A 493,000-nucleotide genomic window follows, 5' to 3' on the forward strand; every position below is an offset into this window, starting at 1 on the left:
TATTACAAGCAATAAGGAAAAAAAAATTCAAATATAATGGAGCCACAATGAGAATCACACAAGACCTAGTAGTGACTGCATTAAGGAACCACAGGTCTTGAAACACTATATATTGAAGAGCAAAAGAATTGAAGTTATGGTCAAAAATATTATTTCCAGCAAAGGTAAGCATAATCCTGAATAGAAAAAAAAAGGATATTCAATGAACTGCCAGACTCTCAGGATTTTGTTGCAAAAAGACCTGAACTTAACAGAAAATTTGAAATACAAAATCTCAGAGAAATATAAGATTAACATCAAAGACTGATTACAAGAGACTCATAAAGACAAATTGTTTATATTTTATACATGGAAAACTAAACCAAATGGCTAAGATTGTCATTAATAACTGGGTGGTTAGAAAGAAAGTTTGGGGTAGAGCTGAATATTATGTAATTCTAAACAGCAAAAAAACATGTAGCAAAAGGTTAAAAAGAGTAAATTATCTCATATAAATAAGGTTCCAGATTAAGAACTGATACAGAGGAATTAGATGAGGGAGGGGTGCTGGTAGTTCTGAAACCTTATTCTTTTAAGGAATGGGTTAAATAAAGAACAATACATACAGATATGTACATAATACAAACATATATCCATATGTATATGGATATCCATACATCCATATGAATATTTGTATGTATGTATAAAGAAAGTCTTAAAAATTCAGAAAGAAATAAAGGTAAGGGGATGGGAAGGAAAATGATAAGGAAGGGATTTTCAGAGGGAATCCTACTCATCAGATCAGGGTTAAAGAGAGAATAACATATAGATTTAGAATGGAATAAAAGTTTTCTAAATATATAAAGAAATAAGAAGCTGAGAGGATAGTATAAGAGGGGGATATAGAAAGATGTGTGGATTAACAGGAATGGGATAAGGGCTAAGGTATATAGTATAATCAAAATAGGATAAATAGAATGGGGGACGTGTGAGATAAGAGAGGGATACTTGGAAGGGTAGGTTAAGTAATAGAAGGGCAAGGCTGTAGGTAGAAATAAAACAGAGAAGTCAAGAGGGATAGGAAATAAGAGATACCACAAGTATAAAAGAAAGATCAGCAGTAGAACTTATTATATAAAAAAGAAAGGAAGTAATCTTAATCTCAAATTAAAATTAATTTAATAAAAAAATAAAAATAAGAAAACTACACTATATGTCAGCCATATTAGTCAATATTGTTTTAGACTATTTAAAATATACAGTAAAAGGGTGGAATATTGTTGTGGTATGGAAAAGGTGAGAGGGTAAATGTGAAGACAGAGTTAGCGCCCTGGATACCTTAGAATTGGCCAGAGTCAGGATAAGCAAAAGTCCTTGGTCTTTATTCTTGTTCTTTAGAGGTAGAAGTGAAGGGAATGGACACAGGATCTCCAAGATCTTCCTTCTCCTCTAGTGCCAAAGTGACTCTAGTTTGTCTTACTCCACCCCTTAATCCTTCCCACCATTCTCTGCATAATCAAAAGATCGAACCAGCACAGAATAGGGGTATGTTAATAGCTAATATTGCTAATAGAGTATTGCCCAATCAGTAATTAGTCTAAGTGTTCTATTGTCGGACCCCAGTGTATCAACTCAGAATTTTCGCCCTTTATAGGTAGAGTAGAAAAATATGGGGGGCAACTAGGTGGCACAGTGGATAGAGCACCAGCCCTGAAGTCAGGAGACACTTAACACTTCCTAGCTGTGTGACCCTGGGCAAGTCACTTAACCCCAACTGCCTCAGCAAAAAAAAAAAAAAAAGAAAAAAGAAAAAAAAAAAGAAAAAAAAAGAAAAGGAAAAAAAATATGGAAATATTTGAACTTACAAAAGAAGAAGTAATTTATTTTCAGAGAAACAGGACAAACAAGCACAGTAAGATTTTTCATAGATACATATGAATTTGTATGTGTATATCTGTGTATGACTATAGATATCTATATATATCATTTGTACATAGATGCACTCGTGTTTATATGTATGCGCACAAATGTGTATGTGTGTGTATATATATGTATTCACAAATATAGACATACATATATCTATGTATATCTGTACTTAATTGTTGCCTTCTTAGGGGGGAAAAAGGGGCAAAAAGACTAAAATAACAAGTGCATGTCAGAGAACAAAAGAAAATCAACATGGAAGCAAAGATGGAAAGCCCTGAACACAATGTATAGTATTTATTATATAGATTTTCTTGAAATGGAAATATATTTTTTATATTTTGAATCCGTTCTTGAGTTTTGTTGTATACATAGTAATTTTTTCTTTTCCTATTTAAGTTTTACATAAAAATATTTTAAAAATAAAACGTAGAGTAAAACATGTATTTGGGAACATATCCAGTATGGACTTTATTTTCCTGGATTATACATTTTTATGAGAGGTTTTTCAACTGTTTGTTAAATGGAAGGAAAGGAATAGATTATAAATGTGTATGAACAAAAGAAAAAAGATATGATAAAGAGACTAATTTTCTTTTATGACTTGGGAATTGGTTGCTATTCTTTGCTCAGAACCTTACTGTTCACTTTGCAAAAGACTTCTTTTCCTTCTCCTTCTCTTCTTCTTCTTCCTCCTCCTCCTCTTATTCCTTGTCCACCTCTTTCTCCTCTTCATTTTCCTCATTCGCTTCTTCCTCTTACTCCTCCTTCTTCTCCTCCTCCTCTCCTTTTCCTCCTCCTCCTCCTCCTCCTCTTCCTCTTCCTCTTTCTCCTCCTCTTCTTCCTTCTTTCTTCCTCTCTATGGAAGTATAGAGGCCATTTACAGACTCACATTAACTGGCATGTACATTTTAACTATTATTATTTCTTCCACTGATCCCTAGTCATCTACACTTTCTTTCCACATTTCAGTAAATCTTAAACTTTTTGAATTCTAGCTTCCAACTCCAATCTTTCCCCTTCCCTCTCCTTCCCCCCACCTTTAAAGCGATTGTCTTCAAGGTTACCAAAAAACTCTTCACATTAAAACTTTGGTCTTTTTTCAGATCTTATTCTGTTTGAATTTCCTATAGCAGTAGACACTGAATTAGCTCTTTTTGGGTGGTCTCTTTTCCTTTGATTTCTGTAACACCATTCTCCTGACTCTTATTCTATTATCCAAATTCTTCTCAGTTCTTTTTTGAGAACTTGAGCTCCTGACATCAGTGTAGACTAACTCCAACTTTCTCTCCTCTTCTCTTTGCTTTCTTCCTTGGTGGTTTCATTATTCACAAAAGTGCAATTATTAACTATATACAAATGACTTTTAAATCTATATATACAGCTTCCATTCTCCTCTGTACCTCTGCCTTCCACCTCTAACTTCCTATGGGGGTAGAGTGGAAAGAACTTTGGACTTGAAGTCAGAAGCCTTGGGGTTTGAATCTTGACTGCACTACTTACTAACTTGGGCAAGTCATTTCCGCTTATAACTGAGTTCTTATATGCAAAATATGGAAATTGTAATATGGTTGTGGGAATGAAAAAGAAGAGGATGCGAAAGAAATTGTGAAGAATTGACCCCATATTTTAATTAGATGGAGGTAATCAAAGATTACAGAAGTTTTAATACTCAATAAGAAGGCAAATGCTGGTATAATTGAAAAGAAAAGGAAATCAAAGATCACATGATAGTTGACATGATACTCACCTCAGATCAGGTTTGACTCACAAGCTCAGCTACTTAAGGTGATTTTGGGCAATCACTTGTTCTCACTGAGTTTCAGAAAGAGTAAAATGTAGGTATGATCTCAAAGGTCTCTTCTAGCTCTGACATTTCATGATTCTAACTTGAGGAAGAGGAGAAAAATGGATAGAAGATAAACAAATTTAGGTTTAGACATACTGAATTTGAGTTTATTCAAGTTGACTTTGAAATAGAAGCTTATGGCAGAATCTGTGACATTATTTGGATGATCATACATTGAGACTTAGGAAGAGACCTTAATGATCATCTTTACTTTCTCCATTCTTTCTTGTTTTCCATTCCCTTTCTCTTTCTTTCTTTTTCTTTTCTTCTTTCTCTTTCTTTCTTTACCCATTCTTGTTTCTTTTGTCTTGATTTTTCAGGGCCTTACAATTTTTGGTAAATCTGTAAGTAGATTTTGATAAATTTCCTAAGTCTCTGGATTTAGAGAAAATATTAGGGATTGGAGCAAAATTTGAACATCAATGGTCACTAGCCATGATTTAATTTCTTTTAGGATCATTGATTTAGAGCTGAAAAGCACCAAGTCCTGGTCAACCAGGCCAATATTTCTTTTTAGATCTGTGCAGACTGAGGTTCAGAGAGTTGAAATTACTTGCCTCAACTCTCACAGGTAGTAAGTAGCAGGCCTCCTAGACTAAATTCAATTCTTTTTCTATTGTGTTATTCCATGCATTAAAAGATGTTCCATTAATTAGTAAGATTAATAGATTATTGACTTAATCAAAAAAATCACAAAGGTATGAGCAAGATTGGCTACATTTTAAGTTGAATTAATAGTTCCAAGTCTTTTTTTAAAATGGGATTACTAATCTCTTTTTAAATCCTCAAAACCATATGTTGTGCGTATGCTTAGTGGGAAATATAATATGCTTTTCTGATTCATTTACACTTAGGTCATTTGAGTATTATTTGGTAAGAACCATCTGAAGCCCAAGGAATTTTGCAAGATTGTTAGCCTCTTTAAAAAAATCAGGAAATCATATTCTGCCAATGTAAATGGCTCTTGAACCTCAGGAGGTTTGGATTCAGGATCCATGGCATTAAGTTGGCAAATACTTGTTCCAGCTTCCTAAGGGACACTAGAACTTGTTCTTCAATATATTAATAATTTCCATATTTCAAAATTAGAGTGACCATCATTAAGAAGTATTCTTAGTGGATTTCTTTGACAAAGAGAAGATCTAATTCAGTTTCAATTGATCAATCATGGACAGAAGCAGCTATAGCCAAAGAAAGAACACTGGGAAATTAATGTAAACTGTTTGCATTTTTGTTTTTCTTCCCGGGTTATTTTTACCTTCAGAATCCAATTCTTCCTGTGCAACAAGAGAACTGTTCAATTCTGCACACATATATTGTATCTAGAATATACTGTGACATATTTAACATGTATAGGACTGCTTGCCATCTGGGGGAGGGGGGCGGAGGGAAGGAAGGGAAAAGTTGGAACAGAAGTGAGTAGAAGGGATAATGTTGTAAAAAATTACCCAGGCATGGGTTCTTTCAATAAAAAGTTATAATGATTTTTAAAAAAAGTATACTCAGCATGCATAATGCCATACTTCTTAGGGAATTGTTATTTTGTTATCCAAATGGCATAAGGTACATATATGTTTTATGGGTGTTAATCTAATTAGAAAAGAACCAATTTTCTAATGTATATGGTATTTCCCCATTATCTGCTAAGTATACAAATATATATATATATATATATATATATATATATATATATATATATGACTGAAATTAGAATATTCAACGAGGGATACAAAATATGATGTAGAAGTATGTGGGAGCTAGATTGTAGAGATGATATAGACTTATTCTCTTTTTCATTTATCTATCAATTAATTGTGAACAATGACTTGAAGGTATATTACCATCTTGGATCTGCCCCCATACAATCTTGGACCAAAATGGCTATCCTCTAATGTGGAGAAAAAGGCAAAGGATAAAAAGCCTTTACCCTCTTTCCCCCTCAGGGAAAGAATAGCTCTCGTGTTATAGGCTTTTATCTGTGTATTTTTGTTTTAGGGAGCATGCTAGTCTCCTGTTACATCCAAGTGCATGCACAAACCAGTCTATGAGATTTGCTGCCTATAGACAAATAAATGAATAAGATGGGAAGTTCTTTATATTGGTGAGATTTTTCCCTCTTCGTGTGTGTGTGTGTGTGTGTGTGTGTGTGTGTGTGTGTGTGTTTATCATTAAAGAGCTGACTGCACTGAGGTTTTTTTTTTTTTTTTTTAAAGTAAACATTTTATTCAGACTCTCTTCTCAAAGATAAGGACAAGATAAGGACAATCACTCTCCACAGGCAAATATACATCCATTGGTTCCCTAGACTTTTTAATCAATCCACAGTTTCTCTATTATTTTTTGTTGTTTGCCAAGCAACTTATAACAAAAATTTACTGGCCCAACTAAGAGCCTAGGGAGGAGAGAGCTGATTAGAAGCATCATTTGCTGACCTTCCCTATAATCTAAAGAGTCTTCTGCTCTTGTGCCTTTCCTGTACTGATCTGGTTCTTTTAAATCTCAGTTCTTCATGTTGTCTCTACTCTCCTCCCTCCTCTGTACTCCTTTCAACAAGCACTATGCATTCCTTGCTAGAATAGAAAAATCTATAGATAGAAACTACAAAGTGGCCCACTTCATAAGAGCTTCCTCTAGAAGAAAGGGTAGGTTTTTTATTGTAGGTAGGAACTGCACATTTAAAGCATTACAAATTTTCAATTTAGTTCCATCCAGTTAGCTGACTAGCATTTATTAAAATGTTTACTATGTGCCAGGCAATGAGGATATAGTGGAGGATATAATTCCTGCTGTCAAGGAGATCACATTCTAATAGAGAAGACAACATGTAAATATTTGTTATCTACATGTTCAGTAACAATTATAGACCATAAACAATACATCAACAATTATGGGTAATCAAGATATAGACAGAATAAACTGGAGTTAAGGCACTAAGATTAAAAAAGAGTGGCAATGACTTCTTGTGAAAGGTAGGAGTTTATCTGAGAAGGGAAGGAAGTCAGGAGGTGGAGATAAGAAAGGAAAGTACTCTAGGCACTGCAATAATCAGGAAAAATGCTCAGTCAGGAGATGGAGTTCATGTTGAAATAATAGCAAGGAGACCATCATCACTGGATAACAAACAATATTCAATACATAGAGGGGAGGAAGGTATAAGAAAAGTAGAGCAGTAGAAAGAAGTCAGGCTTTGAAAGCCAAAACAGGATTTTATAAGGACATTCATTTCTCACAGACAAATATAAAACCCATTGGTTCCCTAGACTTTTTAATCAATCCACAATTTTCTGCTATTTTTTATTATTTGCCAAGCAATTTATAATAGAGAGCTATGGCGTTTACTTAATGGGGGAGGGAGTAGGATATGACAGGGTCACAACTGCATTTTAGAGAGATCAATTTAATAGCTCAGTGAAGGATGAACTGGAGTGAGGAGAAACTTGAGATAGGGAGATCAACCAGAAAGCTATTGCAATAGTCCAGGCATTAGGGCCTCACTAAGGTGGCAATAGGGTCAAAGGAAAGAAGGGGATATATATGAGGAATGTTATGAAGGTGAAAATGACAGTATTTGATCATTGATTGGATGAGGAGGAATTCAGAGAGATTGTAGAAAGCTGAGAATGACATTTAGAGATTGGGAGCTTAGGTGACTGAGAAAGTAGTAGTGCCCTCAATTGTAACAGGGAAATTTGGAAGGGAGGGAGCATTTATCTTTTGTGGGTGGATAGGGGAGTGAATGAATTATTATAATTCACCAAGTGTTTATTAAGTGGCTATTATTATATGCCAGGCAGTGGACTTAGGTGCTAGAGATACAGAGGCAAAAATTAAGTAGTTGTTGCCCTGGAGGACCTTACATTTTACTGGGGAGATGGGGCAGATCACACACAGTACTTAACACAGAAAAACATAATGTCCAACACAGTCAATATATATATATATATATTATATATATATATATATATTATATATATATATATATATATTTATATGTATACATATTTACATACACAAAGTAATTTCCCAAGGGATAAAATGTTACTAACAGTATAATTAGGAAGGACTTCTCACAAAAGTGGCATTTTGACTTATGTGCTTTGAAGGAAATTAGGAATTCTGTGAAGTGGGGGTGGGGTGGGGTGGAGAATATATTTCAGATATAGAAGACCTTTTGTGCAAAGGCATGAAGGTGGGAGATTAGTTTATTTAAATAGACAAGTTTGCACTGGAATAAGAATATTCAATGAGGGATACAAAATATGATATAGAGGCATGTGGGAACTAGGTTGTAGAGATGACATAGACTTAGTCTCTTTTTCATTTATTTGACAATTAATTGTGAACAATGACTTGAAGATATGTTACCATCTTGGATCTGCCCCCATACAATATTGGACTAAAATAGCTATCCTTTAATGTGGAAAACAAAGTAAAGGACAAAGAACTTTTACCCTCTTTTCTTTACTCTAAAAGTTTTTCTCTCCCAGCTACAATGATTGCTCTTTGAGAAATAGGGCACTAAGGAAAAAATGAAAATTAATACTTGTATATAATAGCCAAAAATGGCAAATAATGAAATAAAAATGTGGTTCCAAATCTTGTCTTTGACATAAAACCACTTTGTGACTATTTACTTAGCTTACTATGTTACTTAAGCTTTCAATCCATCTCCCCCACACTTCTACTCCCCTGACTACTATCTCAAATGATGTTATAGATCATTTGATGATGTGTATCATTAGATGGAGTTTCCATGTTGGAAGTTCCCTACATTAATAAAATGACAGGTCCAGGCCAAATAAAACAATACTTTATGTGCATATAATGTGCAGAGATAAGTCTAGACCCTTCTTGATCCTCAAGTGCCTTAAACTCTTCCTCTTCCCATTATTATGTATAGATTTTCTGTTCTTATATGGGGACATACTGTTCCCCATGATAATCTCTGAAGTAGTATGATATTCTGGACAAAAATACCTAATTTCAATTCTATGATTCTGATGCTTATGTGTGACCTTGTGCAAAAGTCACTTAACCCTTCTTGGGCCTCAGTTTCTTCCTCCATTAAAAAAATGGATTATGATCCTATGACTATTTCTTTCTTTTTGGTATCTCCAACACCTACCACAGTGTCTCTTAAATAATTCATGCTTAATCAGTGCTTTTATGACAATAATTTTGTGAGATAGGTAATACGACTATGATCTTCTTTAGTTTACAGAAGAGGATATGAAAACTTCAAGAGGTTAAATGATACGGCCTCTGTCAAGCAGTTAATATGTCACACAAATCATTGTGTCAGAGCCGGGATTCAAATCCCGGTCTTGCTCTCCCTCTTTCCAGTAACACTAAACTAGAACTACCTGATCTTCATAGAAAACCTTTACCTTTAGACTATGCCTACTCAGAGCACTTCCAAAAAGTTGTTTAAGATCGCAGATTTAGACCTAGAAGGGATCTTAGCCATCATTCACTCCAACTCCCTTATTTTACAGACAAGGAAACAGAAGCCTCCAAATCACACAGCAAGTGAGATTAGAATTCAGGTCCATTCTTTCTCATTTTACAGACCCACATTTCCTTCTATCGGGTTCCTGAGGCCCAGACAGGGCTCACCAGCCCTTATAATACCATTTGAACGAGCATCTGTTTGAAACGCTGATAAGAAACTGCCCCCATTTCCCCAGCATTTTCCAAATGGAGCCTTCAAGAAGAAAAGGACCATTCAGTGACTTTGTTGAGTTCTTTGTCCTCAATTGGAAGTGGGGGAGGGGGAGAAGTGTGTATGTGTTACGGTGAAACTGGGGGGGGGGGCGCAAAGAAGGCGCCGTGGGGAGAATCCCTTCATACTGACTTTCTGAACTTAGGGTAACTTTAGCCTTCCGACCGCCGCAGCCGCCTGAACCCGAGCGGAGCATATTGTGGCTGAGATCTCTCACTCCGGCTCATCTCACGGTCTCCCCAATTAGGCTTTACTGCCTGACGTCATGTCTGCTAGAGATTGGCTGTTCGGACCTGACATTCAGCTCACTCGCTCAGAAACTTTTAAAAAGACTTTCCTGCCCGGGATGCCCCAAAGAGTGATTGATTCCTCCCGCCCTCTTCCACTAACAAATACACACAAGCCCACAGTTCCACCACCCCTGAGGCCCCCCAAGATCCCTGGCCGCGGGTCTCGCCGAGGAAAAATCTGTATTTTAGAGAGCAGGAGAGAGTTCAGTCAATCTCAGTCCGTACCTTCCGCGCGCCCCCGGCCCTCGCCCCTCCCCCTCTTTTCTCCCGGCTCTCCGCCCCCTCCTACTCTCCACTCTCTGCTGGGGTCTGGGTTGGCTTGGCTTCCCCCTACAGTTCCCTCTCCACCTCTGAGCATGTTTTCCTCTTCCGAGCGGCTCCTCTCTCTATTTTGCTAAAACCTTGGGATCTGAGCTTTTCTTCTGGGAAAAGAGGGAGGGAGAGTTGAGCTGTGTATAGTGGCGGGGGGCGGGGGCAGGCTCAGCAGGAAAACCGTGTAGCACTGTTGAGTGGGAGCAGCGCTCCATTCTTGGGGAGAGGGTAGGGAAGCGACCAAGGCAGAGAGAGAGAGAGAGAGAGAGAGAGAGAGAGAGAGAGAGAGAGAGAGAGAGAGAGAGAGAGCGCCCCGGGTGTGCAGTGCCCGTCCCCTTCCCGCTCCCCGAGCGGCTTGTGCCATGGAGGTGACTTGGATCAGGTGGGGACTCCTGTTGTGGGCCGGGGTGTTCGCGTCCTCGGTGCACAGCAGGGTGAGAAGGATCACCTATGTGGTGCGTCCGGGCCAGAGCGGCTCCTCTGACGCCGGGGTCGCTGGGGCTACGGGGCAGCTGGGCTCTGCCCTGACTCTAGGAGGGCATCAGAGGCAACAGAGAACTTTCAATGTTGCGCTCAACACCCGCTACAGCAGCAGCAGCAGTAGCAGCAGCAGTAGCAGCAGCAGCAGCAGGAGCACACAGGAACGGACCCGCAGGATGAGCAAACCAAGCACGCCAAGCGTGCAAGTTCTCCGGCAGCCGCAGCCCCCGCAGGAGCCCCCGCTCGGCTTGGGCCCCGGCGTGCAGCACCATCCCAAGCCCGTTGGCCACCCTTCGGCGGCGCAGTTAACCAAACCCGGCAGGCACGTTGTGCGCTCCAAACTCCAACAGGAGACCCACAGCAGCAGCTCCAGCTCCAGCTTGCAAGTTCACCAGAAGCAACAGCTGCAGGGGTAAGGCAAACACCCTCCTCCCTTCTTCCTAACACCTCTCGGTCGAAGATCCCTCCTACCTGCCCCAGCAGAGTTGGGAACAAACTTCAGAGAAGCATCAGGCCTGTACTAAGTGGCTGAAAGCAAGTACCATTCTCTGCCATCCAGCAAGCCGTTTAGGATGCAATGAAAGCTAGTGAAACAAAGTTACTTTTAATGAATTTAAGACCAGGATATACTCATTGTTACTATGTTGTGGAAAATTTCAAGTCATTTCAGCCTGGGATGTTACCTCTTTCAAGTTGAACAGTTACTTTAGACAATGGGTATAAAACGTGAAGACATTACATGTTCCCCCTCCAAGCTAATTTAGCTAGGGAAATCAGTTCCTAATATCTATCCATTCCTAATCCTTTTTTTTTTTTTTTTTTTTTTGATAAAATAGCGTTTTTCAAGGGCCTCTACATCTTTGTACTTTTATGTTTTCTGCATCTGTGTACAGTCTGTAGGAGTGATTTCACTGAAAAGGATTGTTTCTGACAATTTTTGTAGTTTTAATTCAGCATTTCTAAGTGTAGAAACATCACATGAATGGGGATAGGGGAAAGGGGTTAGAGAGTTGAATTATTTTTTAAAGAATGACGTATCAAGAATGTCTTTCTGTAAAACTTATCTCAAACTATTTTATTTATTGTTTATTATACTAATACCATTCTTACAACATAGTATTTTTTCCTTTTTAACCAGAATTTTCTTACTATGACTTTTTTCCTCTTACAAAGATGGTATTTCTTGTGGAAGAATCAGTTTTCATTAAGTCTCCGTGGCTTCCTTCCTCACTTCCTTTCTCTACTATCTTCTTCCCTTTGGCAGCTAATTTTTGGGCACCTTGTATAACCAGTTAGGCCTTCCCTAAGGCAGGGTTTTTGTTCTTAGTGGAAAAAGCCCTTTGAAGTTTGGGTTTGGGGGAGGTCAGAATGGTTATATTTGCTGCTGGATTACTTCCTACCTTTGCTGTATTGCAGGGTGAATGTCTGTGGAGGGCAGTGCTGTCAAGGCTGGAGCAAAGCCCCTGGTTCTCAGAGGTGCACCAAACGTAAGTAGTCATGAATACAACTTGCCCAGAAAACTTTTTTGTGAAGTGGGTTTGTGCAGTGGTAGAGCAGAATAACAGTGATCCAGGCACAAATAATTTCTCAGAGACTAATGACTATTTTGGGGAATGTTGAGTCTGAATATCCATGTCATTAATCCCAGACAGTCATTAATGCTCAGGAAATACTTTGGGTCGCAGTAATTATTGTTATCATTATAGCAGTAATATTTTGGAAATGTCACTTTCCACCCAAGGGTCAGTTTTGGTCTCATGGCACCTTACTGAGTTATTAATCATTCTATCATACCTTTCAAGTAAGAAAATGGCAAATACAAAAACATTTTCATTATAACATTATTGGCATAACAGAACTAACAACTTTTGTCTTCAACATGGGGAAAACATATGAAAAATTGCTTAAAGTGAAGGATGCCATCCCCTAGGTAATATTTGTACTGACATAGAACATTATCAGTTTAAAAGCTGTTTGAAAATAGCAGCCAAGATTTGCCAATCAGTGGTACTCCAAAATCTACTGATAGCTATTCCTGTGGGACTTCTCTAAATTCAATGAAAGGATCCATTTTTCCCCATACACTTGTAGCCATTAAAGGACAAAAGGAAGTAGTCTTTTTGGCCTCCTCTTGATTAATAATTCTAATAAAAATGCTAAATGTAAATAAAGGCATTTTATACATTTGAAAAATTTTGAGCATTATAGGTATTCTCTGCAATCCTTCTGAAACAATCAGTAGAACATGAATTGAAATTGTTTAAATTTTAAATTTATTTACTGGTATAAAGCAAAACAAATGTGACTTGCTCTCTTCTCCAGAGATATAATTTTTAAAAGAACGATTTTGCTTGTTCCAATGAAAATCAAAGAACAGTGTAGACAATCCACTGAAACTTTTTGAAAATTGCTTTTAATTTTTGGTCCTTCTCAAAAAAAAAGTTATTTATAAAACTGACTTTAGGGAAAATGTATGTTAGAGCAAATTAATCCTTTTGGTCCTCATTAGCAAGAAGCGAATGGCAGCCCAGAAAATGATTTTGGGTTCAAGGTTCTGGTATTTATTATGGAGTTATCAGGTTAGAGCCAGACTAGACCTTAATGATTTTCCAAACTGGGGTTCAGAGAGGTATAGTAATTTGCCTAAGATCACACAGTTAGAAATATCAGGTGGAATTTATCCACTGTGCCACACTAACTCCCTTATAGTGTTCTAACTAATCCTTAGATCATAAGTATTTTATTCTTTCTGGTTCCTATGATTATAGACTTTTTAGGTTAAAGAGCTTAAACTATACTTGTCTGCTATATTTCAGTTAGTAGTACATACAGTAAAAACTTAGTTTAACACAGAGGGTATTGGATTAATTGATATCTGTTGCAGTTTTAAAATTTATGCCAAATTTTATACTGATATGTATAATACAAACCTAATATAACACAAATAGCTTCAAATCTAGTTATTTCAATGTATGGATAAGAAGAAAAGAAAAGATCAGCAAACAGTGTGTGATTACAGTTTTTCACTTAACATCTCTCACATTGCTTAAGTGATCTAACTTCTCTGGGTCATCTGTAAAAGAGGGAATTGGGCCAGATAACCTCTAAGTCCTTCTAACTATAAATTTATGATCCTAAAATAATCACTATGTATTCATTAGTATTTATAAGAGAAAAAATGATATATAAAAATCTTTGCAGATGTTGCTGCTAATGTTGCTGTGGAAAGAGGAGAGAATAGCTATATAGTAGAAGACCACTTCTCCAAAAGATTCTGAGAACAGAGTAGGTTCTTGGATCTAGGAGAGCAAGAGGAGTCTGAATTTTAGGAATCTATCCCATTACCTCTCATTCTCTAGACAGCAAGAAGAGGAATAGGCACATTCTTCCTTTGGCAGACTTCTCAGCAAAATCATAGAAACTCAGTTGGAAGATGGCCCTTAAATTACATAGCCCAGGCCATTCATGAAGAAGGAATCACTTTAAAACATTTTTGACATGAGATTATGCATCTTCTACTTGTCTACCTATAGTAAGAGATAACTCACAACCTCCCAAAGGAGGCAACTGGGTGACCCAATGCAAAGCTGGGCCTTGGATCAGGAAGACATGAGTTCAAATCCAGCCCCATCCTTTTATTGTTTATGTGATGCTGGCAAGTCACTTAAATTCTCCCTATCTCAGTTTCCTCAGCTGTAAAATGGAGACAATAAAGACAACACCTACTTCTTAGGGTGATTGTGAAGATTAAATGAGACAATATTTGTAAAGTATTTGGCACCTAGTAAGAACTTAATAATTATGTATTTCCTTACTTCCAAAACATCCCACTCCACTTCTGAACATCTTCAATTGTTAGGACATTTTTCTTACATGAACACTAAAGCTGCCTTTCAGTAACTTCCATGCATTGCCCCTGAATGGCCAAGCAGAAAAAAAATTCTTCTTTCATGTGATAAACTTCTTTTTTATCTCCTTGTCTCCAGGCTAAACTTTCTTAATTGTTTCAACTATCTTTCCATGACTTGTTCTCTAGTCCTTTGCCTTCCTAGTCTTTTTCCTCTTGACATGCTCAAGCTTAACCTTGCTAAAATTTTATGTCTGGAACTGAATACATCATTGCAGATGTGGTTTAGCTCTTCTGGAGAGAGTTAAGAGTTAAGAAGTATGTTTTTTATATTGATGAAGAAGGCACATAGAGCTATAGATTTAGAGCTGGAATCAATCAGCAAATAAGCCTTTATTAAGTGCTTGCTACTATTTGTGCCAGACACTGTGCTATGCCCTGAAGATAGAAAGATGGACTTGAACCAGCTCCTGATCTCAAGGAATTTAAGTTCAATGACAGAGACATGTATACAAATAAATAAATACAAATTACATACAAAATAAAGACAAGGCAACTTTTTTAAAAGGGGGGAATACTGGTGTTTGGAGGGTGGGTAAAAATCAGCAAAGGCCTCATTTGGAATTTCAGTTAATCTTGGAAGAAAACCAGAGATTTTAAAAGGTAGAGATAAGAAAGGAGAGCATTTGGGATATGAAGGTCAGCCTGTGCAAAGGCAAGGAAGTCTAACTTATTTTATGGAGGAAGAAATTGAGGCCTAGAATGGATTCTATCAGGGTTTCATGTATACTAAGTAACACAGCTGGGTTCCCAACCCAGATCCTCTTATTTCAAATCTGGTCTTCGTTCCATCTACTTCTGATAAATGAGACCAAAGTCATATCTCCACAAAATCATTTCAAGGGGCAGGTCAGTCTAGAAAGGAAGATAGAGAATTGAAGTCAGTAGTAAAGTGATGAACTATGTTGGCAGAATCCTTGAAAAATGGCACATCAAGAAGGATTGGAGGAGAGGGAACCACTACTTATTGAATTACAAAATGAGGGACAGTGGACTTTGTAATGGTAGAAATTCATGCATGAAGCAATTAAAATCTATTGATAATATATGGTTTTGAGTTTTATTTTTCCTCCATATTATATAACAACAGAAGTTCTTACACTTCTTGGATTCATGTAATCTTTCAAAATGAAGTGAGCTGATCCAAAGCAAACTTGTGAAGCAGGTGGCAGTTGTGACCTTATTTTTTTTTCTGCCATCCAATGACCTAGTCTAGTGTTTTCATATTTCTCTATCCTCCTGGTCTGAGAGGAATCAATCTAATAAACTCTTTTAGAAATAAAGCATTAAACCTCTCAGGGCTTGAACTTCCTCTTCTCTAAAATGACAAAATTAGGGGTGTTTAGAGAAGAAAAGATTTAGGGAAAGATGTTAATAGTGGTATTTCAAAATACAGGACTGTAGTGGGTAGGAGAGACTAGATTTATTCAGATTAGTCCCGAAGGATCATTTGGAAATTGAAATAAGTGAGATTTTAGCTTATTGTATAAGGAAAAATTTTTGTAAAAGTAGAATGTGCTAACTTGCATGATGGTAAATTTCCTTTTTACTAGAGGTCTTCAAGCAAATGTTGTATAATTACTTGTCTGTTGTATTCTGGAGGGAATGCTTGTTGATGTATAAGTTGGACTAGATGGTTGGCTTTTGAGATTCTTTCCTTTCTGGAATCCTTTACAACTGAAATCCTATGATTTTGTGACTCCATGATCTCTAAGGTATTTTCCAGGATCAATTATAAACACATTTGTTTGTCATTAAAAACCATTCTTCCAATCATCCTCCAAACTACCTTTCTTGTCTTATTACATAATACTACTCTTCAAGAACTTTATGGTCTAGCCAAACTAACCAGCTTACTTTTTTCATACATAATCTGTCTTCTCTATATCTTTGCACTAGCTATGCCTCATACCTTAAATGCTTCCCTTCCTCTCCTCTACCCCTCTGAATCCCTTCCTAACCATTTTCTTGTCCCAGTGGTGTTAGTGCTGCTTCCACGAACCTCTATAATTTTATCTTATATTTGTTTTTTTAAATATGCTTTGCATAAATCTATATAATTCATATAAGATCTGAGGAGTCTCATCTCAGCTCCTACTCTCATAAATGAATTGGGCCTGAGACCCTCACTGAGTCTAAATTTAACTCTTGAGGGATAGGAGTGACTCTCTAATGTCTATGACTTAAGCCTACACTGATATATTTCCCACCAAGGTTGTTAGTTGAGATCCATTAGTCAGCCAGCCTAAGTGGTATGTTAAAAGGAACATTTACTGCAATAATACAAAAAGAATGTTGACTAGAAAAAATTTCTCCCTATCCTTCTCCCACTCTCCAAAGTTTGTGACACATTCTTCCTTTTGTCATACATAGAATATAAAGTCTAGGAAGAAGTGGACTTGGACATATAATGCATATGTGACCAAACACAATTTCTGACTGCTAGAAATTCTTTTTTTCTATTCATAGTGTACTCAGGAAGCTCCTTCAGGAACATTTTCTTTGATGGACTCATAATGCAGCCACTGAATCTAGTCTATCCATGATATCCAAGGATCCAGATACTGTCTCCAGCTGATCTGGAAATGCTATTTGGAACATAACTGGCAATATGTTGTACACTGATGGGAAGATGGGATGTCTGACATCCCTTTCTGGAGCCTTTCCTTTACTCCTCGTTACCACTCCCTTTTTCTCAGGGATGTGAATGCTCCAATTTCTAGAAAATCCTCAGTATCTTAAACTTTTTCGATAATTTATAGACGACTATATGATCCCTAGGGAATGTCAGGTTTCTTTTGACTAATCCATCTTACTGAACACAATTTTTTTTTCTTTTTTCAAACAATTTAATAGTATTTTATTTTTTTCCAATTACATGTAAAGATAGTTTTCAAAATTTATTTTTTCAAGATTTTGAACTCCACATTTTTCTCCCTCCCTCCTCCCTAGGACACGAAGCAATCTGATAATAGGTTATACATGTACAATCATGTTAAACATATTTCCATATTAGTCATGTTGTGAAAGAAGAATCAGAACAAAAGGGAAAAACCTTGAGAAGAAGAAAAAAAGAAAAGTGAAAATAGTATGCCTTGATCTCCATAGAGACTCCATAATTCTTTCTCTGGGTGGGGATAGCATTTTCTATTATGACTCTTGGAATTATCTTGGATCATTGTATTGCTGGAAAGAGTTAAGCCTATCATAGCTGATCATCCCTTAAATACTGAACACAATTCTTTTCCCATCTAAACACAATTTTTATGCAGTTTCATTCTAGTTCTAAGGTCTTTAATTAATTAATCGAAATCCATTCCTACTTTGGTATTAGAGCTGAAATGACTTATTCTACCAACGCTTATGCTTGTGTATATATAAGTTGTCTTCCCATTAGACCTTAATATCCTTAAGGACAGGAACTATTTGATTTTTTTTTTTTTTGTATCACTTGGGTATAGCCCATAGTAATGTTAGGGTTGGGTACTTAATAGATACTTAAATGCTTGTCATTGTTTGATAGGGGTTTTTAGAGTCTTTTCTAATAACCAGCTCTTTAAGGTAGTTGGCACAAATATTATGTACTCCCATTTAATGGATAAAGAAAATGAGTATTAGAGAAGTTAACTGACTTGTCAGTCATTCAGTTAGCGAAAGTCAACATCAGGTCACATAACTACAAGCCAAACACTTTTCCCCTACATCATGCTGCTATTAGTTTTCCCCTAATGCATCAGTAACTTAAAAATAGCCCACATTTATAGATGATGTATGTATGTATATGTATATGAATGTGTGTGTATATACATACTTACATACATATTTTTCACATAAAAAAACACAAGTACTTTTAAAGGCTAGCAATTTAAAATTATAAGTTATTCTATTAGTATATATTTATCATTTAGTATGCATATTTAAATGCACAATATAATTACATTCTCATTTTTTGGATAGTTTAAGATCTTCATCTTAAATTTATTTAAAACATAATGGAGCTTTATGTTTGATTATTTTTAAAAACTATATTTATTTGAGTCTATTTTTCTGTCTTTATTTTGTTCATTATTCACATAAATCAGTGAGGAAGTTGATTTGTTATGTGGACCCAGCATACAATATTCAGTTGATTACAACTTGAATTGAAATGAGGTATGAAGATTAGAATATAAATGAACCTTAAGTTTAAAATAAAATAAATTTAAAATAAATAGTCTCACCCTTGTAGGTGAAAAACAACAGATATTTGCATACACCCTTCTAGTTCTTTGATTTGGATATTTATTTGCTATGAAGAAATGATAAAATGCATACTTACCATGATTTTTTTGCAGAATCATGGAATCTCGTAATTGTTAGAAGCCTTTGAGAATATCTAGTTCAGCATGTACACAAATGAAAGCCTGCCTTTCATTATATCTAAAAAGTAGTCATCAAATTTGATTATGCAAGTCTTTATGAAGTCCTATTAGATGGTTAGGTATTTTATCAGACAAAACCAAAACTTTTTCCCTTTAGAAACTTCCATTCAGTTGGTGGTGTGAATAAGGACAGGGAAGCAATATGTACATAGAAAAGGAAACATGAAATATATATGGAATAAATAAAAAATAATTTTTTTGAAGGTGGGAGGGTAAGTGGCCCAAAAAATTGAAATCAGGAAAAGATCTGGTTAGAGGAGTTGATAGAACTAAAGTTAAATCTTGAAGTAATGTTGGGTTTTCAAAGGGCTAAGATAGGAAGGGACAATATTACGGGAATAGAGGAAAAGTCAGTGCAAAAATATTGTGATGAAAACTGGAATGCCATGTATAGGGAAGCCAGTTTAGCTTAAATGGAGAGTGTGTAAGAAGGAGTAATTAGAAATCATCCTGGAAGGATAGTTTGGAGCCAGATTGTTAAGGGCTTTAAATGCTAAGCAGAGGATTTGTATTTTATTCTAGAGGCCATTAGCCTCCCCTAGGTAGGGGAGTGTCATAATGACACTTGTACTTTAGGAATCAATTTAGCAGCTTCATGGAGAAGTGGGGAGAGACTTGAAACAGGGAGATCAATTATGAGGCTATTTCAGTTGTTCAAGTGAGAGGGGATAAAGGTCTGAATTAGGATGGTTTTGGTAAGTAAGAAGAGAGAAGGAAATGGAGGAGAGAGATATGGCCTTATAACCAATAAGATTTGGCTAATGATTTGATGATGGGGTGAAATGGAAAGTGAAGAATTGAGGATGACTCTTAGTTTGAGAACCAGGGAAACTGGATAGATAGTGATACTCTTGACAGAAATATGGAAATTAGGTGGAAGATGATTTTAATGATTTTTACTTTGGACAAATTGATTTTAAGATGCTAATGTGATATCCAGGTGAAGATAGGTCCAGGAAGTTGGTGAAGTGTGATTGGAATTTATCATATGTAGATTTGAGAGTGTCCTGAATAGACATAATTGTTGAATTCTTTAGAACTAATGAGATTACCACGAGAAATTTTACTTAAAAATGTCCTATGAGGAGAAACCCACTTCCCTCAAGTTGATAAGTTCCACTTTTGAAAAGTTCTTAGAAGATGTTCTTTATGTGTGTACATACCTCTATTGCTAACTGAATTGAAATGAGGCATAGGTTACATAGTCTTAATTGAATGCCAACAGTGATGTCTGTTCTGTGCAAAACAGATGACCTAAAATTTGATTTTCTTTCCAAAGAATTAGTATTACTGTTTTGTAGTTTATGAGTTTTTTGTTTCCATAGGGTATCATAAACCTCAGAGGTGTGACCTGTTTTATTATGTTAGGTCTTCCTTTTGATTCCCTCCCACTTTCTCCCCTCAGTTTTTGATTCCTCACTCCCTCCCCTCAGCTTTTGGTAAATACCTATCTTTTCCATTGAGGGAGAATTTAAGTGTAGGCAGCTAGATAGTGCAGTGGAGAGAGTGCTGGGTCTGGAATCAGAAAGACTCATCCCCCCCTTGAATTCATATCTGGACTCTGGCACTTTACTTCACTCTGCTTGCTTCAGTTTTCTCATCCTATAAAGAGCTGGAGAAGAAAATGGAAAACAACTACAATATCTTTGCCAAGAAAATCCCAAATGGGGTTACAAAGAGAGGGACATGACTGAAACAACTGAACAATAATATCAAGAAGTGAGAGGCAACCCAGTTGAAATAAGTTTTAAGAAAGAAAGAGAGATTCATGGAAGATTAAGAAAAAATAAGAAAAAAATTTAAGTAGGATGACACTTTTTTTAATTGAAGAGAGAAAGGTGGGAAAATTAAGCAGAACAATAAGAGCAGAAATTTAAGAATTTTAGACTTTGGAGGCTATCCAGTCTAGTCCAACTATCTTATTTTACAGAGAAGGGAACTTGGTTCCAGAAAGTGAAGATATATGTCCAAAGACACAGATAGTAGGTGACAGAGTAAATCTGGCATGTTGTCTAGTATGTATGACAGTGCCTCCAGACAGCTGTTTTTTACTTTTTGAGTTCAATGATTTTAAGAGATAGCATCTCAAATGACTTATTTTTCCTTAGCAGGGAAGATTAAAACTGACTTGTCATTGCTGTCTCTTAGCCCAGATGTAGGAACTGAGGCAAATAGAGCTTAAGTGATTTGCCCAGAATTTAGCAATTGTCTGAGGCTGGATTTAACCTAAGTCTTCCTGACTCCAAACTTAGTGTTTTCTATACACCATGTTATTGAAAACCTAGTGTTGAAGTGTCAAATGAGGAGCCGCTGACTTTTTGCCAAGGAATCCGTAATGACAGTTCAGGTATAAAATTAGAATTATAAATGTCTTCAAAATTCAGTGCATATACCCTCTTTAGAAAAGAACACAGGTTAGATCATCAATTTATTTATCATTTGTTAAGTACCTATTCAGTAAAGTGTATTATACTAAACATTGGCTAAGTTGCTAGTCTTTTAAAAATTTCTTGGAGTAAAGTTATAGTAAAGTAAAGCAGTAAAGTTATAATAGTTCACAGCATAAAGATTCTTTTGTTTTTGTTTTTTTTAATGCCTAAGGCAAACAGAGAGTGAAGCTTAAGCCTGGGTAATTGGAAGGATGGTGGTCCTCTCAGTAGTAATAGGGAAGTTAAAAAGAAGGAAGAATTTTGAGACAAATAGAGTGGGTGCAGTTTTGGGCATGTCAAATTTAAAATGTTTAAGGAATATCCAATTTAAGATGTCCACTAGGCTGTTGGAGAGATGAGATTGGAGCTAAGAATTAATAAATAGATTTGGGAATCATCTGCACAGAAATGATATTTGAATTCATGGGAATTAATGAGATCCCCAAATGAAATAGTCTAGAGAAAAAAAGAAGGCCCATCAGTCTTGGGTGACAATCTAGTAAGTGTTTGAGATGGATTTTGAATCCAGGTCTTCTTAAGTCAAAATTCAGTATCTTATCCAATATGGCACACTTTTTGTCTCATAACCATTCAGTTGCTATAATTTAAAACTTTTAACATTTTTAATATTTCTACAAATTCTACTCTATATTCTGTCTGGTGATATTTTTACTTGAGACAATGATAGCTGATTTTTAAAATATTTTAAGGGTTAAAATTTTTTTAAAAAACACTCTCTTGTTAATGGAAAAAAAGGATCACTTATGCTAAGCTTTATCCTTTCACTTTCTTTATCTTTTTCTCATGCTTTCTTAGAGCCTTTAGAAATAGAACTTTTAATTTATCATAATGAGTAGTCTTTCCATGGATAAAAAAAAATCAATCATCTCCAATCTCCTTCATCAAACGTCTAGGTAGGTATAATCTCAAAATTTGAAGGGACCTTAGAGGTCCAAATTTTACCTGGATGAGAATTCCTTCTATAACATTCCTAGACTTTCAGTGAACGAAAAGCTTCTTCCTCCCAAAGCAGTTCATTCAGTTTTTGTATAGCTTTCACTTCTGAGAATTTTTTTCTTCATATCAAGGTTAAATATACTTCCCTGGAACTTTCATTTATTATTCCTCCAGGACTACCAAAAACCCCCCAAAACATACCCACCACCACCACTAACAAAACAAACAAGTCAGTCTCTTCCACATGATCATTATTTTAATAATATTTAATCAGGAGTGTATGCCCATCATTTGGGGAATGACTGAATAAGTTATGGTATATGAATATTATGGAATGTTATTGTTGTGTAAGAAATGATCAGCAGGATGATTTCAGAAAGACCTGGAGAGATTTACATAAACTAATATTAAGTGAAGTGAGTAGAATCAAGAGAATATTGTACACAAAACCAACAGAATTCCATGATGATCAATTCTGACGGACATGGTTCTTTTCAACAATGAGGTGATTCAGGCCAATTCTAATAGATTTGTGATCTATATTCAGAAGGAGGACTATGGAGACTGAATGTGGATCACAGCATAGTATTTTCACCTTTTTTGTTGTTGTTGGTTTTCCTTTCTAATTTCCCCCTTTTGATCTGATTTTTCTTATGCAGCATAATAAATATGGAAATATTTATAGAAGAATTGCACATGTTTAACATATAACATAATTGCTGTCTAGGGTAGGTATTTAGAGGGAAGGGAGGGAGAAAATTTTGGAACACAAGATTTTGCAAGAATGAATGTTGAAAAACTATCTTTGTAGTACTTTGAAAATGAAAAGTTGTTATTAAAAATAATATTCAATGATAATAGTTAGCATTTATATAACTCTTTAAGTTTACAAATAGATTTACATGTGTTATATAATTTTATCCTTACAACAAACAACATAAAATAGATAGTTATTATCTCCATTTTACAGATTTGGAAACTGAAACCAAAAGAACTTAAGTGACTTGGCTGGTCACACAATTAAGTGTCTAAGGCAGAATTCAAACTCATATCTTCCTGACTTCAAGTACAACACTGTTTCTGCTATACTACTTAGGTGTCATATATTTGAAGGCAGGTATTGTGCATCCCATAAAATATTTTCATTTTGGGAGACATATCCAAGTCTTTCAGCTTAACATCTTTGTTATGTTCTCAAAGTCACTTTTTTCTAGACATTTTCCCTCTTATCGAGAGTCTTCCTAAAATAAGGTATTCAGAAGTGAATACGAAAGTCAAAATATATTCTGACTAGGGTGAGTATAGTTGATTAACACTTCATTCTGGATACTCTGTTTCTTAATATAGCATAAAATCATATTAGGCTTTTTGACTGCCATATTGCACAGTTGATTCATGTTGAATTTGGAATCCACTAAAACCCCCAAATCCTTTAAACATAATCATCATCTATATTAGTTGTCTCTGAAGTAAAGATCTGAGCCTAACCCAAGGAGAGTGTGGTCACTTGCTTAACCAGTTAGAGGATGGATCTATATTTACTCTCCCCACAATACGTAATTGTCAGGCTTGTTTCTAGTACAGTCACACCTATCTTTATCCCAAAATCCTCATTTCTTCCCTCCTGAATTGAACTCCCAGATCTTTCTGGGTGTTGACCCTTCAGGAGCAGTTGTAATCTATTTACTAATCAGAAAACTGCAGTGCCAGTGCCTTTAGAAAAATTGCATCCCATTTCCCCATCAAATCATCTCCCTACCCCAGGTCATCTGAGGCTCTGGTACTGTTAGTGGGCAGGTACTGTGCATGAGATGGGGTAAATAAGAGGCCTTTCACTCCTTTTTGTTTTTAGTGGGATGGAATGTTACAGAATGAGCAGGCATATATTGATTGAAAAAGATTGAAGATCTTGTTAGATTCTCATCCATCCTAAAACTCAGTCTCTTCAGTAACTTTCCTATTACCCTCCTTGTTATCCAAGTTGTGAACCTCTCTTTAAGTCATTCTTCTTTTACCCAATACTCCTAATTATTTGCTAAATCTTCATCTCTATCGCCATAATGTCTTCTAAACAAGTAAGTACAATTTGACTAGACTGAAAAATTCATGAAGAGAGTGATATGAAATATTTCCTGATAAACTAGTGCTAAGCTTGCAAAAGACCTTAAAAGCCCAATGTTGGACTGTGTTTATTATCCTAGAGCCAAGAGGGAGCCTAGAGCTTCTTGAATAAGAGAGTAATATTAATAGATCTGTATTTTAGTCTTCAATGCTGTGGGCTAGTTATGTGGATAATGGAATGGAGAGGGAAGAGAATAGATAGGAGACCAATTAGGAGATTATGAAAATATGTATTTAAGATGAAAGTCTGAATTAGAGTGGTGATGTCTGAAAAGAGATGAATGAAAGATGTGTGGAGATAGACTACGAAGATTAATTGGATTTGTGAAGTGAGAATGAGTGAGGTGTTGAAGATGATTCATGCTGTGAAACTCAATGCCTGGCATGTTGTAATCACCAAATATTATTTTGATATAGTCTAACCATTTATATCTTTCTAATATTTCTAATAAAATTTCAGTTTATATCTTTCTATTTTTTTACACCAATCCTTTCTATAAAAAATATTTTGTAGTTGTTATCATTTATTTCTTATGTGGTGTATGGAGCCCCAAATATTTTATGATTCTCTAATTAATTTGAATAGACTTTCTCTTTCTAATCTCAATTACTGGAAGGATTATGGCATCTTTGACAGAAATAAGGAAGTTTAGAAGAGGGATTTTTTATGCAAATTAAGACAACTCTGAAATACCACTACACACTTGTCAGATTGGCTAGAGTGACAGGGAAAGATAATGTGGAATGTTGGAAGGGATGTGGGAAAACAGGGGCACTGATGCATTGTTGGTGGAATTGTGAACACATCCAGCCATTCTGGAGAGCAATTTGGAACTATGCTCAAAAAGTTATCAAATTGTGCATATCCTTTGATCCAGCAATGTCTCTACTGGGCTTATACCCCAAAGAGATATTAAAGAAGGGAAAGGGACCTGTATGTGCCAAAATGTTTGTGGCAGCCCTTTTGTAGTAGCTAGAAGGTGGAAAATGAATGGATGCCCATCAATTGGAGAATGGTTGAGAAAATTGTGGTATATGAACATTATGGAATATTATTGTTCTGTAAGGAATGACCATCAGGATGAATACAGAGAGGACTGGCGAGACTTACATGAACTGATGCTAAGTGAAATGAGCAGAACTGAGAGATCATTATATACCGCAACAATGATACTGTTTGAGGATATATTCTGATGGAAGTGGATCTCTTCGATAAAGAGAGCTAATTCAGTTTCAATTGATCAAAGATGGACAGAAGCAGCTACACCCAAAGAAAAGAACAGTGGGAAATGCATATAAACTGCTTGCATTTTTGTTTTTCTTCCCGGGTTATTTATACCCTCTGAATTCAATTCTCCCTGTGCAACAAGAAAACTGTTCGGTTCTGCACACATATATTGTATCTAGGATATACTGTAACCTATTCAACATGTAAAGGACTGCTTGCCATCTGGGGGAGGGGGTGGAGGGAGGGAGGGGAAAAATCAAAACAGAAGTGAATGCAAGGGATAATGCTGTAAAAAATTAAATGGCATGGGTTCTATCAATAAAAAGTTATTAATTAAAAAAAAAGAAGAGGGATTTTTTTCCTGGGGAGGAAGCAATAAGTTCTATTTTGGACAATTGGATTTCGGCCACTGATAGGGCATCTAGATGCAGATTTTTCTTTGAGCAAGAACTAAGAATTTTGTTGAAGAGGGTGAAAGAAGAAAGTCTGAAAGCTGTATTGAAGATTAACATTAAAAAAACCCCAAAAGCTAAGATCATGACAACTTGTCCCATTGCTTCCTGGTAAATAGAAGGAGAAGAAATAGAAGCAGTTTCTCATTTTATTTGGCTCAAGATCATTGCAATTACAACTGGAGCCACAACATTAAAAGATAGTTGCTCCTTGGAAGGAAACATGGCAAATATGTATTCTAAAAAGCAGAGACATTACCTTGATGATAAAGATCCATATTGTGAAAGTTGTGGTTTTTCCAGTAGTACTATATGACTGTGAGAATTGAACCAAAAGGAATGTTATATGCTGAACAAGTGATACTATCAAATTGTGATGGTGGAGAAGACTTTTGAGAGTCCTTTGGATAGCAAGAAGATATCAGTAAATCCTTAAAGAAATTAATTCAATATATTCATTGGAAAGTCAAATTCTGAAGATGAAACTTAAAAAAAATTGGCTACCTAATAAAAAGAAAGAACTTATTGGAAAAGATCCTGATGTTGGGCGATTGAAGGCAAAGTGAGAATGAGATGGCAGAGAATGAGATAGGAGTTTGGACACTTTGGGAGGTAATGGAGGATTGAAGAGCTTGCTATGCAAGGGTCCCTGGAGTCACAAGGAGTAGGACACCACTGAGTGATTGAACAAGGATTAGAGAGACTGAAGTTAGATTTGTAAATCTGGGAGTTGTCTGCTAGGGATGATAGCTGAACCTCTAGAAGGTGATGAGATCACTGGGAAAGGGTCTAGAGAGAGAAGGGCTTAGGACAAAACATTCTATTTAGATAAAATGTCCCATTTCCTAGTTAAAATATGTATTCCCATTTTTTCCTTGATACTATGACTTTCTCCTAGAATTGCCACACAAATCCTCTTCTTCCTGTTTCTCCTTTTCATTTTACTTTGAGTTCCTAACAAAAGTAATCTTTGTCAGTTTTGAAGTTATCACTTGTGATGCTGTCCTTTGGTAGTATACATATTAAATGCTTTCTTCTGTAGTCATATAAAGACTTCCATGACTTTTCTCCTTGACTTACAGTTTTCACAGCAACCATTCATGTCCCTACCCAGATCTTGTTGCTGTGCTATTGTCTCTTTTTCATTGCACCAGCTCTTCTAACATCTGCAACCTCATTTTATATACTCTGGCTTCTTTACTTAGAGGTGATCATGGCATGGAAGAGACAGCTTCTCTCCATTCACTGCCAGTTTTAGAATTCTTTTGGTCCACATCATCTGATAGAGAGTTAGGCTTAAATGAAGTGAATATTGTACTGCTTTCCCTGTAATTTTAAACCTTCTATACAACCATTGGCCAACTACAGTATTTTTTGTGTTTTTTTTCTCTATCACATTTGAATAGAATAGTTGGCTTGAGCCCACAGAAACAGTTTTTCACCATGTCAAGCTTGGTAAATTAGGAGATGAATAGACTGATTTTTGACATGTGTAAAAGTGGTATTTCTATGCCAGAATAAAGAAAAGATGTATTAGTGGATGGGATTATAATTTGAAAGAACTGACGATCAGAAGTTAGTGAGATGGCTGAGCAAAGGAATAGTTCATTTTCATAATAAATTCATATTGCATAAAAAGACTGGGAAATTGAGAAAGAGTATTTCCTGGAGTGGAGATGAGAGACAGGAAGGAGTCAGATTTTAAGATATTAACAAGTACAAAACTGGAGACAGGATCTTAGAGAATAAGGTCACTGTAATTTTAAAAGTAGTTTTGGAAGAGACTTTATAGGTAAATCTAGACCAATTTCCTCCTTTTATGGATAAGGAAACTGAGGTCCTAATGAGTGAAGGTTATAAATAGCAGAGAAGGTATTTCAACCAAAAGCTGCTACCTTCAAATCTAGTGCTCTTGTCTCTATAGCTAGAGCGTGGTTTTTTGTGTCAATATGGGTGGCTTTTTTTCCTCTCACTCATGATTTCTAAATGCCATAATTAATGAAACCATAACTTATCTGATTCCCCAAATTTCAATCTTTCCTGAACTTTCTTTTTTTATTTTAAGCTCTTTAAATGGAAAAAAAGTAGAGATTCATCCCTTTCCCTTTATCTATATGCTTAAGTTTAGCACTGTTTCTTAAGCAGATAGCTAATATTTACTTTTTACAAGGTATTTTTCATTTAAAAAATACTTTATCTAAGTCATACTACCTCCTAGAAAAGTTATTTACTGATGGGTTGAATGTGTTGTTATTTGTGATAGATTGGTCTCAAAGTCAGTATATCTTAATTCTCCTTCAGTGCTTCATTGTGAACTATTTCTATGACATCATGTATAAACATAGGAGAATAGATTTAAAGTTGGTCTAGGACTTTGTTAATTTTAGTTTAACATTTTAATTGTTTATTTAAATATTCTTTTTCTTTTTAAATTTTGAGGTCTAAATTCTATTCTTCCCCTGCCCATTTACTGAGAGGGCAAGAAATATGAAAGAAATAAGTTGCATATGTGAAATAATGCACACTATATTTCCATATTTGTCATACTGTTTAAAAAAGGCAAAAACAAAGAAAATGAGAAAATTGCATTTCAGTTTGCACACAAAGTTCATCTGTTCTCTCTCTGGAGGTGGATAGTTTTTTTTTCATCATGAGTCCTTTAGAATTGTCTTGAATCACTGTATTAATCAGAGTAGTCATGTCTTTCGCAGTTGACCATCTTTTTTTTCTTTTTTCTTTAATATTTTTATTTTCCATGAATTGCATTTCAAACAATTTTTAGCATTTGTTTTTAAAACTTCAAGTTCTAGATTCTCTCCCTTCCTCCCCCATTCTCCATCAAGAAAGGACATGTAAAGTTGTGCAAAACAATTTCATAAGTCATGTCGTGAAAGAAAACATAGATCTCTCCTCCATGCCCCCCCAAAAAAAACCCTCAAGAAAAATAAAGTTTAAAAAAAGAGAGTATGTGTCAGTCTATGTTCAAACACAATCAGTTCTTTCTCTGGGTATAAACAGCATTTTTCATTATAAGTCTTTCAGAATAGTTGGGGATCATTGTATTGTTGAGAAGTGCAAAGTCATTACAGCTGCACAGTTGATCATCTTTCCAACATTGCTGTTACTATGCATAGTGATCTGGTTCTTCTCATTTCACTTTGCAGGAGTTTGTGGCATAGTGGCACAGTTTTCTGGAAATACCTTTACCTCCCTTCCCCCACTCAATAATTTCTCCATCATAAGTACAATAATACTCTAGCACAGTCATATGTCATAAATTCTTTGGTCATTACCCAATTGATGAACATTACTTAGATTTCCCATTTTTTGCTACCACAACAAGAGTTGCTATAAATATTTATATGTATATAGGGTTTCCCCCTTTTTCTCTGACTTTTTTGAGATACATAGTAATGGTATTGTTGGATCAAAATTATTCTCTAGAATGGTTGGACCAATTCATTTCTCTACCAGAAGATAATTAGTGTACCTATTTTCCTTCATTCCCTCTAGCATTTTTCTTTTCTGATGTGAGATAGCACTTCAGAGTTGTTTTAATTTGCATCTCTCTAATCAGTAGTGATTTAGAACATTTTTCATATGACTGTATAGCTTTATAATAATGACTATATTATAATGACTATATAATATCCTTTGACTATTTATCAATTTAAAAATTACCTTTATATAAATTTGACTCAGTTTTCTTTATAGTTGACAAATGTGGCCTTTATCAGTAAAACTTACTATAAAATTTTTTGAAGTAATTATAAGTAATATTTATGAAGTAATTTTTTTAAGTAAATGTATTGATTATCCCTCATAATCCCTTGAAGAGGGCTGCAGATAGTGGAGGAATTCTGGGTAAGGTATAAGACCCTTCAGTCCAGAGGGAACCTGCTGACAGTGTCTGCTTTGGCTCTCTAAAGGATCTCGGGACCAGCCCTTAGTGGAGGAGTGAAATAGGCAGGAGAGACACCAGGATGGTCAAAGATGGAGTGTCCTTATTTCAAGTCTTCTCAGCCCTTAAATACCTTAGTAAGATTACATCATACAGCACATTGAACATGTGCCAACTATAGAACCATCACCACATCACACTGAGCAAGTGCTAACTATAAGCACCCTGCTATTGATATGTAAACTCCTCTTATTGTAAGTATCCCTTGCTTCAAGTAGAACACAGGTGGTCACACCCTCCTTGACTTCTCTGGAAGGGTGAGAGCCCTTAGGGGAGATGGGGAGCCAATCAGACACTGTCAGCAGGTTCTCTCTGGACTAAAGGGTCTTATACCTTATCCAGAGTTTCCCTACTCTCTGTGGCCCTCTACATGCCCTGATTATTATTTTTTTCTTTTTTGCAAGATGATTGGGATTAGGTGACTTGCCCAGGGTCACACAGCTAGGAAATGTTCAATGTCTAAAGCTGAATTTAAATTGGTTGATGCAGTAGCTCTGAAGTCAGGAGGACCTGAGTTTCAAATATGGCCTGAGAGACTTAACACTTCCAACTTTGTGACCCTGGGTATGTCACTTAACCCCAAGTGCTTCAACAAAAAAAAAAAATTCCAACATGTTCTTGTTGGATTCTGGTTTCTAATTCATTTTAATCTTTACTTCTCTTTTATGAATGAGCCCATTCCATTCAACTTCATATTTATGATTGCTATATATTTTCCTCCATCTCATTTTCTTTTACTTATTCCTTTCTACTTCTCATCCTTTCCTTCCTAAAAAGTCCATTTTGTTTCTAACCATTGCTCTCCTTATTCTGCCCTCCCTTTTATCATCACTTCTTTTTTTCTTATCTTCTTTACCTCCTTGTCCCCTATTAGATAAAATAGAGTAAGGGCAAGTAAGTAAAGTTTCTCTATATAGAATTTCTCTATATAACTGAGTACACACATGTATATTTTCCCTCTTTGAATCAATTTTAATGAGAGTGAGATTCAAGTGTGGCCTGCCACTATCACCCCCATTTTCCTTCCACCATAAAAACTCTTCCTTGAAGTCTTAGGTGTAAAAAAATTTCCCCCTTCTACTTCTCCCTTCCCCCTTCTTCTAGTGCATCTCTCTCATCCTTTCATAATTTTTTTTGAAATAATTCCAACATAATCAACTCACACCCTTGACTTCAAGGTTGTCTCCTTTTACCTGTACTAATAATCCTAAAGTTCTTAGGAATTTGCATATATCGTCTTTCCATATAGGAATGTAAGCAGTTTAACCTTATTGAATTCCTTTATGATTTGTCTTCCATGTTTACCTTTTTATGCTTCTCTTGAATCTTGTGTTTGAGAATGTCATATTTTTTATTTGGCTCTGTCTTTTTTCATCAAGAATGCTTGAAAGTCTTCTCTTTCATTAAATATCCTTTTCCCCATATTGTACTCATTTTTTGCTGGATAGGTTATCCTTGGTTTTAATTCTAGCTCTTTTGCTTTCCAGAACATCATAATTTATAGCCCTCTGTTAGTAGAAGTCAGTAGTAATACTCAGTAGTAGAAGTCAGTAAATCTTGTGTGATACTGACTTTAGCATGATGTATGATTCCTCATTTTATTGTTTTGCTTTATTATACTACATAAGATACAGCATTTTTTCCCAACAGTAATTGAATGTGAGCATTTGCTCACATTATCACATTTTGATAATTCTTACAACATTTTAAACTTTATTATTATTATTATTATCATTATTACTGTTATGGTGGTCTTTGATCAGTGATGTTTGACATTACTATTTTAATTATTATTACCATAGTAATTGCAAATTAATATTGCATCATGAATCACATCTATCCAAGACAGTGAACTCAATTGATAAATGTTCCACTGACTGGGTGTTCACCATCTCTCACTCCTTCAGCCTCTCTATTCCCTGAGACTCAATCTTTAGGGCTAATTGTAGGATATTAACCCTACAATGTAAGTGTTCAAGTGAAAAGAAGAGTCCATTGATGTGGCATTATTTAAAGAAACTGCCATGGTCACCTAAGCCATTCATTCATCAGCTATCAACACTGAGGCAAGTATATCTACCCAGAAAAGATTATGAATTGTTGAAGGCATAAAAGATGATGATTAACATTTTTAACAAGAAACTACTTTTAAACATAATACTCTTGCATATTTAATAGGCTACAGTATCGTGTAAACGTAATTTTTATATACATTAGGGGATCAAAAAATTCATTGGCTTGCTTTTATGTGTGTGCTTTATTGCTTTAGAATTTAGCTGTAATATTCCTGGGAGTTTTCATTTTGGGATCTCTTTCAGGACATAATCAGTGAATTCTTTCAATTTTTGTTTTATTCTATAGATGTAAAATATCAGGGCAGTTTTCCTTTTTAATGTCCTGAAATGACATATCAAGGCTCTTTTTTGATCAAGTAGTCTAATGTCTCTTAAATTATCTCCTGCCAATCTCCTAACTTTTCTTAGGCCAGAAAAATATCTTCCCTTGACCTTTTGTTGGTTCTATTCCTTTAAAAATGTGATTTCAGGTGTAATTTTAAAGTTTTTTGATAGGAAATTTAGAGAGTTCAGCTGGGTGTTTGCTTCTAATCCATCTTAAGTGGACTGATAATCTCATTTGCTGACATTTATTTCTAGATTTTGGTGTACTATTATTACTGCTACTGCTACTACTACTACTACTGCTACTGCTACTGCTACTACTACTACTAATTAACTAGCTAGTATTTATATAGTGCTTACTATGTGCCACAGTATTACTATGTGCAAGTATAGTATACATATGTATCTGTATATGTATACATACATACATACATACATACGTAAACAAGACATATATGTATTTATATACACATATATACATATCCACACATTGCTCCCCTCATTTTATATATATCAAATGAAATAATACATATAAAGCATACATATAAAAATATTTTTATATTATATGCACATATATGTATGCTTTATACATATTATTTCTCTTTCTCTTTTATTTGCTGAGGTAATCAGAATTAAGTGACTTACCCAGGATCACACAGCTAGGAAGTGTTAAGTGTCTGAGACCAGATTTGAACTCAGGTCATCCTGACTTCAGGGCTGATACTCTATCCACTGTGCCACCTAGCTGCCCCTATATATGTCTTTCATTTGATTCTAACAACTACTTTGGCAGGAAGGTATTATTATTATTCCCCTCATATTACATATGAGAAAACTGAGACAAATAGATGCTAAGTGACTTGCTCAAAGTTACATAGATACTAAGTGATTTGCTCAGTTACTAATGTGTCTGACGTTGTATTTGAATTCAAGTCTTCCTGACTCCAGTATTGGTGCTCTATCCACTGTACTATTTAGCTACAATTCAGAATAGATAATTGTATTTTGAACATTATAAAATAAAATATATATTAAATTGTGGTTATCTTTGTCCATATTGGTGCGTATGATTTACTTCATCCTCTTAAAAGTTAAGGAAATAACATTTTTGTGAAGGTTCCTATTAATTATTCTTTTATTGTATTTTAATAAAAAATAATGAAAAGATTCAACTCAAACAAACACATTAAGTGCCTACTGTGTAAAAGGGAAGAAGCAGCAGATATAATGGATAAAGAGTCTTTAAGTGAGGAATATTAAGCAGGGTTTCATGACTTTCCAAAATCATAACTTATAGAATAAGTGCTAGTTTTCATTGGTAGAGAGAGTTTACCAATTAGAATATGTCTAGATTGATGAATCACAGATCCACTACAAAAAAGAAAAGTGTACAAAGCACTGGAGATACAGAAAGAAAAATGAAATAAATGGTCTCTCTCTTTCATTGGGAATAAAAGCTTACTACAGTCAGCGAGGGGAAGAGACAGAAAGTATCCTTACTGTACCCTAATCAAATCAATTTGGAGAGACTGCAGTGTCAGTTAACAGACCTTCCTCTCTGTCCTCCACCTGGCTGAAGGGAGAGATGAGAAGAGTGTCAAATAAAAGAAAAACGGAATAGAATTGGAGAGAAATTGTGCATCTATACTCTGAAAATCTCAGAAAATCTTAGTAGTTTGAATTTATGGCTTCTGTCATTCCTCCAGGAGAATAAGTACACAGTACAGTACAGTATTTGTGGATTTTCTTATTCATTAAAATCTCTTGGCAGTATCCCCTGAAGAAAGTGAGGAGTTCTGTATAAATGTAACAGTCCTACAGTATGCATATAAATTTAGGACCTACTAAGTTGCCTTTGCCAACTCTTGAATAATTTTTATATATACATAAATAGATAAATACATAAATCTACATATGCCTATATTTATGTTTTTGTATTATTAACTTTTTAGTGTTTAGTTATGCATTCAGAATGGAAAACATTAGTTTTAATACCTAAGTCAAATTCTTGCCATGCATGTCAAGATTTTCAATTTTCAAGAATTTGAAAGGAGCAAGCAGCAATTATTTTATTAGCAGTAACCAAGAGAGTTTGTGTTTTTCAGTCATTATTTGTCTTTGTTACCAGTGTAGTGAAGAACAAAATCTATTCCACACCACTGTCCTCATTACAGCACCAATACATGATTATTTTTTTATAAAGAGTAAAAAGTCTAAACTGAATTAGGGAAGACAGGGCTGTGGTGCCATTCTTTGAGGTCATGTTTACACAATCCTGGAAGTCACTGGAGGAATTCATCAGATGTTTGGAAGCAGACCAGTTAAGAATTTCAACAATGACACACACTTTTATGAGATGTGTATTTAGGAAAGCAATTGCCTTGACCTCCTGTATAGTACAAAAGCAAAGGCTTTTGTAGAAAAAATTTGTTCTTTTTTGTTTTCAAGGGGAAGGCGGGGCAAGCATTGTGTAATATATTTAACCAGTATTTATCTGTGTTTCTTTTTCTATTTTACAAAACAATGTATATCAAGTCCATTTGGGCACCTGAAACATGCTCTTCCATAATTATTTACTTTCTATTTTTTCCTAGTTAGTGACTTTATTTTTAGGATTTATGTTATTCATTTTATGAATATTCAATATCAATATGCACTGTTACATTCTTTGAAATTTTTATTGATCATTTTTCTTCATCTACATTTTCCATTATATCCCTCCACTTCTCCCTTCCAAAGAGCCATTCTTTAAAGCAAAGAATAAAGAAGCGGGAAAAACTTTCACAGTTCAATAAAACTAATGTATAAACCAAATCTGACATTATATTCTATGTTCTGCACCCATAGTCCCTATCTTTGGTTTTAAAAGTAAAGGAAAGGAAGTGAATTTTCATATTTCATCTTTAAGATTAAGTTTGGACCTTATAGTTTTATAGCATGCAGTTTAAATTATTTTGTTGATCTCTTGTCATTATGTATAATGTTTTCTGGTTTGACTTTCTTCACTTAGTGCCAGTCGATATATGTCATAATTCTCTGGATTTATCATATTCATAGTTTCTTACAATGAAATAATATTTCATTATATACATGTATCATTTAGCTTAACCATTCCCTGATTCCTATTTTGTTTCCAGTTTGTTGCTACTTCTAAAAGTAGCTGCTTTTAATATTTTGCTGTTTCATGACACTTTTAAAAATGTCATTTGCCTCCTTGTGGTATGTCATGTTATATGTCAGTTATACTCTAAAATAATATTCTTCTTGTCCTCTCTTATTGTTTAATAATTTAAATTTAACTTATGCTTCCAGATTTTCTTGAGCATGATACATTTTATAGTTCACCCTGTCATCACATCATATTAGAAAACTTCTGAGTTTTTAAATTAAATTTTTATTATAAACTTAATAACAGCCAGTTTAAAAACCATATAAACAGGGGAAGAAATCTTATCCCAAATCTCTAAACATTAATAAGGTAGAACCAACCAAAATAGGAAACAAGAAGAAAGGAAATTAATTTTTCCCTTGTTGCTTTACAGGTGTGCCTGACCTTTCTAATAAATGTTTTTCTGGACTATATCCCCTCCCCTCCTTTCTTCCCCTCCTTTTCCCTCTCTCCTCTTACCCTCCCTTCCTCTCCCTCCCCCTTTCTCTTCTCCTTCCCCTCTCCCTTCTCTTCCCCTCCTTTCCTCTCCTTCTTTTCTCTTCCCTCCTTTCCTTCCTTTTCCCTCCCCTCCCCTCCTCTCTCTTCCTCTTCTTTCTTCTTTTCTTCTTTCCCCTCCTTTTCCCTCCCCTTCCTTCCTCATCCCTCTCTTCCCCTCTTTTTCCCTTCCCCTCTCTTTCCCTTCCCTTCCCTCCCCTCCCTATCCTTAGGACATAGGTGTGAATCATGTGGTCTGCAAATGGCCTTTAGGAGAATGGCTGAGAAGATGAAGGGTAGAGAGGAGGATACTTTGGGTTGGGAGTTGTTAGAGATTATCATTTCCTTGCAAGGAGCTGCCTCCCCATCACCTCCTTTCTTTTTTTTTTTTTTAATTTGTTTCCCAGGAATTGATCCACATTCTGCTTTTCTTTCCATTGCTGTCATTTTTTTTTGTTTCTATTCCAGTTCCATTCGACAAACATTCATTTATTATATATCTACTATGTTGCAGACACTGTATTTGACGATAAAAAAGACTAAAATTGTAACTGTCTTTAAGAAGCTTATATTTTATTTTCATTCCAATCTGTGACCCTCACTTTCTTTTTCCACTCAGTGGTCCAGTTAACTGAGAATCTCTCTTTTTCTTACAAGAGATTCTTTATGTCCATCTTTCATTGACTGTAGTTCCTTTTTGAAATGTATTCCCTCTTCATTTTTGCCTCATAAAATCCCACATTTACTTCAAAACATGGGTCAAGCATCTAACAACATCTTTCCTGATATCTCCAGCTGCTAGCTTTTCCTCACTATATATATATATATAATTGTATATAACTGTCTTATATTTATTCTTCATGTATTTGTTCTGTTTAAACATATATGCATGATGTTTGTCTAATAAAATACAGTTTCCTTAAGAGAAGGATTATTTCATATTGTGTTATATATTTCTTATACCTACTATGTGCCTGCCACATACTAATTGTTTTTATTAAATGCATATTGAGTGATATCCCTCGCACATTGTAGAACATCATGCTTTTTATTGCTTTTCTATTATTCTCTTTATTTTAAGGGATTGGGAGCTGGATCCAAGGATTCCTTGATTTGTCAGTGAGATGGAAGCAGGAAAGGAAATCTCAAATGGTGCTAGTGAGGAAATAAGAATACAGTGGTAATACTACAGGCCTATTGAGTTGACCATTTCTATGTATGAGTTATCAGTACATTGAGGAATTCTGAGTCCCCTTGGATCAAATTTACCTATAACTGTTTAGAAATTATTGAGGAGTTTGAGGGGATATGCATTTTCCTACTTTGTTGAAGGAAACTATATGCACTAACATGCTATCCATTTACTTTTATTTACATTTTGATCATTTCCTTGAAATGTTTCTAGGCTCTAGAATTTAGAGAACAATTCTTACAAGAGTGAAAATTCACTTTGGAATGAGCTTCTTTTGTTCTGTCTTTCATGACTTTAAAAAAAATGCTGGATAGTGCCTGCTAACATTTTCCAGGTTTAAACCCTGGGGAGCCAAGCCAGACTGTTTTATGTGAAAGGCATTTGTCTATGTCATTCTCATCCCTTGAAAATCTGATAGAGCCCAAGTGGGCCTTTATAGCATCAGCATCTGGCTGTTTGCACTGTTCTTTGACTTTTAATTATTGTATCACTGTTACCATTACTTGGGGGTGTAGTTTTTTAATCATAGAGGTTATAGCAATTTTGGGTGGCTGGGCGATAAAATAGCTTTTAAATTTTAGAAAGAAAATATATGAGCAGAATATGAGTTGAATATAAAAAAAAACATGCATGTTGTTTGTTTATTTCATATGATCACAGACTTAATGCTGTAAGTGATTTTTGAGATCAATCACTTCAATCTTTTATATATTGAGACATCCTCTGGATAGTATCCAATCCAGTTGTCAAACTCTGTTTCAGTATCACCGATTCTGAGGAACTCAAGATTCAGTCTTTTCTACACTTAGACAGCTCTAGTAATTAGAAAGTTCCAGATTCCTGAAATCTGTCTCCTTAAAAGTTCTACCCATTGCTTTTAGTTACACTTACTAGCACATCACACTCCTTCAAATATATGTAGCTAGCTATCTCATATCACCTTAGTTTTCTTTTCTCAAAGGTAAACAATTGAAGTTTTGACAGTCAAACTTAAATAGAAATAGGAGCCACCAAATTGTGTATAAGAATCCATGTGGGCTGGATATTGACTTAGAAAACCACATGTTAACTTTATCTGTTTTATTTTATTCTCATTTATTTTGTTAAATATTTTCCAATTACACTTTAATCTGATTAGGTCTGCACTTGAAAGTATTATGAGCTGTCTTTGAAACCTCTGTTGTATAATATGGTATCCCAGCTATGTACCATTTCCATTGTCTTCCACTAGAAGTACCCGAATTTTGTTTTTTGTTGTAGGTGGGTTTTTTTTTGTCACTGTATGTAATTTAGAATGAAACACAATACTCCAGATGTGGCTCTGTGTTCCAAACATCATAATTCTATTTAGATACCCTAAGGCTGTTGACTTTCATTTTTTTTTTTAAACAGGTGAATCATACTCTTGGTTCACATTAAGTTTGTGGTCAACTAACAGAGGTAAGCAGCTGCTTGTCTGAGTCAGACAGCCCACAGCTGCCTGTTGTTATTGGTAACCCTTTTGGGCTATATGGGAGCTGTCAGGATATTCTCACTCATTGGTGTTGGGTGGGGTGGATGTGGGTGGGAGCTGACCACTGAGTATTTGTGATGGAAGGTGATGAAGCTATGGAATACAGTTTGCAGAGGAGGGTTAATGTTATTCTAAGAGTGAATTTTGTTTGAGAGAGTATGTTTAGAACATGATATGACTTTTTGGAAGCTAAAAGGGCTATTAATAGTTTCTAAGGTGCAGAACTTGTCATTTCATGGGTATGCTTGAATGAAGATGCCTGACAATTTTCAGGATAATCTGTTTAGAGATTCCCATGAGATTTGGGTACTGGGCCTATATGGGAACTGCTACTTTTAGCTTTGAAACATTGTGTCTGGATGCCAGTATTCTTCTGCTTGAGATCCTCAACAATGTCCACACTGAAAAAAAAGAAGACAATTCCATTTCTTGGGGACATAAGTAAACCTAGACCTAGAGATGAGACAGAGTATCAACTCATGTGTATAAATAGGTCCTTGACCTAAAAGCCCCAAATCTTTCCAATATGAATTATGTATGGCCTTGCCAGATCTTTAGCATAATATTGTTGTGCAATTGATTTTTTAAAAAAAGTTAACATGAGAATTTGTATTTATCCCTTCCAAAGTCAATATTGTTGCTTTTAGTTCAACCTAACTTAATTCTACTTGTGAAATTATCTTGAATTCAGATTCTTCTTTCTTTGGTATTAGCTCTCTTTCTGATTTTTGTCATTTGCAGGTTTGATTAAATATCCCTTTTGCGTACTTATTTGTGCCACTAAAGTATTTTTTGAACAGGAAAAGGCTAGGTACAGACCTTATCATGCTTCTTATTGAGACTTCCTTGGGCATTGAGATAATAATCAGAACTCTTTGAATACAATTCCCAAATCAACTGTAAATCTACCTAATTGTATTTTCATCTATACCATATTTTCCCATCTTATTTAAAATAACTATGAGTGATGTCAAATACTTTGATGAATTCAATATAGAAACATTCTCTGAAGCTACACATCTTATCAGTTGAGTTTGATGTAATTTGCTTTTAGTTAATATTATTTTGGATCCTAGTGATCACTACTAAGATTTATGTGTCCTAAGTTTTGCTTTTTGCCCATTTCTCAAGATTTTGTCAAAAAAGGAGGGAAAAAATCTTTCATTTCCTTTTTTATTATTATATTTTTTACAAAGCATATGCATGGGTAATTTTTTCAACATTGATCCTTGGCAAAACCTTCTGTTCCAAATTTTCCCCTTCTTTCCCCCACCCCCTCCCCTAAATGTGAGTAGTCCAATACATGTTAAATATGTTAAACTATATGTTAAATCATATATATATGTATACATATTTATACAGTTATCTTGCTGTCCAAGAAAAATCGGATCTAGAAAGAAAAAAAAAACCTGAGAAGGAAAACAAAAATGCAAGCAAAAAATAACAGAAAGAATAAAAATTCTGTGTTGTGATCCACACTCAGGGTGTAGATGGCTCTCTTCATAACTGGTGCCCTAAGTTTTCTTTTTTTTTATGCCAAAAGCCCACTTTATTGCTAAATCCATATTGATTGATAGTCATTAATATCATGTCAACATTTGGAGGATGTTTTCTTATATACCTAACATAGATGTTAAAGTTTTCCCTAGATATAAATTGAAATTTGTGCCTTAAGAGATAATTAAAAAAAAAACACTTAGAGTCTGAAAATTACTGGATGCAAAAATGACATCACTTTCCCCTATTTCAATTCTGCCTCAAGCCCTAAAGCTGAAATTGACATGAGTAGTTATTCTTTTTCCAAAATCAATTTTTTATTCTAATCACTGCATGAGATACATTAATTGGTTAACTTTCTTAAACCACAAAAAATGAGACATTGAATCATATAATTTTCAGGCTAGAAGGGACTTTAAATATGTAGTAGAACTCCTTCCTCTCTACAAGAAACTAAAATGAGAGAATGAAATGGTTTGCCCCAAGGTCACACCATTAATTAGGGCAGTTATAGTAGAACAAACATGACATTGAGAATTTGAAATTGTGGGTTCAAACTCTGACTCTTTTACTTATTAGTATGATCCTGAGCAAGTCATTGAGCATCTTGGAGGCCTTAAGTTTTCATGAGCAACACTTTGCTCTGAACTTCATATCAGACAATATATACTTTTGGTATCCTAAAAAGTTTCCTTATTTCAAAAGTCCTCATAACTTTGCAGAAGTGGCTCTTTGGTCATTCTTTTGGCTTCCTGGGGTCAAAATCATTAGGGCTGAGAAGCTTGAACTTATTTAAATCAGCTTGATACTTTAAAAAAATTTATTGTTCATGCTATTCTTCCAAGTTTGAATGCTATTTTAAAAATCTTAATAGAAAAGATGAAAACAAAACAATAGTGGAATAATATTGTTTTTTTTTTTCTTGTCATTACATCATATTTTTGAAGTAGTGGACCTATTTCTTTTTTCCTTCTTTGAATTTGTTTTGGGAAATTCTACACAATAGAATATACAACTTTCATTTTTAAAATGATTAAATTATGTAGTATAGAATATTTTCATTAGAATCATATTCTTTTTTTTAATTTAAGGTTCAGAAAAATAATATCATTTCTGAAAGGTAAAGAGTTGGATGGAAGCTAGTTCTAATGAAACTTGCAATAACACAAGAAAATGTTGGATTTCAAGTTTATTAATTTTTCAGGAGTATTAAATCTCTACAGAGAGGGGTTGAATCTAGGGGTTGCTAGGTGACACAGTGGAGGGAACACTGAACCTGGAGTTAGGAACACAGGCTCAAATATTGCCTCAGATACTTACCAGCTGCATGATCCTTGATAATTTATTTAACCTTTGTCTGCCTTAATGTTCTATCTGTAAAATGGGGTGATAATAGCAATTAATCTCTTAGTGTTTTTGTGAGGATAATATGAGTAAAATATGAAAAACTTTTTTCAGACCTTTAGGCATTACGTAAATGCTGCTGCTGGGGATACTGCTCCTATGACAACTATGACTATGGCTATGATTATGAATATGTCTACCACTATTGAGACTACAATCTTTGTTTTGTTCCACATGACTAATACTACTAAATAGACTAAATACTACTAAAAGGATACGTGTAAAGGATTGATAGAAGTTCACAAAAATATTTTCCTAATACCACTATGAAATGAGCAATATAAGTCTCACCCTTCTTTTTTATAATCGAAGAAACAAAGACTTAAAAAGGCTCCATGTTTTGCCCAGTGACACACAGCTAGTAAGTGTCAGAGTCAGAACTTGTTACCCAGATTCTGGTCTCATTGCTTGGTTCACTGGATTGTGGATCTTCTCCTGAGATAGTAGTAATTATGGACCATAGGTAAACCACTTCATTTACAAGAAATTTTTATCATAAAATATTTGAGAAATAAGATTTTTAAAATTTTAAATTAAGAATAATAAGGTATAAAGCATGCATTTTATTATATTAGACACAGCTTTGGAATCTGCTGCTTTTTTCTTTTGTTACACATTATTCTTTTTTTTATATTTTTAAGATTTTGGATGGCTATCAATAACACATATGTATATATATGTATAGATATCCATATATCTGTATATATGGATATCCATACATATATTTCTGTGTCTGTTATCTCCTATCACTTCCTCTCATACTCATTGTACTAAGTGTTTTGCAAATACTTTATCATTTGATCCCCACAACAACCCTGGGAAGGTAGATATTATTATTATCCCCATTTTACCAGTCAGGAACTTGAAGCAGACAAAGGTTAAATGACGACTTATCCAAGATCATATAGCTTCTAATATCTAAGGCTGAATTTAAACTCAATCAGGTCTTTCTGACTCTAGCCTGGGTGCTATCTCCACTGCACCTCCTAGTATGCCTCAGACATAGGAAAGAAAATTATATAAGAAACTATGAAATTCTGTTAAAATTTTTAAAAGTATATATTAAATATAATAAGCTAACAAAATTTTCCATTTGGGTTTTTAAACTTTTCTTTTTGTGTGGTTTAAAATGTTTTATTGATGCTTTAAATTTTTTTTGCATTTCTATCATTATCTATCCCTACCATTTATCCTACCACATATCCGCCCAAAACTTTATTTGAACAGATATATACAGTAAAGTAAAACAAGCCAATTCTTTGTCTTGTCTGAAAAATGTATGTCTCATTCTGTACTTCTCTGCCAAGAAGTGAGAAGAATGCTTAATCATCAGTCTGTTGAAGTCAGAATTGTCTACTCCTTTGATCAGTTATCAAAGCTTTCTTCCTTTTTTTAAATATTTTATTCTATTTTATTTAATAATAACTTTATATTGACAGAATCCATGCCAGGGTAATTTTAGTTATCAAAGCTTTCAAAAAAATTTTTTTTGCATTGCCATGCTCATTATCTAAATTGATCTGGTTTATCCCATTTCACTTCCACTACTAGAGTGAGATATACTTGAGTTCAAATATTGCTTTAAATATTTACTAGCTGTGTGGCATGGCTATGTAAGAGAAGGAGCTGTGTGGAGGAGATATGTATAGGTAGAAATGACGAGATTGACAATGGTCTAGATTTGTGGAATGAGTGAGAATGAGGAGTTGATATTTCAAGGTTGCAAGCTTAATTGACTGGAGAGATGGTCCTCTTCTTATAAGTTAAAAAGAAAGTTCACAAAGGAAAGGAATTCTTTTTTGGTGGGGCAGACAATTTCTCTTTTGGACATATTGATTTTAATATGTCTTATAAGATATTTAGTACATGTTAGTACTAACATGCAAAAGTTAGTTTGAATAAACTTATTTGTCCAAATAAGACAAATTTATTAAAATTTTAGGTTGCTTTCATTCATATTACATAAACACCTTTTTGATGACTGCTAAATAAATAAATGGTGGGAGAAGAACTTTAGTATGAATTTACATAACTATGATTCATAGCATTGAGTTGCAAAGTAGTCATGTATGGAAAAAATAAATGTATTATTAGTGAATTTTATGATTCATTTGGTTTTGTGATTGGTGCAACTTTTTTCATCTGGGCAGGAGGTATTTTAAATTGCCTGATCAAGAGTGTAAGTAAAAATTTTCTGGGAAAGAGTTAGTCATTTCTTTAATTCTTCAAGCCTTGAAGGTGACAGACTTTTTTTTTTAATAGATAGTTGGGGGACAGTAATACAAAATTGTGATCTATTCACAGAAGTGGTTAGTTCATCTCAATTGATCTTAGAAGTCATGAGTTTGCATATAGAGATAATTGAATTTGCCCTTTTTATTGAAACATAGAATTAGATTTGGGGGACAGTTGTAATGACATAATTATATAGTTTTTGGAAATAAACTTTTAAAACAACATGTCTTTTGTCTCATACTTATTTTTGTCTCAAATGGCAAAAGTTCATTATGAATATTCATAAAAGTAAAAATATGTTCTCATGTTAGGTTATCTTTATCTAAATCCATGATTGCTTTTTAAAAAAGGTCATGGCAACTATATAGGTTTTGTGAATAAAATTTTATAATTGAAGGTACTGGTATTTAACTTTTGTTTATGGGTATGATATTATATAACTCAAACTATGGAAAAGTAATTGGAAGAACTGTGGGGTATATGAAAGATGTATGATGTATGGTGTAAGAAGTGCCTTTCAGGTATACTTGAGGGCAACTACAGCATCTCTCAGCCCTCTCCTCTATATACTTCTTATTAATTTTCTGGGTTCAAAGGTTATCTAGTGAATGTGCTCTGGAATATTATCAGAGATTTGAAAAATTGCAGAAAAATTTTAATTGACTTGGCCTTTGCTCTAAAGCAAAACTTATAGGTTTTTACAAAGTCACTTTTAATGTCCTTGTGACTTCCTTGGAGTATCAAGTAATATAAACATTTATAATAATAAGAACTACTACTGAACCAGGGCACTATGGTTATAGCCATAGAAGAGTACTCATTGTACAATACAAATTAGGACTGGAGCAGTTATTTATTACCAATGAACAAAAGACATTTTAAACACAAAATAAGCATGCATTAACAGAAAGACATAAAACAGGAATAAGTAATTTATAACTATAGTATCACTTATAATTACAGTGTCAGAAGAAAACTATGTTTTTTAAAAGTTTGTAGGACTATTGAATAGACTTCATTGTAACTTTGTGCTAACTCAAAATTGTTGTCTACTGATCATTGAGGCCTTTTTGTCAGTAGTCTTAGCAACTCATTGCTATAAGTAGATTGGCAAATGTTTTCCAAAAATAAAAGATATATGATTTTACAGATTGCATTTGTTTTATATCTCACTCAGTCTTCTTGAGCTACTGTGGCAAAACTGAAATTCATTTATTTGGTAACGCATCTTTTACTAGGGAACAGAATAAACCTTTATTAAGTAATTATATAAGTAATTAAGTAATTATTATTACTCTGTGCTAGTATTTTACAAATATTATCTCATTTGATCTTCACAACACCCTTGTGAGGTATTAACAAAAGTTAAATACCAGTACCTTCAATTATAAAATTTTATTCACAAAACCTATCCCTCATTTTACAAGTAAGGAAACTGAGGATGGTTACCTAGGGACATAGAGCAAATGCCTGAGATTTTCTATTGTTTACTGACGAGGCAACTAATTGGGACAGTGGACAGTATGTTAGACCTGGGATCAAGAAGGCCCAGGGCCACAGAAGCTGTGGAGGGGAAAGTGAGGCAGGTGACCTGCATAGCCCTCCCTCACTTAAATCCAGTTCATTTTCATGTCATGGCACCAGCTCTCTGATGTCATAGTTCTCTTGAGAAAGAAGGACAAACAACAACAAATTCATATATGACTTTATTTACTTATTATCTCTGGGAATTTAGGCAAATTATTAACTTCCCTCTGCTTCAGTTTCTTCCATTGTTAAATGGGGATGATAATAGCACCTATCTCCAGGATTATTTAAATAAAAGATTAAATGAGATAATATTTATGAAGTGTTTAACACAGTCCTGGCACACAGTAGGCACTTGTTATCTTTCCTTCCTTCCTTCCCTGTCTCTTTCATATTTAGCTGGGATAGTTCCTGGATGAGAAACACACTGTTTATTGCCAAACACATACTTGAAGCCTTTCCAGTTTTATGGGACTTTCCAGAACTTGAGCCCTGCTGGCAAAGCAAGAAACCAGGTTCATCTCCACAACCTAATTAATTATTGGAAAAAGACCTAAATTTTTAGGTGACCTGTGTTAAACTGAAGTCGTGCACTTTTTTCCTTTTGAAGTTTGGGGGAATATGAATATTATTGTGAAGCATCTGATAAGGTGAATGTCATTCAGTTTGGTTCCCAGTTACTAAATGAGTTTTACACTCATTTAGAGGGATAACATCCTATCCTCTAAATTGTGAATGTCATTAGATTCAAAGTAAATTTGATCTGAAGACATTTTTAAGCCAACCTTTTGTTACCAATTAGTATTAGATGAAAAAATAATTTAGATATTTTTTGTAAGTTTTGCTTAAAGTAAAATTCTACTAAAGAAAATTTGAGATGATAGCTATATTTCTGAGATAGCTTACATCTTACCTGCCTTCCTGTTTGGCAGAGTATGAGATAATGTTTCATTGAATAGCTGCCATTATATATTTTAAAAATAAATTTTTTATTTTTCTGAACTTAACAAAAATCTACAAATATACACATTTCCACATAAAAAAGAACAGAAAAAGTCTGTACTTTAACTTAACAAAATCTCTTTTACAGTTTTTTTTAAGGGTATAATAAATTCAACATTTAAATTCCAAGACTATTCCACTGTGCTTCTATTCTATGTATTTTTAATAAAACTTCATTGGGCCAGAGGAGGAAAAGGAATAAACATTTTAAAGCTCTTCTTGGCTACTGTGCTAAATTACTGATATTATCTTAGATAATATTGATAATTGATAAAAAGCATTTGTTAATTTTCTTTACTACATTTATTTTGAATTTCTCAATTCTTTCTCCCTATTTAAAAAATAACAACCACCTACTTTGTAACCAATAAGACATAATCATACAAATCCATATGTTGGCCATGCATGAAAAGACCTATCTCTAGTGACTACTTTTGTGGGAAACATGTTTCATTATAAATCATGACCTTTAAATAAAAGTTAATCATTACAATGATCAGAATTTTTTAGCATTTTTTTTCTTTTTACATTTAAACAAATTATAATTGTATACATTGTTCTGGTTCTGCTCACTTCCCTCTTCTTTGGTTCATATATGCTTTTCTAGGTTTCTCTGAATCTATCTTTTTCACTTTTTAATTAATATGTCACAATTTGATCAGCTGTTTTGTATTTGTAGTCTTCCTTAGTTTTCAGTTCTTTATTACACTAAATGTTGCTGTGAACATTTTTGTGTGTGTGGGTATTTTACCTCTTTATTTGATGTCTTTGGCTGTGGTTTCATTAGGTCAAAATACAGGTTATATTTGAGGGTTATACTTCCAAATTGCTTTCTCAAATTGCAATGCTAAATCTGCATTCCTAAATGTTACCACTCACCAACTTTTATAGTCTTTTTTTTTTTTAATAGTTTTGATGATTGGCGCTTTGTGTCATTTGAGAGCTGGTATTGCTAACCTTCTGACTTCTCATTATTACCCTTGAGATATATTCTTGATCTTTTGTTTGTCCAGAATTTTGTTACTGTTTTTTTCTAAACTTCCGATTTTCTTTGAAATTTTGATTAATATGTCACTAAGTAAATTAATTTAGATAATAGTTACATTTTATATGTTAGAAATGGCACAGTGGATAAAGCACTGGATCTAAAATTTGGAGACTTGAGTTCAAATTCAGCCACAACCACTTACTAGTTATGTGATCCTGGACAAGTCACTTAAAAAAAAATCTCAGGGGGTAGAGCCAAGATGATAGAGAATAGACAGAATATTGCCTGAGCTCTTCCTATCTTCTGTCAGAATCAAACCTCTGAATGGATTTTGGAGTTACAGAACATTTGGAGTATAATAATTTTTCAGCTTAAGATATCCTGGAAGGACTTCAGGAAAGGTATCTCTCAATTGGGCGGTGTTGGAGGGGCGGGGAGAGGAACATAGCAGGCATGGCCTAGGGAGACCTGGGGAGGCCTAGGGTGGGGAATCTAGCTGGAGAGTCTTAGCCAAAATACAGCAGTGTTGGCTACTCTGTCCTAGTCCAGGTGGCCAGTAAATGAGCAGACCAGCTGTAAGACCTCCACTGCAACTACATCACACTGCAACCTCACCATAATAGGTAGGACTTGGCCCAGGCATCTTGGGGCAGGAAGAGCCTACAGCACCACTAGCTCCAGCACAGTTAGTCAGAAGTCCCTGTTTTCCTGCAGAGGAAGGTCAGGACAACCTTCTCTATGCCCTAGAAGCAGATCACAAACTTTAAGTTGAAAGCTAAAAGCAAAAAGAACTCTGATCATAGAGAGCTACTAATGGAGACAGGGAAGATCAGAACACAAATCCAGAAAAGGACAGCAAAGGCAAAATGCCTTCAGATTTGTTCCTCTCAATGGGCAAAATGTACTGATCTGCAACTCAAAAGGCTCTCTCTTGGAAGAGTTCAAGAAAGATCTAAAAAGAGAGATAGAAGAAAAATGGGGAAAAATGAGAGCTTTGAAGGAGAGTTATGAAAAAAAATTGGGGGAGGGGGGAAGTAACAGCTTGGAAAAGGAAGCACATAAATTGACTGAAGAAAATAACTCCATAAAAATAAATTTGACAAAATAAATAGATAGATAAATATATACCAAAGAAAACAACTCCTTAAAAATAAATTTTGTGAGATGGAAAAAAAAATATTTTTGCTTCAGTTTCTCCATCTGTAAAATGAGAATAATAATAGCATTTATCTCTCAAAATTGTGAAAATCAAATGAGATAATAATTGTAAAATACTTAGAACAGTGCCTAACACATAGTAATCACTAAATAAATCTTAGTTATTATTATTTTGAAAATACCCAACCATTGCCAGTTTATTTCTTTCTAATTATGTAAGGCAAATGGAGTCTGAGATATTTTATAATTCATTGATTTGAATAGAATTTCTCTGGAATATGCAGAAAGGCTGATGAATGCTATCAACCTTTTTTTATAGTAATTACAAACATTATAAGATAGGTATAGGGACTATCCTAGTCCCTGTGATTTCATTGCTATAGGAAATTCTCATATGAGAACACCACACCCTCTCCAAACTGATGATTGGCACATTTTCTTCAATGTTATAGTCTTAATAGTTATTTAGATATTTGGAGTTTAAGTGACTTGCCCAAGGTGACACAATCAATATGTTAGAGATTAGACCTGAACCCAGGTTTTCTTGACTCAAAGATTACTTCTCTATATACTATAACATATTACTCATAATAATAATGGTTGAACATATTATATAATATAGTAATATATAATACAATATTGCATCATAATATAATAATGGTTAAGTGGAATTAAACTCCACTTAAATAGCTGCAAAGTCTAGGATATTCATATATCTTATTAGATACACACTTTGTTTTTGGATATTTTTAACTGTTAGAGAATTCATTTTTATATTGAAGACAAATGTGCTAATTTTTTAGCTTTTTGCCCAATAGCTAGAAATATATAGTAATATTAATTTTATTTATAGGTGATCAACATAAGTCATAGAATTCAATATGACATTTTTAAATACTGGAGGCGCACCGAGATGATTATGTATAACTGCTGACCCTCAATCAATGTGCCCAAAGTGCTGCTTTTCAGATAACATCCAAATATGTGCCAGTATTGTTTTATTATAAAAAGAAAATAATTTGTATTTTTCAAGAAGGATTGAGTACTTTTATCTTCCCTTCCTCTCCTACCTCCTCCCAAAGGAGCAATCAGTAAATATCGTTGGAGCACTTAGTACCCTAGGATCTCTATCTACTATTTTTGGTGATACAAATAACACATTTCCCCCTACTTCTTATTTTTAGATTTATTTTATTTTTACTTTTTTTTAGCAATAGCTTTTTATTTTCAAAATACATGCAAAGATAATTTTCAACATTCACCTCTACAAAACCTTGTGTTCCAAATTTTTCTTCCTGTCTTCCCCTCCCCCCTCATCTAGAACCATAAACAATCTAATATAGGTTAAGTGGGCAATTCTTCTATATATAGTTGCACATTTGTCATTCTGCACAAGAAAAATCACATCAAAAAGAAAAAAAATGAGAAAGAAAAAAATTAAACAAACAACAAAGTGGTGAAAATACTATATTATGACACATATTCAATCCACATAGTCCTTTTTCTGGATGACTGATGGTTTTCTCCATCACAAGTCTATTGAAATTAGCCTGAATCATCTCATTGTTGAAAAGAGCCATGCCCATCAGTCTGTTATAACATAATCTTGCTGTTGCTGTATATAATGTTCTCTTGGTTCTACTCATTTCATTTACATCAGTTCATGTAAGTCTCTCCAGATTTCTTTCTGCACCATCCTGTTGATCATTTCTTATAGAAAAATTTTTATTCATTTTTAATTAATTTTTTTACTTAATATCTTCTTTTTCCAATTACATATGGAAATTGTTTTCAACATTCATTTTTGTAAGATTTTGAGTTCCATTTTCCCCCTTCTTCTCTTACCTTTTCCCTCCTCGAAATAAGTAATCTGATATAGGTTTTACATATATAATCAACAAATAACTCTTTACACATAATTTCCATTCTCAAAGAACTTAATCTTCCAGTTAGGGAAATAAGACATATGTGCTATATATAACAAGATGAATAAAACTGTAAAATAGTAGATGATGTTTTGAATGTTTTGAATGAATTCAGATAAGTGCTGCAGGGATTAAAAGATCTCTGTGGTAATGGTAAAAAGTCAATGTATTATATGGAAGAGATGAGGCTTGGATTGATTCTAGAATGATAGATAAATTTAGGTTGAAAGAGAATTCCCAGTATCATTACTGGAAAGAATATTAGGCAAACACAATGGCATCAGAAAAAATACAGTTTTTTTTCAGATAATAGCTTTTTATTTTACAAAATACATTCAAACATAGTTTTAAACATTCACTCTTTTTAAATTTTTTTTGTTTTTTATTTTTTATTTTTTTAAATTTTTTTTCATTCAGTCTTGAAAAATCTTGTGTTCCACATTTTTCAACCTCCCTTTCCCCCCTCCCCCAGACAGCAAGTAATATAGGTTAAATATGTGCCATTCTTTTAAACATATTTCACATTTATCATGCTGCATAAGAAAAACCGGATCAAAAAGGAGAAAAAAATGAGAAAGTAAAAGAAGCAAGCAAGTAACAACAAAGGTGTTATGATCCACATTTAGTCTCCATAGTCCTCTCTCTGGATGCAGATAACTCTCTCCATCACAAGTCTATTGGAACTGCAGAAAAGTACAGAAGTGATGAGTAAATGGGCTTGACTGGTCAGAGGGTTCATGGATGATGGAGTAGGAGGCTATTAATTTGGAAAAGCACATAAAGACTAGATTGCTGAGAGCCTTGAATGCTCTCAGTAGTCTAAGGATTTTATAAATAATTCAGAAATAAGGTAAAAAATAACCTGAGAAAGAAATAAAAAAATGCAATCGGACAAAAACAGAGGGAACCACTTACCTTCTTGACCTCCTTTATGCTTGTTTTTCCTTTCTCTTGTAATATGTTTCCTTAAAAACCTTTTAAAAATCCTGTGCTCTCACAGAGGATTAGCTTATATTTGAAGGCTTTGAAGATAGTCCATTGTTAAATTTAACTTTACAGATTAATCCCCCAGGAGCTTCAGTCACATGGTGGAAAAGACACTGGATTAGATGTCAAAGGATCTGGGTTGTAGTCCTACCTCTGTGCTACTTCCTACTTATGTAACTCTGGGCAAGTAACTTTGACTTCTGGATCTTTAGTATTTTCATCTAGAAAATGAAGGAATTGGACCTTAGCATCCCACTATAATTTTAAATAATTAGTCTTATAGGACTGTTGAAACATAATTTAGTATGTGAGAATATTGTGAAAAAAATTTTTCAATATGTATAATAATGTTGCATCACTTTGTGGATTAGGTGCTTCCTTTACAGCAACAGTATGGTATAAAGAAAAAAAAATATTGATCATGGAACTTGAGTTTGAAACTCACTTCTTTTTAAAAAACGGTATTTTTTCTATATCTCTTTTTTATTATAGCTTTTAATTTATGAGATATATGCATGGGTAATTTTTCAGCATTGACAATTGCAAAATCCTTTGTTCCAATTTTTCCCTTCCTTCCCTCTCCTCCCACACCCAGATGGCAGGTTGACCAATACATGTTAAACATGTTAAAGCATAAGTTAAATACAATATATGTATACATGTCCATACAGTTATTTTGCTGTACAAAAAGAATTGGACTTTGAAATAGTGTACAATTAACCTGTGAAGGAAATCAAAAATGCAGGCGGACAAAAATAGAGGGATTGGGGATTCTATGTGGTTCATAGTCATCTCCCAGAGTTCTTTCTCTGGGTATAACTGGTTCAATTCATTACTACTCTATTGGAACTGATTTGCTTCATCTCATCACCAAAGAGGACCACATCCATCAGAATTGATCATCATATAGTATTGTTGTTGAAGTATTTAATGATCTTCTGGTCCTGCTCATTTCACTCAGCATCAGTTCATGTAAGTCTCTCCAAGCCTCTCTGTATTCATCCTGCTAGTCATTTCTTACAGAACAATAATATTCTTTTTTTTTCTTTTTTTTAATTTATTTTTTTTTATTTAATAATAACTTTGTATTGACAGAATCCATGCCAGGATAATTTTTACACAGCATTATCCCTTGCAATCACTTATGTTTCGTTTTTTCCCCTCCCTCCCTCCTTCCCCCCCCCCCCAAGATGGCAAGCAGTCCTATACAGAACAATAATATTCCATGATATTCATGTATCACAATTTATTCAGCCATTCTCCAATTGATGGGCATCCACTTTGTTTCCAGTTTCTGGCCATTACAAAGAGGGCTGCCACAAACATTCTTGTACATACAGGTCCCTTCCTTTCCCTTCTTTAAAATCTCTTTGGAATATAAGCCTAGTAGTAACACTGCTGGATCAAAGGGTATGCACAATTTGATAACTTTTTGAGCATAGTCCCAAATTGCTTTCCAGAATGGTTGAATGTATTCACAATTCCACCAACAATGTATCAGTATCCCTGTTTTCCCATATCCCCTCCAACATTCTGCATTATCTTTCCCTGTCATTCTAGCCAATCTGACAGGTATGTAGTGATATCTCAGAGTTGTCTTAATTTGCATTTCTCTGATTAATAATGACTTGGAGCATCTTTTCATATGGGTAGAAATAGTTTCAATTTCTTCATTTGAGAATTGTCTGTTCATATCCTTTGACCATTTATTAATTGGAGAATGGCTTGATTTCTTATAATAGAGTCAATTCTCTATATATTTTGGAAATGAGGCTTTTATCAAAACCTTTGACTGTAAAAATGTTTCCCCACTAGTTTTGTTTGTACAAAAACTTTTCAATTACATACAATCAAAATTTTCTATTTTGTATTCAGTAATGATCTTTAGTTCTTCTTTGGTCATAAATTCATTCCTCTTTCACAGGTCTGAGAGGTAAACTATCCTATGTTCTTCCAATTTATTTATAATCTTATTCTTTATGCCTAGGTCATGAACTCATTTTGACATATCTTGGTGTATGGTGTTAAGTGTGGGTCAATGCCTAGTTTATGCCATACTAATTTCCAATTTTCCCAGCAGTTTTTGTTAAACAGTGAATTTTATCCCAAAAGCTGAGGTTTTGGGGTTTGTCAAAGACTAGATTATTAAAGTTATTGACTGTTTTGTCCTTTGAACCTAACCTATTCCACTGATCAGCTAGTCTATTTTTTAGCCAATACCAAATGGTTTTGATAATCACTGCTTTATAATATAATTTTAGATCTGGTACAGCTAGACCATCTTCATTTGATTTTTTTTCATTAGTTCCCTTGAATTTTCTATATCTCTTAAATTTTCCCGAGTATCTCCTTCCCTTTTTCTTTCTTGCTTTCAGAAAAATCATCTTATATAAAGATTTAAAAAAAGTGGAAGAGAAAAACAAAACCAAACCACATCAGTATAATAGATTCTTTTAAAAAAAATTTCAGTGTTCCACATCTGTGAACTTCTACTTTATTCAAAGAAGTGTCAAGAGTTGTTTTCTATTTCTTTGGAGTCTTGTTTGTTCTTTGTAATTCTGCAACATTCATTTTTAATTGTTTTGTGGTGGTTCTTCTTAACATCTAAATTCTTAGTCTTCATCATCCATCAATACTTAATAGTTTTTGATATTACTGATCACCCCCTTTTCCTCTTAAGATCACCATCTTAACTTCTTTTTTTTAAAAAAAGCCTAATTTCGTTAACAATATTTTAAAAAATTAACATTTAGTGAAAGCAAATCTTTGTGATATAGTATTTAATACTTTAATAGCATAATAGATAATCTCTTCTGAGATGAAGTTTTTTTTGTTGTACTTGCTTTTAATTGTTGGAATCTTTACAAACTGCTAACTCATTAGAGTTGATGTTTTGGGCCAGAACCTGAAACAAGGTACTAAGTAGAACTAGTTAATACAATGCTTGTGTTTACACCTTTGCTCATTGGAATTCACAAGTACGGGAGATTCACAAAGTTAACTGTGTAACTTTGTGAATTTACACCTCCCTTGAAGCTCTTAGGGCCAGAGAACACTATGGGAGAAAACCCGTAATCCCTCTCTCTTGTATCCCACAATTCCTCTCTCTCATATAAAACAGACAGAGGCTCTTGGGGAGAGTGGAGCTGAAGATTGAGAAGGCTCTCTCAGAGGCACAACCAGATTCATCTTCATCTCACCCCACCATCTCACCAGGCTGGGCTCCTGCACTTCCCCCACTGAGACCAAGCTGGTCTGAAAGACTCACCAGAAAGCTAGCCGAGCCCCAAGTGAAGGAGACAAGATTCATTCCATCTTTGTGCTGGCTGGAGGCTGAAGAAAGCAGAGGCAGAGGCTGAAGGACAAAACCTTTGGATTTGGATACATTCAGAGGGAGCTCTTGGAACCAAGCAGAGAGATAGGCCTCTAAGCTAACCAGGCTATATTAGAGACAATAAAAGATCTGAACTTTTATCACCTGGCTGCGTTTTGGGTGATTATTTACTCTTAACTGAAACTAAGGCTGCCTCCAGAAAACCTCTCCCAGAAACCTACCTTCTCCCAGAGATAACCATCATTTTACATTTTTTAAAGAAGAAAATCACCACAGAGAGAATTTTATGTAAGAAATAACAAAAAAAATTCTATTTGGAAGAAACTTACATTCCAAGAAAGTTTATAAGGAATAAGATATTCAGTTTGTTATAATATTCAGTGTGAAGTTATCTAGAAGTTATGTTTACATTTCAATAAAACTGTAAAATAGATTGGGGAAGAACAATAATAGGTAAACACACTTGTTTTTTGTGTCCCTTTTTGGTTCCAGAGGCACTTAGGGAACCATCACAATTTATTGAGCAGGAAAGTGACATGATGAAGGTAAAATAATTAAAGAGGAACCAATTATCTGTGTCTGTGTTCATAATAGTTTGGGTATAATAAGCATTTGTACCCACTGTGGCACAGCATCTTATGATCTCCTCTAAAGGAGCATCTTTGTATAGCCCCCATATAATTCTTTCGCAAATCTCATTGACATTTTCCTTAGCCAAATGTCTAGTCATTATTTCTGTGGCTGCATTGTCGCCAATGATTCTTATTACAGCTGTTTGCAAACATCCCACAAAATCTGCAAAAGGTTCAGTGGGACCTTGCTCTATTTTTGTAAAAGCTTTACTTTCATCTTGCTGTCCAGGGAGAGAATTCCAAGCTTTTATTGCAGCCTTAGAAATTTGCTCATATACTGTTATGGGATAATAAATCTGTTCTGAACTCTCTCTATACTGACCTTCACCAGCTAGTTGGTCAAAAGTGATTTGTCCAATAGTTCCTGTTTGCCTATTGCGTTGGGCTTGAATCCTACATAATTCATGAAACTCCGAAAGCCACAATAAATTTTGTCCTGGTTCTAGACATGTCTTAGCTATGGATTTCCAGTCATTTGGGGTTAAGATTTCATAAGACAAATTATCTAGTAACATCTTAACATAAGAGGATGTAACCCCATAAAGAGTGCATCCCTTTTTCAAATCTTTAATTTTTTCCAAATTAAAGAGATCTTACAAAGGTATGTGGGCACAAATGGAAAAAGCCAATTATTTATGCTTGCTAAATTCTGATACACATTTTTCAATGACATCTACCAATTTTGCAAATATTTTTGTTTAAATTCAGCCAATTACTCTCTATCTTTCTTGAAGCTATTCTTACAAACTAATAGGAAGGTGTTATTTATTTTTTGCTGAGGCAATTAGGGTTAAGTGACTTGCCCAGGGTCACACAACTAGAAAGTGTTAAGTGTCTGAGATCAGATTTGAACTCAGGTACTCTTGATTTCAGGGCTGGTGCTCTATCCACTGCAACACCTAGCTGTCCCTAGGTGTTATGTTTTTAAAGAAAAGATTAAAAACTTACTGAAATACTTCATTTGATACATTTTAAAAACAGGTTAGAAAATTCTCTCTCTAAGATTTTAAAGAGTTGTAGGCAAGAGTTTTTATGGGTGACACATGCTTGTTTTTTAGCACAAATAATGGAAACATTTCCAAACATTCATTTTCAAGATGCCTTTTCTACATTATGATTTTTTTGGAAAAGCAATTCTTTTCTCATTTACTGTTAAAATATTATTACCTTGAAGGAACATTTCTATGTATTTTTAAATTTTTTTCTGAGTTTTTTCCAAGAACTAAACTTTTGTTTTTACATTGTAAATATTTACTTCCAAAATCTTACTTTCAAATAACTACTAATTAGGAAAATACAAATTAAAGCAATTTTGAATTTTACCTTGCACTTATGAGGAAGGCATAAATGATAAAGAAAATGACAGATGTTAAAGGAGGTATAGGAAAACAAGAATATTGGTGCATTCTTTATTGATAAATCTGTGAATGAGTATAACCACCCTGGAAAGCAATTTGAAATTATGTACGTGCTTGCTAAATAGAGGCTTCCATTGGCTTCCATGACTCTGATTTCTTCAGGTTCTCCTCTTGTCTGGTTATTCATTTTCAATCTTTTTTCCACAATCCCACAAGCATAGAACATGGTTCTTAAGTGAGAAAATTGAAATGATATAACTTACTCAAGATTTTCTAACCAGTTAGAAGAGCCATGTTTGGAACTTGGTTTTCTGACTCTTGTTATCTTTCTTTTTCCTATACATTTTATCACTTGGCTTTCATAATGAAAAGTTTTTATGATGCTGAATTGCCAAGATTTTGTCATATTCAGAAATAGGTTTTCCTAAAATTACATCTACAGTAGCCTTTCATTATTTTGAAAAGACTGGGCATAAAAGTAGAAATGAATCGATACAAGGATATTTTTGATATTTTTTATGTAGGGTACATTGCAGGAAAAGATAATATTTTAGTTTTTAAAGTTTCAAACTCATTTTTTTGTTTAGTGAATTTAAACATTAACAAATATGAGTATTTTATGGTATAGAAATTGAATAGGGAATTGTATATACAACTGTAAATTTATGCTATACTTTTTATTGTATATTAAATGTAAGATATTAGTAACAATTTCCCTTGATTATCTGCATCCTCTTTTGAACTTCCTTCTGTTTTTGTGTATTTTTGGAATGTTACATTGATGCTGTTCTTTGTAATTACTATTACTACTCACATACCTCTGTTCAGGAAAGATGGCTTTCCTGCAAATACCATCCCTTTCTTGTAATAACGAAGTATAATTGTCAAACTCTCTCTCTCTATATACACACACACACACACACACACACATATATATATGTATATATGTGTATATATATATATACACATACACATGTATACAGATATATATATATATGTGTATATATATATATACACATACACATGTATACATATATATATATACACACACACATACACATGTATACAGATATATATATAGGCAAAGTAAATCTTTACATTGACCACATCTAAAAAGATATTTTTATCTGCAATTGTAGTCATTGCTGTTTTCCCTCAAGGTGGGAAGTCATAATTACTCCCATTGTATTGGAGTTCTGAAGTTCTGAAGACTTAGGGAATTATTTTCTAAAGTTTGTATATTACACTCATAAAATTTGCCTAAAGTCTTCTCTGAAGTAGGATGCCTTCAATGAGAATAATAGCAGTTTCTCTTTTAGTTTTTTGTATTTACATTTTGAAAATATATCTTTGAAATTTCTTAATTGCTGAGTCTTTAACCCTCAATATTTGAATTCAACTTTGTTCCTGGAAATGACTTCTTTGTTCACAGTAGTAATGTTAAGTCTGCATGTTATTTGTTTGATTGCTTGCTTGCTTATAAGGATGATTATCTACCATGCATTTTGCTTCCAGTATTCTATCTCCCAGAGGGTTGGATTTGAATTTCATCCTGAAGCTTAGAGGGTTTTTGCTTATTTTATAACTGATCATGTTGACTCTTCTGGGTAGACTTTGATTATTGGACTTAGGGCAGGCTTTGCACAGCACAGGGTGACTGATGTTCATTGCACAGTGATATTTAGACATTTATATCCTGGAGCTTTTGTAAAAAAGTAATTTTTAAAAATTAATTTTAGGGTAACTTTTAAAACTGTGGTTTAGTTTGAAAATACAAGTTAATTACCTACATTTTGCATAAAATGCAAAACATTGCATTAATGTTAATTAATTAGTTAATTAGTGTTAATGCAGTTGCATAACACTGAATATGTTACCATGTAATATTAGATAGTATCTTAGTTATTAGCCCTCTTTTCTCTCAAATTGCTATGTAAATACTTTGTATTTTATTAATTCTAAAATAATATTGCATTCTCTGCAGTGGAATATGTTTCTCAAAGGAAGGAACTATTTCATTTTTTTTGTTTTTGTTTTTATATCATAGTACCTTGTACAGTGTTAGGTACAGAGTGGTTATTCAGTCATTTTCAGTAATGTCTGACTCTTTGTGAACCCATTTGGAGTTTTATTGACAAAGATACTGAAGTTGTTTGCCATTTCTTTCTCCAACTCATTTTACAGATGAGGAAAATGAAGCAAACAGGGTTAAATGACTTGCCCATGGTTATATAATTATAAGTGTATGAAGCTATATTTGAACTCAGGAGGATGAATCTTCCTGACTCCAGACCTGAAACTATTCACTATATCCATCTAGCTGGCATATAGTAGGCACTTAATAAATGTTCGTTGAATTGAATTATATTGATTGTTAATTCATCCTAAGGAACATTGTCAAAATAAGTCATTTTACTTGAAAAATATATTTTCAGCATCGGAATAATAATTTTAATTTAGTTAAGAAAGTTAATCTGGAACTCTTGAATGGGGACCTTGAGATAAGCCAGAAACATTGTAATTCAAATCAGTGATGATATCTGCCACCAAGACTCATTTCCCCTGTCACTGCATTGTTTTGGTATTAGTGTGAGAAAGGAAGATTTTTGTGGGCTGATAAAACCTTTCCAAAATGATATGCAAGGCTGTTTTAAGATTAATGCTGAAGTTTGACTGGAAGAGGTCAAATTCTACCTCCAGGGACTGAGTAAAGCAATGTTCCCTCTCTCCAGACCATCACTTTGAAGTCTCTGGCAGCAGAAATTGAGTATGCAGCCTGAATTTGGTACATTGGATCAAAACTATATTTCTTTCCCCCTCTAGTGTTTCTCCTATCAACTTTTCTCTCCATTTGATTCTTAGTGCTGAAGTAGTAGGCAGTCAACTTATTTTTGGAAATGTTTTGAAAATCCATTTTTCAAAAGGGCTTCTTTTTCTCCCACTAGAACATTTTTGGCTCTATAATTGAATGAAACCAACTTTGCCAATAGGCTTAAATTTGTTTCATTTAGTGCTCTAAATATTAATAATGCCATGCTGTGCTAAAATAAGTTGTGAAATTAGAAAATGCTGAAGCTCTAAATATAGGACAGTATCAAAAAGCCTGGTGGGATGCTTTTGTACTTTACATATTGTTTTCATTGTAGAAGTTTTACTTCCTAATGCTTCAGCAATTTAGTCACTTTTTTTTTTTTTACCAGTCTAAACTGTTTAAACACTTCCAACTTTATGTGGAAAGTCAATTTTTTCACCTTTTCTCCCTTTTCTTTTTTTTTCTCATCACTGGAATTTGTTGGCATATTTCCAGATTTCTTTGCTTGGTAACAGCTGTTATAGTAACCTTAGGCAGGAAGAGAGAGAGGGGTAGAAAAATGAGAACTGAAATGTCAGATCATTTTTTTGCAAATAACAGTAGGGTATAGTAGAAAGATTTGTATAGTTAGATGTCTAGTTACTCTTCTCTTTTTATCCCTATTGTTCCTACATAATTTCCCTTGATATTTTAGATTTTTGTTCTTGCAAATAAATTTTGTTATATATTTGACTGATATCATGCAAAATCTGTAAATTAATTTAGCTAGTATTACCATTTTTAATATTGGCATTATCTTGCTATAGTGTTGTATAAATTATTTACTTTGTTCTTCTTACACTCTGTATCAATTTATACAGATATTCCTTTTTCTCTATTACTCTTTCCTTTACAATTTCTTATCAAACAATAGTATTATATTATATTCATGTATCATAATGTGTTCAGTCACTTCCCAATTGTTGGACACCTTTTTAGTTTCTAGTTTTTTGCTACTACAAAAAAAAAATTGCTATAAATGTGTTTGTAAATATGTCTTTTTTTCTTTTTCATTGATTTCTCTTGGAGCTTATTCACAGTTTAGTAACATTTTGGACAATCAAATTATTTTTTCTTTCTTTAAAAAAATTAATAATTTCTGTTTCTTATATCATCACAGTATGTATCCTTTCCCTTTTTCCTCCTTAAAAAAGCATTCCATGTGACAAATAGGATTGTTGATTTTTTTTTTTTTTAGAGATGAGAAAAATAATCAGCATAACTGAATGATAGATTAGAAAGTTTTAAAAACAACAACATGTACAATGTGTAACACTCAGCTCTACCCAGGCGTGGTTTAGGGGCATCTTCTTCATAACTTTGTCACTTTGATTTCTTGATGTGTCATTTTATTTACATCAAATCAGGTATTATACATTGTTTTCTTTGCTCTGCTTGCTTTACTTTGCTTAAGATGTATCTTTTCATGCTTCTCTGTGTTTATCACATACATTGTTTCTTACATATTTCATTACATTCATGTACTGCAATATTTTCAGTCATTCCCAAGTCTACGGATATCTACTTTGTTTCCAATTCTTAGCTATCATAAAAAGGTATTGATATAAATATTTTGAAGTATTTGGGGACCTTTTTTTTCTTATCAATGGGTATGCTTCAAATGGTACTTACATTTTCATCACTTTATTTTCATAATTCCAAATTGCTTTCCAAAATGATTGTTACAATTTCATAGCTCCACTTATTTTAGGGTGCCTAACCTCCCATAACCTTTTCAACATTGTTGCTATTTTGGGGGTCATTTTTGTCAATTTTCAGGGTATGAGATGAAACCATTTTGATTTATATTTCTTTTATTAATATTATTTATTATTATTATTATTTGATACCTGTTTATATCTTTTGGGATATCTATTAGTCATTAATTTAAAATTTATACATATATATATGTGTATATTTATTTAAAAATTTGTATGTATCTTAATACCAAACTCATATTAGAGAAATTTGATACAAAGATTTTTTTTATTTGAAGACTTCTTTCCTGCATATGTTAATAGGCAGAATTTTTTTAGTTTCAAGTAATAAGAATTATTTTATTTTTTTAAATTGCCTTTATCATTTCTTTGGCTAAAATATATCTCTCACCCATATTTGTGAGAGGTACATTTTACATTTCTCTTCTAATTTTTTTAACACTATGATCCTTAATATTAAGGTTTATTATTTAATATTAAGGTTATTTATTTAGATTATATTGTGGAGTATGGTATAAGGTCTCGGTCTAAGCCTAATTTCTACCAGATTGCTTTCAAGTTTTCCCAGCAGTTTTTTTTTTAAATCAAAGATGGAGTTTTTCCTTAGGTAATGTATCCTTTCCACTCTAACAAAGACTAGTTTATTAAATTCTATTCTTTTTTCATCTCTCTTGTGTGGTCAGTTCCATTAACCTCTCTCTCTTTTTAATAATGTGATATGGTTTTGATGACTATTGCTGTGGTTTAAATTCTAATACAAAATTCTATTCCCTTTCATCCTTATTTCTTGTCATCATTTCCCTTGATGTTTAATGTCTTTTGTTTTTCCAAGTAAATTGGTTATTATTTTATCAAGTTCTGTAAAATATTTTCTTAGTATTTTGTTTGGTTTAACTTTAAATAGTATAAATTATTGTCCTTTTTATTTTGTGGTGTGCCTAGCTGTAAACTTAGAACATTCTTATTACTGTTTAGATTGTTTGTTAATTATTTAAGAAGTACTTTGTAATTGGGAGTTTAATGCCTAGTTATTCTATTTATTTTGTAGTTATTTCAAATAAGATATCTCTATTATTGCTTCTTGAGTTTTATTATTTTATGTAAAATGTTACTGATTTTTGAAGATATATTTTATAACTTGCAACTTTGCTAAAACTATTGTTTCAGTATTTTTGTTTTGCAACATTTATTCACAGATGCTTAACTGTTTACCAGATCTGGAGGCTTTATTCTGTTGTTACTGTTTTTCCTATTGATTTATATTTATGTTCCAAGTCTTTGAGATTTAATTTTTGGTGTTTCTACTTTCACACACACCCTGCTCCTTATTTTTCTTATTGCTCTCATCTTACTCCCACTGTTCTGATTATGATTTCTTTGGGGAATGAATCGTAGAGTATCTCAACCTCTTACCACTCTGGTCAATTCACAGTTCACCAGCCTAAGTTTTTGCCCCAACTGACTTTTGGTGGTCAAACTGATTCCAGCTGGTCACTATGCTTTTTCACTCTGACCTGCTGAAGAAAGATCCTTAAACACAAAGAATCCTTTCTTGGTGACTTATTCTACTCCTCTTATTCAATAGTTTTTTGACCTAACACTGGCAATTTCGAGCCTATTGGCACTGACAGTTCATAGCCTATTGTCACCTGCAGTTCAGAGCTTTGCATCATTAGTGCATCATTGGATTGCATCTCTAGCTGGCTTTTGCACCTAAAAGACAGTGACTTTTTGCTCCCCTATTTTTGAGGTCTGAAGAAATTTACATAGTCTGAAGCCAAAGTTTCTATGATGCTGGAAAGTGGGAGGAAGAACTGGAATTTAAGGGTAGGTTTTTCTATAAGCCTATATTGTTTCTTTGGGTTTGCCAATGTGGCCTCATTGCTGGTAGAATGAGCGGTGATGGAGGGATAGTGAGTGAGCTTAGGGTCAGTGAGTATTTGTTCCTGAGTTTTGTTTTTAGCTTTGTTTTGGATTCTTGGTGTTTTAGTCCATGGAAACAGCTGTAGTTACTTTATCTTTGGTGTTTAATTTCTATTTTGGGGAAGTTTCAGAGGTTGTAGGGATCAGAGAAAATGTCATTCTGCCATCTTGTTGCTCATATGACCTGGAAGTCCCAATCATAGATTCTTACTGTTATATGCAGATATTAAATTTATAGTTATTTATATTTCAATATCCCAGCCTCCTAGCCTTGACTGGGTAACTCACTAGCTGTTTGATCTTTGGAAAGTCACTTTATTTTGCCTCATAGTAAATGTAATGTGAGTGCACTGAGTAACTCTAGGTTTCTCTAAAAAAATCCAATACAAAGGTTTATATATAATTTATTTTTGAGAATGATTATCTTTTTCATATTCATTAGCACTTATGACTACAATAAAGCTGTGTAACTGTTTCTGGATATTGTTTGTCATGAGGAGATGAATTATATGAGTTATTTTTCTTTTGAAATTTGAAACAGAAAGGTTATTTACTATTTTTTTCATTATATATTGTATGAGTTAATTAAATTATACCATAAACAGGGCTCTAAAAGTATCATTATATTTTTATTAGTAATATAGAAAGGAGCATGTTTTATCCAAAACAATAGTTAATTTAAATGAAGTCATATAGGAATACCTCTCTTGCAAAGAAAGATCAGACTTCTTATAACTCAAGCTCTTTGGCTATAAAAGTAAGGTTAAAAATAACTGCTAAATAACTGAAATATCTGTCACAGTATTCTTGAGATCCTCACATGAAGTAGATGCTTTTAACAAGCCTATTGATCTGGTATTCCTTAATAAATCTGAACCATAAGATGATTAGAAGCAGCAAACTCTATCAGGACTGAGAAACAAGATTGGGAAGGACATCAGGAGAAAGACTCTTTGGGGCAGACACAAGAACATATGACAGTTTCCATTGAAAGAGGAAATGTGAAAACCAGAAAACATTGAACAATGTTTCTGTCCACAAATGTTTATAATGATGATTCTGAGTCATCAGGAAAAAGCAAGATTAGAATCTTGGAATCCCAGAGCTGGGAGGGACCTTGGAAGATCATTTACTTAACCTTTCAATTAGAATGTCCCTTCTAAAAAATATCTCCACTAAGTATTCTAGCTTCTATTTGATAAGAAATTATGGAGTTTCTGTGTTTTTTGAAAGAGGCATTATATATAAAGTGCTCCTCAAATTTTAAAGTATCATATAACTATAAGCTATTATTATTAATAATTATAATAATATAGTATTTGAAAAGCATAAAAATAAAAAGATCATTCATTTGTGTTTGCTATTCATAAATTCTTTTATTTGCAATATTATGTATTACTGTTGCAAGGAGACCTTATTATTTTAAATTTGTCTTCCTGGAGAATTTCCATTAGACCATAATTGAAAGGAATTGCAGTCTCATAGGTTATTCTTTTCTGTTTCTTTCTTATCTGTACAATGAGAATTGTAAAACTTGTACTAATTATTCATAATACTAAAAACTAGACACAGTCTGTGTGACCAATAATTGGGAAATAAGTGAACAAAATATAATTATGAATTTAATGGAATAGTAGATTCATTGTCCTCTGCATAAGAAGGGAAGTGTATATATTACATATGTATGTAATATATACACACACATATATATGTAGATACATATATACATTTAAGAAGGATGTATATAAAATGGTTAAAAATTGTTTCTATTTTCTAGAAAATTTACTACCTTGCAATGCATCATTTATTTTATTTTTCCACTGTGCTGGAGAAATATGGGACTTCAGTAGCAGTGATTTAGCCATTCAGACTTCTTGGAGGAAGTTGAGTCCAAGACTTTTTATAGGAGAAGTATTTATTTATTTTTTGGACTACAGACAGATAAGATATTAAAATATTTTAAAATATGTGACTTCATGCTATGTTTTTTGTGATCAGATAGCACTCAGGGTTACTGAATAACTTCAAAGGGCAGCTGGGAATTGCTGTGAAGATACAGCAAAGCAGTTTCTCACCTGCTGTCTCTGATCACATAAAACACAGTGAGACTCACATTTCTCCCCAAGACACATGTAATAGGCATGCTGCAACTTGTTTAGTTATGAGGCCAAGTAGCACAGTGATATTGTTGGTTTGGTAATGCTACAGCATTTAAAATATAACAAAGGATTTCTTTTTTTTAAAAAAAAATTTAACGTACTAGAGCCTAAGAATGAATTCTTTTCTCTGGACTTTGGCACAAAATTTGCTCATCTAAAAATGTCATCATATGATGTGTAAAAAATGTCAAGATCTTTTTTGTCAGAATGGAGTAGGATGTTGAAATGTTGAAGAAACCTAAAGATCTATCTATATATGTGTATTTGCACATTTAGCTATCTGTTGATCTTTGTTCTTTTTCTGTCTCTGTGTTTCTGTTTCTGTCTCTGTCTCTGTCCCTTTGTTTATATCTCTCTTGTTGGCATAGGGACCTCCCTAGAGGAAACTCTCTCTACTAATATAGGGCTCCAAAAATTATATCATAAATAAAAAATTATATTGTTACTCACTCTTTTTTGGAGGGAGGATTTATTTTGTTTTCATGTATCTTTATTATTATGGCTGAGGAATGCAGAATGTGAAAGCAGCCTGGGCATAGCAGAAAAAGAATTGATTTTGGAATCAGACAGAACTGGACTCAGATTTGAATGCTGTCTCTGTTACTTACAAGATCATCTTTGTGATAACTTTAAGCAAGTCATTTGCTTTCTCTGGGCCTTAATTTCCTCATCGATAACATGAGAGAAGTTTTGCTTTAGATCACCTTTCAGATCCATTACAGATGTAAGCCCTATAATTTGTTGTTCCTATGACATTTGAAAACAGTTGTTTACTTATTTGTTTCATTTTCTTACATTTTTCTTTTAGTGGAAGAGTGCTATCTTCCTCTCACTTCCTCTTGAAGAGAAAATAAAAAAGAAAACAAGACCCTTGGAGCATATACTTAATTAAGCAAAACCTATCCATTTCCTCAATTGTCCATGTCTAAAAACGCACAGCTCATTTCACATCTTGAATCCATCACCAGAGAACTTCTGTTTTGGACCATTTTCTTTCAGCTTGTCAGTCTAGATATTCAGAATTCCTCAAAAAGCTTCTTTTTTTAAAACACATTCTCTTCTTGGGCTTTTGAAAGTGATTCTTGGATCTAAGTAAGTCTAAGAGTAACCTATTTCTCACCATGGATTTTGGCATGACATGGCAGAGCATGAAGGACTTTTTACAATAGTATGTAAAGGAATATCTACCAAATTTGGCTGTTGCCTTTGGACTTGTTTAATTGGGCACTGTTTAATTTTATTGTTAGTGTATAAACCATTTCCAGAAATGAAGTGAATAATCTCATTAAATACATTTTTATGAGGTGTACATGTCAGAAGATTTTTACTGGTAGGCATGTTTCCTTTATAGTTGCCTCTAAGCCCCATGAAAGAAGCAGAGATAAGATCACATGGTTCTAACTTTTTTTTATATCAGTAAGTAAAGATTTGTTGGGCATCTGTTATATACGCTTCACTAAGCTGGATGCTATTGGGGATAAATCTATCAAGTAATCAAACATATTTATTACCTACTTCCTGTGAGCTAAAGCATATTCCTATACATCTTTAGTTAAAGAAACTTGAAGTTTATAGTGGGAAAGGAGGAAGACATAATGCATAGAAACTCTAATATGCCCAACTGGCTCTGATATTTTATTTATCTAGATTGTTATTGTGGTTGTTTTGTCGTTCATTCTCCAAGAAAACCATGACATCAGAGAGGTGATATCATGATATTCAAGTGAATTGGACATAAGTGAGGGTGGGCTCTGCAGAGTCATGTTCTTCTCTTGAACCATCTGGGTCAAATAGCCAGATTTATATCTGGATAATTGGAGGTGGTCCTAGATGCAGTGGGAGACCTTGGTTTTTTTTAAATTAGGGACTTAAAACAGGTCTCAGTTTGACATAGGCAATTGCCCATTTAGTGATTAAGGTCAGGTTAGAAAATAGGCAAAGAATGGCCTTTTTTAACCTAGTCAAAAAATTAAATCAGTTTGGGAGAGGAAGATTCTCAGGATTTCTGACCAAAATAGTAACAATTGCTATTTACATTCACTCTGAATAATCAGGGCCCAAACAAAACCAAAGAGGTCTTGGCTTGGGTTATATCATTCGCCTATCTATAAGAGCCAGAATGATTTGGGTCTTTTAAAGCAATGTTCTTAAGAAATAATTCTAGCCCTGAACCACAAGTTCCTTGAGATTTCATTGATTAAAATTTTCATTCTTTTGGGCAGAGTAGTAGGTATTTCTACCAGTGAAACAGATTGCAACTTTTCTTTACCTACCCATCCTGTGTTTTCTCTTGTCCTTGTTTTCACATAAGTTTGTCATGAGGAGAAGCTCTTCCATGCTGTCTCTTTAACATTGTGATAATACTGATGGATAACTAAATGTAAGCACATTAAAAATACCAAGCAAATAGCAATGGTACCACATAGTATAGGGGTATGAGCATTTGGAGGTAAACGTCCTGGATTTGAATATCTTCTCTATTTATTAACTATATGAATTTGGGTAAGTCACCTCCTAACATTAGGACTTCAGTATCCTCATCAGTAAAATGTAGGGATTAGATTAGATGTTTACTATGGTTCTTTCTTGTTCTATATCCTAAGAGTCTATTGCAAGATTTTAGAGAGAGGAGAGATTATTGTTGATGATGGCAAACAGGGAAGGCTTTATTGAGGAAATATAGGATCTGAAGAACATATACATAATAGCATATGAACATAGATTTTTCCTTTCGAAAATAGAGATGACATAGTCAGGATTTTGGATTTGAATTCTGCATGTACTTGGGTTCAAATCTTGGCCCTACTAATGTGATAACCTTGGGCAAGTCAAAAAAAAATGAGGGGTTTAGATGAGATGTTTTCTGGCTTCCTTTGCATTCTCATTTCTATAATTATATTATCAGATCAATTCAATTGAAAAGTTTTTAATTACATTTTTTTTGCAAGTGTTGTAGAAAGAACATGAATTTACAGTCAGACAATCTAGTTTCAAATGCCAGATTCATGGCATTCCTTGTATGCCCTCGGGCACATTACTTCATTTTTCTAAAACTTGTCTCTTTATCTGTAAAATGAGGTGATTGGACCATTGCAAAGCACTATACATGTGTTATTTATTCCTCACAACAACCCTGAGAAGTAGCTGTTATTATTATTCCCATTTTATAAATGAGGAAGCTGATGCAAACAGAGGTTAAAAGACTTGCTCAATTTCATGCAACTAATAAGGGTCTGAGAATGAATTTTATCTACTGTGCCACCTAACTACTATTATCTCATAAATGTATAACTTTTACTCAAATACTTTTAATTAGTGTGTTGAAATTTATGTGTTCCAGAAAATATTCCATTTACAAACAAACAGGATAAAAATAATCTCCAAATGGCATTTGATGATTCCAGTGCTTTCTAATATACAATCAGTTTTACAAGTTGCTTGGTGCAGGTTTCCTGCTGGATCATAAGATGTTAGCAGTACACCTTAGGAAGGAAAGGGTGAGGAAATCATTCTCAGATGTTAAACTAAAATGCATTTCTAATTGAAAACATAAAATCTCATCCTGTTTTTATGGCACAAGACATGAAAACTATTTTCATTGCTTGAGATTGATCCTTCTTGTGTGTTGTAGGTTTCCTCTTTACCCTGTAGTCATGGGAGTCTTAGTTCTTAACTCTTAAAATAAGTACTATTGAGGTATAAATAGGAAAATAGCAGATAATCCAGTAGGTTTATGCTATGCAATAGTAGAGTTTTTAGATAAGAATCCTGACCTCTACCTCCTAACCTTCTCATCTTCTGTTGATTATCCCCATTATTTATGTTTTAGTGATCTGTGTCTCATCATTTAAGTGCAATCTCCTATCACTTCTTATAGTACATATTTGGCATCTTGTTATTAGAAAGTGAGGCAATTTATAATAATAATAATGATAGTAATAATATAAATAATAAATTTATTTATAAATAAAAAATATAATAGTAATAATAATAATGCCACTCTCTTTAAAGAGAATCTTTGGGTTAGAGCAGTACTTCTCCATTACAGCTTGATACAATAGTGAATAGAGCATGGGATGTGGAACCAGAAAAATTAAATTTAATTTCTGTCTCCAGTGCTTACTAGCTGGCAGTTTGCACTTCAGTATTTCATTATTTGTAAAATAGAGCTAATGCTAGCATCTATTACACATTGTGGGCATCAAATGAGTATATATATATATACACACACACACACACACACACACACACACACACACACACACACACACAGAGAGCGCTTTGCAAAATGGGAGAGCAAGAAAGAGAGGAGACTATGACTTTGAGCACCTCTGCCTCACCAATTCTTGGGCAAATCATTGTCCTCCCGATGTTATTGGTCCTCTTTGAGAATGAAAGATGGACAATCACAGCAATAAATGCTAGTTGTTTTTGTTCTACATTTCAGCCACCTAACCCCCTCCCCCCATTAAAAATGATCTTGCTGAAGGAAACTCACCCTGTTTTACAACTCAGTATAGCTTATGCTAATTTTGGAGACTAGATCTGAGTTAAAAAACTGAGTTCTTTTATTGTGAAATTTATGGGCCTCTGAGGTGGGGTTAGGACAAGAAGCCAAAGTTTCTCCTTTAATACAAGATTGAGCTGATCATATCTTGAGCTTATTAGAAGATTTTATATTTTAGTCACCTCTCTAACTCCACATGGTCATTTAAAACTACTCAATGCCACCTGGAAACCTGGAAAAATAATAGAAATCCATATTTGCCATATCTTTTCATGTCTTGTCTTAGTGCTGGTCTTCATTTGGTCATCACATTCAAAAAAATGTTACAATTTGATTGTAAAATAAATTTTGATGTCTGAAATACTTTCTCTTGGACTTTGTGATGATGTCACAGCACAAATTTGGAATGGAAGGGACCTTAGAGATTATCTCTCATCTAGTCTTCTTATTTTTATTTGAGGAGAATGGAGTCTAAAGTTAAGCAATTTGCCCAATGAGATCTAAAGTTAAGTAAAATAGGTATAAAGCAGTATTCAGGATTTGAACTTAGATCTTCTGATTCCAAATTCAGCACCATTTCAGAAATCATAGAATATCTCTACACTGGTAATCAGGGGGCATGAATTTTAAATGCCAGTTCTTTTAGTGACTGGTAGGTAAGTTTTGGGCAAATCTTTGGGATATAATTTTCCACATTTAAATTTAAAAGACTAGATTAAATGATTTCCAAGGTTTTAATCTAAGTTTTTGTAATTATAGAATAAATTTGTCATGAGAAAAAAAAATCTGAAAGTGAACTAAATGGCAGATAGATGGTATCGTGGATAGAGTATCTAAAATAAAAGAATCTGAGTTCAAATTTGACCTCAGATACTTAATACTAGCTCTGTGACCCTGGGCAAATCACTTAACCCCAATTGCCTTGCCAAAAAAAAAGTAGACTAAATCAAGACAAAAGAGGAGTTTGATACTAACATGATGTTGGGTTTTTAAGATCTTTTATTTCTAAATATGTTTTACATTAGACTCTTAGGGATTATTCCCCTAATCCAGAAATTTAGGGAAGATTGATGATATATCAATTTACTTTAAAGGTATGCCTTTAAATTTCTTTTTACAGCAAACTGCATCCCACAGTGCCAAAATGGAGGGATGTGTCTGCGACCTCAGCTGTGCGTATGCAAACCAGGGACAAAAGGCAAGGCCTGTGAGAATACAATTGTACAAGACTCTCCTTCCATCTCTGCCTCTGGCAGTCAGGGCCCTGGGCCTTCTTCATGGATCATCCCAGAGCAGGCTATGCAGCATTCTTCATCTCAGAAAATGGAGATTGCACAGAGAGTCAGCCCTGTGGCTCAAATGACCTTTACTCTGAAGCCGAAGACTTCAGTAGGAATCTCTCAACAGATGCATTCACAGTAAGCTTTCTTTATTTTCCTCTCATCCCTCAGAATCTCCTATTCTGCAGTCTGTTAATTATGCTTTTAATATATGTTCTATTCAATGACTTCAAAGTTACTTGTATTTTTGCAGCATTCCCCAACACTGGGGGAGACAATCTGATTCAGTGGGAAGAATACCACTGCCTCTGGAGTTAGAAGACATGAGTTTAATGCTCACTTTTGACACTTACATCTTTAAAATGTTGGGCAAGTCATTTTATTTTTCTAGACCTCAGTTTACTCATAAGCAAAATGAAAGGATTGGACTTGCTGGCATCTGAATTTCATTCTAACTCTTCTATGATCCTGTGATCTGTGGCATAAAACATATTTTACTCCCTTGATTTATTTAGCTTTAACTGTCTTTTACATTTAATTTCTTTCTTTAAAACACACTCATCCCCCTAATTAAATATCTGAGTTATATTTCTGTACTTATAACCTTCAGAATCAAATATATAAGCCTATGTTTGATGTTCAAAGCCTTTCATAACCTGGCTCCCTTCAACCTTTCTGGTTTTCTTATACCTTTCTCCCTCCCAAATACTCTGTGATCCATTGACATTGTCTCCTTGCTGTTCCTCACGCAAGATCCTCCATCTCCTGATTCTGGGAATTTTTATTCATTATTTCTCTCCTACCCCTTGCTTCCTGGCTTCTATCTCTTCAAATCCCACTTGAAATCCTACTTTGTAAAAAGAAGTCTTTCCTGATCCCCTTTAATGCTACTGCCTTCCCTTTGAGATGATGTTTAATTTATCCTTTATGTATCTTGTTTGTACCTAGCTATTTACATGCTGTCTCCCTCATTAGACTGTGAGTTTCTTGATGACAAGGGAATGTTTTTTGTTTTTCATTTTATCTCCAGCTCCTGGTACTGTGCTTGGCACAGTACTTTTTGATTTTACTTGACTTGTAAAAGAAAGTCATCTTTATAAAGAAATTATAAAAGTAATGAAGATGTTTTACATATTATTTAAAGGTGCTACTATAAATATGTATAATTGGAGCCCAAGCTTCATTCTTATTTGTTTCTCTCAAAATAGTGCTTTCTCCAGGACCAGATGGCAATGATGTCTTGGAAGAGAGGGAGAGCAAAGTGTCTGATTATAGTACTCATTCTGCTTCCTTTCCTCTTCTCTTTCTTCCCTCTGATGCACCTCCCCCCCACCCCCCTTCTACCCGGCCAAGAAAGCACCACTATTGCCCTGACTTTCCCAGTAGTGAGGGTCTAAAAAACATGGTAATGGTGAGAAGCTAGGCCTTTGTTCTATCTGTCTTTGTGAATCCTAGTTGATCACCCCTGGATTTATGGCAAACAATAATTTGTGAGAAAAGAAATCATGGTGTGCTCCCTGCTTACAAATACAAATTGGAAACACAGAAACTCTATACTTTATAGACATTGGTCCCGCAAATACAAGTTGGCTTTTGAGAAGAGATAATTTCCTATTGACCTCTGTACCAAGTTAAGTATAACTTTTATTAATACCATGTTTACCTTTTGGTTGCCATGCTGATCCATTTTTGGTAAATGATCATACTTGCTATTTGTAGGTACATGTTTTTAATAGCTTTGGCAAGTAATCTCTATCTAGTACAAAATGGGATGTTTGGTATATTATACATCCAGGTTCCTGGTGGGGTCAGAAAATTTTAATAATGAGGACATACCAACATATCACTTAAGAATAAGTTTCTAAACTGAGATTTTTAAAGCCACAAATTATATTAATTGTTTTATCTTTCATGGATAGTAGCATGCAGAATTTTTTTAATCACCCATCATTTATTTCAGTTTAAAATATAGGAACCATTCAGTTTACAAATAAGTACTCTAAAAGTTCATTTGTCAATTTGTTATTTGCACTTTGGAACACATTTTCCATTATGAACAATATCACAGATGGTCATTAAATAATAACCAGCCCATAAAAGCCTATCTATAAACTAGTAATATAACTGCAACTAATTTATATTTTCCTTCTGAATTAACCTATCTACCATCACTACTTGATGGAGTAGTTCTCTTCCTCTTATTCTTATTCCTTTTTTCCTCCTTTGATCTCTTGGTGTGATCTGAAGTTCTCAACCTCTCTTTCTTTTTCCCCACTTCTTTTTTTCCCTTTTTTATTCTTTTTCCTTTATTCCTAATTTTGTTTCAACCGCAAGGGTAGTTTCACAGTTTTGTTGTGTGGGTACTCCTACTGAAAATACCCTGTTCTTTTTTATTTTATCTCCTTTCCCACTTAATTTTACTAATGAATTTTGTTTTTAACCTTGCAAACATTTACAGCTTACTACCCATCTGTGGGAGGTCTTTTGTAACAAAATAAAATAGTTAAGTAAAATTAACAATACAGTAACAAGTAACAACTTGTCTGAAAATTCATTCAATGTTTCACATCCAGAATATTTGTCACTTCTATTTTTAAAAAGTACAGAAATGCCACTTTCATTCATGCCTATAAATTCTCTTTAAAAAGAATATAATATAATGTTGAAGATCTTTCTTTTTAATTTTAGTAATTTGAGGGCACTCAAATTCTATTTCCTCTGTTTCATGAAAAGAACATTTTTAAAAAAATTCACTTCTGTTTTAATTACATTAGCACTTAAAAATGACTTTTGTGAGCTAGAATTAAAATTGAGTTGTTCTCCTCTCCCTTACCTTTTAATTTTGTGTCTATGAGAAAATACCTATCAGGGAGATGGTAAAATGCAGCAACATCCCCCTTCTCACTAAAGTTGATTGACTGTTGATGTATATGAAAAATATGTAAGTTCAGTTTTTGTAAGTTGAAGGGTGGCTATAATCATAGGTTCTAGAAGAACCTAGTGGTAAGTATTTTTTACTCTTATAATTATTGTTAATAATAATGCATATATTGAACCTCAATATAGTCTTTGTATCCTTGAAAAAATATTTCAGATATATCTTAACTAAACATCATCCTTGTATCATTTTTCCAGGTTTCAAAAACAAACAGCAATTTTGAATTTAATCTTGCTTTAAATATTAGATATATTATTAGTTTTGTTTTCTTTGTTTATTTCTTTAGTATTTTGTTTATCATCAATATTTTAAAAAGTAAATCATGAAATAACTTGTAAGATGAATCATGTTACTAGACATCAAAATTATCTGCTATATTTTCATCTGCTTTAAAATCCTTGTTTACATGCATGCTAATCCAAATTTTTAGGTCAGTTAACTGGTACAATGGATAGAGTGCTGGGTCTGAAATCAGGAAGACTCATCTTCCTGAGTTCAAATTTGGCCTCAGACACTTACCAGTTGTTGACCCTGAGCAAGTCACTTAATCCTATTTGCCTTAGTTTCCTCACCTGAAAAATGAGCTAGAAAAAGAAATGGCAAATCTCTGTGAATATCTTTGCCAAGAAAACCCCAAGGAGGGTTATGAAGATTTGGACATAACTGAAAAAAGATTGAATAACAATCCAAATTTTATGTCTGGGAGGAGGTAGTGTCTTCTTTGTAACAATATGTAGTTTGGTTAAGAATGTAAGATTATAAATTAATGTTAAGAATGTGTTAGTCATGGCACTGTTCTTGTTAACATTTATGACTTTGGGAAATCACTGCTTCAGATCCTTTATCTATAAAATAGGGATAGTGATAATGCCTTAATATGCAGATATGCGTTAAGTATGGATACTAGACTGAGCAGGATATCATTAGCTCTAACATATCTCACACATATCATCATGGAATAGCTTCCGTATCTTGATAACTCTTTCAGGGTAACCATAAGTGCTTCTGTAGTTACTGGATACAGTCTATGAAAAGCATGAAGTGTTTTAATGAATGAAATATCAAAGACTCAACATAACACTCTGCTTTTTTCATGTCTGCTCTACAGCAAGCATCATGTTCGTTTTAGAGTACTTTAGTGAATTCTTTCTGCTCTTTTAAAAATGTCATTATGCCATTTTTCTTTGTCATTCTATTAGTTGATGTAAAATCTGAGTAGCAACTTCCTCCAGACTTGAAAATTTGACTGGTATGTCTTTTAGGAAGTATTCTCTGAGACATGGAACTTGATTGTTCTTCATTATTCTGAATTCCTTAAAAAAGTTTTTATGTGTCCCTTGTGATTTGTTTCAAATAGAATCAATTCATTAAGCATTTATTGAGTGCCTACTACATGCAAGAAACTGATAAGCACTGGGTACACAAAGATAAACAGAACTCTACTCTCAAATATCTTACATTATACAGGGATCAGGATATAATATATGTCTAAATGCAAAACACTACAAAGTTATTTCAGTAGTTAACAATAATAGAAGGAAGACAGGAAAGGTGAGAGGTTGAACACAGCACTTGAGTTGAATCTTGAATCGGAGTAGACACAAGTCATTCATGTATTACTAGTAGACATTGATTTAATTAACAAAATACTACATAAATGTGAGTTACTATACTATTCATTAGATTTGAGGTACATCATAAAGATCTTGTTGTTCAGTGATTAGAATGAGTTAATAACGTTAAGCTAATTCTTTGAATAATCACAAAAACAAGAAAAATGGCAACCATATAATTTCTTTTGTGTTTTTATTTGATTTTATTTTTTCACTTAATAGGCATTTTTCTTTTTCATCCCATCTCTTCAGCTGAAAAGAAAAGAAAGATCTAATAAAAAATGTACAGTCAATCAAAACAGATTCTCAGTTCTCATTTAGAGTGTTGAATCCATTGCTTCTTTATAAGGAGCTGGGTAGCATGATTCATCATTAGTCTTCTGGAACCATGATCATTGTATTAATTTTTTAAGTCTTATCAAAGTTGCTTGTCTTTAAAATATTGTTACTGTTCTCCCTCCCTTCCTCTTTCCCTCTCTCCCTGCTTCCCTCTCTCCCTGCTTCCCTCTCTTCTTCCCTCATTCTCTCCCTCCTTCCCTCTCTTCTACTCTTCCTCCCTCTTTCCCTTCCTTCCTTTTTCCTTCCCTCCTTCTCTCCCTCCCCTCCCTCTTTTTATCCCTCCCTCCTTCCTTTCCTTCTCTCCCTCTCTCTCCTTCCCTGCCTCCCTCCCTCTCTCCTTCCCTCCTTTTCTCCCTCTCCATCTCTTCCTCCCTCCCTCCTTCCCTCTCTTCCTCCCTTCCTTTTTCCCTCCCTCCCCTCCCTTCCTTCCTTCCTCTTTTCCTTGCTTCCTTCCTTCCTCTTCCTCTGTCCACATAAGGAATCATACCCTTACCTGCAGGTAATCTGCCCAAAGGAATATAAATTTTGGTTACTGAAACATTGCAAAATATATTAGAATTTACAGCCTAGATTTTCTTTTTGAGGACTATGCCTTAAACCCAAATGACTTTGGCTCTCATTGACTGACCAACAATAATTCTTAAAATAAACTTCACTTGGTCATTGTTTGTGTTCTGATTATTCAAAGGGAATGTAAATAGCGCTTGTTTTTGTGTTAGCCAGAAACCCTGAGGATTTTCTCCTCCTACATTGATTTAGTTTTTTGACTAGGTAAAAGAGATCCTTCTTTTTCTCTCTTTTTTTTACCTAGCCTTAATCATTCAGTGGGCAGTTGCCTCAGTCTAAGTGAGACCTTAACTTAAAAAGGCCAAGGTCTCCTAGCTGCATCCTGAGCCATCTATAATTGTCTTGATCAATATCTTGCCATTGGACCTAGATGGCTCCAGAGGAAAAAGTGAAGCTGCTGACCTTGTACATCCTTCTGTCATTTAAATCCAGTTTACTTGCAAATCATGACATCACCTTCCTAATGCCATTAGTTCTCTTTCTGAATGAAGGACAAACAACATCATTACTGCATAAATTATTTTCCTAATTCAGCTCAGATCACTCTGCATCAGTACATACAGTTTTTCCAAAGTTTCTCTAAACTTATCTCTTTTGTCATTTCTTATGGTACAGTGGAATTTCATTATATTTGCATAGATCTCTAAAAACCATGATTATTTTTCACTTCCTGTAAATATTACTATTCACATATGCTTTAAACTTCTCCAGTGGAAATCTATTTTCAGAAACTTGAGTGAAGAAAGGAAGTTGTCTATATTTTCCTAGAATCTTTCTCTGATAGGTTTCAGGTAGGGAAAAAAGGAGCATATTGCTTTTGCTTAAATGGATTCATAGGAGTGTGTGGGATGGGTGCTAGACCTCCCTTTCCCAAATTAACTAATCAGAGACATCTTCAAGTACAAAGAGAAAGCATTTATTTAATCCCTGCAGGGAGAGGCCCAGACACACCTAGGATCCATTCCAACTCTCGCCATATAGTCCTGGAACCTGGTCAGCTGGAAGTAACAGCCAGTAATAACAGCCAGTTAAATAGGAAAATACCCAAGCCTTTTCATTGGATAGACTAAAAGGACAGAACCACCCTTGATCAATGGTCACCAATGCCCTCCACTCTTCACAGGTCACATCACTTCCTATAACCTCTTCACTTCCTGTCTCACCTTTTAGAGATCATATGACTTCCTAGGGTCTTGGACTCAGAGTCCAAAGCCCAATCTCCCAACTCTGTGAACAGGGATCATGTGACTCTATACTGAGAAATACTTCATCCAGTCAGTCCCATTCAGGAACATACTCAGTCATTAAGCTTCTTGGCAAATTATGGAAATTTGATACAGGTAACTGGCTTGCAAGAATGATATTTGCAATTCTAAAAAGCAAAAACTTCTCCCATATCTGACCTCTTTCTCCTTGAATCATCCTTTGTAAAAATGTCTGGTTTCATTCAGTACAGTGATGTCAACTATATCTAGACAGCTCATACATATCCAGTTTCTTTTTTCCATTCTAGATAACTGCTGTTTTTATCATACTATGGCATTTTGAAATTTCTTGTGAAAATGGCTTTTTATTTATTTTTTTTTTGCGAAAAAGATTTTTGCTATGATTTCATACAAATTTAGTCTCATTAAATTACTTTTTCTGATATGAATAACCTTCTCCCTCACTCTCCAGCTCCTTTATACACCTTATAGGGATGTTGTGAACATAAAAGAAATAATTCACAGAAGATTCTAAGAAGATATAATCAGTGCAAATAAATGATATAATTATGAAGTAAGCAAGCATGTGGTTTCTTATACACGTTTTCTAAGTAATGCCAGATGATTTTATTTTTCACTTTCAGATTACAGTGACCACTTCTAGTTTTTTATGCAGTGAATAATCATAGTTAAATCACAGTAGGTTGGTTGATAACCCATTTTGCATATTAGGTTCTATGGGGAAAAAAAAAGAAAAAAGTGTAACAATATCATGTAAACCATGTTCTTCCATGCACTTTAGCTCTGCTGTGGGCTTTTGTTCCTTTTAGCTTACTTTGTAAATTTATGTGATGATGCCTGCAAGGGCAGAATACTTTAATAGAGCATTCCATAAAATATTCTGCTCTTCCTTATGGACATTAACATTTAAACTCATTCCATATGCTTAAAATTCTCCCCTGGTATTTTTCAGATATTTGCCATCAGGAAATAAAACCTGTTAAAAATGGCACTATGAGATAAAATCTTCATTTGTAGGCTGAGCTTCTAATTGATTGCTAAGTACCACATCCAACTCTGATATTCTACAACATTAGGCAACTTCATGTCGATACTTTACATTTGGGTAGAACTTTATAAATTGTCCTTCAGTTCATGATTTCATGTGTTGCTCATAATAGCTCTAATACTTATTATAACTGCAAAGCCATAACTGTGTGACACCTTTTTTTCATTCCCACTGCTGATGGTTCCATCACCTTCCCACCTTAATTTCCCTTGTTGCTGTGGTGTATATATTTATGTATATGCTGTTTTCCCCAATAGAATGCAAGTTTCTTGAGGCCAGGTAATATTTCACATTTGTCTTTGTTTTCCCAGCCTTCTGCATAGTGTCTGTAATAAATGTTGAATGATTGATTTTTCATATTTTACAGATAAGATCAGAGAATTGAGGCTCAGAATATTTGTAACCTAACCAAACTGCTAATAAATGACAGAGCCATTGCTCAAAGCCAATTTTCACAATGATATACTGACTCAAGATAAGAATAAAAAATATTTTGGAAGCAAAGCTTCCTGAAAAAAGTATTTAACTCCTAGAAGTGAAAAAACATATTAGGGTTGTTTAAAAAAATACCATTAATTGTTTAATGAATACTTGGCCAAAAAGAGTCCTCATTTTACAGAGTTAAGTGAGACTCAAATGTAGTGGCTTACCCTAGTTACTGAGTATCAGAATTTCATCTTTAAGTAAGTTTGTTTGCTTGGGTGAAGTAAGGAGATTTTAGATGATTGATCTTTAAAATGGGAATCAAGTGAGATAATGTATAGAATGTGTTTCTTGATCATAAAAATTATATTAATATGTCATTGCTATTACAGCTAGGTCCCAATTAGTGTGAATAATGAATCCCCTGAAGAGGTTACATTTGAATTCATGCTGCACGTTTCCATTTGGCTAGAACAAATTAGTGTGTTTTATATACTTAAAAATACTGAATAGTATGAATCCAAATATATGAGATTACTTTTGGGGTATATGTTATTTGGACTAATTGGAACCTACATGTACTATCATATTGGTCCAGTGATTTGTTTAGTGATATTTTCTGATTACAATATTATTGGTATTAGATACCTAATAAACATTGGTATGGTATTAAATACCCAGATGAATCAAATTGAATTTAAGGTATCTCTAGAAAGGAAAATACATCATTATTGTATTATTTTGTTTGACAATAAAGATCTAATTATAAGTTTGTACAAAGCTTAATGTAAATGTTGATGGAAGCCTTGTAAAGACTAAGTAGTTATTTTCTACTCCCTTGTTGTCTATGATCAAAATAAAGAAATTAAAAAGAACTGAAGACATTTAATATTTGGGCAAATTGTATCACAAAATTGTCCATCATTTGAGCATTAAATGAGCATTTGCAAAGGGGAATCACACGTGTTTAAGACTACAATCATTTAACTACACAGGGTAAGTATATTTGTTCTGTGACTTTCCAATATATGTCCATCTGTTTCATATTAAGTGCTCAATATGTATAGGCACTTAATAAATATGAATCTGACTTTTTTTTTCTATTAGATTTTTAATTTATTTTTGTCTCTCAAGATTTACCAAAATGAGGGGGAATCTTTGCAGCCTTAAGTTAATGTTAAAGTTTAGAACCTAAATAAAAAGAAAACTTAAAGGATTTCTCATTTTTATTTAAAGTTAATACATAAGGTCTCAAAAATCAATCACTAGCAAATGATTGAGAAGTTCTTTATCAAGTAAACTAAAGTCTACTTTAACTTAATCATCATTCTTCCTCTATCCTAAAAGATACAACCCTTCCAAAAAAAAAAAAAAAACAACTAACAGTTCAGATACTTTATTGGCACAAATTACTGATGTTGAATGTTTCATTTCCTTGGATATTTTTACCAACCATCCAATCTCCCACAGATGCATTATTTAGTCTTTATTTTTGTGCTGTGTTGATATTTTCATCACTATTATTTTTTCCAAGGAGCTCAGCTTATTTATTTCCTTCATGTTGGTATTTTGCCAAGTGGTGGTATTTGCAAACTTGATGGACAGCATCGAAAGGAAGCATCACACTTTCTAAATTTGTACCAAGTCTCATTATCCGGCATTGCATCCTTCTAATTATATTTTTATAAAGGATGTTTTTAACTCAAACAGGAAGATGATAGACATTTTGAGAATATTTAGATGTAAGTTATTTTGAGAAAAGAAATTTGAAAGGAAACCCCTTCTGCTTCCCACCCTTTATTCTAGGATTTAAAAAATCATGGTGATTTTTTCCCCCTCATTCTCTTTCCCCCTTCTCTCTCTGTGACTTTTATACATTTCCATCTTTAATTGTCTTTTGAAGGAACAAATACAGACATTTAAAAAATTGGATTTCTAAAAAAGGGACATTGCTTCTTTGTTTGAAGAATACTTCAAAGTTTTGAAGGATGATATTAAAAACTAGAGCTGATAAATTTATTTCAACAAACTGTAAATAAAGCACAAGGTAAAAATAGAACTTGAAATACCTCTAGTGGTGGAAAGAGCACTTGACTTGGAATCAGGAAATGAGGGTTTAATTCTGATATACCAAAAACGTGGGCAAGTCAATCAATGCTTGAAGCCCCAGTTGTCTTTAAAACAGACATAATAATTCTTGTGCTCCATATAGTGATTATTATTAGGAACGTGCTTTGAAAACTCCAAAGTATTATACAAATTGAAGTTACTATCATCACTATTATGTTTTTTTACATGAACTTTATAGAAGAAACTTACATATGGGATATATTTTCTTAATTTCATCATGTGCTCACATTTATATAGATTTGCAAAGAATCTTACATATAATACCTCAATTTATCCTTATAACAGTCTTGTGAGATAGGTGCTATTACTAAACCCTCTTTCCAGAAAAGGAGTGATAAAGCGATCTGCTCCAGTTAGACACCTAGTGAATGTCTGAGATGAGTTTTGAAGTCGGCTCTTTCTGGTTCCACATTTTATGCTTTATCTACCACAGTATAACATTGTACCCCTAAATATCTCTGGTTGTTGAAAGCTCCAACTTAGAGATGAGTAAGTTTATAGTCTTGTAAAATTTTCATATGCTTGTGTTCAATTAAATTGCCATGTGTCTATCAATAATTCTGAAAATTTACCTGGTAGAAGAGATTCTAGAATTTGCTATTAATTTATAGAGTTATAATTCATCCTCTATTGTATCTCTAAAGCAGCTAGATGGTGCAGTGGATAGAACACCAGGCCTGGAGTTAGGCAGATCCTATTTCAAATCTGACTTCAGATGTTTAGCTGTGTGAATCTGGGCATGTTGCTTATCTCGGTTTGCCTTAGTCTCCTAAGCTGGAGAAAGAAAGGAAAGGCCTCTCCAGTATCTTTGTCAAGAAAACCCCAAATGGGGTCACAGAGTCAGACATAACTGACACAACTCAACAAGAACAAAAATTCCTCTACTAGCTCCTACTTCTAGAGTTAGGAGTCATATGGTGAAGAACCTTAATATACCAAACTATGGACATTGTCTACTGTATCACAAGATAGAAGACAATATAGAATTTATTGCTGACTTATATGATCAGGAGAGTATTAGAAAGACTTAATGAGGAAAATATTTGGTTAAAGTTTAAGCTGAGAAATGAAGTGTCTAATTTAATTAGGTGGAAGGAAATCCATTAATAAAAAACATGAAGTATTGCTCTTCTAAAGGCAGTAATCCAAATTAGAGACATAATGCCTAGGGACATAGGTCTCAAATTTTTTGGTCTTAGAAACTATTTACACTATTAAAATTATTGAAAATTGTTTAGATGGCTTGTGTATATTGATGCTTATCATATTAAAAAATAAAACATTTTACTATATTAAAAAGTAAAATTGTTTTTTTTTTACCTTATGTACTTCCTAAAATAGCTTTGGGGGCTCCCAGGTGTCCCTGGATTGTAGAGAGCCAGAACTCTGGAGAGCTTACTTGAAATAAGGTGTTAACTCAGAGGAATTGATAAATACAATGGTTATCTAGTTTAGCATGGTGATTAATAGTTCTCTAGTTCAGTACATGTACTTAGTACTTAATATAATTCTACAAGATAGACAATTATTATACAAGTTTAACATCTACGATGATGTAATTATAACAGAATATATATAAGAGCCAACAAGGACTGGATGAGAGACATTCACTCCATCTCCCACCACTATAGTGGCTGGCCTGTCCTCCTTCATTTCTTCACTGAGATCAAGGCCTGTCTGAAGGGCCTTTAGAAAGCTAGCCTGGGCCCCAGGCAAGGAGACAGACTGTGAAGGAGACAATAAAGAATTTGGACTTTATCCCTGGCTATTCTCATGGTGATTATTCAGCTGAAATGAAGGTTAGTCCAAAGACCTACAGAAAGCTAACCAGAACTTTACACTGGACCACACTTTGAGAATTACTAGCCTAGAGGATGATAATTGGGCTTTATAGAAATAGTTTTGCAAATCTAATCCATTAAATGTTGGCAGAGATGACACAGCTAAACTATTTCATGCATATGTACTCACAAAGTAGAGCTAAAGAAATGCATTCCCAATTGACAGGTGAAAGGAAGTCCAAGTGTAGTAAATAAAATATTGGTCTTGACTCAGGAAGACCTAGGTGTGGGTCCTGAGTCTGATGCCGAGCTACTTGAAGGGCATGCCACTTAACCGCTCAGTCTCACAAACATCTATTTCAAATTAAGTTAAAATGTCACCAATCTTCATTGGTAGAGGGAGGTATCATACCAGGGCTTCCTATACTGACAAAGTGACAGGATTTCTGGTCTTCATACTGCTGTTTCCCACTTCTCATCATTCAGAAAGAGATTAACAGGAAAAAATGATCTAAATAAAATAATTTGGTTTGAATTCTTATATATAAATGATGTTTTTAAAAATAATTTTGGTCTTTTTCTAAAAAAAAAAATGATTGAATCTATCCCTTCAATCCTTATATACTGTGTGTTAATATTGAGAGACAAAATGTAAGATAACAATGCATATCCTTACTTGGAAGTAAATTCAGCTTTATTACATTGAATATTCACTATTCTATTACTTTTCATATTTTCTTGGAATAAATTAAAACAAATACACACACAAAGACTAAACATGGAATAAATTTGATGCTGAGCCTATAATGAACATATTTAAAATTGTTTAAAGCAATTTGGTGACTTAAAGTCATATAGTGGTAAAATTGGTATAGCATTTTTCACTTGACTTTGTTGTTGTTTTAAAAATATAATGACACCTATCTATAGAAAGTTTGGAAGCTCCGCTATGATACATTTTATAGAAACTTTACTGAATCTATAAATATTTGGATATGAAAAATCTGCACTTATCAGGAAGTAGATTTATTAATCCTCATCATCTAGAATGACAATGGATCTTGAGACTACATGACACTACTGGAACATTTAAAAAGGAACTTTTTCCTAGCCTAGAAGCTATAATAAATATCAGTCCTGCCATTGGCCAGATATTTATCATGAATATATACATGTAGTAGTTTTAGAATATTTCATTTTTTTTAAAAGAGGCATATTAGTTATAATTGGTTTTGATAGTTTGAAATGCAATTCTCTTAAAACTTGGGGAGACAGAGATCTTCTAAAATGAATAGGCATTACAGTAGGAAATATATGTGCCTGAATATACATTTAGATACGTATGTATACATTTTCTAGTTTTTTAAAGGATCATAGCATGAAACTGTGAATAAAATCACAACTTTACAATTATGCCATTGGGCAGTAGGTGGCAAGCTTGACTTTTGTTTCTCCTTGGGTTTATTTTTTATGCCATGGAATGCTAAAATTTGAAGAGGGTGGTTTGAATCCATTGGAATATGTCATTTCTTGGCAGTACAACTATGAACCGCCTTTTTTTGCTCATAGTGAGTAATTGCCTTCCTGTTGGATGCTGAAGTGGCTTTTCTGTTCTTACTCTAGATTGAAAGAAACCAATATATATGTGCAGTCTTTTATTTTCTTGTGATTTGAGCAATGAATTACTGAGACCACAAAAAAATGGAAACAAATGAGCTTCCTGAGGTGGCCCCAAGAAATTTGTGACATGGGGTACAAATGGACAGTTTGAGTTGTTCAATGGTGAGTTCTTGATTCCTATTAGAAAGGTGCATACCTTTGCTTGGAAAATTTCTTATCTCCCACCCCATATCTTTATTTTACTTGAGCAGTGTCTGTGAAATAGAATGGAGAAGCCATCAAGCAAAGTTGAATAGTGTTCCATAAAAATTTTTTTAAAAAGGAAAATTATGTGTAAAAATAAGTAATCAGAATTGAAATCTTTGCGTTTTTTTTGTAGATCAAAGTACTTTTAAATTAAGTATTGAGATCTGAAGACTGATTTTAAAAATCATCCTTAATCTTATTTTATGTCATATATTTTTATTTTTAAAGAATATTATAGGGCATCTAGGTGGCGCAGTGATAGAGCACTGGTTCTGAAGTCAGGAAGACGTGAGTTCAAATGTGGTCTCATACACTTAATACTAACTACTATGTGACTCTGGACAAGTCATTTAACCACAATTTCTTCAGGAAAAAAAAATTATAGAAATAGGAGACTGACAGGTAAAATAGAGAACACTAAGTTCTTTGGATCTCATGGAATGGGGGTGGAAAATAGAAGAAATGCCATGTTTATTCTCCCCCTCCCTTTTTAGAAAGTGAAAAAAGTTATGATTATGCAGGAACCTGGAATTTGGAAATGTCATATTGCAAATGAATGGTGAGTCTTGACCTTCTTCACTTTACAAATCATAGACAATATCACATGCTAAGTAGTATATGTGGTTCCTAAAAGGTGATACAGAACTAGACAGAGTGAAGAATCATCCAGACTAGGGTTATCATGGTTACTGATAACATGGTTATCAGTAACCATGATATACTGGAATACCAGAGACCAGTGTTTCTGGAGTAATATAAAGCTATGTACAAATTCAGCATTAGGCTGGTTACAAGCCATTTTCTCAATTCAAAGGTGGTAACAATCAGAGGTGAAAAATCAGAGTTGGGAAGAAGTGTCTGTGATATCTTTAGATAGATATAAATTTGAATGTACATATATGTTTGTACAGGAAAAATGCTTCTTCATGCTTGTATCTGTATCATCATTACTTAATGCTATTTTTGCTTGACATATACTGATCATAATCACTTCACTTGCTCTATGGAAGGTTATAACAATGACATATCTTAACAAAAGATATCAGTTCACATAGGAAAATGCCTTTTCTAAATGAAATTTAAATTGAGAGTACTTTATGTAGACTGACTCTAAATCTAGACTTGCCTCATTGAAAAATTACATTGTATGTTTGCTAACTAGAATAATAGAACCATATGCATTTAAGTGGAGAGTTTATCAAATGAAATACTTATTCTCATGCTCTTTTTCTTTTTTGAAGAATCTGACTACCTTAGAATTAGATGATCTAAAGTTTATTAAGTCAGGACTGGGGATTTGGGTGGTAATAGACCTGAAAAAAAGGCAGAGGTAGGCATGGAGTAGATCATTTGGACTGATGGTGTTTGAAATTCAAGATTGAAAATAAAGTCAAGGAGCATTTCTTAGCACTTCTTGTGTGTCAGGCATTGGGCTAAATGCTGAGGATACAAAGAAAGGCAAAAATTAGTTCCTGACCTCAAAGAGCTTAGCAGCATAATGAAAACATGCACAAGCTCCCTCTCTCCTCTTTTCTCTTTCTCTCTCTTTAATGCATGTTATCTCTTCTCTGTGTGTGATAATCAACATAAAGCATAAAGCACTAGCCTAAAGGCTGATTGGGAATGGTTTCTTGAAAATATGGGAAAGTTAGAGAAGATAGGAGACAAACATGGAGAATTATAGGCATGGCAGAGACATGTTTCCAAGTAAGAGAATAACATTGTCACTCCAGCATTTTAGGAAAATCATTTTGGTGTCTGTGGAAAATGGCTTCAAGGAATGAGATATAAGTTAGATAACATCATTTAGGAGGCGTTTCAATAGTCCAACGAAGAAGGAATGAGAACTAGGACTAGATGTTGACTGTGTGAGTAAAATGGGGAAAGAAGGGAAAACACATTCAAAAGATGTTGTGAAGATAGAAAAACAAAAAGATTTGGCAACTACTTGGATTTGTGGGGTGTATGATAGTAGCAAGGAAAAAGATAGTTGATAGTCAGGAATTAATCAACATCTATACTAAGGTGCTACTTGCTGGGGTTACCAAACTGAATGACTGAAAGGATGTTGTTCCTTCAACAGTAATAGAGATGTTTATTTTAGGGAAAAGATCATGAATTCTCTTTTGGACATGTTTATTTTGAATTGGCAAACAGACAATTGTTGATGAAATATGCTTAGAGCTAGAGCTTAGGAGGGGGAGTAGGACTGTATATATAGATCTGAGAGTTATTATTATTATCCTTTAAAAAGAGGTATTGTGGCAGGGGAGAGGAAAGAAAATAAGCATGTATTAAATTCCTACTCTGTGTCACGCAATGTGTCAAGTGCTTTACAAATATTATCTTCTTTGACCCTCACAACAACCCTGTGAGTTAGGTTTTTGCAGTTTAGGAAACTGAGATAGAAGGTCTAATGATTTGTCCAGGGTCATATAGTCAAAGCTTAACTGGAACTCAGGTCTTCCTGACTCCAGGCCCAGTTCTTTATCCACTGTGCCATTGCCATCCAGCTTCAAGTATAGGGAATAAAGAGCTGGGTTCAAGTCTCTTCTCTATCACTGAACATCTCAGTGCTCTAGCCAACTCTTAAGGACCATGAGTTACAGAGAAGACCCTGACTGCTTTGATAAAGAAAGTGTCTTCACTTTTTCTGGAGTTCTCTATACTTAAGAAATCACAAGTTCAATCCATATTCCTTTTTTATTTTTAAGAAGAAGCAGATAGAAACACAGAAGTCACAATTATCCTTTTCCAAAATGTACTTTATTGTTTTCCATCTTTATCAACATAATTCTAATGTATCATACACTGATACTTTGCTTTACTGATCAAATTCCTTGATACCAAGATATTTTCTTCATCGTTATGATTTCATATGTTTTGATTTCTCCCCCCAGGGATGGAGATGGCAGTTTCTACTGAGGCTGTAAAAATTCATAGCCTCATAGCCAAATCTAATGCCAAAGAAATTTAAGTTTCACAAAATTTTTCAGGAAGCCATAGGGAGATGAAGAGGAAGGCAGGGAGTTTGTCTACTTATTCCCTTGCCTGACAGAGATGAACTGACAAAGAAGCAGAGAAGTGTTGCATGCACTTTTCTAACTTATCTTATGATTACTTCTAAATTTATTTTAATATAATAATCTACCTTCTTATTACCATCATTCCAGGGAGGGCTCATGATTCAGTGACTCCTATTCCCCAAACTTCATTGTTTTTAAAGGGTATGTGATTATAGGTTTTTCCAGATATCTAGATATAATACATTGTTCATGGACCATAATTAAATTTGGACTTTAACCTCTGGCTACTCTCATGGTGATTACTGAACTGAAACGAAGGCTGCCTCCAGAGACCCCAAGAAAACCTCAACAGAGAACATTACATTTTAGAGAGAATATTACACAAACTGATGATGAACACAGTTCCAAATGAAAGAATGAGGGCACAAGGTTATGAAGTAATGGAAGAAATTAAAAGCCAGAGGGAAAGAAGCTGAAGAGGTTGAAGGTAAATTTATCCAGATTATTTATATATATATATTTGGTTTTGGGCTCCATTGACCTTTTGAGTGAGATCAAATAAGAACTATTCATTGAAATATTTTTATTCTAGAATTGTAGACAGAGGAAACTCTTCACTTTACTATAAAAGTTTTTAAAATATACTTTAAAAAAATAGATTGACTTCTTTTATAAAGAAGGATGATTAAATCTGTTTCAAAGAAGAAAAATGACAAATCACAGAGGTTGCTGGGGCAGTGCCTTACAAAAGTATCTATGTATTTTATCCCACAAATTCACATATTTTGTAAGAAACTTCAAAGCAGAGCTCAGTTGTTGCCAAATTTAATAAGATGACCAAAGGTTTTTTTTTTTTTTTTTTTTTTTTTTTTTTTTTTTTTTTTGATGAAAGAGCCCTGAGTACCCTCAGGGCTATAATGAGTTATACTGACAGGGCTATCTAGATGTGTGACCATTATCTTTTCTTTAACATAATTTTTAGTAATCTACTCCAATATTCTGAATTTATAAGTGAAGAACTGAGGCACAGAAAAATCAACATTACACTGGTAGTAAATTCTAAGGTGGAATTTGAATTCAGGTCCTATGACTTCAAATCCAGCACTCAATGGACAAAAGCAAGAAGAGGATAAAAGAATTAGAGAACAGGCTGTAATGTCTTATGAATCAAACTTAATAAATTTCAAGTGTTATGAAGATGAGGGAGAGAAATTGAACCTCACTCTGACCAAGATGGGATGCTAGTGAATAGCTCTTTTGGAAGAACATTTTAAGAAATGTTATGTGTATGGTAGGGGAAAGGATAGGGAAGAAGCTCAAGAAATAATGCTGTGATGAATATGAAAATGTGTTTAAAAGAATTGCACATGTTTAAACTATATCGGATTGCTTGTATCTTGGAGAGGGGATGGAGGAGAAAAAGGGAGAAAGTGTTGAAAATTATCTTTACATTTATTTGGAAAAAATAAAACTATTAAAAAAAGAAATAATGCTGTCAGCTTTCTTTGGTTGGAATCAGATTTCTTTTTCCTTGTAACTTGTTACAGAGGAGAGAAAATTGAATTCAGTAAAATTTAGATGCTCACTGTGCATAAGATAATGACAATGCAAAGACAAAAATGAAGGATCTTTTGCTCTTAAAAAGATCACGATTCTATTGAAATATCAGACCATGCCTGAAAGACTAGGTCTAATCTGATATAGGCTCTAAGAGCTAGCTTTATATAGCCCCTCATTTGAACTCTTAGGTGTATTAGGAGTCAGTTTTTTTTTTTCCCATTCACATCCAGCAAGAACTGGAAAGGTCAAAATGAATTGAGATTAGTAATGTATGCTAGAAACAAAATGAACTATTAAACTATATTAGGGAGGAAAGAAAGATAAAAGCTACAATACAATAAACATTTATTAAGCACTTAAGATGTTCTAGACATTATGATAAACTGTAAGGATACATTTTTAAAAAATCTTTTCTTTAAGAAAGACCCTGACTGCTTTGATAAAGGATTGCACATGTTTCTTGCTCTTAAGGAGCTTACAATTTAATAAGTTAAGACAGTACATAAAAGAGAAATGAGTCATTAATTTATGTCAATTGGAAAAAGATTTGTAATGGTATTCTTCAAGATGCTCTCCCTAGCTCTCTGCTGTTTAATATTTGTATGTATGTGTATGACTTAGGTGAAGGCATAAATAATATAATTATTAAGTTTTCACATAATGAGATATTTGGAATCATATTGATTGACATTCAGAATCAAAACACTTTTCTCTCTAGAATGTTGTTTATTCTAATTTGAATTTTAATAGAGATAAATATAAATTTCTTAATTTGGATTTGATAAATCAACCCAATGAAGGTTGAGAAAAAGCATGATTGAACAATAATTTATGTAGAAAAAAGATCTGGTGGTTTTAGTCAGCTTTTAACTAAATATGAACTAGCAATGTAATACATCAGTTAAAAACACAAAACTGTGATGCAGCTCTTCATCAAGAGAAGCATATTGTTCAGAGCCATGGAGATGATAGTTTTGCTTATATCTAGTCTTCAGTACTCTGCTCTGGGTACTACTTGTAGGACACTGTTGAGAAGTTGGTGTGCCTACAAAGGAGGATAACCATGCTGATGACCTGATTAGTTTGGTCATGTCAACAAGCACTGATTAAATGCTTTCTATATTCCAGGTACTGTGCAAAGTATTGGATATATTATCTAAGACTAGAGATGTTGTCATTTGATGATGAAGTTGAAAAAATTGGAGAAATTTAATTTGGAGAAGAGAATCCAGAGGTTTGGATGCATCTCCAGGAATTTGAAAGGATTGTCAAGTAGAAAAAGGATTAGCATTTCTTACCTTGTCCCTGGAAGATAGAACTAAGACTAATATATGGAAATTGTAGAGAGGAAGATTTAAACTTGGTTTCAGTACAAATTTACTAATAACTAGAAGTACCTCAAAACAGCATGCTTCAGAAAATTGTAGGTTTCAAATAATTAGAAGTCTTCAGTAGAAGCTAACCTTTTTTCAAGAATGAGTTGGAATAGATACTGAAGTCCTTCCTATCTTTAAGATTGTATGATTTTGAGTGTGGCCCTTTTAGGATATAAAAGAAGAACTCCACCTTCCCCCCCACACACACACACATTAATTAGGATGGATAAACATTGAATTAAGGTAAGAGTGAACTGCAGAAGCAAATTATACAACACTCTTTTGTGGTGGGGGAAACAGGGTTGGTATTTTGGATAACAGATCCTGGATGGCCTTGGTGGAAAGAAATTAAGAGAAGTTAGTATTTCCTGAAGAGAGGAATGGTGTTAATGACATTATTAACACCTATTTTCTGTAGCTGTCAAAGACTGGCAGAACCAACTGGAGCCAAAATCTATGAAAAAGGGCTGGGACAGTAGTGGGGAAAGGAGAAAAATATTGGTCTTCCTCCAAGTTTAAAGGAAAGCAAATATTTAGATAAGAAAAACTTTGAAAGTTAAGTAATGAAAAGGATATAGGCATCTGGCTAGGAATGCAAATTTCTGATCTTTCCAAGATGGAGAAAGAGCTGTTAGAGTAAAAAATATTTATATTGTTTGTGGGATGAGTTTCTCATCTATGTTCAAATAAGTCTAGACCTGAGGAAAAGTCTTATTTGCAGATCTACTTTCATTAGGTCATCTAGGTGTAAGCTCTGCTTTGGTTTGCTACATGGAAATGGAAAGTAAGAGGAAGGAGAGAACTCAAATAAGCTGAGTAGAGAGGGAACTGTAACTTACTTCTCCTGTATAGGATGGATAGTATGCCTCGCTGAGTCCCAGTAGCTTTTCCTCGATCCTGGATTGGATTCTTATGTTTCTTATGTTTTTAACACTATCAATGAAGTTTGCAACAATGAAATATGGTGAGATGAAACATAAAGTGCTGTGCAAAACTTAAAGCATTATATAAAAGCTGTTGTTAATCACTTTCCAGTCATATTTGACTCTATGATCCCTTTTGGGATTTTCTTGGCAAAGATACAAAGTGATTTGCCATTTTCTCATCCACCTCATTTAACAGTTGAGGAAACTATGACAAACAGGATGAAGTGACTTGCCTAGGGTACACAGTTAGTAAGTATCTGAATATGAAATTAAACTCCTATCTTTGTAACTCCAGGTCTAGCCCTCTATCCATTACACCATGTAGCTGCTAGCTATTATGTATATGGTAGCTATTATTTTGATGTTGATGTTCTTTTTGTCAATTTGTATTAAAGTTATTTTTAATGGAAAATTACATTATGAGAAGGGAACAAGTGTTTAGTACGCACTTACTATGTGATTGTTACTAAGTGTTTTTCAAAAGCCACAGTTAAATCTTTTATATACTAATTTTCTTATATGTAGCAATTCTAAAAGTGATTGGATTCCAGTGTTTTCAATTTGATTTTGTATTATATTTTTATTTTCTCTTATCCATTCTCAGTGCTCTTAGAGCCTAAGCTACCATAAAACAGGCATCACCTTTCACCAAGTTGCAGCTGTTAAATAGTAGGCATAGTGTCTAAGTTACTTTATCTCAGTGAAGGGAACACAGCAGTACAAGATGTGTAAGTACAAGAATAAAACTAGATTTTCTTATTATTGTCACCTGAGGCAAATTGCTCATAGGCTCAAAGAATGAGGGGTTCTAAGCTAAATCCCATATTGTGAAAAATTGCAGTAGTTTTGTAGCTTTTGCCTCTTGGAATGGTGGATAGAAAGTCTTGAGATGTCAGGGACTAGAAAGAATTTATTTCTATTTGGTTCTTTAAATCTCTGTCTGATTCAATCCTGAAAGACCTATAAGTCTTTGTCAGCACAGATCTCCAAATGCACGTGCACATAGTTTCATTTCCTTTTTAAATGATTATAATCTCTTTAAAAGTTTTATTTTAATACTGATAAGTGATATACCCACACTGTTTGAATTTTTAACAGAAGTTCTTGTAAGAACAGGTCCTGTGAGGAACATTTGCCTGCTTGTCCAAGTCCAGTTTTTCCTAGAGTAAACACATCTAATGTCACTTAGAGAGGTGTTATAATCCACCTGTGTCTGTAAGAAGCAAGCATATGCTAGTGATTACCTTCTTGTGTTTTCCTGCAGGAAATCATTAAACCTTAGCAAGTATTAGGGCAGATTTCCTAAGCAAGGCACTTGAAGACCATGCCACTGGACTGCTGTTATTAAAATACTCATGAATTCTTACATTTGGGCATTCACTTTGTGCCAGATATTCAGGTGGACTTCTTTATTTCTGGACTTTTATAGAAAGGAATAAACGGAGGAAAAAAACTTCTTTGATTCCTCCTTTTTTCTGTACTTTAGGAACACTAATGTTTCCAAGGATATTTTCCTTTCATGCTATTCTTTCTTAATAACTAAACATCTAATCATACTTACTATGTTTTAATTCAAAATTGCATTTTAATGTTACCAATTCATACTTTAACATAGTTTAGAAGAACATAAACACAACATATAACAGAAAACACACTCAAATTTCCCACTGAGAGCTTCCTGGTGGTCTTTCTGCATCCGATCTTTCCCTACTTCTACCCGTTTTTCATCACTGCCAGATTATTTATCTAGTCATATGTTTTATGTAACTAACCTTCTCAAAAAACTTTGAATTACCTATCAAAAAAAATCCAAAGTTTTCTTTTCTGATTTCAAGGCCTTTAACAAACTAACTCCAATTTACTTTTGTCACCAAAGTTCACAGTGTTTTCCTTCAGGCATTTCTGTGTTCTAGCTGAAATGGACTGCTCACTGTTCCCCAAACCTGCCCCATACGTTTTTTTTTTTTTTTTTTTTTTTTTTTGCCTCCTTCCCCTTTGATCACATTGTTCTCAGGAATGCCTTTTACCATCATTTCCACTTGTTGAAATTCTACCCATTCTTGAAGACTCCAATTCAAACAGGACTTCATTTACTGAGCCTTCTCAGATTTCCCCTCAGACAGGATCTTTTTCTCAGAACTCCTACAATATTAGTTGTGTCATGTTTTCATCATGTTATGATGCATAGTAAAGTTGTTTATGCATCTCTTATTTCCTAAAATACGTTTCATGTTTTAAAGGTCACAGAATCCTTGAGAATGTTTTATTTGCTTTTTTTAAATATGTTAACATTTAGCAGAGCACTTTGCCACATAGATGCTGGATAAATGTTTCTTTAATGAAAGCTATAGAAGAGAGATTTTAAAAAACTGAATAACTATAGCTTTGCTACTGAGATACAAAGTGATTTGCAATTTGGTAACTAAATATTTTGTGGAGGATAAGGTTACTTTGTGTATAGGTTCAAGTCTTAGGTTAGACATACCCACCCAGAGCTTAATACAAGAAGCAAAGAAAAGTAATGATAAGCTTATAAAATGCCAGTTAAATGAAAGACTGAAATTAATGAACAGAAAGCTTCAGAAGATAAGTTTTTCTTATCAAATAGTTTTTTGTTGTTTCTTTTACAGATAACTCTTATCTTTCCTGAACCTAACTGATATGGTTGATCCAAGAATATTGTGGATATTTTTCCCCCACTGACAAAATAGACTTTGTTTTTCTTTTTATTATAGACAAAATGACTTTGTCTCCCTATCCTTAATCTCACAAAATTATGAGCAATGGGTAAAACTATCAAAGCATTGCTTTGTCCATTTAATTTGTCTTTGGAGACTTTTCTACAGCATAATACTAAAGTGTTTGGATGTAACTACATGTATTTCCCCCCTCCAATTGTTATTATATTTTAAAGAGAATTTCTTTTAATTTTTTTTGGTAGATTTTGTTGAAATATTTTGTTATCAAATAACTTAGATTTGGCCCCTATATCGATTCCCTGAGAACTATTTTGAGGAGCAGTCCTAATCACTATGAAATAGGAGGGAAAGAAAAGAAAACATGGTCCAAATTTCCTGAATTATCCAGAATAATGATTGGGAAAACAAATGTATTTGTTTTCTATTCTGAAATTTCTTTAGACATAAGCTAAATATAGTATGAATTATAGTATAATATGATATGAACTCTGACTTAGAATTCAAGATTTTTTACAAATATTTACAAGCAAAACCAGTTATCCATCATGATCATCTTTCATAATTCTTCAACTTTCTCCTGAGGTAGCAAGGTAGTACAATGAATAGAACTCTGAGTCTGGAATTGGGAAGAGCTGATTTCAAATACTTATTAAGACATTAGTTGTGTGACCCTAGCTGTCACTTAGTCTCCTCTGTCTTCAGTTTCCATATCTAATAAAATAAAGAGGTCAGATTAGTTATCCTCTGAGATCCTTTCTAGAACTAGGACACATTATCTGAATTCTTGAAATCATCTTAACTCAAGTCATGATAGCTAGGTGGCATAGTGGATAGTACTTGGTTTGGAATCAGGAAGATTCTTCTTCATGAGTTCAAACTTAGCCTCAAACACTTACTAGCTTAATTTACTTAGTTAAATTAATTAACCCTGACTGCCTTGGTTTCCTCATTTGCAAAGTGAGCTGAAGAAGAAAATGGCAACCCACTCTAGAATCTTTGCCAAGAAAATCCCAGATGTGATCATGAAAATAGCAAACTACTCTAGAATATCTGCCAAGAAAAGCCAAGATGTGGTCATGAAGAGTAGGACATAACTGAAAAAGAATTTACCAATAAAAACCCTGTTACATATACAGGTTTTTGTTCAGTATATCAGAGCTTTTTCTCCCCCTCTGAGTTTGGAGATATTTAAAGTTTTACTAAGTCTGTCTTAGATGGAAGATAGTGCTATTTGGAAAGATGGTATCTTTAGAATTGAATTTGTTTATTTACATTTCATTCATTCAAAGAATCATATAATATGAGAAAAAAGAGGATTTCAGCCACTTGATCCAACTCCTAACCAGATAGAAATCTCTTCTATGACATTGCTGTTAAGCAGTCAGTGTTAAGATAGTTTGAATTAAGCAGGTATGTTGTTCAGTGGATAGTGTTCTAGGTCTGGAATAAGAGAGACGAGTTTAAATCCATACATTTAGTAGCTGTGTAGATCCAAAGTACTTAACTTTTGCCTCAGTTTCCTCAACTGTAAAATTGGGATTATAACAGCATCTATTTAACAAGATATTTGTGTAGTGCTTGGTATATAGTAGGTACTTAATAAATGCTTTTGGGGACCTGCTAGAGTTCATGTTCCACTGGCATGCTAAGATGAGGCAAAGGAGTACAATATTAGTTAGTTAGTTATTTTAGCTTGTTAGCCTACATTAATGGAAGTTTTAAAAATCACTTGTGGAATTCAAATCCTATGTCTGATTTTTAGAAAATCATATCTCTAGATATGCTTGATTATTTATGTGTTCCCAGAGATGGAATAATAATGATATAGCATACAGAAGGTGTTCTTTTTTTGTATCTCCAGAGTTTAGCACAGGGTCTAGCAGATAATAAGGGCTCAATGAATGATCATTGATGGATTAATATGCTCATAAATACTTATAGATGATTATTTTTATGCAGTTCTTTTTTTCCTCTTCAGAATTATTTGTTTCATTATCATTTTATTCTTGAGAACTTGCCCCTTTCACATGATGTTCCTCTGTAAAATTGTAGACTTTGAGATAATCTCTCTTTATTCTTTGAATACTTTGAAATCAGCTGTTCATGAGATCTAAAGTTTTTATTTCCTCCATTATAAAATGGAATATTCACTTTCTCCCAAGATGTTCATCCTTTCAACCTTAGAGTGCAGACTAGTCAATCCTGTCCAATAGCATAGTTCTCATGGATTCCTTCACCTTAAAAAAAGATGAAATTCTTGAGGCAAGCCAAGATTTATCAGCTGCTTTGCTTTTGGCAGAAAGAGAACTCCAGCAGATGTCTAGGATGTTAGAGTCCCCTATCACCACTATATTATGCCTCCATGCCAGGTTTGTGATCTGTTTCCTGAGCTCCTGTCTATTTCATCTTTCTGTCAGGATAGTTTATAATATAATCCCCTGACAACATTGCTTCTGTTTCTTCTTCACTGATCCTTATTCAAATGGTTTCTACCAAGTTTCCCTTCTCTAATTCCTGGATTCCCTCACAGAAGAATATTTTTTATTAATCTATAAAGCTATTTCACAATGAATTTAAAATATTTCATTTATTCAAAGGGCTTCAATCTTGTGCCATATAAAGACCTATTCAAGGAACTAGGGGCATTTAGTTTGGAGAAGAAAAGTTTTATAGGCAGGAAATAGGCGATGGGGGGGATGGATGATGGTTGTCCTCAAATATTTGAAAAACTGTAAGATACAAGGAAGGGTTAGACTTGTTATCCTTTATCTCACAGGTCAGAAACAAGAAAGTTTTAAAGAGACAAATTTAGGTTGGGCATAAGGAAAAAATTCTTAGAACTATCTTAAAACAAAGTGGGTAGCCTTAAGAGGTGACAGGAACCTTCCTTTTGGGGGTTTTTTAAGCAAAGCTTGGACAATTCTTGTGTATGTTGCAATAGAAATTATTTTCTAGATGATATCAGATAGTTGCTGAGATTTCTTCTGTGAACTATTATGACTAAGTATGACCAACCTTATTCACATCACAACTTCTATTCTGTTAAGTTTTAATGATTATGACTTTTAGTTTCTCTTCTTTCCTCCTCTCCCCTCCCCTCCTCTCCTCTTTTCTTCCTTCCCCTCCCCTTCCCTCTCCCCTCTTCTCCTCTTTCTTTCCCTCCCCTCCCCTACCCTCCCCCTCTTCTCCTCTTTCCTTCCCTCCCATCCCTTCCTCTCCTCTCCTCACCTCTCTTCTCTGTTTGCCTCTCCTCTTCTTACTTCTCCTCTGCTCTCTTCACCTCTCCTCTCTTCTTTTTTCTTTTCTTTTCTGTCTCTCTGTCTTCTCATCTGTCCCATGTTTTTTTCTGTTTTTCTCTCCTCTCTCCCTTTCTTTTCTTGCTTTCTCATTCTTCCCTCCTCCTTCTTGATTTTGTCTAGAACATGATTTTATTGATGGAGAGAATTCCAATTAGGGAGATCCTATAGAGCATCCATCATCTGTTGGGCAATTTGTAACAGAGTTGCCAGAGAATACTAAATTAAACGACTTACAGTTGGTCCTACAACCAGAAGGTAGGACCCAAAACAGGTCTGCTTGACTTGAAAGCCAGTTTTCCATTCACTCCACCTTGATGCATTTAAAGGTTTATAGAATTCTTTTCACACAACAAGCATCTACTATATATATAATGTGTGTGTGTGTGTGTATATGTGTGTGTGTGTATACACACACACACACACACATATATATATGTATGTATGTATATATCTATGTATATATATATATTTGGAGTGGGAAAGCACTTTTGAAGAAATAAGCTCTGAGAGGTTTCAGTTACTTGCTCAGGGCTGCCTACTGTTTAAGGCAGGATTTGAATCTGTGTCTTCTGAGTCCCACTTCTCATCTTTCTTATCATCTACCATCCAAGCATACATATTAGGGATCATGAGTTTTACCAAGGAGTAGGCAGGTTGTAACCTGGGTTACAACCCCCAAGAGAAGAGGTACGGCTCCTGGCAGCTTAATTTTAGAATTATTTTTGCTAACTCAGATGCTAAGTTCTTTCTATGATATTAAAATAATCAAAGTATTCTTAAAGCTTTTAAATTTTGTATCTTAGGGTAAAGATCATTTGGCTCTAGGTATGGTTTTATAATCTTCTCCAGTCTCTTTTTCTTCTAAATGCTATGTACTTAGACTATATTATCCATTTAGATATTCTTGCCTCCAAATACTCTTTCCTTCAATGTGCATCCTTTATGCTACTTCTAGCATAACCTTTCTTTTTAAAAATTTCTTTTTTATTAATTAAAGCTTTTTATTTTCAAAACATATGCATGGACAATTTTTCAACATTTACCTTGCATAACTTTGTGAAGCATAATCTTTCTTAAGGCACAGTTGGAATTAGATTGTTCTTCTTAAAAATTTCTTTTTTTTTTTACTATCATCCATTTAGCATATTCAAGGATTCCCAAATCACCTTATCTAACCACAATATATTTTTCTACTTTTTCCTTTACTTTCTTATCAAACCTTACTCTTTGTCAACACTGTGACCTCCAATTTATTGACCCCCCTCCCAATTCTCCAGACCATCTCCCCTGTACTAGCCACGTTTTCCTCTTTTTTCTATCTTGACCCATGGTGTACCAATTCAGCTCTCTAAACTCTCTTCTTCTTTTGAGTCCCTGTTATTAATAGATCATATCACCTATTACCTATATAATAGATAATAGATCATATTACTTATTACACCCAACCAAATCTCAGCCTTAGATCACTCCCAGCATCCAATGTCTTCATTCCTTACATAGATGCTGCTGAACAAAGATGGAGAAAGTCTTGTTACTATTCTGGTTGTCTCTGCTACACTACCACAGCTGGGCCCTCACTGCTGCTATGCCATCCTATTATACTTCCATTATCAACTTATTATCTCACTTTTTCAATAGTTCTTCCAAATCTTTTCATTCTTCCTTAAAACTTTCATAGCTTCCTTTTCCTCTGAGCTCTTTCAGCTCATATCACTCTCATTAGCCTTTTCTCATTAGGTCTTCTTTCACATCTATCTCAAATGATGAGGTGACCTTACTTTTTAATCAAAGTCAACCTTCTCCCTACTCAATTACCTATTCCTGCTTCATTCTGCTTCCTTTAAGAGATTAATCCCTCTGTCACATTTTCAATCTCTATTTATTGACTCCTTCCCTATTGCCTACAAACATGACCATATCCCTTAAAAAACTCTCATTTGTTCCTTCCATTCTCTAATTATCTTCCTATTTTTCTTCTGCACTTTGTAGCTAGACTCCTTGAAAAGGAGTCTAGCTTAACTCAAGTGCCTCCACTTTCTTTCATTTCATTCTCTTCTTAAGAATATGGTTTCAGACCTCATTAGTCTATGAAAACTGCTCTCTCCAAAGTTACTAATGATCTCTTAATCACCAAATTGAATGGCTTTTTCTCCATATTTATTCTCCTTAAAATCTTTAAACACTTTGACACTATTGATCACCCTTTTTTCTTTGATATTTCTTTTCTCTAGGTTTTTGTAATACCATTCTTTCCTGGTTCTCTACTTACCTATCTAGTGCTGTTTTTTCAATCTCATTTGCTGGATTCTCATCTAGATCATAACTGTCCTACAGGGATCTGTCCTGAGCTCTCTGTGCTTCAATCCTTCCTCTACTAAAGTGATTTTCCTGTAGTGCAGATCCAATCACATCATCCTCCCTTGTCCTGAATCAAATGGAAAATCATCTGTTTGTCATTCAATGTACTTTATAACTCGACTCTCTTCTAACTTTCCAATTTTATCAGCCTTTAATCCAGGGCCATCTCCAGTTGTCCTGATCTATATCTTACCACTGAACCCAGATGGCTCTGGAGGGGAAAGTGAGGCAGGTGACTTTGCACAGTTTTCTTTTACTTAATCTAATTCACTTGTCTGTCATGGCATCACCTTCCTGATGTCATGGTCAGCTTCAAAAATGAAGGAATCCTGCCTTATTCTCTTTGATTCAGTGACCCTGGCCTCATTACTATTCTACAAATAAGACATTCCATTTTTCAGCTCTGGCACTTTCTCTGGTGGCCCTCGTGCTCAGAATGCTCTTCTCTCTGCTTATTGATTTTAAATCCCAACTTAAATCCCATTTTTTATAAGAAGTCTTTCCCAACTCCTCTTACTTCTTCTGCCTTCTCTCTGTTAGTATTATATATATATATATACACACATATATCTTCTTTGGAAACAATATATAGAACTATTCTTCATTTCCAGACTTCTCTTACATTATTTTCCATGATGTCTATACTGCAGTCACACTGGACAACTGTCCTTTTCTAGAAGTATACTTCTGTAACTTTTTCCCCACTATACTTGAAATATTCTTTCTTGCTTTTATCATTTTCAGAATTTCTATCTGTTCATTGAAGCTTAACTCAAATATTCTCTCCACTAGAAATCATGCTTGATCCTACATTTAACAACTTTACCACACAGATCTCACATAACATTTTGTTTGCAGTTCTCTAACACATATCATATACTATTGTTTTTGTTCAGTTGTTCAGTTGTATCTGACTCTTTGTCTTTGCTATGCAAAACTTAAAAGCACTATATAAATGGTGTTGTTTAGTAATTTTTTAGTCATGTCAAACTCTTTGTGCCCTTTGTGGGATTTTCTTGGCAGGGATATTACAGTGATTTGCCATTTCCTGCTCCAGCTCATTTTTACAGATGAGAACCTGAGACAAATGGGGTTAAGTGATTTGTCCAGAGTCACACACCTAAGTCAGTGTCTGAGGCCAGATTTTAATTCAAGGAGATAAGTCTTCCTGACTGTAGGTCTAGAGCTCTATCCACTATGCCACCTAGCTGCCTTCCATAGACTATTAACTGTTTTGATTATCTCTGGTAATATCTTTATCTAAACTTTATATCTTTCCTAAGAGCTAATAGTTGACATTTTTATTATGCTGGTCTTAGATACACTTTCTCATTGGATCTTCTCAATAATCTGATGAAGTCAACACTACATCCATCCTCATTTTATAGACAAGAAAACCAAAGTTCAGAAAATGGAAATATCTTTTCTACCAGGTGTCAGAGGCATGATTTGAACCCAAGTTTCTGCTGATTCCAGCATGTTTCCCACTATTCCATGCTGCTGCTACTGCTTATAAATCATTCTTAACTAGTGAAAGTCTGCCTCTTTAAAAGGCAATGTTGGTATTAGAGCACTTAAGAACCCTTATCACAGCCATAAATAGATTTGCTACATTTGTGTCCTGTTAAGTATAATATGTGACCATATCTTTTGAATTTCAGGCCTTTTCAGGTTTTCTGAGCAGGCTGGTACTAAAGATAATGATTTAAATTACTTCAAATTTATTTGGGTAGTCAAGTGTGGAGTGTTTTGAAGCCTTTAACAGTGGCTTCAATAATGAAATGTGTAAATCAGGGGGATGTAGAGGGAAACTCAAACCAAGATCAAAGATCTTGTTTTAAACACCTTAAAGCATCTCCTTTTATAGTTCAGGCATGGTGTAATTATGGTATTTAACATTAAGACTGAACAGAAAAAAAGTCCAGATATAAAACAGAGATCTACTCTAGGGGATGGGGTCACTTCACAAAATCATACAACCTCACTCTTTGAGAAGCTCACAGGTAAAAAGCCATGATCTGAGGATATTTATTTACTGATACCCTGAATATTATATATTAAAATCATTAAAAGCATAGAATAAAATTATACTAAAAGCAGAATCCATGATTGTATGAAAGGAAAAAATCAGAATATAATGTTAATTTGTTTTCCCAATTAATTCAGAGTAAATAAATTTTGAGCATAAGAACTTTTAAACTGAGATAAAGATAAACAATGCATTAAAAAAAAAGAATTCAGATATATCTCCTCAAACCAAAGGAATGCCTTATAGAATTCAAATGTATCTAGTGAACGTAGAAAGTAGTAGAAAGTAGTGAATAGTAGAAAGGCTATTCCTAGACCTCTGGTATGCAGGCTGGGCTTTTGGTCAGAGAAATTTTTTAAAAAATAGTTTAGAAGAAAAGATCCAACCTTTTCTAGATGTTGTTGGTTCAGGCATTTGTCAGAAATTCTTCCTAACAACTTTCTTGCAAGCTGACTTTGGATGTATACTTAGGCCTATTTTTCATCTATAAAGCTCATTCCACTTTCAAATACTCTAGCCTTGTGTTATTCATGGGTTGAAACCAGGAATCCTTTAAGTTACTTTTCACTCTTTTGCAACCTAGGATGAGAATTTGTGTTTCTGAAAATAAGGCTGACCCTCTCCAGGTTGAGAGGTTGGATATGAGGGATTAAACATGCAGAAGCTAAATTGGAATTATACCCTTTTCTTTATTGTTTCTTTTTTTCTTTTTCAAACTTTTTAGAGCCCTGTAGGGTTCTGGAGATATTTAGCTACAGTTATAGGAACAATTATTATTACATTTAGTATGGGGGTCCCCTCTTATTTTATACAACTTAAGAATTTAATTTAATTGAAAATCACATCAGTATACTTTTTATTATCTTGCATTTTTTGACATAGTTCTTAACATAGAATAAGAATGGGGATTTGGCCTGTGATTTCATTGATATAGGGAACTGCTAGGTGAAAATATTTCATCTTCCAGTGAAGATTGGTACTGTCTCTTCCCTGGCATCTTAGTTGCTTTGGACTTTGAGAGATTAATTGATTTGTCCAGAGTTACATATCCAACACGTATCAAAGGTAATGCTTGAAACCAGCTCTTCCTATTTTTTAGGCCAGTTTTTTTTTCATTATACTATCTTCCCGATTCTCAGAGTAATCTTCATCACTTAGACTCCATTCATGTCATATCTCAAAAAATCAATTATGACTCACTATTACCTAATGAATGAAGTCAATATTTTTTAGTCTAGCATTAAAGGTCCTACTTATTCTGACTCTATCCCTTCTACTACTCCTGCTTTATATATTTGGTGTTCTAGACAAACTTAACTATTCATGAACACGTGCAAAATTTCCCCTCCTCTATGACTCTGTTTACTTTTTTCCCCCTTCTCATTCTCAAAGACAATCATGATATCTGGGAGGTGATGCCATCACATGCAAGTGAATTGGATTTGAGTGAGGGAGGGCTGTAGAAAGTTACCAGCCTCATTTTCTCCTCCAGAGCCATCTCAGTTCAGTGGCCAGGTGTAGATCGGGATAACAGGATTTGATCCTGGATAAAGTCCACTAAGGTCTTTAATTTGGATGAACTCTGTCCCTTAAAAGAACGTTCTGTGCTATAAGTGAGAAGAAGGCTTACCTCTTCTCTATATTTCATAGTATGTCACTGTATATCATATCTAGAGCTATGTATCTTTGTGTTTTGTGTGTCTGTGTGTTTATGTGGAACATGATTTAGCTTGTATAGTGTGCAAGGGACTTTATATAGCAAGATTTTACTGACATTCCTTTCCTGCTGGCTAACTATGCTTTCTGAGAGAAATTGGAGAAATGAATTGGTTATCTATAGATTTAAATCCTGCTCTTGGCCCCTTGCTCGGATTTTATTTGTGACCTGAGGGAAGTCAGTTTGCCTCTCTCCTTCCTTTTACTTTCTATAAAATAGAGATAATAATAGCTTCTGTCTCCCAAAGGTATAATAAGAGTGAATGAGTAAGAGTTTGGAAAATTCTGTGCTGAAAGGCATGCTTAACTATAATGTCCTGTTAAGAATTATTGGTTTTTAGTGAGAACCATAGCTATTGCTCAAACTTCCAGGATTGGTAGCCCCCAGGGCAAGAGGAAGGTGTTCCTGATGGTGGTGAGCTGATGCAGGGTCCTTTAGTTAAAGTTTTTGTTATCAACCTGGAATTTAAATTGATTTTTCTGTTTTTTATTAATAATTATAATAAGGTCTTAAATTTGCCACAAAACATAATGACCTTCCATCTTAAATAGTTTCAGAAATTTGATTAATTGTGCTTGCAGTTTGAGAGGAATCAACAGAAGAATGTGTAAGATTTCAGAGCTATAGAAATCAAGTTGACAATGGACAAAATTGTAATGTTGGCAAAGTATATTCTTAACATTTCTTTATCCTTTCATTCCCCATGTGCTGCCCTACTATGCAGCCCTTCTCCCAGCAGGTCTGTTCTATGCTTTTTTAATTCTTGCTTCTCTCTTGTGCAAATGTATATGTTCTGTATCCTGTTTCCTTAGAATCCTGTCAGGAGATTGAAACTAATCTGACATTTAAGATGATGATGACTGCATCTGACTCAATGTGTTATCTCACCCGTGAAATGATTTTATATTGAATGTGAGGTTTTAACTATAGGGGTAACTAATGATAGAAATCCCAGGGTGTGTGTGTGTGTGTGTGTGTGTGTGTGTGTGTGTGTGTGTGCGCGCGCATGCATGGTATTTGTGGTAGTAGTAGAGCTAGGGGGAGGAGAGAGTTGGAATTTTGGGCCTTTGAAATCACATAATATATCTGTTTATCTTTGTATGTAAGGTATACCCTGTCCATCTATAGGAAAGATTCTTCTTACATATGCAGGGTGGATATTATCCTGGAGTAGGAGAATATGGAAGATTTTGCCTCTTGGAACAAATATACACTCCTTTATTTGGTTAGCACCAGAGACTTACATAGCCTCTGGAATATAATAGGTGCTTAACATAATACTTGTTTGATTTGATATTTAAAGCTCTTCACAGTCTGGTTCTGGAATACAAATTAATCATCTCCTTCTGGGAGCCAAGATGGTGGAGTAAATGCAGGAACTTGCCCAACCTCTCCCCTAAACCTCTCCAATTTTTTTTACATAATGACTCTAAACAAATTTAAGAGCATCAGAACACCCCAAAAGGCAAAGTAGAACATTTCCAGCCAAAGACAACTTAGAAGATCAGGGGAAAAGGTCTTAGACACCAGGATGGGAGTCCAATGTGCAGTTTTGGCGCAGATCGTGCCAGCCCGGCCCCAATCCTGGCCCCATGCAAGTAAAGTAGGAATGGGGCTAGGGACTTCTGAATCAATGTCAGAACTGGCAGTTACTGGATCTGTTAGTCCAGAGTCACCAAATACAACTTAGAAGGTCAACAGAAAAGGTGTGTGGCAGTAGGGAAGGAGTCCAGCATGCAATTCCAGTTCAAGAAGCACCAGTGCAGCCCCAGCTCCAGCTCCAACCCCAACCCTGGCCATAGTACCTGCAAAGCCAGACTGCTGTTTTAGCACATTAAATCTTCCAGTTACAGTGAGGCAGGGCTATTCCTAATAGTTCTAGGACAGAAAAGAGACCTTATTGTCAGATCTCTAAAAGGATCTCTGAAAACAGTTGCATAAAACTATTGAAGCCTGGCACAATGCACTTTCTACCCTGGAAAAAGAGCCCTACTTTAACAAAAAGTTAAAAGCTGAGTAATAGGTTGGGAAAATTAGCAGACAACAGAAAAAGTTTCTGACCATAGAAAGTTACTGTGGTGATGAGGAAGATCAAAACACACATTCAGAGGATGATAATAGAATCAAAGCTTCTATATCCAAAGCCTCTAAGAAAAATTAGAATTGGTTCAGGCTATGGAAGAGCTCAAAAGAAATTCTGAAAATTAAGTTAGAGAAATAGAAGAAAAATTTGGAAAAAAAATTAAGAATGGTGCAAAAGGAAATACAAAAAAGCTAATGAGAAGAAGAATGCCTTAATAAGCAAAATTGGCCAAATGGAAAAGGAGGTACAAAAGCTCATTGAGGAAAATAATTCTTTCAAAATGGAAGCTATTTACTTTATGAGAAATCAAGATACAATAAAGCAAAACCAAAAAAAAAAAATTGAAGAAAATAGAAAAAATGTGAAATATCTCATTGGAAAAACTGATCTAGAAAATAGATCCAGGAGAGATAATTTAAAAATTATTGGTTGTGATATGGGACTCTCTATCCTTGATCATCTTGGTGGCTCTTCAGCCTCCTTCACTCCTCTACTAAGATCAAGGCTGATCCCGGGATCCTCCAAAGTGTCAGTCTGGACACTACATTTTGGTACTTGAACAGGGACCTCCAGAAGTTCAGTTCATTCAGTCTATCTGAAAGTCATGATGAAAAAAAAAAAAGAATCTGGACACCATCTTTCAAGAAATTATGAGGAAAACTACCCTGATATTCTAGAGCCAGAGGATAAAATGGAAATTAAAAGAATCTATCACCACTTCCTGAAAGAGGTTCAAAATAAAAACTCCCAGGAATATTATAGCCAAATTCCAGTACTCCCAGGTCAAGGAGATAATATTGCAAGCATCGAAAAGGAAACAATTCAAGTATAGTGGAGCCACAATTAGGATAATACAAGATTTGGCAGTTTCTACATTAAAGGATCAGAGGGCTTGGAATATGATATTCCAGAGAGCAATGGAGCTAGGATTACAACCAAGAATCACTTACCTATAAAAACTGATAATTCTTCAGGGTAAAGGTGGAAATTTAATAAAATAGAGGATTTTCAAGCATTTGTGATGAAAAGATCAGAACTGAATGGAAAATTTGATTTTCAAATACAGGTTTCTGCAAAAGTATAGGAGGTAATTAGGAAAGTGATATCATAAGGGACATAATAAACTTTAATTGTTTACCATTCCTATGTGGGAGGATGATCCTTGTAACTCATTAGAATTTTCTCATTATTATGGCAGTTAGAAGGAATATATATATATATATATATATATATATATATATATATATACTATATCTATATCTATATTATATACATGTATATATACAAAAGACATAGATGTGAGTAGAATATAAAAAATTTAAATAAATAATGAAATTAAAGTGTGACAGAGGAATGTACTTGGAGAAAGGGAAAGGGAGAAGTGGAATGATGTAAATTATCTGCCATGAAAAAAAGAGGCAAGAAAAAGCTTTTGTAGTGGAAAAGAGGGAGAGGAGAGGGTGAGTGAGTGAATCTTATTCTCATCAGATTTAGCTCAAAGAGGAAGGAAATAACATACACACTCAATAGGGGCATAGAAATCTGTCTTACCCTACAGAAAAATAGGAGGGGAATGGGATATGGAAAGGGGAGAGGGAGATAAAAAAGAGAGCATGTTGGGTGAGGAGTAGTTAGTAGCAAAACATTTTTGAGAACAGACAGGGTAAAAGGAGAGAGAGAAAATAGAAAAAATGGGGGGGGGGAATAGTTAGCAACAGTAACTGTAAAAAATTTGAAACAAGTTTCTTTGATATGGCTTCATTTCTCAAACAAAGAGGAAGCTGAGTCAAATTTATAAAATTAAGAGCCATACCCCAAATGATAAGTGATCAAAAGATATAATTTGTGCCCAAAGAGCATATCCTTTGATATAACACTACCACTACTAGGTATGAATGCAAAGACATTAAAAAAAAAAGAAAATGACCTAAATGTACAAAATTTATAGCAACTCTCTTCTTGAAGAAAAAATTGGAATTTGAGGGGAGGCCCATCAATTGGGGAATGTCTGAATAAATTGTGGTATGTGCTTGTGATTGAATATTATTGTTTTGTGGGAAATGATGAACAGAAAGCTCTCAGGAAAATAACAATCTTGAAAAGTCCTCCATGAACTCAAACAAAGTGAAATGTACTGTATACAAAGTAATAGCAATGTTCTGGGATGACTAGCTGTAAATGACTTTGCTATTCTCAGTGGTACAATGATCCACAACTACAGTGAAGGACTTATGATGAAAAATCCTATTCATGCCTAGAGAAGGAACAATATCTGAATACAAATTGAATCAGTTTCTCTCTCTCTCTCTCTCTCTCTCTCTCTCTCTCTCTCTCTCTTTTTCTCTCTCTCTCCTCTGTTTCTCTTTCTTTGTTTTTCTTTTTTCTCTTTCTCTTCCTTCCTTCCTTTCCTTCTTCTCTTCCTCCCTCCCTCTCTCCTTTTTTCTTTCTTTCTTTCTTTCTCTCTCTCTCTCTCTCTCTCTCTCTCTCTCTCTCTCTCTCTTTCTTTTTTTCTCTCTCCCTTTCTCACTTTAACTTTATTTTTCCTGAAGTTCTTTTTTTCATTACGGTGGGGAATTTACATTTTCTTTCACAGCATGACTTTTATGGAAATGTTCACATGTGGTTATTTAATTGGAGGTGGGAATAAAGGAGAGAACCTGGACCTCAAAAGTTTTGAAAAACAATTGTAAAAATCAATGTTTTAAATGTAACTGGGATAAAAAGATTAAGTAAATAAATAAAAACAAATTAATTCATTTCTTTGGGCTTCAGTCTCTTCATCTCTTAAAAAAATCTTCAACTAAACTAACTTGGACATTGCTTCTGTCTGTAATTCTGTGATTTCATGAAACCTTTTCAGGATTATTGCCTATTATTCTCCTTTACTCTCTTTAGAGCTCATTCAAACTGGCTTCCTTGTTTTCTGCATATGATACTCTAGCTCTCATCTTATCATCAGACTTATATACAGAATATTTTTCTATCTCCTTGCCTCTGTTTCTCTCACTTTCTTTTTAGTTAATTCAAATGAATTCCATTTCCCATAGAAGGTCTAAACTAAATCCTCCCAAATGTTTATCAAATGAATGTTAGTCAAAAGCATTTGTCCCAAATGAGGGGATTGGTAGAAGCTTTAAACCACATTTTGCTATACTACAAGAATACCATAATTTTTCAAAGAATAATACTTACGTGATCAAGGTGAGTTGTGACTATGGTCTTAAGGTCAGTTATTTTAAGTTATGCTCTCTTTTGCTACCTCTCCCTTCTTTTTTTTATTCTTTCTTGCTTCCTATAACCTAGACATTGGTAGAGATCTCTGCATGGTAGGCCCTTGTAAAATATTTTTAATTAAATTGAATTATTTTTGATTTACCCATTTCTGTACTTGTGAATAGTCACATAAAAGACCATATAAAAAGTCACAATGACAACCATAGGCCTCCCTAGGTTCTTGTGAGCAGCCACAAGACAAATGTACATTTGATCAGTTGCTTTTTGTTCAATACAGATAGAAGAAAACTGGACAAGTTCTAGATAAAACTGTAAAGCCAGTCTTTTCTCTCCCATTTCCTGTAATCTCTGAGATACCCTCCCCCCTTTCATTCCCCCCATCTCTTTTAAATCAAAACAGGAAATGATCTAATATCATAATTTCAACTTTCTGGGAAATTCATTCAAAATGTGTTAACTCTCACAGTTGTATTTCAGTTTTTAAATCTTTTATCTTGAATTGTGAAATAAAAAACTATTTCCTGGTAAAGGAATTTCATACGTCAGCAATTAAATCAGAGAGATTCTTCTGGCAAAGGACTGAGACTTATTCTTTCTATTGAAATTATATTATGTCTAAAGTAAGTCCTGAATGTGAATCTGCTTTAGCAATTATTATATTGCTATTTTTTTCCCTGCAGGAGGATAAGCTTCTGGGAGTATATAGAAATTGACCTGTTCACTAAGAGCTCCTGTAGACCAAGCTGATTCCTGAAAATTATTGGCTATGATAGATCATCACTTAGTTTTTACACAAATTGCTTTGTTTGGCTGAGACCTTTCCTTTTCCCTCCCTTTCCCTTGAATTCTAATGCCTTTTCCCTCCATCTATTAGGTCTTTGCCCAATGTCAAAAGTGCCATGGAACCAGAATTTGTTTTAGTGTGTTAAATTACTTTCTTTATGTGACCAACCTCTGGTCTGAGCTTTCCTTCCCTTCAGCTTTCTGGATAGACAATTTATAGCCATGTAGCTATAAGGCTTGATACCTGGAGTCTCTTAACATCTAGGGAATTTTTATGCTGGTGGGATGGAACTAGGAGCTAGCAAAAGGGAGCAGTAAAGTATGCTAGTTAAGAACCCACTTAAGTGGTATTGGGGGATGGGGACTGGTTGGTGTTATAAAGATATAAAGCCCCATGTTAGAACAAGATTAACCTTTATATCCAAATCCTGCCCCATCCTTACTTGAGATTCTTTTTAATCTATCATTGATAGGCCCTCTTTGGGAGCTTCAACCTAGGGTACAGAATCCACTCTTATATGGCATTTTTTGAATTCTAATTCTCTCAGCCAAAGCTTAGACAAATATCTTCTTCCCTTTAGTTTTCTTAAATGAATATTTTTTCCTAAAAAAGAAGTTTTAGTAGCTGAGAGAGAAAAGTCAAATAAAACAAAACTTAACAGAATTAATACTGGTAATAGTAATAGCTAGGATTTATATAATGCTTTAAAATTTACATATGGCTTTCAAACCAGTGAAGTGAGTAATGCTATTAACCCCACTTTAGTGGTGAGGAAACTGGGATCTAGTAAGGATAGGTAATTTACCAAAGAATCTTGCAGTTTGTGAGTTAGGAAGTATCTTAAGAGGGATTCGAACCCAGATGTTCCAAATTCTTGAGTCCATTGTGCTCCAGATTTGACAAGTTAAGAGAGCATACTTCCTGTTATACTTACTTTCAGTCTCTTTATCCTGTAGATCCTTGAATTAGATAGCCTTTGAGTTTCCTTTTTTGTGTTTAAGAGAGTCAGAATTCAAGCTTTATGATCTTCTGATTCTCTTATCACAAATCTTATCCTAAATACACAGCCTGGAATACATTATAAGGATCAATTAGTCTTTACTTCTATCTGATATGTGGGCATGACCAATTCATATAGCTAGCCACCATGCTTACTGTACATAGGGTTGTCATATGATAATCTCCCTTCTTGCCTAATCCCTTTCTTTACTATGTCAAAGTCTTTTTTTCCTGTGTGGTAGTTTCTTCACAAAGCAGCTAGATGGTACATTTGGTAGAAAGCCAGATCTAGAGTCAGGAACTGGAACTCAAATCTAGTCTCAGATACTAACTAGCTGTGTGACCCTCAGTTATTTAATCTTTATGTACCTTTATCCACTGGGGAAGGAGATGGCAAATCACTCTAATGTCTTTGCCAAGAAAATCTCAAATGGAGTCATGAAGAATTAGACGCAATTGAAATGACTAAACATTGAAAAGTTTTGTTAAACATAGTGGTAGGTATGGGTGGACAATCCTCCATCAGCTCTGGGATGTAGGTCTATTAACATAACATCAGGTAGCCCTGAACTTATATTCTGGATTTCCTTTTTGTGCAGAGTTCTTTTTTGTATATTGAATGGATAGATTGTCAAGATCCTCAGCCCTGAGTAGTAGGCATCTTCATAATTTATTGGTATAGTATAGTCATTCACTCATAGTTTAAAATATTTGGAGGGTACCCAGTGAGATTTTAGACTTGGCCACCCAAACTATGTTCCAGCCCCTCTTCTCATCTTTTTTTGACCATAAAAGCCCACAGTGTCTGCTACTAGATTCCTTTCACATCCTTAGTTTCTCTGTGTTGAAGGGAGATTCAGTGGTCTGTCTTATTTCACCATCTTTTCCTATATGGAAAAGCACAATTTACTGAAGAGTTGTAAACAACTTTCAGACATGTCTAGTTAATTCTCAGGATGATATTTAAACATTTGAGGTGTTCCTTGCAACACGAGGATCTAAAAGTAACTAAAATTTAGTTGTATCTGAGTGATTTCCCTGGTGGCTTAATGCTATGCTTTCAATAAGAAAAGTGTAACCCACTTGCTATAATCAGGGCTGGGGTTATTCCTGAATCACTGGTGTATCTCAACAGCACTGCATGAAGCACACATTCTTAAGGTCAGTCATCATAGTATTGGCAAAGAAGTCTTTGGGAGAAGTGGTGGTAGTCATTTTTTTCCCCCAGCTACCCACAAAAAAACAAACAGGTTTGTTTTTTTTTTTTTTTTTTTTTTTTTTTGCTCTTGTTTTCCCTGTGAACAAGTTCATGGAATAGCTAGTCATTTCTCCTTTTCCATGGTTTGTTTGTTGCTATGCCAATAATGATTCACTTATGGATATGCAACTGTGTCTAAAGAGGAAGGATCAAATAAACTGGGGCAGGATGCTTGAATGTCTGAGTTTGGCATTCTGAAGCATGGCCCCTTCAGCTATTTTGATGATGTTAGACAGTAGGTGGTTATCCATTACTAGTGGCCTCTGGTCTTCTCTTCAAGTGTGGTTGGAATTTGCTTAAAGAAATAATTTAAAAGATTTGACCAGTCACTCATGTAAATGCCACTTTTGCTCCTCAATGTTTGTATACCTTAAGGGCAGGAGGAATGCTTAGACTTGCTAATATGCATGTTGGGAATGTCCCAGGAAATTGAGAGCCACACCTAATTTACAAGAACTGGTGTATCTATTCCTATTTTTTTTTTGGTTGTTTAGTTATTTCCATCATGTCTGACTCTTTGTGACCTGATTTGGGCTTTTCCTGACAAAGATAATGGAATCGTTCACTGTTTCCTTTTCCAGCTCATTTTACAGATGAGGAAACTGAGGCAAAATGGGGTTACATGACTTGCCCAGGATCACACAGCTAGTGTCTGAGGCTGAATTTGAATTTAGGTTTTCCTGACTTCAGGTCTGGTGCTCTATGTACTGTACCACCTAGCTGCTTAATCCCTTTCTCTAGTTTGCATAAAATAGTATGTTGAAACTACTTTTAAGGTATGACTTTCATTTGGGGCTGAGCCTGATTTCCATTCTCTTGTTAAATTGATACAGTTTTTGCTCAAAGGTCCTTGATGTCAGGGACTTTTCCTTGATCATTTTTTTTATATACTCCCTAGGATCTTTATACAAACTCTTCTTTTTGGTGGGGTGTGATAGAAGGGTAGATTTGGATTCAGAGGAATGGGATTAGAGTCCCAGCTCTGTCACCTATCTCGTGTGACATTGGGTCTTCACTGCTGAACCTGCAAATTGAGGAGATTCAAGTAGATTGCTTCAGAGACTGCTAGCTGGCTCAGTGGATAGAATATTAGACTTCAAATCAGGTCAAATCTAGCCTCCAACACTTGTAAGCTATGTGACCCTTGGCAAGCCACTTAATATCTGTCTGCCTCAGTTTCTCCATTTGCAAAATGGGAATGGGAATAGCATTTATCTCCCATGATTGCTGTGAGTGCTAGATGAGAGAATATTTTTAAAGCACTTTGCTAACCTTAAAGTACTAAATAAATGCTTATTATTATGTTATTGTTATTATCTATCATCTCTCTCTGTTTCTCTCTCTCTCTCTCTCTCTCTCTGTTTCTCTCTCTCTCTCTCTCTCTCTCTCTCTCTCTCTCTGTCTCTGTCTCTCTCTCTCTCTCTGTCTGTCTTCTACAAACAAAATTCCTCTAAGGTCTAGCTTCTTAAACTGTTTTGCAACACCATATAGGATTTCATAATTGAATGAAGGGTCATGATATGATTTATGAACAGTAAATGTTTGATTTGTATACCTATTTTTATATACCTATATTCTCAAATTCATGTAAAAATTTCTTGAGTGAAAAGGGGTCACAAGTGGAAAAAGTTTAAGAAACCCTGTTCTAATATATCTTCCAATCCCAAATTTATAATCCTATGAGCTCAAAATCTGGATTCAACCTCTCTTTCAGAGGGATCTCACAATATGCCTTAATATCAGTTCAGCTTTCTGCTCTGCTGTTCTCCATAAGTAAACAACATTCCATCTCCCATCCATGGGCTTTTGTAAAGACTCTCTCCTCATGTAGATTGTTTAGATTGTCCTTAGCTTGTCCTTCATATATTTCTTCCTTTACTCTGCTTGGGGGAATGCCTATCACCCTTCAAAACTCAGTTCAAATGTTCCTCCTACAGGAAACTTGCTGACCTTCTTTCTACTCCAGGTACCTCTCCCAGTGTTATTTTGTACATATTTATTATACATGTGCTCTTCAAGTGTCACTCTGTTTCATTTTTATGTTTGTAATGGATGTTGTTAGAGGGGACTGACATTTTAAATTATTCAAAAAAAAAGGAAAGAATTATTCAAAAAAAAAAAGAAAAAAACTTTTTTTTTAACCTTATATTAGAAGCATAAGTGTGTGGGATCAAGAAGTGGCCATATCACCTTGCAGACTGGATAAAGAAGGGACTGAGTTTCTGGACATGAAGACCAGAAATATGAGAGTAAAGCCAGAAAACAGTTACGGGGTGAATTTTCTGTTTTTTCTTCTAATAATGTTCCTATTAGATGGATTACCATCTAATAAACAATATTGTCTGATGGTTCCCCATTAACAGTTCTAGAACAATGATTAAATCAAAACCGCACTATTATTGGAAGTAGTGTATCAATGTATTTCTCTGTGGCTCTGTTCAGTAACTCTTTAACCATCAAATTAAACTATGTCTCTCTGGCTGTTACCTTCAGGACAGGGGTAGTCTTTGCTTTTATTTTTGTTTGTCCAGTATTTGTCACATGGTCAAGACTTAATCAGTGTTTTATCATTCATTAATTTTATTATAATAACTAATAAATTGACCCCATTAATTTGTGAGCTCCTCAAGGGTAGAGTGGGACTATACACACACACACACACACACACACACACACACATATATATGTATTATCATGCTTGACATATTGACATATAGTAGATACATCTGCTATATAGTTAATGTCATTGATGGGATCCAAGCCAGGTCTTCCTGTCCCTAAGTCCAGCACTCTAGTTCTTTCTCTTTTTTCTTTTCTGGGTAAGTCTTCCCTTCTTTTTTTTCATTAATATGAACAAATGTGCTCTTCTGTTATAGTGTGGAGGGTAGATGGTGGGAACCATTCATACTCTGTAAGCCTTGTTTGACCTTCCCATTTCCTCAGTTACTTGTGCCCCACCACTGAAATTACTTTTACTTATTTTGTATTTGTGACATGTGCCTTGGGGGCAGAATGTTATGTTTTGTCTTTGTCAGCAGTAAAACCAACACAGTGCCTGAAACATAGGAGATGATTAATTATAGCTTGTGAGTTGATTAGTTAGTTTGTTAAACTTCTAATATATGCTAAGTACTATACAACTTTTTGGAAATATAAATTTAGATAGACTATTAACCATACTCCCTGTTTCTCCCAGACTGAAAGTGAAGTAGTCATGAATTGACCTGATCTCATAGCAGATTGGCATAGAAGGTTTGATTGACTTCTTTCATGACTTAAGGCTCATTTGTTAGATTCACAGGATTGGTCCAAGACTTATTTCAGACAGCCCATCATCAGTTGTATTGTAGCTGAAAAATCCAGAGTTTAGGCAACCTACTAATCTTAATTTCTCGGGCAACAGTGATTATAGGTGCTGCACTGTGCCTGGCTAATATGGTATTTTATGCATAGTAGACAGTTTATAGTCTGCTCTTGTCTACACATTGATAATCACAATGGCATGATTATCGATTTAGAGCCAGACATCCTAGAAGATGAAATTAAATGGGTCTTATGTAACAATATTAACAATAAGTGTAGTGGAAGTGATGGAATTTTAGCTCAGCTATTTAAAATTCTAACAGATGCTGCTGTTAAAGTGTTGCACTAAATATGTCAGCAAATTTGGAAAACTCAACAGTGGCCATTGAATTAGAAAAGATCAGTTTACATTCCAATCCTAAAGAAGGGAAATGCCAAAGAATGCCCAAATTTTATTGAATAATTCTCCACATTTCACATGTCAGCAAGGTTATGCTTAAGATTCTATAATCTGGGCTTCAGCAATATGTGAACCAAGAATTACCCAGAAGAACATGCTAGTTTTTGAAGAGTCAGATAAACTAGAGACCAAATTACCAACATTTGCTGGATTATAGAGAAAGCAAGGGAGTTCCAGGAAAAAAAGCCTACTTCAGCTTCAACTATTTCAGCTCTACTACACTAAAGTCTTTGATTGTGTGGATCACAACAAAATGTGGCAAGTCCTCAAAGACATGGGAATAGCAGAACATTTGATTTGTCTCCTGAAAAACCTGTGTTTGGGTCAAGAAGCAATAGTTAGAGTGAAACATGGAACAACTGATTAATTAAAATTGAAAAAGAAATGTGACAAGGCTGTACACTGTTACCTTGTTTATTTAACTTATGTATAGAACATATCATGTAAAATGGCAGGCTGGGAAAAAAACAGAATTCAGGTTGCTGAAAGAAATATCAACAATTCAATCCAACATCCTAGTTCAGGTCCTCATTATTGTAAAAGTCTTTCTTCTCCAAATCATCTTTACATAGCTGCCAACATTAGCTCCTGAAGGCACAGATCTGACTGTGTCTCCTCTGCTGAAGAGCTTTTAGTGTTTCCCTATTTTTAAGTAGGAAAAAAATATATATATATGTAAATTTCTTAATTTTTCATTAATGTGGCATATGAGGCCTTGAATAATCTAGATTCTGCCTTTTCTAGCCTTATATCATACTCCTTCCCTTCATGAATTCTCTAACCCCAATAAACTGGAGAACTAACTACTTGCTGAAACTCTCTCAACTCACCTGCTTGGTGTCTGTAGCTCTAGTCATTTTCCAGGCTTGCTGTGGTTCTGTGGTTCCCTCATTCTGTGAAATTTTTCTTGGAGCTTTGATTTCATTGGTATAGGACACTCTAGGTAAGAATGCAGAGAGTGGTAAAATACATATTAAAATTATGTTCTATTTTATATTAATTTATTTTGTTAAGTATTTCTCAATCACACTTTAATTTGGTTCAGGCTGCACTTAGGAATATTGACCCATGTTAGATATCTCTGGCTTAAAGCACTAAGAAGTTAAGTGAGCTGCTTAGAGAGATACAACCAGCATGTGTTAAAGACTGGGCTTGAATTCCAAGTCTGACTGATACCAACCAGTTCTATATACTACCCAGAGCTAGGCAGACTGTAATTATTACCTGTGTTTATTTGTACAGCCAAAGAGCTAGGAATAGGCTTTTGTATTTACTTTAAAAGTATAGAAATTCATTTGTAAATATATTAGCATAAATGTATTTTATATTTTAAAATAAATATAAAGTCATTCTTAGGTTACAGGCCATACAAAGACAAGTGAGCTGGATTTAGCCATTGTTTGACAACTCCTACTTATTATTCCTCTAAATGTGCCCTATTTTCTTTCTGGTTCCTGATTATCAAGGGGTCCCTTGTTTAGTTTCCAGAAAAAGAGGTCTGAGAAAAGGTGTTACTGCACATGTGGTCATATTGAAGAGAAAATTCTCTGTTCACAGAAGGGGTAGGGCATTCCTGATGTTCCTCCAGCCTTTGAAAATATGCACTAAAAAATGAAATTGATGGTTATCAGATCTAATCTACAAGTGGTTTATTACATGCCTACTATTTGGAAAGCACCGTGTTAAATATTGGAAAGGGGAACATGATTCTTACCCTCAAAGATCTTACTTTTTAATGAGGAGGTGGAGAGACAACATCAAAATAAACGAGCTGGGTTTTACATATGTATGTATGTATATATGTATGTATACTCATGCACACAGAATAGAGAAAAGGTAATTTGAGAAAAGTCACTAGCAGCTGGAGGAGCAGGAATGCAAAATTTTGTATTCAATCCTCAGGGGAACTAAGGGCTATGGTAATTTTTGTGGAATTCCCTTATGCGTGTCCTGACTAGACAAAGAGTATTGCTATAGAGTAAACTCACACAGGAACCCTGACTTTTTCTTCTTGCCAGGTTATAATCTGAAGCAGGCTTTATCTTTCCCCCTCTCTTTCCCTCCCATCTTCCTGCCAGGCCAGTGGCTCAGTCACATCTTTTTTTGCCCCCTGGGCTAGCAACCAGTGCAGCCAGTGTTGTCTCATTTCTCTTGCGCATCTGACCAGGAGCCTATATCTCTACATTTTCCCCTGAAGGCCCCTAGCCAGGCAATTGTGTCCTTCTGCTTTCTGCTTTTCCTCCCTATAAACTGTTTTTTCACCCTTCCACTTCTTCCTCACTAGCTTATACTAGAGCAGACCAAGTCAAAGTCCCCAGTAGCTCTGGTGACTTGCTCAAGTCTTAGTCTTTCTGTACTTTTCTCTTACTCTGTCCAGGGCTTCTTGGACACAGCTGTTACTCATGTGAGAAATATTGGGTGTATGTGTGTGGGGTGGTGGTGGTGGTAAGGTGATGGCTGGGAGCTGTCCACAGCTGAAGCTCATTTGGAGAAATAAGGTCAAGGTTAGCATCATACAGAGAGACTTAAGAGGATGCCAAAATACCTACCACGTTAAGCACTACAAATTATGTGTGAATTCTTTGCTCGGTCTCAAACCTGTCTGGACACCTGGTTTCTGTGAATACTGGTTTGACTTCTTACTATGTTTCCTGCTTGCCTTAGGGATACTGGATTTATCATCTGGTCTCTGGAACACTGTTAATCAATCCATTTCAAGGTTCCTGTTCTGATAACTTAATCTTGGTGCTTTGTCCAAACTACTGCTTCCTTTTGTCCATTTTCAGAATTAGATTCGACTTCTGCAGATTTTTCTGTCCACAAAGGGGCTGGTTCTACTTATCCAGAACTAACAATGCTGTAGCCTTCACACTGGAGGATCTTTGTTCAAAGCTTATGGCCAGTAACATGCCCCAGACAGTAGAACCAAAGTGAACAGTGCATTCTCTTACTTCTTCCATTCCACTTATTTTTTAATCCTTGTGTTTGATATCTAGTGAAAAGACCATGTGATCTCATGCATAAAATCATAGATTTAATTGGGAAAATGCTAGGGATCATCAAATCCAGTGTCCCCATTCCTGCCCCATGCCATTTATATATTAGAAAACCGAGGCCAAGAGAGCCTAAGTACCTCTGTCAGTGGACCTTAGGTGTCATCTAAATAACCCTTTAATTTGATAGATTGTGAAACTGAGGCCCAGAGGAATGAAATGATACTTAAAGTCCCTCAGATAATAAATAACAGAATGGAGATTCATAAGAAAATCTTTCAGCTCCAAATTATTCTTTCTAGAATACCACTCTGTAAGGATTGAAGAAAAGAAACTATGTCTGTTTCCTCAACTGTAAAATATAGATCCCAATACTACCTACCTCCCAAGGTAATTGGGAAGATAAAATGAAGTTATTTTTGTAAAGTACTTTATATATTTTGCACTTTGCAAATATTTCATTTTATCCTTATGATAATCCTAGAAGGCAGAAAATTTTTAGGATCTCCATATTATTAACAAAGCAGACAAAGCAGAGGAAGATGGAGGTTAAATGACTTGTCTAGAGTCACAAAATAAGTATCAGGCCTGAATTTGAACTTGGGAACTTGGAAAGTGCTGATTTATAATCTAATTTATCATCTTTGGAGATGTGTTTTCAGTGTTAATGTCAAAAGTCATGTTCTCAATTTACAAAATTTACTTTTAGGAGAGAAATGTTTTTATAAAATTTCAGAAAAAAGATTATTGTGTTTGTTCCTTCTCATTAACCACTTATGAAAAATGATGTTAATTTTATGAAATTTATTTCTTCTAGAGTTTGTAGATCCAGAAATTATCATAAATTAAATGAAACCCTTTTCTAAGTGGTATTTCTTATAGGATTTTCCAAATTTGTCAGTGAAGATATCATATATAACTTTTTATTTTTAATTTTTAAAAGAGAATTTCAGTTCTTTGTTATTCTACATAGTTCTTTTAACATAAAAGTTACTCAGTAATTACTTAATAATTGAGAGATTGAATATTTTCAGAGAAATAATAAAAAGTTGGATAGTTATTCAAAATTCCATATTTAATTTTTCTTCTGTTAGGCTTTGAGAGAAGAAGCAAAGTTTAAATAAGAGAGGATATTTGTCTTCTGTCTTCTTTCATAGGTTTCATATGTTAGTCATATATTAATAGTTCTTTTACTAAAGTAGTTACAAGCATAATGATAAGATGATTCATGATGAATATGTTATAGATTTGCATCTAAGTCATTATGGACTTAGGGATCGTGAAAGGAAGAGTTAGCGTTGTAGTTGGTTTTAAAGGATGGGTGTTGTCAATGGGTAATAAAAACATGTGGTACGTTAGTAAATACATTGCCAGCATCTAGCTAATGTATATCTTCAGCATTTTCCTGATATGCTAGTTTAATAACCTATTTTAAAAAGGAAATTAGATTTGTTTATCATGACCTTTTCTTGATCAAGCCATTCTGTCTTTTTGTAATTAAAAAAAAATGTTCAGTAATCATCTCTTTAATGCTGTGTTTCAGAATTTTTTTCAGGAATTAAGTCAAGATCACTAATCTTATAGGCTCTGGTATCTTCATTAAAAAAAATCAAAACATTTGCTTTTCTTCAGTTCTGTGGCACCATTCCTATTTCCCACAAACATTTTAACAACTGTATGAAAAGTGGGTTAGAAGAAAGAGGAAGCAACATGAGAAGACCTAATGTTGGAGTTCTGTACTCCTTGTATATTAAATATTACATTCTGTAATCTAAAATAAGATAGTGTAATAACCAAGGGTAGACACTACTGTCCTTATAACCATATCTATCTCTCTGAATGAACTTTCTTTACTAATCAGGCTACAGAAAATTCTGTACTTTGACTTTTACTATACCCCTGGATTTCTTATAAATTAAGTATCTTTTTATTTCTGTGGCCTTGTCTTCTGATTGACTAGTTCCTCCCAGAATCCATATTTTTGGAGAAGATGCCCAGGCCAGTCATGTTTTTATTCCACTCCACACTGTATTTTTGACTCTCTATACTTCCCATATCAGAGAATAAGCTGGTGTAATAGGAAGAAATCAGAGAAGGGGCAGGAAAAGAGAATGTATGATTAAAGGATCAAATTCAGAGGAAATTGGAGGGATGAGGTCAAGGATATAAGTGGAAGAGTTAACCTAAGTGAAGAGATGGATAATTTCAATTTCTAAGGCTGACAGAGAAAATGAATAACAATATAGGTTCTGAGGTAGAAAGAATATGAAATAAGAAAATTTATTAGTGCTGGCTTTAGGCTTCTCAGTTAAGAAATGAGGTTATTGGCAGATGGAGCTGGGAAGTTCGGGAGAGAGGAAAAGATTTTCAAAAAGCTGTTTAGTAAAAAGGAGAGGGACTTAATTAGAGATACTTAACAGTAAAGCTCTAGTTGAAGTTAGATAATGAGTTTTACCAATCAGCATTGTTCCATTCTGCCTATTAATTACTGATTATTATATGAAGTGTTATTTGACTAGATAATAATTAATTGTGATTGAAGTGTAATTTTGCTGCAACATTCCATTTTTTTACATTTCTTTCACTTAATTAACATAAGTTAATTTCATAATTTTTTTTGATGAATAGTCCTTTAGATCATACTATAAAATTAGCACACAGTGCATACAATTTTCAAAACATTTGACATATCTCATTTGATCTTTACAATAATCCTGTGAGGAAGTTGAGGCTGAGGGAGGTTAAGTGATTTTCTAGTTACAGCTAGTAAGAGATTGACACTGCATTCAAACTTGGGTCTTTCTGATTTCAAGTCAGGACTCTATGAACTTCACCACCTAGCTTGCTATTTTGCTACTGTCAACACTGAAGAGGTATTTCACTTTATTATTATAATATAGAGGTGATCCTGGATTTTTAATGGCCACAGCAGTAGGATTCAAGTGCTGGCAGATTGACTCATGTTGAAAAACCTTCATTCCCATAACAGATAATTTTCTTATTGCCTGAAGGTTATCAAATTTTAAAGGATGGGTAGTAATTTAATGAATAAGAGAGGCTCTTTGTTGTTGTTGTTGTTGTTGTTCATAGCAACTTGAAAGTTTTCAAAGGGCTTCTGTTCTGAATTGATGCAGGGTCAACTCATAACTATTAATAAAGTCACAGATCCTTGAAATATTGATGTAATCCTACTTTTGATTATCTGTGTAAGTGTATAAAAGTTATTGTGTATCCACTCTGAGGGATATTTTATATTTTGTTTAGTTTTGTGGTTGCCATGGCCAAGGAATTCAGGCTATCATCTGAGTCTCTTCATTGTTTATTGGCTGTTCTTTGGATAACCAGATAGTCTGTCCCCGGGATTATAATTAAAATCTTTCCACTTTGATAATATCAAACAAGGCTCGTGCTCTTCTGGTATGGCTGAAGAATCTAGAGTAATTTCTAGTCCATAATAGGGTATATGGTTGCCCATAATCAAATTGGAAACAATCAAATATTGATTCATTTTACCAAAATTAATGAAGATAAAGATGAAAAGAAAATGTTAACTACGGTTATAACACCTTCAACCTAATCTATTCAGATAAACTATTGAAGCTGAAAAATGAGAAAAGAATAAAGGAAATGACATTGACATGGATGATTAATCACCTCAAGTGTTAAGTACTTTATAACCTTGCAAAGAGAATAATGACAGCTAGGTATATTACTAGTTTAGCAAAACTAATTTGCTCAATACCACAATGGAGGATGATGGAAGACTGGACAGTATTACCTCATGACATAGCAAGTAGTTGTGAAAGGGAAAATGAAACTACAGAAAACTTAATGTGAGACAATTAAGGCAATTGGTTCCAAGAGCATTTTAAGTAAAGCAGAAAGGAGGACAACAAACAGATAAAAATTGGAATAGATCTATTATTTCTATGGAAAATATTTTTTCATTTCTATACTAATTTTCATAGCAGATGACAATATAATTTATATTTGGATTCTGAAACTCAGTCTTTTAACTTTCTTTGTGAGCAAATGAAGATGAAGCTATCACCAAGAAAAGATAACAAATGGGCAGCCATTTATTGGTTACTCATGATGTACTTAAAAAAAAAAAGCTTAAAAAGAAGGCTTCCTATTGGAAATATATATGACTGACCATAGATAAGAATCCAATTGAATAAGAAAGTGTGACTATTGTGATTTGTATTGTTGGAAAAACTAACCTTGACAAGGACATCCCAAGTTCCTTGAAGTATTTTAATCTGAATGATGGTACAGATAATGTAAAACAGTGGGTAATTTATAAGTCCTTTATATTTGACTTTAGAGTGCATTCCATATTTTGGAATGCAGTGAGGGAGAGTAGATTTAATTTTCAAATTATTTTTGGCTTAAGCTAATGTTAAAAACAGTTTGCAGAAGAGTGAAGATATCTATGGAGAGAATGGAAAGGTAGATAGAATGAAGTAGATTCAGCCCTTCTCAGTTTTAAAATAGAAATTAGCTGATAAAAGCATATTGTTATCTTTTCTACATTCCCTCTTAATGGCACAATTCCTTTTCTCCTTAGGCTACTCCTGTCCTCATTCTCTCTTCACATTCTTCATATCAGGTCTTACTGATTCATACCAAAGTATAAATGACTTTAGAGGTTTGGAATGTTTTCTCTCCTAGGAACAATTCCATTTTAATTGGGAGCAAAGGCTTTTGGACCAAAGAAGTAAGTTGCAATGATGGGATTTAAGGTATCAGCAAGCTGGTAGAGAAGTTTTTTTTTTTTTTTTAGGACATGAAGAATTACAGATTTCTTAGCCTAATATTCAAGACTCTCCACAATGTGGATCTAATTTTGTTTTCAGTTTTAATTCAATCCATTCCTCTTAAAATATTCTTTTCAAAAGAGATTTCCAGGAGCCAAGATGGCAAAATAAATAATAATTAGCCATAATTCTCCCATAGTCATCTTCAAACAGCCATAAAATGGTGCTCCCAAACAAATACTAAAATAGCAAAACTAGCAAAAAGATAGGATGAACCCTTTTAGCCCAAGAAACTTTGAAGTTTGGCAAGAAAAATTTTCTCACTTTGATAAAAGGGGAAGGCAATGCAGGCGAAGGGGAGGCATCTCAACAAGTCAGTTGCAAGCCCCACCTCAGCAAATTAGCAGGAGATCCTGAGCAATCAGTTCAGGGGAACAGGCAAATACCAATACTAGGACTCTCCATGTGCCTCATCCTAGCCAGGGGAATGGGTTGACTACAGTTCTAATAATTGTTATGGACTTTAACATAGCCCCAAGCAAACAGGTAAATGCCAATCTTATGGGTGCCTGAGCAAACAGGCACCTGGTGGAACCTGTCAGTATAGCCTTAGGGAAACAGAGAAATACTCAGTACACGCCAAACATCAGCATTAGGACTCCAGGTCAGTAGCAAATAAGTTGTCAGACTTCTATGGTTTCCAACTCAATATGGCACCATATATGAGGGTTCCCTATGGACCTCAGGTTAACATCAGTACAGTACCAGGTAATCAGGGGCTTGTAGCTCCTGGAACAAGAAATGTAAGACAGTGCCCCTTCCAATGTGGGAGCAAAACTGAAATTTAAAAGAAAAAGCCAAAAAAAAAAAAAAGAGAGGAAAAAAAAAACAATAAAAAGAATCTGACTATAGAAAGCTATCATGGTGAGAGGGACCATTTACACACAAACTCAAAAAATGACCATACTTATTGGCAACCCCGCCCCCCCCTCAAAAAAAAAAGTTGGAAATGATCTCAAGTCCAGAAAGAACTCAAGTAAAGAGCTTAACAATCATTATAAAAAGATAGAAAAAAATTGGGAAAAGAAATAAGAATATTTCAAGAGAATTAGGAGAGCAGAGTTAATAGTTTGGGAAAAGAAAAAAAAAACTGTTTAGACAGTACAATTGACTAAATGGAAAAGGAGGTATAAATGCTAACTGAGGAAAACAACTCCTTAAAAGTTAAAATTGGCTAAATGGAGGGTAATAACTCTATGAGACATCAAAAACTAATCAAACAAAATTGTTAAAAACAGGAAAGAATAGAAAAAAATATAAAATACCTCATTGGAAAAACAACTGATCTAAAAAATTAATCCAGAAGAGACAATGTCAGAATCATTGACTATCTGCAAGTCATAATCAAAAGAAGAACTTGGACAGCATTTTTCTTTCTTTTTTAAAATTATTATAGCTTTTTATTTACAAGATATATGCATGGGTAATTTTTCAGCATTGACAATTGCAAAACTTTTTTTTCCAATTTTTCTCTTCCTTTTCCCACTCCCTTCCCCAGATGGCAGGTTGACCAATACATGTTAAATATTTTAAAGTACAAATTAAATACAATATATCTATACATTGGACAGCACTTTCCAAGAAATTATAAAGGAAAACTACCCCAAATCCTGGAAACAGAGGGCAAAATAGGCACTGAAAGAATTTACTGATTACCTCAGGAAAGAGATTCCAAAATAAAAACATCAAGGAACATTATAGCCAAATTCTAGAACTCTTAGGTCGAGAACAAAAAATACTACAACTGGCCAGAGAGAAACAATTCAAATATCAGGAAGTCATGATCAGTATCACACAAGACGTAACGATTGTAAAGGATTAGAGGTCATGGAACATAATATTCTAGAAGACAGAGGAGCTAGGACTGAAACAAAAATCACCTACCCAATGAAATTAAGTATAATACTTTAAGGGGCAAAAATAGTCATTTAATGAAGTAGAAATATTTTAAGCTTTCATAAAGAGAAGACCAGAAATTAACAAAAAAAGTTTATCTTTAATGTCAAGACACAAGAGAAATCTAAAAAATCTAAAAAGGAAAAGAAAACATAAAGGAATTGAACTGTTTACATCCCTACATGGAATGATGATACTTGTAACTATTAAACATTGTACCACTGATAATATGAGTAGAAGGAATATACAGACATAGGGTACAAGTATAAAGTAAATTTGAGGGAATGACATAAAAATAATTAAAGAATGAGAATGGGTACAGAAGGAAAGGAGAGGTAGAATGGCATAAGTTATTTCACATGAAGAAACACAAAAATCCTATTAAAGTAAAGGAAAAGATGGCAGTATAGGTGATGGGCATCACTTGAATCTCACTTTCATCAAATATATATATATATATATAAAATCAGTTGAATATAGAAATCTATCTTACCTGATAGGAAGTTTGGCAGAGAGGAGATTAAGAGTCCAGTGGGGGATTGACAGAAGAGAAGGCACACAAAGGGAGGTGGTAGGCAGAAGAAAAACACTATTGAAAAGGATAGAGTAAAAGGAGAGAGAAAATGAACAGAAAAGAAAATATGATTGAGAGAAATATACAGTTAGCAATCATAATTATGAATGCGAATGGGATGAACTCTTCCATAGAACAGAAATAGATAGCACAATGGATCAAAAATCATAATCCTACAATATGTTGTTACTTTGTACACAGTGCATTTCACTTTGCATCAATTCATAAGTCTTTCCGGGTTGCTCTAAAAGCATCCTACTCATCATTTCTTATATTACAATAGTATTCCATCATAATTATATACCATAATTTGTTCAGCTATCTTCCTGCTGATGGGCATTCCCTCATTTTCCAATTCTTTGCGTTCAGAAAAGAGCTGCTAAAAATATTTTTGTATATATAGATTTTTCTCTTTTTTTAAATCTCGGGATACAGATCTAGTGGTGGTATTTCTGGGTCAAATAGCACATATGGTTTTATAGCCTTTTGGGTTACAGTATGGTTGAATCATTTCACAGTTCTACCAACAGTGAATTAGTGTCTCAATTTTCTTACATCCTTGCCATCATTTGTCATTTTTCTTTTTTGTCATATTAGCTAATCTAATAAATATAAGATAGTACCTCAGAAATCCTACAATATGTTTACAAGAAACACACTGAAGCAGATAGACATACAAAATAAAGGTAAGGGACTGGAACAGAATCTATTATGCTTCAGCTGAGTAGGAAAAAAAAACAAGGGTAGCAATTTTGATTTCAGACAAAGCAAAAGAAAAAAATAGATTTAATTAAAAGAGATAAGCAAGGAAACTACATCTTGCTAAAAGATAATATAGGCAATAAAGTAATACATTACTAAATATATATGCAATCAAATTGTATAGCATCCAAATTCTTTTTTTTAATTTTTAAAAATTTTTTTATTAATTGTTTGATTGATTCTTTTTTTTATTATACCTTTTTATTTACACATCATATGCATGGGTAATTTTTCAGCACTGACAGTTGCAAAACCTTTTAATCCAATTTTTCCCCTCCTTCCCCCAATCCCTTCCCCCAGATGGCAGGTTGATCAATACATGTTAAGTGAGTTATAGTTTCATGATCAAACAAGAGATAGAGAATATAAAGTATGTAATTTTGATTATATTAAATTAAAAGGCTTTTGCACAAACAAAATCAAGGTAACCAAATAGAAAGAAGAAAAGCAGAAAGCTGGGAAACAATCTTTACAGCAAGTATCTCTGATAAAGATCTTATTTCTCAAATATATAGAGAACAAAGTCAAAATTAAGAACACAAGCTATTCCCTGATTGATAAATAGTCAAAGAATATGAACAGGCAGTTTTCAGATGAAGAAATAAAAGTTATTTGTGGGCATATGAAAAAGTGCTCTAAATCACTTTTGAGTAAATACAAATAAAACAACTCTTAGATACTACCTCTTATCTATCAGATTGGCTAATATGGTAGATGATAGGAAAATGATAAATGTTGGGGAGGATGTGGGAAAATTGAAACACTAATGCATGTTGGAGTTGTGAATTGATCCAATCATTCTGGAGAGCAATTTGGAACTGTAACCAAAAGGCAATCAAACTGTGCATATCTTTTGATCCAGCAATATCAGTACTTGATTTGTATCCCAAAGAGATCATAAAAAAGAGAAAAGGACTTTTATGTGGAAAAATATTTATAGCAGCCCTTTTTGTGGTGGCAAAATATTAGAAATTGAGGTGATAACCATTAATTGGAGAATAGCTGGACAAGTTGTGGTATATGAATGTAGTGGAGTATTACTGTTTTATAACAAATGATGGGCAGGCTGATTTCAAAAAAAAGTCTGGAAAGACTTACATGAACTGATATAAAATGAAGTGAGCAGAATTAGGAAACTTCATACACAGTGTCAGTAACATATGTGATGATCAGTTGTGAATAACTCAACTCTTTTCAAAGGACTTATAAACTATCCACATTCAGATAAAGAACTCCTGGACTCTGAATGTAGATTGAAACATAATTTTTTTCACTTTATTTGTTTTTGTGGGTTTTTTTCTTCTAATTGGTTTCTTCTTTTACAACTGTGAATAATATGGGAATATATTGAAATTTTTCTCTTTAAGATCTAGTTGAAATATTTTTATGTCCCTGAGACTTTTGCTCGACTGCTCGAGCTAGAAGTAATATCACACTAATTTAATTTATCATTTGTCTCAGTTGAACTAATATTTACATATATCTTAATCCCCCTACTGTATAGTAAGCTTCTTGCGTGTTTGGACTACAATATTTTTTCATACGTATATTGAACTAACAAGTCTTCTTTTACATCATATGTAGGCAATTGCCAACTCTGGTCAGAAGTGTTTTGGGTAGCAAAAATAGTCATCAAACATTGTGAGTTATGTAACATCTGGAGAATTGGGAATTGAATATATCATGTTATGTTAGGATAGAACTGCTAGGATGGTGATCTGACCATTTTTAATTACTATCAAAGCACTTTGAATTATTTTAACTCCTATATTAAAAAATCCAGAATTTATTGGTAGTATATTTTAAAATGAGCAGTCTTCTGAAAAATAGGTGCTGTAATTCCATTGTAGTATTTATGTTGTGATAATTTTTGTTAAAATTATTTTCTTCATTTTATAAGGTTGGTAAAAGATAAAACATGATGGATTACTTAAATTAGCTCAGTTGCATATGCATTTTAACTGACATCAATCTTTGAAGATTTAAAAAAATAAGGATTATTAAGTTTAATATTCCAAAAAAGTGATTCCAAGAAAGCAATACTTCTTAGAGCAGGAATGCATTCTGATAAAAGTCACTTCCAGGTGTTTATAAGTGAAATGTTTTAACAGACAATTCTTTTAAGAATAATTTTCTCTAATTAAGATAATTATGCTTATTTCTTCCTTTAAAATTCTTTACTTTTGCTAACTGTATTTCTCTGTTTATTCTCTCTCTCTCTCGCCTTTTAGCTTGTCCCTCCTAAAAAGTGTTTTGCTTCTGATCCCCTCTTTCCTCAATATGCCATCCCTTCTATCATTCTTCCCCTCTCTCATTCCCTTCCTCTCCTGCTTTCCTGCAGGGTAAGATCTATGCATACTTAGTATGTTATTTCCTCTATGAGCCAGTTCTGAGGAGAGTAAGGTTCATTCACCCCTTCTCCTCTGCTTCTTTCCCCCTTCAGTGTAAGAGCTTTTTCTTGCCTCTTTTATGGCAGATAAATAACACCATTTCATCTCTTCTTTTCCCTTTCCCCCAGATCATTCCTCTCTCACCCCTAAATTTTGGTTTTTTAAAATATATTATGCCTTTATATTCAACTCACATCTCTGCCCTCTATCCATATATACTCCTAATATACTAATCAAATAATGAGAAAGTTTTTATGACTTATGTCATCTTTCCAAGTAGGAATATAAACAGATTCACCTTATTAAGTCCCTTATGATTTCTCTTTCCTGATTACCCTTTATGCTTTTCCTGAGACCTGTATTTGAAAGTCATATTTTCTATTTAATTGTGTTCTTTTCATCATGAATGTTTGAAGTCTTCTATTTCATTGATTTTTCCCTGGCTTATACTTAGTTTTCCTGGATAGAGAGGTGACTCTTGATTGTAATCATAGTTCCTTTGCTCTCTGGAATATCATATCACAAGCTCTCCAATCCTTTACTATTTTCTAGTTGTTTTCCCAATGAGATATTTCACATTGTTTTCTATTTTTTCTATCTTTCTGGTTTTGTTTGCTTCTTGATTTCTTATAAAGTCATTTGCTTCCATTTGCTCAAATCTAATTTTCAAGGAATTCTTTTTTTCAGTGAGTTTTTGTATCTCCTTTTCCAGTTGGCCAGTTTTGCTTTTTAGGTTATTCTTTTCCTCATTATCTTTTTGTACTTCCTTTTGCATCACTCTCATTTTTCTTCCCAATTTTTCCTCTGCCTCTGTTCATTTCCCGTTCATTTCCCAAATCCCCTTTGAGCTCTTTCATTGCCTGAGACCAATTCTTATTTTTCTTAGAGACTTTGGATGTAGAAGCTTTGACTTTGTATCTTTTTTTTTCTCTGCTGAAGCAATTGGGATTAAGTGACTTCTCCAGGATCACATAGGTAGGAAGTATTCAATATCTGAGGCCAGATTTTAATTTAAGTTCTTTTGGCTTCAAGACTTATGCTGTATCCACTGTATCATCTAGCTGCCTCTACCTTTGTTATCTTTTTCTGAGTATGTGTTTTGATCTTCCTTGTCACCATAGTAACTTTCTATCATTAGAATATTTTTCTATTGTTTACTCATTTCCCCAGCCTATCACTCCACTTTTAACTTTTTGTTAAAGAAGGTCTCTGTTTCCAGAGTAGAGGATGCAGTGTGCCAAGTTTCAGGGGTTTGGTGCAGCTGTTTTCAAATCCTTCTAGGGACCTATAAGTTTTCAGAGTTTTCAAGTTGGTATGATCCAAGAAGAAGTGTGTTTCCTACTCTCCTGACTTATGCTCTGGTCTGTGAATGATCACAAAAACTCCTTGGTGTCCTGGAACTGAAGGGGGTCCCTCATCCACTGTGACTGTAAGTTCTAGTGGGTTAGTGCTGCCCTTCTCCTTGGGACTGTGAGGCAGAACTATGTCCTGGACTTGAGTATGGCGAAAGAACAAAGTCCTTCCTGGGTGCTAATAAATAAACCTTCTGATCAGCTATTCATGGACTGAGATTTCTGGAAATTGCCAGGCCTACTCCTAACTTACTGATTTCCCAAGGCCCTCTCATCCTAATGAGACACACCTTTCCTGCTTACTTTTCAAATCAAGGCCTTTCACACCAAAGAGGTTGTGAAGTCTGGAGAATGTCAATACTGCTGCTGATACAGAGATCCCAAGGCTCCCAGTTTCTTGCAGCTGTACTATTACAACTTGTACTGCTCTTTCATCCTAGTGCAACAGAATTTTCCTTCTGACCTTCTAAGTTGTTTTTGGCTGGAAAATTGTTTCACTCCATCTTTTTGTGGATGTTGACACTCTAAAATCTGTTTAGTAATTATTTAAAGATATTTGGAAGGGTGTGGGGGAGAGCTTGGGTGAGTTCTTGCTTTTACTACACCATCTTGGCTCTTTCTGGACTGATTTTTTAAAAAGTTTTCAAAGTTATTAACTATATAAGAATTTCATAAATGCAAATATTGATAATAATTTTTTATTTTATGAGTGAATCATATTTGGACTTTGATCCTTTATTGATCTTTTTTGTGTAGATTTTTTTTTGTTTGTTTTCCCATGTTCACATTTATCTTTTTTTTTCTCACATATAATTGAGTACACTAATTTATAAACTTGGCTATGTATTTTCACCAATAGCTTTATCAATTCATTTAGTATACTTGGAGTTAACTTTTCTCCTTGAGACCATGATATATTTATATTTGCAATATGTTTTTTGACATCTTATGATTCAATTAGTTTGCTCTCTTTGCTGTGAGCTCATCACTATTTTTGAAGAAGCAGTACTATCCTTTTGTAAACAATACTTCCTTTTTTTTTGTAATTCACTATGTACTTAATAGTATATTCTATCATTTTCCCAGACCCCTACTAAAAGCCTCTTCAGTTTGATGGGAACTAGCAGATCTTAGGCTTCTTCAGCAGACTATCTAAGAGACAAATTTAGTAGAATATAAGCTCCTTAAGGGCAAGGAATTTTTTTTGCATTCCCAGTGCTTAGCACATAAGTTATTGCTCTTGAATGCTTATTGAATGAAATGTAGTGTAATGGACTTCCATGGGCACCACTCTAGTGCATGGGCTCTCTTGGTTGCTATTTAGTCAGAGTCTAAGAAACTATTATCTATATTCACATTTGTATAGTTATTACATATTTAACATCTTGGAAGGATTTGTGAAAAAGTCAATTAAATACAGTCAAACTGCTCAGGTATGTCTATTGCCTTTTGGGTCTAAAATGTTAGTATTCAAAAATAGCTCTGACTTATACCTGCCTACTCTTCCAGTTATATATTTCTTCTGTCATTTTTTTTAATGACATAATGACATATAAAATGTAAACATTAAAAAGATCCAAGAAAAGGAAGAAAGAAGAAACATAAGACGATCAGGGTGAGTTGGCTGCAGTTTGGCTACTAGAAATAGCATCTATTTTATTGAAATCTCAGATCTAATGAAATGCTAAAGAAATCGTGCCTCCATGATATGATTAGATATCTGCTTTTAATATGAAAACTTACTAGTCCGTTATCAAAACTTAGAAAAACATGGTTTTTTATGTAGTTTTTGTTGTCATTTCCATTTTGCCAACTGTCTGTGCTCCATTTGGATTTTTCTTGGCAAAGATACTGGAGTGGTGTGCCATTTTCTTCTTCATCTTATTTTGCAGATGAGGAACTGAGGAAAACAGTATTAAATGACTTGACAAGAGTGATACAGCTAATAAGTGTTTGAGACTAGATTTAAAAATCTAGTTCTCCTGACTCTAAGCCCAGTACTCTCTGTACTATACCATACAGTTGCTCCTTTTATGGGGTAGCCAGGACTATATTCTCAGTGGTTAGTTTTTCTTTCAGTCCTCTTCCTGCTGCATCACCCAGGTAGAAATTTACCACCAGTCTAAAGGGATAACTTAAGTTGTTTTAAATTCTTACTCTCTTTCACAAAATTCTGCAACCAAAAAAAGCTATTTTCTTTTGTGAGAAGCACATTTTCCATCATTCTTATTCAGTTGTATCCAACAAGCATTGTTTAGTGCCCAATGAGTGCCAGTTACTAGGGATACAAAGACAAAACTAAAAATAGCCTATACGGTCTTTCTCATGCTAAAACTGTGGTGAAATGTAATGGAAAGTTCCTGCTTTCGACACAGTAGAGCTTATTATTTGACTTTAGAGATCAAAATATTAGAGAATGGCAGTGAAGCCATAATAACAGAATAATGCAAAACTATATAGTTGAGTTCCCTACCCTAGAACATTTCCATACAATCTAGAAAATATACCAGATTGAATCCTAATTGAAAAATCCAAGAAAAAAAAATCAGTGAGGATTTTTTTCAGCACAGGTCATCAAAGAAAGACAGAGAGGTCTGTGAAGACTTGGGATAGAGTATAGCCAAAAATAGCAGCATGGAGCATACAAGTTTAGGGAAAGGTTATGCACCAGCCAAGGCTATGTCCTAGATTTAGCACAAAAAGAGCCCATTCTTGTAAATTGTGCAGAAGATGCCAATGACCAACTTTGTTGTTCACTACCCAATTCTGGGACAAAGATCTAGGAGGACTGAGGAAGGGATTGGTGCCTAGAAGTAATAGTTTTGGGTGAGAAGAGGTCCAGGCCCTAGGCTTTAGACTGTAGCCTTGAAGAGGGACTCTCAGAACTCAGAGCTAGTTTTGAAGCAAGCAATAGCTAGGCAGCTCTGTCTTTAAGAACAGAACTGAATGTGATTTTTAACCTAGAGTCCAATCTGAAGGCCAGAGTGGAATGATTAAAGCAAGCTTTCTGGATCTAAGGAGAGCCTGCAGTTTTGTCATTCTGATCTATGAGAGCTTTCCAGCGGTATGATGGTGGGCTGAGTTCAGCAGCAGTCTGTTGAAACATCTAATCACAAAAAGCCTACAGATATGTTGTTCAAACTCAAAACATAGGTCAAGAACTTATGGAGCTCAGAATGAAAGGACAGTAATCAGACTTTCCTCTGGATTAGACTACTTTTGGAGAACTGAAAATTAGTAGGCCCCCAGTCTAAACTGTTCCTGAAAATCCTGAAATAACAAAACTCAAGACCCCAAGAAAGTAGTAGTAGCAAGACTAGCTCAAACATTCCCTCCAGAAGTATTCAGAGCCTGATCTTGACATTAAGTTTGAAGTTAAAAAGCAGACTGGAATAATAAGCAAATAAAAAACATCCATTCTAAAAAGCTTTTAATGGTGAAAAGAATGTTTAAAAATATAAACCCAGAAGAAAAAAATGACTTCAAAATATCTATAAACAAAACCTCAAAAATCGAATGAAAAATACTTCATGGCTTTGATACAGAGCTTGGGCACATACTCAACTACTGTTCTTAGACAAGACAAAATGATATCTTTAAAAGAGTTAAAATTGCTTTTGTAAATAAATTAAAGTTCTAGAGGAAAAACATTTTGGAAAAAAAATGAAAGCTCTGGAAGAAAAAATTAGAAAGAGACTTAACAACTTGGCATTAAAGGAATAAAAACCTCCCTGAGCTCTGAAACTCTGAAACTCTGAAAATCACAATTGATTTGTTGTTGACTCCCTAAGATAATGAGAAATCTTAAAACAAGTTCAAAAAAGAAGAAAATGAAAGTTCTAACAGGGGCAAAAAATTTATCTGGAAAAAAAAAGATGAAGGAGAGATAATTTAATAATAATTTCCTTACCTGAAAATTAAGATCAAAAAAGAGCCTAAACATCATGTTTCGAATGATCATTTTAACCACCCTCAAAAAAAGCCCCCAAACAAAACCAAAAACTTCTCTTAAAACTGGAGGCAGATGGAAATAGAAAGTAAGTAGAAAAAATTCACAGATCATCTTCTCAAAGAAAGCTTAAAATGTAAACTACATTTAATGATATTCAAAATCCAGTTTCCAGTTCAAAGAAAATATACTAAGAATCTAAGTACTGACACAGGATCATCATAGTTAGTAGCCACTACTCTAGAGAATTAGATAGTCTAAAATATAATGTTGTAGATCTCAAAAGATAAAGGCTCACAACCAAGAATAACTTACCCACCAAATCTTGAGTATAATCCTAAAAGACAAAAAATTGTATATTTAATGATGTAGAGGACTTCTAGACATTCTTGATAAAAATCCAGAACTTTATATAAATTTTTAAAATAGAAACAAAAGAATCAAGAATACAAAAAAGGTAATCATAAGCAATAGTGAGGGAATAAACAAGGACAAACCATTTATCTTTTAATACAGTGAGATGATACGTGTATCCTCTCAAAACTCTATTATCATCAAAGGTCATGAAAGTCTAATTAGAAATTCTGGGAATAGTCGTGCTATATTTTGATGAACTTAAAAGAAGAATGGAAAAGGAAGAGAAAAGAAATACCTGAGGAAGAGGGTGGTAGAGTGAAAAAGAGAAGAACATTGAGGAGAATTAGCTTGAATAATTAGGGTGTTCAAGTAGAAGTCTGAAAAAACAAGGAGAAGGAACTGGTAAGAATGTATAACAATTGAACACTTACTCTCAACTGAACTGGTTAAAAGAGGGAAAGTGTGTATATATATATATATATATATATATATATATATGTTTGTATGTATGAAGTTGGGTACAGAGATGCATTTCACTCAGTAGGAAAGCGTTAAAAAGGAAAAGGGAAGGGAAGTAAACAGAAAGGAAGATTAGGGGAGGGATTGTTCTTAAGCAAAATAATGATGTACAAAAATGTAGCAGAATTTTTTATAGTGAAAAAAAATTGGAACAATGTCTATCAATTGTCTATCAATGGCTTAAGAAATTATGTTATATGAATATGATGTAATACTATAGTGGTATAAGAAATAATTAACAGAATGATTGCAGAGAAACTTAGGAAGATTTGTATAAAATGATTCAGAATAAGGTGAATGGAATCAGGATGACAATTTACACAATTAACCACTTTGTAAAGAACAATGACTTTGAAAGACTTGGAAACTCTGATCAATGCAAGAATATAATTCCAAAGACTCATAATAAAACACACAATTCAAATTCTAATTAGGGAGGAAACTAAAAGTTCAGATTGATATATTTTGTTTTGCTTGACTTTACATGTTTATTACAGGGATTTTGATTTTATTGCTTTCTCATTTGGCAGGGAAAGGGAAAAGAAGGAATGGTAGATTTTCCTTAAAAATAAAATTTAATTAAAAATATTTGAGGGAATAGCATTTGTCAGTTCCTAGTAAAGTACTCACACAAGTTAGCACAGATCTTATAGGCCTGGGATTTGAAAGAAATGAGGCCATACCTAAAATAAAACAAACTGTGAAAAAGTGAGTAAATGAGATCAATAATATGCCCAATATACGACATTCAATTTACTTTGGGCCAGCATCTTTGCCATTCATTAACTGTATTCTTACTCAGTAAGACTAATTGTGGAAAGTACAATGAAATTACTCTGAAGCTTATAAACTTTTTTGGCATAGCTGATTGATTTTTCAAAGCAAAAGCATGTTATAGCTTTCTAGGATTTTAAGGTTGGCAACGGGGGGGGGGGGGCAGAACTAGGACCAATGCGTAACAGTTATAGTCAAACTCATTATAAGGACTCAATAGATATTCAGTGATGAAATGGGTGCCCTAAAGTGGCAGTGAGTTCCTTATCATTGGAGATTTTCAAATATGCCTAATGACCATTTGTTAGGAATGTGTAGAAAGAATTTGTGTTTTATTTTAGAGTAGATGTTCTCAGAGAACTCCACAGATTTATTTTGATTTTAGGAGCCAGATCCCCAAATGAGGATCTAGAAGAATGTTTTAACTTTTAAAAAACGAAAAAGAAAACAGGAAATGAAAGATAGGTACTGTAGAGTGGAACATTTGTTTCTAAAATCAGATTGCAAATTAGTGTTACTGAGTAGGTACTTAAAATGTCTTGAGGAGAATGAAAAAAGGGCTCAAAGAAAACTAAACATAACTGACTAGAGTATTCTCTGGTACCTAAATAGTAAATGGCTAGTAACTCATTTCTACACTCTCTCCAATTCACTCCTCTCCCTCAAGAGGAGAAAATCCTAAACTCTATGATTAGAATCCAAGGAAAACTCACTATTGAGTGATACACATTTTTCCAAGTTACTCTAATAGTAAAATTATAATATGCATAAGCAGAATGAAGGGTATTCACTTTCTCACTTTGGCTATGATTACATTAAAAATATGATAACCAGGATGAAGTTGTCAGGTGATTTTTGACCCAATGTGAAGGATTTTTCATGCTTTTTCTCTTTTTTGTTCAACTGTCAATAGTTTACCTATATCAGTATTACATAGAAGAAAGATTATTAGACCTTGAGTTAGATTAGATCTGGATTAAAATCCTTCCTTTGACATTTATTAACAAAGTCATAAAACCTTTATAACCTAAATTTTCCCATTTCTAAAATAGAGTAAATAATTCCTTCTGTGCCTATTTCACTTGAGTTAGTGTGAGGACAAATGAGATAATGTGCACAAACCACAGTCAGCTCCAAAGCCCTTAAAATATTAGCTATTATTAATGATTTTCATAGAAAAATTTCTTTATGGTATTTCAGCACATTATCATTAAAATAGGTTTTTGTATGATAGCCAGCTAACTATTTATAAAACGTGTAGGAAAATACATTCTGAGTTCCAAGTCATTGACTTATAAATTAAAGAATCCAGCCCATTCCATTCACTTAATAAATGTTTATTGAGCATTTGCTATGCATAAAGTACTGTGGGAGATACAAAGATGACTAAGACACTGTCCCAGCCCACAGAGCATTTACTACCTGTAATTCTGGAAATGGACAAGGTATTGCATTTCAGAATTGAACAGAAAGAGGGAAGCAGGGTGAATTGCCTTTAGAAAATTACACCTTTCTTAGAATGATCACTGACTTTTTCCTGAAACAAAATCCCATCTTTTGAATAGCAGTATTGGTAAAGTTGGATGGCTATAAATTATGTAATTCTACAGAATCTGAAGATTTGAGTTTGAGAGCAGTTTCCAAAGGAAATGTAGAGGCACATAGTAGATATGAATAGAATGCAAAGTATAGATGTAATTTTTTTTTGCTATTAAAGCTTTTTTCCCAAAACATATGCATAGACAATTCTTCAACATTAGCCCTTGCAAAACCTTGTGTTTCAATTTCTCTCTCTTTCCCCGTAATCTCCCCTTAGATGGCAAGTAGTCCAATATAAGTTAAACATAGTAGAAATATATGTGAAACCCAATGTATGCATACATATTTATACAATTATTGTGCTGCACCAGAAAAATCAAATCAAGCCAGTAAAAAAAAAGAGAGAGAGAGAGAGAAAGAAGCAAAATAAAATGCAAGCAAACAACAACAAATAGAGTGAAAATTCTATGTTGTGAACCATACTCAGTTCTCACAGTCCTCTCTATAGGTATAGATGGCTCTCTTCATCACTTAATAATTGGAACTGGTTTGAATTCTCATCTCATTGTTGAAGAGAGGGACATCCATCAAAAGTGATCATCATATAATTTTGTTGTTGCCGTGTATAATGATCTCCTGGTTCTGCCCATTTCACTCAGCATCAATTCATGTAAGTCTCTCCAGGCCTGTCTGAAATCACCCTGTTGGTCATTTTGTACAAAACAATAATATTCTATAACATTCCTATATCATAATTTATTCAGTCAGTCTCCAATTCAATTTCTTTCCACTTGACTGTCACAAACATTTTTGCATATGTGGGTCCCTTTCTCTCTCCTTTAAGATCTCTTTGGGATATAAGCCCAATAGAAACACTGCTGGATCAAAGGGTATGCACACAGTTTTTTTGAGCATAGTTTCCAAATTGTTCTCCAGAATGGTTGGATTCATTCATAGTTCCACCAACAATGTATCAGTGTCCCAGTTTTCTGACATCCCCTTCAACATTCATGATTACCTTTTCTTATCATCTTAGTCAATCTGAGAGGTATGTAGTGTTCAGATGGCAAATTTTACAGAAGAAGCTGTATAAAGGGTATATACTATATATATATATATATATATATATACATACACACAAACACACACACACACATATATATATACATACACACACATATATGTATATATATATGCACTCTTTATATATCAGAGAAATATGTGATTAGAATAACAGCAAAAAAAATTGGGGAAACTATATTTTAAGAGGGAGAGATAAGAAGTAGCAAGCTAGCATGCCTGAATACAAAAAAAAATCAAGGAAGTACCTGTTGTACTGAGTGACTTTCCTGTAGCAGCCATAAGGAAAACATGGATGAGAGTAGTGCAGGTGGGTAGTTAAGATAAGTTGCAATTAGTGTTGTTAGAGGGAATACACACATTGATGAGCTTGACTAAAAGAACACAAGAAGTTCAATACAAATTGACTTTTGAAATAGACAGAGAAGAGTGCGCAAGATTTCTTTTGATTAGAGGTAGGGAAAGATGGAGAGATTTCAGGTGGAGGAAATGAGTAAAATTATTACTTTGTGCCCCTAATTTCTCTACTACCTAATAGAATTTTCAATTCAATACTATTTAATGAGCATTTATTAAGTGCTGAATATGTGCTAGGCATTGTTAAGTATTGGAGATACAAATAAGAAAAACAAAGTTTCTGCTCTCAAGAAGTTTACAATCTAATGGGGAGAAAACAATTCACAAAAGAAAGTTGATAAACAGAATAAGGGAATTTGGGGAACCACCAGCATGTGTCTGATATGGAAGCACAATTTTTTGTAGAGTGGAAAACAAAAAGAGCTTTAAAGTTCTGAGCCTAACTGTAAATGAAGACTTTAAGAGTTTATTGCTCCATCTTCTAAATCTCTGATCAGAAAGGAGAGACAATTGAGGGGATTAGAAAGGTGCTGAGTGTCCAAAAAGTGAGTCAGTCTGCATGGTGATGACATTTCAGATGATCAGTTTATCCTAGAGGAGGCTTGGTGTTTTGGGGAGTGGAATTCCAGTAAAATTGCTGATAGGCTACACTTGATTTATATACCAAGTAATAGAACCTTTGACTTACTTCTACCATATCCTGAGTAACAAGATATAATAGTACTGAAGAACATCAATTTCCTTCTTATCTTCATTTTCTGGAGTTCCATTTCTACTTTCTCATCAGTATATAATTAAATCATATAGTAAAACAAAGCACTTTACAAATATTATCCCATCTAATAGAGTCAAATGAAGAATTTTAAAGGAGTTGGCCAAACCTGGATATGTTATTAGTTAATTTTGTTGAAGATTCTCCCTTCTTGTTTCATTTACAGCAAGAACATCATTATGAATATAGCCTGTTACTAGCAGGCTATTTGGTTGTTGGACAGTATTATTATTTACAATAGTAACAATTAAATTCATATTTTTAGACAATTTAAAAACTATGATTTTTGATATTCTTTGTCCTCTTTTATCTAGGATACTCCACTACTGACATTTATGTCTATTTCATGAGTTTTCTGTTTCTGATCCATTAAAAGGGGAAAAAAGAACAAGGGGAAAGTATCTTAGGGAAATCTGATAAATATATGGTTATTTGTATTATAAGAAGAGATCCTATTTGCATGTCCAAATTGGCTTCTGTACATTAAAATTTTGAGATTGAGCTAGGTTCCTTATTTAGTACAAGTAGAAAAAATGTGGAATACAAAAAAGAGAAAAGTTTGAAGTGATAATACTGGAGATTGCTCAAAAGAAAGGCCTTGGATTATTATAAGTTACTGCTGTTGCTGATTTTTTTCCCATTATCTCTTTTTTGTATAGGGTAGTTCTAGTGCCCATATTTAGCAAGAATGCCCTAATTATGTGGAATCCTTATAACATTAAAACTTATTTGCACAAAATTTCTTGTTGAAAAACATTCTGAAATATATTCTGTCTCTTTACCTTGGCAATATAATGTTTAAAACTTAAATCAACTTTTTCTTTTTTGATGAATGATGGTAAGTACCAAAGAAGAGATTGGTTACATTTTAATAAACAGGAAGTGACATATTACTAATGAGTCATTTTCAAGTCATCTGTGTATTAGCTAGATCAACTTGTTAGGAAAAAAAAATGAAAATCAATGTCAAACTTGGAAAAAAGGATAAAAATGGGGTGGTATGGTATGTACTTGAGCCAACTCCTTCCTATTTAAACAGTCTCTTGACATTGAAAAATGGGAAGTGAATAGTTGTTGATTCTATAATTTCCTAAGGAAATTTAACCAATATACAATTTTTAAAAAAGACCCAAAGAGCCTACAGAATTATAGAATTTCATACTTACAAGGGTATTTTGTAATCCATAACTAAAAAAAGGAGCACGATTATGAAAGAGCAGAGAGATATAGGATAATAACATGACAGAATGGTAGGATAGATGGATGATAGAATGGAATAATTATTTATTAAATACCTACTATGTGGCCCAATGTACTAAGCACTTTACAAATATTATACCATCTGATAGAGTCAAATGAAGAATTTTTAAGGAGTTGGAAAAACCTGGATATGTTTGTAGAAAACAGGAAGGAGCCAGAACATAGGGAGAGATAGCAAATTAGAAAGAAAAATGAAATAATTGCTGGGGTAAATAAGTGGAAAGGGTTTGTAATGGAATCAAATAGGTAAATAATTTTTGGCCTTGCTAAGGAGAAGGGTCACCTACATCTTCATTAAAATTGGAGCAAAAGAAGGGAGGATGGAGAATGATATAAAGGGTTTGGAAATATAGAATGTTGGGAAGGAGTCCATGGAACTTGGCTTCAGTTTTCTTAGTATAGTAAAAAAGGAGGTCTTCCAGAACATTGGGAGGGGGAGCGGGAATTAAGGAGAGAAGGAAAAGTTTGGAAGGGAGTGTTAATTAGGGGATATTGTTATAAAAAATATATATTGTATAGATCTTACAGATTACATTTTTCATATGTTCATCAATTAAAAAAGAGTGAAAAGATTCATTTGTGATTGGATAAGATAAATTTGAAATGAGCTCAATCAGAATGATTATGTGGCGTCTTTCAATTGGTACTAGATATGAGAAAGTGCACAATGAATAACACTGAAGGAGGAACTCCTTTGCTGGAGTTTAGTAGTGCATTAATAATGATAAAAAAAAAAAAGGTGGGGCGAGGTAGAATTCCAGAATATCGACAGTGCACAGTTGAATTGAAAGCTTAAATCATAAGATCCAGATTTGGAAGGGAGGAAATTGAAACCAAGCAATAGTTGGGGAAGATGAAGAGGTATAGGGAGACTGGAGTCTGCAGTGAGAATGAAGAATAGTTTCACAAACAAAGAAGCATATGGAGAAATAAAAGTAATTGTAGAAGCTTATGGTCAGAGCAGTTTTAGAGTTGTTTATGATTGAAGTAGAACACAAAGTTAAGCGTTAAGATATGATTGTCTTTTTTGTGAATGATGTAGAGGAATGGTGTAGATCATGGAACTTAAGGAACTCAGCATTCATATTCTTTTCCAATGAACGTCTCTCTAATTTTATCCTTATGAAATAGATTTCTTGACCCATGATTTTTCTTTTATTTGTATTAAATGTCATCTTAGTAGCTTCAGCCCAGTTTCTTTCTGTCTTTTTTCCTATAAAAATATTTTCAGCTTCTGGCTTTGTCATCTGTTGCATGTCTATCTTCCTTAGAAACAACTTTATTTAGCAAACACTTGATCTTCTGGCCAAATATAGAGATATGGCTTCCAAGGGCATCATTAATTTTGGAAAATAAATGAATAAATGAATAAATCTTATTCATTTATAAGATTGTATATGTGGAGTGTTGAAGATTATGACAAGTATTTTCTCATAAAACAGCAAGGAGCTATGGAGGGGAAAACTAGTTTGCCAAAAAAACTTTGCAAAAAACTAAGTGAAATAATACTGAGGGAATTAAGTATAAATTTTTAAAATAATAGTTTTTTATTCCCCCAAATACATGCAAAATAGTTTTTAACATTCACCTTTGCAAAATCTCATGTTCCAATTTTTGCTCCCTCTCTCCCCTTTTCCCCCACCCTTTCCTTAGATAACAAACATTCCAATATAAATTAAACATGCACATTTCTTTTAAACATATTTCTATATTCATCATGTTGTACAAGAAAAATAAAATCAAAAGGGAAAAAACATAAGAAAAAACACAAGCAAACAACAACAAGAAGAAAGGTGAACATACTATGATTTGATCCACATTTAGTCTCTGTAGTTCTCTCTGGATGCAGATGACCATAAGTATGAAATTTTAAAGACAACAATAATAGATGAAAAATGGAAGAGATATATAAAAATTTTTACAACAAACTTCCTCCTATTAATTAGGCCACTTCATCTGAACTGTTAACAGTAAAGTTTAAGACTTCATGAAAAAAAGTAGAAATGGAGCAAGAGAGCATTTTCCTTGGATCTTGCATATGAACATTTTCTATTAAATTTGGGGTTTTTTGCAACAAAATCCTGAAAATCTGGAAGCTCATTGAATGTTCATTTTAATTCTTCAGGATAAGCTTAACTTTGGTGGGTCTGATACAAGCCCAAATCTTTTGCTCTTTGATAGTGTTCCATGACCTGTGGTCTTTTAATGCAGCTGTTGCTAGGTCTTGTATGATTCTAATTCTATGTCCACTGAATTTTAATTACTTTTTTTGTTGCTCATAGTATTTTTTCCTTGACCTGGGGTTTTGGAACTTTGACTATGGTGTTCTTGTAGCTTTTCCTTATAGGATCTCTTTCAGGTGGTGATAGGTAGATTCTTTCCCCCTACCCCATTTTATACAAATTTAACTATTAAATCAAAAGTTGAATTAGCCTTTCCTTGAAGTTTTTTGCTTTTGGCTCTTTAATGAATTTACTACCCTTAATGTCTTGGTCATTGCCTTTTGACTTCTCAAAAGTAATTAGGATATTGTTATGTCAGTATTGCTAACCACTTACATTTGGCTATCAGGTTAATCCTATTCTCTAGCTCACAATAACATCATACTTGCTGAGGAAAACAGGTAACAACATTTGTCATTTGAATAATCATCACATTTTCCATCTTAGGGAAATATCCCTGTCTTGTGGTTCTTTACATTGCATTTCTGCAAATATGAGCACAAATAGCCTTCACCCAGCTTTTCTTTTTGGCAAGGGGAAAAACAAGTGAAGTCTCTTCCAGTTTTGCTGTGGAGCTGGATATTTTGTTTCTGAGTGCTGGTCAGTCTAGGTTTTACTAAGTATACTTGACATTTGCATCATTATTTATGTTTATAATAATATTTTCACAGCTCTTATCTCATCTGCTTTCCTCACAACCTCGTTTGGGATTATTTGTCTCAGCTGACAGATAAGGAAGTCTAAACATAGTACATGTTAAATACTTATTCAAGGTCACCCAACAAATAAGTTTCAGAAATGGAATGAAGATCTAAATCTCTTGTACTTCAGTCCTCTGTTCTTCTAGAGTATACTTGAAAAGGTTTTCTTACCTTGGACTGTCCAGGTCCAAACACTGATGAAGACTCTCCCGAGAAAATAGGGAAGGACTTGAAAGGAGTTGTTTGTCAATGAGTTTCTAGGAAATTTGTTGTAATAGTTGTACCTTTGATAGAATTGGAAGATCAGAATAGAAAAACACATTTAGATAGATAGATATTTGATCATAGTAATGCTGATGAGTACATATATTACCATTCCTGTTTAGAAGAGAAGGACAGTGAGAAGTAAAATGGTTTTTTTCCATGTTCCCAGGTGAAAGCCTAATGCCAGGATATTAAGACACTGACATGACATTTTAGGACATATACACATTTTCATGTGTATGTGGCAGCTAATTTCCTTTAATATTTAGGTTTAAAATATCTAACACAGGGGAAGGGAGTCCTTCATTAGAAGGCCCAAAATGAATTACTTTAGGGAGAGCTTGTCATGCTGAAGACACATTTAGGCAGTTAAAATTACTTGCACAATGTACATTTTCTTCATAATGTTTTGGATCCTCTGATTCCCAAACCAGTATTCTATCCATGGCATGATATTACCTTTCAAATTTTAAATTCATTAAGATATCTTTTTAAATGACAAAGAAACAAATATTAATTGAATTTTTGGTATCAATTTTGTTCAAGTTAATGGTTGGTTCTAGTATTATTGACCTTAAGTTTTGTTTTTTCATCTAGAGCTGTGTACATTTATGTTCATGATACGAATCATGTATGGAAATGTTGATTCATAGCAGGGTTCCTCCAATAGAGGAGATTCACTTTAAACTTTGAGGATTTTCTGTTGAATTTTGCTTGATTGCATTACAACTCATGTTGTGGTGGGAAGGGGGAAAATATTACATAAATATCAGAAAAATCCAAATAGATTTACTCAGTTATAGGCCTGTATTCACCATGTAACCAAAATCACAGCTCAATTTCTGTTTCTTTAAAAGAGAATGCAAAAAAAAAAACATTCAAAAAACCAACCTTTCTATTGACTCACCATATTAATTGATGGAAACACTTTGGTTCCCAACCCAATAACCTATTTACTTAAATGATGTCTACTGTTATAGTCAGTATACCAGGACGTTGTTAGTATACATGACATAATTAGCTTTAGGAAGAACACAATAAGTTCTAATAGAATGTACCATTTGTCAGACTCAACAAACACTTATATATGTGTGTGTGAGTTTGTGTATGTGTGTATTTACCACTGATAAGGACATCAGACATTGGTTAAGTAGAAGCACTGTTAATTTGGTAATCAATCAGCTTAAATAAAGGCAGTGTCTAAATTTTCTGATCTTTAATTGAAATGAGTCTTTTGATGGTGCTGGATATGACTTGAGACATATTTCCAAGTATTTCATTTTCTGTAGATTTTATTTTGAAGGTTTATTAGAGATAACTTGAGATAAGCTGTTTAGTTTCCTATGGAAACAGTTAGAAATTTGGGCATTTCAGTTGTCTTGTTCACTTTCTGTTTTAGGCATTGTGCAAGAGGTCATTTTTTAATAATTATAGGAAAGGAAAACTCTTTGAAGATATTCTTTGTGATTGTTATTCTCAGCTTGAAAGCTGAACTGTTTCCCCCAAGATTCTTCATGGCATATGAATAACTTAGTGGGGAAACAGGTGTTACTGACCCAAGCCTGGTGGTGGTCTGACATTTTCTGCAAAGCAGATGCAATATGGGACGCCTATCTATTCATGCTTTGATATCCACTGTCTTCTCAGTTACCTTATGAACTTGTGACAGGTCAGGTTGCCCTGATGATGGATAAACTAAAAAGTTAAAAAAAAAGTGGCCACAATAACATGGGGAGATTGGTATGTAGCAAGAAAGAGGGAAGAAACCTATCTGTTAATGGTGGGGTGGGGAGCAGTGGAGAAGCAGGATTTAGAAAGGATTGCCTTGTCAAATGAACTCCTCTCCCCTATGCTAGCAGTGAGTATTGAGTCTGGGAGTGTAGACTTACAGTAAATAACATGATTTTAGATGAAGGCTGCCTGAGTCAGGCTTGGCTTCTTTAGTCTAGACAGAACTTTTGATGCCAAATGCTGCTCTCGTTGCTGCCTGTCAAAATTGTTTGATAAAAGCAGTCCTGGAATGCTTTACCTAAGTCTAACAGCACTTTTATAGAACCAGCTTTTTTATTCTTTCATACCAAGTGAAATTTATAGGTTAACATTTATTCTATGTTTGATGTGCTTTTGCAGCCTCCATGAACAGTACTAAGGAAATTCTATAGATGCATGAAAAGGGCTCCAACTTTGAGAATGACTGATTTGCTTTTTTGTGTGTACTTACTAAAAGCATTATAAGGTGTAAAAGTAGAAAAAAAATAACAAAATCTCAGAGTTGGAAGGGATTTCAGAAATAATGTTATTATGAGGAAGTTTTCCCTTACTTTAAGCTGAAATCTGCCTGTCTGCAACTTTCTTTCATTCATTGCTCCTGGCCCTCTGGGACCATCTAGAAAAAGCCTAATCCATTTTCCACATGGCAGCCCTTAAGATATGTGAAGACAGCTATTATGTTCCTCCCATAGATTTCTCTTCTTCAGGCTAAATCTCCTTAAAATTCCTTAAAGTAATTCTTATATTTTTAGTCCAGTCTTCCTTATGATTGTCTTTCTCTGAAGATACTCCAATTTATAAATGTCTTTCATACAATTTTATCCTTAAAATTACAAAAATGTTTTTAAAAATCTACATTTTCCTATCTCTAGTTTAAAAAAATTCATAAATTGAAAAAATCTCACATTCCACTGTGGATCTCAGGTTTCCATTTGAAGAAAGATTGGAACTTGAACATTTCAAATAAATCTGTTGTATCTGGTTCATCTATTTTTTCCATTTTCTAATCTCTCTCCTTCATGGCTACCAAACTGATATTCTTAATGCACAGTTCTACCTCTTTTCTCTAAGGCAAAATGCAAACAACTCCACAATTTGTCTTTTAAAGCCCAAACTGCTTTCCCAAAGTTATGACAAAATTATTCTCCTTTGTGAGCTCTGGAGTCCAGTCACACTGGCCTTTTTACTGTTCCTTGTAGGTGACACTATTTCTCTTCTGACTCTGGAAAACTATTCCCCAAGCTTCAAAATCTTTTCTTCCTTAGTTCTACCTACTTGGAATTTCTGGCTTCCTTTAAGACTGACCTCAAGTGCCACCTTCTAAAGGAAACCCAAACTGATCTCACATACTAGTATCCTCCAGAATATATTTTGAACTGTATGTCCCAAAAGCATCTTGAATTCAACATTTTCAAATATAACACATTATTTTTAATCCCCAAACTCATTTCTCTTTTGAATTTTGCTATTTCTGTCAAAAACATCACCAATTTCCTGTTATAATGTAAGCTACTTGAAGGCAGGACTGCTTCATTTGTTTGTCTTTGAATTCCTAGCATTTAGCACAATTACAGTTAGTAATGCTAGATTGACTGATGAGATTATTTTGTATATATTTTGTCTTAAAATTTCTCTATATGTTGTCTTGCCCTGTTTTATTTTTTATGTATAATACCATAGCAATATTTGGCATATCATAAGAGTTTAATAGAATGAAAAGTTAATTTTCAGGACTTTTATCTGATTAATAAAGTATTTAAAATATTTTAGACTCCTGTTTTTTTGTCTTAGGACTTTGCTTATTGTCATGCATCCAAAATTGGATATGATTGGATTTAATTCTATTTCATATTCTGTTACTTGGGATTTTTTTTGCTTTTAAATGCATTCATTTCATTTTTTTTTATTGCTATCATGTAAAATCATTAGAACTTTTTTTTCTTATGGTCGAGGTAATGTAGAATTTCACAGTTACTAGTTTAGATTCCTCAGGAGATCACCACTTTGCTTCCATTTAGTAGGGAAAGGCTTGAATAGAGAAGATACAATTTCAAGAGTTTATAGCATGATGAAAAGGAGAGAACATATAAATTGCGATGAAAAGAACATTATCCCAGATTTTTGTTGTTGTTTATATTGTTGTTGTTTGTCCTTCATTCTTGAAGAGAGCCGTGACATTAAAGAGGTGATGCCATGATATGCAAGTGATTTGGATTATTTTACGTTTAGCATCCAGCATAAAAAAGATATGTATTATCACATGGCAGTAATTATTTAAATATAAAATATCTTTCTGTAAGCTAACATTGTATTTGTCAGTACTAATAGATTTGAAATTTGGGAACAAAATTTTTTTTCAATAAAGTATTTTCAAAGAAATACTTGAGAATAAGAATGAATATCCTATTTTATAGAAGATTGTTAAATACAAGAGGTATTGGTTATTAACCCCTTTTTCTTCCTATATTCTTTTTTTTAAAAATGATTTACCAACTTTTAAAATATTATAAATATTTATTTCATGAGAAATATCAAAAGAAAACAATAAAGTAAAACTAATAATACCAGGACCTTATCTAGCTGATATGATAGATAGAGCTCTGGGCCTAGAATCAGAAAGATAAGAGTTCACATAAAGCTTTGGATATCTCTTACTATGTGATCCTGGGCAAACAAGTCACTTAATCTCTTTCTGTCTCAGTTTCCGCAAATGTAAAATGAGGTGTTAATAGAACTTATCTCCTGATGCTATTATGAGGACTAGAGAAGATAATATTTGTAAAGCAGTTAGCACAGCAATGGCATGTGGAAAGCACTTAACAAATAGTCTTAATAAATGCTCTAATTTCCACCTTCCTCCATATTAAGATATATGCAACATTGTCTATGTGAAAGACTTCCCGATCTCTCTATTTTTAAGTTAAAAAAAGGGAATAGAAATCAGTTTTTCCCCCTACAATTCTTTATATCCCTTCGGGAGAAAAAGAAAATAAAAATGAATCCCTTGTGACAAATATACACAGTCAAATAATAAAAATTATTGGTAACATACAAATTAGAAATGTTTTATTTTTGCTCTTAGATTTTTCATCTTTCGATTTATGGCACATTTATGATATAGTAAACTGTGATCTGGAATCATGAATGGTTATGGTATTGATAATGTTTTATAGTATTCACAGTTTTTTTAATACTGTTATATAAATTCTGGTGCTGCTTATTTCAGTCTTCTATAGTTTATAAAACTTCAAAATTTTATTTATAATATTGAAGCTATGCTAGAAATTGTTCTGGTTTTGCTTATTTCACTCTACATTGATACATATAAGTCTATTAATACAGTCATTTACTTTTTAAGTTTCAGTATAGTTAATTGTTTATAGCTTTCCTAATGTTCAAACAGAAAATCAATCCTGAATTCCCATATGAACCCACTTGTTCATAGTGTATAATCTTTGTAGTATATTGTTTTATACCCTTTATTATTATTTTATTTAAAATGTTTGCTTCTGTGTTTTATCAGAAATATTATTCTGTAGTTTTATTTTTCTGTTTTAATTCTCCTTGGCTTATGTATGAAAACCAAATGTGTATCAAAGAAGGAACTTGTCAGAATCACATCTTTTGCTATTTTTGCAAACAGTTTATGTAATGTTGGAATCAGTTGTTCTTTGAACATTTAGTAGCATTCATTTCTGAATCCACCAGATCTTGCAAGTTGTTTTTAGGAAGTTGCTTTTTATGACATTCAATTTTTCCTCTGAAATTGAATTAAATTATATTTCTTGTTCTATTATTTTGGGCATTTTTTCTTTTTAAATGGCCACTCATTTAATATTTTATTGTTTTTATTGTTATGTAGTCAGGCAAAATAATTCCTAATAGTTTATTTTATTTCCTCAATCATTGCAAATTTTCTTTTAAGTTTTCCTCTTTGTAATCAAATTAGCCAATGATTTATCTCTAACTTTTTTCATTAAAAATGTTTAAAATGGCTCTATTTCATTGAAGATATGTTTTACTGTTGGAATATATTTCAGTTTTGCTGAATATCTTATTTTCTGGCTATTACTATTACTATTATTATTAGCATTTGCCTTTTTGACTATCTCATTCCATCTTCTCCTCTTCTTTATAGTGAGTGATTGCTGGTGGAGCCCATGTAATCCTGATTTTTTTCCTTATTATTGAATTCTTTCTTCCTTACTATTTGCAAATTTTCTTCCTTTGTCTGGAAATACAGGATTTTGGCAATGATATTCTTAGAAGTTTCCATTTTGGGCTTTCATTCAAAAGATGATTTTGGTTGATTCTGTTTTCACATTGACCTTTTGTTCTACTATGTCTATGCATACTGAAATAGGATATTCAGGTTTGTCTTTTTTATGGGTGTTGAGTATGGATTTCAGGTAATCTCATAATTCTTAAATTCTCTTTTCTTTGATCTATTTTCTAGGTCAATTGTTTGATACAAGATATCTTAATTTTCCTCTATTTTCTCATTTCTTTGACTTTGTTTTAAGAATTCTTGTTGTCTCCTTATCCCAGTAGCAAATTCCCTAAACATTAGAATGGACCAAATAGAAATTAATGCCTTTTCTAAATTTTTATCTTTAGTCCCCACTTCTTAAAAGTGATATCTCTAAGATTCTAAAGAACTTTAGTTGTTGCTTAGTGGAAACATTTGAAAAAAAAGAAAGGAAGAAGGAATTGTATGGTTAGGACAACCCAAACTTTTTGAAACATTTTCTTGGCAAAAATTTGCTGGCAGTTAAGATATGCCTCCTGAAAGCTTTTATTTTTCATTTTTTAATGCTTGTACCTTCCCACAGCACTTCATTTGCCAATGTGGATGCTGCCAAAGTGTTCTCTTGGATACATACTTAAGACCCTAGGCAATGGGTGCATGTTATAACCCAGATAAATAAACAAAGATTACTTTTGTTCTTTGGGTTTAAAAAAAAAGCATGTCATTATTTCTGTTGAGGAAAAACAATAGTTGTGAAGCTATGGAGATCAGAAGCCAACTAATTGAACTCCACAGAGGAGAGTTATTATATGAATGTAAAATTACAATAATAATAACTATGATGACCATGATCTCATAAGATTGCCTTGGCGTTTATTGAATGTCTCTTGATAGAAGTACATCTTGGCAATGAGGAAATCTCTAGCCTTTTTATTTGCTTTTCAAGTGTATGGACAAATTGGAGCTTAGGACTTAGCATCACCAGTGTCCCATTTGGGTAGTTTATTTTTGGGCTGAAAGATGTAAAATGAGCTTTTAACAAGATAAATGAATCCTGGCAATAAAAGGCTGAGTGTTAGCAATGCCAGTTAATGATATATAATTTTCAAAAAGCCTTTTATAGTTCTTAATATTTTCAAACTATTACACAATTATTTTTAATGGTAATTTTTCATAGCCACCTCTGGGAAAAATATTCTATATAGCTATTCATCTTTTTTCTAGGCCCAAGGAGTTTAAATGACTTATGATGCTGAGCACATTAGAAGAAGGACCAAGATTTAGGGTCCTTTGCCCACAGGAGTCACTACTCCTAGGAGTCCCTCTCTTTGATATTTCTTTCTTATTCAGTCTGTGAAAGGTAAAATGGTGTACTTGAAAGAACATTTCACTAGGAGAAGAGCGACTCACTATTTTATTATTTAATAAAATATATGAGTATGTGACATATTGAGTAGAGTCTGGACTTACAGTCAAGAGATTGAGTTCAAATCCTGCCACAGATATCTTTTATCTGTGTGACTCTGGGCAAGTATTCCTTAATTGCTTTCAGCCTCAGTTTCCTTATTTGAAAAATGAAGAAAATAATAGCACACAAGCTACAGGAGTGTTGCGAAAATTAAAAGAAAGGGTATGGCAGGACCAGAAGATCATTATATATTTCATCAACAATACTATATGATGATCAATTTTGATGGACGTGGCCATCTTCAGTAATGAGATGAACCAAATCAGTTCCAATAGAGCAGTAATGAACTGAACCAGCTACACCCAGCAAAAGAACTCTGGGAGATGACTATGAGCCATTACATAGAATTCCCAATCCCAATCCCTCTCTTTTTGTCCACCTGCATTTTTGATTTCCTTCACTATTTCAAACTCCGATTCTTTTTGTACAGCAAAATAACTGTTAGGACATATATGCTTTAACATACTTATCATGTATTGGTCAACCTGCCATCGCGGGGAGGGGATGGGGGGAAGGAGGGGAAAAATTGGAACAAAAAGTTTGGCAATTGTCAATGCTGTAAAATTACCCATGCATATAACTTGTAAATAAAAAGCTATAATAAAAAAAGAAAGAAAGAAAAAAGGGTATGTAAAAATGCAAATCATAAAGCCTAAATACAAGTGATGATGATGATGATGATATTGTTGAGAGGTTTAGACTAGTTCATCTCTAAGATATTTTTTAGTTGGATGAAGACTACTTTTCATCAGTAGGGTTATTACTGGCCTGTTGAAGAAATCTAGAGCCTTAGACTATTATCACATGAATTATAGATTATCAAGGGAATTATATAAATGCACTTACTGTACTTGGCTTGTAGTGTTATGTGAGTACCATATAATGATGTTATTTCACTTCAGAATGTATTAGTTTTTTTTTTTAAACCAGTTCCTCAGTTACTAGAAATATATTGAATTTCTCTTGATCTTAGACTCAAATGGAGGCCAAATGGAATTTTTTTAATGAGATAATTTGCACATGGCATTTACTGAGCTAATATACTAGGTAATGCTATCTTCCCAAATGAAATAAATTGCTTTTAGTAAGTTCTTCTGAAGAGCACATCTCCCCCCCCTTTTTTAAATTCCATTACTAAATGTAAACTTGAATAATAAAATTTGATCATTTCCAACTTTATACCCTACACTTGTCCTCTTATAAGCAATAGTTGCTATGAAACAAAATATAAAACAGATCCAGGCTACTCCCTAGATAATCTAATTATTTAAAAAATTAACATAGAAATGTTTTTGTTCTGACCAATGTAATATATAAAAATCACAATATAATCTAGACTAGTGATCCTGAATGAGAAAAGGTTTTGGGGGGGTGGGGAACAGGAACAGTTGGCCTGAACTTGTAATTTAATTGGTGCATGGGAACTCTCTGAGTGTATGGTCTCTCTATGAATGTAGGTCAACAACTTTAACTTTCATTCCTAGAGAGTTGTCACTTTCCTCTAGACACATAAAAATATTTTCAAGAGAAGGGATTTGAATACAGGTCTTTATCACCTTACGGTTAGTCCTCTATTTACCCTGCTTTGCTGCCTTTATTGAGAAGAAGATACATCATATTAAATATACATAAATATAAGACTATATTTTGTTTCATATTTGTAATATATTGAACATTATTTATTTTTACAAATTCACTATGTAGAAAAAAAACTGTATAGGGCCACTGGCTCTCTTTGCTTTTTAATATCCTCTGTGTAGTAAAGGCCATCCTGCCTTGACCACCATTTGCATAAGTGTCTTTTCTGCAGCATCCTAAGTATCTATGGTTGTTTTTATTTTAACTTGTAATATGAGGATTGTGTTCTAATGATACTTTGGTATTCTTCCCTATATTGAATGTGTAATCAGTTTCAGTCCTGGAATCAAAATTATAAGTTAAAAGGAAGGCACTCATCTGTATTGATTTCCTAAGTAATTACCTATTCCAGGGGAATCACAGGTTTCTGTACTAAAGATATAAATCTGGAGTGGAGAATCCACTCATTGATGGAAGGTGACACTTGGACTGAGCTTTTTTTTAAAAAAATTTTTTTATTAAAGCTTTTTATTTTTCAAAACATATGCTTAGATAATTCTGCAACATTAGCCCTTGCAATACTGTGTGTTCCAGTTTTCTCCCCCTTTTCCCACCCGCCTCCCCTAGATGGCAAGTAGTCCAATATGTATTAAATATGGTAGAAATATATGTTAAATCCAATATATGCATACATATTTATACAATTATCTTGCTACACAAGAAAAATCAAATCAAATAGGAAAAATGAGAAACAAAACAAAATGCAAGCAAGCAACAACAACAAAAAGAGTGAGAATGCTGTGTTGTGAACCACTTGCAATTCCCACAATCCTCTCTTTGTGTGTGGATGGCTCTCTTCATCACTGAACAATTGGAACTGATTTGAATCATCATATTGTTGAAGAAAGCCACGTCCATCAAAATTGATCATCATATAATCTTGTTGTATGTATAACGATTGCCTGGTTCTGCTCATTTCACTCAGCATCTGTTCATGTAAGTCTCTCCAAGCTTCTCTGTATTCATCCTTTTTTGGTCATTTTTTACAGAACACAATATTGCATAATATTCATATACCACAATTTATTCAGCCATTGTCCAATTGATGGGCATCCACTCTGTTTTGGACTGAGGTTTTGAGGGAATCAGGAATTCTAAGAGGTTATGGAGGGAGAGGGAGTACTTTTTGGGGTAAGGAAGGTGGAGCAGGACAGTTGATGCCAAAGCAGGGGGATGAGAGAGTGTTGTATTTGAAGAACCTCCAAAAAGGGAAGTTTGGATGGATTGTAGAGAATGTGAACAGGGAGTAATATATTGAAATCAGCTGTAAAGACTTGACTTCAGGTCTTAGAAACTTGCCTGAGGAGTTTGAAGTTAAGTGACTTGTTCAGTCATATAATTAGTGTCAATCAGAAGGAGGGCTTAAAATCAGATCTTCCTGACTTCAAAATTGGCCTTTTCATTCATCACACATTGTATGAATCACATACTTTTAAAATATTAAGTTCAAAATTTATGTAAATAATTTACTTTAAAAACATTAATTTGTGTGCAGATTTTTAAGAGCATATTTATCACATTAAGGTTCACCTTTCTTTCCTTGCACATACAAATCTGAACAAATTTCCAGGAATTTTATAATAGAAATAGGAGAGAAGTGACAGAATAAAATTCTCTAATATAGAAAGGAAGCTGGGAAAGTAATACTGTGAGCTTTACTAAATTATCTGACTAGATTTGTATATCTCTAGCTAAAATTGGACTTTGTAAAGTAGATCTTTTTACTCTCTACTCTGTAATCCAGTAGGAAATGGTAGTGGATCCAGAATAGACAGTTAGATGTCCTGAATTCCTTCCCCATCTCAGTCAGTTTCATATAAAGTAATTCTTCAGTTTGCTTCCAGTTGTGTAAGTGCAGGCCAGATTTTCCACTGGATATATTGGCTTGAGAAGAAATCTGCATCTCCAGCCTTAGTAGACCTTGCAGGCACTGTAGGGCTGGGGATGTTTTGTTTCGGCTGGATCAAGCCCTAAAGTAGGATTGAAACAGATGTTAGAATTTGGTTAAGTGCTCTTAGTATTTATTACTTAGGTGACCTAGTTTAGCAGCATTTATAAGAGAAAAAACAACAAAAGTCTTTGGGGAAAAGAGTTTATTGAACTTACCTTAGGATTTCAAAATTCTTCTTTACAAAGTTTGCATTTGGCGATATGGTCTGGTCTGATTGCTGTTACATTAAAAACCAGGAAAAACACAACTACAAGAAATTCAGTGACCACACTATGGACAGCTAGCTCTGGGTCTAGATTCAGGAAGGGCAGAGTTCAAATATGACCTCAGATACTTCTTAGTTCTGTGACCCTAAGTGAGTCATTTAACCTCTGTGTTAAAATGAAAATAATAACACCCACCTCTGTAGTTTTTTGGGTGGATCAAATTAGATAATATTAGCTATTATTTTTTTTTACTATACTACATTTAAAAATATTTTCCCACATTACCTTTTTTGTTCTCTTTTGATCTGAACATTTTAGAAATGTGTGTATGTATATGTGGGGTGTGTGTGTGTGTGTGTGTGTGTGTGTGCGCACAGAGTGACCTCCAAATTATTAGACTTCCTTGCTATGAAGAAATACACATTTGAAATAAATTTATTCCTGACATTTCTGATAGCATTTAATAATGGCACCAGATGAAAAAGAATGCTGACTAACAAGAGCTTGGAGGACAAGCATTGTGAAATGTTTTATTGTGTACCCTTTATTGTATAGTTAAGTCGAACAATGGGGTACATGGTATTAAGGAAAGACTTTCTTGGGTGAGAGCTTGCTGAGCCCTTTTCAGAGCTGCCTTGGTATCCATCTGCCACTAGGGTCACTTGTGGCTCCAAGTTATAATACAATGACTACATCATGATTTTGTTTTGGTTTTGGTAAATGGGCTAAAAGAGAGGCCTCAAATCTGTTTGTTAAGTTGGATGGGGGGTGGAAATCAACTCTGGGTATGTAAAGACTTCCTTTGGCTGAAAAGGCAGATGAGAACAAAATAGCCTTGAAGGTGGTGGAAACTGATTCTGTAGAGAGTTTAGAACTTGGTTAGACATCACAGATACCAAGATCATTCACTGCATCCTTCGTCATAATCATTCTTTTGAGTTTTGTCTTGCCACTGGACTTTGATAATTCTGGAAGAAAGAATGGGGCTGAGGACTTTGTGCATCTTTGCCTTAATTCAATCCAATTTATATGCAAGTCAAAAGACATACCCAATCCATTTTATCATTTTACCTCAATGTAATTGGAAATGCTTCTAGTTTATCCCCATTATATATAGTGCTTTCTGATGTGAAGACCTAGAGACCCTTATCATTAGTAGGCCAAACAAGTTATAATTCTGGATGACTTTAATTCTAGAGTAGGCTCAAACTACAAGACATTTCAAGGAGTTCTTGGGAGTAGTGGAGTCAGAAATAGCAACAGCGATAGTCAGTTATTACTGAAGACTTGTCATCTCATGACCTCATCACCAACACTATCTTCTGTTTACCAAAATATAATAAAACTTTTGTGGATGCACCCTCAGAGCAAATATTGACATTTAATAGACTATGTGATTATAAGAAGAGACAGACAGAATGTGAGAGTGAAGACGATGTGTGGTACAGAGTGCTGGACTGAATATAGACATTCTCTCTGAGCTGAATATTCTCATTCAACAAAAGTGGTCACTCCAAGACAAAATGAGTATCAGATGAATTATTGTCAACAGGTTAGAGCACTTTTCTGGGTGGGAATAGTTTGTTGATAAGTTGGAGGAAAAGTTGAATCAACACACAGTTGATAACATTGGAGCAGAAAGGAAGTGGAGAGTTTTCAGAAATTTGGTATACAGTGCTACATTTGTTCATCTAGTCCAGAACCCTTTCATAGCATCAAGACTGATTTGATTAAAGTGATGGGGAAATTCTAAAGCTGCTTAATGAAAAATGAGCAGGGTTTACCAGCAGGATAGTTCTTTCATCTCTAAGAAAGCAGCATTTAATTCCATCAAAAGTAAAGTATAAATGAGATGATTCAAGCCAGTTCCAATAATCTTGTGATGATGAAAACCATCTACACTCAGAGAGAGGACTGTAGGAACTGAGTGTGTATAACAACATAGCATTTTCACTTCTTTTGTTGTTGTTTGCTTGAATTTTATTTTTTTTCTCATTTTTTCCCTTTTTGATATGATTCTTCTTGTGCAACAAGAAGATTATTGTATAAATATGTATGCCTATATTGGATTCACATATATTTTTACCACACTGAACATAGAAAATAAGATTGCCTATTAGAAGTAGTTAATATCACATAAGATCATAAATTTAGAGCTCAAATGAACATTAGAAGTTAACAAGTCCAACTTGAGCTTATCTTATAAATGACGAAACTGAGTCCTGAAGAAGTGAAGTGGCTTGTTCAAGGTGATATGAATAATAAATGGAAAAGCAGGGGTTGAAACTAAGATCTTCTGGTTACAGTTCATTGCTCTTTTCATTGTTTTATAGTTTTGCTCTAGAATTTCCTTTCTTGGACTCCTATTAAATAATTGATTCAACTCAAGGTTTTCATTATTTTATTCTTTAAGGCTCTGAATAAAGTAAAAAATGATTACTTCAGGAATACTTTAATTCTTTTTTAGTTAGGATGTGGCACCACAAGCTATATCTTTTAAAATGAAAGTTATATTGATTTTCATTGTTTTCATTTTCTTCCTTTTTAAAGACTTTCACCTTTTTAATTTTCTTTCCTTTTGTGTCAATAATGGTGATATTCCTTCTACTACTTTGTGTAGTACTTTTCACTCCTTTATGAAGGGTATTTCAAAGCACATTTCATATATTATCTCATTTCTCCCAAGGTTTTAATGTGTTGTGATGTATTTAAATTCAAAATTTGCCATTAGATAAACAAATAACAAAATCTAATTTGGGGTGTGGAGGGGAGGGTGGGGAAGGGTCTCTGGATATATGATTTTATTGCTATAAAGAACTTCTGGTAAGGATTCTCCACCTACCTGTGTGAGTGACTGCTTCATAACTTGAAACCTTTCAGAGAGTTGCTTAAGAGGAATGAAATTGGTTAAGTGACTTGTCCAGGGATGACTGAACCATTATGTATCAGAAGTCAGGTCTTTCTGACTTGACACTAACTCTCCATTCAATATATCTTATTGCCTTTTGCATCTATACATTTCTTTTTCACCACAAGAAAGTTATTTATTCTTTTTTCCTTTTTCTATTTTCTGTTTTCTCTCCTTTTTTGTTATAGTGTAATTGATCCTTTTAGCTAATTCTTCTAATTCTTTAATGGGATTACATACATACATACATTTGTGCTCTCTCAGGGAGTCTTTCTGTCCAAGACCGTTGTCTTTTGTTCTTTTTCAACAACAGCAAACACAACAGTGTACCATAAACTTCTTTTTAGCTCTAGTTTGTGCACTCTGCTTCTCTCTTAATCAAGATCAGCTGGATGACTGTACATCACTGCCTCAGGAAGTCTCATTCAAGCCTCAAAAGTCCCAACTTATTTTAATTTCAAAGAGCAAGAATTAATGAAGACCATAAAAATCACCTTGTCCACTTTTTCATTTTACAGAAAAGGAAATTGAGGTCTTTGATGGTAATGTCACTTCACCAAAGTCAAAGAGATAATAATCCCTAGAGGTAGTGTTTTCAGGTCCTCTGACTACAGGGAATTTGCTCTTTCTGTTGTAGTTTTCAGGTTCTATTATCAATCTATGTTATGACTAAGCTCAGCTCTTTTTCATATTAAATTTGAAATGAGTGCAGTCGCTATAAAGATAACAACAAACTATGGGCAGCTGTACTTAATTGTTTTTGTTTTCTTCTAGGTGAGAAAATGATAAAGAGCAAAGAATACTTCTCAGCTTTCCAAGTTATAGAGAATATAGTATTTTAAAGAATGAAAGAAGAGATTTAAAGTGAAAACTAAAAAAAATCACTATAAAGAAGGGAATACAAACCAATGTCATTATGTTGAAAGCTTACATAGAAAAGGAAGAGAAAGACCATTGGATATTTTGACTTAGATAATAGATTTAAAGTTCTCCTTTATCAAAAAGGTAGAACTAGACCCCCTGCCGATAAAGTGTCTTGGGCTCCTATAAGAGAGTATCTCACACTTGTTATAAAAATTTTTTTAAATTGCTAGTAGTTGCTGATTCTCTGCTAAAAGGTACAAAGACAGACTCAACATGAACATTAATCTCTGCCTTTTTAGATTACTTATCTAACTTTAAGGTTTGATTAAGGCACAGATTCTTGTGGTTTTTCTGTCCTCCATCTCAGTCACTAACACTATCTTACTCTTCAGACTTTATTTAACACTTTGTCTAGCTCTCCCTTTACTTCCATAATTCCTTACACTGACAATTTAGACTAAATTATCTTTATTTCCATGCCCACACCATATCATCTTCCTTGTAAGTGTAACATAAGTTTGTTGAGGGCAGCAACTGGTCTTTATCATTGTATTTTTGGTGCCTGACACAGGGCTTTCAAAGATGGGTACTTGAAAAATAATGAATTAATGAATAAATGATATATGTTCAGGGAACTCATTAACCAAAGTAAATGACTTTTAGAAGCTGTGTCATTAGGTGCTCAAGTTCAGAATAAACAGATGCTAAGCATACTGAAGAGCTTAAAGAAAAAAAAGCCATATTGTGAGCTAAAGGAAAATCAAAGAAAGAACTGTGAATTGGACAGTGATGATTGTTGTTCATCCTTTGTTTTCAAAGAGAACCAAAGACATCAAGAGTGATGTCATGGCTTGTGAATGAATTAAGTTTAAGTAAGGTGAGTGGCACAAAGTTATCAGCCTCACTTTCTCTTCCAGAGTTATCAGAGTCCAGTGGCAAGATAAGTCAAGATGACTGATGATGGCCTGGGATGCATTGGATGACTATCAAGGTATCAAGCCTTTGATGTCTGACCAAGTTCTAAACATTCTACAATATCTGCTTTGGCTGCCTTCAAGGCTGTAGGAAAAAAAAAAAACTGGTTTTTTTCTGCTGGAGGAAAGTCTTCACATGTTTAGAGTAGATTTTCTCCTAAGTCATCGACTGGATTTGATGCCTCAACCTGCAGACAATTTTACTAGGTTGGGGATTCTGTGCTACGGTACAGCTTCTTGGAAGTTGGTAAAAGTTGGATGACAGGTGTACAGCAATAGTGGATGAGCAACCCTGAAAAAGACTCAGCAAGCCCTCATACCAGAGATGCTAGTTCTCTTTTAATACCTCATATGCCCTAGTAATAATGAAGGATAATCAGAAAGCACAAATATACTGTTATTTTGCCTTTTTTTCGTTATTAAGGAGAGTGATCTACAGAATGGGAAGAATTTAAAAAAACAAACAAACAAATATTAATGGTAGAGACCCAAGATAAGTTAGCAAGATAAGAGAGGAACTTGTTGCTTTCAGTGAGTCCAGGGTGGAATAAAATATATTCCAGCAGAGTGAAATAATTGGAAGATACAATCTTTGAAAGATGGTATAAAATGGGAGAGATAATGCATATTTGATGGTTAGACAGTGGTTAGAATATTTCCTGAAGAAAGTATCCAGGTGGTAAGATTATCATGGTATTGGGAGAATCATTGGAATAAAAGATGGTTAACTGAGAGAAAAGAAGGCACAGGAGAGGATAAATACCATTAAGTATTTAGGTGGCTGGTTGTGAAAAAGAAATTAGATTTATTCTGTACCTAGAGGGCAGGACTATTTGTAATAAATACAAGTTGAAGAAATAGTTTAAACTCAAAATGTTTTCTTATAATTAGAGATTTCCCAAAGTTAAATGGGTTACTATGGTAGGTGGTAACATTTTCTCTTACTAGAAGTCTTCAAACAAAAATGACATTGTTTGAAAGTCCCCAATTTTTAAATCAAGTAATGATTAGACTAAATAATTTTGCAGTTTTTAGATTCTATGATATTTCTAGTTTCATCAGTTGATTATTTTTTACCCTTTGATGTCCTACTCCTGAGTCTCATTCCAACTGTTCTCAACAAGCAGATATCCTTGAAAATATCCTTAGAGAGCTTCGGTAATTTCTCTTGCATCTTCCCCTCTTCCCCTTTTCCACTTTATCTTATTTACAAAAGGCATGGCTATAGTGTGCATGAGGTCTAGGGCCCTCTTTTCTCAGCAAGAAAGGGATCTGTGTTTCTGCCAAGATCTCCAATTCCATTCACAGATCTAATACTGAATTTAGTTGTAATGTGGAAAATTTTAGATCTTCCTTTTGCTAAAAACTCCCACTCAAGAAGGTAGGAACATAAATAGTTTGTGACTCATCCTTTTTTTTGTTGTTGTTTTGTTTTAAGGAAAGGAATTTTGTACTGTTGCATTCCTCCATGACTTTCCACTATTTTAAATCTTGATGGGATCCTGCTGCTCTTCTCTGCCAAAGCTCCTGAATGAAGTTGCCTAAAATCACTGCCTGTTTCCTCACTACTTTCTTTTCCAGGAGACTCTTCATTTCTACTACTCTGCTGGACCCTCTATGACTTTCTCATTGCCAAATCCAATGACCTTTAATCCTTCTTATTTTTCTGTGACATTTCACACAATATCTATTGCCTCCTACTTGAAATGAAAAAAAAGTATCCTTTCCTTACTCACTTTTCTCTTGGTCTTAATGAAAGCTTCTATATTGGCATTTTAATTTTCTTTCACTGTTCTAAAGATTTCATTGCTTCTTAATATTTCAGCTGTTTTTTTCTGTACAGATAGCTTCTCATAAAAGATTCCCATTACTAACCCATCTCCTGGGCTGCATTCCCACATTTTAAATTACTACCTAATAGACTTTCCCACTAACATGTCTTCTTGTCATCCCAAACTTAATATCCAACCCAACAAGTATTTACTAGGTACCTATTTTTATTAGGAATGTGAATAATTTAATGAGGAATCTGGATACCCCAATGATACTTACTCTATTACCTTATTTACTGCTTTTATACAAATACTCCTTTTCCATCAAACAGCAAATGCTGAGAAATTTTTGTGTCAATACCAAAAGAAACAATAACAACAACAACCAAGAATGAGCTGAAATGGATTTAATATGTTTCTATTGACTGCTTTTGGTGAGAGATTATATACTATTTATAATGTTCATTATATTATATGAAGTCAATCCTCCTTATTGGCTTCTCAGGGTACTCTTCCCTCTTCTGCTTGGTGTGAATTTTCTTCCATTAGGAGTACTCCTTTAAGTAATACTACAAAGCCAGGTTCATGTCCCACTATCTGGATTTAGTGAATGTTAGCTGATTACCAAGATAAATAAACAAGCATTTATTAAACACGTACTATGTGCCAGGGGTTGTACTAAACATTGAATATATAATGAAAGGCAAAAGAAGTCAGTCTTCAAGGAACTCATAGTCTAATGAGGGGAGACAATATGTAAACAGCTTTGTACAAACAAACTATATACAGGGCAAAATAGAGATAATCCCAGGGAAGTTACTAACATTGAAAAGTTATGTGAGGACATAGATCATAGTTCTGAGGGCATAAAATATCACCTTGGCATGTTTCTGATGGAGTAAAGGAAGGGAAAATGTATTATGTGAGACAGTGGAGAAATGGCACCTATAAGTACAGACTGATATGATCAGCCTGAAATTCCTCAGGATGGGTCTGGTACTCAAGAAATACTTATTTTGGGGAAAGTGGAGAATATATTTGGTTCATGGTTTTGTGCAACCAGTTTTAAGAAGCAGTTTGTGTGTATTTTTAGTTATATTCAGTTGATTCTATCTTGGACTGTGAGAATAAGAGAAAAAATATTTAACAATCCATTCTCAGAAATGTACACTAGAATAGATTGGTAGAAAATCAGAAGAAGAAAACTGTCTAGGAGAATACAGAACTAAGTAAGGATGGTTAAAAAAAAAGCAGTTATATGCAGAAATCCTAGTCATGTTTTTAAAAAGCTAAAGAGAGAATAATTAAGATTTTGTTTATTTTAAGGGACAACCATTTTAATTGTTTTGGAGGGTTTTAATGGAACAAGGATACTTGCAAACATGTGGATAATATGTCACTTGTATTCAAGTATTAAAAAAATATCTTAAAAGAAGCATCTTCTCCCAGCCAGAAGGGTCCTTAGAAATCATCTGTTTTAGCCCTGTCTTGTGCCAGAGCTTCCCTGGAGCTCACAGCTGCATTGCATCAGAAGAGGGAAGAAAGGTGGGGTCATGGCCCACACATCCTGTCTGCTGAAGAGGATGCTTCTGAAGAAAAGGCTCCAGGGAAGTCAGCCTTCTCTTGACAGATGCAATTCTTTGGACTTGTCCTGCATCATCCTTTCTAACCTCCATTTTCTGGCATATTAAGGCATCTTTTGCCTAAGTTCCAAGCTCTACTTCAAAGTTTCTCCTCTGATTACTCCACCTTATTCTGGTTGCCCTCATGCCAAACAAAATTTCAATAAATCTTTTACTTTTTCTTCCCTTTTTTTGTACTTTAGCTCTTTAGTCATCTAGAATTCAGATATGTGCAAGTAATATGAAATGAAAAAAGGGACAGAGGCAAATTTACAAATTCCATGATCATCCATCTTTTCCTATCTTCAGACCTATACTTATCACTTGCTGCAAATATCAAAAATATCCTACAAATATCACTTGCTGTGGGTTCAATATCCTATGAATTCAGGAACTTCTAGGTACTCTTCCAGTGCGATGTGACATTATTAGTTGTAGACACTTGATGGCCAACCCCTCAAGTCTGAATTCACCTTTCATGAGATCAAGACCCTGTGGGTGTGGGTAGGAAAGTGTACTCAGCTTCTCAAATGGAATTTCTTTATTGTATTGGAATCAGGTTGATGCTCTACATATCTCACACATTAGCTAGGGATTCAAGTAGGTCAATTTCCATTCTGACTGCTTCAAAACATCAAAATAATGAAGGGAGTGTGGTCATGATGACATCAGCTTCAACAACAAGCCATTGACATAGATTTTTCATCACTTATCTCCTCAATTCTTCCACCATTTCTGTCAAAGCATTGTGTTTGTGTGTATACATGTGTATGTATCTCATTTGATTTAATTCTCACTAATGTTTTCTTAAAGAACATTTCTTGTTTTAGATGAAGACTTTTTGTAATGATGCTCTGAAACTTCTGTATAAACCACCAAGTGATACCATAGTCTACTCTATATTCCTTTTTATAGAGACTAGCAGATTCATTTTTGTGCATAAGATTTTTAGGGTAAGCTATTAGTTTCTTAAATGTCATGAATTGTAGGCTAGAATACTCAATGAAAAATTGAGCCTGGAGTGGAGTTTATGTTTCTCTCTAAGTTTAACTTATTTCTTATTCTTTTCTTCCTAGTTAACACACCTATCCATTATTTACTTCCTTGTCCTCATTTTTTCTTTTTTTTTTTTCTTTTTGGTTTCCAACAGAGTGACACCCCTTTCCTCACAGAATTTGATGATTCATCATGGTCAGATGCAGGAGTATGTGATCAAGCCCAAGTATTTTCCAGCTCAGAAAATGATTTCAGGAGAACAGTCCACTGAAGGCTCATTACCTCTACGAATGAGGCAGGATCATATTGTATCACCTTTTCAGTGTGAGTACACTGTCAGCAATAATCCAATTGAAATAGTGAACTTGTGAGAGGGTTTAATGATATGTTATGGCTCCTATTTGTCAGGCCAGAGTAAATGAAAATGAAGTAAGAAAAAAATCTCAAGTGAATTCTTTAAAAGAAAGCTTCAGAAATTTGCATGGTTTCCTATTCTAAGGCAAGGCAGTTTCCTTGCAAGGCAAAAAATAGTAACTCAACCTGACTCACCTTTAATAATACAGGGCTATTTCTATGTGATATCTCCATTTCTAAGAAATGCTTCTCATTGTGGAATAGTTCTAGTATTGGGGTTGTCTCTGGGACTAGCTTACACTGACAAAATAACTTCTTCAAGAAGATAGCCAAAACACATTCCTGGGTAAGGTCTAAAAATTCCCTGCATAACTTAGCAAGGTTTGCTTCAGTTGAAAAATTTCCCTGCACTTAATATGTTAATTATCAGCACATATTTGGTAGATTGAGGAAATGGTGTGTAGTTTTATTCTGTATTTGTAAGGAACTATTGTCTCAGTGCCCAACATGGTGAATATACTACAGTGTGGGAAGCTCCAGGACAAGTTCTGGCTCAAAGGGTGGAGAATGTGATGATTTGTGGTTTTGGTATTACCAAGTGTCTGCTGGCAGTAAGTGCAGAAAAATGTTCCTTCACAGAAATGGTAGACCATTCAACCAGGAGAGCCTGAGGCTTGCATTCTGATTTCACTGACTTCCTGATGTACCCCAGTTTGATTGATTGAATGACCTATAAGAAATGAAAGAGAATGTGAATTGTGAGTCTAAAAGAAATTGTCTTTCATCACTGAGAAAAGCATGATTTGAAGAGATTTTTCTCTTGCTACTATTTGGCGTTTGGAAACTCAGGATTTGTTTTGGTTTCTAATTTTGGGGGGGAATAGGGAAGGAGTATTCTTTAATGGACATCAAACTATTCTCCCCTCCATGTCTGGAAATTTAAAACAGTTTTTCTTGTTGATTTGTTTCAACCACATCCAACTCTTCATGATCCCATCTGGAGCTTTCTTGGTAAAGATTTCCTTCTTCAGTTTGTCTTAGATGATATCTAACAATATCTAACTGACGATATTTGACAGAATTCTTAAAAATGATTTTATCTAGAGTAACATAAGAAGCACATGACATGGCTTTCTAAATCATAAATTCATGTTCAGTGCTCAAAGGAGTCTTGGAAACTATCTCTTGTCCAATCACCTCATTTTGCTGATAAGGAACTGGAGCTCAGAGAAACTGTCTCTTGCTCAAGGTCACACAGGTAAAGTTAAAGAAGAGGAGCGGTATTCTAACTTAGTCTTATATCTGTCCTGAAGGCAAAAAGGTAGGGTCTAACACATTGCATACTTTTTCATATTCATAGTCACTGTTTTAGATGTTTTTCTTTATTGATTTTTTTGTTTAAAGAAGGTAAGGCTCTAAGAAGAGAGAGGTTGATGTCCTATCTATACATGTGATTATGATATAAAGAAGAAAGAAATCAGTAAGATATATTTAAAAAACAAAATAAAGGAAAGCTCAGAAAGAAATGTTTGAAACTGTAGCATTATTTAGGTAGATGAATAACTGGTTTAGGGTTGGATTCAAAACTTTAGGAGGGATATAAACAATAAGTTCAAAGTGTCCATGATGGGGCCTTTTATTTTTAATATTTTTATTAATGCTCTTAGCGAAGTAATTGACTAAGTTCACCAAATACACAGCACCAGATTGTGAATTCTCTTTAATGCTTACCAAAGGAATTTTATCTTGTCTTTATGGGCAATAGGAAGATGATGAAAGTTTATGAGCAGAGGAGTAATATGACATCTTTAAGTATTGTGGCATGAAGAAATGGACCTGTTTTGAGGGAGTTGGATAGAGAAAGCCCATTATGAAATTATTGTAACAAAGTACATGTTTGTAATTTGACTGTAGTTAGAATGATTGAAATCAGTAAGATGGAAGTGAGATGTAAGATTTTTTGGTTTTTTTTTTTTTTAAAGACCAAGGTTTTGGACATGGAAACAAGTAAAATGCTGATGCTGCTAGCAAAAATAGTGAAGTCCTTTGACAAGTGGAGGAGTTCTTGACTAAGCAGAATTGTAGCCAATGAGCATCAAGGGATAGAGCCACCATATGGCAGAGTGATATTGTATATTGTTTTTTATTGCTACTTTGTGTTATGTGGACTCTGAAAGTCCCAGAGAAAGCAAATAACTTTATTCATTCAGGGTTTTGTTTTTGTTTTTACTTTGCAAGGGGCTCAACTCAGGGAGTTCTCTCCATATGAGACTGTGTATATTCCTTAGGGATGTAGAAGACCTTATGCAAGAGAAGTAAAGTTGCTTTGACTTTTCATCGACTTTATTATGTTTTGCATTTTCCATCTGGTTAAATAAAGTCTGTGCTGTGTGTAATATATTATTAGCCTAAATGTTTCCATGGGATCTGAGATTCCATTTCTCTTCTTGTGGAGACTGAGACATAAACTAAATTCTGCCATAACCCAGGAAATCCCTTATTTGGAACATGAGCCAGAGGATAATTATTCAGAGCTTCTTAAGATTGAGCCTAGTTCATATAAACCCAGAACTTCATTTCTGAGCCAGGGGTTATATTAGTATTTATGCTCTTATCTCCCCATCCAATGGGAATGATTGTGTATTAACTTCCATTTCCAGTAGAGCATTTTAGACACAGTTGATATTTGTGTGTTAAGTGAATTGGCTTGATATGTATTATTTTAGAAGTTTTTTTTTATTGAGCTAAGCATAAGTTCTCAATATATTGCTTATATTTGAAACAATAATCTTCTAGCACCAGTAATCTTTAAAAACAAACCTATAATCCTTTAAAATTAAAAAAAAATCTAGCAATTTAACTTAAAATACCAGAAAATGCATATAAGCTATGCTTTTGAGCACTAATTTTACCTTAAAATTCCCTGATGACTGCATCAGGGATTCCAAGTAAATTCCAAGAAGAAAACAACTCATATTTTTCATGAACTAAGATAAACAATGAGAAATTATTAGTGTTCCAAATGAGTGATACAATGAAATTATAAAACAAAACAAAACTACCAAATTTTCCTTATGGTTTAAAACATGACCCTCTGTACTTGAGTTAAGTAGCCAAGGAAAAGGAAAGTTGAAGGTTATGATTCATTCTGTTTACAATCTCCAGACTTCTTGTGTGGTATAAAATGTTCTTTCCTAATGAGGGCTTGACCACACTAGGCGCTTCCACCCTTTGCTTTTTAATGGACAATACTGAATGGATACAGGTGCACCTCTTGATTGCAACATTCTGCCTGAATCAAACCCAGCAGAAACTATAGCTTTTCCACCCACTCAAATAGTAGAAATTCCTTGAAATGGTTTTGTGAAGTTTAAGCATCTGTTTTATTTCTAAAGTGTTTGGAATATGATTTTATCATTCCAATTGTGAAGGTTTTTTAATTATATAAAGTTTCCTTCATTATCTAAGAAGTGCTAATCATTCTGACAACTTTGTTCAAAGTAAAAGCAGAATATTTTGGATTTAATGTAATGATTCTCATAATTAATATTGTTTTAGTCGTCATTGAGTCATTAAATTAAAAATGAGAGAGCATTTTTTTCTTTTTTCTTTGGGAAGGATTTATATTTTTCTTATCTAAATGTACTTCGCTAAGACAGTGATAACTTTGTTTCTTCATTCCATGTTTTAGCTTATTCCTTAGCAATTCAAGTGGCCAACTCCAGTCATTTTAATTGATAATATTCTACAATAATGCTGTGGGTAAAGTTAATTAAAAGAATTGTGTATTTTAAATAAAATATTTTTAAGGGGACTTTAGCTTCATGTTCTTAATAAAACTTCCCAGCATTGCTTGTATTTGACTCATGTTGATAGGGGACAGCTAGATGGCATAATAGATAGATAGCACAGATGCTGAGCCTAGAGTCAGGGAGGATTTGAGTTCAAATCCAGCCTCAAATATTTATGAGTTGTGTGATTCTGGGCAAGTCATTTAATCCTGTTTCTTCAGTTCCTCATCTATAAAATGAACTGGAAAAGGAAATAGCAAATGGCTCCAGTATCTTTGCCAAGAAAAACCCAAATTGGATTATGGAGTATAGAGGGCCTGCATTCTGAAAAGGTATACATGATTCAAGGACAGCAGGGTGCTTATAGTTAAGCACCTACTCAATGTGAGATAATTGTTCTCTAACATATACTTAAGGTGATAGTTGCTCAGTTGTTGTAGTGATATTAATTGTACAGAGGTATTTAAGAGAGAGTCTCTCTCAGACACAGACACAGAGAAGACAAGACTCCAGATTCCAAACTCCGGACTCCATCTTTGACCAGCCTTGTGGTGGCCCTCCTGCCTTCATCACTTCTCTACCTAAAGACCAAGGCCCATTCAGAGATTCTCCAGAAAGCTAGCCCAAAATAACAATCACACATACACTACCTTCAGTGGAGAGTCACACATGACTCAACAATGTTATAATATGTTGATATAGTGGTGACAAGATTAAAAAAAAAAGTTGTCTTTTGTTTTTATATTACCTGCCTTTTCCATTTTTTTCTTACCCTCTGCCTCATACTATAGAACAAAAAAAGAGAAAAAAGAGAGAGAAAAAGTAGTATCAGCAAAACTCACCAACACATCAATCTAGTCTCCCATTATTTTCAATGAAGTGAGAGATGCATTTTCACATTCTATCTTTGGAGCCAAGATTTTTTAAAAACAGTATTAGTGGGATTTTTTAGTTTTTTCTTTTCATTATTTTAGTCATTGTTTGGTTATTTCCCTGGTTCTGCTTTCTTTGCTTTGTATCAACTCAAATATATTTCTGTATTAATCAAATTCATTTTTTGTGGCACAGTAATATTCCATTGCACATTGAATTTGCTTAATCATTCATTCCCCAACAAATAAGCATTTACTTTTCTTGCAGTTATTTGCTACTACAAAAAAGCTGTTGTTAATATTTTTAGCATAGTGCACATAGTAGACATTTACAAATACTTATTGGGTTAGTCATATATATGTTGGGCCTTTTTTTTTTTGGTCATTGTCTTCGTTGGTGTATATGATGAACAGATGGATTATATATCATTGATATTTTAGGAATGTAAGACGAACAGATATGGGTATTTTAATTACTTTTCTAGTATTATTTTCAAATTATTTTCTATGATAGCAGGACTAATTTGTATCTCAATCAAAAGTGTCATAGTGTTTCTCTTTTTTACATTGTTCCAGTGTTGACTATCTTTTGTCTTCTTTGATTTTTTAACTCTGTGGGTTACATAGTCTATGGTTCTTGGTAAATAAATGTTTATTGATTGATTTGCAAAGTGTAAGTAGGAAATTCAGAGTTGTTTGGATTTTGCATTTCTTTTATTGTTAGTGAATTTGTCTAATATTTCATAGTTGTTTATAGTTTTCAGAGTTGTATTTTTTGAGATTTCTTTGTTCATATGCTTTGACCACTGACACTAGAAATTTTTGTAGCCCTTAACTAACCATGTAACTGAATAAGTTGTATTACTTGACTTCCTTCTGTGCAATTTGTCTACTATGTGTTCATTTATTCTCTTTTAAGATAAATTGTTTATGGTGTAGAGTAAGGTATTAAATGTCCTTGCAGAGAACTGAACTGTATCATTAATATTTTACAGGTTATGATAGATTGAGTTATTCTGTTGCCTGAAATAACTACTGAAAAAACCTCTAATATTAAATAATCCAATTAGATGGACCAAAAAACCTAAATAATAATGAATATTAAATTCTGACATTATAGGAAAGAGTGAGAAGCAATGTCAACCTACAGCAAAAATTGGCAAGAGAAAGGTTTGTCTTTGGCATACTCAGCCCTCCCTTTTTGGCTCCTTTTCCTCTATTAACAAGCTCTCTTCCCTCTTTTCCCCATCAGGCACTTGGTCTCACCTCATTTGTAAAATAAAGGGGTTGCAATAAGTGGTCCTTGTAGCTGCAGGTCATTTCATAAGAGTCTATGATTCGATAATATATTTGTATTGTCATATTAGTGCCTTGAAATGTTTTCCATTTTAAGAATATTTAATTTGTATAGAAGGAGAAAAGGCCATGTTTAACTCTTGGCTCTGGGCATTTTCTCTGGCTGCTCTTCCACTTTAACCAACCCCCACCTCCTGCTCATACCTGGATTATTCTCCCTTCTCAACTCCTCCTACTAATTTCCCTGGCTTCCTTTTTGTTGTTGTTCAGCTCTTTCAGAGGTATCTGATCCCTTGTAACTAATTTTGGGTGGCAAATATTTGGCATTTTCTTCTCTACCTCATTTTGCAGATGAGGATCTGAGACAAACAGAATTCAGTGAGTTGCCTAGAATCACCAAGCTGGTGTCTCAGGCCAGATTTGAAATAGATAAAATGAGTCTTCCTGACTATGATATGCTGTTTATTGTACCACCTACGTGACTTTCTTCAAAGAGCAATTAAAATCCCTTCATTTCCAGAAAGCCTTTTCCTCTTAATTATTTCTTATTTATCCTTAATCTAGCTTGCTTTGTATATAATTATTGTATATTGTAAGCTCCTTCATGATAGAAACTGTCTTTTGCCTGCTTTTATATCTCTGGTGCTTAGTAGATTTCCTGGTACATAGTAGGTGTTTAATAAATACTTATTGAATGATTGAACACAAAACAATGGGTTACTAGTATAACAGAGTTTCATCTATAAGTTATAAGCTAGAGAGAGATTTTGGACAGTGGCCTATCATTTTCATACATAAAATAAGTAGTGGTGGTAGGTATTTAGGTATATGTATATGTGTATGTGTATGTATATATTTATGTCTCTGTGTATATTTCTGTGATGAGTTTGGCTCTGTTATTACTCCTCTAAACAGAAAGTAAGCTCTGCTGCAAATCTACCTCTCACGAGAGGCCTGTCCTCAGTTGATCAGTTCTAATTATATCACATTTACATCTTTACACAAAAGAAAGTAAACTCTTAAAGGGTAGTAGTTATTTCATTTTTGTGTTTGCCCCTCCAATATCTAACATAATGTCTAGCAGATATAATAGATATTAAGTGTTTTTATGAGAAATAACTATCAGAAGTGTAACGCTGAATCTGGTTTGTGAGACCCTTAACTAGATATAGTAATTTCTTGATTCTGACAGCTAATAAATGGAAAAGTAATAGAGATAGTCTGAAATAGTAAACAATAAAAAATTATTATCTGAAGTACATTTTTATATCTACCTTTTCATGGATTAGAATTTTACAATTTTAGATGTTTGGCATTTACTGCAAGGAATCAGAATCTCATCAATATAGCAATTGTAGTCTTTTTCAATATTGAAAGCAATCCATTTCAGTAGCATCTTTCTGTATAGTCCTTTTCAATGTTCTTCCATATGTCATCTCTGTGTCATCTGGCTCTGCTGGAAGCCATCCTTCTAGACCACTTTATGTTCCATCATCACTGGTGCAGCACACAGGCTGTCTAGCCTTATTGCCTTTTGCTTTTATTACAAGATTCACCTACTTCTCTTTTTCATCAAAGGTTTCTTTGTTGATATCTTATATGCCATGTAGTTCATCATTGGAATTGTATACTATGTGTATAAACCATATATATCTCACCATTGCCTTTTGGTTTAACTCAATATTTCTTAGGAAAATATTGAAATTGGTATGTGCTTACTTGGGAGTTTCCAAAACAAATGTAATCATGAGGCCAGACCTTAGTCCTATCAGTAAATCTTTAAATATATAACAAGTGAATAGAAAAGAAGTATTTCCCAAATGTGTGTTAGGTGGCAATAAGTTACTTTGGATGAAAAATTTGCCATGGATAAACCAGAACATGGACAGTTGATTATAATTCTGTTTGTTTAGGTTTCTTCTCTTTTCACTTTCATATGATAGTCGTCAAGCTATCAACAAGAATTATTAAGTATTTACTATGTGCAATGCCCAAAGGCAATAATGAAAAAAGTGTAATAGCCTTTGTCCTAAAGGCGATTGCATTTTATTAGGAGAGACAACTGTATTGTTGAGAGACAAATTATATGTACACATTATTTGTGAATTATACAGAAAATAAATACAGATTAATAGGAAGAGAGGCATTGAAGGAATCAAGAAAGATCTCATGTAGGGAGTAATGCAGGAAGAGATTTTAAAAGGCAGAGATGAAAAGGAGGACAGCCAGTATAAAAATATAGAGTTTTATATGTGGAGAGCAAGAAAGTTAGTCTGAACTGAACCACAGGTACCTTTGAGGAAGTAATGTGTAATAAGATTAGAAAGATAGGTTAGAAATAACTTGGCCTATATCAGTGCTGAACAGAGAAGTTTATATTTAATACTCCAGGCAGTAGGAGCTACTTGAGTTTTTTGGGGAGGAGAGTAACATGTATAGACTTGTGCTTTAGAAATATTACTTCATCCTCTATGTGGTGGATGAGGAGAAACTTGAGTCAGTGAGACCAGCAAAGTGACTTTTATGATAGTCCAGGTTAGTGTCAAACTCAAATAGAAATAAGGGCCACTAAACTATGCATAAGAATCCCCGCAGGTTGTGTATTGACATCTATATTTTAGTGTTTTTTTTTTTAATTTTGCTTTATATATTTTTTCATTACATTTTAATCTGGTTTGGGTTAGACTCAGGAGTTTTGTGGGCCACATGCAGACCATGCAGCTGCAAGCTGTACATTTGAACCCTATAGTCCAGATGAAGGTATGATGAAAGCTTGAACGTGGGTGGAGGCTATGTGAATAGGGTATGGGGGATGGATGTCAGAGATACAGAAGTAGTAGAAAAAATGGCTAAGATTGTGAACATGAGTAGGTGGAAAGGTAGTGATGTTCTTAATAAAGATAGGAAAGTTTGGGAGAAAGGTGAGTTTTTTGGGGATAATATCATTTTAGACTTGTTGAGTTTAAGATGATACCTATGGTACACCTAGTTTGAAATGTACACCTAGTTTGAAATGTATTATGGAGAGCTGCAGGACTATAGTTCAGAAGAGAGACCAGGCCTGGATATATAGACCTAGGTGTTATCTGAATAGAGATGAAAAATAAATTCATGGAAAGTGATGAGATCATCCAAGTTGTAGAGGACAGAGGAAGCTTCTAAAAGAATTTTGGAAATGGGGGGAATGGGGAATTACACCAAGGTGGTGGCAATGTCAGAGGAGACAAAGAGGTCATATACAAGAGTTGTTACAAAGATAAAACTAACAGGACTTGACAGCAGATTAAATATGAGGATAAAAGAGAGAGAGAAGAGAGAGAGAGTGAACGGTTGAGGATGACTCCTAGTGTATGAGCCTGAGTAACTGGGATGATAGTGATACTCTTGTTAATAATAGGGAAGTTAGGAAGATGGAGGGTTGGTAGGAAAAGATGATGAGTTCAGTTTTGGACATTGGACATTTGGACATTAGTTTTCAGATGTATACAGAAGGTTCACTTTGAGGCAACCAATTGTTAGATGGAAGATCAGGAGAGAAGTTAAAAATACTAGATAGATACATGATTAGTGATAGGATAAGAGGCAAAAGATTTGAGAAAAAAGGATACTGTACAGTTAAACTGGTTTACCAAGGAGCCAAGATGGAGCAGGGAAGGGTGAAGTACAGTATAGCCATTAAAGAAGTGATATTCTGTGAAAGAACTGAGGAGAAGAGGGATTCAAGGTTGTAGTGAGGATGACAAAAAGGGATTGACCTTGCAAGACAGGTAAAATAACAATAAATTATAATAAGATAAAAGAATTTCAGAGTTAAATGAGAATGGAAATGTAAGAGTGATATCAAGATAAAAAGTATGTTCATATCTCTGTATAGCTGAAGTGGGGTAGAGGAATAGGTTATAGAGAAAGAGAAAGTTGAGAAACTGAAAAGTTACAGTGTTTGAGGGAATATCATTATATATATAATATAGGTATTATATATATATATATATATACATATGTACACTTTCTAGGTTCTTGATATTTTTTATGAAGCAAAAATATATATTATGTTTCTTATCCAACAATAACTCCAAATATCAAAATGTTTCAGTTATGCCCAATCAATAATCACTTGTTTCCAGTTCTTTGCTGCCACAGAAAGTACTGCTATAAATATTTTGGTATGTATGGTGCCTTTCTCTTTGATCTCTTTTGAGCATATGCCCAGTAGTGGGATTTCTGAGTCAAAGTGTATAAACTCCTTTTTAAATTTTACTGCCTTATTCCATATTGTCTTTCAGAATATTTGGACCAATACATGTCTCCACAAACAGTGTATGTTATTAGTGTGTCTATATTCCTGTAGTCAGCCTCTCCATATTGACTGTGTTTTTTGTCTTCTTTGGCAATTTGTTAGATGTAAAATGAAATCTCATCATTGTTTTACTTGCATTTCCTTTATTAATGATTCAGATATGCCTTTATTCCAATTCTTTTTTCTAATTAGAATTATCAAAAATTAAAGTAGGCTATGTGGAGAGGGTAATGAATTCCTTCTCACCTGGCTAAAGTTGCTTATGATGTGGATTGTCTAGGAGATTCCTGTTCTGGTATATATGAAATAGATGGCTAAAGAGTTCCAGTCTATCGCTGAAAGGATACCTAATAATCAGGTGATAAGGATTTTTGAAGATATGTTCCACTCTCTATTAGTTGAAAATATTATTTTCACTGAAGCTTTTGATTCCCAGCACAGCTGATAGAGGTGCTGTCACTATTATATTGTTTTATTGAAATAAAAGCCCATTCTTCATTTTGGTTACTTCAAATCTGAAGATAGTTTAGTAACACATAATATTATTTGACCAGCAATTTTTGAAGAAAACTCTTCCTTAGGAAAAAGAGAATTATCCCTCTTTGTTTGTCTTTTTGATATTTTAGGACAAATTTAGAACTAAAGGGCAGATGCTTTAAAATATGCTGACTTTATTTCTGTGTTCAGTATTTCATGTTAGAACCAACAAGAGCTTGTATTAGAGATATTTGACATTCTTAAATAGAGATCTACTCTCATTTTAGGGTTGTCTGTTTTAATAAGTATTACTTATTTGCATAATATTATATAATCTAATTATTATGCATTATGATAATATTTATAATATTATTCACTAAAACTTAAAATTGTATTAAATTTTTAGGGATATTCTGCATATTTTCAATAAGCAAGTCTTGGACAGTTAGAATTGTTAACCCTTCTAAAGCAGGACACTTTAGTTGCAGTATGTTAGTTCTGTATAGAAATGTCTATATGAATATATCTGTTTATATAGATATGTCTATAAAATTAAAATCTAATTTATTACAAAGATTTTAATAATTATTCTAAGCATAAATTTGCAAATTTCCCCTGATAATAAACTTCCCCTATTTAGAAGAGTGTCTACATTTCACCCTTAGATTTGTGTGGAAGCAAAGATTGTTCTTTGCCTGGTTATGTAGCAATAAGAACAAGAATATATTGATTATTTAATGTGGTTGTTGTTTATTCTTCATTTTTGAAGAGATTATGAGATTATGGCTTTACTTGTACATGAATTGGATTTAAGTGAGGCAGAGTTGCATAAAGTTGTTGACCTCATTTTCTTTTCCAGAGTCATTGAAGTTCAGTAGCAAGACAAAAGTCAGGATGAGTGGTAATGGCCTAGGATGCAGTGAAGGACCTTGACATTTTCAATGTCTAACCAAGCTTTCAGTACTGCACAGTACTTACTTTAGCTGCCTTCATATTTGTTGGAACAAATAGTTCTAATTCACCTATCTACTGGGAGACGCCTTCACATGCTTAGAGTAGACAACCTCTAGCTCCCTAGTGGGTGTGAGGCCTGTCAGCTACCCTTAACCTAGTTTAGTCTCTCTGATGAGATAGTTTTATTGGAATGTGGCCACAGTTCATGCTACAGCTTCTTGGAACCTTAAGTGAAAGTTGGGTGACAGATGGAATCAAAAGTGGATGAGTGGTTCTGTATTGGACCCAGTAAGCCAGAGGTGCCAGTCTTCCCATAACATCCCATATACCCCTTGACAGTGATAGCAAAATTTAGAAGGTAAGAAAGTTTGTGGAGAAAGATCATAAGTTCAGTTTTGGTCAGTTTTTCACATATTGAGTGATGATATAATTTTATATTTTTGTGGAGTTTGGTAAATTATATAGCAGCACTTTGCCTTTATTATATATATTAATATATATTATATTATATATATATTATTCATTTAATCATTAATGCTCTGAAATAATGAGGATAAATATTAGTGTCTTCATTTTATGTGTGAAAACTGAAGGCTTGAGAATTTATTTGACTCGTATAAGTCATTTGGCTAGAAGTTGTCAGAATTTATAAATTTATGGAAAAAGGAGGGAAAACACAAGTTCTGCTTTGTGCTGTCCCAGTATATGTCCTGTGAATCACAGAATCACATTTGGTAGCCAAAAATCTAATGTGATCTTGGGCTGGATTAAAAGAAGAATCACTTCCAGGAATAAGGAGGTGATTATCCTTCTGTACTCTGCCAAAATATTCCACATCTGGAGTATTGTGGTCAGTCGTGGCTGTCACAGTTGAATATGGACATTGATAAACTGGATACTATCCACAGGAGAGCAACAGGAATGGTTAAGAGACTTAAAGCCATGTTATTTGAATCAAAGAAGCTAGGAATATTTAGCTTATAAAAAGATATGACTCAAAGAATACATGAAAGTAACTTTAAGTAATTGAAAGATTGTCATGTGGAAGATGGTTTGGACTTATTATATTTGTATGTAGAGGAACAACCAGGAACAATGGATGGAAGTTGCAAACAGGCCAAGTTAAGCTTTACAACAGGAAAACCTTCCTAACAATTACAATTACAATTGGATTGGATTGGATTGCCTTAAGAGATGTTGCACCATTCTCTCATAGCAATGTTCAAACAGACTGGATAAACACATGTTGGCTATGTTATAGTCAAGAACTCTTTTTGTTATTAGTTGAAGAACATGGCCCCTGAGGAGGCCTTTCAACTCTAAAATTCAGTGATCTGTTTTTTGTCTATTATACACTGCATCTAACCCAATGGGACCATGGTATTATACTCCTCTCCATTAATGGGTTCATCTCATTGGAACCAGCCTCCCACTCTCTCTTCCTCACCCCTCGGTACATATATACATATAGTACAGACCAAGTCCAGTCCTAGGGGAATTGAGAGGCATTCTACCTTTTCTCAAATTCTGGCTCTCTATATTCCCATACCAAAGTCCCAGAGAAGATTTATTTAAGTTTAGGTTTTGGCTGATGTAAAGGATCTCCCAAAAGGGAGAAGAAAGATACTCAGCATATAATATAAATTAGGACAGATATATTTCCTAAACACAAAAGAAATATTTTCACCCAAAAAGCTCTCAGAAGGACTGATTGAGAGAGAAAACTTAAGTTAAATTGCAATAATAGTTACTGTTATTCTTTTCATTCTCTTCAAGGACATTGAGACTTAGAAATATTAAAACACAACATTTTGTGGGACTACTCAATAGGGATTTTATATGTCACTTTGCCTCTGCACTGTCCTCCTCAAGATAAGTATTTTCTATCAATCATGATTAAGGAGTTGGCTGATCCATTGCCTGGTGGTTCTCTTCTCCAAGAGCACTAGAATAATTGCCAGGATCTCCTGAAGTGGAGTCTGCATTAATTGAAAATTTAGGATATTCTAGAACTCTTGAATTTATAAGTTTGTCTCTTAACTTGGTCATATCCATGTCAAAATTGATGTTTAGCTGAAGGTTAAAGGAAGTAAAGTCACTCAGGGATGAGGTCACTATTTTTAAAGATCCACTAAGTGAGCTACACTTCCTCTTCAGTAGCCAATAAGAAGTTTGTTGCTTAATATATGCTTAATCACCTGACACCTTCAGCACTGAGTCACCCGAGGTGGCCAGAAGCAGCTAAGGTGCTTCTTTGCTAGAGTACCTAAAAGCTTGAGCTAATTCACATGATTGACTGGAGGCAGGCAGGTTAATTTATGGGCATTTTATTATAGTGCTAACTTAGGCCTCCAAATTTCAAAACAAAGAATTCTTTATTTAAGAAGGAAATTTTACTTTACTGCTGGAATATAACAATACTTTAGTCCTCAGAGCTGCATGAAGATGGGCTTTATATAGGGAGACCCAAAAAAAAAAAGACCTTAGTTTTTCTGTTATGAAATTAAGAAAGTTTTTAAGAACGTGTGTGTGTGTATGTGTGTGTGTGTGTGTTATTAAAAAGGGAAGAAAAAGAAACTGCTCTGTCTGGAGAAATCTAGATTAATGCTGAATCAATGAGCTTTCATCTTATATGATACTTTCAGAGCATAGAACTAAGTATAGTGTCTCTTCTTCTCTCTTTACTTTAGAATTATGAGTCAGAATACATGCATATAACCCTTAAAGCTATCTGGTAAAGATAGAATTGAAGTTGTGGCTTTTTTCCCCTTTGCATGGGAATTTTTGCAGCTTCCCACTGTCATGGACCCTATTAGGTATTTCTTTAAAGGAACTTGACTTTTTTATTGTTGCACAGCTAGATCAAAGCTATGACACATCAAAAATTTGGCTGGTAGGACTAGAGAATGGGTTAGACAACATAAAGTGGTGGAAAGCATACTGTATTATTTATTTCAGGAGACATGGGTCTAGTATCAGATGTGATAAACAGTTCTGACCCTTAATCTCCCTATCTGTAAAATATAATGGAAGGGATATTGGATTAAATAACCTCTTTCAGCGCGATCATTCTATGATCTCTGTGTAATTGAAAGAATTGTACTCATAAGCCACGGGTTAGCAGAGAAAATCAATTTTTCTTTAGAAATAGAGAAACACTACACATTATCATTGTTGATTAACTTTTTATTTCTTTGAAAAATCAACATGAAGATGATACTTGCCTCAAAAACTAGTTTGGTCACATGACTTAAGGGCATAAAAGACTCCAATTAAATTAGAATTTTAATAAATACTGAAAATTAATTCACTGGTCTATTGGTACAGTTTTCTTCTTTGAAATTGTCTCAGGAATCATATCCACATCGTTATATTGAAGACTTTGTTGAATGTGAGGACTGACTAAATGGCCCCAATTATATTTCCCATTTAAGCAGTTCTTAGAAACCTTCTAAGATAGTTTGTGTAAGTATTACTGTCCCCATTTTACAGATGAGTAATAGATTCAGAAAGAGATTGAGAGGTAATGCTGTGTTATTCCTTCCATTTACTGACTTACTAGTCTTAGGGGGAGTTTTTAAATAAGTCAAATTGAAAAATAAGAAGGTATCAGGGAAACTAAAGCTATGCAGTGTCCATACACTGGAAATGCAAGGAAGTATAGTTACAGCAGTAACAAAGAAAGGAGCTTTATTCTTTTGAGAGAACATGTTATTGCAGAGGGTACCTCCAGAATTTTGTAGGTACTATCTTTTGATGACATTTTAAAGAGGATTTTTCATTTTAGAGTTGGATTTGACCTCTGAGAACCTTCTTAACTCTGAGATTTTATGGTTTTCTGATCACTGTCTTGGCAGGGAACAAAAAGGAAAAGAACCAAAAAATTATTGATGTAAAAAGAATTAACTAACAGCTGGAAGATTGCAAAAAGCATTAAACTATGTATAGCAATTTTTTAACTAAGTGGCAGATAACTGTCTTTATGATTTTGATCAACATATTCAAAGGCACATAATTGTAGAATGCAATGAAATAATGAAATAAGGAGAATTTAGACAGAAAAATTTTCTAATAATAGAATTAATATAATGTGGATTTGGCAGTAGTCTCCCAAGGGAATAGTTGAATCTATTGATTAATTTAAATTTGGGCTACAGAGTGGTTGGCATGTGTATTGGTCAAGAGAGGAAGTTAATGACATCAGTTTTTTACATGCTTCATTTCCCTGATTTTACAATTTTGAATAACTTATAAATTTCCTTACCATTAATTAGTGTCCCAGACTTTTTTCTGGTTACTCTGTCTGTTGTCTCTTTTTAAAATCTGGGAGTCATCCTGACATTTGGGAAAACTTCCCAGTTTTGATTAAAGCATCTTCAACTTTCCTTCCAGTGTCTTAGGGTAAAAGCAGTTTCAGAATATAATTTTATTTTCAGTTGCTCTAGATTTTCACTGACTGTGTTATAAGATTGGACTACCTCAAAAAAAACCAAGGTATATACTTGTGGCCTGGCAGTCTGAACAGTTCCAAATGCCTATTTAATCCTCAGGTGGTTGTGGTTTCCTCTCTTGTACTGTCCTCCTGCTCCTTTATTTATTCAGAAAAGCAGAATTTAAAGTTTATAAAATGCAATAAGTCATTTCCCTCCATGTCTGCCTGTGGTGCCAGATAGAAGAAAATATTCAAGTACCCTTTAAGAAAATAGTACCATGTTCAAAATGGGTTCATGATCTAAGCATAAAGAATGATATTATAAATAAATTAGAAGAACATAGGAGAGTTTATTTCTCAGACCTGTGGAGGAGGAAGGAATTTATGACCAAAGAAGATCTGGACATCATTATTTATCACAAAATAGATTAATTTTTATTATATTAAGTTAAAAAGTTTTGGTACAAACAAAACTAAGGCAGACAAGATTAGAAGGGAAGCAATAAACTGGGAAAACATTTTTACATTCAAAGTTTCTGATAAAGGCTTCATTTCCAAAATATATAGAGAATTGACTCAAATTTATAAGAAATCAAGTCATTCTCCAGTTGATAAATGATCAAATGATATGAACAGACAATTTTCAGATGAAGAAATGGAAACTATTTCTAATCATATGAAAAGCTGCTCCACATCACTATTGATCAGAGAAATGCAAATTAAGACAACTCTGAGGTACCACTACACAGCTCTCAGATTGGCTAAGATGACAGGAAAAGATAATGATGAATGTTGGAGGGGATGTGGAAAAACTGAGACACTGAAAAATCTCCATTCTGGAGAGTGATTTGGAACTATGTTCAAAAAGTTATCAAATTGTACATACCCTTTGACCAGCAGTGTTCCTACTGGGCTTATACTCCAAAGAAATCTTAAAATATGGAAAGGGACCCACATGTGCAAAAATGTTTGTGGCAGCCCTCTTTGTAGTGGCAAGAAACTGGAAATTGAATGGATGCCCATCAATTGGAGAATCACTGAATAAATTGTGGTATATGAATGTTATGGAATATTATTGTTCTGTAATAATGACCAGCAGGATGAATACAGAGAGGCCTAAAGAGACTTACATGAACTGATGTGAGGTGAAATGAGCAGAACCAGGAGATCATTATACACAGCAACAACAAGACTATACGATGATCAATTCCAGATGGATGTGGCTCTTTTCAACAATGAGTTGATTCAAACCAGTTCCAACTGTCCAGTAATGAAGAGAGCTATATACACGCAGAGAGAGGACTATGGAAACTGAATGTGGACCACAATCTAGCATTTTCACTCTTTTTGTTATTGTTTGCTTGCATTTTTGTTTTCCTTCTCAGGTTTTTTTTTTCTTTCTAGATCCCATTTTTCTTGTGCAGCAAGGTAACTGTATAATTATGTATATATATATATATTTAATTTAACATACTTAACATGTATTGGACTACCTGCCATCTAGGGGAGGAAGTGAGGAGAAGGAGGGGGAAATTTGGAGCAGAAGGTTTTGCAAAGGTCAATGTTGAAAAAATTACCCATGCATATGTTTTGTAAATAAAAAAACATAATAAAAAATTTTTAAAATCAATTCAGATTAAAAAAAAAGAAAATAGTACCATGTTGATGGCATTAAAGTCTCCTTTGAGATTTATAATTTCAGAGCATTTTGGTAAAAGTTATCTTCTCTTTGTCTCTTTGGGTGGTCCTTCTTTATAAACACATTCTTATCTCTCTCCTAACATGAATTTTTTCTCCAGTCCTATCTCATCTGTCTTCCATTGTTACACTCAATTCCCATTTCATATCTTGAATTGCTTCAGAGAAAGGATAACTTAAGTGTCTACTCTTTCTTTGGCCTCAGCAAGGTTCACAAGGGAAGGAAAGTGGAGTTAATTCCAACAATTAACATTTCTTGGGCAAATAGAATTGTCCCTTTGTCACGAACAAAGGGCTCCTTAGTTGCTGAGTAGTGGGTATGGGAGATCCTGAGAGTAGCAGTTATGGGCTTTAATCTAGCAAAGGTATCAGCCTCTTTGCTTGAATTTCATGTGCTATAACTGAGCTATCTCTCTTCTCCCCCTTCCACTCCTATGTCCACACTTACTCCCCTTACTCCCACTCCAATCCAAGTAAGACCTATTTAATTTATATTAAAGATGGGGTGAACTGAAATTTTGTGATTCTGTGAAGTCTTTTTAACTAACTTAATGCCCTACCTTGGATTGTACTATGTCCCCATAGATGTATAGGACTTTTCTTTCATGTTAATGGATATTTTAAAGAAAGTATTCTGATTCATAGTAGTTCCAGTTCTTTGGAATTTTCATAAATGTATTTTCATATCTTCTATCTTGTTACAAAATCCAAAGTGGTTTGCTTTTCATTTGAGCTTTAGGTTTTGGTTTGCTAATAGCTCACTGTGGGGCATCTATAAGTCACACTGATCTCATTACTCAATTGAGGGTTTTGGACTAGAGTAGAGGTGATCAATTGTTTTGGTCTCAAGATAATTCATACTCTTAAATTAAATTCATACTCTTGTGAACCATTACACTAGAGGACCTTCTCTGAATTTTCCAGTTCTAAATCTATGATCTCCTGATCTTTGATGTTTCATTTTAATTCATAATTCTTATTCTATAAATCCCCATTTTGTATAAGACATCTTTAGTTTTTACTGGAAATTAGCGATGTTAAGTATGATCTTTAGGGGATTCTTGAAAAATCTGTTCTGCAGTAGTCTAATTCCAAAGAAGAAGAAGTTGATTTGCTATTAGCCATAGTGTAGAAGTTCAGAAGCAATTGGAGTCTTTGTAGAAAAAAAGACAAAAAGCAACATTAAAAGAAAAAATGTTTAATATTTTATTATAATGACAACATTTTATATATCATGAACTTTGACTTCAACTTCCTTGTCTTACAGAAATAGCACTGGCACACTGGGCTGACATTGGAGAATATCTGTTAAGATACCCAAAAATGGAAAAGAGGACAGTCGTGGAAGCAGTAGACAGACAAATCATGTCTGTCTTTGAGTGCTAGAAAACCCTTTAAAATAAAAAAAGGAGATATTAGTTCAACAAATGTTCATAGGAAGTTGAAAACTGACTGGAAGTCTTTTCTGTGTATATACATTTACATAGTTTTATTTCAAGAGGCTTTAAAAATATTCTAATCATTCATCTGATTAATAGTGAGATATAGTAGAAAAAGAATTGGTTTGGGACTCAGATACTGAGGGTCCTTGGCCAATCCAGTGAACTCTGAATCTGTTTTATTATCTATAAGATAAGAATGATAGGAACCATACTCTCTACTTTATAGAATTGTTAAAAAAGCAACATTTTGTAAAATCTAAAGCATTCTGCAAATGTGAGTTATTTTTTTCTAGAAAGTTATCTGCTGTAGGCCTAACACTAAAAACTCTGCTTTTAAAAAGCAACTGACCATTTGTTTAGGGAGATGAAACAAGCACAGATTTTTATGGAGTGGTTCCTCCTGTTTAAGAAGTAAGTTTAGTCTGTTGCGTTTCCAAAAAAGGGTACCATTGCTAATTTAGAAATTCATTTCATGACCTTAGAGTAGTGAGGATTGTCAAAATGAGTCTGAAGAAAAACTCTTAAAATATTCCCCTTGAGAAATAAATATGATATTCCAGATGATAAAAGAGGCTCTTATTTCTGAATCTACTTAATACCTGATCGTTTACAAACAAAACATTCTACTCAGGTGTGAAAATAATTTTTAAAAGCTATCTTTTAAATACTTTTTTAAGAGAAAGGGTCTCACAAAGATTAACATCTTGAACTGTAACCTAAAATAATAGTTTCAGGGGATATTTTAAGATACTTAGATATGGACTCAGAGATTATTAGGATTTTGGATTTAATGGCTGTTTATATTTTTTATTCATTCACAGAAAAACAGATCACATCATGTCCCTTTTAAAGGCTTTTAGTTGATTAAATCTTGGCTTTTTGGTACTGCAGATTTTATAACTTGTCGACACAGTATCATTAAAACCAATGACCTTTCAGAATGCTACGCATAGAGTCTTCAAGAAGGGTAAGAAGAGGAAAAAAGGAATTCTAGATTTAGTTATTTTCATACAATTAAATTTAAAAATGTGTTGGAGAGAAAAGGCAACATGGAATAATGGGGGGGAAGTTAGTGGATTAGATCAAGAAACCTGGTTTCTTGTTTCAGCTTTGTTTTTATGACATTTAAAAACTTGACATTGAAATTGTATAATAAACTGTTTGAAATTTACCAAGAGAGCTCCCAGTCCACACTGGAATGTGAATGGATAATTTTAAAATTTTCAAGGGAGGAAACAAATATTTTAAAAAATGCAACCTTGCTAATAATTCAAGAGCTGCAAATTAGATCTTTGAGATATACACAACATGGTAAAAAATAATAATAAAAACTATAAAATATCGATATTGGGAAACAGGTTCACTTGTTTGATGGAATTATAAACTTGGAGAACCATTTTTAGATTTCAGTCTTGCTAGATATAGTAAAAATTACAAAAATAATAATCTCCTTGACCCATTGATTCCATTGTTATTGGTTCAAAGATTGATGTAATGGAAAGTGCAGTAGGTTTGGAGTTGGAGGATGTGGTGGTTCTAGCTCAAATTCTGTCACTGACTTACTTTGTGACCCAGAGAAGTCTATTAATTACTCTTGAACTTTAATTTCCTTATTTAGAAAATGAGGAGATGAAATAGGTCTTCATGTAGGTAGAGACTGACTTCCATCTGAAATCAGTGGTCAATGGCTTCAGCACTGATTGATGATGGTCTATTGAGAACACCATGGAAGCATTCAGTTCATTTCTCTAGGATCATTTCCTTATCACTAAGCAATGTGGCTCCATCAGCACTGTGAAATTGAAATATGCCATAGGTCTTTGGCCCATAAATAACTTCCAGAGCATCATAAAAGCATTTTTGATTGTTATTATCAGCACAAAAGTGAATTTCATCTGCCTTCTTACTGAACCAAGAATCCTACATCTCTCTAATCTTTGCTTAATACCTTCCCTTTGATAGAGTTAAATGTTGCCTTGTTAGTGATGGATGAATTATCCTTCTGGCAAACTTTGTTCATTTTTCATGAGCAGCATCTGAATTTCCCCATCATTTTCATCAAACCTGTCTTGATGTTTGCTAGTGTCCTGACCCAGAACAAAAATAGTTCTGTATACCAAATCTTTGAAAGCTGCTTACTTTTTTTCTGCTCCATTTCTTCCAACTGTAGTTGATTCAACTTTTCCTCCAAGATAGCAACAAACTATTCTTACACAAAGAAGTCTGTAATCTGTTGACATTAATTCTTCTGGTAATAATTTTGTCTTGGGGCCACCACTTTTGTTGAATGAGAATATTCAGCTTGGAGAGGATAAGGCTATAATTAGTTCAGTACTCTGCACAACACATTGCCTTCATCACTCTCACATCCTGTTTGTCTTTTCTCCTTATAATCCCATAGTCTATCAAATGTCAATGTTTGTTGCAAGGGTGTATCCATGAAAATTTTATTGCACTTAGGTAAATAGAAGACAATGCTGGTGATGAGAAGATCATGAGATACACAAGTCTTAGTAACAAATAACTATTGCTGTTGCTATTTCTGATTCTATTCCTTCCAAGGACTTCCTGGCATGACTAGTAGTCTAAGATTATGCTAGCATCCAGAATTATAAACTTGCCCTTTTTTGGCACGTTGATGGTAAGGCTCTCAAGGTCTTCATATAATTATTTTCTTTGACCTCATCAATTTCATTATGGTGGGAGCATAGGCATAAGGAGAATAATAACAAGTGGCAGTTGCATGGTCATGAGCTTGTGTTCACTCCTTTTGATGGGGTCATACGTTTTTGTTGAATAGATTAGTTTTGATTACAAAGCCAATATCAGCTCATGGTGCTCCACTTCATTGGAGCCACTCCAGAAAAAACACACACACACACACACACACACACATCCAAGTCTGATTTCAGTAAGCTGGTCTTCATTTGCTAGTCCTTTCACCTGGGGCTCTATTTGAATTTGAATTCTGTTGAATTCTCTCATAAGAAGAGCTGTTCATCTTTCACATTCACTAGATTTTGTGTGGTCTATCAGTGAGTGTACATTTCATGTACTGATGGTAAGTGGAATCATCTTTGCAGCAGTTTTTGTACATTTTGTTGTGTTTTGACCACAAGGTGGGTTCCCTGCCTGCTGTGGTAAACAGATCCAGGTTCTACAAACAGATAGTTTTTAGAGGATCTTTTCTGATCCTTTTCTTATATCAGAAGGTGAACAGTACAATCTCTGTTCCTTAAAAGACTGTCCAGACACCTAGAGACTACTAAATTTCACTGCTGCTTCCAATAAGAAAGTGACCCTGTGGCCTGGGATTCCTGTATGGAACACAGATTCCATTATATCTACACTGGCTGCTTCATCATTTGCCTGTTTCCACAGGACAAGATATGGGTAAATATAGCAAAATGGTATGAGTGATGTCTTTTGATTTGTGTATAAATTTTATTTAAGTAAACCTGAAGTTATCAGCCTCATTCTCTTTTCATAGTCATCACAATCCAGTGGCAAAACAGATCAAGCCATTAATTATGGCTTGAGATGTAGTAGATGACCTTGACATCTTTGATGTCTAACGAAGCTCTAAGCACTCCACAGCACCAAGACCTCTGTGGTTACTCTTACCCTGGTTTAGCCCATCTGCCAAAATGAAGTGTGGCTGCTGTGCATTCTATAGTTTCTTAGAATCACAGGTGAGAGGTAGAACAGGTGGATATCACAGGTGGAAAGCTGATTTGAAAATAGCTCAGAAGCTGTTATACTAGAAGTACTAGTTTTCCCTGTACACATTCTACATCCCAAATTACATCTTATATGTTGAAATGGATGTATTTTAATGTGCTTAAAATCAAGTTTAGTTATTTTTATGTTAATTTTTAATTCATAATTAATCACTTAAAATATCATTGTTATTATTTTTGTATGTCTTATTTACATTCTTTCTATTGTCTAATTCCATTATTTCCAAATTGATCCTCAAGTCAGCTCCTGCTGGGTGACTAAAGTACTTGTTGGGTATAAGGCTTAATAGTTCCCCTAAAGCATCATAAACATTATATATTATTTTTTCAAAAATATTTTATTTCTTTCCAGAAATTCAAATAAGGTCAGTTTTTACATTCCTAGAGAAGAATACTTTTTTTATTTTATGAAGGAGAGAAATATTAAGGAAAAGGGGGCAGGCTGAAGAAACATACCAAAGTATATAAAGTATTCCCTTAAGGTTCATAACTGATAGTTATAAACTTATAGTAGGAGGAAAGGAGGGAGAAAGGGGAATATATAAAATTTCCCAGATAAGTATTTAATTGGCATGGCAAAATTAAACAAAAGTGAAATAATAGCAAACAATGAAGAATCCTGATTATAATGAAACATTTCTAACTCTGGGATAGAGTTTCTCATTTTTATAAGCTTGCTGCAAATTTCTGTGTTTCCCAAGTCTCATTGAGGTACTGGTCAGAATGTGTTAAGTCTTTTTTGGCTAATTGTGAAGTACTATATAAATCTGAATCAGAAATTCAGTATCTAAATCTGGTGCTCTTGGATTCCTAAATTGCTCTTAGTGAATTAGAAATAATGTGATCATTGGCAGTATTTTTTCTCAACTTGTATTAAAAATGGATAATACTTTTGGCTCATCCTATTTTACTTCTTTACTTTAACGTACCTTTATCTGAAAAAATGTGTTGAAACATATCTAAAGATTCCTATCTAAGGAAGTATTTACATCAGTACTAGAGATCTCATTTTTTTTTCCCTTTTGGCAGGATTTCTAGGAAAAAGAAGAGCTTGTTGAAAGGATAACAGAGATCACAGTAGCATGGATTTTACACAGCATCTTTCTTGAGGTGCTCAAAGCACTCTGTGATTCTTAATGATCTTAATATTTTCTTGTTGTTCAGTAGAGTTCATCTCTTTGTGACCCTGTAAGGAATTCTCTTCACAAAGATTTAATGGAAGGATTTTGCCATTTCCTCCTCCGAAACAAACAGAGGTAAAATAACTTGCCACAAGTGACATAGCTAGTGAGTATCTGAGGCTAGTCTTCCTGACTCCAGATCCAGGGCTCTATTCACTGAACCAATTAGCTAATATTTTAGGAATAATCCCCAAGAAGCTGAATAAGGAAGGTCTATTAAACTTAATATCATTTTGGACATCCCTCATTCTTCAAAGAATTACTTGCCTTTAGGCACTAAAGGAACATAAATGGGATAGCTAAGTATCAGCTCAATTTCACTAACACCCTGAAAAAACCTACTCATGACCTGATTATGAAACTATACCTGCAGGTTTTTAGAATGATTCACTTGATAGGAAGTTTTATAGGTTTTGCCATAAGAAGGTTGTTTCTTTTTCTTGGAAAATATTGCCTGTGTTTTTCCCCTGTTGTTTAAAATTGTTAAATGTTAATGTACTGGCATAATCTTCTGGATGAATACTGAGGGGAATATATTTGCTTATAACATTTGATGTGAGTCTTGATAGCTCTTTTGTATTTAGATCATATTCTGGCCTTCTGAAGGAATGATGGCCAGTGAACCCATTTCTGGTTGTGATATTCCTGTCAATAACATTTTACATGGGTTTTGGGTTTTTTCTGTGCTTTATGATTTGAAAGCAGGAATTTGTATTTCTTATCTTAGAAGCATATTAACTTAGGTTTAGGAAAAAAACGACACCATTTCAATTTTGTTTCTCCTTGGAGGGAAAATTTTACATCAGAGTTACAGAAGCTGAAGATAGAATATCAAGTCTTTAGCTCTTTAGAGCATCTTGTCTAACCTGGTAGTCTTATTGAATAGCTGAATTGATGCTATTCCAGTCAGAGTCCCATGTTTTAGAGTACCTGCTCAAGATTTCTGTCATATAGGGAAAAAAACAAACAAACCTTTCAAATTATGTCCTTTGAAGAACACATAAATTATGCCACGCTTTTTCTTATTGATTCTTGATAGAACTGGTTATAGTTTATTTCAGATTTGTAGTATATGATTCCTTGGCATATACCACTAAAGAAATGAACTTTTATTCTAGAAATATGAGAAATTAACTCTGTTCTAAACTTTTAGTGTGACTTTAAGCAAATCTGTTATTATCTTTGTGCCTTTATGTCTTTATCATTAAAACAATGAAGTTAGACTAGATCATTTCTAAATTCTCTTTTAACTCTAAAACTCCACAATTCTTTGGTCTCTGCAAAATAAAGTAGCTGCCATCCTTTCTTCCCAACCCTGCCCTACAACCACATCTCTCCCTTAGGAGGATTCAACTAATAATAATAATAGTTACTATACCAATATCTGGCATTCATGTAGCACTTTAAGGTCTGTAAAATGCTTTACAGATAATATTCCATTTGATCCTCACAATGACCACGGGAGGAGAGGTAGGTGCTATTATCCCCACTTTACAGATGAGGACCATAATAAGACAGACAGAACCTAAATGATTTGTCTAGGGGGTCACACAGTTATTTTAGTATCTAAGTCTGGTTTTGAACTCAGATCTTCCTGACTTCAGGTGCTTTGCTCTATCCATTATTTTACATAGCCACAAAACCACGGGATTATCCATATTCTGCTTTCTCTGATAGGCCATTCTTGGTATCCTGTTACCTTGGATATTAATTTTATCACTTAAAGTATGGCTTTGATTTTTAGTGGATTAAGAAAGGTAGGCTTAGAATGCTCCCTATGAAAGTCCTACTCTGTGCCACAGTATTTGTATACCATATTGCAGCATGAAGATGAGTGCTTTTTGATGGCTATGCCAAAGGATCACAGAAAGGCTTTTTGTAGATCCCCAGATGACAGATCTTTTACCAAAGGAGGAGTCTAATCAAGTTCTAAGAGATCTATCTCCAGACTTGGTCTCCAGATGATGTTTTGTTTTGCTTTTTACCAACAGAAGACTACACATCAAGATGCAAGATAGATTATGATCTGTACTGGAGGAAGAATGCTCCCACTAATGAAATCCTAGATATTTGAAATATTGGCACTCATAGGTAGAAAGAGAGAAGTTTGGAAGCATGGTAAATTGCTGTTTTAACTCAGTTTACAATTTTGTGAATTAATATTAGGTAGGTAAAATATTCTGAGTCACTATTGATATTGAAAAGAATTAGCATTACATATATATGTATATATATATATATATGAATGTCTTTGAAACACTGAGATAGATATATAGCTATAGATATATAGATACTATATATCTATATTTATATATACTATATATATATATATAAACACTATAGATAGTGTTTCAATGATCTTTCATTTCCTCAATTTGGGTACTCTTTCTATTGACATGGATTATAATCCATCTGCAGCTTAGTTTGTAGTCTTTCAAAGGACTTTTGTAGTTTCAAAGACATTTTATAGTTGTTAAGGTGGAAAAATTCTCCTTTCTGTGGCCAATTTGATGACAGACCTCATTAACCTTTGCTGGTCTGATCTTAGGACAGGTGCCCAGACTATGACCATACTCCTGGTGTTTAAAACCAAAGTTAATTATAATAGAGAAATAAACAGAATACTGAGAAAAAATAGGGCACATTGAGGACTTGTCTATTTCAGAAGTAGAGTTCTTCCTAGCAGAATGACTTGTAAAACACCAGGAAAAAAAACAAAATAAAATATACTTCTGCCTTCCAAGAAGAAGTGGACACTGTAAAAGTCAGAATTGAGTCACATAAAACTGTCTTTGCCTTTTGAAAATCCAGATGATCCTAAGCCAGGTTTTTTGGCCAAATAGTATTATAAGTTTTTTTTAAAAACAATAGACTGAAAGAATCTCAAGTGCCTATTAAGTGACTACTGTAAACTGGGAGGAGAAACGAGAATAATGATTAAGGGCTTGCTTTCTTTGGATGGTCGATCTCCGCTTCCCTAAGTAAGTATAATTTAGATGAAGGTATGAACATCTGTATGGCAGCTGCTGGTACAACATGTCAGTGCCAGAGGAGACAAAATAGTTGGCACAATATCTCTAATTTTAGTATTGTACCAAGAGCCAGAAAAAATACAAATTTATATTCATTTGAAGGGGAAAGATATTATCTCGTTTTTTCTTAGTTTAATCCCATTTCCTGACCTCTTCTCACCCTATCCCCACCAAAAAGAATAAACAACCCATCAATAAAAAAGTCTATATCCTTAAGGTATCATAAGTATGGTCTGAGAACTAAGTATGATCTAATTTTTATGTGATACTGTTAAAAAAAGAGAGAAGCTATATCATATGGATTTTTCTGATTATAGAATGAATATTCCAATTTTTTTTACCTTTTCCTCATATCTAAGGTAAACTTGTCCAGACAATTTTCTGAAGTCATGTAGGAATTTGGGAGAGAAATCATGTAAACAGTTGAAACATACTTGGGGTCTACCTGTTCAATGTAGTGGAAAGTGTACTCCACCTGGGTTAAGGAGAAATCGGGGTTTGAGTTGAGGCTTAGATAGATATTATGTGATCTTAGATAAATCACTTAACATCTCTAAGTGAAACTTAGGTTTATCACTTGTAAAATGGGGATAAATAATGTGTTCATTACCTAGTTCACAAGATTTTTGTGCAGACATTGATTTGAACAGACATTTATTTGGCCCTAATATATGTGGGGGACAAAAAGGAAAGCCCCTATCATCAAACACCACTTAGGATACATAAATAACTAAATACAAAGTACTTCTCTATATGTGTGTATGTGTGCACATATGAATATCTGCACAAACTTACACACACTGGTGGACTTCAAGGCAGAGAAAAAAATGAAAGCTTTCGAATTGAGCCTTAAAGGGAAAGAAAGACCCTCAGAGGTTACTTAAGAAAGAAATGGTATTCTGATTTTGAGAAACAGGGCATTCCAGAGCAACCAAAACTATATAAAAGGAGTCATTAGAGGTACTACTTGATAAGTAGGTTTAAATCTGATGTTGGAAGACTTTAACTGCCAAATTTAGAAATTTGTATTAAATTTTAGGGGCAATAGGGAGCTACTGTGGTTTTTTTGAGCAAGAGAGAAACAAGGTCATACCTCTGCCTTAGATTATTTTTTAGTAGTAATATGGAGGGGGGATGGGAAAGAGGGAAATGGAATTTGTAAATTGTAGAGTGCTGTATAAACATAATTATTTTTGAAGATGAAATGAAGGCCTGACTGATCCCAAATGTCCCTTCAGTTGTCAACTTGTGTGCCCACAATTCCCACTATTAGGATCACCCCTTTCAATTAAGACATCTATGACAGTTTTAGGTCCTGAACCAAATTAGGATCCCTGAGAGTTGATAATTTTTCTGAAGGTTTCTAAAAAAAAGCTTTTTTTTCATAACCTTCTTATTGAATATAGAGTAGGATGGGGAGGTAATAAGGATAGCTTCTTTGGTTTGAGAGGAAACAGTTCTGGAGACAGACAGTTTCAGTATCTGATTCCTTCCTAGCAGGGCCAGGGCAGAGCTAGGTAAAATTTACCCAGTCAGAATAGCTCAAAAATGTTTCAGCCTTGTTTTCTTGAGTATGGGGAATGAAGCTGCAGGGTAGGGCAGTTGGCCTGAAAGGCACCATACATTGCTTATTCATAAAGTCTTCTATTGTGGTTAGACTGGAGACAGTAATTCTGTTTTCAAAGATAGGTGCTAATTATTTTATTTCCTTTTTAGTCTGTAGCACCTTAAAACATCGTAAGTATTCAGTTTAAAGTCAAAATAGGAAAATGTTCCATCACTGGCTTTGAATTATTGTTTCTAGAAAAATAGCTGTTAAATGTACATTTTACATTACCAGTAAAGGTAACATTTTTGCCTTTTGGCATCCAACATTAAGATTAATTATTCATCAAAGTAAACCAAGTCTTGAGAATGATCACAAATAATAAATCTTGTGTTCCAATTAAAATGGAGTATAGAGATAACCAGTCAACAGACATTTATTTGGAGCTTGCTGGTGCTGGGAAGACAACTTGAAGCAAAAAAGAAAGATGTTTCTCCCTTCAAAAAGTTTATATTCTAACGAAGGAACACAGCACATAAAAAGAAGTTGAAAATAGGAGTGAGAAGGAAGATGCCCACTGTGCCTCTGTGTGTGTGTGTGTGTGTGTGTGTGTGTGTGTGTATGTGTGTGGTAAGAGATGATGAAGTCTGGACTGTAATTTGGTGACAAATGAACAGCTGACGAGGTAATTGACCCTGGTGACTTCCTTAATTGGTAATTGTGGGAGGAGCCATTGAAACAAACAAAGGCCTCCAGCAACTGAAAGTACTTCTGAGGTGTGAATTCCAGGGCTGAAGTGGCCTTCGGGGATGGAGGAGTTTCTGCGGCACAGTAGTGAAGTCTAGATTATATACTGTTTTGAAATAAAGATGGTGAGGGAGAAGAAAAATTTTGGATGTGGAAAGGACAAATCTTATTTAAGTGGCCCACTTTGGGGTCTTAGCCATTTATACACAAAAAGACGCTTAAGTTTATTGAAAGCAGCCTTTACTTGCCCTAGGAATTTGCTTAGGGTTCATAACCTATATTGTCTCAAATTTTACTCCTTTTGTAGAATTTAAACTCCCTGAGGACAGGAACTGTTAACATTCTTTTGTTTTTGGATTGCCAATTTTTGGCACCTGTATAAATGCTTGCTGAGGTTAACTGAATTGAATTCCTAGGGTTAAAGTTAGTAAATCAAAGTTACAACTATACACCTGAAAGAATGTATAGACTGGATGAATATTTATTGAAGTGAATAAATCCTCCCTGCCAAACACACTCTTTGCCGAGGACTATGTAATCCGAAGTCTGTTGATGGACACTTTACAGTATCTAAGTTTCAAAAAGTGGGGGCATTTTCATATTCCACCTAGAATTGGAAGAATTTCGAGGTAACTTTTTAACACAGGGGTAGCTCTTAGCACTTGTCTCGACTTTTCCTCCTGTTTAGATAGATGGAGTTGATAGCCAAACAAAATATATTTTGCTTAAAGTCCGATAAAGAAATAATGCCATAGACTTGTTTAAAAAGAAAGAAAGAAAGAAAAGAAAGAAGGAAAAGAAAAGAAAAAACAAAAGAAAAAAAGAAAGAAAGAAAGAAATTGTGCCGGAGCAGCTGCGTCACAAGATTTGATCACTTCAGACCTGAGTGCCAGGAGATTTGAGACAGATGTTCTCAGACACGCGGCATGCCTAAAACATTTCCAGGGGTCGGGCTGCAAATAGTGACTTAATAACAGCAGAAACAGGAAAAGTCTGCCGGAGGAGGACACAAGATTTTATTCCATACTAGGTGCATGGCCAACCTCTTTACATTACATCTGCCTGTCAGGGTTGGCTATTTAATCTCTCATGCCCTGGGTATTGCTCTTTGTCTGCCTGTGAATAAAGTACAGCATTGTGATTACTAATCCCACTCTGGTGACTTGACTTCAAATGTGGTTTTGGAGTGCATCCCAGAGTTCTGTTTGCTAAGCTTCCTACTCCTGTTTCAGAGACACCACTGGATACCGAGCAGAGAACACAGAAGGCTTCCCTCCTTCCTTAAAAACCTGTCGGGGTTGCGTGCTCTTTTTTTTTTTTTTTTTTAAACCTTCGAAGGAAATTTAATGGATACTAAGCTGATCTGTTTGTTTTTCTTTTTCTCTCTGCCTCCGCTCCCAGTGAGTAACCACACTGGCCGCATCAAGGTGGTCTTTACTCCAAGCATCTGTAAAGTGACCTGCACTAAGGGCAGTTGTCAGAATAACTGTGAGAAGGGGAATACCACCACTCTCATTAGTGAAAATGGGCATGCGGCAGACACTTTGACAGCCACAAACTTCCGAGTAGGTAAGTCACTCTAGAGTCGTAGCTGTGTTTAGTGTATAGATTTCTATGTTTTCATGGTATTTACACCCCCTGTCTACTGTCTCCTTCCATTAGAGGATCTTGGTAATAAATAAGTACTAGCATATTGCTTTTAGGAAAACATTTTTCTTAGCTTTTTGAACTGTTTTCAACAAGACGTTTTATTTCCTGAAGGAATGAAAGCTTAAAATATTGCCCATTGCTATTTGTTAGTATGGTGATCTTGTGTGTTGGAATAGATAGAATTTAATTTTGGACAACGAAGGCGTAGATTGATCAGTTTAGGAATATTTCAGTGAGATGTTGTGCAGACTTTTTCATATTGACCCCAAGAAATGTTTCAGGAAAAGGTTTAATAGATGACAATGAATCTTGACTTCTTCAAATTGTCCTTAAGGACACATGCATGAAAACTGCTGGATTCTGAATTCTCATTTCAGAAAAAAGTGCCATTTGATGGTTCTTGCTTGCATAGTCCAGTTTACATTAAAAATTTAAATATGAGGTGGATATCTTACTGGAGGAAACTGATGCAATTTCCAGTATGTCAGTTTGTACAATAAGAGAAAATGTGAACAATAACATTCCTTGATAAGTGATAACTTTTAAGTTCCAACAAGTTATCCAACAATCAAGGTGCCTACTAAGGAAAAACAAAACCAAGCAAAACAGTTTTCTATTAATTTGGAAAGTGAAATATTTCTTCATTTTTTTGGCTCACCAGACTGCTGTCATCCCGTCTCCTGTCATGTTTAGAAAAGGAAAACTTGAATCACCAGCTGCCCATGGTTTCTGAGAAGAACTACCTGTGTGTCAGATATTTGATAGACGTCACATCCAACTTTTTGATGACATAGTATTGTTTAAGTCTTTGATGAACCATTTTTCATCAAGATGACACAGAGGTCTGAGCAAATTCATTCTTAGCTCTTCACTTATTTTTTTACTGTACTGCTGTGTTGTCTAAACATGCTCTCTGGTAGTCTAGATCTGGTAAAAGCAGGCATGTTTTTAAGGTTCTATACATACTACTTTATAAGGTCAGTATATTCATAAGTCATGGAATTCCTGTTGGTAGAGTGGTTATTCATTTTTCAGTCTCAAAAGGATGCACTGACCAGTTGGACTTTACAAATTATGCTAAATTAGGTAGGCAGGATAGTGTCAGGAGAAGTATGCTATTCTGGTGGAAGTCAGCATTCCTAGATTCAGCTACCAACCAGTCTCTGGGCTTTAAGTTTCCTTTTCTCTAAAAAAGAAAATTGTTGAATCAGATGATCTTTAGGGTCTCAGCTTTTAAATTATTTGTAGAATTTTTACAATTGTATTAATGAGGAAATACAATTTTTTGTTTGTTTTATAAAGGAAATATAGTTGTGGATTTCATGAATTTTCTCCCCATTATTTTATTTGGATTTCTTGTCTTCCATTCACATCTCTTCTTCCTCAGTAGCAATTGCTGCTTCTTTTTTTCTTCCTCCTTTTCCTTTTTCTTGCCTTTATCATTACTTTCTTTTACAACAAGGATGAAAAAGGTAGGAGAGAAGATAATAACTGGATTTTTATTTGCTTTGAAATGAAATATTTGAAAACTGTGAGAGGCAGTGGACATGTACTTGTTAAAGCTTATAATATAGCTTCCCTTCTCACTTTTCCCCAGATATTTAGAAACCACATACTTCTTGCATGTTTTTCAAATGCTGAATAAATAGTTAAGTAGTAAAATAGTTAAAAATAGCAAGCCACAAAGAACTTTTGCCAAAATGAGGCTAGAATTGTATTAGAAAAGGCATGGTAAGAAATGGTTTTGTATTATACATATGTGTATGTTTTTTCATTTGTCTCCTCTGTTCATTTTTCTTCAAATATTTTGTAGATTTCATTGGCAGATCTGGCTATAGTTCTAAAATATAGAATGTAATTTTCAGATATCTTATGTTTTTGATTTTCACAAATAAATAGATTTTATGTTTCAAAGGACAAGAAACAGATTGTAGAGCTTATATACCCTCTTAGAGTTATGCTATTAGTAGCTTTTCTGGTTCATAAATATTCTATACGTACTACTTGACTTCTGCATGTTATTGAAAGGATAACTTTAAAAAAACTTCCGATAATGTATCTGATGTATATCTGGAAAACTTCATGGTTTAGAAATTGAGTCAATAGATTACTTGTCAAGTATTGTATTGAGCCTCTGTAAAAAAAAAAAAAGGGGGAAATGTGTCCAGGTAATATTGGGAGAATGCAATAATAATACTAATAGCTTATCTTTATGTCACATTCAAAATTTTTCAAAGTGCTTTTCTTGCTATATCTCCAAAATGTAGATTTATTTATTCTAATTTTATAAATGGGGAAACTGAGGCCAAAAGAAATGACTTGCACAAGGTCAAAAAAAATCCAATGGTAGAGCTGACTTAGTATGCAGGTGAACTTAATGTCTGTTAACCACATTATTCCTTGGTGTGAAGTCTACTAGTAAGAATCAATAATTTTGTGAAAAAGACTATAAGAGATGTGTGGGATGGATTTTTATTATGATACCTTCTCTCTCCAGCTGATTTGTGATGACTATGAGACTAATTCATTGAAATGGGAGAAGCCAAGTCTGCTGCTGTACAAGCATCAGCATGGTACTTTTTTTTTTTTTTGACTCGTTACACTCATTATACTTTGGCCTTCCTGAGAGATTAGTAGGATAAATAATACTGATTTCTTAGCCACCTTTATTATTTCATATTATGTATAGTTCTGAGTGTTGTATTATAATATACTACTATATTGTAAGTTCCAGGAAGGTGAAGAGTATATATTATTTAAACTTGGGGTCTCTCTCCCCAAGTATCTTGCATACTTATTGACAATAATTAAAAGAAATGAATCACTCAAAGGTTGAATGGGGATGAATAAAATAACTTTGGTTAGTGTTTCAAGCTTCTCAAAAAAGTGAGGCATAAGTACAAGACATTTTTACAAGGTTACTATAATGCTTTTAAAATATTAAATCAAATCCCTCTACTTCATTATTCATTTCTTCCTCCCTCTTACTCTCCCCTTTCTTCTCTTTTCCACACCCTTCTTTCCCTCCCACTTTCATTTCTTCCCTCCCTATTTCCCTCCCTTTCCTTCTTTCTCTCCTTTTTTTCTCATCTTTCTCTTTTTTTCCTTCCTTTTTAATTTCTTTCTTCCTCTTTCCTTCTTTCCCTCTCTTTCTGTCTTCTCTCTTTCCCTACCTTTCTCCAATTCTCTCTCCTCTCCTCTCACTTTTGCTTTCTTTCCTTTTTCTTCCAGTATTTGTCATAATCCTTCTCATCTGTGGCATCTGTGGTCTGGCCCTTGGGATTATTTTTCCTTAAATGGAAATTGTCAAGGACTTACTGGCCAAGTGTTACTTTTCTAATGAATTCTTCTGATTTCATAAGGATTCAAGGAACTGACATTCTGTTTCTTAAGCTTTTCACAGTCTTATGTTTCCTTAAGAATTACTATATAGTATATAAAGTGTTTAGCACTGAATAATTACACAAATATGATTAATAAGGATATTTCTTCTTCCAGTTGTAGCAGTGATAGAAATATGCAAAAAGTATCTACATGAAATACTTTATTTGGTAATCATTCTTGGAAGGAATTAATGATCACCAAAGTGATGTATTGACTTCATATGACACCTTTTTACTTCTATTCTGTGCTAAGGAGTTTTCACCCTTTGTCATTCATCTTGACACTTTTTTCTTGTGCGATATGGAGGATTGCAAATATGATTATTTTAATTTTTAAGATAAGGAGGTCAGGACTTTAAGAGTTTGAATGAGTATTTCCAAATATTTTGTGGCAGCCATTGTCTCAACTTTAGATCTCTAAATTCTTGTTCTTCTACTGGACTATCTCCTTTTTAAATCCCACAAAATTAAATTAATACCATTGGATTTTATTACATATAAGAACAGTTTAATATTGCTATGTTCAATAAGTAAACAGCTTATTAACCCTCAAAGCTTTTTCAGATGGTGGACAAAAAGAATTATATATCAAGAAATATTTTGAGAGACAACCAGTGGCAGTGTGAGGTGTGTTGGCTTTGGAGTGAGATGATCTGGCTTCCATTCCTTGCTTTGTCCTTTACTATATGGATGCTCTTGGGCAAGTCAATCTCCCTGGACCTCAGTTTCCTCAACTGTCAAATAAGGGAGTGAAATTAGCATAATTCTTCAGGTTATAGAATATCAGAGATGAAATGGATCTTAGCTATGATCTAGTCTGAAAATGAACTTCTTCTACAACACACATAAAAAGAAATCATTCTGCTTTTGCTTGAGGATAACTAGTGAAAGGAAATCCATTGACCATTCCACTTATGGTCAGTTCTAATTGCTTGGAAGTTTTTCATGACAGCAAACCTAAATGTGCTTCTATGTGATATCTATCCACTTGTTTTTCCTGACCCTTCCCTCAAGAGTCAAAATTTCAAAATTATTCATTGTTCTACATAATATAACTTTGAATTTTTGATTGCAGTCATTGCATCACTTCTGAGTCTTCTCTTTTCTAAGCTAAACAATTGCCATAGATTCTCATGTGGCAAAGACTCAAAGTTCTTTATCATTCTGGTTGTCTTCTTTTGTTTCCTTTGTAGTTTATCAATGTCCTTCCTAAACACTGGTGTTGTAAACTGAATAGAGTAACCTAGCTCAAAATTTATGATACAGTAAGGTTAGGTGTAAGCCTACCTTTGTTGTGTTATGGACTCTTTTGGTGATCTAGGGAAGCTTATTGACCTTCTATATTAGTTTTAAATTCATGAAATAAAACACATTGGATTAGAGAGGAGTTAAATTATATTGAAATACAATTAGAATAATAGTTTTTAAAAAACCAAGTTCGTGGACTCATTAATTACCCCTGCTATAAGGAATGATAAAAATGAATATAGGAAATAGTTTTTAAAATTTTGATAGCTTGAATCAATCATTTGATCTTTTGTCCTCCATCCATTATAACCATTTATTTGATTTATTTTGTCACTTGACAATCTATAGAACCAATGTGAATACTAAGATAGTCATTAGTCAACTGATAAATACATTTTCCTCTTGCTATATTATCCAAAGACGATAGGACTATAGACATAAAGCTAGAAGGAACCTCAAAGGTCTAATACTCCAATCTTGTCATTTTATAGACTAACAAATTTAGTCCCAGGAGGATTGAGAGACTTGTCCACTTTCATTTGGGTAGTATTAGATGCAGACTTTTGATACCAGCATCTCAGTCTCCAAAGCCAGGATTCTCTTTTACAGCTTTCTCCTATTAGTTTCTGTCACTTGATGAAGGCTTACTGTCTTGCTGAAAGTAATTGTTTTTGGAGTGGGCAGTGGAAGAATCTGCCATAGAACCTAAATAGTCTAATATTTTGTCTTTAGTAAATTCCATGGCTTTTTAATTTCTAACAAATATCCTTGCTATAGGAAACATTCTTTTTTTCCCCTCTCAAGAAACTTTGTAAAGCTAATATTAGTAGGGAAAGGACAAGATATATGTTCTAAGTCAACATTGTAAACTTTTTTTTTGATTATAGCTTTTTTATTTACAAGTTATATGCATGGGTAATTTTACAGCATTGACAATTGCCAAACCTTTTGTTCCAATTTTTCGCTTCTTTCCTCCCGTCCCCTCCCCTAGATGGTAGGATGATCAGTACGTGTTAAATATATTAAAGTATACATTAAATACAAAATAGGTTTACACCTCCAAACCATTATTTTGCTGTACAAAAAGAATCAGACTCTGAAATATTGTATAATTAGCCTGTGAAGGAAATTTAAAAAATATCCAGGCAGGTAAAAATATAGGGATTGGGAATCCAATGTAATGGTTCTTACTCATCTCCCATAGTTCTTTTGCTGGGTATATTGGTTCAGTTCATTATTGCTTCCTTGGAACTGATTTGGTTCATCTCATTGTTGAATTTGGCCTGGTCCATCAGAATTGATCATCATATAGTATTGTAAACTTTATTTTTAAAAGCTTTTTTGAGAGATAGGTTAGGGCAAGTCATTATTTGATTCACTTAATGCCATAATGGATTTTTGAACTTGAGCACTAATATACAAAGGCTGGCTTGTTGCCATCAGTGAAGATGAAGCAAATACATTTATTGAAACTATAAAACATGATAACTTGGGTTTTCTGTAAGAATGAGAAAATTTCTAGGTAATAGCTTAAGCTATTAATGACATCTGTGGAATCCCTTTTCTCCATTCTCCATTAAGATAGATCTCATCTTTTTAGGGTGAATTTTCTATGTTTAAAACACTCAGAAAGATGTTGAAGATCTTTCAGTATTTCTTATAGTTTACAAAAATATTAATATAGAATGGATTTTTTAAACTTATAATCTACATCAGAATGCAGACAGGGCAAATAGGTGGCACAGTGGATAGAGTGATAGGCTGAGAATCAGGAAGACTTATCTTCCTGAATTCAAATGTGAGTTCAGATATTTACTAAGTGTGTGACATTGGGTAAATCACTTAATGCTAAGTGCCTCAGTTTGTCATCTGAAAAATGAGCTAGAGAAGAAAATGGCAAACCATTCCAGTATCTTTGCCAAGAAAACTCCAAATGGGGTCACAAAAAATTGGACATGACTGAACAATAACAAAAAAACACAGACTATTTCACTTGCATGCTAAATATTAAATAACAATGCAAATGCACATTTGTAACATGTTGACCTCTGCACTACCATTTCTTAATGTAATAAATGTCATGAAGTGGAAAAATGACTATCTGAATAATCCATACAGTGCTTGGACACGACATCATGGAGGCATTGCAAAGGCAACTCTCAGAGTGATGAACAGAAAGAGGACCAGCTGTGTTGTAAAATGTTGTATGAATATCTGGATTTTAAACTCATGTCATGACTTAACTACTTTTCATGCCTATACTTAACTGTTTTAGCTGCTTGGAATATTATCCCAATTTCTTCTTGCTTAATCAAATCTTTCCTAGACTATAAATTTCTCTGACCACATTGATTTCCCCCCTTCTTTTAGTTTAGGACATTAATTAGAGCTGGTATGTTTATAGCACTTTTCTCTGTGGTTTTAGATTATGTATTCATGTTATCTCCTTAAAAATATTATAATTCCCCAGGAATGGATCATGTTTTCTTTTCCTCTACACTGCTGAGTCTTATTAGAAAATAGAAGAAATTCACTTAAAAACAAAACAAAACAACAGTTCTAATAATTGACATTTATATAGTGATTGGATATTTACACAGCATATTTTGAGTTTCACATAATTTTGCAAAGCAGTTACTAGTTGATATTATTAACCCAATTTTATTGATGAGGAAATTGAAGATCAGTTTGCCAGTGATGATGATGAATGCCTCTATTTTTTTAATAGACACTCAAGAGTTCCATCTTAATTATAATGATTTTGATTTAGTTTTGTATTTAGGGTTTTTTCTCTAGTGTCTTGGATATGATTTAATAATAATAATTGACATTTCTCTAACACATTGCACACCTATTCTCCTTTAATGTTTATAACACAAATGTGATATATGTACTATTGGCAATATCCTCATTTTACAGAAGAGGAAACTGAGATTCAGAGTAGTTAAGTGATTTTTCCTCCAGTGATATTAAAAGTTTCAAAGGTGGAATTCAAACTTAGGTCTTTTAATTGCCAGTCCTGTGCGATTTCTTCTACATCTAGCAATTTCTTTCCTCATAAGCTTCACTCACTATATTAGATTGCTATCCTGAACTTAAAATGGCAGTTCCTTATAAGGAACACTAAGAAAAAATAGCACAACTAACTCTTTTTTGACTCATCTCAGAACCTATTGCCACCGGTCACAGATGATTGTTTACATACTCATGTTTGTGCTTGCCCTGGGCGTGCAGATTTAGACTGTGCTGAGTGTAATTCTAACTATCAGCCTTGTACAGAAGGTATCATATGGCATGGATGATGTGGTACAACCACACCCTCTTTGCCTTGGAACATTCCCCTTTTTGAGGGATTCACTTGCTTACACATGAAGCCTATGCAGTTTGCCAATGCTGCTGGAAAGGATGTCAACATTAAAACAGTGTAAGACATTTGGGACCAGAAGCTATATAGTCCAGAGGAAAAATGATTATTTTGAACTTATTTTTGGATGTCTTCATTATATACAATGATATAATTCAGTCTTATTTTTATGGTGTATATTTGATGCTATCAAAAGGCAGTTTCGTGCAATCCGTGGTGATGTTGCAGAAATAGGTACACAAATGTTGCATATATTGAGGATATAAGTTTAAAAAAATCAAATACCACAAGTGTATTTATGTGCATAGTACTTCAAAATGCCCCATGGCTTTATCATTGTAAGTACATGAATTGAAACTTTTATGCTTTACTGGATAATTCTTCATGCATTTCATTAGCCAAGCCAAAAAAGAAAGAAATCCATTTGGTAGATATCCTCTTTGTGACAAACATCTATGAACAGATCCACAGCTTGTCGCCTTTTCTCACTAAACCAAACAAACAAGAAAAAATCCTTTTAAACTTTTGGTAAATTTTGTATTTACCTCTGTATATATGTATATATATATATATATATATATATATATATATATATATATATATATATATATATATATATAATTTCTTCCAGTAGAATGTGCATTTTACATTACATGAGGCCAGAGGCTGTTTTGTTTTGTCTTTACATCTCAAAGGAACTGTATGATTCCTGGCACATAGTCAGTACTTAATAAATACTTACTAAAAGAACAAATGAATGGATAATATTGACAGGTTTCCTTTTGGTAGAATCTGCCCATGCTCCCTTGGCATTGAATTTGAGAATCCAAGGTCACCTATAGGCCACAATGAGGAATACATCTAGGCGCATTCCAAGACTTTTTGGCACAGTAATGTGCCTATTTTTTGATGTTTATTAAAAAATGTTCTAAAATCTTTATGGTGTTATCTTTAATATTTTGTATCAGATTTGGGCAGCCAAAAAACTCCTCATTTTCTCCCCCAGTATTGGAAGAAGAAATAATAAATTTGTATACAGTTTGAATACGGTTTGGAAGGCTGTCCTGGAACTAACATCATGGGTGATGTGAAAATGTTTTTGAGGGTAGCCACATAGTCATCTTTAGGCTTTGCAGTCCAGGAAAATAAAATAACTACCAAATGGAGAAGGATAAAGTTAACAGGGAAGTTTGCTGTAGATTACATTCCCCAAAGTTGTATGAGAAATAAAGCAAATGGAAAGAGCCAGAGTTACCTTTGCTGCCAACTTAATGCAATGCTGTCATTGATACAGTTATTAAGACTTGGTTTTCCCTTTATTTGAAGGATTTGGACCTCAGGAAGAGTTTGCTGCTTGACTTCATTATCTTGACTGAATTCATACTGTAATTACTAAAAGGACTGGCATGGGCTATAATGGGCTCTTTAAGTTGATGAGGGAAAAAATTTTTTTTGCTGCAAATATTTCTTTACCAAACTTCAGAATGTCCCTCAGACTTAATAAAAGTTTATGGTGGGGGTTGTGGGTAGTTTCAGTGTTTTCCTTGTACAGAAACCCAGCCCACTTTCGTCAGATTTTTCCTAAAAGAGGTAACAAAGAAAACTTAGACATGAAATGACTTTGTGGTGAGGAAAGGCAGACCATTATCCTTTTTTCCCCTGTCACAAACTGGGAAGCCAGCTAGAACATTCCTAGTTTGTCTTGTTTAGCCGGATTAGAACCCATCACATTTTGCCACTACATCATCCCTTTCTAAAGAAGGGGTGATTTATAAGCCTTTTGGATCTACTTGTGGTATTAATCACATCTGAGGCCAGCTGTTTTATTGGGTGTACACAGAGGGTAATTAGAAGCATGTGAGAATATTGCAATGCCCAAAGAACCATACAAATCCTGTGGAGGAGAAAAAATATGAGAGCCAAAGCTGTGTACATTAGATAAATAAATGAATTAATGCTAGAGAATAATTTACTTTCTCCTATGCCACTTTTGAAGGATAACAAGCTCTTCAGGCTGAAAATATCCTTTTCTTGAAATATTTTCACTGTAGAAATTGCAGCCTTATTTGGTGAAATAGTTCTGATTGTTATGCATAGTGATTTTCAATTTCCTTCTGTATTGTATTAGTTTTTCCCCCCTCCAGCTAGATGAGTTTCTTTTTAACTTGATAGCTACTTTTTTTTTGGCAATCTAAAAACTTCAAAGGAGATTATGTAAATGACTTTTTAAAATATGTGACACCCATGATTGTGTTTTATTTACCTAGTAAACTGTCCTAGAGAACATGGTTAGGATTCAAATTTATTCTGTATCTTAGTTGGCTATTTGAAACTTGAGCTACTCCAATGGTGGCTGAGTTTGAAGAACTTGGCTATACAGCAATGGCAGCTGCTAAATCTGGACCAGGCAGGTGCTGTTCTTTCCCTCATAACATGGGGCAGAAGGAGAAACTAAACTAGACAGGAAACTTAAATTAATGGTGGCTGAGGACTGGTTCCTTTCATCTTCATCTGTAAATAATGTGACCTTAGGGAAAAAATTCCAGTTTCCTTCTCTGTGAAATGAAGGGGTTGGGCTAGATGGACTTTTAGTTTTCTTCCAGCTCTAACATGAGCTAAATGAGATAATCTATTGAGTATTGCAGTGAATTCAATGGATCACAGAATTAAGATTTAGAAATAACCTTCAAAATTACTTGAAGTCCCTCTTTCTCTGTTAGTGGCAAATCCCCATTGTATGTGGGTTAAATTCTAAGCCTAAAGTTATTTATGGTATTTAACTAGTCTTTTTCTCTTTGGAAAAATTGATAAAAATAGGTATTCTATTTTTATTCCTTTTTATCATTGTGACTGCAAGACATCCTGGATGCACAGAAAGATTTGGTAATACATGTTGAAGGATGCCATGAGTAGAGCTATCCTAGGGCACCACTTACAGGGGCTAGATGTCGAGGAGGATTATCTAGATGTGGTTTTGTGGGCTAGATAGTCTATCAAGGAAATAGCATGAGAGGGGAAAAGCAACTTTGTTAGCTATTGTGAAAAATTAACCTTAGGTTTTTAGGCAGCTTATGACTTAGGCAGAATTTTAAACCTCTTTTTAGGAGCAATTTTGCTTTTTTCTGTGACTTCATCCATCCTTTGCTATCCATGTTCTTCTTGCTTTCTCAGTTATTCAGTGAACTTTTAAATTTCTAATTGTAACCCACTCACTCACTTCCTCCCTCCTGAACTTTCTAAGCTATACCAGTAAGACCTGTGGCCAGGATCTTTTCATCTACTCTCAGTCCATCACTTTTATTCTGATTTCACTGATTCAATTGAACAAAAGTGAAGTGTCTTTTAATATGTGTTAGGAACTGATGATACAAATTTTGGGTCTTCTTAGAAAATTTTGATTCTTTCCTGTTACCGTCTTGATTCTAGAGTAAATCACTTCATTCATTCATTAAGGATTTGATTCTAGAGTAAATCACTTCATTTATTCATTAAGGATTTATTAAACATCTTTTATGGTCCAAACACTGTGCTATGTTCTGGAAATACAAAAGGGAAAAAAATGAAAGAATTTGGAACAATGCTCTTTTCTTTATCCTTGAAAATCCTTACCCCTTCTTTTTCTGTCATTTCTTCTTTGTAAGTCCTCATAGGTAAGTATTCCTCCTCTATCCCTAGCTATACCTCACAAGTTAAGTAATCTTCACAATCTCTGTTCCTATGCTCCAATTTAAAAGTGCTGCTGGAGAAGGTCATGAAACTATTGAATAGGTCCACTAAATAGTCATGCTTTCTAACCTCAACTAGATAGTGTTACAAGTAAGTAGGAGATAATTATTTTTCTAACCTTGATTCTTATCAATAACAATAAACTAGTAAAATAAAGTGAGTGATTTGAACTTTGGGCATAAGTGACAAGTCAGCAAGAAAATAGACAACATAGAAAAAGTCACATGGTCTTGGAATGTACAGGATGAGTGATGAGAGCTCATGACCAAGACATCAAGATCATTTGCTCAGGGAGAAGAGGCTGGGCCTGAAATTAAGGGCTACAAAAGAAGGAATTTTGTAATTACCGAAGTAAAGAATACATTGTGAAGAGAATTTAAACATATAAATATATTCACAGAGAAAGCTCCATAGTATAGTAGTAATATTAAAAATACAAATGCCTGGAAAATTCTTCCTGAATATGAGAGTGCAAGAAAAAATCCATAACCAGTCTTGTAAAATACCAAATGGTCAAGAGCAAGCTTTAAATTATTTACTGAATTACACAAGTTAGTATGTCTACATGCATATAGTGTAAGCTCACTAGGAAGAAAATAAAAGGACTGAAGGTTTCAGATGAATACTTAGGCTAGGATCAGACCTGAGACAGGCTTCAAAACAGAGTTTCATAAAACTTCTAACTAAAAAGTTCTTTGTGACCATTTCTGGATCATGACACTGACCATTCTTTTAAAAATAAAATGATCTGTTGAAAAATATTGAATAATATGATAAGTTAAATTTTGTTGTCATTTATAATTAAATGAATTTAATTTCTTAAAATATTTCATTCTTTAAGTCTCCATCAGGACTTGCTGTCCACTCATTTCTATTAATTTCCCTTCCTTCTATTTTATTCCTTTAATAATACATATTAGTGTATTTTCTATTCTTTTGGTTCTTCTTTTTTCTCTATTCTGTATTTTCACTAAGATTTTTTCACATTTATTTTTATTCTTCACACTTGCCAACATTAATTTCACTACAGTATTACATTACATTGATATATCACAGTTTGTTTAACGAATTCAACTATTGTTGAACATTTCAATATAGGATCATAGATTTAAGAATAGAACAGAAATCAGAGATCATCTAGTCCAGCCTCCTCATTTTACATTAAGTTGCTTCCAGAGTAGTTTGTTTTTTAGTTCTAATCATATTTTGTGATATCATAGAAAGAGGTCAGATTAGGGAAAAGTAATGGAGCTTCCATTACCCACTGATACATAAAATGTTAGGATTTAGTCCTGGAGAAGTGCTTGAAGGTCATATAGCTTTCAAATAATCATCTTTCTGCTTCAAATAATGAATTCTTGTTTTTCCCACTTCTCTCTCTGCCTCACTAATTTACATATTATGTAGAAGCCTTTGGAATCTTGGAATTTTAATAGAGTTCAAATCTCATGTCAACAACTTTTGAACATCATACCTTTTGGTAACACTGTGGTGCTTCCAGTATATTTTACATTGAGAAGATATATAGTTACAAAGAAGGGAAAAATACTGATCCTAAAAGGAAGATAGACAGGGAATTTTAATTTTCCTCTCTATTATCTCCAGCTGTTATATTTTTTCTTCTATATAGCACACGGTTAGGTAGAAACCTTATTTCTTTGGAAACTATAGTTTCAAAAGAAAAAAAAAAAAGAAAGAATCATCTCCAGTTGTCCTGATATCTATTTTGCCTCTGGACCCAGATGGTTCTGGAGGAGAAAGTGAGATTAGTGACTTTGCACAGTCCTCCCTTACATAAATCCAGTTCACTTGCATGTCATGACATTGTCTCCTTAAAATCATGGCTATCTTTGAGAACAAAGGACAAACAGCATAGGTCAAAGTGAAATGGGAAGATTTCTGTGTTACTTGTTCTAATAAGACCAGATCCAATGAAATGAGAATTTGAGGGATTTAAGACTTGTTTGATCATGACGTTGTACACACATATCATTGGGAAAATATTGCAACATATAGATGGAGCACCAGGAGTAGCAGCTGCCATTTTCTTGGCACTGTTTTTTGTTTTGTATGTATCCTAGATGTTTGTTATAATGTGTGATTGTTTGCTAGCAGTCAAAGGCTTTTATATTATGAATAATGAATAAATTGGGTCTCTCTAGACTTCATTTAAATAAGTGATAATAGTTCCCAAGAACCCAGAGTCCTTGAAACAAAGTGAAAATCCAGTCTGTCCAGCAGTCACAATAATCAAAAGCTAACTTAAGTTAGAGCTGACAAAAAGCAGTTGTCCTACCAGCAGAGTGCTGGATTGACACCACAAAAATGACCTTTCTTTTTGGCTTTATTTGAAGTCTGCATTCCTGCAGAATTTCCTTTAAAGGTATCTACCCTCATCCATTGCCAGATGCAGAGAGCCCTTTTTCCTTCCCTTTCCTTTTCCTTTCCCTTTTCTTTTTTGCTTTTTCTGTGAATGAATAAAAAAGCAGTTCAAAGCTGTAATGCCTCTGTTCTGAAAAAAAAAAAAGATACAAAAACATCTTTTCAATTCAAGAAAATATATGTAAATTTCTTTTTAATGCATGTAATATACGTTCTAAGGAACTTAGAGGAAAAAATTCATTTCTTTCACAGAATCTTAATTCCCTAGCCTCCTCCTCCATATAGCCCCACCCTTCTTTGCCTAATGTTCTTCCTTCCTTATTTCTGTCAGTAGTATTATCTCCATAGTGACCCATGAGAATAACCCTCAAGTCATCTTTGTCTTTTCCTTGTTCCCCACATCCATTCTATTATCAAATACAGACTACATTAATCTATCAATACAATATGATTATTCCTTCCTTATCATTAGTCCCTCTGCTTCTTTCTTGGATTAGCCTCATTCCTTCTTATCTGGACTATTGTCTACTGAACAAAAATAACCTTATAATTATTTTGTATGTATTTTGCCTCTTTGATCACAGTGATAAATGCCTTTGGTAAACAGTCACATTTTATACTTTGTCTAATGTTTCTATTGTTATATCTTTTTGTGAATCTTAAATCATTTTCTTGTATTGATAGAAGACACCTAATTGAAAAGGCATTATTTTGCTCTATTGAATCTAGTGCTTTAAAAAAATCAAGAAACTGCAAGAAAAAATTATATTCTCTAACTTGTTTCAGTAAATTGAGAAATGATTAGCTTATGATCTCTTGTTGAATATGGCTTGGGTTGCCTGCTTCTTTTTTACCAACACTTTTATTGAGAATACTGGTTTGCATAAAGATGACTCTTATAGAGATTAATATAGGTTAGGAATAGGGGAGGTTCTCCAAATACATCTCTTTGCAGGTTATATTATGCTATTTGCATCAAGCCCTATAATCACACAAAAAAATTTGGTCTGACAATTGCTATAAAAAAGGACAATTACATGAAGAATACTTATTGCCCAGATTATGACATAAATTTGGATGGAAAAATCAGTAGAGCTTGTTCATCATTATGTCTGTATGGGACAGATAGTATAGCTGGATGCTCTGGGCCTAAAGTTGAATAGGAAAAGGAGGAGAGTAGATCAGATTGTTTTTGAAAGGTTAGGAAAGTACTTCAGAGCATTGGCTAATTTTCCCATGGTGAATTTAGGGAAAGAAATAGTCATATAGGATGGGTAATCACAATGGGGTTGTAATCTGCTTTATTGAAATTACAGATAACATAGGCTTATAGATCCATTTGAATATTCGAGAATATAGTTATATGTTTACTCCACATATTGTTATGTTTGGGCATGTTTCATTCCATAAAACATAAGCTCATTGATCAAAGTCAGTAGTTATTTCAGTTTTGTCTTTTCATACCCCAAAATCTACCACAATGCCAGGTACCAGTAGGCTCTTAATAATGTTTGTTGATTGGCTAATTAACTTATCTTCTTGCTTCCCAACTTTTCTCCATTTTAATTTGTCCTATGTTGTTAACTCACACAGGATTATGTGGCTCATATCAGGACACATTATTGTTCAAAAACATTCAATTGTTATCCACCACAAATAAAATAAAAATTTATTAATATTTATTAAAGGCCTTCCATAGTCTGGCTTTATACTGCTCTTCCAGACAAATCTTAACCTATTTAACACAGTTTATGTTTTATCCAATGTAAACAACTCATTACTTTCCTCCTATTCCAGGAGTCTTTTCTTTTACTCCCCTTCACATATTCTCTTCTCTCAGTCCTGCCCATCCTTAAAGGACTAGTTCAAATGCCCATACAGAGCTCTTCCTGACCCCTCCATTGTCCTCATTTGTACTCCCAAGCCATTATTTTGCATTTATACGTTAGCACATTCTAGTTTGTGTTACTCTGTGTATCAGCTCATCCCCACACAGAATCACGAGCTCCTAGAAGGCAAGAGTTATCTTATGTTTATCTTTGTATTTCATCCAGTCTCACAGTGGATTGTGGTGAATGTTTGTTAATGACTAAATGAGTTGAATGTATTTTCTGAGGAAATGTTGTAAAAGGAGTGCAACACATCAGGCTTAACATTTGATTAAAATGTTAAACTAAAAAACCATCAGGTTTCATAAAGACAAAGAGAAAACCTATTAGCACCTGATATAAATGTTTATTACTTGATTTATAAAAATATATTCATAATCTCAGCATCATTGCTGGCTCCTCATTGTCATTCACCTTCATATCTAATTAGTTGCTAATTCTTGTTTCTTTCTCTAACATAGTCTCACATATTTCCCTTCATGCACCATGCTACTTTAAGCTTTAATCACTTTTCACCTTGACTTTTGAAATAGCCACCTCTTTGGTTTCCCTGCCTTAAGCCTATCATCACTTCAGGCACTCCATCCTTCACACAGCTGCCCAATTAATTTTTCCAACACTGAGGTCTAATTACGTCATTCCCCCCATTCAAGTAAACTCCAGTGACTTCTATTGTCTCCAGGACATTATTAAGATAGTTGGTGCAGTGGATAGAGCACCAGCCCTGAAGTCAGGAGACCGCAAGTTCAAATCTCATATCAGACACTTAACACTTCCTAGCTTTGTGACCTTGAGCAAGTCACTTAACCCCAACTGGTTCAGCCAAAAAAAAAAAAAAAAAAGATATTAACTCCATTGAGATTTAATGTCTTCACCTGGTCTATCATCCTCCAGCTGCTCTGCAATCCAGTTATGTTGGCTTAATCATTACTACTTATCTGTGACAGATATTCCATCTCTCATCTCTATGCTTTTGCTTTGGTGGTTCCCATAGCTGAAATTTTCCTTATCTCTGCCTCTTGGAATCTCTTATGCCTCAGCTCAATTTCTACTTTCTGTGTTAAGACTTTCCTAATCTTTCTCCTCCCACCCTACCCTAGTTGCTATTGTATTCCATCCCAAAGTCACCTTGTAATAATTGTTTATACAATGTTTACATATATGTACATGCACTTACATATATCTGTGTATGTGTGTATACATATGTGTGTGTGTCTTTGTATACACACACATACTTTTTTCTCCTCTAGTAGAACATAAGCTCTTTGAGTGAAGATGTTGCTTTTGTTTTTGCAGCTTCATCCCCAAGTCCATTAGGTACTGGGATAAGGGATTCTTTTTTGATTAATCCTAATGTTACATGAGTTCATAAAAGTTTTGAGATTTGAATTCTACAGAAATTCTACAGAATTTCCCTGTTTTTATGATGATCTTCAATTATTCAGCATCTGTTTCTGCTCTTTTAGGGTGAGATTCTATTTTAAAACTTTTTAAGAGCCTCAATTTAATTTGAGTTTTGATAGATTCTTCTAGCTGAAACAAATATATTAAATGTGGTCATGTTCCTTTAAGGCAGGCTGTTTTACCTTTATACTGCCTTCGTATTTCCCACAATGCTGAACACATGCTTGGCATTTATTAAAGACTGTTTATACAATTTATAGTCTGAAATCTGGGTTCATATGAGTAGTCTTATCATCTGAAATTAACAAATATTTATAATTGAATCTTTCAATTTCGTTTCTGGCATGGTTTTATTTTCTTTATCTCCAATTAGATTATAAATTACATGATTACAGGGATCATACTTTCTCTTTCTTTTTCATCCCTCATAATGAGTAGATTCTAGCTAGCTGTGTGACTCTGGGAAAGTTATCTAATTTCTCAATGCCTCCTGGTAAGTATCTAAAACTACAGATGGGATGCTAATCTGCAGCAAGGGTAGAAGGACTTTTTATATTGGGAATACTCTACCCAAATAAAATCATACATCTTGACTCCTTCCTTTCTCCCTTCCTTCTTTTTCCAAATTATATATAATATCATGTGATTGCAGATGTAGAACTGGAAGGTATGTCAGAGACTTTCATCCAAACCTCTCATTTTACAAGTGAGGAAACATAGACCCAGGGAAGCTAAGTGATTTCCTTAGTGTGTAGTTGTAGGCTTGTAGTAGTATGCGATATAGGATTTGAATCCAAGTCTTTTGACTCTAAAATCTGTGTTCAAATACTTTGAACCTATTGAGAAATCAGGAAATATTGAAGACTGATTTTATTCAGCAATACTAAACAAATAGCATTAGTAATTGTCAGGTAGCTTTTATAGATATCAGTTTCAGATGTCTCAGGTTAATTTATAATAGTTTAAGTACATTAGTATTTTTGCCAAAAGTAAATGATAAATTACACATAAAGACTATACTATTTCTTTTCCCTTCCTGCTTCTCCAAAATAGTCTTTTCCTGACTTTTTTCCATTAAAATTCCATATTGGTTATAATGAAATTTGGCTTCCTTATATCTGGAATATGCTGTCGCCAGTTTATACCAATTTGCAAGAGCCGATTGACAACTATAATGTGATATACTGAAAATTTAACATTGTTTAAATGAGGAATTCTGAACAGTAATTTTGTGATATAGAAAAGCATTGATTGAAATAGTCTATCCATCTCTGGTTTTCTCTTTTACAAATAACTATATCACCCTTAAAGACAGATTTTTATTTTTTTCTTAAATATATATTTATATATTCCTAATCTATACTAAACAGATGACATCTATATGCTCTGTAATTAACTTATTCTGTCTTTGAACTGCTTTAGTTGTTGATCTTTCCAAAAGCTGAAAGGTCTAAATACAAATCACTCATAGAGATTATGAATAAGCCATAAATTTATTCATTTATCTACCCTTTCCCACTTTGACTGTTTTAGAAGCTTTATAATAAAAGAAAAGAATTAGTGGCAATTTATCATTAGAATCCACTGTTTTTTTGGGGGAAAGAGCAACATAAATTTGTTTCCAAATCAAACTTATAGAGGTATTTCAGAGGGACCAATTAAAGCACAGTATAAGATTGCTTTGTTTGGATAGGGCCAGATCCAGGTGAGACAGCCTAGAAATAATGCCAGATAATGGCTAGTAAACCTATTCAATTCAAGAATATGATAGAAGAAATGAATGGAAAGTATTTTTTTTAGCCACCAAGGTCTAGGGATATTTAAGAGACTTAAATGATACTTAATAATGGGCGAGTTCAGATGCCAGAAAGGGTTCAAACATTGGCACAAAAATTGATTTGGATGCACAAATAGATTTGTTAAGGCAGTTTTAGTCCTGTACCTAAAAAGTTTAATAAAACCGCTTGAACTTTAGGAGATTACAGTGAGAAAATATACAAAACAAAATTGAAAATTGTCAAACTTGGAGATTGTTTGATAACTATGTTGTCTATGTTTTCACTTTAAGATTTTATTTTGAGACTCGTAAGTAGCATATTGTTGTTCAGACTGACCCTCCTATGCCAATCCCAGAGGATAAGATGTTAATTTGTGTGGTTGCTTTGGAAAGAAAATGATAAATCGTCTCTGTATGTCTAAAAAATGCACACATGTTTGAGGATGGGATGGTATAGGGGCTCTGAGACTTAATTCTCCTAACATAATCCTGGGAATGGTTTCTTTCTGTGACTCTGTGATAGTCATCCTCTTTCTTAGCATAAGGTAAGAGGCTTTAATTTACTATTAATATTTTGATTATTATTAAAAAGCATTTTGAATTTTATAGTTAGCGTTTCATAAGAAAATTTCATAAAAATTAATAACACGGAATTTTGGAGCTGGAAGAGAATGCAGAGATCATCTATATTCAATCCCTTCTTTTTACAGATGATGAAACAGACATGGAGAAGAGCAATGATTTGCTTATTACTTAAGAGGTTTCATTGGGTTATAGATAGAGCTGGAAGGGATCTTAGAGATCATCTAATTCAACTAGAGCTGGTGAAGTGAAAAAATTGAGACAAGCTTTCTGCCTAGGGCCTCTGATTTCAAATCCATAATTTTAGATGCAGAGTTGGACCTATAATACAGCTAGTCCCCAAAGTTTATTGCATCTTTTAAGTTTTAACATACATGCAGAGGTCCTTCTAATACATTTAAAAATGACTTAAAAGCTTGGGCTAGCATAATAGCTCCTTCTTCCATTCTTCCTTCTTAATCTTTCCCCTCTCAGTTCTCCCATGTTGATTTTGTTCTCAGCCTCTTCACTCTCTAATTTGTTTTCTATGTGTATGATTTGGAATTCCAGGTAAGGAGTCTATCCCTAGCAGGATAGCTATCAGTCTCTGCAACATATAACCTTAAAATGCTATTTCGACTACTGAAAAGGTTAAATGATTGTCAGTATGTTTCAGAGGCTGGATTCTAAGATGAACTATCCATTACCATGCCTGTAATATCTCTGCCCTTTTCTATACAGCTTCTGACTTGATATTCTTAAAATTGAGAACTGACAACATCATTTCTCTACTTACAATGTTCTGTAGTTCCCAGTTGCCTCTAGGATAAAATACAAAATCCTTTCAGATTTGCAACCCACCTTTCATCCAGTTCCTATTGCACCTTTTCATTCACTCTCTATTCCAGTTATATAGACCTGCTAATTCTTCTCCCTATTCATTTCTCCTCCCACCTCCATGTTTTTGTGCATATTGTCTCCAAATCCCTGAAACGTACATTTTCCTCACCTCAACTTCTTCCTTCAGAGCCTAACTTAGGCGTCCTCACCTGATCCCCACCAGTTATTAGTGACTCTTGAAATTGCTTTACATTAATATGTGTATATATTGTCTTACCACCTATTCCCACTTGTCTAATCAAACATGGAGCTCCTTGGGGAGCTGAGACTACTTCATTTTTTGTATCCACAGGTCCTAACCTTATTCACAATAAGTGAATAACACAAGCATATTAAGATAAATTGATGCAAAGGATGCTGAAATGCATCATTTCTAAAAGATTGTACCCAAAGCTTGTATGTCTCAATTTTATTTTTGAAAAAAAGAAACTACTGAAAAGGTTATAGACAATGTAAATAATATCCAAAAGCTTTAATACTCCTTGGATGTGGGTCCTGATTGGGAGTGCTTCTTCATGAGTAGAAGAACATCGTGATGGAACTGGGCTATTTAGTCAGTTACTCTTACTGATGTTGAGAATAATAACTATAGCAGTTGACAATTCTGTAGTATTTTAATGAAAGTCAATAGATTTACCTACAATAAATATGCCCATTAGCTTTCAAGGTCAACAATACAATTTAGGAAGCAACTTTTATAGTGAAACATAATCTAAAATTTGAGAAGTGGGGACAGCTAGATAGCATAATAGATGGAGTGCTGGGTTTAAGTTAGGAAGATTTATCTTCCTGAGTTCAAGTCAGACTTCAGAGACTTAATAGCTGTGTGACCCTGGGAAAAATCACTTAATCCTATTTGCCTCAGTTTTCTCATCTGTCAAGTGATCTGGAGAAGGAAATGGCAAACTACTCCAATATTTTTACCAAGAAAGTCCCGAATGAAATCATGAAAATCTGGACATGACTGAAAATAGCTCAACAACAACAAAACAACAACAACAAAATAATAGAATATCATTGCAACGTAGGAAATTATAAAAGATACAGTTTCAGAGAAAGTTAGGAAAACATATGAATTGATGCAGGGTGAAATGAACAGAGCCAAGAGAACAATTTATTTGGTAACAACATTGTAGAGACAAACAACTTTTAAAGAATTAAGAACTCTGATGAATGCAATCACCAATGATATTTCTAGGGAACTAGTGAGATGTGCCACCTACCTCTTGAAAGAACTAATGTAGGGTTTTGTTTTGTTTGACTCTTCATATTTGTTACAAGTATTTTGTTTTTCTTTTTTTAGGTTGGAAGAGGAGAGAGGGAGAAAATTAATACTTATTAATTGAGAAAGAAAAAGTCAACACAAAAGAAAAAGAAAAAAATGTAGCTTGTGGCAGAAAACTGTATTTGGAATCAGAGGCGTGGGTCCCTGCTTCACTTGTCATACTTGTGTGGATTTGGGCCAGTCATAGTGTTAGTTTGAACGATCTCTAAAGTCTCTTTAATCTGGAAATTCTAAGGAGATAAAAGAATTGTGTTCTAATCTCACTGATAGAATTGAAGCAATTATAAATTCTACTTTTGGGACAAAAAGACAGTAGATTTCCTAATTATAAGGAAAGATAGTTATCTCACTCTAGATTTTTAATTGGGCTAGATTATGACACTCAGAAGTAAAAACAAAAACAAAACAAAAAACTTTACATTGTTTAATCTAGAGAAGCTTCTATAGTTGATGAAAATACTTCAATTTTTTATCAGAAAGGAATCGTCTGGTGTGCATTCATTCTGAGTAATATCCTTATATAGCTGCCTGAACTTTGGTGGCTGACAGGCCATAAAAGGAATGGAGAAAGAGAAACAGAAGGGAGTCAGGGAGAAACTTTCCAAAATTCTACTTAATATCCCAGAGTAATTTCTCTGGTGATACTTGGTTTGTTTAGGAAGGTTGCCAAGAGGATTTAGGAATTTTTCTACTGCTGATTAATAATAATAGTTTTAATTTATGTTTCATCTATGGCTGTGATTCATATCAAGTTCTGAAACTGGCCCCCCAATTGTTTTATTCCAGTCATTGAGTAGGATGTTTAAGAAGTCAATTTAGACCAACTCTGTGCTATGTCCCAAGAGATTTAATTAGAAACATATTTTTGGGCCAGTTCTGAGGATTACAGGAGAATTATCCTCAGGAAGTCAATTTTGATACATGTTGTCTTGAGTTGATGGAATGTTCCAGATTCAGTGGAAAAAATATGTGTGTGTGTGTGTGTGTGTGTGTGTGTGTGTGTGTAGCCTTGAGGCCTATTTTTTATGGCCTAAAGTTTACTTTGACATATTTATGTATGCATGTATATGTATATACACATATGTACACACATGTGTATATACATGTATGTGTATATGTATATATGCATATATATCAGATTAAACTAAATGAGTAAGACATTTTAGATTCTCATAAATTCCAAAATTAGTTACCTGATTTTTAGTGACCTCAGAAAGTCATATATTATTGCTCTATATCTATAATATACCTATCTCTTCATCTCCAGTTCTAGGGTACTTATCATGGTTTAATGACTAATAGTTATGAAAGAATTAATGCTAATCTCACACATTTTTTCTATGCATATTAAAGTTTGGAATGTTTTATTCTACCAGCCAGTGTCATGGATGTTATTTCTATGACTGCACGCCTCTCTCTAATAATCAAACTCACCAGACATCTTCCTGACAAAATTATTTAAAAGTAATAGGATCAGTATTATAATTCAACATCAGAAAAGCAAATTTTAGTTTGAGCCCATCAGACAGGGAACAGCCTTCTTATTTGAAACCTTCTGAGAGTGGGAAGATAGTAATTAGAAAGAATAATTGAACTTTGCCCCCTCCCACTCTGCCCTATATATCTCAGGTGTTGTCATGATAGATAGATGCATGGGAAGAAGCATGATGCCATGAAGAGAGGAAGGGATTTGAAATAAGGAGAATGGGTTCCTAGTCCTGGCTCTGCTACTAATTAATTTGAGACCTGAGTGAGATAAGTTTTGATACTTGTCGGGTCCTTGGGTCTTGTCTTATAAAATGATTGGGTGCTCACTGAAACCCCTTTCAACTCTAGATTTCTTTCACTCCATGATACTAATGCATTCTAATGGTCCTCAAGTAAGTGAAAGGAGGTTTTTGTTAGATATTCATGTTTTTGTGATGCTGACATTAGGCACCATGTTTCTCTTCCTTCTGTACCATTGTTCTCTTGATAGTCATTTCCCCCCACTTTTCCTCTATTAGTTTGTTCCTTTAGGTTCTAGCCCCCATGTTATACAAAATCTGACATTCTAACCATCTAGTCTAACTCCTTTTCTTGCTGTCATATTTGTTACTATTATTATTTTGGTATTTTTTATGTTATCAGGTTGAGTCAACACATCCTAGCAATAGTGAATTGGCTTCTGAATCAAGACAACCTATGTTCAAATCCTGCCTTTGACATATATAGATTGAATGATGCTGAGCAAGTCAATTATTTTCTCTGTGCTTTTGCTATTTCTCTCATTTATGGAATTTCCATAATATAGTGTAATAAGATGATTGTACATGAAATTGGAAATTTGTTATGTACAGCTTGCTCTTAATTTAATATGTAATAAATTTATCATGCAAATTTCTTATTTTCCTTCCTCTGCCTTCTCTCTTTTCCCCTGCCATATACATGGCTGCCATTAGACAAACATTTAGATAGATGACATATAGATAGATAGATAGATATAATTATATATATATGTATACAATAAATAGAAGTATGTATACAATAAAATTATCAGTTCTTTCTCTGGTTACAGGTAGGGCCTTTCTTCATGTGTTTTTTATAGTTAATTTAATTATTTATAATAATCACAATTACTTATTTGCTAAAAGTCAGTTTTTAAAAGAAATAGCTTTTTATTTTCAATATATATGCAGACAGTTTCCACCATTCACCCTTGCAAGACCTTGTGTTCCATATTTTTTCTCCTTCTTCCCACCTTCTCCTCTAGATAGCAAGTAATCCAATATATGTTAAACATGTGCAATTCTTCTACATTTATTTCCACAATTATCATGCTGCACAAGAAAAATCAGAACAAAAAGGGAAAAAGTAAGAAAATAAAAAGCAAGCAAACAACAATAAAAAAGTTGAAAATACTATCTTGTGATCAGTCCCCCCAGTCATCTTTCTGGATGCAGATGGCTTTCTCCATCACAACTCTGTTGGAACTGGCCTGAAATCACCTCATTACTGAAAAGAGCTACATCCATTAGAATTGGATAATCACATAATCTTGTTTTTGCTGTGTGTAATGTTCTCTTGGTTTTACTTACTTCATTTGGCATCAGTTCTTTTAAGTCTCTCCAAGCCTTTCTGAAATCATCCTACTATTATTTCTTATAGAATAATAATATTTCATAACATTCATATATCACAACTTAGCAATTCTTCAACTGATGAGCATCCACTCAGCTTCCAGTTCCTTGTTACTATAAAAAAGGTTGCTAAAAACTTTTTTTTGCACATACGGGTCCTTTCCCTCTTTTTATGATGTCTTTGGTATACAGACCCATTAGAGACACTGCTGTTTCAAAGGGTATACGGAGTTTGGTAACCTTTTGGAATGGTTCCAAATTGCTCTCCAGAATGGTTGGATCAGTTCACAACTTCACCAACAATATATTAGTCCCAGTTTTCCCACATCCCCTCCAACATTTGTCATTATCTTTTCCTGTCATCTTAGCCAATTTGAGAGGTATGTAGTAGTATCTGTTATCTTACTTATATTTCTCTGATCAATAGTGATTTAGAGCATTTATTCCTTATGACTAGAAATAGTTTTAATTTCTTTATCTGAAAATTGGTAGTTCATATCTTTTGACTATCAATTGGAGAATGCTTGTATTCTTATAAATTTGAGTCAATTCTCTATATATTTTAGAAATGAGACCTTTATCAGAACCCTTGGATATAAAAATTTTCCCAGTTTTCTGCTTCTCTTCCAATCTTGTCTGTATTGGTTTTGTTTGTACAAAAAATTTTAACTTAATATAAACAAATATATCCATGTTGCATTTCATAATGTTCTCTAGTTCTTCTTAGGCTATAAATTCCAAAACTCATTCTTAAAACAATATTGTTGTTATTCTGTTATTAGTTCCACTTATTTCACTCTATTATTTCATGTAAATCTTTCCATTTTTCCTAAGATTACTGATCTCATCATTCCTTATAGGACAGTAGTATTCCATTGCAATCATATAGCATAGCTTGTTCATCTATTCCCCAATTGATGGGCATCCCTGCAATTTCTAGTTCTTTGCCACCACAAAGAGAGCTACTATAAACATTTTAGAATACATTGTTTCTTTTTCTTTTTACTCAAACATCTTGAGAGATAGACCTTACCTCAAGTAATAAATGTTGGAAAGAAGGGGTTTATTTCTTCACATACATATAATCCCTGTAGTCAAAAATTCATGGATATAAGCCAAAAAAGTCTTATCAGATGATCTGAGTTAATAAGGTCTTTATTTGAAGCCCATGGTGGTCGTTGGTTGGCATGAAGTTAAAAAAAAATATTGTGTTGTTGGGAGGCAATTGGGATTAAGAAACTTGTCTGGAATCACACAACTGGTAAGTTTCTGGGACTGAATTTAAACTCAGGTCTTCCTGACTCCAGAATTGATAGAATTGCTCTATCTACTGCACCATCTAGTTGCTCTAGAGATCAATTGTTTTTGCTAAAAAAATAATAATAATAATAATAAGGAAGGGAATGATTGAGAAGGATCCGTTCACAAAATCAGAATAAAGTTTCAAGAGACTATAATTAAATGGAGGGAAGCCAGAAAATGTGTCTAGTAAGTAGACAGAGAGCCAATGACCTCTTTAAATAAAGGAGAATATTTCCTGTTGCAGTGGGAGGGATACATTTTTTAGATATGTTTGGTCAGTTTCTGTAGCTTACTCTTTTTTTTAGTAGTTTACATTTATATTAAAATTTTAGCTATTTAGAGAAGAAAAGCTTTCAGTCCACACGTTTGTCACACGTAATTACTGACAGATATTATTTGACTTGCTCCAAGAAAATGAGTATGAGTAGTAGAATAAGGGGTGAAGGGTGTGGGATCAAAGATACCTAAAAATAGGATTCTTGTCCTTGACTTTCTTAATATTCTCTGTTCCATAGCTCTATTTAATCTTCCTTACCTTTTATGGGAGCAACCTGTTCATGGCTGCTGGGTGTTACAGGAGCCACCTATTAGTGGTTGTTAGGGATCTAATTCTGACCAGCAGAATAGATCCCTTCATGTGAGAGGATGATTAGGATACAAGGAGACTGAGAGGCAGTTGTATTCTCTGATCTCTCTCTTCTTCCCTCTTGCCTTCTATTTATTTCATTCCCAATTCACAAGAAACATCTGCATCATAAAAGCTGAGTTACAATTCCTTCAAGTGTGTTATGATTCACAGTTGTGGGGCTTTCAGAGAATTGATCCACCCCTTCATACTTAGGTGTGGTCCTTAATACTTATTCATAGGATCAAGGCTACCTTTTTTTCCCTCTAGAACCAAGCAACCAAATGATAGGATGATTCAATCCAGTGAGTACTTTTAAAAAATCTACTTTGTATAAGGTACAGATTAGGAGGCCATTCTAAAAAATTGTAATATAAATTGTGAGGTATGAGAGGCACTGGTACAAAGCTTGCCAGTGTGGTGTTCCCACATCAAAGAAGGTACTATGTTCTATAAACAAAGCAGAATTGCAGTACCACAAAGAAAACATGAGATGTGCAAATGTAGAGACATCTCCATCTCAAATGTTCAAACAGATTATTTTTGTCTGATTTCTGTTGGACTAATTAGCCATAGTCCAATACACTGTACCATAATCCCAACATCATGACATTATTGGTTCCCTTTAAGTACAAAAATGAACAACAAAGACAAAAATGTAATAAAAATGCTCTTTAAAGAGCATGGAAGGATGTGATGAGATATAAATAATATTTAGATGTATAATTACAATAGTAGGTAATCCTAGGAGGGAGAGAATGTTTGCAATTAAGAGTATGAGGGAAAACCTCAAGGAAGAGTTAGCAATTCAACTGAGCCTTAGAGAAGGATAAAAGACCAACAGAGTTGAAAAAGGGGTATATACTAGGTATGTAGGTTAGTTTGTATAAATGCATGGAAATGAACAATGTAGCATCAAGTTTCAATAGTGTTATTTATTTTTCCAAATTTATGCAAAGATAGTTTTCAATATTCCTCTTTGTAAAATTTTGCGTTCCAAATATTTCTCCCTCCTCTCTTTTCTCCCCCCTCTTTAAGACAACAAGCAATCCAATATAGGTTAAATATGTGTAATTCATATAAATATATTTCCATATTTGCCAAGCATCAAGTTTAAGAAATAGATAGTATGATAGAACCACATCATATGTCTGTCTTCTTTACACTGATTCAATTATATGTACTTGGCCAAAAAAAGGGGGGGGAATATATATAGTATAGGTAGAATTAATCACTGTTCTGCTCAATTATGTACTGGATAATGATTGTGGGAAGAGAGGTGTGAATCTATTCTCTGAGAGTAGGAACATATCTCATTGCTAAGAGTTATTCAAAATTGCTTCTTTATCATACTCACAGATATTTATACCTAGACAGGTGAAACTAATAAGAGGAACAGCCTTAGTTGGCATTCTTAGCATTCCTAGCTAGGTAAATTTTCTCTTCTGTGTTCTTTTTGACCTTTTATTGTTTCTTGTCTCATAGGAAACCAGTCTTATTTACTTCCTGCCTCTGAGAATAGGAGCATCTCTCCTTGCTAAAGATAATTCAGGAATCTCCTCTTTATCTCACACCAACTAATCTGTTCATTCTGCAGAATCAGGTAGAGCTAATGAAGAGGACAAAGTTAGTTCAACTTCTTAGCATTTCTGATTGGCTCTATGTCTCTTCCATATTACTTTTGACTTCTTTTTATCTTTGTTTTTGCCTCATAGGAAAGCAGAAGGAAAAAAAAAAACAGTTAAGTATAGATATAGGCAACCTTTAATGTAATCACATTTATGTGTGAAGCTCTTTATTTTATTTTAAAATTTTCTGTTTTTAACATCATCTTAATTTTTAAGAGTATTCCTCAGTGAATACTCCGCTCAGGGAACCATCATTTTCATAACAAAGAATAAAAACAAAGATAAAAGCAATTCAACATAACTAATCTATACTTTAATTAATTTTATATCTATCTATCTATCTATCTATCTATCTATCTATCTATCTATCCACCTACCTACTATCTATCTATCTAGATATATAGTATTCCTTATCCAAGATTCTTCATGTCTTCAAGAAAAAGAGGGAGGTACACTCTCATATATTTTCTTTGGAATCAAACTTGATTGTTATAATTGCATAGCATTCAATTTCATTTTTGTTGTTGTTTTAATTTCTGTTGTTATAGTCATTATACATGTTTTTACCTGATTCTTCTTTGCTCGTTTTCTATCAGTTCATATATCTTTTCATATCTACCAGTATTATTTATATTCATTACTTATTATAGTGGAATAACATTCTCTCTCATTAATGTACTACAGTCCATCTCATCATTTCCCTGATCAATGGACACTACTTTATCCATTTCATACTTCAAGAAAGTGCTTTATAAATATTTTCAGTATACTGAACTTTTGTTTCTATTTTTTACCTTTTTTGGTATATCTCTAATAGAGGTATCTCTGAATTAAAGAGCTTGGACTTTTTCATCACTCTTTAATATTATTCCAAATTATTTTCCAGAATAGTTGATCTATTCACAGCTCCATCAGGAGTGTATTAATAAGCCTTTCTTTTTACAGCTTTTCCACTATTGATTGACATCTTTGCTCAATTTTTTTGCTATGACATAGAACCTCAGTTGTTTTGATTTGCATTTTCCCTAACATTAATGATTCTGAGCACTTTATAATATGGCTATAAATAGTTTATAATTCTTTTGAGAACTGTGCATTCATGTCCTTTGATCACTTAGCATGAAACTCTTTCAAAGACATTGATTTCAAAGACATCTCACTCTTTACTTGTTTTTAATTTCCTTTATTTGAATAGAAGTCCTGGTTTTCACCTGTCTCATGAAAAATGTCTTATTGAAGTATTATGAAAAATTAAATTTAAATTAAGTGTTTCTGGATCAAGATCCTTTAATTATAATTTTCAGGCAATCTGATTATTCTTATATTATTTCTCCTCTCTGTTTTCCAGATCAGTTGGTTTCTGATGAGATGCTTAACACTCTCTTCTATTTTTCCTTCCTTTGATTTTGTTTTATTATTTCTTTGTATTTTAGAGCAAAATCAGTTTCCCTTTGCCCAGTTCTAGTTTTCAAGGAATTATTTTCTTTCTTAAGGTTTTGGTTCTCTATTAGAAGTTAGTTCATAATTTTCTTTATTTTTTTGGATTTTTTTCCTAATTTTTCCTCAATTTCTTTTATTTGATTTTTAAAGTCTTTTCTAAAGTTTTTCTAAGAAATCTTTTGGTGCTTGGAACAATTTGGCATTTCTCAATGAAAAAGGAGTGAGATGAAGGGAGTAAGATCGTTTGCAGGACAACATGACCTGGAACTCTTGCCATGATAATAGGAATAGAAATAGAAATAGAGTCCAAGGTTGAACCTCAGAATGAACCTTAGAAAATAATAGTAAGAAGGATCTTCCTGTACCTCAGAACTAGAAGTTGATCTTATTAATAGCTGCTAAAAATTAAATAAAATGAAAAATAAATGAAAATGAATAAAATAGGTAGAAAAATGCAACCATAAATAACTACTGTGGGGATAGAGAAGATCTGGGTTCATATTCAGAGGAAGATAATGGAGCTAAAAAAGCCACTCCTTTCTAGGATTGAGGCTGCCTCTAAACTCAAGCTATCTCTATGGCTTCTCCTTTGTTGATTCATCAGTGCTGACTAGGAGGTATTTGCACTTCACTCTTCTGGAACCTATATTTCTGGAAGTTGATCTTTCCTGGGGTATTCTTAGGTTGTCTTAGAACAATAGATTTACCTTGACATTTGTTTATTTCTACTGCTTTAAATTCCCTCTTGAGACAATGTTATTTTTTTCCTCTGGAGGAAATTGGAGAGCTGAAAGTTTTCTGACTTACTCTGTCATCTTCCCAGAATCCTCTTTAAATTACATATTTTTGAGGCAGCCATCTCAGAATGATCTACTCTTTGCTCTAGGCTGCCGTCTCTTAAAGAGTCCCTACTTGCTTTTTGTGTACAAATTCAAGGGAAACTTTTGTCTTTTGTATTTACTCTATAATTAGACCTACTGGCAAGATATGAGTATTGTAAGAAAAGTAGGCTAAAATGTACTTTTGAACGGGAATAATATAAAATTAGGCTGGAAAAGTAGATTGGAGTCAAGTTTTAGAGAATCTTAAATGTAAGTTAAGGAGCTTATATTCTCTATTAAATCCAATAGGAAGCTAATGAAGACTTTAGTAAAGGGAATCAAATCTCTCTGATAGAAAAATGTATTTTAGCATCAGTGTGGAAGATGAATTTTTAAAAAGGGAGAAGCCAAAATCAGGAAAAACTGATAGCTGAATAAGAGTAACATGATTGGCTCTAAACAAAGAGTCTGGCTATGTAAATAAAGAAGGATTGGACCTATTATTTCATTAGTGTAGGTAACTCCTAGATAAAGAAATTACTAATATAGACAGGCACCCTCACTGAAATGATCAGGCTTAAAGATTTGCCTAGAATAGAATGGAGAAATTTATTGACTTGCCCAAGGTCACTTAACTAATGTGTCAGAGGCCTGTCTTGAACATCGATCTCCCTGGCTTTGAGACTTGCTGTCTTCCCTTTGTACTAATGGTTCTCAAACTTTTTGGTCTCAGGACTCCTTTTTACTCTTAAAATTTACTGAGGCCCCCTTTAAACAACTTTTGCTTATATGGGCTATTGATTTTTAATATATTAGAAATTAAAACATCTTAATATTTTATCAAAATAATTTTGTCCTCATAGATCTCCTGACCCTTAAAAGCCTGTACACCACCCTTTGAGAACTACTGCTACACAACACAAAAACTCTTTGGAGATATAAAAATAATAATTCATATTTATATATTATATATAATTCATACTATATAGTCTAGGTAGCTAAGTGCTACAGTGGATACAGTGACAGGCCTGGCATTGGGAAGACTCATCTTCCGGAGTTCAAATCTGTCCTCAAACATTTACTAGTTATATGACCATGGAAAAGTCGATTGATTCTGTTTGTCTCTATTTCCTCATCTATAAAAATGAACTGGAGAAGAAAATGGCAAACCACTCTAATATCTTTGCCAGGAGAACTACAAATGGGTCCCAGAGAGTCAGATACTGATGAAAAACAGTTGAATAATTTGCATAGTGCTTTATGGTTTGCAAAGCACATTCTGCATAGCAGTCTTGCAACATAGATAATAAAGGTTTATCAGTAAGAACTACTGCTATTCTCAAGAAATATAGGGAGGAGTTGCTCCTTTTTATGGATATTTTCTCTAAGGAGTCCTTGAATAATTTCTGGTATTTTCTCCAGAATTATATCAGCTGAGGTCCCAAATCTCTGTGTCTCTCATATTCCAAGATTGTCTCTAAAATTCATCTTACAATCCATATTCAGGAAATAAATTCATCCATATTTAGGAAATAAACAAATCAGAAAAAATAGCCCTAACCCAGTCTCAGGATAAAGCAGAATAAATACTTTAACTGCCACGTACTTGCACCTGTCATATAGCTAAGGTAGTGAGAAGGGTACCAGTCTCCTGTTCTACCTCTGTAGGGAAACTTAGGAAGAGAGAGCTACTTACTTCATAGGAATATCTAAGAAAATGAGACAGAAGGCAAAGTAGGGTCTACTTACTCAGCAGCCATCCATATTTAGCCAATAAGCACCCAACCCTTTCAATATTGAGCCACATGCATTCTCAGAAGTTACCAGATCCTATTGGCCCATCCAAATGCATGTTCCTTAGGCCCTAACTGCTGATATATATATATATATATATATATATATATATATATATATATATATATATATACACATTCCATTTTGCAGATGAAGGAATTAAGAAACTAAGATGTCAGTTAAACTGGTCCTGTATCACATTACTAATAAATGCCTGAGGTGGAATTTGTATCTCCATTGCATTGTCATACTAGCAGCTGATTAAATAAGTTTGGGAACAAGGAAAAGGATAAGGCAAAGATGACTAAGAGATTACACTTGTGGACACTTTAAATGCAATAATATATTAATACCTAATAACAAATTTCATTTCTATATCATGTTTAGATTTGAAAATCCTTTATTCTCACAACAATCCCATGGCATAGGAAAGAAAACAGGCTCAGAGGAATCCAGCCTATTGCCATACAGTTAATCTGAGATGAAATTTAAGCCTATCTCTTCTTGACTCTGAGTCTACTCTGCTCTTCACTATATCAGCCTTTCTCTCAATATATCTTCTCTAGTCCCTGTCTGAATTACATTTTTAGTTAATTCTTACCAAATTTTAAAGGGAAAACACTCTTTTTTAAAGGATCTCCCAGTTTTTAAAGTATATCATAGTTTGCTAATTTCTGTCATAATGTGTAATATATTTACTATTCAAAAGTTCTAAAAATCTCTTAAAAGATGCCACAGCAAAAAGCCCACATGTATTCTAGATGGAGAAATATAACATAGAATTTTTACTTTCAAAAAATTCTCACCCAAGCAAGTCCTAACAGAAAAGAAAAAGGCCTTTGATAGACCATTATTCTTCTAATTAAAGACAAGTTGGAAAGCTTAAGTAGCTGCTCAAATCAAAATCATGTGTGTCTGTATTTCAGAAATGACAGCTGTAGGTTTTCCTGCAGACAATAATCTCCGCCCCCCCCCTTTCCTCAGCCACAATAACTCGAAATGGTCTGTCTGCTGGCATAGAAATTGAGTTGGTTAAGGTGGCCAATAAGCTGGAGGAAGGTCCCATGTGTTCTCAGAGCTTTCTTTGAGATCCGAAACTAAGAAAGTATGACAAACAATAAACCTGAGTGTAGGTATTTTATAGAGAACTATATTTCCAAAAGGTCTGCTTCATTCATATTTATGTACACTTTTAGCATGTCACCAGTTATCCTGAGTTCCAACCTACATGGGTAAAATGTGATAATGAATTGTACTCCAGTCTTCAAACTGATCACATGATTGCTTCCAGTTAATTATCTAGCCCAAGAGTGAATTATGGAGCTCTGTTGAATGTCTGGACATCTTTAAAACCCCCTACTTGTAGCTCTTTCATCAGTAGAGGCCAAATTTCTTTTTTTCTAACATTGACCTTTTATAGAAGTGCCATAAGCTGCTTTGAGAGGCTGTCTCAAATATGCCCTTTTTGAAATAACAGGCCTGAGGCTCACATACCACTGATTGTTTGCAGTAGCTCCCAGGTGACGCTATAGAACACAGTATAGGAAAACAGGAGAGGTCCAGCAAAATGTCATGCTAACCACATTACCCTGCTTCTTAGCCAGAGGTATGTATTCCTGGTAAAATGTCTTTGCCAGGTTATCTTGTTGAGGGTTCTGAAAAGTATGTGTTGTTATGATCCTCATAATTAGCCCACCACAAGGGACTAGAGTTTGCCCTAAAAGATCTATTGTTATTTTTCTATTTTATTTTCCAGGGAAAAAATAGTTTTTAGAGTGGTGTGGGTCTTTGAAATGGAAGACTACTCATGGTTAAATATTTCAAGTCTGTGGGTTGATAGTGATATTGATTTTGTTTTCTTTGATTTCAAAAGGTTTTTCTTGAGGAGAGGCACCAGCCACAAAAAAAGGGATCACTATGTAGTTATAAAGTGATTCTAAATCTAGACAAAATATCATAATTTCAAGTTATGAAACCATTGGAATAGGAAAATAGCAATTTAAAAAAAATTTCTCCTATACAAATATTTATAAATAGTGATTTTTATTGGTTAAAATAACTCATGCAAAAATATTTTGTTTTATGACCAGATATAGAGTTCACTGGAATTATCTTCAGGTTATTTTTGCTTTCACATGTACAGAAAGACTGCTCTGAACCAGCTGCACAGCAGGTTATAAAGAGTTAATTAGAGGTCCAAGAGCTGCCTGGACTAAAAGACCAGCAGGAAAAACTTGGGGAAATAACAGTTCTTTCGTCCCTTTTCTTTTTGTTTTGTTGCTTGATCATAAGGGATTATGTTTCTTGAAGCATTCTGTCTGGTAAAATGACCAACCCACTTTGTCTTCTTTGCCTGCTGGAAACCTTGTTGAGTCTGGGTTTATCTGACCTTGAATCTTGGCTAATCTTATTCTGCTGTCATGACCCAGACTGACCTAATTGCCTATAATCCTGATGACATTTCCTTTCCTGAGTCTGAATTCTGCTTAGCCCTGTCCTAATAATCTTTTCAGTGTGTCCTTGTGGAAGCTATTCTATTTGCTTGGTCATTTTAGTTATTTTTCCGAGTCCTCTTTTCAATATTATTTGTGACAGTAGGCAAATTTTATATGTTATTGAAGAAGTTGCCATTTGCACAAGTATTGGTAATATATCAGAAATGTGTCAGAAAATTAAACTTACACTGGTAAATAGTTCAAATTTAGAAAAAAAATTGTCTTTTAACTCAATAAACATTTATTTGAAACTAGATAACATGACAAAAATATTTTACAAACACTTCCATGGAATGATTGTCACATTTGACTTTATTTTTGTTATTTCACTATGTTTTCTTTTTAGCTTAAAAGTGAATGACTGATATCAATATTTACACAAAGATTTATGAAGTTAGGTAGACTCAATCATTTAAAAAAATGTTTACTTGACATTTGGAGTTTGGGCATTCTCTCTTATCTGTTTTGGAAAGTAGTCTTCTCCTCAATTGTTTATTGATTGTGGAAGGGCATAGTTTATTATCAGAGGATAGATTGAAAGGCTATTTTGTCTAATATGCTAGTATTAGTTATCCTGTATTAGTTATTTCCTATCCTGGTTAACCAAAATGCCCCCTCTTTCCCTGATTCACTTCTGCCTCTCTAGTTTATCTCACATACCCTCTCCCCTTCATTGTCTTTTCTCTTCATTGTCTCTTCATCGCCATTTATCTCCATGAAGTTTCTTAGGAAGTTACTAAAATTGTCAAAATGATTTGCCTAAGATCAAACAGGTTGTAAGTAGGAGAGATGGGATTTGAACTCAGGGCCTCTGACTCTAAACCAAGCACTGTTTGAAATACTATGCAATAAATATCCATGACTCAATTACTATGATCTAGGGCAAGTTTTTTATTGGTTTCATTGAATTTTTATTTATTTTGATAAATATTTCTTTTTTTAATCCAAAATAAATGAATTTCTAATAGTGAAATTGTAGGCAGCATTACCAAACAAAATTAATATTTTTGATGTAGGGGGAGATTATTTTGAATAGGACCTGTGGATCCTTCAAATTACAATATGTAAACAACCACCTACTAACTTTTATTTCTAGTCAATGGAAAAAATGAAATATACAGTCCACTTGTATATATGCAATAATTTGTAGTCATGGAATCATAGATTTAGAAGATACCTTACAGCCCATTGAGTCAGATTCTCTCTTTTTTTCAGAAGAAGAAACAGATACAGAATTATTTGACTTGACAAAATCACAGGGTTAAAAAATGTGAAAAACAGCATTCAAACATGTCCTTGATTTCACTTTCAAAATCCTATTTACTGCTAACATAAGAGAACTAGAAGGTACCTTGCAGAACCCCTAAACCAGCTTTCTCTTTCTACATATGATTCTGCTACTGGGATTCAGTAATGTTAAATGAATTGTCCAAGCCATACAAATAGAGAGAAATAGAATTAGGACTAACACCCAAGCCTCCTGATTTCTATTCCTATTTCTGTAAGACCACACTAGGTCAAGAAAGGGAATTCTTCATCTCTTAAAACCTTTGATAAGTATTTCATAATTACATTTTAATTTGGATTGGGCCCACTTGGGAATGTTATGGGTTGCATGTGATTCAAGGGCTACATATTTGACATATTTATTGTAGGGCATGCTAGGAGGATAGCATGAGATTCCATGAGTAAAAATTCCTTGACAACTATGGAGTACAACAGTGAGAGGCATTTTTATCCTAGGAGTGAATCAACTGACAATTAATATTATTAACTTGGGTACAACTATGGGACATCACTTTAAATTCTATTCAAATTTTATTTTTCCTAGATAATGATTTCTATTAGGTGCTGATTTATTTTGAGGCTTGATACTAAGATAATAATGCAAAATTGATTTAGTCCATCCTTCTGCTTTAGGTTGCACAGTCCATAAAATAGCCTGGTTGGATATGTACCCAATTGTACTCTCCAGTCTCCCATTCTCACATAATTATATACACCAAATAGAATCATAGAATCTCTAACTTGAAAGGAAATTTAGAGTTTGTCCAGTTCAACCTATACCTAAGGAGAGATTATTTCTACAAATATCTTGGAAATATGGTAATCCAACTTTGGTTTAGAGATCTCTAATTCATTACCCTCAAGGTATAATATTTCAGCTTTGTAAAGCTCTAATTGCTATACAGTTTTTCCATATTTTGAACTGAATTTTCCCCCTCTATATTTTCTATTTGTTGCTCCTAGTTCTGCCCTCTAGAGCCAAAAAGAGCAGGTATGACCCCTCTTGAACATAATGGCATTTCAGAAGCTCTTGAAGACAGTTCTCTTTATTTCTCATACGACATAGTTGCAGATTCATTACTGCCTTCCTCTGTAAATCCTACAGTTTATCAATATTTTTCCTAAAACGTGTTGCCCAAAACCAAACTTAGTATTCTAAATGTTGCCTAACAAAGCCAGAGCATAGTAGTAGAAGTATTTATCTTAACCATTATTGCAGCTTAAGGCTTGCACTAACATTTTTGACTTACACATTGCACTATTGAATCATATTGACTTTGCAGACTATTCTAACTAGTCTAGTTATGTGTCTTCTTTGCCTTCTCTCTTCTGCCTCACATTGATTTTTGCAGTTGGCAAATATTTATGTTAAAAATGAGAAAGGTATTCACATCTTACATCATTGATAGAAGAATTGTAATAGAAAAGTACCAAGGGGATAAAGCACTGGACTGGAAAATGAGAACAGTATACTAATTCTTCACTTATGATCTGCCTCAATTTCACTAGAAAATAAATTCATTGAAATCAGGGACTGTTTTTGCCTTTATTTATGTCATGAAAATTTAGTACAGAGTTCAGGTGACTCGCATGCAATGATAGGTACTAGGATGGATCAGAATGGTGTATCAGTATTCATAACTCAGCCCAGCATAGGCACAGCAATTCATCAGGGAGAGAGACAGTTGTGTTTCTCCTTTCCCCACATTCCCACAGGTCAGCAGGCTGGGTGGGTCAGCAGCACAGATACTCCATTTCACAGAAAGTATAGAGCCTATAAGGGACCAAGTGTATATAGGGTTTTTTTATACAAAGTGCCTGCAGTATTATGTTGATAGTGGGATATTAGGATCAGAAAGCATGGACCAATATCCAAAAGGTTGTTTTCTAAAAATTAACTGGGAAGGCTTACTCAGGAAAAGCAAGATGGAATTATAACTGTGCCACATCAATAGACTTGCTGGAGAGTTTCATCAGCAAGTTCTAACTAGAAGTGGGTGTAGTTTATACTCATAAGCACATAAAGTTATATAGTAAGAGACAGTCCTAGAAGAGTGAGACCATAGTCTCTTCTTCTTATTCATTTGCACACCACTGTGTTGGTACATAGTAAGTACTTAATAAATGCTTATTTTGTAATTGAAAGATTGCTTGACCTTGCAGACAGCATTGAAATTTTCTGAGTATTATCCCCCCTCTATATAAAATAAAAGACTATATGGGATCGGTATTCTTGAAGTCTCCCTCTTCTAACAATTCTTTTTGTACCAGGAGTACTATCTTGATAGAGAATATTTATACTAACTAAAATGTTATGTCTTGCTTTAATGTTTGCAGCATATTTTTACATTATCTCATTTGTGTCTCATAGCCACCCTGTGAAGTATTCTATAAGTGGGCTTGTCTCCATTTTACAGATGAGTAAAATGAATCTTACATGGAACTTATTGCAATAAATGATTTATCCTATGGTCACACAAACAGCACGTATCATAAGTAGAAGTTTTAACCCAGGTCTTCTATTGATCAATCTACTATACTGAAAATATGCCAGATATATTTGGCAGAGTGATTGAACCTTGGGGAGATGTTGATTGATATCTAGACACAAAAACAATAAGCAGCAAATGATGGAATTGCTTTTAATGTCCTTCATTTTTGAGTTCCTCAAAGCTGTTAGAAGGAACACTATGATTTTAGAAGTAAGCACTGTACTTATACAGTCATTTTCAGTGTTGGTTTGAAAGTAAAATATTTTCTCATTGACCATCTTCTGTACCCAGCCAGTTTTGCTGATGGAATTACCAACTCTACCTACTCTAATATGCCATGCACATTCTAACTTTTTCATTTTTGCGTGTTCTTTTCCCTGCCAATTCCTTCTTCATATTCTTTCCTTTAGGTTCCAACTCAAGTCTTACCTCCTCCTGGAGACTTGAACACTCTCCTTGATTACTCACTTCACTTTAATTTCAATCACACCTCCCCTAGCACTCCATAACCATTATTTTCTGTGTCTCTCATTTCATAATTATTACCAATTGCCTATCGATTATGTAGGTTCTGAATTCCTTGTGGATCATTACTTTTTTCCCTGATTCCATCTTTGACAGCTCTTTATTTCAGATTTTTACTATTATCTAGTATTCAATTAAATTTTGTTCATGATATTGATGTGGTATATATGACATTGATATAGAATAACCATTCTTTTCATTTTATCCTTTTCCTTTTCAGTAATTTGTCACCTTCCATGTATGAATGGAGGTCAGTGCAGTTCAAGGGACAAATGCCAGTGCCCTCCGAATTACACTGGGAAGCTATGCCAGATCCCAGTACATGGTGCTAATGCCCCTAAACTCTACCAGCATCCTCAGCAATCAAACAAAGGCTTGGGAACACACATCGTTCACTCTACACATACCCTTCCTCTGACTATGACAGGCCAGCAAGGAGTCAAAGGTAAATATTTTTTTCTACAGAGCTTAGCCCCATTGTGTGACCTTAGCATTTCCAGGCATCATGAGAAATGTCAGCCAGGATTTAATTGGGAGATTGTTGTTCTCAAATGAGGAGACTGGTAGATGACTGTTATGGTCTCTCCAAGATCCTCTGAAGTCAGTCTTTGAAATTTATTCTTCCTTTTAAGTACACATAAGCTTTATTAATAATTAGTATTCTCTTGAAAGTGAAATGCAAATTTCCTCCCTAGAATTTGAGAACTTTAGGAAGTTTTTATTTCAGTTAGTGCAAATTGAGAGCAAATCTTATTATAAATTTAAAATAATACAGTTTATCAACTTTTTAAAATTCTCTGGTAAGCATAGTAGAAATTGACTAGTTACTATAAAAAAAAAGACTATGCTGTGGGAAATTGGAACTTTCTCTTTTGAGAGTGAAAAACAAATATTAAAATTGCCATCAAAGCAGAAACAAGTAATGAAACTTTTAATCTCTGCTGTGATCCTTGCAATAATCTACCCACAAATTATAGCTGAATCACACATTTACATCATAGGTTTATACAAGACTCATCCCCAAAAAATATCTTTTGTGGGCTTTAATTTTCTTTTCAAGTATTACTGTCAGAAGCTATAATTCATTTCTGCAGTTGCCTTTTTATTTTAGAGAAGCTTTGCATTCTAGGGTAATTGCAAATTTGAAGTGTATAACTGTTACCAGCAAGAACTTACTGTGGTTTTTAAAAACTGCATGGAATGTAGGCAAACTATTTATCTTGATAAATGTTTTATATTTAGATTATTTATTATTATGAAATTTTACTAAGAATCTCTTTTTCTTCATCCCTATTTGTTTCAGTGAAATTCCCCCCAAACATAGTGAATATCCATGTGAAACATCCACCAGAGGCCTCAGTACAGATTCATCAGGTTTCAAGAATTGATGGCTCCACGGGCCAAAAGGTGAAAGAAAGCCAACCAGGCCAGTCACAAATCTCTTATCAAGGAGTACCCATTCAGAAGACTCAAACGATACATTCAACATACTCTCATCAGCAACTCGTTCCTCATGTATATCCTGTTGCAGCTAAGACTCAGCTGGGAAGGTGCTTCCAGGAAACCATTGGATCACAGGTAAGAGAAAGTTGCCAGTCTGTCTGAGATTTGGTAGGTCTTTTGAACTCCATGCTTGCAAATTCACCTGGGTATTCCATCAATACTTCAACACACCCAATTTTCTTTTCCTGAAACTTCCTTCCTCTTTGACTGATTCACTATGCCTTGTATTGGCACCCCACGAAATCTTGTAAGTCCATTGTGCTTGAAATTTGGGGGTCATCTTTGACTTTTCACCCCATCTAAATTATCTTAAATATTTGGCTTGTAGGTCTTTTTTTTTGCCTGTCTCTGCAATATTTCTCAATCTATTTCTCCTTTTGATTTCCACTACTTCCAGCTTCATATATTGCAATATTTCCTACCATGTTTCTCCACCTTCATTCCCACTCCTCTCTTAAATATTCTTTTATATAGAAACCAGACTAATTTTGCTTACGTATTGATCTTAGCATGCCACTCCTCTGATCAAAAATATACAGTAACTAGTATTTTAAAATTCTCATTCAATAGATATTTATTGAGTACTTATTATAATGTATTGGGCACAAAGAGGAATGCAGAATGGGGTTCCTAAGAGCTTACCAACTGAATAAGATCCATGATAAATATACTATTTAACACTATATGCATGCAAAGATTTTTTGATATATAGAAACTTACTGCAAACTTACTTATGTTATCACTCTTGGTAACTCGATCTCTCAAACTTGCTTTTGAACAAGAATTGTTCAAATAAAACCATCATATTCTCAAAGCTGCATACCTGTTTAGTGTGAATGTGAGGCTTTCCTGAAATCCATAGCAAAGATAATTCTGGTTTTCAATGTGTCTTAGCAAATTTTGGAGATTTAGTGATGTTGTTATTGAGGAAGGGAATCAGGGATCAACCCACAAACTCTTCTGTAGTTAATAATCTTCAGAAAATACTCAAAAATACCTTTTATTCATGCTCTTTTGACTGACTTTTAAATGTCTATAATTTGGTGACTATTATATCTCTGGCTTTATCTCATGTTACTCTCTTCCACATACTTTGTAGTCCCACAAAAGTGGAAGACTCTTAAGCATGCTTTGTACTTTTCTGCCTCTATACCTTTGCTTATGCCATTTCTCCCTGCTTAGGATATCCTCCTTCCATCCAACTCACAAATTCCTTCTTCTTCCTCCAAGAAACCTTTCTTTATCCCTATATTTGGTACTGAGTCCCCATGTCAAACTTCCTATTCAACCTTGTTTGCATTCTTTAGTATACTTATTATGTTTTATTTTATGTTATAGTTATGTGTATATGGCATAGATTCCCATTAGATTATAAGTTCCTTGAGAACAAAGACTTTTCTTACACATTTTTTCTCTTGTGATACTGAGAATAGTGCTCATTCAGTTCAACTTACTAATTAACAGCCTGTTATATTTTTCTTTTTTAATATAATATTTTCCCCCTAATACACAATAAAAATTTAAACATTTGTTTTAAAGCATGCTTTCTCTTTTCTCTCTCTCTCTTTCCTTTCTCTCTCTCTCTCTCTCCCCTTCCCTGAGATGGCAAGCAATCCAATATAGTTTGTACATGTGCGGTCATGTAAAACATTTCCAAATTAGTCATTTTATACAAGAAGACTCAAGTAAAAAAAAAAAGAATGAAAGAAAGTGAAAAGGGGCATGCTTCAGTCTGTATTCAGACAGTATCAGTTCTTTATTTGGAAGCAGATAGTATGTTTCATCGTTAGTCCTTTGGGATTGTTTGGATCATCATATGGTTGAGAATAGCTAAGTCATTCACAGTTCTTCATTGTTGCTTAAATCATTTTCAAGGTACTAGAAATATAAAGAGAAAGATGATGATTAGTCCCTGGGTGTTTACAGCCTTGATATATAAAATGTCTTGAATTTGATTTATTTCCATTTCTGGTAAGTGCCAGCTGTCTCGATCAATTGGGAGGAATTAATTGCTCTACAAAATGATTCTATTTAAATATTTGCAGTCTATCCCCTCTCCAATGACAGTTCATTTTACATATAATTAGATTTCATAACATTTGATTTACACACACTTTTTTTGAGAGCGCATCTTTCAGAGTTCTATACGTCTAATATTTTTGAATCATCATTGTAGTAACTATAGTACATGCCATACACAGGCATTCAGGCAGTCATTCAATAAATATTTTTAAGCACCTACTATGTGCTAGACACTATACTAAGTTCTAGGGATACATTGAAAATTCAGAATAAATAGTTTTAATTTAGAATATTAGAGGCAGAAACTCATTGGGATCTATTCAGAGGAAGGTCCCCATTATCTTGGGTCAGTTGCTTGCAGATAATTAATACAATGCTATCAATAAGTGTCATCCAAGATGAGAACTATCCTAGAAAGATGGCTATCTGAATTTATGGAGAATACATCTGCATCAATAAGATAACAGATCTACTGAAGTATCTGTAAAAATATCTGTCACCTATACTTTAACATATTTAGCATGTATTGGTTTATCTGTCATCTGGGGGAGGGGATGGGGAGAAGGAGGGGAAAAATTGGAACAAAAGGTTTTGCAATTGTCAATGCTGAAAAATTACCTATGCATATATCTTGTAACTAAAAAGCTAAGAAAGAAAAAATAGTTTAAAATGCAGAAAAAGAAGTCTGTTACCTACTAAGAAATAGAAGATATTTTAATTGTATTTTGAATCTCTTTATTTTACAACTGAGGAAACTGAATTACATGAGAATTGAATTAATGGTTTCTTTTTCCCTTCTTTAAGAAATATGGAGAATACCATTAGATATTTTGTTAAACCAGTAATAAAAATTTAACTTACACCATAAATTCCATGAGGGCAGTTGCCATCTCTTACCTAAACCTTATATCCCCCCTAGTCTCTAGCACAGTTTTTGTACACCTAGTAGGTAGATAATAGATTTGTAGATAGGTACCTTAGAGGTCATTGAGTTCAACCACATCATATTGCATATGAAGTTATGGAGGCACAAAGAGGTTAAGTGACTTGCCAACTGTCACTTAGCTAGTGTTCAACATGGAATTTCAACCCAATTTTATGCCTTGCCCATTATACCACCCTTCTTTTTAAGTACCTAATATTGTCTTTATTAGTTAATATTTATTAAGGTTCATTCTTTAAGTGAATGAACAAATGGATTTCCTGCTAGAAAGAAAAGATATTAGATTTGGTGAGCATTAAGTTTAAACCTAAAAGAGATGCAGATTTAGAAACGATAGAGGTTTGCATGATGTAATATTGTCAGGGTGCAAAAGCTTCCCCTTTACTCAAAGTACCCTTTTCCATTTGCTCACTGATGTCTGAAATTCCTTAAGCAGTGAGAAAAAGCCTCTTATTTCACAAGCATTTTTTAAAGTGTTCTTGGAAAATCTTTACTCATATTCAAGATGTACCCTGCAAAAATTTTTTAAAAATATTTGTGCCTCCTTGGAATTCCTTGTCTGCCAGTATAGTTGCAGCCAGTCATACAGATGGATTTTTCATGAATGATAAAAGTAATTGTGCAAAAATCTGATACTGCCTTGTCAGGGTGCCATTTTTTAAGGAGAATTCTTGTTTACAATAGGTTTGTCTATTTGAAGACTCTGGAAGTAGTCTGTCATTGGGAAGCTTTATGAAGAACCTGTTTCTTTACAATACTGTAGTAGGCACTCTTCAAAATCAAAAAGGGTGTTATGGCAATAACATCAATATTGCATTTTAGCAATAATGTTTAAACACTGAATGAATATGTAAAAAAGATGAATTCCTTAATGCATAGTAAAAATTGTGTAAATGCTGAATTACAGGGAATTATCTTGTATTTGGATATGATGAGAACCATTATTTCCATTCCCATTAATCTATGAAAATTTTATTAAAATTGAAATATTAGCAAGAGAAGAGATTGATGGAAGAGAAAATATCAGGAATTGCTTAATGGAAGAAACATATTTTTTGATGGCTTGGCCATTGAGGGCATTCTAGTTTAGAAGAAATATCAGACTAGAATAAGATGAATGGATAAGTTCAGTTAAACAATTCTGTGCAAGGTAATATGTAGGCATTGGAAAAGCAAAGATCTCCATGATTTCTGAATTTTAAGAGCTATAGGATCTCCAGCAAGTCACTTCTCTAAAGGTATTTGAGAACTTTTAAAGGTCTTTAATTACACTCATTTTTTTAAACAAAATTTTTTTAACAAAATTTTTTTAGCAATTTTTTTAACAAAAATACTTTTTAAAAATGTTCTGAGATATGCAGATGAGACTAAATACAGTGAAATGACTTCCCATATTCACCTTGATGGTTAAGTAATGGAAGTGTAATTCAGACTCAAGTCTCTCCTGACCATAAGCCCCCTAGGCTTTTTGCTTTACAACACTACTGTTTTGAGTTGATATTTTGGACCTTCTTTTTTCCTTTAAGGGTGCCTTTGCTAATTTGAAAATTGAATTTGAAATAGGAAATGAAATTGCTAATTTGAAATGGGTGTTCATTTCACCCATATAAAAGTTTTGGGAGTGGGACACAGAATGGATTTCTTCTGATCTTCATATGCACATAGCAATGACAGCTTCCTTCATTCTATAAGGGAGGTTTTTTTGTTTATTTGTTTGTTGTTTGTTTTCAAGGAAGGTGGAGGGGTCATTTCTTCTTATATAGGAAATAGAAGATATGGGAACAGTTAGAGCAGCTAGAAGCTTCTGTGGCACTGGAAGGGACATCAGCGGCAATATCATTTAATCTTCTAATTTTACAGATTAGAAAACTGAAAAGATAACTGAAACCATGTAGGTTACTTACTCAAGATCACATAGTTATTTAAGGCTTATGACTGTGACATAATAATCTCTGTGAGGTAAATAGTAGACAAGTTGGAAAGGAATTTCATAACTACTTCATAATGATCCCTATATCACCCACCACTCAAATACAGGGGATAAAACTGAACCATGTAAACCCTATGTTGGTAATTTTTAAAATGGGTCTAAATTGAGAACCTCACTCTAAAATGGGAACCCTCATTATGTCTTTGGGAAGTTTCCCTCATAAATAACTTGATTATGCACAAATTACTGTAGTGCTTCTGTGGTATGCAGGATGAAATACTTTATGGGCAATGTTGCTACAGCACTGGCTTAATCCAATTCCTGTGACAAATGCCATGACATGAGGAGCTTTTGAATTTATATTTCAGCTGTTAAGAGGAGACAGCTTCCTTGAACAATACTGAGGGAGCAGTTAAATCCCTCTCCTTTTCTGGTTTGGGTAGGAAACAAAATTTCAGGAAAAGTGATGAGAACCAGTTGCCTTTTTCAGAGGTGCTGGCCTGCTCAGGCAGTACCTCTGAAAGCAGAGGGCCCAGTGAATTAGCTGAGGGCTGGCCTTACTTGGGTGAAATAATCTCACTTTCTAAAACCCTTCCTAACATTCCCTATGCAATGAGTTTTTCTTGTCTCCCATCCAGATATTTGCCTGGTATGACCCATTTGTAGGTGTCAGTGAGTCTGCTTATCCCTAGTTGATCTAAGATGACTGCTGGATTGGAATAGCCAGGCCAAAACTTACCTTTTACTCAGGTAGTTTGTAGCCTGAATTGTTAGTTGGCTTATGTCCAGCAGACACTAGTCCCTTCTTGGCTAGAGTAGGAATAGATCAGAACAGTTAAAGGGGAGCTGAAGACGAGGTAGAAAATCAAGCGTAACAGGAGAACATATCCACATGTTATTGGATTTCTGCCAGCAGAGGATACTTGCTTGATTTCCTTGAAGTCAAAGTACAGGGCAAAAGACAGGATGCCAAAATGTAGATTCCTAGAACCTTATTAAAGAGTACTTCAGAGAATTAGCTGTGACCCAGACATTACCCTTTTTTCTGTCTGAGGAAGATCTAATCCAAATCCAAGCATCGGGCCTTCTAGAAATGAAGGAACCTGTCCTTATTGAGTATTAATGCCGTATATGGTTTATTTAACAAACAAATGAGAAAGCGAATGACTGCTGCCTATCCTAGTCTTTCTCCCTAAAGCAGACCATTTTGTCCTAAAGAAAAATGTCTTTATTATTATACAGATTCCTTAAAGTATCCATAGTTCACTAAAGTAATGTTATTAGTGGTAATTAGATTCTTTGGGGGTGGGGTAGAGGGCCAGTGCAAGGATCCTGATTTAGAGTTGGAAAAGATGTTAGATGTCATCTAGTCCAGAGGTATCAAACAAGAACTTGTGGTCCAAAACACTTTTGAATGTGCTTGGACCAGATTAAAAAATTACCTCAATTGGTAAATGTTTAACAAAATAATAGATAATAAAAAATAGATAAAACTATATTTTAAAACTAGCCGAGGTCCTAGCCACTTAATCTTATTCTACCTTATTTTCTTCACCATTAGTAAAATGGTGTTAGAGTTAAATAAGCTTAAAAATCTCTTTTCACTCTAAATACTAGTACCTCTTTTTTTTCCTTTATTAAAGCTTTTTATTTTTCAAAACATATGCGTGGGCAGTTATTCAGCATTAGCCCTAGCAAAACCTTGTGTTCCACTTCCCTCCCTTCTCCTCTCCCCTAGATGGCAAGTAGTCAAATATATGTTAAACCTGGTAGAAATATATGTTAAATCCAATATATGCATACATATTTATATAATTATTTTGCTGCACAAGAAAAATCAAATAAAACTAGAAAAAAAGAGAAGCAAAATAAAATGCAAGCAAACAACAACAAAAAGAGTGAAAATGCTATGTTGTGAATCAAATTCAGTTTCTACAGATCTCTCTCTGGGTGTAGATAACTCTCTTCATCACTAAACAATTGGAACTGTAGTACCTCATTTTTTAATCCAGAAAAATAATTCTCATTTTTATCACCTACTTCTTTGGAGATTTGGCTTCAGTGATTTTTTTGTTATTTCTAAAATTAAATCTATCCTTAAAAGATCAAGACAACACTATTAAGGGTATTTTTTATGTGTTGTAGACTCTTGATGGTAGTGTCCAAAAATAGCTTCTAAAATATGTTAGTCAGCTACAGCATAGTTGAAATAAGCATTCAATCTCTTAATCTGATACTTTGAATGGAACACCAGTCATTTGTATATTTATATTCTAATCATTCAAAAGATGTTTGATACTTGTGCATTTGACTAAGTACCCATATGAATAATATGAGAATAAACAGAGTAATATGAAAGGGAGGTTTTTAAAGTTTGTTCCATGTCAATGAAATCTACTGTCTAATTCAGTGTAACTAAATATATTACTGCCTGACTTGTGTTCACACACACACACACACACACACACACACACACACACACACTTTCATTCACAAATTCTTCTCAATTATTTATTAAAATAATATGTTCTGGCATTTTTATTCAAAAGACAGCAATATTGCCATATAGAAACACATTGTATAAGATAACATAGATCTGATCCTAACTTTCTAAGAGCTTGTTATCAATGATATATACATTCCATTGACATGAAATAATATGTAAAAAAAGCTATAGGGACACATAGTCAACTATACAAAAATCTCTTAAATGCCAAGGATAGCTTCCCTTCTATGTTCTAAATCCTTAATATATTTCAAACCCACTTCTTTTGATTTCTTCCATTGTCTTCCCTAATTACTGTAGTCTATATTACATTTGGCTTTTCTTAAATTCCTATTACATTTGTAAGTAGTACAATATAATTTTTATTAGTTTTCCATTTATTTTATATGTCTATGGCTTGTGACTTTGTTAGAGTGGCCAAACATTAAATTTCTTTTGTGTTTCTTATAATTATAATTATAATTGTAAACTCTCCAACAGGATGTGAGCTCAAGAACTGGGGCAGTTTTATTTTTATTTTTGTATACTCAGTGCCTGGCACCTTGCAAATGCTTCATACATGCTTGTTCATTGACAGATTGATTTATACTATGTAACCAGGGTGTTAGGTAATTGATGTTTAATAAGTATTTGATGACTGAATGAAATAATTATTGCTGTTTCCCCCCAAGTGACTGGAAACGCATATTTCATGTACAGAATGGAGAATGAAAGAGAAATCTTAAAACAGTTCTGACTAAACAGGTTTGGAGTTAGTCATCATTTCCCCACTTTGTCAGTTAAGACTTTATAGAACTGATGAAATGTCAGATTTTTGTATAGTGGAAAGAAGGGAACTTTGCTTTGGAGTAGAGTTGTTTTAGGTCCAATTTTTTGGGTCCAGCATGAAATAATTAGATGAAGGGGCTTTGGGGGAAGTCTATGTTCCCTTATTTGTAAAACAAATGATCTGAACTAAATCAGAGATGTCAAATATGCTCTCTGCAAAGAGAGTAGCCAAACCAGATTAAAATGTAGTTGAGAAATACTTAGCAAAATAAATAAAAACACATTAGAACATATATGATAATATGTTGTATGTTAACATGCATATTAACTATGCAGATTAACATGTACGATTCTCATATTAGCTCCTGTTTCTTTTTGAGTTTGACATTTCCAAATAAATGTCATCTAAAGTTCCTTCTAACTCTAAATCTATAATCTTATGACATATAGTCAACTCCAAAGGAGTTAAAAATGACCTTCAAAACAAAGGGAATTACAAAAACAACACATATGTATCAAGAGCCCTTTTTTTGGTAGAGAAATAAAGGAAGTAATATAATTAGGAAGATTGTGGTCAAAGATTTAGTTCTTTGACAGGTGCAACAGCCAAAGAACCATATTATTATCAAAGTGATGATTCTAAGAAAATATTCTGTACATAAAAGTGAAATTCTGTTAAAAACAGACAGTTTTAAAAGTGACAGCTTATGCAGAGTCTATTTAGTCTTCATAACAATTTATGAAGAATGTACCAAGCCTGAATTAATGTTGTAATTATTGAAATAGAGTGGAAAGAATAAAATTGATAGATGATGTAGAGAAAAAAAGTATTAATAGCACATTCCAGGATTTAATAAGTTAAGACTAGGAAGTTATTCTTGATATCTAACCTAAATTTTTCATGTTAATAAGCCACCCCTTAGGATTCTCTCCTTTAGGTTAAACAACTACAGTTCCTTAGTTTTTCATCATAGGTCTCATTTACCAACCCATTAATCATCTTGGTGCCTTTCATCTTAATCCACTTCAGATTCTCTATTGTGTCCAGAAATAAATCACCATCATTTAATACTTAGTAGCCATCAATAAGCTAGACTAGAATGCTTAGATGGAACCCAGCAAGACTATCTATAGGAGCCAGATGATTTGTATTGCCTCTGTGGCTTGTTGTTGCATATTGTTTCACTTCTTTCCTTCTTTCAATCTTAGTATGTCTACCTAGAATCAAATAGGAACCAGTTTGGAAGTGAGGTTTTACATAAAATGTAGTGGCAAAAATAAACATTTTGAAAAATATATAAGTACTTATAAATTTGATGGAATATAATTTTTTTCAAATTGGTTAATTGGATAATTGGTTGCCTTAATTATTTGCATTTGCTTTTCTTAATTCTTCTAAACAAGTGGTCATGTAGAGGAAATATCATTAAAGGATAATAAGTGAATTTAATCTAGTCATTTAGGATAAGCTATATCATGGAATTTCTATAATTATTTACCAAAGAAACCTCAGAGGGTACTGTGATATGTAACATGTGTTTTGTTTTGTTTTTTTTTAACCCAAATAACACCAAAAAACACAATTCAGAAACCTGTAAATTCTCCTTTTGGGAAATGCTAGAATTACTAGAGTAAAGCCAGTGAAAGGCCACAATTGAATAATTTACTTTAAAAAATGTAAAGTAAAATCAGATGTTTTGCGCTTTGGGATTTTTTTCCTTTTTAAAACCATTTTTGCTTGAATATAGTCTTTTTTTTTTAATTACCATTTCAAGAACTAGCATAGTCTGGAATTCTTGGGAGTCCAGGGTTTGGCCATGGATCCTTTTAAACAAATACACCATCAGAAATTGAAGCAGTTCCATTTACAGTGTTTAGTGCATCATCCACAGTTGGTTCTTTGTAAAATCAATATTTTGGAAATATAGAGGATTAAAGGTATATCATATACCCCAAATGCCTAACATTTCTTTAATTACTCTAATAAAAGAAAACTGGATGGATTTTTTTTAAGAGCTTGCTTGTAAAGAATGTTTTCCTGAAGCCAAAACAAATTTTTTACAAGTCTTTTTAGAAAATCTGGAAGTATTTAAGAGTTTTCCTCCTCTTCATATGAGACAATGCCTGTTACTCTGCCAGTGATACATTGGACAATAGTCTTGTTTATAATAATCTGCCATTAGATCAAACTGATCAAGTATGTTGCCGAGCAATTATATCAGTAACATATTTCAGAAATGTGTAACTTTTTCTCATTGCTGAATATAAATAAACAGGTTTGATCTCCATTTTGAGGATTTTGAATGGCTCTCATGAGGGTTTCCAGTTCTTTTTGGATAAATAATTAGCTGATGCTGAGGGACAGAAGGACATCTTTTTTTCCTGGAAGTTCCTAGAGATCCTTTAATAGAGGAGGAGATACATCTATTTCACCTGGATGATGCTTACAAGGGGGGAAAAAGATGTGCTGAGGAGATGTCTTTGTACATTAAGTATAGCCAAGTTCTCCCCCCACACCATCCCCAGGGATCTTATTCTTGTGAACATGAAAAGTCCCACATTTCCAAAAATGGGATTCAAGTTGTTAAAATCATTACACTATTCAGCAAATAGCTTCTGTGCACCAAAATACCATGAAACTTTATGTCAAGATATTGGTGATACTTGTTTCTAGGTGTGGATGGATGTGGGCACTATAGCTGTAAGGTGCAATAATTTATAGGACACCTGGGAGGTGTGGTTGCAGAGATTTGTTTTCTGATGGGATTGTAACCTAAGGCATAATTGATATTTCTTTACATTTTTATTCAGCAATCTAGGAGAAATTAATTTTAACTAAGGCCCAGAAAGCATCTAAGAAATACTGTGTGTCAGAGAACAGCAGCAAGGGAATGGAGCCTCACTGGATCTATTCAGTAGCACCCCTTATACCACCTGGTACTAATTACAGACAGGTGGACAGGAACATGTGGGACAGGTGTAAAGAATATCCTGACCCAAAGTAGTTGGACAACATGAAATTAAATAAGAAATGAGTAAGGAAGATGAAGCAGAATTTTAAAAATGATAATAACACATACAACTAATAGTATTTATTACTTATTTTGCAACCATAGGAAAGTCACTTAAGGTCACTGAACCTTATTTCTTCATCTATAAAAAGGGAAGAACAATAATTAAATCATATGCCTCGAGTTACAAATATATTGTAAGCACTTTTCATCATATCACACTTGCTTTAAAAAGAACTTTTCAAATCAGAAGACAATGGAATATCCATAGAATGGGAATAGAATCTCCAGTGTTCAGTTTATTACCCATAGGGCCATCCTGGGCCATGCAGGGATTTGCCTAAGATCCTGATGGAGCTGTGGTTGTTTAACTTGGGATAGGGATGGAGTGGGATGATGATAGTAGAACATTTGTAGATTAATTATGCTAAGATTAGATGTATAGTACATTTCTGTTAGCATGATTGAGCCCAAAGTATCTAAACAGTTATAATAAGAGAAATGCTCCATTTTTGTTTTGAAATCATCCAAATGCTACCTATAAGCATATATTCACCTAGAGCACAGTTTATAATAATGTTGATGTTTAGCACTTAATACTTTTCAGTATACCCTTACAAATATCAATTCTCATATTAAAAGGCTGGTTAAGTGTTGATTTCTTAGGAATTTAGGAATTGGGTTAAGTGACACAGCACTTCCTATGTCCTCCCACTTTCTATCACTCCTTTAAAATACTTATCTATATATAATCTTATAGAAAATACTGCATGTAGCCTTACTTATGTGTAATCGTGGTATAGTTTTATTATATCTCTTATTTATGACTATAAATATCTTGCCTTTGGCATTTACTAACAGTGAACATGGACAAGTTTTTCATCTGTAAATTAGGCATAATAGTAGCACAAGTTTCTTGTGAGGATTAAGAGGTAATGTAAATAAAATACTTTGTAGACATTAAAGCATTAAATAAGTGTTATCTATGAGGATAGTGGTAAAGTTAATTTTATTTTATGTTGATGCATTTATCCATTATTTTATTCTTATGTCTATTTTTGTCTATTAATGTAGATTGCAACCATTTCATGCCTTCGCATTATCTGTGATTCTAGGAAATTTTTAAAAAATAAATCTTCTTAGAGTGGGCTTTCTTTAATTTTTTTGATATCATAAACTCATCTAGCTCTTATGTATTATCTCTTATCCATGCTACATGACTGAATCATTACTTTTTCTATTTGTGTATGGCCTTAAACTTATATTTTGTTCCATTCCTTGCATTATATAGTAACCTGTGAAATAAAGACACAAAGACACAAAAAATCATGATCATTATCAGTTAATTTGGGTTTTCATCACTAGCAGAAATGATTTGTAAAACTATGAACTTTTCCAGTCAACTTCTCAAGGTCTTATTTATTTCTTTCCTCCTCTTTATTCTTTTTTCCCCTCAGAACTTAAGTTTTATAGTTGCAGTCATTGTGTATATTAAATGATATAAGGACTCTCTGTTTTGCCAATAAATGCAAAACCTTCAAACTAAATTGGAATGAAAAGGGTCAATTTCCCCCAGTCCTCACCCCACCCATCACTCCATTCAGAGGTCATTTCTACCCTGACTTCTGGTTCTCTGTCCACATGGAATAAAATTCTGTGGAAAGCTAGACTTGACATTCATGATACTCACACTGTGTGATGGCATGTGCTTGGGTAGGAGTTTGCTTTGGCTCATAGTTCTACTGGGATGTCCCTCCAGCTGGGAAGGACTTCATGCTGAGCCCCCAAATCCTCTCCCACTGAGTATTGAACTCAAACAGTGGCCAATATATTTTTTTTAAATGTATGATGGCAGGCTGCAATTTTTCCTTCTCTCTGATTATCATCACTTTTTCATTTTAATCAAAATTGGTGCTATTTTTCTTTCAATCCTTTGCTAATGTTGAAGTCATGAAGGACATAAAACATTATTTTTAAAGTACTTAAGGGAAAGAAAGGGGCATAGAAAAAAAATTTTAAATCCATTATATTTTGGATATAGAACCAAACATTTTTCACATATCACATTTTTCATTAAGATGCCAATGATAAGAATTTAAAAATATATATTTATATATATATCCACACCTAAAATTTCATCATTGTATAGAGGTCCTTCTTTGGAACAATCCTCCAGTGATGGTCAGCTACTGTTTTCTAATATATAACCTTATTGAATTGATGTGGTATTGAAAGAGTGTTACTTGCTCTGTATCAACTTGTCTGTGCAGGCCAGAGATAGTACTTGAATCTAGGCCTTACAGAAGCCAAGGCTGACCTTTATTCATTCTATCCTGCTTATTTCCTGATTAAACTAAATTGGTCCAAAATTCTTTTATTTCAAGAAAACCACAGAGTATAAGAAAGACAACTTAGTCACTCAATCAAAGAAGCCCAATGGGCAGCAAAAGGTTCTCTGATTAAATAGCTAAAATCTGATCAAGGAAGCCTTAGAAGAGGGAACCTAAGATTAGGCTGACTAAGGACAGTTCTGAATGTGACACTTAATGCCTGCCAAAATTCAGACACAGCTAGGAAAATAGAAGTAAGCAGCAGGAATCCAGAAAAGCAGTCAGAACCAAAAAACTGCTTTGCCTTCTTTTCCCTAGTCACCTGGCCTGGATTTATATTTAAATGCTAATCTTATTTGAAATTTCTTTACTACTTGGAAAAGTCTCCAAGACTTTGCCCCACCTTTCTTTTCTGACCTTTTACTCAAGCAGATTTCCACCCACTCATTTTATTCCTGTAAATTTGGCTTCCTACTCCCCAAGCCTAGCCTAGTGTCCTTTCTCAGCTGGAGGTTATTCTTTTATGTGCCCTGCTTCAAGGATATGGAATTTCCCTCCTCCTCAGAACCACTGAGTCACTTCCTTTTTTCAGATCTTGGCCTAAGAGCAGCACTACTTGATGTTGCAAATGAGTGGGAAGAACCCATCCTTGTATCCTTTCCATGGCTTTACCTCCATCTGATTCTCAAAAGTATTTTTATTTCTACTCTTTTCCAATTGTACATTTGTTGATTTGGTTCTGTATTTCAATATGAATCTATTTTTTCCCTCTCACAAAACACTCTTTATTCAGCCATAGGGAATTTATTTTAGATTCCATTGTGTAATATAGTTTAAATATAATTATGTACATGTTCCAAAGATACTAGCTACTCCCTGTTGCTTATATGATAAATGCCAAACTCTTTTGTTTGGTATTTAAAGCCCTTTACAATCTGGCATCAGCATACTTCTCTAGAGTCACTACACATTTACTCTCCATTCACTCCAAAATTTCACCTAAACTGAAACTTTAATTTCCTATCTTCATAACATTGCTGTAATTGTTCCTCATGCCTGAAAAGTACTCTTTTCTTGTCATCTTTTTAAATTTCTAGTTTCCTTCAAAGTTGTTTCTACCTTTAAACATATTTTTTCTTTAAGTATGATAATTTCTATATGAAATTTTGCATCTCTGTCATTTATATTTCTTTATATGACAAATTCTACATTAATTTGAAAACTGTTGTGTCTCCATCAATGCCAACATTCTCTTGTTCATTTAAAAATTTTGCTATAATGATGCCCTTTTCATTCTTTCCTTTGCCTTTTTTTTTTCTGGGGGGGAGCATCACTATCATGTTTCTTCTTTTCTACCCAAATTTTTCCTAATTAAAAAAAATTCTTGTAATAAATAGCCATAATTAAGCAAAATAAATCAATATTTTAGACATGTACAAATAATGAGGTGAAGTCTAGTTTGGGGGGCTCCCAGTATGGGAACCAAAAATATGATGAGGTTTAGGTTTTGGGGGTTCCTTTTAGTAGGGAATCAAATGATAAAGTCTAGATTTAGGGAACCAAAATGAGATTAGGGTTTCTGGTGGTCAGGGAGTTAAATGATAACGCCTAGTGGCAGGTTTGGGGAACCAAATGGAGAAGTTTGGTTTCCCTGCACCCCCTCGGGATTCGGCGCAAAGATAGAGTTTTGGGGACTCCTGGCTGCGCAGGGATTCTTTGTAAAGGAATTTACAAACCTGAAAACCTAGATTGATAAAAGAGGTTTATTATAGGGATTGGGAAGTAAGGTTAGAAATTTTGACCGAGAGGCATAAAGTTTCATTAGGGAAATAGGTGAGGGTAAAGAGAGGATAGCACTGGAAGAGAATATTATTCCAGTGGGCAGAGGTTTCCTTGGTATAGCATGGCATAGCCTAGCATGGCATAGCATGGCATGTTTAGAATCTCTGTAGAGAGAGAATTTTAGATTGGCTCTTTTATAATAGGAGCTTTGGCTACAAGCTGAAGGGGACTAGTGGGTGGAGTAACAAGTTGGCTCATATACTAGCTGGGTTTCAGCTTGAGCTGGAATTTGAATAGAATTGAATGAGTTTCTTTAATTCAATAGGGTTGGAATTCTTTTGCTCAGGACTGAACCAATGCTACCTAGGTAACAGAATGAAGCTGTTTATCTTGTTTTCCTCCAGTGGGGGTCCCTCACTGAGGCTAAGTTGAAGATTTTCTCCTTCAAAGAGTTTGAGAATTTCAGGGTCCCTTCTTCACAAACATGTATGTTTCAATCAATTTGAGTGCCTCTTTCTTTTTGTCATGTGTGTGGGTATCATGTTTCATCATTTCATTTCATCACTAATGTTCATTATTATTAATTCTCTGAAGTCATGCTTGGTTATTACAATGACTAGAGTTCTTAAGTCTTTCGTTTAGGTGGAATAGCAAAGCCCTCTTTTGTTCTGATTTTTCTTTTTTGGATTCATGTTGCTTACTACTATTTTCCTAGCTATATCTGAATTCTGATAGGCATTAAATGTCCCATTCAGAGCTCTATAGCTGACTGTCCTTAATCCATCTCATTTTAGTTCCTCCCTTGAGACTTCCTTGATCATAGTTCTAGCTTTTCAATCAGGGAAACTTTTATTGCCCATAGTGTTTCCTTGATTAATAGACCAAATAGTCTTCCATACATCCAGAGGTGTAATCTTCCATACATCCAGAGTTGTCTTTGATTAGGGCTCCGGGAAAATTTTTGTTCTCTCTAACTTTCTTAATCTATACTCTGGATAAAATCTGTCTACTCTTATTTCCCACCTCTATCCTTACCCCCACTGCTACTCCCAATGTAAAGCTTCCTTGATCAGAGCACTGGTTGGTGTCTTGATACATCAGGTTGCTGGGTGGTCTTCTGTCTCTTTGGAGGCTTTCCTGATCAGGATGCTCAGTGGTTTTCTATTTTTTTCCCTAGGACTTTTTAGGACAGGCTGCTCCCCCTTCTTTCCCCCTCTTCCTTGATCAGGGAGCTAGAAGTTTGTGTATTGCTTGTGATTTCTTTGATCAAGTGTTGTGTGTGGTGTGTTTCCCCTTTGATTCTTCCCCATCAGGGTATATGCATGATGCTTTCTGCTCATGTGTACAAAACTTCCCGAATGGTACTCCTCTTCTAGTCTTAGCTTTTGTCTAATTTAGTGCTATTCTGGGCTGGATGAAGGAGTTTCTTGAAGTTTCTCTTTAGATTTTTTTTTTTGTTCATAGTTCAATCTGTTCTTTTTAGATTTGGCTCCTGTGAGAGCAACTATGTGACTATCTTAAAAGGAAGTATCTTGTAATATACCGAATGCAGTGCTGGATCTGGAATCCGGAAGACCCTTAGTTCAAATGAAATTTCAAACCTGTACTAGCTATATGACTCTGGGTAGGTCACTAAAATGAGGGATAATAATTACACCTACCTTCCAGGATTGTTGTGAGGATCAAATGAAACAAAATTTATAATGTGATTAATAAAATGACTGGCACACAATAGGTACTTAATAAGTGCTTATTCTTTCTTCTTCCCCTTTTCTCTTAATAAGATGTTTTCTGATTTACCTTGCTACTAAAGTTCTATCTTGAAATTACTTCACATTAATCCTCTCTATATGTTGTATTTCTATATCTATATATCGACTACGTCTCCTGATACAGTGAAAAGTCCAGTGAGCGAGCATAGGGACAATTTCCTTTTTATCTTTGTATTCCCTAGGCTCAGTACAATGCTTGTCATATAACAAGTTCTTAACAAATGCTTGTTGCTTGATATAATTACTTGTTTGGTGATAATATTTCAGTGTCACAGTTATAAGATCAGCAGTAATAACTTATATGAGTAAATTTCAAGTTACTACATTGAATCTTTATTACAAAGACCTTAGGATGAAATAGAGCTGAAAGGGACCTTAGAAATCACCTACGCCAACCCTTCATTTTACATTTGAGGAAACTGAGACCAAGGAATATTAAGTAATTCATCCAGTTTCACGTGGGAAGCTATCTTTATAACAGTGCTTTGAGCATCTTGCTATATTCTTTCCCTTAAATGGGATGCAAGATGGAGTAGCCTTAAGTATTCTACATTTAAGCAAACAGTGTTATAGTGAGGTTTTTTTTTAGTTTTGTTTTGTTTTGTTTTTTGGTGTCTATAATGTTGTAGCATAAGGAAGAAGTAAAAATCACTGAGTGGACATTTAAAATTTTATCTCTGCTGCACCTCCATGTCCAATTTATGACTGAAGCAGTGGGATCACAGTTGTGATTGCTGCCAATTTGTACTGACAAAAATTATAAGCCTCAAGTGCCAGATGATTCAGAGTTGGGAAACATTACTTCAACTCATATGTTTATCTGAAGATTTAAACCAGTAGTGCACACAGTTTAATTACTAGTATCATGAAAATGCTTTTAGCCTTTCCTCTAAGTGGAGATCAAGTATCAAATAGATCCTACAATTTATATTTCATGAAAGAATATCCCTTGCACTTTATTAATTTTAAAGCAACTTAAATTTTTATGTGTTTTTAAATGACATAAGAAACCTTTTGTGGTTTTATAGTTTTATGATAATGTCATAACCAGTAGTGGCCTTTTGGGGAAATAGCCATTCAGAAAAATTATACATAAAGGAATGAATATCTGTTTCATTGTAGGAGTAATGTCCATAATGATGAAATTATGGATCTTCTAAAATATTGGAGAGATGATTCTTTTAAAAACTACAAATAATATTCCTAAGGCCTCTTAAGGCCATTAGTCCAATAGTATTTGAATAATATCAACTCCTAGGTAGTTGGCAAGGAGGTCAGAGAAGAGAGATTATGTATGCTACTTTCATTTCTAGGTCCCATCATCTAATTCTTAAAAGTTTTTTTTATAATTTGTTTATTAATTTTCAAGATTTACTTTTATTAAATTTTGATTTCCATTTTTTCTCCCTCCCTTCCTCCTTTACCCTCTCCATAGGATGACAAATAATCTAATATAGGTTATACATGTACTATTAAAGGTATTTTCACATTAGTCATGTTGTAAAAGAAAAATCAGAACAAATGGAAAAAACCACCAGAAAGAAAAAAACAACAAAGAAGGTGAAAATAGTATGTTTTCATTTATATTTAGACTCCATAGTTCTTTGCTATCCCCTAATTCTTTTTTTTTTAAATTTTTAATAGCTTTTTATTTACAAGTTATATGCATGGGTAATTTTACAGCATTGACAATTGCCAAACCTTTTGTTCCAATTTTTCCCCTCCTTCCCCCCACTTCCTCCCCTAGATGGCAGGATGACCAATACATGTTAAATATGTTAAAGTATAAATTAAATACACAATAAGTATACATGACCAAACCATTATTTTGCTGTACAAAAAGAATCGGACTCTGAAATATTGTACAATTAGCCTGTGAAGGAGATCAAAAATGCAGGTGGGCAAAAATACAGGGATTGGGAATTCAATATAATGGTTCTTAGTCATCTCCCAGAGTTCTTTCCCTGGGTGTAGCTGGTTCAGTTCATTACTGCTCCATTGGAACTGATTTGGTTCATCTCCTTGCTGAGGATGGCCAGGTCCATTAGAATTGATCATCATATAGTATTGTTGTTGAAGTATATAATGCTATCACCTAATTTTAAAGAAATATATTAGGAAAGGAAGTTAGAATATTAAAAACATGATGATAATAACCATTTAAGTCTCATCTACTCCTTTGCAGTCTTTTTTTTTGGGGGGGGGACCTCTCTCCTGTCTCCATGATGACTGAATGAAAGGGTCTCTGGCTAGAGTATATAGTATTGAATGTATGCATATTGGAGGAAACATAGTATCTTTCTGTTTCTCTTGTCTTCTCTGTCCTTATTTTTTAAAGTCTACCCAACCCTGTTAGATATATCTCAGGCGAGAGGACATTCCTTGGGACAGAGCTATACTTTCTGTGGATTGGAGGATATCAGTAAAACCTTACCATAGCTTCAGTCTGAGCTTAAACCTATCCTAAAGGAACACCAGAATTGAAAGGATATTTTAGCTACTTCCCTGCTACCATGTATGGTGTGCATTCTTCTTCCCCTTCCCTTCCTGCTTTCTATCTCTTGCCTAATTGGTACTACCATTAGTACTGGGAAGGGTGTGAAAATCTACTGAGAAGCACGGAGATCCTAGCCTAGGCCAAAGTTCTCTCTCCTGGCTACCATTCTCCACTTGCCCTAAGTTACGGGTATGAAACCTATCCTTCCTGGCTCTCAGTGCTATCCTTACATTTTTCTAGATTAATTACACATCTTTCTAGATTAATTACACATAATTCTTCACTGTGTGCTCTGTTTTTTTGTTTTTTTGACAAACTGACCTTCATACTCTTCTCCATACATATTGTTTCATTTCTTCCTACATAGCATCTATCGCACACAATCTATCTAACATTTCTGGAATGCTTTCCTTCTCACTTTCATTTCTTCAAACCCTTTGATTCCTTCAAGGCTCACTTCAAAGGCTACCTGCTTTAAAAAAAACTCTTTTTGATTCCCCCATTGTGTGTGTATTAGTAAATACTCTATTTATCTTTATATGAAGGAATATGTTCCCTCTCCATATTTGTAAATTTCCTGACAGGGAATTTAATACTTTTGTCTTCATATCTTTAGTACCTAGCATATAATATATGCTTAAAGATATATGTTTAGTGACCTTAAAAACCATTTAGCCTAACCAGTATAGCAATCTATCCTTTCCATAACAATTTTATCCTTTGCTCCTCTGCTATAATATTACTAGATGATGAAGCTTGCTGCTTTGCAAGGCTGCCTATTTGATTTTTAGCTCTATTACAAAGTTCTCCTGTTACTAATTTAAAACTTTAATTCTTAAAACTTCTGCCCATTTGGTTCTAGTTCTACTCTCTGATGCAACACTTAAACAAGATGACATTCTATTCCATAGGAAAATTCTTCAAATATTTGAAGACAGCTTTTTAGATGCTCTCTTTTACTCACTTTGTCTTCTCTAAGTTCAACATCCTGCACTTTTTATATCTTGCTTTTTGGACCCTGTACCATTCTGGTGATCCATCTTGAATATAATGAATGTTCAGGTTCACTCTTAAAAGGTAGCAGATAGAACTAAGCATGGTATTTCAGAAATAGATTACTCAAGTAGGACTACAACTTTCAGTGTTCTAAAGTTCTATTATGGAAGCCCTAAGTTGTATTGGGGAAGCTAGTTGGTACAGTGGATAAAGTGTCAGGCTTTAAGTTAGAAAGCTTCATCTTTCTGAGTTCAAATCTGGACTTAGATACTTATTAGGTATGTGACTCTAACTAAGTCATTTAAGCCTGTTTGCCTTATCTGTAAAATGACCTAGCAAATCATTCTAGTATCTTTGCCAAGAAAATCCCAAATGGGGACACTATTGAACAACACCACAAAACTAATATGGCATGTAAAATACATGATTTCATTCATTCACTTTCAATTCATTCTTATGCCATAAATCTAAAAAACAAATAAATCTAAAATCCCATAATATTGTGATAGCACCTACCTTGATTCTTAACAAATTTGGAGATAGTCTATTGCTGTTTTTGGCTGTGGACCTGTAAAAATGAAGGTGAAATGAAGGAGCTAAATTTGGCAATGAAAACTTTTACCTTGATTTTTTTGAAATCTAAGAGATAGGAACAACTTGTTTTTACCTCTTTAAATTGAAAATTTGAGGAAACCAAGATAAAAATTGGAATTTAACTCGATATAGAAAAACAAGAAGCCTTGATTGTTTCAGTTTTACTTAACTAATACCTATGTGGTACAGTAAATGAATGATCTGCATATGTAATAAGGTTGACTATAAATAGGGGAATTTTAAATTTCCCAATTTAATGTTACAAATAGTAATAAATCATTAAACAGTTTGATTTGCAAAATAGCATAGTGGAAACAGAATTTATCCAGATCTAGTTTACTGAACTTGTCCACGATTTCTATTTTCAACAACTTTTCTGACTTCTCAAACAGTAGACCTTACTTTTCTGGCTTTGAAAGTACCAGCTTGTCTTTTGTTGATTTAGCTGGACTTATCCCCTCACCTGTTTATATCTGTGATATGTGTCAGACTTGTCCACGTAGCTGGTACCAGAATCAGGCCATTCCCGGTCAGCTCTGCCTCACTGCCACATGTTCCTCTGTGATAACAAAATTGTGAACTTTATAGATGCCAGGATTTTCTGAGTCATGTTTAGGCATTAAGGATGCCCCCAAAACAACCAAAATAGAGTTGAAAAAAGACACCTAAACTCTCTGTTAAACTTAGGTGTTTTCTTTAAAAGTTTAAAAAAAGAGAGAGAGAAGGTATTCAGGAACTTTAAAAGTTTTAAGTGCCTTGAATAGTGACAGATTTTTCTGAGTCATCAGCTTAAAAGTGCCAATGAAGGAATTACTTACTTGGAAATATTCATTTTTAGTGACACATAAGTCTGTTTTGGCTTTTGTTTAAGAGATGCTTAAATAAGCAAACAAAAACCTTTCCCTAACTCTATGGATAACAAGGGAACTATTTTATTATGTGACTGTGAAATGCTGCAGTATTCTAGAGCTCAGTGTTTTTTATGCTAATATTAACTTTCTTTTTTCACACTTAATCATTGCAGTGTGGTAAAGCACTCCCTGGACTTTCAAAGCAAGAAGACTGCTGTGGGACCGTGGGCACTTCATGGGGTTTTCACAAATGCCAGAAATGTCCCAAGAAGCCAGGTACTTTTTTTTTTTTATAGTTCATTTATTTATTTATTTATTTATTTTTGCAAATCTCTCAACATACTTGTTTAACTTGAGCACAGTAGGCAGTTAATTAATATTCACTGTATAATTTAATAAAACTGAAAGTTTCCCATAAAATTATATCACTTGATTCTAAAAGGAGATAATGGAGATTCTCTTTCCTAGATGCCTTTTAAGATCTGGAATGTTTCATTTAACCTTTTATTGAACTGGCATTGGATAGTTTTAGCTTTTTGTGAGTTTTTTTTTTAAACCAGGCTTATAATTTTGAATTTTTCTGTTCCTTTAAGGTTACATTAAAAAAAAAAAAAGTTTATGAGGAGGTTCTGAATTAAAGTATTGTAATACATATGAAGACACATTAAATGACCTTTTAAAATTTTAAATGAATATTCAAAGTTTTCTAACTTTTAAATAGTCATTTGGGTTGTTGTTCTTTAAATTATAGGAAGCTTTAGGAACCCATTTACATTCATGTCCACAATTGTTATCTCTCCTTTTCTGATTCTTTTGATTTTTCAGAGGAATTCTACTGATGGAAAACATAATAAAGTTGAAAAATACTAAAAAGTGTTGCAAAATAAGTATTTATTTATAATTAATAAGGTGTCAAAGTCTTTCTTTGGGGCAGGTGATGAAATGGTGAGAGCTGAGCCTAAAGTCAAGAAGACTTATCTTCTTCCTGAGTTCAAATCTGGCCTCAGTCACTTACTAATTGTGTAATCCTAGGCAAGTCACTTAACCTTGTTTGTTTTCTCATCTGTAAAATGAGCTGGAGAAGGAAAGGGCAAATTTCTCCAGTATTTTTGCCAAAAAAAGAAACAAACCCCAAATGGCATCAAGGAGAGTTGGAAAAATCTGAAATGACTGAACAACTTTTAACTCTTCCTTTCAAAACTATAGTCTTTAAGGACTTGAAAATAATTAGTGACACTGATTCAGTGACTGAATAGCCCAACTAGCCTTTTCAATACTTTAAAATGTATGTTATCAGACCCCATTGATTTGAATACAACTGTGATTAATCTCTATCATTCCCTCATGTTAAAATGACAATCTCCACAACATTGCTAACTAATGCCTCATCATGAGTTGGAATATAACCCTGGCTTCTTAGAAGCAGTGTCAACAGAATGCCAGCACTGATAGGTTTTGCCAAATTAGGAACTAGGAAGGATTCACATGTAGGTCCATGGATGGATTATTTGTTTGGTATCTGAGAACAAGCCTAGCTAAATCTGAAAACTTGACTCCATGAATATAAAGTTTTGGTCATAGAAACTCTGGAGACCATTTCCTGAGTCGTGTGTATGTGTGTGTGTGTGTGTGTGTGTGTGTGTGTGTGTATGAAATATAGGAATTTGTGCAATTATAAAGAATATCCATACCAAAGAACACACATATCCTTAAAGTATTTTTAAGTCAGCATAGTATTGGAAGAAATACAGCTGAACTGTGGAGGAGGCAAGGAAGCAATAGCTAATGTCAGTAACCCTGAGAAGTATAAAAGTCTCTTCTGCACATTGCATCTACCTATAGCCAGCATACATTAAGAGTAAGGTGTAATTCGAGTTTTTTCTATTGGGAACAGATTGATCTAATGCTCATAAGAGAGACACTGTGCTATAAAAAAGGTATTGTAGACTCCAGGAGTCCTTATGTTACTTTAGTTTTGTGTCTGATGGTGTATTTTTCCTATAAGAAGTAAACATCTACTACATAAAAACATGAAAATTACCTTTTTATTAGAATTCCCTTGGGGGCTCTTGTGTGTTCAGCTTTGTAACAGAATTGCATGAGGTTTTGATCTCAGAAACTACCAAAGGGTCTTCTTAGTCATACCAAAAGTTGTAGCTTTGACACTATTTTCCAGTCTGGTCACTTTTCTTTTGGGGGCTCAGAGGGCCTTGACATCTTCTTTATTACTTCCAATTCAACTTCAATACCAATTTAACCTAAAGTTCTGTTTATCTCGTGTAGCATATTTTTTATGTCAGCAGCTTATTTAATTACAATTTGTTGATCACTGCTATCCTATCTGTGTCTATCACTTTTTCCTCTCTTTCTTTATATATGAAAAGAATGTTTTTTTTTGTATTTTTTCTATCATTATATTCCTCTAGTAGCCAGCAAGGTTACATTTTCCTTGGCTCCTTTGGAAAAAGAAAGCTATTATTTTTTTAATGCTTTCTTACACAGGATGCCTAATGTCCTTTCCTTATTCTCCATTTTAATATTCTGCAGTTCTTTTGCTTAATATTTCTTATTGAAATTCATTGCTCTTCTAGTAGAGTTGTACAGTTTCATAGGATCATAGATTTTGATCTGGAAGGGACTTTTAGAAAGTATCTTGTCCAACCTCCTCATTGTGTATATGAGGAAGAAGCCAGAGAGGTGAACTGATTTACCTAAGGTGATAGAATGTCAGTTCTGGGACTTAAATCTAGGCTCTGTTCTTTCAAATGACATTGTTGGTGCTTGATAATTACCATCTTCCCCTTCCCTTCCCTATTTCTTCTTCTTCCCCCTCCATTTTGCTGCAACTCTGCAACTTTTTAGTTGAATCTTTAGGATTTTCTAAATATATAATGATATTGTCTTCAAAAAGAGACTTTTCCCCCCTGAGGCAATTGGGGTTAAGTACCTTGCCCAGGGTCACACAGTTAGGAAGTGTTGCGTCTGAGTTCAAATTTGAACTCAGATCTTCCTGACTTCAGTGCTGGAAAAAGAGGCTTAAAACAAACAAACAAAAAACAACTTCATTTTCTGTTCTGGTTCCTTCAGTTTATTTTTCTTCTCATTGCTATTGCTAACATTTCTAAAACAATATTGAATAATATTGGTGACATATAATATAGTTTCCCTGTTTATCTCTTTTAATTAAATTTATTTTAGCTCTAACTTTGTCTGTGATTATGATTGGTACTGTTGCTTATCTTTTTGCATCAGATAAAGCATCAAAAATTCTATTCTAGCCCTGTATGTATCTCTCATTTTAATTATGTTTCTTATAAACAACATATTGTCCAATTCTGATTTTTAATTCATTTAGTTTAAATTCATCTATTTATATTTTATGGGTGAATTCATTTCATTTACATTCAAATGGATGACTAGTTGTATACCTCCTGCCATGCTACTTTTCCTCATTATTTTACATTCTTCCTCTATTTAATACACACACACACATACACACACACACACACACACACACACACACACACACACACACACACACCCTTCCTCATGCATCTAATTTACTTTTAACTACCTACCGTCCTATTCCTTAATCTGTCCATCCCTTTTAGTGTCCCTCCCTTATCCTTTCCTCTCACTCTCTTAATTTTTAATCTATATACTCTTCTAAAAGTCCCTTCTTTATCCTGTCCCAACATGCTTTTATTTCTTTAAAAATTTAGAAGACTTTTATACCCTTCTAGATGTATATATTGTTCCCTCTTTAACCCAATTCCGATTAGAATTAAGGTTCAGTACTACCAATCCTCTATCCCCATCTATTTCCTTTGTAATAGTTTTTCCTTTCAGGCCTCATTTATATGAAATAATTGCTTCTTTTAATCTCTCCCTACTCAGTTTTATATTTTAGAATCATCCCATCATACTCAGCGTAAGGACTTCTTTTGAACTACTAAAGTAATGATGACAATCTTAAGAATACTGATAACATTTTCGCATTTAAGAAATTAACAGTTTGATCTTATTGAGTACCTTATAATTGGTATATAATGTATATGAAGAATTTTCCTTTGAGATCTGGGTTCAAGACTTATTATTATTATTATTATTGGTATTTGGAGAAAATATGACTTGGAGAGATAAATGACTCACCTATTTTATTCAGTAGCTATAGTTCCCTGCTTTATTGCTGTATCTGTAGGACCACTGGACCTTTCTATCTAACTTGTAGCTAGAGTTTTCTATATATGTTGTCTCCTTCATTGGAAGGGGAGTTTCTTTAAAGCCAGGACGGCATTGTTTTTCTTTTTGTACCCTCTGAGCCTAGTAAGTGTTTCACACAAATAAGCATTTAATAAATTCCTCATTCAGTCAGTATTGAAATTAGTACCCTTATCTCTTGACTCCTAGTCAAGTGTTTTTCCATGCAGTCCTGATACATAATATAACTCATGGGTACTGACAGAGCTATTTCACATAACTTTTATAACATCTCTATGTTATGACTTCTAATTGGATTTGAACAGAAAAGAATACGCAAAGTTGTTAAGAAACTATTTTTTTTAATTCAGGGAGAGAAGCTTCAGATGTATACTGGAGAGTTGTTTTCAAGTATCTCAGGAAGAAGATGGATTAGGCGAGTTTGGCTCCAGAAGATATAAACAGGGGTAATGGGTGGAAGTTTCCAAATAGGCAAATTTTAGCTTGATGTCAGGAAAAATCAAAACAAAATGCTTGTTTACAATTGGAGTCAAAGAGGCTGCCTTATTATCTCTAACTAAAAGTTTTTCAAGCAAAGACTACATAATCACTCTTCAGGGATGCCAAAAAAGGGATTCTTTTTTCAGGTATGATTTGCAGTAAATGATTGTTAAAGTCCTTTCCAATTCTATCATGCCCGTTTTTTACTAAATGATTAAAATATTGGTTCATTTCACATTTAAAAAATAAATTCAATTGACCTATCCTGAGAACTGACAGTGTGGATTAGGATTGCAGTGACCTTATTAACAAACTTGACATTTACTGTACTTGGTTGTATTTTGAATGATTCATTCCCAAGAAACATATTCAGGGTCACATTCTTGTGTCATTTTGAAAACTTTCCTAGGTTGGTATTACTCTCTAAATCATATGCATTTTGAAAGACAGCAGACTTACTTTGGCTTAATCCTCCATGGTTCAGTGCTTTGAGAATTTTCTCATGAGGCAATGTGGTTAGAGAAAAGAGCTTTGGCCAAGAGTCAAGAGACTCCAGTTCCGAGTCTAGCTCTTACTCTCATTGTTTACCTCTGGACAAGTTACTTCCTCACTCTGGACTAGATGATCTCTTTTAAACTATCAACCTTTTGAGTTTCTTTAGGTAGCTCTTGAAAATTTTATTTGGATACGGACCTCTTGCTATTTAAACACTTTGTTTTCTTTTGAGAAAGTTCAACTTGGTTTTAATTCTTCAAAATATTTGAAAAGTTCTGAGTGAGGGTTTTAGCCACTTGGCTAGATAGAAAATTAAGAAATCATTGAAGATACATTGAAAGTGGAGAATTTCTAAAGTCCTATCCAATTCAGGGATCAATCATTTCTTAATTTCAGAGTGCACATAGCACAGAGTCAAATATAAAAAATAGTACCTTCCCTCTGGAGCTTACATTCTAATGATAAGACTGACAAAACTCTGCTGGTGCTAATGATTCTTCATTTCTCACCAAGTCTATTTTTGTTTTCTCTTCCTCTAGTTTCATCTGCCACCTTACTGTTCTAGAAAGATGATGGAGTGTGCTGGGGGTGAGAAAGAAAAAAGTTGTTGTTTAGTTGTTTTTCAGTCATGACCAACTTTTTGTGCCCCCAGTGAGGTTTTCTTGGCAAAGATACTGTAGTAATTTGCCTTTTCCTTCTCTAATTCATTTTATAGAGGAGGAAATGACTTCCCAGGGTCACATAGCTAGCAAGTATTTGAGGCCAGATTCACTGTATCTCCTAGCTGCCCCTAAAAAGAAAGGTTCCATGGATTTATTACTTCTATCCCTACTGATAATAAATAGTTTATATATCCTCTGTGGGAGAATAGCACAAAAATCTCTTCCTCTTCTCTTATCTTTGGGTTCCACATGCATGTCCATTTCTCTTGTAATAAAGTGTTCACATACTTTTCATAAACTAAAAGGGAGAGTCTTATAATAGATGATTTCTCACATTCTTTCCAGTTTGAATCTGATGATGCTTTGAGAGTCCAGGTATACCTCTCTTTAGGAACTAAAATTTGATTAATGTTCTGGATAATGATGTTTCATTTTAATTGTGATTTACTTTTTTTGCCTGATTCATTGTTTTCCATATTTTGTCATCTTTTAAAAAAACTATTGTTTGCTTTTCTTCCCTCTAGATACTATCCTTACCTTTCTTTTTGCCTTCCCCATTCTTCTGTATTACCTTTTGGAATTAATTTTTAGTGCTGTATTTATGAGTATGCTGATTCATGAGCTTACCAATTATGGAAACTATTTTAACTTTAACACCTACTTCTTTCTCTGACTTCATGTTTGAAAACATATTCTATTTACAGGAGGATTCTATTTTTTTAGGAGCTGGATGCCTGAGATCTCAAAGTGCATGAAAATACAGATTTTTAAATGCAAATAAGTTTGAGGTTGAAGAAGGAATTATTCAATTATCAGAAAGCTCCCCCCGACCCAAAATTTTAGAGTATAAAAATAAAATCAATTCATTCAAACTTCTTAGGAATATTTCTCTTGTACAATGTGGAAAAACCCACCAATCACATACATACACAAAAGGAAAGTGTTAGGAGAAATTGTGCAAACATAGAAACATCATCTCCCAAATTTTGAATGCAATTAAATTTGAATGAATATAATAGATACTCCCCTTGAAAAATAATTTGATTTTTGCCTGTACCAAGGGCCATTTTTGGAAGCATGAGGCCTGAACCAGGGTTTTCATTGGTTTAGGGATTTCTGGGAGTGGGAATCGCCCTCCCCTGATCTAAGAGACAGCTGCTTTGCATCTTAGCTTGGCAGAGAGTTGCCTGGGTCAAGGAGAGGTTAAACACTTTGCCTGGGGCACCCATCAGCACGTGATAGGCTCAGCCCTCGAGCCCTGAGCCCAGAAATTCTCAGCCTGCTGCTCTACTGCTTTCTGTCAGTCCTGTACGGCTTACCTTTAATCTTCTGACTAGGCTAGTCGTTTAAATATCCATTCTCCAAAGTAATCTTTTTTGGAATTTGGGGCTTCTTCCTAAAGGAGCCAGCAGCGTGGAGGGGAAGCAGTGGGTTCTGAAAGCTGCCCTGGGAGTGGTCAGCTGGACCTCCATGAGGCGGATCTGAGTTTGATTTCCTCTGTGTGGGTAAAAGGAGGGCAATATCTATATGTTTGCTTAATAGAGAGCCGCAGTGAAGATCAAATAAGGTAAAGTTTGCAAATGACTTTGTAAATTCTAAAGTGCTTTATAAATGTCTTTTTATTAATAAATTGCCAATTAAATTTTAAAATAGCTATATATTACAAAGTGTTAACAAATATTCAATCTTTCCCCCCCTTCTAGCTTACCCAGTGTACAGCCAAATGATGGAGTGCCCTCAAGGTTACAAGAGAGTCAATGCCACCTTTTGCCAAGGTAAAATTTGTTGTGACTAAGAATGTGGTGAATTGAATAATAATTGGTAAATTGTGTCATATTAAAACCCAGAAATCCTAGTCACTATGGATGACTACATTTAAAATGATTTCCCTTCTTTTTTTCCTTTCTTTTCTCCTTCCCTTCTCTTTTCTTTCCCGAACTCCTTTTTTTCTCCCCCTTCCTTTTTCCCCTGCTTCATCCCTCTTCTCCTTAACTACCTCTCCTTTGGTCCGATTTTTCTCCTTTCCATTCTTCCTTTTCTCTCCCCTTCCTCCCATTCCTTAACATGGATTTTCCCTTTTCTTTCCCCTCTCATCCTGTCTTCTCCCCTTCCTCCTTCTGGCTTTCGCTCTCCTCTTTTTTCTTCTCCTCTTTTTTCTTCTCCCTTTCTTCCCTTTCCTCCTCTCCCTTTCCTTCCTTCTTTTGTCCTTTGCTTCCTGAATCCTTTCCCTTCTTTCTTCCTACTTAACCTTACCTCTTCTTTCCTCCTCTCCCTTTCCCCCCACTCCTTTTCTAATCCTAACTCTATATTATTTTCCTTTTTTTTTAACCCTAACTTCCTCTAATCCAAGCCCAAAGTCCTTTTCTCCTTCTCTTTCCTCCTTTTCAACTCCCTCTCCTTTCCATCTTCTCCTATATTCTTCCTTCCTTTCCCTTCCTCTCACTTTTCTTTTTTCTCCCTTTCCTTCCTTCTTACTTTTCCTTTTTTTCCTTCCTATTACCACCTTTCCCCTCCCTTACTCTTTTATCTCCTGTCCTTCTCCATCACAATTATATATACCTCAACTTGTTTATCCATTCCCTAATTAATGGATATTCCCCCAATTCCCAGCTCCTTGCTAGTACAAAGAGAACTGCTATAAATATTTTACAGCAAATTTTCCCCCTAATCCCCTTGAGAAACAGACCTGTTAGTGGTATTGCTGAGTCAAAGGGAATACATAGTTTTATAACAACACAATTTCACATTGCTCTCTAAAATGTTTGGATCAGCTCACAGTTCTACCAAAAGTGAATGAGTCCCATTTTTTCCACATCTCCAACATTTGTTGTTTTCCTCTTATTTAGCCAATCTTATAGATAAGGTAAGATGTTATCTCAAAGTTGTTTTAATTTGCATTTCTCTAATCAATAGGGATTTAGATCTTTTTTTATATGACAACATATTGTTTTGAGTTCTTTATTGAAAAATTTCATGTTCATATACTTTGAACATTTGGGAAGGAGGCCAATTTTTATAGATAATTTTTATTTTTGCTTTTTGGTTTTAATGATGACTTGTTTAACATCACAATATAACATCACAATAATATTTGAATATAACCCCTTCCATTTCTACCTTGTAACAAATTCCAAAAAAAAGAAAAAATACTTATCTAGCATTGTACAGTATCTCACTTCTCCAATGAAAAATTCATTTTTTTCAATTGTACTCTGGAGGCAACATTATAATTATACAATATTTATTTTTTACTCAATTTACCTTATTTTAATGGTCACATTCTTCTCCGATTCTATTTATTAGTATCTGTTGATGTTATATTCTTGTGTTTTGGAATTATTCATATTTTTATTTCACAGTGCTACCCAGTTTTGTTCTTATGTCCCATCCTATTTAGTCGATTCCCAACTGATGGGCAGCTATTTTGTTCTAGTTCTTCACACTATAATCAGTGGATATTTTGGTATATATGTGATCTATTTTCCCCCACTTTGACATCTAAGTAACTAGTGGCCCAGTGGATAGAATGGATAGAATGAGGAAGACTCACCTTCTTGAGTTCAAATCTGTCCTCAGACACATACTAGCTGTGTGACTCTGGGTAAGCCACTTAACCCAGTTTGCCTCAGTTTCCTCATCTGTAAAATGAACTGAAGAAGGAAATGGCAAACCATTCCAGTATCCCTGTGGAGAAAATCCTGCAAAAGGGAAGAGACAGACATGCCTGCTAAAACTAAAATTTAAAAAAAATATAAATATCCATCAGAGCTCTGGGTCATATGGTTTGGATATTTTAATTACTTTTTGTAGGTTATTTTCTTTAATGGTGTCTTCCAATGTATATCTTGATGTCATACAAAATAGAGCCCTAGCTTAATGATCTTCTGCTTATAAGTATCTAATGATGTCTAAAATAAGGAAGCACAGTGATTAAAAGTGACTCAGAACCAGAGAGAATGTCTTTCTCAGAGTCCACATAGAAATGGACTTCTCTATAGAGATGGTTTGCTTTTACAGACACTCTTGTTTGTGAAAGACATTACAATAGTGGTAGGTGTGGAAGTCTTTAAGTTCAGCTCTGAGAATTCAAACAAAAATTGGCTTATTGATCCACTCAGGAAAAAAAATACAATAAAAACAAGTGATTGATCTAGTACATCACTGCAGTCCTTACTCCTGGGAGTGGTTGAGGCTGGTGGTTTAGTTGAGTTCTGAGGTGCATTAAGGCCAAAGCCAGTTTCATGTTCTCTCTAATGTGGTGAGCCACCAGTAGCAGAGAGCTACCAGTAGCAGAGAGCCACCAGGCTGCCTAAACAAAAATAAAAAGCAAACATTGGGGGGAAAGAAGCAAATTAAAGCTTCTTTGCCTATCAGGGTTGTGAGTAACCACTGAGCTGTCTGCCTGAATGAGAGAGGGAGAGACCCAGTCTCAAAAAAATGAAGAAAATTAAAGGAATCCCATAGGAAGAGAAGATACAAATGATTTGCACTCTGTAGAGGTTCATTCATTTCCAGTTGTGGCTAACTCTTCCTGACTCCATTTGGAGTTTTCCATTTCCTTCTCCAGCCCTTTTTCCAGTTGAGAAAACTGAGGCAAACATGGTTAAGTGACTTGCCCAGGGTCATACAGATAACGAGTGTTTGAGACCAGATTTGAACTCAGAAGAAGGTGAGTCTTCTTATTCTAGGTTTGGCACTCTATCCACTAGCTGTCCCATCTGCAAAGGAGGAGGAGCTAAATGAGATCATAGAGCTATTTAGAAAACATGGCAGAGTACCTTTGTCCAAGTTACCCTGAATAGAATCTTAAACACTTAGAACTAGAAGGGACCTACAAGGTCTTCTTGTAATACCTTCCCACTCTCATTTCATAAATAAACTAAGACTCAAAAAAAGTTAATGATTTGCCTTTCTAGCTGCTGTCACAGGAACTATTAACCATGGTAAAGCCCCATATAAATGTCATTAATCATCATTATGCTTTTTATTATTACCCCAGGATGAGGAGACAGTGTAGATTTGCCATCATTTTCTCTTGTGGTTAAATGCTAGTGGCAGCATCACTTTAAAAAACCTCAATACTCAAAACTTGGTTTTTAGGATTTAGGCAGTTCTTGCTTATCAGAATATGTAACTGTGCAAAAGATAAGTAGATATATATTTGCATAACTGAGAAATAGGGTCATGGAAGGTTCAGGGTGACCACTCTATGATAGGAATAACCAGCTGCCACAAATAGGGCCTCAGACATCCTAAATATAGACCCTTGGTAACTCTGTGGTTGACTAGTGCATACATGTTCAGCTAATATTATTTTGCAGAACAGATGACTTCATAGTTCTTCATTCATATGATGAACTCTGAGTTGCCCGAGTCAGTCTGAAGTAGTTGCTCAGGACAGAATACAACACTTCTGTTCTTAAATGGGGATGGCTAATTCTCTCCTTGTAATTTTCCAAATCCCAAGACTAATGAATAGTATAGTACTGAACTACATAAATGAACTCTGACAATATGCTTAACAGGCAGCTGTTAAGCACCTCAGAGCAGCTATAGAGTTTATCTTGGGACCTTAGATTTATTGATTTCTTATAATTGCAGGTGATATTGAGACTTTGCATATATGATTTTATGTGTAGTAGATATAGGAAGAAAGGGCTGATCTTATTTTGTTCTTACTTTGAAAGATACATAGGAAAGTGAATCTTATCAAATATCAGATTTTGCTTATATGCACTTATAGAAACAACCAATGGTAGAGAAAATCTGAAATAATAGATAATCTAAAAATGATTTGTTTGGCTCTTAAACGTTTTCATAACTAACACCATCTGCCATCTAGTCAGAAGGTAAAGGCAATTGAGGGTACTGATAAGGTGCTGAGAATCAAAGTTGAAGCAAGCTCCATGCTGAGATTTCTGCTGATGAGCTTTTATCCTGGGGGAAGTTGATGGTTTATAGAGATGAAACCAGTCTAGAAGCTGGTGGGAAATGAAAAGTTCCCTTTATGCTTCCTCCATAATTTTAGCATGTTGTAATCTCTTCTCTTCCCTGTAAAATTAAAAGTACAAATAATTACAAAAAAATTGATTGTAATACTCTGGTTTTGTTGATGTGTTCTTGCCACTAATAGGTTGGGAATTTGATGGTCAAAAACTTGACAAGTTTTTTCTAAATTCTCTTTTCTTTGATTTCATGTGTTTCTATTTCCTGGCAAAACTTAGAGGGTCCATTGAGGTGGTGTAAAATGAAGGAACCTATTTTAAAGCATTGTTTAGGGTAGGAATGTGTTCCCTTTTCTTGTGTCATGGACATCTTTGCAGTCTGGTGAAATCTGTGGACTTCTCAGAAAACAAGGAAATCAGTTATGTTGAAATAAAATTATGAAAAATTTTTTTTAAAGTTCACACACCCTAGATTAAGAATCCTTGATTTAAAAACCCAAATATTAGCACTAATCTCTCAGTCATTGGCATCATCAAAAAAATTTACAAAGGAGACTGGGATTTGAACTAAAGAATAAATACTGTAGATGTGTAATATAAAAGGATTAGCTAATAGCTGAATATAGGACAGTATGTTGTTTTGTTTGGTGAGTACTAGAAAACATGGCAGTATATAGTGAAAAGGCAAAAGATAATTGGAACAAAAGGTTTGGCAATTGTCAATGTTGTAAAATTACCCATACATATAACTTGTAAATAAAAAGCTATAATTTAAAAAAAAAAAAAAGAGGCTTGGTAGAATTCAGCTGTAAATGCATCCATGGAGATTTTTTTTTTTAAAGAAAATCATTGATAATTTCTTAAAAAAAAAAAAAAGAAAGAAAAAGAAAAAGGAAAAAAAAAAGGCAAAAGATCTGTCCTGTTAGGTTTTTAGACCAAAGTCTGCCCTTAAATAGCTAAATCAAGTCATTACTCTTGATTAGTCTTTGATTCCATTATGTAAAATTAGAGTTATAGTCAGTGATTTCTGAGAATCCTTTCATTTCTAAAATTCTATGATTCTGGAAGAATCTTATAACTCATATACATCAAAAAATTGTTGGTTTATAAATTGCTAATCCCCTTTTAACAAAGTAAAAAGGGGATATGCAAAAAGTAAAATAGCTATCCAAATAACCAAGGAAAAAATGGTCTCTTTAATTTGCCTCATTTTTGTTACTAGGGCCAAATAATTTTGAGTAAATTTGGTTTGTAGTTAGCTTGTCAAATAGTTATGTCTCCATCAGTTGTCCTGATGGTAAGTAACACTCAATCCTGGCTAAAGTTAAACCCCCAAGAATATTTGAAAAGCAGTATTTTACTTTTTGGCATGAACTTTGGAGCAAAGACAATCACAGAAAATAATGGTTCATGATGCCTCCAAGAAGGCACTGCTAAGCTACACTACTGAGAATACTGACTCATAAAAATAATATAATATCATTCAACATAATCTGTGGGGATGGCTATTGAACAAAAGGATTTGGAATCATTTACTTTGTTATATTAATAAAGTTAAACAGAATTCCACTTCTATTTTACATATGGGTAGCCAGTTTTCTTGGAGGATTGCAGGTTTTTTTTTTTTTTAACTTCAGACTTTTAAACTGGAGTGACTATATTAAATATCTAATTTTTTTTTTGCTCTGAATTTTTCTAGCAGTCAAGAGTAGGCTTATTTTACAGAACATTTAACATTAGAGTGATTAATAACTGAAATATGATTATTTCTTTTGAGCTAAGTGAACCAATGGTTCTGAAACAATTTTTTACCTAATATATGTACCATAACAGAGCCATCTGTATGAGTTAATTCAGGTAACTTTAGGATAATTGCTGTTAAGCTTGGGTGTTTTTCCTCTAGCTGTGCTGCAATTATCTTTTCAAAGGAATGATTTATTACACATAAACATGGAGATCTTAAACATTCTCCCAATTGCCTGATATTGAGTTTTTATAATTAGAGTAATTCACTTCAACAAACGTAAAATTTTATTTCTTGGGTTTTAAAGTGCTACTTATGGTTTCGTTATTCTATAAGTTTTGGAGTAAAAATAAAATTAAATGAAATGATGTTTAATAAAAAGAGGTGACAATGACAATTTGGTACTGACATAGTACTTTCTCTTAGAATGGAGTATTTTACCATGTTTGCTAGCTTTCTAATTTGTTCTCAGTCCTTTGAAACTGATGTGTTTTTGAAAGGTTGATTATAGTATTTTATATTTATATATATATATATATACATATATATTTTTTTACATAGAATTGTAGTTTAAATTTGCTGTATATTGGAAATTAATATATATCGGACCTACCTACATAATAGCTATATTGTTAAATAGAGTACTTTGTAATGCAAGCATTACTCCCTAGTTTGTGTTTTATGTAAATATCTGAGAGTAGTATGAAGTAGTGGATAGAAGACTAAACCTTTACATCAGTTCTTCAGTTTAGGTTATCTCTTGAGTTTGCTAGCTTTGTGACTCTGACTTATTTTCTCAGTGTTCTAGGAAGTTTTCTATGAATGGAAATCTCAGACATGTTGTCTATCAGCATCAATAGAGGGAAATTTTGCACCAGCAATTAGCTACATTGTGGATATAGCTATAATTTAGAAAGTCTTTCTCAGAGGGACTATAATTTATAAAAAGGGAATAGGATCTTTGGGACAATTTGCCATTCTGGAGAGAGTTAACTGCCATGACTGAAGAGAAGCTTTGTGAGGCACATAGAGAGAACTTCCTTAGTGAGAGGAATGAGTTCACTAATAAGGATAAAGAATGTGAAGAGATTTATAAAATGTTTTATGTTTTATGTTACATCATCTGATTTAATTTTTACCATTTTGCTGTGAAATATTATTTTCCCCATTTTACCAGCAGGGAAAGTAGGACTCAGAGAGTTTAATTTATCTGTAAGTACAAAGCAGCTGTCAGAAGAAGGGTGTATACTCTGGTTTCCTCACAGTCTACAATCTAACCAAATTGACTTCTTTGGACCTCATATACAACATTTTTTTATCTCCTAGCTTTGTTGGCTGTCTCCTATGCTAGAAATACATTTCTTCCCTCTTCCACTTAAAATTGCTGGGTTCCAGTTCAAGCACTACCTTTTACATGAGGTCTTTTTCTGTCTTTCTAGTTTTTAGTGCTTTCCCCCCACACTACCTCCCATTACCTTGTACTTACTTTTTTTTTGTCTGCATATACATATTTACAAAAACACATGCAAATAGACATATTGTCTTCCCTAGTAGAATTTATGTATGCTTCTTGAGTGCAGGTTTTTGTTTTTGTTTGTGTGTGTGTGTGTGTGTGTGTGTGTGTGTGTGTGTGTGTGTGTGTGTTTTAATTTAGCATCATTCTTTGCGTACCCAATAGTGTAGTGCTTGGCATATAATGTAGTAGGACTTAATAAATACTCATTGATTGAAATCAATTTCTTTTTTTTCTTCTTCAAATTTGTTTTATTTGAAGAAACAGAAGAAGCAAAAAGAAAAAGAGAAAAACAATATAAAACAAAAGAGAACATTATCATGTGCCCAGAAGAACAGGGAGGATTCAAACTATATGACAACAAATACTTATTTAAGAAAGTACCTCCCTGGAGGGCCTTGGGGTCAGTCAGAGTCAGGATAAATTAAAGTCCTTGGTCTTTAGGGGGAGAAGTGAAGGAGGCATGAAAGCAGAATCCTCCATTCAGGAGTCCGGAATCACCAACTTCTCTCCTCCTTGTCCTGCCACCAAGTACCTCTGGATTCTCTCCCTCTGCCCTCCAGTCCTTGCCTGTGATTATCTTAACCCAAACATTCAGCAAACACCAGTGATGAGAAGAGCCATTTATCCAAATATATGCTGATAGAGCCATTGTCTCACAGCAAATGGGTAATTAGCCTTAAGTGCTCCGTTGTCTGATTCAAGCTTATCTTTTTGGAGTTTCAGCCCTCTATGAGTTACTCTTTGGAATAGAAGCCTTTTTTTTTTTTTTTTTTTTTTTTTTTTCTACTAAAGTGTTCTCCTTTGAAAATGAACCCCAGTCTTTCCTGTTCCCATAATGTGTTTCAGTGGTAGGATTCCTTCTTCTTTTCCAGTTAAAAAAATTTTTTAAATAAGAGATATTAGTGTAAGCATTTCTAATCATGGGGTGGGGAGGAAGAACGGCTCAACCTTCTGTTCAGCTTTCCGCTCTGACCAGAAATCTTTGGGAACCAAGCTCCACTCTCCTGCAAATGCCCATAGCCAACACTGCCCCTGAATCACTGCTGCACTCACCAGGTGCTGTTTTCTTCTTGCGCAGAGTTGTTTCAGCAGCTCAGGGCTGTCTGAGCAGCCCAGGGTTGTCTCAGCAGCTCAGCTGGTGTTCTCAATCAGCCGAGGATCACTCTGTCTTGGGACTCAAACCCCAACTCAACACAATGTGGGAGGTAAAAGTCTCTGTGGTTCCTGCTGAGGCACCAGCCACAACCAACAAGCCCTAAGAATCCCTACTTGAATTTTCTGCTGAGCTAGCCTGAAGCTGTTTGCATTTGAGATAGGTTAATCCAGATCCAGGGTCTTTCTTGAGAATTTGTCCTGCTGTATATGGAGGATTCCTGTTCTGCCCTGAGTCTTGGTTTTTCACTAGTCTGTGTTCACCCTGAGGCACAAACATGTTCTATTTGGGGGGGAAATCTGGAGAGCTGGAAATTTACCAACCTATTCTGCCATCTTCTCAGAATTCTCCATGATTGAAATAAATTTCAAGGAGCACAGCATCCTTAAAAAACTTCAGATGTTCCGGCACACATTTAATTTTAATTATCTTCAAATGACATCTTTACATCAAATGCCAAAGTGATGTTTTTATTATTTTGTTGTGAATTTTGTTTTACAGTAGAATGGACTCATAGAAAGGCAAGGCTTCTAAAGCCATTAGAGTTAGATTGTCTATTCTGACTCTTTCATTTTACTAATGAAGAACATGATTGTCTTATTTTAAGAATAGTTACTTTAAGAAGAGGTTAATTAGGGTATGATTTTATTTTTAAAAAAAGCTTCATTAATGATCAGCAGAATAAGTTCAGAGAGGCCTGGAGAGACTTATATAAATTGATGCTAAGTGAAGTGGAGTAGAACCAGGAGAACATTATACACAGCAACAGCAAGATTATAAAATGATCAATTCTGATGGATGTGGTTCTTTTCAAAGGTGAGGTGATTCAGTCCAGTTCCAGTGGTCTTGTGATGAAGAGAGCCATGTGTATCCAGAGAGAGGACTGTGGGATTGAGTGTGGATCACAACATAGTATTTTCACTTTTTTGTTTTTGTTTGCTTGCATTTTTTTCTTTCTCACTTTTTCCTTTTTGCTCTGATTTTTCTTATGCTGCATAATAAAAGTGGAAATATGTTTAGAAGAATTGCACATGTTTAATATATATTTAATTACTTGCCATCTAGGGGAGGGAAGGGGTTAAGAGAAGGAAAAACATTTGGAACACAAGGTTTTGAAAAGGTGAATGTTGAAAATTATGCATATGTTTTGAAAATAAAAAAGCTTCAGTGCTAGATTCTTTCTGATTACAGAGCACTTGTGCATTTGAAATGAATTTGATTTAACCACCTTTTTTCAGTAATTTAAAATGAGAAACACTTGTATTAAATATTGTTTGAATAAGTGGGACATTGACTAAAGCTTTGAAATTGCTTAATTAAAAAAAAAAATGAAACCTGACCTGGACAGTAAAATATTATAAATTTTAAAAAAATTTATTCCTTCAATAAGATAAAAACTATTTATGAAGTGATTAGTAAATGTTATCTTCTTTTGCTGTAGTCATGTTTAAGGACATGCCTCTTCTTGCAAAGGCCAATCCCTGTGCATCTGCTCTTGATTGTCAGTGCCTCCATTTTAATATCTCACCTCAATTCTACTTTTTGCAATCCTGAATTATCAGTCAATTAAAACTGATTTCTCAATGTTACCAATCATTCATTAATTTCCAAATCTGATGTCCACTTCTTAGTACTTACACATTTTGACATCTCTGTGTCGTTTATCAGTATTGACCATTCTTTCTTCCTTAGATTTTGATAATATTCTCTTCTGGTTCTCTTCCTATCTGGGGATTTCTAAATCTCCTTTAAAAGATTATCATCTTTGTCCTACCATTCTATACTTGAGTATACCTTATTTGAACATGAACCTCTTCTGAATTAAGGATTGATTTATTCTTTGTGCCTGTATCCCACTGCCTACCACAATGTCTGAAATTTAGTAAGATATTAAGAACTATTATTTACTTAATTATTGAAATATGTTTAGACTACCTCTCACTGAACAGATATAATCTGACCTTATAAAGTTTAGAATTAAATGGTCCATTCCAAAAAGACAAATATAATAAATAGAAAATATAATAATTATGGAATTTCATTTAAAGAATTGATAGGCCAGGCAGTTTTCTGAATTATTGTTAGTGCCTTTAAGAAAGTTAGACCTTGGATGTGATTTAAAGAAAGAGGTAGAGATGCTTTCTGTTAGATAAGCAGAAGATTGTTTTGCACTTGTGAAATATTTTAGGAAAAAACTCAAAAGTAGCAAAAGAAAGATTAAGAAGGCACATTTAAGAGAGACAAAGTTGACTTGACTGGAATGAACAATGTAAGTTACAGTGTAATGAGAGATGATAGCATCTGTGTAGAATTTTGAAAGCAAGAGCCCATTAATTAATTTATTACTTGTGACTTGTTCAATGATGTATTCATAATGTAGGCAGGGAGGAATTTAATTGGACGTGTTTCCCTTTTAATATATAAATATATCAAGACAAGAGAGGTATGTGGAGATTAAAAGACAAAGGGATTTATGCCTTAAAAAGTCACAATTACAAAATTATTTTCAACAACATGATAATGAAATAGACATTTACTTTTAAAAAACAAATATACGCAATTTAGGCATATCAATCTTGATGATTTTATGATAAAAGTAATCACTAAAATTTTATTGTTGGCTTAAATTATTTAAGTTCAGATTTATGGTCCTGGTATATATCTTGTAAAGAGGAACATAAATAAGTTGGAAAGATTTATTCAGTTAAATTCAGTGACTGAATTATTAAGCTGCTACAAAAGACTTTAAGATGCAGGGGTGAGTAGGCAGTAGGTCCAGGGCTTGCAACTTGTCTAACTTCATAGGGACATATGTACTAGAATATTGAATGTAGAAAACAATTAGCATTTTAATTAGACTGAATTTAAAATACATAAAGGAAAATAATATGCAAGAATGTAAAATGATAAAATAAGAAAAGTAGACAGGAGCTAGATATAACTTGCCTTTTCATCTTAATGGCAGTAGTTTTTTTTTGTTTGGGTCCTTTTCCCAGGAATGACTCTTATAAACTAATCTTTTTAATAGTAATTTGCAAACAAGGATCATTCTACAACATCATTATTTTCTTGTTCTCCTCATACCCATTGAATTAAACTCAAACATTTTCTCAGAATAAGGGAATCTGTGAAAATTCTTGAGTGATGGAATAGTATATTTAGACCTGTGTTTTACAGAGAATATAAGCTCCTTGAGAATAGGAATTTATAGTGATTGCATTTGCATCCCTGTTGCCTAGTATAATGCCTGACACATAATCTGAATTTAATAAATACTTAGTTGATTGATTATTTTGACAATTTTGTGAAAAATGGGTTTGAGAAAAAGATATTACAAAGAGGGAAATTATAATAGTCTAGGTGCAAAATTATGAGAACCTAAAATAGATACAACTTAACCTTGTAAGGAGAAAATGGATGGATGGGAAAGTCATTATAGAGATAAAAATCAACAAGATTTTGCAGCTGGAAATATGGAATAAGGAGAAGGAGAGTCAAGAATCAAGATTTTCTCTGAAGTTATAAACCCAAATGATTTGAAGGATCATTATACCCTTTCAAAAATAGGGAATTTTGGAGGAAGGGAAAGTTTTTTGGGGAGAAAGTTGATTAGTTATGTTTTGAAATATTAAATTTGAGATGTCCATAAGACATCTAGATGGAGGCATCTCGACTCATCATAGACATAAGTGGGTTGATGAAATTTTTGATCTCAATAACTAATGAAGACTTGTTAAGGAGGAAGGACCCATAATGACAAAATCACAGATGATTGAAGTCTTGCTCTACTTATTTACATACCTTCCCCTATCTTTGGGCTTTTGCATAGAGTGTCCTCCATCTCCCCATCCTATAATTTCATAGTTTATTTCAGCACTCAACTTAAGTATCATTTTATGTGTGAAGCTTTTCTAGATCTACTTAGTTACTACTAATGCCCTCCTTCCCTAAACTATTTTATATTAATTTTACATTTTTAAAAATATTTTACATATGTGCATTCCTTAGATCTATTTAGCTATTGTCTCTTGAATTCCAGTCCTGAATTATTATTTATACCTCTTACCATAACTGCTTATTAAGATATTTCCATAGACCTTTTAAACTCATGTTTAAAATACAACATATCTTTTCTTTAAACTCACTGCTTTTCTGAAACTATTACTTTTAAGGATACTAACATTTTCCCAGTTACTTAGATTCTTAACATTAGTTTCCTCCTAGACTTTTCCCTATGATTATGCATATCTAGTCAATCTTTCTAGCCTATTTGTTCTTCCTTTCCACCCATATTTGTGCTGGCTGACCCCTAAGTGTTACACTGCACTTCTTTATCACCTTAGATAGAATTAGATAGTCTTAGATAGAATTCCTGGCTTCCTTTCAGTTTCCGGAGGCTTTTATTGTTCCCCAAGCTGCAAAAACCTTCCTTTGTTTAACTTGTATCTGCTCAGTTTGTATTTCATATATGCACATGCTGTTTTGTCTTTGTATATATACCTGGTACATAGTATCACTTAGTAAATGAGTTATCAGGAAAATCTGATGTAAGAGGTAACACTTGAACTAAACCTTGAAAGAATTAGGGATTACAAGTAGAAAATAGGCATGCATTCCAGACAGTTAGTTTTGGAAACATAAAGTTATCAAGTACTTTTGTAGCATATTGACGTTTGTAAATAATTTTTTGCATAAAGTAGCTTAACATTTTGTAGTAAGAACAGATGTTTTCTTGTAAATAATGAACAAGCTATTAAATTTCTATAATTTATAGAAATTTATATCAGAGGATTATATCAAGATTATATCAAGAAGATATATATTATATATATATATTATAGAAGTTCTCATTTGTGCAGACTCAGCATACTTGAAAAGAAAAAAATAATCTTGCATGATTATATTGAGATCACTTCTACATAGTCATACTAGTGACTTTTGGGTGAATTATTTCTTCAAAATTATCTGCTTTAATTTCAGCATTTGGGGGAAATATCTAAGTATTGAAACTTTTCCACTTAAGAAAGTAATACTTATTACATGGGCATTAATTCAGTGGTAGATCCTAAGAGGTATTTGTTATATTATAATAGGAGTTTCCCTTTCAGATACTGATGGTTTGGGAACAATAGTAGGAAAAGATCAGTCTTTATTATAGCTAAAGTTGAACATGTTAGAATTTAGAAGTATTTATTCCAATTCATTCTTTTTATTGAGTCTGATATAATTTATCAGAAAACTAACATTTAAAAGTTTAGTTCAAAAAATGTGCCATAATTACAATTGTAGCCTTTAATTGCCTTTTTTATGATTTATCGGTTCTATTTTCTAAGGTAAAAGGAAGCTGATTAAAAATGCATCATGCTAAGTGAATGTTCTCCCAGAACTAATCATAACTTCTAGTTTGAATTGACACAGCATTTTTTAAAATTATAGCTTTTTTATTTGCAAAACATATGCATAGGTAATTTTTCAAAACTGACCCTTGCAAAACTTTCTGTTCCAACTTTTCACTCCTTCCACCCCCTCCTGTAGATGGCAGGTAATCCAATACATGTTAAATATGTTAAAGTATATGTTAAATCCAATGTATGTATATATATTTTTACAGTTATCTTGCTGCATAAGAAATATTAGATCTAGAAAGAAAGGAAAAAACCCCGAGAAGGAAAACAAAAATGCAAGCAAACCATAACAGAAAGTGTGGAAATGCTATGTTGTGGTCTACACTCATTTCCCATAATTCTCTTTCTGGGTGTAGTTGACTCTGAACTTATTATTATTATTAAACAAGTGGAACTAGTTTGAAGAGAGCCACGTCCATCAGAATTGATCATCGTATAGTCCATCGTATACAATGTACATCGTATACAATGATCTTCTGGTTCTGCTCATTTCATTTAGCATCAATTCATGTAAGTCTCTCCAGGCCTCTCTGAAATCATCCTGTTGGTCATTTCTTACAGAACAATAATATTCCATAACATTCATATACCCACAATTTATTCAGCCATTCTCCAGTTGATGGGCATCCACTTAGTTTCCAGTTTCTAGTCACTACAAAAAGGGCTACTACAAACATTTTTGCACATGTGGGTACCTTTCCCTTCTTTAAGATCTCTTTGGGATCAAACCCAGTAGAAACACTGCTGGGGCAAAGGGTATGCACAGGTTTGATAACTTTTTGAGCATAGTTTCAAATTGCTCTCCAGAATGGTTGAATTTGTTCACAATTCCACCAACAATGTATCAATGTCCCAGTTTTCCCATATCCCCTCCAACATTTGTCATTATCTTTTCTTGCCATCTTAGTCTGAGAGGTGTGTAGTGGTATCTCAAAGTTGTCTTAATGTGCATTTCTCTGATTTGGAGCACTTTTTTTTTTCATAGGACTAGAAATGGTTTCCATTTCTTCATCTGAAAATTGTCTATTCATATCCTTTGACCATTTATCAGTTGAAGAATGGCTTGAGTTCTTATAAATTTGAGTCAATTCTCTATACAATTTAGAAATGAGGCCTTTATCAGAGCCTTTGAATGTAAGAATGTTTTCCCATTTTATTGCTTCCCTTCTAATCTTGTTTGCTTTAATTTTGTTTAACAAAGCATTTTTATAATAGCTTTTTTATTTTTCCAAATTCATGCAATAGAATAGTTTTCAACATTCACCTTTGCAAAACCTTGTATTCCAGTTTTTTCTCCTTCCCTCTCTTATCCCCATTCCCCTCCCCTAGACAACAAGCAATCCAATATAGGTTAAACATGTAAAATTCTTCTAAACACATTTCCTTGTTTGTATGCGACACAAGAAACTCCATCTCAAAAGAAAAAATAAAGGAAAAAACCAACCATCAAACAACAACAATAAAAAGGTGAAAATACAATGCTTTGATCCACATTCATTCTCCATAGTTCTCTCTCTATATGTAGATTTTTTTTTCTATCACAAGTCTATCAAAATTGCCTTGAATTATCTCATTGTTGAAAAGAGTCCATCACAGTTGATCATCACATAATCTTGTTACTGTGTACAATGTTCTTTTGATTGTACTCACTTCACTTAGCATCAGTTCATTTAAGTCTTTCCAGTCTTTTCTGAAGTCAGACTGCTTTGATGAAGCATTTTTGAAGAGGATTTATAATTTGTGATACAGGGCTGAATATTTTAGGGTTTGCAAAGCTAAGTTGGGGCCCTTTTTGGCTTCTATTTGGGAGGGTTCATTGTATCTTTATATTGCCAAGAATGAAATAAACACTCACATCCTTGCTATAAAAGAGGACATGTTTTTATTTTAGTTTCTTTTCCTCAGGAAAAGTTGTAGTAAAGTTAATCATTAACATGCTGAATTTCCTGAGAATTCTGATAACTTTTAAGTTTTAAACTGTAAAATCATTAAGAAGATGTATGTAGCATGAAGAACCATGAAGAAAGCCCATGTTTGGTTCCTAGTAGTTTCAAGTGGAAATTAATATGGTGTCTTGTGTACTAAAATCATGAAAGCAAGACTAACACAGTAAGAGTATCATTAGCCACAAATTCCCATGTGTGATGCATATGTACCATGAAGTAAAAGTAAGCAATTCATTGGGTTGCAAAATTATTCTTTTTTATGTTCCACTGAAGACAAAGAGGTTAGCTGTATGAGAGTTGTTCTCATTGGAGGTTGTCATCATTTTACTGGGTTTAGTGACCTGACCATGCTATATAGCATGATGATTTTGTAATGATTTATAAGGTTATAGATGCTTTGGTTAAGATCTGTAACTTGGCTAAATTCAGTGCTGGATGAAACTAAATGAAACTATGAGAAATTCTGATACTAAAGCCACTTATTGTATGGGGGTAGGTGGGTTGGCACTGAAGCTATTGAGCTATGAAGGGCCCAAAGAGCCACGGAGGAGGGGATGTTAAGTGAGAATTGTCTGTACAAGCAATAGTTCCTGCTGTTGAGAAACTTACATTCTAATATGGAAAGACAACATATAAAAGAGTGTTTGAAGGGACTGGAAAATGCTTTGAGGAAATTAAAAGAGAATGATGAGGCAAGATAATGGCAAGATAAATCAAAAGTACACTTATCAAGTGGAAAATTGGAGGTGATGAAGGAATTGGTCAATTGGTCAAGAGTTCACCACCTTCCTTCTTCATCTCACATAACTCAGACATCTTCTATTTTTCCTCCTTCACTCTGGTCTCAGATGGAAGGCTCTTCTCCAACTCAGTCTCTGCATGCATGCTTGATCTAATCCCCTCCTGTCTTCATGAAATTGCCTTTACTATTATCTCGTCCCACTCATATATTTAATCTTCCACTATATCCCACTATTTCCTTCTCTGCTGTTTATAAACATGCTTATTTTTATGCCATTCTTAATTAGACACTCAGGATTCTGAGAAAATGGCGAAGTAAGTCAGAAAAATCCAAGTATTTTCATATTTTTTTCTAAATTCACTAACTCATTTCCTATACCACAGCAATGTTCAAACTTGATTACTATCTAGTTATTTTAAATAGTCCAAAATAATATTGATTAATGTGGCTGACATATAATTTCCCTATTTTTCTCTTTTGAATAAATCTATTTTAGCTTTATCTGACATCAATGATTACCTTCCCTGCTTTTTTTCCTAGTTAATTCTACTCCTGATCATTATCATTATATTTGTATGTATCTCCTATTTCCTATTTTTACTGACTCCTCTGTTTTACTTCTACCCATTACCTTTCTTTGCTATTACTTAACCTCTTCTCCTCTTTCAAGGATCCTTCCCCTATCTTTTCCCTCCTTCTTTGTCCCATCCTGTTAATCTACATATTTTATCCTATTCCTCTTCGCCTCTATTTCCAGCTTTTCTGTAAATATTTGACAGTTGATCACTTTCTCCTAGACATTGACCTTTTTAAGTTTTTGTAATAATTGCCTTTTCTTCTCTCCTGCTGCCCCCATATCTGGCTGCTCATTTTTAGCTTCCTTTACTGATAATTCATTCATACCATCTCCACCAAGATTCTGTTATGGATTCGCTTCTTTCTCTTTAATATCTCTCTTTATTATCAATTCTATATTGCTTAGTCATATATGCATTCAGGTTATTTCCAGCCCTTCTTTCTCTCTTAAGCTATAGTCATGTATTACCAATTATCTTTTAAAGTTATCAAACTGGCTAACTTGTGGATATCTCAGTATAATGAGAATGGAATTCAATATTTCCCATCTTCCCAAACAAAGCAAAGCAAAAACAAACTATTTATTGCCTCTACTAAGCTTCCTTTTTCTTGCTAAGTTTTTCAACTTTGTTTCTGTATCCCCATTTTCTCCCACAGTTTTTTCTACATAATAGGCACTTAATAAATGTGTTGTATTCAATTGAATCTAGTCTTTCCACTTTTTAAAGTTTAGCTTTATTTGTACTTTTGTTTTTCTAGCAGTCATTTCTAGACTTAATTGAATCACTACTCCTCTCCCCCATGCCTTTTTTTCTAATAAATAAAAACTAATAGTTAACTTAAACCAACTGACACAGAGATTGCAAGTTTTCATATTTTTTCTTGTCCATTGTCTCCCTTATTTGAAATTCATTATCATGTCTACTCATGGTCAAGATCCACCATCCCAATTTCAGTTGTTTTCAATTATTTTCATTTATATTATTGTAGTAATTACCACAGAGTATGAAAAGTTTTGTTTTTTAGTAGAAAAATTCAAAAATTTCCCCCTCATTCCCAGTTGCTCTTATGGAAGTGTCAGTGAGAACTTTGTAGTAAACCAAAGGGGTTAGATGCTTATATATGTGGATCTTTGACAAGCCAGGGATTGCCTGTACTTTATTTTGAAGTTGGCTGTGGTAATGAGGGGAATATTGCAAAATTAGTGGTTTTATAGAAGCATTGCTAAAGTTTTAGAATGCTTCTTTACCCTTTCTTGGGCATAGGACCAGCTCTAAGCAAAAAATGTTAGATATGTGATTTATCTTTGGTATCCTCTTACCTCCCTTTCTTACAAGTTCTCTGTGTCCTTTTTTATTAGGACGTTACATTGAGAACCACCCTTTTAATGTCCTATGTTCCAGAAATAATTCTCTCTTTTTTATTAAAGCTTATTTCTCACAGTACCTTTTAACCTGGCATTAGAGAAAAACACTGATTGAACTAATTATACAAGGTGGGATGTGCACAACAACAGTGGACAGTGATATAGCACTATGACTAGATGGTCATTTATGAGGTAGAGGTGAAGTCCATAGTCTGTTGTAAACATGAGATGCAACAGAAGAATGGGATCTCTGCCCAGTCTTTTTGGCAATGTCCTTAATTTCCTTTTATGTGATTGGCAGGTTGCCCAAGATTTAGGTTTAAGTTGGGGCACCAGATAAGCACCATGTTGGCTTGGAAAGTATTCTAACATGTTTGCACTAGTTCTTTAAAGAAGAATGAATGGTAGAAAATATTTGTAGTTATGCTTTGTGTCCAACTGCACATTGCAGGTAATGACATGTATTTAGAATCTCATGACCATGTGATACAATAATTTACTAGTTACTTTATATATTCTAATTTAGTTCACTATTACAGACTATGCATAATTATGCCTATACAAACATATCACCATTTTCACATTTCAGCCCCAAGTAGCATTTAGGTTTGGGATATTTTCACCAACTTTGGGTTCTTGCTATCTTTAGAAATAATTTTGCAATTTTTTTTTGTTTTTACCAATAAATTAACAGTTATATAAAATTTTATTTCCCTATATATATGAAGAGGATGATGGTCATGACAGATTTAGCTAAAAAGAAGTTAATTAAACTGTAGTAAAAGTTTGAAAAAAATTATAACCAAATTAGGAATTTATTAAGATATAACAGACCATGAAACAAAAGACCCAATTATTCCTTTTGTAAAAAAAAATCATTTTAATCTTGGTTTCTTTCAGGCACTAATTACTATGATTTCTTTGTGATTCAATATTAAATTGCCATAGAATTAATAGTTACCCCCAAATAAATTTTACTAGGCTTGACCTATTTTTTTAATACCAGCCCTACATTTCTAACCTTTCATAATAGTTAAGATAAGCTCTGCTTTTTTCCATCGCAAATTCTTAATTTCTCCGCGTTGATCTATTTTTGTCAATAGTGCCACTATTAGCTTCAAAACCCCCAAATTTTAAAGTTAGTATCTAGTTTTCTGTCCCTTTCCTTATCCAATGAATCACCACATCCTGTTGATTTTTAATTTTTATATATTCTCTTATTCATCACTTCTTTGTTATCCTTTCATTTGAACTGTTATTACCTAGATATTATAGTAGCTTCTTAACTACCCTCTTTTTCTCCATTATCCCTCTTCTCCAACCTATCTTTTATATGTGTATGTGATGTATATATAACATATTAATGTTCATAAAACTATGCTTTATTCTGTTGCTGCTCAAATATTATCATAACTTCTTTCTCTTTGTAGAATAAAATCTAAATATAGCCTAGAATTAAAAGGTCTCCATGGTCTGGCATCCACATCTTCTGCTTACCTCTCTTCTGCCCTTGTTACATAGTTCTCTAAAAATGTTCTTTTTGCTCTGTTTTTGTGAATCCAAGTACTGGTGTTCTTGTTCTTCTTTAAAATATATAATATGATGGTTCTTTCTGGTTGAGAGCAGGTTTCTCAGGGAAGGTTTTCTGGAGGCAGCCTTAGTTTAAGTTAAGAGTAATAATCACCCAAAATGCAGCCAGCTGGTAAAAATGCAAACGTTTATTTTCTTCTTCCAAAATAGCCCAGTTAGTTGAGACCTAGCTTTCTGCTTAGTTCTAAGAGCTCTTACAGCTTTGTCTTTTGCTTCTGCCTCTGTTTTCTTCAGCCTCCAGAGCCAGCTCCAAGTTGAATCTGTCTTGCCTCCAAGAGAGGGCTGCTGGCTCTCAATCTCCCAGAGTGCTCGGTGTCTGCACCAGAGTGCTTGGTGTCTGCACCAGCGTGCTCCTCTCCAATCTAATTCAGCTGAACTCTCTCTAACCCAAAGTAACTAACTAACCCGAAGCTAAGAGCCTCTTTATATATGATTTCCCAAAAGTTGACGACTCCTTGTGGAGGCACACCTAAGGGAGGTGTGAATTCACAAAGTTACAAAGTTTACTTTGTAAATCTCTCATACTTGTGAACTCCAATGAGTAAAGGTGTGAACACAAGCATTGTATCAATTAGTTCTATTTAGTACCTTGTTTCAGGTACTGGCCCAAAACATCTCCTTGTAAGATCAGATCAGTGATACTGAACCATGCTAAATTAGATAATTACTGTCTCTATGAACTCTAATGACTTAACAATTTATAAAGATTCCAACATCCAAGACCTAATGGATTTTCTTCTGGGAATATTTAGTTTAGAGAAAAGGATGTTGGAAAAAGTGAAGGGACATGGTAACTCTATTCAAGAGTTGAATGGGTTGTCTTGTGGAAGATATATCAGACTTGCTCACTTTGGTCCAGAAGCATAGAATTAGAAGCAATAGGTGGAAGTTGCAAATAAAAATAAGCAGATTTAACCTTGGTGAAAGGAAAAACTTCTTAGCAGTTAGGGTTGTGTCTAAAAGGAAAATGGGCCTCTAAGGGAGGTGGTAGATTACCCTTATTAAGCAGTTTTTAAGCAGAGGCCAGATGACCACTTGTGTATTATGGCAGGGATTTCTTTTGTGTATGGTTTGGACTAAATGGCCACTGAAGTTCCATTTATTTAAATTCTGGGATTCTGTTCCTACCTCCTTGATTGAAACAATTTCTTTTATACCTCTGAATTTTCTTATTGATTGCCTATTTATTTAGCAGCTGATAAGATTGATATTTTGTCCAATACAGGTAAGTAAAAGATAAACTTGCCTTCGATGTCAAAGGACCGGATCATTCCTTAGTTCCCTATTCTTTGTAATCCCAATAAAGTCATTTGACATCCCCATGCCACAGTTTTTATCATTTGTTAAAGCGATGGTACTGCCCTTGATAGACTTCTAACTATAAATTTGTGACCTTCTGAAATCTCTTCTCTCATTTTATTTAATCTGATGATTAAATCTTCAAGCTCTTTTATATTTCTATCTTGTCTTCTCAACTGGATTGCAAATTTTTTGACTTTTAGGGAAACCTTTCTTTCTCTATTTTATTCAAATAAGCCTCTATCTAAGGATATAAAATTTCCTCTTATTACCACTGAGGCTGCATCCCACAAATTTTGGTATGATGTCTCACATCATTGTCATTATCTTGAGATTGTAATTATCTTGAAATTATTAATTGTGTCTATAATTTGCTGTTTCACCCAATAATCCTTTAAGATGAGATTATTTAGTTTCCAGTTACTTTTTGGTCTATTTACCCCTAACTTTTTGTTGAATGTAGTTTTTATTGCATCGTGATCTGAAAAGAAAGCATTTACTATTTCTGCCTTCCTGAATTTAATTTTGAGGTCTTTCTGTCCTAATATATGGTTAGTTTTTAATGTAGGTTCCATGAACTGCTGAGAAGAAAGTACATTCCTTTCTGTCTCCATTCAGTTTTCTCCAAAGATCTATCATACTTAATTTTTCTAATATTATATTTACCTCTTTAATTTCTTATTTGTTTTGTGGTTTGATTTGTCTAATTCTGAGAGTGCAAGTTTGAGATCTCCCACTATTACAGTTTTGCTATCTATTTTTTCTTGCAACTCTCTTAACTTCTTCTTTAGGAAGTTAGATGCTATACCACTTGGTGCATATATATTTAGTATTGATATTGTTTCCTTTTCTATGCTACCCTTTAGCAAGATATAGTTTCCTTCCTTATCTCTTTTGATTAGATCATCTTTTGCATTTGATTGATCTGAGATAGGGATGGCTACCCCTGCTTTTTTGACTTCACCTGAAGCATAGTAGATTTTGCTCCAACCTTTTACCTTTAACCTGCATGTATCTCCCCACTTCAGGTGTGTTTCCTATAAACAACATATTGTAGGGTTCTGACTTTTGATCCAGTCTGCTATCCATCTCCGCTTTATGGGAGAGTCCATCCCATTCACATTTACAGTTAAAATTACTAATTCTGTGTTTCCTGCCATCTTATTATCACCAGATTATGCTTTTCTTTTACTTGCCCCCCCAACCCTATTTCCCAGTTTTAATCTTATGTGCCCCACTTGTATCACGCTGCTCACTCTCTTTAGGATTCCTCCCTCCCCCTTTTGAATCTCTTTAGAAAAACCTTTCTTAATCAGTTTAGCCCCTGCAGGGCCTTGAAAGTAGTTGTTCCTAATAAATGTGTTGATTGGATTTGAAATCTTTGTAGGGTGCTAATCAAGGACCACTGGCATACTGTTAGTTATAACCAGGTGGTTATTTCTTTTGGCAAATAGAATAAAAGCAGTTTATAGGTGATTTCTGCAAAGAACTTAACTTCTGGTTATCTGTGATATCTTCCTATAGACATTAATGAATGCCAGATGCAAGGAGCATGCCCTAATGGTGAGTGTTTGAATACACTGGGCAGCTATAGGTGCACCTGCAAACTGGGATTTGTGCCAGATCCTACATTGTCAACTTGTATCCGTAAGTAAACAAAATGATCATTTATCTTTGTTCTTCATTCTAATGAAATATTATTTTTGGTAAATCCAAGAAAATGCCTTGTGTAGAATATTTGAAGAGGCTGTTGTAGGTTTGAAATACATAAAACCTCATTAATTTAGACATTTGGGAAAGGCAAATCTGAATTATTGGAAAATCTGACTTAGAGGATATTTCTTTAGAAATGTGAAGATTGGATGAACTCTAAAAATTATTTTACTGGGAATTCAGAACTCATAGATGTTAGATTAGGGGACTCATGGGATTCTAAAATTCTATGATTCTCTTATTTTCAGGACTCAGTACAGTAGAAAGAGAATTGGATTTGGAGACAAGTAATATGGATTCAAGTCCTTCTAGTCACTACTTGTTTGAACTTGACCAACTCCATTTTTCATTAGGATGGGGATGGGAGGACAAGGTAGAAGGAGGAGGTTTATGCTAGCTAGCTTCTCAGATTACTTCCAGGTCTATATTTATTATCTTAGATAAATGCAGTAATTAATAAATAAATTCTTAGAGTTGTAAAGGGCTGAAACTCTTGAGTCAATGCACTGAGGTTGGACAACTGAGCACTTAAAGCTAATTACCAATTGGACAATACTCTATTAGCATATGCTTGGAAAATGGCCCTTCCCACTATTCTGTGCTGGCTCGATAATTGGTATATACAGAGAATGGTAGGAGGGACTAGGAGGTAGAGTAAGACTACCCAGAGTCACTTCTGGGTGGGAGACGGAGAAGGAAGGTCATGGAGATTCTGCTTCTATCCACTTCAATCCTACCTCTAAAGACCAAGAATAAAGACAAGGACTTTTGCTTATCCTTACTCCAGCTTGATTCTAAGGTATCTAGGGTGCTAACGCAGTCACCACATAGAGCTAGTCTGAGACTTAATAGATCTCCTTAAGGGTTTTGCTTTAATAGAACCTAAAAAGAATGCTTTGTAACTAGCAGATGTTTTTCTTGAATGAAATTCTTTGGTGCATATGGAAATAATGTACTCTTTTTAGTTATTTTAAACATTTCTCCTATTCAGTAAAGTCAATAAGCATTTATTAAGTGTCAGGTATCTGCCAGGCACTTTGTTAAGCAACAAAAACAAAACCCTGGGTGTTCACTCTTTCTTTGTGAAATAAATTGCAGCATAACTTCTATATGAATTATTTCAAAATCTGATGAATTTGAATTAATGAGGTTTCACTCAACTTTTTTCAGGGGAAAATTTTGTAATATAGGTCTATAGTCAAGACAGGAAGAATTTATTAATTGCTTTTTATATGCCAGGTGCACTGGGAATACAAAAGTAAGAAATTTTAAGTTCTCTGGGAGCTTACATTCTAATGGAGGGAAGAAAACAAAAGAAAGCTGAAAAGGGGAGGGAGAGAAAAGGAGGACTGAATTTTTGGGGTGAAGAAGGTCAAATATACCTTGATACAAAATCAGTATACTTGCTACTATATACATGCCAATTAGGAATATTATAAAACAATAATTTAAAGTACTTAATTTTTTCTTAGTAAATTGTGCTACTGAAGCACCAATTATATGAGGAAGGATACTAAATCATAATTTAACATCTTAGCAGTGGGACTGAAGATGAGTAACTGATCTAGCTAGTTAGGTCTGAAAGAAATAACAAAGTGAGATGGTGATAAATGTTAATAGGAATAGAAAATAGCTGCCTTTACATTCTATTCAGTTCAAAGGTCATCCACCTTTTGGTATGTGAGACAATTGGAGTTAAGTGACTTGCCTAGAGTCACACAGCTAGTAAGTATTAAGTTTCTGAGGTTAGATTTGAACTTGGGTCCTCCTGACTTCAGGGCTAGTGCTCTATCTACTGTGCAATTCAGCTGTTCCCATCTAACTTCTTAAGGAACCCAGGAGCTGTAGCCTTCTCCTTTTACAGTAAATTACCTTTTACTTACTCTTGTACACACACACACACACACACACACACACACACACACACACACTATCACCCCATTTATAATGTAAGGTCCTTGAGGATAGGTACTGTTTTTAACCTTCAGATTTTAACTATGTAACTTAATGCTTAGAATGTAACAAATACATGCTTGCTGATTCTTAGAATAATTTTAGAAAATGTGAGAGCTAGAAATGGTGTGGAAATTGAATTTGGACAGAGAAACTATGCCTCTAAAGGGAACCAGGAGACCTCATATCCCAGGTATATGGGTAGATTTCAAGGTTCCCATGAATTTGGATAGGTAAAAGAAAACCGGCGTCTTGATGGATACATCAGATGGGCATTAAGGTATCTGCCTTCTTTATAATTCTGTGATTCTGCTAATCCTTTAGCTGTAGTCCATCTTATAGACCAGAGGTCCTCAAACTATGGCCCGCGGGCCAGATGTGGCAGCTGAGGATGTTTATCCCCCTCACCCAGGGCTATGAATTTCTTTATTTAAAGGCCCACAAAACAAAGTTTTTGTTTTTACTATAGTCCGGCCCTCCAACAGTCTGAGGGACAGTGAACTGGCCCCCTATTTAAAAAGTTTGAGGACCCCTGTTATAGACCATATGTTCTTAAACTGGCATTCATTATCTTGATTTAAAAAAATATTTTTGATAAATAATTCAATATAATTGTTTTCCTTTGTAGTTTCGTGGACTTTATCTTATTTCAAAAGTATTCTTTTAAGAAGGGGTCTGTGGGTTTCAAAAGATTACCTAAGGAGTCCATGATTATCACATGTTAAGATCCCTGCTCTAATCCAATCTTCTTTTACATATTGGGGGAATGAAGTTTAGTGAGAGAACTTGCTAAAAACCAAATAGCTTCTTTTGGTCTCTGTTGTGATTATAATCCAAAGCTCTAGACCAAGGCTCTTTTTGATAATCAATGACACAGTAAGCATTTGTTAAATAACAAAACCAGTAAAACAAATAAACTCTTCTCCCCCCGCCCCCTTCACTCCCCTCAAATTCTGGCTTATAGCCATAAGCTTTTCTATTTCTTCTTCTTGGAACTCCTAAGTTACTTTCCAGGCTTAGTTCAAATGTAGTATCCTTCAAAAGTGTTCTCATTTCTTCAATTTTTAGAGATTCTAAACATTGCATATTTTACCAGTAAAGAATGTAAGCACCGTTATTTGTATCATCAGTAACTTAGCACACAATAGATATGTAATAGCTGTTTATGGATTAATCATTTTTTGTGAAAATGGAAAATGTGATTATTGGTTAAAGTTTTGTGAGTTATTAAATTTTTTATGTATTTAGATGTTTTGTATTTTGTTTCAAATTTGTTTCTTGAAATTGGAAACCAATTTTTTTCAAGAACAAAACAATATTAACCTTTTTTTGTTTATTTTGTTTTGATAAAAGCTAAACTTTATCTTATCTGAATCTTGGTCTATTTAAACTGATAATTTTGGGAAAGGAAACAGTTTTTTTTTTTAAGGCAAATAACATTTGCTTTTTAGGTGTGCTTAGCTCACTCATGTTGACATTGTAGAAATATCAGATATGGTAAAAAACCCTTTTGGAATTTATCACTTTCTAGTAAGGCTAGTCTAGTTGCCTGTTTTCTTATAATTAATTACTCCCATTTTCATTTAAAATGGTGTAAATGTAGAACAAAAAATTTTATAAGAAAAGCTTTTCTTTCATTAGAAATCAGAATAAATTTCACTGGTGTAGGATATTTCTATTACGAAATTCCCTATACCAATGGAAGCTGATAATTTCTTTTCATATTAGAATGTTGCTGAATTTGCTAAAACTCAGAAAGGGTCACATAGGAAGTATGTGTCAGGAGAGGGATCTCAACCCATTTTGTTCATTTAAATACAGAAAAAAACCCAAACATTTAGCATCACAATTTAACCAATTCAGTGTGTATGTAAATAGAATAACATTTTTATAGATCTATAAATAATAACTATTTCTGGTTAAATAAAGCAACTGTTCACTGTTAAGAATTCAAGCCCAAGTTATTTAAGATCATCCAGTGGATCATAATGATAATAAAATCATTATCAATTTATCTAAAAAATTATTTATCTTTTCTTTATACTTATCTGTTTTGCAGAAAGACATGATGTAGGATATTATAATTTAAAGGAATCTTGTTCTATGAATTAACTTTTAAGGAAGTGGTTGAGGAACAGTTGAACAAAAGTGAGAAAAAGAGGGAAAAGGTACAAAGAAGTACTACTAAAAATTGTTCCAAGGCTATATAATAAGGCTAGAGGGAATGGGTAATATGATGTTGCCACTGGCATTAATAAACAAGTTAGAAAGAAGTACATTGAGATTGGGGGGCGGCAGTGGTACTTTATATAATCAGCAGCAGATTGCAATATTTTTGTGCCAGTATTTGCATCTTAAGATGTATAAGGATATACCATGAAAGAAATGCAGGAGCATTGCCATTCCTGAAATGTATAATATTAGATTAAAACATATTCAGATTATAAAAGATGTGTTTTTTTAAAATAATCCAGACATTTCTCCTATTGACATCTGAAGAAAAATAGAACGTTAATCTCATTCAGTCAATCAGGTAGCAAGAATTTGCTAAATTTGAGGGATACAAAGTAAAAATCACATTCCCTGCTTTCAAAGGATCATATTCTGAGAACATAACATATAAATAAATATGTATATACATGATACATAGAGAGGTAGACTCCACTGTGACTGGAGGAGATCTCCTGCAGATGGTGGCATTTGAGTTCAATCCCTTTTATAAGTGATGGCAAAGGTTTTAAAGTTGGTTAAAAGAGATTCTTAATAAAATATCTATTCTCCTCTACAAACAACTATCTCTTTTATAGTAAATTTAAACTTTTTTTTTCAGATATAAGTGTTTATCCTTAAAATCTGAGAAGTTAGACTGAGAAATGGATGATCTTTGCAAAACTGGGTAGATAAATTCCTGCTGGTTGTTTCCACTTGGATGTCCAAAGTGAAATACATAGTCTTCTCTCTAAATTATACCCCTCTTCCCATTTTTCTGTTTGTTCCCATGGTGCTATTATTCTCCTACTTTTCCAGACCTAAATTTCTGAGTCATCTTTGATTTTTTTCCTTTCCTTTGATTACTTAGACAATTCTGTTAATTTCCCTAGTTTTTATTAATCTATCAACATGAATCTAGGTCTTTTTTTTACAATAGATGTGGTGTAATGTTAATTTTGCTGTAAATACTCTTTAAATGTCATTACTGTGCTCAAAAACATTTCTATTCCTAATAGGCTACTGTCCAGAAAGATAAACCTAGAATACAGAGTTTTTGTAGTCAGTACGCATTTAGTAAGTATGTTTTAGAGGCAAAATATGTAATGTGATCTATTTTAGTAATTTCATTTATCTGTGTCATGTATTCATTCTTTCCTCAGATTCAGTTGATCATCCCCTAAAGATACTCTAACCTAATTTTTTATCTAGGAGCTTTTGTTTATATTAATTTCCTTTGTTCTGTTGTCTCCTTTTTTCTGCTTATTCTTATGTCATTTAGGCTTCAAGGCTCCTTAGTCTTAGCTCCTTTGTGAAACCTCACTGATAGCTTTTTCCTCAGAATTTATGTAGTTCTTCCTGCCTGTCAGCCACCACCTTCTTTATATACTTGATCTGTGATCAAAGTTAGATTTGAAAACAGAATTTAATGGTTTAGGATAAGATGATGGCAGTGTAGTGAATTAAAAACATACCTTTAATATAGAAAAAGCTCTACTTTAAGTATTTTTTTTTCTGACATACAATCTGATGAGTATAAAAGTTATTTTGTTTTTGTTGTCTCATGGGTAGTAGGTGTCTGGAAGTCTCCCTGGATTGATCTAGCTCTTGATTTAGAAAAATATGAAGTAGGTAAAATTTACCTTTTTTGCTCAAACCTTTCTTTTCTGCATCCCTTTTTCTTTTTTTGTGATTCCCATTTCAACAAGAGTACCTAGTGCTTTCAAATTCTAGTGTCTTTAGAAATCACTTGACAGTGCTAATTTTTAAAGTCATTAAATATTTTTCAATTACATGTAAAAAAATGTTTAGCAATCACTTTAAAAAATGTTCTAGTTCCAAATGCTCTTACCTTCTTACTCCTTCTCCTTCTTTGAGAAGACAAGCACTTTGAGTTTGATTATACATATGAAGTCTTGCAAAACATACTTTAATATTAGCCATATTGCAAAAGAAAGACAAAATAAAACAGTAAAAATATAGGAAGTAAAAAAGTTTATTTCAGTCTGTCCTCAGTGTTCATTAGTCTCTCTCTGGAGGTCGATGGCATTTTTCATTATGGGTCCTTTGGAAATATCTTGCATGTTGTTGATCAAAATAAATAAGTTTTGTAGTTGATCATCCATACAATATTGATGTTACTGTGTAAAATGTTCACCTGACTTTTCTTGAATTTATAGAAATCTACATAGGGTTTTGTAGAGGGCGGAACTCTGGAGAAGTATACTTGAAATAAGGTATTAACTCAGTGGAATTGATGAGATAATGGTTCTCTAGTTCACATATATCTAATATGATATAATGATATAATCACTCTAGTTTGATATGATATAATAACTCTAGATTGGCTTATACTCAGTATACTGTAATGATGTAATTGTAACACAGGGTATTTAAGAGCTGAGAGAACTGGGGACAAAGTCGGACTCAGACTGAGACTGATTGAGACTGGTAGATTGTCAGATTGCTGAAAGAGACTGGGTCAAACTGAGACTGGGTCTTACTGGAGGAGAGAAGGAAGAAGGAGGGGGCCACTTGGCTGGTCAAAGATGGAGTTTGGAATCTGGTGTCTTCTCTTGTGTCTATGGTTGAGAGACCTCCGTGTTCCTCCCTCAACCCTTAAATACTTCAGTATGATTGTGTCACTACACTCTACTGAGCATGTGTCAGCTGTAGAGCATTACATCATTGCATCATATTAAGTATCATATTAAGTATGTACTTAGCTATAAGTACCTTGCTGCCTTAGATTTCAGTACACCTTTTCAGATTTCCACCTTCTACAGGGTTTTCTGAAATTATCCTTATCCTGCTTCTTATTTTTTATAGCTTGATTTCCATTAAAACCATACACCATAACTAGGTTATTTCCCATTTGATGGGCATTCTCTCAAGTTCCAATTCTTTGCCACCAAAAAAAAAAAGAGTGGCTATAAATACTTTTGTATAAGTAAGTCTTTTTTCCCTTTGATCTCTTTGAGATATAGATCTCAAAGTTTTATTGGGTCAAAGAGTATGCATAATTTTAGAGACCTGTGAGCATGGTTCTAAATTGTTCTTCAGAGTAATTGGATGATTACACAAGTCTACCAATAGGTGTCAATGCCCAAATTTTTTCACATTCCCTCTAGTATTTGCATTTTCTAGCATCTCAGTAAGGGGATTTTTACATTTTTACGTTTACACTGTTTTAATTTACATTTCTCTATTTAGACCATTTTTTCATGTGACTATTGATGCCTTTGTTTTCTTCATTTAAAAACTTCCTGTTCATATCCTTTAACCATTTATAAACTGAATAATTGCTCTTATTTTTATAAATTTGGCTCAGTTCCACACACACACACACACACACACATGCGTGTGTGCGTGTGTGTGTGTGTGTGTGTGTGTGTGTGTGTGTGTGTATGTATATATTCAAGAAATAGTGCTTTGCAACAAAATTTTTCCTTCAGTTTCCTGTTCCCCCTTAATTTTGGCGGTATTGATTTTTGGTTATAAAAAAGTCTTTTAAGTTCATGTAATCATAATTATCTCTTTTACTTTCCATAATCCCCTCTATCTCTTGTTTGGACATAACTTTTCAATTACTTATAGATCCAACAGCTACATTTTTCATCGTTCCCTGATTTACATATGATATCATTCTTTATGTCTCAACCATTTATCCATTTTGACCTTATTTTGATATATGGTATGAAATATTGGTCAGTACCAAGTTTTTTTGAACTGCTTTCCAGTTTTCCCAGCAGTTTTTGTCAAATATTGAGTTCTCATGCCAAAAGAATTAACTCTTTGAATTTATCAAACACTAGGTTACTCTGGTCATTTACTACTATGTATTGTGTACCTAATCTATTCTATTTATCTACCAGTCTATTTCTTAGTTAATACCAGATTGTTTTTACAGTCTGTAACTTACTGCTTTGTAATATAGTTTGAAATTTGGAATTGGAAGCACTTTAACATTTTTTTCATTGATTCCCTTGATACTGACTTTTGTTCTGCCAGATGAATTTTGTAACTATTTTTTCCTAACTCTATAAAATAAGTCATTAGTAGTTTGAATGGTATGACATTAGATGAGTAAATTAAGTTAGGTAGAATTGTAATTTTTCATGATATTGGCTTGCTCTTCCCATGAGCAATTAATATTTCTCCAGTTTTTTAGATCTATATTTTTGTGAAAAGCATTTTGGGTTTTGTCTTGGAAAGTGGACTCCCAAGTATTTTTTTTTTCAGTTATTTTAAATGGAATGTATTTTTTCCTGCAGGGTTTTGTTGATAGTACATAGAAATGTTGATAATTTTTGTGGATTTATTTTTTTTGTCCTGCAACTTTGCTATCTCAGGACATAACCCTTTTTTTTATTATTAGTATAGCTTTTTATTTACAAGCTATATGCATGGGTAATTTTTCAGCATTGACTGTTGCAAAACCTTCTGTTCCAACTTTTCCCTCTTCTTCCCCCCAACCCCTCCCTTAGATGGCAGGTAGACCCATACAATGACATAACACTTTTAAAAGTGATAGTTTTGTTTCCTCATTGCTTGTTGTTTTCCTTTTTCTATTGCTACAGTTAATATATCTAGTAGAGTATTGACTAATAATGGTGATAATGGACAGTCTTACTCCCCTCCTGACAATGTTTGCTTTTAGTTTTAGATAGATAATCCTTATCAATTTAAGAAAACCTGTATTGATCCCTGTATTTTTTGTGTGTTTTCAGTAAGAATGGGTGTCATATTTTGTCAAAGGTTTTTTTTTTTTTGGGGGGGGTATCTATTGATATGATTGTATGATTTTTTTTTAATTGATGTAGTCTATTATGCTGGTAATTTTTCTCAAATATTGAACCAGTTCTGCATTCCTGGTGTAAATTTCATCTGGTCATAATGTATGATCTCTGTGATGTATTACTAAAATCTCCTTGCTAGTATTTTATTTAATTTTTCATTGATATTAAGAATATTGGTCTATAATTTTCTTTTCCAATTTATACTTTCCCTGTATAAATATCAAAACCATATTTTGTCATAAAGGGATTTAGTAGGATTCCTTCTTGATTTTTTTTCAAATATTTCATATAGTATTGGAATTAATTGTTCCATGTGTAATAGAAATTTATTTATAAATCCATGGGAATTTTTTCTTAGGAAGTTTAATGATGGCATATTCAATTTCTTTCTCTGAGCAGGATTATTTAAGTATTTTATTACTTATTCTGTAAATCTGGGAAAATTGTATTTTTGTAAATTTTCATCCATTTTACTTAGATTAACAGTTTGAGTAGGACAAAAGAATGCATGATTATTGCTTTACTTTGATCTTCATTAGTGGCATATGGTGGCTTTTCATTTTTAATAATCATAATTTGTTTATTTTCTTTCTAAAATCCAATCAACAAATGAATGATGCATTTTAATATTTTTAATAAAACTAGCTCCTACTTATATTTGTTATTTCAATGGTTTTTTACATTTACTTTCAAATTTTCACAAAGGAAAATATTTCCTTTGATTTTTAGAATTTCTATTTTGATGTTTAATAGGGGATTATTAATTTGCTCCTTTCCTAAATTTTTAGTTGCATGCTCAGTTCATTGATTTTTTTCTTACCCTCATTTATTTATATCTACATTTTGAGAGATAAATTTCCCTCTAATTACTATTTTGACTGCATTCCACAAAGTTTGGAATGTTGTCTCATTGTCATTTTCTTTTAAAAAAATATTTTTTCTTTCTATGATTTTTTCCTTGACCCACTCATTCTTTGAAATTGGTTCATTTAGTTTCTAATTAGTTTTAATCTAGGCTTTTCAGCCTAGGAAATGAGTAGGATTGGAGTGGGGTGATGTAATAAAAATTACATTTTTATTTAATTAAGATCTGCGAATGATGCAAGTAATATTTCTGTATTTTTCAATTTTATGAAGATTCCAATTGAGAAAAAGGTAGATATTCAAGTTGATTCCAATTGTTTTCTTAATTCTATTCTAATTAACTTTAAGATTTTATTTTTCTTGACTTTTAAATTTTATTTTGTGGTTAAACTTAGCTAACTTTGAGAAGGAAAGTTAAGATGTCTTACTAGTAGAGAATATTTGTTTATTTCTTCCTATAATTTATTTAACTTTTGAATTTGGATGCTACCATGTTGAGGACGTATATGTTTAGTATTGTTCATTGTCTGTGGTAAAAGATGTAGTTTTTCTGCTTTTATTATATCTATTTTTGCTTTTGTTTTGGCTGAGATTATGATTGGTACCTCTGTCTTTTATTAATTTATTTTTTTTTATTTTGGCTGAAACATAATCAATTCTCCTTCAGCCCATTATTTTAACTTTGTGTGTTCTTCTGTTTCATTTCACATTTATTTTTTCCAATGGTAATATACTTATAAAAATTTTCTTTTATTCTGAATTTAAGAAATAAACAATTCCACAGTATAGTAAAATAGAAAAAAAAAAGAGATAATTACACATGAAACTACAAATCTGTTATGTACAACTTCTTATTCCTTTTAAACATATAATAGTTATATTTAAATGTGTTCCTGTGTTTCATGTTTTTTTTTTTTTTTTTTTTTTTGAAAAATATATTATTGGATTCTGGTTTTTAATTCATTCTGAAATCCATTTCCATTTTATGGGTGAGTTCATACCATTTACATTTACAATTTTGATTATTTACAGTGCATTTTCCTCCCTCTAATTTTCTTTTATTCCTTTTTCTATCTCTCTCTTCTCTCCTCCTCCTCTCTCTTCCTCTCTCTCTCCTTCCCTCCCTCCCTCCCTTTTTTTCTCCCTCCCCTCTTTCCTTCTTTACCTTCTTCCTTCCCTCCCTCCCTGCCTCCCCTCTCTCTCCTAATATCCTGTTCCTCCTCAAATATCCATTTTGCTTCGGATTACTGTCACTTTTTGTTGGAATCTTTACAAATTATTAAATCATTAGAATTGATAAGAGCCAATAATTATCTAATTTAGCATGGTTCAGTTTCATTGATCTAATCCTACAAGGAGATGTTTTGGGCCAGAACCTGAAACAAGGTACTAAATAGAACTAATTGATACAATGCTTGTGTTCACACCTTTAGAGAGCTCATATAAGCAAGAAGTATTTAAGTACTCATTGGAGTTCACAAATATGGGAGATTCACAAAGTAAACTTTGTAACTTTGTGAATTCACACCTCCCTTGAAGCTTTTAGGGCCAGAGAGCACTCTGGGAGAGCCAGAAGCCCTCTCTCAGAGGCAAGAAAGATTCATTACAACTTTTACCTTGGTGCTGGAGGCAGAGGCAGAAGCAAAGGACAAAGCTACAAGAGCTCTTACAACCAAGGAGAAAGAAAGAGAGAGGCCTCTAAGAAAAGCTAACTGGGCTATATTGCAGACAATAAAAGATCTGAACTTTTATCACCTGGCTGCATTTCGGTGATTATTACTTTTGACTGAAACTAAGGCTGCCTCCAGAAAACCTCCCCTGAGAAACCTGCTTTCTCCCAAAGAGAACTATTATTTTAAAAGAAGAAAATCACCACAACTTTTTATATGCTTTTCCTTTCTTTTGTCCCCTTCACCTCCTTCTTCCTTCTTGGGTAAGACAGGTTTCTATTACTAATTGAGTCTGCATATGAATATATATTTTCACTTTTTGAACCAGTTTACATTGAGTGCAGTTTAAGCATCACCCCACTCCAATCCTACTCATCAAAAAAAAATTTGCTTCAACATTTTCTTCTACATTGTAAAAGCTCTTCCTTTTATGCTCTTTTATATAAGATAATTTTTTCCATTTTTCTTTTCTCTTCCCCCTTCTTCCAGAGTCTCTCTCTTCTTTGCTTGTCCATTTTATTTCACATCATACATTTTTCTTTGAGGCTTGCTTTGTAGGTGTTTGGATTTTTTCATTGTCTTTTGAGTATGTGTCTTGGTCTTCCCTGGCAACATAATAGCTTTTTATGGTCAAGTTATGCTTTTGGTTTTGTACTTTGCTCATTTTTCCATCCTACAATTTGATTAGAAACTTTATGTAAATTTTGGGCTCCATTCCTAACATGGGTGGCAGGGACTCTGTCTCAAGCTTCATTCTTCTTTGTTCTCTGATTTCAGAATTAGTTCTGGGATTTCTGAAATTTTCAGTGCTACCAAGATATGATCTGAGGAGAGATATGATCACTGTTGTTATGGGTTGCACTTTGTTCCTTACACAGGAAGGGCTCCTGATCTCTTGAGATTGTAACTGACACTAATCCTCAGTGTCCCTCTTCTGGACTTCTCTTCCCTTGGGACTAGAAAAGATACTGAGAAAAGAGTCCTTTATCTCTTAGGGCTGGAAATACTATTGCCCCTCATGACTGAAAGTACTGCTCTCTATCCTTGAACTAGCACTCAAAAGTGGGTATAAATAATAGATTGCCAAACAGTTACACTCTACTCCCATTCCCTCTTGACTAGAACTGTGACCCAGGAATAGGTATAGGCAGTGGAATTTCCAAACAGTCTGATTCTGTGTCCAATGCTTGTGTAGGGGAGCCCTGCAATCTCTTTCTAACCTTCTATGTTGTCTCGGGATGGAAGGATATCTCCCTCTGATTTATTGTTGGCTCTACCACTCCAGAATTTAATTTGAGGCATCATTTTAAAGTTATTTGGAGAGAATTGTTGGGAAACTTCAGCTGAGTGGTTTTATACTCCACCATCTTGTTTCTGCCCCATAAGTCTCCTGGGTAAGGTGTCAGGTTTCCTCCTTTTTAACTTTGTGACTCTGGGCAAATTGCTAAATTTCTCTAAGTTGATTTCCTCATCTTTAAGATGGAGAAAAAAAATGCTTGCACTGTGTAGCTCACAAGATTGTTGTGAACTTTGTGTGATTTGTGAACCTTGAAAGGCTATATAAATGTGAGCTATTATTTATGGCTTAACTTTAAAATGACATTTCATACACATAATTTGAATGAATATAATTTTTGATAGGATATGAGACTTTGTTCTATGTTTTTTTTTTTGTTTCTTCTATCAAACCTAGCACTCCCTTGTCCTTTTGTTGTAGCTGACAATCCTGTAATCTCTGAAGAAAAAGGACCCTGCTACAGACTTGTCAATTCAGGAAGACAGTGTATGCACCCCCTTTCTGTTCAGCTCAGCAAGCAGCTCTGCTGTTGCAGCGTTGGGAAGGCATGGGGACCACATTGTGAGAAGTGTCCCCTTCCAGGAACAGGTAAGATGGCATAGATATATAGGGGTTTCTATACACACTCATGGGCATAGAAAACAACCTCTCCAACTGAGATTTTGTTTGCTTTTTGCTTTTTGATTTTTTTTAAATCAGGGGGAAGGTTTGTTTAATTTTTGTAGGAGTAAACAGAAAAGTGACATAAGGCTGAGGGAAAAGTCATAAGGAAAAGACTTTGTTTATTCCATGTGACATTTCCATTTGATCAAATTAATTAACATGAATTCAATTCATTGTCATCTTAGGTTACACAACCTACTATTCAAAACAATATAGAATGGCTGTCAGACATGAAAAAAAGGCTGTCATTGTACTCATGTCTTTGTTACTGTGAAAATCTGTTTGCCCCTTAACTCCTTCTTACAATAATTATTTTACTGAGTTCCCCCAAAGTGAATAATACTTAATTTCTCATGTTGGAAATTGAAGCACATAATATTCATTTTATACTTATGTTAAATCTTAGAAGTTGCTTTGATTTGAGCTATAATGCTTGTTTGACACCCTTATTAACTCTCTTGTTTTTTGGATATTGTGTGCATTGAACATAGTTGATTTAATTGTGCATAATTTCTTATTGGTCTGACAACATTCATTTATTTTCTGCAATGCCTAATTCATACCTAAGAAGTTAATCATTCACTCAGGAGGACTTGGTTTTTAAGAAAGAAAAGCTAGGGCAAATGTGCATAGTATTATTAACAAAAATTTTCTCTGATTTCATTAGATGGTCATATAAGCAGTATTATAAGATTCTTGTTATTTGATCAGATTCTTCCTATTAAGGGATGTAACAAGCATCTTTGAGTCTATGTAGTAAGTATATTGTAGTAAGTTCACATAGTAAGTATATTATAGTTGCATCATAAGTGTTTTGCAGGGCTGCAGTTTCATGGAGTTTTCACAATGATGCTAATCATATACTATTTTTATTCCTTTTATTTTGATGTGTTGCTCCATTAGTGAGTATAATTTAAAAAGTTGGCAAAGTAAGATTCTGAGATTCACTTTTTCTCTGCCTAATGAAAACTACCTTGTATATTGATAGACAGTAAGGCTTGAGGCATCACCTACATTTTATACCATTAGTGGGAACTTACTGATTCATAATTAAATAAATACAAATTAATCAAATATAGTGTCTTTGTAATTTATAAATGCATTTTTAAAAGAAAAAGTTCCATTTCAGTTTAAGAAATAAATTAGAGCAGTGTTCTCAGTGTTTCTGAGGTATCATTCATGGGCCTTTCAGCACAAGCTATTATATTTAAAATGTAACATCACATTGAAAATATATTTCACATATAATTTAAAAATTACAATTTTTTCTAAGATTTAATATTGTAGGATTTTCTCTCTTTTTACAAATTTTCTCTTTTTTCCTCCTTCCCTACTTTCCCCTTTCCTTTATTCCCTTTTTTTATTTCCTTCTTTCCTTTTCTTCCTTGCCTTCATTTCTTTCCTTACCCCTTCCTCGTTATTCCCTCCCTTTTTTCTAGGTAGTGGGAAAGATTGGTAGAAATCTTTATCTTCTTATAGAAAAATGTCTTCTTTTGCTTTTGACACAAATGTTCCCTTTGATGCGAAAAGCCCAAGTAACTAAACATTTCTCATTAGTTACTTTCTCTTTATCACCTTATAGGAAAAAGTTATTTTCCTTTTTCACATGCAACCTTGCAACATTTCTTCTTCTTTTATTTTGACCCTTTCTTCTTTGGTACATGTCTTCAACACAATATGTGACCAGCAGCTATGTAGGAGTATAGTAACATTATGAGACATGAGAATATGTTTTAATTATAAATAAATAGACATACTATATACATTCACCCTGGTTCCATAAATCAACTTTCAAGGCCTTAACACAATGATGAGGTTTGTTTGTTTGTTTTAGTAACCTTTATTTCATCTCCAGGTTGGCTAGTTAATTAACTCCTCACCCTACCCTATGAAACACACTTTTCTTTTTAATTAGATTCTAGATTTAAGTTTCTAAGTATTTCTCTCTTAGTAACCCACGGATCCTAGACCTTGCTGTTCTTCTTGTCTGGATTTCCTGGCATCACCACAGCAAATTTTTCTTCCCTTATTTTTGCCCAAAGGCATTCCCCTCAAAAGTTGTTCCCTCTTCTAATCTTTAACTGAATCCTCAATTACCTAATCTGTCTTTTATTTTTGCCCAATTTCTCACTGTCATATACCTAACCTCAGTTAAACCATGTCATTAATCCTGCTAATTTTTCTGAAGAACTTTTTTTTGGTCACTATTACTGCCCCCCTATTATAGTTAGTGATATGCAGTTAATGGTTTTTTTTTAATAGAGAACGATCAATGGTTTAAAACATTATATAAATTGAAAGGGGGTAAATTTTTCCCCACATTGGCAAAGTCCAAGTCCTTAGTGTTAAGTTACTTTAGTCCCCAGGCCTAAGAAGAGGTAGAATTGCTATTTGGTGTCATCAAACAGTGTTACTTTTTAAATTCTTCTGGAAATAGTATTTTTGACATGCTAGCTGAGAATCAGCAAATGGATAAATCTAAAGGTAAAGAGTTTTGTATTTGTATTTTTTCTCATCAGTCAGGTTTTAGATAAATTTGTTATTTTATAATATATTTCACACCTGTCTTTATGGTTTTGGTGTGTGAGTGTGGATATGGGTATATGGATGATGATTTTAAAAATATATTCATCACATTTTCTTCTGTTTGAAGTTATGTACTTCTAAATTTTTAAAAGAAATATTTTCCCATCCCAAATCTAGCTGCTTTTAAAGAAATCTGTCCTGGTGGAATGGGTTATACAGTTTCTGGCGTTCATAGACGCAGGCCAGTTCATCACCATATAGGTAAAGGACCTATATATATCAAGCCCAAGAACATCCAACCTGTTGCTAAAAGTACTCATCCTCCACCTCTCCCAGCAAAAGAAGAGCCAGTGGAGGCGCTGACCTTCTCCCAGGAAAAAGGGCCTCAGGTGGATGTGCAAGGTGAGAATGGAACAGATCCTAAAGTGTAGCTAGCCTATTTATTTCACTGTTTCTAACCTTTTGTAACAGTATGCTTAAAGCAATTGAAGAGCTTTAAAGATATTGACATGGCTTTATCTGAATTTCAGATCAAAATAATTTCTCCTCCTATTTCATGATTCCTCAGGGAGTAACATAGGTCTTTGAGGAATCTGTGTTAATTAACTTAAGTGTCTAGGATATGATTTTATAGTTGTCCTTTTCACAAAGTGACATCTTAGAGGCATTAATTCAACTTGTATGAATTAATCCATAATATCCCAGGTAGTAAATAGTACTATAGGATCATATATTAAGAGTGGGAATCAGATGTGGAAACTGAGACCCAGAGAAATTAAATGACTTGCCCACTATATGACAGACCCAGTTTTTGAACCTCTATTCTTTGACTTCAAATCCAGTGTTCTTTCTGCCATACCAGAATGCCTTTCAGTAAAGGACTAAAATGTCTTAGAATGTCAGTGTTGGAAAGATTCTTCAGGTTCATCTATTTCAAGTGTCTCATTTTACTAAAGAAAGTTTGACCTAGAAATTTAAATTCCTTATGGTTGCTGTCATTTCAATCATGTCCAACTTTTTGTGATTCTATTTGGAATTTTCTTGGCAAAGATATGTTATTTGCCATTTCCTTCTCCACTTCATTACTAAAGAAGAACTGAGGCAAATAAAGGGTCAAATGACTCAGTCAAGACTACACAGATAAGTGTCTAAGGTCAGATTTGAACTCAGCAAGATGAATCTTCCTGGCTCTAGACCTGGTTCATTCTTTACTGTGTCACCTAAAATAGGACAGCGATGGCATTATTATTAGTATGAAGCATTCAAAGTTGTACAGAGAAAAGAAAAGGAAGCCTTTTGATGTCATAAACAGATTTCAGAACTTGAGTTTTAATTTTGACCCTGACATTTTATATCTAATCTTGATTAAGGTCTGTTCTTTCTAACTCAGTTTCCTATATTTAGCATTTCAGTTATTTCATGTTCTTAAAATAATGGCACTTGGTGTCCAAGAAACTAAAACTTATATTTACTCTAATTAATCTCTTTTTAGATTTCCTGAGTTGGATATCAGAAGGGAGGGATTGGTGGACGGATTTTTGGGACAAAATTGTATAGTCTCTAAAATGAGTGATATTTTACTGGTTCACTGAGTCTACCTTTCTTCTCATAAGAGAGAAACAGGCCTTCCTTGTATCCATACTAGACACATGTGTTAAACAGAGTCAGAGAAGAAAGAACTACTACATCTGTCTGCAATTAACAATCCTGATTAAGTGTTCTTAGTGGTGCTATCACTGAGAATATACATCCTAGGAGTGAAACTGCTTTGTAACTGTTTACCCTTGCAGGAAGGAGAAAACTGCCCATCTATCTAGGTTTTACCAATGAATAAATTCCTCCATGGAGGCAGGTTAAGTATTGTAAAAAGTTAATAAATTTTGTCAGACCACTAAGCTATTTCAATCCTGATTTACTGTCTGGAGACAATGTAACTTCTAAAACCTTTGTTTTTAGGGAAATCATTCACCTGGAATCTCAATAAATATTGAGATTTCTCTTATGTCTTGGGAGCCTAATATCTAAGATTGTCTACTTAATAAAGGGCAATGAGAAATCTGAAATGAGATAAGGTTTTGGTTCTATGGCCAGAATTTAACGTAAGAAATTAATTTTTATGGGCAAGCCAGAATAGTTAGGCAACACCTAACAAAAAAATTTAATTGCCAAAGCACCGTGGATACTCTTGAATCTTAGACCTCTGGTTACTGTTTGCCACATAGCCTTACAATTTATTATCAGAGAACTTCCAGCTGGTTCTTCAACATTTTCAAAGGGTGCTATGCAACAAATATCTCATATTTATAGCTAGTAATGGTGGCACAATACTGATAAAGCTCTTTAATACTGACACCTGTTTGATGTACATCTTTGCCTATCTGCAGTATGTTTACAGTAAAGTGTTCAGAGCGTTTCCTTTAAAAGTAAAATGTCTAGAGTTGACCTCCTTTCAACACCTCTTCCTTATTCTTCCTATCCCTCCCATTGAAATAAATGATTTTTTAAAAATCAAAATTGATACTACTAAAAGACAACTAAAGGTTGGATATCATATTAAGAATAAGTACTTTACTTGTAGTTTGAAGTGCCCTTTTTTGCATTTCTTTATAAACTGTCTCCAGAAAGCTAACTTTAAAGCTTCTACTCCCAAACCAGATAATTAAGCATTTGATATAAAACCCAAAAGCATAAAATTTTGGAGATTAAAGACTTGTATATTTTCTAGTCTCTTACTCTTATTTTAAAGATTTTAACTCTAAGGTTTTGAAAGATAACATGCTTTGCCCAAGTTACATGACTAGTTAATTTTGGGATTGGAATTAGAACTCTTGTTTTCTTATTGAACTTGATTTTTCTGCTAAAACTTGCTGTGTTTTAACATTTCGGTTGCCCTAGCTCTCTTTTATACCAATCAACAATTAAGTGAGCATTCATGAAGTACCTATTGTGTTCTAGGCACCATGCTAAGTATGCAAATACACTTATTAGAAATAAAATTGGGCATTAATATAAATTCTTTCTCTAAAAAAGTAGTATCTTGGAGTGATGTCAGCTTCCAGTAGAAAAATTGCTTGTATTCCTATGGCATTAGAATGTGAGGGTCTTGCTGGGAAAATTTGTAAGAATGAAATGTGTTACTCGTTTTTTTTAATTCTAAATTTTATTTCTTTTTTTGATTATAGTGGCAACTGCAGCTCCTGAGAAGGTAATCTATTCATTCGTTATATTTTTCATTTAGTTTATCTGATAAAAAGGGTTGTTAGATTAGATATATTTGTAGATTTTCTTTCAGCGCAGAAAACTATGCTGATTTATAAAATGAAGAGGAAGGTAACTAAGTCACTAGAAGGGTAAGAGCCCAAACCCAATTAAAGAACCAAAGGCTTAAAATGATCTTGTGAGAATACTGATAAATGTTTGCTTATGTATGTGTGTATAAACACACATATAGTAAACATATTTCTGTAATAACCTATGTGTATGATAATAAGACCTAGTAAGCAAGTGTCAGAGACACAAACATCTACAAAGTAGTTAAACACAAAGCAATTTATAAGGAAGAACATTAGCAGATTGGAGCATCAGAAAAGATTTCATGGGGGAAATAGAGCTGCACCTTAAAAGAAGAGAGAGGTTCCTTGAGAGAGTATTTATTGTAGGTGTGTGGCAAAGGCGCTGAGAAAAGAGGTGGAATATTCTGCATGAGAAGTGAAGCAGAGGCCAGATTGGTTGGATTGCAGAGTGTGAAGAAAGAGCATAATGTTTAAGGAAGCTGGGAAGATAGGCTGTAGCCAATTTGTATTGGACTTTAAGACATAAGCTGAAAAGTTTGTTTTGTCCTAGAGACAATTGGAATTCACTAGATTTGGTGTTGAGTGAGAGAAGTGATGTAATCAAATCTGTGCTTGCATATTACTTTGGCTAGTAGTGTGTAGAGTGAACTGGTGTGGTGGGAAACTGGAGAAGATTAATTAGGAGACAGATTAATCTAGGTAAGAGATGATAAGGGTCAGTCTGGGAGTAGGATGGAGTTGGTCCTTAAAGGACATTATACAAGAAGAAACAATAAGATTTGCCTGCTGATTAGTTTAGTAAATGTTAAACACTGATAAATGTGAGTGGTAAACACATACACTTTCTCTCTCTCTCTCTCTCTCTCTCTCTCTCTCTCTCTCTCTCTCTCTCTCTCCCTCTCTCTCCCTCCCTCCCTCCCTCCCTCCCTCCCTTCCTCCTTCCCTCCTTCTCTCCCTCCCTCCCTTCTTCCCTCCCTCTTTCTCGGTCTCTCTCCCCCGCCCTCTCTCTCTCCCCAACACACACACACACACACACACACACACACACACACACACACACACAAATAATAAGAATTCCGGAGACTTTTATTTTATTCTCAGGAATACTGCTGATTCTTTGAATACCCCTAGACAATTTGTATAGAGGAAGGTGAGGAAATGAACAAGCATTTATTCAACATCTACTACATACTATTGAATGTATTAAGCACTTTATAAATATTATCTCATTGGATTCTATCTTTGGGAGGTAGGTGCTATTATTAACACTTCTTTATAAGAGAATAAGACAGATGTTAAGTGACTTGGTCAGGGTCAAATAGCTCGAAAGTGGGAGATCAGATTTGAACTTAGGTATTATTGACTCCAGGCCTGGTGCTATATCCACTGTAATATCTTGTTGCCTCTAAGCTTTGCTTCTTTATCTGTAACATGAAGATATACTAAGCTTTCTGTAGCTATTTTTTAGACTAGGCCAAATCTAAATTACATTGAGAACTAGAAGAGACCAGTGAGGAATTCTAGTCCGTCCCTCTCTTTTTACTGATGAGGATCTGAGATCCTGAAATTTTCAGAAATTTGCCCAAAGTCATATAATTAATAATCAAATCCAAATGCTCTTGATTCCAAATACAGGATACTTTCCACTTCTCTTATGGTTAGAACTATAAAGGATCTCAGAGTTCACGGAATCTAACCCATTCTTTGTATAGCTGGAGAAACAAAGGCTGGAAAAAGTGGAGTGTTAATGTTTGATAATAATTGATAATTGACAGATATGATTTGTACTCCACTCTTGCTGGTTGTAGGTCTAGTGTTAAGTCCTCCACCATAAGTATAATTTTTATTTTTGTCCTCTCACACAACCTCCAAAGAGGATCCCTGTAGTTTCCTGAATGCCTTTTTAAAATATTCCATATTTTTAATACATTTCAAATTTTTTATTACATTTTTAAATATTCCCTGTGCATCAATGCAGCACTGGAACCATCCCTCTGATCTTATACAATTATGCATTTTCTACCCAACTAAACATTTACTTGATGACATATTTTATACCTTTTCTTTAGCTGCAGGTCAGGAGAATAAGATAATAAAATCTGCTTATTTTGCTTCATCCATACAAAAATATTTATGAAATGCCTACTTTGTATACTGAAGGGGATACAAAAGATGCTTAGAGTTATCTTCTCTACTTCTGGAATTTATAGGCTTGTAGTTGAGAAAACATATAGAAAGCATAGTTAGAACTCAAGGACTTTGAAGAATATCTAGTGCAGCCCTCAGAGAAATGAGGTGAAAGGCCTCACAAAGTGGAAGCTAGATTTTTTAAGCTGATATTTTCTGATCCCAAATAAACTAAATATAATTGAATAATACCTAATAATGAAAGAGAGTTGTATATTTCTGAGGTAAATAGGAAGATGTGATACAATTCCTGAATGAGATACATCAACAAATAATAGTATAAATCAAAACCGAGTAGGTACACAAGAAAGTATAGAGTGCTTTGAGAATTAATGATGAGGAAGTGAATTATAGGTAGGGGAACTGTTGAAAGCCTCATTGAAGAAGTGACATTTGAGTTAGATCATGAAGGATAAGTAGTTTTCTCAATTAGAGGTATCAAGGATTATGGATAGACTTCCCAATGATAAGGTATAGAAAGAGAAAAGAAGGCGACAATGGTAAAAACCTTGAATGCCAACATAAGTGGAGCCAGAAAAGGTAGATAAATGAGCTACAAGGAGATAGAGGAGTTGAGATAGAACCAGGAGATTAAAACAAAAAACTATGAAAGTAGAGAGTCTATAGGAAGGGAGAATGGTCAGTAATACCTAATACTTCAGAAAAGTGAAAGAAGTTAAGGACTGCAGAAAAAAAAAAAAAAAACTACCATGTAACCAGTGAATCCTTACATAGCCACTCTGGCTTAAGCAGATACTGACTTTCCCTCAGTTTATACTATCATTCCTCTGAGAATTTGGAGTGTCATACATTCAAAATCAAGGTTGGCATGTAGGGAAAGTTGCAATATGACCTCAAGCTTTATACATATTCTGTAACTGACATGAAGTATTTTACTTTACCAGATGCTCTGTTGTAGCAAATTTGTCATATCTAATATTTAATCTATTGTCTTTGGCTGGTTTACTCAGTTGGTTCGAGTAATATATGAAGGAGGCCAAGGTAATGAGTTCATTCCCTGTGTGGGACTGAGCAAAGTGAGCCAGCTGTCTTGAAAATGTGTGTTGGTCATCAGGGTGTCAGAGTGAGAGAGTGTCGATGGATTAACACAAATCATTCACCAGTACTGGAAAAACAGCTTAAAGCCTTTACCACAGCAATTCTGGACCATGAACATAGCTGACCTTGTATGTAAAGTTTGGTACCAATTATTTTTTAAAATATTTTATATATGTTTAAAATAAAGTGAAATAATATACATTTTCTGCTGAAGCAATATAAAAGCTTCATATTCCTTTCCTGAGTTTTTATTTTTAAAAAAAGTTGGATAATTTAGAGGAATTAAACAGTGGTTTTTTTTTTTTTACTTTTATTCTTTTTTCTAAATATCTAGGAATTAGTTGACCAAGAAAAAACCAAACTTGAACCAGGTCAACCGCAGCTGTCTCCTGGCATTTCAACCATTAACCTACATCCACAGTATCCAGGTAGCCCATTTTGACTGATATAATAGAAAAAAAATTAATCTATTCTGAATCAAAGGTGATAATAAGTTTCATGTTTCTTTGCTTTTTAAATATTAGTAATTAATACTAGATTCATACGTTAGTCAGTGGATAAATGGATGTGGAAAAAATTAGATTATAACCTAACATTATAATTGTCTATAAAAGAAACACAGTATGAAATAAAGCAATACTGTTTTTAAATTTCCCTTTAACCTTAATAAGTAAACAAAGTATTGCCACTTTCCGGTAAAGATCCATGAAATTTTTGCATAATAAAGAATTCCTCATATTCACTTGAGAAAGACGACCACTGCCCTATTAAATCCGCTATTTGTGTGGATACAAAAATGAATTTTCTTTGTTTCATTACACCCATTGTTTTAAAATAGTCTCATAAGCATTGGTGGCATTTGCCAAAATTTATAGGTTTTCAATGAGGTGGCCCCTCAAAAAAAAAAGTTCGTTGACCTTCAGATTATAGTTGTTAGATTTTTTATATTATGAAATTGCTCATGCAGTCTCTATTTTTTGAAATGGATTTTTCACATATATGATGTTTTCTTTTTTATCCATTTATGTCTTGATATATAGTAGTGATTGAAAAAACATCACCTCCTGTACCTGTTGAGGTTGCTCCTGAAGCTTCTACATCAAGTGCCAGCCAAGTGATTGCACCCACTCAAGTAACAGGTATGGTGCAATGTATGATATGGTCTGTGTCTAGTGAAAGTGTCATGATTAATGTAGCATCTAAGTAATTAATAGTCACAACAAAAGGTAATTTCCTGATAACTCAGAATATTAGGTTAACCAAAAAAATATAGCAAGAAGGAGTATATGGCAATGATCATAGTCAAGATTAAAACATGGGTTTTTGAAATTCTAGGAAAGTTAAAACTTCGAATTGTCACTTATATTTGAATTAAATGGATTTTTCAGAGATATTGTCAGAAATCCTCCACAGGATTTATACTTGAGTCATAATAAAAATGATTATAAGACAAACAAAACATTATTTTAAAAAACCTCAGAAAAGAATGCCTTTAAGATAATTGTATATAAACTCCAGGATCATGGTTAGAATTGCAGTGGAGCTAAGAAATAATAACTTCTGCAGAAGGAAGGTAAGAGGGAACAGAGGGAATACTGCCAATAATTGTATATCATGTGCTTGCTTGGGTTTTGTTAAATATTTAAAATATTGAAGAGTTAAAAAATATCTGTTGAAGAACACTGCTATTCTATAATGACAATAGAGACTTTAAATAACAATGATATTTTAATTTGTTATTCCTAACAGTTTCATATTTATGTTAGTAAGAAAAAAGTCTAAAATGCTACAAAGAGACATAGATAAAAATATAATATTCAAAAATTTCCATATTTCATTATCAGAATATGACAAATCTCATAAAAGATTAAAAACAGAATTCATGCATATGTACCTATATTTTAAAAAATTAATTTAGAAAATACCTATTTTCTCTACTTCCATCTTATAATAAATATACATGGTAAAGTAAAGGAAAGGTCCACATTTGCCATGTTCAAAAATATGTGCCTCATTTTTACATATTTAATTCATCACCTCATTATTAGAAAGTGATTTTGTTTATTAAATATCCTTCTCAATAACGGTTATTCACTTAATTCATCAGAGATATTAACAATCTATTAGATTATATGCATTTTGAGGGAAAGGACTGGCTTTTTTTTGTATCCCCAGTGTTAGCACTGTCCAGCAAATTTCAGTTTTAGAAAAAAAAACTGGGAAGAGTTCAGTTCATATCAGTCAATAAATATACATTTATTAAATACTTATTGTAAAGGGTTGGGTTGGATACACCCTCTTCTCTCTCATTCTTTTGAATTATAGTTACATGTTCTTTATAATTTTAAAATATTAATTCTTGATTTTTTGTGTGCTTGTGGTTTTTTCCATTTACATTATAGTTAATATATGTATCATTTTCTTGACTCATTACTTTACTCTGTATCAGTTTATGTAAATCTTTTCATGCTTTTGTATATTTATCACATTCATCATTTCTTACAACACAGCAATATTCTTTTCATCCATTTACCACAAATTGTTTAGCCATTCCCTAGTTGAATTGATGGAAATCTAATTTTTTATCCAATTGTTTGATATTATAAAAAATTATATAAATGTTTTGTTATATATGAAGACTTTCTTCTTATCAATGACTTCTTTGGGGGAGTATAAGCTTAGTAATAGAAATTTTAGGTCAAAGAGTAAGGAAATTTAATTTGCTTTACATGTAAAATTGTAAATTGCTTTCTGAAATGGTCACATCAGTTCACAGCTTTACTAACAATGCATCAGTCTGCCTATATTTCCATGACTCTAGCATTAACTATATCAGTTTTTTTGTTTTCCCAGTTAATTTGCAGGGTGTTTTGATTTATATTTTTCTTTTTGTTAGTGATTTGGAACAGATTTTTCCAGGTATTTTTCTTTAATACTTTGCACATTTTCTTTTGAGAACTCTCTGTAACCTTTGATCTCCAGTCTTTTAGAAAGTGGATTTTGTTACGTGTCTGTAAGTGAGTGAGTAGTTGTATAAGTTATAGAAGATATTTAAGGGATTTTTAAATTATTCATTTTAAATATTTAGTATTTATCTCCATGAATCTTATGTAAAGGTTACCAATATATTCATATAAAAATAAATCCATTTTTTTTACAAAAAAAAAAGTGGATTTTGGTTTGTGTGTATATATGTTAATTGCTTATATCTTGTGGATGCCCAATTTTTTTCAGAAAAATCTGATACAAAGATTTGAAATAATTTTTAGTTTATGGTTCTCAAAATAAGCTATCATATATTCTTTTTTTAATATTAGAAATATATTTTTTAATAATTATAACTTTTTATTGACAGAACCCATGCCTGGGTAATTTTTTACAACATTATCCCTTGCACTCACTTCTGTTCTGACTTTTCCCCTCCCTCCCTTCACCTCCTCCCCCAGATGGCAAGCAGTCCTATAAAAATAACCTGGAAATAAAAACCAAAATGCAAACAGTTTATGTTCATTTCCCAGTGTTCTTTCTTTGGGTGTAGCTGCTTCTGTCCATCATTGGTCAATTGAAACTGAGTTAGATCCTCTCTTTGTCAAAGAAATCCACTTCCATCAAAATACATCCTCATGCAGTATCATTGTTGAAGTGTATAATGATCTTCTGGTTCTGCTCATTTCACTTAGCATCAGTTCATGTAAGTCTCTCCAAGCCTCTTTGTATTCATCCTGCTGGTCATTTCTTACATAACAATAATATTCCATAACATCCATAAACCACAATTTACCCAACCATTCTCCAATTGATGGGCATCTATTCATTTTCCAGTTTCTAGCCACTACAAACAGGGCTGCCACAAACATTTTGGCACACACAGGTCCCTTTCCCTCCTTTAGTATCTCTTTGGGGTATAAGCCCAGTAGTAGCATTGCTGGATCAAGGGGTATGCACAGTTTGATAACTTTTTGGGCATAATTCCAAATTGCTCACCAGAATGGTTGGATTTGTTCACAACTCCACCAACAATGCATCAGTGTCCCAGTTTTCCCACATTTCCTCCAACATTCATCATTATTTTTTCCTGTCATCTTAGCCAATCTGACAGGTGTGTAGTGGTGTCTCAGAGGTGTCTTAATTTACATTTCTCTGATTAATAGTGATTTGGAACACTCTTTCATATGAGTGGAAATAGTTTCAATATCATCATCTGAATGGCTTGATTTCTTATAAATTAGAGTCAATTCTTTATATATTTTGGAAATGAGGCCTTTATCAGAACCTTTAACTGTGAAAATGTTTTCCCATAAACTATCATGTATTCTTAAAAATGAGAATCAGTTCCTTACATAGGTTGGAAATGAAATCTTTATTAGAGAAACTTGTTACAAAGTTGATTTTTTTCTAGTTAATTGTTTCTTTTCTGAACTTAGCTTCATTGGTTTTATTTGTGCAAAAACTTTTAAATTTTATACAAAGTTTTCCATTTTGTTTTTTGTGATCTTTAAATGTTTATATGATAAGTTGGAAATAATATGTGTATATATGAGATAATAATTGTTAAACACTTAGCATAGTGCCCGGCACATAGTGAAAATTAATTAATGATACTTATCAAGGACATTATTTAAGTCACAAAACATAAGAAACAGGAAATGACCCCCCCCCAGTTGCATGTGGAATTCTTATAAAAATATATATTCCTGTTTTGAGTATAAAGAAATTCTGTCTAAATCAGTCATAAATTATCAAGTTATTTCAAAAAAAGCATTATTACCAAAGGAGGTTAGATGAAATGCCTACTTTCTGGCCTCAATAAATATGAGAATAGTTTACACATATCTTCAGAATATTTTTGATGAAAAAATAAGCAGAGAACAAGGTAGGCTTTTGCTAGTTTTTTATAGTAGATTACATCTTCATTGTCACACATTTGAGTGACAAATATAAAATACAATGTTTTGTATTTAATGTTTTTTATTTTTAACATTCCTTTTAAAAAATTGAATTCCAAATTACTTTTCTTCTCTCCTTCTCCTACCCAATGAAAAGGCAAACAATATGATTGTTGTATTAATTTGGTGATTTACAAACAAACATTGGATCAGAAGATACCAAAGATAGCCTTATGGATTCTTCTTTGAAAAAATATCTCCCATTCTTATGTTAAGATCATAAAAGATTCCATGTTTGATTGTTACAGAAATAACTTTGTTCAGAAATCTTCTGAGACATTTTACCATCATTCCCATGCCATCTCTTACCTTGTTTGCTCTAAGAAAAATAATCTGATCAAATTTAAAAGACTTGACAACCTATCTTCTTATGGATTCATTTTACATTCCCAGTCAGCCTAGACCAAGATTCCTTTCCTAGGCCACTAGTCAGTATTGTATTCTTCTATTGAAATATAAGTTCTTTGAGGATAGGACCTTTTGTCACTTTTATATTTGTACCCTTAATACCTAGCACAACACTTGGCCTGTAGCTAGTTCTTGATGCTTTTTGATTGATTGATTTATCTTTTTGATTCTCATATTTTCATTCATAAAATATTAGGAATAAATAGCATTTATCTCACCAGGTTATGGTTAGGCTTAAATAAGATTAATCACATATGGTTGTTCAGTCTTTCCAATTGTTTCTAACTCTTTGTGACCCTAAGTAGGGTTTTCTTGGCAAAGATACTATAATAGTTTTGACATTTGCTTTTCCAGATCATTTTACAGATGGAGAAATTGAGACAAATAGTGTTAAGTGATTTGACCAGGATCAGACAGGTAATAAGTGTCTGAGACTGAATTTGAACTCACAAAGTTCCTGAATTCTCCTACATTATCACTTTAGTCACTTTGCCATATAGCTGCTTCTCTGGCCTTCTTCAAGTTACAGCTAAAATCCTGTCTTCTACAAGAAGCCTTTCCCAGTACTCAATTCTGATGCCTTCTCTCTAATTTTTTATTTCCTATTAATTCTGTGGGCAGCTAGTTTACACAGTTGATAGAATACTGGATTTGGAGTTAAGAAGTGCTGAGTTCAAACCCAATTTTTACTAGCTGTGTGAACTGGGCAAGTTTGCCTTTGTTTCCTCCTGTAAAATGAGCTGAAAATGGAAATAGCAAACCACTTTGGTATATATTATCAAGAAAAGCCCAAATAGGATTATGAAGAGTCAGGTAAAATTAAAACGACTGAACAAAAACAACAATTTATTCAGTAAGTGGATTGAGAGCTGTTGAGAGTAGGGATTGATTTTTGCCTTTCTTTGTGTCCTCTAGTACTTAGCACCATTCCAGTACGCAGTTCATGAAATGCTTGCTAGCTGACATCCTTTTGTTTCTTGGTAAACTAGATATTTTTCCTAACTGACTTAAAACTATGAAGAAGAATCCTTTTTTGTAACAATTAGAGTTTGACTTAGGTTGGTCAGTGTTTCTTATGGAAGAGTTTTCTAGGATGACATCTTATAGATTTAAATATAATTGTTTCTTGACTTTCATGGGGATTAAGGGCACATAAAAAGTTGCAGTATCTATGGGAGAGAGATTAGTTATCTTGAATATTATGCAGAGTCTTCACACTAGCAGATATAGTTGCAGCAAGTGCTTCATGGATTTCCCAGATTTTCTTTTATGAAAAGCTTACTACAGGAGAAAATCACGTAACTGAGTCTGGATGGTAGAAAGAGAAAGCGGTGTTTTCAAAAAGGGTATGCAGCCTTTCTAGAGTTCTTTAGTTCATTGAAAGTTAGCAAAATCTATTTATACCAAATCTCTGTTTTTATACTTATGATAGAGAATACTGGATAAATAAAATAATAATATACAGTTTTCATGCATCTATGACTTGTTAGATTGTCTTTTTTTTTTTTTAGTTTTCTTTATATATTCATTGTTAGCAATTTTCTGCAGTTTACTGCAAATGTCCAAAAATTCCCATTTAATTATTGATTACCAACTTGTGGAATAACCAAAACTGTGAATGTGAAACCTGGAAGCATCAAGGAATGACTATGAATTTTCTCTAACTGTCCCTTGAAAATAAAGGGCAGTGAGAGATTTGTTTTCCCTTAGCCGAGCAAGAAATTGCTTAATTTATATTCTCTCACAGGTTTAAGAATGAGTAGAATAAGAAATAAAAGTGTGAAAATAATAATAAAATTATTTTTTCATGCTTATTGATGAGAATTTATGGTAGTGTTGGGATTATTTATTTGACATGTAACTAGATGTATTTTAAAATTTATTAGTTATAAAAAGAGTAAATATCCACAGGAAACAAGTGTATTATTTTCCACCATAATAGATAACTTGGGCGCTTACATCTTTACTGGAAAGTCATTTCCAAATAAAAATAAACTGCCTGTTAAAGCAAATAAGTATTTGATTTAGTATTATGTCCTAATAGGTCAAGGAAAGATTTGAAAAATAAACCTTTGCCAAAGTTAAAAACATCTGTTTCATTTGTTACAGAGCAATTTTTGTTCTCTTATGCTGGCACTGTGTTAGTGTAAACATTTCTCTGAATATGCATTTGATGCCTCTCTCTTACGCTTCCCATATTGTCTCCTGTCCTCTTACATGATTGTCTATATAGAAACTCTTTATACTTAAGATGGTCTGAATATTTTCTCTTTTTTCTTTCTTTCTTTCTTTTTTTTTTTTGGTTGAGGCAATTGGGGTTAATGACTTGCCCAGGGTCACACAGATAGGAAGTGTTAAATGTCTGAAGCCAGATTTGATAAGGTCCTCCTGACTTCAAAGCTGGAGCTCTATTCACTGCACCACCTAGCTGCCCCTGGTCTGAATATTTTCAAAACTGTTTGCTCATCAGATTTTTTGAAGAGTTAGAACTGGCCATGTTCTTTTGGAAAACATTTGTCCCTGAAATGTTTGCTGGTGTCATTGAACCTCTATAAACTATGCCAATGGAAATTCTTTTGGTAATGGTGGGGCAGTGGTAGTATGCTAAGCTTCATTTACACCTGTAGATTTGAAGCCTTTTTTTTTGTATTCACATGACAAGAACAAGTATTTAAAGAACAAAACATTAATTTTCATGTTTTGTCCAAAGAATTTCATTTAATTTTAGAAAACATAAGAATAATGCAATCTTAGACTCATTGTCGACCATATTGTGTTTGTTGGCTAGATGAATGGAGCATTTTATTTTCCACTAGCTTTTGATCATGGCTTCTATCCAGAAATCTGAAGTCACTGAGAGAATGCAATGGGATATGGCCATTGATATTAAAGATAATAAAATTGTTATGATTCTTTATACATTGAATGCCTCTGATAAATGTAACTTCCTCCCCATTGTAATAATCATATAGAATACTACCTCACTATTATTCCCTTTAGTGAACATGATCATATATGAAAGTTGGAAAAGATTGACATGCTAGCTAGGATGCTCATGTTTGCATTACAAAAAACAGAGGAGAAAAACTTGATATGAAGATTTTCCAGAGAAACGAGTCCAGGTCATTTTTAGGTATTATCATTCCATTAATTAGCAAACAATAAGCAGAGAGCCTAAGATCTGAATCGTCCAGTTTTGTCTATCTAGGATAGGAGATTCTTTTCAAGGAAAGATAGATAGGTAGAATTAGTACATAAAGATATTTTTCAACATTCATTTTTCAAAATAAGATTTTGAGTTCCAGATCTTTTCTCCCATCTCCCTTCTCCTTGCTCAAGATAGCATAGCTTACCTCTCTGTTTAACAATAGAAAAAACAGTATATAGATGTTATATGTTCTTTGTCATTATATATTTCTCTTTTCATGCAACTCTTAGGAACACTTTAATTGTGTTACTGTCTTGAGTACTGTCTTAATTATAGCTGGCATTTTCAATTTGTAACTTGATGTACATCATGAAATCATAGCATATAAAATGTTTAAGTGACTTTGAAAATCATCTGGTTTTTCCCCACCTCCACCCCTAGTTTATTATGCATGAAGAATTGGAGACCTTGAGAGATTAAGGAATTTGCCCAGAGTCAACCAATTGATCAGTAAGCATCTATGCAGTCCTTCAAGTATCTTTTTGTTGTTGTTGTTGTTGTTAGTGTGGATATTTAGTCCACCAACAGAGGCAACTAAACTGTTTGGAAACAACAGTTGAACTGGTCGTAAACCTCTTCACATTTTGCTCTATTGGTCCTTGGAAAAAGAATATACAGCTTATGACTGGACCCTTTCTCAGAGCTTCTTCCACATCTTTTACTTTCTGAGATAGTTTTCTAGAATTAAACCATGTATCAATTTTATATCACCAAGAGGCATTAGAGTAAGGTATTAGGAGAAGCCCAGTTTGAGACCTTAGAAATCTAAATTAAAAGGAAGGAATTGAAGAAAGGGAAGATAGAGAAAGTTAGAGTTCTTCCCATTATAACTTTGACTTCAAACTTCATTTCTCATAGAATAGGAGAGCTCAGCCAGTGTTGAAATAATTTAAACTGAACTGAGTAGTTTTCTACTGCAAATGAAGTTCAAATTTTATTTGTGCACTTATGCAGCAAATTTATTTGGCTACAGAGGGAAAATTTATTAGATTTTTGAAAGAGAAAGAAAAAGAGAGAAGGAAAAAAGTGCAATCTGGGAGCACAAAGATTCTTCAGCATATAATTGTAAAAAAAAATTAATCTCTTAGCAAAGAACTAGCTAGATGGAGCAAGTACATTTTGAAAAAAGATGGGAAAGATGGAAAGGGAAAAGAATGAAAATCCATAAATTTTTGTTTATAAAAAATGGAATGGGTATGAGAACCATGCTTCAAGGTTTTCCTTGAGATTGTACCATCACTTTTTTTGTCATAGTTTAATTTGTGCAATTATTGAGCTCAACATAGCCAAAATATTACATATTTACTTTCAACTCTTTAGATATACTCTGCTATTTTTTTAACATAATGAACCTTGAAGACTATATAGCTTTAAATAATAATTGTTCTCATAATACTACTAGTACCTCCATCTTCTGATTTTATCTTTAGATTCTTTTAAAAGATAATTGAATTTTGCATTACATAAAAAGAGAGGTAGGTTTGGGGAGGGTAGTGGCTAGAGGCCTGGTTTGGGGGTAAGAAAACACTTCTAGGTTTATGTTCTGTCTCTAATTATATACTGACTTGGTTTATGAAATTCATACAGGAAGTTCTGTAAGAATGTTACAGTTGCCATTAGTAGAAAGAATTTCCATGCAATAAAGTTTTCCTGATGAACTCAAAGGCTTGTATCAAAAGGAAAAAAATACATTCAGTAACATCTATTAAGGTGTCTTTTGTATTGAAAACAGTGTAGTAGGAAGTTCTAATGAAACACAAGTTCTGTCTCCTCCCTTTAAAAACTGAACTTTAAATGGGAAGGTGGAACATAAAAATATATGAAGAGATTATAAGCAGATTTAATGGAGATATAGTGCATTGTATATTGAACTTTCACATCTGGTATTCTAGGAATTCCTGAAATTTAATTACTGGAGAAGAGATACACAATGAACTTGCATTTCATTGACTCATGTTTTAACATGAATCTGTTGATCTATTTGACCACTTATTTTAAGTGGTTATGGATTATGAAATGACTGAGAGTTATGATAAGTATTAAGGAAGACTTGAGAAAGTTTTTGAAAATTATGAAGGAAAAGATTGGCAGAAACTATAAGGGAAAGGGACTTTTAGATGAGAGGAATAGAATGTACAAAAGCAAAAACAAGGACATGAAGATAAGGAACAAAAGGATTTCAGTAGTTGAGGAACAATGAATTTCAAGAGTAGAGTACAACTTGTACAGATTAATGGAATCAAGAAAATTTTTTCTAAGACTGAGAGATCTCAGTTTTGTTGGAACATAGATCATATGAGAGGAGATAATATAAAAATTAGCTGGAAAGCTAAATTTTGGAGCTATATATAGCCTTAAATATATGGCTGAGTAATTTTATTTCATTTTGTAGTCAACGTAGCGATGCTAAGGATTTGTGGGAGGGGTGAAATGACATGGTTCACATAATCTTCCTAAAGTTTAATGTTAACAATCTAATTTTCTAAGAATTAGCTTTCTATTTAGTTTCCAATGATCAACAGCATTACTTTGTTTTTCTCTTAATGTTTCAATTTTTCTTTTTTTTAGAAATCAATGAATGTACAGTGAATCCAGATATCTGTGGAGCAGGACATTGCATTAATTTGCCAGTGAGATATACTTGTATCTGCTATGAGGGATACAAATTCAGTGAACATCAAAGAAAATGTGTTGGTAAGACACAAATTCGTCTAACATTATCAAACATGAAGCATTTTCAGTTTGGAAATTTTTGTTTTTTACATAGAATAATTCTTATGCCTTGACTGGAAATGTTTATTTTATTTTAAAAAAAATGGTTTTGATGAAGGAAACTAAAAGAAGCTGAAACTTAAAAAAATATTATATATGGAAGAATGCTGATCTTATAACATTATGTGGATGAAATAATTTTGTAAAAAGTTTTCCGGTTTAGTGTGCCTAATAATGGTCAAAAACTCCAGATAAATGTATTTGTGAACATATGTTTGTTAAATGAATAAACTAATGCAAGTATGTACTGAAATGGAAAAAAAAAGTATTTTTTCCTTAGCATCTGGAATCTGATTTCCAGTGTGTGCACACATTGGAATTAACCATCATACTTAACCAAGTCTGAGTGTGTAAATATGTGACCTCAGACGAACTTGGTTAAACCAAAAAGATCCAGACAGTGTCTGAAAGTTTGTAATTTTAGTTTTGTATTCATTTTTTTCCTAGGTTCAGTGTCTCTTCTTCTACCAAAAGCAAAATGAGTAATTGGGGTAATATGGGTTAGTTGGCATCCAAAAATGTCAAAGACGCTGATTTTACAGTATAGTCCCACAACTAGATGGTCCTTCAATGTTAGAATGTTTGACGTTTCAATTAGTCTGTGAATTCGTGCTTCTTTTACTTTGTTATATCTTTGATTAATACTTTCACATTATCATAGAATTTGACATTGGAAGGCACATAAGTAGCTATTTAGTCCAAAATGTATCTTAAAAAGGAACTCCACTATAGTATACCCAACAAGTAGCCATTTAACCTGGTCAGTCCATTTCACTTGTGGTTGAGCTCTATTTATTAAAATGTACTTAACATCAGGACTAAATTTGCTTCTTCAATTTCTATGCATTGCTCCCAGTTTTGCTCTTAGGGTCTAGACAAAATAAGACATGAAAATATTTCCATGGAATAGCCCTTCAGATTCTGGAAGACAGCTGTTTTGTCCTTCTTGGAGCTTCTTTTCTTTGGGCTAAATGCCTCTAATTTCTTCAATTATTCTTCAAATGTCCTTTTACATGGGACATTTGAAGTCCCATGGGACAAACTGAAAGTTTCTTAATTCAGTACTTTTTTGCTCTTCACAGACATTGATGAATGTACTCAGATTCACCATCTTTGCTCCCAGGGGCGATGTGAAAATACTGAAGGAAGTTTCTTATGTATTTGCCAAGCAGGCTATATGGCCAATCCAGAGGGAACTGACTGTATAGGTAACTACTCTACTTTCTAATATATTTAAATCCAGATTTTTATATTTTTCCTGTTTCTTTCTATCGAACATTTGCCCTGATGATGCCAAGTGTCATTTGGTCAGGTGCTTAGTATCAGAAAGTAAAAAAGATATCTCATCCTTGGAGACAGGAATAAATGCAGAGTGAGAACAAATACTAAGAAATAATGGATTAGAGAGTTTTCTTAAATAGTTTATGTGAAAAGGGAGATCATCTGATGAGAATTAGAGACTTGGGGTGACAGAAAAGGTTTAGAACAATCATTGGATAGGAATATCATAAACTCAGGGCTAAAGTTATTGAGGAAGGTTATGGTATCATGGAGTTGTCTTTTTATGAATATTTATTGAGTATTGACTTTTTTAGGGCACTGTAGGGGACATGGAAAGTATGTAAGTACTCTTTTCTGAATATGCTTTTAACCTACAAGGATACATCAATAAAAAGTTGTATGGATAGCTAAGAGATATAAGACATTTGATCTGATTTTTGAAGAATAAGTAAGGTTTCAAGTGTCATTTGGTCAGGTGGAGGGAGAATTGTATTAATAAATTACAGATATGCTATAACTCTAGTATGTTCCACTAAATTATTATTTGAAGCTCTGATTTTGAAGGGTTTTGTATTTCAGGGAAAGAAGTTTAGAGTATGTTTCAGCATGAGATTATGTGGCAAAAATTCATCTACCTGCAACATTTAGGAATTAAAAAATCATGTAGGAGCTAAAGAATTTAAATCTGAAGGAACTTTAGAAGTAATATAAATTAGCTTTTATATATGATAAAATTGAGTTCCAGTGAGGGGAGTGGTAGAGATTGGATTAAAACCCATTTCTTATGACTTCTAACTCCTCTGTTATTTTCATAATAACATGAAATCTTAGAAAGAGATGAGAGGAAATTGAATTAAGATTATAAATCAGGTGCTTAGTATCAGAAAGTAAAAAAGAGATACATCCTTGGAAACAGGAATAAATGCAGAGTGAGAACAAATACTGAGAAATAATGGATTAGAGAGTTTTCTTAAATAGTTTATGTAAAAAGGGAGATCATCTGATCAGAATTAGAGACTTGCGGTGACAGAAAAGATTTAGAACAATCATTAGATAGGAATATCATAAGCTCAGGGCTTATGTTATTGAGGAAGGTTATGGTGTCATGGAGTTAGTCAATATTTATTAAGTAGTAAAGCAAAAGACAGTTCTAATTTTTAAAGAGCTCATAGTCTAATGGGGAGAAACATGGAAGTAACTACACACATATACATAGGATTACATGTGCACGCGTATACACACACACACACACACACACACACACACACACACACACACACCATAAATTGGAGATAGCAACAGATGGAAGGCACTACTAGCATTAAATAGGAATAAGTAAGCTTCTTGTAGAAGCTAATATTTAGCTTGGATTTTAAGGAAGCCATTGTGGCTATGAGAAGGAGATGAGGAATGAGTCACTGTTGCACAATCATGGGACTAGTCGGTGAAAATGCCTAAATTCTGGAGATACTCTGCAGAGCATTTTTTGGGAGAAACACCAAGAAGAGGTCACTATTACTCCATTGAAAAGTATATGGGAGTAAGATCAGTAAATAGCTGGTGAGGAGAGTTACATATGAAAGTGAACCTTAGAAAGGTTGTTGATCAATGGTAAGAGAATAGTGATCTGCGACCTGCAGTTAAGAGCAAGGAGTATGCCGACCTTGTTTAATTACCTCAACCAGAAGTGAGATAGTTGTTCCCTCTATTTGGAAAGAATTTCAAGGGAAGATATGACCTCAAGGAGATAGAAAAAGATGAAGCATGTTGGAGAGTTGATTCATAATAGAACAAGGGCTTCACAGCACACAAAGGAAGATGCCAGGAAATAAACAAAAAAAAGCAACAAGTAATTAGTGAAAACTTTATAGAGTACAAAAAATTCTGGCTTTGGAGACAGAATACCTGATTTCTGAAACATGCTACTTGTGTGGTTATGGGCAAAGACATTTAGCCTTGTAGTCTTCAATCTTACTATCAATAAAATGAGAGTGTTGGCCTAGAACATTGAGGATGCCTTCCAACTCTAAATCCACGAACTTATACAGAGAAAGTGGTCAGACAAAATTAGCTCTGTTATCACAGGAGCATAGAATTGGCTTTGTGGAAGGATCTTTGAGGCTCTCAGTCCACTACCTTCATTTTGTAGATGCATAGACCCAGGCACAGAGAGATTTGCCAGGGACAGATAACTAGGAAATATCAAAGACAGATTCTCTTAAGACTAGGTCTCAGCCACACTGTTTCTCATAGAGAAGGGGAGAGAGGTGTGAATAAATTTTATTTGTTAAATGAGGGCAGAAAACAGCATTCAATATTTTTGTTTCCTTTAGATGTTGATGAATGTCTGAGACCAGAGACATGTGGGGATGGATACTGTATAAATACTATTGGTGCTTTTAAATGTGAATATTGTGACAGTGGGTATCGAATGAACAGAAGAGGCCAGTGTGAAGGTGAGTTCACAATTCTGAATTTGTTTCCCATGTTTATATGGAGAACAAACTGATTAAGAATCAGAAATGGTCAGAAATAATGGATAAGAATTGCCTAAAATCTTGCTTTACTACAGAGTTCAACTGTGTTGCCTTTCCTTTTGTCAGATATTCTATAATTAATAAGATTAATAAGAGCTAAATGGAGCTTCATAGACCATATAATCATAGATTTAGAGATGGAAAATAATCTCAGAGGCCATCTAATTTAAACCCCTTAGTTGATATATGTGCTAATTTGAAATTGAAAAATTCAGTGAAGTAGCCATAGTTATTCATCTAGAGGTAAATTCTCTGACTTAGAATCTGGAGTTTTGCCCTAGTTACTAAACTGTCTCTTCAGTAGTTCCAATAGAGGCCCAGTTTATACCCTACTCACTAAATACAGAGGGTTCTCTTGGGAGCTAGAAATTCTAGACTAGTCTTTCTAATCCTTCCTTATCTTTCTTATTCCAAACATAGTTAAAAATGAAATTAAATTTACCTGTGTGTGACTGGCTTATTGTGATTTCAGTCACTTGATATCTGTTTTTTTAGAAATCATATTTATAGTGAACAAGGCATTTCACTCAAGTTGAAGATAAAATAAGTCAAAATGCTTTGACATTTAATTAAAATGAATCCACATAAAAGTAGGAGTAGTCAATTAATCAACAAGAATAAATTATTGATATCTAATACTTTTTGATGTCTTGGGTGGGAACTATATTTTTAATAATTTTATGCAATAGTTTTATGTGACTGTGACTGTGATCAATCTTGATTTTCTGTGCTTAGTTTTATGTGTTATGCTTAAAAACTACCCTGGGCTATGAAGGGGCTTTTTTCTCCAGAGAGTTTTATTACTTGAGATTTCACTGTATTCCATTTCTTTTGGATCACCATCAGAGATTTTATGTTTTATTATTCCTTTAGCCTTACTGATTTACAGAATAGTAGAATTAAGAGGGGAGAGGGATTAACCCAGTTTCCTTATTTAAAGCTGAAAAAAATCTCAGCTATAGCCCCCTTACCAGAGTTAGGTTTAATAGCTCTCTTCTTGCTGCTCCAATAAAACAATTGACCTATGGAGTGGAGTAGCCAAGGAAATTAGGAGAGATCACATTTCCTCAGTACTTACCTTTCATTTCCTCCTAGCCACAGCATAGGAGTTTCTGAATTCTTTCATTTTCTAATATGTGTATTATCACCTCTGGAAGAAAATCAGGCTTTGGAGACAACTGGAATAAAAAAAAATCCTAAGACTAAACTAGTGGTTTTCATTATTTTTAAGTGATTTTTCTTTTCTAGAGAATGTTTTGTAAACCACAAAGCACTATATAAGTATATGTCATTATTATGATTTTTTTTTATGTAGAGACAACTTTAAGAATCCAAAGTAAATTTTTGTAGCATGAAATTTCTATACCTATGTGAAAACTTTGGAATCCCATAGAAAAATTAATCCTTTAAAAAAAAACAAATAAACAAACTTGGGAGTTTAAAAATGGAGAATGATAAGAAGTTTCCCAAGATTGATTCTGAAATAGTTTAGAAAATGATGTGGTTTTTATAGGACTTACCTACTAGGAAGCTAATCAATCTTTCAAATGAGAATAATGATAAATAATTTATTCTAATACCTTCCAGTTCTGGAACCATTTATGACAAGAGAGTTTTATCCTTTAGCAGCATTTTTTAAGGGATTTAAAAAAATAATTGTAATTTCTTTGGAAAGGAAAAAAACTAAATTGTTTTCCTTTTCCCAAAAGGACATCAAAATGAATTACTCTTCTGCCCTGGTTTGGGAGAAATACCAGAAACTATATGTTCCTTAAAATTGGGAGAATGAGATAGATGGAGAAATAATTATATAGTAAGAATATAATCCAAATCCAAGAGAGATATAAATAACATTGGATAGTAGCTTGTTTTTGAGAGCAGATCAGTCAGTCAATAAATATGTATTAAGGGCCTACTTTTTGCCAACCACTATGCTAGGGATTTCACATAGAAAGACAAAAGTAGCCTCAACCTGCAAGGAGTTTCACATTCTCATGGAGAAGGCAGCATACAAATAACAGTATATACAAAATATGTATAGGCAAATGGAAAGTGATTTTTAGAAGGAAAGCAGTAGCAATGTGAAACTCGGAGTGAAGGGCAGAAGGTTTTCCCTCCTGTAGAAGGTGGGGATTTCAGGTAATTTTTGAAAAAGTTAAAGGAAACTACAATGTAAAAGTGAGGAGAAAGAACATTCCAGATATAGGGAACAACGGGAGATGAAGGATTGTATGTGAGGAAAAGCAAGATGGCCGGTATTGTGAATGATAGAATTAGAGGAAGAGAATAAAGTGTAAGCAGACCAAAAAGGTAAGAAGAAGCTAGATTGTGAAGGATTTCAAAAGCCAACATAAAGAATTTTTTTAAATTTTAATCTTCTTGCTAGTAAAGAGCCTTATAGACTCATTGAATAGAGAGGTAACATCATCAAACTTGAGTTTCACTTTGACATCTTAGGGAAGGATGGATTGGATGAGGAGAGACTTGAGGCAAGGAGACCAACTAGAATTAGCCAGAGGATGATGGGATAATATTTTAGGAACCAAAACCAAAGTGAGTTGTGGGCATGGAGCTGATCCATGGTAGTCTGAACAAGTAGCACCATCCCCTTCTGGCATGTCTTCTAGATCTTCAAGAAAAGTTGTTCTGTAGGTAGATGACTTTCATCTCTGGACACTTTCATGATTTCCCTTGCCAGTTAAGAAATAAATTAACTCTTTATAGCTTCCTAGTTCAGACATCATTGATCCACTATATGCTAAAATTATTTTTCTTCTGGAGAGTAGAGAATGCTACCTCTTCATGTCAGTCAGTAAGCATTTAATAAGTTCGAGGGATTGTGCTAAGTGCTGGGGATACAAAGAGTAGCAAAACATAGTCTCTGTCTTCTGGGAACTCATTATCTAATAGGATCAGGACAAAATAATAATCCTCTACTGGCATACTTAGTACTTATTTGACTATATCTAAGACATGGCTCACAATTTGTATACTACCTGTTTTTTTTTTTTTTTTTTTTTTTTTTTACTTTTGCTTGGGAAGCTACTTCATAAAACCATTGATTCTTTGATCCTTTGATGGATATCTGGCCTTACTATTTTATTCCTTAACCCTACCCCCTACTATTAGACTACCCAAAAAATTGAGATGAAAATTTAATAAGAAATTCTTAAAATAAATTTAATCCCACAAACCCCTCATTTTATTAAAACAAATTGACAGTAATAATTATAATTGACAGAATTCCTAAAGTAAATATATGCTTATTTATCACTGTGCAAAGTCTAGGGAGAGAGAAGAAAGCTAATTTTGTTTCAGTGAGTTGGTGTAAATTTTTTTTTATTGGTAACATCATAGTGGATTAGAAACAAAGGTCCTGGGGTGGGGAGAGGAAGCAGCTAGATGGTATAGTCAGCAGGACCTGAGTTCAAATGTGGCCTCAGATACTTAATGCTCCCTAGGCTGTATGACCCTGGACAAGTCACTTAACTCCAATTGCCTCAGTGAAAAAAAAAAAATAAAAGAAACCGAGGTCCCATTTACCTTTTCTTATGTACTACAGAATTGCATTTAGATAGTACTTACTATTCTCCTGGGAGTTCATTGCATTTTTAAAGATACAATAAAGATATAGTGATCTCTGCTATAATAATTCAAAGTATATAATAACAGCTAATACCTAATTTATAAAAATACCAGCTGAGAGAGGCTAGGGTGATTCTGAAAGAATATCGACTGTGTCTCAGCTGTTCATTGAACATTCATTGGACCACATTACACTTTAGTGTTTATAATTTAAAATATCTCACTTTATTTACACAGCATTTTGTAAAAACTTGTAAGACAGTGTAAGAACTTGAGGAAATTATCTGGCCTCTTTGAGCCTCAGGTTGCTCATCTATAAAATTGAATCATTTTCAAAAATTCTTTTAGCCTTGGCATTGTTATCTGTAGTTTCAGTTTAAAGCCAGATAAGTATATTTCTGAAGGCTCATGTCAGTATAATTTTATCTGCTTTTTAAAGATTATTGAGAGAAAAAATCAGATTTCAACCATCTTTCAGTAGAAAGCCTTGTCTTCAAAGATTTTTTATTTGCCTTATCTCTTTTCTCATTTGAAAAATAAATATAAGTAACTTGACTTAGCCAAAAAAAGAGGATAGAAACAAGTTGCTACTTTCCAGAAAAGCTTAATATAGTCTTTCTCGACTTGATTTAAAAAAATTATATGATTCAGTTTTTCTTGAAATATCCCATTTTTTCTAATGATACTCTGATGGTCCTAATGGTTCACCAAGAAATCCCTATCCTATATTGGAATTTAAATCATTCTGAGAGAGGATGATTAAAGTAGGGAATGTTCCTAGAATTTTTATTTTTATTAGAAAAAATGATAATATATTTTGACTTAATGTTTTCAGAACATATTAGATAAAGTTTTAATAAAATTCACAATAATCTTATGAAGTAGGTGTCATTATTACCAATAATATATAGATGAAAAAAAAGAACCCAGTGAGGTTATCTCTACCCTAGTATAGATTCTAGTTCCCTATTCTCTTACATCCTCTCTTGGAAGGTATTTAGAATAGAGTGTACAATTTGGTGTTTCATAATTGGCCTCATAGGACATAGCATTTCTTCAGTATGGATGATACTAGAAAGAGAAGATTAATTTTTTAAAAATCCCATTGGGCATATGAGAGACTTGCTAAATAAGATAGACTTCAGATAAGTGTTAACCTGATTCTATCCCTTTAAGACTTTGATATAAGTACTTTAAAAATTATTTTAACATGTATTATAAACATATGACATGCACATTCTATGTCTATCATTAAAGAATATTATCATCCATGTCCCAGTATCAATAGCAGTGACACCAATTCTGGTGGGATATGGGAGTGAGTTCTGTTTAAAATATCTGACTTAGATTTATTGCCATTTTTTTAAAGATATTGATGAATGTTTAACTGCAAGTACTTGTCCAGATGAACAATGCATTAACACTCCTGGATCTTACCAATGTGTTCCTTGCACAGAAGGATTCAGAGGCTGGAATGGACAGTGTCTCGGTATGTACTACATTGTTAACATCCAAATTTTGTTTCTTTTGTATTTCCTGTTTTCAGGTCAAATGATGGTGATGTTGGAAATAGCATGCCCAGCAAACTTACTTAGAGGACTGAAATTGAGTAGAAGAAAATAAGTTTAATAATCTTTTTGTATATTATTAAAGAGAAAATATTTATTTAAAAATTATAGAGAAATTAAAATTAGAGTAAAGCAGTGGAGGTGAGATATCAGATTGGATAAGAAGTTCTGATAATAATTGAAGCAGATGATTTTTCTTTCCACTTTCCAGGAGTTATGAACAAATAAGCATTTCAAAGTTTCACAGCACTTGATTTGATTCATAGAATAAACTTTGGGAAAAGCTTTCTGATTTACCATTATTTCTGATACAATGTACTGCAACTCCCAAACTGTGTTTATAAGAACTATTTCTGTGCAGAAATGGCTATAACTGCCTTTTTCCCCCATATGCTATTTAAATGGTGTTTGTGTTCTCTTCATCATATTAGGGTGGCAATAGGAATCCAGTTTTGTTTTCTCAACTCTGTCTCCAGGACTGGTAGTCTTTTACGAGAAATTAAAACAGGTCTCCTTTTTAAAAAATAAGTGTTCTTGTTATGCTGTATTTTTACATCACCTATATTTCCCAGTATATTCTTCCTTTTTCCCCTTTCTTAAATATTATGCCTAATAACTAAGAATTAGAAAGAACAAAGCAATTCACCAAAACTAATCAGCCTGTTAAAAATTTTGTCTGGCATTATATGCATTGTTCCATTCTCATTGAGAGGAAGATTCCTTTTCCGCTTTCTTCTTTGGAGTTTTTAATTTTGCTGCATTTAGTTTCTATTAATTTATCATAATTCTGTCCATTTATATTTTGTCATTGTGTATAAATATTGCTTCTGCCTACTGCATTTTGTATCAGTTCATATCTCTGTAGTTATTATATTTGTAATATAATAATATAATGTATAGCCCAGTAACTAAACACAGCTAATATTTCTGTATTCTCATAGTGCTTTGAGGTTTACAGAGCACTTAACAAGTTTGTTTCTGGATGGTAGATACTATTATAATCCTTACTTTAGAGAGAAGGAAAATGAGGCTGAGAAGAGGGTAGTATCTGAGGCATAATTGGAACTCAAGTCTTCTTGACTTTTGAGTCATTATTCTTTTATATTCCACACTTTATTTTCTCAATCAGTGGGAATCCTCTTTGTTATAAAAAGTATCTCTCTAAATATATCAGTGTATATATACATTATAGTGTATAGGTCTTTATTTTTTGTTGTTGTTGTTGATGTTACTTGAAATTTTTTGACTATAATGTGGACATTTTTGCTATGTCCTTTGCATAATTACTGCTTTTTTAGAATGCTTGGAACAATTTACAATTTATTAATAGTATGTAGGTAATGCTTATCTTTTCACAACCTTTACAACACTAATACTTATATTTTGTTATCTTTGCCAGGTTCTTGGGTTTGAAATAAAACTTCAAAATTTTTTTCATTTCAGCTTCTCTTGTCCCTTAATGTAACAGATAATTAATCTCAAACTGAATAGGTATGACTGCCAATGGAAAGAAAAGAAAAAACAATACCAGAGCCATAAAGCAAGTACTATATTAGGCTGCATTAAATAAAGTATACCTTAGTCATACCACATCTAGAGTATTATCTTTATTCTTGGGTGTCATATTTCAGCAAGGGTGTTGATAAACTAAAACTTGATCAGATGAAGGCAACCTATTTGGTATTGAGGCTGCTAAAGACCGAATCAATTGAAAGAATTGGGTGATATCTAGCATGGAGGAGATTTGATAGCTGCCTTTTTATATTTGAAAGGTTTGTATGTGGAAAAGGGAATTAGGTTTGTTCCTCTTCCTAGAGAGCAAAATAAAAAGCAGAGTAGAAGTTGCAAAAAGGTAAATTTTGGTAAAGAAAAATCTCATAGTTAGAATGAAGACTTTCATCCTTGCTTGATCTCATTGTTATTTGAAGAGCATAGGCCCAAACAAATCATCTTCCCTACATTTCTCTAAATCCTGTTTTGCCATAGGAGTTTCTCCATAGCAGTTGATTTTTATATTACATATTTTTTTCTCAAATGGGGAAAAGTTGCTATTTATTAATTGCTTTGGAAATTTTAAAGCAGTATTAAAAGTTAGTTTATATGGGTGATTACAACACAAATTATGAACAAAGTTTAATAGGATTATGATAGACTGAGGAAAATGAGTACCATTGGGGGTTGAGTACTCCCATTTGAACAAGTATCAGATTTCAGTTTCAAACTCCAGTCTTCACACACTAAATCCTGCATTTGTTCTCATCATGCTGCTTTTTGCAAAGACAAATATTTACAAAGTCACTACTTGGGTGCTCTCTTTCTCTTCTCAAAAATTGCTCTTTATTTGGTTGAAGATTGTTATATCTACCTGAATTTCACATTTTCCTATTTAAGCACAATAAATAATTACATATCAGAATAGAAACACAAACAACAATGATTCATGAAACAATGATTCATGAATTTACTTACTAAATTTAATATAACCCACAAGTCATCATTTAATTTTTAGGCATAAAATATACATATACATGACAAATTCAACTGAGAAGCAACTTGTAGATTTAAAAACCCATATCCAAAGAGCCTGCTTACCATTGAGACTACCAATGCCTCTCTTTGGATAGCACAAATACAGCACCCCATTTAAATTGGTTTTACTTTTGCCAATTACATGATTAGAATCACTGTGCTATTCAGTCCAGAGTTTCCCTGTTAACTATTTGCTCCAAGCAATGTGGTTTTTTTTTGCATTGTTAAAGTCGAGTATTTCCTGTGATTGAAAGTATACAATATGATTTTTCTTTTTTCTCCAGCTTTGGGTAAAATTTGGTCACTCTCTCTGTGTTTCATGGTTGTAGGTTTTATTCATTGTGATCCTTGGACTTGAAGCTCATTCAGAATTAAGATTTTTCAGATTAAAGAAAGAAAAAAATTCCATTTTAATTATTTATGAATGATTTTTCAATATCAAGATTTAAACATGACAAAAAACATAATTTGATATATCCCTATTATTTTACTCATCAAGTTGATTTATTTTCCATAGAACTCTTTTAATGTTATTGATAATTTTTAGATAATTTTTCCTTGCTTTAACCATTCTTTCTTGTGTCTTTGTATATTTACATATAAATGTATATACTTATACATGTAACTTTATGTGTATGTGTTTATACATACAATTGTGCTTCTAAATGTACACACATGTGTTGTAGCTACACACACACACACACACACACACACACAGATAGATCTATGTATAGGGTATTCTAAGAGCATATTCGAGAAAGGTTAGTCCTTTTTTCATATACAGATCAGTTAAGTTTTTTTTCTCTGAGTTATTCAGATTGTTTACAATTTTATTTATAACCTATGTTTTCTTTTTGCTATTTCATTAATTTCAGTCTCTGTCCACATCTGATCATGAGATTTTAGAGAAGTAAGGGATCTCAAAGGTCATTTTGTCCAACCCCTTACTGAATCATCTGAAATATTTTCCTATTTAAGTACAATAATCACATATCAGAATAGAAGCACAAACAGAACAATAATCCATGAATTTACTCACTAAATTTAATATGACCTACAAGTCATTATTTAGTCTTTAGACATAAAATATATGTATATATAACAAATTAAACAAAAGAGTGGTTGTCACTTTGTTATGGTGAAACCCAATTCTTAAGACTCTAAATTCATTGTTGTTTACATTATACTCTGCAGACATTTCAATAACAACATTTATTAAAGACATCTATTGTGCTAGACTGAAGATATGAAAGTGAAATACAGCACAATCCTTGCCCTTTAGGGGTTTACAAACTGCCATTCTTTCCAGTCCTCATTCGTGAAACTCCATTTCCATTCTTGGCCTTTCTATTATCTGGATATCTATTGTGCATTTCCTCCTCATCTCTGTCTCTCATATGATCCCTTGTTTCTAGTTTTTCCCTTATGATTAATTGCTCATATACTTGCCAAAATAATTTTTCTTTTCCTTTTTTTTTTAAATAAAATAGTCAGGGTTAATTGACTTGCCCAAAGTCACACAACTAGTCAGTGTCAAGTATCTGAAGCCAAATTTGAACTCAAGTTCTCCTGATTCCTAAGGAGATCAGAGAAGCTTCCTGTAGGGTGTGGCACTTGAGCTAAATTTTGAAGAAAGCTAAGAATTCAAAGAGGCAAAGGTAAGAAAGGGGATCATTCCAAGAATAGAAGATAGCCCAATCAATGGTTGCTAGACTTTATAATGGTGCAGAGTCTGCAAAAGATGAAATTAAAAGTTTGGGGATGTGGCAGTCAGGCTTCTTTGGGAAGAATACAGCATATAAAACAGAGCCATTTGAAATATGCCTGAAAAAAGTAGGATGGAACTATATTGTAATGGTCTGTAAATATCAATCTATAAAAATTTACATTTTATGTTTGTGCATGTTGAATACTCCTGGTAGAATATAAGCTCCTACTGGTTTTGTATTTTTTTTTATTTATATTTTTATTATGTAGCCTAGTAATCCCTCACATATAGTGGATGTGTAAAAAGCATTTGTTGAATTGAATCAGTTTAGGTACTATAGGTATGTGCTTGGACATAAAATAGTTTAGATTACTTAATAATTTTTATCACAATAAGAATATAAATCCAGATCATACTCTTTTACTAGTACATTTAATTGCTCTGGTGAAGAGTGAGTTCACACCTTGGGATCCTGATAGAGAGGAACATATTGGAGAAAAACTCATAACTCTGAACTTCATTGTACTTGGTGCATTCAGAAATCTCTTCATCATATGAAACTGCTTTTCTGCTCACTTGTCTCTAGCTAAAGAAAACCTCTTTTCCTTTTTATTGATATGTAGGCTTTATAAGTTCTTTAAATTAACCAAATAACATCTCTTTAAAAGATAAAATAAAGTTCTCTTTAACCTGGGGAGCTGCAGAGCTCATCAGACTAGCTTACTCTGGCTTATAAAAACCAGTGCAGTAATGATTAACACATTCAATTGCATTCACAGTAATATAGATCCAGCTGGCCAGGATACAAAATATCTACAAAACCTTTATTAAAAAGCTTCAGGTTTTCCAACTTTAGGTGTCACTGAAGAACAATAGGTTCCCTGGAGCTGACCATTTTTGAAGCATGGTATGGAAGGGCTACTTATTCAGAGATTACACTGGTTGATGCCAAATTCAACTTCTGGCCTTGCCATTTGCCAGCCTTTAGACTTTAAGATCACTTAATTTCTCTGCATTGAGGTTGGGCTTCTTTATCTTAAAATGGGGACTATGTTTCACACTTCATTTCCATAATAGTTATTAAAATCAACTGGAATTTGTGCAAGGTGCTTGATAATTCTAATGTCTTTTCTTAATGTATTAAATATTTTATGATGAATGAACCATCTTTTATTTTCTTCAGTTAAGAGCAAGGCCTTTTCTTATGAAAAAGTCTGATTACCACTGTCCAATGGTTTTTGAATTTTTTTTTGAATTTTGGGGACCTGGGCTGAGTCAGATTTTACTATAATGAGTCCCTGAGAACTTGAGCTATCCAGTTTCAGAATCAAATTTTGAAACCTGAGTCCTGGAAGAATCTCACCAGTGTCACTTTGTATGACTTTGAGTAAGTCACTTTTTTCTCAGCCTCTTTCTAATTTGTAAAATAAATTTGACATTAGTCTAGGTGGCTAGCTGACAGAGACTATGATTTTATGCTATGCCTGCTGTCAAAAATAATGTTTTTGTTCAGTGAAACTTAAGATTTAAAGAGTTAATTATGAGAGAGGTAGAACTATATGATAGATGGAGTTCTGAACTTAGTCTAAAAGCTTGTTTTCACATCGTTCTTCAGGCACTTAATTACCCATGTGATCATGGGCAACTCATTTAACTTCTCAGATTCACAGTTTCCTTATCTTTGAAATAAATTGTGTTTTTTATAAGTTCATTGAGTCTTCCTTTGTTTTATTCCAGAGTAGCCTTCCATTGTGAGTTCATATTTCAATTTGGTGTTTCTTAGGAGCATCTGATAGTATTTAGAGAGTAGCACTCTATTACTTCATGGCCATAGACATGTCAGCTGCTCACCCTAAGGCTCTTTTCCCTCATCTGTGAAATGAAAGGGCTAAACTAATTAGCCTCTGAGCTTCTTTCCAGTTCTGAGTCTACAAAAGGCACCATAGGAATTTCATAGCCCCTTGGGAGAAGCTTTGACAGCATCTCTGTTATTGGTCAACAGTGGTTTGAATAGCCCTCTTCTGTTTTCTGTGTTATTCAAATTGTTCTGTGAAATCAAAGAAGTTTTTCAAGATTCCTGCCCTCAGAGAACATGCATTCATTGAAGTCAGGAAGCCTGAATAACTAGGGAATAAAACAAGATAGAGTAAACATCATGTTAAATTGTGTGACACAAACAATCCATGCAGTAAAGATTCATAGAAAGGTAAGCTCTGTTTAAATTTCTTTCCTCTTATTAAAATTCATTGATTAATCACTAATTGATTCTAGAAACTAGAATCAGAGAAAGAGCAGTAAGTAGATATTGGTGAGTTTGGCTGAGAGAATAGAAGCACTTCTTGAAAGATGATTCCTGGGGAGGAATACTTTGGTGGGATTTGTGTACTGCGTTCTTTGGCTTCATTTACTTTGTAGAGTATTGGCTCTTCTCCAGTTTTAAGAAGCTGTGGTTTTCAAGTATTATGTAACTTTTTAGTCAGTAGCTCTGGATATGCACATTTCTGATTCTCTAACATTGATAGTAAGGGCCATTTAACCCTGATGATTTTTTGCACATTATGCATTTGGAGTTTCTTTATTACACTCTTCCTTACAAGCATCTGTCTCCCATGTCATCATTTAATCATCCATATAATGTTCTTCTCTATGTAGGAGACAAGTGCAAACGCTAGTTTCCCATATCTTTATGGTTGTTCATTTTTTGTGATCCCATTTAGGATTTTCTTAACAAAGATACTGGAGTACTTTGCTCCAAACTACTGAAGTAGTTTGCCATTTCCTTTTCCAGTTCATTTTGAAGATGAGGAAATTGAGGCAAAGTGGTTTAGGGAACCCCAGGGGGTCACATAGTAAGTTTAATAAGTGTCTTCATCCAGAATGGAACTTAGTAAAATGAGTCTTTCTGATTTAAGACCTTTTACTCTCTCTACTATGCCACTCAGCTGATCTTCTATATCTTAGGTTATATTTAATTCCCTTAAAAGTAATCAAAAATTAATCTGCTCAACATTTCTATGGATGAATGTTGGAGAATTTTTGGCGTCCTTATGTTATGTAAAAAACTAAGTTTCTTGATTTGTGTTTTCCCTCTTTTTAGACTTATATAACACATTATCCTAAATATAATTTTCAATAATATGTAAGGTAAAGTAGTTAGAAAACTTAATAAAAGTGAAGGCAAAAAACCTCTATCTTTGTTTTCAGAAAATTGGAGAACCTTGAAAATTTCTAGGCCATTTTCATGACCATTAGTTATTTAAAGTCTTATATAGACTTTAAACAAGCTGATCACTTGAGGTTTTTGTTTCTGGTCTTTTATTTTTTTGTCTTCAGAAGCTCTTCTTAAATTTACCATAAATTAGGCTAGTATGGGGCACTGGTTTTTTCATTCTAAGAGCTTAATTGTTTCTGAAAGTATTCTAAGTTCATTATTTCCTCATCAAATATTCATTGAATTTTCATCACATTAGATGTTATGCAAGTACAGAAAAGCTCTCAAAAATCTAATTAGAATTGTCATGTTATATAACTAGCACACAGAATTTTTAAAAAATATACAGAACATAAAAGATGCATTCTAGTTGTGTGAGGTATGTTTTATTATGAATGAATAAATCAATTTGTTAAGCACCAGGCACTGTCCTAGGTAGTAGGAATAAAACAACACAAATGAAACAGCCGCAGCCCTCAAGAAGCATCTATTCAGGGAGAAGAGAAAATTTACTTAGGAAAAAAAAATACTTGGGTATGGGTATTTATATTGGGAGCAGCATTTGGAAGGATCAGAAAGTTTTCACAGAGCTGGCATTTTGAGCCTCTAAAAAATAGAAATGAGAGGAGTACACAGGTGTGGAAAATAACTTGTACAAAGGCACAGAGGTGGTAGACAGAATGTTTTGCAGAGGGGGAACAGCAAGAATCATGAACCAAACTTCCATCAAAAGCTTTGGTCAAAATCTTGGGTTCTGGAAGAACAAGTTCTACTTGTGAAGAGTAGGCTTTTCTGGGACATATCAAATTGCAAAGCTTTCTGGGGGCTTGGTGATTGACTCCAAATCTGATATCTGAAGATTTTATGTACTAAGTTCACAGAATACACTTTTCATCTATCAGAAATGCCTATCCTTAAACAATGTCATACATTTTTACCCTCTTAAAAAATTATGTGTTTTTTTAATATCACCTTTATTTTCCTTCTCTTACCCCATAAGACATCTCTTGTAATAATTTGAAACATGAAGAAGTGTATCTGAAAAGCTAATATTTAATATATTAACAAGATCTGACATATTAGATGATATTCCATTCCTATATTGCTTAATTTCTGTAAGGAATGGGTGAAAATATATTTCTTATCGTTCTTTTTGAATCTAAGATTAAGTGATATGGTCAATCGTTCTAAATTAATTGGGATTACAATTCAAGTCTTCTATGCCTCCAGGTGCAGTGTTCTATCCACCATATCTACTAACTGCCTTTAAGTGAAGCTAATAACCTTGGCAGAGAAGTGAATGAGGGAAGAGAGGGAATACCTCAGGATCTTTTTTGACACCTTCTGCCTCAGAGATAGCTTGGTCTTTCTTCTTTCAAAATCTCTTTTTTGTAGCTGAATATCAACACTTAGCTCCTTTGGTTTTCTTTTCCAGTGTTCAGAAAGTATTCATTAGTTTATTGCTCTTGTTAACTATTTTCTTTTCCTCAGTGCCAACTCCAGCTTTCTATATACTCTCTTTGCATAATAGAATTATTTTCTACCTTCAAGAAATAGCTCAAGGATCTCTTATCTTAAGCACTCTATTTTTTAGAGACATTGCTAGTAGCTTCTTCTATTAGACTACTTTATTTCTAATCTCATTACATTTATTCTCTCTCATGTATACATATATATATGCATGTAGACACATATATTTACTTATCTCTCCTTTGCAATATAAACTTCTTAAGATTAACGATTATTTCGATCTTTATATTAAATGCTCACCGCCTAGTAAATAGAAGATACTTAAGAACTTCTTGTTGATCAGTTGGATAAGTTCCTATTAAATGTCAGAACTTGGTTACATTATTACATAAGGGCGTAATGAATTCCTGAGAATGAAAAAATTGTATTGAGAACTGTGTTAATTTTACCATTATGCCTAGTTTTGAATATTGTTATACTGTATTTCCTAACTTCTACTCCCACCTTGTATTATGGCTCAACTTCCCCTCCTTTCTCTCTCACCCAATTTTTTCATTTTCAAGAGAGAAAGAAGTAAATGTATTTTTTTCTCTTTGCATAATTCATCCCCTGTGGACTGCCTTTTTCAGTAGCAGCTCTATGGAATTCTAAAGGAATAATGAAATTTGTGTGTATAACCCCCAAATAGAGTTTTTTTTAGCACTGCTGGTAAGTTCTGGCAATGCTTAGCCCTTCATATTGTTTCCATTATGTTGTTCACACCTACACCCACACCCATACCCACATCTACACACACACACACACACACACACACACACATTCTAGTAAAAAGCAAGTTAAATCTGTCTCATAGAACTTTTGTTTTGTTGTAAATCTTAATTGTACTTAATTATAACATTAAATCTTGAAGATTATTGGCATACATTGACTCTATTAACTTTTTACACCATATTTGAATTCATGATGGCAGCATATTTAAAGATTTTTTATTGTTGGAGATAGTGTTGGAAGTGATGCTGGTAATGTTTTTGTGTGTGTGTGTGTGTGAGAGAGAGACTTAGTATTGTTTTATGAGAGTGGGTTGAAGCAAAATAAGGAATATTGAAGGGATGTCTTTGAACTCTTGAGTAGAATTTTTTTCTGCCTTCATTTTCTGGTGTAATGAAAATACGTTTTAAAAATATTGAGATGGAAACTAGAGCCATAATGGAATAAAGGCAGAGACTTGCCTGAACTGTACTAAACCTCTCTCCAAATAATTTTAAAATAATACTTTAACCAATACCAATAGACTTGTGATGGAGAGAGCTATTTGCATCCAGAAAGAGGACTGTGGGGACTGAGTGTAGATAACTACATAATATTTTCACTCAATTTGTTGTTGTTTGCTTACATTTTGCTTTTCCTTTTTCCTTTTTTTTCTTTTTTGATCTGATTTTTCTTGAGCATCATGATAATTGTGGAAATATGTATAAAAGAATTGCACATGTTTAACGTATTTTGGATTACTTGCTGTCTAGGGAGGAAGTGGGGGGATAGGGAGGGAGAAAAATTTGGAACACAAGGCTTTATAAGAGTGAGTGTTGATAACTATCTTTGCATATATTTTGAAAATAAAAATCTATTATTAAAAAAAAGATAAATCCTTAAAATAAATTGTGGAGCAGCAAAACCAACAAAAGGATGAAGTAAAACAGTTTTCCAATCTAAGACAATATAGGAAGTTGACAGGAAAGATCTGTTTGACTGAGGAGAAACTGGAGTATAGTCCAGTGGTCTATATTAATTCTAAATAATATATATAATTAAATAAAGTCACATGGTCTGTCTTGGAAGCCAACATTAGATCAGGGTAAGCCAGCCAATCAAAATTAGAAGAATGAAAAGAATAAAAGAAAATGTGTGAAGCATCTCATTAGAAAAACAACAGGTCTGCAAAATAGATCTAGAAAAGAGAATCTATGAGTTATTGAACTATTTGAAAGCCATGGTCACAAAAAAGAACCTACCTATTATCTTTCAAGAAATTATTAATGAAAACTTCCTTAATTTCCTAAAACTAGAAGGTAAAATATGGTTTAAAAATCCACTAATTACTCCCTGAAAGAGACAACAAAATAAAAAATTGAGAGGAATATTGAAATCAAATTCCAGAGGTCCCAGGTTAAGGAGAAAATGAAGCAAATAACTAGTAAGAAATAATTTAAATATTGTAGAACAATAGTCAGGATAACACAAGATTTAGTAGCTTCCACATGAAAAGATTAGAGACTTGGAATATGAAATTCCAGAAGGTAAAACTAGATTTCCAATCAAGAATCACCTTCCCAGAAAAATTAAGTATAATCATTCTGGGAAAGAAATAGATATTTAATGAAATAAAGAACTTTTGAGCACTTCTGATGAAAACATCAGAGCTGAACCAGAGCTAATAAAGATTTTTAAATACAAGACTCAAGAGAAACATTAAAGGATAAAAGGAAAGGTGAAACTTTACATTCTTTTATGGGAAATTTGTCATTTCTAAGAGACTTCTCATAATTTGGGCAATTACAAAAAACATACTGAGTTGACTATGATGGGATAATAGCCCAAAAAACAAAACTAAAGGATGAAAAAGAGGTAGGATATTGAGAGAAAAGGAAAGGGAAAAATATAATGTGGTAAATAATCTCACATAAAAAAGACACAAAAAAAGCTTTTACATTGGAGAGCAAAGTGAAGTGATAGTGGTAGGCAATGCTTGAATTTTAATTGGAATTTGTTCAAAGAACTAATAACATATACTCTCAATTGAGCATAAAAATCTGTCTACCCTATAGAAAAGTAGGAAGGGTGGGAAAATAAATGAAAAGGATAGAAGCTGATAGAGAGGATAGATTTGGGGAGGCAGTGGTCAGAAGAAAAACACTTTTGAGATGGGTCATGAGAAAGGAGCAAGAAAGAGAAATACACAGTGATCAACTATGAATGTGAATATAATGAATTTACCCATGAAATGGAAGCAGATAGATTAAAAGCCAAAATCTTGCAATATGTTTAAAACAGCTGAAACAAAAATTAGAGGTAGCATTCATGATTTTAGACAAATCAAAAGCAAAAATTGACCTAATTAAAAGAGATAAGCAAGGAAACTTCATCTTACCCAAAGGCATCATAAACAACAAAAGAATATCAATACTTCACATATATCTGATGAGGTCTAGATATTCAGGGCTCCTGATCAGGGAACCAAATGATGAGATCTAGATTTTTGGGGTTCCCGATTAGGGATCCAAATGATGAGATTAGATTCAGGAAAACAAATGATGAGATTAGGGTTCCTGGTGGTCAGGAGTTAGATGATGAGGTTAGTGGCAGGTTTGGGGTTCAGGGAACCAAATGAAGAGGTTTGTCTCTCTTAAATCCCCTTAGGATGGGTAGGGAGTTTTTGGAACCCCTCTTCTGGCGGTGCAGAGATCCTTCATAAAAGAATTTACAAACTCAAAAAGCTAGACTGATAAAAAGAGATTTATGATCAGCATTGGGAAGTCAGCTTTTGCTATGCATGAATTCCTTAGTGGTGAGCTCCCAGCAGGGGAGTAAAGTTTCTAGTAGAGAAATCCTGACAGAGAGAAAGTCTCGTTAGGGAAATAGGTGAGGGAAATAAAGAGAGGGTAATGCTGAAAGAGAATATTATTCCAACAGGCAGAGGCTGCTATGCCAGGAAGAGAGAGAGTTTCCTTGGCATGGCCTATTAGCGCCTCAGCGAGGATTGGGTTTAAAATTGCCATTTTTGTAATAGAAGCCTTTGACTACAAGCTGAGGCCTGTTCCCTCTCCCACTGAGGCTAGTGAGTGGAGTTTGAGCTGGAATTGAATAGAATATCTTCAATTGAATAGGGTTGAAATTCTCCAGCTTTGGATTCAACCAGCACCTACATAAACAAAATGAAGCTGTTTGTCTTTAGATGGGGTCTTTACAGTGGCAGGATTCAAGGAGAATTTGTTCTTCAAGGAGTTTTAGAGTTTTGGGCCTCTTTTCGTCATATCCACCAAATAATATAGCATCCAAATTCTTTTTTTTTTATTATAACTTTTTATTGACAGAACATATGCCTGGGTAATTTTTCACAACATTGTCCCATGCACTCACTTCTGTTCCAACTTTTCCCTTCCCTCCCTTCACCCTTTCCCCTAGATGGCAGGCAGTCTTATACATGTTAAATATGTTATAGTATATCCTAGATATAATATATGTGTGCAGAACCATATAGTTCTCTTATTGCACAAGAAGAATAGCATCTAAATTCTTAAAGGAAAAGTTAAATGAGTTTACAGTAGGAGATAGTATATTTCCAAGGACTGATACAAAGTGGAGTATACAATAACAGTAATATTTTGTGATCATCAACTATGAATGACTTTAGCTATTTTCAACTATACAATGATCCAGGACACTTCCAAAGCACTTATAATGTAAAATGTTATTCACTTCTAGATAAAGAAAAGAATATGAAGTTATTCCTTAAAGATACACCTTAGCACTACTAAACCCTATTTAGCCATTTAGACATTTAAATAAAAATAAATATATCTGTTTATTAATTTGTAGTTTGGCAAGTTTTTGGTACATATCTGTTACATATTTCTGAAAAGAGATAGAGACTGGCACTTTATTTTACTGGTACAGGGAAATCCCAAGCAAGGAAACTCCCTCAATATTATACAAGTTAACAGTTATTTTCTCCGCAATTTTTAGAATTGACTAAGGAAGTGTTGACAAGTGCATTAGAAATTCTATGCATGACAAGTTGTTTTTGTTGTTGAGGCAATTGGGGTTAAGTGACTTGCCGAGGGTCTGCGTGCCAAGTTTTAAAATGTTTTACTATATTTTTATTTTGCTAAATACTTCCCATTTATATATTAATCTGGTTTCAGCTGTACTGGAAACGCCTTCTAAACTGAGTTGAAGCCTTTGACCTAGAGCTCTGAAAGGTTAAGTGCTTTGTTCAGGGTAATGTGACCAATATGTATCATCAGGAGAACATGAACCCAGATCTTCTCTGTCTTGGAGACTACACCATACTGCCTCTCTAATAAGCATGGGAAACAATCTTGTCAAGCCAGTAGAAATTTCAGAGCACTCTGCTTCCTTATTAGCTGATTTATAAAATCTGGTCTGAAAGCAATTTTGTTAATTTATTTGAATTAGGAAAGAAATATAGTCTTAGGAATTGTTTTTGCTATTGCATACTATTCCTCTGTAAATAAATAAGTCCCCAGTGACTGTATAATTAAAAGGGGCCATTTATACATTTCTGAACTTGTTAACATTTTTGAAACCAAACCAGGTACTAGACATGATATTTTCCTTGCTCTGTCTGGATTTCTATGCATGGTGTCTAGGCTCGTCTTGTTTTATTATTTACTTTGGCTCTGACTCTTGGCTCCTTCTCCTAGTTTTTGCTTGGAGCAAAATGGATTCCAAATATTAAAAGATAGAGATGCACATTGGGTAAGCAAGTGGCTGCTAGGTGTTTTTGTTGTAATAATGCCAAGTCATTTAACCTAGGTCATGAAATGGCATCTTGACAAAGTAGCACATGCAGTTTTCACACAATTCTTTTTGCTTCATACTTCCAAAATTATATGAGCCCTTTGCTTTTACCTATAGAATATCATTTGTGTATTTTTGCTTTGGAAAAAGTTTGTTGTAAATGTGATTCATGAAAAATATATTTTTCATTCGGCTTATAAGCTGATTCTGTACTTGCACTCTCTGGTTTTGAATTTTTCTTTTGTATGAACTGAGTCTTGTAGAATAAATGTATGTAGAATACAATCCCCAAGAGAGATAATGATGTGAGTCCATATGGGGAGTGTATATCTAAGAACTGAAATTGAACATGCAACTCCAATTGCTTTTTCAAAAAAAAAAATTAAAATACTTGATTAAAAACCACTAAAATTAATTAAATAAAACTAAATTCAAAGAATGTAAAGCCCCCCTTTTAAAAATTATAAATACATTTTTATCCATTTAATTATTAGATATATTCTCTATTTTTTTTTAACAATTCTCTGCTATTACTTCTAGTACAAGATGTCTAACTAATAAGAAATTTGTCTTGTGGGTCAGGTTAGACTTTTACTTGAATCCTCTCTAATTCATAGATATGTTACAATATTTCATTTTTATAAAATCCTTCTGAATCATCTTTAATTAGATAGGTTTTCCAGAACCCTTTTCAGTGTCCTGAGCTACCTTTTTTCAATTCACTGTTTCATTCTCCCATATTTTTCTCTTTGCCACAGAGGATTCACTTCTCATATCATGTGGCCCTTCATTTCCATCAGAATCTTTAGTTCCCCAATTACAGCCTGAGAAACACTTCATTAAAGCTAGCAGATGAAAAATTCCTTGAGGGCAGAGATTTTTTTCTCTTTGTTTCTATATTCCCCCATCGGGCATAGATGGCATATAACTGGCATTTAAATGTTGAAATGAAATTAAAAGTATTTCCTTCTAGTCACTTTTCCTTTGATGAGATTAATTGCTTATTTACAGAATTTTCTTGGTTTTCTTAAGTTGTACAGAAAGAAGTAATTTCATATTATAAAATTGAATTGACAAGTTTCTGTTAAAGGTAAACTACAGAAAATAGTTTATCTTATTATGTTAAGCATTATCCTTTCCTACTAAAGCTATTGATCTAATGTCATATATTATTTAGAAGCAATTGCTGAATTTTTTGAAACTTTGAGTAAGGGCATTTCTCATCAATAACCTTATTGATGAGCCATTCTCCAGTTGATAAATGGTCAAAGGATATGAACAGACAATTCTCAGACGAAGAAATTGAAACTATTTCTAGCCATATGAAAAGATGCTCCAAGTCATTATTAATCAGAGAAATGCAAATTAAGACAACTCTGAGATACCACTACACATCTGTCAGATTGGCTAGAATGACAGGGAAAGATAATGCGGAATGCTGGAGGGAACATGGGAAAACAGGGGCACTGATACATTGTTGGTGGAATTGTGAATACATCCAACCATTCTGGAGAGCAATTTGGAACTATGCTCATAAGGGTGATCAAACTGTACACACCCTTTGATCCAGCAGTGTTTCTACTGGGCTTATATCCCAAAGAAATCTTAAGGGAAAGAGACCTGTATATGCACGAATGTTTGTGGCAGGTCTCTTTGTAGTGGCCAGAAACTGGAAACAGAGTGGATGCCCATCAATTGGAGAATGGCTGAATAAATTGTGATATATGAATAATATGGAATATTATTGTTTGGTAAGAAATGACCCACAGGAGGATTTCAGAAAGGCCTGGAGAGACTTACATGAACTGATGCTGAGTATATACTTCAACAACAATACTATATGATGATCAATTCTGATGGGCGTGGCCCTCTTCAACAATGAAATTAACCAAATCAGTTCCAATAGAGCAATGAACTGAACCAGCTACACCCAGAGAAAAGAACTCTGGGAAATGACTATGAACCATTACATAGAATTCCCAATCCCTATATTTTTGTCCTCCTGCGTTTTTGATTTCCTTCACAAGCTAATAGTACACTATTTCAAAGTCTGATTCTTTCTGTACAGCAACATAACTGTTAAGACATATATACTTATATTTTATTTAATTTATACTTTAATATATTTAACATATATTGGTCAACCTGCCATTTGGGGAAGGGAATGGGGGGAAGGAGGGGAAAAATTGGAACAGAAGGTTTGGCAATTGTCAAGCTGTAAAATTACCCATGCATATAACTCGCAAATAAAAAGCTATTTTAAAAAAATAACCTTATTGATGTTTTCTCTCTCTCTCTTTTTAAAAAATCTCCTTCCTGTTTTATTTCCTCAAGATATTGATGAGTGCTTGGATCCAAAAGTATGCAGGAATGGCAGCTGTTCCAACCTTGAGGGTTCTTACATGTGTACGTGCCACAAAGGTTACAACCCAACTCCTGATAGAAAGCAATGCAAAGGTAACTACATTAATGAACATGCTTCTTTTAAAAATCTAGTTGGTTCTTCTTATGTTGCCAATCTTCTGGTGTATGGTATTGTTGGGGTTCAAAGGAGAGCCCAAAAAAGGTTGGGGTTACAGTTGGGTGTTATGAGGTGTTTCAAAAGAATTTGTAGGCTCAGACAAATCTCCAAGTCAGGAGGCAAAGTTTATTAGAATTGTAATAACAATTAAAGCCGGCTAAGTTACAGAAAAATTTAGGAAGGAACCAGGAGCAAGAAGATAAATTTATAGAAAAAAGATAGAAAGATCAGGTGCATCATATCACTGATATGCTAATTTTATGGTTTAGAAGTGGAATTGAAGAGGTAGAATCTCAGATTTGGAGTTGAGGAGTGGTCTGATATGCACCCCATTATGAATTCTATGACTTAGAGGTAGAGTTGTATCTCATTATTGAATTCTGTGGCTTAGATTGTCTCAGAAACTTTATTATTACTGACCAACAGATTATTATCTGACAGCCCACATTGTTTGTGGAACTACAGCACTCCCAAAGCCAGGTAGCCTTAAGGTTAAGGTCAGATAGAGTGCTACATCCTCCTTAGGAGCCATACTATATCATTATCAATTGGGAACTTTAGGGGAACTGAACAATAGTTTAATATGGTAGCCAAAAATATAAGATAAAACTTTCAACTAAGGTACTTTTCACAATCACAGAATGTGAATATTAGCAGCATTCTCCTTAGCTTTTTAATTCAAGCTATGTCTGAAGGAAATTAGGTATGATTTAAGAAGAAAAAACAAAATAGGTGATCTCAAATGTGATCTCAAGTGATCTCAAAATGGAAGAAGTTCTCTTTCATTAATAGTCATTTTCCAGGGAATAGATGATCTGTTGTAAAATATATTACAGGGAGATTTCTTTTTTTGGCTAGCCATCAAAACCCTATCCATCCATCCATCCATCTCTAAAATTGTGATTCATTAAATTTGGGACCAGAACAACTCTTGAGGATCATTTACTGGATGGATGTCGTATATGTGGCTCCAAAATCACAGGCCTTTGCATTATTAGCATTATATTACATTATAAGCTTTTAGATTTCTTTCAGAGAGACATTTAGGATGGTTTATACTGTGGTCAGACCACATCTGGAATATTATATTTATTTTTGGTTGTCCAATTTTTGGAAGAACATTAATAAACTAGAGAATCACTCTAAGAAACTCTAAATGATTAACCTGAAAAAAAAAGTTAGGGGGAACTTGAGCCCTTTTTTAAAGTATTTAATGGGGTGTCATGTGAAAGCAGAATTTGGCTTGTTTTGCTTATTGTAATGGACTGAGGGGTAAAATTTCAATTCATGCTAAAAAAAAAAAATTGTAATAATTAGAGCTGTCCAGAAGAGGGCTGTTTTTTGTGTCTAATGAATTCTTCTTCCCTTGAATGTCTTCAATCAAGTGTACTTACCACAGTGCCAAGTATATGTTAGGTGTTTAGTAGATGCTTTTTTCATGCATTCAGTCACTCAAAGCTAGGTGACTCTTCATCAAGGATCTTGTAGAGATAGGGATCATAATAGATGACCTTTGAGGTCTCTTCCAGCTCTGAATTTCTGTGACTTTGAATGCTTTTTATTTTGTGCTTATGAGTGAAGTGGAAACTTTTCTTCACCAAACACAGCAATCCTTTATTTTAGTTTACCTAGGAGAGAAAACAAATTCATTTTTAATAATGGGTATGAACAACTCCATTAAAAAAAAGTTATTGAAGTCTATTCTTAGAGGAAAAATTGAATAATTTTTGTTTGAGAAAAAAAGAGTAATAAGCTGGATTTCCTTGGTATCCCAGTGATTCAGATTAGTATTTGGTATAGTAAGTTAACTCTTTCACTAAACTAGTTATGTTCTAAATGAAACCCAGTGGCATGAAAGAGTTGCTTCTCGGGATGTTGGCAATTTTCTTATGAGAGGAAGGAAAAATCGGGGCCCCTTTTTTCCTACTTATCTATATTGTTTCTTAAAACTGTCTCTAACCACTTATTTCTTATGTATTCTTATTCACTTGTCACACAATCCTTTCCTTCAAGAAGCCTATTTTCTAATGAGGTAAAAAAGCATTTAAAAGAGTATAAGAAACAGGGGCATAGCTGGTGACTGGAGTAGAAAATTCTGCTCTATAGGATAAGGCCACACATTTAGATACCAGAGTTTGAAGAGGCAGTGGGCAAAGTCCAAGGCTTTGGTTAGAAGAAATGAGGATGATGGCCAGAAGCAAAATAAATGGTGTTAAGATGATTGGGAATTTGTTTGGAAGTCTTGGTTCCCAGAAAGATAAGGGAAAATCTCACAATAACACAGATGAGGAACCCTTGGAATGTTGGTCTCCTTATTTCCTTTTTATGAACAATACCTTTCTTGCTTATGCACATTGCTTTGAAGTTTTCAGTGTGCTTTTGTACTCATTTTCTTACTTGATCTTCCCCAATAAACTTTGAGGGATATGTAGAGCATGTCTAATTATTAATATCATTGTTTACATTTATTAAAGCATTGTCATATATTAAAAAGAAGTTCAAGATATTTTACAAAAAAAATCCAAATTAGTAGTTAGAACAGTTCTTTGTTTTAGTCGTGTAGAGATAGTGTAGCATATTAAGAAGGGTACTTGACTGAGTTTAGAAGAACAGCCATTTTAATATTACTATAGGAATTTTGCTAACTGTGATCCTACATCGCTGAGGCTCAGTTTTTCCATTTATAAAATAGTATAATAATGGACTGTGAAGATCAAATCAGATAATCTGTATAAAGTATTTTGAAACTCATAAAAGATTACATAAGTGTCAGTTGCTTACTATGTTATAATCTTAAACATATGTGATATCCTTCAGAATATTTAAATAAAAATTTGTCTCAATATTTGTTTGAGGCCTTAAATCATTTCTTTTTTTTTCTTTGAATTTCTTGCAGCCTTCCTAAAACCAGTCACATTTTCTCCTTATTTTCCCTTTAAAACCAGTCTTATTTTTCTTTTATACCAGTCACACTCTCCTATCCTAGATCTTTATGTTTATAATAAAAAAGAAACTATTGTTCATAGTTCAATATTCTCCCAGTATTTTTTATGTTTTATGTTTCTAGTACTCAAGTCTTTCTTTCTCTACCCTTTTTTCTTTATTCCTCATTTTATTCTTACATCTTTTTTTAAAGTCTTCTGATGCTTTTAAAATTCTGCCTTTCATGCAATTCCCATGGTCTAGGACTGCTTGTCAGTTATACTGTGGTGCTCATAGCCTTCTCCTTTTTTAAGAATTTAGCATGTCCTATTGAATATTTTTTATTTCTCTCTAAAGCATTTCTGTGAGTGTGATGATATAGATTTTTGAATTGGTTTAACATTTTATTTGTCTTACCTTTAATTTTTTTTGGAACAGGAAGCAGAAGCTTTTTACTTTGGTCAGTCAAATTTTATTAAATATCTACTGTATGCCACACTGCAAAGCATTAGATGTTGTGACAAGTGCTATCTGTAAATAATTATTACTATTCTGCAGTGGGATGTATGGGAACATAAGATATACAACATGAGGTATATGAGAGAATATTAACTTTGTGTCTTCCCAAAGATAATGCCAGAGAAACTCCCTGAGATGTCTGTTTTCATCTGAGTATGAGCCTCTAGACAGTGACATTGGTCCTGAACTCTGAGATTGATTTATAAGAATTGGAGAGAGAGAGATACTTTGTAATCTGACTGACTACCTAATTAAATGATTACCTGTTTAACCAAGAGGTCTAGTTTAAAATATTTACTTATCTTTTTATTTACAGATATTGATGAATGTCAGCATGGTAACCTTTGCATTCATGGGCACTGCAAAAACACAGAGGGTTCATTCAAGTGTACTTGTGGAAAAGGGTATCATCTGTCTGCAGCAAAAGACCAATGTGAAGGTAGGAATATGGTACAAGTATTATTAATTCAGTTTAGCTGAATTACAGACTTTCTGTAATTCATATACATATATATGTGTGTATATGTATATACACATAGACATATAGTTATTAGCACCTCTAAGCTGCTACATTTGCAAGAATATATTATGAAAACTACTTTTTTGTTAGAGAATTAGGAACAATAATATGAGCAAATCTCAAATGTGGATGATAATTGCTCTTAGAAGGCTTCAGGTAGTTTTATAGTTATTATAAGTATCAGGAGCCAAGAAAAGCAGTGTTCTTTGTAAAATAACAGTACATGTAAAGATTTTAAATCATGTGCAGGTAGGAAAATACATGCCTATACAAAGTGACATTTAAAGCCACAAAATTATTGGTGTTCTATAAATGTAGAACTGAAATTCAAAGAAAATGAATTGCTCTAATTACTCCTGTAAGCAAGTGGCTACTCCTGTCTTTCCATTCAAGACTCCAGAACATAAGTTCTTTGAGGGAAAAGACTATTTGATTTATTGCAGTCAATCAGCACACATTGTATTCCTGTTGATTACAACACACTGTATTAGGAATCCTGGAAAATAAAATAGGAATCCTGGAACTAAAAAATAGGTTGAGAAACCTAAGCTTTAATGAATGAGGATAGCATGATTTTATGTGTATGCTTAAGTAAAGTCTAATGTGTATGTATGATATATGTGAGCATATAGAGATAGATAGACAAACATTATGAAAGGTAACTTAGGATAGTAACCAGGGCTCAGAAGTGTTAAGGAGGATGGTTAAATTAATCTAAAACAGTAGGGCATATCAAAAGGAATGAACAAGTGAAGTTTTCTTTAGGAAGTCATTGGTGCTATTATCAAGGGCAATTACAGTAGCACTAAGGGGAGGTAATGGAAAGAAAATGGAAGAATCAGGTGGTATCACTTTTTTAGAATCAGGTATACTAGATTCTATTTTAAAATAGCAGTATAAGTTAATAAAATAAAAGGTAATAAAAGTTAAAGATATCTATGGTAATCTGATAATTGGAGATTTGAATGTAGAATCTAGGCAACAGATGTCTTATCACTAGTAATATAGGCCATTTAGTCAAATAGAGGGAGAATCATATGATAGTAATAGAATATTTTGAAGTTTTTTTCTATTGCAAAATAGATTTTCCTGTTAGGAAATTTTAATTCACAGAAGATTGCTATTGAAAATTGCAAGTTGAATTCTCAAATTTATGGTAGAACAATTCCTGAAATAAATCTGATCATTACATGAATAATAAAAGTACTTTTTAAAGCACTGCTTCATATGTTTAATTTTGGTTCACAGATATTGATGAATGTGAGCACCACCATCTGTGCACAAATGGACAATGTAGAAATACAGAAGGATCTTTCAGGTGCTTATGTGATCAGGGTTACAGAGCATCTGCAGTAGGAGACCATTGTGAAGGTAAAGGACTTGGCTGTGAAACCTGATTCCTACATACAACTTTAGAACTCTTAATATAGATTGGTTAGTCCAAACTACTTATTTCATATTTTGAATTGAAGCTCTGAGAAGCAAAATGATTTTTTAATATCACATGAAAAGATTATGGTAGAGCTAGGACTGGGTCTTAAGCTTCATAAGGCTTTTAGCCATTGTTATTTTTGCTACCCCCCAAGTTTCTCTGTAATAGTCATTCCAACAGAAGTCATAATAACTCTTCTTAGCTACAAATTATTTAGAAAAGGCCTGAAGTTTAAAATGAATTTCTAATAAATCAGAAAGAAAACACATAGATGTGAAAATTTGTTGTATAAATCAGAATCACCAAATTTCAAAGTTGGAAGGGGATTTAATAATTATAATAGTAATTATTTAATAATTAACAATAACAACAATAATAAAATAATAATAATAGACTATCCAGTCTATTCCATACCAAAAAAAATTCTTAGTACAACTTCACTTAAAACTTTTTTCCCCTCCAAGTCACCATTCAGCCTTGGCTTGGATGAAGTCCTCCAGTGAGAAAGAGTTCACTACCTTTCAAAGAAACTAGTTTCATTCTTGAACATATCTAATTACTATCCAATTTTTTCCTGCCTTAGTTCTAAATTGTATCTTTGCAACTTCTGCCCATTCTTCTGGTTCTGCCTTATGGGACCAAATAGAATCCATTTCAGTACATTGCTACATTATAGTTTTTAAGTGTATGAAGATAGTTACTATGTTCCTCTTGAGTCGTCTTTCTAGACTAAATGTCTCAAGTTTTTTTTTTTTTATTGGATCCTTGTATGGCATTGGGCTCAATGTCTTTCATAGTTGGGTTGTTCCACTATAGAATATCTCCTGCTCTTCAGTGTTTTTTATACGATGTAGAATTCAGAAGTGAATACAGAATTCTAGATGCTGTCTGTCCAAGACAGCACATGAAACTTGATCAACTTTTTCCTGGAAGGCTCTCTCTTACTGTAGCCTACGGTTTTATTGCTCTTTGACTGCTGTATCATAGTATTGACTCATGTTTAACTTACAATCCACTAAAGTTCCAAGACTTTTTTCATAAAAATTGCTTTCATTCCATACTTCCTTCCATTTTGTACGTGTGAAGTCAATGTATTGAATCTAAATCTAGGGTTTACATTTACTTTTGTAAATGTAATTTTGTCTACTTTTTTACCCTTCAAGATTGTTTTATATCCTGCCTAGTCTTTTAACACTAATTTTTTTCTGAAGCTCAGATTAATTTTTGATTTTTGGCATAAGCTTCTTGAAATAATTCCTATTTGGGAAATGCCAGTAGTTGCCACCACACTTTTTGTGAGTTTATTTGCATGTTACTTTTCTTCTTGTTTAGAGATGGAAGGAGGTTTGGTGCATGGACTTGCATTGTTTTATAGCATAATAAAAATAATTAAGGATATAAAAAAATAAATTTGCTACTAAGTCCTCTACTCTGACCCCAGAAGTGCAATGGGTCAGAGAGATAAAACTCTGAGAACTAATCACCACTAGATGGGGATCTTTCTATGTTTTGCACTTTGAAGAATCTTGGCCTGTATTGATCTATTTCTTCAAAAGCCCAGATCTTTGAACCCCAAAATGTATGAAAAGTCAAACTATAATATTTTAAAATCAAACTTACTCATTATTATCAAAATAGAACAGTGCCACATCAGAATTAAATTTTGATGGGAAGTCACCTTTTTCATATATATATTAAATAACAGAAACCTAAGTGCAACCAGATACTTTTCTCTTGTATGTCATTCCTGTTTCCTTAGCTATATAAACATAATTGGCTTTCTTACAGCTATTGAGATATTAAGTATTGAGATAAGAAAACAAATTTTAGAATTAGTGGGGTCAAGTTCAAAGCCTCCCTGTACTTGTAGATGTAATGGTAGAACAGAAAGATTGTTGCTTTTATTGTCAGAGAATCTGGGCTCAAATCCTCTTTTGCAATGGAAAAACCATTGTCTTTGAAGTCAGAGAGTTTTAATTCAGATCTTGGCCTCATTTCTTAATGTCTGTGATTTTGTATAAGAGTGTCTGTGAGCCTCAATTTCTACTCCTCGTGCCTTAGATGATCTCTAAGATACTTTCCATCCAGCACAACACATGAGATTCCTTCCTATGAAAACTTGGGGAAGACTTTAGGACTCAATTTTTCTCATGTAAAATGAGGGAGCTGGACTAGATTTTGTATGGTCAAGTGTCTACTTTAAATTGTAAATTCTATGAATTTTCAGTTCCCTTTGAAGCTTTGCCAGTGGATCACAAACATGATCATTTTTTCCAAGTTTGAATGGCATCTGGTAGTAAACTGGTAAAAGACTGAAGACCAATGTAGATGAGGATGGAAAAAATTACCAACTATGTTGGCCATGATATGTTGAATTTGCTTTTTGTTGGCATAGCGATCATAATACAAATTGAGAAAAAATCAAAATTATTATCTAGTTCTGCCTTGACTATAATGTGAAAATCTGATTTTAAACTTGCTTCCCTGTACTAAATATTTTTCCTAGGATCTGGCTTTTGCTACTTCCTGTGAGTTTAGAAGAACAGACTTACTTATATTAGCATGTTGTACTGTTTATCTCTTAATCTGTTCTTCTCCCAAGCAAAACAGAAAAAATAGAGACAAATGAATGCAAATTTTTCTCTAATCTTCATCATTTTCTCTCTTAGGTAGAAGAGTAGACAGTTCCTAAATTTGTAATTAGGAAAACTTAAGTTCGAATTCTTTCTTAGATTTGCTTAAATTGTATGACTGTACAAGTTGTTTAACGTCTATGTAAAATGACAGGCAGGGTTGGACTAGGCTTTTAAGTTCTTTTCCAAATATAAATGGGGTTGGACTAGGCCTTTAAATTCTTTTCCAAATATAAATCTCTTGTATTTTCCTCCTAATCAGAGATAACTTTTTTTTAAATAAGAGAGTAATTTTACCAATCATCTATTTTCAAAAGGGAATTTTTATTTTACAACTCCTCCATCTCTGGAATGCCAATTTAAAAATAAATACAAGTAGTTTTTGAAGAGCTTAAGACAGTGATTTCAGCAAACAGAGAATCTCAAGAACTTTGGAAAGTCACTGAAAACCAAAGGCTTCCTTTTGACAAAGTTTCACTCCTAGGATTTCCATATAACACCAGTGACCAAAATACCTTTCTCCACTTCTTCGCAGGAGCAAAAGCATCAGGTTAAAGTGGATTACTACTCTACTTTAGTCAATGTGATTTGACTTTGATTTGTATTTTTTACTATGACCAGATTCAGGAATATGTTAAATATGTATATGTGCTACTGAGAACGTGTTATTTTAAATTTGTGATAGGCTGTAAACTCTGGGCAGCCTTCTCTTTTTAAAAAACAAATTGGTAAATGACTAAGAAACCATATATAAATGGCTAAGAAACCAATTAAGTTGGTTCTTCTTTACCAGGAGTAAATTCACTCTGTAAACAGTTTGCATATGTATATGTTGTAAGAACCAATCTAACATCTGTAGTTTAGATATCACCTGAAACAGATTTAAAATAGGATCAAAATTAATAAACAATAGTTTTCCATATTGAGCTATATCATTACTATTCATTAAAAACAGAAGAGATAAATTTTGTTTCTTAGTTGTTTTTTTTTTTTGGTTAATAATTTGAAATTCTTAATCATGGAGAAGACGGAATAATTGTGTATGTTACATTCTTAAGCTTTGATTATGACTTCCTCTAGTAGCAGAGAGGTAGATGATTAATTTATTTAGCACAAGATAATTATTAGTTTTTCCTTTTTTCTCAGAATCATAATTAAAGCCAATTAATAATTTAAGATATATTTATTTTTTAATTTGTTCTTCATATATTTATCAACAATTTCCTAAAAAGATTCAATCCAGTTAGTGATTTTACCCTTATTTTTTATTTCAACATTCTCCATTTTGAAGATCAACCTTTCTTCTTCCTCATCTAAATTTAGTACACATAACTCGGTATATAGTTGCAAAACTACCTGTGTACCAAAAGGATATTTATTTCGTTTGTTTGAGATTCAGTTTTGTCATGTACAAAGTACTATAGATTATTCTATCTGACAAAACTGAAGGATTATTCTAATCTTGCACTACTTTCTTTGCAGGGCTATTGCAAGGAAAGTGTTTTGTAAGCCTCAAAGCACTATATGATGTATTGCTATAACAAAGTAATAACTAACAATAATTCAACTAAACTTTTAGTCTTTTCAAGGAAATTATAGATTAGTAGGGAGGAATAATACAAATGTACAATTAATTGTAGTATATGCAATTTTGTAACTGGAAAGTGGCAGTGTTTAAGACATTGGAAGCAGACTTTAGAAATAGGAAGCCCTAGGCTGCTAGATGGTGCAGTGGATAGAGCTCCAGCCCTGAAGTCAGGAGGACCTGAGTTCAAATCTGGTTGCAGACACTTAACATCTCTTAGCTAAGTGACAAGTCACTTAACCCCAATTGCTTCAGGCAAAAAAAGAAGAAGAAGAAGAAGTAGGAAGACCTGTGTTTAAGTATTATCTTTAACACTTTCTCATTGTGGCCTCAGACACATACTGGCTGTGGTCTTTTCATGACTGTGACGTAAGCAAATCTCTTAGGACTATTAAGTTGCAAAACTTTTGTTAATCTGTCTTTGTAAAAGGAGTTTCATCACTGCAAGTTCTTTGCAATAATGAAATCACAAGTCAGACAAAAAATGAGTGTCAAAAGAGAATAATAAAAAAGATTTGGGGAAGAAGAAATCACTTTTGACTAGAGAGATGGTAAAAAAATAAAGGAGATGGGTGGCAGCAGAGCTAGATCCTGAAGAAAAGGAATGTTCTCAGCAAAGATAGATGTTGAGGGAGATCATTACAAGTAAAAGGAACAGTGTGTATACAAAAGTACAGAAGCAGGAAAATGATGGATGATATCAGGGGATGATGTGCAATTTGCTATAATTAGGGAATGGGGGGTGGAGATAAAATGTAATAAACCTGGCATTATTTAGAGCTTGACTGTGATGAATTGAAAGGCAAGGCAAGCCAAAGAATTGTTATTTAATTTGATAAGAGGAGAGGGTGGAGAAGATAGAAGGTTCCAATGGGAGACAAGATGGCATTGTAGATAGAGGACCAGACTTGTATTCTGGAAGACTAGTGTTCAAGTTCCACCTGTGATGTATAATCCATGCACTGATGGAATCACTTATCTAGATTAATAAGAGGGAAATATTTCAGGGGGTTGAGTACAGTAGTAATGAAAGCAGGTAGGCATTAGAACTAAAGATATGATTAAACATTGGAACTCTGCTGTGAATGTTAAGATTAGAGGTGAGAGACCAATCAGAAAGCTATAAAAACAGCCTAAGGAAGAGTGAAGGCTCAAGCCAGGGTGACAACAATGTGACTATCTCTGCAAAGGATACTTTCAGACAATTGTACCATCTGGTAATTCTTTCCTCTGATTGCTTTTTGGATCTAATGTTATTTCTTCTATTGTCATATTGAATTACTACTTTTTGAATTATTATTTAATGTCTTTCCAGCTAAACTGTGAGGTTTTTAAACTCAATTAAAATTAAAACTTAATGTCTTACTATTCCTTTTCATTGCTTCTGATACATATTATATTGTACTTGAAATATTTCTTGATCAATCGATCCAAGATTTAAGTGTATTTTTACTTAATAGGAGAATTATCATCATAAATTATTGCTAGTTGGACTTTTTATTTTCTGTTTCCTATTTGTTAATGGAAGTTGCAGAGATAGTCTTTGAAAAAAAACTTACCAAAAGCCAAACTGTTTTGAAGGTGTATCATTTGAAGATATTTAGAAGAAAAAAATGAAAGCACTCTCATCCCCTTATCTAATAATCATATTTGATAAATGATACATAAGATAAAGAAAAAAAGGTAATACACTCTCTTCTCACTGTATGTTTAAATTATTTTGGCTGTTCATTTGATTTCAGATATCAATGAATGCTTGGAGGACAGCAGTGTTTGCCAGGGAGGAGACTGCACTAATACTGAAGGTTCTTATAAATGTACTTGTTCCAGTGGCTTCCAGCTAATTAACAATAAGGAATGTCAAGGTACTATTTTGTTATAAAATTTATTTTTTTATGTTTCTTAATTTCTGTAGTGTTTCCTGGTTATGATCTAATACCTTACTATCTTATTTACTTTTGTTTCTTTGAGCTTTCTCTCTCTGGTTTTAAGTTTCTTCATATGTAAAATGAGGTAATTAAACTAGATGATTTCAGGTTTACTTCTTTCTTTAAATCCTGTGTTCCTACTTGTTTATTAGCTTTGTAAATAGAGATTATTCATATTGTTCCTTGTCAAAGCTCTTTCACCTACTATATGTGATTCCACCCATTTCTTGGAAGACTGATGTTTGCCCCACCTTTTCTGATGGATCAGATACTTTTTCTTGAATGTCATCATTTCTCCGAGAGGTACAGCTTCTTCAATAATTTTGAAATAATTTTTTTTGTAATTCTTCTAATTTTACTTTATGTATTTTATAATTTAAATTTTTTTCAAAATAATTTTGCATTCAATATTATATTTAAACTTTACAACAATCATATGATTAAAACATGGAAGAGATTTTCTCCATTATTAATTCATTTTTTTCATATAATTTGTTTCTCTACATAGAAGAGCAAAAGTGAAAGCCAGAATTGAGTCATATCAGTTTTCCTATCCTTTGACATTACTTATATAGCATTAATGAAATGTTACCACTTGAATTTTTGTTTAATATATCTCATTTCCATAATCTATTAGAGAGTATATTGTATAGCCATAATGTACTTCCTAGCTCTTCAATTACGTGCATGCTATAGCATCCCTTAAAAAATTCCTTCAAGACTTCTCAGATACTATCTTCTACCCTTTCTGATTGATCCATTTATTTGACCTCCTTCTTTGTTCTAACTTGTTGCTTTTTCATGGAATAAGGTGCCCATTCCAGATTAAGCTCATTACCTAGTTTCTGACTCAAGCCTTTTTTGACACCATCTTCCTCTGCTTCCTCTTCCCTCTGATTAAAGGGTTTGGAGGGTGACATATCAAATTTCTCTCAGTTCTTTCATTATGGAGGAAAGAAACTGGACTTCTGGGCTCTGGTTTCATTTCCACAAGATATTTCCTGGTGTCATCCCCTTCTCACCTCATTTTCCTAGTTCTTTTTGTTTATTATCTTTTCTCATTAAACTGTATGTTTAATGGTCTCCAGCCTGACACATAGGAGGTGCTTAATAAATGCTTTTTTGATTATTCTTTATATACTCATTATGTAAGTACATATATATTATGTACATGGTAGAGTTAGACTGGAAGAGAATTTTTAAGGGGTCTTTGGGTCCAGTTCCCTCTTGGTTGTAAGCTTATTGAAATGAAATCACAGAGAAGGTAAGTATCCAATGTCACACAGCTACTTGGTGTTTGAAGTGTGATTTCCTTCCATAGAATGTGAGCTTGTTGAGAACAAAGTATATTTTCATTTTTGTCTTTTTAGCCCCACTATCTAGCATGGGTCCTGACATTTATGAAATTCTTGTTGAGCAAATTAATTGTGTACAGGACATTGTGCTAAGAGCTAAGGATTTAGAGAAAGTATAAAATACTTTTTTTAAAGCTTTTTTTTTTTTTTTTTTGCTCTCAGGGTGTTTACGTCTTTCCAAACCACTTTTGACAGATATCCCAAGAATCAAATATATGACTATGTTCCTTGTTGAACTTTCACCAATATTTTTATGAATTCCACATAACATTATGTGATACTAGATTAAAATGACTACTTCCATCTTTCCAACTCTTCAGACAAATTGCATGGTTTTAAAATAATAGAGCGGTAACATTTAAGTTGTAAATTTACAGAAATATATTTTCAGACATGCTTTCATATGTTAACAAAATGAACATTAGTTTAGACAGAAATGCCAAAAAATACAGAACCTACATCTTATTTCTATTATAACTCGTACAACATACTGAGCTAGAGAGATGGCATACTTCTTGTTCCCCACTGCCACTTCCAAGTGTGCACTCCTTTGCTCTCTCCCTCTTCTTCCTTCCCTTCCTGCCTCCTTTTCTCTATCTTGTCTCTTTTTCCCTTTTCCTCTCCCATCATTTCCTTCTCCCTCTCCACTCTGTCTATGTATGTCTTTCTCTTTCTCCATCTCTTCTCCCTCTTTCCCTCTCCTTTTTCCTTTCCCTCTCCTTATCCCCCCTTCTTTGTTCAGTTAAACTTTCCTCGTTGGTACTTCATAAAAATCCCCATTCAAGTATATTTTCTATTCTTCCAAATCAAATCAATTCAATTGAATTCTATAAACATTTAAGTATGGTCTATATTGCAACCCAATATCTTCATATAGTCATTTTTAATCACCTGTCTTTTGCAGAATGTATATTCTTTTATGGTCTTTAATTTGATAGGAAATTTCAAACAGTTGTCTATCTCACCATTATTATTATTATTATTATTCTTGTCTCATTTAGGCAAGTAGGTGACACACTCTGTAGTAATGACCTTTCAGTCAGGAAGGTCTGAGTTCATATCCTGTCCTTTGTCTTGGGTGTGGTGGTAGAGTCCTATAATCCCTCTTAATGAGGGTTGTTCAAGTTGGTAGATTCTTTGGATTTGGGAATTCTGAGCTGCCATAAAGCTAAACCTGATAGGGTGTCAATACTAAGTTTGACACCAATATGGTAGACTGCCAAGAGTGTGTTGGCAGAGAGGGGACCACCAGGCTGCTGCCTAAGGAGAAGCAATCTGGCCCCAGTCAAAAATGGAGCATCAAGTCCAAATTTCCATGCTGCAAGGGAATACTCAATCTCAAAAAAAAATAAACAAAAAAATGATTACTATCTTTGTAACCCTGGCAGTCAATTAATCTCTCTGTCTTAGCTATCAATAGTGAGTTTCGAATAGAGCTATGAGGATTTACTGAGATAATTTATGTAAAACATTTTGCAGACCTTAAATTTGCTATATATAAATGCTTATTCAAGACAATTTTCAGTCACGTCCAACTCTTCATGACTCCATTTAGAGTTGTCTTAGCAAAGATACTGGAGTGTTTTGCCATTTCTTCTCCAGCTCATTTTATAGGTGAGGAAACTGAGGCAAACAGGGTTAAGTGACCTCCCTAGAGTCACAAAGCTATTAAATATCTGAAGTCAGATTTGAACTCAGAAAGATGAATCTTCCTGACTCCAGACCTAGCACTCTATCTACTGTGTCACTTAGCCATCATATAAAAGCTAACTATTATAATTGTTAGGAACTTCAGGTTATTGTTAAATTGACTTCTTAAAAATTTCTTGCTATATTTGTTATTAGTAATTTCCAGAATGGATTAAATTTTCTATGGAAAAATAAAAATATTATATACATTCAGTACACACTAATTAGTTCAGATCTGTTTAAAGAATAAGGTCCTTCATGAGTAGCAGATTGATTATGTAGTTCTCTCTCATTAATTATGAGGTTTGATGAAGTGATGAAGTGATGACCTTTTGATGAAAGTCAATCAATGAATCAAGTGTCAGGAAGATTCACTTTCAAATTTCACCTAGACATTTACTAGGTCTGTGATACTGGTCAATTCCTTAACCACTCTGTGCCTCAATCACTCCATATATAAAATGAGAAAGAAACAATGTCTGTCATTGCTAAAATGATGATCACATTTTAAGGTGTTTTAACTGTCTCGTGTTAATAATGTGGTAGGCAAACTGAAATTCTGAATCTATTTGAGTTTTAAATTTTGACTTGACTCAAGATTCTGTTGTTTTGTGGAATCTGGGATTGCTGAATGAGACCCAATTTAAATACAGTCTGTTTTTTAGCTCAGAGCTACTAGCAAGACTCATTTAGAAATGCTTCAATAAGTGTAACCCAAATTGAATGCATATGTTTCTCTAGATCAAGATATCCAGGCTGATCTTTGTTAGCAGTTTCCTGGAAAAACCCTTAGATTTCTTTTGCAGTTCCTGTCATCAAAATTTAAGAAAAGGAAAAAAAAAAAAGAAAGAACATATTTAGGGAATAGAGAAAAAAGACTTGTAGAATTCTATGCCTATTATACCTAAATCAGAATAAATACCTGACATTTTTAATGAATTGCACTAAGGTGTAAGAAAAAAAAATGAAAGAAATAAAATGTAGGGTAACTTTGTAAGGGCCCCTGAATAAAGGGTGGGGAACTTGGATTTGATCCATGAACCAATGAGAAACAAACTAAAATCTTTGAAAAAGAGGTGTGGTGTAGTCAGTATGCCTGGAAGGAAAACAAAAGTTAGCCAGTGCTTGGAGGGAGTGAGGTTAGCAGCAAGAATGAATTTGTAGTAGCCCAGGCAAGAGATTACCAGGGCTTGCTTTTTTAATTAAGATAAAACGATATGGGAGGGTACAGGAAAAAGTACTGAGCTCTAACAGCAGGATGAGTATGTTGGGAAATAGTGACAACTTGAAAATTTTTCTGTTCTTCTATGAATTGTCAAGTAAATGGCACTTATAGTCATTATATCATAGAAAGCTGGGTGGTGTATGGAGAAAACCCAAGATATGAAATCGGAAGACCTAGATTTAGATCTCACCTTTACCATTCACTTAGTATCTGTTTATCCTTAGGTAAGTCACTTGGTCTATAAACCTCACTTTTCTCATGTTTAAAAATAAGGCATTAGACTTGCTGATAACTAAACATCATCTCAACTCTGTATCCTATGATCTTCTTCGTGAAGTTTATTACAGGACAAGGATAAGATTCTGAATCTGATACATTAACATCCTAATCTTAGCTGCTTTAATTTGAGGTGTCAGACGTTTGAAACATCTGGTCACAATGTTATAAAGGATTGTATGAAGAACAAAGATCTCAGGACAAATATGTTTCTGTTATCTGAATTTAGTAACATATTCTCCTGGTATATAGGAGAAAAAAAAACAATAATATATATGTGTATACACAAACACATAAAGGCAGTATTCATAATGTTGCTAGAGATATTGGAGACTGATTTGGTGATACATTAGGACACTTCATTTCAAAAATTGTAAAAAAGTTGAAAGGGTGAAAATGGACAAAGATTTTTTGGATTTGATAGAAAGGAGATCCTCACTGATTTTAGTAAGAGTGGCTTTTCCCTTAAGACAGACTTCCTTAACTTGAAGTTCATACACCCAATGTGATCACTGTGAGTGTGGAAAGGAGCAAAAGAGAAGGTGTGTGTACGTGTGGATATCTTTTTTTTTTTTTTTTTTTTTTTTTGCTGAGGCAATTGGAGTTAAGTGACTTGCCCAGGGTCACACAGCTAGGAAGTGTTAAGTGTCTGAGGCCAGATTTGAACTCAGGTCCTCCTGACTTCAGGGCTGGTACTCTATCCAACTGAGCCATCTAGATGCCTGGGTGTCCACTCTTTTATACTAATTTCTAATGAAAATTAATACTTCCTTCAAGTGAGACACTAGTCAATAAAGAGGGGAATAGATTTCACCAGACTACCAAAGGGATTCATGACACAAAAAAAGGTTAAGACCCTTGCTCTAGAATAAAATACAGCCTTTACTCTGTTATTAAAGCCTCTCTAGTCCTGCTCCAGTCTAATTTTTCAGATATTCATACCCTGAATTTTAGCTCAGTTAGCCCACTTGTATACCTTCTGCCCAACATCCCATTTCCTATTTCTGTGCCTAAGCACAAGTTGTTCCCTATACTAGAAATTCTCTCAATTGTCATTCTCTCCCACTTTGGAATTCATAAGCTCCTTTTAAGGATTGAGTGTCACATTTTTCAAAAGATCTTTTGTTATTCCACTAGTTTTTTGTGCCCCTTCCCTGAAATTGTTTTGTATTTGTGTATCTTTCACTTATTTTCTATGTATATATTATTTTCTCTAGTGGTATGTAAGCCCCTCAGAATTAGGGAATGTCTTATTTTTTGTATCCTAATTGCATAAATCAGGCATTTAGTAGGGGATTTAACAATTGATTAAATATGATAGAATAGTGCCAATAATAAATTGTCAGTATATTCACATTTTTGAAGATATATCATGTATGTGTTTGTATGTGTATGATCAAGATTTGGAGCTTGAAAGGACCTTAAAGGTCATTTAGTCCAATTCTTGCTTTACAAAGGAAGAAACTGAGACCTAGTGTGGTTAATTGTATACTTAAAGTTTCCCAGGTAATAAAGGGTATGTCCACTTATTTTCAGTATTTTTTTAATGTACTATGCTATCTTTCATTTGGAGATTAGGAGGAAAGATACAAGGTAGAAATGGTAACTACAGGAAGTTGTTGGTTTCATTTGAGTTTCATAAGTGTGGATGTAATCTGGGTAGTATGGTAAGTTGATGAATTATATTTAGGGTATTTTAATTTTAAGTAAGAGTGGGACAACAGATGATGTTTAGTTAACATGTGTGAATATAGGAATGTAGCTAAGGGGGAAGATAAGGTTGGGCATGTTGACTTACAAGTGATCCAAATAAAGATGATAATTATGGGATTATATTGAAATAAGAGAAGAGGGCCAGGTTTAGAACTTTGGGGACACTCATATTTAGGGAATAGAGAAAAAAGATAGATTAATATAAGAGAGACCATGTGGTGAAGCAATATCTCTCGTGGCTTTCTTGACTCTATTATCTCGTGGTTCATATCTAGCCTGTATGGGGCTCATTCTCAGTCTGCTTTGAGGCTATATCTAATTTGATAAGAACATAAATAACCCAGCATTAATTCTGTAAAACACATCATACATCGTCAACACTTTTTGTTGAACTTCAGAATCCAGGCTGAATAGATGATAATCACTCACATTGAAAGCATATTACTAGCAAAACAGACCGAATAAGTCTAATTGGTGCATTGGTGTCTGAAAATGCAAAATAATTCTTCTGTAAACATATCTATTTTGAAATAAAACATTCTTTGTCAAGTAAATATTTTCCATAGATTTGGCACCCTTTAATGGAGTATGTAGTTGAATTCATGATAATGTAACTCCTACATTGTGACTTGTCTTATGGAAAGATTAGTTCAGTTTCAAAATAAATTCAATTTAGTCAAACCACAGAAGGAGAACAAAATTAAAGTGACTTTACATACACTGTTATTATGTAAAAATAGTAATAGCTGCAGTGTTAAAAATACAGAAATAAAAAAGTCAGAAGAAGACATGGAAGTAAATAAACATTATTATTATGGTTGTGTAAAATTGAAAATACTTTGATCTCATGGTTGTATACACAGTAATTGTTATTGTACTGTTATATTTGTTTTTTGGAGGTAATGACTAAAAATAAAATTTTTAAAGTTAAAAGAAAAAAAGGAAATTTCTAGACCATTGCTTTAAGAGATTTTTCTAAATATATCAGTCACAATAGGGTCTGATGTCACTGAAATATGGAAGAAAATTCTTTAACCATTTGCAATTCATTTTAACTTCCAGATATTAATGAATGTGAGCAAAAAGACCTCTGTGGTCCTCATGGAGAATGTCTAAATACAGATGGTTCTTTTCACTGCATCTGTGAACAAGGTTTCTCCATTTCTGCAGATGGCCAAACATGTGAAGGTAAGATGAGTGGGAAGAAATCTGGTACAAAGTATGTGATAAAGCACAAAGGTGGTTAATTTCTGTTTAAGTAGTTAAACTCTCTAAGGCACTAAAGTATTCATAATATGGTCTCTGGAGATATATCAAGTGATTCATACTTTTAAAGTACAACATAAAAGTTACAGTGCAAATGTGGTGACCTGAGGTGATGATTAGAACAAATATAAATTGTTTCTATGAAATTTTAATGAATTAAAAAGTTGTTAAAATGCAGAGATGGAGAGAGCAGAGAAACCATGATAAAAGCTATGTTTGTAATATGTAGCCTGTTATTTGTTGACTATCTCTTTTATTACCTTTGTTTAGAAAAGATTTCTATTATACTTTCTCTGTATACTTGTCAGCAACAGTTTTTTGCTATGATTTACTCCATATCCTTCAGTGGTTTACTGGCAAAGTTTCTTAATATTCACTAGTTAGTTCTTGGTAGCCCAGTGAGGGCTCATCCATATAAAAAGAAGATGTTGGCTTACTCTTGGCTACTTCTTCATGCTTGCTAGGACATAGCACTAAATATATTAAGAATAATTTTATTATTGTATCTTTATTATATTTGGTTGAAAGTCACTATGATCTTGTGAACCTAGATCTGGTCTCAGGACTAGAGAGACCTCTGTCTGAAGTCCTATTCTAGCACATGCTGGTTTGTATGGCCCTTGGTGTGAGGCATCACACTTAATGATTCTCAGGCAAGTCTGAGACTTTATTTCCCGAGCAGAGACTGAATTGCATTGGTAGACGCAGTTTCCTATACCAATTAAATCACAAGTTTATTCCATTATATAGATTACTTAATGCTGGAAATGCTAACATAAGCACGTGATATAACCTTTACCCTCAAGGAGCTTATATTCTAATTAGGAATTACAACAGAGAAAAGGGTGCTAGAAAGCTAGTCAAGATAGCTAGGAGATTTGATGGAGAAGTCATCCAGAGAATGTAACATGTCTTGCCAGCTCCAGTGTCTCCAGTCTGAAGAATGGTAGAAAAAAAAAAGGAACTTTAGAACATTTTTCATAAACTTAAACCGAGAAAATTTTTCTGTTCATAAGTCTTGTGAATTATTTCATATCCTTCTGAAAATTGAGGTTCAAATTGTCATGTCAAAGGTAGATGGAAAGGCTCTGCTAGGGATCACAAGAGCACCCCAATTCATGAATTGTAATTAGAAGAGCAACAAGAGATGCCTCTTTTTATTCCTAGCATCATCAGAATGACTGGTTTCATCTGAAACTAATTACTGCATTATGGAGAATAAACTGGAAGTATAAAAATCAGGCAATTGTTAAACTAGCTCTCCAGCTAAGTTGAGACAAAATATTGATGCCAGACTTACCCTGAACATAAGAGAAAAAGGGTTATAGAGGCCTGGGTTAGGGGATGAGGGTGGATTGAGGAATCACAGTAAGAGTTTAGAGTTAGGAAACCAAAGAAAAAAGCATAATAATAATAATATATGTGCAACCAAAAAGAAATATTGTTTCTCTTGGTTAAGTACTATGATAATGTTATATGTAGAGATCTGGTGCCAAAAGAGCACAAAAGGACATTAAGACAATAGATTCTTTTGGAAAGTTTACAGTATTTCCCAGTCTAGGGATATGAGCTGGCCAATTTGAGTCACTATGCTAAAACTTTGCATGATCTGTGTATTACACAATGAGCAACTCTGCTACTTTGCTTAGCTTTAAGTCAGTGGATAATAATTCCCAATTATAATTGCTTATCATATGTGATTTAAAAAAATTTAACATCCAGATCTATAATTTCATTAGTAGAGAAAACTCCAGATGAGGAGACTCCTTCCACTAATGCAGATTTGGCAACTATTCTGCCAATCCTTTTAGAATTCTGTAGGGCACTAAGAGGCTAGGTGACCTTGCTCAGGTTTAAACACATGTCAGAAATGGAACTTAACTTAATCCAGTCTTCCTGTCTCTGAGGCTAGTTCTCTTTACTGTGCTACGTCAATATAAATCATGTTATCTTTTAGTAATAATTGTGCTGCCTCTCAATATTAATGTTGCAAAAATTAATCTCTCTTAATCTGTTGTACACTCATGGGGTTGTAGAGTAGATCTCATTGATTTAATCCAGTGCGTATCACCATCTCATTCACATAGTGGTCCTGACAAAAATATCCATTGAATTGAAAAGGTTCTAGTAGCCTATGTCAGGACCCTGCAGGTATTCACCTTTAGCTTTGGTTTAAGTTTCAGCCAGGATACTTGTTCTATATTTGAGGATAGTCCTTTAGTTGTAACCAGGATGTGACTGCCACTACATCTTCATACTCTGACAGACTCACTTCTAAACCTCTGGCTAATCCTTGTTGATATACCTTGCTTTCATAGACTTGCACTATAAGTCTGACCACAAGTTATTTGGTCTGACAGTGCTGGGGAAACAGGATGTACTAATTGTAATTTAACTATCTACCTTTATCTCATGTATCTTTGGAGAGCTATTGAATGTATAGAAACTATCCAAACTGGCCAAATTATACTACATTTTGAAAAGGTGAATATGAAGACTCTGTCATCTGTGACTTAAATGACTGGTATCTATAACCTTAGAGAGTTTCCAGCTTCTTTTCTCAGTCACTGGTTTCCTATTCTCTCTGTCACTGGATAGTAAGCAAGAATCTTATTATTCAGTAAAAATTAAAAATTTAAGAACACTGCAGATTTTTTTAAAATAAAAGTTTTTATGGAACCATTTATAATGCTGGTGTTGGGAATATCAAAAATTCCTACCTTTTAAGAAACTATTTTTAAAGATCTGTGATTTTATTTCGGGGGTCTCTCTTGTAACAGTGTACGTGCAACTTCTTAGTAGATCATCTTTATGAATTTCTGTGATTGAAAAGTTCATGACCTTATGGCCAGTCTAGTGATGAGTCTCTCAAAGCACAGATAGGCTGGACTTTAAGGAATGAGACAAGTAGATTTATCTCTAAGGAGTGGATGACACCTTTCTAACATGATAGGACACATACTACTTGTTTAAACCTTGTGTTTTTCTGACATAATCTTTGAAAACTCATGATAACCTGCAAGCCTAGGCATTGGTAGTCATGTTTTATGGAAAAAATATCTTTAGATAATATACATGGTGTTGCTTGGTATAGCAGATCTAGAATTGGGCCTCAGAGGATGACCTGTTTCTTCTTTATTGGCTCTAGGATTATAATTAGGTCATTTGACTTTTCAGTGCCCTCAGAAACTCTTTAAGACTATTTACGTTTCAGAGGAGGTGCTGTTCTGCCTTGGTATGAAGGAATTTCCAATATCAAGTCACATGTCAAAATTTTTAAAAATTCAAAATTCTTTTAATCACATTTGCCATGTAAACATGAGGTTTTACACTCCAAAACTGTAGTCTGGATTTTAAATGTTATTATTTTTACTATAATTTAATACTTACTAAATAACCTGAGATTGATCTTTTCAAATTTCTGTGCATTTATCTTCCTAATTAAATTTCCCTAATTATAAATTGTAGTATAGTCCCTAAATACAAAGGAAGAATTGTATGTTTTAGGTAAAGCATAATAAAGAAATAATTAAAAAGGAGTCCTTTAAGAAAATGACAGATGCTAATAGCTTATTACTATGAAGCTTCAGCTAAAAGATTGTTGTAATTTATATTTTGGTTAATAGACTAAAGGAGGTGTTAACCTACAAAATGAGAATCTGTTTTCATTAAAAGGCCAAAAATACTTTCAATGAGTGCCCATCAGACCATAAGCCACTTAATTATATATGTAGTATTTATAAAAATTTCATACTAGTTTGTGTTTATTTAAATATAACCAATTCTATAAATAGCTACTCTAAAAGTAACAAAAGACTTCTTTGAATGAACTAATTTTTATTCTTTTTAGGTTATTTTTTGTTATATTATGGTGTGGTGAAGAGGTATAAAATATAAGAAGACTGGAAAGGTAAAGAGAGACCAAGTTGTGAAAGTCTTTCAGTTTTAAACAGAATTTATATTTGATACTAGAGGAAGTAGATAGCCACAGGAATTTATTGAGTAGCAAGAGTTGACGTGATCAGATTTGCATTTTAGGAAAATTACTTTGGCAGTAATGGAGGATGGATGAGAATAAAGAGAAATTTGAGTCAGATTGACCAATTAGATGGCCAAATCATTAGTCCAAGTGAATGATAATGAATGCCTGAATTAGTGCCTGAAGATAATGGCCATGAATGATATTGTGAATGTAAAAACAAGATTTGACCACAAATATGTGGTTCATTCCTATATCCCCAAACTGGTTTTCCTCTTTCTCTAGGTGATACTATCAGAGTCAGGGACACTAGAGAGAATGAGTGAAGACATACAGTGGAGATTCTCTTATAACCAACAGGGTATTATGCTTGTTATTGATAATAGTAATAATATTTAATGTGTAGCTCTTGAAAGTTTACTAAGCATTTTGCATATATCTGCTTATTTGATCCTAATAATAACCCTATGTGATAGGTGTTATTATCACCATTTTCCCAATGAGAAAATTGAGGCTAGGAGAAATTTATCCAAATTCATACAGCTAGTGTCTATGACAGGATTCGAACTCAGGCAGGTCTTTTTGATTCCAAGTTCATTGGATCACTTAGCTACTATTATTGTTGCCTACCTTGTCATATAGTTATAGGGGAAAAGAAAAAGAACCCCTCCCCAAAAAACAAACCCTAATTATCTTCTCGCCTTTTTTTAAACTTTCCCAATTCTGTTAATGCCATCACCATTTTATCAGTTAAATGAGTATCAGTCACTAAGTCCTGTCAGTTCTGTCTTTAGTATTTTGCTTACATCTACCTCCATTTTCTTCCTATTGTCACTTCTATAAAATTCAGGCTCATAGGAACTCTCTCCTGATCTATAATGGTAGATTAGCAGAGCTGAAAGGACCTTTAGATGCCATTCAGAATAACTCAAAATATCAATAAAGATTTTGAAACTCAATATCAATCAATGATTCACTATTTATAAAGTTCCTACTATATATCAGGCAATGTGCCAGACTCTAGGAATAGAAGTACAAGAAATGAAACCTCTACTTTAAATGAGCTTATATGATAATGGGGTAAACAATAATTGCATATGAGATATATACAACATAATTACAAAGTTAATAAGTATACATATATATTACATGTTACACAGTATTTAAATATAGCGTCAAATGAGAAGGATGGATACTAGCATTTAAGAGAATAGGAAAGGCTTCTTTCAGAATATTGTGTCTGATTTGCACCTTAAAGAAAGGGGAAAAAAAGACCCTTTGAGATAAGATGAAGGGGTAATATATTACAGGCATGGGGAATCCACAATGCAAAGGCACAGAGATGAGAGGTGGAGTATCCTGGGTGAAGTATAGAGAAAAGACCCTATATGGCCCTCTAGGAAGAAGGTTACCATCTAGTGGGTCAGTTGTGCAGATCTTTAAAAGCTTAACATAGCAGTTTATATTTTATTCTGGAGGTAATAAAAAACTTTGGAGTTTATTGAGTAGGATGTGACATGGTCAGAAGTGTACTTAAAAGAAATTGCTTTGTCAATATGGTGGAAGACTACCTGGTGTGATGAGAAACTTTAGAAAGCTATTATATTTATTTAGGTGATCGATAATTGATGTTTGAACTAAGAGGTTGTATATGAGAGATGTTGGGAAGGTAGAAATGTCAGGAGGAAAGGTAATGAGTTCAGTTTTAGACATGTTGAGTAAAGAAGAAAGGAAGTGGAAGAAATAACTGTATATAATATGATAACTTGAAGGAAGTGACAGGGCCAATAGAACTAGAGTTTCCTAAGTCTTGGATGAATATTGCAAATTGCCTTCTGATTTTCTTTTCCCTGATGTTTGCCTATTCTAATCTTAGCTTTGATTTAAGAAAAATTGTCCTAAAATAGTTTTAGTCATTTCAATTTTCTGTTTAAGAATTTTTCGTGATTCCTCATTGCTTATCAAACACCTTAATACTAGGATTGTAATTTGTTTCTGGGATTCCCTATGCATTTACACTTTCTGACAGCATTATAATACATTCCTGTGACAATATTGCTTTTTATTCCTTCTTTGATTCTCTACCAGTGCCTTTCTTTCAAGCTTCTTTTTTTTACTTCCTGAATTTCCATAAGCCTATACAAAATTATTCCACTATCTCCTTACTCTAGTGTATTTCCTTTGAAGAGTCTCAAGTATATGGCATTATAATCACATAGAAGAACTGGGAATGTTTTATACTGAAGAAGAGGAGACTTGGAGGGTAGTGCAAGTTAATTGTCTTCAAGTACTTGAAAGATTGTCATGTGAAAGAGAAGACACTGGCCCTAATGAGCAGAACCAGGAATGGTGGATGAAAGTAGTAAAGAAGGAAATACAGACTTGATCCAAAGAAATATTTCCCACTTAAGAGTTGTTCCAAAATGAAAAAGACCATCTAGAAAATAGTGCCTTTCCATTTGGAGGTTTTCAAATAAAGTCTGGATGATTTCCTTGCAGGTGAAATCATCTTGACAGGGAGAAAAAGAAAGATTGCATTGGAATAAATGGTTGTTGAATTCTCTCAACTTTGAAAAAATTATATGAATAAAGCCTAAACTTCTAACTGTCGTCTATTCAAATTTTGTTCCAATCTATATCCCCATCCTTATCTCCCATTAAAGATTTTTTTTGTACTTATAGCCCTACAGGGACATATTCTCTTCCCATAATATATCCTGTACTTTCCCACTTACATGTTTTTGTGCATAATATTCTCTCTACTTGTAATATATACATCTTTAACTTCTCTGTCAAAATATTTTGAACACTCAAACTCAAATGTTATATTGCTAATGAAGTCATCTTTCAATCTTGCAATATTGTTTGTATCTCTCAGGAAAACAAAACATAAAATTTCAGAGTGGGCAGGGTCTTTTGATGTCATCTCATTTAGTTGATAACCCATTAGGAAATTCCTCAATATCACCTGGAGGAGCTCAGCTGTCTACCCTTTCCCTTAAGTCCTGTATTATGGGAGTAAGTTATGATCACTTTAATTACCAGAAAGATTTTTCTTAGATGAAGTCTACAACTAATATCTGTTGTTTCCAGTCTTTTTCCCTCTTTTTGGGCACCAATCAAAGCAAATCTAATATTCCTTTTACATAGTAACCTTTCAAATGCTTGAAGGCAGATATGGTAGTCCCTGTAAGTCTTCTCCTCTTCAATTTAAAAATCCATAATTCATTCATTTGATCCCAGTATACCATGATCACTAGACCTTTCTTCATCCTAGTTATGTTACTCTTCTTTGTGGATTTTCTTTTATCTTTATGGTGGTTCATGTTTGTCCTTTATTCTTGAAGAGGATCATACATTAGAGAGGTGGTACCATGACATGTAAGTGAAATGGATTCAGTGATTTAGGCTAGATAGCAAGTGAAGCAAAGAATCTCCTCTTTCATCTAGTTCCCCCCACATCTAAATGAATAAAATAATCTGGGAGAAGACTCTCAGGATTTCTTGCCAAAGTAGAAGTGACTGCTATTTACATTTAATCTGAGTCAATCAGGACCCAAACATTGGCCAAATGTGATCTAAGACCTATTGGTGACCAATTAGAATCAGATTGGTTTTGGTTTAAGACTTGGTCCTTAAGAAAGAAATCTAGCCAATAAACCTCAAGATATTTTGGGAGGGTTCAGAAGTGCAAGAGAGGGGAAAAATGCTTTTAAGAACATCTTGTAGGTAAGGGCATGATACCTTGTAGACAGAGGGAGGAAAGAAGTAAAGGAGGGAGGGAGGAAAGGAGGAAGAAAAAGAGGAAAAAAAGAGGGAGGGAAGAAGTCTTCCAGTTGACCCAATTCCAGTTTGAGGGCTAGCTCAGGGAAGTGATACCAGGGCATGCAAGTGTATTGGATTTAAATAAGAGAGGGCTATTCAAGGTCACCTGCCTCACTTTCCCCTCCAGAGCCCTCTGGGTCCAGTGGCCAGACATAAAGTAGGACAACTGGAAATAGTCCTGGATGAAATGGAAGACCTTGGCTTTTTAAAGATAAGGTCTTCAATGGTTTCATTTTGATTGAGGCCTAGCCTTTATCACCTTTGTGATAATTTTACAAAAATACTTGCGTCAGTTCCTTTTCAGTAATATGCTAAGCAAATTCACCTTCATTATTCTTAGCTTTTTTTTTTTTTTTTTTTTAGCACATACCAGGTTTCTTAAGTAGAAAGAACCCTGGACAATCCTACTCACTCTCAATAGAATTGCACCAAAATAATTTATATGTTTCATGTTTTTAATATCATTAAAGAAACAGATTCTACCAATGTTTCATCTATTTTTGTGTTTCGAAATGTTTGCTCAGTTATTTTTCAAAAAGGAACAAATGAAAATTAGTAAGATTAGATAATAAAACTTTTTAAAAAACAGTATGTTCCAGTAATCCTCTATTACTATATAACTGTTCCCAGAGTCTACTAACACAAGACTCTTCTACTAGAGAAGGCCTGAAAATCAGAAATCATACTTTCAGAACTTCTAAAATTAATTTTCCTTTCATAAGAACTAGGAAAAACTGTAAAGCCAACTTTACCAAGTCAGAGGATATAAAGAAGAGTAGAGAGGTGTATTCTCAGGACTGAAGTATAAATTTCTATAAACAACATAGCATAAAAGGAAAAAATTGAAGCTATAATAGATGTTCCCAAAATAATTGACTTAGAAGTAAAATTTTATATCAAGCACCAGAAAAATATGTTCATAATTTTGGGCAAGGGCAAGTAGCATACTAGTAGGCCTTTGTCACAGTTAAACTTATTTATTTTACACATGGCTAGTGATTGTAACCATTTTTAAATTTTAGGAAAGCCACTTTCAGATATGAACTTAAAAAGGTAATGTAATCTTAATTATATATCTCTTATATTTCTAAGAAAAAATTAATTTAGCTTAATTCTAAAACAAAATAAAAAAACTTAAGCCCATATAGCAGTCAAGCATGTGGCTTCCAGTATAAAGGTTGCTTTTCTTCATGCTAGCTCCTTCTGAGAATATATTTCTGAAAAAAAAAAAAAAGAGTAAAAATGGCTGTTTAAATCATTAAGGAGAGAGTTGAAGAAATTTTTTTCTGGAAAAGACTACTTTTGGACTTGGAATAAAGATTTTTCCATGGGTTGTTTGATTATCTTCGGCATATCAAAGTTTATTTTTTTAAATAAAATTCATAATAGCCCATCCTAAGCTTTTATCACTTCTGACCTTTTACAGTTTTAGAACTCTGAAAACTTCTCTTTTTAGGATAAGTAAACACTATATTTTAGCCAAGTAATATTACCAAGGAGTAAAATCCATGAATAACCCTATTTTGACAGCTGGCTCATACCAATTGCATTCATGTTCCCTAAGTATTTCTTTTAGCCAAACCTTTGTTAATCAACAAAGTTCTTTTTTGGTTAAAAACTTATCTTTTCATGATTAATGTCTATTTGTGCTGTTTAAGATAAAGTAATGGTTTCAAAATTAGTTAAGTATCTACTAGGTAGACTATTAAGTGATTAATCTTGGGCTTCTGATTGCGATGGCTATGAGATAACAAAAATTATACCAACCGCGGGGCAGCTAGGTGGCATGGTAGATAGAGCAACAGCCCTGAAGTCAGGAAGACCTGAATTCAAATCAATTCTGGTCTCAGACACTTAATACTTCCTAGCTGTGTGGCTCCAGGCAAGTCATTTAACCCCAATTGCCTCAGGAAAAAAAAAAATATACCAACCACAATTAGAACAAATGTTGTGAATGTGATTCCAGGATTTTATCACAGGGACATATTATGTCACATTTCTCCTAATTGACCAATTAACCTTTATGACTACTGGCACTTTCCCCTGCTATTTATTAAATAGTGAAACAAATAGCAAATTAAAAAAAATTATCTATATTTTATGCAAAGAAGGCTAGATTTGGAATTAGAAGATTTGGATTTAACAATTAGCTCAGTCATTCCTATGTGGCCTTGGGCAAGCGATTAACTCAATAAGCATTTATTGGTAAATGCTTACCTATTACATAATAGTCTTGGAATGCAGATAAAAGAGTAAGATATTCCCTTCTACATAGCTTATATCTATTATTACATTTTCCTTAATCTCTGTGACCCTTAGTTTTATTGTTTTTAAAATGACAAATGCAAATTATATAATCAGTGAAGTCTCTTCCAACCATAGAGCTATGATCTTGGGAACTTTTATTTACTACAAAATTCAGAAATCCTGTTATTCTTCCTATGAACTGTATTTATGTTTTACTAGCCTACCCATACCATTGATGTGGGAAAGAGGGAAGACCAATGTGATAGTTTGCTTTTTAGAATCACTTACAGGAAAATAATAACTTTCTTCAGCTTCTAAGATTTTTTGCTTGATCAAGCCTTTATCAGGGGTTTGCAGTAACAGACCATGGGTATATGTATAGCTATCACATCCTAATAAATGCAGTGCAATGCCATCTGAATACATCTCAAAAGTAAAAAGTATAACTGAATGGAATATGTGAGCTTAGATTTCTTATTAAAGGAACTTTTAAAACAAATTAAGATGTTAATATAAATTAAATATAGACTCTTTTGAACTTCATATGACCCTCAATTCTTTCTGTCTTCACTGCAGTCTGTTTTATTATTCTAAGTTTTTAATATTTCTCTACTTATTGCAATGTGTTAATTACATATATTATATATATATTCTAAAAAAGAATGCATTTATTCTTCATATGACATATAAAATTGAGTTAATAGAATGTTACTGGTTTATACAAAGGATTTTTATTATAATAGCCAAAAACCCTTATAAAATGATATAAACAGAAACTATTTTTCCCTCTGGAATTCTTAACTCAACCTAAAATTTGAATTTAGATCATATGTGTATGTGAGTGTGTGTGTGTGTGTGTGTGTGTGTGTGTGTGTGTATTGTGTGTGTGTTTTACTGCTGGATTATCAAAATCATAAGTCTTGAATATTGAAGCATTATTATTGACGCTATTATTGATGTTACTTATGGCCAAGAAATGAATATGCTTGGGTTCATCCAGCAGTTTATTTTTCTATGTATCTTGAACTGGACATTGCACATTTAATAGGAACAAAACTGAACTCATTTTTTTTCTGCTTCCCTTTTTCTAGAACTTCCCTAAAGTCTCGAGGGTACCATTCTCCTCCAGATCACTCATGTTCACAATCTAGATGTCATCACTTTAACTTAGTCCTTATATCCTATCTGTTTCAAAGGTTTCTCTACTTTGTCTTTGTAACATCTCTTACACTTAACCTTTTCTCCTCTGCTAACACTGTCAGCATCTTGATTCAGGCCTTCATCATGTGTACTTATGATGATCTAGAAGTGATAGTAAAATTGCAAAAATGACTCTTTAGAATAAACCCACGGGAAATTTCAACAAATTATATATGTGTTTACGGTGATAAAATATATTTAGTGGAGTGACAATGTTGTATGGTGTGTAGACAATTAGTTTTAGATTTAGAAACACTTGGGTTTTAGCTCTACCTCTTACACATAATGGCTGTGTGACACTTGGCTAGTCACTTCTCAAAATTCTAGACAATTCTTTAAGATTTTTAATTACAGAACAATTTCTTATCTACTTCAGTAAAGGAAGTTTGTATACTAGGAATTTTCTTATACTGACGATATCAGAGATCCATCTCCCCCAAAATGCTTTAACAATTAAACTTGTCTTGAAGAGTTGTTTAAACTCAGCATAATTTTTAAATCGCAACTCATTATTGTTTGCTAATAACATACAACATCAGAATGTTAGTCACGAATTGACAGTACAAAGGTATAATTATTGCATTCACAATTTTAGAAGATGACATGGCTTGCTTTCAGAAAATGGCAAAACTCCTTTTAATGTTATCCAACTTCTGGAAACAAAAGGCTCACCTTTTTTAATATGAACATTTTAGGAGAATGGAGCCAAGATAGTAAATAAAAGACAACCCAGTTGAACTTCCTCAACATTCCCTTCCAAAAACTTTAAAAATAATGCCTCACCTCAAATTTTGGAGCAGGAGAACCAATAAAAGGCCAAATTGAGGCATTTTTCTGTCCTAAGAAAACTTAAGAGGTTGGTGGAAGTTTGTGACACCAGAGTTTCCCACATATAGTGGCAGAAGCTTTGGGAGCTTTCAATCCAGAACTGGTAACAGGGGGTCAGACAACTGATCAGAAAGATATTACAAAGGATCCTCTGCTGGCACTGGGTACAGCTTGCATTGATTGGCAACACCATTGCCCTGACATAGTTCTGGGTTGTAGTTCCAGGCCAGAGAGGAGTGCTAGAGATTAGTCACAAAGAATAATGAATACTAGTCATAGTTCCAAGACAAAGAACACTTGTGTTTGTGGTTGAAGGGGACCAGGGACCCTTTCTTGGTAAAGACCAGAGTAGAAATTAGGAAAGCAGAAACTACATCTCTCCCCACATCACACCACTTTGGAAGCAACTAGCTTTGAAAAAAAAACAGCACAAAAAGGTCTGAAACTTAGGTTCCTCATTAAGCAAAACCCAATTTCAATTTATAGTTCAAAATCAAAGTTGGAAAAATGACCAATCGCCACATAAAAAATTTTGTCTAAAAAAACTGCTACAATAGCAGGAAAGACCAAGAAATAACAGTGTGAATTGGGAGGAGTGTGTGTGAGGAGACAGGAGTCTACAACCAAAGCTGCAAAGAGAAAGAGTCTCAAAGTTAAACTCTTTTCATTCTAATATCATAAGATGATACATGTTCTTCCCAAGAAGTTATCATTATTAGGGCACTTAAAAGAAGTTTATGCAAACAAATGGCATGAATATACATTCAGTTATGTTTGGAATGATTCCCTCCCTGCAAAGAAATGAAAGGGTGAAAAAGGGATTTATGGGGAGACAGGGGAAGGAAGAGGTAGAACAGGGAAAATTTTCTCACATAAAAAAGGCTTGAAAGGAAGAACTTTTACAGTATAGGGGCAAATGGGGGAAAGAGGGAAGGTGGTGGGTAGTCAATGCTAAACCTCACTCACATTAGAATTGGTTCTCCCTCTTTGAGTGAGAAAAAAGTGTGCTTGCATATATGCATACATACACTGCACATATACATACACAATTTTATATAGAAATGTAATTCCTTGTAAGAAAATAGGAGGGAAAAAAGGTATAAGGAGGAAGATCAGTGGCATCTGTGGTTAGAAGCAAAATAGACTTTTGAGGTTGGACAGGATAAAAAAAGGAAGAGAAGAAAAAACAGAAGAAAGTGAGATAAAGGGAAAAACACAGTAAACATAATTATAAATATAATGAGTTCATGCATAAAGCATAAGCTTTCTAGATTAGAAACCAGAATCCAACAATATATTCTTTATAAAGAGACACACTTAAAACAGAAAGGAAACAGTTAAAATAAAGGCTGGAAAAGAACCTAATCTGCTTCAGGTAAACTTAAAAAAAAAAAAAAAAGAAAAGGGAGGGGTAGCTATCTTGATCTCAGACAAAGCAATAGCAAACATAGACTCCAATTAAAAGAGATAATTAGGGAAATTACATTTTGCTAAGTTATCATAGACAATAAAGTAGTATTTAAAATTTTTACCAAAAGATTCTCTGAAAAAAGTTTCATTTCTCAAATATATACTGAGAACCAAGTCAAATTTATAAAAATAAGAGTTGTTCCTCAATTGATAAATGTTCAAAGTATATGAATAGTTTTCAGAAGAAATTAAAAGTTATCTATGATTATATTAAAAAAGTCCTAAATTACTATTGATTAGCTAGAAGCAAATTGAAACAACATTAATCACCTGACATATCAAAAGTCACAAATGCTGGAGGGATAGAGAAAAATACATTAATGGACTGCTAGTGGAGTAGTGAAGTGGTCTAATCATTTTGGAGAGTAATTTGGAAATAGGCCCAAAAAAGTATAAAACTGTGCACAATTTTTGTAATATCACTACGAGATCTTGTATTTCCCAAAAAGATAAAAGAGAAACCTATGTGTTCAAAAATATTTATAGCAGCTCTTTTAATATTGGCAACAATTGGATATTGTTGGATATATAGAAGGTGCTCATCAATTGGGGAACAAATTGTGAAATATGATTGTGAAAGAGCTTTATTGTCCTGTGGGTAGTGACAAGAAGGGTCCTTTCAGAAAAACATGGCAAGATCTGTATGAACCAATGGAATATGGAGTGAGAAGAACCAGGAGATCACTCTGCACAGTAATAGCAATGTTATAATGATCAGCTGTGAAAGATTTGGCTACTTTAATAAATACAGTGATCTAAAACAGTTTCAGAGAAGTCATGATGAAAAAATACTGTCCATTTTCAGAGAGAGAATTGACATAAACGAAGTGAAAATTGAAGTATAATTTTCTTTATTTTTCTTGATTTAAAAAATTATGGCTAATGTGGAAATACTTTTATATAATTTTACATCTGTAATTGATATCATATTGCATGTCTTCTCAGTGGGTGGGAAAGGTATGGAAGGAAGATGATTTGAAACTCAAAATTTAAAAAGAAAAGGCTATCACAAATAAATTAATGATTAATATAGGGTGTGTGTGTTTTCAATGTCATCATTCTACTCTTATAGTTTTCTGGCTTTTAAGAAGATGTATAGTAGAAACTCTGTATTCCCCAAAAGTATTTAAAATTGAGTATCATGAAGCAAAGGAGAAATACATGGTGAGTGTGAATCGGTTGAGACATATAACCAATGAATAATGTCTAAGAAGGAAAAGATTAAAAGATGTTTTTGGGGAAGTATATGATAAGAAGAGAAGATAAACAGATAATGAAGTGTGACAGATGACAGATTAGTAGCCAGAGTATGTGACTGGCACTTTCATAATGTCAATAAGAAACAAAAATGGCCTCCAGGATGTTGGGTGGGCCACAGGTGATGAAGATAGAGGAAAATCTTAATGAGAGTCACTCAGGATGCACATGTTAATGAGTTTCAATCTGCACAAGTAGTGGGAACAACCAAATTGATAAAATTAGAATTGTATTCAAGTTGTCTTAGAGAAAAACATAAGATTTAGATTGTTAAAAGAAAAATTTTGAAGATCCAAAAGATTTTTCCTGATTAAGATGATGATAAATATAATCCATGGGTCCAAATTGCTATTATGAAATTAGAATAGAAAGGACAAAGCACCTTAAATTTTGTGCAATTCTGTTTTATAATGATATATCTTGGTTGTTTTATTGTTTTTCTTTAAAAACTTAATAGTTTGTTTTAAAAATCATTAATCTTCATTCTTCCCTAAGGTTTGTTTTTTAAATTCTTCTTAACTCTATCCAAACAGAATTTATTTTCAAAGTTTTTTTTCTTTCTTATGATGGATTCTGGTCTTTCCTATCCATTCCTTCAATTTTTACATAATATTTTGTGAATCCTTCCTTTGGGAAATTTCTTTTTAAGTTTTGAAGCCTACTTTCATTCATTATAACTTTCATTAAAAGATGTGATTTAATCATTTATGTGATAGCTTTTTTTCACTTCAACTTCTCCTCACTCCAAAAAACTCCAATGCTATTACTCCAAAGGTTTTTATAATAGTTTCTATATTAAATGCTAAGCATGTTTCACTCAAATTCAAAAGTTTTGTTACCATTCTCAAAGGTGACATAATTTATAAATTATAGGTCATAATTTTGTTTTAATTGTATAAACATCTTGTATGTCAAAGTGATTTCCCCATAACATCTTCCCTCAAATTCCCATTTCACTTTCCCTCTTTCCAGATTGTAAGATGTTTGTCTCATTGTACTTTCTGCCTTTGCAAGGTAATTTAAGACATAAATACCTATTCTTGATATAAAATAGGAAAATTTTTGATGGGGCTTTCTAAATATAGGGAAATCTTTTGTTTAGTGATGGGGAAAAGAAGGGTTAATGGTAATGGACTCATAACTCCATATTCCTGGTTGGTAGATTATTGAATATAAGTTTTATATACTATATGTATACAGTTCAAAATTTTAAAAAATGAACAACTTTCTGTCCATGTTCTAGATTATTAATAGTCACCTATCATAGTTATGAGATTTACTTTGTCTCATTCAAATTAGAAAGTATAGGTTCTTGAATGTTGCTCCAGTTTTATTGTATTGAATTCCTTGATCCTATTGCCCTCTGATTTTTTTTCATTGTTTAAATGCTTCAAGATCCTAAAACATTTGCTTGAATTTTGAATAAAATATCACTTTCCTATATATAGAAAGATATTGTATAGAAAACTATTACTTTTAATTTTTATTAAATATTCATATTTCTGACTTTATTAGACTATGAATTTTGGAAGATAACGTTCATGGTATTATGACTGCTTTTTGTTCAGTTTGTGTGATTTTGTTCTCATGGTTTCTTTAATATGTCTTAAAAACACAACAGTCAGATGCCTCAAAACCACTGTCTAAATGGTATAGGAAAAATGGTGATGGAGAAAGCTTTTTTCCTTTGGATAGAAAAATAAACCCACAATTAGAAGATTATAAATACTCATACCACGTGACAGAAATGTTCAGAAATGTTCCCAAAGTGTGTTCTATTTTGTTTGTTTTTTTTTTTTTTATTCTTGGCATTGTATTAAGCTCAGCAGCTCATCTATAATTTATGATCTTAAAGAATTGCTTGCCTGGGGCACTGAGATACTTTATATAAGGTTAAATAATTTGATCATGGACTTAGAGCTAGTATATATCAATAACAGAGTTTGAACTTGGATCTTCCTAGCCCTAAGGTCTGCCCTTTATCTGTTTCCCATGTTGCCTCTTGTAGCAGAATTTATATATATATATATATATATATATATAAAATTTACTTGTAGTAAACAGTTGACTCTCAGCCATGGTCTTTCTCCCAAACATCTTTATAATTAACAACTTTGTATATTTTTTTAATTTAATTTTTATTTGGGCTACATATATGTTTATAAATGTTAAGTATGTAGGTATACACATATATGTATTGTCTCTCCCTTTAAAATGTAAACTCTTTTCTAATAGGAATTATTTCAGCATTTTTACTTTTTCCAATGCCTAACACATAGCGGGTACTTGATTAATATTTATTGGTTGGTTTCCTAATTTCTAAGGGAATAGGTAATACCTTCAGTTTTGTCTTTTCTTTAGACAGTTATTTTGTTTCCTCTTCACTGAGATTCTTTCTTAAAATTTTAGTCTGGATATCTTTAGTTCAGATGAATCTTCCTATACTTTATCTGAACCATTTGATCTCCCTGAAGCTGGAATGCACACTAGTGTACTCCTGATTTTCCTTCCTGATCAAAAATTCCAAGATGGAATTCTTATCATTTCTACTCCAAAAGCCAGTTCCTCCTTCTTGGTCAGAATCAGATCCAGATTCAAAGTTCCTCTAGTTTTCTCCAATTTTTGTAGGATAAACTTTATAAAGGCAAGTCAAGAATTGTTAGTTGTATTTTGGGAAAACAGAATATTCTAGGAGATGTCAAAATATAATCACGTATTTATTTCTGCTTTCATTTACCTGCATTATTCCTGCTCCCCCTGGTTTCTGTTTCTTCATGTGATGATATTATCAGAAGTTAGAAAGAGGATCCATTTGGGAAAGGAACACAATGTATTCAATTTGGAACTTCTTGAACTTGAGGTAAACAGTGAAGTATCTCATTGTAATATGTCTGTAGCCTTTACTTCTGTATCTGTAAAATAAAGGGTCTAGTCTATATAGTTTTTTCATGTTCCTTTTAGGTCTAAGTCCTATTACTGCAGAGGCTTTTAGTCTTAAAGAGGGAGGAGTCACCCACTCACGAATAAATAGAGGCATTGACTCCAAATGTCTATAGGTTAGTTAAGTTACTTCTCTCCAAACCTCATATTTCTTATCTATCATATGAGAGAATTAGACTAGGGGATCATTTGTTGTCCGTTCCTAGTATTCTTTAAAATTGACTTTTTTTTGGAAAATGCGTAGTATGTGATAACTCTTCCTTCTTCGGATGATCAGAATTGTTATCAGAAAGAAGAATTGCTTCTGCCTATTATCAGAGGGGTAGCCAGGTGTCTCAGTGGATAGAGTTCTGGGACCTGGAATCAGGAAGATTGAGTTTCAAATCTGGTCTGGGCAAGTCACTTAATCTTATTTACCTTTTCACTCCTTATTTTTACTAAATGCGCTGGAGAAAGAAATTCTACTCCAGTATCTTTGCTTGAAAAAACAAAAAACAAATGAGATCATTAAGAGTCAGGAAACGAGCAAATACAACAAAATTGTCAGAGATGTGGTAAAGTATGGATGTGGAATGAGGCATTTATTTTTAAGCATGGTTAGTGTGTTGGTTTGTTTTAATATATTTTTTTTTTACAAGATAATGTTGTTTTAGGGATTAGTGGAGAAAGCTTTTGATAAATACCAGTAATATTTAAAAGGAATATCATTGAAACATTTTCCCCCTGAAGACAAAACTTTAAAGTAGAATATTATTAAAAGTTTTTCATGAGTTTTTGAGAGTAGAATTTTGCTCTTGAATTTTGTTCCTTGTTGTTACAGTTTTATGTTTACTAATTTGCAAGCTTTTGCCCTTTCTAAAGTCTTGTAGGTAAAATACACAGAAAATCCAACTCCTTTAAAGTATGACTACTTCCTCCAAAAAGAGAATTAGAAATCACTGCAAATAGTGAACATTGAATATGAGCACAGACATGAAATTGACTAATATTTAATGGCAACTTGATATGATTGATTATTGACATGAGACTAATTTCAAAATCAAAAATCTATAAGAACTAAATTCAGTAATGGTGATAGAAACAATTCATTCTCTAAATTTAGAGGAAAGTTAAATGAGAAAACACTGTATAATCTAATCAGAACAAATTTTTTATTATAATGGAACTATTGGCTCTGAAAAAAGGAATGCCTTAAAGTAAATGATTGAACTTGATCACCACCATTTCTAAGAGAAATTTGATGAATAACAGTTGCCATCTAAGAAATAAAAAAAAAAAAAACAACCCAGAAATCATTTTGGTCCATAAATGCTTGATCAACTTGCCAAGCAGAGAGACATGGCAGCCAAAGATAACACTAGTTTAGAAATACACACTCATTTATCCAACTAATAGAGGAGGATGGTGGAGAATTATGATCAACATCACTTGACAAAATAACAAAAAGCAACAAAGTAGAAATTGAGCCGTTACACTGTTTGGCATGAGACCCAATTAAACCAGATCATCCCAAGATTATTTATAGAAAAAAAATTTTAAAGTACAAGAAAAGATAAAAAATTGAACATATTTGTATATATTCAATAACAATCCAATCTCATAATTGATGACAAATAGAACTGAAGTCTGGAAGAGAAGCTAAACATGACCAAAAAAAAAAAAAACCCACATAGAAGACATCATCTTGAGAAGACACAAATTTTAATGCCCTAAGGAATGAGTTATTCAGGATATGTCAAAAAGAATCATGTGTCAAAATAATGGAGGGAAATTTCCAGATGACATTGTTACCACAAAAAACAAGCAGCCCAAGAAAATATCAATGCCTATTGTCTAATTTGCTTATTCTTTTATTTGTACAGATTATGAATGTCAAGTGCTCTCTTTTCAAAAATTGTCAGAGAAATACAGATGATTTTTTGATAATAAATAACATCTTTATAGTTATAAAATTGAGAGATTTTTAAAAATCTGTTTAACTGATCTCAAGAGAAAAAAATGACTCAGCAAATTATAATTTTAAAAAAATCCTCTAAAATGGTTATCTTCCATGCATTTTTAAAGATTTTGTAGTATGCCTATAGAGATTTTAGTCGAAAAGTAACCATGCACATTTCCTCAATATCAAATGAGGCATAAAACAAGGAGAAAGAGATGGTCAGAAGTTCTTGCTTTTCATAAAAGATGTTTTTGAGAATCTAAATGGAAGACACTTTATGATTAGTCCCAAAATATTGTGTGGGTCTCCAGTTGTTCCTATTTGCATATGTCATTTTTCTGATTATATGAAGTCTAAATCCTCTCAAGTGAAATTTGTTAGGTCTGATTTTCTGGGGGATATCGCCCATTACTAATCTGCCAAATGAATTAAAATGTAGCCCTTCCTTTGTGAGTTTTGTCCAGGTGCTCTCATAAATCCTTTAGAGAAGATCTTGTAAATCTTGACAGCACATAGATACCAATAGAAAACCTGAGCTTTCTGTTGCTCTCTTTTGTTATTGCAACATATTGACTTTTTATTATTATGGTTCTATATTCCATCACTCCCATGTTTATATTTACCACATGCCTTTCCTTACTTTTTGAATAATTACTGATAAGGTTTCTAAACTCTTTTGAGCTTTTTTTGTGCAAATTGATTTTGATCAGCTCAACTACTTTGAAAAATAATCTCTTCATCCTGCTAAATCATATTTTCCAATTTTTTTTCCTCTTATATGTCTACACTTGAATTCAAAGCATTAGGTTTTCTAAAGGTTAAAGAATGTGTTTTGCTCAGATTTTGAGCAAACTTAACTGGAAATTCCTTTAAGTTATTAGCCTTTCAGTATGTTTATTTTTTACATGTACTATAGACAATTATCTGGGCCTTGCATTGTGAGGAAAGAAAGCTGGATTTTACTTGAAAGATTATCTTCATGATTTCAAACATACTGATTAATATAAAAATCTTATCTTAAAAATATCAAATTATCCTAATCATCTTATATTAAAGCAAATTATGGCCACTGTGATTTCTGAATAATCAAAATTAAGGGGATCCAGAGGGCAGTTGGTTTCACCTTATCTGCATATTATCATTTAAAAAACTATATTTTTTAGGAAAATGTATAGTTAAAAAAAAAAAAGGCCAGGCTTAGAATGAGTTAGACATAACAATTGAAGAGCCCATGTATCAATACTGTTACTCCAGAATGTTTTTTAAAAAGTTTAAAAATGCTCTAGTATTTTGAGTAACATTTCTTTAGAAGATTTATGGTAAGATAATTTTAAAAAAGAAGAAGGCATGTCTAAGAAGACACTGTTAACACACTAAATATACACACAAAGACAAAAAATGAAATAATATCTATGCTGAGGGAGCATATATTTTACTTGGTAGGTAAATAGAATATATACTGAGAAGTAAATTGTCAACTTGAAGATGAAGAATTTAACAATGATTATTATTTTTAAAAATTATCATAGCTTTTTATTTACAAGACATATGCATGGATAATTTTTCAGCGTTGACCCTTGCAAAACCTTCTGTTCTAACTTTTCCCCTCCTTCTCCCCATCCCCTCCCCAAGATGGCAGGTAGACCAATACATGTTAGATATATTAAAATATATTTAACAATAGTTTTTAACTGACATTTACATAGTGCCTCAAGGTTTACATTTCAAATAAGAAAAATGCAAAACAATTCCTATAATTTGCTAAGGTCAGGAGATTTTTGATAGTTTTGGAACCTTTTAAAAACACATTGGTAAATAGAGCTCCTCATGCTTGCTTAAAATCTAGTTCGGAAAATAAAATTATAATGTTGTTAAAAAAAAAAGATAAAAAGACATAGATTGTGATCTCTTCCATTAGAGTGAATACCCTAAATCTTTCTGTTCTAAAGATTTTATTTTGGGGGGAAAGGCATATTTATTCTTCTGCTGGACAATTTTTCCTTTCTGAAACAACTGGAATTACCTTGGAATTCATTTTAAAATATATAGAGGTATAGTTAAGAAGACCTAGGTTTATAAAAGTCTTGTCTTTTGATACTTAATGGCTCTGTGATTTTAAGTAAGTTGTATAACTTTTCAGTGCTCTAGAAAATTTTTTTAAGATTATAAGATATAGGGCAAGAATTAACAGAGGAAATTGCCAAAGAAAACACAATTCTGAACTACCACTCCCCCCCCCAAAAAAAAAGCCATTGAATTCTGACAAAATTGAGGTTATATGAATTTTGGTATAAAAATTGTAAAGTGTTCTTATATGTATATGTGTGTGTATGTGTGTGTATATATATATATGTATGTATATATATATACATACATATATAGTATGTACATATGTATGTTTGTATTATTAAAAATAATTGATAATAAGAAAGGTAGCTGCAAATTTTTCCCTGCCATTTTATTCTTCAGGCACAGTAACTGTTTCTAAAATAAAAATTTTTATGGTTTACTAAGTGTCAGGTTGATATATTTAATCATTCAATCAACAATCATTTATCAGGCAGCTCTCAGATATGAGGTACTAGGCTACATATTAGAGAAATAAAGTAAAACATGAGGTGTCACTGTCCTCAAGGAACTTAAATTTTATTGGAAGAGAAGCATATTAAATAGAACTATGACTTCATATGAGAATTCCACTTACTAAAAACAGTAAAACCATTCTGTACTAACTAGCTAGTTTCACGGGTTATTATGGCTAAAATCTCACCATCTAGAAGTCAGTTCAGTTCAGAAGGGCTTATTAAGCACCTACTATGTGTCCAGTTACTATCCTAGACACTAGGAATCCATAGACAAAGATGAAATAGTTCCCATCATCAAGGAATGCACATTTTAATGGAAGGAAGTGACATGTACACAGATAACTAAGTTTGAAGAATTTACAAAATAGACAAAAACTTTTTTTTGAAAGATATCAGAAAAGACCTTTTAAAAGGTATGGCATTTAATCATAGTCATAAAGAAGCTGGTGATTCTGTTTATCAAAAGTGACAAAATAGAATCTTTTTTAAATTTCTAAACTTCTCAGCATTTAGCCAGCTATTTTTAATATCAAACTATTTTTTAAAGCCATTACAGTTTGGTAAGATCTTCTGGGTTTATGTTCCATTGATATAAACATGGAGAACCCACAGTCTCCATTCCCTGCTACTGGGAGGAAATGAAGAAAGAATTTTATCAATGTTGGTATCACTTACGTGTTGGTATCACTAAAAGAAATGCTTCCCTATTGTATGAATTAAAAACTCACATTTTAATTTTTTAAAAATCATTAAATTATTTTTGTCCCTATTTTTTTTATTGTTTAATCAGCCTGTCAAAGCAGTTCTTATACATTTTCTTCCAAAATGACATCTTTTACTAATTGAGTTATAAACATGTTACAAAATTTAATTTTTAACATTTATATTGTATAACTAAAACAAATCATATTTCCCTCAAAATATTCAATTTCACCTTCATACATAGTTTAAGATATTTATAAATACTTTTCCTTATTTAATTTGCATTTCTTAGACTTAGAAGACAGAATTAGGCACAATAATCGGTGTCAGATAACTCCAACCAACTGAGTTTGTTTCCTGTTGTGAGCTTTTTCTTCTCAAAATGCAGCCAGGTGATAAAAGTTCAGATCTTTTATTATTTCCAATATAGCCTGGTTAGCTTAGAGGCCTATCTCTCTGCTTGGTTCCAAGAGCTCTCTCCAAATGTCTTTAAATCCAAAGGTCTGGTCCTTCAGCCTCTGTCTCTGCTTTCTTCAGCCTCCAGCCAGCTCCAGTCTTCATGTCATTCCGGTGAAATCTCGACTTGTAGCATCTTCCTCTCTGAAGCACTCTCCGACTGGCCCATTGGCCTATTTATGCTCCTTCCAGAGAGAGGGATTATGGGTAGTTCTACTTAGTACCTTGTTTCAGGTTCTGCCCAAAACATCTTCTTGTAAGATTAGATCAACTCTAATTACTTAGCAGTTAGTAAGGATTCCAACATCTCCCCCTTTCTTTTGTTTTAAAACATAGGGGGTTCCTGAGGGGGTACACATAAATCCATCAATATGGGCCAGAACTTTGTAACAGATATACATGGTATACATAAATCCATCAATATGGGAGGCATTATACATAATTTACAAAAGCACACAGCAATATAACACAGGCTAGTGGTAATGTAATGTAACAACATAAATCGACCTGAAAATTTACAAATGTCCATAAGTCCTAGAAATAGTCCATAAGGAATCCATTGTTCATTAGTTCATGCGCCAGGAATCTAATAATTCCTGTAAGCTCTGAAGTACTGCAAAAAGTCTCATCAACAATTTTTCATCTCAGGGAATCCAGTGATTCTTGCTGGTTTTTCAGGAACTGAAAGCTGAAGATTTTAAAGTTCTTTTGACAGTTCATTGTTAGCCATCTGATTCCTTTTCCACCTGTGGAAATATAAGCAGATCCTCTTCCCCAAGCAGTTAACCTATCTAATTCTCTTCTGTTTACCACTTTTGGGATTTCTCCTCATCATCTGGTAATTACATTGGAGCTGTTTGCATTGGATATTGTCTTGTTGTCTTAAAAGGCCTGTATTCTTCCCAACTGTAATCCTGATTGCTTTTCTGTTGGTTGATGACATCAGAGTTCTGAATTTCTAAAGTCTCTCTGGGTGTAACCTCAGCTGCTATCATGCCCCACCTGTCCTTTGATCAATACTTTGGAGCTGGGTCTTGCCTCTCCTTCCTCTGGGTCAATATACATTTAGAGGCCCAGTGAAAGCCTCGGTTACATTTTGGACATGGGGTTTTGGGTTTTCTCTCACCCTGTCTTCTCACTCTATCTCCATTTCTACATTGAGCTCTCAAATGTCCAATTTTTCCGCACTGAAAACATCGACGAGTTTCTCTAGAATTCCTCTGCCAAGAAGGACCTTGTCTTTCCATGTTCATCATAGTCTGGGCATAATAAGCATTTGTGCCCACTGTGGCACAGTGTCTTATGATTTCTTCTAAAGGAGCATCTTTGTCTAGCCCCCATATAATTCTTTTGCAAACCTCATTGGCATTTTCCTTAACCAAATGTTTAGTCATTATTTCAGTTGCTGCATTGTCTCCAATGGTTCTTATTACAGCTGTTTGTAAACGTCCCACAAAATCTGCAAAAGGTTCATTGGGACCTTGCTCTATTTTTGTGAAAACATTATTTCCATCTTTCTGTCCAGGGAGAGAATTCCAAGCTTTTATTGCAGCCTTAGAAATTTGCTCATACACTGTTATGGGATAATAAATCTGTTCTGAACTCTCTGCATACTGACCTTCACCAGCTAGTTGGTCAAAAGCAACTTGTACAATAGCTCCTGTTTGCCTATTGCGTTGGGCTTGAATCCTACATAATTCATGAAACTCTGAAAGCCACAATAAATTTTGTCCCGGTTTTAGACAAGTTTTCGTTATGGATTTCCAGTCATTCGGGGTTAGGATTTCATAAGACAAATTATCTAGTAACATCTTCACATAAGATGATGTAGCCCCATAAAGAGTGCAACCCTTTTTCAAATCTTTAATTTTTCCCAAATTAAAAGCAGTGTATTTTCTCTCTTTTTGACCTGAGGAGTTGAGCTCTTCAATCACAGGATATGCATTTATAAAATCAGATATATCTTCTCCTTCATTTTTTGCTTTAATTAATGCTTTTTCTAATCTTGTTAAATTCTGCTTTACAGGAGAAGCTGACTGTGTTTCTGTCTCTCTCCCTCCCCCTTGTTCCACCCATGAAGGGTTAATTGCGGGGGGAGGGTCATGAGATGTGGAATCACCTAATTCCTCCTTCTGTGAAGTATCATACTCAGAATTGTAATTAACTCCATTCTCATCTGATTCGTCCTCCTTTTCACCTAGTAAAGTTGGCACTTCCTCCTGTACTTTCCTTTTCATCATTCTATCACTTAAATAACTTCTTATAGCCAATTGTATTACATTATATGTATTAATTATTGAGTTAGGCCCATTTTTATCATAGAATTGACAAAGATCCTCTCCAACCAATTTCCATTCATTTAGATCTAATTCCTTATCAAGAGAGAAACAAGGACATATGTCCTTTACAGTTTGTAAAAGTTCAGTGATTTGCTGTAAACTTATAATTAAACCTTGGCTTTCCATAATTTTGACAATGCTCTCTAAACATTTTCCTTGAACAGAAACAGACTGTTTTCTAAATATCTGTCCCATCTTAGCTGAAATTCTACTTTAACTCTTCTAACAAAATTTCTTTGTTGCACTCACCCTAATTTCTGGGTTGAAGTTTTTTCCACTGGATCAGGATCAGAGGCTTTTCCACTTGAATCAGGATCGGAGCTTTTCCACTGAAATCCACTGAGGGGGGGGGGTCTGTTAGCCCCACGTTGGGCGCCAAAATGTGGTGAGCTTTTTCTTCTCAAAACACAGCCAGGTGATAAAAGTTCAGATCTTTTATTGTTTCCAATATAGCCCGGTTAGCTTAGAGGCCTATCTCTCTGCTTGGTTCCAAGAGCTCTCTCCGAATGTCACCAAATCCAAAGGTCTGGTCCTTCAGCCTCTGCCTCTGCTTTCTTCAGCCTCCAGCCAGCTCCAACTCTTCATGTCATTCCCAGAGAAATCTCGACTTGTAGCGTCTTCACTCTCTCAAGCACTCTCCGACTGGCCCATTGGCCTATTTATGCTCCTTCCAGAGAGAGGGATTATGGGTAGTTCTACTTAGTACCTTGTTTCAGGTTCTGCCCAAAACATCTTCTTGTAAGATTAGATCAACTCTAATTACTTAGCAGTTAGTAAGGATTCCAACAGTTTCCTCATCAGTAAAATGAGTTGTTTGGTTTAGATTTTTTTTTTTTGGCCCTTTACAACACTAAATTTACAATTCAAATTCCAGAGAGCCATATTTTAGTTTCATATAGAAAAATTTGATCTTATATTCTGAGCTCTCCAGTATCTCCTTATTATCTGGATTCTGTAAGGAAAAGAGAATAAATATTTATAAAACGCCTACTACATTCTAAGAATTATGCTAAGCATTTCAAATATTTTATTATTCTTCACAAAAGCTCAAGATTAAGTACTTTTATTATCTCCATTTTACATTTGAGGATACTGAATGATAAGCAGCCTTCTCCTGATCATATAGCTGACGTCTATATTAATTTGAACCCAGATCTTCTTGATTCCATGCCTAGTGCTCTTTCCATTGTGCTATATCTCCCTGCTGCCTCTTTAAATATAGACTTAATGAATAGAATCACAAAATATCAGAGTTTAAAAGGAATCTCAATAGATAATTAATCTAAAATATTCCTTAAAAGAGATATCTTCTACTATACATAATAAGTAGTTGTCCAACTTTTATTTGAGGACCTTCACTGGGAGAGAATCCTTTATTTCCCAGGGCAGCTTGTGTCACGTTTGTATAGTTCTAATAGTAAATCAGCCATTTTCTTGTTTTGTCCACTTGGATGCTTGTCATAGATATTGTAACAAGCCTTTTTTTCTGTAGACTGGACTACACAAATCCTGAGGTGCTTTTCAATTCTGAGATTCCAATTTTATTTTATGTATTTTTTCATTCATGTATGCTTTTAAATTTCTTCTATTGCAAACTGCTGTTTCTATTGCTATTCCTCTTCCTTCTCCTCTTTAGCTTCAATATTCATTACATCAAATCAGAATTTAGGTGAGTTTCAGTAGAATAAATTTTATATTAACTGTTACTGTATCCAGAATCAATTTTTGGTGTAGTTTCTTGAGCATATTCTACATGTATTGCAAGAGATAAAAGAGAAGAATATTTTCAAATCTGCCCATATAAAACTAAGGTAAATAGAGACTTAAAATCAGTGAGTTCTAGAGAAATTGTCAGGTACAAAATACAGTGAGAAAAAAAAAAAAGATTTGTGATTAAGGGTAAGACTTTTTCTGGTTGCTGATTTTCCACTATTTCTTGAATGCTCTATTTTATAGCGTTTAAGGCTCTTAAATTCTTTTTTCCCTGCTTAGTCCTCTCAGAAAGGAGAAGGTTAAATTTTGCAATAGGATATCATTAGTTATTTTCTGGCTTATGTCCATTTCCTAGAAGAAAGGAGAAAAACCTCGTTTTCCATTGCGCTTAAAATCCATATTCTCTAACCTCATCATTGCTGCCAGACCTCATTGAACTATTTTAAATCTGTTTCCATACCCTATTATACTTTCTGGGTCTTCTCCAAATACCATTTTTAATTTTCTATTGATTAGATTAGAAGTGATTTTTTTCCTTTGTGCTTATCCTTCATTAACACTGACTTCTAACTTCTGTGTTGGTATATTGCTATCTCTTTAATCTCTTTTGAGCCAGTCTCCATGCCGTCTTTTAATTCCTTTTGGGCAGCTTCTCCCTCAATTTAATATCTTTCAGTCTAACTTCTTGGCTAGGGTTTACTGCCTCCAAGTTGGCTTTCTTTCCTGTCGGTAAGGAAAGTAAATACTGCATTTCCATTGAAGTATGAATCCTAAATTTCTTCCATTTCAAACCTCTTTCCTCTGAAACTCCTTTCTCAAGATTCTGGCACCAAATGATTTAGTTATTCCAAATGGTTGGCAAGCATTGGACTGAATTAGTAGTGGGTCATATCCTTTTTTATGGAGAAAACCAGTAGACACGGCACTTTTCAGTTAAATGTTAGATTCATACCATTTTTAAGCCTGATTTTTTACTAAAAGACTGAGATCTACTCTACTAATATCATTTCTTGTGTTAAGATCTGTGAATTGGTTTGAAAGTTCTATGCCATTATTTTGTATTTGGGATGGAGAGGCACTAGAAGTGAACTGAATAACCTAAAGATCCCAAAGTGATGGAGTCCAAAATAAAGGCTAGGTCTTCTGACTTCCAGATTAACATAGAAAGAATCCCAAGATAACTATTGGATTTTGGTTTTATAGCAGACATCCTTCACTTTCAGGCCTTCCAAATTGGCATAAAACATGGAGATATCAATATGGTAATTTTTAATTTCCAAAGTAAAAGAATAACGTTTAATTCCAGCTTTAGTTGTATCTATACAAGATTTCATATAGGAGAGATATATGGCCAAATGCCATTCCCTTTGCCACTGTTTGCTTTTCTAAGGTGACCCTATAGCAAAAAGGTAGTATTGTTAATGAATTTTTTCTCATTTTAGATAAATCCTATCTAGAAAGAGTAAATTGGATATTGGCATGGTAAAAATAGAAGCAGGGCAGCTAGGTGATAAATATGCAAATGAAGTCAAGAAAACTTACCTTCTTAATTCAAATCTGGCCCCAGACATTTAATAGAGCTGTGTGACCTTGGATGAGTCACTTTTCCCTATTTATTTCAGTTTCCTCATCTGTAAAGTGAACCAGAGAAGCTAATGGCAAACCACTCCAGTATCTTTGACAAGTAAACCCTAAATGGGGTTGCACAGAGTCTAATATAGATGAAAACAGCTAAACAACAAAAATAGAATTAACAAAAAATAATAGATGTGTCCAATGAGAAAACAAGCCAGTTATTTCATTATAGTGAATACAAATATGCACTTTAGGGAGTACATAAATTTATATGCATACATTTGCCTATGTGCACCTTTGTTTTAGTTGTTAATTTTGTTAATATAGATTTAAATCACAATTTGTTATTTAATTTCAAAACAAAATATGTCAGTTCATCAGCACTAGTAAGAATATGATGGTGTCTAGGTACTTCCAGTTGTTATCTGTCCAAATTTCATTTCAGTAAAGCAGTCATAGAATATGAGTGCTCTGAGAGTATGGATTGTTTCTTTTTTTTTTTTTTTTAAGTCCATTTACCTCTAGCATTTAGCACGGTGCCAGGCACATGCTTATAGACTAATGGATAAAAATTAAACCATTTTGCTGGCCATGTACCTTTCTATGAAACCTGCCTCAGGTATGATTTTCATTATTATGTATTTTTTGATGATAATTAACTTTTTCTTAGTCCAGATTATGATTTTATCACTGTCAGGAATGATGATCTGATAATCAACAAAAAATCTACTCTGTACCAGGCATTGTGTTAGATGCTGGAAAAAGAATTGCAAAAGTGGGGAAATCCCTATCCTCAGCCTTTGATCCTTTGGCAGTAAGCAGAAGGCATCTTAGCATGATCTTCCATATCATGCAACTATCAAAGCCAGCCAAATTTTGAGCCAATCATTGCAGTGTCACTTTAAAAATGAGCATATGCAGACGTAATTCTTTCTGATATTTGGAGTCCTTCTATTGTTGCATCATCATTGTCGCTCATATTAAAGAGCATCTTTCCTATGAAGCAGACAGTGCATAAATAAACACCACCTTCTCAGTTTTATAAGTCTGTAAACTGAAATTTAGAGAGGTTAAGTGGAAGACCTTGGGTTACTTAGTTAGCAAGTGTCCAATGGGATTTGAAGTGAAGTCTCAACACCAAATCTAAAACTTTTTCCAATTACAAAAACCCATTCAATCCTTGGTTCTTCTAATCTCTCTCCCTCCCTCTTCTATTTATTTTCAGTATATTTGATTAACTTTGGTTTGCTTAAAAAATAAAAATATTAATAATTTCTATGCAAAATTAGCAATCAATATACTCTCTTGTCTAGAACATCTATGTAGTCTATTAAAAATTTGGAAAAACATCTTTTGGATGATGTTTGCTAGTAACATGCATGGCTTGTTGCTAATAAAGCTTCAGACAAAATCAATTTAATACTATTAGAAAAATACAAAAATTCAAGAAAAAAAAAGTATTCTGATAAACTTTGAAATGAGTCAGTATGAAGCTGGCATGTGAAATAGAGTTTTATCTTTTGAATTCCAGTAAACACATTGGGATGATTTTCATTTGTGCTATTAATGAGGCTATCATCCTATCAGGGCTTTCATTAAAATAAATCGTGTATTGCCAAGATTTAGGTTTATTTTTACAATTTAAATCCTAATGAAAACTGTCCTGAATGTTGGAAACTATGATATGGGGAAACAACATCAAATGACTTATATTATCAAAGGAAATGCTAACAAAAAAAATTTTTTTTTGCTTTTAGGTCACTAAGTATGAAACAAATGCATCCTTTTTTAAAAATTACCTCAGCTCACTGTTGACAACACAAAACTGCTAGCCCTTATAGCACTTTCCTAAAGCATTATTTGCTTAATCATTATTAACCAGTAGGAATTGAGTGTACTTTTTTCTTTTTATTACAAATCTAAACAATTGCTTATCAAAATTTTCTATATTACTATTACTTTCAATCTCAAAAATTATAAAGGAATCAGAATTGCCTTTTGAATTTTACACCAAGTTCTCTAATTTCAAATACAACTACTGTATTGTAGTCTAGAATATCCCTGTCTTTTTTTGATAGGGCTTTGTCACAAATTTTCATTGCATTTCCTTCCTGACTTTTTTGGCCTCAAATTTCCTCATTGTCCAGCTCCCTCACAGATATGAAACAAAATATACAGAAGTTTGAAATTGTTCTTAGAGAGGTGTTACTTCTTACTATGCAAAAGCTAGTTGCTAAGTATGAAAAACACCACTTGCTTACTCCTCAGTACAAACTCTGCCTCTTGCCATCCTAGGTACCCTAATTTGGATGAAATCTTTGTCAAATGATCTTAAGATGTGGTACCTGAAACTGAACAATTCACTGCAAAATATAGCTTTAGAAAAGCATAGAAAAAAGTCAGAATGTTAGTTCCTTGCATTTTGATTCTATACTATTATTACCATTGTTTGAGTACTTTAGTTTTAGTTGTGTGTTTTTTTTTAACCAAATGCACCGTATACATGTATGAATCTTATGTACAACTAAATCTCATTTTCGTTTTCAAATGTTTAGTTGTCATCTAATCCAGATCTTTCTCATCCTGTGTTTTTTCCAGTTAGTTTTCCTAATCTAAACACAAGATTTTATATGTATCCTTCTTAAATTTCAACTTGGTTTCAGTTCAGCATTCTAGCTTGTTGAAATAATTTAAAACCTTGCTTCTGGTACCTGTTGTATTACTTATCCTTCTCTGCTTTGTGTCATCTGCAGATTTTATAAGCATATTGTGTCTTCATCCAAGTGATTTATTTAAAAAGTAAACATTTCTGGATGAGCATGAAAGATGTTACTTTAAGCAAGTCGTTTCAGGCAGATCCTGTGATGATATTTATTTAGAGATAGAAAGTTGAGTGTCTCAGAGAAAAGATGGAGGCAATGTGCTATAGAGGTCAGTGTGCTGGGGGTGAAGTAAAAAATCTCAGAATTCAGAGCTCACTCATTGGTACTAAGTATATGCTCAAGGACACACAAGTTCTTTGACCTCTTTGTGCCTCAGTATGTGCCTTAGGAATTGTTTCACTGGATCATGGACTTGAATTTTAGTCTATATTGATAGAGATTTCTTATCTGATAAAATCTTTAATAGATGACCTTAAGGAAGTGGAGCTAACAATCTGTTAGGGAAAAGGAAAAAAAGACACACAAAGTAATTGTAGATACTATACAAGATGAAGGAATTACTAATAGCTGGAAAGCTTAGGCTCATATGAGTATAATATATATTAGTATAGTTGGAGGTGACTTGAGATATCAGTGAGTTCATTCCTCTCATTTTGGGATAAAAGATCCAAGAGGAGTGAAAATGATTTGCCTATGGAAAAGATGGTATTTGAGCAGGACCTTGAAGAAGATTTAATTTTGGTAGTCATAGTTAACAATGCAGACAAAAGCACAGAGGGAGGAAAATAGAGCATTTGGGGGAACAATGGTTGGTCCAATTTGGGAGTAAGATGCAAAACATTTCTTTCAATGTGTTATACAGACCATCAGTGAAATTTCTCATAAACAAAATATGTTGTTAAAACAAAGCATGAGTGATTGCAATGTGTAATACACAATTTTTATTTAAAACATTATATTGCTATGTGAACTTGCCAATATATCTATGTATTTAAAATATTTCTTTTTCTTTTTTTTAAGTAAAAAACACAAGGGTATGATTTATAAGTGGGGACCGAGTTTTCCAATATTTTTTGATATTTTATTGGCATTTAAAGTTATCTTTAAATTACCCTGGCATGAGTTCTATCAATAAAAAGTTATTTAAAAAAAGAAAGAAAAGCATAAAAACATAAAAAAATAAAGTTATCTTTATTTCATAGTTCTGGTACTGGAGGTTTTTGGATGGGTAGGGAGTGCTTTATTCAAAAAACTTTCCTATATTTCTTTGAATTATTTTTACTTGTTTTCTTCATGATATAGCACTTATTCCATTACAGATCACAATTTGTTTATCTAGTTTTTCTAGTCATTGGATAGACACATATAGATTGTTTTCAGTTTTTTGCTGCTATACATTGCACTACTACAAATATTTTACATAAATAACTCCATAGGAGACAAAGAAAAGAGTCAAGAAGGAAAGAAAGAAATATTTCTTAAATTCTTGTGATATGCTAGGCACCTTGCTAAGTGATTTATAAATGTCTTCTTTGATCCTTATAACAATCTAGGGATGAAGATGTCACATTTATCTCAATGTCACAGATGAAGAAAATGAGGCAAATAAAGTTTAATTGACGTGACCAGGGTCTCATAATTGATAAGTGAGAGAAGCCTGAATAAGGCAAAGATCATTACCAGTTTTTTACACAAGCCCAAATTGTTTGCCAAAGTGGTTGAACAAGGTCATAACTGTACCAGCAGTGAATTTATGTACTTGCTGACATTTTATGTTCTTGTTGACATTATTATTCATAGTTATGTATCTGGTCTGTAGTTTTTATTCCAACCCCACCTTCACTAAATGTAATTTCCCAGTTCTGTCTCTCATGCCAATAGAACTTCTCTATAAAAGTAAATCAAAGTAATAGATGATGCAGTATATGTCTAATTCGGCATTTTTTAATCTATTAGAGGATAGAGATATGCTTTATCATTAGTTCTGTGGCATCCAGATAGATCATTGCAGTTTACCGAGTCCTAATATAGTTACTTCATATTATTATAAGTTACTTTCCTTTTTATTATTGTCATTCTCTTTATTCTGCCTACTTTAGTCTTCATAGTAGAGTATTTCTATTATGGCAATGTCTACAGAGACAAATGAAATGTTAGTAGATGGAGGAGTCTCTAGTAGGCATTGTCTAGGAATTAGAAACATTTCTACCTATAATATTTGCACATATTTTCAAAATGCACTGCCATAGAAAACTATTAATGGAAACACTTAGAAAATAATAACCATGATAGTTACAGATACTTTGATTGTTCTTGCAAAATGAATTATTTTGATTAATATCAGGCAAAATATTTTACTTACATGTTTTATAAAATTATAAAACATATATTAAAATTATAAAACAAGTTTTATAAATTTTTGCATGTTAAAATTTTGTAAATATTTATATTGATATTGCCATTATATACATATTACTTATTTTATACATATTAATAACATACATCTATTAATATTCTGATATTTCTCATGTCCATATATTAATAATATCATGTGTTTATTAAACTATCTTCTTATTGTGTCTGATGTGAAAATATCTCTTTTTTTGGCAGATATTGATGAATGTGTAAACAACACTATTTGTGACAGTCATGGTTTTTGTGACAATACAGCTGGTTCCTTCCGCTGTCTCTGTTATCAGGGCTTTCAGGCCCCACAGGATGGACAAGGGTGTGTAGGTGAGTTTTTAAGATTCTTTTAAAAACGGTCCCTAATTAAAAAAAAAGTTCATTTTGTCAACAGAAGACTGCTTTTCTCCAAATATTGTTTAGGCAATATTTAATCAAGATATCAGTTTGAAATATATTTATTCTATAAGTATTTAATCTTCTCTTCTGTGAATCAAATACCTTGTGAAGACATGTTCATTCAATGAAGACATTCCTTTAGAAACTGCATGAAAGGGAGTGTCAAATGATTATCGAATAAGATGAGTCATTTTATTTATTTATTTTAAAAAGATGAAGTGGATTATGCTTTTGGAAAATCAAGGAATTTTGAATTTTAAAAAGAATATTATTTTGATTTTCATTTTCTTTAAGTTCTGCTTAAACTCTTAGCAAAATAAATAGAGCTGTATAATACTTCCTATCAGAAATATAATTCAGGATGATAGGGCTTGTCTTACCAATCACCTTGAGCACTATATTTAAAGAAGAATGTTGGTAATAGTGTTGTTTCCCAGGAGTCTTATAAAGTGACACATGATTTTGTAGATTTATTTCTTTTTTTGTGAAAATGTTCTGGGATTGGTGGTAATGGAAATTCTCTTGAATATTATCAAATATACTGGAATATATTCTCATGGCATAGGCTCCTATAGAAATATTTATATATGTGTATGTGTGTCTATGTGTGTATGCACAAATACATATGTATATGTTTATATAAATATTTATGTATAGTTTATTACTGAGTGTTTTGCAGATAGTGATTTCTGGAAGCCATATTCATTATGAAGCTTATTCAGAGTAAGTTATATAAGTGGAAGGAAAAAAAATCAGTGTATCATTATAACATATAAAGATTCTATGAAATATTAAATTGTTGTCTTTATCTTCCTCAGTTGGAAAAGAATTGTTGTTTTGTCCTAGTAGCAGATGGTCTGTGAATAGGATTCATTAACTATTCAGTTTGGAAATTTGCAATTAAAGCACATTCACAGTTAAATGAACTTGGAATAAGAAATTCATTTTTCTAGTAAAAATGAATGATTTTGAGTTTTTAGTCAAATTCAAAGTTTCTCACCCTTAAGAAATCAATATAGAACTGCAATATAGTAGCTACTTTCCTAGTAACTTGGTCACTATCTGAGAAGTTTCAGGGAGGGATTGTGGGAGCTGTTTCCATGAAACTGTTGGTCTAAGTCTGTTTTTATTGTATAAATGTGTGTGTGTGTGTATGTGTGTGTATGTGTGTGTGTGTGTGTGTGTGTGTGTATTAATAATAGTTCACATTTATATGGTAGATGTCATATACCATATAAATGTGAATTATTATTAATAGCAATAACAATATGAATTAATTTTAAATAAAAATTTTAAAATTTAAATATTTTAAATCGATTTAAAATAAAAAAATGAGAGCTGTGAAATAAAGCTGCTGCATTATCCCCATTTTATAGATGAAAAACAAGGCTTTATATTTTTTTCTTTAATATGCTGAGAGGCAGATAAGTAGTATCTGGATTTGAAAGTGATTAAAAATACTTGAAATTAATTTAATTCCATATTAAAATATATTTGACAATATAACATGTACATATAAAATTAGTCCATATGTTGTTGTGAAAAAAAGTGAATTAATTATTCAGTAATTACAACTTGATAGTTATTTTTTCTATATACTTGAATATATAGAATATTCTATATTGAATATTTTGGATACTCTGAGTTCCCACTTAATCCTGCAAGGACAGCCTCAAGATTTGTTCAGGTACCTTATTTTATGTCTATGTATTAATCAAAGCATATTTTCAGTTTAAAAATTGGCTCCCATACATTTTACTGAATTATTTACTCATTAATAAATTTGTTTTAGGTAAGCTCAGGAAACAGGGTAAAATGGAAAGAGAATCATAGATGTGATTCTATTGTGAGAAAAGTCAGTTGGGAACTTAAGATTTATGTGGGTCTTTGTGCTTTCGTAATTCCTGAATAAAGAATGCTCTCTGTATACTCTTGAGTAGTCTTACTATAACTATGAAAAAAAGAATTTGATAAACTAATGGAAATTGTCATGTGAAAAAATCATCAGAGAGGTAAGTAGAAAGGAGAAAAATCATTTATATAATCTCTTGGCCCCGCTTTTTTAATACATATCCATTTTGTGGAGCATTTACTTTCTGCGTAGTTTTCAAATGAAATAGAACCTGAATGTTATGTGAATAGCATATTATTAAATTTATGGAACAGCAGCTTTTTAGAGTCATGTTTTATAAAAGTAATCATGATAAAAAAAGTCAAGGGGGGTACAGTAAAGTTTTATGAAACTTATAAATTCTGTTATTTTTTAGCATCTATGAGACTGAGCTTTACTTATTCATGAATGTCTGAATAGGATCTTAGGTCCCTTAAAACTTTATCTTTTAACATAAGCAAGAAATGTGACTTAAGAACTTTTTCTTTGAGTGTTCAGGTCCTTTACAGTACAGATAATAATCTTATTTTTAGGCATCCACTTTGCTTAAATTTAAGCAAAGGTTTAATTGCTCATTAGGGACCATCTCTGTTTTCTGTAACACTGGGATGAGCTTAACTGATAAAAAGAAAGAGTTTTCACTAATGAAAAACACATCTAAAAGAAAGAGTTTTCACTAATGAAAAACACATCTAAATCAGTTCATCCTTTGTTTTCCAGATGTGAATGAATGTGAAATGCTTAGTGGAATATGTGGTGAAGCCTTCTGTGAAAATGTAGAAGGATCCTTCCTCTGTATGTGTTCTGATGAAAACCAGGAGTATAATCCTATGACTGGACAGTGCCGCTCCAGATCCTCAACAGGTAAAGTGAAGAAAGTTTTTATGTATAAGTAGCAAGACTTTTCTCATGGGCCTAAAATGATGCATTAGTAATATTTCTATTTCTGTGCAAAATAGCCTGAGATTGTTAAGAAAGAGCCCTGAAGTTGAACTGTGATTAGGCCATAGGGACAATTAGCCAGTAAACAGGTGTTCTTTTATTAACAATAACTTGCTTTTCATTTTAAAGTTTCTGGAGAATCACAGAGTCCACAAACTGTACAGAACCTTAGATGCTATCCAATTTATCATATGACCAAGAAATGATTCTGAAGTATCTCTAAGTATTCATTTAGCTTGGCTTTAAGATTTTTATTAAGGGTAAAATAACTCTCTGTCTTGGCAGCCTATCATGCTTTTGAATTACTCTTAATTCAGAAGTTTTTTCTTATAGAAAACCTATATCTACCTCTCGGTCACTTCTATCGGTTGTCCTAATTTTTCCTTCTGGGGCTAAATGGAATAAATTTAATCACTTTTCTGCTTGACAGCTCTTCAGATTCTTGAAGACAATTATCATGGTCTTTCTAATTTTCTTTGATAAAAATTCCATTCTTTCAATAGATCATTATGTTGTATTCTTCTGATCCTCTCACCTGATTGCCTTTTCCTAGACTTAGTCCAGCCTGCCTACTCCTTTTCTAAGTTATGTAGCTCTAAACTGAACATGGTATTCCAGGTATAATCTGACTTTTTAAGCACATTTTGGTTTTTAAACAGCTTATTTGTTTCTAGGAAGACATACTAATCCCTTAAAACAGTATAATATAATGGAAACAATACTATGATCTTTTTTTTATATTCCTCAAGAGCTGTGCAAAGCAAGGTAACAAAGTGCATTATAAAATGATGTTTCATATTCCTTTTGGGCTCACAGTAAAATGATATTTACTAATTTCAAATAAAATTATGAGGCATCTTTCAATTCAACCATAGCTTGTCTTATTTTGTTTATAAAGCAAATAGCATACTGAGATGCTTCTATTTCTCTGGCATTATATCAAATCATAGATTTTTAACAAAGTTTTCACATTTCCAATACCAGTAATTTATTTGATATTTATAATCCTAAATTCTGTGATACTTAATTTTCTTCTAGCCTATCCCCATACTTTAAAGATAATTTAAGATAAATTATTTCTGTAGATAATTTTTCTTAAAAAATTCATTTCATTGACTACCATTGAGAAATTCATTCCCTATTGACTATACTGCTAATGATATTCTTATATGCAGTCAAATAAATTGGTCCTTATCAGAGACAACTTGTTAGAAGATCATACTCAATCTCTTCAGTGTTTGTAGAACCTGTGGAAGGTCCATTTCTACTTATAGTTAAAAATCAGTCATCTCTAGACTATGTTGCTCTAGGAGTAAATTGTGTGGAAAATTGAATTAAAATGCTTTTTGTAATCTCCCAGTTGGAAAGGGGGGAAAATCATGTTTACTGGTGGGAGAAATCCTAAAAGTGCTCTCTAGCTGTCTGGTCTCAATTTACCTCCTTGATGACAGTAGCTATTACCCACATTCCTTCTCTATAATTTTCCATTATAGCAAAAAGTGATTTCTCCTTTCTTAGGTTTTCTTAAATCATTTTTCCGGCTCTTTCCTTTGTTTTAATTGCTTTTCTGCTTTATGCTCATTTATAGCCTTCTATTAGACACAGCTAGACACTGCATATCCTTGCTGCTAGATGATGCATTGCATAGAGTGCCAGGCCTGAGTTAAAATTTGACCTCAAACATTAGTTGTATGATTCTGGACAAGTCACTTAATCTCTGTCATCCTCAATTTCTTCAACTTAAAAATTAGGATAATAATACCCTCTACTTTATAGAGTTACTATGAAGATCACATGAAATAGTACTTGTAAAGTGCTTAGCACAATGTCTGGCACTCAGTATATATTTAAAAAATATATGTTCCTCTTCTGTTCTTCCAATTAAATTCTAAGTGCTTTGAAGGAGTATTCCTGTGCCATTTTAACTTTTTGAGTCCTTGGCGTCTTGCAACTAATAAAAACTTAATGGTTGATGATGCTAAAATGTAAATTGGTTCAGAACAAATTTTTCTTAGGGTATAGTACCTAAAAAAAGGTCAATGTATAAGTTATATTTCTTCAAACTTTAGTTCTGCTGAGATAAAAATAATTTTATAATATGTCAGTGATTACCAATATATCATTCTAAAACAAATGAATTCCATTTTCATTTTATACTTATGTAGGAAAACCTAGTCTTTTTTTCTATTCTTTCCAGTCTTTATAAGTAGTGGAGGAAAAGACACTGAAGAATAATGTTTCTACTCTTTGGAGATGTTGGAATAAATTCATGTAATTCCTTCATGTGATCCTGACAATTGAGCTCAAACAATGTATTCATGATCTCTATTTCTTTGGGGATACAATACAGGTTTTGTATATGTACTTTTTTTAAAAGCAGGAAACCACATTTACATCAGTCAATTGTTATATTTGGCAGAGTAGTCTATCTGTGAAATAAATTAACATTGAAAGAGGTTTTTAAAATGATTTCTGATTAGAAAAAAGTACCTTTGATAGCACAAATATGAATAGCAGAAAACCTATTTATTCAAACTGCAAATGTTCTAAAGTGCCATAAAACTTCTGAAGTCTTACTGTATGTTTGTAATGGGCATAAAGGTAGTTAGATAGTAGGATAATATGTCCTTTAAAAAAAGAGAAATTTTCTCCTATAATTGAAGACTATAAAAAATTAATGACCAAAATAGTTCACCTTAGCTAAAATCTTTCAATTTATTTGTATAAAGGTAAGATTTTATGCAGGATGACTAAGATAGTATTTAAGATATTTCAGGATTATAATAAATGAGACACTCTTAATAATTTTTAAAACATCATTCAAATGTCAAAGATGTGCTTTCACTTTGTATTCTTAACATTACATCTTTTCCTTAGCAGAAATAGAATAAAATTGGCTTTCGTCTTAGAAATACATTTGGAACCTTGGATTTTCTAGAAGTTAAACTTGAAAAAAATGGTTTTTAGATTTCATTTTAATTCTCCCCCAGCATTCTATATTTGCTTTAGACTTTATATTATTAGGGAAGTCATTTTTATAGGCATACTTGACACATGTGTCATTGATATTAAGGTTTCCTAAGACATTTTCCTAAAGTGACTACCCTTTTTTTCTTATTGTATCCGCTTTCTATTCTCATTATTCTCAAAATATTTCTCATCCTATTTTTCCCCCTTTAGTGTATTTTATGTTTCTTTCAGCATCAATAACCCCATCTTTACCTAACTCTGTCTTCTTATCTTTCTTCAATATTTAGTTTTTCTTGTATTATAATCCCCAAACAAATGTTTGCATCTTTATGTCTTTCTGCAATCTTGGAATGCTTTGTATAAATATGATATGTAATATATTTACATATATGATTACATATACAATATAATTTATAAATATATTTCATAATTGCCTATGGTATGCAATGTAGTGTTCCTGCTTCTGGGTCACAGGACAAAAAAGAAACTCTTCTTGGTTTCAAGGAGATTATATTCTACTGGGGGCAGGGATAGCAAATTCAAATATATTAAAACAGAATACTCACTAAGTATATAATAACATGTGTGTGTGGAAGGAAGAATAATAACATCTTCAAAGATTTTTATGTGAGGTTGGTATGTTCAGATCTCTATCTTTGGGCCATCAGTTTGTTAAATTTCTGAATGATGGATTTGGAGAGAGAGAGAAAAAAATTAGGAGACTTTTTTGTGAGAAGTGATAAGTAAATCAGGATCAAGACTCTATGGGTAGAGAGGTAAGTTTGATAAGAGTTAATTAAATAAATGTAGAGGTTAAGAATAGAAAGATGACCCTCCAACATTGTAAACTTGAGTAGTTAGGAGAATTATGGTGCTACCAACATAAATAGGAAAATATGGAGCAGGGATGGGTTTTCAAAAAAATATAATAAGTTATATTTTAGACTTGTTAAGGGACTAATTAGTTGTACTGCATTCTAACACAAAAGAGAAAGAGGGACTGGGGAATTTTAATATTGGAAAATCATAGAAGAAAATAAACAGCAAACACAAAAGTGAAGCCATCTCCCACATAAGACAATTCATGAAAATTATCTTTTATATAGTATACAGTACTCCTTTGGCCATAACTCATTATTTCTTACTTACAGCAAGGAACTAGAGTCAGTGGAGAGATCCTAGCATTATGGCAAACTACCATCAAATCATGGACTCAAAAAATGAACAATAATTATTTTCTATCTTGTCTACTTCTCACAAAAAAAATCCCAAAAATGTAGACATGCTGTTAGATTTTCTAAAGCATTGAATTGGTAGGGATTTCTTAGATGGCTATTTTTAATAACAAAGCTATTGTTGTCCTTTCTTTAGTTCGTTCTACACTAAACTCTGGGTCAATAAACTTGGGCTCAAGCCCTGGTAAATATGGCTTTTTATCCACAAAACCTTCCTAAGCCTCAATTTTATCATGTGAAAAATAGGAATAATAATAATGTCACCTTACTACTTACTCTTGCTGTAAAATAGATATTAAAATACTTCTACAAGTGTGAGTTATTGTTATTGCAGCTAAACACACCACAAAGGTAAAATAGCACAAATTTATGTGCTAAATATCAAGTTCATTTCTAACACAAATTCTTTTCTAAACTGAAAATTGATTTAATAAGAGAAATAGTTGATTAAATTTCTTTTAGATCCAGGGTATGTGACTAATGTAAACTGATTTGCATGGCCAATGAATTTCATGGGCTCTTATTTAAAAGAAAATAAAACACATTTTTGTTTATTGCAGAAATGCAAAAAGATGTAAACATTTGGTCTTTCGTAACTACCCTCCAGTTAACATTTTCCATTCTTGGCTACGGTAAACAAAAATCATGAGAAATCCTGAAGTTAACATGGGAAACATTTACTAATCAGGTTTTTCCAAGGGACAAATGCATTGTTAAAAAATGCATTGCACAAAAACAAACTACCAAAAGATTAACAATATAGAGAAATTGTGACTTTTTCCCACAGGATGACTTTTGATGAATAATTTTAAATTTCTCTTTCCTAATACTGATGAGTGCTTGAATCTGAATAACCCCCAACTTCAGCTGTGTAAACAGTAGACTTTTAAACTTCTGGGCAGAAAGTACAGGGAGAACAAGTAACAACAAATACAAAACATGAATACAATAATTCTCTAAGGGGTCATTTCCCTTATGTAATATCCATACTCTTCCTTCTCAGGGAAAATGAAAAATACAACAAATTTCATTTCATTTCGTGGTCTAGAGAAAAAAAATCTAGGGCACTTAGGGAGCATTTACAAAAAATACTACTAAATCATTCAAAATCAAATTTGTTTTTTTTTTAATTAAGACACAAATCTTAATTTAATTCCTAATAGATTTTGTGGTATTTGGAAGTCATTTCAATAATCCTCAACCTAGTCTGTGCCTTAAAGGCCCATCGGACAAGTATTCTCCTGTATAAAGCTATGAGTCTTATAACATCATAACTTTAGGACATACAGATTTCCTCTTGATCCAAAGGACAATAAGAAAATATATGGTATGTTGTTAACAAGTATAACATACTATTTCTCAAGGATGAATTATATGCACTAAGTAGAATACAAGACATTCAGGAATATGTATGAGGGGAAAAGGAAGTGTGATGTTGGAAACCGGGGTCATTGGATAAATAGTAATATTAATAGCTGGGATTTATTTAGCATTCTAAGATTTTAAAATGCTTTATGTATACTGTCTCATTTAATTCCCCCAAAACCCTAAAAAGTAGATGCCATTATTATCTTCATTTTATATATGAAGATAGAGCCTCAGAGATATTGCTACCTGCCTGGAGTCATACAGCGAGTATCTGTAGTAGAATTTATTGCTACAACTTTCTTTGCCCAAGTCCAGGGCTATGTCTAATATGCCAGGATGCTTTTGTAAGAGACAGATAAATGTAAAAACATTTTTAAAATCAGTGAGGAAGCTTTTCTCTATTCTTGTATGGGTGATACTTATTTTTAGGAGATCAGAATGATTTCAGCTTAATTTAGTAGTACTAGAAGTTGAGTTTTGGGGTCATTTTGAATATATTCAAAGGAAGAGAGATTGAGACTAGGGGAAATTGGCTATTTATCGAATGCATAAATAGATTTCTGAGAATTTAAGATATTTTATTCTGAGAAAAAGTTAGCACTGATTCTTTTTTTTCTCCCCCTCCCCTGCATTCATGAATAGGCTGAGTGATAAGCTCAAGAATTTCCGGAATATGTATCATCCGAAGATTTAGAAAAGCTAACCAATCTGACTGATTTAGTGGTGTTATTGAAGGTACAAAAGGAAAGTTGTAATTTTGTAGGAGAAATCAAAGAAGGGTTTATCATGGTAATCTGGTACTGAGTAAGAAAACCATGTTAATGATCACAGAATTCTTTTGAACTTTCTTAAATGAGTCTTTTTGGAATCATCTTTTCTTCCTTGTTATAGATCTTGCCAAGTCATCTTAATTCATCTTTTTTTTTATTCTCCCCTTCCCTTTCTACTTTCAAATATAGAGGTGTGCTAGCCTGAAAAGGAAAAGCAATAAAATACAGAATCAATGTAGCTGGGAGTTGGAAGACCCCAGGCCTCTAAATAATGGACTCCTAAATTTGTCCTCACAAAAATTAAAGACAAACAGCTTTGCTGAGATTAGAATTCTGTTACAGAAGGCAGGCAGGCAAAGCTTGTCAGGAATCGAGAGAAAAATCTGGTGAAGTCTTGTGCCATCTTTAATCTAGGAGGAGATGCTTTAAGGTATTGTTGAAGGACTACCTAAAGCAAGTTATGATAGAGTCTGGGAGCATCAGGAAATTGTGTTTCCATGCACTTGATGAGAAAATAAGGATTGGTAACTTGCCCATAGATAACAGTTGAGTAAATAGTGACTGTGAAAGGCAGCCTTTTATGAGAAAGGGCTAGCTGGTTTTGAAAAATCATTTCCCCTACTTGGTAAAATAATGACTGGAGATGATATATAGCTCTGGTACTTATTGACAATGAAAGTAGCTAGGGCTGATTTTGTGTTACTATGATTGTATCACCATCCCTATATTGAATGACAGAGCATAGATCTTGGATATACAGAGAGCCCAAGATCTTTTTCCAGCAATGGTAGCTACCATTAAGACTCATAAGGGCCAATTACTTTTAGAGTAAAAGAATTTTCTAGGCATGTTTGGTAAAGGAACAAAAGATTAGTTGCTGCCTGACAGTTGGATTTTTGTTTGGAGACAATACTACCTTCATATTTATATTTATATGATTATAAATATTTATACCATAAGTAAGCAAGAAAACTTACATAGCCATACAGTTGGGAAAATATGGAAGGGTTTTTTCTAATTTATTGTTCACTAGCAAAGCACTTCTTTTCTTTGTTCCTAAGAAAGATGAAAACTATTTGTTCCTTACAGGGAATACAAGAAATAAGAAACTACTGTGTTTTATCCCTAACTTTAATAAACATGAACTAAAAAATAAGAGGCCCACATTTATCCTCAACTAGAATTATTAATGGCTTATCCTCTTGTAAGTCAAGGCCAAAGACAATCTTCTACATTTTTTAGACATTATCAGTATCAGGTAACATAAGACTTTTTGGCTGGTCAGTGCTCTAAAAATCATTCAACATGCCATCATTTATGTCCTTGACAGTCTTGTGTATTGTTTCATGATTATAAATGTGACTGCATTGTATGTTCATACCATGAACAGGAGGAACATCTCTCCCCGAAACCAGTTGTAATATTATAGCTTGGATTATAAATTAGAGAACCTTTCATCAATCCTTGACTATTTTCTAAGCATTCATTTTAAAGTCAAATGAATCTTGAATGGATTAAGACTATATGCTAGTTGTATTAAATTGATTGGACATACTAGAATAGAACCCTAATAGCATTTCCTTAGAACTAAAATTTTTACCAACAGTTTATACCAGGATGTTCATGAATTATGAAGCCTCTCAATTTTTTTTAAATTAAAGGAGGTAAATTTAACAGGGAACTAGAAAAAGGAGAAACTTCCTAAGCCTTAGAAAAGTCCTCCTGTAAACAGCTATAAGATATCTACCCAAAGCACTGAAAGCCTTCTTTCAGCAACTATCACAGAGATATGTGGCTATATAATATGAAGGCTATGTAATCAAAGTGAGAATGTCATTGTACCTTTATCTATTAGGAAAGGAGCCAATAATTTAGCTTGCTTTAAGGTGCCAACGGTGTTATGTTCAAACAAGTCCATTCTCTTTGTGCTTTTTATTACAATATACAATACAGCAAGGAAATGATAGGCATTGCAGAAGGGCTACTGTGCTCTTTTTTATGGTAGCAAAGAATCATAGATTGAAGGAGTGCTTATCAGTTGAGAAACAGCTGAACAAACTGTGGTCCATGAATATAATGGAAAAACTGTTGTACTACAAAAATAGTGAGCAGGCAGATTTTTAAAAACCCTGGAAAGACTTACATGATCTGATACTGAGTAAAGTGAGAACATTGTACAAAGTATAAGCAACATTGTGTGATAATCTAGCTCTTCTCAACAATACAGTAATCCAAGACAATTCCAAAAGACTCACAATGGAAAATGATATCTACATCCAAAAAAAGAATTATGGAGGCTTAATGAATATTAAGGCATATTATTTCTACCTTTGTTTTATGTGTATAATTTTCCCCTTTAGTTTCTTCTTTCACAATATGACTGATGTAGAAATATGTTTAAAAGACAAAAAATAAGTTTGGCTATAGTGGTCAAATGTTTTCTCCTCTTGTTTCCCCCATAGGTCTCCTGGGGGTCATAGCTTCTGTACCACTGGAAAAGCAGAGAAGGAAGATCATGCAACACATTCTTTTGCCTAGATTTTCAGGGAGGGAGTTCTCAAAGAATAATTTCTGTAGTCACTTGTTTTGTTTATAGGCACTCTTTTGTAATCACATAACAATAAGGAATCCAAACACTTTGAAAATTTAAGGATTATGTTTGTTATACAGAATTAAACTGAGACCCTGAATTGCAATTTTCCACAGGCTGCAAAAACTAGGCATTTTGTAGGTTTTTTCCCAGAAACCTCTCCCTCCTCATTTTTGCTTCTTGGAACCTGTCTTCTCTCAAGGTTCGGTTTAAGTGCCAGATTTTTCAAGAGACTTTTCCTCATATCACCTTCTCCTCCTTAGTGCCTCCCACCAATCATTGTTTATTTTGTTATATATTTTGTATTTACTTCTTTTGAATATACTGTTTTCTTCCAATAGAATGTAAACTTGTTTGGGATTGGGAGTCTTTGGACACTCATTGCCTAAGAAACTGTAGGCATTTAATAAATGCTTATCAAAAATTTACTGAGTAAACTCTCAGTTTGGGGGTTTCTATTTTGAGCCTTGGCTTAAATACTCAGTAATAAAGAATTATTTTGTAGTATTCTAGCCAGTGCATTTACCTTTCTATTTTTTTTCCTTTAGTTTTTTTCTTGTAAAGAGGCTTTGGAAATATGCGTGCGTGTGTGTGTGTGTGTGTGTGTGTGTGTGTGTGTGTGTGTGTGGCACATGCACATGTTTTAAATGTGCAGGTCATCCTCTAAGCTATGCAAGTTAAATAAATTCCCATTGCTTAAAATAGGCATTTTTCTGCTAAAGTATGTTCTCTAGTTTTGGAAGGAAACTTCATGAATTGCAAAATTTGAATTTTCTAGGAAAAAAATTATTATATAAAAGCTAAATATTTAGTATTATATAAAAGTTAAATGTAAAAGTATATATAAATATATATAATAAATATAAAAATATATATATAATATAAAAATAAATAAATATATATATATAAATATATAAATTTATATATATACATGTATATATAAATTATATATAAATGTCACATTCAATAGGTAAGTTTTTTCGAAAACAAAAGAATCTGGTACTGAAGATAGAAAACCATGTTATGGTCACAGTATGCCTTTGTCCTTTTTTAAATGATTTTCTTTGGAGTCCTCTTGTTTCCTTGTTATAGACCTTGCAAGTCATCCTAAACACACCTTTTCCTTTGTTCTACCCTTCCCCCTCCTGCTTTCAGAGGCAGAAGTAGATCTACCTGAAGAAGAAAAAGAAGAAAAGAAAGAATGCTACTATAATTTAAATGACGCCAATTTCTGTGATAATGTGCTGACATCCAATGTTACTAAGCAAGAATGCTGCTGTACATTGGGTGCTGGATGGGGAGATAACTGTGAGATCTTCCCATGTCCTGTCTTTGGAACTGGTAAGGAAATGCTTAATGGTTTGTTCCCTGCTGATGCTACCAATAAACTTTGTAGATAGTTTTTATTTTCATTTCATTTTTTATTATAGCAATGGAATTCTGTTATCTAGTTCCATATTACCAGACCACTTAAAGATTTAGAACTTAAGTGGTTCTTTATATTAATGTCAAATTTTAGATCAGATTTATTTAGGCAAATGTAGCACTTCAACATTTAAACTTCTTACTGTAAGATCCAAGAGAGACTGGCCTTATCTTGACTGCTAGCCAGTTTGTAAGAGATAATACTGTTTTAGATATTAAAAATAAAATCTCCACTTTAGTACTTAACAGCTAAATGAATGGCAGGCTAGTGTAATTCTTTGCATAATAACATCTAGAGTAAGACAGCTTGGCATAAAGGATAAAGTATTGGATTTAGAATGCCAAAAAACTGTTTTAAATCCTCTCTCTGATATTTATTAGCTCTGTGTCCATGGGATAATTAACCTTTCAGAATTTCAAACAACTCTCAAAGATTACAAATGATAGACAGGATTAAACTTTTCTCAGTGGCAGGAGTTCCCACTCTATTCAAATTATAGGTCTTTGACATAGGAATGTCAAATGAGTTGACTTTTTATATTTACTATTTCCTTAATGAACCTTTGAAATAATAAGATATTTGACATTATTCAGAGTTTGAGCTCTGATACCCCAAAAATGACCATTTAAGTGGTCATAAGATGAAATTAGGTTTGTCTATTTGTTTTGTTTATTTTAGAGATTTTTGGACTCAAATTCATCCCTATCTCTCCTCTGGTATTGCTACCAGCCAGATGCAGGTCTTATTAACTCATTCTTAGACTATTACAATATCAATAACATAGCAAACAACATAGCAATAGCAAACAGCTCTCAGAGACTTGTCTCAAGTTTCTCTCTACTCTACTCAATCCTCCATGTAGCCACCAGTGATTATTTTCCGAAAGCACCAGCCCAATAATGTCATCCCTCTATTCAATAAATTCTAGTGGCTCTCTTGCTTCTAGGATCAAATCAAACTCCTCTGTTTTAAATTCAAAGCCCTTTATAACATACTCTACCCTCACCTTTCCAGTTTCTTACAACTTACTCCTTGCTATGTATTCTTTGATTCATTGTCATTGGCCTCCTTGCTGTTCTACAAACAAGACAATATTTCTCTTGGCATTTTTCCTGGCAATTTTCCATTCCTGGAATGCATGCCTTCCTCTTTTCTTGCGGGCTTCTCTGGCTTCCTTCAGGCCTCAACTAAAAATCCCATCTTCTACAAGGAAGGCTTTCCCAATTCTTTTTAATTCCAGTGCTCTTCCTCTTTTTGATTATTTCTGCTTATTCTGTTATTCAGCTTGTTTGTACATATTTGTTTATTGTTTCTCATTAGATTTTGAGTGCCTTGAAGGTAGGAATGGTCTTTTGCTTTTTTCTTTATCACTAGTACTTAGCACAGTGCCTAGCACGTAGTTGACATTTAATAAATGTTTATTGACTGACATCTGTGACTTGGACAAGGTTATTCTTAAAGCTAATTGAGCATGAAAAATTAAAAAGTCTTAATTTATTCAGCAAACATTTATTTAATGCCTATTATGTGAAAGACACTGAAAATACTGGATAAAAATAACACTCTCTCCCCTCAAATAGCATGCATTATACTGGGGATATTCAACATGCACAGAATAAGTAAGCCTTAGTACATCAGTAGGTAGATTTGGTTTTTTTTTCCTTCTATCACAAAATTATTTATTTTAATGATTTTTCTCTTTTCTGGAATTAGCTGAATTCACTGAAATGTGTCCTGAAGGAAAAGGTTTTATTCCTACTGGCCACTCATCCTATAGTGTCACTGGTCAAAACTACAAAGGTGAGAAAACTTATCACATTTTTAAAAAGCACATAAGTCTTATAAAAATTTGACTTTTGTTGTATAATTACATAATACTAAAAGTTCTTGTCATTTTTTTTCTTGTCAGAGACAGAAAAAAACTTCACAAAAAGAGATCATAAATCACATATTTTATTATTAGGTAGTTCTTAGGGCTTTTGCTGTTGTGATCTCCAGTAGAGTTTTCTTATCAGCCAAACTAGTACATTCAAGATTTGTTACTACTAGAGAAAAGGGCACAAAATGAAGAACAAAGTAGGTCTAGAAATAGAAATCTCCTTACTCCCTCTTCTATTCCCTCTATGTGCAACTTTCATTTGAAGTAAGCTGAAATTAGATTTATAAATATAAACGTATATTCAGTGATGTTACTTTTTTATATTGTTAGGAGTGTATTCTTATTTTTTTGTTTTCTTTCTTTTGGGGGGAGTTGAGGGGTAATAATCCTAATTAACATTGAGGACCAAAGGAGGCCTGGGAAGATATTACGAAAATTTTTCAGAGTGGTTTATAGAGCCAATTAAGAAAAAAGAAAGGCCAAACCAGATATTTCAAGTGCCTAAATCTTGTTTATCACTTATTTTTCTAATAATTTAAGTGTAATATTAAAAAATGCCAAATGTGGTAGTTGGAACAAGGTACAGAGCAGACAAAGTAGAACCTCAAAAAAATGAGCTTCTTAATGACTAGAGAAGTGAGTGACTCAAAATATTTTTCTAGTCTATTTATTTGTGGAAAGCTAAGTATTTTAATGAGCCAGTGGTAGAACTTCTTAGCAAATGAAAATGAAACTCTGTAAATTACTGAATTTCTAATTGCAGGGATAGAAGGTTTGATTGAAGATGGAAAATATTGATTATTCTTTGCTTCATAATTAGAAATGAAAAATGTTATAATATTTTAACAAACACTTAAAGTATAAAATGGAAAAAGCAAGAACTTAGAAACATGTTTTTTTAAAATAATTTTCAATATCACTATATCATTAAAATGAGTACTAGTATTTAAAAAGAAGTTCTGACCACCACATCATTTTGTGATTTTAGCCATTTCACTAATAAAGTGTTATTTGCATTTTTTTTCTTTAAAAGAGATACACAATTAAATATGTATTCCAAGGACATTCTGCCATCGAAATTTTTCCTGAGAATTCTTCATTTCATAAAGTTGTATCCCTATTAGTTGATAGGAACCAAGTATTTTCTTATTTGTAACAGATATTTTACATTTTACAATGACATTTGGCATTATTGCTGAATTCATTGGGTTGTTTTGTAATTTTCTTCTTATGACTATTTGCTTTAGTGATAGTTTTTTCTGATTATTTCTTCATAATTTTAAAGGTTTATATTTCTTTACTTTTATAAGACAAGATTGAGTAGAACTATGCTTGTGATATTTCAAAATAGAAGAATCTAATAATTAATGCTTTCTTTTAAACTAATTAATAATGAAAGTGTGATGATAGATTCATTATCATAAATTTCCCTGAAATTTTGCCCATAGATGCAGATGAATGTCAGCTTTTTGGTCAAGAAATCTGCAAACATGGCTTTTGTTTGAACACTCAGCCTGGCTATGAATGCTACTGCAAGCAAGGAACATATTATGATCCAGTCAAATTGCAGTGTTTTGGTAAGTCTTATTGCACCATATGTTATTAAAAAATGTGGGAAAAGTAAATAGGTAGGTCCAACCAGTAAAAGCTGTTTTTCATCTCCCCTTATACCTTCCAAATCAAGTGCTAGAAAAATACAAAATTTTTTTGGGTTTCTTGCTAGAATGAAACTTATAATTTTTTAGCTCAGTTCTACAAACATGTCAGAGTCAATATTCAATATAGAATTATATTTTAGGCCATTGGAGCAACTGAAGTGTTTCTATAGTATGTACAATCTTCCTTTTCATTATTTGTACCATACGAATTAGTTTTTTTTTTTTTTAACATTGATGCAGAATTTTTCTGCTTAAGGAAAAAGTCATGTAAATTAACTAGAGCAGGGATCCTCAAACTTTTTAAATAGGGGGCCAGTTCACTGTCCCTCAGATTGTTGGAGGGCTGGACTATAGTTAAAAACAAAAACTTTGTTTTGTGGTCCTTAAAATAAAGAAACTTCATATTCCTGGGTGAGGGGGATAAATGTCCTCAGCTGCTGCATCTGGCCCGTGGGCCGTAGTTTGAGGACCCCTGAACTAGAGAAACACAGTAAAGGGAAAGTAGTTTTGAAACTATAGTTAAGATTTTTTACCTTTTATGTCAAAGAATATCTGGCCAAAGATATATTCTTTGCAGATTCAATGACATCAGAATGTCGCTGTTTCAATGAAGTGAAAGTAAAATTTTGTTTTCTTTATTTGTTTTTTTGTTTTATTTTAGAATACAGAATTTTGAAATAAGAATTGTTCTACTTTAGTACTGACATAATTGTTTGAAAGAAGTCAATCAAGAATTTGGTCTCTACTAAGCAATGTATGAGATATGATTTTCCTTGTTTGTTTGTTTAATTTAAGATATGGATGAATGTCAGGACCCAAACAGTTGTATTGATGGTCAGTGCATAAATACTGAAGGATCTTATAACTGCTTCTGTACCCATCCAATGGTGCTGGACTCTACAGAAAAGAGATGTATAAGGCCAACGGATTCAAATGGTATGCTCTGTTCTTGATATAGAAATCATTTAATATATATTTATTAATCACTTATTATGTGTCAGGCACTGTGCTCTGCTAGCCTTTGAGGATACAAATAGGAATAATGACGAATCCCCACTGTCAAGAATGTTATATTCTATTAGGAGATACATATGAATATGCAAGATACTTTGATAAATTTTTCATCAAGATGGGCACCTAAGAACTGGATGGTACTTTGTTTAGGTTCTATATTACAAGGAATACTAATGCAAGCTATGCAGGTCAGAATTGTGGTATTGTATTCATTTATATTTTTAAAATGAACAATTAGAACAAGAGAGTGAAGTAGATTATTTAGAATATCCCTGATGCATTTCAAGTAATAAAGCAACAGAAAATTTCCAGATAATGAACATTGTTGTCTAGGATACTTAATGTCATAAACTCCCAAGAAAATTACCAAAAATATATTTTTTGGAATAACAAAAATAGAATAAGAAAACAAAATGTAAGGGAAGAACTCTTCTAGGCCTAAGGGAAAACTTAAACTTCCCAAAGGGGGAAGAGAGAGATTCCTAATTAGGATGCTGCAGGTAGACTTATCTGGCTATATTAGAAGGAATTAGTATTCATTTGACAAAAGAAAATATAGTTAGATGACAAAATATCAAAGACCCTTCTTTGGAATATGAGTTATGCTTCAACCTTAATACACTGAATTATAAGGACCCACTGGAAAGAGTCAAAGAAATGTATGATTAAACATTAGGCATATTTGGTATATTACTTCATTTAAAAAAAAAGAATGTGTAATAAAAGAGACATTAAAATTGGGAATAATAAGTTATAGTAGTTTACTTTCTAGAGGAAAGTTTAGTGGTCATCTAAGTCAACTTCCTTGTTTTGCTAAAAAAGAAATGAGTTCCACTGTTTGAACATGTATACTTATTTTGTATTTAATTTATACTTTAACCTATTTAGCATATATTGGTCACCCTGCCATCTAGGGGAGGGGGTGGGGGGAAGGAGGGGAAAAGTTGGAACAAAAGGTTTGACAATTATCAATGCTGAAAAATTACCATGTATATAACTTGTAAATAAAAAGCTATTTAAAAAAAAAAAAGAAATGAGTTCCAGTGTCACATTAACTTATACTTTTGAAATAACAACAAGAGAATAATAATGATATGATTATGTGTTTTCAGAACAAACGGAAGAAACTGATGTCTACCAGGATCTTTGTTGGGAACACCTCAGTGATGAGTATGTTTGTAGCCGACCACTGGTTGGGAAGCAGACAACTTACACTGAATGTTGCTGTTTGTATGGAGAGGCCTGGGGCATGCAGTGTGCTCTTTGCCCTATGAAGGATTCAGGTAAAGAAAATCCGATTTAATTCTATTTAACCTGGGGTGTGTGTGTGTGTGTGTGTGTGTGTGTGTGTGTGTGTGTGTGTGTGTGTGTCTTGGACTTATTTGACAATCTGGTAAAGGTTATAAACCTCTTCTCAGAATTGTTTAAATGCATAAAATAAAGTACAAAATTTTACAAAAGTAACAAACTATGTTGAAATGCAATCATCAAGATAGCTAGAACACCTTTTGAAATACCTTTGTAGGTTGTCTTTTGTATTGTTGTGGAATAACTAGCAAGTGATGAAAAGATGATCATTTCATTTTTTTGCATAAGTGTTTTGCCTTTCTTCAGTTTGTTTGCAAATGGAGATAGGGAAAGAATGGAGCCACGTAAACCACTATAGCACATTCCAGTGCAGTATAACTGTGACCTGAATTTGGATTCATCTTCTACCAGCATAGATTGTGATCCATGCATCTCACTTTGTGCAATTCTTATAGATATCCTCCTGAGAATCTCCTATAGAGGATTTTTCATATGAATCACCACAGTACTATTAATCTTCCCAAATTTCTAAATTTTCAGATTTCTCTCTCTCTCTCTTTCTCTCCTTCTCCCCTCCCTCTCCCTCTCTCTCCCTCTCTTTCTGTCTCTTTTCTCTCTTTCTCTCTCCTTTTTTACTCCCTCTCTCCTCATGTCTATGGCTATCTGTCTCACTCTCATTTTTGCTCTTTACTAAGAATGAAGTTTCTCTGTCTCTCTGACACAACAATTCCTCAATTATTCTATATTTATTTCTTATGTATTCTGTATATGCCTTTATATGAACATATCTTTCATTATAGAATGTAAATTCTTGAGGACAGGAGATATTTTACTTTTGTTTTTTTAGACAAAAAGAGGATCTTAATATTTCTTGATTAGTTGACTGAAGCCACTTTGTGGCTGATTGCTTTGAAAAACTTTTCAGTTGTTGCCAATATATTTGTGATAAAGGAAACAAAAACAGAGAAATCAGGGAAATAGGAGAGTGAAAAGTTAACTTGCAATTTAATGAGAAGTATATTTACTTTTAGATTTTAGGAGTTTAAGTATCTTTGGTCCGGGGAAGAAAGGACCAGGTATCAGAGACCTTGTTTCCTGCCCTATTAAAGGAGCCAGGCTGGGCCAGATATCAGTACTTGTCTACTCAGCTTGTTACTGAACAAACTCATTAACTGCCCAAAAGAGAGAACTGAAGATAAGATTAAAAAAGGAAATTGGAAGAAAAGAGACCTAGAAAAATAGAGTGAAATAGGAATACTTGTTTGTATTTCCTTTTTATCACCACTAATCGTAGTAACTGGTTGGTGTTACTTGCTACTTTTAAAAAGAAAATACTGTACTTTAGTCTTTGAACAAATCACTGCCTTCATCTAGGTCTCCCTGTTGTCCTTATTTGTGAAATGATCGGATTGTTGTTTTTCAGAATTACTTGATTTTGTTGTTGTTTTTGTCAACTGTTATGTGCTCCTTTGATGATTACTGTTGTCCAACAAAGTTTTTTTCAAATTTTGGGAAAATTAATTTAGGGAAAATCTTTTTCTTAATTCTTTTCTCAAAATTGGGATTAGGATAAAATTACTTTAAAGAAAAAAATGCCCTAACAAATCTTCTGTAGCAGAATTAGTGGTCATCAGAATATACTAGAATTGGATGATCCTGGCTAAAATATATGTATATATTTAAAATAATTTTATAGTTTCTGTTAATCACTTTAGAAACAGTGTTTAGTAAAATTTTTATTGCAGTGTAGAGCAAACATTAGTAAGCTCAAAAAGTTGACATACTTCTCAGAATTATGACACAACCAGAGATCTTGTGATACATCCATATAATCAGTAGTATCTGAAAATGGGGGGAAAAAATTCCGAAACAAATTATGTCACCATTAAAATAACTGCTTCCGTCCAGTCTCTATCAGCTCAACTTTATTTTGCAAAAATTATTCTTATTGCTATTTTCATTATGCCATGTTTTATTTGTTACTTTAATCTTAGAAAATGAATATGGTCATGAATCTTAAAATCAGTTGATTTATATTTTATGAGACATATTTAAAAAAAGATTTTGTACACAGTTAATTTTTGACATGGCATATTATCTATAATTATTTTACTTTTAACATACAGTCAGGAAATTGGACTGACATCATATTAGAAAAACTATATATGTCAAATCTTCTCTCTTATGCTGGATGTATTTGACTCTCTTTCTTAGGGAACACCTGAGTACAATAAGAAAATTCAAAGAGCAAATTGTCCCACCTCAGTAGTTCCATAGCATGTGAGTGAATATAGCTGACACTTAGGAGATAACTTTCTCTCATGTGGTCTACATGGTCATGGGTATTAATCATAGCTGTTAAAATTGCCTAGAGAAAATTGACCACATTTGCTACTGAAATGGGATTCCCTAAATTTAGATAGCTTCTGATCATGCTTACAAATGCAAAACAGGTGTAAGGTAAAGAAACAAATATATTGCTGCTGTTTAAAAGCCCTTTATTTTTTGAGTCATCCTGTTTCAGTGGCTTGGGGTTTCATGTTACCTTCCTGTCCCTTCCATCTGAGCCCAGATGTTAGATATCTAGGGAACCATACTAAGTACATGAGATCCCTGTATATTGGGAATATTGGCTTTTATTTCCATGTTCTTATTCTTCCTAAGTTCCTTTGTTTCATTTTTGCCAGCTGAAATTTTTGCACATGAATTCTTCACTTTAAATTTTACTTAAAATGGATTTGGTGGCCATTTTTAACATAGCTTCTTTGATCTTGAAAATAAGAAAAGTAGCTAATTCTTGTAACAGCATGCTTTACTATCTGCCAAAGCATCACCCTGGAGAAAATGAGTTTTTAAAAAATTTATTTTTAAAGCCCTTTACTTTAAGCCTTCTTCCACACAGTTGTATTTTAATATCTAAGTGTGACATGGAGATGACTCTGGGTTCTTGAAGGCTTTGGTGACCTTCAGTCTTTAGTAAATTCCAGTCAGGAAAGCCTTCATTTGTGAATTAGAATTCTATGTTTATCATCTGAAAATCAGCCTGTTTGAACTTGAAAATTCAGTAGATTAGCCAAAAATTGATGAAATTTTCAACCAAAATGCTCAGACTTTCGGCTGAGTTGAAAATTTGTTATTTCCATCAGTGGAAGGATAACCCTAAGACATCAGTTTGCAGATTTTTGAAATGTTGAATTAACCCACGAAAGCAAAGGCTGTACCAATAGCATAAATAATACAGAATAGTTAACTTTGGGGAAAATTTGTAACTGGTGACTGGAAATAACAGAATAAAATGATCAGGAATCTAAAACTTTTTATTTACATGTTTTAATGGAGCACAAGTGTAAAATCTCTTAGCACCTTTCATTCCAAGATCTCAAAGTACATCCTAAATGTTGCAGACTTATTCTCTACCCTTGTCTGACTAGTATCAGGTATAACCAATTCCCAGACTATTCTGTTTGTATCGAGTGAATGTGAGGATGGAACTCTTTATCAGCCTTCTTTGTCTATCCCCCAAACCTCTGAGTATCTTTAAACAACTTTTGAGATATTAATTAGCATATCTTCAGACAAGTCTGGGTCCTGTTCTGCCAGGTATTCCTTCTGGTTCCTCCTTGACTCCTCCCTCTGAGCCACCAAATTCTTCCATCCTAAGAAACCCCCAAGACTGGATTTCTACTATATAAGATCTGCTCATGATGAAGATCTTTGCTAAGTTCTTTTCAGGACTAACCCCATTATGAGGTTTGCTCCCTCATAGTGCCTTCCCTTTAATGACATCTTTCTCCTTATTATAACTAACTCTGGTTAGTCTACTAAACTCCAGTCAATGGCATTCCCAGGCCTCAAACTCCTTTCCTTGATAACCCTCTTGTTCTTTTAACTATATTTCATATTTGCCACTCCTGGTTCCTGTTTTGCATCTTGTTTTGTCAGTGACCTCTTCCCCTAAATAAATGTACTTCTTGTTCAAGAGAATGGTCATTGTGAATTTGTTATATATTTCTTTCAAACTAGGAATTGCATCCTGATCTCATCACTAAACATGTACCATTCTTAAGAATAGAAAAATACCAGGATACAAAATAAACCCACATAAGTCATCAGCATTCTTACATATCACTAACAAAACCCAACAGTTAGAGTTACAAAGAGAAATTCCATTTAAAGTAACTACTGATTGTATAAAATATTTAGGAATCTATTTGCCAAAGGAAAATCAGAAACTTCATGAGCAAAACTACAAAATGCTTTTCACACAAATTAAGTCTGATCTAACCACCTGAAAAAATATTAAATGCTCTTGGATTGGGTGAGCAAATATAATAAAGATGACAATACTACCTAAACTAATCTGTTTATTTAGTGCAATACCAGACTCCCAAAAACTATTTTGTTGACTTAGAAAAAATAACAAAGTTCATATGGAAAAACAAAAGGTCAAGAATTTCAAGGGAATTAATGAAAAAAAAATCAAATGAAGGTGGCCTAGCTGTACCAGATCTAAAATTATATTCTAAAGCAGCAGTTAGCAAAACCATCTGGTATTGACTAAGAAATAGACTAGTTGATCAATGGAATAGGTTAGGTTCAAAGGACAAAACAGCCAATAACTTTAATAATCTAGTGTTTGACAACCCCAAAGACCCCTGTTTTGGGGATAAGAATGCATTATTTGACAGAAATTGCTGGGAAAATTGGAAATTAGTATGGCAGAAACTAGGCATTGACCCACACTTAATATCGTACACCAAGATAAGGTCAAAATGGGTTCATGACCTAGGCATAAAGAATGAGATTATAAATAAATTGGAAGAGCATAGGATAGTTTACCTCTCAGACCTGTGGAAGAGGAAGGAATTTATGACCAAAGAAGAACTAGAGATCACTATTGACCACAAAACAGAAAATTTTGATTATATCAAATTGAAAAGTTTTTGTACAAACAAAACTAATGCAGACAAGATTAGAAGGGAAACAATAAACTGGGAAAACATTTTTACAGTCAAAGGTTCTGATAAAGGCCTCATTTCCAAAATATATTGAGAATTGACTCTAATTTATAAGAAATCAAGCCATTCTCCAGTTGATAAATGGTCAAAGGATATGAACAGACAATTCTCAGATGAAGAAATTGAAACTATTTCTAGTCATATGAAAAGATGCTGCAAGTCAATATTAATCAGAGAAATGCAAATTAAGGCAACTCTGAGATACCACTACACACCTGTCAGACTGGCTAGATTGACAGGGAAAGATAATGCGGAATGTTGGAGGGGATGTGGGAAAACAGGGACACTGATACATTGTTGGTGGAATTGTGAACACATCCAGCCATTCTGGAGAGCAATTTGGAACTATGCTCAAAAAGTTATCAAACTGTGCATACCCTTTGATCCAGCAGCGTTTCTACTGGGCTTATACCCCAAAGAGATACTAAAGAAGGGAAAGGGACCTGTATGTGTCAAAATGTTTGTGGCAGCCCTGTTTGGAGTGGCTAGAAACTGGAAAATGAATGGATGCCCATCAATTAGAGAATGGTTGAGTAAATTGTGGTATATGAACATTATGGAATATTATTGTTCCATAAGAAATGACCAGCAGGATGAATACAGAGAGGACTGGTGAGACTTACATGAACTGATGCTAAGTGAAATGAGCAGAACCAGGAGATCATTGTATACCTTAACAACGATACTGTTTGAGGATGTATTCTGATGGAAGTGGATCTCTTTGATAAAGAGAGCTAATTCAGTTTCAAATGATCAAGGATGGACAGAAGCAGCTACACCCAAAGAAAGAACACTGGGAAATGCATATAAACTGCTTGCATTTTTGTTTTTCTTCCCGGATTATTTATACCTTCTTATACCAATTCTCCCTGTGCAACAAGAGAACTGTTTGGTTCTGCACACATATATTGTATCTAGGATATACTGTAACCTATTTAACATGTTAAGGACTGCTTGCCATCTGGGGGAGGGGATGGAAGGACGGAGGGGAAAAATCGGAACAGAAGTGAGTGCAAGGGATAATGCTGTAAAAAATTACCCTGGCATGGGTTCTGTTAATAAGAAGTTATTTAAAAATTTTTAAAAAGTTAAAAAAAGAAGAATAGAAAAATACAGTAAATTTCTGTTCTAGTTCTTGTAATACTGGAAGAGGTTTTTTACTCAATCAGTCATGAAATATTTCTTAAGTGTCCATTTGTGTTTAAGGCTGGGGGAAACCAGTGACAAGTTATAGATCAGGACAGCTGGAAATGGCCCTGGTGGGAAATCTTGACATTTTTAAGTTGAAGTCTCAGTTTGACTGAGGGAAATGCCCATTCACTAATTAAAGCTAGGAGAGTCATCATGACATTGATGGAATACAGGGGTTTTAAAGCACCGAACCCCCAAAACTATATTGGAATTCCAGGACTCTTCCCATATTGTCTCTCAGATGTTGGGGAGATGGATTTAGAATCCCAAAAGTATATTGGTCTTTTAAGCAGATATCTCGAAAGAATTTGTAAGTTTAGACCTTCTCCAAATGAAAAGTCAAGGCAAACAGGCTTTAGCAGTGAGCTAAAGGGATTTTTAGTCATTTAAAAGAGGAAAGACAAAAATTAAGTCCCCTAGTAGAACTCACAATTAGCTAGTGGAAAGTTGCCATTACATTAAGTCCTAATAAATTTGCTGCCATAAGGCAGTTGTTCCTAATGAACCTGAAAAGGATTGAGGGAATATGTCATTGGCCAGCTGGCTAACCCTAAAAGGGAGTTAGACTTTTATCAAAGAAGTAAGGTATAGACAGGTTCTTTTATAAGAGAGAAATAACCGCAGGGACTGACATCATAACTTGACCTTCTGATTAGATACAGTAATTGTAGAGCAAGGACTTGAACAAGGAATTCAACCTGGGGTTTACTGCAATAAAAGCCTGCTTAGAAAACCAGAAGCCCTAATCAAAATCAAAAGGTTCACTTAAAGAGAGAATCTTATTGGTGCTTCCATCTGCTTGCCTCTGGGAGTAGCTTGGCTTCCAGATTGTTTATAGTTAATTTAGGCTCTTTCTTGTCAGTGCCCATCTAGCTAACTACCAAGGACCCTATGAGCATCACCTCCCTAATGAACTGGTCATCTTTGGTGATGTGAAACTATAACTTTAATCAAAAGCATTAATCCATCCATACAGCTTTCATTGTTAATAAAAATAGACTGACTCCAAAGACTGTCTTTATTGTATCTTAAGACAAATCTGGTGTCTGGTGTATCTCTACCTGGCTCCTCCCTGACCTCTCCCTAATTCCTCCCCTTACTCCTCAGATCCTGCTTTTGCTCCTCTTCTCCCCTGAAACTTGAAACTTTTCTGAACCCAGAAGCACATTTCTTAATCATATATGATTCTGCCTTAGTCATATTTGGTTGAGCCCTTGAGCTAGTTCATATAATAAATGGCAAATTTTTGTCTTGTGATAAATGTTTCTCACATGAATGTTTCACTCGAACCTTATTCTAAAACTATATTCTCCCACTCTACTTCATTTGGGACTGAAGGAAAAATAACTTCTGTGAGTAGGAACTGCCTCATAAAGACCAGGCAGCAAGACTCTTTCCTTCCTTCCTTATTCCCTTCCTACTTTCCTTCCTTTCTTCTCTTCCCCTTCTCTCTTTTCTTTCCTCCCTTCTTCTCTCTTTTTTCTTCCCTCCATCTTTCCCTCCTCTCTCCCTCTTTTCCTCCTTTTCTCACTGCCTTCCTCCTTCTTTCTTTTGCTCCTTTCCTTCCTTTCTTTCTTTTCCTTCCTTCCTTCTTTCCTTCTTCCCTTCCTCCCTCCCTCCCTCTTTTTCTCCTTCCTTTCTCTTTCCTTTCCTCCTTTTTTTCTCTCATTCTTCCCTTCCTTCCTTCTTTATTCTTCCATTACCTCACTTCTCTATCACTTAATTTCTCTAGTTCCTTTTATGTCTACAATTCCTTTAATAAGATAATAAATGTAAAGTACTTGGAGTTTAAAGCACTATGTCATCTCTTAGAGACATAGTTGTTAGAGACTATTGCTGTAGTAATGGTCTTTCATTCTAAGCCTTATGCAAGTGAAGTAGATTTAAGTTCAATAGAACTGTGCAAACACTCCAGCCTCACTTTCTCTGGGACCCTTGGCAAGATGGATAGCTAGAGATGGCTCTGGAAGCAGTAAGAGATTTTGATCTTTTTAAGCTAAAGTTTTTAATAGACCTCAGTCTTACTGAAGCAATAGCTAATCAGTGATTCAGGTTAGGTAAGAAATGAGATAGAGAATGACCTTAAAAAAAAATCAGTAGGGGAGTGGAAGACTTTCAGGGTTTCTGGCCAAAAGAGAAACAATTGTTATTTATATTTTTCTGAGTTAATCAAGATCTAAGCCCTTTTCTTGACCAATCAATGAGAACCTGAGTGATATTTAAAGTATGTTCTTTAAGAAAGACATCTAACCTGTGAATCCCAAGATATCTTTCAGTGTTTTAGCATCAAAATTTATATTCTTTTGGGCAGAGCATCTATCACAAGGGAAAGGAAAGAAAGAAGGGGGGGAAAGGGAAGAAGAGAGGGAGCAAGGATGCACTAGGTCTGAAGCTTGTGAGTGAGTATAAGCTTTAGAAGAGAAAGAAGTCTGGATTTTTTTTTCTTGGCTGTTTGGGATTCATTAAATTGAAGAAAAAAAAAGAAAACCAAGTTAAATCCTCTTAGTATGAAATTAAAAAAAACAAACACTAGAAGAAAAGGAAATACTGTTTTCTTCAATCAGTATGAGTTTTTTTTTTAAATCCCTGATAAAGGGGAAATGGTTTCTTTCATTTCCTGCTAAGCTATTGAAGAGGAGGAGTATCTTGGAAGGCTTCAGTTCACAAACCTCAAATCTCCAGTGACCATATGACAGAGTAAAGGAATTGTTGGAAAGTCAATTGTGGAGGAACAGGAAAGGAATAGATGAAGCTATTGTCTCATTGTCCTGAACAAGCCTCAGATGCAAAACTATTAAATTTCAGGAAAATCTAGTAATTCTATTCAACTTCAGAAAAATTTAGTAAGCACTTATTATATGTTGGACTCTAGGTTGGATACTGGCAGTACACAGATATAAAATGACAAAGTTCCTACCTTTAGTGGGAGTATAATCTAACAGAGTTATCTGTCAGGAGTGTACATTTATTTTAGGAACCAGAATAGTATTTAAGTCATATGAATTCTATCTTTCAAGTACATAAAATATAGTATCCACAAATAAATATAGCACTTGTGTTTGTTTAGAAATTATGTAAAGAATAAATGCAGGTAGGCTAAATAATTTCCAGAAACTTTACTTAGTTCACAGGTATTACAGATGATATATTTGCCTTATTTTGAAATATTAATGGGTCAGGATTTCATTGCAGTTGAGATCATGACTTGTCTCAACTCATTTCATTTTTATACAAATCTTTCCATAAGTCTTCCTTAGAGAATCTCCCCAATGTACTAAAGACGTTTTTCTCATCTCTTAAAATTTCTTAGACAGTGGTGTGGTGCCCAGGCTTTTTACTTGCAATCCTTTATTTTTGAAAAATAATCCTACACTCTTACTGTCTGATCTGTCCATTTAATTCTCTGGTTATATACATACTGGATGATATGTCATTGTATATGCAGTCAAATTGTGACATTTTGCTGCCAGTATAAGCCCAGTACAGCTTCCATCGCTCTAATACTTATAGCTTGTTTCTCCATAGACCTTTATAGCTTGTTTCCCCATAGACCTTGGAGTTCTGTGTTTTGTTACTACAGCATCAAGAGAAATAAACAATGATTTATTGTTTTTGTTGTTGCTGCTGAACCAGGTCAGACTATTTGTGACATAAAACATGATTTATGACAAATTCTGAGTTTTTGAAAGCTATAGATGTATATTCACATAGTCTTTTTTTTTTCTTTTTTTTCCTTTTTTTTTCACATAGTCTTAAAAAGAAAGTTAAATATATGGAAACAGGCAGTTAAGTTTTATTGGCTGTACTCCTAATTTTGATGCTTAAAACCATGACTTTTCAATATAATCTAACTTACAGTCATTATTGAAGCTTCACTAGAATACCACTGTTACTGTACTTAATGTTCCTTGGCTACCATTCTGATTCTTGCTCACTGCTAGTGTAAGTAACAGAAAGCTAGGCATGATTTATTTAATAACTTGCTTTTTGTAAAACTGGCTTCCCTTAAAAGTAAAACTTTTTGTGGCACATTACTAGGAAAGCTCATTTTTTGAGGAGGGCATTTCTTGATGTGACTTATATTAAATATCTCAAAAAGTATTTAGCAAAAAAAATTGTTTTAAATATAACTATAGGAGAATATTAAAAAGAGAAAGACTTTTAAAAAAGTAATTGTTAAGCACATACTATATGCCAAGTATGTTGCTAAACATCAGAGATTCAAAGAAAGGCTTAAAAAAAAGGCAAAAATAGTCCTTATTTTCAAGGACCTCACATTTTAGTAGAGGATACACAATGTATCTAATTAGATATTGTGCACATGATATAATATAGAGTACATATAATCTTAGAGCAAAAGACATCGGTACCTGAGAGGCTTTGAACTTTAAACAAAAAAAAAGTTTTATTTTTCTTCTTGATTCAGCCAAGTCACTGAGAAAGCATATGCATCAGAAATATGGCACTTCTGACCATTCTATTCCCCCTCAATACCATTATGCCTGAATTTCTCCCTTGTCTTTATTCCATTCTCCCTTGCATCCTAGATATTTATGGACATTATTTCTCCCACTTTGCCCCATTAGATTGTAGCTTATTATTGGCAGAGGTCTGTTTTATACATACATTTCTGCCTTCAAGACCTAGCACAGTATCTTACATTACTATAAATACTTGATAAATCACTTTTTCTTGAATTGAATTTGAGTGAGGAAATTAAATTTTGGCAAGAATAGGAAAACAGATGGTTTAGCTGAATTTAAATTTTGATACCTATTAACAAAACATTTTACTTTTCAAGTACGCATTTAACCAACACTTACAAAAAAGTTCCTAATTTATAAAATGTAAGAAAACTTGCTAGGAAATTACTTTATACACTGTTTTCCTGTTCTTTTAGCCACTTAGTCCAATCACTTTTGAATAATACTTAAAATAAGAAAAAATAATTGAAATAATTTGAACATCCTTTATGTTGGAAAAGGAGGACAGATAGTGAACTTCTCCCCCTCCAATCCCATTTGCTACTGTATTATGGAGATTTTTCATTCCCTTTACATATAATGTAACATGATCATAGGATTAAAGCAATATTTGGAAAGGACCTTTTGGGTCATTTTATCACATTCTCTTCAATTGACAACTGAGGAAACAGCTCTTAGAAGTAAAGTGCCTTAAGTCCAAGGTCATACACATAGGAAATAGTAAAGCTGGAACTTGAATTGAATTTGAGTCTAAATTTACTGTTTAGACTACAATAATTACTACACTAATGCTTTGACTGAGCTATGTTTTGTCAAAGCCTGGTATTTATTAGCTTAAATCTTGCCTTTAATTAATTTACATCATTTAATAGACCAAGATAAGTATTTCATCTCAAGTGCATAGTAGCATATTTCATCACAATCATAGCCTAGGGCTAGCTCTTCAATTTCCCCTCCACACTCCAGATAATTAATCAGTAAGAGAGCTAAATAAATAAATGCACATTCAAATAAATAAGCCAGATTTCCATTCATAAAACAGATCATGAAAAGATCAATTGATAGTTCTTTCATGTATGCAGAATTCCTAGCAATATTGTTATAGGTGCTCTATGAAATAAGAAATATTAAGGTCAAAGAGAGGAAGAAAAGGTCACAGTGAAAAATGTTTGGTTATGTCCCTTAATATCATAGAATTTAGAGCTAACTAATGCTAGTCCAACTGAGCATTTTATAGACTAAGAAACTGGGAGGCAGGAAAAGAAAAGGACAGAGATTTAAAGTAAGAAAGCTAAGTTCAAACCAAGATGCTCAGATTCCGAATCAAGGACTTTTTGTCCTCTACTCAGCCTTCATGGAAGAGGTCTTTTACATAGTATGCTCTGTATTAGCCCCATGGTAGACAGTGGGAATACTAAAGAAGAAACAAAATAGTCCCTGCTCATAAGGAACATATATTGTCCTGGGAAAAGAATAAAGTATGTTCATAAATAAGTAAATACCAGCTAAAGACAAAGTAATATATATTCATTTCAAGAAGGAGCGAATGTGGATGATAACTCTGAACACTTTTTTTCCTTATCAATTTAACCAGGAACATAAAATTATTAGAAGTTTGATTTCTTGAGTAGAAAATTTTAGCAAAGGAAATAGATCATTTTAAGGGATTTTATTTTTCTATTTACATCAATTGGAGTTTCACAAGTATAGGAGAAAGACCAAGGAACCTTTGTTGACCATTTTCATATAAGAACTTTTGTCCTTTGGAATATCACTAAACAACAACTTTTTTCTGTCTCCATGCTCTTTGCTAGGTTCTGTTTTGATTCAAATATTAGTCACCCTTTGTTGTTACTCCCATCTATCTTGTGGTCTGCAGTGATTACTTTCTGTCAAACATTTTTGCTTTTTGTTTGGATCTTTGCCTCTATATTTTTCACCAGAATTACTTCTGATGGATTTATTTTGTTGGTTTCAAATTTTAATTTTAAAATATCATTAAAATTTAATAGTACTAATTTAAAACTAGTAGGTTAACATTGCAGGAAATTTGAGCCCTTGAAACAAATAATGATTTTCAAAGTGTCTGCTTAACACACAAGAATCAGTTGGAATCTCTAACCTATTAAAATGAAATTAAGAGAATTTTTTTCATCCTAGCAATATGCAGTCACTGAATAGTTGTAAACTTAATCTGTGTGAGCATGTATTAACAATTCATACTAGCTTTCTCATGTGCCACATATTTGATATTTTACTACCCAGATTAGTCCTTTAAAGGTGTTTCATGAAGAATGGCTCAGAATATATTAATATGTTAGAGTGAGAACATGGAATCTCATCTGCCTGGTTCCAAAAGTATGGTGTATTTTTTTGTATCTTACCTTAATTTAAAATTATTTCTATATTTAATCAACAAATTCCTAAATTGTCTTGCAAGTGAAATCAGTATAGTCAAGATCTGATGGTATTTTTTATGGTTTTCCCATTTAGTAAAGAGGAAAAGATTTGGATTGGCAAGAATAAGGATGTCAAAAAAGCTGTCTGCATTTGAATCTTTTTTATTTTTTGTTTTTTTATAACATCCTTAGTGCTATAATGGGAATACAGACATAGATTCCTTTCCCCCAAACTGTTTTGGAGGAGGCTGACTCAAGGATCATGGGAGTATGTTTATATATTTTTATATACATTGAATGGAATGATCCAACAATCAAGAGATGACTTCATTATTATAATGAGATAGACTACAATAGTTTTCATGTGGGGCTACAGTTCCTTTAAGGTCTTCCATATACATTAGCTGACTAGAACCAACAACTGCATCTTTCAGTTGATACTTAAGAGTATCCCAGAAAATCAAAGGCAATCCATGTAATGGCAGAATCTGAGAGCTAAAAGAGATCACAGAAGTCATCCTTTCAGAATCTGGATCTGAAAGCCCATCCATTCCCTCACAATGACTACCCCACAGGTAGCACGTTAACTAGACTTTGCTTCAAGATTTCTAGAAAGGGGAAACCAGTTACCTCCAGAGATAATCCATTCTACTTTGGGATAAAGCTAATAGTTAGGAAGATTCTTATATGAAGTCTGAAACTGTCTCTTTTTAATGCTGTCATCATTGCTTCTTAGTTCTGTTTTGAGAGAAGGCACAACAAATCTATTTCTCTTCCCAGATGACAGCTCTTCAAATATTTGAAGCTATATATATGTTATGTATGTTCTTTCTCTCCCACCCCACCCCACCCCACCCCACCCCACTCCACTGTAACCTAAGTCTTTTCTTTTCCAGGGTAAACATTTCTAATTTCTTTAACTTATAAACTCAAGTCCCTTCACCATTCCTTCTCTCAACATTTTCCAGATTCTCAATGTCTTTCTTAAAACATGACACTGAGAACTAATCATAGTACACAGATGGCCTGACAATCAGAATACAATAGGACTCTCACCTTCCTTGTTATTCCTTTGTTGATTGTAGTCTAAATCAATACTGCCTTTTGTCTGCCATATCATACTATGGATTCATATTGAACTTGTATTTCACTAATATCCCTCAAACCTTTTTCTGATGAAAAGTTCTCCTAGTTATGAATCTGTTTAGCCCTATTAACTGATCCTATAAGTGAAGTATCACTTCATATCCATAAGGATAGCATGAAAAGTTTTTTGTCAAATGTTTTGCTAAAAGCTGCAAGTCATGGGGGGGAGGGTGTGGGTGTGGTTTTCTAAACATGTTCTACTCTAGTATCAAAAAAGAGTCTAGCATAATAAAGGTACATTGGATCTTTTTGATCATTGCTGCTTCTAGATATTAGTAAACTGTCCCTTTAGTAAAATGTGTTCTAAAAATTTTCCAGAATTGAAATCAAATTCAAAGGCATGTAGTTTGCAAATCTCATTCTTTCACCTTTTTTGAAAATTGGAACATTTGCCCTTTTATTATCTGGTCTCATCTCTGTCATTCTCCACTGTCTTTCAGAGATCAATGCCAGTAGCTCAGCAGTCACGTCTGCCGATTTTTTCTGGACTCTAGTATGTAGTTCCTGTTGGCCTGATGATTTAAACTTAGGCCTTTAATTATTGAATTTTTCTATTTCTCTAAAGACAATAAAATGAGGAGATAATCCTTCAGGATCTTTAAATTATTCATAAATGTCTTTCTACCATATCTTGATCTTAGATCAAGAATCATGTCATTGTCCCCTCTAAATTTTATTTAGATCAAAGTTAATTAGGATACATGCTACTTTAATAGAGAGCCTTGTGACTTTTAAATCAATAGAGAACCAAGATCTACCACATAAGCAAGGATAGTCATATCAATGAGATAGTTATGCCGTGGTTACTACCTAATTCTTAAGTGGAAGATAGTCTAGTGACAAGTAATAATTGTAGAGAATCATCGTCTTGGAGCAGAGAACCAGAGAGAAGAATATTAGCAGTCTGGAAGGGGGGGAGGTAGACCAAATTATTTCAGTTGGAGAATAGAGTAGCATGTTTCATAGTCACTGGAATATCCTCATGGGCTAGGACTATAAGAAGAGATAATATTAGTAGTACCATAGTGCCAAAGTCAAGCAAAGTTATGACCAGGTAATACTGGAAAACCCTGGCTTACTTATGTATGCTTTGACTCACCAGAGCTGATTTTTATTTGACCTTGGTGAGCGGGTATGTTTCTTTTTTTTTTTTTTTTTTAACATTTTTAAAGTTTTGCTACTTAATGCCTTCAAAATACATCTAACTACAATAGTGGTACCTTTCTTCAAAAGAGTTCAAGGCATTTTTACAAATCTATCACTTTTCTTTCCTCTTTATGAGATGTGTTTTACTAATTATTCAGATGTTTTTCATTGGTCCAGTTTTAGAATGTTCTTCAAACTTGGGTTCATGAGTCTCTTCCAATCAGTTTGTCTAACATATATTTCCAAATATTTAGACATTTTTGTAATTCCTTTTTCAGAGTTTTCCATGTAAATATGGAATAATGACTAGGAATCCGAAAATCAAGGACCCAGTTTTGGCCTTGAATTTGCTTTAAACACACAAAATTTAAATTTTCTGAATCTCAATTTTCTTATTGCTAGAATCTGATCCTCTATTACTAAGTTGTTGTGAAGTACAAATAAAATGATGTCTTATATTTTTGTGCCATATTATTATCATTGAGAAGTAGGATGGAGCAGTCATCTGACATCAGGCCATTAGAATAAAGAACACCTGGGTTCACCTCCCTTCCTACACATGCTGGCTGTGTAAACCTGGACAAGCCATTTGGTGTCCCTAGGCAATTCTAAGAATTTTTAAAGTTACAGAAAGATTGCCATTCTGTATTGGTAAAGGAAGCCCCATCCCCCTTGAAATCCCAAGTCTGGATTTTTCCCTAATCATTAATAATAATGTTGCAGTTGTTGTTATTGTAAGATGGTGGTGGTAATAATAGTAAATTATAATAAAGTTTCCATATAACTCTTAAACTTCTGAACCTCATCATGGCAGGGAAAAGGTGAAGAAGTGAGCCAGCACTCCTGGAATTCTGTGGCAATGGAGCATGATCTTTGATCCTTGTTGAGAAAAGTTTCAAATGGACTAGGTGATGGATTGTATTTATAATCTGGAGAACAGCCTAGCTAAATGTAGAGCTTTACCATCTCCAGCCATCATCAGAAGGTTGACTGTTATGACAAGGATTTTATTTGGAAAGGACATACTAATTCATGAAGGAGTTGAGATCTACATTGCTGAAGAGAGTACCCATTCAAATCTTTAAAAAGATACAAGTAACATATTAAAGGAAATTAATCTCTTTATAGAAGATGAAACATATAGAATATTTTCCTTTTATTATTTCTAGTACAATAGACCTACTCAAAAATGAACAATGATGTATCATATTGCTTTTCTTCTCTGTCCTAGATGATTATGCCCAACTGTGCAACATTCCAGTCACAGGACCTCGGCGGCCATATGGACAGGATGCTTTGGTTGACTTCAATGAACATTATTCTCCAGAAACAGATCCTTACTTTGTTCAGGACCGTAAGTAAATGTTCATTTAAAAATTAGTTTTACATAAGTTTTTTTTAGTTAATGTAAAACAATTTGTGTTACTTCTTACATGGCTTTTTTTAATTTGAGTAATAAAAGGGGTCCAATGGTTATAATAACAGAATTTTTATTGTAATGTTGAGTGATGGTCTATTTCAGTCAATCTATCAGTCACTGAATAAGCCTTTATGAAATATCTGGTGTGTTCCCAGGGACTGTGCTTAGTTTGGTACTAGATCAGTTCAAGTTGTGAAATTGTCTTTCAGTCAAGTAGTGTTATAGTTATTTTCAGTAAACTGAAATGAAGCAAATAGATATTCACAAATAAGGGATTTTATATGCCAGGAGAAAGTGTTGTGGAACCTGCTTGAGGAAACTGTTAAATTTTCAATAAATTTTCAGCAGCAAGTATTACAAATCAAGGATTGATTTGTTGTTTTATTGATGGCCTAGAGTTATGAAAGCAATGGAGAAAATGATGATAGTGCATATTAAACTTAAAAGTGTCACATATTTTTTTTTCTTTCAGGGAGCCAGTTATTAAATTTTTACTATGCTAGTATGCTATCCCTGATACATACTAACTTTCTGTGGATTCTGAGCAGGATTCAAGTAGAAGGAGTAATAGTGTGCATGTATAAATATGGTTTCTCATTCACAAAGACAGTTTTATATCATGTAACCAGAGCAGTCTTGTCCTAGAAAAACACATGAAAAGGAAATGTTTGATGTAGGAAAGCAGGGATACAGAAGACTCATATTTAACTTAAAAAATGTTGTTTTGTCTAGGGAAAATTAGTGGACAACATAGGGCATTCCTTCGTGAACAGAAATGGGAATTCATATGTTTTATGCGTCATCTGCATATCTCCCATGGTTTTCCATACGCCTGAACATAGTGCTTGTTAGATTAGATTGTCAACACAAGAAAACCTGGAAGTGTGGAAAAAGAATTTGCTTTTTTAGAATTGCTATATTACAAATACAAAGCACCATTGTGATTTGTGATGCCTCTTCACCTTTTTATAGAGCAAATGAATGATAATCTAAGAGCCTCATTGTGCAGCACGGGCTACAGCCTTACCCAAGAATTTCTATTGGGTGTGTTCTTTATGCTTTCAGACTAAGAAGAGCATTCGTTTCTAATTAAGTTCAGCATGATTGAAAAGTTACACAGCAGATTTCTTTGGATAAATAATCTGGCAGTCCCTTTATGTGACATTAATATCATTTTTTTTCAGAGCTATATAACTTACTAGCTATGTGACTCTGACTTGTCGTTTATTCTCTGTCTGAAAATGGGGAATAATAATAATAAAACCTACCCTCCAGGGTTGTTGTGAAAATTAAATGAGATAATATTTGCATAATATTTTATAAATATTAAAGTGCTATGATATATTGGCTGTTATTGTTATTAAGATATGCTCTGTCGAGGCATTCTGGAAAGTATTTTGTACAGGCCTCTAAAGTACAAGTAACAGCAGACTCAAAACATACACAGGAGGAGTATTAACTATTAGACTGTTTTATATTTAGCTTGAACTCAGGAAGACCATACCTCACAGGACTTTATTGCATTTATACCCCTTGTAAATAAGAAAGCAACTTGGGATGTGTTACCATGCTTTAATAGATTGGGAGAAATATGCCAAAAAAAAATCAAACACTGAGATTTCCAACAATAACAATCTATATTTTTAAAAACATTTCTTACATAGTCCCACAGTCCAGGGAAGTTTTGTGTAACATGATTGTTAAGTTTTTTGGACCCATAATATGGAAGTGGCCTGGCTTAAGTACCTCTTTTTCATGCTAGCCTTGCATTAATGTAATTTTTAATTAATTACAAATGTTACAAAATGAGTTTATTTGTCCATCATCCACTGTCTTTATGGCAACATAACTGAATTAACAATGACCTGCAACTTTGAATATGTAAAGCTTTTCTAATATCTAAGAAGTTGTAGAGCCCTTCAAAGATTTCTCACTTACTTCCCTTGAGTGCATGACTAAAATTTCCTCATGGATTGGGAAAGAGGCTTTCAGGCTTATTAAAAATGAAGAAATATGAAGAACAATGTTGAACAGTTTTATTCTTTTGATGACCCCGTACAATATTGACTATCATTGGACAGAACATTGTAGGATGTTCTGTTTAGTATATAAAGATGAATAAGACTGCCCTTTAGGAGTTTATAATTGGGAAGATGATGTGTATATGAAAATCTATAATTTAAGAGGATATGGATTAAGTGCCACAACAGGAACAAATGAGGTATTAGAGAAGGAGGAAATGGAACAGATTGAAAGGGTCTGAAAAATTTCATGGAAGAGATGACATTGGAATTGAGTATAAAAGTGAAATAGAAGAAAAAAAAAGAACAGCAAAAAACATCGTAAGGTTTGAGAAATGCAAGTTATGTAAAGGGGGAAGTATGTAGTTCTCTTTGGCTAGACTAGCCTTTGAAATAGGGTAATGAGAGGAGGTGAGCATAGAAAGTTAATCTGTGATTCTCAGTGCTCATTTAGCTATTAGGAGTCAGGCAGACTCTGCCATGTGGGAAGTTTAATAACAATACAGAAAAGAACAATGAAAACTTTGTCAGCAGGGGAATAACCTGTGCTTCCAGAAGATTAATATGATAGTTGGATGTAGGATTGATTGGCACAGGGAATTCCATGAAGCCAGGGAGACCACTTAAGAGATAATTGCAATTTTTGCAGTAATGAAGAATTAATCGAGGATAGGATGTGGGAATAGAAAGGAACAGATAGGGATAGAAACATTGACGAGGTTGAGCCACTATAATACTGAAGCTGAATGGGCAGAATAGAAAGAATGTTTTGAGTAAGTATGATGTATGTCATTAACATCATTATTCATTTTGGGAACCCTTTGTGGTTTGCAGAGGGAAGTGATGAATTTGTTTTTAAACGTGTTGAGTCTGAGGTGCTGGTGGAACGTTCAGGTAGAGATTCCAGTAGGCAAGAACTCAGGATTGAAGTATCGGTTGAAGAAGTCTTGAGAATTATCTGCATGTAATTGAAGTCATAATGAGAAGATGATTTGAAGGAATTCCAAGTTAAAGAAGATGACTGACTTGTATAGAGTGGGGAGTGAGATCATTTGTTAATCTTGGGGAGTGGATGGGGTAGAGAAGTGTTATAGGATGTAGTTCTAGGTAGTTATAGTTATAGGATGATGTTCTGTATTTAAATGATGCTGTAGAAAATGGCATAGAATTAAAAGAAAATGAATAAGCATTCTGACAGACAGAATCTACTGGTTCTGGATTTGGAAGACTTGGGTTCAGATCTTAGCTCTCTTAATTATTATGTATGATCTTGAGCATGTTACATAAGTAGGTCCCATCCAGCTCTAGATGATGGACCTATGATTAGGCCCAATAGCAGTTAGATAACATGAATGCATTTAGGTGATTCAAGAGGTAACATGTCACAATGAAAAGAAAAGAGAGTCAGATTTTGAATCAGGAAAGATTCAAGCTAGCTTCTTGACTCCTATGAGCTATATGAACATAAATAAGCCACTTAATCTATCTGATCTTCCATTTGCTCATGTGTCAAATATGAAAAATAATAACAGTAATAACTATTTCTCAGAATATTGTGAGGTTTCAATAAGTATCACATAAATGTGAATTATTACTATAAATTTTAAAGCAGTTCCATGAAAAAAGATTTCATAACTTTTTCTGACAGATCTCACCATCTCCTAAGTAAGATTAAAGAAAGTAGACAGTGGCATTTCCCAGTGTTGTAGATTAGCAAAGATGGAAGATGAAAGGTAGAACACTAAGGAGGTAAGGAATTTTAAGGTGGCAATAAACACCAGAATAATGAATAAACAAGAAAGAAGGAAAGAAGGGAGGGAAAGAAAGGAAGAAAGAGAAAGAAAGGAAGGAAGAGAAAGAAAGATGATGATGATGATGATGATAATCTGGATTTGGTTTTTCTATCAAAATTTGAATGAATTTCCTCATTCAGCCTGAACCTCAGGCTATGTATAAGTAATGTACTCTGTATCATAATCATAGGTCCATCACCCATATGCCTCATTGCCTCTTCTGGCAAACTCCTTTGTTCTTCAAAAGAGTAGGACACATTCAGGTTGCTGAAAGGTTAGCTTTCTTTCTGATGAGATGATCTGTCAATCTGTCAGAGATGATGCTTTGCTGCCCTCTGCCGCTTCTTAGAGAGATTACTTTGACAAGAAAAAAAAAAAATCAATCTTTCCAAATGTCATTGTTGCTTTGTTAGAAAGCTCTTATGGGGTGGAGAGTGAGAGAGGGATAGTGGTAGGAAGGTGGAGTGGGAATGGAATAGGAGACACTATGTCATCAGCATATTTGGTCGCCATGATTTTATATTTTCAACCTTCAATTCTGTTAAGACAGTTAAAACAAATTAAGTATTGCAGTGTTTTTTATTTATTTATTTTTAGGGAGGAAGGGTGTATTATTATTAAACTGTCTTTGTTTACAATTGAATGAGTTAAAACATATCTGGAATCATGGGATAAGATAAGTTTTTTTTAAGACTAATTTTGAATCTGCAATTGAAAGTATGATATCATTTACTCATTTGTTAGGATTTTGTAATTCAGTCTTTCTTACTTTTATACTTTAGTCCTTGATAGAGAAGCCCTTTGATATCTAAATGACCTAATGTTTTAAGTTCTGAACTTGGAGTTAGGAAGACCTCAATTCAAATCTTGTTTCAGACATTTATGATTGTGAGCAAGCTTTTAGTTCAGCTTTGTCATCTGCAAAATGGGGGTAATAATAGCACTTACCTCATGGGATTGTTGCAGAGATCAAATTAAATAATAAGTAATGTAAAGTATTTTGTAAACTTTGAAGCACTACATAAATTTTAGCTTGCTATTGTTGTTCTTGATGTTTTTAACCCTAGATCAAATAGGCTTGGTGAATTTCTTGATAACCTTACCTTTTTCTCAGGCATAAGAACTTGGTTGGACAATACCTTGCCTTGAAATCACTTGGTTACTCTTTGGAAGTACTCTGATCATGCTCTACAGCAACTGATTACATTAGCTCTAAGAGAGAATTCCATTGGCTTAATCTTCATTGCTAAATAATGCTCATTTCTACCTCCTTTCCCTCCACTACTACTAATGTAATTTCCAATGAGGATGGTGGAAACTGTATATCTTAACATAGCAAATAGTAAGATCCAACTTAGCATCTCTTCCACGTTTATCTTTCTTGCCCAGTATTTGATATCTTATTTTTTGTGTCTCTTTTGCTGTAGTTTTACAAATGACTGCTTAAAATTGCAGGCAAATCCCATGTATCATAGTCTTTTAAAGTATTATTTTTCATATTTATACTGAGAACAGCTTTTCTTTAAATTAGAAAGAAAAACTAATTTATCACTGTATCTTCAAAAGTCACTTGGAGAATTTTATAATAGATGAATGACTTAGGCTTTTTTCCCTACTTTAAAATCTGATTTTTTCTCTTTCCAGGTTTCTTAAATAGTTTTGAGGAGTTGCAGGCAGAAGAATGTGGCATTCTCAATGGATGTGAAAATGGCCGCTGTGTTAGAGTACAGGAGGGATATACATGTGACTGCTTTGATGGCTATCACTTAGATATGACCAAGATGACTTGTGTTGGTAAGAATATGGTTGCATGTTAAAAATGGTTTTTCTTCTTACACTGTTCCCTCTGAGGCCAGATTTACTCAATTAAAAGAAAACAGACATTGCTTCTTCTGGAATAAATTTCAGTTGGTTTAGAAATCAAAGCAGATAATTTATACTTTTTCCTATTTGACTTTTGCCTAGAGGTTTGATAACACATAATGACTTCTTTAAGTAATTCATTAACATAAATAAGTGTGGGGATGATTTTTCTCTTGTCACAGAAATTTCTACATCTTTATGTGTCAATGGTTTATTAATTTTACATGTGAAAAAAGATATCCATTTCAAAGAATACAGGTGGTGTTCAAAAAAAGAAATGTCTTAGAAATCTAAATCATTTTCCCAAATAGAACTATCAGGAGACTTGGAGAATGTTATTCCCATATGCCCTATTCATATTTGGGAATAGCTCTGAGATAGCTCCAGTGATTTCCTTTTTGAACTGCTTCAGACTCCAGATTATATATTTTGACTGTCAGAGAGAAATGCCCATGGCATAATGGATCAAAGTCTTCTAACATGTCTCACCAGAAGAAGATTTTAGGTAACAGTTATATGGAATCTTGAACAAGAAAAAGATTACCTTAAAATGCAATACAAATCATTGTTCCAAAATTGAGCAAGTAATTCACTATCCCATTCTCCTAGATTACTCCCAAGCTAGATCTCTTTCCACACACACTTCATGTGGACAATTGGAGAGGAGACTTCCTTCATATAGACTAATACTATATCACTTCAGATAATGATATAAATAAGACAAGATTTATTCTTTGTGAAAAGGTTTGGTACCATCATTAATCTGTATCCCAAGAAAAGCCTTTGTTCAAAGTGCTTTTTTAAAGATTTTGGAAAATGATTTAAAGGAAAATGTTACTTCTTAATATCTCTAAAGGTACTAAAAAGAGGTTTTTGGATTTTTTCATATGTTTCCTCAGTGTTATGACATATGAACAGTCCCTTTCATGTATGTATGTGTGTCTATATAAAAGCACATTCATAATATGTAAAATGAAGACAGTAGTTTTATGAGGCAGGGTAGCTGGCATGAGAATAGACTTCACATGTGTTTGAGCTCAGTTTTTGAAGGAAACCAAAGATTTTAAGAAATGGATATGGGGAGGGAGAGCATTCCAGATATGGTATCTCCCATATACTATCTCGTTTCCCAGGACCAGACCAAGGATGGGTTTGGGAATGGTAGGAAGAGTGGTACTAAGGAAGTCTGATGGATTTAACTTTTCCTTCTTTATACCTCATTTATGACTTTCCCCAAGCCTAGTTCTCTTCTTGTGGTAGCCTGATTATAACCTATTTTGGAGGAGGTAATGACCAATTAGTGAATTGGGCAAGTCTGTAATTAAAATGAAACCCATTGTTTCATTGCTTCCTTTCTGCCCCAAATCCCTCCACCATCCCAACCAGGTTAGAGATTCCTAGAACATTAACATTAAAAGAGGCACAGCTAGGAGAATTAAAGGGACAGGCCTAGGAACCATCTAGCAATATTGCTCTTTCCACAACATAAAATGCTTCTCACAGAGTGGAATTTGCATCGTTTGTGCCCTTTGCATAGCTGTGTCTAAGACTATAGAGTTCCCACCAGTTGTTCTTCAAGTATTTGAAATATTTGAAGAACTGCCTAATGGAAGATAAATTAGACTTGTTCTGTTTTGTGTGTAGTAAGTAGCATTTCCAAAGAACCCAATTTAGGCCTTATGTCAAGGGAAAATTTTATTTTTATATTTCAAATTATACATAAGTAAAATGGACTACATGACGAAATTGTGGGATCCTCCCTTCAAAGAGAGACTATATGACTACTTGTCAGGTGTTTTATGTTGGATATTCTTTCTCAGATATGCACTGAAACCCTCCAACTGAAATTCTTTGATTCCCTAGTGACTTAAAGTTGAAAGCTTAACTCCAGCTAAATTTTAGAGGTTGGGAAAGCCTAGAAAAAGGATATTTTTGTCGGGCCTCAAATTAGAATTATGAATGCATTTTGTCATTTGAATAGTTGTATATAATGAAGAGGTTATATAGTATGATTACTATGATATTGTATTTGAAATATATTATGGTTTACATTCCCCACAAAAAGTCCCACTCAGGTTCTTCTTATATTCTGGTTTTGAACCTGAGTTCTCAAATGTTGTGCCAGTAGGACATTTAGTGGATTCTTAAAAGTACTAAAGTTATAGGCAATACCCAAGGTGAAATTGCATCTTTTATATAAGAGCCAAGAGGATTAGTCTTAGCCAAGTTAGCCACAAAGTGATTAATTTTTCAGATAAAATAATCCATGAAAATATGCTTCAATATTTCAATATATCCATAACTGTCTTCCAATGTAGAGCACAACCACTGTGTCTCCTTAACTTGGTGATTCTTCATTACATCCTTCTAAATAATCTCCACAAAAAATTTACCCAGCATTCTAGAAGCTTTCATCTAGCTTAACATGGTGCCCATTGAAGCAGTCAGGATGGCTGCCTGTCCTTCTTTGTTGTCCATATATAGAGTATCATGTGTTATTCCTCACACATAATACCTCTATTTCCTAAATCCAGGCATCATCACTGATTGTTCCCCAGGTTTGGAATTCTTCCCTTTCTTATTTCTGCCTTTTAACTTTTCTGGCTTTCTTCAAATCTCAGCTAAAATATTCAACTTTCTACTTGAAACTTTTCTTAATTTGCCCTTACTGTCAGTACCTTCTTACAGAGATCATTTTCTATTTATCTTGTATTTATCTTTTTTCTTTGCATGTAGTTATTTGTATGTTGTCTCCCCCAATTAAACTGTGAGCTCCTTGAGAGTAAGGACCTTCTTTCTTTTTCTTATGTCCCTAGAGCTTGGTATATAGTTTATATAGTAGGCTTTTAATAAATATAGTTTATAATAGGCTTTTTAATAAATACTTAACCAGTCCATCTACCTCCTTTTCTAATTACACATTTTCTAGAGGATACCTTTTACAATATTTTTTTATCGAAAGCTCTTCAGGGAAGGAAACTGTAGAACCTCACTTGTGAAATGGCTGCGGTATCTAGCAAAATCTTCCATTGCAGTGCAAATATGATCCCTTCTGAAAATTGAAGGAGTCACACACTAGTGTATAGACAAAAATAAGCCATAAAAAAGTGAAGAAATAACATAAGAATCCAGGATGGGACTAAATGCTATAAAAATCTTGATTAATTTGACATTTAAACAGTTTTCTTTCTTTCTATTTAAAACATTTTCTTTCTTTCTATTTTTTTGCCTGTCTTTGGTTCGAACCTATAAATTCAATGGCAGAATGAATTCTCAGCATGACATTCTTTCCACAGATGCAGAGGAGGAATTCATTGCTAACATAAAGATTTAGAGAGTTGTCTAAGATACAGTGAGGATTTGCCCATCATCCCTTAGCTAATATGTCAGAAGTAGTATTTGAACAAACTCTTACAGACTACAAAACGGATCCCCTTTGTATTGTGTCATACTGCCTCTCTCACCTCTTTTTACTGAGTTGGATATCAAATCGTATTTACAAGCATATTCTGATGTTTTGTTACAGATGTAAATGAATGTGATGAACTGAACAACCGGATGTCACTCTGCAAAAATGCCAAGTGCATTAACACAGAAGGTTCATACAAATGTTTGTGTCTGCCTGGCTATGTTCCTTCAGATAAACCCAACTACTGCACACCACTGAATCCAGAAAAAGACAGTGACTTGGAGTAGAGAAAAATCATTAGAACTCAAGCACATATACTCTGCACTGTATAAAGAAAAAGAAGTATATTATACTTGAGACATTGCACCTGCTCAAGAAGACTGGCAGTTTGGAAAATAAAAACGAATTGTTATTCATTTAGATGAAATGGCAAGATTAATAGCTACCAGCTTGCCTAAAGTGGCAGACCAAATGGACATTTCTCTGTGTGGAAGAAAAGCAAATATATATAGTCTGTTCATATGTAAAATTCAGTGGAAAAATAGACAGAACAATGCTGTTATTTTTAACAGAAGGGAGATTGTTTTGTTTTTGAAAACTATTGCTTGATTAAATTTGACATTTAAATAGTGGTGGAAATATTTTATGTTACTTCTGCATTTTTATCGTGCAGTTTCTTGGCTACTGTTTTTCTTCAGATTTTTTTAACCTAAAGTGCAAATTCTTTGATAAACTATTGTTAAGCCATTTTATAAGTACTGTTAATAGGGTTATGCTACTTCTGGTCTGAAATATTGGTCAGTGACTTCTAAAATGCTTATTGTCTGTCCTGTGGAGCAGACACTGTTATTTTTTTTGTTTGTTTCAAACTTTTTATACATCTTGGAGAAAAGCCCTTTATATTCATGTTGTAATCTGTCTGCTTTTTTTTACTGCACAGAAATCTCTGTGCACCCTCTTGGTCAAGCTGCTAGCAGACACCAGTTGGAAACATTTGTACATTGAAATGGAAGAACTCAAGAATTCATGTCTGTATTGTAATGTTTAAACTAAACACAGAAAAATTCTTATGATTTACCCCTAACATACTAAGACTGTATATAAAACAGTAAAATAAATCACCTTTTTTTTTAGAAAAGAAAATATTGAGTGGCATTTTTAAAAAATGTTTTCATTCAAAATGTTTTTGTCCCTTTAATTTTCTTAAAGTTTGAAAAAGTTCACTGGCCAGGTGTGGTGTTAGATGGTTATCTATAATCCCTGCTACTGGGGAGGTTGACAGATGGATTCCTTGGTGAACTACATATGAACTCAGCCAATTAAGAATCTGCACCAAATTGAATACCCAGTAGGGTACAAGGGTGGGGCAGAATCAAGTGTCTAAGGAAGGGCAAATCAATCCAGAGCAGAGATACATGAAGTATACCAAAACTCCTGACCCAGTCCCTAGTTGGACTAGGCCAGGGAGTGGCTACAGGGAATAAACCTAGGTGAGATAGCAAAACCCAGTCTCCAAAAAAAAAAGGAAAGAAAAAAAATCACATTAGTTTGATACTTATAATATTTATATCTAATTTTCCATTGGAACACTTAGGAAGGCAATTGGTATTGTTCAAAGAATGATGGACTTAACAGAGGTTCTAGGTTTAAGTTCTGGTTCTCCTAATTAGAACAATTGAGTCTCTGAACAAGTCACTAGTTCTCTTGACCTCAATTTCCTCATCTGTTAAAAAGGGAGGACTGGAGATCTCTTACCCACTTCAGATTTAACTGTTGTATTTTTATAAATAATTCGGGGAAGAGTGAAATTACACCCATACCCAAACTCCAAATATATTAGTGCTTGCTTGCTTGCCTATTAGGCACCTTTAGTAATGTAATTTTTTTGTAACAACTTCTGTATTTTCAATCTAAATAATGCATTTCAGGACTTAAATTTTTTCTCAAAACAAAAATATCCTAAAAGTAAACATATTTAAGCATGCTTTACTGTAGATAGAAATTGCTGTTTTGGGGGGGTCTACATTTTTTTAAACATTATAGAAGCTATATTGAGAGAAAAGGGTTTTTTGGTGGTTTCTGTAACATGACCCAGATATTCTATACTTTAAAAAAAAGAAAGAAATTTCTTTAAACAGTTAATATTGTAGGACTTTAATTCCCTGCTGGCCACCCACCAGATTTGGGCGTCAGAGGTGATGGCCATAATCCTGTACAGCCTGCTGATGGAATGTTAGCATTGCTGTAGCTCTCACCTCAGTCAGCCTCAGAAATTCCTAGGAAAATGACTTAGCTAAGGATTGATGGCTTCGAGTAGAACAGCTAGCTTTGGTCATTAAGGGACCCACAAGATATAATTTGTGCCCAGGAAATGAGAGGAAAAGAAAGACAGCTGCAATTTTTTTGTAGAAAAGGATGGGAATATATTCTATGTATCAAGTGTAAGAAATATGAAGGCTATAGCTTTAGCAATAGGAAACTAGGTAACAGATTCCTTTTTCCCTAACAAATCACACATATATTGTTTTTTTTGCTGTATCTTATCTCTTTCCTTGGAAGGCTGATGAAAGCCAGACTAAACTTTCTTAAAAAAAAAAAATGCTCTGAGCCAGTTTTGTCCTCTGTGAGTTGCAGGCAGAAGAGGAAAGAAACTTTCAATCTTGGAAATAACTACTTTATTTAAAAATACCCAAATGACTGCTTTAATAAGCATTGAGATAATTTACATCTGGTGTTCAGATATTAATTATTCTTCATTAGCACACAGTAGTGGAAAGTACTGAATAGTACTGTACTACTCTTCCTCAGCTTGGTCTTCTTGAGATCTTTGGCTTTCTCTTCTTTCCATGAAAATGGTCCGTATGCTTTCTAAATACTTAGCTGTTTATTGGGAATTTTTATAAAAGCACCAAAAAACAGACAAATAAATAAATGTAAATAGTGTCTTGATTATTTTTTAATAAGTCTGATCATAATTTGCAAATACTGCATGATTTGGATCAGTTGGATTCCAGCTCAGAAGTTATGTTTACTATTGATTTTAAATATTTGAAATTAGATGCATAATTTAAAAATAATCCCCAACAAGAATCCAGTGAATTCTTAAATACATAAATTTATCAAAAATGCTTGTCTGACTCCAGTATTCATATTTGAGCAGAATTCAAATCTGGAATGAATTATCACTGAAACTGAAAGGCTGATTTTTAATATTCAGATGAACATTGTTATTTAAACATTACTACTTTTGGCAACAAAGTAATTTAACTTCCCTTGTTCAGAAGTATATTTGCAAGAATTCTAACTAGAATGGAATTCTTCCAGTTTAATTATGGTGGGTCCATATTAATTGAAACAAAAAAACTTCATGCAGAATAAAACTGAAGTCCACTCAGGGAAGTGGATCAAGTTCAGCTAATAAAAAATGATAGCATATTTATTATTTACTGAAGATCAACCATAACCTACAGTTTCAAGATTAGCTTTTTTTTCTTTTTAAAACTTTTTATTTTCAAAACATATGCATGGATAATTTGACAACATTGGTCCTTGCATAGCCTTGTGTTTCAGATTTTCTCCTCTTTCCTCCCACCTCCTCCCCTACATGGCAATCAATCCAATATATGTTAAACATGTTAAAATATGTTAAATCCAATATATATAAACATTTATACAATTATCTTGCTTCACAAGAAAAATCAGATCAAAAAAAAAAAAGAAAGTAAATGAGTAAGAAAAAAATGCAAGTGAACAACAACAAAGAGTGAGAATGTTATGCTGTGATACACATTCAGTTCCTACTACCTTTGAGTGTAGATGATTCTCTTTGTCACAAGATCATAGGAAATGGCATCAGTCATCTCATTGTTGGAAAGAATCATGTTCATCAGAATTATCGTATATTAATGTGTACAATGATCTCCTGGTCCTGCTCATTTCTGATTTAGCATCAGTTCATGTAAGTCTCTCCAGGCCTCTCTGAAATCATCCTGCTTATCATTTCTTATAGATAATATTCCATAATATTCATATACCATAATTTATACAGCCATTTTCCAACTGATGGGCATCTACTCAGTTTCCAGTTTTCAAGATTAGCTTTTTAAAAATAATCTAATCTTGAGCAAATCTCTTGAAAGATTGACTTTGATTTTCAAATAAAGTTGTTTATAAGTGCCTGTCTCAGTAACATCTATGAATCACCAGAGAAGAGAGTTGATTATCATAAAGGAGACAGGATGGTGTAGGAGAGGGATAGTTCAGATTAGGAGTCAAAGGACTTTGAGTGTAAGCCTTCTGTCTTCTGTCTTCTAAGCCTTAGGTGCCTCATCTATAAAATAAAGGGTTTGGATTAAAGCCCATTGGGTCTCTCAATATCTTATCAGTTCATGTTTCTCAGTCTTGACTTTTAAGAAGCAGAAATGATAGATACACCTTTGTCCAGAAAAGGTATAAAGTTGTGAACCCCACCTCTCTATCATCCTGAATCACTGCTTTAACCTAGTTTGGCAAAATTCATAGGCTCAAGGGCAATATGAAACAACTGGTTCTGTCTGTACAATTGATCCAATCTGGATGTCCAGAGAAATGCTGATTATATTAAGGTAAACTAAGATTCCTAGAGGCACTTTTTACAAATACATCCAACTAAAGATAAGAAGCCATGGATGCCTTTGAATCTAGAGCTCAAAACAATTTCTATTGGCAGAATAATTTCTTTTGGAATCATAAATCAGCCAAAAGATTTGGAAATAAATCATAAATTCTCTTCCAGGTCAAGGGGGAGAAAGAGACAGAGAACTGATCCAATTAGCCTGCATTCATTCTATAATATAAACTAGTAAAAGAGGGTATAGGTGGCAATCCTAACAAAAATGGGAGTGGGGAGAAGTGAAAAACATTTTTAAAAAATCTTTTTCATTTCCAGCTCAATCACAAACTATTGTTCAGAAAAAGGAAACTATACTCTGGTGAGGTATGAGACTCAGGGGTGACTAAAGTCAGAGACCTTTTTAAGGGAGAAGTAACTTCCAGTCACAGGTTGAGAGGCTCACAGTACTCACAGGAATACGTATTATCCAAAGTGTATTTTATCAGCCTAAAGGAGTAGGATCCAGGCCACAGGAGGTAAAACAGACTTATTCTATCACTTTGTGGCCTTTGAGGATTTTTTTAAAGCGGGGTAGGGGGAAGGAATTCAGTAAGTGTAGCTGGGTTGGTGTCAGCTTGTGGGTTTGACTAGCAGCCACTGAAGGTTCAACTTGGCCCTGACCATTTTTCATGCTTTCATGGCAGACTGCTCAGGAATCTGAATTTGTCTGGAGGAAATCCCCTGAGGTCAGACGGGCAGCAGCGATTTCATTTTTTCCTGATTTACAACTGACACGAAAGCAGAGAGGCATCTTCCTGCCATCCATTGCCTGCCTGTTAATGGTGTGCTTGTTAACTTGGCCATAGTCATTGAATAAGCATTTTATTTACTCTCTATGTACTGGGGCACCCTCAGTACTAAGCCAACTGCTTCTTCCCTGTATCCTCAGTTTTTTTTCTCTATGGTCTGTGTAGGGCCTGCCCTCTTGCATGGTTACTTGGACCTTGCCAGGACTCTCGTGGGACATTCAATAAGAGGCAGAAAATGCCAGTTTCTTCTTCTTTTTACTTTTTTTTTTTTTTACTCCTACTCTTTACCAGATTCCACTATTTCCTCACCAGTCCCCATTTTAGACAATAAAGAGATTATTGTGGACCTGAGGTTTAATAAATAGTTCAGAAATGAAGATCAAGAGATGGATTCTAGGCTTCGGCTAGCAGCTAGGGTTACCTTAATCAACAAGTACTAGCTGTCTATTATATGTCCAGCACTATGCTAGACCCTGAGGGTATAAATAGCAACTTGTTTATTTATTTTAGTCATTTCTCTTTCTTCCTGATCCCATTTGGAATCTTCTTGGCAAAAATACTGGAGTGGTTTTCCATTTCCTTCTTCATTTTACAAATGGAAAAACTGAGGCAAAATGGGTTAAAATGACTTTTCATAGAGTCACATAGCTAATAAGTATTTGAAGCTAAGTTTAAAACTCAGAAGGATGAGTTCTTGACTCCATACCTGGCACTCCATATATTGAACCACCTGGCTGCTCCAGAAGGCACAAGTCCAAAAAGTGAAACAGTAATCAGCAAGCCTTTACATTTAAAGGGGGAGACAAATACATACAAAATAGTTGAATACAAGTTAGTTTGGGAAGGCCAGCACTGACTATTAGAGGATCAGGAAAGGCTTCAACATGAGGAAGAACTGAATTCAGACACTGCCTCAGCTTCAGGTTTCTCAGCTCTAAGCTGGAAGGTCCCAATGTAGGAGTTTAATGCAAGTTCAAGGGGAAAGCTCTCTTAGTATAGCCTCAGGGTCTTGCACAATGCCTTGCATATAGTAAGTATTTAATAAATGCTTGTTGATTTATTAATTGTATATAGATATCTATAACTTTGTAGAACAAATCATTTTATCAAGTAAACAATAATTATGGCAGCAGATTATCTACAGGGACAGATCATATTACTGATGGAATTTCCAAAAACTCAAAACATATGTTTAAGCAACACATTCTCATAACAAATTTTTTCAGTCAAAAGTAAATTATGGTTATGGAATATACTACTAAGTCTCAAAAATACTCTGACAAACTCCAATAAATCTATGATCTCATCAATGTAGCTATTCCTTCCAATGATTTAGTTTGCAGCCCAACCAAGGCTAACCAATGTGTAATGCCCTCCCATAATTTTACCACATGGGGCTAACCTAATTTCCTGCATGGAGAACTATTTTCTTGTTTCTTTACAATGTGTAGCTGCCAAGGGAGCTCCTAGGCTACCAGTAGCTATTCCTTGTTCTTGCTATATGACTGGTTTTTTTGTTTGTTTTTTGATTTCTTATAATACATTTCTCTTATAGCATTCTTTGCATAGCCTTTCCCATATAATTCCTTGGTTGTAATGTGTGCTAGCCATCTCAGGCCCAGTGTGGTATAATGCTATATGATAGAAGCAGATTAAAATGTAATTGGAAAATAAATACTTAATAAAATAAATGAAATACAATAAAAACATAGATCATACTAAAATTTAAAATTGTTAGTATGAAGCTGATAAGATTCCTTTTATATGAATTAATGGCCTTCTATTTGAATTTATCACCAATGATATAGTACAAAGCTTCTTAAACTCTGATTCACACAACTGCGGGTTGTGAAATTATGTTTTATTATCAATAAATGTTTGATTTGCATACCTGTTTTTTATGCCTATCTACCCAGGATCTCGTAAAAATTTCTTGGGCAAAAAAAGATCACGAGTTGAAACAGTTTAAGAAACCCTAATATAGTGGATCTGAAAGCAGGAAAATCGGGTGTCACATATACATCAGGCCCTTCCTAGCTCTACGACTCTGTGCAAGTTACAGCCTTTTTAGTTCTCAGTTTACTCATCTGCAAAGCAGAGGCTCCTTCCTGCTCTTAATCTGTGATTCTATAACCCTGGGCTTTTGAGTGATCCTCAATTTTGATTTTTTGGAGACTTTTAGAAAATAGTGTTATTTGCAAATATGTACAGATCAAAATGGTAGAAAATCATGAACACTATGAACACATATTTGTTACAAAGAATTTTTATATGCAATGGGGGAGATAAGCAGGAGAGAAAATAAATGTGAATTAAGTAAAAAAAATATGAGCTGTGCCTTATAAAAGAGTTATTAGCTGGGTAAGGAAAAGTAAGTTTGCAGAAAATGTGATGTGACACTCAGGTAAGCCAATCATCCCAAGAGCATTCATTAGTGAGAATTCAGGGAAGAGAATGACTGAAAAAGATGCTGATCTGCCAAGCATTTCTATAACAAACTTGTTTCTTCATCAATGGCTGGAACACATTTGGATTCTAACAGCTCATTCTCTAGGGTGCTAAACAAGGAAGTGGAAATGTCACTAGAGAAGACAAAGACAGGAAGAGCAGCTGGACCAGACTAAGAGGAAGTAGATGTTAAAGGAACTGCAAATATGTGAAAGAGGGCAGGATCCTGAACAGTTTTTTCTTTTTTTAAAACTACAGATAGTATTATTACCCTCTTCCCCAAGTTAAGTGATTGCTTTTGAAAATTTGTCTATTTTAATCCATACAAAAATGTTTATAAGAATAAGTTACTCACATACACCAGGCATATGTATTTGCTGGCATCATGGCTACAGGTTTTTGCAAGCAACAGTTCCTACAGCAGATCACATCTCCATAGTTATATGAATTAACTGAGAAGTACAGAGTTTCCAAGATTTTACTGTACGTGCTATTTATTGATGCAATGTGGATATCTGATTAAATAAAAGTGTTTTCTTTGAGGAATAGTGGATAAAGCACTTGATTTGGAAGACAAGGATACTTCAGTTCAAATCTGTCTTCAGATTTACTATGTAATTCTGAGCAAATAATTTAACCTCTGCCTGCCTCCCTTTCCTCAACTATCAAATGGGGATTAATCTTAGTACTTACCCCCCAGGGTTTTGAGGATCAAATGAAATATCTCTAATGAGCTCTGCATAGTTCCTGGCATATACTAAACATTTAACAAATACTTATTCCCTTCCCTTCCTTCCACTAGGGCATATGCTATGTATATTATAAAACAATGGAAAATGCCTTGATAGACGTTACAATAGAGGTAACTTAGCTTAATGATTCTCTGGTTATTACTACAATATTTACAAGGTTATTACTACAATTCAGATCTTCCTGACTTCAAACTCAATGCTCTACCCACAGTCACTTAGCTGCCTCACAGAATGGGAAAGACAGAATTATAACTATATTGCACCAGCACACTTGCAGGAGAATTTCACAATTCTAATAAGAAATGGGTGCAGATCTCACCTTACCCATATCAGAATTGTGTTGATAGAAAACAATTCTAAGAGTGTGAGACCATAATCTCAAAGTATATATATTTTTGGGCATATTTTCCAAGTGGACAATGAGCTAGGTCTAGAGTTAAAATAGCAGGAACTTAATTATTAAATTGCTTAAAAGACGTTAGATAGCATTTCAGTGACTCCATGTATCTGGGACCAGACCTGACTGAGGATGATCTGATGCTGCTAACTCATATGTTGCTATGGAATAATTAATCTGCACTGCGACGTCTGCATAGGGACCTACAATCTGGTGTTTCAGATTTGGGATGAAAATGAGTTGAGGCATCTAACATTTACAAAAAGGAATAAGGAATTTATTTGACCATAGCATGCAAATGATATTCAGCAAGGATACAATCCTGATGTAGATGGACACAGCACTTCCTGTTTCTAGAGGAAACATGTCTAGTAAAAAAGGTGTTCTGACTCATATTGCAGCAGTCAAGTTTAAGAGACTCACACTCTATTTGTGCTGGAATTTTTATGCCCTAGATGGCCAGAAAACCTTGTAAACAGCTTGTGCCCCTGTCTCCTGAATCAACTGTAACTTCTTTGCTTTTGCAAATCATGATCCATGAGTCAAATCTGGCTGAGTCATAGTTTGTAAATAAATAAACATGTGTGCTGACCCCCTGATGCAAAATATATGTGAATTGGAAAAGGAGGTGGGCAGGTTGAGGAGCAAAAAGCAAGAGATAATAGACAGACAGCTTAAGTGTTGATCCATGGAAAGCTAACAGACTTTGAAAAAAGGCCCCCAACAGGCTGGGTTCGTCTAAGGATTTAGAGAGTTGTACAGGAAGGGGAAACAGCGGAATTATAATTTAGACCACCAGAGGGCGTACCCACATTGAAGGTCCTATAAAAATGTCAGATACAATGAAGAATTTACCATTTACATAGTATCTTCTTAATAACCCTGCAAAGTGTAAAATTCAAGTATCATTGTCCCCATTTAAATAATGAAAAAAAATGATCTTTAACAGATTAAGAGACTTGTACAAAGCCACACAATTAATAAGTGATAGATGTAAAATGCAAATATATATTATAGTAACCTGCTGTGGGTGCTGTGTGGTCAGGCACTGTTACATTGTCTCTATCTCTGTCTGTCCCTGTCCCTTCCTCCCTCCCTTCCTCTCCTCCCTAACACCTTCCCCTCCTCTGCCCCTCAAAGAGAAGATTGTCATTCCATATTGCAAAAAAACCCCAAAAAACCCAAACCAAATCCAAATCCTAGATTCATTCAAAGGTACACTGCATAGGAGAGAGTACCTTCCAATGCTGTATTTTTTAAATGTGCTGTGTTCATTCATTTGATTATCTCTTCCACTGCTTCTCCCCACATCCCATCACTAATGTCTTGACAATCAGTATCAAACATACTGCCAGCATATATTCCCAAGTGTAGCTTCAACTAGATTAAAACATAGGAAATATTTAGCAAAATAAAGATACCATGAAACATAGACATGGTTTTTTAAATCACTATGTGGCCATCAGGCATCCTTATGTATATCACCGCTGTTAGCAATGATCAATGAAAAACAACAACAAATATTTATCAATTGCTTGAACATGGGTTCTTTGAACTTCTAACATGGAGGAGACCTTAAAGATTATTTACTTCAACCCCTCTCATGTTAACTGTGAGAGATAAGGTCAAGGCAGATGAAGGCTCTTGTCCAAGTTAAATAGTGAGTTAGCAAATGCAGGATTAGAATCCAAGCTACCTGACTTTTATTGGCATGTTCTTCCCTGTACAATACATGAAATACTCGTAGTATACCTATATTCTTTATAACAAGGAGTGTATGACCCATATGTGTAGTTGAGACCCCATGTTTTATGAGGCCCTGGTGGGGTGAGGGACTACCTCCCGTTCTGTAGTAGAAGCTGTCCTTATATGGCTTGAATTGAAGTAGAATAGACATCTTATCCCCTTGCCTTTCTTTAAGGGAGGTTTTAAGCTGGGGCCAGAAGCTACTCTTGCTTTCCTCAGAGAGAGGGGATGTCTGTTTAGAAATATTTCTACCTGTTCCCTTAAATGTTAATTTTTCAAAAAATGTATTTAAAACAAAAACAAAATAGGAAAAAAACTGTCGTGTGCAGCACAACTTGAGAGGATTCAAAATATGTAACAATAAATTTCCATTTCAAAAATGTGTATATAATAATAGAAGGCATTGTATTAAAAACTGTCAATTTTTTCTTTGATTCCTCATAGGTTTTCTTTTGTTCTCTGCTATGCACTTTTCACTTTATTTTCTCCCACTTGACTCCCCCCTCTCTAAAGCATGCTACAGTTATGAATGGATATCTTTATGTGTGGGTGCTTATACATGCATATACATACACAAACATATATATATATGTATACATACACACATAAATACATATGCAAATACACATATCTAAAACAATATTATTATGGCTGATATATAATGTACATTTCTCTCTTTTAATTGAATCTTTTTTGATTTTAACTTTGTCTGAGATCAATGATTACTACCCTTACTTATTTTCTAATAAATTTCTCCTGATCATGATCATATTTCTTATTTTCTATCCTTGCTAATTCTTCTATTTTATTTCTACCTGCTAACTTGCCTTGCTATTTCTTAACCTCCACTCCTCCCAACCCTCAAGGATCCCTTCTTCATCCTCTTCTCCCTCCCCTTTCTTCCCTCTTTATCCCATTCCCATTAATTCTTATCTCACTGTCATTAATCTACATACCCTTCTGTACTCTGCCTTATCTTCTTATTTCTTTATAAATTTGGGAGGGTTTTATACCCTTCTGGATACATGTATATTTTCTCTTTAATCCAGTTCTCTTTTGCATATATATATATATATATATATATATATATATATATATAGATAATATAGATATAGATATATAGATATAAAACATATCTATCTATATCTAGATATCTAGATATGTATCATATCTATATAGATAGATAGATAGGTGTGTTTTTTCTTTAACCCATTCCCAATGAGAGTAGGATTTCAGAACTACCAGTCTTTTTTAAGTTCTTCTATGAATTCTTTTTGGACAGGTAACCATTTAACATTACTCTTTGGCATAGGAGAGGCTTTTTTTTACTTCACTATTCTTTTCTGAAGATGAACCTTGGTCTTTCCTATTGCCACAATAACTTTCTATGATTGGCTTCTTTCTCCTTTGCCTGCTCATTTTTTAAAAAATAGAAACAAGTTGGTGTAATCATCTCTACTCCTGGGGTAGGGGGATGGTGCCTCTGGCTTCAATTCTTCCTTCAGTTCTCTTCTCTGGTCTGGAACCTAAAACCAAGAATTCCACCCTCCTGTAAGTGTCTGTAGCCAGCACTTTCTTATTCCATTACTTCTGAACTCACTGGACATGTGCTGGTTCTTTCTTGCCTATGGTGGTGTCTCCGCAGCACAGCTGGGCCAGGGGTTCCTTATCAGTAGAGTGTACCTCAATCTTCCCCAACTCAAAATCTTGACTTCCCACACTGGAAAGTGAAAATTTCTGTGGCTGGAGCCAAGGTTACCTACCAACCCATTTAATCCCGGGCCTCAATCCTTGTTGTTTCAGCAGAACTAGTATGATTGTGTTTATACTTCTCAAGGATCAAGCCTCCTTCCTGGTATCTTTCTTTGGATCTTCTCTTATTGTCCCAAGAGAACCACTGTTCTATCCCAATCTGTATTTGGGATACAGCCAATATAGCCACTCTATATTTGTCCTGAATTGTAGTTTTGTCTTGTTTGTGGGGGAAATTTAGAAAGCCTGAAATTTTCTAACCTACTCTGCCACATTCCCAAAATCTTCTCTGCTCCCTTAAATATAATTAGTCAAAGGGCTAAGTTTGAGTTTAAACTAATTTTTGATAGCTATTTGTCATGAATATTGGAAAGGAGAATCCTAAGCTCTACGGCCAAAGCTTGACCCTTTTACTATCAAATACTAGTTCCATAATAAACACACATAGAGAAAGCAAAGAAATCCATTTATTCAAATCATAGCAAGACAGAAACTAGAGCAAGTATGAATAATGGAATATATACCAAACAAGAAAGGAACTCTTACCTTTGGAGTAAGATAGTTCAGCAAAGAGAACAAATTCTTTCTCAAAGGGAAACTCCTATGCATTCTTTTATGTAGCCTTTTGGAGATGGGAACATGATGGAGATTGCTGACTCTTCTCAGACCTTCTCAGAGTCCTTTCCTTCAGCAATTTGAAGGGTAGTTATCCTTTTCCATCTTTGTTCTCAAAACTGGAAAAAGAAGCTACTGAAATGACTTAAAACTTTAAGATTACTAAAAAGAAGTAAAAGAGACTGAAGTTCTCCTATCCTCAGCAATTCCATATAGCCTCTGATGCACTCCACCAGTAGAGAGAAAGTTCCACACCACTGGTCTTTGGGACAGGAGTTATATTTAGGTATCATTTCCTTTGCGAGGCCTTTCTGCGTCCCCCTAGTTATTAGTATTATCTTACTATTGAAATGACTTGACATTACTTTGTACATAACATACAAAGTCAGAAGCAGGATGTTATAATGGAAAAACAACTGGCTTGGTGTTAGAGGATTTGTGTTCCAATCCTGTCTTTGTCAGTTACTACCTGTAATTTTCATGACCAGTCATATAATATCTCTGTACTTCTTCCTCATTTGTAAAATGAAGAGTCTGGGGTCTGTGATCCTTAAGGTCTCTTCCAGCTCTAAATCTGTTACCTTTTATTGTGCTCCTGATAAACTCACTGCAGATAATGACTATTTCATTTTTTAAAAAATAGAAACAAGTTGGTGTAATCATCTCTACTCCTGGGGTAGGGGGATGGTGCCTCTGGCTTCAATTCTTCCTTCAGTTCTCTTCTCTGGTCTGGAACCTAAAACCAAGAATTCCACCCTCCTGTAAGTGTCTGTAGCCAGCACTTTCTTATTCCATTACTTCTGAACTCACTGGACATGTGCTGGTTCTTTCTTGCCTATGGTGGTGTCTCCGCAGCACAGCTGGGCCAGGGGTTCCTTATCAGTAGAGTGTACCTCAATCTTCCCCAACTCAAAATCTTGACTTCCCACACTGGAAAGTGAAAATTTCTGTGGCTGGAGCCAAGGTTACCTACCAACCCATTTAATCCCGGGCCTCAATCCTTGTTGTTTCAGCAGAACTAGTATGATTGTGTTTATACTTCTCAAGGATCAAGCCTCCTTCCTGGTATCTTTCTTTGGATCTTCTCTTATTGTCCCAAGAGAACCACTGTTCTATCCCAATCTGTATTTGGGATACAGCCAATATAGCCACTCTATATTTGTCCTGAATTGTAGTTTTGTCTTGTTTGTGGGGGAAATTTAGAAAGCCTGAAATTTTCTAACCTACTCTGCCACATTCCCAAAATCTTCTCTGCTCCCTTAAATATAATTAGTCAAAGGGCTAAGTTTGAGTTTAAACTAATTTTTGATAGCTATTTGTCATGAATATTGGAAAGGAGAATCCTAAGCTCTACGGCCAAAGCTTGACCCTTTTACTATCAAATACTAGTTCCATAATAAACACACATAGAGAAAGCAAAGAAATCCATTTATTCAAATCATAGCAAGACAGAAACTAGAGCAAGTATGAATAATGGAATATATACCAAACAAGAAAGGAATTCTTACCTTTGGAGTAAGATAGTTCAGCAAAGAGAACAAATTCTTACTCAAAGGGAAACTCCTATGCATTCTTTTATGTAGCCTTTTGGAGATGGGAACATGATGGAGATTGCTGACTCTTCTCAGACCTTCTCAGAGTCCTTTCCTTCAGCAATTTGAAGGGTAGTTATCCTTTTCCATCTTTGTTCTCAAAACTGGAAAAAGAAGCTACTGAAATGACTTAAAACTTTAAGATTACTAAAAAGAAGTAAGAGACTGAAGTTCTCCTATCCTCAGCAATTCCATCTAGCCTCTGATGCACTCCACCAGTAGAGAGAAAGTTCCACACCACTGGTCTTTGGGACAGGGGTTATATTTTAGGTATCATTTCCTTTGCGAGGCCTTTCTGCGTCCCCCTAGTTATTAGTATTATCTTACTATTGAAATGACTTGACATTACTTTGTACATAACATACAAAGTCAGAAGCAGGATGTTATAATGGAAAAACAACTGGCTTGGTGTTAGAGGATTTGTGTTCCAATCCTGTCTTTGTCAGTTACTACCTGTAATTTTCATGACCAGTCATATAATATCTCTGTACTTCTTCCTCATTTGTAAAATGAAGAGTCTGGGGTCTGTGATCCTTAAGGTCTCTTCCAGCTCTAAATCTGTTACCTTTTATTGTGCTCCTGATAAACTCACTGCAGATAATGACTATTTCATTTTTAAAAAATCTGTAGCACCTAGGACAATACATTTATTTATGGTTGGCACAATATTTGCTGAATTGAATTGGGAATCAAGTTTTTGATCGCTTCTAAACAATGAATATTCTGAAGTTTTGAGTGTTGGTGTAAAATTTGGGAGAATAAATTTTGGATTCCTGGAATATGCAATTGAGTGAAAAGAATTTGTCTTGTGTTCTAGATTTCAATGTTTGACCATGATTTCTGGCCTACTCTTCTAGTGTACCAGCCCTCTGCTTCTGGTCCCTTAAAAATCATCCTAGCAAATGTAAGTTTATTGAAGTTGGAAGGGCACAGAGCCACATAATCATGCTAAATATTTTTCTCATAGACTATTAGACTAGGCCCTTCCTATTCTAATAATCCAAATCCTTCTATTACAAAACTTTATAACAAGACCTGGCCTCCAAAGTAGCAGGCTTAATCAAAAATAAATCATGGTGGTGTTTGTTTTTAGTGTCAAGAGATGATATCACTGTCTGAGACTATGCTGAATGTTCCAGTGTATGACCATGATGTTAGAGTGAAAAGGGGTCAAATCCTAGTTAACAGGCAAGGTCATTAGTGACCTAGGAAAACTGGATGTGTTTTCTAAAAATCATAAACCTTACTTAGTTTACAAGTATTATATGAGTTGGATGGTGTTTGTCAGGCTGAAAAGTCATCTTTATAAAATGTAATGTGCTATTAGAACAGTTATTTCATGAGATCATAATATTTTAATGACATTTTTTTTCCTTCTGAGGTTGGATGGAGGCTTTTGCTGACTTAAGAGACAAAATGTTGAGTCTGGTGCCTGGGGCCATGTATGCCCCATTGAACTCTTCACTTAACACCTACCCTTATATTATATTAGTCAACCAAAAACTGGCCAGCACTACTCAGAGCAAATGAAAAAAGGAATTAAAAATAGTAAAGTAACTAATGAATAAATGGAAGAAATGGGATAATGACAGTGAGATAAACATGGAGTCAAGATGATGAGCACATCACCCTGGCTTGCTTGAAGCAGCAAACTTCAAGAGAAAGGGACTTGTAATGAACTAGTCTCCAGAGAATAACTAGGACTTTATGTGGACTTCTCTGAGTGAATGGATTTGGTTTTTACTACAGATCTTTAGCTGTGACGTATTTTCTTCTCTATACGGGGGATATTCTCACAGCTTCTAAGCTACTAGTTCTTGAGTTAGTTTGATGACATTGACTTTGCACAGATGGTATCAAGAATCTATAGTTTTCACTGATCAAGCTCTTGACTAGATCTGAAGATGCTTGATGGGGGAGGGAGGAAAAGGGGTAGTGACTCTAGAGTTTAAATAAGACCTCTTGAAAAGAAATCATAGTAAATGGGCTTTAATTCAAGATTAGACTGCTCCATGTGACTATCATCTTGAAGAAAGTTTTCTCTATCTAAAGTCAAGTTCCAACAATATTCTTTAGGCTTAAGGAATAGGAAAAGCTCTGGATAAGTGGTCATGGTTTCCAGGCTTCACTTAATACCACAACAGTGAGATCCTGAGCTCCATAGTCTTCTTGCTATTAGAATGGAGTGGGTTAATTGATAAATAGTTGAAAGATATGAATAGACAATTTTCAGGTGAAGAAATTAAAGCTATTTATAGTAATATGGAAAAATGTTCTACAACACTATTGATTAGAAATGCAAATTAAAACAACTCTGAGATACCACCTCTCACACACTTCTCAGATTGGCTAAGGTGACAGGAAAAGAAAATGATGAATATTGGAAGGGATGTAGGAAAATTAGAAGACTGATACATTGTTGATGGAGCTGTGAACTGACTAGTCAATCTGGAGAGCAATTTGGAACTATGCCCAAAGGGCTATGAAACTGCATGCCTAATGGTGACATAACTGGGTCTGTATCCCAAAAAAGATCATACATTCTAATGGTGACAATTGTTTTGACAGACCCCAGCAGGCAGAGGAGTATACTTCTTGGGTACTTGTAGCCTTAGACTTGAGGTGTGAAGAAGCTACTTAAACTTTCCCTGGGCATTCTGGGGTATGTAGGAAGTATGTCAACTTGTTTTCGTATTTTTGGCTTATCTTCCTAGCTAAGATCTCTAGGAAAGGAAAGGAAGAGGAGAGAAACGATGTGGAAATGGTGAGATTTTGTGGCTGGAGAGGAAGATAGGATGAACAAACTTGACTTCTCTGTGCCAGCTGACATTATTTTCCATGGCAGGTAGATGAGACAGCAACAAATGGACTAGAATTAGAGCCCAAGGGGTAAGAGACTTTCCTCACTTCAGGTAAATTTAAGAAATTAAAAGATATCTTCTTTGTCCTTTTGTCTCCCTTCCCTCTTATAATGGAAGTGAAAAAACAAAACAAAACAAAAAAAAAACAAAACAAAACAAAACCCACAAACCTACCTCAGTGTGTTCTATTGTTTTAACTCCCATGGATAATAATAGTTTATAAACTGATTTTTCTTTTAATAAATGGGTTTATTTAAATCAGTTGCTCTCATGTTATTATTTGCAAGCAGAATGTGCATGGGGTGAGGGTGGGCAAAGATGGTCCTAAGGGCCTTGGTATCTCAAAGACTATAACCAGATACTGTAGTTTTTGGTTTGAGAGGTTAAAAATTATCCTTGAGAGTTATTGAATCATAGTTTGATCTATGCCTGATCATGTAACTCTTCCAAATAGAACATTAAAACTTTACCTTGCTGTTCACTTAAGAATAAAATAAGGTTAGGAGAGCCATAATGCAGCTCAGGGGTAAACACAGGGCCTGGAGGCAAATTTCTATCCTGTTAAGGAGGGAAAAGTTAGGAGAGACAATAGGAGAAATTCCCATTTTGTAAGCATCATAAACACCATCTGTGAGTATTTTGATTCCATCCCTTTCTGACTAAATGCTTAAATTTCCTTAGTGATACCGAGTATTATAGAGGATGGTGCATCTTTTGTCTGTGTTATCACTGTCATTCTCAAAATCCTTCAAAGGCTCCCTACTACCTATAGAATAAAATATAAACTATTTGGCCAGAAATTTAAGGTTCTTCACCATCCTGCTCCTCTTAACTTTCTAACTTTATTTCACATTGTTGACTATCACTCACTTTCCATTTTAATCAAATTGAACCTCTAGTTGTTAGTAGAGTTTGATATGATATCTTTCCTCTCTAAAATGCGAACTTCCTCTAGATCCCAATCCTTAAGATTCCTTATTTTCCTTCAAAGTTCCACTCATGTTCCATTTCCTCTCTGAAGTCTTTCCTTATACTTCTACTGAATCTTTTCTAATTTTTTCCCTGTCTTTTACTAGCAGTATACTCTATCTTGGATTATAATTATTTGTTTGCTCTTTTTATACTTTTCTCTTTTTAAAAATCCCCAAGAGAATGTAATTTCCTCAAAGACAGGGAATATGTTATTTTTAGTCTTTGAATCCTCATAGCACCTTGTACATAGTGCAAGCTTATTAAAACTTATTAAAAGTTTGCTGAATCTGTTAAATTCATATCTATTTTTATTATATGATGATGTATTAACATAGTATTTAAAATATGAATATATCTGAATTTATAATGTACTTGTTTGTTACTTAGATGTTTAATGTTTGAGAATGTTCAAATGATGGGAGGAATGGGGGGGAGGTTCTTTATTTTTCTTTTTTGTTTTCTTCTCATGGCTATTTAATACTATTTCTTCAGCACCTTTCAACTCTTTAACTTCACTATTATTAACTTTTTTTGTTTAATGTATCACAGTCCACTAATAGACTATTGATTTTCTTATTGTTATAGTTTAATTAGCTTTATCTTTATAAATGGCTTTATTTTGTGTGTATGGTGAGAAATAAGTGGCCCATTGAAATACTCTAGTTACTGATGTTATATTTAAGTGTGATATAATAGCCATATTTTTCATACTTTATGATTTCAAATTATGTAGAAAATATGTCTCCAATAGTAGATTTTCTTAAACATCTATAATCAAATGACTTTGTAATTTTAAATATTTAAGGTGTCTGTTCTTTCTTATTCTTTCAAATCTCATGAAATGTGAAGTGAGGTTTTTCTTTGAATATGTATTTCCCTCCCTTTTAGAATGACTGTAGGGTTACCCTATTGTATTTGTAGTTTTAATGTTTGGTGTCAGTGTGTCTGGGTGAGTTGAATTTTAGATTTTTCCATATGGCATCCTGTAAATTTATATTTCCAATCTAGATGAATTTTTTCAGTATACTTCAATATTTTAAAATCAAATACCAGATTGCAAATAAATAGACCATATGATTCAGGAAATAGTACCATTTCCTCAAATAAACCAAATTCTTCCCTCCTCCTACGCCTACCACAAGATTGCTGAAACTCTAATTCTTTCCTCTAGATCAGTCATTTTTATTCATAATGGTAGAAATTAATTTTTTCTAGTTTGGCTTTCTTTTCTGCACTTGTTTTTCTGTTTATACCAATAAAACAATTCTACTTTTTCATTGATTCCATAGATGTTTTAATTTTTTTTCGTGTTTCTAAACTACTAAATATTATTGATGAGGTTTAGATTTAGGGAACCAAAATGAAATTAGGGTTTCTGGTGGTCAGGGAGTTAAATGATAAGGTCTAGTGGCAGGTTTGGGGTTCAGGGAACCAAATGGAGAGGTTTGGCTCCCCTGCAATCCCTTAGGATTTGGCGCAAGGGTACGGAGTTTTGGGGACTCCCTTCTGGCAGCACAGAGGTTCTCTGTAAAAGAATTTACAGACCCGAAAACCTAGATTGATAAAAAGAGGTCTATTGTGGGGATTGGAAGTAAGGTTTGAAATCCTGACAGAGAGGCATAAAGCCTGGTTAGGGAAATAGATGAGAGTAAAGAGAGGATGGCACTGGAAAAAGTATTCCAGTTGACAGAGGCTCCTTGGGATGCCAAACATGGAGCTGGCATGTTTGGAACCTCTGCAAAGAGAAGGTTTTAGTTTGTCTCTTTTTATAAAGAGAGCTTTAGCTGAAGGGGGCCCGTAGGTGGAGTCCCAAGTTGACTCCTTGCTGGGTTTCAGCTTGAGTAGAATTTGATTTGAATTCAATGAGTTTCAGGACTGAGCCAACTCCATCCAGATAATAAGGGTGAAAATTGTTTGTCTCTTGGGGCAGGGTCCCTTATAGAGGCGGAGTTGAAGGAGATTTTCTCCAAGGATTTTTAGAGTTTCGGGGTCCCCTCTTCATTTTCATCTTATCACAAATTTCCCTCTTCATTTCTTCTCATGATACTTTAAAAATCATTAATTCCATATCTTCTTTTAATTTCTTCAAGGATATTGTATGTATCCATTTTATTGTTTTCTTTAACAAATTCCTTGCTCATTTCTGATTTCACTTTTACTATTACTTGGGTAATAGTAAAAGTTTCTATTACTTGGGTAAATTAAGGGAAATTTTCAGAGACTTAATTCAATAATACATTTTGATCAATGTATTAATTAAATTATAACTTTAAGACATATTAATATGTAATAATAAATGCTTGCAATTATAAAAGAGCTAAGAAAAATATTTCATACTTTCAACATGAGATGATCAAAGAATAAATGAAACCTAAAGTTTTTATGGTTTTCTTCTTACTTCAGTTACATTTAAATAACCTTCAAAATGACACTGACATCTTTAACCCATCTTAATTGTGTCTGAAAATTCTCTTCTTTTCTTCTTTGGCAGATATCTCACAGGAGTCTAGATGTCTTGACCTATTTGACATCTAGATTTTTCTCTGAACTTAATTACAAATTTTTCATCTTAATGGAATGTTTTTCTCTCTGTGTGTCTGTCTCTCTGTTTCTGTCTTTGTCTCTTTCTCTGTCTTTCTGTCTCTCTTTCTCTCTCTGTCTCTGTCTGTCTCCTTGTCCCTATCTGTCTTTGTCTCTGTCTCTCTCTGCCCGTGTTCCCCCATTTCCCTCAGTAGAGAGCTACATATAAAGGTAACTTCATTAGGACTATATAAAGAAACAAAAGAGACTTCTAACAATCAGGAATTGTGGCAATATATGCTAAGTTTGAGCTCATTCACCTCAGAAACTTTGTATGCACAAAAGAAGAGCAATCCCCCTGGAATGTTGGGAAAGGGTGCTTATCTTTTGTAACAATTGTCCTTACTTGCTTCATATTATAAGTATCTTTTCATAAAAGCTAAGTTTGGATGATAATAAATGGGGATTATATTGAAAAGGTGATATTTTAAACTCTAGCCTCTTAGATTTATTTATTGAATTCCAAGGTGAGACATAGCCAGCAACCTTGGAGGGATTCTATTTAAGCTGGGTTGACAAGAATTTATTAAGTGCTTACTACATCTCATGCTCCTTCATGGATCACTGTGTTGTTTTGGTGGAGGGTCTTGCATAGCTTACTGAACTTTAAGCTATGTCATGAATGGTTACCCAGCATGGACAAGTCATAATGGAGAGTTCTGATTTAAAAAAAAAAAATGATCCCCTAAAGAAGCGAATAGCAAACTACTCCAATATCTTTGCCAAGAAAATCCCAGGGACAATGGATCTGGTAGGCTATCATCCACAGAATCACAAAGAGTCAAATGGACTGAATAACTGAAAAATAGCAACATTTTTCAATCATTATGCCAAAATTCTGGGCCAAATTGAATAACAAGCTATTTAATCAGTAATTCTCACATTCTATACTTGATATGAAAATTTTGCATCAACAAGATGAAGGAGAATTGACAAGATCATTCCTATGAAGATCTGAAGTTTTAATGAACTACAAATTCACTTTATGATATTGCAGCTCCCAAAGCTAAAATCATTCCTCCCAGCATAGCATAGTGAGAAGTTCCAAGTCCAGTTTGGACTTGGGAGTTCAAATTGTGACTCAAAAGCTTATTATCTATATGTTAAGGAACAAGCCTAAGTGAAGGGGCAGGTCAATAGTTACAAAGCAGCCTTTACTAATGCAGATATTCCTTGTGGATTGGGAATAAAATAAATTGGAGGCAATAAGGCAGAGGAAAGAGGTCAGAGAACACAACTGCCTCTTAGTTGAGAGGTCAGAGAATAGCAACTGCCTCTTTGTCTCCTTGTATCATCATCATCATTCTCTCACATGAAGGGATCCATTCTACAGGTCTGAGTTAGACCTCCAGCAGCCACTGGCAGGTGGCTCCCACATCACAACATCTATGTATTCATGGGCAAGTCATATCATTTCTAGGAGCATTAGTTTCCCACTTTCTAAAATGAAGATAATAATCACTCATCCTCAAAGATTGCTATGAGGAAAAACACTGGAAGACTTGGGTTCAAGTTCGTCCTTGGACACAGCTTTGTGACCCTGGAAAACCACTAAATGTCACAGAGATCTCAGACAATTCATAATAAAATAATTTGTCTCTCTCTATATATATATTTTTCCATACTAAGAAGTTCCCAATAACTGATAAATCACAAGTTTGGGCAAAAATACTAATATTTATAATGATTACTAATTATTAGCATAGAAGATGAAATATAAATATTATTATTATTATGTATTAATATTATGTTATAAATATTAATGCAATTGAATTGACTAGGGAAGCTAAACAACTCTCTCATCCTCCTCTCCAGTAATTTTAAAGGATGAGTGGTATCTTTCCAATTTAGGACTGGAGTTGAATTTTATATTATGCAATGGAAAAGATTGTATCTTTCTAAGCCCAGTGTTAACAGTATGGCATTTTGGCAACATCATCATCAACCTCACCCATGCATGGATGCACAGAACATATAATTAAATTTAGTTATGCTCCAACTAGCCTTGGGATAAGTCAACATTGAAATTCTACTTTAACCAATATTTCTGGAGAACCTCTGTCATTTGGGAGTGTGTCATGGTGATTGGTAGTAGAAGGAAAACAACAGAGCAGGAATTGGGGGCATTGTGATAACAGATGCTTTGATGAAGCTGATTCCTATCTCAACTCAAATAAATTCTTCAGAGTAAACTGCCCACTAAAGACTTAGGTTAATTTCTACATTATAGAAGTAGGATGCTCAGAAGTTTCTGCCATAGGAAGAATTTAGCAAGATGGTTGTCTGAAAAATTAAATGAACATCTCTGAAGATTTTCAATCCACTGGTATATGTGACAGAACACAGCACATTTTTTCATGGTGAATCAACTCTATGGACATTATTATAGCTTAGTAATTAAGCCTGGAAACACTACATATGCATATACGGTTATAATGTTGCTGGATACAATTGAAAGAGATTATATTTCAGCTTTTGGTTTTATAAAAAAAATTGCATGAGAAATTTTGTTAAATAGCATTTGAAATGTGATATTCCTATTTATAAGATGATCTCCAAGCACTGTCATTTGTTGGCAGAAAAAAAAAAAAAAAGACCACAATTCAAACCAAAACACATTGAGTACCTTTCTTTTCAGCCAGATTTCTATCTTTATATCCTTCTTTAAAAAATTTTAGTTGATATGTCACCTGAATTTGCATATTATCTCTTTCCTTACCCTTATTCAGAGAGCAATTTTCTGTAACAATAAATAAGAAAGCAAAAGAAAACTAGCCTGCATATCTGCCAGTGTATACAATCTTCAGTACCTACAGAAGGCACCACTCAGGTATGGAAAAAAAGATAAGAAAGATGATTTTGCCATCTCTTCTTTTAGGCTAACTTTGGGCTTTATAAATATAGTATGCATCTTCCATTGTGGTTATTATTCTTTCCATTTACATTGTTGTGGTCAGTATATATTATTTTCCTGGCTTTGCTTCCTTTTCCTTTGCATTGATTCATGTAAGTCTTCTTATGCTTGTCCTTAGTCTTCTTATTCATCATTTCTTATAGCACAGTAATAATTTATTATGTTATGTACCAAAACTATTTAGCCATTCCTTTGATAGACATTTACTTTATAGTTCTTTGACAATATAAAAATGTTCTTATGATTTTTTTTTCTTTTTCCTTTGACCTCCTTGAGGAATACATTAGATAGTGATCTCTCTAGGCAAATGAATATAGACATTTTTAGCTCCTTTCTTAGCATAACTATAAACAGCTTTCCAGACTTTGTATACATAAGGAATAATGAAAGTAATGTTTTCAGAAAAATCTTGAAAATTTCTATGAACTAATGCATAGTGAAATGAGCAGAATCAAAAGAATGATTTATACAAGAAAAATAATTTTGTAAAGAAAAATACCTCTGAAAGACTTAAGAATTAATGTAGTCTGAAGATCAATATACTAACCAACAAACATAACTCAGAACACTATTGATGAAATATGCTACCTATCTCTGCATAGAGAGGTGATAGACCCAACACACAGAATGACACATATATATTTTTGGACATAGTAGATGTGAATATTTGTTTTGCTAGGTTATGTTTATTTTTTATAAGAATTATTTCTCACTTTTTATTGGGGACCAAGCTTTTGACAATTAATAGTTAGTCAGGAGGCACTTGTGATTAATATATGCCAGGAACTATACAAGAATTGGAGATGCAAAGAAAAATAAAACAAAACATAGTATTGCCCTCGAAAACCTCACATTCTAATGGGAAAGACAATATGCTAATGACATTACATATAAGATATCAGCAATATAAACTGAAAATAATCTCAGAGGTAGTAAATGGAATTGTAAAATGTTAATTAAAAATTAAAAATAAATAAAACTATTCACACTCTGACCTTTTCCTACCTTTCTTGTCTTCTCATATTTTAGTCTTCCTCTATGTACCTTACAAACCAGTTATAATGGTCCACTTTTTTATTGCTCAAATAAACTTTTGACCTCTGGTTTCTATGCTTTTGGACAACTTTCACCTATATCTGGAATGTTCTATATTTTTACTACCAGCTCTTGAAATATCTGGCCTCCTTCAAGATTCAGGTCAAAATTTCATGTTTTGCAAGAAGCTTTTTTCAGTCCCTTAAGATTCCAGACCTTTGTGCCATTTCATTTGCTCTTTATGTGTCTTGTACATGTATATATTTATTGATATACAAAGTGTCACCTTAGAATTGTGGTGACAGAAATTATGCTTTGTTTTGTTTTACTTTCTTTGTATCCTCTGCTTTTAGCATAGTGCCTGTACATAGGAAACTCTAAATAAATATTTGTTCATAGTTTGATTGATTAAGTATAGATCCAGAAATGGTGTATATCTCTGTTAGCAAAGGACCAGGTTGACTAAAATCAGAAAGTTTGCTTTCAAGCATTTATTCTTATTTTACTTTGGCCATAGAAGCTTCTTACCAAAGCAAGAAGGGACTATCTGGTTCACTGGTTTAGGGAACATCCAATACTAGTAGTAAAATCTTAGATTCTATTTTTAAATAGCATTGAGCAAGAGTTTCAACACTTTTCCAAATTAATTCCCAATGCAATTTGCTTTTATGTTAAATGAAATTTCTCTTCCTATTCTTCATCCTGAGTTTTGAAAATCAAATGCTTACATAGTTCTGTGATTACATTGATGTAATTATTCCTTTCAACAATGTAGACAGTATACCATCTTTCCAATACTTAAAAAGTGTTAAGTCATTAGAACTGACAGACAATAATTATCTAATTTAGCATGGTTCAGTATGATTGATCTGATCTTACAAGGAGATGTATGGGCCAGAACTTGAAACAAGGTACTAAGTAGAACCAATAGAAACAATGCTTGTGTTCATACCTTTAGAGAGCTCAAATAAGCAAGAAGCTCTTAGGGCCAGAGAACACTCTGGGAGGAAACCCATAATCCTACTCTCGGATCTCACAAATCCCACTCTCTGGGAAGGAGCATAAATAGAGTTTCAGTGAGCCTGTCAAGTTAATTCAGAGAAAAGCCCTCTCTGGGAGGCAAGAGAGATTCATTCCATCTTCCACCTTTGTGCTGGCTGGAGGCTGAAGAAAGCAGAAGCAAAGAACAACTGCAAGAGCTCTTGGAACCAAGGAGAAACACCTGGCTGCATTTGGGTGATTATTACTTTTAACTGAAACTAAGGCTGCCTCCAGAAAACCTCCCCAAGAAACCTGCTCCCAGAGAGAAACATTATATTTTTAAGAAGAAAAATACCACACTGCTTGACCCTGGTCCTCTGATAAGTTCATTATATGATGGAAGAATTCCTTACTTTCACTTGACATTGAAAGGATACAAGTGGAGTACAGAGCCTGTCCATCAGTTACCCTTTTCTTTTGCCATATTATAAACCTAGCATTTTTAAAGCAATCATACATTTCCATGATAACATCCTTTTCTTTGGTTCTTCTTTTGATTCACTATTTATTATATATTGCAGCCTGTTCATATACAGTATGTTCCTCTCTGTTGATTTCTCAGTAACAACTCAATTTTTATTCTTTGAGACAATGGTGTTCGCTGATTCAGCCATATAAGTATACTATAGGAAATTAGAAAGAATTTTAGTAATTTAAAAATTTCTATAGGTGATTCAAGTTGAGTTTTCTTATTTTTTATTATTCTATATCCAAATCACTACCCATTCTTAGTCCCGCAGTATACCCATCAATATAAACACTGATGAAATGTAGATTGCAGAAATTGGTTTCATAAAATCTGGATAGTAGGCAGTGTTCATCTATTTCCCATTATTATATAGTTTATTTAAGCTTTTCTCAGAGGTTACAGATCTCATATTTATGAGGTTTCACAATATTATCTGACCTGATTTCACTTGCAAATAAAAATATGGTAGTGTCCTCTTTGCCAGTGATAATACTCTTTCTTTATTTCATAGCACCATAGATTTAAACCTAGAAAGAAAATTAGAGTTCATTTGATATCCTATCCTCTTCAATTTTACAAAGAACCTGAGAATCAGAGAGGTTTGCTCACACAAAGATCTATACCAGGTCATGTGATTTCAAATCTAGGACACTTTTCACTGAATCACACTACCTTTCTTCATTACTAACATATCTAGCATTATGCCCAATAATAAGGAAGGAAATGGACAGTATTGCTTCACCTGATCTTATTGGATTTAAAATGGGATTCCCCCATTTTAAATAATTTTAGGTCTTAGTATTAGACAGATGCTTTGGATTATATTAAGTAAAAATATTTTATTCATGTGCTTTTTATTATGTTTAACAAATGAATACTGTGTTTTACTAAATAATTTTTTTTCATCTTTTGATATGATTATGTGGTTTTAATTATTGAAAAATTATAATATCAAACATTCTGGGGATATTAATGTAATGAATAATTATATTTATAGCTTTCCTATTAAAAATGTTGTTCCTAATATTAATTTAACTTGGTCATATTGAATAAGTTAAGGAATAATCTCTAACAATGTTTTTGCTGATATTTTATTAAATGTTTTTATATAAATACTAATTAACTTTTTTTTTTCTTCTTTATTTCTTTCTGATTTAGATAACAGAAATTTTATTTACCTCACAGAAAAAAATTTAGCAAGATATCTTCTTTTCCTATTTTTGTGAACAGTATGTTTTCTAAATGTTTATTAGAATTTATGGGCATATTAGCTGGGCCAAAACACTTTCTTGAGGAATTGATATATGTGTTGATTGATTTTTCTTTCTGGGACTAGTGGTTTAGACTGCATTCTATGACTCAAAAATAAAGATGTTTTGCATCTTTACAGATATTCATTTATTTTATTTAAGCTTTCAATCAGTTAACAAGCATTGGAGAACTGATTATTATGTGTTGGTCACTGAACTAAATGCTGATGATATAAAGAAAAGCAAAACCATGATTTCTGTATCAGGGTATTCATATTAGAATGGGGTAGAACAAAATAAATAACATAATAGATGGGGGTCAACTCTTAAGATGATTATCCTGATAATCATCAATATGGTCAAGCAATATGGTCACTGGATCCAGATAGCTACAGAGGAAAGAGTGTGCTGGTGACTTTGCTTCCTCACTTAAATCCAATTCACTTGCAAGTCATGACATCTCCTTTCTGATGCCATGGTCCTCTTCTAGAACAAAGGAAAAACAACAATATTGCAAAGTAGATAGAAAGTAACTTCCAAATAGGAGGCACTAACAGTGTGTACTACAGAAAGGTCTACGGCGAAAAAGTGGCATTTGAACTGAGTCTTGAAGGAAATCAGGTACACTAAGAACTAACTACAGGTGAGGAGGAGAGCATTTTTGCTTGAAGAGCATGCAAAAGCAAAAGTACTAAGGTATTAAGGTGTATATCATCATATGTGTGCAGTAGTAAGTGGATCAATATTGCCAGAATGTATATGATGAATAGAAGAGAACAAAGTTGAAGTAGACTTTAAAAGTAGAAAAGGACCAGGTTATAAAGAGCTTTAAATGATAAAAACAGATCTTTATTTTTGAAGCTGGAGTTAATTGGGAGTCGCTGGAATTTATCAAATAGGTAAACTATATGGTCAGAATATTGACCTAAAAATAATTTTGCCAATTGGGTGAAAGAGATTAACATACTAAGACAGCTAGAAGGTACAGTAGCTAGAGCACTGGCCCCAAAGTCAGGAAGAACCTGAATTCAAATTTGGCCTCAGATACTTAATAGTTACTAGCTGTGTGACCCTGAGCAAGTCACTTAATCCCAATTGCCTCGCCAAAAAAAAAAAAAAAAAAAAAGACACAACCCTAAAACATGATGAGACATGAGTCAGAAAGATAGACCAACTAGGAAGTTCTTTTGCAATAGTGCAAGTAGAAAGTGATGAGCCTTGTACAAGGATGATGGTTGTGTGGAAGATAGAAAGGGATATATAGGAAAGATGTTGTGAAGGTAGGGAGAAAAAGACTTCATAACAGATTGGATATATTGGATAAGTGTGAGTAAGGAGAGGAGAATGAAACTGTAGTTATTATCCTGGGTGATTGTGAAAATGGCAATATCCTTGATTGGAAAGTTGAGAAGAAAGTTTAGAATCAGGCTAGAGAAAATAATGAATTTGGTTTCTGATAAGTTTTATATGTCTATAATTCATTCCCTTCAAAATGCCTAAAAGGCATTTGGGGATGTATATCAGGATATAGAAATATTCAAATCTTCTATATGGATATAATAATTCAATCCATGGTCGCTATTAAGATCAACAAGAAGAATATAGAAGAAATATATATATATATATACATATATATATAAGAAATGGATAAATCATCCTGGAACAGGCTAAGGGGAATACCTGAGGTGAATATTCCTGACATAGATAAAGAACCTACAAAAGAATTAAGGAAGAGGTCAGATGGATAGGAGAACCAGAAGAGACCAGTATCATGAAAACCAATATCCAGAAGAAGAAGGTGACCAATGATGTAAAAGAATGCAGAGAGATGAAGAAAGATGAAGACTGAGGACAAATTGTTACATAAAGCAGTTACCAGATCACTGGTAATTTTTTAGAGAGAGCACGGTAAGATTAGAGCAAGGAGAAAGGAAAATTAAAATTATTCTCATCCATAAAGAAAAATATTGCTTATTTCTTTAAAATTTAGGGGAGCCACCCTTCCGCAGTTTCATTCTTGAATTAATATTTAAAAAAAGATGGCTTCTCAGAAAACTAAAAGAAATTAAAACAAATGAGGAATAAAGTAATAAGGAAGGGAAAAATAAGTGAGATGATTGGGATAAAAATTGGAGTACATTTTTATTTTCTAGGAACTTTGTCCTCTGTAATGTCCTGGTTTGCTTTCTGGGGGTCTTTGGAGCAGCCTTCATTTCAGCAGAGTAATCACCAAGAGAATAGCGAGGTGATAAAGTCCAAAAGTCTTTATTGTCTCCTTCACAGTCTTGTCTCCTTGCCTGGGGCTCAGCTAACTTTCTGGAGGTCCTTCAGATGGACTTTGATCTCAGTGGGGGAAGCAGAAGGACAGACCAGACAGCTCCAGCCTCCAGTCCTCTGTCTTGTCTGAGTCTGTCTCCGAGTCTGTTGGATCTTCTTCTAGATCTGATTCTGACCTCTTAAATACCGTATTACAATTAAATCCATTCATCATACCAAGTATAAACCAATCATTATATCACTATATCACGAGGGAACCATTATTTGTAAGATTAATTCAATCATACTGAACTAGAGAATTATTAATCACCATGCTTAACTAGATAATCATTGTCTTATCAATTCCACTGAATTAACACCTTTCTCCAGAATTCTACACCATTACAGTCCTCTATGAGAGAAATGAAAAAATTGGAGAGTGAACATGTATTTAGCTCATAAATGTGAAATTAGAGTCCAGAATTATCTGGATGAAGAAAGAAGTACGTAAAAAGGCAAGATAAATCTATATTTACTAATAAAAAGCATCACAAACTAATGCTGCTAAAATGTAATAGAGATTATTAATTTATTTTGCAAGAAGTATCTCTGATAAAGTCCTCATAACTCGAATATGTAAAGAACTGAGTCAAAACTATAAAGAAAAAAGTCATTCCCAATTGATAAATGGTCAAAGGATATAAATAGGAGCGTCCAGGAAGCTCAGCAGAGCAGAGTACACAATAAATATGGTTCACTCATTGAGAAATAGTGAGAGAGTAGTATGAGACTACTATATAATGAGCCCCATGGCATGTGAATTGCCCCTCCATGTATATTCCACACATTCATATTTAACTATACTTATTCATTCTTTCTATTAATAGCATATGTTTGTGGAAGAGTGTGCCCTAATATTTTGGAGAAATGTTCTAATGTTACTATACTATTCCAGTCAATGACTTTTCTCTAAAATAATTCTATCTTCAAGTTGATTATTGAAAAATTAAAACCTTTTCAGGAGCTTGTGATCTACATTTTAGAAATGAAAATTCACAAAGTACATTGAACCTGGGATGATTATCTTCCAATCCAACAGGTGAGTTTGAATTGGAGAGTTGTGAGGGGGTTAGTTCAAAGAATTACTATAAATGGAAATGACTATAATATAAGAACAAAAGTTCTCAATGAAATGACTTTTTTTTTTAAAGTAACATTTAGATTTATCAACTCAATAGGTTTTTAAAAAATTTGTTCATCTCTTTTTTTTTATTTTTACTTTCCCCTTGTTTTGGGACTGCAAATGTGTTGAAATTCTAGCTCTTTTAATTGTATTCTAAATATATTAGTCTCTAATGCATGCACCCCATTGTTATTGCTAGCATCTATGAGTTTAAATAGAAAAGAAAAATTAAAAACTCTCTCTGTTCTATTGTCATGCTGATCTGGCATATGCTAGAAGTAGTCCAATATAAGTCATGCTGTGAACAAGAAAAAAGTAATGAAAGTTAACAATATACAGTTCAGCAGTAGCAGGCTCCTAACAAAATTATGTTAGGTGATCTTTTAAAGAAAAAGCTTTATACCCCAGAATATTTGAACTTATGTAGAAGGTTGTACAATATCTTTCAGTTGTTAAAAGTATTTGATTTTCATTTTATAATTCAGGTGCCAAACAGTATGTCTTGAAATATAAGCTAATCACTGAGCCATCCTCAGAACTGAAACATAACTGGTATCATTTTTGCAAACAAGCTAAAATACACTCAGAAACAACTGAGTCATAAAAGTGCCTATAGGCATTTTATGTCATTCTACTAATGGTGAAATTAATTCTTCTACTCATATTAATTTTTATGTCAAACTATTGAAATTTACACTAACTTATTTGGAATTAATAAAGGATAATATTGATTTTAATTAATATTGAGCCTTGTTTCTACATTTTAGTATTCTAAAACAAGGGTAACAAAATGCAAAATTAAATTGATAGATCTTGTAAATATATTAAGGTATCTCAGTAGTCAGAATCTCAATTGAAGGGATTTAATCTGAATTCAAGTCTGTACCTAAACAAGAAAGGTCTTTAGATTAAAAACCTTTGGAGGAGGGAAGGGATCCCCTCCTTTTTGAAGTACCCCTTCATTACAAGTTCAGACTGCTCTGTTCTGATATTTTTAAAATTATTATGACAGCAAACTTATTTTCTCTTCCCAACTTTCACCAGTTGTTATTTATTCTGTTTTTGGAGTCAAGCAGAATCATTCTTTGATGTAATAAATGTCCAAGTACTTAAAAAGAGTTATCTATCATAGTCTTCCCAAAATCTAACTTTCTTCAGGCTAACCAGTTTCAGATCCATGATTGATCCTCATATATTACAGTCTCTAGTCACCCCAACATTCTGGAAGCATCCTTTCTAGAACTTTTGATCCATCTGACCAAGGAACAGAAGTCAGGCTATCTACTTCCTCATTCTGCTTACTTGGGGTTCTCTTAACATGGCCACCTTCACAGTAGCATTTTTTTTCATTGTCATGTCAAACCATTAACTCAGATTGAACTTCTGATAACCCAGACATCCAGATCTTTTTCCTAAGGGCAATTTTCTAATCATAATTGTTCCTTTATCATATCTACTTTTAGTTCAATTTCATCTGACTCCATGATGTATGAGACTGAATTTATTTCCATATGTTAAGATTTCTACTGATGTTTACTACCCAAATTTTGAGCATAGATATAAGAAGCCATGGTTTTTTTTATTTTTTGGCTTTTGTCTTGTATGAATGATTTCCAATATTTACATCCTTTCCTATATCATATCTGAATTCAGGTCAATAGCAGCCCAGTGATACCATTGAATCAGTGGTCACTGACTTAAATGGCAATTGACATTGCAATTTTGGCTGACCTCCATTTGACTGAAGTGCTCTTTCTGCTCTAAGAAGACTTTGTGCTTGACAAGCTTTTTTGACTTTTTATTAATTTCTTGATTTCTATAAAGGCAGAGTGGTGATAGGAATGAATTCTTGATGGGGATTCAGGAACACTGTGGTTCAAATACCCAACTTTGACACTCGTTCATTTATGGCCAAGTCACATTTTATAAGCTTCAACTTCTTCAGCTGCAAAATAGGAACCAAGTTTCTAGGTCCAAAGAAGAGGAGTCTCTTATGATGAAGGAGTGGCTTCAATACACAGCAGCTGTGGGCTAAGCAACATTCTTGCAATATTAGACTATAATCTTAGGATTCTGTAACTGGTGAAACAATAATTAAAGTTTTGGAGCTGAAGTCAGGAGGACCCGAGTTGAAATCCATCCTCTTGCTGTATGACCCTAGGCAAGTCATTTAATCTGCCTCAGTTTCTTCATCCATAAAGTGGTGATTATAATATCTACCTATCAGGATTGTTGTGAGGAACAAATGAGATGATAATCATAAAGTACTTAATAGGGTGCCTGACACATAATAAGTACTTTATAATGTTAACTAGTATTCACATATGAGTATCATCAATGGGGCATATACCTTTCAATTATTTTTATCAAATTGGAACTAAATCTACTTTCATTTATCCACATCTTTCTTCCCAATATCTACCATGTCTATTTGTTAAAGATAACTGTTCAGAGTGCAGTCTGAGATTGTGACTAAATTAAGAATTAAATTTATGACCTTGGTCTCAGTAACAAAAAGCTTTAAACATTTTAGCTGCCCAGCAGAGAAGCTTCCAAATGTGAAAAGTGGAGCTTTCATACTTAGGAGTTACATTCATATCAGGCAAATCAGTATTTCATCTGTTTAAAAAGAAAAAAAAAACTTTTTATTTACATTACTGAGCCTCATACTGGGCGATCCAATAAAAACACGGTTTAGTCTGAAGACTCCACAGGGTTTCCTGCTAAGGGACTCTTCCATGTAGAAATCAGGTAATTCACATAAAAGAGTTCTTTGTTTGCTAGCCTTTCTTGTAGATTAGAATAAGAAATACCTTTTTAGAGTCCCTCTTCTTAAATTAATTTGATAAATTCTTTGTGGTTCTTCTCTAGGAACATGTTTTAGAATAAAGGAACATAAGGACTTTAGAGATCTTCTACTTCAACCTCACCATTTTACAGACAAGTAAACAGAGCCCAAAGAGGTAAGTAATCAATTAATGGTAACGGCTAGACGAAGATGGTACTGTACCAAAAGCCTCTAGGTTTAGAATTCAGCTCTCTTTCCATCATGTCATATCATCTTTTCTGAATAAACACTTTTTGGAAGATACATAAGATATATAATTGGACCCTAGGCAAGTCATTTAACCTATTTGCTTCAGTATCTTCATCCATAAAGTAGGGATCATAATATCTACTTATTAGGATGGTTATGAGGATCAAGTGAGATGAAAATAATGTACATATAATTTTTTATATATCAAGCTAATTATATATCCTGACAAATATATGTGAGCTAATAATATGTGCAAAATGATCTGTGTATGCCATATCTGGACAGGAAGTCAGGAAGATGAGTTCAAATACTGACTCAGATACTTACTAGCTATGGGCAAGTCATTTAATCCTTCTGAGTTTGTTTTTCCTTATTTGCAAAGTGTAAAATAGTACCACATACTCTCAAAATGGTTGAGTTCAAATGATATAATAGCTGTTTTAAAGTACATTGCACATCATAAAGTACTATCTATATAAATGCCATTTACAAGTATCATCTGTTTGAAAGCCATTTTATTTTTCTATTCACAGAGCAATTTATTTTGATTATATGCCAATCTTGGTCTGTGTCTGAATCTCATCTCTGGTTTTCACTGACTCTATACTATGGACAAGTCCTTGTTAAGAAACTCTGAGTTTCAGTTTTCTTACTCATTGATTAATAATAATAATAACTATAATACCTACCTCATAGTGTGAGGTAGGTTGATGTAGCACATGCTGGAAATGGAATTAATTCTTCTAATCCAGACTTGTATCAATGGTTTGTGTCCCTAGAGCAAGGCTCTATCTCAGAATTCTAGGGGTATCCTGAAGGATAATTTCTATAATAATATAACTCTTGAGACCTTATCTGATGTTATTCCAATATCATTTGGTTATTTAATATCTCTCCAATGTTATCTAATCAGTGATTAATAATAGCTATAATGGCTAACATTATATAGCAATTACTGAACACTGCTAAGCATTTAATTATTATCTCATTTAATTCTTACAAGGACCCTGCAAGGTAAGTATTCTTCTAATCCAGACTTGTATCAATGGTTTGTGTCCCTAGAGCAAGGCTCTATCTCAGAATTCTAGGGGTATCCTGAAGGATAATTTCTATAATAATATAACTCTTGAGACCTTATCTGATGTTATTCCAATATCATTTGGTTATTTAATATCTCTCCAATGTTATCTAATCAGTGATTAATAATAGCTATAATGGCTAACATTATATAGCAATTACTGAACACTGCTAAGCATTTAATTATTATCTTATTTAATTCTTACAAGGACCCTGCAAGGTAAGTATTATTATTATCTCTATTTTATAGAGGCAAATAGGTTTAAGTCACTTGCTTAGGATCATAAAGATAGGAAATGTTTGAGAATGAATTTGAATGAAAGCCTTCTTGATTCCAAGCTCTGCACTCTATCTACTATACCACCTACCTGCCCCAGTACAATTAGTCCCCAGTATAATTTTGACCATTTGCTATCTTCTTAATATCAACAATCATCAATTAGCATCAATTAGCTCCTACAAAGGGATACTTACTAAGAAGATAGAGTAAGGGAGTATGCAACTGAGGCGCTACTCTTCTCTTTGCTTTTTAATCTCTGGGGAGAGTAGATGCAAATGAAAAGTGATTCTTCTATAATTCTCAGACGAAGAAATCAAAACTATTTATAGACATATGAAAATATGCTCCAAATCATTATTAATCAGAGAAATGCAAATTAAGAAGCTCTGAGATACCACTACACATCTGTCAGATTGGCTAGAGTGACAGGGAAAGATAATGTGGAATGTTGGAGGGGATGTGGGAAAACAGGACACTGATACATTGTTGGTAGAATTGTGAACACATCCAGCCATTCTGGAGAGCAATTTGGAACTATGCTCAAAAAGTTATCAAACTGTGCATACCCTTTGATCCAGCAGCGTTTCTACTGGGCTTATACCCCAAAGAGATACTAAAGAAGGGAAAGGGACCTGGATGTGCCAAAATGTTTGTGGCAGCCCTGTTTGTAGTGGCTAGAAGCTGGAAAATGAATGGATGCCCATCAATTAGAGAATGGTTGAGTAAATTGTATATGAACATTATGGAATATTATTGTTCTGTAAGGAATGACCAGCAGGATGAATACAGAGAGGACTGGCAAGACTTACATGAACTGAAGCTAAGTGAAATGAGCAGAACCAGGAGATCATTATATACCTCAACAACGATACTGTATGAGGATGGATCTCTTCGATAAAGAGATCTAATTCAGTTTCTTTTTTTTAATATTTTGTTTTATTTTATTTAATAATAACTTTATATTGACAGAATCCATGCCAGAGTAATTTTTTTTACACCATTATCCCTTGCACTCGCTTCTGTTCCGATTTTTCCTCTCCCTCCCTCCACCCCCTCCCCTAGATGGCAAGCAGTCCTATATATGTTAGATATGTTGCAGTATATCCTAGATACAATAAATGTTTGCAGAGCCGAACAGTTCTCTTGTTGCACAGGGAGAATTGGATTCAGAAGGTAAACATAACCCGGGAAGAAAAACAAAAATGCAAATAGTTCATATTCGTTTCCCAGTGTTCTTTCTTTGGGTGTAGCTACTTCTGTCCATCATTTATCAACTTAAACTCAGTTAGGTCTCTTTGTCAAAGAAATCCACTTCCATCAGAATACATCCTCATACAATATCGTTGTCGAAGTGTATAATGATCTCCTGATTCTGCTCATTTCACTTAGCATCAGTTCATGTAAGTTTCTCCAAGCCTCTCTGTATTCATCCTGCTGGTCATTCCTTACAGAACAATAATATTCCATAACATTTATATACCACAATTTACCCAGCCATTCTCCAATTGATGGGCATCCATTCAATTTCCAGTTTCTAGCCACTACAAACAGGGCTGCCACAAACATTTTGGTACATATAGGTCCCTTTCCCTTCTTTAGTAAGAGATCTAATTCAGTTTCAATTGATCAAGGATGGACAGAAGCAGCTACACCCAAAGAAAGGACACTGGGAAATGAATATAAACTGCTTGCATTTTTGTTTTTCTTCCCGGGTTATTTATACCTTCTGAATCCAATTCTCCCTGTGCAACAAGAGAACTGTTCGGTTCTGCACACATATATTGTATCTAAGATATACTGTAACCTATTCAACATGTAAAGGACTGCTTGCCATTTGGGGGAGGGGGTGGAAGGAGGGAGGGGAAAAATTGGAACAGAAATGAGTTCAAGGGATAATGCTGTAAAAAATTACCCTGGCATGGGTTCTATCAATAAAAAGTTATTTTAAAAAAAGTGATTCTTCTAAAAATCCTCTGCTATGGACTCCTCTGGATGGACTTCTTGTGATAGTTCTGATCTTCTGAAACTTACAAGTTCATTTTATTCCCTTTTACCTGGATCAAAGAAGAAACACAACAGAGAAAAACAAAACAATACCAACAAAACAAAATAAACAGAACAAAATGACACCAACAAAACAAAATAAACAGAACAAAATGATACCAATAAAACAAAATAAACAAAACAAACACTCTCTCCCTCCCCCAATTGCTGTGCTTTTAAGGTCAAGTGGTACTTTTGCTTGAAAGCAGATTGAGAAGCGAGAGAAGTTAATTCCTAGGTAAGTTCCAGGTAAGATTTTAGCTAGAACTTGAAGGAATCCAGTAGATAGGAAATGTAGAAGAAGAGAACCTTCCAGATACAAGGAACAATCAAATGAAAAGCTCTGGATGGAGAAGAAAAAGAAAGAGATTGCTATCATTAGATCAGTGTGTGTGTGTGTGTGTGTGTGTGTGTGTGTGTGTAATATGTTCAGATCTGTACTTTGGGAAGATCACTTTGGGCAGCTGGGTAAATGTTGGACTGAATTGTAGAAAGACTTGAATCAGGGAGAATAGCCATCAGATGTGAAATTAAGAGAATCTCCACCAGTGCTGACCATGTTACAGGAGTATATGAAAGTGTATATGAGAGTTGTTAATTAAAATAAATCTACAGAGGAAATGAAACAATGATAACAACAATAATGACAATAACAACTAATATTTATGTAGCACCTCAGGAATACAAAGTGTTCCTTCACATAAATTCATTTTCTTATGATAAAATAAAAGCTTAGAGAGTTCATAGACTCGGAGTCATGTAGATGGTATAAAAGAAACAGATTCTTTTCTTTAAAGTTGTATTTTAATTGGACTCTGTATATAAAAGATAGATGAAGTCTTTTTCATTGGTTGAAGCAATGTGATTTCCTGTATTGTTTGCTAGTTATGGCTGAATAACTGAGATGAAGAACAGCACATCTAAAGTGAATAAGGAACAATCAAGGTACTAACTAGTTAGGAACAAAACCATTACTTAACACTTGACCTTAAGGACTAATCTTCAGACTTTGTTTTTGTTTCCTAACAAAACCCCCCTATCACTCACAGGTCTGTGCAGGAGCAGTGAGAATACCCATCCATCCAGTTTTTGATAATTAAGGTCATGCTATAGAAATTCTATGATTAGAGCCCACATGCTAAGTTTCCTCCTTGCTCTTAGACAAGTATCAGGCTTATGATTATGGTTGCTAACAGCTTTGTTTTCCACATACTTTACTCTCGTCAGAACCGTAGACCCAACTGGCTTTCCAAATAGCACTTATGGTGGAAGCTTAAAGATTTTCCCCAAAGGAACAAATAATTGGCATAGACTAGAGCTAGCCTGATAAATAATTTTTTGTTTAGACATCAAAATTTACCAGAATATTAAAGAAAATTGCCTTGTGTTCTGCCTGGTCATATCAGAGTGCATGCTTCAAAGGACTGAACAAATTTCTTGGTATTTTTTTTTTTTTAATTTGAATCTCAAGCCTCCCCTGTCTCTTTCCTTAAACCTAATGTGGAAAGAGTTGCTTGTTTTACTTTAGGTGCTTGGGGAAGTGACAGGTTTAAAAATGAAGATTTTTTGTTTTGTTTTGTTTTTGCTGAGGCAATTGGGGTTAAGTGACTTGCCCAGAATCACACAGCTAGGAAGTGTTAAGTGTCTGAGAACAGATTTGAACTCAGGTCCTCCTGACTTCAGGGTTGGTGCTCTATCCACTGCTCCACCTAACTGCCCCTAAAATGAAGATTAAAGCAAGTCATAGTAGAGTCATATTTGCTAATGACTTTGGCAGGACTTATATTTCACAGTCTTGGGATTTCTTTGAGATTTTGATCTTGAGGATTATGTGATTATTTTGCAAGGTTAAGTGTCTGACCATGTCCATATTGAAGCTAAAATAAAACAAGCAAAAAGAAAAAAAAATGAAAAAACTCTCAAAACTAAAAACCAAAAAACAAACAAACAAAAAAACCTAAACTAAAATTAATGAACAACACTGGAATTTAAATAAATAAAAATTTTAATTTCTTTCTTATCCAAGATCTGCTAGTACCCTCAACAGAATTGATCGCTTGGGATCATAGATTTAAGACTGATCAATATCTCAGAGATCATTTAGTCTATTCTCTTCCTTTTAGAGATGAGGACACTGAGACCAAGGAAGAATAATTGACTTGCCCAGGCCACACAGATGGTATCAGAGGTAAAGTTTGTATCTAGGTCCTCTGATTCAATATCCAGTTCACTTACCATTATACTAGGGTTCTGTATCTTTTTTATATATAATAGAAAGCTGCTTCTTTTTTTTTTCAATAGTATTTTAAAATTATTTTTTACAATATTTAGACACAATTGATGCCACTTTCTCTGATATTGGTATATTAGGCTTTTTCCCTTTCCCCTTATCTTTTTTCCTTCCTTTTGAAGCAGGTTTTGGTCCCTTTAAGAAACTCTATTTCCTCTTGAATTGTAATCCCTTTCAGATTCTCAGCTCCTCCTGGGGAAGGCATATCCTCCCCCGATAAGTTATCTTTCCAGGATGCCAGGGCCTTTGATTCAATTACGAATCCTAGTTAAAAAGCACCCCTTTGAAGTGTTGTTAATTCCAATAAGAGATCTGGGCTGTCCCAGCCCCCACTGAGTCTGACCTGCTTGGGCTGTCCCAGCCTCCACTAAGACCCAATATAATAGCTTCCTTCAATTGAAGGTCCTTTGCAGATGGACCTAGATAGCTCACTCAGCTATCAGGACCCTTCTGTCCACTGAGAACTGCATTTTCTCAGTGCAAATCTCCATTTTCCAATAGATTTGCCACTATAGAAGTCAGTCTCTTGGTAAACTGATTTCTATCCAACAATAAACTTTCATATTATAACTAATAATTCGGGAATGAGTGAATTTTTTCACTTCTAGAACCTGTGGCCAATTTAAAGGAGATTCTTAACAACTCTCTTATAGCCACTAACCTCTAGACCACCAGGAATCAAGACTACTCAAACCTCATCATATTTATGGTTCCCTGATTGGGAAATCCCGAATATCTGGACACTCAGAACCACATTGGGTTTTGAGCTATTGAAGCTGTATTCTCCCAGGGAGAATATCTGCATTCTCTGACAAAAGGTCTTCTTTTGTCTCACTCTATCTCTAGAGATAGTGGACACCCAGACCTGGTTTGGGCTGTCACTCCAGCAGTATTCTCCCAGGGAGAATATTTGCATTTTCTGACAAAAGGCCTTCTTTTGTCACACTCTATCCCTAGAGACAGTGGGACCAGGAAATCCCGAAAATCTGGAAAAGGTAAAAGACCTTTTTTTTTCTTCTCTATTCTGTAGTGGCCCCCCAACCCACCTGGGTTAGGCTAAGGATCATTCATTGTTAGAGCTCTATGCTGGAGCACAGTTCTCAGGGGATGCCCTATGATAATTGCTGTTGACTACCTTTCAATCTCTGTTTCTAGAGAGGTCTAGAAAAAGGAGAAATGCTACAAGAATTTGGTGGAAAACTAAAAGCTTTTACCAGTCCACAATGAGACAAAGCACCTCTGCCTCTAAAAATCCTTCCTTGAGCATAGAGCTATACCACTCAAACTGCATCACTTTCTTGTTACCCATTATGCAGATGAGACAACTGAAACTCAAAGAAGTTTTAATTACCCTCATTGTGCATTATACCTAAAAAGGGTGAGGTATTGAATTTGAACTTTGGGTCTGTTCCAGATGACTATGGCAACATTGTCTTTTTCTTCGAAGTAAGTTTCCGTTTATAATTTTCCTTCCAAAGATTTTTAAAAGAGAAACAAATCTATATTAGTTCAAAATTACAGATGCAGAAAACATGTTATTATATGAGCAAAAATATTTATCATACAAACTCTAATCTAAAAATAATTTAATTCAATATATGTTATTATTTTATATATTCATTTTGAAATATGATATGGTTCTAGTGTTGTGGATAGAATAGACTTGTAGTAGTTAGTCCTGATTATTGAATTTCCTTCTGCTCTTGCAAAGAAGTCATAAAAAAAATCTATATTTGTTGTGGCTATCCAACAGTAACTTTTGCTATTCCCTCAACAGTATTATTATTACAAATAAGTCAAGGATATGAACAAATTAAGTCCATCATCATTGGGGCCTTGTGGAAAGAATATTGACTTTAGGTGCAACTCATGCCTCTAACATACACTTGGTGAACCTAGAAAATTCACTTAACATTTCAATGACTTGTTGATTTGCATCAGTAGAGAAAATTTTCAATCAGGGAGTTAGCTACACAGATGAAATAATAGATCAGATCCATTTCTTTTTGCTTTCTCCCAAAGAATGAATAAAAGAATTTAGAATTAAGTATGGAAGAAGACCCTGAGAGAAAATATGTAGAGAGGATTCTTGTTCAGATACGGGTATAATTGATGAGGTTCAGCGGACAGCAGGTAGTTGTGGGAACCTCCTTTTGGTTGGCGCAGGCCCTTCATAAATGAATTTACGAACCTGAAAAGTTAAACTGGCAAAAGAAGTTTATTATTACAACTGAGAAGTCAGTTTTTGCAGGCTGACTTCCTTAGTGCCAGGGAAGCAGAGACAGTGTCTAGCAGAGAAATCCTGACAGAGAAGTGAATAAGGTCTTGTTAGGGAAATAGAAGAGAGAGATGAAGAGGGAGTAACGCTGAAAAGAAAATGTCTTTTCAGCGGGCAGAGGGTCGCAGCTATGCCAAGGAGAGAGAGAGGTTCCTTGGCATGATTCCTGCTTTTAGGTCCTCTGCAAGGAATTGAGTTGAAGGAAACTTGTGATATGGGTAACTCTTTGGGGGCTGGAAGCAGTTTAAGTTAGAATCAGAATAGAGAATCTTGGAATTGAATGAGTGTTCTGGACTATCTCCAACTCAGTAGAGTTGGATAGAAATCTCTATCTCCAGCTCAGGCTAAGTAGGAATGGTCCTGGGCTCAACTAGTCCTACCCAGACAACAGAATGAAACCACTTTATCTTGATTCCCTAGGGAGAGTCTCTCAGGGGAGAGCTTCTCTGAGGGAGTATCCCAAGCTTTCCCTGCAAGGTCCTATAGAGAGAGAGAGAGTTTCAGGGCTCCTCTTGTCACAATGATTAAACCAAAGTATTATACTTTTCATTTTCTTCTTAATGACTTAGGATTTAATCTTTTTTCAGTAATGTATTTCAATATTGCATATTGCAGTTGGACTCAAGCTTAAATAGAGCATGCAAAAAGATTTCAGAAAGAATTGAGGTACACAAAGTTATCTTTGGATTATTTATAGTTATCATTCTTATATCTGAGATGGATGTGAACTGAAGAGAAGGAGGGAGGGTATTTGAATTTGAATTATTGCCAAGCTTATCTTTGAAATGAAGGTTCAGCTTTTTAACATTAATATTTTACCAGTGATGATGCACAATAATAAGTTATGGAATATTTCAGTCTCGAAGAATCAAAGAATTTGAAAGCAGGTCAGGAGCTCAGGGACCATTTAGTCCAATTCATGTCTGAAAAGAATAACCATTATAACACATCCAAGAAGTAGACCTTCAGGTTCTGCTTGAAGGCCTCCAAGAGGGGGAACCCATTACCTCTAGAAGTAGCCCATTTTATTTTTGGAGAACTCTAATTTTCCAGACATCAAGCCTCAATTTTTTCTTTTGCAATTTTCACTTATTGTGCCTCATTTAGTCCTTTAGTATCAAAGTAACTTGAAACCCTCCTCTACATGACAGCCCTTTAAACATTCAAAGATAACTATCATATCATCATGAACCAAAAAATGAGTAGTCACATAAGGAAAGTGAATAATAACCTATAGGCATCCCATATGGTCATGCAATGCCAAGACAACTTTAAAAAATCCTCCAGAACTTGAGATTTATTAAGAGCCTACTTTATTCCAAGTACTGGGAAACCAAAAGCAAAACCACCCATGTATTCACATTTTATGAGCAGACATTGGTAGATTATAATCTGAATCAGTAAAAGGGTATCCACACAAGTGAGACCACAGAATCATTTGAGAACTTTGGTGTAATCCCTAGATCTAACAGATATTTTGAGTCATCTTAAAAGCCACTAGAATCTCAGCCCCACTGACTCTTTCCATTTCAGATGAATTTTCCCCCATTTTCCATTTTCCTCCATACTTGAATGGCATCCCCAAAGTAGATGGACAATTATTATTATTATTACTCAGCATAACAGTTCTTTTCTTTTGCTTCCTCCTTCTCCCCTTGTGGTTTTCTTTCCTTTTTTCTCTTTTTTCACATCTTCTTCTTCCTCTTGCTCTTCCTCCTGACATTATGGGTATATAAACTTTTTGATCCTGTAATATCATTATAATAATAGATTACATTTATCTTAC

General features: G+C 33.8%; 1 protein-coding gene across 2 annotated transcripts; it reads left to right on the forward strand.

Moving 5' to 3' along the window:
* Positions 1–10,385: 10,385 nt before the first annotated feature.
* On the forward strand, positions 10,386–450,089 carry LTBP1 (latent transforming growth factor beta binding protein 1). 2 transcript variants are annotated; one of them, XM_051976131.1, is made up of 34 exons: positions 10,386–10,967; positions 11,972–12,042; positions 71,104–71,401; positions 165,459–165,628; positions 196,565–196,732; positions 236,481–236,705; positions 237,564–237,838; positions 259,939–260,041; positions 267,327–267,398; positions 290,430–290,552; positions 303,830–303,997; positions 306,776–307,000; positions 309,781–309,803; positions 313,472–313,565; positions 314,178–314,276; positions 324,268–324,393; positions 325,554–325,679; positions 328,086–328,208; positions 333,244–333,363; positions 350,233–350,355; positions 354,177–354,299; positions 355,629–355,751; positions 361,773–361,895; positions 369,279–369,404; positions 403,811–403,936; positions 406,617–406,760; positions 416,927–417,112; positions 418,911–418,997; positions 420,525–420,653; positions 421,530–421,670; positions 422,861–423,031; positions 439,672–439,794; positions 445,319–445,468; positions 449,064–450,089. In XM_051976131.1, exons 1-34 carry the CDS (start codon positions 10,438–10,440, stop codon positions 449,231–449,233), a joined length of 5,184 nt encoding a protein of 1,727 aa, XP_051832091.1. In that variant the 5' UTR covers positions 10,386–10,437; the 3' UTR covers positions 449,234–450,089. The 2 variants fall into 2 exon arrangements, with proteins under 2 accessions (XP_051832091.1, XP_051832092.1); XM_051976132.1 differs by having other exon boundaries at positions 290,430–290,468.
* The last annotated feature ends 42,911 nt before the right edge of the window (positions 450,090–493,000 follow it).

Source organism: Antechinus flavipes, chromosome 2, assembly GCF_016432865.1.
Source record: "Antechinus flavipes isolate AdamAnt ecotype Samford, QLD, Australia chromosome 2, AdamAnt_v2, whole genome shotgun sequence".
Classification (NCBI taxonomy): Eukaryota; Metazoa; Chordata; class Mammalia; order Dasyuromorphia; family Dasyuridae; genus Antechinus; species Antechinus flavipes.

Coding starts and splice junctions, on each gene's coding strand:
- LTBP1 (XM_051976131.1), top strand. CDS start 10,438: ATGGAGGTGACTTGGATCAGGTGGGGACTCCTGTTGTGGGCCGGGGTG. Junction 313,566..314,177: donor CCTACATCCACAGTATCCAG/GTAGCCCATTTT, acceptor CTTGATATATAG/TAGTGATTGAAAAAACATCA. Junction 439,795..445,318: donor TCCTTACTTTGTTCAGGACC/GTAAGTAAATGT, acceptor TTCTCTTTCCAG/GTTTCTTAAATAGTTTTGAG.